Raw genomic sequence first — 531162 nt, forward strand, 5'->3', positions numbered from 1 at the left:
GGGAGTAATTAAAATGTTTTGTGACTGGATAGAGGTGATGGTCGCACAAAACTGTGGAGGTACTGAATGCCATTGAATTGTTCACTTAAAAATGGTTAATTTTATGTTGTGTGAATTTCACCTCAATTTCTAAAAAAGGAAACTCAGCTTAGAGGGTATGGTAGCTGTATCACATTGGCAGCCCCAGCTGCTCTCCTCCTTGGGTCCAGGCCATTTGCCCTCTAGCTCGACAGGCCTCTTCCATTCTGACTTGGGCTCGGCCGAATGATTCTTTGGCTGTGTGACAGCAGCAAACTTAAAGGAGAGGCTGGAAAAGCCCACATGTGTTTGCACTCACTCTCTTGGATTGAAATACCAAGAGAACCATCCCGGACCAGCCTTCTGGAGGTGGAGGACGAGGGACCCCGTGGAGCAGAGCCGACTTATCCCAGCCCAGGCCACCCTACAGCAGGCAGCCCGCAGCCCACCTGCCCACTGCCTGCAGACGCACCAGCGACCTCGGCCAAGATTAGCCAAGCCTGGCTCACGTCAGTAAAACGGCCCAGGCTACTTGTAGATGCATGAGAAATAACAGCTGATTGTTGTTTTAAGCTATTAAGTTTTGAAGTTCTACAGTGATAGCTAACTGCCACGGGGAGGTGACAGGACTCGCCTGAGGTCTCACATCTAGTATGAAAACGTACAACTGGTTCCAAAGCCTGGTTCTAAAGGCACTGCTCCACTCAGCTGTCACCTTCACTTTACAAGTTAAGAAAATGAGACTCAGAAAGGTTGAGGGTCGGTGTCGAGAGAGTAGGAACAAGGGCATCGCCTGGGGGTTGGGGGGTGAGACTCATTCTTCCTTGTCCTTGGCAATGAAGGAACGTCACATACAAACCCTCGCAGCCTTCCTCCAAACCCCAACACAACGTCACGGGAAGGTATTGAAATGCTGGTTTGGTTTCCAATGTGCGTTTCACGTGGCGGCTCTGTGGCTTTCCATCAGTTTCTGCAAGGCTGCTGTCCTGCCCGGCACTGCCATGGGCTCTGCCTTGCTGGTGGAAGAGTGAGAAAGATAGCTTGTCTGTGTGTTATTCTTCTCTCCTAAAGCATTGCCCAGGCACCCTTATGACTCTTCAGGAGACTTAAATTTTGTGAAGCAGTGAGTTGCTAGAATGATGCTTGCTTGACCAGCTGTGGAAACAGGGTCCAGGGGAGGATGTGCAACTCACACAGGCCATACAGTTTCATGGGCCAGGATCAAGATACTCCCTGACATCCCTTTCTTACCAAGAGAATGATGAAACTATCAGTGTCCTCTCACCCCCTGGAAAAAGGGTTCCTTGTTTCAGGAAGAGAGGCCATGTTGATCTGCACAGTCAAGTGCAAGAGGGGGCAGGGAGAGGAGAGGGGGAGGAGGTCATGGTCTTGGCGGAAGGAAGAGCTTTCTCAGGGGGTCGAGTGTGTCACACCTGAGCTGTGGGATAAGAAAGAAGTAGAAAGGAGGATGAATGGGATTTTGGTAGGTGCTGCTGGGGTCCATGGATGTGAGTCTCCTTTAATGAGTCAGGAACGGCATTTACTGTGCTCGGGGTCAGACAGTGCTCTGAGATCGAGCCACATGAACCCAAACTTTGTACAGGTTACATCCGGCATGGGGCCCAGCCTATTGTGAACTGGAGATGAGAAACGGGGATTCAATCTCCAATTCATATTCTGGCCATCATCCTGGCCACCAGGGTTTGGAAAGAGGTTTAAGAATATGAGGATTGCCCTCCCACTGCCCACTTATAGTCACTGGGGCCCTGCCTGTCCACAGGACTCTGTCTGTCCCCTCCTCTCTGGTATTCCGAAGCTGAGATCTGAGGTCACCGGGCTCTCAGCCGTTGAGAGAGCTGAAAGAGCCTGGTTTGACCATGACGGGGAGGACTGAGCCCTGTGCTCCCTCCTTGCGATGGCTGCGGGGTCACTTTGAGGATGGGGCTTCTCTGGTCTTAGTCTCTGAGTCTCACCAGCATGGGCGAAGGTCCACGCACAACCCAGGCTGAGCAGAGGAGCCAGAAGTGGGCACAGAAAGTGCTTTCTCTTTCCTCATCATCATGTCACATATGCTCACCTGGTACCCAGCGCCCACACTCCCTCCCCTAAACCTCACACCGGATCTCATACACGCATCAGTCCACGTCTCACAGTATAGTCCACACGTGTACCGTGTACCCACACATACCACCAGTCGCACACCACATCAAAGCACAGGCTATGCAGATGTGCCACACAGCACGTGTCACATATGCATCCCGTCACCCACAAACCACACCCACGGCACACCCACACTTCAACACGCTGCCTGCAAGTGACCCCCACACATGCACCACCTATGAGACACACCCATCACACCCCAAACACACCTCTCGCCCCGCGCACACACTTTATACTCCTCCCACCCTGTGCCCCGCACCTACAGTCTCTATCTCTCCCCCACCGCACACACCATCTGCTGTATCCCGTGACCCACCCACCCACCCTGTTCTCCTTCTCATTCTAACCAGGCCAGAAACCGAAAGGCAGCTCTGTGATCCTCTCCATGGCAGGAAGCCCCAGCAGGCAAGGTGAGGGTGGAATGCATGCAGGTAAGCAATTGCATGCTTTGGGCATCAGATAGGCACCTGGCTACAGTGGAACACTTTATGAGCTTGTGGAATTTGTGAAACTTTATTTAAGTCAGATGATCCTTTTCTCCTCCCTGAAAAGTAAGGCCGTGGGTGCAGTGTTGAAGGGGTCACTGTATGGTCAGAGGACTGACAGGTAAGCAGGTTATGACAGAGCCTTTCCAGAGCTCTGGGGGCCCAGTGCTCGCCGGCCACGAGCATCGTCCTGGGCAGACCTTGTGGAGACCCAGACAGAGTGACGTGCATCTGTTCTGGGACGTGTACACTAGCTCGGGCCAGGATGTAAAGACAGAGCACCGACAGGTCAGCCTGCTAGGGAAGTTCAAGTTCATGAGCAGAGCAAGGTAGTGAGGGAGAGGTGGCCTCCACAGCTAAAGACTAGGCTTTGACGGCAGAGGGACCCGGGTGTGGGTCCTGGCCCTGCCACTCCGTGGTCCTCATCTGAAAAGAGGGACAACGGTAGTACCTACAGTAAAGCATTGTTCTGCGGACCAAACCTAAATGAGATGACCCACACACCTGGTACTTATTAAAGACTCCGCAAACCTCAGCGGCTGTTATCATTCTGACTATTATTTTCATTTTCTTTGATGTCTGGTCCCCGAGGTGACAGGAAAGGACGAGACCCAGCGCTTAGCAGAGGGGTCAGCCTTGGAGAAGGAGAAGAGAGAGGGGGAGGACAGAAGTTATGAGGTGGAGGGGAGGGGGGAGACACGAGAAAAATGGAACTGAGTTGGCGGGTGTGGACTGGTGGTTCTCAGCCCTGGCTCCTGCTAGAACCAGAGGGGAGCTTTAATAACACCCCGGCCCAGGCTGCACCCCAAGAACCCACGTGGGGCTGGGAGGGCCCAGGCACTGGTATTCGGGAGAGCAGCCCTGACGATTATAAGGTGCAGTTAGGGTCGAGAGCTCCTGGTGCAGTTTAAGGCTCCACGTTGGCCTAAGGCAGTGAACCCCATGGAACCTCTGGTGGGCATGCCCCATGTGTACTTGGCTTCATATCTGACAGTGCCCTGCCCATGCTTCCCTCCCTGGTCTAAGGGATCCATGGAGCAAACTCCAGCTACAGACCCATCCTGTCCCTGGGAGCCCTGTGTCCTTAAGTGAGGGGGACTCTGCAGCTGGCCTGGCTAAGGGGTGGTATGTGGGAGCAGATAAGCTGTGTGGACTTGGCCTCCTGGACCTGAAGGTGACCTCGAGCAGGCACGTGACAGCTGGAGGCTTGGGGCCCCCGTGGCAGCACGTGGCCAGGAAAGGACCACAGGAGATGGACCCAGCGGGTACACAGGCCTCGCTCGCCACGCTGCCTGTCATCCTGGAAGCTCGCCCGAGCTCCTCGGCCTTGGCCTCGCCCACCTCACTTGCCCCCTTCCCTGGTCTCGCCTTCTGAGGTGAGCAACGTTGAACTCCCTCAGTCTCTCCGGCACACGGTGCTGTTTCCCGGCTCCGCGCGTAGGTCACAGCCCTCAGGCCTGCTGACTCCTCCATCCTCCCAGGCTCAATCTTGCGGAAAGCCCTCCTGGACCAGCTCTCCTCCCTGGCCCCTGTGCTTCCATAACACCTTTTCTCACCTGCGTCTCAGCCTTTTAAACACTGTGGTGCTCTCATCGGACGCTAGGCCCTTCGGAAGAAGTTTCTGGGTTACACTTAGGAAGTGGTATCCCTAGACCAGACACCTGTAGGCGCTCAGTTAAATTTGTGGAGAGGCAAGCAAGAGGGAAACATGGGCAGGACACTGTCAAAGGAGAGGCACGTTCTGCTGGGTCCCCACCTCCTCCCGTGTGAGGCTGATGGCCGCACACGACAGACCGCATCACTGCTCTGAGGCCCCAGGCCCGGGAGACTCTGCTTTCGCACCATATGACCCTGCTGGGCTCCTCCCAGCATCCCCCGCGGCTCCTCCTGGAGCTCCTGCTTTGGGGACAAAGAGGCAGCAGTTCCTTCGGTCTGGCCAAGCTCAGGATGGCTGAGACAGGTGGTAGCCCCCCTCCTGCCTAAACAGAGGCAATCAAGCCTGTCTTTTTCTGTGTGTTAATCAATGCCCATGACAAATGGGTCTGCGGGGGAGGGAGCCTGCCCCAGGCATTCTGCACTTCAGTTGTGACAACAGAAAGAGCTGGATTCATTAAACTATAATGCACTATTTGAGCATATTTCCCAGTAACTGGATCCTGCAGAAAGGGGGCTGTCAGGGCCTTCCCTCTCATTAGGGGAGGCGGCTTAGCCCTTCACCGCAAGCGCAGATGGAGTTGTTCCACAGCCTCCTGGTGTGGCCAGGAACGGCTCTCTGTGTGTGCTCCACTGGCCAGAGGGCGAGCGGGGCTCGCGCGGTTAGAAGGACGGGGTGGCAGCATGTGGTCTCTGTGGGAACATGTGGGTTTTGGCAAACCTTCGCCGCCAGCAGCGGTGTGACTCTGGTCCTCAGTTTCCTTGTCTGGAAAATGGAGTCTGCAACACCTTCCCTTCTGGGCAGTGAGGGATCAACAAGACAAAGAACAGGAAACCCTGAATCCACGCCGGGCAGAGAGAAGGCATTTCATGAAATGCGGCCAGCACGGCGCAAGGCCTTTCTGTGCACACGGGTGCGGAGGGGATAGGAAGCTGTCCCTCTGTCCTCACAACAAGCGAAAAGCTGAACGAACCAAAAATCCACAGTGCTTCTCAGAGCCGGCACAGCATTGAGGTCACTGGGCTCACTGCTGCCCCTGAACTGGAAAGAGACAGGTGGACACACAATCACACCTTAGCCACAGAGACTGCTGCGAGAGCCAGGGCTGGGGTAGGGAAACTTGAACTGTAGTTGGCAAATTGCCGGGGGCTCAGTGTGGACAAGCCGGAGAGATAAGAACTCCGGAGGGACCCCACGCTATTGTGAGCCTTTCCTCTAGGAGCTCTAGCAAGTTCCTATGGTGAAGATTGGAGAAAGGCACCCCGCATCTCTGCTTCCTGAAGGGAGAGGGGAAAAGAAACCATTCTGAGACACTTTGGAGAGCTCTATTCTCAGCAAGTCCTGCCCTTGAGAGAAACCAGTCAACCAGAGCCTAACCTGGGGGTTTGATCAGAGCCTGGCACACCTGCGAGAAGGGAAAAACTCAACTTTAGCCCACTCTAGCCTTCCTGTCCCACCTAAGGGGGTGAAAAATGACTGAGAAGAGCTTGTGAAGGTCACAGCCCGGGCGCGTAGGTTCACTAAAAAGCAGAGACCTGGTGCTGGGGCTACAGAACGCTTCCTCTCGCCCCACACCCGACCACCAGGCCCCTCAGGACCCAGACCACCATCCTGACGCAGGGCTGCCAGGTCCATGTACAGATGAGGCCCACAGGGGTTAACGGGTCTGACAAGGGCCCCCCAACTAGCAAAAGGGGAGGCAGGAGTTGGATCCAGTCTTCTCACCCCTGAGCCACAGGCCAACAAGGCACTTGCTCCTGCCCTGGAGCACCTTAACCTGAAATTCTGCTCCCTTCCCAAGCCGGCTGGACGCCTTGGCCACACAGGTAATCCAAAGCAGCTGGCACCTGTGTGGCTCTAAGCCCCCTGTGGGGAAGCTAGGGCACTTTGGGCACTGCTGTTGGAAAGAGGTCTGCGTGGTAGGTCACACCCCATGCTCCCCTGGGTCACATCGGCTCCAGGGAGCTGAGGCCCCGTTCCAAACCCTGTAAGGGCCGAACCCTACTGCATTCTGGACGTCCAACCCGAGACCCAGGGGCCGAGGGATGTGAAGATCCCCCATGAGAGCTCAGGGTCTCACAACTCAGCTTCCTGGAGCCAGGCCTGAGCCCACAGCCCCTCCCGCTGTCAGCACTTCATCAGGCCAACCTGGTGGGACAGATGCAAGGACACCCCTGCCCCGGGGACCCAATGCCCACAGCTGATCCTGCCAGGACTCAGGGACAGCCTTTCTCCATGATGTGGGAGATGACCTTTGTTGAGTGCTTCCGGAAACAATTTGTGTTTGCTGGCAGAGGTGAGGGGAAAGAACTCCAGATCTTCCATCTACTTATGTGGGAATGAGAGTAAGGAGAGAGCGTGGGGTTAGGAGCACAGGCCCTGCTGCTGCGCAGTCTGGATTCAGTCCTGTTCCAGCTGTGTGACCTTGAACGAGCTCTCTAGTCTTGGTTTTTCCTTATGAAGAGTGAGAATAACAATGATAAACAATTCATGGGGACTGCTGTGCAGATCAAGGTGGGCTGTTGACAGAGTCTTAGCTCCTGACACCAGGAGATGATACACAAGCGTTAGTATTATTAGGGCTGGGAGCCTTTTTTTCTGGGACGTCATCAAATAGTCAGAGAAGAGTCCACGATAAAGCGGTGCTCCTGGGTCTCCCTGTCCCACTGACTGTGTGCTGGGTGACCTTGAGCCAGTCACTTGGCCTTGCTGGGATGAGCTTCTCCATCTGTGAGCTGACTGTCCCATCCCATCGCAGGAGTGAGCTCACTGGCCAGGCCCGGCGGGGGCAGGGGAGCAGCCTAAGCCCTCAGGAGGCACCACACGGCCACAATTCAAGATATTGTTGTTGGTGAGCCTGACACTTCCTGACAGACAGAATGAGCCGTCTGAAGTGAGAGTTTCATTTCCGTTGCTGTCCGGCTTGGCCATCTCCTGGGGAAGGCGCATGAGTGACAAGCTATAATTAAAGCCTCAGCTTCAGTCTGAGTGGGAGAAGGACAGTCTTCTGGTCAAGCCCATGGTGAGGACAGACCTGCATTTCCACCTGCATGTCTCTGGGGCCTTCTCCCCGGTTGCTCCGTCTGTCTGCTGGAGCGGGCCGCCCCGTCCTCACGACCTTTAGTGACCTGGCAGGAGTTCCCCACGTTCTCGGGTTCATCTGCCCATCTGCCTGGTTCGCTGAGAAGCCTGTGGAGCCGTGGAGCCGCTCTGGAGCCCTGCGGAGGCCTTTGTGTGGAGATCTGAGGGGGCTACCTGCCTGGACAAGGGGCGCACGGGCGATCAGCAGCGGGGAGAGCGAGGCCTGGGTCTGGGGACAGGATTGCCCTCTCTGGGTCCTGACTGTCTGCGGCGCTGGGCCGTGCCTTGTGCAGGGTGGGTGTGCCATTAGCCAGAGGGCTTCTGCTCCTCCCAGGAGCCCCTGCCAGCCGGGGATGCCTGTCCAGCCAGCCCTGTCTGCCCCTAGGTGCGTCCGGCCTGAGATTTCTTTTCCTCCGGGCACCTCCCCCTTGGCAGTGTTTTTCTCTCTCTCTGGACTCCTGCTCTTTCATGTGTTCAACATGTTTTTCTCAGGGACCTGCGTTATGCCCCTGAATCACAGCATGAACAAGACAGATGTTTCCCCCAGCTTCCGGAGGGGAGAGAGCTATCAGTGGACAGGGGCGGGCAGCTCAGGGCCCGCCCAGAAGCCCCACACAAACCCGGATCTCCCCCGAGCCTGCTGGGTGACGGGAGCAAGGCTGTCCCCTCCCCACACGCGGGCACGCGGCTCTGTAGACGCGCTTCCTGCTTTAGGACCTACCCACGGAGCCCCACCTCCCGCCCAGGGAGAGAGTTTTCTTCTCTCTCCCCAGCCTGGGCCAGACTGTCGAGGCCAGTGGGTCATGATCCTATCCACGTCTTCCTCCCCAGGCCGTCTTGACCGGCGGCCTGTTTCTTCTAGCTGTGATTTCTCTGGCTGTTCCTTCACAAGGAAACGGTTCCTATTTTACGCTGAGGGCCTGGGTATCAAGCAAGGAAGGCTGGGGTGGTGGCCCTGGCCGCCCTGCCTGGGGCATATGCTTTTCCCGCAGACTGAGTTATCTGTTGCACAGGTCCTCTTGTGCTTTTCTTCGTGCATTTGTAGTCACCTCATGAAACCAGAGCGTCCCCCAAAAGCAGAAACCCTTCCTTCCTCTTCTTTAGGGTCCCTTCCTGAACTAGCACACGGGCAGGGGCCAAGTACCAGAAGCGGGCTTGATTCTGCGCCGAGGGGTCACCAGCCACCCCACCCGCCCTCAGGAGCTGACAGCTACAGACCGCATCACCCTCTGGCCCGCTGTCTCATCCTTCGGTTCAGCCGTCGGAGACACTGCGGGGACACTTGGAGGGAGGGCTCAGGGCACTGATTGGCCCAGCTCCCTCCTTGAAGGGCAGTGAGGGGCAGTGGCTGGTCACTGCTGCTGTTGGCAGGTCCTGTTCCATGGACCCCGCTCTCCCAAGACTCCAATAGCACAGGCCCCTAGAGGCCTAGGGGTGCCCACAGCTGCCGACGTCAGTGTACAAGTTTCCTGGGGCTGCCGTAACAAAACAGCACAGACCAGGTGGCTTAAAACAATAAAAATGTATTCTCCCACAGTTCTGGAGGCTAGAAGTTCAAAATTAAAGTGATGGCAGGGAGGAGCTCCCTCTGAAGCCTATGGAGGAGAATCCGTCCTTCTGTCCTCTCGGCTTCCGGCGGCTGGTTGGCGATCCTGGCGCTGCTCGCAGTGTATGCAGCACTTCAGTCTCTGCCGTCCTGGTCCCTGGGCGTTGTCTCCTTGCATCTCTGTGTCTCTCTTCTTCATATAAGGACAACTGTCACTTTGGATGAAGCCCACCCTCCTCCAGGATAATCTCATCTTTGCTAATTACATCTGCAATGACCCTATTTCCAAATACGTCACATTCTGAGGTACTGGGGGCCAGGGTTTCAACAAATCATCTTTGAGGGACACAGTTCAACCCATAACACTCAGGGTTGCTTCCTTGTCCACTGTCAGTTCCCTTAGCTCTGCCCCTAGCCTGTTAAAGAATCCTTTCGTTGAACCTCCTTCATTTACCCCTTTGAGTGTGCGATTCCTGCTCTGAAATGCATCTTGGACCCTTAAGATCTGTGTGACCTTGGGCAAGACACTTAACCTCTCTGAGGTTCCTTCATCTCTAAAATGGAAATAATTTTCATACCTTCCCTACCTAATTCACTGAGTTGCTGAAAGCTCTTTGTAAACCAAAGAGGCCCATAGCACTGACAGGAATCATTATCATTCTGTGGGTGTTGCAAGGTACGGCTAGGAAAGGGCCATGTCTAGATTGTTCTCTTTGATCTGCACGGAACCTAGCACCACGTACCAATACATGCTGAATAAACGCTTCTTTTTTAAAATTAATTAATTAATTTTTGGCTGCCTTGGGCCTTCGTTGCTGCACGGGCTTTCTCTAGTTGTGGTGAGTGGGAGCTACTCTTCGTCGCGGTGCACGTGCTTCTCATTGCGGTGGCTTCTCTCGTTGTGGAGCACGGGCTCTAGGAGCAAGGGCTTCAGTAGTTGTGGCATGCGGGCTCAGTAGCTGTGGCGCTTGGGCTTAGCTGCTCCGCAGCATGTGGGATCTTCCCGGACCAGGGCTCGAACCCGTGTCCCCTGCATGGGCAGGCGGATTCTTAACCACTGCGCCACCAGGGGAGACCCAATAAACACTTCTTGAAGTTGTTGGTGACATATCTTGTGCATCCTGGCCTGGTGTTGAGAGGCTAAACACTGAACTGCTCCCTGGAATACAATTCATCCAGGGCCAGTTTCTTAGAGTCCTTTTGATTTGGACTTCAGCTGAACCCTGACATCATAGACTCCTCCATCACCAGTCCTTGGAGAAGCCAGCATCTCCCCGAGTGGAGCCCTTACTTTTAGTGCGACAGCTATTTTATCTGTGCCGCAGGGGAACAGAGATATTTTAAGATGAGTGTGTCAGCTGGGGTCAGCTTCTGCTCGGTTATCACTCGTGCTGTCAGGAGGAGAGTGGACTCAGCTGTCGGGCGGGAGCCCATCAATTACTCCCGACAGTTCTTAATCAGACAAAGGAGCCCACACCACGGCGTTTCAGAGAGGGAGACTGTATTATCGTTCACACTCAACAAATAATTTTGGACAGGAGTTTTAAGCCCGCAAATAAAATCCCTTGTATCCTTCAAGCGTTTGGATCCTTAAGGTGTGGATGGCCGTCCTCTCAGGTTTGAGTGTCTCCCATTTCTCTTTCAGCACAATTCTCCTCTTCTCTCCCAAAGCTACTTTCATTCATTCATTCAACAAGCATTCATTGAGACCTCTGTGTGCCAGGACTCTGCCAAGTGCTGGGGATAGACCTGTAGAGGGGAGAAGCTTATACGTGCAGAATTCCAAAGCCACGTGAGAAGCACTTGAGCTCAGGAGGTCCATCGTGCTGTGGAACCCGGAAGGAGGTGTGACCGGCTCTCCCGGGGTAGGTGGAGAGAAAAGGCTCACAGGGAGAGCAGCTCAGCTGGGCTCCAAGGACTTCTGCAGGGGGATCGGCGAGCAAGGACATTCAAGAAGATGTGACGGCGAAGTTATGGACCTGGAGGGGGACACCGGGGTTCTGAGTGGCTTGATAGGTGTGGCGTGAAGGGGAGAGGGGAGGTAGGCGAGGGCTTGACCCTGAAGAAGCTGATACACTTGGCAGGGTAGACGCTCCACCAAGGCGAGCATCTTGTCTGCCTTGGTCGCCTCTGTTTCCCTGCACCTAGAATAGTGCCTGCACATGGGAGACATCCAGTAAAGACTCGCTGAATAGAGGAAGGAATTGCGAGTGCCTGGCAAGGCGTCTGATGCTGAACCAATCCCTCCGTTACCCCACCTTGGTCTCGCTGTTCTGCAGGGTAAACATCCTCCAAGAGTCCCATCGGCCATTCACTAAAATTCATTTTTCTCTGGCTGGGTCTCAAGACCTTACTTATTCTATCTCCCATCACCTTCTGCAACTGTATATGCTAAGAAGGGAGTTGGTAAACCATGGACAGCCGGCCAAATCTGGCCCACCGCCTGCTTTTGTAAATAATTTTTATTGAAACACAGCCATGCGCGTTGGTTTGCATATGGTCTGTGGCTGCTTCCCTCTACAAGGCAGGGCGGAGCGGTTGCAACAGTGACCTTATGGCCCGCAGAACTGAAAATGTTTACTATTTGGCCCTTTACAAGAAAAGTTTGTGGATACCTGTGCTAAGCCTTTGTCCCTAGCACCTTGAACATAGCAGATGCTCAATCCATAGCTGTTGAATGAATGAATGAATAAGTGAGCGAAGGACTAGTTTAGCGAGTGAGCTCACCCTGGCACGGTCACCCTGTCCTTTGGCTGACACCCTGCCCTGCAGGTTGTTGTCACCTCCCACCTGGGGATCTTTCAGCAAGATAGAGCAGAAGGTGCAGGCTGGATGCGCCCCTCCAAGCCACTCTCATGCCCAGGGCCAGGACAGACGATCCCAGGGACATCATTCAGATGTGATTGCTGTGGAAGGTCCCAGGGCCCGGGCAGCCATGAAGTGATGGGAAAGGCTGGGGTATTGTTCAGGACTCTGAGTTATAACTGAGCTTAGGAAAACAGGGACCCTATCAGGGAGGAAGCAGAGGGCAGTTTCCAGCTCTGAAGAAATGCAGGACGTGGGGCAAATCCAGAGTAGAGGAGGCCATGACTCCCTTTCCCTCTGCCCATCACCCCCTCATCTCTGCTCTTCAGTCTACCTGCTTCTTTCTCTCCTTTGGCAGACAGGATTGCTTCACATGGCAGGACCACCACTAGCCCTAGGTTCCAGCTTTCCTGTTCGTAATCTAAAGGCAGGGGTCTCTCCGCATAAACTCTATTAGAACAGTTTTGGGGAAGGACCTGACTGGTCAGATTGGGGTCACAGGTGCCCATCCCTGAGCCAATCTGTGTAACAAGAGGCTGGAGTATTCTGATTGGCCAGGCCTGGGTCACATGCTCATCCTCACCTATGGGTGGGATCTATTATCAAAGGAAAGGGGTTGGTGCAAGCAAGCTAGGAAACAAAACACACGTTCATCAGCAGGTAGCAGTGCCGCAGCAAGTGACGCAGAGTCCCGCCTGCAGAGCTGGGGCGCCGACAGAGGGAGGAGGTGCCTCGGAGACAAGCAGAAGCCCTGCGAGGTTGGCGGACAAGGTCAGCTTCCTGTCAGCAGCGCCAGTGACGTAGCTGTGTTCTAGAACCTACAGCTGGAGTTGCCTAGCTCTCTCCTGCTTCCAGTTAGGATGGGTCCTGGGAACAGAGAGGGCGGAGCCTGCAGGGCTGGAAGAACCAATGGGCTTGGCTGAATGGGGGGGGAGGGGATGGTGCAGGAACTGGGAACAAGGCCAGGCTGGGAACAGATCCTGCCACTCTTCAAGCCCAGCTCACATCTCCTTCCTCCAAGCCGCCCTCTCCGACCTTCCTCCCTGGAAGGGCTCTGCTCCACTCCTGACCTCCCAGAGAACACTGGCTCTTTTTGCCCGCTGGGCACTTACAATTCCCTGCCCTAGATTGTTCACTGGCTCTCTGTCAGGGTCTCACTCCAACTGGAGACAGAAGATACCAGACACTTGGTCTTCTACTTGTTTATTTCCCTGGAAGCCTCTAGCACTACCCCATGTGCATAACGCAGAATCCAAGAATTTTGGATTTGGAAGGAACCCTGGTCAGCTGGTCTGACCTGCCACCCAGTGAGGACGTCTCTCCCTGACCTCTCTGTCTGGCGGCTACTTCGACACTGTTTGGGCACCTCCGGCGATGGGGAGCTCTCTCTTTTACCAGACACATGTCCCATGGAGGACAACTCTGAGTCCACGAACTGGTATCTGCCTCGGTTCTGGCTCTGCATCCTGGAGGATCTCAGAAAAAAATCAAGTTGCTTTTCTAAATCGTAGACTTTCAGATATTTGAAGAACATTATGTTACTTTCCTCCCATGTCTTTTCTCCAGGCAAACTCCCCAAGTCACGGTCATTTTTGTCAGCATCACACTCCAAATGTGATCTTGCTGGGGCCCCTAGACGGGGACTTACCTGGTCTCAGGCATTCATCAGGATACTTACAGGTAGGACACAGCAGAAAACCCAAACAGAAGGGCCTTGAACAATTACGAGAATTGGTTATCTCCCCAGAAGTGCCAAGGTGGGCTGGTTTTGGGTAGCTCAGTGCCTCGATAGTCATTAATGATCCCCAGCATTTCCATTTCTCCACCTTATATCCTCCACATTTGGTTGGTCCTCTAATGCCAGTTTCCTCCAGGTGCCCAGATGGCTGCTACAGTTCTAGGCCTCACATGCTAACGACTCTAAGAGGCAGAAGAGGGACAGGAGCGGCTATTTCTAGGGATTCTTTTTAAGAAAGAGGAAAACTTGGTAATTCCCTGGCAGTCCAGTGGTTAAGACTCCCCGCTTCCACTGCAGGGGGCCCGGGTTCAATCCCTGGTCAGGGAACTAGGATCCCACAAGCCACGTGGCACGGCCCAAAAAAAAAGAGGAAAACTTTACCCAAAACTCCCCCATTTTCAAAACCAAAACTGATCGGGAGAAAGGAATCTGTTAGGAAGACCTGAATTCAAATTCTGTCTCCATCGCTTTGTAGCTTATTTCCAGCAGCTTACTGTGAATCACTTAATAGCTTGATATGAACCATTCAGTCACTTAATAACATTACCAATCCTCAGTTTCCTCATCTGTTAAATGGGATAGTGCCTGCCCCATAGAAATGGTACGCGAGCATTTAAAGCGTTCATCACAGTTCCTGGTACATCAGTAAAGGCTGTTTTCTTTTCTTTTTTCCTTCCCTTGATCTGACCACTAACCATGCCATGCTGGCCCCTACCTATCTGTCTTTTCTGCTTTTAAGCCCTGTTTCTCACATCTGATGTTTATGAAACCTTCATTTTTTTTAAACCTAAATGCAGGAATTTCCATTTATCCTTTTTACATGTTTTCAGCCCATTATTTCAACCTGTCAAGATATTTTTGAATCTCGATTCTGCCATTCTTTCTATTAACAATCCCTCTGGCTTTGTCAACTGCAAATCTGATAAGCGCATTTTCTGTTCTGCTTCATTCAAGTGGCTGAGGAAGGGGCTGAGGCGGACAAGGTCAAGGGCTGAGCCTTGGGGTATTGTTGGAGATGTCCGCCGGCTGGCACCAGGGCCCCAGAGCTGTTTTTGCAGAGCCCTTGCCAGCAGGCAGGCCACACTCCGCCTTCTTGTTCAGGACCTCAGAGGCTTTGACGGATGTCTTCCTTGAGTCACCACACCATGCCCTTTGTCAGTGGCACCCCTGGCCCCGGTCCTTGTCCCCTCAGAATAGGAATTCAGTCGGGCGTGCCTCATCTTTGGTGAACTCACGCCGGCTCCTAGGGGTTGTTGCTGCCTTTTCTGTGAGTCCTCACACTTCGGAATTTGCCAGGGGTTGTTATCAGACTTGCCAGCCTGTTGTTACTGGCATTTAATGTTTTGTTTTGCTCGAAAAATCAGGACATGGGCTGACTCTCAATGGTCCGGCATTTCTTCGCTCTACAATCCCTCAGAACGCCTGCTGGGGTTCTGTACTTGAACCTGAGGCTCTTGTCAAGGAACAATGTGTCTAGAGATCTGAGCCTCCTGAGAGACCAGAGCCACTCTGGCTTTACACGGGTTAGGTCCAATTTTCTCTCTTACCTCCCCTCCCCTTCCCTCCCCCTCCTTCCCTCCCTCCCTCCCTTCCTCTCTTTCTTTTCTTTTCTTCATTCTTTCTCCTTTCTTTCTCTATCTTCCTTCCTTCTTTCCTTCCTTCCTTCCTTCCTTCCTTTCTTTTTCTCCCTCTCCCCCACTTTTCATTTCTTGAAATAAAAATGTTTAGATTTTTTCCAATATAATATCATAAAGACATATTCTTTGTTAGAACATTGGGACAATATCCACCTCCAAGACATCACCCGGTTTACAGCTTAGTGTACTCCCTTCCCATTTTCTAGGCATAGTCTGTTTTAGTTAGTTGTAAATATATGATAATATAGTTCAAATATATCTTATAAATATTCTGAAATGTATGACAGTTTTTCTAATGTAAAGGTAATACGTGAAAAAGTAGAACATACTCATAATAGAAAACGTGGACTGTTGCAAGCAGGTTTGAGTGCTATTATTTTGTTTTTTACTTAACGTGTGTCAGCATGCATTTTCCAGGATTTTACAAACTCTGGAGGGGTTTTGATGACTTTGTAAGAGTCCATAGGTTAGATGCTCCCTAGGTGCTTAAATAGTCTACCCCGTCCTCCTTCAACTCATTTTCAGTTTTTCATTAAACACCGCTGAACTGAACATCTTTGCACACACCCCCTTTTCTCCATTTCTGATTACTTTCTTTGCACAGAATTCTAGGAATGGGTCAATTCTCTCTTAACTGTGTTTGTCAGACCTTTGGGGTCTGAATATCCTCCTCTATGATAGGAGCAAAATAGAAAGTTGAGATGTTCTGCTTTCTCCCTACCAACCAGTCCCATCACACAATCTGCTCTAGGTGGCAGACTTTTTTTTTTGCAGTATGCAGGCCTCTCACTGTTGTGGCCTCTCCCGTTGCGGAGCACAGGCTCCGGACGCACAGGCTCAGCGGCCATGGCTCACGGGCCCAGCCGCTCCGCGGCATGTGGGATCTTCTCGGACCGGGGCTCGAACCCGTGTCCCCTGCATCGGCAGGCGGACTCTCAACCACTGAGCCACCAGGGAAGCCCTGGGTGGCAGATTCTTCTCGCTTCCGGTGAAGCTCAGAGCCCTTTGGGTTGTGGGTAATATATTTTACATGTTTTCAAGCTTCCCGACTGGAGTCTTCCCTCGTCCTACTGATTTTATCCTCTACGAAGACCAGTTTAAATATTAAATAGGTCTTGTGAAGGCAGACTCCATCCTTTTCCTGTTCATTGCCAAAATTCTTTGGCCAGAGGAATTTCAAATGAAATTTTCAAAGGATAACAAACATCTCACAGAGGTTTCCAGAGGAGGCTTGGGGAGACGAAAAATAATTGGAGGGCTCTCTAGCTCTGGATTTTATCACCTTAGGGTAAGTGTACGCCTTTCTGTGATTCCACCTCCCTCAAGGCCGACACCTCTGACAGCTAGGCTCGGCCCCGCCCTTGGCAACCCCATCGAGAAAGGGCTGACATTTTACTCTCTGTTCCTACAAGTTTGGCTTTTTAAAATTTTGCATATGTGATATCACACAGTATTTGTCTTTCTCTGTCTGACTCGTTTCACTCAGCATAACGCCTTCAAGATCCACCCATGTTGTCGCAAAGGGCAGGCTTTCCCTCCTTCTTATGTCTGAATATTATATGTGTATATATATCTCCATATATATAATATATGTGTCTCACATCTTCTTTATCAGGCGTTGGTGGAAATGGGGACACGTTGGTCAAAGAGCATAAACTTTCAGTTAGAAGATGAATAAGTTCTGGGGATCTTATCTTTTATGAATTCTGCCTTTGTTTCTATACTTGAGATACACGTTCACCGTTTTTTCTGTAGTTCTTTTCTCTATTATGTTTTTTTTCTTTTACACCTACAATTTTTGTTGAATAGTATCAGGGAACTACTGCTATTTTTTTTCCAAATTTCCAGTCAGGGTCAGACATGGGACAGATGGCGTTGCATAGAGTACCCGTAGGACCAAGATTATCCAGAGCAATTTCAAGTCTTTGTCAATATTGGTACCAACCAGGCCCTCTGCCAGGATTGCAGGACATGAAGATAGAGACCCAGTGCTTGCTCTTAAGAAGCAATCAAATAACAGAGACAAATCATAAGCAAATCGGCACCATCCACTGCAATCAGTGCTGCTGGAGACAGGGTGGAGGGAGGAGTGGACAAGGAACTTTCACCAAGGAGGTGACACGTGTGTTGAATCAGGAAAGACCAGTGGGTATTTTCCAAGTAGACAAGTCGGGGAAGGGCATTTCAGGGCAAGTGGCTTAAACTCTCTGGTGTCTTCATCTAGAAAAACCCAAGGGTAGTGCCTCCTTCATGGGCTCACTGGAATTCAGGGATGGGACCTGTGCTGGGTTTGTTGGGCAGCTGGGGATCAACATAAGGGTCACTCTTTCCCTTCCCCGGAAGGAGATGCCAGCATCGCTGGTTAAATGCCTCCTCTGTCCTTTGTTCTCGGAACCTGGGGAAGTGAGATTCCCGAGCATCGTAAGGCTTCATGGAGGAAGAGGGCTACGAGGGAGTCAAATAAAGACCCCATATACCTGGGTAGCAGGGAGGGGTCAGAGTGCCCCTGGAATTGGTTTGGTCACCTTCACAGTTTCCACCAGAGGCCAACCCAGCCTCTTGCTGCAAAACTGATTTTGGAGTGGAGATCCAGGTGGCAGAGCTGTAGAGCCCACGTGGCTAATTCACTGTGACTTTGGGCAAATCATTTCCACTCATCTGAGAACTGATTCTTCTAAGCCCTGGGACACCCAGAGCATTCCCTGTGTCCCTGAGCCAGTCCAAGGGTGAAGACAGGGAAAGGGAGATATCTACCTGGAGGCTGTCCCCCTGGCCAAATGAAGTCTGCGTGCCAGCTCCCAGTGCAGGGTCCTCGGCCAGCAGTCGCCACCGTGTGCGGACGCGTGTTGCTATAATAAGATGTGTTTATTTGAATACGAAGGTCAGGGAGTTAAGTAGTTGGTATTCCAGTCATATAAAGTCGTTTGCACAGTGTCACTACTAATAAAAGGGGGTTTTGACTAATCTAGTTGCTCTTCCTAAATATACTCTGCTCAAGAAACTCATCAAAGCAGCAAAGTAATCTTTGAGGTTATTAATCTCTTCTGCTTCACAGCTGGGGCAAATTTATTTGCTTGAATTAGCATGTAATAAACTTATAATAAAGCTGCCAGAGCCCCAGCTTGGTAGAGAGCGGCTCCGTGTAATGGGTAGTTACATCGAGGAAATGAGGCGCTGGTCCCAAGGCTGCCCCTGCTGGTCTGGGGAGGCTTGGGGGCTGTGCCCAGAGGCCATGCAGAGAGGGGACCGCCAGGCATGGGAGACCCCAAGGGTGGAAGGGAGCCTTGTGGATTGGTAAGGCCGCCTTCCTCATCTCTGCGTCTCCTCACTTCATAAGTGAGGAAACTGAGGCTGGGAGAGAAGAAGGATGTGTCTGAAGTCATGTAGACGGTGATTGGCAGAACCTAGGTGACAATCCAGGTGGGACCTGTGGCTTCCCACCCACCATCCCATTCTTGGCCATCCTCACGGTCAAGGGTTTTCCACCCCTGTTCTGCTATAGACCTCTGTCTGTGTCCTCCCTTCCCTTTCATCTGCCCCTCTTCCTGAGTCTTCCCTACACTGCAGCCCCACCGAGACCTGTTGGCCTTCCCTACTTCTCCATTTTCCAAGGGAATGCTGTCCCCCTGTCCCATCTGGGAGCCATCTGGACACCCAGGCACAGCCAGGAAGAACTCGGTCTCGCTGGTAACTGATCTACGAACACACTGCGAGTCCATGGGAGGGTGCCACGGTCTCCTTCTTGAGCCCAGGGCCCTGGGGGGAACCTCACATGGGGGCCTGAGAGTCTGCTACTTCTCCCTTCCCTCTTTCCTTTCTTCCCTCTGCCTTCCCCTAGGAAACCAGCTACATGTGGTCTTTGCTCCTTGAGGTTGAAGCTGGGGAGATGTTCTCCTGAATCCCATGGGAGTGGGAGAGGCTGGGGGACACTCATGTTCTTAGAGGGGAGCAGCTACAAGACAACCACCTTTCTGGGCCAACACTGACCATCTTGCATAGCATTACTTGGATGGATTGTATCAAAAACAACCTACCCCATGCATGAGGGTGGGGAAAAAAGAAGGAGAGTAAAGAGGACAGGCAACACCACTCCACCACGTACATAGCCAAGCTCCTCATTCCAACCCTTCATCCTCATCACCTCCATCCCCCATCCCCTCATCTTCTCATCCCCCATCCCCTCTCCCCTCATGTCCACCCCCATCCTCTTATTCTTTTTCTTACAGTCTTTGGGGGAAAATGGGAAGAAGCAGGAGAAGAGAGGCTTTCTAGAGTCTGCTCAGACCCAGGACCCTGAGTCTTCCCTTTAGATACTTCCAAGAGGTTGACATAAGTGACAGCTCTCCAGCAAAGCCCACACCTGCAACTTTCCCAAAGTCATAGTCATTTCTTCTCGAGCAACGGATAATAGAAATACGAGGAGTGATCACTGGGAGTCTTGAACCTCTAAGAGACTGAGGGCCACATGTCTAGGCCCGGTGTCTTTTCCTGTGACTTGCCTCAGGTCACACAGCTGCTGAGCTCAGGGCCGACACTAACACCCCAGATGTTTTGGTTCCTTCTCTGGGGACTTTTTCCACTACACCAAGATGCCTTATGTGGTGAGAGTCCCCTCCTTGCTAACGTGCTCACTGACCTATGTCCTGAGACCTGGATGACTCCCTAGTTTTCCAAATCATTGACTCAAGGCTCCTCAAAACCCTCCTTCCCATCCAATCTCCTCCCACCCCGTCACCCCCACTCCTCATACGTGGCAGTGTAGGACATGTCTTTTCTTAGAACTTTTGAGCCTGGCACAGCTAATAGAAGCAGAGCTTAGACCCTTGGGAGGGAAGAACTAGACCTGACCTGTGGAGGGATGTGGTGCAGGAAGGACGAATCCAGGTGTAGGTGCCTTCGGAGGGAGAAGAGTCTGGCAGGCAGAGCCCAAAATCTGGCTGAGGATGACACAGGCAATGTCCCAGCGGCGGTCGGCGCCGGGGGAGCCCAGTTCATTCGGGACAGGTTGCCCTGGCCTGTGGACAGAACTCTTGCCCCACTCCTGCCCACACACTCCCCAGCTGAGCTGCGTCTTCCCCATCGCCAAGGTGTCTGGATCAGCTCTGCCAGGAGGGTTCTCCTCACACTCTTCGCAATCCTATGATTCTATCCTAAAGCTGAAGAGCAAATAATTTCAGCCCTTGCTTTTCCTCCCAGCTTTATTGAGATACAATTGGCATATAACACTGTGTCATTTTAAGGTGTACAATGTGTTGATTTGATACACTTGTATATGGCGGTATGATTACCGCCGTAGTGCTGGATAACACTTCCATCATGTCACATAATTAAGATTTTTCTTTTGTGGTGAGAACATTTAAGGTCTACTCTCTTAGCAGCTTCCAAGTATATAGTACAATATTGTTAACTATAATCACCATGTTGTACACACGGGATCTTAGTTGCGGCACACAGGATCTTAAGTTGCGGCATGCAAACTCTTAGTTGCGGCATGCATGAGGGATCTAATTCCCTGACCAGGGATCGAACCCCGGTCCCCAGCACTGGGAGCACGGAGACTTACCCACTGGACCACCAGGGAAGTCCGTAAACTTACTCTTTTTTCTTTGTAATTAACTATTTGGGGTGGGAGGTACTTTGAGACTATGTACATATCTATTCCACATCAAATTTTCACTCACTAAGTTTGGCATCAGCTAATGCTTCTTGGCTGAGTTAATTGTCACTATGAAGGCAGCCAAATGGTGATTTTCTAATCCCATCTCTCCTTCTATATTTATTAGTTGGTATTCTACTCTACAGGAAATTTATTATATCGGTATAGCTTCAGGGATTCTTATCTAAAGGTTACAATTAGTTATTGTTTACTTTTATACTCAAATTTTCCCTGATTTGAGTCCCAGTAGAAGCCCCTCACGTTGGCTTCTGCACCTTTTGACATGTCCTCAATGGTTTTTGAGCACTTTCTTGTTTTCTAGCACAAGGTATTCTAAGATCATCTTATACTGTCTCTTGCCCCGGCCCGAGAATCATCTATTTCTCCAGAGCTCTGGCTCTTTTGAGTGGAGGCTGGTATTTACAAATCAGGATATGAGCACTAGGTGTGCTCAGTGGTATCAGAATATTGCTTCTCTCGGGTGCTCTCAATAGACAAAGCTAAAGTATACACACACACACACACACACACACACACACACACTCACACAAATACACTCACAGGTATACGTATATATACACATTCATACCCCCTTTTACATCTATATTTATATCCATATCTATCTAGCTATGTATTGAAAGACGTGAATTCACACTGACACCTCTAATTCCCATCCAGTTAATTCCCAGTGTCCTGTCTTCCGTATTTCCATATTTCTCACTCTGACGGTGAGGGTACCTGGTTCCCATTATTCTGGACGCATTTACTTATTGAATGAATGCATGTGTGTAACCAATCTCCTATCACTTCAGTGATCACCACCCCACCTCACCCCCGCCACGGCATTCTCCTTACCCTGCTTTGGCTTTCAAAGCCCCCATGAGGCCCCTGCTGTCCCTCCCCCACCATGCAGATGCCCTCTTCAGCCCCCTGGGGCTCCAACACCTCTTACCACACTCCACACTCCCACCTCCCACTGCTCCCGCGATGCCCCAGCCATGAGGACACTCTCCTCACCCTGATTCGGCTCTGACACCCCTGCCGGGCTGTTGCTGTTGCCGCCTCCCACTCCCACCCAGGCTCTGAAAACCCATCACTCACCAATGCAGACACCTCCTCACCTGGACTCTAACCCCCTGTGCCATGCCACAGAGAGGCTCCCTTCACCCTGCTTGGCCTCTGATACCCCCCACAGGGACACCATTCTTACCTGCTCAGTCTCTGACACCTGGGCTGGACTGATGTCACCAATGCCAAGGCCCTGCCCACCACCCTACTCCCACACAAGCACCTACCTTGCTTATTGAAAAGATTGGGTTCTTGGTTCTATAGGATTTTCGCAGCTGGGAGCTCACTGATTGCATCCCCACCGTGTCCTTCAATATGTTTTTCCTCCTCCTTCACAAGAAATGGATAGTTAGATCTAGAGGTCTGATAAAATTCAGGTCCAGTTTTTTGGCAATAAAACTTCATAGGTAGTGTTTCATCAGGTAGCGCATGATATCTGGTTGTCCATAATTTCATTTAGGGTTGCAAAATGATAGTATTTTAATTCTATTTCTCACTCCTCATATGAAGAGATACTTCTCATCAACAAGATATTTTTTTAAATTTTATTGGAGTATAGTTGATTTACAATGCTTTGTTAGTTTCAGGTGTACAGCAAAGTGATTCAGTTATAAATATACATATATTCATGCTTTTTCAGATTCTTTTCCCATATAGGTTATTACAGAATATTGTGTAGCATTCCCTGTGCTATACAGTAGATCCTTTTCGGTTACCTATTTTATATATAGTAGTGTGTGTATGTTAATCCCAAGTTCCTATTTTATACTTCCCCCTCATCAACCATAAGTTTACCCTGTGACTCATACAGGAAAGGGAGGTAAATGCTTGATTCTTTCTCTTTATTTGCCAGTTTTCAAAAAAATTAATAGGTTCCCTAACGTCTTCCAAGAGTAATCAATGAGTGGGTTTTCTCTTTTCTTTTCTTTTTAGATTTTATTCTGAACTCATGGATTGAAATGTATCTTAATTGTTTTCAAATTGCCGATCAGTAGGGTCAGATGTGGGACAGATGGCATTGCATAGTGCCCGTAGCACCAAACATGCTAAGCTCCGATTCATTGCACTTGTTATTTTTACTGATGATCACATTGTCCCATCATTGGCAAGGAGGAGCCTCTTCAAATTGCTACTACTTAGTAATTTTGAAGTGACAAGATGTTCCAGGTTCATCTTGTACATTTTGTGCCCCAGAACTAGACTCTGTCATTTCTCCAAAGTGCCTGGATCCCCATTTTGGGGGCAATACTATTTAGAGGCCATAATCTGGTCTGTAGGGGTGTTCACTGCTACTGGGTTGGCTGTTTTTCCCAGGCCCTTGTGATGGATAGAAAATGGACAGAGCACAGACATGGTTAGAAAATAACGACATATCTCCTAAATTCATATTTGTCCAGTCCAGATTCAGGATTACAGGGCTTTTATTTAGCCTTATCAGTCTTAGATAGTATAATCCTTTCTTTCACACTGAGCATCCCAATTCCCAACAAAATCAGCATAATTACTCACTTTCTTATCTCACAATATACACCCAACAGTCTCAGATGAAGATACCATCACTATCATCAGTAAAATGTATATTGATAAACAATTTAAGAATTTTTTGCAGTTAGTTTTGTTAGGATACACCCCCACCCTGGGATGATAATCAGATTAATTTGTCCTTAAGTCACTTGACATAGTTCCTCTCTTTGTAATTATGCTACCATAACAAATCAATACACAATTTCCTTTCTTTCACTCTGTTCTCACAATTTAGATTGCTTTTTGGGGGAACCTAAGTGTCCATCAACAGATAAATGGGTAAGGAAGATGTGGTATATATTTATAATGGAATATTACTCGGCCATAAAAAAGAACGAAATATTGCCATTTGCAGCAGCATGGATGGACCTATAGAATATCATACTAAATGAAGTAAGTCAGACAAAGACAAATAGTATATGATATCATATGTAGAATCTAAAACATAATACAAATGAATCTGTTTACAAAACAAAAGCAGACTCACAGACATAAAGCACAAACTTATGGCTACCAGAAGGGAAAAGGGGGAGGGAGAAATTAGAAATTTGGGATTAACAGATACACACTACTATTTATAAAATAGATAAGCAACAAGGATTTACTGTATAAAACAGGGAACAATATTCAATATCTCATAATAACCAATAATGGAAAATAACCTTAAAAAATAATATAAATAGGTTGCTTTTTTCCAATTTCCATGGATTAGTTAAAAAAAAATTTATAGTTGTAAAAAATATTTACAAGGTTCCAGATTCACATTCACAAAACAAGTTATCCTAAAAAAAGCTTCAACTTCCAATCAATTAAAATTAGAGGGCTTCCCTGGTGGTGCAGTGGTTGAGAGTCCACCTGCCGATGCAGGGGACACGGGTTCGTGCCCCGGTCCGGGAAGATCCCACATGCCGCGGAGCGGCTGGGCCCGTGAGCCATGGCCGCTGAGCCTGTGCGTCCGGAGCCTGTGCTCCGCAACGGGAGAGGCCACAACAGTGAGAGGCCCGCGTACCGCAAAATAAATAAATAAATAAATAAATAAATAAATAAATAAAATAAAATAAAATAAAATTAGAGAGGCTCCTAAACATGCTCAGAGTAGTGTAGGCACCAGAATCTTGAGGTTCTGTGATACAAGACGGGCCAATTCTCAGTTATTCATATGGAAGTGTTCTATAATTAGAATAGAGGCTTGATGCTGTAACAAAGACCCTGAAATAGCAATAATGTAGCCTTTGCACTTAACAGTTCCAGGAAGCTCTCTGGGGCTGATGTGATGGCTCCGCGGTGCTCCTTTCACCTTGTTGCTCCAGAACCCTCCACACATGGCTCCCATCTCGCAATCCGGATGGCTGCCCAGGGCCTGTCTCGTGCCAGCCAGCAAGAAGGGGAAAGGGGGAGAGGAGGCCACTTCTCATCAAGGGCAGGACCTGGAGGGTGCACACACAACTTCCATTTATATCCCACGGAACACTTACCTGCATGGAAAACTGGGAGATGTAATATTTTGCTGAAAATTTTGGAGTTCCATTACCAAGGAAAGAAGTACAGATTGCAATACCGGGGGACCTGTCCCTGCTACATCCTCCAAATAATAAGGCATCATATAATCCAAACATTACTGCCAGCAAAATTTTCACCCTGATAATACTGTTTAAACACTGTGTCAAGGTTATGACGGAGACCAGTGAAACATGACACAGGCAATGCGTGATTCTAGATTCATCTTTTGCAATAAAGGACATTATTGGTAAAACTTGGATTGTCTGGTAGAAATGAATTGATGTTAATCTCCTAATTCAATGGTTATATGTGATTATGTAGGAGAGTGTCATTGTGGCGGGAAATATGTGCTACAGTACTGTGTGTGTGTGTGTATAAGTACAGGGGGGTTGCTAGTGGTGACGGGACATGATGTCAGCCACTCATTCTCATGTGGTTAAAGGGAAAAAGTTCTTCGTACTATTCTTGCAAAATATTTTTGTGAGTTTGAAATGATTTTAAGAGTAAAAAAATATCTTTAGCGTTCAAAAAAAGAAAGCTGTTCATAATAGCTCAAAAGTGGAAACAACCCAGATGTCCATCATCGGATGAGTGGATAGAATAAAATGTGATGTATCCATACAATGAAATATCATTTGGCAATAGAAACGAATGAAGTACTGACACGATTACAACAGGAATGGACTTGGAAAACATTATGCTAAGTGGAAGAAGTCAGTCACAAAAGACCATATATTGTATGATTCGGTTTATAGGAAATGTCCGGAATAGACAAATATATAGAGACACAAAATAGATTAGTGGTAGCCAGGGGATGGAGGGAGGGGGTAGGTGGGAGTGACTGCTAATAGGTGTGAGGTCTCTTTTGGGGGTGAAGAAAATGTTCTAAAATTGATCGGGGTGATCATTGCACAACTCTGTGAAGACACTAAAAAACCATTGAATTATAGGCTTTAAATTAAATGGGTGAATTGGATGGTGTATGAATTATGTCTCAATAAAACTGTTACCCCCCAAAAGGGGAAAAAAGCAAACTGCATAGGCATGATTTACCAATATATAAATTCCAGTGTAATCTTAATCTGGCGAGATTTGTTTGGGAAAAAAATATGAACCTTCTACCAAATTCAGTTCAATTCAGCATGTATTTGTGGCGCACCTACTGAACAATAGAGTGTTTTTTTGGATTTATTTATTGATTTAAAGAATTTATTTATTTGGCCGCGCTGCGAGGCATGTGGGATCTTAGTTTCCTGACCAGGGATCGAACCCGTGCCCCATGCAGTGGGAGCAAGGAGTCTTAACCACTGGACCTCCAGGGAAGTCCCAATCGATAGAAAGTGGCCAGGCTCTGTGCTGGAGCCTGAGACTCAGAAATAGAAGACACATGCCATCAATGCCTTCCCGGAGCTCAGACAGGTCAGCCACTGTCGTTGGCTCACTGCTGTCGCAGAAGGGAGCACAGGGGCTGCGGGAACCCAGGAGAGGGGCACTCCATCCATTCCTCCTAGAAGGCTTCCCGGAGGCCAGCACTTAGAGCTGAGTGGAGAGAGGGCTGAGGAGGGGTGAGTCAGGTGGAAGAGGACACTGCAGAGAGAGGATATTGCAGGCAGAGGGAGCAAGCTGAGCCGCAGGACGCAGACCAGGCCCTGCACTGGGTGATTGGGAAGGTGTAAGGAGTTAGCTGGGAGGAGTGGGCAGATGGGCAGGTGGGCAGAATGGAGGCCATTAGGTGCCAAGGTAAAGGGAGGCCCTGAGGGGACAGAATGCCTTGTGGGCAGAATGACAACGTTAGAGGTCATTCGCAGCTTCTAGTAGGCTAACGGGAGCAGGGAATTAAGAGACAATAGTCAGTGCCCATCAGAGCAGAGGATCAGGCCACTTTCCCCCAGACTGCCTGTCCCTCTATGGGTTAACTGATCCCCTGCTGGGCTTCCAGGCTGTAAGGCTTCTCTGTCACTATGGATCAATTGGTCTCGCCATCGGTTCCCTGGAGCCTGGCTGTCACTTGATTCCCCTGGAAGCCAGCTGCTGTGTGCGCGGGGGCCGGGAGGGAGAGCAGGGCTGCAGGGGTGGATCTCCTTCGTGCGGAGCTCACGTCCGCTTCGTGCGCCAGATGGAGGTGCCAGCTCCCCGCCCCCCACCTTGAACAGAAGACAGGCTCCAAGGCCAAGTTGGCTCACCTTGGAGGCTCTTGGGAGGGGGGAGGGGGAGAGGCAAATAAAGGAGCCCTTTGATTCCTTGCAGGAGCCCAGCTCAAAGGGTCCCGGGTCAGGAGTTGGGGTGGAGGAGAGGGTGCAGTGGGGCAGGAAGAGTTTGTTTGCATTCACTGGAAGGTTCTGAAAACTATTAACACCAAAGCCCGTGGGCTATAGAAAAGCCTACCTTAGTTCTGATATAGTTGGTGGCATGATTTCCATTGCACAGAAGGAGCAGCTGAGGGGGTGCTGGGAGGCTAAGTAATTTGCCCAAGGTCACAAAACTGGCTTTAGACCCAGGAGTGGCTGGTTCTAAAGCCCACGTGGTACAGGATATAGGACAGAACAGTTTCAAAGATTCTTCCAACTGTGCAGAAACAACAGAGGGTCGCAGGCACGAAAGCCATCAGAGGGCCTTGAAGGCGGCAGGAGATGCTTCAGAGCAGCGGGCCTGAGCTCCATCTCTACGAGTGGGCTAAACGGCCAGATGGTCCATCCATCCACCCACTCCACAGATTTTGCCTAGGACCTACCACGTGTTCTGAACTGTTCCCAGCAGGGCTGCACCCTTGCGGGTTTCCAGGTGTTGGGACACAAACTCAAATAAGTTGTGGAACTTGCCTGGAGGCTGGGAGGGAAACGGATATGTAACCTACACGCAGGGGTAGAAATGAGCACTGCCCTCAATGAGAGGACACCCGAGGGTGGCGGTGGGCAGGCCTTGCAGTGAGGCAGGCATTGCCTTGCGGAAGTTACTCCCATCCTGGTCTCGCAGGGCTGCACACCTGGCATCGCCAGCACCCTGAACGGACTTTTTTCTGCTCACACACCGAGCACTCAAATGGAGGGACAGTTCCAGAGGGCCAGCCCATTGACATCATCCAGGACTACCTGGGAGGCCAGATTTTAACCAGAAGGTTGCTTGGCGCTTGTTGCATCAGAGCAAGGCCGTCTGGTGGGAGCAAATGTTTAACTGTGACAACTAAGAGAGGTTGGCGCGCCTGTCTCTCTGCAGGATGAGAATCCTAGAAATCCGTGGGCTCAGAGCCCTGCATCTGCTGCCACCTTGCAGATGTCCTGCCCGTGGCTGCAACGCTTGAAGTTTATAGTGTAAGACTTCCTCTCCCAACGAGATGAACTGTGGCCCCGAGACTCTCTTTGGGTCTCTACTTTCATGGCTAAATGATGCGTCTCTCTGCCTACCTCCATTTCTAGTTAAACTCCTCCAGAGAGACCTTGATTCCCTCATTTGCCAGGAAGGCCTTACAGTAACTCATCTTCATAGCCCCATAACCATCTCATCGAATGACCAAGACACCAAACTTACTGAATTTACCCATTTATACACATCCTTTGCTTCTTTTAGATATGGTCCTTACTGCAACTTTTGGTGAAAGAAAGTTGTTCCACACCTAGGCTACCCCCCTTATATAAAAAATTGCCTCCTTTAACCTGAAAGAACGTCTTCAAATAATACAATTATGTACATATAAGCCTTCAAAAACCTTCAATAAAATGCTCAATTTATAAAGGAGAAATGTAAGGTAAGTGATTTATAATAAATAATGTATTTTTCTATGGAAACATTTGGGAATGAGTATGGCAGAGGATGTAATGAAGTGGTCAAATGCTCTGACACGAGCAGTCACTGTGAATGTGACGCTGTAAGTGCAGACTGACTGAGGGCCGTGGCCATCGATGATGACTGGATTCTCTGAATTGGTGGGTGAATCACTTGGTAAAGTTCTGAATGAAGCAAAGCTTGCTCTCCTCTGTGTGGTAGTTGCCTTCCTGTCAAAGTGGTGTACTGAAATTGTGCAAAACATACTTTGAGCTGATTGTCAAACAAAAGTAGATGAAAGACCCGGATAATTATAGTTTGGTTTCTCATTTACATGGATATCCTGGTGGACCCTTCGAGGCCACACCCACATTGTGTGGGACCCAGGACAAGTCATCCGTATGCGGGATTGTCCTACACATCGTGGCATCCACAGCTCTGGCCCTGTTCTCTATGTGTCAGCAGTGCCCTCCCAACATTGTGACCACCAAGATATCCCACAAATTTCCCAAATGCCAACACTGAGAACCTCTTGGAGGGCATGGGTGGGGGGCAGTAAATGTTTGAGGGGCAGTGACACAGGCAGGCTTATAGTGTTGCAGCCACTCTGGTAGCTATTGAGGGGTGGGTGAGACAGGGGAGGACACCGGTGCCTACTGCAGTAGCACAGGTGAGAGGTCAGCATGGGGAGGGCATCGGCGGCAGGTCTCCAATCTGCAGCAGAGACGGATACACACTGTGGGCCCTAAAGTCCTCCAACACGCGCTCAGACCACGGATAGGTGTTAGGGTTAGGGGCAGGGGTAGGATTTGGGCTCTGGTAAAGAAAGACATTCACTTTGGCCTGCAATCCCCAGAGCTGGGTCCACTGGGTCCTTTGGTAATGGAGCCCTTAGCTGTCACCTGCCCCCAGATGCCCACACGGGCTGCCTCACAGCTCTAGCCCCAGCTTGGATACACAGTCTCGCTTCCCAGGCCTGGCTCCTGTGGAGGAAGAAGGATGCCAAACGGAGGTAAATGCAGCTGCCCTTACGACTCAGACCCGGAGCAATTCATTTCTCGGTCCTTAGGGCGGCGGGAGCCGCCCCATCATCCTGCACCTGCCCCAACAATGGAGCACCTTCATTTCCTCCCGTGTCTGGATTAGTGAGAGGTGAGGGCAGAGGTGATGAGCTCAAGTGGCTCTCGGGCTGAATTCCCAGGCTGGCCCTGCACCGTCTGTGTGACCCTGCTGCTGGGCACCCCCTCTGGGGGCACGAAGGGGAGGGTCTCTGGCCCTAAATGGCACAGTTTTAAAGCCCTGGAAAAGCCAGACCTTCTCGCTCCTGAATTCCTGCCCCTATTTCCACTCGGAGGGTGTATTCAAGGAAATATCTACAGTCAAAACTTATCAAAAGGCAATTTAAATCTTTCCAGAAGTGTTTCAAAAAATTCCAAATGATGATTCTATTTAAATTTTCGAGGGAGAGAGAGAAAGCGTGCATGGCAGGCTTCTTAGCTCTTATAGCAACCAAACGAGGGAGGTGCTGTTGTCCCATTTCTTACACACACACGCAAACACGCGCACATGCATGCACACACCTCACAATCACAATCATGGCTCTCTCCTTTCTCCAAAATAAATTTATTTTATTTAGTTATTTATTTTTGGCTGTGTTGGGTTTTCTTTGCTGCGCTCTGGCTTTTCTCCAGTTGCGGCGAGCGGGGGCTACTCTTCGTTGCGGTGCGCGGGCTTCTCATTGCGGTGGCTTCTCTTGTTGTGGAGTACGGGCTCTAGGCACGCAGGCTCAGTAGTTGTGGCGCACGAGCTTAGTTGCTCCACGGCATGTGGGATCTTCCCAGACCAGGGCTCGAACCCGTGTCCCCTAGCATTGGCAGGTGGATTCTTAACCACTGAGCCATCAGGGAAGCCCTCCTTTCTGCTTCTAAACCCAGCTCTTGTGGGCTCTGGTCTTTCTCCTCCCCTCACCTTACACATCTGTTCATTTATCTTTTATCTGTTGAAGGGGATCCTGTCTTGGGCGCTCGGTCCTTTCTTGGGCAGGACAGTTTTCCCCTCACTCCTAATCTGCACGACTGAGACCTAAACTGGCAAAGACCCAATGTTCCTGGGCTGGTGTGGGAGAGGGCAGGAGCTCGGGAGAAAGGCTGACTTTTCACAGTGTCACATGTTGACCGTGGCAGTGTCAACCTTAGCGGAGTTAGACTTCCTATGAGCCCACGCTTCCACAGCCCCCCGACACACACAGTAATTCCTGCGCTCTCACAGAAATAGCCACATGCACTGTTTTCCATAATCCCCTTCACCTAATTCTTTTATGGGCGCTTTCATACTCGTTCAGTATCAAGTTCTGATATTCATAGCCATGACTCTGATTAGTGCAAGACTTCAAAGCACCTTAAATTATGCTCGGGATAGTTTCAGCCTTAAGTGTAGCTGAGCTAATTCAGATTCTCTGAAAATTGGCAATATGATAAGTTGCAACCTTACACAACCCAGAGTATTCAGATTAGACCCACCTACAAGCTCAGTAGAGCTAGGCCACTGTGACTAGGCTGTGAGTCCACAGGAACCCGTAAACACACAGGTAGGAAGCAGAGCTGGAGTCCCAACCAGCCAAACGCTGTCACTACCCCGTAAATCTCCCGCATATTCAAATAGCCATTAACGTGTGCAGACGTTGTAAGTGATGCTCTCATAATCACTGCCATCTAGCTGGGCTTGGCCATGGACAGGGTCATTTGGTTAATGCAAGATTCCATCTTCATTGCTCTGTAACTAGTTTTTAATCAGCGATGATTGCTGAGCTGGGATGCTGTGGGCCAGCTCGCCTGCTCTTTCCTCAGAGAGTGCCTGTCGATATGTCACAGCAATTAACCAGAGACCTGCGGGAGGGGTGGCGAGGGAAGCAGGAAAGCCAGGCTGCTTGGTGCAGCCACAAGCCTCTTCCTCTCCTCTTCCCTGATCCTCAGCCACCTTTGGAGGGTTGGTGGAGGGCATCGGCAGATGAGGGATGCCCCCAAAGAGGCATCTATTCCAACTGTTGCTTTTGACTTGCCCAACAGTTTAATCTCCCGGGAGGTAGAGGAAATGATGAGTGGTCTAGCCACTCTGTAATCAATTCTGACCATCAAAGAAAAATTGGCCGACTGGAAGTGATAAGAATCTTGGAGAAAGTGTCTTTCTAATATTGTAGGCTGTAATAGCAGAGGCAGGGAAGGCTTAGCTTACTTCTAAGGGAAGGCAGAGTACAAAACATTCAGAAAATAATATATAATCATTTTTCCATATTACAATACCTTGAAAGGGAAGATGATGTGAGAAGATGGGAAAGCTATTAAAAATGCACTTCTGGTTGGGCAATCTCAATGATCCTGATGAGGAAGACATGGGGAATATCCCTCAAGATCCCAGTGATGGCTGAACAAGTCTTCCCCAAAAGACCAAACACCACATTTTTAGCAGCAGTATATAGCAGCAATATAAAAAGTACCCTTTATTTTACAGCAGTAGGTATATAGCTCCTTGCATTTTCTATCAGATTAATGAGTGTAACTTTTTTATTCCCCATTTTATTTGTGATTTTGAGCACGTTTTCATATGCTTCATATGTTGAGCCATTTGGTGGCTTGCCTGCAAATCACCTCTTCCTATCATTTGCCCATTTATCTATTGGGTTACCTTTGTCTTGTCAATTCATAAGTGCTCTGTGTATATTAACCTTTGTCCTCTACATTCATTACAAATGTTTTTTTCCCAAATCTGTCATTGGGCTATTTAAGTTTCTTTGTCATATGCAAAGTTTAAGTTTTTTTTAGTTTTAAAGGTTTTTATAATATATTTTCTTTTATGGCTTTTGGGCTTCTGATTTTACGTTAAACACTAGATTATGCATGAATGGTGTAGATTTTCTTGCAAGAATTTTTTTTTAAGTTTTACATTTAAATCCTTAATCCATCTGGAATTTACTTTTATGAATAATGTATGTTGGAAGTCAACTTCTATTTTTCTCTTGTTGAAAAGCCAGTTATGGTTGTACTCTATATTAAGTAATCTACCCTTTTTCAACAGAATTAAACTACTCATTACATTTATCATACACTATTAAATTCTTCTATATACCAAGATCTATTTCTGGATTATTTATTCTGTTCCACTTATCTATCTGACTTTTTCTTTACCTTTGGCAACACTGAAGAGAATAAAGTGACTGAGGGTAAGCCTTGATATCTAGTAATACAGGTAACATTATTATCCTTTTTAATACTTTTCTTGCAATTTGGGAGTCATTTATTCTTTTATGTAATGAAGATTTATTTAAACAAGTTAAAAAATTCTGTGAGAATTTTAGAATTGTTTAAATTAAAACACAATTAAATTAAAACACAATTGAATTAAATTCAATTTAATTAATAAATTCAATTAAATTAATTCAATTAAATTAATTCAATTTAATTGAATTAAAACACAATTTTAGAATTGTGTTTTAAATACAGTATATATAAAATCTGGGAGCACTGAAGTTTTATAATTAGATCTCTCCACTTAAGAATATGATCTTTCCATTTTTGTCAGATCTTGTTTTAATGCTTTTAATAATATTTTATAATTTGCTTATTTTAGATCGTATACTTTTTAAATATAGTTTATCTCTAAATATGTTTTCCTATTTCCAATACCAGATACTTATTACTGGATAGGAGTTCAACTGATTTTTGTATATTTATCTTCTATCCAGTCACCTTACCAAAGTTTTACACCAATTTCAGTAGCAATTTTTATGTTTGTTTGTTTTTTTTTTACTGGAATCTCTTCAATTTCTAGGAATAGAGTCATATCTTTATCTTTTCCTCCTAATGTTTATATGATTCATTTTATTATCTTATTGCTTTCTCTAGAACCTCTAAGATAATATTAAATATTAATAGTGATAGCAGCTCCTCTACAAGGGTCTTATTTTAATTGAAATTGGTTTTGTGTTTCACTGCTGAGGATAATTGCTGTTGGGTTTGGTAAATAGACTTTATTATGTTGTATGTAATTGCTTTCTGTTTCAACTTTTCAAGGTTTTATTAGTAATAGCTGTTGTATCTTCAAATACTCTGTGAGCATCTACTGTTATGATCATATTTTTTTTCTCCTTTAGTGTGCCAATGTAACAGATGATGTTGATAGCTTTCCTGGTATTGAAATATCTTGCAACCTTGAAATAAATCCTACTTGGTCATACAATATTATACTCTTGACACATTGCTAGATTTTCTTTGCTAACGTTGTATTTAGAATTTTTGCATCTGAGCTTGTAAGTCTGTAGATGTATTTTTGGTCTTATTTCTATATTGGGTCTTGACATCAAATCTATGTTAGGAAAGGAGAGCTTTCCATATTTTTAAAATCATCTTAAATAGTTTAACTAGCATTGGAATTATCAGTTAGATAAAACTCACTTGTAAACCCATTTGTACCCAGTCCATATTTCAATATTAGATCTTTAATTACTTTTTCAATATCTTTTGTGGTAATCAATTTACTTTGGCTCTCTATATCTCACCAGTTTCAGTAATTTATATTTTCTGGGAAATTTTCTAATTCCTTGAAATTTTTAGATTTGTTGCCATTAGGTATTCTTTTCTCTCCGTTACTTGTGGTTGCCTCCTTTCTTGTTCCTTGTATTTTTGCTCTTTCCTCTCTTATTTAGGGTGAGTTGTCTATTTTATTAGTGTTTGGAAAAATCCAACTTTTGGATTTATTTATCCCTTTGATGACTTTATTGTTTTCTACTTTACAGCTTTCAGCTTCTATCAGTTGCATCCTTCTAGTTTCTTACATGCTGTTTTGCTACTTTAGGATGAATAAAAAGGTCCTTTACTGAAAAATATACAATTTTTCCATTGAAGGCATTTAAAGCTATGCATTTCCCTCTGAGACACCTTTTGCTGTATGTTATATGTTCATGTATAATGTGTGCTTTTTGTTGCTTTCTAGACAGTTTGTATTTTTAAAAATTTTCCTCTTTGATCCAACAATGTACAGAATTGTTTCTTGATTACTGTGCAGTTATATTGGTTATAGCCACACTTTGTTTCTAATTTACTGGATTATGATAATGGAATGTAGACTACAAAATTACTACTTGTTTAAGTTAATTAACATTAGTATTAATAATTATTATTAACAATTAAAAATAACAATAATTATTTTGGCCAAGTATTGGATTGATTTTTGTATATAGGGATAGACAACAAAAATGTACATTCTCTTTTTAAAGATGCTGTATAGGTCATCAGATTTTTTACTACTTGCATTGTTCAATTCCTCTATGTCTTTATTTTTGTCTATTAAAAATGTCTGGTTCTGAGAAAGGTGTACTAAAATCTCTATAGTTATAGTTTAATTTTTATCAAGCTCCTTTTGCAATTCTGGTTTCTGATTTAATGTTTGTGCTTCTGGCAATTGAGGCACAGAGTTCATCACCTCTGTATTCTTTCTGTTGTTGTTGTTTGTCTTCTTGGCTCCACTGTATGGCTTATGGGATCCTAGGTCCCCTACCAGGGATTGAACCCAGGCCCCTTGGCAGTGAAGACCTGGAGTCCTAACCACTGGACTGCCAGGGAATTCCCTATATTATTTTATTTTATTTTTTAAAATAAATAAATAAATACATTTATTTATTTATTGTTGGCTGCATTGGGTCTTTGTTGCTGTGCGTGGGCTTTCTCTAGCTGCAGTGAATGGGGGCTACTCTTCCTTGTGGTGTGCAGGTTTCTCATTGCAGTGGCTTCTCTTGTTTTGGAGCTCGGTCTCTAGGCGTGCAGGCTTCAGTAGTTGTGGCACATGGGCTCAGTAGTTGTGGCTCATGGGCTCTAGAGCGCAGGCTCAGTGGTTGTGGCGCACGGGCTTAGTTGCTCTGCGGCATGTGGGATCTTCCCAGACCAGGGCTCAAACCCGTGTCCCCTGCACTGGCATACAGATTCTTAACCACTGTGCCACCAGGGAAGTCCCCCCTATATCCTTTTAATAGAGTTTTTTGTCATTACAAAATATTCTTTTGAGTGCTTTTAATGTTAATACCACTCTGATATTGACATTTCAATTCTTGCCCTTTTTTGTTTACATTTGCCTGTTTTCTCTTTGCTACCCCTTTATTTTCAGCTTTTTTTGAATCATGTGAGTTTCTGTAACAACACATTACTGGATTTTGCTTTTCTAAACACACCTCTCTGTTTTGTAATGGTAGAAAATTCAACCCATTCTCATTTATTAGATAATGATGGGTTCCCTGATCAAATTCCTTACTTTGCTTATTATGCTTGTATTTATCTTAACGCTGTTGTTTCTTCTTTTTCCTTTTCCAAGTTTTTGCTGATTTGTTTTCTATTCTGTATTTTTACTATTCTTCCCTGAAAGTTTGGTTTTCTCTGTGATCGATATTTTTCTGCCCCTATTGGGGTACATCTCGTTGGCTCAGGTGGGCGCTTAGAGGGTCCCCTCCTCCACCCCACCCCCAACGAGGCACACTCAACACTGATACTGACATTTGTTAAGAGGCTTGCACCCAGGGGCAGGATGCCCTGGGTTCTCAGTTCTGCCATTCAGCAATAGCATGACCATAGCCAAATTACCTACCCTCCTTGAACAGGAAAACATAAGACAGGCAGTGGTGCTCCTGCCTGTGGTGTCCCCCCTTCTCCTTAGGCTTCTGGGCTAGGTTTGGGCCTTACCCTTCTCAGAGCTGAAGAATCAAGAGGAGGGGATGGAGAAAATGACCTTTTTCATGTCTTCGGCCCCCACTCCTCTCAGAATTCTAGGAAGGAAATTCTCAACTTCTCACTGGTCTTTCATTTCTGTGAGACAGCAGGGTTATCCTTTCCTCTCCTGTCCTCAATGTAACAAAACACAGCAGAGTGCCGAGGCTTTGCCTGTGGACATACGAGAGGTGGGCCAGGAACCCAGTTCTCCCACCTCCAGCCTTAAATAAAGAGGGGAATCTTCCATCTTCTTCTCTCAGCCCTTTGAGTAGCAGAAATGCCCGTATGATAGAGCTGGAATAAGCAGGAGACAGGAAATTGGAAGAGGGACCCACAGAGTACAGGCCCTGGGGAGTCTGGCTTTACCCAAGGTCTTGAGGAAGCAGCTGCAGGCCTATACTTCATCCCTTACAAACTGCCTTAAAAGCCAAGAAACCCTCTGGTTCAGATCATGCTTTGACTGCTACCGCCAGGTCTTGGGACTTGCCCTCAAAGAACTGTGTCTCAATTCTTTTGTTTTCTCCCTTTTGTTTCTTTGGCCTTTCTCCCAAAGGCCGGGCTCCTATACCCCTTCAATCCCTACTCAAGAGTCACGGAAGTTGGTTTGTTGCCTTCTCCTGCAGGCTGTTGATCACTAGCTGAGGCCAGCCACCCGGAAAGCCACTCACCTCCTTCTGCACACTGCCACCATCTGGGTCCTGCGACCTCACAGGACCATGGTGCTTATTTCCTGCTCACCCACGGGTTCTGAGGTACTCTCCGCCTGTTCTTCCACTGCAATACTCTCTTAACGCTTCATAAAAATAGTTGCACGATAGAAAAGAATACATATATATATAACAGAGTCACTTTGCTGTACAGCAGAAACTAACGTTGTAAATCAACTATACTTCAACGAAATAAAAATAATCACCACACACACACACACACACACACACACACACACACGAAAAAGTCCACAAGCTCCCTGGGGACAGGGAAAGGGCTTCTTCTCTGCTAGAGGCCCTGTGACCAGTGTTCTCACTGAGGGGTGAGAGGAGGGAGGTATGACTGGTGACACCCTCCCCAAACCAATCAACAGCTGCCCTCCCCCCCCACCCAGCCCTCCTCCACATGTGAAAGAACACCAAACAACTCTGTTCAAAACAGTTTATTTTATTTTATTTTTTTTTGTCAGACAAACACATTGATTTCTGGACCACAGTAGAGGATGGAAACCTTTCACAAACTTATTTATTTGAAAATACAAATATAAAATTATACTTTCCACATCTGTGATGTGAGAGACTGCCATCCACATAGTAATTTTTTACAACAGGGCTTTAAGAAAGCCACACACAAAGACCTGAAAGATGCTTGAGATATATATATATAGATACATATATATGTATATATATAAAAAAAATACTCACTACCAAAGTTGTCATCAGTTTCATACTAAAGTATAAAAGTAAGGGTGAGGTCAGCCACAGTGCTAGGGAAAGTTTTATTTAGATACATTGATGTCCACATGAAACGCTTAGACTTGCATCCTATTACATATGGAATTCCGAGTTTACAATACACCATGAACGGCAGATTGGCTAGCCCACGCTACTCAAGAGGACACTCACAGATTCCACACAGGATGGTACAGTATGTACAGAATACAGTAGCAGAGAGCCTCCTGGAAGGCTCTGAAACTTTTGTCTCTCAGTCCCCATCCCCCCCCCCCCCCCCCCCCCCCCCCCCGCACGCCCCTGCCTCCTGGAAACAAACTCTTGTCCGAGACAATACATTCTGATCATTTGATAGCCAAGTGTTTGGATTAAGGTTGCTTCCCCAGAGGGGTGGGTTCTACGTATATATTTTTGTTTTAGTTTACTTACTTTTTTTTTTTTTTGGTTAAAAAAAAAAAAAGAAAGAAAAAGAAAACAAACATATACAGTATTAAAGTATTGCTTAACGTACAGCGTCTCCTTGTGTAGTGTCGGTGCCCAGGACCGGGCTGAGCTGACTTCTGCTTCTTTTCTGTTTGGAGCAGGGGGATGGGGGAAGCCTGCCAGCATCTCTCTTCCATGTGCTTGCCTGCATCTGTCCCTCTGCTCTCAACACCCCCCACCCTGCTTCAGCCTTCCTTGGCAGGTAGCCTGGCTTGTGGAGCACATTAGAGAAAGCAAAAAACTCTTCCCTGCCCCACCCAACCCCCCAGCCTCCCTCTGTCCCTGCGCGCCACTCCCAACTGATAAAGAGAAGTATGTTAGTGTTTCTTTTGTAAACAATTTCATATGCAATATAATACAGAAAGCATGGCTGACCTTCAATAAAAAAAATATAGTAAACTATATTGCTTTATTCTTGATTATGCTGCAGTGAGTGAATGGCAGAATGAAGCAGTGTGGTGGGGTGGTGGCTAAGTCCCTAGCCCTCGTTTGCACTAAAGATCAAAATAGGTTTTGCTTTTCTATTTGGAACCAAAAAAAGAAAAAAAAAAATTTTTTTTAATCCCCAAATGAAAAGAGAACCAAAAAAAAAAAAAAAAAAAGCCCAAGAAACAAAACAAAATTGAAAACAAAAACTGAACACCTTTCAGGTCATTAGAACCAACAATTACCCAATGATTTTTATACTAGTCTAGCAAGATGTGTGTAACATTCACTGGCTGTGAATTGCTGTGCAGTGAAACATTAAATCGACAGCAATAGAGCCATGCTACCTTAAAGTCCAAGCTACGAGTTCAAATTAAGATGAAGGTTATGAAGGATAGGAACATAAAGGCCTGTTGGGACTTCGTTTGAATCAAGCCGATGAGCGACTGGGATAGAGAGCGAGGCTGTTTGGTTTTCCCAGTGGGTGTGAGGAAGGCCACAAGCCAGGTGGGTGGAAGCTCCTGGAGAGGAGACCTGGAACTTGGTCGTCCCCACCAACTCCACGTCCAGGTAGAACCAGGAATGGGTCCAGGAGCTTACGCAACTCACTCTCCTCTGTGTGGGAGGAGAGGAGTTTGGGGGCCCCAGGCAGATGGATCTAGAAGCCAGAAAGTCACCCGGTGGCTACTTTATGATTCCGGGGAAAAGCCATCAGCCAAGAGGGTTTCTCCCCCAGGGAAGGTGAAAGGTAGTTCCCATGTTCGCCACTGAGCTTAACTGAAACAAAGACAAGGCTGAACGTCAGTGCTAAAATAATTTACAAAAATCTTCCAAAATGGACTTCTAGATGAGTGGGGGACTAACGTGAACCTTAACCTAGGTAGCCACATTAAAACATATCAGATTTCCACGAGATTTGTGCTATGGGCTACTGGGTCTCTTCAAAAGGTATTATAAACATCTAAAACATATTCACACAGATTATCAATTTCTTCTGAGCATTCTTAAAAAAATATTTTTTCTCTTAGTAAAATCATTTTAATATACCATGCCTTCCTCTTTTAAAAAATAAATTAAAAAAATCCAGTTTTGCATATCTAGCGTTAGCATTTAAGGTAGTATGGCACACCCCTTCACAGCTGGGGGGTGGGGTGGGAATCTACAAAACGCCGTAGAGTCTACCGGCATCTGAACATCGTGAGACCTTGGGTTAGCTGAAACCACATCAGATCAGCAGAAATAAAATTAAAACTTGAAATTGAAAAACAAAATGAAAGGAAAAAACTGCCCCCAAATTATTAGCATTTTTTTCATAAATAAGAGAAAGTTCTATCCTTACTGGTCCTAAATCTGAATAACTATGTCTAATTTTTTTAAACCTTAATTACCTTATACCTATCAATATGTACTAGAAGAAAGAGGAGAAAAAAAGTCACTACACTAGTACCAGGACAGCACGCTTACAAGATAGCCATTTTATACATTATTAACAGACAATGATCAACAAAGAGTCTTCTATGAGGTGATGGGGGATGCAGAGAAAGGAAGGGTAGTACAGTACATCATCAACATGGACAAAATAGTAATTAAATTCCCTAGTCTAGACACTGAATTTCTGGGAATTTATTGTCTCTTTTTTTTTTCTTATTTTGTTTTTTTTTTAAATAAAACTTCTATTTTGTTATTTTATTACTTGAACAAGTTTTGATGTTTTAAAAGCGCCCAGCATTTTACTTAGCCTGGTTGTTTGGAAATAAAAAAAGAAAGAAAAACAAACAAAAAAAAACCCCTCACCAAACAACCTAACATTTTATTGGAAAAAACAAAGAACGTGATTTTTTTTTTAAAAAAATGTTGCTGTTTAATTAAAATTGAAAAAGGCTTTTTTTCTTTCTTTCTGAGTTAGCATTTTGGAGCCTTTTGCTTGAAGATGATTTTACCCTACCATGTCTGTGAATGTCTACATTAGTCTACTTTGTTAGTAAAATTTATAAAAATAGGAGTGCAGCAGCTCTTTATAATAAATGTCGCATTCAGTGTCTCATACTGGCTGTGCCTTAAGTACCAAATTTATAAACGTAACAATTTAAAAAATATTAATAAAACGTCAATATCACATTTTAAAAAAGAAAAAAATATATATCCACACTACAATATGTTTTAATGCCATCTATTGAGTTGTACTTCTATAGTTGCTGTTGCCGACCTATGACCAACATTAAAAAAAAGTTAAATTAAAAAATATCCTTCATCATAAGTATCTTTCCCCATCTGAGGACCATATATTATAACAGCCAAATGTTCAACATGTGCAAACAGGAAACGGTCAGTTTTTCCCACCAGTCACAGTGCAGCGATGTTTATACTTTTTATTTTTTTAAATTCTGTTTACATCTACAATAAATTAAAAAAAAATTCTTCCATAGCCTCTCTGGTGATACTTGCAGCACTGAGGTATTAAAAAAAAAAAAAAAAAAAGAAACAAAACCGAAAGATTGCTTTCCTAATTGGTAAATAGAAAGTGAATGGAGAAAAGGTTTCATTAATGCAGGCTTATCCACTCCTGGCCCACGGGCCCCCAGAGCTGGGGGCAGATGGGGAACAGGGGAAGAAGAGAGGCAAAGTGTCCTAGGGACCTTTGGAGGTGCTGAAATGATTGGACGATAGAAAATGATCAAATATTTAAAAATTAAGACTGAAAAAGAATGTCCCCCCACCCCGCCCCACCCAAGCCAAACAGGTGTGCTTTGAAACATTAAATATGTTAAATATTAAAATTGTAGCTTTGTTTTTAAAAAACGTCTTGGGAAAAGCAGTTTTTCATATTTTAAATAAAAATCTAACTAGACGGTAACGTTGGAAGCTGTGCACAGACGAGAGGTTAATATGCTGGTATGACACTAATACAGTTCTTAGGTCTATCACACAGACAAGAGGAGCTAACCAGTGTTCTAACTTGTCGTGGGGTCGGCCTGGCAGCTGGGTGTTCTTCGGTCTCAGTCACTGACTTGGTTTATTGTTACTCCCCTCCTCCATCCACAGAGCATCAAACTGCCGGGGACCGACTCCCTCACAAAAATATTTTTGATTCTCTCTTTCTTAATAGTTTCTATGTAGTTAATGGAATTGTATTTACAACATTTCTTTTTTTAGAATTCACAACTGCAAAAAACCTTATAATATCACCTCTTTCAACAGAAAAAAAGCACTTATAGAAAAGGAGGACACTCAAAACATCGTCGTCCTTACCTTATTGCCGAAAATAGATAGGTTAACAAAGAGACAGCACAAAAAAGAACCGCTATAGTCTGTTAATTAGCCTACTACATCTCACTTCTTACACAATGCAAAGTAGAAAGTTGACGCCCACCTCCCGTTCCATATTTCACAACCTCGCTTCTGTGTGTGCTCAAATTCCACCTGAAAATTCATACAGTCTCAGAATTGGTACCAAAATATTGAGAGTAATATTACCATCTCAGCATCCTTGAAAAGTGAGAACAGAATTAAAACAAGCAAAAAAAATTTTTTTTAAGAAAAAAATAATACCTTAATATAACAATTATACTATGGTTAGCTTTTAACTAGATATTAAAGCTATATGACTACTGCACTAAGTCAAAATCACTACCAAATGTGATCTGAAGAGATTTAAAAGGAGAAGGGGGAAGAGAGAAGAGGGAGGGAAACCATCAAGAAAAACAAAAATAAAACAAAACCAAAATCATGGGATATATACACATTTAAAAGCTGTTGTCTTATATTACAGCAGATTCATGAGATGATGAGATGCAGTCAACCCTCGATCCGAAGTGAGCCATCTCTGGTTGGGATGGGGAGTGAGGCTGGTGGGGGAACAGGTCTGATGACATCACCTAAACAAAGGGCCACTCAGAAACTTCGCCCAGTCTTGCCTGGACATCCAGGTATGCTCTGCAGGGTATAGAAGGTCGAGGGTGTCCAGAAGAGAACAAAAAGTGGGGGTGGGAGAAGAAAGAAGAAATGTCAGGCAAGCATACCATTTACTCCAACTTTTTATTTTTTATCTTTTTCCCATTTCTTTTTTTTTTAACATCTTTATTGGAGTATAATTGCTTTACCATGTTGTCTTAGCTTCTGCTGCACAAAAAAATGAATCAGCTATATGTATACATATATCCCTATATCCCCTCCCTCTTGAGTCTCCCTCCCACCCTCCCTATCCCACCCCTCTAGGTGGTCACAAAGCACCGAGCTGATCTCCCTGTGCGATGCGGCTGCTTCTCACTAGCTATCTATTTTACATTTGGTAGTGTATATATGTCCATGCTACTCTCTCACTTCGTCCCAGCTTAACTAGAGCTTTCAAAGTATGGCTACATTGGGCTACTGAGGACATTGGAAAATGGCCAGGCTAACCGCTGACTGGGGTCACAGCCTGAGCTGTGTCATCGGAGCCACGCCTGCTGCTGGGGAGAGGGCAGCTCTGGTTAAGCTTCTGTTTTCAAAGCTTAATGTTTAAAAACTTCTGTCTTTATGAGATACCCATCAATGACTGTCAATAACTGAAAATGCTAATTTCTACTAAAAAAAATCCTATTACATACCAAAGACTCAAGGTCAGGACACATAAAAACATTCACAACAAATAACCAGCTTTGGTTCTAGGAAATAAAAACAGGCCCGGGATTCACAGACTTGCCAATCGAATCTGCCTGAATGACTGTGAGCCTGGGCCCCTCCTTCATGGATGGTACCAAATGTCTGAGGGTCACCTCTATTGGGGACAAAGTGTGTGTTTTGGTGCGGCCATGTGACTCGATTGGCCCACTTAATCACTTTGGAGGGGGCAGGTGGTTACCTCCACTCTCATCTATTCCATCCTTCTGAGTCCTAAAGGTGGATGAGGGAGGCTGCGCTGGGGGCAGCCTCGGCCCTCCCCCGACCCCCATGGACACGCTGCAGAGGCCTTGGAGGGTGTGGGGAGGAGATGGGAGGAAACCTACACCACCCTCCACTTCCAGGGGAGGGAGGGAAGAAGCGCTGGTAGTTGTTCAATCCCCTCATCAACTGATTCTACAAAGGGCTGGTGCCACTTTCCATCCCCAACGTTCTCGGGTACATCAGTCTGCCTTGCTCTCAGAGGAATCTTAGTTCCCTTGGGGCCCCCAGACCCAGCTTAATTAGTCGTGAGTAGCTCTCCTTCACACTGTTAGTGGCCTCTGGCTCCGGCCGGCCAGCGATGGCTGGGTCAGTGCTGGAAGGGAAGTGTAGGCGAGGGGTGGGGAGAATTCACACACGGGGTTTATTTGGTTAAGAGAGGCAGTTGCGTTAGTTGAGGTGATTCCTTAGCAGCAATATTAGAGAAATTCAAGAGATTTATGGAGCTCAGCTCCACCTGGTCCCCCAGCTGGGCCCACCCTGCTGAGTCCTGGCTGGCTCAGGGGCCCGAAGCAGCCCTCTACACGAGGGGCATCCTGCTGACTGCAAACCAAAGTGGCAAATCCATCTCCGGCCTCGTTCCTTTACGTCCCAGCTCCTGGAGTGAAAGGCGTTCACACCCCAGCTGGGATTCTATGAGTGGGACCCATTCCCAGGCCTTGGCTGTCGCCCTCTCTCTTCCAAAGAAACAGACTCATGTCTCAAGACTTCAGACTAACTCGCTAACACGGGTCACGTTTAGCTCTCGCGAGAGAACCGCTCTCCTTGGTGCGCTTCCCGAGAATGATGGATACTCATTTTCAATGAGAACGTGGCAAGAGGCTCCCTCACTGACTGCCCCAACCTCCCCTCTCCTCCACTCCACCCCTTCCATATCCCCATCAAAGTGATTTAAAAAATGTTTAATTAACTTGAGCTCAGTTTAAAAGGTTAGGAAACTGGCAGGGATCCAAATCCACGTAACGCAGGTGATGTCGTTAATTTAATTTGCTTTTCGTGCGGTAATCTGGATAATTACTCAGCAGTTACTGGCAAAAATGTTTTCTTTTCGCTAAAAGATGGAGTCTGGCTGTTTGACTGCATGAGCCCCACTGGCCGAGCCCAGCGAGCTCTGGGGAGCTGAAAGGGCCCAGCAACCCACAAGGCCAGCTCGCAGGATCCTGCCCGCCCTCCCACCTCCAGGCCTGGCAGAAGCCCAGCGGTTCCCTGCCTCCGTCCCCCTGGGACGGGCACAGCACAAAATCTCCTTCCAGTTTCCCATACTCTTGATTGTATTTCAAGACAGAGAAAGATGAGGGGTGGGAAAGATAAAGAAAAGGAATCAAAAGAACCAAAGAAAAAAAGTGGGGTCATGCTTTAAGCTGGAGGAGGGATGAGAGATTAAAAGACTGGATTGTTTTGCCCCCCACCCCCCTGAAAAGGGGTCCAGAAAGAGGAAGGAGAGATGTGGACGTGAGGAGACCAGGGCCGTGCGTACTTGCATGCCCAGGGCGCATACATGTACGGACACGCCCAGCAGGCGAGACACGTGGCAGAGAAGGTAATACCTCAGAGTGAGATGGCAACGAAAGCACCTGCTCAATGGTATCCATTTGTAAAGGCCGTTGCAATCAAAGGTCCCTAAAATTGCACAATTGTTAAGGTCATCAGCACACTATACATGGGAACAGATTGTCATATTCTGGGAAAGGAAATTATCTCTAGGACTAGACTGTGGTTGCCAGCATGAATATGTAATTCTGAGACACCGTGCCACGAGGGACCAGAATGACATCCTTCCCGGCCCCGACTCCCCACCCCCGGCCTGTCCGCTCACCCAGGGGAAAATTGAGAGCCAGATTCACAGGGGTGGGTGGGTGATAGGAAAGGGGGGCTTGCGCCGAAAACGATGGGCACTGTTGCCCTGAGCCCCAGCGAGCAAAGATAACAGTGTCTCTGTCCACAGTCCCAACGGCTCCAGCTGGGGAGAAAGCAAGGCCCGTGCAGACCAAACGTGACGATGTGCTTATTTCAGAAACCATCACAGCACACAGGTCAGAGACCGAGGTTTTCATGAACAAATAGGGTCTGTGTTTCTGGGCACCGACAATGGAAATGAGCTGTGTTCTACGTGGTGACAGACGGTCTCCCAAACTGATGCAGCTCTAAGCTGAATACTACTACTCTGGATCTGGTACTACAGCTGATCCGAGGGGATTTGACTTATCAAACTACTGCCTTAAGTGATATTGGCTCGGGAGTGGGATTGAACAAGGACCCGGACCGCACAGGCCTGGGATGGCAGAAGCGTGTGTGTGTGTTTGTGTGTGTGTGAGTGTGAGTGTGTGGAGAGTGTGTGTGCATGCATGAGAGTGCACAGACGTGCGTTTGAGGTGGGGATGGAGGACTTCTAACACCAGGGTCAGGGACGGGCTGCCCTGGTGCCCAGACCGTCTGCCCTTGTTCTGTTCTCCCCAGCACAGCTCGGGAGGCAGGGCTCTCCCGACAGGGACATGACCTGGGACAGCAGACACTCCCACCTCAGCTCAAAATCAAACTGACTCCAAGATGGTGAGGTTGGCCGATTTTCTGTTTTCCAAATGGAAGGGACAAGCGAGTAAGTGGGCTCAGGCACATTCATGCTCACACACACTGCGAGGGGGAAGAACAATACAATCTGAAAACAGCATGCAAATCTGTTAAGCAAATTTCCATTGCCTGGATTAGTGAGATTATAGAACCACAGAGCATTACAAATATCAAATGCATCTGGCCTTCGGGGGCAGGCGCAGCTACAGAACGCAAATGGGAACTTATTGGAACCTGGAAACTGTAAGAAACATTAGCGGAGGAAACCTCCTGGGACAGGGCTTGCACCCCACGCTATGTCCCAGGCCCCGGCGCTGCCCCTGGACCTCGGGTGGTGACCCTCCCGACTAAGCTGCTACCCTGTGGGGCGGGTCCGTAGCTCCAACGTCCCGGCGCACCTGAGTCTCCAGGAGGCCGGGATCGAGGAGAGGGGGCTGATACTGAGGCTCTACTGTGAGCCAGCAGCTGACATATCCTGTTTCCATTTATTCTCTCACAGTCTTTTGAGGGAGGAACACTTATACTCGTTTGACAGCCAGGGAAGCAGAGGATTATATACGTGGCTCAAGGTTGCATGGGCTGGACGTGCTGGAGTGGTGATCTGAACCTGACCTGCCCACACTCCCTCCACTCACCCGTGGCTGCACACCGTGCCTGACCCCCAGGTGCTCAGGAAGCACCTAAACGAAGAAGCTTCAGCCCTGGATGGCTGACGTGATGCGGATGGGGGCCCGCTGCCCTCTCCTGGCCTCCCACCTCTGGGCTTTTCTGGCACACCCGCCCCGGGGTGCCACAGGACATGGGCAGGAAGGTACTTACAGCTATGCCGTGGCCGAAGCCTGAGCCCGGCTGTGGGCTGGCCGCACTTATGTAATTCCCCACTCCGGAGTCCTGGCTGGCAGGGCCGTAGAGATCGGCGACAGGTCCTGGGCTGTTGGCCCCCGGGAAGCCTCCGGGCCGCGCCGGGTTGGAGCCTGCCGGGGAAGCGGGCGCGCCAAAATTCGGTTGAGCACTGTAGCTATTCAGGACTGGTGTGCAGAGAATAGAGCTGGGTATGAGGCCAGAAGCCACGCATGCACCGGTCATTACAAGCCAAACACTCCAGAAAAACAGCTGAGGCCCAACTTCTAACACTGAACCAAGGCCATGCGAAGACATCAGCAGGGACTCAAGAATACTCAGCCCAGGCTACTACTAAGAAGCTCGGAGCTCCAAAAATAGAGAGAAGAAAAAAACAATCATTCAACACACTACGGCAACCAACCGGAGGTGCTTCACTGCCCACCAAATTATCACAATAGAAATAGAGGTATATATGGAAGAGAGAGAGAGAAAGAGTTTTTTTTTTTTTCCACATCTGAATTGATGCTCATGCAGTCTTGTCTAGATCTGGGCACGTTGAGACAGCATTCACATCCCATGCAAACTACAAAGGAACTAGTTTTAGACTACACATTGTGTTAATATTGATATTAAAATGTAACAGGAAACGAAGCAATTTGTGTCCAGGAAAAAAAAAATCTTTGGGGAGGGGATTTTTGATTTGCTTTTTCTTTCACTTTTTCTTTTTTGGTTTGTTTTTGGATCCATTAAATGACAAATTTGTTTTAAACAAAAAAAAGACAAAAAAGATCTTCAGCGCCCCTTCCCCCCACCAACCACTTCCCCCCTCCCCACTGGCTACTCCCTCCCTGCCCACCCCTCCCATTTATATCCCTGTATGAACGTCATCAATACTGAACGTGGTCGGAGGATGGGATATGTCATGGAAAATTTGGGCATCTTAACATAACAGTAATGATGGTGGCAGAGGGTTCCCTTCTGGGGTGGAGAGCTGGGGATGGAGGGAGGGGATGGGGTGGGGATGGCGAAGCTGGAGGCTCTGGGGCCGAAGCTGAGTGAATGCCAATGATTCTACCGGACACCCACACACTCACCTCCTGCAGTAGAAGGAAAGGGGGGATTTAAACTTTTTTTTTCCTTTCGTTTAAAAAAAAAAGACAAGTATGAATTCAGAGCATACTGACTGAACCAATTTATCACTAAAGCATATCTGACCGAAATGTCTGCTTTCTGTTGGTTATCTCCAGATATAGACTCCAGACAGGAAAAGAGCTAGGAATGTACCTTTGCTACAGAGAGATGGGACTTCACACCCACAGACGCTGAGCGTGGCAGTGCGGAGGGGCCCGTGGGAGGAGACACTGCCTCGGGCTCCCTCCCTTAGCCTCCCCCAAATTCCATCATTCCCTCCCCAGCAAGGGCCACAGCCTGTCAACCAGGTTCATTTTGTCTCATCTTCATGTCCCCTTAGTAGCTTAAACTTTTTCTTTTCCCTAATGGAAAAAAAAATTTTTTTTTTTAACTGTAAAAATAAGTTCTCATTGATTTTTAAAGCTCAAGGTGAGTCTGGGGCTGGCCAGTTCTGGGCTACAACTAACCCATCTCAAAGAACCAGACAATCTGGCTTCCACGCATTTCCATGGCTCCCAGGGGCTGCTCCTCCCAACAGCCTTCTCCCTCCTGCCCCCCTCGGCACTTCCCTCTGCCCTGTGGCCACCCGCCCTCAGTGGCAGAAGGGAAGAACATCTGCAAGTCTGCTCTGGGCCATGGCCTTGCCCCGCGGACCTGTGGTTGGAGCCCCTTACTTCTGGGCGGGGGGACTGAAGAGCCAGACGTGGAATTGATTTCTACCCACTTGTTGCCGGGATGGGAAGAGACCGAAGATGCACTCCAGCCAGGCCAGCTGGAGACTGGGACGGGACACGAAGATGCAAAGGGGGGCAAGCCAAGCTGGGCCTGGCTCTCGACTCAGCAGAGAAAAGGCAAGCTGCTACCTTGGGATGCCCTCTAGGGCAGGAGGCCCCAAGCTCAGGCCCCTTGGAAGCTGTGCTGAGAAAGGAAGAAACTGGCCGATGGGAAGAACAGGTTAAAGAGAAAAGAAATCACAGAGGCTTTGAGCAAGTGAGTTGCTCATTTGGGAAGGCACCGGCAGACAAAGGGGACGGGATTTTTGAATACAGATTAAACTTGCAGATAACGTTTGGCCTTGCTCACTCACGGAGGCTAGCAACAAGCTGCGAGATTCAAAAGGCAGCATTCTCTCGGTCTCACACACTTTCTTCCTCCGGGCTAGGAAAACTGAGGGAGCTCAGACAGCAGACTCCTGGTTCACCCAGGCAGCTGACCCCGCTCCTATACCAAGTAACCAACAAAGTATCCAGCTGGCTCTGTTTCAGGGTGGAGAGCAGGGGTGTGGGCAGTGGGCCACGGTGCAAGATAGGAAGACTTTTTGACCCCTTTCTCCTGTGTCCAGATGAGGATCCAGGAGGACAGTGGGCAGGCCCACCTATCTAGAAGCCAGGGAGAAGGGACGTCTCCATCTTGGCTTCTTCCAGCAGGGGGAGGGCCATCCAGAGACTAATCCAGCCAGTGGAGGCAGCCTGGGAGACAGGAGGCGGCATGTCCTGAAACACGCCCCTCCGGAGGCTTAGAAGACAGGAGGGCTGGTGGTATTTGCCCAGCCCCCGGCTACCTCTCACGAGCCTGTGTGCCCAGGAGGCCTGCAGCTTGAGAGTTGGCCTGAAGGGAATTTCACAGTAAGCAGCTCTTCTTAGGCCTACGTTGCCCCTCCCCTCTCAGTCCTCTTCCATCAAATGACACCAGTATCACGGTTGAGAAGGCACTGTATTAAAATGCAGCTCTAAAACCCCAAGTCTCGCGTGAATAGACACTTGCCCTCCTAATGCCGGAGCCCCAGCTCAGAGTCACCCTGCAGACAGTCCCCAGCCAAGGGTGAAGGATCAGGCTGTGGGTTCCCGCCGAGGGTGCAGCTGGCAGGCAAGAAGCACCTGGTCCTGGGCTGGTCCTTTCTCTCTAGGCTTCTGGACAGTGGATGCTGCACCCTCAAAGGCTGAGGGCATGGAGGGGCCGGGTCTTTGGGCCCCTTGGTCAATGACTCCCTCTTTCTCTGTGGGCGGAAGACCCAGGCTCCAGAAAGCATGTTAACAAGCCAATGGGGTGGCCCGAACCCACGATCTCCGGGAATGCTCTACCCAGCAGCGGCTCTGCTGCTCGGGAAGAAAGGGGCAGGGCACTGCGCACGCCAGCGTGCCGGCGGCTGTTCCCGCTGTCTGATGGTGGGAAGGCATTAGGGACAAAGCGATTTTCTTCTTTCAGGAGGTTCGCACTGCACACTGGCTGGTTACACAGTAAAGGAGGAGGCCCTCCCCTCCAAGCTGTGACCTTGAGAGGAGAGGCAGGGGGAGAAGCACGACTCTGAGCCCCTGACCTAAGGGTGCTTTCTGTTCCAGTCACCCCTCAGTCAATTTTCAATGGTCTGTCTCCTTGGAGGTTGCCTCCAGGCTCATTTTGAGGGGCCAGAAATGTCCCACAGGCCAGGATCAGTTCAGGAAGAGGGGATGGGACATTATTCTTAACGGGCAAGGACGCCTGTCTCCTGCTCAGCTAGGGGGTGTGTGTGGGGGGGATGGGGAGGGAGGGAGGGGTCTCAGTATGTGCTGCTGAATAAACAGTGCTGAGATTTATACATCGGACGTTCTGACTCCTGTCCCAGAGGAGGACAGTGTCCTGCGAACACCCTGGCGTTTTTGCAGCAGAAGCTGTGAGTGCCAAGTGGCCTTGGGCGAGCCCGGGGCCAAGCTGCAGTCTGGGGGCTTGCTGTGAGGGAGCAGGGTCACTTTCCCATCGGCTGCTCTGGGCAGCGCCCACAGCGGTGGTTTAATACTGGGCAGGCTCCTCTTTACGCCTCGCCCTGTCCCCCAGCATCCTCTGGACTTTCTGGGTCCAGGCAGCAGCTATACTCAGGGAGGCAGCTATGGTGCAGAGAAAGGGAACACTGGACTTGGAGTCAGAAGACCTGAGTGTGACCCTGGCCCTGACCTCTGGCTACACGCCTGAGTGTCAGCCCCTCACCGGTTGGAGTCCTCACCTGCGACACGTGAGTGCTGCCTGCCCTACTCAGCCTGACTCTCCGTGGGCTGTGGCGAAAACGCAAAAGAGACGGTGCTCTGGAACTTGTCGAGTACAAAACGAACACACCTATATTTGACACAGCTGTCTATGCAGAGCCCAACAAGACAGGTACCATACGCAGATTTAGGAAAATCTGATGTAGGAGAGTACAACTCACTGGCCATACAAATCGGGAAGTGATTCCCAAAAGGCTCTATTTCATCCACCTGGTGCACTTAATCACCTTGGACCTGATGCAAGGACCTGGGGACTGGGGGCAGGAGAGTGAGGACACTATGTCCAGAGGCCAGCGAGGGAAACGCGTTGGCATTAAATCTGGAGGTACTTCGCATCAGATAAAAGGAGGAACTTCCTGCCTATCAAGGGAAGAAAACACCTTCATGGCTGACCCAGGAAAGCCATCCAGAGACCTTATCCAAGGCCTGTCCTGCGGGCTCAGACGCTCACCTGCAGGGGCTGGACCCGAAGCTCGTGGGCCCCTCGGGGTTTCACGGCAAACCCAGGAGACGCCTGCCTTATGGAGGGCTTACAGTCAGCATGTGGTTCTGCCCAGCTGCCGTCAGAAGGCGCCGGGCTGAGGGTGGAATTCGTCACCGAGGGTGGGGAAGTTGTGGGGGAGGGCAGTGAGAATCAGGACTCACTGTAGGTCTAGGAAAGGTATGGAAGTCCCAGTACTTCTGTATGATCCCAAAGTGATGCCACTGGACCTGGGGCAGAAAGCTAGGGCCCAGGGCTCTAAGGGGGGGGCACCCCTGGGAGGGCGCCTCTGGCTCTAAGGCTTGGAAAGTAGGTTATTACTGATCCAGAGAAAGGAACTGTTTCCAAAGTCTTTTCCAGATGAGCTCAGGCCACATATCTGGGACCAGCCAGGGCCCTGCCAAGTCCCAGCCTTAGGCCTGGGTCCTCGTTTCGTGGGTCTCACGTTTCGCCAAAAGGCAGGGCCAGCCCTCGAGACAATTTCAATCATCTTCTTGGTGAATTATGTGTTGCTGCCAGCTTTAATCTCAGGAGGGGGCCTCGAGGCCCCCAGGACATTTCTGGGACAGAGTGTGTCCTGCTCACAAGGCAAATGCAGGTGGTGGGCCCGTCTCCAGCAAGCCCAGCTCAGAAGGTAACCTGCTGCCCAGCAGAACTCATTATGCCTCCCACAGGGACAAGGGAGGGGAGTCTGGTCTGGGCTGACGGTGTCGTGGCCCCGTTCCCAACCCCCAGCTCCCGCGGAATGGAGGACCCGGAGCATAAGCCGGTGTGATATTCTTCGAGGGCAGGGCTGCAGTTAACTCATCGCACTAGATTTTAGGGGTTTTTGTTTGTTTTAGAGAATTTAAAGAAAGCGACTGAAAAAGGAATGAGTAGAGGGGCTCTGCTGATAGGCTGATGCCAGAGAAAAGAGGCCAGAGTCACCGCCCCTCCGACACTCACCTTGTCTATATCATGCTTCTCTCCGCCCGGATTAAAACTCCACAGCAGCAGAGCCTGTGTCTCATGTCAGCAAGGGACCCCTCAAGGCGGGGGGCGTGTGGAAGGAGGGGACTCTCCGGGTTCTCACAGGACCCTGTGTTCTCCAGGGCAAGAGCAAGCTGCCCGATTCCCCTACGACACGGGGGGCCCAGTGGATGCTGGGTCCATAATGCCAGGTGGCCGTCAGAAGCGGAGACCTGCCTCTGAACAGCCCCTCTCCTTGCTGGGGGGCTCTGAAGAACAGCAGCCAGGCAGCCGAGGCCTTCCTTGAAACAGAGTTGACGGCCCCAGTCTGCAGCCTCACTGTGCCCTCTGGAAGGCGTGCCCACTGTAAATTAATGCAGGTGGTCTGATGGGAAAGGTCAGCCTGAAAAGATACACCTGCTTCTGATAACGGAAGGAGAAACCCTCAGCTGTGAATTACCAGCAGGGCAAGGAGGGAATTGCATCCAGCAGTCTGCCAGGCCACTGCGTCCCAGGGATCCTGGCTCAAACTTTCCCCCTAGAGCTTAGCCTGGAGGTGGCAGAGGGAGATAGAGAGGGCCAGCAGTTACATCTAACCTGGGAAAACTGTATGACACTCTCAATTTAAGTCAAATCAGTTCAGGGACCCAGAAGCAGGGACAATCAATTTTATATACAACATTTTTTTTTTTTTTTTAAGCTCTGCTGAAATTCAAGCTATTTCAGAAGGCAAGGAGAAGACATACTTTAAAACTGGGGGAGGCTTGAGAGAGCAATGTGATGGTATTTCTTTCTCCCTGTCTCCATATACAAACCAGTATATTACTAAGAAGGACAAACTCGGCCTGGTATCAACAAGTCTGGAGACGCCTGGATCATCATAAATACCGCACAGGACACATGCAGAGTGTCAGCTCATTCACTGGGCGGAGGGAGTCGGCGTCACAAACATCCCGACTGTCGGTTTCAGTGGTGGCAATCTTAGAAGACTGCAGTTTCTGCTTGTTTGCTCAACACCTAGCCTGCTTCAGACTACGGAGGTCAGTGTAGATGTCCGTTGGTTAGTGCTGGCCTATCTTAAGTGGGGAATTGATGGACAGTGGAACCTAAGACTTGGGACTCATTATTTTGTAGAATGGTCTCAGCTTCCAGTCAAATCACATCCCCTAAAGAGATAACTTCACTGCTGGTCGGCTCCAAAACCCTCACATCCTGGGTTACTAGTGAACCGGGATACTCAACTACCACTCAGGTCAGTGTGAGCAGGCAGCCCCAAGCACCCGCAGAGGACCTATATCCGAGGAGGGCTTTGTGGCCGGTACTTTATACTTTCTCTTGTTGTACAATCTCAGCAGAAAACATCTCATTCTCTTTCCATCTCGATGCTTTTTTCTTATCAGCCCTGATTCGGGTGTGGGTGTGTCTCTTCCAACCAAAGGACTAGGCTGCGTTAGTCGGGATGGAGGGAAGGGGGAGGAAGGGGGTCAGTGGCTGGCTACCATCTGCTCACGGGGTAAATTCTGGGGATGCAGTAGCCTTGAGTGGGCCTGGGCCCGATGGCCAAAGAAACCAAGCTTTTGTCATGAGGGCAAAGAACGAACTTTCTGGGGCCACCATCAGGTTCTTGTTTCTCCCAGACCCCAGGGGTCTTGGGGGACTGACCTTGTTTGCATGTTCTAAGGAAGAAGGGGGAGAGGGGCCCCAGGGAAGGAAAGGCCACGACGTGAGTCCCTAGGGCCGAGGTGGTACTCGCTCTGCCAGTGTGAACTGTCTGCCCGGCTGCAGCAGCTTCCCCAAGGAAGGGACCCCAGGGGCCGCTCCAGCTCAGGCCACAGGAGTGAACGCAAGGTGGTGATCCTGATTCCTCTGGGATACAAAGCAGCCTTTCAACAACACTTCCGCCCTGAGCCTCTCAAGCGCTTCAGAAGACGAGGGAAAGTCAACCCCAGAGACAAATGTTTATGGTTTGACTGAAGCAGGCGGTGGGTGTTTTAACACTCACATCCTGCTGCCTCTTCCCTAAATTAACTGGTTTCAGATTCCAGGCCCACACAGGTTAGAATGGGCAAGGAGTAGCACATGGGCGTTGCCAGAGCCTCCCATTCCAGCCCTCCCTGACCTGAGAATCAGAAGGAAAGGAGGTTAGGGGGTGTGCGGCCTGGGAAGGACTCCCTCTCTCTCTGTAGCAGTTCTGCTGCTCCTAGTTTAATCCTGAGAATCTGCCTGGCTGTGTTTTGCTCGGGTGACCCCCTGTGTCCCCAAGGCACACCCACCTCTTTATCTTTCCAAAAAAGAAACCAGTCTGGCTTCTCCCCGCATGGACCCAGGCGCCCCAGCCGTGCTGTGTGCGCTGGGCGTGCTCGCTTTCTAATTCTCACCCTGCCCGCCCCCCGCCAGAAGGGTCGGGTCCTTGCTTGTGTCTTGTAAGTGATTCCACTCACTGCAGCCCCAGCGTACACTTCCTTCACTGTAACTATTGTTAACAGAAAACGCTATGAAACCCAAGGCCAGAACCACATCCTTGTAGTATCCTCGGTCACGATGAAAAGCTCGGAAGGAATAGGTGATGCCCTGTCCCAGTTAGCAAAGGTGGGGCAGGGGAAAGCCTCATACTAGTTCAGGCAAAACGGGGTCTGGAGGCAAGGGGCACAGGGTTCTAGAAGCTGTGGTCTCTCGGGGTGCCAGGCTAGAAAAGGAACTAAGGTTCACTGAGCACCTACTGCGTGCCAGGCGCATTGGCAGGCGTTTAACACTGTCCTGTTCACGCTCCAAACAACTAGTAAGACGGGTTTTGTTGCCCTGGGGCTGCGGACAAGGAAACCGAGGGCTGGGGCCACGAGGGGATGTGTCCAGGGTCTCACAGTGCCTCAGACCGACTGAAACCAGCTCTCACTTGGTCTCCAGGCTACTCCCCCGGGCTGCTTTTTAAACCGAATCCCGCTGCCCAGCTGTCCTTCCTCGCATCAGAGTTTGACAAGGTTTCTTCTGTTTATTTGGATATTTCTTGGCCTCACAGAGGTCACAAAATCAAGGACAAGGAATCAAAGCGCCAATGTTGGAATGCCAGCTCCCGAGGGCATGGGTCTTGCTGCCCTTTCCAAATTGGGAGCTCCCTGGTGGCGGGGGTGTCTCCCCCATCAGACCGGGGGCTCCCTGAGGTTGGGCCATGCCTGCCACAGGAGACAGGGGTCAGCCTCTCACCTGAGGACTAGACCACCCTCCTCTGTGCCACATCCCAGAACAAGACCGGGCACGAAGCAGGCATGCGGCATCGCTGGGGTCAGGGGGAGGTGGAAAGGGCACTGCCAGAGAGAAAGGAAGCCCTCCCACCCTAGAAAGTGCAACCAGAGGGCTGGTCTCAGTCCCCGAAGACTCCAGTCTGCTGAGGGCTGTCCTGTGGGGAGCTGGCATGCCCTAGCACCCTCAGTACTTACTGCCTGATCACATTTCATGGAAACTCACTGTTTGGGGCTCCAGCAGCCAGGGGGTGGAGTGGGAAGGATGCCCAAGGGGCAGCCCCTTGAGGACCTGTACAAAAGGCTTTCCACTTGAGCAGCCCGTCTTTAATGATTATAAAGGCACAGGAGTTTAATCCATGTTTGATGTAAGCGCTAATAGCTCTGTGTCCTTGAAGTTCAAAGCGGGCGCATGCATGTCACTAATTGGCCAAGCATGGCGCCATTCGGCTCCCTCTCATGTTTCTAATTAGGTCTCTAATAACAAACAAACTCCGACCTTACCAAAAGGCCCCCATTCATCAGACAGTCAAGGAGGGTGGCTGCTTCCCTGTTTATGGTTGCTCCGGGCTGCTGGTTCTACGGGTACATGCTCTCAAGCTCAGCCAGGACAGGGCTGTCCTGGGGGGGGAGGTAGGAGAATCCATCTATGAGGACAAAGACCCCTTCAGCCCATCCTGGAGGGGTGGCTTTCCTGGCCCTGCCAGGAGGACCAGTGGTGGGCAGGAGGGGCCTGGGCTCCAAGGCTGCGGGCTAAGGATCCCCGACCCGCTCGTTAGAGGAGGCTGGGGTGAACCGTCTGGCTTGGCTCTATTTATCTGTCTCTGAGGTAGGGGGGCTGATGACAAAGTCACAGAGATGGCGTGAGGCTCCGTATCGAGCAAGAACCTGATGGTATTTGAGTCCATGGTTACAGGATGGACTTGCCTGGGGAGCTTTTAAGTAACGCTGAGGCCTGCCCACCGTGCCCCCCACCTCCCGCCATCCCCCTGTAGCTTCTGATTGGATGGGTCTACAGTGTGGCCTGGACACTAGGAATTTTAAGAACTCCCTAGGTGATTCTAACATGTGGCCAAGTTCAAGAACCACTGCGTTCGCCCCAGTTCCGCAGCTCATCGACGACAGCTATTAGCAGGTCCACCTTTATTAGTGAATACCATCCAGAATGCCAAACCCTAAAGGGTTAACCAACCACACACGAGGATGGATATCTGACTATAGGGTTTGTTTTGTTTTGTTTTGTTTTAATGATACACAATTCTGGAAATATGTCTATCCCTCTCATTGCCTTCACACATTAAAAAAACGTGTGACTGATTTTTTCAAATGCATCCCTACCAGTTGCCCCATCTCTTGGAAGCCCCTGGCTTTCTCTTCGGTCACTCCTCTCGGATCTTAAGGCACTATCACTGTCCACATGTTGCTCCCAATGATAAGGGATCCCGAGCTTTGGAAACAGCAGCAATACAGAGCTATAGAGCTGAACGGTGCCCAAGAACCCAACAGTCTGAAACCCTTTGCCCCCAAATCAACCAGCTTATTGTTGGCAGAAGCCAGACAGGAACCAAGTCTTCTGATTCCCTGCTCTTCCTTCTACGCTCTTGTCATCATCTTCTTCTTCTTCTTCGTCCTCCTCCACCTCCTCCTTCTCTTCTCCTGCTTCTTCTTAAAAGACTCTTATCATCCGTATCTGATTAATCCACAAGGTAACCCGTCCCCTTGGATGGGATATAAGGGATGCCTCTGAGCTGTTTCCATCTCCAAGGCCAGTTGCCAGAAGTTGTGGGGTCAACCCCTGAACAACCAAGTAACCTTCTAGCAAGTCATTTCCAAGTCTGATTTGTTTCTCTTCAAGCCAGGTGGGAGGGGAGACACTGAAATCTCAGGGGCTACCTCAGTGGAAGGCTTAGAGACTATTTTATGCACCTGGCGCTGAACAACCTAGACCCAGAAAAGTCGAACAACGTGGCGAAGGGTACATAGCAAAACTGGGCGAGAGGTTTCTTCCAACTCAGGTCCATGTTTTCTGGTTTTGCTGCTGTGTTTGTGGTCTTTTCTCTGGAGGCTGGGTTGACACGACCAGACTCTTCTGCCTGGGTCAGTGACTCCAGGGCATCCTGGGTCCCATGTGTTGGTAAGGCTGAGCATCTCCTCTCCCGGCCAAGACGGGGAAAGCCTACCCTCTGCACGTTACAGTCAGAAAAAACTTCCAGAAAGAGAGGGGAAAGCGGGGCTGGGCAGCCTTTGCCTCCCACAGTGGGCTCTACCACAGGCGCACAGGTTTGCGTTAACTGGACAGACCATTTTATTAATATTAATAAGTAACTAGGAACAAAGGGCCCCTTTATTTTTAGCTTTCTCTAATTGCGTAGTAATTGCTCATCAACAAAACAAATGAGCCCCTGCTCATGGTACTGTTGCCATGGTTCTGGGAGCCCAGCCTCCCTGCAGGACGATTGGCGGAGGAGCCCACTGCTCCCGCCTCCGGCTCCGCCCCTCCCAGCCACTGGCTTAAGGCAAAGCCCCAGCAACTGGGCGGCCAATCCCCTCCCAGCCTCAGGGCTGGGCTGGGCTTCCCAGAGACCTTCCAGATTAAGTCCTCACAGCTCACGTGAAGGGATGTTAACTCATCCCTACCGAGAAGTCTTGCCCAAAGCGTCCTCCCCTGCTTCATGGCCTAGTTTCCTTCAGGCAGTGGCTAACTTCCTTCAGTTTTGTTTCAGCTAAAGGCTCCTTTCTAATAATGATCTTTAGCCTGGCTCACACTTACCCGACCGTGCCTCCTCTGGGCCTCCTTTGTGTGCCTTTGGTCTGAAGAGATTCAGAGACCAGAAGCCAGATCGGAAATGTCAGCTAAAGCCAGACAGAACCGTGATGTTAAGTCTGCAACAGCAGAAGCAGGTGCAAAAACCGCATATAATGCCTCCTGAAAATGACTGGGTTCTCTCCTCCTCCACCAGGGATATGGAGAACTGAGTTGATGGCAGCGGTTGGTTTTTGTTGAGGGTATGTTTCAAAGGTGCAGAGCTTTGCAGGTATGGCAGGACTGGTACGATGGAGCGTCTGCTGACAAGCGCTGTCCGATGAGACAGACCTAGGCTCAGATCCTGCCTCTGACACCTCACACATGCTAAGCCACAGGTTTTGTTTTGTTTTTGCGGTACGCCGGCCTCTCACTGTTGTGGCCTCTCCCGTTGCGGAGCACAGGCTCCGGATGCGCAGGCCCAGCGGCCATGGCTCACGGACCCAGCCCCGCTCTGCGGCATGTGGGATCTTCCCAGATCGGGGCACGAACCCGTGTCCCCTGCATCGGCAGGCGGACTCTCAACCACTGCGCCACCAGGGAAGCACTAAGCCACAGCTTTTAAACCTTAAAAATGGGAATGGGAATGACAGCACCCATTTCTTAGGGCGATGAGAATAAAATGGGATAAGGGAGGTGGGCTTAGCACAGTACGTGACTCACTCATAATACATGTGAGATATCATTAACATATTACTGTTACCATTATTTTATTATAATTGGCTAGGAAGTGTCTTTAGCATTCTATCCACCACTTGCAAGATATCCTTCCCTCAAGGGGCCTCCCAGGTGGGTTTGAATTTTGAGATGCCGGCTGGAACCCTCTGGTCCATGCCATAGAGTGGATATCGCTGTGGCTCTCTCATCCTGACCGACCTAATTGCAACAGCCAATCACAGCTGTTCAAAAGCATTATTTGCCCACCTCCTGTTGTGCAGGATCCCAGGATGGAAAGGGGAGACCTTTGTATTTATTAATGAGCATCCAGGAACAAAGGGCCCCTTTGTTTTCTGCCTTCTCTAATTGCACAGTAATTACTCATCTATAATAAGAAGGAGGCTGACTGCCTCCCGGAGGATTGATGGGTCATATTGTTGGAGAAGGCAGGCACCACTCTGAGATAACGTGCAAAATATCTTCCAAAGACTCAAAACCCTGCCTTTCATTGAGGAGAACTCACCAATCAGGAAGAAGACTGAGGACACACGATCACATTGAGAAGCTAGAGCGAAGGAGGGGGCATCCCAGGGAGGGTTAATCGGGTGTGGTTTCCTGGTGTTCTGAGCCGGATTTGAACAGAGGGACCAAAGATGAGGACAGAGGGAAACGGACTGGCAGCAAGGACGAGGGCAGTGGCTGCCATGAGGGCACAGGAATGGGAACCAATAGCCCCGAGCAGGTAATGAACAACAACTTGTGGGCAGAAGCAAAGGAGAATTGCTGGAAACAAAGGTGGACTCCCCATGATGGAACGCCCTCCAGGGTCTGCATTGCTCTCCTCCCCTTGCTCCAGACCACGAACCCAGCACAGCCCCAGGGCTTAAGGGGTCAGATTGGGCTTTGCTGGGCCACTGCCAGGTTGATCTTCCTTACTTGGTTCTGTCTTTACTGAGTTCCACTGCCATAAAGAATACGAGCCTCTCTCTCCCACCAATAGGACTACATCAGTCGGGCTTTCAAAGTCTGCCTCTCCCAGACTCTAGCCTCTCTCTACCTCTTCAAGCCTATATCCCCACCGCCCATTAGACAGCCTCCCACTGTCCCCCAACCAGCAGGACGTGGAGCCCAGAGTTAATCAGCTAATGGGGAAGAGTAAAAGGCCCACAGCATCTCTTACTGGGCAGCTATATATGAACATTTGTGGAGTGTTTACAATTTCATGGTTTGCCACTTGTCCTTATGCCTCCCCTCTTGTCTCTCTAATCCACCCTGCTGTCTGGCTTGTCTAACAAACAAATCTGATGTCACTTCTTGGTTTCAGGCCTCTCTGAGGCTCCCAGTCACCTAGGTGAATCCAGGCTCTTTAGCATGGCACTAAGGACCCCCTGCTCTGACTCTGCCCAGCTCTCTAACTGGCTGTTGCCCTCAACGCCAATGCATTTTATTTTCTAGTCAGAGTGAACCATTTGCAGGACTTCAAAATCACTCTGCTCTTTGCATAAGCTGTTTCCCCAGGCTCCCTGGGGAGCTCCTATCTGTCCTTTAAAAGTATAGATACTCGCTCCCCCGTGAAACCTTCCTCGACTTCCCCCCACAGCTCTGTGCTCCTCCTTTACTGGGCTTTGGCATCATATTGTAAGTACACATTAGTCTCCATGCTAGGCTGGGAGCGCCTCTAGGGCAGGGACTGTGCTCTGGAGTCATCTATGAGCTTCCAGGGCTGCCAGCATCAGTCTCTTTCCCCCCCTTTTATAGTACCCAGATTTGCCTCTGGAAATCCATCCTTCTTCCACCGTGTCGGAGCTCCTTTAGCTCCTTTAGCTGGGTTTAGAGGGGTCAGATCCCACCCTCAGTGACTGCTTCTTGTAACCTAGGCCTTAACCAAACAGCACAAAGTTCTGGACTTTTGCTAGAATCCTGGACCACCTGACGCCCCTCTTCTTCTAGACAGGGTAATGTGAGTCAGGAAACTGCTGTAGCCATTTTGCCATCATAGGAAACCAACAAAAAGACAATATCGAAATGAGAAGGAGGGCAAAGCTAAGAAAACTGCAGGAAATGAGCCCTGAACACATGAAGCTCACTCTTCCAACAGAGCTTCCAGGATGTCAGCCAATAAATCCCCTGTAATATTTAATCACACTGAGCTAGGTTTTCTGATACAGCTCAGAGTACCCTGAATCAAGGCCTAGGACGGTGCCTGTCACATATAATAACAATGACTGTTGTTGAACACTGAATAAATATCTGCCGATTTAAACGCCACGGCAGACGTGCCCTGGGTCTGGTTCTGAAATCTACGTCTGAAAGGTTGGCCTGTGAAGCTTTGCAGCCTCAGTCCTCAGCCAACACAGAGCTGGCAGCCGAGGCTGTTGGGCTTTCCCAGGACGTTCCTCTATGTGCAGGGTGTCTGGGCGGCAGGTGAGTCCTTCAGGAACAAACATGGTTCCTCCCAGGGCTCCTTAAAGGAGGCCAAAGACCTGGGTTCAAGTTCAGGGTTCTTTACCCTTGACCAAAGCCTCGCTAACCAGGTAACCAGCTGTGTGACTTTGGATAAGTCATGTGACCACTCTGCAGCCCAGCTTTCTCATAAAAACAAACATGTAAAATTGAGCCCAAACCTTCTGCCTTTCTGCCCATCTCACGGGGTAGCTGCGGTAATAGACGTGACAGCCTTAGCTCTGTAGGAACACAAGGAACCATGATGTACCCAGGTATGTGCTCCTTTGATGACTCTCATCAACACGTGGGTTCACCAACTTTTGGAATATGTGCTGTTATAGAGCTCTCAAGGGCACCATTCTTCCCACCCCTCCTCCAGACAGCAGGGCCTGTGCTCCCAAGCCAGCATGTGAGAAGGCCAACCAGCTCAGGGGGCGGGCACGGATGTGTCACCCACTGAAAATAATTCCACTGATTTAAAAGACCATTAACACTCTCCCACTCCATTCACGTTAGGATTAACTCATACTTAGGTCTGGGCTTTGAGGCTAGTCACTAAATGCACTAGAGTTGATTTATCAAGTGCATGGTATTTCTATTACAAAATTATTGATTAGAGCTGATGTATTTTATCCTCAACAGAGTTGGTCCCAAAGCCCTTGGAAAATGAATGAAGATGAGGTCAGAGGTGGGCAGCTCTGCACATTATTATAAATTCACTGGGGTTACTGAAATCCAATGCTGGACTCTTTACGGGCAAAGTCCTGGCTCTCCCAGAAATGAAGATTTTAATGACAAACTGAGAAACAAGGTGCCCATGCCCAGAGCACAAGGCAGTGACTGGGAGGTGTACGTTCCGGGACAGTCTTTCAAGTATCTGGCTGGTTAGCAGTCCTAACAGGTCACAGATTTTCTCTCCCTCTGGGCTACTGTGCTGGCTCTATTCCAATGAGAGGGTGTCCCCGTGACCTTACCCACAGATGGGCCATCTTGGGGTCACAGCCCCCAGAGGATGCTTGCTGCTAGCACAAGGGAGCCTGGGCGGGAAAGAAGAGATGCCCGCACTGCAACCCTGCACCCCACGCCCCTTTCCTGGACATCGGATTCTGCTAACGGAGGCCTAGGAAAGCCATCTTTAGCAATAAAGGCAGCACAGTGATCCATTTTCCTTTTTTAAATGAAGCTGACAGTGCCAGAAACAATGCATCGTGGGAAATAGGGGCTTTCAGTGGAAGGAATCTAGATTCTCAGACCACTGAAGGCAAGAAGTGTTACCTGCCTTTATATGCTTTGGAGCCCGGCACAAAGCAAACCTTCGGTACAGGCTTGTTGAAAGCAACACCTGGGAACCCTAAGGCTTGTGCCGCGACCAGTGCAGACAATGTCCGCACTCCTCCAGCAGCTGGAGGAGCGAGTGGACTCCCTCAGCCCCGAACACACAGGAGGCAAAGGATTTCACCGGGGACATGGAAGATGTCCTGAGATAAAAGTGGGGCGGGTCTGAGATCTACTCTCCTCCCCAAAGTGTTTACTTTATGGCTCAAGTTAAATGATTTATTCTATCCCCAGACTTGAATTTTACTGGAACAGAAACTCAGGGACGTCCAGCCAAAGGGCAGCAAAGCCAGACCTAGGATTCAGGCGGGGGTGGGGGGTGGTGGGGATTTTCTGCTCTCTCTGCCTCTGTCCCCACCCTCTTCTGCTGCTCCCCATTCTGGGTCAATCTACGGCTTCAGCAGCCCCGAAGCCTGACAGTTCCAGCTTCTCCCTCTGCCATTGCCCACTCCTACCCCCATGAAGACTGGGCTAGAAGGCCGGCTCCTCCCAGATCTCCCTTCCTGGGCCTCGGGGCCCTCAATCTGGCCGACCTGCCGGCTCACATTCAATCCTGGTCCACCCCGACTGGGCCACATGCCACGGGCTACCATTTTGCACACTCTTATGGGGACTTCCTGGGCTTCTGTCTCCTCTGCTAATAGATGACTTGCACCCTGAACGTTCAAATCCCACCTGCGTCCTGCAGCGTTGGGTCACAGCCACCAACCAGCCTGGCTTTAGGAGCAGGTCCCAGGTGGCAACTACTGCTTCATCTTCCATCAACTTACGAAGGTTAGGGATGCCTCCAAGAGCTCTAAGAGACCTCTGCACCGTCTCATGATTTGTCACCACAAATGGAGGGGAGACAAAGTGTCCAGAGATGGCTGACTGCACACGCCCTGAACCCAGGGCAGAGGCTGCAGGACTGGGAAGTCTTCCTGGGGCGATGCTGGCAAACTGTGGCCTCTCTTTGGATATTACAGGCCCCCTTCCTCTCCACCACTCCCCTCCCCTCCCCTCCCCTCCTCAAGAAGCAGTGCCAGTAATCTCCACAGCAGGAATGTCACCCCTCTCACCCCACTTCCCTTCCGCCCTTTCTCCTTTTACCTTCAGCAACCGTAAGAACAAATGCCGACCTCGACTAAGACCAAATGCATCCCCTGTCTGCAGACTAAGGATCTTGAGATCTTAATCCCTCTCCCCATCATATTTCATTTCCCCTCCGACCATGTAGACAGGGCTGCCACAAGGACCCGAATCCTTGAAGGGCTGGATGTGAGCTGGCCAAGGACTCAAGGAGTAGAGGGCTTGGAGAAGCCTTGCTGCTGGGCCTTAAGAAGTAGAAAAAGACCCGATCTGTTCAAGAACCACAGGAGGAAGACAGGAACAAGGAAGAACGGTAAGACTCCCTCCAACCCTGATTGCATTCTTTCACTATAGTTGGACACTATTAAGAGAGATCTCCGTTGGGAAGGCTAGAGCTGAGGGTGGTGACCCAGTCCTGGACTGGGGGAGCAGGGAGTGTGAGGGGAGGTGGTGGTGGCTGATGGCGGGAACATGGATCCAAGCCCTTTGGCAACATTGAAAATATGGAGCCCCTTCTCTTCCTGGCCCCCACGCTATCCTGCAGACACAGCCGTGCTGTGCCGAGCTGTCCGAGGCCCTGTAATATCAACTCAACAATGCATGTTCTACAACTACGGCTACGGCTACCAGTACATCTACTACAGTGCATGCATTTAGTTCAGTCCCACAGAGACATACAATCTAAGAACAGGCAGGGGGTGTGAAATGTTTTACTGGACAACAGGTGTTTCAGAGTTGTAACTAATAAAAAAAAAATCGAAAACGAAAGTGTACAAAAAAGACATTTCTCGAGAGTTGGATATGAGTTTGTTTCTTGAACTGTTTCATCTGAACAAGCAAAAACATGCAAACCAGCTGGTACTAACAGGAAGCTGGACACTGAGAGAGGATTAATAGGTGTGGACAAACCTTCCCGCTGAGCGTGCTCAGAAGAGTGTTTGAGAGGAGGTGTGCAGATCCTAGTGTAAGAGAGGCGGGAGAGTATGCCTCAGAGACACTCTCACCGCAGCCCCAACCAAGCAAGAGAAAAGACAACAGAACATGACTCTCACACTCACCACCACCGTCAGGAGCTCATGTCACTAGATGGGAACAAAGCTGGCAAGTGTAAAGCACAGTAAGGGGTCCTGGCTGGGCGGGGGCTGGGCTGGGGCCGGGGCCTAAGACTGATACACGGACCCACCCGCGATGCCACCCAGAAATCCAATAGCCTGGAGATTCGAACCATTTCCCTCATTTGTCTGGGGGAGCCGTTTACCAAACTGGATTTAGGTTTGGGGGAGGGGCATGATGGGGCCACTGGAACTGAATGGATACGATCAAAATAAACAAACAAAGTCTCGACTGAGCACAAGAAAAGATGACGTTTCAAACTTCCGGGTGAAGGTAAAAGAAAAGTGACACTGATAGTGAAGTCATCTAGGAGTCGCCGGGACCTCCCCCTGGGGGTCACCCGAGCCCACCCACCTCAGGTCCGGGGCAGGCTGGCCCAGAGAAGTCGGCTGAGGTGGGTGCAGAGCTCCAGGCCCAGGGCCCTCCTACCCTGACACCGTAGCCCTGACGGATGCCGTTGCCCAGCTCATCAGAACCGAAGCTGTTTGCTTCCCACCCCACGGCCTCCGGCTGGAGCTTCTGCTCAGGAAGCTCCCCCGGCGCGTCATAATAAGGAAGGGAAAAGCCACACAAAACTGTGGAGCTTGAGAAAAATGAAAGTGCAAAGAGGGCCTTTCATAGTCCACCTGATCTCTAAGCCAAGCCTGAGAGCCCCTGGGGAGCAGAGGCCCTGTTTCCCACTGTTCTGAGTCCCCGGCCAGGTTCAACATGGGACCAAGCCCAAGGGCGGCACTCCACAGACTCCCTAGACCAGCTTCTCCCTAGGAGAGAATGCAGTTGAACTTGTAATCCCCCAACAGCCGAGGCTGCGTCGGGTGGGGGTGGGGGGGCTGAAGGAGCATCCCTGTCCCCGGGGGAGGAGCTGGGATGGGTGGGGCAGGATTGCAGGAGGCGGTGAAGGTAGACCAGGCAATCAGCCCTCCGTGAGCCCCCCTGCTGGCCTGGGCCGATGCACACACCCAAATAAGTCTGTGTAGCCCCTCCCATACATGCCAAAATGCCACCCAGGGGCCACTATGACAGGTAAATAATTGGCCATCCTGCCAGACTTGGAGTCCAGATCATTTTCTAGGGGGAGGGAGGGAGGAAGGGGAGAGTCCTTACAGGTCAAAATGCACTAAGAGAAAGACAGGTGGAGATCTTCCTTCCCCAGCCTTGTAACCCTGCTCCAGGTTCAAAGGGGGTAGGGGGTGGGGGCCGAGCTACCCTGTCTACACGTGGGCAGGTGTCTTCCAGCCTGGGCAGTGTTCTGACTTGGGCAGGCACAGCCTGGTCATCGCCCTCGGGCACACCCAGGCTGCACTGGGGGTGCCCTACAGCTTCCTGGCCGAGCCTGAATCCTGGGGTGGCACCTCCGAGCTGAGGGTTTACTCCTTGCACTAACCCAGGCTGGTGTGGGCAGGGGGTCTGGGAGCACACTCCTGAAGAGAATTCACTAACAGTGCGGTGATGAGCATGGCTGACCTCGAATGGCCTGTGGGAGACTTGGCTCCGGATGGAAATGGCTACAAATAAAACACCACTGGTCCTGAAAAAAAAAGGGTGGCTGGAGATGGCTCTGACCTTTGGGGTTAGGAGTTAGAGGGGATGGGGGGGACTCCCGCCTGGCTCTGGGGGTCTGGGAGAGGGCAGGGGTGGCAGAAGGGGGCAGAGACCATGGGGAGACCACTCTCAGACTCTCAAAGAACCCCATGCTGCCCTTTAAACTTGCCATGAAGTCAAGGAGAATGGGGGTGGGGAGAGAGGCAGGGTTAATTTTGGGTTAAAGTTTAGTTTCATAATCCAAGTTACAATAAGAAAGAAACTGAACGGAGAAAACAACAACCAACAACACTCAAAACTCTCAGGATTTTTCTTTTTGTTGTCCCTTCCCCCAGGCACAGGTAGGACAGAGGCTCGTTTATCGTGATACCAAAAAGCTCTCAAGTTAAAAAACCAGATGGAACAGGGAGACACTAGGCAGCTGTGCAACCCGCCCCCAGGGCAGGGGGACCAAGAGACGCTGGCCAGAGGGCCGGTGGGAGCCTCGGAGGCCGGCTGCGCGGGCGGGAGCCGAGGAAAGGCGCCCGGTGCCCCCGCCCAGCTCTCTGGTTAACGCCCTCAGCAGCCCCCTGAGAATTCCCTGGCCCCTCCAAACAAGCCCCCAGCGGGTGGCTCAGGGGAGTGGGTCCTTTGTAGCTTGAGGCAGTGCCAGTTTGCATGGAACGGATTTTTACTGACATTTCCAAAGGGCCTCACTGTGCCAGTCTCTTACCACCGAGGGTTTGGGTCTTTTTGGCGTTTGCCCTCTGGGCTTTTAATGCCCCATTTCCTGGTACCCTCAGCAGCACCTCCCTCCCCCGGCCCTCCTCAGAGCCCTGTTACATCAGACTAAACTTCCCTGGGTGCTCCAGCGGCCTGGCCGCGGGGTGTTGGGGGAGAGCTGCAAACCATGGCTCCCGGGTTTAGGAGGTGGGGGGCCTCTCGGTGGCCTGGGGGATGGGGGAGCACACAGCAGAAGCCCTGCTTGCTCAGGAAGGCAGAGGGCATCTGGGGGAGAGGGACAAAGGCCCAGCTCCAGCCTGAGCCCACAGTGCCGCTGGGGAAAGGTTCCCAGCTCACCCCAAGGGTCCCAGACCCCCTCAAAGGTTGGATTTGGAGACCAAATGACCTGGGCAACCTCATGGGAGGGAACACCCCAATTCCCTTGGCGGCTAGAGTCTCGGAGCCCTCTGGTCTCGGCTCAGAAGAGAGTCTGGGATGGCCCGGGGGCTTCAGGAAGAGCGGCTTCACGCCCTGGGGTCAGGGTTGGCCTCACGTTTGACCCTCAGGGACTCGGGGTTTAGCCCCGGATCAGCAAGCCCCCTTGCCAAGGGCAGCAGGGGCCAAAGGGGTGGGTTGCTCCCAGGCCAGGACCACACGGATGGACTCTGAGTCTCCCTTGGCAACCTAGAGCTTCTCTGGCTGGGTCAGAGACTCGAGGCAGGGGGCCTTGTGAACCAGCAAAAGCCAAGGAGGGAAATGCCCACGGGTGCCCTGAAGCCGGCTGTCAGGTGAAGGGGCCCGTCCGAAGTCCACAAGAAATCCATTTTTCTCTTTCGAGGGAGGGAATCATCATCTACCTTTGGTTTGCGGTCCCGGGACTGACCCCCCGCTGGGGCCGCCCCCCGCCCCCCTCCGGGCTGTGCTGAGAGTGGTGGGCAGACGCAGCCACACATCCAACAGGGCCTTTACCTTCCCCTGCACACTGGGCATGCCTGGGAGCCGCCGGGCCCGCACACCTTCCTACCTGATCCTCGTGCTGCCGCCACCGCTGCCGCCGCCACTGGTCCGTAAGCCGCTGCCGGGAAGCCTGGCAGAGAGAGAGGAGCTGGGGTGAAGGAGGGTCCTGGAAAGGGCCACGGACAGACGCGTCTCACAGGCCATGTCCCCCGCCCCGACACAGAAGACAGGGGTGGGAAGGGATGTCCGGGTCGGCCTTTAGAAGGGACATGGATAAGCGGCGCTCAGGCTTCTGGAAGGCACAGCATCTTTAGGTGTGTTTGATTGCCACACATTTGTCACCCGGGAAACTGGTTCTAGACGGCACACCAAAATAACGGAAGGGAATGAAGAGTAACTTCTCTCGAGAGCAGGGCGAGCTCCCTGCGGCCCCTGCACGGGCACCTTGGTGATTCCCCAGGGCTTGTCAAGAGCTGGTGGGGTCGCGCATGGCCCGGTCACAGGCAGGGGTCCCTGGGGTGCAGTCAGCCCTCAGCCATAGGCAGGAGGCCCTGAGGGTGGCCTCTTGACACTACAGGCACCTTGGCCAGGAGACGGCTTAAGCCTAGCCGTTCTCCTGAGGCCTCAGGCTGGCTTGGCCGTCTTGACTCCACACTTCAGTGCCAGCAGCATCACGGCCCCGGGCCCAGGGGTGAAGCATTCTGGGGGCCAGCTCGGGGAGGAAGTGTGGGGCCGCAGAGACGACGTGGGGTGGGCCTGTGGCTCTGGAGGCACATTAGGGGGATCTAGATCTGGCCCTTCTGTCTGAGCTCCACCGTCCCAATCAAGGTGGCACTGAAGGGTCTCCTGGGGGTTTTGATCTGACAACGCACCAGGCAGCGAGGCTGTCCCAGCAGTGGGACTAAACGTCAGAAGGACACGGTGACCCAGTGTGGCTGCAGAGTGTCCAGGTGAAGGAAGGGGTGGGCACGTCCCCTCCCCCGGGCTTCTTTCGGCCACTAGCCTGTGCACGCACAGCCACGCCCTGGGACACACACAGACACACTCCCCCACGCGTGGGACAATCTACCTCCAAGCAGACCCGTGTCCGGTGCCTGTGGTTTTAAATGATGTGCCGGAAGCCAGCAGCAAGCAAACAAACAGCCCAACGGAGGGGCTCAGCGTTGGCCACTGAGCCTTCCAGATAAGGAGCTGCTACAGGACGAGGGCGGTAAGGGAACATGCACCGGGGAGCAGGGGAGGAGAGAGAGGAGAGAGAGGGCCGTCCCCCAAACACAGCAAACTAGAAGCCCGCTAAACTCTAAGACTATTGCCCTAGCTACACAGAACTACTGGGGAGGAAAGAAGTTCAGAAGGGAAGGAGCTATACTAGAAACGTCAGGCTAAGCTACTTCAAATGCCAATGAAAAGAGACATACTTGCATTTAAATATGGTAATAGGGCTGTTGAAGGGGGAAAAAGAAAGATCCAGGTGAAATAAATGTATACAGCAATGACCCCTGCCAGACCAGGGAAGGGACTCCCCCACCAAGTCCCCTCCCCATTTCCTCCAGGCAGGATCTAGATTTCTGAAGATGTGGGTGCTTGCGCAAAGTGCTGAAGGAAAATAAGGAAGATGTCAAGTTATTTCTCCCCATCCCAACGCTACACCAGGCTCTGCTGCAGGCCCGGAGCAGGGCTCAGGGGACCCTGAAGGAGAAGGAAGAGGGCGGGGACAGGAGGAAGGTCCTTATTCTTTTGTACTCTCTCACTTCTTACTTGAAACAGGTTTCCTTGGAAGCATGAAAAAAATGGTGGTGGGGGGGAGGGAGGGGGGACAGAGCTGGGGGAGGGGAGTTGAGTCAGTAAGAAGACTTTTAACAAAAGCTCTCTTTTCTGGAGTTGAGTGCATTTTGGACAAAAAGTCCAAGAGAAAGAGAGAGGAAAGAGGGAGGAAAAAAAAAACCCTGATCCAAGAAAGGAAATCCATTATCCCTAATCTCAGATAAAGGCTCCTGCTGGAGACTGCTCAGCAGATACTGCTAAGGGCTGAATTTAAACTCAACCATCAAAACGGGGCTAAGCGGAGTGACAGGTGTTGGGGGCGGGGGAGCAGGGGAGGGGAGCCCCCCAGTGTGCCCAGAACAGCAGAGACAGCCCTCACAGCACCCACTCTGTGGCGACACAGCCCGCCGTTCCCCCCATCCCCCCCGTGCAGCCTGGCCTCCTTGGGAAGCTCCTAAGCGAGGAGGAGAGAGCGCTGCCCCAGCATCCCACCCCGGGGCTGTCTTCTTGGTCCACCTCCCCAGCTCCCTGCCATCCCCTCCTGTCCTGGGAGGCCGCCCAGCCTCACCGCTCACCCCAAATACATTCTCCAGATGACCTGGCAGCTAAGCCACTGATGCTATTTCTAAGGCCAATGGGCTCTCCTTGGTGGTGGGGCTTGTGGGGGATGCGTGAGCACAGATCCAGGAAAGGGGTGTGTGTGTGTGTGTGTGTGTGTGTGTGTGTGTGTGTGTGTGTGTGTGTGTGTGTGTGTGTGTGTGTGTGTGTGTGTGTGTGTGTGTGTGTGTGTGTGTGTGTGTGTGTGTGTGTGTGTGTGTGTGTGTGTGTGTGTGTGTGTGTGTGTGTGTGTGTGTGTGTGTGTGTGTGTGTGTGTGTGTGTGTGTGTAGGTGCTGGGGCTGCCCCAGCCAGGGGCCGTCATGGGCCTACAGCTGTCCCCATGGAGTGCAGCCTGTCTCCAGGACGGCAGGAGGGACCTGGGGACCAGGAGCTTCCAGGGCTGGACCTGGAGGAGGTGGAAGAACAGGGAGAGCCTTGCAGATTCGGCTTCTGGTCCTGTGCTCAGCATCTCTCCCCAGGCCCTCAGGAGCCAGGGGTCACCTGCGGCAGACTCCCTCCTTGGGAAACCTCTTATTTTATTTTTGAAGGGATGGGGGTCTGGGTTGCCCTGGCAGGGGGCATTCAGGGGATTACTGCAGGGCATTAGGCAGATCTGGCAGGGCTCAGGGCTCCTTGCTGGGGCTGAGGCCCAGGCAAGCGTGGCAGAGCCCCTGGTCCATGAGTGCCCGTGGCCACGCTAGCACCCCACTGCCCAGATGACCGTCCCCCGTCCGCTGCTGGCAATGCGGAGAAGGGCTCCCTCCTCGACACAGCCTGTCTGGCCAACGCGTGAAGGGGGCAACCAGGCTTCTCCTCGTGAGGCAGGTTAGCCCAATAGCCAAGTGCACAGACACGAAGCCTGTCTGGGTTCAAATCCTGGCTCAGCCACTTACTAGCTGAGTGACTCTGGGCAAGCTGCCTTAACCTTCTGTGCCTTGGTGTCCCCATTTGTAAAAGAGATGGCGATATCAGTCAGAGATTAATAGATGCAAAGTGCTTAGACGAATGCCTGCCAGGAAGTAAGCTTCGACAAGTGTGAGCTCTCATTCTGATGAAGCCCGTCAGGTCTCTGTCCAGCCATCAGCCCTGCCCTCAAGACAGGGCTCTCCCTCACGCAGGGCTATTCCACCTTCTCCGGGGTTGGCCACGTGGTCAGATGGTCATTAGCACACAGGAGGCCTGAATTCCTACTGATAACAGTGGTCTGGAATCTTTCGGGATGTCCCAACTTCATGATGTCATTTTAGTGCAGCTGAACGTCCATACCTCAAAATTAGAACATGCGTTCTTTTCAGCTCTAACAACTGGGCCAAGCCGCTGGCGCGACCCCAGTGGCTTAATACCTCCCATTTCTTAGCAGTAAATCAGGCAGCAACGAGAAAAATGTTTTGCTAATAAAACCTCAGGACTTGAGAGCTATAGGTTTCTTACCTGGCGACTCAGGTGTTAGGAAGGTAGTATGTCCCTCCTGTTAGAGAATCTTGCATTCAAAAAGAGGCCGCCTGGGTACAAAGAACGAAGCACTAACGGTGGAATCCCAGGCGCGGGCAGGTGCCACGCCTCCTAGAAGCTGTCATTCAGACCTAAAGACCCAATCTCACCAGTCTGGAGCTCCTCGCCCCACCAGCGCAGTAAAAGGATCACTGGGTTTGGCATCAAAGCCTGGCCGCCAGCCTCAGCTGTCCCTGGCTTGCTTTATAACTTGAGCACCGTGTTTCACTTCTCTGCGCCCCGAGTAACAACTCCTGTCTCCTGCAAGGAGGTCAAGCCAGATGACCTCTGAAATCCCTTCAGCTCTGAGCCTGCAAGAGCCTGTCTTGCTGGTGTAAGAGGATGACAAACCCAAGTCCCTCTGTCACTGGAAAGCGGTGCCTCTGGGGTTGGCACTATCACACCTCTGGGGTAAGTAACTCATGTGAGAGCTGTTGCCATCCCACTGACAGTGAACGAGATGCTTTTCTGGACTTTCTGGATCTCTGAGAATTTAGTGCCAGTCAGAAGTCAACGGCACTTTTGGTTTTTTGGCGGCTTCTACGACGCCACACCTACTTTTTATTGCCTCTGTGGCACTCACCAGTTTTTGCCTTACCTAAGCACAGTTATTTTTACGTGCACATCTGATTTCTCCCGCTGGGTGGCAAATTCTTGTAGGGTGGGGACCGAGCCCCATGTCCCACTTGGGACCTAGTCCAGAGTCTGTCCCACCTTAGATTCTTGTGGAGCGTCAGCTGGTATGATGATGGTCAGATGCCCTAAGGTGGTGGAGGAGGGCCAGGGCTGGGAGGCACTGCTCTGGGTAAACTGAGCTGAAAGGCAGCACTGCCTGCATGTCTAGCTGCCTCTCCACTCCCGTGACCCTGCAGCGCAGGGGCAGCAAACTCAAATGCCTACAGGAGAGGGCCGGCAACAACAAGAAAAAGCACCTGCTCTGTCTAGCGGACTATCCTTACCGCTGGCCGCTCATTGGACCACTTGGGGAGTTTTCACAAATGCTGAGGCCTGGGTCCCACTGTTGGAGATGCTGATTTATCTGGTTTAGGGTGCAGCCTGGACAGGGGGACCTTTAAGTGCTTCCCAGGTGACCCCAGGGTGCAGCCGAGGGGGAGAACGTTTGGTTTAAAGGTTTTCAAAAATTGCAAAAGGTTGGGGCTTCCCTGGTGGCGCAGTGGTTGAGAGTCCGCCTGCCGATGCAGGGGACACGGGTTCGTGCCCCGGTCCGGGAGGATCCCACATGCCGCGGAGCGGCTGGGCCTGTGAGCCATGGCCGCTGAGCCTGCGCGTCTGGAGCCTGTGCTCCGCAACGGGGGAGGCCACAACAGTGAGAGGCCCACGTACCGCCAAAAAAAAAAAAAATTACAAAAGGTTAAACTGAGGTGTACATCTGCGTACCCTGTCTTCCGCTAACCTTGTGGAAGGAAAGGCCCTCCTGAGAACACGGTGGAGAATCTAATCCTTGCGACCATCTCCTCTGAGATCCACTTCAGGGTCTCCGTTCAGAGCAGCGGGTTTCTAGCCCGGCTGAGGGAGCTTTAGCACACAAAGAATCAGGTAGGGCCTCTGTCTCTATCTTTTAGAGGCCTTCCAGATAATTCAGGTAGGGCCTCTGTCTCTATCTTTTAGAGGCCTTCCAGATAATTCTGACGCATGCAGACATGCACAGGATTCCCTGTGGGATCGAGGGCAGAGAATCCTTGATGTAGAGGAAGTCTTGGGGTGTCCTTGGTTTTTAGTAAACACTGAAGGGCCCAACTGTCCTGTCCACCGCGGGGTATTAGGTCACGGGCCTCTTACTTTGCGTCCTCTCCCCTTCCCGGTTTGAGAAGATGCCGCCTGGGATACAGTTCTGGCTTGGTCACCACTTAATTCTGTGACCTCGGATGAGTGAGTTCTGAGGTTCCTTATGGCTCTGACACGCTGTGATTTCTGAGGGGAATCTTTATAAAACTCTCTCTTATAATGCTCACTACCAGGAAAGACAGTTTTTCCTACATTGTGCTTGCTTTAAGCACTCTCCACCCCCTTCCCCAGCACACCCTGCATCTCCAGGAGGCGTGTAGAGCTGCCCAGGGTCCCTCTGAGGGCGGGCACTGTCACCCACCTGCAGCTGCTCCAGGCAATTCCTCCTGCCTCCCTCTTCCTCTGATGCCTAGGCCCAGCCCCCAGAGATTCTGATGATATGTCAGGGTGCAGCCCGGACAAAGGAAACTTCCAGTGCTCCCCAAAGCATGGCTGGAGCTGAGAACACGGCTTTAGGCACTGCTTGCCGGGGTCCTGGGGAGGCAGGAAGCAGAAAGCTCTCCCTGGGGACTCTGGCCCGGCGTCTTTCTCCAGGGGGGCCGTATTACCTCCCAACAGAGAGCTGGGGCCCACAGTGCCCTTGCTCACCTAGAACTGTTGCAGGGACCGACCTCAGAGGCCTCTGTAACTCCCGACCCATTCTCAGCCCCTTATGTGCTCAATAAATATTTATTGAGCACCTACTACGTGCCAGGCACTATTCTAAGCACTGGGGTCATAGCAGTGAACTAAACACACACACTCTCTGCCCTCACAGAGCTTCCAGTCACTAGTCCTGACGGGAAAGGGGTCTCCAGCTGCGGGCCCAGGCTGCACACAAACCAACTCCCCGCAAAGGAGAGAAAACTGGCTACCGAGAAGCAGGGTTTTGGGCTAGAGGGGAGCTCTGGCCACTCTGCCAGCGAGAAGGGGGCCTCTACCCCGGGCCCACCTAGCTTGCAGCCAGGCCCCTGACTGTGTGTACTATAGGGTCTTCTCATAGCTGAGCTCAAGACGGGGGTGTGGCTAGACACCAAATCCTGCTTGGAGAGAGAAGCAGCGATCAGAAGACAGCCTTGCAGGACGGTGGAGGGTAGGGCGTGGCCATTCCAGCTAATTCTTTTCTCCAAAATCCAGCAAACAAAAGGAGAGGGAATGGAGGCATTCCCATGGCTATGATCTTGACCTATAGCCCCTAAAGGTCGTACCACTTCAATTCAGTTAAAAAAAAATCACCAAGCTAGGCCCTTGGTACACGTGACCAAAACACAGGTCCCTCAAAATTCTTTTCAGTCAGGACCGACCGAGCTGGGGACAAATCCTTCCCTTTCTGGGCCCTAAGGAGTTCTAGCTTTGGCCTATCTGGGGCCTTGGGGACAAGGCAAGGTTTCTCCGCAGTGCTGGCCAGAGGGCCAGTATCGGGAATGGCTGATACATTACAAGTGCTCCGCCCTGGCTCCTGGCCCTAGGAGGACACTCTGTTCCGCATTGCTCTCTCTCTAGCAAGACTTCAAGGGTGAGAGTGGCCACAAAGAGTTCACTCCAAAGCCAGCCTTCGTCGCTCTGTGACAGCAGTTTGTGGTCCTGGCTAGCCCAGGGACACCCACTTGCCCACAGAACAAACGTCAGCCTGTCAGAGACCAAGACCAAGACCTTCAAAGTGAAGGCGTTTCAGACTGTAGTTTCTAAGGAGACGTGAGCAAACTATCCTGAGAGTTTCTCCTTCTCTCCTGCACCACCCCTCCCCTCACTCTTCATAAAACTGCAATTTCTGCTTTGCAGACACTCTCCCACCTACCACCAATGGGTGTCAGGGCAAGCCACTGGTCTGACCATTGGTCCTGCTAGAGCTCACTGTGCACATGGCTTTTTGTTTTGTTTTGTTTTTGCGGTACACGGGCCTCTCACTGTTGTGGCCTCTCCCATTGCGGAGCACAGGCTCCGGACGTGCAGGCTCAGCGGCCACGGCTCACGGGCCCAGCCACTCCGCGGCATGTGGGATCTTCCCGGACCGGGGCACGAACCCGCGTCCCCTGCATCGGCAGGTGGGCTCTCAACCACTGCGCCACCAGGAAAGCCCTGCAGATGGCTTTTTACATGTCCTGTTCTCAAAGTTTCAGATGTCCAATTGCCAGTTAAAGAGTCAACATTTTGCATTCTCCGCATAGGATCTCTCCCTTAGCCATTTAAATCTAAATGGCCTAAACTCTCCTGGGCCTCCTCTCTTTGCCTACTTTCCCCAGCTTCGTTCTTCACGGGCCTGTGCAAGGGCTCGGCACAATTCCAAACACCAGCCCTATAGCACCCACGGCTGTGCACCAGGACAGCAAACCTTCAAGTCTTGAGCACCCCAAGACTTTTTGCTGAAAGATCCCAGGCTCCCACCTTGGCCCCATCACTAGCTCTGTGGGTCAGCTGACATCTGTGATCTCAAGCTCTCTCTCCTGTAAATGCAGTCCAGCACTTTTGACCCCTGAGACAGGCTATTTTAGGTTTTGAATTGGGCACTGACTGGCGGACCATGGGATGGTCAGGGGGTCTTGGGGGAGACTCCCGGGAGGTGAGGGGGAGGCATTCTGGGGGCTCAAGGCAGCTGCTACGTACCAACCGGTACAGAAATCATTAAAAATGTGAACAGCCGGCAGATCACGCCACTGCATGTCAGCCCTAGGTGACAAGGTGATGTGTAGAACCTTCTCTGTTCCTTTGTCTCCTCACCTTTAAAGCAGACGAGATGCTGAGAAGATGATCGTTACACTGATGATAAGAAGGGCAGCTGCCACTGGGGCGCCTTCCACGGCCAAGAGGCTCCCCCCGACCATCTCAGTGAGCCCCCAGTGCAATACCCCCAGGAAGACGCTACTTGGTGAAGGACTCAGGTCCAGACAGTTAAGCTTAAAGGAAACCATGCACAACATGGCTAAAAGCAAGGTGGCAAAAATCCCATCTCCCACGCTCACTAGCTGTGCCACCCAAGATGAGTTATGTAACCCCGCCTTGGCCTCATTTGGCTCCTCTGTAAGCGCGACTAATGACCTCCTTTGAGGGCTGCTGTGAAATTCAGCGCGTTGGTGGCTCCGGTGCACCAGTATCTGGCATCGGGTGAGCTCTCAGTAAGTGGAATAATAACTTTTATTTCTATTTTTATTATTATTGCCCAAGGTAATAACAGTAGCGTGGCCTTCCTAGTCTAAAACCCTATTAATTTACACGACATTTCACATACAAAGGGCTTTAATAGATACCATTTATAATTTGCCTGTGAGTGATAAGGATACGTCTTATCTGAAGTACAAGGTGGGTAATGTGACGGCAGGAGGCGAGGGGCTCGCAGGGGCTTCAGGGAGGGCCTGGCTGCGGTGGCTGAAGACCCCCGGAGCTCGCGCGTCAGCTGCGCTGGCGGTCGCTCCTGCCCTTTTGCCCTTGGATTTGTTCAGTCCCTCCCAGCTCCTCTAGGAAGGGCTCAGCCAGAGGGACCTCTGGGGGCCCTTCCATCTAGTGGAAGCCTGCTCTCTCCTCTGTTGCCAGCACGTGCCCCAGAAAGCAGGGCTATGTCTCTCTGCTTCGTCACTGTGTCCCCAGCTTCTGGGGCAGGGCTGTGATGCAGCAGGTGCTGGTAAGCAAGGGCGGAATGGGTGGAAGAGGAACGGATAGGTACAACAGGGTGGGCAAGAAAGGGGCTCTACCTGCTCCAGGCCTTACCTGAATCCTAGCTCATTCCAGGGCGGTGCCAGAGGTCAGAGGAAGAGAGTGTGGAGAGGCCCTAAACCAGCTCCACTAAGAGAGATGCAGGACAGGCCCCACACCCTCCCCTGCAAACTCAGGCTTGCCCTGAGGCCTGCTCGGGCTCAGAGCAGGGCAGCAGGGCTTCCGAGGGGGGTCAGCAGCTGCACTCTCGCTCTCCTGTCCTTCTCTAGGTGACTGCAACTGGGCAAGGCTCTTGGCCTCAAAGGAAGCCAGCCCTGGGCAGCCAGCGCCCAGGGCCCACTGGGCCAGCTCAGTGCAATCCGACAGGGAACAGCCTAAGGCAACGGTGGGGACAGCACCCCTGGTTCACAGAGTGTCTGCCCGTGATTCCCTAGGTCTGGGAAGAAGTGGCATCAGCTTCTCAGTGCTAAAGTCTGTTGTCCAGCTGTCCTGGCCCAGGTAATAGGACAGCACCTGCCCAGATGGGGGCCACAGAATCATCAACAGAGGTAGGAACGCTAGGGAGGGAAGCCACGTAATGCTTCTGGGCCCTTACACTTGCTAATCCCTGGACGTGGAGTACCCTTCCCTCACTGGCTGCATGGCAAACTCCTATTTGCACCTCAAAACCCAGTTCAGATGGTGCCCCTTCTTGAAAGCTTTGCTGGCAGTCAGTGACTCCCCAACCCTGCCACCCCTCCCCCCCCGTCAGACCACAGGGGGATACATCTGGCTGCCTGTGCGACGCCCCTCCAGGCTCTGGCCTCCTCACTCGCTTTATCAGGATCCCTTCCCAATGCCCAGAGAGGATCTAGCCCCCGGCAGGTCCTGATGACACTGTCCAGCACACGACCGAGAATGCGCTCTCATGGCCCACCCCCAACGGAACGCACCGGCAGCACAGGCAGTGACCCCATTGGTTGGGTCTCTCTGAGGCAGGGGATCCAAGCTGACCTGGACTCAGGGAAGATATCTCGGGGTAGGACTCTGCTCGTCTTTTCAGCCTGGGGAGAAGGAGGGAATGGGGGCCCATCTTGGCCTTCTGGTTTGTCCTTGGCTGTCCTAGACGCATGAGCTGCCCATCCCTCAGGCCTGGCACTGCCGTCTGCCTATAATCTCACACTCTATTATTTGTTATTGTTGTTGTTTTGGTTTTAATGCCTGGTCAGTGACCCTCTCAACAATCTGTGAGGAAGGGGATAAGACAAGGAGATCAATAGCCCCATTGGACAGATGGGGAAACTGAGGCCCAGAGGTGGCCTGACTGTCCCAGCAAGCTGGGGACAAGAACTCAGTCTCCCAACTTCCCTCCTGAGAACCGGGGTCTCTGGCATTGGCACCCCGAGTCACGTTTCCCTTTTTCATGCAGAGGAGTTTCAAGAGGCATGGAAACCTGATGGAAAGTGAAACCCGCAATCCCATCCATTCAGACTGCTCCGATTCATTTCCGCAAACATTTATTAAGTGCCTATCAGGCACCACGCTCTGCTTTCATCATCTGGGAATAGCGTCAGCCCCTGATTTTCTATGCGACGGGAGGAGCATGGGAGGGCGGCCCATGCACATCTCGTGCCAGAATAGGGGTGTGCTGCAGAATTTTACTTCCTCATTTTCTTTTAAAGCAGCAGCTACACTGTCCTGACTAAGCTTTAATATTCAAATGAGGGATAAGCCCCCAGTGCCCACAGGGCCAGGCGGCGTGGGAGCGGGCTGGCCACAGGAGGCGCTGGCTTGTGATTGCAAATCTGCCTGTGGATCCAATCTGCGAAGGGGGTAATCCCTAGAGACGAAGCTCTGGGCTGGAGGGAGGTGCAGATTAGAGGGCTGGTGACGAAGCAGATGTGTGCGGGCTGCCGTGTCAGGTGGGGCTTCCCGTTACAAGGGAGCGTTTCTGTTTACAGTGCTGAAACATCTAGCTGTGGGCGCCTGGGACTGTGGACATGTCAACAGGCCTGGGGAGCCGACCATCCCATCCTGGCATGTCAAGGTGGGCTCCCCTACCCGTCAGGAGCCAGCCATCACTCGCTGGGAGGGCTCCGTTCTGGAACCCAGGCAGAAGCCCCGAGCCAGGCGGCACTGGCAGAGCTGAGGACCTACCGCGTCAGGGTATACCGGGGTTCCCCCTGAGGGCATTTCTGGGGTAGGGGGTGAGGAAAGAGCCCCTTCCAAACTTAAGCAGAGGAAAGTCCTGAGGTTTAAACAGACACCCGAGTGAAGTGGTGGCCACTGGTTTTGTGATTCCACCACAGTGGCCCTGGAATTGCCTCCCCTGACAGTCACAGAGGCTGGGAGGGAGGCCTGCTCCTCTCTCTTCAAGAACTTGACCAGAAAAAGCATCACTTTTTCTGGTGGGAGTACGAGCACAGGTTTCCCGAGTGGGAGCTGAGCACGAGGGTCTCCGCCATGTGGGTGGGCTGGGGGAGGGGTGGACGGAAGGCCTCTGGAGTCGCTCCCTGCAGTGGCCCAGGTTATCCATCCAGGCAGGGCCCCAGGCCTTTGGCGTGGCAGCTATCAGCACGTCTGAACACGTCACGCGTGCCGTAAACCGGAGGGAACTGACAGGTTGGTGTGAGCGAGCTCAGGAAGCAGCCCCTTGCCCCGGGCTGCTTCCCCCAGTCATCTGGCATAAGGCAAACTCCTTCCCCTTCCAAAAACTCGGGCCCTCTTCCCTCTTCTTTCCACATTCAAGCCACGGCCCTCAGGATAAGACAGACCACTAAGACTTGGTCTTTGCTCAAAGACTAGACGATGTGACCGAAGCTTACACCGCAGAGCCACAACTGAAGATGGGCTACAGCAGCTTCTCCACCAGAGAGAACAGGGTATCCTTGAGCTATGGCGCCTCTCCTCAGACCACATCCCCTCCCTCGGTGTGGAACAGAATGACCATCTTTTAGAAGGACCAAAACTGAACCAGCACCTGAGAACCATCCATCATTAGACTGGAGACATGGAAGGCAAAATACGTGGTGAGCAGTTGTGAGTTCCGGATCCAGCAACCATGCAGGCATCACTAATCAACCACCGCTCCCTTTCTGCTGAGCTAAGACTTGGCCTCAAGATCATTCTTAAGCCAGTGCTCCAGGAAGCCAGTCAACATCAGCACCTGAATGAAATCTGCTTTCCATCACTGAGGACGCAGAAACACAAACTGGTACTTCCTGAACCAGAGTCCCAGGGTTTCCCCGCCTGGAACCTGTACCACCCGGCTGTTCCCACACAGTCATCCTAGGAGGGAGGTGGCAGTGCTGAGCCAGGGATGCTAGCCTGACTCTCCTGGCTGCCCCCAGCGCCCTGTGTCTGAGGTCACTTCAGTAGCCAAGGCTGTGGCTCAGACACTTTTTTGACGGTTGGGGCTGCATTAACCCTGCTGTCCCAGTAGAGCTGAAAGACCCCCAAAGGGCCGCAGCCAACCTGAGGCAGGGGGAGAGGAACAGAGCCCCGAGAGGAAGAGGCAGAGAGGAGGAGAGGCAGTGCAGAAAGAGGGGAGCATTCTTCTGAACTCACCCACATGGGTCCCTCACTGCCCCCCACCCCCGCCGCCCCAAACCCCTTCTGACTCACTTTGGAAATCTGACCACATCACTCCTCTACCTAAAATCCTCTAAGGGCTTTTCATGTGTTTTGTGGATCAAATGTGAATTCTGGAACCTGCCCCCCTTTCTAACCTTGTCTCCCCTGACCCACCCCCAACCCATTAACTGCTCTTAATCCCTGGGACCTGCACCGCAGCCCCTTTCAGGTTTGTGGCAGAGATTGCTAAGTGTCCCCTAATAAATATTTCACTCTTCTTCCTTAATACCAGAACCCTGTTTTTAGCTGGCACATGGTTACCAGGAATAAAGACATTCCTGAGGTTCCTTTGCAGCTAAAAGTGGCCATGTGACTAAGGCCTGACCAACAGGATTGAAGCAGAGTGCCACACATAACTTCTAAGAAGTGTTATTAAAGGGAAGAGATGTGTTCTTCTGGGATGAGTACGTAATGGCTGGAGCCTGAGCAGCCTTCTTAGTCTATAAGATGGAGTCTTACATTGAAGAGAATAGGACACAAAGATCAAAGAAACCCAGACCCTTGATACCGTGGAGCCACATCAGGCTTCTTCCACACTGGAGAGAAAAAACAAATTCTTATTTTGCCTAGGTATTATTATATTGCATTTTCTTTCTTTAAAAAAAATACTTGATTCAGTGTCTAAGCATGTCATTTCTCTACCTGGGATACACTTCCTTCTCTTCTTTACCCAGCTAATTTTATTTGACTTTGTAAGACCCAGTAGTGGGGTCACACCAGGCAGGACCAACAGCCTGTCTTTGTGCCCTTATAGCAGAGAGAGATTCCCTCTGTCTAGCTAAGCACCTGTCCCATGATGCTCGGTGGGTCTGATCACTGGCTGTCTCCCTCGGCTGGGCCGTGAGCATCCTGAAGGAGCTATAGCCTTATGCACGTCCAGATATTTGGTACCTGATGATCAGTACATGGGGAGGGAGGAAGGGAAGAGGAGGGGTGAAGCAAAAAGTCCCAGCAACTCCCTTGGGGATTCTCAATCATTCCTTTCACGGATAAGTAGATCCCCCAGCAAGCAGCTTCGTTGGGGGTGACGAGGAAGAGAAAACCACTCTGGAGGGTGGTAGAATAAGAACACCAGTGCCCACTGTTTCTGAAACTTCCAGTTGCATAGCATTCACCAATTTACAGGGCATGTTCGCATATACACATCACCCTAGGTAATTCTAAAAACCTAACTCACTAGGCACTGTTATAATCCCGAGGGCTCAGAGGGCTAAGTCACTTGCTCGAGGTCACGTGGCTACTACGTGGCCAAGTGACCTGGAAATGAGATCTTCTAACTTCATGTCCAGCAACACAGGTGCCTCCTCGGACCTGCACCGTACAGGGGAGTTAGGAAAGCAAGCTACGTGCAAACCACGCGTGGGCAGGTGTGCACAGTGCGTGCACGGGCTCACACACACCTGGTGCACAGATGCGAGGGGCTCCAGGTGTTCGGTGGCATTTTCACTCGAGGGCAGGGGGTGATGGCAGAGGAAGGGGGCACGGGAGCGGACCGAGCAGTTGCTGCATGCAAACGCTCGGCCACGGCTCAAGGACAGGGCCACCTCGAGCAAGTGCAGGGGACACGAGGAAGCAGGGAGGGCTGGGGGCAGGCGGCAGCCAGGGGGAGTGCGCATGCTTTCGGAAACCGCGCTAGGCTGTCACTGGTGCTGGTTATTCAGTGCATTCACCTTCCCCGGAGCGAGAGCAGGACACTGTCGGGCTAAGAGACGGCAGCACACAGCATGTCCGTGGTAAACAATTTATTTTTCTACCTCAGTTGCTTACAGGGGTAAAAATAAAACGGCAACAGGGAGAAGCACAGACGAACTATTTACAGAGATGAAAATTCACAACGGCTAAAACGTCTGTGAGGCAAGCATATACTAGGACAAGTTCACCAAAGCAAAGCAATTCATAGCAGAACAAAATAAAGAGGAAAAAAGCCATACAGATTAAAAAGAAAAAACAGCACTCATGAAAAAGCCTGAGGGAAAATAAAAGGAAAGGAACCAATGATTACATCAAGCATCTTTAATGAGATGAACACAACTGCACAGCTTGGGTCTAAAGGACACTGACATTCAAGAGGATGGACTGAATGCATCCGACGGAAGCACGCAGGTCACTTCTCACAAACCCTGAGCGTGAACAAGGGTGACTCCTGAGGGCCCAACTGAGCTGTACTTCGTTAATCCAAGAGAGTGGGGAAGTGGACGGAAAGGAAGCCCTTCTGGGGGTGACCATCAGGGGTACCGACCTGATCAGGACAGACCCTCTGTGTTCGTGCCCTCTGACCCCAGTGGGCCAAGAGGCCCTTGATGCCAGCAGGGAATGCAAGGCCAGTAGGCAGCGAGGTGAGGGCAGAGGTGCCAGGGCAAGAGGGACGCAGTGTGGATCGGGGCCCACAGGGCCTGAGATGCGGCAGCACCTGGGTGCCTCCACTGTCCCTTCCCGAAGACAGATGTGCATTCTTATAGCAACAACCACTGAGGGACTGGCCCCCAAAGACAAAGACAACCAGATAATGTTTATATAATTTTTCTTCCAGATTAGATCGTTCACATTAGTATTTATAGAATAGTCTGTGTGTGTGTGTGTGTGTGTGTGTGTGTGTGTGTGTGTGTGTGTTCACTTCTGGTTCTGTCCGCCACAGGACACAGGTGCTCCAAGTCACATATCCCCAACCCCTGTGGGCTCCAGCACTTAAGAGCTCACCCATGAAATGCCCCAACAAGCCTATTTGGTGATTATTTAAAATAATTTGAGGCCTTCTTCCTAGATGCCCTTGAGGAAGGCTCTACAAAGTTTGTGAGAAGTTTCCCCCCGGCCCCATGACATTCTGGGAGGGTGGCAGGTGGAATACGTGGGGGAGGTGTCCACAGTGCATATGAGAAGCAAACTGGGAGGGGACTGGAGAATAAAATTGCTTTTAAAAAACTGAAAGAAGCATTGAGGACAGGAGTCTTTTCCAAGAATTAAAAATGAGAAAAAGGACATTCATTCCAACAGGCAGCTACGACAGTGTTCAGTGGGCACTGACAGCAGCGGGGTGGCCCCGGCAGGGACTGTGTCCTCTCTCTAGTAATGGTAGCAAACCCCAATTTGTTATGCCTCTCTTAAGAGCTAGTTGATAAAAATTATGTCTTGTGAAATCGGCAAGTAGTCTGCAAAGTGAAATAAGAACAGAAATTAACAGATTGAACTGAAACGAGGGTCCAGAGGGGGAAAAAGAGAGGAGACCACCGATCAGGATCGTGATAAGTCCAGTCCCCTCACCGACCCACGAGGGCTGGGCTGGGGGTAAGGGGCACGCGGTGGACCATCTGGGCTTGGGAGGAAGGAGCCACGTCCACGGTGGCTGGTCGGCACTCAGTCTTTCTGGAAGAGAACTACTCCCACTCGAACAGTTATCTGAAGCCCATAGCCCCCTTTATTGGAGCAGCTCTCCTTTATTCTCATAGAAGCCTAAAGGTGGGCAGAGACAGGCATTTCTTAACACCAACTGGGCAACCAGGAAGGTCTGCAGCAAGCCCAGGTCACACAGGTAAGGCAGGGACACCAGCAGATGAGATGGGGATTCACAGGAAGGGCCAACTCAGGTGAAGAGGCGGCGCCTTCCTGCAGGGGATGCAGGATACTCGGCGTGTGGCGAGGACACACAGGATGCAGCCCTCAGCAGCCCTCCAGGACGGGGGTGTCCTTCCGCTGCTCTTAGCTACTTTGCATCCCCCCACAGGATGGATTCAGGAAGGGCTGGGAGGGGTGCGGGAGGTACACGCATCACAAGAGAGACGAGGTGGGCAGTGGGTGAAGTGGGCACCACCGAGAACATGGAAAAGGAAGACCACGAAGAAAAGACGCCAGGGCAGCTTGGCGGTGATGAGATCATCTGTGCTGACGTCGCCGACTCACAGGCATGGGGAGGGGGTCAGCAGAGCCACCCTGATAGGGGCGAGGAGAGGGAAGAGTTGGGTTGCCCTCCCCTGGGTCACCCCTCTGCACCCCAGCCCCCCCGGCCAGATCCACTGAAGACATTCCTTACTGGCACAGGGCAAGAGACTCAGGTCAGAACGCTGCAAAGCTTCCCTGCCCCTGAGGCCGAGGCTCCAGGAGGAGTCTGGAAAACCACAGGGGCACCTGGGCTCTGTGTGCGAGAATCCTCGGCCGCTCGAGGCTCCCGGACAGCAGACAGAGCTACCTTTCCACAGGAGGCCACTCCTCCAGGGGCAGGTTACCCCAAGCCCATTCCATGTCCCTTTACCACCACCCTCCCCCCGGCTCTGTTCCCAAAGCCCTGGCTTGTGGTGAAGGGCTAGGCACCTGGGGGATCCCATCTCATCCTACCCAGCCTCGGCTGGTCACTCTTGCATCTCTGTCTGTCCTGCATACATGTCCATCTAGGGCAGACCCAAGGATGCAGGTCCCTGGGACACAGTTCAACCAGATATTTCCCGGGCTGGCTCATGGGGCCCCGAGGGCAGGTTCTCAGATGAGACGGGGGCCTGAGCAAGGAGTCCCCCGAATTATACCGGGTTAGGATCCCTAACTGTTTGCTGGGACTAGTGCTACACTGAGGGGGCAATGGCAACCTGATTGTGAAGGGAGGTAGGCTTCAAGCACACAGAGCAGCAAGGCACTCTCACCGAGCCAGGATGTGTGACCCTGCACATCTTCTTATCCCCTGGGGAGGAAGGTAGGGGAGGGAAGGAGAGGAAAGGCTTCCCCCAAACTACCACCAGCTTCTGGGCTGAGCAGGACAGGCAAGGAATGGAGAACAGGGATGGTGACACACAAGGTCTCTCCAGGAGAGGCAGTGCACGCATGCACGTGCGTGTGGGGACCAAGCACCCCTCATCATAACACAGCTCTTCATGTAGGCTCCGGAACAGCTCCATCCAACAGAACTTTATGCGGTGATGGAAACGTTTTATATTCTGCACAGACGGTAGCCCCCAGCCACGTGGCTGCTGAGTAACTGAAGCGTGGCTAATGTGGCCGAGGAACCGAATTTTCCGTTTTACTTAATTTTACTTAAATTAAATGTAAACCTTAGTAGCTGCATGTGGCTAGTGTGATCGTGCTGGACAGACAGATGCTAGGAAGATGATGGGGTGTGGCAGTTAAGACCCAGGCCACCTGGGTCCCAGTCCTGGCCCTGCCCCTTACTGGCTGTGACCCCCTGAACAGGGTTTCTACCTCTCCAGGCTTCAGGGTCCCCATCCGTAGAGGGAAAATCTAGAGGAGGTGCAGACCGTGCCTGGCCCGGTGCTGGCTTCTCAGCTTGTGGTGTCTGGTGTCCTGCCTGGAGAGGCCCGTGGCCACCTGAGCTGCCACGTGCAGCAGAGAAGCGGTGCGGAGGGCTCCCTTGGGGCAGCTGAGGGGCCCACCCTGGTGGGGAAACCACCCGGCCCAGGGGACACACTTGTGGGCAAGTCCCCCCACGCACCCCCCTCCACCTGAACTTCTGCTTCTGTACCTGCTGTTCTCTTCCGCCTCCCCCGCTATCAGAAAGGTGCACGGACCTCAGCGACCATCCTGCCCAAACCCCTCATTTCCAGAAAACAGAAGAGAGGCCCCGAGATGCTGGGTGACCTGCCTACGGCCATGGGCACACAGGACAAGAGCCTAGGGCTTCTGTTGCTGGTTGAGGATCTGTCCCCCACAGAGCATGGCTCTCAGTGTCCCACATGCTTCCTGACCTCCCCCGACACGCCCCTTCCCCACCCGAAGCTCAGTCTGAGGCACAGGTGGGACCGGCCCCTCGCACACCGCACGCCCTGCCCTCCACTGCCTTCAGAGCGCCGTCCCCCCAGGGCCATGTCCTGCTCGCCTTGCCGCCTTGCAGCTCAGGCCTCCGGGTTTAGGAGGATGACCAACCAGGAGTGGAAGCCCAGCTCCCTAGCGGCCCCTGACAAGACACAGAGCCCAGAGGGCAGAACTCTGCTCCTAGCATCTTCTCTACACCCCCCAGCTGTCCTTAGAACACAGACACCCCCGAGCACCCCAAAACACTCTTGCTGTACTCCAGGTCTGGGGAAGGCTGGCTTCCCCGCTTCTAGGGAAACGCAAGCCCCATAAATCATCACTTCCTTCACGCCCCTCCCCCATCCCTGCAGGACCACAGCCCCCGCTGCCCCGCAGGTGAGAGACCCAGGCCTCCCGGTTACACGGAAGCTAGAGCAGCCTGGGCACGTGAGTGGGTATCACCGGGCGCTCTGCCTTGAGTCTCTGACGCCCACATGGAGGGAAGGGAGGATCTAACCAACCCCCCGCCACCATCACTCAGGACAGAGAGCAGACCCAAACCCAAGAACACACCCCACACACATGGCAGAAGGGCACCGGAGCCGGACGAGGAGAGGAAGGAAGGTGAGGTCCAGACAGCAAGGCACGTGAATGCTGGGGAGGCACAGGGTGACAGAAAACCCTGGGCCCCAAGTTCAGTCCCCTCCCCAAGGAGAGAGAACCTGGAAGAGGTTTCAGAAAACGGAGGGCAAGCAGAGGTAGGGCTCCTGTCTTTCCCTTCCCCCTACAAGCCACTCTCAGCCAGTGAAATACTTCAGTTAATCAGAAACTGGGCTGCATCCTGACCTGGATACAAGGTCAAGTGGATCTGAAACTTAGCACCTGTAGGTCATTTCGTGAATGGACGTATGCATGAGTTGGTTCTCCTTAGGGGTCCCCCTCCCCCCCAATGCAGCCCACCTCCCATGTCCCCAGAGCCCTGGGGGACAAAGCCACTCACCTGGGAACTGATAGCCATAGCTAGGAGCAAATCCAGGGTAGCCGCGGCCATAGGTTGCCACAAAGTTGGGGTAGCCTTGAACACAGAGAGAAAGACCACGTCGGTTAGTGCAGCTGCTTCAGGTTGCGGGAGTCCGAGGGAGGGCGGGAGTGAGACACAGTCCGAGTTATTTTCCTCCACAAAATTACTTGTCTCCCGTGGGGGTCTTTACCCAGGGCCTGGGTCACCCCTCGCCCATGGCTGGGGCACTGCTGTCAGCCTGCTGGTGATTAGCCCGTATTTGGGCCGAGAGACCCCCAAAGCCCACGCACTTTCTTGAACCTGCAGAGTAAATGCCACAGGTTAGCCCCAGACCCTCGGCCAGCGCCGGGCGCTGACATTTGCACAGCTTACCCTGTATGTACTTTACCTTAAGGCTATTGACAGTAGGAGATTAAAGTCCTTCGCCAGCACCATGGACAGAGCATAAGGAATGCGGGGTGGGGTCACAGTCTAGGGGCAAAACTCAGGGGCTGACTCCGTGCCTCTGGAAGAACACTGGGCCCAGTGAGCCATGGCCCGGGGGACGCAGGGACCAAGCCACGTCCAAGCAGGGACACTCCACCGTATCTTCCCAAGGCCCTGGGAGAACAGGGACGGCCTGGCTGTGCTAAATGTGCCCCACAAACAGGAACCCAAAGCCTCGACGGGCATTTCCCAGCAAGCACGCTCCTTCCAGGCGCCCGTCTCAGCAGATCACCTGGGGGTGCTGGCTAACCGAGGGGTGTCTGTGGAAACCGCTGCTGGACTGGGCATGGGGTGCAGAGGAAAGAACTGGCAAGTTCTGGCGTCCCTGTGGTCGTCTCCGATCAGTTACCAGTTACCAACCCCCCATGAGATGCCACTGCAGCTCCCTACCCTTCGTGGTGCCCACTCAGACCCTCACTCCTCACATCCTGACGTCTTGAGTTCGGCTACAAAGAAGGCTGGGGTAGCCTTCTGGGATGGAAATTCCACTGGCCATAGCAGACCCATGGCTGCCCCGTTCCCAGCCTGCCAGGCTCCCTTTGCTTCCCTCTGCTCCATATAGAAGAAACTCAGTCCATTCACGCTCTTAAGATACCACCCTGGCCAGCCTGCCACCTACTTTACCACCACCACCGCTGCCAGCCTGACCTCTGCTTTGACCTCTGAGCGGGACGCCTGTGGCTGTTTTCAGCTGCCCAGCACCTGAACCCCCTTCTCTGTGTCTGAGTCTTGGAGATGGGCCTGCCTCCCATCATGGAAGCAGAAAGGCCTCCCTCCTGCTCTTGCTGAGCCTGGCAGCTGGGAAGCAGACTGTGAACCCGGGCTGGGCCAGTGCAAGTCTTCTCCAGGTGCCAGTGGGGCAGAGGAGGGCGGCTGGTTCAGAATCTATTCTGGTGTCAGCAGCAGAGCCCGGGGTCCGCTGGTGGCAACAGTGGCCCCCTAACCAGGTCATTGCTGGCTGACCGCCCGGCTCCCCAGTTCCTGCCTGTTCCCCGGCCTTCCTGGCACTTCTGTCCGTTGCCCAAGCCCCTTCCAAAAACCTCTTTTACTGTCGATAGCAGCCAGAGTTATTTCTGTTGCTTTGTCACCAAAACGCTAGTAGAAAGCATTTTGATGGGCAGGTTTAGGACAGTCTCCACGCCCTCCAACCATAAGGCCCGTGAGTGGCGGCTTTCCACATGTATCCTTGCGGCTCCATACAGCAACTTAAACACCCTGAAGCCAGGCTCTGGGGTCTCATCAGCCACTTCCAGGTGGATTCTCACATGTCACAAGCATTTTCTGACCCTGCAGGTGACGGCTGAACACCAGGATCGTTCACTAAATTCCAGCTTGGGTGCAGCATCACGACTTAGAGTTTGCGGGTCCTCCTGCTGCCTGTTCATAGCGCTTTTATGCTGAAGGCGGTCCAGAAATGGGACCCACCCACCTTCACTTTCCCCTGCTTGTTGGTATCAGAGCTTTCACCTTGACCAGAAGATCTGTCATCAGACCTAAGACAGAAGTTTGCTGGACTAGACATCAGGAGATGGGTTCCAGCCCTGCCTCTGGCCCAAGGCCACGTCATCGGGGTTCTTCCCTTCCTTCTGGGAGCTTGAGTCTTGCCATCTGTAGAAAGCTTTGCAGGTCCCCTGAAGTGCGCATGGGCCCCAATTCTCAGAGACCAGCTGTGGCTCCTTTCCCTCGCTTCGGCCAGAGCCTTTCCAAACTTGCAGTCACCGCTCACTGGCCAGTTGATCTGTCTACACCCCACAAGGGTCTTCCTGCTTGCTCTTTCTGCACGAGTTTATTTCCCAGCACTTGGTGCCCTGCTGACAAAGTGATGCCCAGACCAACCAGGATGACCTCGCGGCTTTGTCCTGACTGCAGAGGAACAGACCCCAGTGAGTCGCTGAGCTCTGGCACCCAACGGGGAAAGAGAGACAGAGGGATAAAGTATTGGGACAGAGACGGGAACTCGGGTGCCTTAAGTGGACACACACGTACTGGCTCCTTCCTTGGTATTTATCTCATGGCTGGCCAGCCCAATTCTCCTCCAAATTAATCACCTGCTATCAAATCAGATCTTTCAGCAATAGACTTCTTACCATGATTTCAACAATATTGATTAATGAATTATATGCAAACAGCCAAGTCACTGCTGCCCAAGGGATTTCCTAGTGAAAAATGATTCCCTTGCCTCTAACTTCAGTGCTGGGGGTCTTAAATATTTCAGTGTTAACGTGACAGCAAAAACCTAAGCCCATGTGTCACCTTCGAGACTCCCTCAGGGTGGGTGGGGTGGAGGGTGGTGGAACGCCCAGTCCCTCCCTGATTCGAGTCACCAGTATGATTCCATTGTATCTGCCTACTTCCTGGCACACTCGCAAGTCTTCACCAGGAATGAGGAAAAGCATGGTCAAGTTCACCCCAGTTGGGGGCCTCACCCCAATCTTCCCAGGCATGTCAAAATTGTCTCCTGTTCAACAAAGATGAGAATTTGGCATCTGCCCGAGGGGGGGCTCTTATCTCCGCCCCCCATCGCCGAACATCCTCTGGGGCGGGCAGATGAAATCATAAATTTATAACACAACATTACTTCAATTTTCCTCTTCATTTACTGCTGTGCAGTCCAGCTCTGCTCCAGCGGTTCACAGCCCCAGCCACATGGGGGAAACCGGCTGGCTGCGTATCCATAGCACATTACAGCAGACCCACGCGGGCGCTCCATCAGGCCACATCACATTGAGACGACCCGGCCACCGCTTCCATGAGCAGCCGGGCCCCTCCCTCACTGGCCACTGCACGATTTATTTGCTCCAGTACTCTGGATGCCCCATCAAGCCCACAGTAATTATCTCTTGTCAAAAAAGGAAAAAACCAAGCCTTCTGCCTGGATGACCACCTTTCTTGCAGACAGGCTTTCCATTGTGGGGGAAAAAAAAAAATCAGAAATCAGCAAGAGAATTTGAAGCTGCCAGTTGGCTCATTTGGGGCACCCCCCTTTTTGGGATGCTGGCGGAATTCTCAGAATTGTGGTTCTAGATCTTTGTTCCAACCCTAGAAGATGTCTGCACATGACTCATCCTTTTCCAGGCTCTGTTACTCAGCTACTGAAGAGTCACAGAAAACGGCTCCCACCAGGCCCCCAACTTGAAAGAGACAAGAGACGGGGCTGTTTATCCAGGGAGCTGCCAGCGTGTGACACATCTGCTGCGTGGCGTGCAGAGCATTGCCTGGGGCACCATGGTGGCTCCGTGAGGTCTGCATACAGATGCGACACCAAGTGCCAAGGGCCCTTTCCAGGCCATAGTCTACAAGGACGCTGGGCCCCAGAATCATCCGGAGTTGCAGGGGTTCCTCCAGACCTGTGCTGTCCCATTAAAGTTTAATTTAATTTAAATTATATAAAAAGCCCCATCTTAAATGCTCAACAGTCACACGCAGCTAGCGGCCACCATCTTGGGCGGTGCAGATATACGACCTTTCTACCATCGCAGAGAGTTCTAGTGCGTTGTGCTGCTCTAGATGGAAAATGAAAAGCTGAATTCTGAGTTTCCTCTGTTCACTAGAAAACAGCTGAACAAATGGAGACCTCCTTGGGGATGACCTCAAACAGATATTTTGGGGAAAGACAAATCCCAGTTGAAATTACAAATGAGTCTAGGCATGCGGCTCTATGTTCCAGCCAATCTCCTTCTGATCAGTGAAAGCCAGCAGATTAGAGCTCTTCATCCCTTCCAGACAAAAAAAAAATTTTTTTTTTGCTTTCATTTCCGAGGGGCTTAATGTTGGGGAACACTGGGTCAGGATTTCACAGCGCTGCTTAGAATGCCTCTGGCTTTCTTCAGCTGGTCAGCAATGTCTCTCCACTTCTGGGACCGCAGGGTGAAGCTTTTCCTCAAAGCCTCAGCAATGAGGTATTTCTCTATCACTGCTACCAAACATGTTAAATAGTGTGTGCCCAGCGAGGTCAAGATAGTTAGAGGCAGTAGGATTATACGGCTGAGAAGGCCAAGAGGAATCAGATATATCAACGATAATCATGTTTGCTTTTATTAAGTCCACTTTCATTAAGAAAAACCAAACCGATTCTAGTGCACTGGGTGGGCGAGGCAGCGAACAAAGTCTGAGAGCTGCAAAAATACCTTTCCTAAGGGTCTTAGCTGATTTTGGTTTTGTCGAGCTCAAAGGCAGGGAGACTGACCTAAGGATGATTCCTCCTCTTCTCTTGTACACTTTCTTAAAGGAATTCCCATTGGGCTGATTATGCCACGATTCTGTCAAAGGCTGTGAAAGCTAAAACCAAAACAGCTGTAGGTCTCCTCCCAAGAACGTTTGCTGCCACAGCAAGAGAGATCAAGAAAGAATAACTGCAACTATATGCTCATCAGCCTCTCTCTGATGAGACCTCCCGAAGTACGGAGACAATCTTAAAGGGTATTTAAAAATTAGTTCCACAGCTTCCAAGTCATTTATAGACCAGAGTGTCTGCTGTCTCACGAGGATGTCTACTCCCTGATATCAGACTTCTTTCTCTGGTTCCTCCTAAGCATCTAGAACAATGCCTGGCACTTAGGAGGTACTCAGTAAATATTTGTTGAATGAATGGATTTTAAAGCTTTAATGGGTTAGTCTCACTTCTAAAAATCCCTAACAGTGTTATGTATTTCTCTGCTCTTTCGACGATAAAAGTTTAAATCACTGAAACCTCATCTCATTAACAAACTTAAAAAAAAGTGTTTCTGCGTGAGCCAAGTTCATTAGCCAAACTGTGGGTGGTGGCAATGGTGGTGATTCTAGGACTGATAGGCAGGCCTAGTGCACCACAGAGATGGTGACCCAGGTGACTGATGGAGTCAGGTCAGGCCATCTTGCCAAAGGATTAGACTTCATTGGTGACATCACGTTAAGGGAAGAAGCAAGAAGCAAGGGCTTGTTACAGCACAGCAGATGGCACTCCCCTCGACCAAGAGTCCAGAGGCCCAGGGTGCCAAACTGCGCCAGTGGGTGAAAGAGAGGGCAGCCCTGGGAGTTTCTGGCGAGCGCAGCAGAGAAAGCTCGGTGAAGACCCAAGCCTGGCTGGGGAGGCAACAGGCCAACCAGATCGTGAGACTGTGAGTTTGTTCCCTGGGTGGTGGTCTGATTCCCCCTTCTGCCTGGACCTCAGGCTGAGCTGGTTCCCAACTGGGGACACATTTGGGGACCTCTCAGGAGGCCCTGTCTCAGCAGGCATCTAGATGTCCTCAACATAGTAGCTGGGGAGTTCAGGAGGGCTGGGAGGTGATGAGGGCTGGAGTCCAGTGCACAGATCTTGTTGGGAGGTAGAAATTCAAAGATCATCCAACTCCCTTGGCTGGGGGTCCAAGGAGGAGGCCGCAGGTACCATGGCACAAGTCACACACAGACGCAGGTCTAGCTATATTCTCGGTCCCAAGTGGCGGGGTGTTGGATACCTACTTGGGTGGTAATTTGCCCGGGGCTCCCCAGTACCTTACTAATAACAGCTCCCAGTTTGAGTATATATTACTGTATTTTGTTGATTAGAAGACACACTTTTTTTTTTCTCCACATCTTAACATCCTGAAAGTGGGATCCGTCTCACAATGTGGTTTAGTTAACAGTATATATTTTTTCTTTCCAGATGGTACACAAGGTGCATTCCGCCACCCATGGCAGCTTGAACCTGACAAAATACAGCACTGTTTGGGCACGATACGGCTTCATCTATCCTCAACAGCCCCATGAAATGAGGGTTCCCATATCCCTATGGATGGGGTAACTGAAGGACAGAGAAGACTGTCCCTCCAAAGTCACACAGCTGACCAGACGAGAAGTCCAGATCTCCTGATTCTGAAGTGCTGAGCCCTTTCCTGTGGTCCACACAGCCCGCCTTGGTGGAAGCCGGACCCACACCATCAGTTCCACCCGAAGAGCTCTCTGCTTGCTTGGGGGTGGAGGAGAGCCTCGGTGACCTGAGGGGCCCTGCCTGGGGCAGGGGGGTTTCGCCTGGTGGCAGCCTCAACCAGAGCTACATGGGCAAGAGGCCAAACCCTTAAGTAGCAAGGGTATGGGGGATGGGGATGAACTGGGGGAGGCTATGACTCAAGAACTAATAGACTCAACCACAATGACATTTTAAACCAGCTATTACTACCTCTTTACTGCAGCTCAGGGAAGTCATAACTTGAAACGTGAGAGAACAAAGTCGGGGAAGATGAGTGAGCACCTGGCATCCATCACATTTCCATCCCTCAGAGAGCAGGAACCAACCAGATGGCATCTGGAGAAGCACGGGGACCATGTGGGTCTGCCCACCACCAACTGTGGTCCGAGCCACCCGGCCACCACCTCTCGTCCCACACGCGCTGCCTGGACCTGCCCAGCAGCCGCCTTGCTGGCCCTCAGGGCTCCACACCAGGACCCTCGCATTCCAAGCTATTTCTTCTGTCTGCATGGCCCTTGGCTTGCTCATCCTTCTCTTCCTAGCTGCGATGTCACCTCCACCGGAAGGTGTTCCCCGATTCCTCCAACTAGTTTCCATTCCTCATTATGTGCCCATAAAGCACCTCACGACTCTCTCTATTATGAGTAATAACGTACCCATGTGATGAGCTGTTAAACGTCACCTCTCTCACTAGACCACAAGCTCCATGAGGGCAGGGACCACATCTGCCTTGTTAGGCACTGTCTCCCAGTGCTGGCCCTGGGCCAGGAACGCAGTAGGTGCTCAAGGACTATTTGCTGTTGAATGCCTCCTGTGGTCAACAAGGCACCTGCCTGGGCTCCCATTATGAAACCATTGGTCTGTGGAGCCCTGAGCCCTTGCTTGGCATCTGGGGAGAATACAGCTGCCGCACCTTTGCTCTTTGGCAACTGACATGAGTGAGCTGGCTTTGCTCCACACCTCTGCTTCCCCAGGAAGAAAACCTCCCCCAGGCAATCAGAGAAAACTGTGGGGTACATGATACCTCACATAAAGGGTATCAAGTGAGAGGCAGAAGGGTGGGGGCGCTTCTTGAAGATCTGGATCCTAAAAAGCCATTTGATGCCCTAGGGACTTTATACTCATCATTTAAAATTCAAGGCTCTGAAAGCCAGCAGGCAGTAATGGGCTCAACTCTTTTAAGATTTTATTTTAAAATTTGGAACTATTAATCCATTTGGGGTTTCTTTTGGTATATAACATAAGGTAAGGGCCACATACAAATTATTTTTAGAGCAAGAGCTACATAAGTATCTTACAGTCAACCAGGAAATCATTCTCATTGAGTTTTTAAAATTAATTTCTTTATAATAATTAAACTCATACATAGAAACACATTTAATTTAGGCTCCTTAACTTTTTCTATCAACAGGTGCCTTCCTATATGCCACACTATTTTAATTACTGTAGTTTTGGACTATGTTCTGATATTTGGTCAAACTCTCTTTTTTCTCATTTCTCTTTTTAAAAAATTTTCTTATTTATTCTCATGTGTTTCTTCTTCCAGATAAGTGTTAGAATCATTTGGCCAATTTTTAAAGAATTACAATAGGAATTTTCCTTGAAACTCTGTTAAAGCTAAAAAATTAGCTTTAACATCTTAGCCATTTTGAGAATTCTCATGGCATCCTTTTCCATTTTTTAAAGCTTCCTCAAAATAACTTTACCTGCCTTGTTACTTCCTCAGACAAATAGATACAATTTTTTTAAAGGTCTAAATTCTAAAGCCAAGAAAAGTTTTATAAATTTAAAACTGAGCCAAGAATGATTTAAACAGCAGCAAATCTGAAAATACATAAAGAGCTTATCAAACAATATAGAAGAGGGACTCTTAGCCAATCCAAATGAAACCCATTAAAACTAGACAGACTGTGTGCCTGAATGGAATTTTACCATTAACTACCATTTATCCCATTTAATTAGTATTTTCCTGACACACAATAACTTGCACTAAAATACCGTTCTCTCGCCTTGAAATTTCTAATTATTGTTACGACCCACACCATTATGCTTCTCCACTGCTTTCTCCATCTTTCATGCCATTTAAGCGGCAAGATTTTCAATTATCTATGCAGGACGGACAGAGATACCTTTAAGGAAGGGGCATAATATGCAACTCAATTTCTCTAAAAGCCAGGAGAGATCATTTTTCATCAGAACAAACATATTTTGTCTTTCATCATTTTTTTTTTTGCAAATAAAGAATAAAACAGGTTATTTAAGACATCCATTTAAACACAAATTTGATATCCCAAGAGAAAAACGTTAATCACTTAAATAGACAGGAGTATCGCCCACCATTACCACATCCCCTCCTCTCCCAAGTTTTAGAAAATGTAGCCTCGGCTCACATAAGTTAAGCCAGCCAGGAGACCACAGGTCTTTAAGAACTCCCAGTCAGCAGAGAGGGCTGAGGCAAAGAGAGTAACTTTTCCTCCTTTTGAAAAAGGGAGTGGAAAGGGGAAAAAATAATATCAAGTACCTTCTATGAGCCAGGCATGGGACAAGATGCCTATCTATCTAGTTGTCTGCCTATCTATCTATCTATCTATCCATCTCTGCTAACTTAATGGTCACAACTGTCCTGTAAGAGGGGATGTCACCCTCATATACAGATAGGGAAGCTGAGCCTCAGACAGGTAAAGCCGTTTGCCCAACTGGAAGGCGACCCAGGCCCCAGGGTCTGGCCCAGACTCACCCAGCATCCCCATGCCAAGCATGAACGCATCCATGGTGTAAGGCAGTCCCCGGGCCCGGCCTCTCGTCCCAGGCGGGAACATGACTTCCTTCGGTTGAGCCTTCTTACATTCTACCTGTTAAACAGAAAGGCGAACAAATGAGATGCAAACGAATTCCATGTAAATGTCAAAGGCAGAACTGATCTGGTTACCAGCTCAGATATTTTTAGCCTTGCTCCTTACTCACTGTAAAAATAGTCGTGCCGAGTAAATGGCCTGCAAAATAAATATTGAAGAAAACACACCACTTGTGCAAATCCTGCAAAAACCTACAAGGATGAGATTGGGTTTGGAGGGGCGGCAGGGACATCAGCTGAAGATGCCCAGGTGTGGGCTGGAGCTCAAATTGAAACCTGCGCAGAAGGCGTGAGAAGGCAGGCGATGGCTGTTGGATGCGTCTGTGACTAATAACAACAGCAATGGTAATAATCCGTCATTATCGTTCAGCCCTTTACATGTTTACACATTCCTCTCGGGCTCCATCAGGTCAGTGATTCTTCATAGCAGGCCACTTGCTATGAAGTCTCATTAAATAGACAGGCCAGTTAGTCTTAGCTCCATTTCACAGATGAGAAAACTGAGCATCAGAAGGCTTGTGTAACAAGCTCTAAGCCATATCCCAGCAGGCGCAGGCCCGGAAGCCGGATTTTTAAAATGTCTAGGTCAGCGATGCCACCATCTATCTCCATAAAACCTGCCCCAGCACGCTCCCGAGGGAAGTAATGAGATTAAACATGGATTACCGGTTTCTCACTTTGCAGCTATGTCTTCAAGTGGTTGCTAATCTTTCCTTTCTGTTTCCCCCTCTGCCTCCAAAATTTCTTAATCCTATTCTGCTCACATCCAGAAGTCATTTACTTAACAACCTTAATGACAGGTAATACAAACCCTAAGAAGTAAGTAAAACTGCTGCCTGTTGAAGTTCCTACACTGTTATCACTAGTGTTCCTTTGGCCCTTGGTGGGCGCTTACTTGCTTTTAGTTTACAGATAGATTTAACAAGCCTTGTTAGCCAGTCATCAATCCCATTGCTGATGAAGATGGGATGTTGTAGAGCAAGGCAGGAGTGCTTAAAGCTGCCGGAACTAACAGCCCGACAGCCTGGTAATGATGGGGAAAAGATGAGAATCAGGTACCTTATTTTTTTATTTTTTATTTTTTTTTGCGGTACGCGGGCCTCTCACTGTTGTGGTCTCCCCCGTTGCGGAGCACAGGCTCCGGACGCGCAGGCTCAGCGGCCATGGCTCACGGGCCCAGCCGCTCCGCGGCATGTGGGACCTTCCCGGACCGGGGCATGAACCCGTGTCCCCCGCATCGGCAGGCGGACTCTCAACCACTGCGCCACCAGGGAAGCCCCAGGTACCTTATTTTAAAAAGCAGTCTGGGGCCATATAGTACAGAAGCCAAAACTTCACATAGCTCAACAGCTGCTGAGGGTCACTATCACACATTAAATCACTATTGCTCACGGCATGTCCGAGAGATGAAGAAAAAGTTAAATTGTGTGCAGTGTACTTTGTTTTAAAAAGGACCTACACGGGTTATCCATTATGGAGATATTCTCATTCCAAATACTTCAATTAAAAGATATTTTAGTGCTTAAGGCTAGGAGGAAGCTTTAATTACCTATAATATTAACTCCTCTTTCTTCAAAGACGCCGGATAATAAGTATTTACTGTTGCTCTTTAAAGAATGATCACCACGCAGGCTTTAAAAAAATGGACAAAATGGTTCAACGGTCACGACTGATATGTTTAATACAAAGAGTTTTTATAGAGTAAAAGGAAAGAGATGAGCATCTCCACAGAGACGTGGGTAAAGGACTCGAACAGGCAATTCAAAAATGGCTAATAAAGAAGCCTACATCCCCACATGTGTGCTTTTTGAAACAGCAAAAGCCATAAATGTATACACTTCCTGCAACCAAGAGACCCTACTTCCAGGGATTTATCCTGCAGGGAGGAGGCTATTCACCACAAGCATTAATTATAATTTTTTTTTTAAAAAAAGAAAATATCCTAAATGTCCAAGAACAGGGAGTTAGGCTGAGTTTGGTTCATCCAAGCTGATTGAAAGCTACACAGCTACGGAGAAGCAGGCTGATAATAACATACGCGGGTATTGGGAAACCCTCAGTCCCAGGCAAACCAGGACGGCTGGTCACCCTAACTGCAAGAGGTGGGGAAAAAAGCAAATTACAGTGCCTTTGGAAAATAAACAAGTGTATATATCATATAGGGCAAAAGTACTAAAAAATTACGCCGAAGTTGTCTTAGTTTGTTCTTTACTTCCATTGTGCATTCTATTGTTGTTTATTCCTCCAATTTTTTCGCTTCGAGCACTACTGTCGCAAGCGAGGTGGGGTGATTCTCAAGAAATAAATTCACCAGAATTTGGGTCTTTTCGATTTCTCTCCTAAGCCCAGAGCTGACATTGTGCTCCTGGACTCCAGATCCCATCCCTGGGACTCAGAAGCAGGCTGAGAAGCCTCATTTGCAAGAGGCTGCCTGAGCCTGGGGAGATGGGTGTGCTCTGCAGAGGCAGACAGATAATTACCTAACGCCAACACCGGGATCTGGAATAATACGCTAACCAGCTCACTTCCTAATAGCCCTATCGGTGACAATCTACTGCATTGTCTTATGAAAACCTGCTGCCTGTTCCTAGGCAACCTGATCAACGAAATTTTCAGGTTTATACAATTTTCATTTAGGAAACATAAAGGTTAACTGACTGTAATGGGAGTATTTTAAACAAACCCACCTCCTCTTCCTCTCACAGAACAGGGCTGGCAGCTCTGTTGAATTCTGCTCTGTCTGGGCTAGTGATGTTTCGGGCGGCACCGGCTGCGTGGGTTCTGTCAACCCCTCGCCGTGTCGATGGTGAGCGCTCCCGGAGGCCAGGGGCCGTGGCATGCGCTCTCTCTGGGGGACCCTGCACGTCCCGGGCACTTGGAGTGACAGGCAAAGGCAGCAGTCGCACTAGGGTGCCTGGCCTGGCCTGGCTGGCACGGAAGGCTTCTCGAAAGATTTCTCAGGACCAGGAGGCCTGCCCCCAGCCCTCACTACCTTTGATGATCTCATATGAAGAAAATACACAAAAGGGAAAAGAGGTATAGCTTTTCTCTCCCTGGATCCTGAGTCCTTGCAGTGGGCCTGGGGCTTGCTGAGGATGAAACTCTGTCCTACTCCCATCAGACTGTGAGTTCTCAGGGCAGGGATCAGGGTCTGCCTCTACTCCCTGGTCCCTCAGTGAGGTTCCATACAGAGCACGGATTGACCTACAGGCTCCTTCAGGGAGACCCAGTCTACTTGATGCCACGGTGCTGAGGAACGCGACGGGCCCAGCGAGCGCTAGGCAGCAGGGGTGCAGAGACACACAAGGCAGGGCCCCGTCCAAGGGCCGTCAGTCTATGAAAAGAACAGGTCCTGACTGCCCCGTTCTCCTAACATTAAGGCAAATATTCATCTGTCAGCCTGTCCCTTGTCACTTCTGGGCCCGTAAGCCTCTGGTACCTCTTGAGTGAGCCTACATTTGAGTCACCCCCATCCTTGCTCTCCTCCCACTGGGCCCTGGGCAAACCAGAGAACTTGGCAGGAGCACCAGAGTTACAGTCAGAGCCAGAACTCAGGGAACCAGTCCATCTCCGCAGCTCCACGCACTCAGGCCACACGCGGTCCCAGTTTTCTATTGCTGTGCAACAACCTCCCCCACGCTTGGTGGCTCTGAGCGATAATTTATCGTGCTTCCTGGTGGCTCTGAGTGCGGAGTGGGCCCAGCGGGGCTCCTGCCTGTGGTCGCTCATGTAGCTGTGGTCAGATGATGGCTGGGGCTGGAGCCAGAGGAAGCCTGCCTCGGAGGACAGCCAAGATGCCTTCTTCCCTCCCACGGCGGGCAGCGGACGCTGCTTTGGCTGACTGTTCATCGTGGCTTCTCCGTGGCACTCGGTCTTCTCCCAGCATGGTGGCTGAGTCCCCAGAGGGAGTGTCCCAAGCATGAGCATCCCAAGGGACCGAGGCTGAAGCCACCCAGCTTCTTATCTCAGCCTTGGGAGTCACACTGTTTCTTCCATCACCTTCTACTGGTTACACTGGGCCAGCCTGGATTTGGTGTAGGAGGGGGACACGCTCAAGGACATGAATGCTGGGAGGCCTAGGTCACGGGGGCAATCTTTGGAGACTATGGCACGAGATCAATGGAGAGCAGTGAGCAGACAGGACAGCGGGACCCTTGGTGACGGGCTTGCTGGGGGCTGCCTTCGCCATGGGGCACAAGGCAGGGCACTGAGGCTCCCTTCCCAGGGCAGCCCCAGAGACACTCAACTGGCTCCCCAGGTAAATAGAAGCAAAATAGGAGTGGTTGTCCTGGTGACCTGATCTGCCGCTCCAGCTCTTTCAGCACTGTCCCTTTTACGGTTAGATCCCCTCATTTACGGTAAATGCTCCCCAACGCCCACACCCAAAGTGCGCACCCTCAGGCAGCCCTGGCGGGGGCAGAGTCTGAGGGAGAAACGTCTCCGAGGCTTGGGTCTCAGGTCTCCGCCATCAACAGCTCAGACCCCACCTCTGCAGCTTCTCGCCACGGCTGCCATCAATACTGTTTCAAAGGGCAGCTGGAGAAAGTCATCTGGGTGGGGGGGCAGAAGACGGAGCGGGAGTTCCATTGGGATCTGTGCTCGTTAGAAGCCTCAGGGGCCACTTGTGACCAACTGCTCACACCAGGAAGATGAGGCCTCCATTTGCAAGCTTCACGGCTGGCAAAGCCACAGAGTAACCCCACACCGGGGTCCAAATGCCGAGACATGCCAACCCCCCAAAGCTAGATGGATTTGCTTTAAAATTCCAACCTCCAAATATGCTGCTTTGCTTGGCAAACCGGCCTTGGAGGAGAGGGTGTGGCTTCCCTGTAGCCCATTGAACCCTCTTCAATGACAGAACTTCTAGGCTGGGGGCTGTCCCTCCAGAGGGTGAATCGGAGGCTACTGTGAGGGTGACGTGTGGTCCCTGAGCCTCTGTGCAGCTGCTCGTTGGTGCGGGGTGCCTCCGCCCATCTGGGTCCAAAGCAACTCAGCGAGGAGGTCTGTTTCGAACTTTATGTTTAGAAGGAACTTCAAGAGGACAGCACAAAGGACACTGCACACCCCTTACCAGAGTCACCTGTTGTGAACATTTGGTGGCTCCTGCTTTATCATTTGCACGCTCTTTGTCTCTGTCTATAACCGTGTATTTTCCCCTGAACCACCTGAGAGGAGGCTGCGTCCATTACGGTTTGCGTTTCCGAAACATAAAGACATTTTCTTACGTGAGCACAGTTCAGTTAGCAACCTCAGGACATTTAACGTCTATAAAATGCTGTACTCCAGTTCACCCAATGATCCCTTTCATAGCAGTGTGCCCACCTTGTAGAACAGGAAGCTGAGGCCCACGGACATCATACACGGTGCCTGTGGCTTCAGAACCAGTTTATGTCTGGTGGGTCTGGGTTTGAACCCAGGTCTGCCTGGTGTCACGGCCCAACCAAGGCGGGGGACCCCGTGCCACCCCCTCTCTAGGGGGGCGATGCTTGGCATTGGCTTTGGAGAAGGCGCTGGGGCTTCAGCGGGGACAGCTGCCCTGCAGCTACTCTGAGTGGCCGCTGTTGCCCAGCTGGCCCGCAGCCCCTGCTCAGGCAAGCTCCCTGCCGGGCACCTTTTGGAAGAGGCTGGCAGTCGGAAAAGCATGCCACAGTCTGGGAAGTGAAAAGGCTTTTGTTCTTCCTTGGTCTCTACACAAACGGCCCTGGTCAGCACGTGCCCCAGGGCCAGGAGGGAAGCCTGGCCTGGCCTCAGTCTGGGGAAACCCAAGCCCCGCAGCCGTGGCCTTGATTTACCACCAAGGACAAGGGAGACCTGTGTGGCCCGAAGAAGCCAGCGTTTGCAGCTTCACTTCTTGCCCCAAACAGGTCACGTTAGAACCATTTACTCCTCTAGGGAGAGAGGGGCCTACTTCAAAGGATAAAATAGGTCTCAAAGAGATCAACCTGGACCACGTGGCTGGCAGGAGGGGAGGGGACAGCTGTAGGTCAGGCCTCTCGGGGTGGGCGAGCGCTCGGGGTGGGGTGGGGGATGGCTCGTGGCTTCTGCTGTGGGCACCATCCCTCTGGGGAGCTTCCCAAAAGACACAGACACCTGACCACCGGCATCTCCTCTGACTCAAGCTGCACCCCCGCCCCAGCCAGGTCCCGGAGGGCTCCAGGACAGTACTGCCTCTCTGAAGCCCCAAGCTGACCATCTCCTGCAGCCCCCTGGCTCTGAGCGGAAAGGCGATGACACTCAGGTATAAAGATTCTGGGGTCCTGCCCCGAGCCAGCAGCTCCCCAGGCTCTCTAGTGAGGCAGGTGGGGTGAGCTGCACCCCAGAAACCACACACAGCCCCCCACTGTGGTGTCCCCCATCACAGCCCTTCTTCCTCCTGCCCGCTGCTCTCTCTCGCCCTCTCAGCCAGTCACAAGCCTTTCTGGAGACTCCAGGAGGGTGGACCCTTCATGGGGCTCTTGCCCTCAAGGATCCTGCAGAGCAAGACAAAGCCTAGACAAGCTCCTTGGGAAGGAACTGAGTCTACTATCCCGCCCCGCGCATGGTGCCCAGAGCCGGCCTCAAGAGCACGGCGGCTACAGCATGTGCTAGAGAACGTGCAGCAGCTGCAAACGAAGATGAGGGCCCTTGTCCCACCATCACTCAGAGTTTCAGGACGGCAGCTGGGTGAACGCCTGGCCTGAGACACCATCACGCCGGGGGCAGCAACCACACCCTGGAAATCCTGGCAGCCGCCCTGGGAAGACCCAGCCCTTGACTCCAGCGGGAAAGGGCATCCAGCCATCTGGCTATACCTGCGCCTCACTAGTGCCAGCTCTTGTGCCCTCTGCCAATGCAGAGAGGACCCCCAGACATCTCCATCAGACACTGTCCTTGTAGACAGGGAGCAGCATGCGGCCAAGCATCAGAGGACCCACTTGTATGGATAAGTTGTCTTGTTCCAATGCAAAGGGGTCCTCACAGATAGGGGACCCCCCCCACCAATGGAGTCTAAGGAAGAGGGGGTTACTGTGCAAACCGAAATGGAAATGCCAGCCTGGGAAGCGAAGGAGGCCAGCAGAAACGTCTACCTTCAAAGGACACACGCTTGCTATAAGTGGCCCAGACCCATTCGTGACAAGCACTGAGAGTCCCACCGGACACAGAATCTTGACTCCCCTCTCTGGGCAGCAGAATTACTCTGGAGAAGAAGGAACACATTGTGTATTGAGCACTGACCATATGCAAGGCGTAGTCACGACATCGTCGTGTGTGTGTGTGTCTCTGTGTATACATATATTATATAATGTAGAACATATGTCACGACACATACATGTAACACATAAAGCACAGCGCCTGGCACACAGAAGTCCTCCAAGAATGCCCAGTGTTCTCGACACCCTCGCTAATCGACTCCCCGTTTCCTCCGTGAGTTGGCCTGACTCACCCCATGGTTAGAGTAGAAAAGGAAACTGACGCCTCGAAGAAGGATTTGTCCAGGGTCACAAAGCCAGATAATGACAGAGCTAGGATTCAATCCTAGGTCCTCCAATTCAAAACCCCTGTCTCCACCTCTCGGCCTCTGGCCAGCCCTTCCCTACCTCCCTCTATCCACCCGTCAAGGCCCATTCGGAAGTTGTTCCTCCCACAAGGCCATCCCCGATCCTAGTTCCAGAATTAATTTCCCCACCACTTCCGGGACTAATTTCATCCACTGTTTCCTCTGCTCAGTATTTTATTAAAATCAGCGATGGCAAAGTGAAAACAGTCATAAACCAATACCATTAGCACCTCCTACTCAGCAGGCAGGGCTGGGTGGGGACACAGATGAATTCAGGATGTCGCTCAGAGTCTGGGCAAGGAATGGAGAGGAGCTGGTCCCTAACCCTGTCCGGAGACACATGCCCAGTGTCCACCGCAGCCTCCAAGGGGTGCCCAGATCCAAGGGGGCCTTGTCCTGCAGCCTAGCCTAGAGGCTAAGGTCCCTGGTTTTGTCTCTGCTCCACTGCCAGCTCTGAGCTGGGACCAGCTGCCTGACTTCCCTGTGCCTCAATTTTCTCATCTGTATAACAGAGTAACAGCAATGTCCACCCCACAGGGCTGCAGTGAGCTAAGAAATTAAACTAGCTAATCCTGTAAGTGCTCGCGCTGGATAAAGTTAGGTGGGTCACACCTGACTGTCCTCCACATGGAGCCTAAGTGCGAGCCTTTCAAGGTGATAAAGCTATTTCACATCTGCGCTTAAAACGTAAATCCCAAAGCCTGGGGAGCACAGCGGAAGGGAGAAAGTGGCCGCCACCCCGCGGGCTGGGAGATCTGGCATGCTGCTACTAACTTTCTCCCTGACCTCCCCAACCTGCTGGCCGGAGGGGCCCGTCTTCCTGCTTTCATCAGCAAGGTGTGCTGAGGGAGCTTCCTAGGCTGCACTATTTGGGGAAAAAGCTGATGGTGGCAGCAGCAGCTGTTTTTTTTTTTTTTAATTTCTGGGAACCTGCAAGGGCATTTCAAAGTGAAAAGAAACCTCCGCCTCCAGCAGGTGCCCACATTCTGCCACAAGCCGCGTGTTTATCCCAGTCTGTGGTGGGCGTTGCCAGAGACCCTGCCCAGGCCTAATCTCATTTCTCAATCAAAAGAAAAGAAAAGAAAAGGGCAACGTGGGCATCCGCTCACGCGTCCCCGGGGAAGTCGGGCAGGGCAGGTGAGTGCAGTCAAAGGCCCCAGAGAAGGGGAGCAGAGCAGCCTCTTCCAGGCGTCTCCAGGCCCCCTCCCAACCCTGTACCCCCTGGGAGGCAGGGGTAGCACACGTGGAAAAGCCCAGAGGCCTTCGGCACTGAGATACTGAGAAGGATGCTCCGCTCTCCCCAGCACCCCCTGCAATGACCTCACCAGAGGACAGATGAAGGGCAAACGAGCCAGAGCTCAGGCAATGGGGAGGCCACCACCCTGCAGGCCAAATTACTTCTGCCTAAAGAGCAACAGACATTTACCACCCAACCACCGCAGCCCTCCCTGCTGCCTTCCCCCGCTTCCCTCAACACAGACATCCCGCTGCTCGCACAACAGAGCTGGTACAAACAGCTGATACACAAACAGCACGCGTGGAGGGGTGCGCACGCATGCGCGATGGGGGGTGGGCGGGGGAAGGACCGCTCCCTCTCCCACGTAAACACGAGATTCATTTATTAGGTGCCTCTCTGGCGTTTCCTTTTTTTTTTTTCCTTCATCCTGCTTGTTTAATGTTACATTTGACGTTCTCATTTTATAGATGGCAACAGAGTCAGAATGGATGGCTAAAATTAGCTTACGAGTGAGAATGACGCTACAAATAGGATGGTGAACGCAGAAGCCTAGTTAATTCCACTCACATTACCTCCCCCCTCTATGCCCCCCACTTTTGGGCTGGTGCCCAACTGAGCTCTCAGGCCTCAGGCTGAGGAGGGGCAGCTGCAGGGAGGGGAAACATGCTGGGTCACTGGGGCACCCTGCCGGGGTCAGCACCCACCCCAGCCTGGGGCCTCCGCGGACCACCTGACCCAGCACCACAGCCCCGAGTCCAAGAGGCCAACCCAGGACTCTGCTGATCTCTCGTCCTCCTGCCCCCTCCCACCCAGAAGACCCCGTTCTGGGGGTTAATCCCCCAACTGTGCCCCAGCTGAAGGTGGCAGGCCTGAGCTCCCACCAGGCTTTGACCTTAGAAGTGGGGTTTTTGTAACCTCTCCAAAGGATGATTAAGCGGAAGTGTCCGAGTCAGCTTCTCTGGGACCTAGAAAATCACATCTGCGGGGGCCCTTCTGCTCTGCTCTGCAGGCTGTGTGCCTTCCCCTCTCCTGCGGGACCCTGCCCCCCCGGCCAGAGCATAGGAGTACCCACACTCACCCCCTCCTGCCCTGGAGACTCACGTCCCAGACCTGCCCAGGTCTGCACACCTGCATTTTACTGACTTGAAATCTGTCCAGGACCGCCTTACCTTATGATTACATCTTTGTTCAGTATAATGATTCTAAGAATAATGATAGTGGTGATGATGATAGCGAGAGTAAGAAGACTTATCACTTTGATAGAGCATGCTATGGTCTGGTAAAACCCTTCACAAGTCCGAGTTCCAGCAGTCTCTATGGTAGGTGACACATTACCTGTCGTACGGAGAGGAGGGCCAAAGCACAGAAGCCAAGTAACTTGCCCAAGGTCACAGTGAGTAGCAATTAGTGGCTGCACTGTGGGGCACGCAGCAGTGAGGGGTTGGTGGCACCACTGTCGGGAAGGCCTCTTGGATTTACAGCACTCCATTCTGAACGTTCCTTCACTCCCCACCTGCTCAGTGCTTGGCGCCCTCTAGGAACGAAGGCGCTGCTACCTTCCGCAGGCTGCTACCCCAAACCCTGGCGTCTATTTGCTGTCCCCGCCCCACCCCACCCCCGTCCCCCCACCAACTAGTAAAATGCTGACTCGATAGTAGTGAGCCTCGGTGACCACCTTGCTGAGAGCCTTTCCTTGGGCCCATTGAGATAAGCAGACCGCCTCCTCTGAGCTGTATCAGTTTAGGTCAGGAGTTGAAAACTACGGCCCACAGGCCAAATCAAGTAGCCACTTACTTTTGTAAATAAGGTTTTATTTCAACATAGCCATGCCCATCATTTACACACCATGCGTGGCTGCTTTTTGCCCTCTGATGGCAGAGTCGAGCAGCTGTGACAAAGACGTAGAGCCTTGGAGGCTTAATATACTTACTACCTGGCCCTTTACAAAAGATTTGCTGGTGCCCGGCTCAGGCCAAATGGAGGAAACGTGCAGTTACTAAGGAGGGTTTCAGGAAGGCCTATTCCTTCAAGGCTACCAGATTATACACCTGACAACAGAGCAGGCCAAGACCTCCCAGGGCCAGAAACTGAACCAGCACTTCCTAAAGCTGCCAAAGGCAGTGGCCATCATCCGTCCCACCTTTCGGAGGAGGAAACAGGTACAGACAGGTGGGTATTTGCTGGGTCACGAGATAACCAGTGGTGGGTCTGGGATTCGGGCTTGGGCAAGTCCTGGGTGTTTCTAAATGACCCGGCAGGTCCCAACTTGGGGACAAGGACACGTGACATCACTCAAGGATCCAGCCCATCCAGTGTGAGCCTCACACACCTTCAGTCAACACTCCGAGACCCAAGTCAGAGGGGAGGCCCCGACACGGAGAGCTTCCTTGGGAGGAGATCTGGTCTCTGAACACACAGGGAGTGTGCAGCGGTGCCGAGAGTCCCAGACTGGCCTGGTGACCCCGGGCCAGGCCAGCTCAGCTGGCTCCACGCTCTTCCGGCCTGAGGCCCCTCACTCCCGAGTTCTTTCCTTCTGACACTGGATGGGTGATTTGTGACCCAACCCCCCACATTATCTCATTAGCAGTGATCCTCGCCAGTGCGTTCAGACTTCAACGTGCGTACAAATCACTGCGCATCTGTCAAAATACAGATTCTGATTCAGTGCATCAGGGGTGGGGCCTGACATTCTGCATTCCTAACAAGCCTGCCAACTGCCTAGCAATTTTCATAAATTGGATCACCTTAAAGGAACAAGGAAAAGGCCTTTTTAAAGGAATTCTATAGTAATCCTTATGTAAAGCAACTAAAAACTCATCCTTATATTGACCCGTCACATCAATCCAGATTTTTCAATGATGAGGTGGCAGCAGGGTAGAGTGGGAAGGACCCAGGGCTGGAGCCAGAATGACACAGGTTCAAATCCCTGCTCTGCCCTTAGAGCCATGGACTGTGGAAGTCCCTTCACAGTTCTGAGCGCTACTGTCCCCCTCTCTACAATGGGACAATGACCTCGTGCATGTAAGCTGCTGGCACAGTGCCTGGTGACCGCCCATGTCCTGCTGTGGATCACAAGTGCCCCTGCCTGGCCCCTTTCTAAATGTACCCCGAGATCTCACCCGGTGAGGCGGGCGTCGCCTCCGACTCCTTGGAGATGGGGGCTGAGCCAGGCCTCTGAGCCGCCTGGCAGGTCTCTGTCAATTCCCACCTGCCTCCCTGCAGGGCCAGGAGGCACTGGGAGGCTGTGCTGGTGACTAATCAGGCAAGTGTCCCCGCTGCTTCAATCAGGGCCCGCGGCGGGAGGGATGTGTCACCACTGCACCAGCGCCGGCTCGCTGAGTGTCCGGGGAGGAGCCCCCTCCGGACGGTCACCAGGCGGCCCTGCGTGCGCATCCGTGTGTTTACTGTAGAGGAGCCATGTTTGCGCTGTGCTCTGACTGTGCCAGGTCGGAGGCCGGGGCTGAGTCTCATCGCTCAGGCCCTGAGCTCCGGTGGCAGCCTGCTGCCCCCGTGCCCCTTGCTGACCTGCCTCTGGCGGGTGGGGGAGATGCCTGTGGCCGACAGGGACCTCTTAGAAGCTCGGCCCTTCTTCCCAGCTGGGAATCCGGCCCCGAGCGAGCCTATGTCCTTGGCCCTTCTCTTAGAAGAACTTGGAACCACCCAAGCCACAGCACGGCTGCCTGGGAGGGGTGGTCAGTGGCCTTGGAAGGCCCGGTGAGATGACCCTTCAGGTCTCTTTCAGCCTGGAGAATGGGGAACAGCCTACTGGGTACCAACGTGAGCTCTGGACCTTAGCTTTCGGGCTTGAAATCTGCTGCTGCCACTCGCTGGCCATGTGGCTCTGAGCAAGCTGCTTAACTTCTATCTCTGCCTCACCTTGCTGATCAGTTAAATGGGGATGATAATTAGTACCTACATCAGACGTGGGTGATGGTCAAATGACATACATAAAGCAAACACTCAGCAAAGCACGGAGCGAGCTCTCAAAAATACTGGCTATTCGTAGGCTCTCGTGTGGGAGCACCAGGTGGGGCTCTCTGCCCATCCCCCTGCCACCACCGCCACGGAGGCGGCCTCCTTAAGGCCAGGCCTGTACGCTGGCAGTGGGGGTGTGTCAGCTCCTGCGGTCCCGGCTTCCCCGCTCCTCTGCAGCCAGAAGCATTCGTGCCTGGCTGTCCTGGACGTCAGGGGAGGGCCCTCATTTTAACAGATGTCCAGGAGATTCACCAACCACATTAGATGGGCAATGGCTTTGGGAATGATAATGTGCCTCACTGTCTCGTGGTCCCTCCCCCAATCCTTCATTTGTCACACAATTATTTATACAGGACCTACTGAGTGCCAGGCACACGAGGACTGGGTCAAGAACCAGAAGAGCTGGATTCAGAGTCCTCTCTCATCATCAGTGAGACCTCTCCTCTCTGTGAATATGAGAAAATGGTAGCTCCAGGGACTCTGTGGGAACGGAGTGGGGGGGGGGGGTCCCCACAGCTCTCCGTTCCTGCCCAATTCACAGAGAGACTGGGGCTTCCGGGAGAGCTGTCTTTACAGTTTCGAGCCACAGTCCAGTTTACACAACACTCCTACGTGCATTCTCACAACCGCCCCTGTTTCTGCTTGGCATTCTCTGAGTTCTCAGTCTTTCCGATCTCTCATTTGAATTCTGTCCATAGCACAGTTTAAATTCATTTGCTTTTCTTTGGGCCTCAGAAGTAGAAACTAGTATCACAGAATCCAAAGCAATTCAAGGTTCGGGCTTCCCTACCGATGCGCTTCACATTCCACCCTTCGGAGGAGGAGAGCTTGCCGGAGAAGTCCTTTCATCGATCGCCATGTGGACCATGGCAAGAGCTGACGTATGTCAAGCCTGACCCTGTGCTTTTGCTGTCTCCTCCAGGCCCCAGCCACCCCACGAGGTGGTCATCACAGGCCCTGTGACCAGCAGTGACCCACTGCTTCTCTCTCCCAGCACCTCTAAGTTCCCCTTTAGGGCCTGTACCTGGTGGGGGTGGGCTAGGCACCTGTAGTGACACCTCCATGGGCTTCTGTGTTCCCGACCACTGCACCCCCAACCCATTCCTCTTGCCTACTTCCATTTCGACTTCTTCTCTTAAAGAACAACTACCAGCCCCAGATTCGAAAGAAAACAGAAACCTCACACTTTGCACACAGTTACCTGCCACAGTCGGCCTCCACCTGAGTGGAAAAGAAGGTGACAAGTGTGCAAGATTGGGGACAATGGCTGCAAACCTCTCTGGCTTCAGGCCAGCCCACCGGTTACCTTTCTGGGGCTGGAACTCTTACCTTCTGATTGTCCCCCACGTCATCTGGGGATTCGCCTCCCCACTTCCAAGCTCAAACAATCGTCTGTACAGTTCACCTGGCAGCCAATACCTCAAGGCCTGTGCTCCTTCACTATCTGGGTGGCCCTGGGGCATATCCCCTGGGCCTCTGTCTCCCCACGGGAACAGTGGGGAGAAGAAAGCCCTTTCCCACTTTGTGTCTCGGGCTAGTTGCCAAGCCAGTCAACGGTGAAGGGCCGGCACATACGCATTTGCGGCAGCACAGCGAGGCCTCTTGCCAGTCTACACCGGGCTTTCCCGATGAACCGTTACGTTAAGTCCTGCCAGGACAGGCGTGGAGGCTGCCAGCGCCCTGGGCTGCCCCCTCCACTCCCCGCTGCCCAGGCAGCCCTCAGTGGAGTCCGTCAATAGCTGGCCTGGCTAGGAGAGACAAGGTCTCCGGGCACTGGAAGCAGGTTTCCCTTTAAGCCTCCTGTCTCTCTAGACCTGGGTTATTCCTACACACTTATCTCCCCTGTACCATTTTAATGCCTGAGCTGACACCTCCATACCCCAGAACGCAAAGAAATAGTATTTTCGTTTCAGATGCAGATAATGGCTAGGAACAATACGAACAATATTATTATTGTAGTGCCCTGGGAAAAAATTAGCAAGTCAAATATTGAATCAGGCCTGTAGCACCACAGGCTAAGCAGATTGCTTTGATCTTATCCATGCTAAAAGCTCTATTATTTAATTTAAAGTCAGTGAACACATATCAGACCAATATACAATGTGTATCTGAATGCATGTTTCAGAAGCAAAGGAATGTTTTGACTAAAGGAAGAAAATATCAAAGTTACAGCTGCAAGTGAACACAAATTTGCCCTCCCTCTTCTCTTGGGGCTGGAGGTGCTGCTGGCCAACCAAAATGTTTTGGTTCTCAAGGACCTGCTTATGGCTCCAGAAACACCTGCTGAGCTCCCATTTTTTCTGGAACCAACAAGGAAGGGGTTTCTCACCCACCTACTAAATTTGAAGAAGGGAGTTTGAGACCTCAAGTCGGCATGCATGAGCTGCACATGGTATGGCGCCCTCTGGTGGCCATTCCTCTGGTAGGCCTGCTGCCCCCCCCCCGCCCCCCTCCCCCCTCCCCCAAACTTCAATGATCCAACCCCCTCCCTGTTGAGGGTGCCCTGCCCGGAAAAGGGACTTTAAAGGGCCAAAAGGAGGCCAAAGCGGCTAATCATGAGGGTAAAACTATCTAGCTGATCGGAGGGGAAGAACGTTAATTACCCAGCAGGGCCCAAAGAGAGAGAGACTCTTATACATGAAGATAAAACTTCATATATAAGATAGACCCCCTCAAAAGCCAATCTAAACAGCAAATGCATACCCTAAGCCAGGGGTCAGCAAATTACAACCTGCAGGTCAAACTGCCCCCCGCTCCCCCTTTTGTAGAGCCCAAGAGTTAGGAATGATTTTTTACATTTTTAAATGGCAATCAATCAATAAAAATTTGTGACATGTGAAAATTACACGAGATTTCAGTTTCAGTGTCCCTAAACAAAGCTTGATTGAAACACAGCCCTGCTTATTCATGTATATATTGTGTGTGGAAGTTTGGTAGCTGGACAGTCAGTTGTATGGGCGGCAAAGCTGAAAATATATCCTATTTGGCCCTTTACAGAAAAAGCTTGTCAACTCCCGCCATTCACAGAGCTGAACTGTTAGTCCGGTCCCTACGCCCACCCTGCCCACCTTCTAGCAGGACCAAGCTGCAGCAGTCTGCAGGACAAAGGGTGTATATGGGGGAAGGCAGGCATCACATTTCAGCACAACCCCTACCAACTTACCATTTTATTATTGATTTCATGGAAATGAATCTCACAGACTTTCTCCACAACGTCTTCATTCTCAAAAGTGACAAAGCCAAACCCTAAAGGAAAAAGGAGGGGGAAAAAGACAGGAGAGGTGAGTTCAGTTCCCTTTGGCCCGCACGGTCTTTCTTTGATGTCCTGTGGTGGTGACAGGTTCCTGGGACGAGGGCAGATGGATCCCTGGGAAGGGCCTCCAGCTTGAGGAAACGATTTCTAATTTGTACAGAGCACCCTTCCAACAGTGAGGAAAAGTTAAGGATTTCGTCCCCCAGGCGGCGGGCACATGTGGTTTACATTTGCCCGGAAGCAAACAAGAAATTTACTTGTCTGTTATTTACAAGGGTCAGAGCCTGCGGCTCATGGCAGGAGGCAGGCGGGTGGGGGACGACCATGGCGGATCACCGCGGGGCCACACTTGCCCCTTCCGTGATTGAATGGCCAGCCCTTGGGTCGGCCTCCAGACGGAGGCGGTTATTTGTCCTTTTCTTCCTGAATTACTTCCTCTAATACCTCATCAGGACATCCTGAGGCCTGGAAGAAACTATTAAAAGTTTCAGGCCTCTGTTCTGCGTAGGCATCCTTTTTCTACTGCTGCTTCAAAAGCGCTGCGGATTTGGGGCAGTTTAAGACTGTTTGATGCCTGCTGTCAGCCTGTCAGCTATGCACTGTATTTACTCGGCTGGAGACAGGCTTTGCTAGACAAGCTGCACTGAAGAATTTTGGCAGGCGCCTGCTGCTCAGCATCCTGAGTGCCTCTCGCTACCCTCCTGCCCCTCGCTTTCTTCTCCTCCCGCCCCCGACTGGGTTCCAGCACGCTGCCCCATCTGTGACCCCACTCGGTAAGCACCGCTTTGACACACAGACCCACTCACAGGATGGCACCCTGCCTCGGATGAAACAGGATGAAACGCAGCTGCAGTGAACACATGCAGGAGCACAGACACCCTGAGGGGGAGGCAGCAGACCTGGGCTCCAGTTCTGACTTTGCATCGAACTTATGTGTCATTCTGGGAAGCCCCTTCCCCCCTGAGCCTCCAGGTTTGAGACAGGACTCTGGGTCCCCCCCCCTTCAGGTCACAACCCAAATCTCTGCTATGGACTGAATGTTTGTGTTCCCTCAAATTCACATATTGAAATCCTACGCTAACGTGATGGTATTAGGAGGTGGGCCTTTGGGGGGACATTTAGGTCATGAGGGTGGAGGCCTCATGAATGGGATTAGTGCCCTTATACAAGACATGAGAGAGCCTGCTTTCTCTGCCCTCTGCCATAGGAGGATACAGTAAGACAGCTGTTTGTAAACCAGGAAGAGGGCCTTCACCAAAAACCTGACCATGCTGGCACCCTGACCTTGGACTTCAAGCCTCCAGAACTGTAAGAAATAAACTTCTGTTGTTTGTACGCCCCCCAGTCTATGGTACTTTGTGATAGCAGCTCCACTGACCAAGATACTATCTTCCGCAAAGATATGAGCCTGACCGAACGCAAGTCTGGGCACACCAACCAGGAACACAAAAATCAGAACGGCTCTTTTTGTATTATGATAATTAGTGCTTCCTGTCCATGAATACAAATACAGATGCTCCCTTTTTAAGCTTTTGTGTCTATTCTGGGCCCCAGAAATCCCAGGTGGGGAGAGAATCTCTCAAGACCCTCTTTTCTCCAACCTCCCATGCTACCACCCCCACCTTCTAAGGAACAGCAGGGAATAGGGAGCTGAGGGCACTGCAAACCTATATTACAGCTCCTGCAGGATCTAGAAGATTCCTCGGGAAAGGAATGGAAAAGGCCACTCCCTGCTCTCAAACAATTTCCAGTAAAACAGAGGGCTAGGATGACCACAGAATCGGCAATCACGATCCTTACGATGATATGTAATTTATTACCACACACCAAATACCAGGTTGGTATTCCCAGCCTACACAGCCCATGCCCAGCCCACTACAGACACGTAAGGCTGGAGGTCAGACCCGTCGTGAGGGGCACACACAAGCGTTCGCTGCACAGGGTCAAAGTTGGCAAGTTTCTCCCAGTTTGGTCCTGGACAAGCTGGGTCTCTGGACACAATGATATTCTGTTTAAAATGAGGCCCAACAGGAAACCTTTCACTAGGTTTGTACACACTCTCTAAACCAGGTCCCTGCAGAGAGAGCTACAACGCCGACCTTCTCTTTGGCCCTTGGTCCCGTGTGTTATGTGCAGAATGGGACGAGACCACACCCAGAGGCAAGTCTCCGAATGATTTCTCTTTGGGCTTTGCTGTGTTGGCTCTTCAAAGGGGCCTGAAAACCATCAGTTAAACTCTCACCCAGGCTGGAACCCTTGCAGCACACGGAAGGGGACTGGCATTGTTTTGGTTAATCCCCTTTCTGGCCACCCTTCTAGAGCCCGGATCCTAGTAGAAGGGATTGAGATGCAATGCCTTCAGAAGGTCCTCCCTCCAAAGGGAAGGTGAGGTGGCCCAGCACAGGATGCAGGAATCTGCTAGTACTGGCTTCAAGGACAACGGCTGGGCTGCGGCCTCATTCTCCCTGGGTCCCCAGGAGGCACAGAGCCCCTAACACACAGCAGCCGGTGGCTGAGAATGACAGGACGAGCCATTTCTGCTTCTCTAGGGCCTGAGCATCTTGCTAATCTGTGTCACTGCCTCCCCCTCAAGACTGATTCAGCCCTTCTCTGGGCATAAACCGGCTCCCACCCGTGCCAGACATCGTGGAGGACCCCGAGATCAACAAGGCAACATCCCTCTTCTCAAGCAATTCGCTCTCTAAAAGGCACAGGTCAGAGGTTCCCACTCAAGAGGAGCATCTCTCCTGTGCAGACCTCACCCCTCCCTCTCGACCCTCACGTCTAGCCTCTGGGTAAATCTGGGTCTCCTTTGTGTCTGAAGTTGCCCCTCTGGCCTGAACTCAGACTGAGGCAACATGCAAACCCCTAAACGAGCCAGGATGGGCCAGTTCTTAGGTAGGGAGAGAACCCCACTGCTAATTAGGGTGAATGCGACAGGCTGAACAGTGGCCCCCAAAAGGTGTGTCCATGTCCTAACCACTGGAACCTATGAATGTGACGTTATCGGGAAAAAATGTTTTTGCAAACGTAGTTAAGTTCAGAATCTCAAGAAGAGATCATTGTGGATTTAGGGCGGGCCTGCCACCCAATGGCAGGTGTTCTTAAAAGAGAGAGGAGAGGTAGAAGTGAGACATAGAGGGGAGACATCCGCGTGAAGACAGAGGCAGAGGTTGGAGTGACACAGCCACAAGCCATGGAATGCCGGGAGTCCCCAGGAGCTGCAAGAGGAACGGCTGTCCCCTAGAACCTGCAGAGGGAGCCCGGCCCTGCTGACAGCTTGATCTCAGACTTCCGGTCTCCAGAACTGTGAGAGAATACATTTCTGTTGCATTAAGCCACTCAGTCGGTGGTAATTTGTCATGGCAGCCACTGCAAACGAAGACAGCAAGGTTGCAGGTTATGGCTGTCTCCACACAGGTGGGCAGGTCCCACAAGATCGCTCCAGCCAGACCAAGCACGCGCTTTGGATGGAAGGAGGAGAGTGTGGACGAATGAGGCAAACCCATCCGTGCCACCAGGAAACAGCATGAGGCAGTTCCAGTCAAGGGCACCCCTCCAGGAGCCGGAGGACAGTGGTTGAATGTCACCTAGCTGCTGAGCACGTACTTGACCTGCAATAGCACCCAGGTAAGTCTAGTTACCTGGAGGCCATGGGTTGAGTTCCCCCGCCAAGGAAGCTGCTTTCCTGCTGTAGCCCGCTCCTCCCTGGTCCACCATGCAATAACTATCTGAACTCCAGGCCCAGCACCACTCAGGACTCACTGTGGCCCCAATTTCCCATTCCCTGCCACTGCTCGGAGATGGGAAGAGATGTGGCGGAGCTGGCAGACGGGAATTAAAATGCAGACTGTTGCGCTGGGAAGGGAGGGGGCAGGACTCGCGGCGGTCACTTCAGATCCCGACTCCCTGCTGGTCCCTTCCCTAATCCCACAGAACTCAAAATTCGAGTATCACAAAAATGATTTTTCTGATCAAAGGAGAGAGCCTGGATTTGAAGCCTATGTACCACGGATGCATCACAGTTCAGCGATGTCAAGACTCATTTGCAGTATTTTAAAGATCTATATCGTTTCAACAGCCCTGTCTGTTTAGCCCAAATAGAGAAAACGAACTTGATTATGTCTAAAATATTTGTTCATTCCATTTGGAGAAAGCAAAGAAGCAATGAAACACTTAACTATCAATAAATGTTATTCCTGAATGTATAACCAGATGAATTATCATTTGCAATGAATTAGCAACTCAGTGGCGAACAACCCCCCGCCAAAATCAATTAAACTGAGGAGTGAAGGGCAGCACAAGGAAGTCAGACATCTGGGAGAGATGCGGTAGAGGGCGGGAAAAATACTTTTTCGGCATCAAAGTCTTTTTCATTTTTGAAATTAATTTTTTATTGGGTAAAATATACGTAACATAAAACTTACCACTTTAACCATTTTTAAGGGTACAGGTCAGCGGTATGAAGTACATTCATGATGTTGTGCGACCGTTGCCACTACCCACCTCCAGAACTTTTCACCATCCCAGACTCGAACTCTGCACCCTGTTAGCAGTAACTCTCCCTTCCTCCCTCTCTCAGCCCCCAGTAACTATTCCACCTTCCGTCTCTATGAATCCGCCTATTCTAGGTACTTTGTGTACTTGGAATCATACAGTCTGTCTTTTTGTGTCTGGTTTACTTCACTATGCATAATGTTTTCAAGGCATCAGTCTTTTGAACAATCTGCCAAATGTACAGATCCTACGTGAGGCTCAGGGAGATCGAGTATTCCTGAGAAGGAGCGGGAAGGACTGATTTATTTCCCTCTCATTTTTTTTCCAAGAGAGCCTCGCAGAGAATCAGAAATGGAGCCTCACGAAAGCCCATCAGGAAGAAGCACAGCAGCAGGTGGAAGAAACACACACTTACCCTCGCTCAAAAGCGAGGACCAGGTAATGAGCTGTGCGCCTCAGGAGCGCCCCTTCACCTCTCTGGGCCTCACAGATGCAGGCAGAACCGGGCGTGGTGCATGGGGGGGGGGTCCTGCTCTTGTCCCCAGCAAGGCAAGGACTTTGACGCACAGTGTCTACGGGGCCTCCAGCTCCACGAGGGCCCTTTGGGGTGCCCCTGTGAACACCCCTGCCCAGTGTCTCATCTCCCTGGGTCCTAAGGAGGTGCCACCCCAGAGCCAGAAAACACCTCCCTAGAGATTTAAAGTCACGAGCCGCCATACGGTACGGAGAGGAGCCCTAGGGGCTGTAAACGGGGGTGGGGGGAGGGGGAGTGTCAAAGGGCCAAAACTTGGGGGACAACAGGCTAGAAACCCTCTCAACTTGTCATCAGCAAAATGTCACCTGTCTGGCCTCTCACAAAGTCCCCACCTGAACTGCAACTGAGCTTCTGAGGGGCCCCAGGAGTCAACAAAACTGGGACGAAGAAGGTGGTGGGAAGGTTAAGCCCAAACAAAAAGGGATTTCAAAACGGATATAAATAGGGTAGCGGTTGCCAGCGAGCATTTCAAAATGAAATTCGACAGCATTCCCCTGAATGAAGCTATTATCGGAAACTAACAAGTAACATAAGAGACAAGCATTTAACAGTCAAACCTTTTTTCCCTCTTTTATTCAAATAAACTAAACTGAATATTCATCTGAACAATTCAAAGCTATGAAAAACCACACACACACAGCAAGAGAAGTCTGAAAACAAGATACCTCAAAATTAAAATGACCCGCTCCAAAGGCGATCACGGAGGAACACCCAGCAGTTAACTTACAGAGAATTCTTTTTTAGGTCAGGGAGGGAAAGATGGGAACGGCCTCCCCCTAGCCTCAAATATAATTTTCGTCTCTTATCATATAGGTCAATGAACACTAATAGGCAATCACACAGTGCCTAACGCATCTTCAGTGAAAATCAATGCAAGTCAGGAGTTAACGCACTTGGTTAGTGGGGAAAAAAATGAGAGAGAAAAAAACCCAGACTGTCAGATTTATTCTGAGTATCCCATGAGGAATTTAAGGTATGTGTACGCAAGGGTATTTATAACCCAGGAAACCTCCCTCTCTTGCTAGTAACCCAGTGTTGGGGGAAGCGGCAGCATCCCCGAGCTGCTTCCAGAGAAAATATGAATCCCTTGGGTCTGGGCGTGGGGAGCACTTTCTGGTTTCAAAATGCTTCCCCTACATCATCCTCCCTGGTCCCCAAGGCAACCCTGAGAGAGGCAGGGCAGGCTCCTGTGTCGTCATTTCGCTCAACTGCACAGCTAAACGCCTCGTCCATGCAGGCGTGTGGACACTAAGCCAGAGCAGGAGTTGAACCAGGAGTCATACTCGGCTCCTTTCATGACCCCACCCTGCTTTTCTGGAGAAGGTCATCAGTCAGGGCCTTCCCTGAATCAGGAAGTGTTCAAAGATGGATTGGAGGCCCCACAGTCCTGGGAAGGCGAGACCTGGGCCACGAGCATGGTGGTCCGTGGGTTTCAGCACGGAGTCAACCCCCGGTACCTGTGTGTCCGTTAGCGACACTTCATCTTGGGCTGGCCTCCATCCCCAACTCAGAACATGTCAGGGCCACTTCCATGGGCTACAGCAGGTTTGGCAAATCGGTTTCATCTCCTTGGAAGGGTTTTCCTGGAGCCCTGGATGGGGTCTGAGGGCCCCCCTACATGGCGGGATGGGATGGCTTCACATGTCCCTGGGTTTGTCCTTAAAAAAATGTAACTCAGAAGACTGATCTGTTCCAAGAAAAAAACGAGCTGCCTTTCCAAAAGAAAGGACATGTTTCTAATGACGGATCCCCATTTTGGGATACTCACTGCGTGTTACCTGGACATCAGTCAAGTCCAGTCTGAGCTGCCATTACTTTCCTGATCTTCAGTCTGAGCTGCCATTACTTTCCAGCATCTTCAGATGTCAGGTACTGGGCAGGAGGGGTGACCAGTCCTGGCTGTGCCTGTTCTTACACCCAAACGCTAATGTGGATTTCGATCAGATAAGCATGTCATTTCCCACCCAGCCAGGGATGGGATTCCTTCAGTCATGTCTACTGTCTGGTATCCTAAAGGTGGTTATACAGCCCACATTCTAATAATAATTATAAAAAGAGAAAGCTTACCACATGTATTGATCAGCCTTCTTTAACTCAGTCTTTACACCCGACCCTCGCCAAGTAGGATGATTGTTCCCACTTTACAGACTGAAGAACTGAGGCCCAGGCAGCAGGGGAGGGGGGAGCCTATGTTCGTTCCACCCCAGCCCCCTTTCTTCATATAAAGGTGGGTTACTCTAAATCCAGTATCTGCTGGATTCTAAACGTGTCCCACAACCTGGCTCTGGAACCCCACCCCATCACCTTGCTCTGAGAGACCCTCTACAACCCGGGGGACAGCCCCTCAGCCTCATGACCCAGCAGGAGGGCCAGGAGAGTGGGGGAGAGACGTGCTGTCCGGTCCAGCTGAGTGTTCACTCCCGGGCGTGTGTAGCTGAGCCCTTCTACATAAAGGCAACTCAGGGGACGCCGAGGGTTTTCACAGTGACACCACAAAGATGAATTTTATAAAGAAAAACAACTAGAGCATCACCTAAGCTAGTCTAGCCCAGGATGGGCACAGGGTAGGGACTCCTCTGAACGTTTCCAGACCCCAACCATGGAGCTGCCAGAAAACGGGGTGGGTCATCAAGCAAGATGCTAGGAGACACCTCTTGCAGCAAACTGGCTCTCTAATGGGTCAGCCGCCCTGGAGGGATAAAGAGAGAAGCACTCATGTCCCTGGCCTTATAAAGAACAGGGACAGGCACACTGACCCGCGATGGACACAGGACTCAGCCTCAGGGCTGGTGGGAACAAAGGTGTGTGGGCCAGGAGGCCATCAGAGGCAGACGCCACCCTCCCTCGCGGCTGGCAAATGAGCCGGTGATGGATTGGATGGTCTGCAGACATCCCTTCTCAGCACAGTCCTCTCTCTGCCCCATACCCTTCTTCCTCCCTGACCTGGAGCCAGCAAGCTGCCTCTCTGGGGGGGTCCTTTCTGACCTGGCCTCTCCTCCCTGCCACGTGCCTTCAGGGTGCCACTGCAGCCTTCCACTGTGGCATCACTCATGCACCTGCTTCCTCGTTTACACCAGCATCTGGCAGCTGGTTGCTGTAAACGATAATAAAATGCCTTTCCAAAAAATGAAGGAATGTGACCAGACACGCCAGACATCATGATATTAAGGCCGTGTCAATTAATTTCTCCCCCTGCTTGATAAACGAGCCCCATTCCATCTCTTAATAATGAGGAGAGAAACAAGAAAAGTTGACACTTGGTTTAATTTATTTTCTCAACTTGCCTGATCATATTTCTTTCTGCCTTGCAGAGCTGGCTGTGGCTGTGGGGAATTACAAGTGGCTGGCGTGCAGGCAGCGACTGGATTGGTGTGAATCGACACGGGTCTCTCCATCCCCACACACCGCTTCATCAGGAGGGGAAGGGACTCTTGGACCCGCGCCTCTTCAGCCACCTTCGGGGGCGGGAGCGTGGAGGCGGGGCAGGGCGGGATCTCAGGTGTTGGGGGCCCGGAGGACAGCAGTGGCACTCTCAGACTCCAATCTAGTGCTGAGGAACTGCTCGAGACTGAATTCCCTAAATTAATACTAAGCTAGGTTGGCGGCATTGGCCAGAGGGAGCCAGTTTCTCAACTGGAAAGGTACTTTTCTTTCCCTTTCAGCCCGAGGATGCTCTAACCAACATCTGACCTTGAAACGTGAGCATCAACCTTCTAAAGGTCAGATGCCAACTGTGAACCAGCAAGTGTTTCATGAAGGCTTCAGTCACAAGTAAGTTTTTCATACGACCACCGTAAGCACCGTAAGGATTACTTATGGAGGCCCACAGACCGTAAACCAAGTTGGGGGTAAAAGTGAAGTGTGCTCCTAAACGAGCGCTTCTCGGTGAGGTCCTTCAGCAGAGTCTTCTGATGGGTGAGGGGCTTGTTAAAAATGCAGATCCCCAAGCTCTGTCTGCCCCCTAATGTGGGTGCTGTGGGTGTGGCCCAGGAATCTGCATTTTAACTGGTTCTCTGGTGATTCTGATGCCCACCCAAGTCTGACTCTGCTTTATGTTTCCCAATTCAGGATGAGCCAAGTGAAGACCATTTGGTAGAAAAGAATCCAGAACTTTCCACTGGAAAGAGAATCTTCAGGCCCCCTTTTCATATGAAGGGGGAGACTGAAGCTGTTCTAAAAAGGCCCTGATATCTCTTTCACGGAGAACGGGACCTAGCAGCCCCAGGGGCAGTCCTCATCCAAGGCAGGGGGAGATCAGGGCAAAGACGAAGCTCCTCCCCCCCAGACTCAGGAAACGACTGGAAGCCAGTTCATACTAAAGTGTAAATGACTGATCTTGCCTCTACTCCCAGAGGTCACGGTGGTTTACTCAGATCAAATCCTTATGTGAAGGCAATTAAGCTCTACCTTAGAATTCCAAACAGGCATTCAGGCGGTGGGAGATTTTTTTTTTTTTTTTACTGATGAGGGGCACCTCCCTGAGTCTGCGAAATTATATGAGTGTATAGAGAGCTTTACAAGGAGGGGGAGGGCGTGTCTGAAAAAACCACCCAGGAAGGAAGAGAGGGAGGTTAAAAGGAAAAGAGAGGGAGAAGAAGGGAAGGAAGAAGGGAGGGTAGGAGAGAAAGAGATTCAGGGGCAGGTGGGGCGGAGGGAGAGAGAGTGATGCGGCCAACCACCCCGAAACCATTTTTCTAAGAGAGAAATCTGCCGTGAATACCGATAGCGTGATTTGAAAGTGCCTGCGGCTACAGCGAAAGGGTGTCTCATCCCAGACTCTTGTTAACCGAGGGGGAAAAAGCACCTGTGATCCGGGGCAGACAACCCCAATCTCATTTCATTCCTAGCGCGCTCCGTAGCAGCGATTCTGTGAATGACACTGGTCAGGGCAGCAGATTAGTTCACAGACCTATTTTTTGTGCGTGGTGTTCCATCTTGGTAGGGAAAATAGTCAGTTCTTGGCGAGAGAGACACATATTACTGCTGTTAAGTGCCAATATAAACTCTGGGACGCAGTGGTAAATTCACCAAATTAAATCGCTAGACAACTGGCTCGGATCAGGACCCCGGCAGAAGGTGCCAGGACGGCAGCGCGGGGACGGAGGGGGCTGAAGGAGGCCGAGGTCGGCCGCAGCTGGAGCGAGGGCTGCTCTGGAAACACGGGGCCTGGGGGGCTTTGGCGGCTCCACCGGCAGAAGCCCGTCCCTCAAGGCTTCTAAGCCCTGGGGCTTTCTGAGCTCAGCGGAGATGGGGCACCGGCTGGAAGACTCTTACCCGCTGAGGTGGACATCTGGGTTAGGACCCCCAGGCTCTCCCCCAAAGAGTGGGTTTTAAATCTGTCCACTTTTCTGACACCCGCCCTCGAGCCCCACCCACACAGTGGGCCTCCTGGAAGCTTAGGGTGGGGTTTCAATCCACCTAAATGCCTCTGCTGAGGTGGGGTAGAAACAGGCTTAGACTTTGGAGCCAGGTGGATCTGGGCTCATATCCTGGCTCCAGCAATGACTGGCTGTCCCACTCTGACCCTCAGTATCCTACCCTCTGTGAGACAGAAATTTAAAAAATCGACCTCACCAGCCTGGAGGCTTCCTTGAAAACACCTGTGAGGGGTGAGCTACCCTCTCCCACAGTCAAGAGACTTTCTACGGCTTCTCCCCTACCCCAACCTCTATCTCCACAGTCACCTTTACCCTTTGCCACGAACCTCACTTTTTGAAATTCATTTGACATTGACATGTGTGTCAAAGAGATGTTCGTGGGCTTTGCCATCACGGTGGGAACAGGATTCAAGACAGGGAGAGTTAAAACAAGTCACATGGTCAAACTCCCATGCACACTTGTTACTTAAAAGGACCCTGCATCACTTTGGGTTTAAACAAAAAGAAAGGACTGAGTTTTGAGAGGCAGGCCCTGTGCTGGCTGAGCACGGCATTCCCCCGATCCCTGATGCGCCCCCAGAGCCTCTGTGTTCACTCCAGGGTCAGGAGCCTGTGCAGGGCTGTTCTGGAGGGCGTGCCTTGGTATCTGCGAGGAGGGGACACGAAGGAGACAGAAACAAAGGGGGAAGGGGACGCCGACAGGGACAACAAAACCTGTGCTGCAAGGAAGGAGCAGAGTTAGCCCTGCACCCCATTCACCCCAGGATGGAGAGAGGACCCCTCGGAGAAGCCCAGTCATCTCAAGATGCCACCGCTTCCCTCTAACAAGTTCTCAAGGAACAGTTACTGGCCTCAGAGAAAGTTCCAAAACTCCATCAAAAAACCACGACTTGGAAGCAGGTTCTCAGCGCCACCACAAATTATATGACTTTTATGATGAGGTATGTTTTCAGAATAGTCCCAACCGACAGAGCCCTGGCTGGACGCCCGCTGGGCCCGCCACCAGCTCCGTGCCCCCTGCAGAGGGGTCATTTCTGCCCACATCGCCAGGACTCCAGCCGGCCGGGCTGCCCGTAAGCCTGCCCGGAGTTTGGGGGTAGGTGGCTGCCCACTGAGGTGTCTCTGCACAAGACACACACGCGTCCCCACCGCAGGCTGGGGGCTGGCCTCTTTTCTTTTTCTGGCTGTAAAGGAACTGTTCTTAACATCTGGAGGTGATTCAGATGATTCAGGGTTTAAGAAACATTGGGAAAAGGAAAAAAGCATAACGCTTAATTTTTATTTTTCATCTAAAACTAATTTCAGCTTCACTAATATTTAATATACGGAGTGAATGGACCTAGTGCCTCATACATCCGGACGTCAGAGAGACACTGTCTTGGATGGTATTTTATAGACCCCTGGAGAGACAAAGGAAACGCTACAATGGGGGCGAGGTCAGAGCGGCACCTCATTGAGTTACCTGCTGCAAGCGTAGCCGGTACCCAGTGCTGTTAAGGTGTGACCAGGATGTATAAATGGATGTATAGATTATGTGATCTGGCTTTCAGTAAAGGAACCCTTGCAAAACGGGCAAAGAAAACCAGATTGGAGATAACGCTAATGATATAAACCTTGCCACTACCAGAAAACAGCGAGCTGACCCTGCTCTGCCACTTGGCAAGACTCCGCACCAGCCACTTCACACCCCAAAATGTGTTCTGATCAGACGGGAGAGCAGCAGCTGAGTGAGCGAGAAAGATCCCGCTTTTCAACAGAAACTTGTGCTTTAGAGAAAGCACTTGGAAAACGAATGTTTGGAAAATATTTTTGTTGTTCTGTGATTTCATTGCTAAAAATGATATGACTGGGTATGTACAAAAGCTCTTGTATCCGCATACTTTTAAAACTTGGAAACAGAACTGTAAGACTCATTTTTTTTTAAACGAACCTTGCAGTGGATTTTGAACCCGCTTGTTAAAAATATAAAAATGCAACACTTGATTAATTTGCATGAAAAACTGATTGACATCAGGGAAGATGGAAATTTACAAGCTGAATTTCAACAGAATCCTTTGCATAATTGGAGGATGGGATTGAAAAATTAGTATCATGATTCAGTCAGCACAGCAAATGTGATTCTTCCACTGAGATCTGTATATCTTGAAGTGTATTTTTCAGTTATGACAGGCATTAAAACCAAGTATCAAAATAATAAGCTAAACTCAGAATCCAACCTTTAGAGCTGAATCGCAAAGTGTTAAGTCAAGAATTTTTAAAAAGCATATTCAATCATACTGCTCTCACCAAAAATTATTTTAATTATTAATAAATAAAATTCTAAATACGGCTTATTTCAAATGTATCCCATCCTATTATATTGCTATTTATATAGGTTATATATATATATTAGCATAGTAGTACATGTATATAAATTGAAAATTAAATAAAACGTATTGGGGGTTTGTGTGTTAATATTTTTTCTGCACAAAAAATGTGAAGATATAGAATTAAAAAAAAAATTTTTTTTTGAAGACTCCTGCTCTAGAAGGAGAAGGTGGGGCTGTATGTCCTGAACACTGGTTCTGAAGTCATCCCTTAGTTACAGAGACTACTAAAGCCAGAGGTGAGGGTGGGAATAGGTATCTTCAGTGCCTGCCAGCTGGTGTGGACCCCTCCGACCCCCAAGGAGGGGCCTGCAGGTGGGCTATTCATGGGACTCAAGCACCTGCTGATTCCAGGATCTCCTGGGTCCTCCTGGCTCAGAGCACAGAATGCTTTAGAAGGCATTTTGGGGGTGCATCCTTCAAACGGAGACCCCTCCCCCATACGTTAATGGCAGCAATACCTGAACTCTTGTCAATAAGTTTTTCATAGTGTCGTATCGTCATTAAAATTTTATTCTATTAGCATTCTGAATCCAAACCACTAAGTACATAATTGCTAAAACATGTGTTAAGCGATGACTTAGGAAATGCCAGTTTTATCGTATTGTTAATTCACAGAAAGTAGGATTAATACACTCACAGGTCACTAGGATCATTCAGTTCAGTTTCAGCAGCTCTTCAGCGGGAGGGGGGTTGTTGGTGGGCAACCCTGGGAATTGGCAGCAAGGGCAGAAGAGTTCTTTGTGGTTGACCCTCAGCCCTTCTGCAGGTTCTACGAGCGTGTCTGAGAGAAACTCAAGAGACAGGATATCAAGGTCTATTTTGCCCAAAGGAAATTATTGTAAGATCTGATACCACTCAGCGCAGCCTCCTCGAAAGGGCAGATGTGGAAGGGTTTGGATGGGGAGGAAGAGAAAGAGCAACACATCCATTTAAGTCAGACCAGTAAGACTCCATGGACCACTGGGGAAGGTTCAAGTCTTGAACCCACGGATGTAGTTTAAATCCTGGTTGTGCAGCATTACTGGCTGCGTGATTTGGGACAAGCCCTTAACCTCCCTGACCCTGGGTCTCCACCTGAAGAAAGGGAATAAGGATGCCCACCTCAAAGGGCTGGCATGAGGATGCCCACTCCGGGTATCATCCCTGTACAAGCCTGTGGTTTTCATATAAGGATTTCATACCCAATATTGCTTGGAACAAGCGGGCCACCAGCTGCGGCTTGAAAATAATGTAGATATCAATAAATGTGGACTGCAGTGGGATGGGCTCTAGTGGGGTCTACCCTGAGGTGCCAAAGCCAGGTGATTAGAAGTGAATTGGGACTCACCTTGCTGTCATCTCCAATGGAAACCAGGACAGAAGATCCCTAGGCCAGAGGGGTTTATTCAAACCCCTGCCCACCCTGTCCTGGGAATTACAGAGGTATCCAGGCACGCAATGGACTAAATGTCTTCTCTTTTCCCAGCTGCCCAAATTGCTTTAGCCTGGCCCGATGGTGGTACTCCCAATTCTTCACGCTTAATAATGAAACAGCCTGCCTGGCTGGGCCGCACGTGAGATCAGGGCTGGAAGCCAGGGCTGGAAGAGCCACAGCAGACTGGGGTGAAGGAAGGGGCCAGGCAAGGGTGGCGAGGCCACACCTGGGTTTCCTGAAGCTGGAGGGTCAAGGCCTGGGTTTCCTGGAAGCTGGAAGGCTGAAGTCAGGTTGAAGCCCCAGGTCCGATACCAGAGAAAGCAGTCAGGGAAAGCCAACAGGCTCTTTAGGTGGGGCAGGAGCCCTTCGTAGGGGAAGATAAGGGACAGGCCAAGGCACACTGCTAGAGTGATGATAAATGAGTCTACCTCGCTGGAGCCAGGATACAAAAATCAAAGCTAAGGGGAAAAAATATATATATAATAATAATAAATGCTGACCAGCCTCTGCCAGGCCCAAGTGGGAATAGAGAGAAATCACCTGGTTGCATTTTCCTGGAACATTCTTTCAAGGTACTTTGTAAATTAAAGTTCCCTGTGGCGAGGCCTTCTGAAACGGGTTCTCATTTGTGGGTTACAAGTGGAAAGAACACCCCCTTATTTGTAGAAAAGGTTGTGAGTGGAAAGAGCCTCCTTATTTGTGGGCTGTGAGTAGAAGGAGTCTGAGCTTTGGGTTCCCACGTGGGCTGGAACCCCAGTTCCACAACCGATCAGCTGTGTGATGTCTCTCTGCCTCAACTTTCTCATCCATAAAATGGGGATGGTAATATTTTCGACTGTAGATCTTTTCAACAAGACGATGCCTGAGACGTGAAGCTCCGCACAGTGCCTAGTACTAATCAGACGCTGACTCATCTGTGCTCTGCTCTGGAGATCTAGTTCTACTTCTGCTGACTTGCTGTATCGATTTAATAACTTAACCCTGTGGGATGCAGCCTCCAGAAAGTAGCTGCTCAGAGGGGAAGCTGCAAGGATTCCCGGGCTTTGAGTATCACCTTTCTGCACCGACCACACGGGGGCAAAGAGGGCTGGAGACAGGCTGAGGGGTGACCCACCCCGGGGGAGAAGGATCCTCAGGGTGGCTTGGCCTGACACCCAGTACAACGCTGCCCCTGATGGGAGATGGGCCCTCCACTGCCCAGAGCAGCCCCGAGCGCACTTCCAGGCCAGGTAGGAAGGCAAAGGCTGGATCCTCCTCTCATCATCAGCACAAGACCCAGAGCCTCTGTTCTCCAGAGAAGGCAACCGAGAAACAGAGGAGCTTCTCCCGCTGTGAAAATCACAGTGCACAGAACACCATGTTGGGGCCATTCTGCTACTTGGCTGCGAAGACCAGTAACTTCAATTTATTTGTGTCTGGGGCCTTAAAGAACCTCGGCTGTCATCCCTTCCTTAGTTTATTACCAAATTTCTAAAATATTACATTCTTTATTATATCCAAATTCACTTTATTGCACTTGACAATACAGATAATCACATACCATATGCTCTAATGTTTTGAAACCAATGCGTGTTGACAGCGGTTTTTATTCATGATGCATAATTCCATCCCCAGCTCACAATGAGGCCTCCGAGCAGCCAGCCTGGTGTTAAGACTTTTGCCTAATAACAGATTAGCAATACAGCAAGTTTCGGAGACATCCTCGTCCCTTGCCGTTCTCTCTTTACAATGGGAAAAACGTACCTGAGCCGAGAAGATGGATTTATCGAAGAGAAGAGGAAAACACTCTCCCACCACCCTCCCCCCATTCCCAGAGGGTTTATAATGATTTGTTATTGTTCCACACTTATGAAACTTGATATTGAAAAGAGGGATTGGCCTTGTGCCAAGTAGCAAGGCAGCTAATCACACCAACCACACTGCTGGCCCCTGAGAACTGAGAACACACGATGCCCCAAAGCTCTCATTAGGAGCCTCTCTTGTTTTCACTCTTGTTTTGCTACAAGCAAATATTTATCACTCCTCTACCTTGGTGAGACCTCCCCCACTCGCATGCCCTCTTCTCATCCCCTGGGCATCCCTTCTCTTCCCAATTAGCCCCAAGCTTCCTGGCAAAATGAACACAGCCGGGGATGATTCCTACCCCTGGCGTCCTGGCACCTCTCAGGCAGAAAAGCCAGCTCGGCGGGAACCGTCTCTGCGGCTCCTTCCACAAAGCCTGCTTGTCCTAGGGTGGCCGAGGCAAAGGGTGGATCATGTGAAGATGATCCTCCAGCTTTGCGGTGGAACAAACAATGCCGTTCACGCGTCTCCTAACTAAGCGCTTTCCTGGGCTCCGCAGAAGCACTCGAACAACTGTAAACCCATGAGATCATGCCGGGCGTTGTGGGAAAGGGCTTGCGCTGTCGCCGGCAGAGAATCAACTCAGATTTATAGATCCTTAAAGCTTTACTATATCGGTATTCGTCTTCCCCTGCAGACAGACAAGGGGACCAGGGCCGTGGCGGAGGAGAGAGAAGAGCAGCCCACAGCTCGGCTGCAGACAGACTGGAGTTTCACAATCATTCTCCTGGGTAATGAGATTTCTCAACAAGGGGAGGAGGGACAGGAAGGAAAGCCAGGCCTTTGCTGAATACTTGGCTATTTTCCCAAGGCTTTGCTGGGGGCGGGTGGGGGGAGAAAAGAGATGTTATCTTTAACAGTGTCTCTGGAGTGCCCAGTGACCTGCTGTCAACAGAAGCAATGGGTACCCAGCGAGGAAGGGGCTGGAATCAGACGATGCAGAAAAACACTTACTTAGCCATCTTCCTCCATGTGACTGCTGTATAGATTAGAACTCTTTTTCATAAATAAAAACCTACTTTCCCTTTGGGCTTACATCATGGCTCCCAGAAGGGCCTTTTCTTTATTTCTGAATCATCTTCTGCAGGCAGGGGCTCCTCCTAATATCTCAGGGGGTTTGTGCTGTTTTCTGTTTGCTTTCTGTTTTGTCCTTTTCCCTTGCTTGTCTAGGACAAGCCAGTAAATAGCTGGTCAGTAAACCAGACACCAGAGCTTAGACATAATTTCATAAAGAAGCCTCCTGAAATATTACAGGTTGGTCTCTATGGGTCTGGAAAGGAGACGGTTTCGGCCATTTCAAAAAGCAGGATCCACCTGTGGTTTGCCAAGTAACCACTGAACACACTGGTCCTGGCCCCGTCTCGCCCCACCGATTCTATTCTCTAACTGTTTGACTACTTCTCAGAAAAGGGACACCACCCCTCACCACTTCACAAAGATGGTTTAAGAGTTGGGCATCTTGAGGCATTGCTAAAGTTCCTTTTCATCCTGAGGGCCCATCTTTCTCTTGGTAATTTCACAAAGGGCCACCTATAGACAGGGTACCAGCACCAACCCACTTTCCAGAGGCAGGACTCCTGCAAGATCTAACATAGCCATCTTGTTTCTCCTGAATCTGGTCTCCTCCGGTTCCTCCTAAATTTCTCCATCATACAGTTTCCAGCCCCCATCAGACCTCCTCTGATAGTAACCTACCTTGTCAGCGTCCATCCTAACATGGAATACCTGGAAAGGAATATGACATTCCACGTGGGGAATACTGCAGGGTCCTAGATATTCGACCGCACTTCTCTTGATGCAGTCTCTCGTGGCTTTCTCTGCAACTCCATCACCCCACTGCCTCAAAGAAAGCTTATGGCCAACTAAAACTTCCTGCAAACCATTATCCAAATCTCTCCCCGCCCATCCTTCACTTGTTTTCCTTTTGTTAGACTATAACCTTTGATTGTCATCTTCTGATTATAAAAGTAATACACATTTTAGAGTCTTAGAAAATACAGAAGACGTTTATTCCTACAATAAACATTCACTGGACACCTACTATATGGAAGACACTTAGTCCAGACAAGACCCAGCTTCTGCCTTCAAAGGTGGGAGAAACACACACCCCATCATCCCCACAGCTAGTGTGCAAAGAATGGAGTTACAGAGCGTGCATTCCACGACTGCTGTGGGTCTCGCTCACCACCACGTCCCCACACCCCCTTGATGAGTGTCCAGCACGAATGAGGTGCTCAGCAAATGACTGTCACGGGAACGAATGGCTTGGGAGGATGGCCTTCCGGTAGATCAGCCCGTCTCTCTCTGCACATACATTTTTCTCCCCAAAGGCCGAATCAAGCCAAGAGACCTTCAGTACCAGACAAAGCTTTATGTAACGAAAAGGACCCTCAGTCCACCAGGCCCTCCTTTTCCCGTTTCTACTCAGAGCCTGGTCCCTGAGCACACAGTCTGCTTAGCTGCAAGACTGAGCTGCAGAGGAATAAGAAAACAGTGAGAAGAAGGGAAGTCAGCTCCAGAATCCCTGGGCCTGGCCGTCTTGCTTCTCTGGGAAAAGCCCAATTGTAAAGGCTTAGGTACCAGCTTCCGTCTCTCCAGGCAGGAGCAGCGGGAAGAGCAGAGCGATGATTGGAGGGTGAGACCGGAGCGCGCGCTTAGCTCCCGTTCACCCAGAGCACCCGCCAAGCTTGCTTCTGCCGCTTCCACCAGCCAGACGGGATGTTTCCGCATCTTGGGGTAAGTGGTGCCGCAAAAAGCACAAGCCAGACAAAACCCTGGACGAACGTCCCGTTCACTGTCTCCCATGAATGAGCTGCCTGGAAGGGAGGGCACCAGCCAGCAGGCAGCCGGCACAGGAATCTACTCCTGCTGCGATTCTTTTTTGGTCCCAGGTTGGGAAGTGAACCTCTGTCTCTTTCTAGCATTTCTGTCTCTTGGAAGGCTGGGAGGGCTGTCTGCCCTGCTCATCCAAAGACTGATGAACCAGAAGCTCGTGGTTACTCGGTAGAAGACAGACAGAAGGCAGGCGCTAGGACAGAACCCACGCTCGGAGAGAAACCTCTGCTCTGCCCATTGTCACCTGGCAAGGCTGCGCCTGGAACCCTGTGCCCTACTCAATGCAACCAGCCTTTCCTTCCAAGGAGAGGCTGGGGATGGCTGGCGAGGCTTGAGCACTGGGGAGAGGACCTGAAACAGCTTCACGTGGGGTCAGGGGATTGTCCGTGGCTGGCCTCTCCAGGCCCCAGCCCGGAGCCACCCCTTCCCCTAACCCCATCCCTCGGAAGGGCAGTCCTAGCCAACAACCTGTCCTGCAGCTCATGAGAGCCTTGCTTCTGGTTCTTCCCTCCTGGCTCGCTGCCAGCCAGAAGGAATAACGGACCCGCTTATTTTATTTCATTGGCTTGTAAAGGGACATGACCAAATTGTGATGGGGAAAGAAGCTGGCAGTGGCAGAGGCCAGCAAAGCCTGGGGAGACGCCAGGAGTTAAGTAATGCCTTGGCCATTCGTTCTCCCTGACGACTAGCAGCGCTGCTGGACCCGGATGGAAGATGTGAGCGCTGGGGCTGGGGAAGCACAGAGGGGCAGGGGCAGAGCTACCCCTGACTCGCTCTGCTCTAGGATGAGCCATGTTCCTTTCCCACCTGGCTGCTCCTTTTTATTGGGTCATGGTCATTATCATCACAACCACCACCATTTATTTAGCACATAAGTCTTAACCCTTTCATATTATCTCCAATCCTTCCAACCTGCCCTCAAGGCAGGTAGTATTATCCCAACTTGACGAATGCAGGATCTGAGATTCAGCACAGTGAAGTCACTTGCCATGGCCTCTCCATAAGTGAGCGGCTGAGCTGGGATTAAGTCCACATCCATCTGTCTCTAAAGCCTGGACCGTCCTCTCCATCAGCCCCGGGAAAGGCAACCAGGATAAATGGAAGATTTAGTGCTAACAGCCCTGGATAAGCCACCACACAATGGAGGCCAAATGACTGAGGGGTTATCCTTGCTGATAAGTGTGGCGGTCTGGGATACTCAGAGGGTCTGCAGCGAGGAGGGGGTTGATCTCCAGCTCCATCCTCATGAGCTGTAGCACCTTGAGTGACTCACGTGACCTCTACAGTCCCAGCGTCCTCACTGAAGCCTGAGATTTCAGTCTGCTGTGCTCACTACCAAATTCCCTGTACCTAGAACCTGCATTCCACAAAGACTTGTCAAGTGAATGAATAACGAATGAAAAACGGAAATTTCAGTAACATCCTCGCTACCCATCTTATTAATGAGATAACATAGAACACTTTGCACAGAGCATGACACATTTCTAGGGATCAACAAGAAGTTCCTGGTTATTATCAGTACTATTACTATATACTTTTACTATAATACCATTATTGCTTCACAAGGTTATCATAAGGATCAATGCATTTGCGAACCGTAACATAAGCCAGAGTTTTTACAATAACTAGTAAGCAACGCTGGGCAACCAGGTCAGACGCTGATAAGTGGTCACGGGTAATGCCAGCACAGAGGCATCCCAGGAGGCTGCCCTGGCCTCTCCCTCAGCCCCGAGCATCTGGGGCCTAGCAGGTGGAGCTCCTGCCCAAGCTCTGTCCCAGGTCCCCATCCACCTGGGACCCTCGGGTGGAGTTGCTGGGCACGTCCACGCTTGCACGGCCCGGTGAGAATGCCTCCTGTTACCACCGTGCAGGTCACCGAATGCCCGTGAGTTACGCCACGTCAGCCAGGTCTCTGATCAGCTTAGTTAAAAATAGAGTTTGTAACAGAAACCTAAATCCAGTCTCCTCTAAATCAGGGCGGCGGGGGAGCAGGTGCCACCCAAACGTGGCGCTACGATGATGTGCAGAGGTGGCAGCCCCGGGGCGAGGAGGGCCCTTTACACAGAAGGGACGGCGTTCCCTCCCTCGGATTCAGTCAGTATTGGCTCAGCACCTGCACGTGTCCCAGGAGGATCCGAGGCTGAATCAGCTGTGCCTCCAGGTGACAAAATGGACAAGAGAAGTGGGCACAGAATAACTCTAATTCGGGACAGATTTCCTTATGGAAAAGGGTAAACAGATTGGTCTTTTAAAAGGCTGCTCCTCAGAAGCTTGGATTCTGAGACTGTCCCCCCCCCCCCACCAAACTACTGGTAGCCAACCCTGGGCTTGGGAGCTCTGCAAATTCCTCTAATCCAGGAGGCTCGTATGGCAAGTCCTCACTCTTTCCATGTGGCTGGTGCGAAATACCATCATGCTTAGCGAACCCAACATTTCCGGAACAGGGTGAAGCTCAAAATAATTCTCACAGTTAGACTCACTGGGACCTAAATAGCTTTGCTGATTAAACCTTTGAATCCTTATCCGAACCGGTGACATTCCTCCTCAGGGATGCCAAATCCTTTACTGCTTCCCGGCAAGCTCAGGCCCGAGGGAGGGTCTGATTCTGCTGCACACGCCAGTTAGGGTCCCCTGCCCTCAACTGGTTATAAGCCACTGATTTCCTCTTTGGAATTGCCGATCAGCTTTCCAGTCTCCTCACCACGGCCCCCAAAACAGAGAGGACCAACAGCTGCCCTCATTACACAGCACCCTTGTTTGGGGATCTGGAAAACAAGGGCAGCTGTGCACAGGTTGGGATCACGTGGTAGAGGAGGGGCCCTTGCAGAGAGACGGCCTGGGACCCTCTCCTGTTTTCGGGGGGCTACAGGCACACTGTCAGCGGTAGGAGGTACTGACTTTCCCATTCGGTGTCAGCCGCTCGCCTGCCTGGTGGGAAGCAGAAAGAGAGAGAACTGCCGAGTATCTGGATTTGCTCGCGATGTGTTATTATTATAATTACTGTTATTATGTCACCACTGTCTTTTTTGAAACCGTTCCCATAGGTGGTTTCTTTAGCCTCCCAATCTTCCAGTGAGGTACCTTGAAAGGGATTATTATCCCCGTCTGAACCGCAGAGGAAACCAAGGCATAGACTGGGTGACCCTTGACCTTGGCCACACCATGAATCAAATGACAAGGACAAGAGGAGGCGTCCCCAGTCTCGCCTCGGGCCAGAGAGCCAGTGTCTGGAGGCATCCGAGGTAAAGGCAAGAAAACCACCACTAGGTCGGTCAGAAGCAGGCCTCCAAGACAGACAAGCAGCCCAGGTGACGGGGCCACACTTGCCCTCCCCCCCAGCCCCCCCTCACAGGGTGAGGTCAGGCCACTTGGCCTGCGATGCAGGGAGAAGATTTAACAAGCGACACAAGCTCGTGGTGGATTGATTCTCCGTTGCTGGGGGCGGCCTGCCCTCTCCCTCGTCACTGACAGGCAGTGAAGGGTTAGTGGTGCGCTCCCTGCCACTGGTTCCTTGGAGCTAAATGATAAAATGATGTCAGGACTGGGCAAGAGCTCGACTGCTAGTTAGAGCCACCACAGCTGCAGAAATGAAACTCTGCTCACCATCACCTGCTTCTTCTCAGAAGCTCTGAGCTAGACCTGATGCACCAACGCAAAGCCCACCGCAGCTGACCGCACGCTCCTGCCCGGTCCTTGCCAGCCAGACGGCAGGCAGCACTGGCCACAGTGGGCAGAGGTTGTAATCGCTGCCCTGACTGCCGGCCCCACGCCTGTCCTTCTCCCAGAAGTCCGGGGGAGGAAAGCCAAGCCCCGCTGGCCTGGCAGACTGGGTTGGGAGACCCCACCCCCCACACCTTAGGCAGAGCGCATGCCACGCTGCCCAGCTCTGGTGACCTGGACACACCCACAGGAGCAAAGGCAGTGGGGGCTAGGCCGGCTTCCCCGCTCTGCCTCGCATCAGTTGTTTTAGTTGTTTGTTTTCCTGATAAACATTCTGAAAAGGCATTATGGCCGCATCGCTGGGAGCACCAAAATAAATCAACATGATCTCAAGGGCCAGAGAGAAGAGGAGGGCAAGGAGACTGCCGTCGGGGCCTCCAGTACCATCCAGTTCATACCAGCTGGCAGAGGCCTCCATTCCACGGATGGTTCCCACGCTGCCTGCAAAGCCTCGGACGACTCAGGAATGATTAAGGCACAGACTTGACTACACCCACCCGTAGCTCCTCCACCAGAGAGAACCACTGGCAACGGTTTGGAGAACGTCTCTCCTTCCATGAACACTGCTTTACTGCAGCAGCTCTCAGCCCAGGCTGCACCCCGCACTCACCCGGGGAGCTTTAAGGATCACCACGTGCAGATCCCACCCTCAGAAACTCTGATTCACTTGGCCTAAGGCAGGGCCTAGGAACTGGTACGCTCCAAGAACGCCCCAGCTGATTCTAATTCTACTGTGATTCACAGCGTATATACATTTTATAGCTTTTCTCATGCAATATTGTGTCATCAGCATTTCCACATGTCACTTAAAAACTCTCTGTAAACTTCACTTGAATGGATGTGTAATAATCCGTCACATGAACGTCCCATAATTTCCTTCCAGTTTGCTTTTGTAGGTGTTCTCCTGGGTGGGTCTGGCAAGTGGCTTGGGTCCAGACGGAAGACCTCCCCCCAACCCTCAAGGCAGGCCCATTTCACACCCCCTCGCCACCTGGGCTCCTCAGACAGAGCCTGGCCGATGGTACATCCACTCCGCGACCCAGGGACTGGCCTTCTGCACTGCCATCCTGGGACCCTGTGCCACACCCCAGAATTCCTCACCAGTTGGGTAACTTGTTTGTCTCTGCCAGGAGGATCAACTTGGTTCCATGGGGAGGATACACCCAGAAGGCCCTGAACAAAGGTCCGGGAAGCAGGATGGGCCTCGTTGTTCATTAATTCCTTGTGAGGTCCTCACGGAATTTCCACAAGGCTCACTGATTTGGAATAGTTGCCTCCTTAAAAGACATTTTGAATCTTTTCATTTTGGACCAGAAACTTGGTCAGGAGCTGATTCTTCATCTTCCTACAGCCATTTCCTCTTACTCCTTCCTCTGACTGTCTTGAAAAACCTGTATCTCCCCAGCAATGGGTGTCTTATCGGCCCAGGCACACAAAAAGCCTTGTTTTGGAGCCTTGGGCTGAGTCCTGGAAGTTCCAGCTTTGAGGTGCAGCAGATCCTGGATAAGGACGGGCCCGTTCAGAGGATTCTCGTGGCTCCTTTCACGGCCAGAATGTCCAGCTTTTAGGGGATCCACCAGCGAGGCAGTTGACCCCAAGACTCCACACTGAGGCAGAGATGTCTCTTTACCATCCTCCTTCCAGCTGTTCTAGGAAGGAGCAAACACCTGGCGAGCAAACTGGGGCCCGTTTCCAATTCTAAGCTACTTGGTCCCCATCAGGCAAGGCCCCTCCATTTCCCACTCCGGGAACATCTGGCGAGTAGATGATTGGAAGCACATGCTAGCAGTTACCACACACTTCCCAGCAAAACCTAAGCTTCGTCCCAGGAGCCCCATCTTCCCTCTCTCTAATCCACTGTCCCACCCCCTTCACCTCCCCATCCTAGCTTTGCCGAGCTTTACTGCAAAACAGATGTTGCACCTGACCCAAGATCTCCCAGGCACGTGGCCAAAACCAATTTTTTTCAAGAGGCTGCAACATGAAACGGTCTTCCCAAGTCCAAGATAGCTTAGTAAACGTGGGTCCCCTTCCAGCTCCAGGAGCAGCCCAGGTGCGCTCACTCCCAGCTCCCAGCCTCTTCTCTCGCCAATAAACGCCATCACAGCTCTCCAGCCCCCCGGAGGCCAGCCTCGGTGCAAAGCCTGTCATTCCCACTCAGCAGGCATTACAATAACCAGGCCACAGGTACTCCCCTTCAGTTGAGAGTCAACGTCAAGTTTAATACGAAGGAATGTGCTGAACAGGACCCTCCAGGAGTTTAATATCCCTCATTTCCAGCAAACCAGGTTCAGTTCTAGGGCTTCTAACAGGAACAAGAACCCGAAGGGAAGAAGGGAGATTAGTGGCTGGAACTAGGTGTTAACGGTTAGGAGTGGAGCCATTCAAAGCCGAGAAGAAAGTTCTAGAATCATTTAACCACCTCCTGCTGTGAGGCCCTTGGGAGCCTGCCTCCTACTGGCTTCATATTTCATATTTGCCATTTGCTATGGACGGGGGCAAACGTGCGGGCCGGGACAGGTCCCCCCGAATTTACCCACTGGATTATGCCATGGCCAGCGTTCCTCTGGGGTCTTCTCTTTACCCCAACCCGGGGACTCTGTCTTGTATCCTGTACCCACGTTACGGATCGTCCTGAATCATACCCCAAAGTCCAAAGGAGTAGGAACATGATTAAATAATGATTTGCGAGGACAAAAAAATCTAAAGTACACTTCTTTTCCCACATGGTATCCCTCTGTGAATTCAGAACAGGGAGGGCTCCCGTTTCCCTCTGTCACAGACAGCACCTCCTGCACCCAGACCCCAACCAGGCCTTTATTTCAGTTTGTCTTCCTGACCCAGAAACTTTGAAAGAACATAGGCTCCGGAGTTAGACAAGCTCAGATCCCAATGTCAAGGACACCACTTACAGGAAGCTATCAATCTCCTTGTGCCTCAGTGTCTTTATTAAATTGGGACAGTAATCCTTCTCTGGCAGGGTTACATAAGGATTCAGTAAAGGTGTTTATTGCAATGCTGGACACACAGCAAGGCGCCCAAGACATCTTCTATCTCCTTTCTCCCCCTCCCATAATCTGATCTGTTTGACAGAGAAAACTGGGCAGCCACGCGGAAGAGGGAGAAATTCATCCCACACTTTTCTGGGCACAGGTAAGCAGATCACCTCCGAGGCACTGGCCTCATCCGTCAGGAAGACACCCAACTGCCCAGTGCTCCAGGGAAGCCTCCAGAGGAGCCCTGCCATCCCGGCATCTCCAAGGCACAGCCCCGTCGCACAAGGCACGCACGTCCCACCGGAGAGGGGACCGGCGGTTCCTGGTTAACTGCCGGTTAAGGCAGCTGCACTTTACAGTAGCCCAGCATGGACAATATTATGAATGACACTCGCAAGCTGCCAGCCTGGGGACTCATTACAGTCCAGGTACAACACGGCAGCCTGCCAAGCCCACGGCTTTCAGAACATCCACACACCATTTAATTGCATTATAATTTCAAAAGTGCTTTTCAAACTGGAAAAAGGCATTCACTGATTAACCAGCGAAGAGCAAAATTGTTTATGAAATTGAATACAAAAAGCTACAGAAATGTAATTGGGTCGTTCTAGCACCTAATTTTCAAGCCATTTTCCCCACTTATTTAATCACGAGATACAAAAGGAGTGACTGAATTGACTTCATACTAATTAGATTACACCCCGCGATACTCCGGGCCTATATTCCAACTGGTGGATAGCGATGTTTTAAACAGAAACAAAAACGCTGCTGCAGCTTGTCAGTGGGACAGGATGGGTCGTTTTGAACAGACCCTTCCATCCTGCGTGGGAATGAGCGTTTGTCCCCCAAACCTCCCAAGCTCCCTGCTACGTGGAAGCGTCCTTGCAGAAGCATCACCCTCTGAGGCGTGGACAGGAAGAACCCCCGGGCCCTGCTCCCTGGCAGGATGGGTTAGAGTGAGCCCCTTCTATGACATCCCGCCACCTCCCCAGCGGGCACGGGGCTGCCAAGGCAGGTGGAGACAGCCACGCGGCGACTCTCCTAATTGGCTGCACGAGGCCCTGAACGCTTTCCCTTTCACTGTTTCATACACCGACTGGTGGCCCCAACCTGCTCGGCGGCAGCCTCACGGGCAAGCCCAGCTCCGCTGTGTTCTTTTCTCACTTCTGCCCTGAGCTGCGTGAGCTGGGCCGAATCCTCTCTCCCTCAATTACTGAGCGAATAAACCATTTTCCTCTCGGAAGGCAATGCTGTGCTACACTGTCCACGTGCGCCTCTGAAAACGCAGGCGTGGTCCAGGAGGGTGAACACAGCAGCTGCCCTGCAGGTTGCCCTAGACACTGCCGTGGACTCAGGGTGTGCAGGGTTACCCCTCTGCAGGAGACCTTCTCCTTTTGATATACGCTACAGCCTTCCCGTGGCTTCTGTAGCTCGTTTTACATTTTATTAGGAGCAACGTAATTGATTATATAATCAAATGTAGAACGTACATTATCAAGATATCTCAGCACTTCACAGGCCATTTAATCAAGATATCTGGGGCCGTGCCAAAAGGAATCAACGTACACGAAGCCTCAAGTACATATGACTGTGCTGCCTTCGTTTCCACGCTGGATCTGGGTCCTGCTCCCTGGGAAGGGGAGCTCCTCCTTCTAGATGGAGCCGTACACAAGCTCTGGGGCTGAGGGTCCTCCGTGCCACTTCTCACCTTCTCCAAACAAGGAGACCCAAAAGGCCGCTCTTCCGCGTACTCTATCTGCCGGTGTTACATCTTCAAGTAGCCCCCAATTTCTCTAGTCTGTGAGGAGGTCTGCAGGGGTTTGCCCAAATGCCCCAGCACCGTGCAGGCAACCGAGAAAAGGAAAGGGGTTTTCACTCCTCTTCACTCATCCTGAATTGCTACTCCCCCCGGGTAAGTAAACAGGTGTTATTTAGGCGGCAACAGAGGTGTCGCGTGACTATAGCCAATTTTCAGAAAACCCGGGGAGCCCGAGAGAGCAAGGAGAGTGGCAAGCGGGGACGTCTGCCTGAAATGCCTTCCCTCTTGAAGCCAACGCGGGTACGGCACTACCTGAAGCTGCTCAAACTAACCCTTTGGATCAGAGACCGTCTGCCCCTTGTGCCAGGCACGGTGCTACCCCTGGGGGTGAACACAGGACGGGTCCCTGTTTCCAGAGTGAGCCCTGCCCTTAGCAGGGGAGGCACAGGCAAACAACCCAACACAAACCCGCCAAGGCTGTGCTGGAGGTGGGACAAAGGATGGATGACTCTGCGAGGATGCAGGGCTTCCGGGCAATGAAGAGCAGAGAAGTGCATTCCAGGTGAAGAGAGGGGCAGGGACGGAGTCAGGAAGGGCTGCAGGAACGTGTGTGTTGGAAACAGCAAGGCAGGACGATGGGGCTCAAGAACCAGGGAGGGGTACGAGGTGCGGCTGGGAGAACTGGCCGGAACTCTGAGAAGGCTCGAATGCTGGGCTAAAACGTTCAGCGCTTATCCTACAGAAAATGGAAAATCCATCATGAACTCTTTCTTCTCCGAAAATGCTATCCAGACATGGCACGAGGGACTGTGGGTCCTACAAAAAAATCCTAAGACACAGAGCAGTCTCCGGAGCAACAGCGTGCAGCAGGGGTGCAGAAGAGGGTCACTCGCTGCCTGCCATGTGCTTGCACCATTTATTGAGCGAAGGAGCAAATGCAATGCATACAATTTAGCAGTAATCACTAACTTGATAAGGCTCCTAGCTCTGAAGTGAGGACCACACTCTATACCCCCATCCGCCTCGCTGGGAACAGGCTACAAGCTCCCATCAGGGCGGGGATGCCCTGACGGTGCGTCTCCAGAACCTCTCCTAGGACTCCGGGTGCAACACAGACTTTCAGTGCCCATGAGGTGGCTGAAGATGGCCTCAGAGGGGCTCTAACCTCTGGCCTCTGACACCACCACCAACACAGACTCCTGGGCTTACTGGTAGTTTCCAGGCTACTGTGCTTGGACCTACTAAGGCCCAGAAACCTCCTCTAAGCAGTAGAAGAAACCACACGTCCAGAAATTCCAGACAAAAGAAAGGTATCTGAGGGCACAGGGGCAAGAATGCAAGGCAAAGCCATGCCAACCAATGACAAAGACATAGGAGTCCTGTGACGTCTGCACAGGTGACCTTCCGGCTGCCCTGACCAATGCCCCCAAATACGTTAGCTCCTGGGCAATTCTGACTTAACTCTGCACTTAAACCCCGGCATCCATGCCCAGTTCCAGCAAGAGATCTGCAGACACACAGCACGCCCCTCGCTCAGGTGGGGAGGGTGGGCAGCCAGGGACACGGGGTCTTTGTGTCTGGAGCACAACGTACTGGCTGTACAGTGCGGAATACCCACGGGGGCCTGCACAAAGGACATCCTATTCACCAGGCTGTGCTTGGCAACGTGACATGTGTCGGGGGAGGCACCCAGGCCCCTGCTGGCTCAGGTGTGCTGTTCAGCGGTGCGTGTACCAGGCCAGACAATGCGACCTTTGCAAACTCCTTAACCACAGCAACCTTGGGGAGGGCGGCGGGCCAGGCGGGCTGGGGCCAGGAGGCCGGGGATGAAAGGAAAATGCAAAACCTCCATTCTGGGGACGGGGCCATCTGCACACTGGGGCCTGTGTGTGTGTCCCCCACCAACATGTGACTGTTATTGATACGTAATTTCTGGCAGACCACAGTCCACATTAGGGAGGACTGGAGATCACCTGACACGGGTTGAGCCTTATTCAATGTTACACTGTTTGTGAAGGCGAGGTGGGACAGCGGGCGGGAAATGGGCTTTGGGTTCGGAGGCCCTGAGCTCACTTTACCACTTTGCTGCCTGGATTGCGATCTTGGACAAGTGGCCTAACTGCTCTTAGCTTTTTCCATCTGGACGAGGGGTTCCCGGCTCACAGACCAGCTAATGTCTATGGAGTGACCAGCATCGTGCAAATGGTCCCCAAGGGTGGGGCTGCAAAGGAACAGAACTTTCCATGGGAACCAGCAGGAGGAACAATTAGCTCACAGTGAAGAGAACAAGCCTCCAAGGCCTGCAGCCTCTGGTACGAAAGTATCGAACGTGCAGTCCACACAGCAGGCTTATCTGTCCATTAGTGGAGGCCCCGAGGATCTGACTCATTAGCCACCAGTTTGCCTGTCAGCGTCTGAAGTGACTGCATTTCTTTATGTTGGTGAAATATGACCAGGCGTATTTTCCCCCCCATAAGATATTTTTAAAAGATGGCTCTCCTCCACCCTCCGGGAAGCTAACCAACGTTTGCAGCACTGGGTGCATTCTACGGGAACACTGGTGTCACTGTCATCTGCTGTGACAGCACAGAGCTGAGGAAGGGCTACCACGCCAGCTCTGTGCTTCCACTCACCCGGTTCTGGGCCACCAGCAAAGCCAGCGAGGATGTGTGGCGTCCCCTAGGCCAGCGTCCAGGGTGAGCCGGCTTGGGCCAGCGAGTGACACTCTTATATATCAGGCACTTTATATATGCTTCCTCATTTAATCTGTAGCAATCACCATCTGAGGAAGTATTCTTATCCCTGTTTTACAGATGTGGAAACTGAGGCTCGAAGAGGTTAAGCCGCTTACACAGATACAGACAGTTAAGTGGAAAGAACCATAATTTGAATCCAGGCCTGTTGGACTCCAAAGCTGCAAATTCAAATAATGAATAAACTAATTCTCTCTGGCGGTCAGTTTCCTCATCTATAAAATGAGGGTAATGGGCTTCCCTGGTGGCGCAGTGGTTGAGAGTCCGCCTGCCGATGCAGGGGACACGGGTTCGTGCCCCGGTCTGGGAAGATTCCACGTGCCGCGCGTGTGCGGAGCGGCTGGGCCCGTGAGCCATGGCCGCTGAGCCTGCGCGTCCGGAGCCTGTGCTCTGCAATGGGAGAAGCCACAACAGTGAGAGGCCCGCGTACCAGAAAAAAATAATAATAATAAATAAAATGAGGGTACTGCCATCAGCTGGTGCTAGAAGGAACCTTCCAGGCCTCTAAAATTCTGAGTAAATATGCAGGCTGACCCCTTTCCGGATAACGGGACACTGCTCGTGCAGGGCAGGGAAGGCTGCTCTCGGTGCCGGGCTGTGGATTTCCCACCTTCCTGTCCTCCCCACAGCTTGCCTGTCTCCTCCCCATGGAGGGGCCCAGGAACAGAAAAGCAGCGACTGGGCAGACGGCTCGTAGTGCTGTTTGTTTGCAGTTGGATGAAAGGCCAGGAAGGGGTGGGGACGGAAGAGTCTCTGAACCGTTGGTTCAAGCTGGTTCAAGCACAGTTCATGTGGGATTTCCCGGAATCCACTGCACAGACATGGTAGGCTGGGCTGGACACAGGAGACCAGTGAGCCTGAGCAGAGGTGTGTGCGCCGTGCGGGCCCGTTGGGCCGACAGTCCTCGGGGAACCAAGACGCGGGCAAAGCAGCTGCTCCAGGCAGACGGGCTGGAACATCAGGCCTCCACCCACTGCCTCCGCACAGCCTCTCCAAAGCGCCCAGCCCCAGCCCCGTGGCGTTTCTCCGCCTCAGGGTTGTGGTTCTTCTGGGTCATGGGGTCCCTGCATCGTCGCCCAAGAACAGACAGTAGCAGAACTGTTTCCAGACTTGACGCCCCAGAGGCGCAGATCGGCCTGGGCAGAGGGATCTCATCAGGGGGCCGAGGCACCGACCTCACTGCCATTTGCATCACTGGCTAGAGTGGGCCCCGGAAAGTCACTGTGCCCGCCCCCCCCCCCCCCAGCAGGGCAGCAGCTCCTGCATGGCCAGGAGGGCCGTGGTGAGCTTTCCATCCACCCACAGCTTTGCTCCCACCATGCTTCCACTGGGGAAAAACCGGCTTGCCTCCTTCCTGGGTGCGCGCAAAACAGGACTCCACAACCCACCACTCGGCGGAGGTCAGGTTACCAAAAGCAAACTGCAAAGGCACGCTTGTCACCGCTGAAAATCACCTCCTTTACTGCGCGCTCCTGGTAGGAGCTGTACAGACATTGTCCGAACAATGCCCCTCAAAACCCTAGGAGGCAGGGGTTACTGTTATCTCATTTTGCAGCGGGGGAGTCTGAGGCTCAGAGAGGTTATGTAACTTGCCTAAGGCCACTCAGCTGGCACGTGGTTAAAAGCTGGGATTTCTGAAGTCAGGCGGTCTGATATCAGAGTCCTTGCTTCCCAACCACTTTTCTACCCAAACACAGTGGTTTGGAAGGGGTGGGAGGAAGCAGTACAGAGGGAAGAGTTTTGGACACTGTCCATGAAGCAGACTGTGTAAATCCCCGTGGAGTCTAGTGCAAGTCCTCCTGCGATCCCTTCAGGGTTCCGTGGAGGGTGCAGGACACTGCAATCCCCGTACCACTGGAGTTCCAGCAGAAGGGCTCAGGACATAACAAGTCTCCCCCTCTATCACCACCACCCTCCCAAATATTTTAAAAGAGCAAAATTTCCCCCCAAGACGATTGTGAGAGGCCAGCTGGCAAGGCAAGTTATGAACATGTCATTACGTAATGAACCGCTTCCATGTACTGTAATAGCTTTTCACGTTTGCTACTGTACCGGGAGACACCAAACAGCAATTTTAAACTGTCTCCTCCGTTGCCCCATCTCTAGTCTTCCACGATCACACATGTTTCTACTTTAAAGCCCGTTAACACGGTATGTTCAGAGCACAAATCCAGATGGCTGGGGGCGCTCAGAAAACCCGCTTGGCATTTTGCAGAACTGATTTTACGACCCCGCCTTCTCACCTTCCCACCGACCAATCGTGGCTAAGGAGTCGCACTGAAAGGGGGACCCGGCAGAGACTGGAGACCCTGCTCCTGCTTTATGAAGCCTCTGCAGGGATGCAGGACGGCCCGTGATGGTGACCACTAGGCCACTGCAGACAAACTCTCCAGATGCCCAGCTGCCTTGGCCCCTGGGGAGACACGGGCTGGCACCAAGCAGAGGCTGGAGGGGTGCTGCCTGAGGAGCGGAAGTGGGGACAGGCGTCCTTCGGGCTGCAGGGCATCATCAGTGAAGCTGGGCCCACGTGGTCCCTTTTATATATTAACCACTAGGGTTGATTATGGGCTGGGAGGCAGGAGCCAGACAGCCCAGCTCCTCATGCGTCCTCAGCCTCCACCAAGGGCCTCTCTTTTCCAGCCAGTCCCCAGCCAGGGAAGCTTGCCTTGCAGCAGCTCACCTGCTGCTGGTCTGGACAGATGAGCTGGGGGAAACCACTGCATCGTCCGGGGAGGTCTGGGTGGGACAGGAGAGAAGGGGAAGGGGCCTTGTCATCTTTCCCCCACCATCCTTGTCATTTCCTTAGCCTTAACTTTCCAAACACTGTCCTCACGTGGGTGTCTTTCAGCCCAAACTCTCCCTGCAAGGTCGGTGGAGCAGATCTCATCCCACGTGGTAGTTCTCTTGATGTACGTGCCTGTTCTGCACGGTAAGTAATGTTCCCTCTGTGGTGCCCATAGAGGCTGGGTATGAATGAAACGGCACCAAAGAGCCTCTGTGTTCTTGAAACATGTCAGCCAAACCAGGAAGAACCTGGAAGGTTCTGTGACTCGGAACTCCACAGAGACGGTGGAATCCAGCGGGCTTGCCTTTGCTCTTGGCAGGGCTAGTGGTTTAGAATTGGCAGAAGGGCTGGTCTGGGGACGAGGCAAGTGGCTTAGGGCGGTGGCTTTGTTGTTGTGCCACCAGCAGAGAAGCGTCTCCACAAGCAGACGGCGAGGAGGCAGCTCAAGCCGACGAGGGCGTCGCGTCTACCGCCGCCCGACAGGCCGGGTCTCACCCGGACACTGGGCTGTCCAAGAACTCAAAGTCCCTGGGGGGCTCCCAACACTCCCAGGACACAGGGCCCCAACAACAAAGCACAAGGGGGGCCCCCCATCTTTGCTATTGGTTGGAAAGACACTATTAATAGCTCTGATCATTGACTATCTTTTCAAAAAGACTGTTCTGGGGCCATTTTTAGAGCACCCGTCTTTGCTCGGATGGCTGCGTGGTGACTAGAAATGGCGGCGCTGAACAGGTGTAATTATAGAGGCGCCTGACGCGCCGAGACCATAACTGTGGGCAGCTTCTCTTCGTAATCTAAGCATGTCCTTCTCCCCAGAGCCCTTATTTAAATGTTTTGTCAGCTCCCCACACCAGCAGCGGGCAAGCTCCGCTCCCGAGCGCTCTCGGAAAGCGGGAGGGGGGCCATTGCGAAAAACTGCCACTCCTCTCCCTTCGCTCTTCGAAAAATTTGTCGTGAAAACCAGAAGCGGGGGAGGCGTGTGGGAGGGCTCCGTGGCCCGCAGTTCTGGGGGCAGTTCAGAACCCAGCGAGACAGCACTTTCTGGAACGCTGACAATCTGCTGACTCAGCTGCCTTGGTCATGGACCTGAAAATTTAGAAGAAATATTCAGCGTCCAGGAAACACAGCTCTGCTGTTTCACCCCATTGACTCTCGCCAAAATTGGGGCTGCTTCTCTCTCATCAACGGCCTTTTGGAATCAGGGACTCTGCATGCCCAAGAGAAACCCTGGGTCTCCCCTGTCCCCCATCCCAAAGAGGGAACACGGACCAACAGCCTTGCAGAAGGAACACCCCTGCTCAGGGCTGCCAGGGACCAGCCAACCCCTGCTGAGCCTGTCCTCAGCCCCACACCCTCCCAGGCCAGGTTCTCCTTTGGTAAACCAGACCTCCCAGGGAACTTCAGGGAACTTCAGGATGACTTAGAAATGATCCGGGTGGTGCTGGCATTCACGAATTCATTCCAAACACATCAAGCATTAGAGTCAGAAGCAAGCGGGAAACGGGGCAGAGCCTTAAGGCTCCATCATGACGTCTTGGGAAAAGCCTTCAGCTCCTGAGTGATTCCTTGCTTTTTTCAGGAATACTTCTGGTCTCATCCTGTCTAGAAAGAGGTGGCATGACTCGGTTCATAGTAAATAGGGAAGGGTACGCTGGGCAGCAACCTTCTCCGTGTCCAGAGGGAGCCTTCAGCAGCGAGCACAAGTCCCCCCTCTCCCCGGCCTTAAGTCCCCAGCCCAGCCCCGGAGCCTGCCAGTCCAGCCTCGCCCACGATGGAGGAGGTCCCCCAGTGCGGGGTCGCGCGCCCCGCCCGCCACCTTAGTGAAATGTGAAGTGCTATTCCTTTGCCTCGCTGTTAATTTGCTCGCTCCTCAGGCAGGCACAAGGGATGCTGTTTATTTATGGGGCGCCCTCGCTATCCCTATTGTGGGGTCCCTACTCCACTCACTGAACCATGGTGGACGAGTCTCTCCATCCGTGACACGGGTTAAATCACACACCCCATGTACCCGCACTAGAAGGTGGCTGTAGCAGTGAACATCACCGAACACCGACTAAGGGCCAGAGACTATACGTCCATTAATTTGGGAGGGTTGACCTAGAAGCTAATTTAATTTCTCATTCCTGTTATAATAGTGCTGTTGGGAGGATCTCGAGCTAGCAAAACTGGACAGGTGAAAAGTACCTTGTAGAAGGTAAAACACATTAAAGTTAAGGGCATGAACCACCCACGGTGACACACCCCCCCGAGTAGCTTTTCTCCCAGAAGTGAGCCAATCACCTCACTTGGGAGATCAACCACATGACCTTCGCCCCCAGAGGGCCACGTGTGACAGGAGGCGGTGCTGTTCCAGGATGCCCTGACCTCCCTCCCAATACCCCAGAGGCTGATGTGTTGGGACAGACCCGTTCTGCTTCACAGCCCCCCAGCTCTCGTCTGTGCCCCTCGAGAAGCCATGATTCTTGCATGTCTAACTGATGTCTCAGGGCAATAATTAGATGTCACTACTCCAACACTGCATTACAACTTCTCTGCAGATCCTGGAGGAGGGGGAAATGAGTTATGGCCAGCAAACCAAGCTAAATACAGTTGGTAATTGAAAAAGTGGCCAAGGAAATCAGCAGGGGAAAAGCAAGCAACTCAGACTAAACGGATTATCAATCATTTCCTTTTAGGGCCAGCTCCACTGCAACTTAATCAATTGGCATTGCTTCCTAAATTCAATAAGAAAACTGATACTGTGGCGAAGAAGGAGAAAAAAGTAGGAAATGTTTCCCGTCACATTCTTGATGGACTCTGGACAGCATTCCACGTTCAATTCCACTCCAGTTCTGAGTTGATCAGCATAAAAGAAATTTACAAGCAACAAAACTCAGATCGTGTGTCACCATTACGACCAAGGGTGTAAAGTGTCTCAGGCATGGTCTCCAGGGTCCACTGGGACATGGCTGTAATAGTCACAACAGGAAGTGGTGCTTCTGAAGCTAGGCAGCCTGTTCTGGCTGCAGGGATAGTGGGACTGTAGGTGGAGCTCAGGAAGGGTAGATTGTATGACCTTGGGATCTCCAAGGTCCCAAGTCACTTGACCTCCAAGGGCTGTGGAGTCTGTTGCCATAGCAATCCGGTGAGGATAAACTCTCTCACTCCTCTCCTCACTCCTCTTCCTGTTATGTACCAGGTACTAGGGACACCAAGAGGAATAGAACCTGGCCTCCTACTCTTAAGGCTCTTATAGTTCCTGGGGCCAGGGGTGGGGTGCGGAACGCGGACAGCATGAGCAAATGATGACAGAAGAGGGAGGAGGAAGGGGCACCCTTCTAGACAGGAGTGGGTCTGGGCTGAGTCCTGGAGGCCCTCAGGAATTTGTCAAAGGAAAGGTGGGCGGCGATTAACGTGTCCAAAAGCTGAGAAAGACCCTGGTGATCAAGGAACTGCAGGGCCACAGGACATACTAAGCAGACAGCCCAGGCTGGTAGGGAGCCTAGAGGCAGGCAAGGCTGGGTCAACCAGCACCTTGGAGGCCACATTAAGGCGCTTGGCTGGGAAGCCACACCCTTGGCACCATCAGAATCACGGTTCAGGAAGATCCCTCTGAATGGGTTAGAGAGGGGCGGACCTGGAGGCAGGAGTCCCCTGAGAGTTGCTGCAGGTGCCAGGGAGACGGGACGGGGGCTTACAGCAGGGCGTGATGGCAGGTGCCAAGGACAGGGTAATGCCGAGGTGGGTATATAGACAGACTGGCCAGCTGGTGCATGAGGCGGGGTCCAGGACTAAGCCTCAGTTTGGCTTGAGCAGCTGGGCACCGTTACCCAGGGGGAGAGTCAGTGGGGCAGCCTGGGCATCTCAGGCTAGTGACCGCCCCCCCCACATGGCCCTACTTCTCACCCACAGGCCCCAGAACTTTAAAACACACACGAAAAGCATAAGCTTCTCCAAGGAGTTCAGCACAGTGTAACGAATACCACGGAGGGAAAGAACACGAGTGCAAACCCCAGGTTCCCTGGGAAGTCTCAGCACGTCCGGGCAGAAGGTCGCAGCAGGGGCTGCAGGAGCTACTCATGACTCAGGAATGAGGATATAGCAGCAGGCGGAGATGGTTGCGAGTAGGGCCATAAAGATACGGTCCAGGGGCTGAAAGCCCGGGTTTTACAGCCGCTCCTGGGTTCAATCCCAGCTCTACCCCCTGGCTGGCTGCGTCCCCAGGGGCGGGTTCCTTTACCTCTCTGTTTCTTCATCTGAAAACCTGGCACAATAACAACTACGCGGCACAGGGTCCTCCGGCAGATGCAATGAAACAAAGCGAGGAAAGAGCACCGCCCAGCATCCAGGCACAGGGAGCGCTTCCTCTTACGAGCTCCTTTTCACCTCTCATCGTTGCTAACGACAGTAACATCCCAGATGGAAGGCAGGTGTAGAACACCCCCTCATATCTTTCAACACCAAGGAGGCAGGAAACAGGGAAACAGGGCTTTTTAACAATTCCCGAGTCAGGGAAGGCATGCGGTGACTCGCCGCCGAGGAAGGAGAAAGGGAAGGTGTCTCAGGACGCCGCCCCAGCTTCCCCAGAGCAACGGCAGCAGATGCTGCCAGCTCTTAGCAGTGATGCTGCTTCGACGCTTGACGGAGGGTGACATTGCAGCAACAAGGCACTCCGGTAATGCTCTGTAAAACTATAAATTTACTTTGAGAGCACCAAGTCTAATTACCTCGCCAAGACTCTCTGCATTTTTAAGAACCTGTTTTTTTTTTTCCTCCTTGAACTCTTGATCATAAGGACTCTTGTTAGCAATACTCGGCGTCCTTCTTGTTTCGCCTGTTGCCGTGGCAACAAAGCAGTATTTACCAGCCTTTCCAAGCTGGTACATCTTTATTAGCACCCGGATCCCATGAGGAGCAGGAAGCACTGCAGAGGTTTAAAGAGCATTAATCCCCTTAAGCTTTGCAAACCTCTCTAGTTAGGGAGCCCGTAACGGGGGAAATTGAGGTCTCTGCCATTTTCAGGGCCCTACTAGAATCGTTAAGCCTCCATGAAGCAAAAACTTATCTCTCTGGAGCTTCACTTTAAATTTCTTCCCCTCTAGAAGAAGACAAACTTGTAGACTGCCTGTACTTCACAAGAAAAATTTGCTCCCCGTCCATCAGAGGAGGGCCGCCGGCTCTTTCCTCTACGCTTCTCTGGCCATGCTGTTCTCTTGCGATAAACACAGACTTTCAAACACTGTTATCTCTGGGCCAGAAGGAGGGATGGCCACAAAGGCCCACCGGCTGAGCTGCCGGGGCACCCTCCTCTCTGTCCCTCCGTGATGAGAATCAACAGATGATGAGGAACTGAGATAGATTTCCTGCATATTTCAAAAAACCAGCCTCGGCAAGCAGCTCGAGAAAGCACCCCTCCTCTCAGCCTCCCTCGGAAGGGTTTTCAAAGTCAGCACCAGAGCAGAAGAGGGAAAGGAGGGAGAAGAAAGAGTTTCTTCACATCATTTAAAAGCAGTCCAGGGCTTCCCTGGTGGCGCAGTGGTTAAAAGTCCGCCTGCCGATGCAGGGGACGCGGGTTCGTGCCCCGGTCCGGGAAGATCCCACATGCCGCGGAGCGGCTGGGCCCGTGAGCCATGGCCGCTGAGCCTGCGCGTCCCGAGCCTGTGCTCCGCAACGGGAGAGGCCACAACAGTGAGAGGCCCGAATACCGCAAAAAAAAAAAAAAGAATACGGTATCTAAAAGCAGTTCAATGTCCCAATCCCCCTCCTACCAAATAAATGTTTTTTTCATCTTTATCCCAGCCGAGAATATCAAACCCCAGCTAGGGCTCCAGGAAGACCTGTGGTTGAATTTTGAAAAACTGCACAAGTGAAAAATGATGCTAACGTTCATTTTGGCCTCACACACAGCTTTCAAATGGGTAATTTTGAGCTGGCCATGCCTTGGTATTCTTCACGGCCCCCGTTCAGCGTTCTGTGTCCATCAGTCCAGTTCAATCAGGGCTGCTTAACTGAGACACAGGAGCCATTAAGAGCTTGACCTTGGGGGGAGTGTGCTGGCTGGGAGACAGATAACCAAAGGCCAAGTTTCCAACTGGGCAATGTCTGATGCCACTTTTGAACCTACCAGGAATCTCCCATTATTCCCAGGGATGCTCAAAATTCTTAAGACAAAAATAGTAAGTCATTCAGATCCTTTTTCTTTTCTTGGTGGGATAAAGAGTTCTTTCAAAGACCAGCAGCAGCCTCTCCAGAGTGAGGAGTCCGCAGCTCCAAGATGCATCAGCGCTAAAAACTTGGGACCGCGTGCTTCCTCGACTCTACAAATTCTGAGCGGTCCAGCAGTCATGCGATTATTGAGGTGTTTTTTTTTTTTTTTTTTTTTTTGCGGTACGCGGGCCTCTCACTGCTGGGGCCCCTCCCGTTGCGGAGCACAGGTTCCGGACGCGCAGGCTCAGCGGCCATGGCTCACGGGCCCAGCCGCTCCGCGGCATGTGGGATCTTCGCGGACCGGGGCACGAACCCGCGTCCCCTGCATCGGCAGGCGGACTCTCAACCACTGCGCCACCAGGGAAGCCCTCTTGAGTTAGTTTTTACTTGATGTCTTCCCCGTGTTTTCTAAAGCTACTTGAGGTGCCTTACAACGCTCAAGCACATACCAAGAAAAACATGAATCAAAGCTGTAAAGGACGAGCTCTCCGGACGAGAACAAGGGTCACCCGCACCGGGGCTCAGAGCAGGCAGGCTGAGGCTCAGCGCCGGAGGACCCGAAGGCCCGTAACTGCTCCTGATGATGGAAACGCTGGAAGCAGCAAGTTTCTCTGTGAAACCCAGGAAACACGTGAGACTGTCTCTAACCTAGAGAGTTGTCACTGGGCAATCGGGTTTTTTTTTGTTTGCTTTGTTTTGGTTTTTTTCCCATGTAGCTTATTTTATTTTTTTAACATCTTTATTGGAGTATAATTGCTTTACAATGGTGTGTTAGTTCCTGCTTTATAACAAAGTGAATCAGTTATATGTATACCTATATCCCCATATCTCCTCCCTCTTTGGGCAATAGGTTTTTTTTTTTTTTTACATCTTTATTGGAGTATAATTGCTTTACAATGGTGTGTTAGTTTCTGCTTTATAACAAAGTGAATCAGTTATACATATACATATGTTCCCATATCTCCTCTCTCTTGCGTCTCCCTCCCTCCCACCCTCCCTATCCCACCCCTCCAGGCTGTCACAAAGCACCGAGCCGATATCCCCGTGCCATGCGGCTGCTTCCCACTAGCTATCTATTTTACGTTTGGTAGTGTATATATGTCCATGCCACTCTCTCGCTTTGTCCCAGCTTACCCTTCTCCCTCCCCATATCCTCAAGTCCATTCTCTAGTAGGTCTGTGTCTTTATTCCTGTCTTACCCCTAGGTTCTTCATGACATTTTTCCCCTTAAATTCCATATACATGTGTTAACATACAGCAACAGGTTTTTAAAGCAGACACGCAGGGCTCAGTGACGCTGATCAAGACCTCCGGAGATGGAGGCAGGACCCGATTGGCGACACCTAGCGTCTGGCCCAATTCCTTCAGGCTTAGGCTCAGAACACCTGGGGACAGAAGACGCAGGGTCTGGAGGCAGCAGGGGGTGGAGTTAGGGGGCCAGAGGGGGGTGCTGGTCAGCTTCCATGTTCAGAGACTCGAAGCAGGCAGAAAGCCAAGCTGGGCTTCCCAGGACCCTCTCAGAAAGGGAGTGAGGAATTACAGACCCGTAAACGTGACTCTGAACTTTAATTAAACTGCTGCAACTCCCCCATGGCTTATGAGGGTGACTCTGTGGTATCAGCAATAAATCTTCACGAATGATGGTCTGAGGGTCCAGTGAGGAAGTGGGGGGACAGCACTCCAGTGTGTAGCTAGTTCTGGGACAGCTCGGGGAGAGACCGACTGAAGGTCACATGGAGTGGGTTCTGGGCACCCTCTATCCAAGCCCCTCAGTGCGGCAAGTGGAGGGAAAGGGTCAGTCCTTCTAGAAGCTGGAGGATCTAAGTGTGGGCACTACAGCAGCCAAAGGGTGAGAGAAGGCTGGGGTGGGGATGGGCAGGGCCTACCTGCTGCCTGAACTGCTCTTTTCACAGGACTGGTCAGTGTGTAAGAACACCTCCCAGCCAACCCTTGACCCCAGCAGTGGACACCACTGTTTCCACCTTTGACATCTGTGTCCCTTTAAATCCTTTCCTTTCCTTTGGAGCCCAGTGAGAAGCTTCTCTAGCAAAGGGCCAGCTGGGAAATGTCTTGTTATTAACCTCAACACCTGCACTTGAAAGCTAAGATTTCAGCAGTGGGTGGAGAAAGGGAGGTGGGTCATGGCAGTGGGGGAGGGGAGGGTCTGAGAATGCACTCCTGTGCACACATGTGACCCATGGGTGCATCTGAGGATCGACAGTCTTAACACAGCAACCTGTCTGCTTCACGCACCTGACTTCTACCCTCGGTTGAAGACCAATTTCCAATCCAGTTGCCACCTCGTGCCGGCTGCAGCCAATCTGCCTTTTCCAGCCCCCCTGGATCTGGGACGCTGGGGCAGGCCCCCGCCATCCTGGCAGGAAGCAGTGAGGCTCACACCAGGTCTGGGGCCGATCAGATTCTCCGGCCCAGAAGTCTGAGGAGGGCTTGTCTCTCAACGGCAGACAAATTGGCAGGAAGAATTCAGGATGTAGCCGGGACAGGGAAAGGGAGCCCCTGTACACACACACACTCAGGTTCAGCCTCAAAGGAGGAGGCTGGATTTAGCCTGAGAAACAGTACTGCTCCCTTTGCCCCCCTACCGGCTTACCTACAGGCACAAAAATAAGACCATTTTATTCCTTTCTCAGTTCATGGTTTGCAAAAACCCTGGTGGCTCCACAGAAGCGAGCCACTATGTGAGTTTTAAACCACTTTGAATAAACCAAAAAAAAATAAAATAAAAAAACACTGGGAGAAGGTCATTCATGAGACTAATAAGCATTCTTTCTCTTTAATCGTTATAAAAAACGAATTTTAATTATATCTTCCAAGAGCGCCCCCCGCTTTCCTCATCAATTCTTATTTAATTTAATAGAAAAATGGTTCCTGAAAACTTCTGAGAGATGAAGTTCAGGGTGAAAGACGTCTGTAGTGTGGATTTAATCAGACAGAGACAGAGGGATACATACATGTGTGTAGATCTTGGATGTGCAAAACTTCCTAAGCCCACTCGAAGTCTTCCTAGGAAAAGGAAAAAAGGTCCTGGGTCTCCCACTTCCCTGGGCTGAGATTTCCAAAAATTTCCAGCCAGGCTTCAAATATATCAGAGAGATGAAAACAAGAGACGGGAATTAAAAAGAAAAGACAGAGAAAGAATTTGGATTTCTGCTTAACTTTCAGTTCTGCCCCCAAAATCCTTTTGGAAGAGAAAAGGTAAAAAAACGCAAAAAAAAAAAAAAAAAAAAAAAAGAAAGAAAAGGGAGGGAAAGAGACATCATGTTCTTTCCCTCTGACCCCCCAAAACCCCAACCTCGCTACTTTAAACAATGAAAAGCACAGTGTGTAAGGAATAGCTTGCAGACAGCTGAAGCCGGCATTATTTACCTCAGGTTCTTATACTAACTTTTATTTCTTAAGCACTTTTTGCAACAAATGAGAAGAAAAAGAGTAAAAGACCCAAATAGGTGCATATCAAGGAGACTGTGCTCGCATGGGCCCTGAGGGCTGCCCCGATGCTCTCCTGCCCAGGCTGCCCACGCAGCCTCGCCAGCTACAGCTTCCTGATGCCAGCCAGTCATCAAATCTAGGTCCAGAGATGGATCTGCAAGCCCTTCCCCCGCACGGATCCGGCGGCATTTATTCTCAGTCCTGTTGAGATTTCTCCTAATTGACTCAGAAGAGACGGGTTTGCAGACAACTGAGGCTAGGGGAGGGGAGGAGGCAGGCCAGCCTCCCCCTCGCTCAGGGGTGACCATGGCTGGCAAAGTTGCTGCCGCTGCTCCACTGTCAACCAGTGTCCGGTCCCACGTCTCAACTGACCCACCGAAGGACAGTCTCCGAGCCTAACTCCTTTTTCCACTCAGCCGGGCCCTGAGCAACAGCTAAAATATCTTCACCAACTGCAGATGCCTTGTTCCTGAACACAAATGCATGGGCCTACCTGGGGGTCAAGGAGCTACCGTCAAACAAATTTCATTCTTCACCTCCCACCGGCTGTGTGACCTTGGTCATGTTACTTAACCTCTCTGAGTATCAATCCCCCATCAGGTAAATGGAGTGGCTAGGTGGTGAATAATAAATTCGAGAATACATGAAGAAGCCTCCAGAGTGCCGAATAACGACTACTGTCATCATTCATCCATTTACCCAATTAAAAAATAATATTCATTCAGCCCTTAATTCTTAAAGGTGAACGGTTTCACAGCTGAGGATGGGGTGAAGGTGAGGTGGAAGAGAGGACAAAGAGCTATCACAACAGGAGGGCCATGGTGGTGAAGACTCTCAGAAATGAGGGGAAAACAGGATTCCTTCTCCACACACTCAACCCAGACTTTATTTGCTGGATGGAAGCCCACACCGGGCACTGTGCAACTAAACTCATTCGTTACAAAAAGGCAGGCGAGGGCTTCCCTGGTGGCGCAGTGGTTAAGAATCCACCTGCCAATGCAGGGGAGACAGGAAGATCCCACATGCCACAGAGCAACTAAGCCCGCGAGCCACAACTACTGAGCCCACGCGCCTAGAGCCCGTGCTCCGCAACAAGAGAAGCCACCACAATGAGAAGCCCGCGCACCGCAATGAAGAGTAGCCCCCGTCGCCGCAACTAGAGAAAGCCCACGCGCAGCAACGAAGACCCAACGCAGCCATTAATTAATTAATTTAAAAAGAAGGCGGGGGGGAGGCAAACGTATTTTCCCAGAACACAGACCAGACCCACATGACGGGCCAGGCCTTACCTGGCACCACGCACAACTTGGTGCTTAATACGTGCTTTTTAACAACTGTCTCTGGAAACGTAAAAAGCCTGGGGTCTATGCAGGGCGGGCAGCTTCCAGGGCTGGCGAGAGTAATGACTGTATATTGCAAAGACCGTTTTGGTGGGAGGTGATTTTTTTTTAAGGGAACAATGAGAAGAGGGGTGAGGAACGAACACAGGCACAAAATGTGCTGAGTTACCTCAGAGGACTCCTCCAGGTGAAGGTGTGGAAGTGCAGTTCAGGAGCCATCGCTCTCCCTCCCTGCCCCCCACGCCAAGCTTATTTGACCCTACTGTTTACAACTCACCGCACCACAAATCTTTATGTCTTGTCACCCACTGGTCCCAGCCGTTCCCACTCCCTGTTTCTCCCAGACAAGTTAATAAGACGGAAGGCTCCCTATAGAGGTCTGGAGCCGGTGAACATTATCACTTGGAAGCAAGGCAGAAATCCTGACACACTGGAAATGACTTCAAGCCTATTAAGTACCCTTTCTTCTTCGGCAGATCTTCGGGAAGAAAGCTTGACAAATTGAAAGGAAGGCTAGCCTTCCCCCTCCGCCCCAATTAAGCCCCAATCTCACCTCAATAACGCACATCTGATTTCTGGGGTTTTTTAACCAATTAATTTGTCAGAGTGACACCCACCCCAGGGATCCCCACGTATGAATTGCATGGTTAGGCACACAAAAGGTTAGCCCCTCTTTACGGGCTACGTCTCTGAAATCTAAGAGATCCAGGGGGCTGGAAGCAGGGAGTGGCCAGGGCTCAGGGCCCCAGGGTCTGTCTTCCGATGACGGTCACAGTGAACCCAGACCCCCGGCATACACTCCTGAGAACAATACGGGCGTACCAAAGAGTGTCCACGGGGTCTCTAGTCCCTGCTGCAGCAGATGCAATGATGCTTGATTCTTAAATGCAGCATCTTTCCTGAGACTCCCTGGATGAATCACCAACAGAGAAGCACAGGTGGAAAACTGGAGTGTCGAGGGACCAATCGCTCCATCTCCTACTGCCCTGACAACATCTACTCAGGGTTCCCCCGAACCGATCCCTTCCTTAGTGAGGTTTATGCAAACATGATTGGGTGGATTATTTTAATTCTCCAGAGACCTCTTCTTTGGTGCACTTTTGGTATATCCATCTATTCAAATCACCAAATGGATTCTAATGGGAATTTCAAACAGAACTATTGATTTTCTTCCTGAAATGTGCTCCTTCCACCCAAGGAGACCCTGTATTATTGAAGGGCACCACCATTCCCTCAGCTGCTCAACCCAAGAACCTACAGCCACAGCCCTAATTTCTCTCCCCCACCCCCATAACCTCATAACCCCCGACCTATCAGAACATCTTGTGTCTCGTCTCCAAAACCATATCCCGAATCCCACTGCTCTCCTCTACCCTCCCCTGCCTCAGCCCTAGCCCAGGACACCATCCGTTCTCACCCCACTTCTGCAGTGAACTCCAACTGGCCTTCCTGCTTCCAAAAGTGCAGCCCTGCCACCCTTTCTCAATTCAAGAGCCAGTGGTTCTTCCTTGAAGGTAGATCACATGCCTCTGCCCTTCTGACCTCCTTCCGATGGCTCCCATACGCATGCCCAGTTCACAAACCCTTCGCACTCCAGCCCTGCCTACCTCTCACCCAACCACTTTCCCTCTCAGTTACTGGCCTTCTACCTGTCCTTCAAACAGGCCGCGTTTGTTCCCACGTCAGGGCCTCTGCCTTTGCTGTTGTCTCCTCCTTGGAACGCCTTTCTCGCAGTTCTTTGCCTCCCACTTAAAATGCCTACTCCCCAGGGAGGCCACTGCCACCCACCTACCTAAAGACGCCCTAGGCCCCCTCACCAACAGTATGCTGTTTATCTTTTTCAGAGCACTTGACAGTCCCTGAAATTACATCATCGATGTCCCTTCTCCCCAGAAAAGGGGAGCTCAGGAGGGCTGGGATTTGGCCTGCCTTGTTCCCTGCAGTGTTGCTAGAACTAGAACAGCTCCTGGAGCACAAAGTGGTCACAGGACTAGAGCATGAAACCCAAGAGCCTCGAGCACAGGATATGCCTCTGCTGGTACCGCGGGGGTTACTCGGCCCCGGCAAACCTGGGAAAACCCACAGGGATCTCGCGGCTGGATCAGTGCAACCCAGCCCCCAGCCCTGGAAATACCAATACTTCAAGCTGGAATCTTCCCACTGGCTCACCATCCTTGGTAAGCATCACTCTTGCCTCTGCAGATTCCATACAGCCTTCCAAGGGCGGCACGCTGGTTTTTGACTGACTCCCTATACCTTTACTTTGATAAAGGTAAGGCCACCCACCAGAGCTCTATTTTTCTGATGCTTTTCTACCATATCTCATTTTAACCTCAAAATCTTCAAGCCATTACCAGGAAATCATGAAATCATTTGTTCATTGTTATTAGTGTCGCTGTAATTAAAGAGAATCGTATTCCAAAATCTTCACCTGCACTTATCAAAACTCACCCTCCAACCAATCAATTAGTATTACAATAACCTCGTTCCCTGGTTGCCGCCGCTATTAGCATTTTGATTGAATGTCTGTTGAAAAGTGTCTGGTAACAGAAGATTGTCTTCAGAAAGTAATGTTTCTTTATTCGTCACCACCGAACCTTGTCTGGTTGTCTCCAGTCTCGACTCAAAAGAGACAAGACAGTTTCCAAAAGCAGTCATCTTGGTGGTAGATTATGTTTTCATGAGGCCCGTGATCAACGGGGCATAATGGCTCCAGCATCGCCAGCTATACCCAGAGGCCTCCCACTGGCTGTGGCCTCAGCATACGGCAGCCGCAGCTGCACTGCCAGAGCCCTGATGGGGTGACATGTATCCCTTCTGCTGCTATATCCTCCCCACTCCAGTAATCTAGGACAGTGACCAGCAGGTCTGCACACACGACACTCCAGAAGACTCAGATAGAATAACGCCCATGCCGGATAAGCCAGCGGGCACTGGGACTCCTACAAAAAGATCATCATCATTACATACCCCCTTCTCTGCACTTGGGAAACCTGTTATTCTAACGTAAGTCCTCTAAGCGTCATCATCACCATAAAAGCACCGGTCAGTAAAGAGAGGGGTTAACAAGCTCCATTATGTGGAGAGAATGCCTGTCGTCTTCTCCACGTCACAGGAATTAAAGAGTCCATTAACTCACTAATATTAGAATTATCAACTTGCTAGTTCAGAGAGCTCTATTTACTGCTGCCCCCCGCCCCCAATCGCCGATGCCTTTTGTGGCTAAATGGAGATCTCCAGACACACAATGCTGGCAAACACAAAAAAGTTTTCATCGCAGTGTACAGTCTTGCCCAAGGCAAGTCAGCGGCCGCAGCTCTGCATCTAGAGGAGGTTCTGCTTTGACTCGTCTTAAGCAGAGTAGCAGAGGGCACAGGAGAGGGCATGTCCGGAGTTCGGAAGAACATGTTCCAGGATATAAATATGGAGGTGCTTAAATGCCATCCATCCATCCATCCAACCACCCATCATCCATCCAGTTTCAACCCACAGCAAGAGATATGCACGAGTTTCGCCTTCACTGCAGATGACCCTTGGCCCAACAAACCCCTCTGTTGTCTGCACCCACCTCCCACCCATTGTTCACATGCAATGGTGAGAGGCATCCACAGGGCTGTATTACTGCTCCAGTAAAATTCAAAAATCTTCCAGAACTCAAGGAAAAAACTCAAGGAAAAAAGCCCTATACGTTTCCTTTAAAAATCTTTCCCTTCTCTAAACTTCGTCTCCTTTTTCTCCCCCCAACTCTTGTTTCTCCCCTGGCTGCCAGCCAGGATTTTATAATAGTGTCAGGTAGCAATTTCATTTTTTAAATGCTCTTATCAAGGATTTAAGGTGAAAGATAAGAACAGCACAGTAAATCATCCTAAAGGAGTGTACCGTGAGGCACAGCATTTTACACATCAAAACAGTTAACAGAATGAAAAGACAAGGACAGGGAAACAAAGTAAGTTTAAGCATCGGCTGAAAGGGGGAGGGTAGAGGCCAAAGTGAATAGAAAGATCATCCTTCAGATTTCCAAGCTCCCTCTGGTAATGATCTTGGCATATTTGCTAAGAATTGCATGAACAGTCCAATTTCCATTTTAAAATAGGATGTTTTTAGAAGGCATATATATTGTCAAACCATTACACACACTTAACTGGGGGCTTTCATCGGAGTCATCTGACCTGCAAGCATGTGTTGCTAATATCACTGCTTTATTATTTATCAAATCAATTTCTTCATGGAATGACTAATAACCTAGCCACAGCTGCTCCCCCTCTTCCCACCCCAGCTGCTACCACCCTGGCAGCAGCAAGATTTGCTGGGCTACCTGCAGTGCTTCACTCCCTACCTCTTGGTAAAGAATCTTATTTTTTAACAAAAGGAAAAGAAGAGGGGTGGACTCAGGAGGTGCCACTCCGGATTCAAGCCACTTTGCGGCGGCTGCTTATACTTATACTACACCCAGGAAAAGTGAACACTGCTAATTGACCAGGCCAGGCACCAGTCGATTCTACCAGGGGATTTTAACTACAGCCCCGTAATAAAGGAACCACAAACCTAGAATAAAGTAAAAATAGAGACAGGTACCTACTTTCCTGTTTTGATCCTTTATAACATCTTTGATTCCAGTCTATTTTTTAAAAACCAACCAAGGGCCACGTCCAATTCAAACACGCACCACTGCTCCCTCGCCCTGCCCCCCACACACAGCTGCGATGCAACCCAAGGATGGTAACTCCAGAAAACAGTCATTAATATACTGTTTACTCTTCTTTTATACACTCACCAATCTCTTCTGGAGTCTACCTGAAAATTCACGATAAATAAAAATGTGCAATTAGGCGATTTCCCATTTGCCAAGGAATGATTCCACTGTCCATTAGAAGCTAGAGTTCTAAAAATACAGAAAGGGAAATTATTAGGTATTGTTGATACATATTTCTGCTGTAAAACGGGATTAGTACCATGGGCAAAAATACAAAGCCTCTTTCGTAAATCTTACCAAATTTTTTAAAAAGGTAAGACATCATGGGGGAGGGAACAAATTAAATCATAATTTTCAGGCTATGTTTCCTTACTGTCACTCAGAAAAATTGCCAGGTGTTTCCAGAGTAGTTTATAAAGAAATATACTAGCTGAATCAGGAAATCTTTCCAGGGCAAATGAATCAACTTAATTAAAACAAGACTTAAGGTGCCAAGCCTAGTGATGTTGGAAGTGGGGAGGAAATTTAGGAATCCATCTGTAAGTACACACCTTTCGCATGAGCATTTTAAATCCTGGTACAGACCCCAGGTTGGAGTAAGCCTTCTCACCAGCCCACGAGGTGGCACCAGGCATCATGGGTTAGGAGTGCAGGACTGATCCTTTTTTAAAAAAAACGGAACCAATATTTTCAGCCTTTCTTCCAGATCAGCTGTAAAGGGCGACTACAACAATACCAATGAACCAACCTAAATGTGCATCGACAGATGAATGGATAAAGATGTGGTACATATATACAACGGGATATCACTCAGCCATAAGAAGAAACGAAACTGAGTTATTTGTAGTGAGGTGGATGGACCTAGAGTCTGTCACACAGAGTGAAGTAAGTCAGAAAGAGAAAAACAAATACCATAGTCTAACGCATATATATGGAATCTAAAAAAAAAAAAGGTACTGATGAACCTAGTTGCAGGGCAGGAATAAAGATGTAGACGTAGAGAATGGACTTGAGGACACGGGGTAGGAGGGGGAAGCTGGGGTGAAGTGAGAGTAGCATCGACATATATACACTACCGAATGTAAAATAGTTAGCTAGTGGGAAACAGCAGCATAGCACAGGGAGATCAGCTCGGTGCTTTGCGATGACCTAGGGGGGTGGGATAGGGAGGGTGGGAGGGAGGCTAAGAGGGAGGGGATATGGGGACACGTGTATGCAGATGGCCGATTCGCTTTGTTGTGCAACAGAAACTAACACGGTATTGTGAAGCAATTATACTCCAATAAAGATCTACTAAAAAAATTAATATTTTAAAGTGAACAATCCATTTTGACTCTAGTTTACAGCAGTAAGTTCAATGACTTACAGGAAATCAAAAAATTCTTTGAAAAACAAAACTTTCTCGTACACTTTGGTGTACAACAGAAACTAACACAGTATTTATTGTGAAGCAATTATACGCCAATAAAGATCTATTAAAAAAACAACAAGGAAAATACTTCAGTCACTGGGTTACGATCAAGAATGTTTCACTTTAATGAGAATTTTAAAATATAATTATTTGCAGAATATTTTGTCGAAAATATTATCTTAATAAATATCAACTTTAGAAAAAAACAATACCAAGGGCATTTTTTCCCCCTCTTAAGAAAGAAAGAACTCCCATGAGTTTGCTGGACAACTGTGCCTTCCTAAGGTGCTGGAAAAACAGAAGTGTTCAGAACCATCTCTTCAGTTCTCCAAGGCCCTCTCCAGAAAGCACCATCCTCCTGACACGGCTTCTACACACCGCCCCCCCTTTTGCTAGAGCAGGTCTCGGCTGGGGCGGGGAGCCGGGGGGAGCACACAGCAGAGCAGTGCAGACTGCGCGCTCTCCACCTTCCGCCAAATGAGACCAAGGTGAGAAGGGCCTGCTTGTCCGCCAGCCGCCCTCTGGTCATATGTTAATACTGTTTGCCAAGCTCGGGAACTATAAGGGGGAAGAAGACACAGAGAAGAACCAAACCATCAAGCAGATAACACAATCGTTAAGAACCGAGAGATGCCAGAAAGGAATTGCGAGGAGCACAGACATGGCTGGAGCTAACCTTGTCTGCGGTTCGAGAAGATGTCCCCAGGGGAAAGGACACTTAAGCCCAGGCCTGAAAGCTGAGGAGCTGGCCAGGAGTGAGAGACAGACTGTTCCTGGCAGCCCAAGGAACAGCCTGTGTGGGCGGCCCTGTTAAGGAAGGGCCCAGGTCAGCGTAGCTGCAGGGAGCATGTCTGGGGTGAAGCTGGAGACCGAAGAAGGGCCGGAAGTCAACGACTCTGCAGCGCAGCGTCAGCGTTTTAGGCCTCATCCTAACAGTGATGGGAAGCCAGCAGTGTTTTGGGAGGGGGTCACTAGATTCACACCCGGCACAATGGGATGGTAGTTTTTCATACCTCCCACTCCCCACATCCATCACCGGAGGCCACCACCACCCTTCCTGGGCTTACACACCAGGGCACAGGCCACCCCACTGCCCAGAAAAGGGTGGGGTCAAAGGCTTGATCCGAAGCACAGCTTTTTAAAAGGTTTTAAAGCTGGAGGGGGGGTCCTGGGAGGTCACGTGACCCGGGAGTTCCCAGCCCTGTTGGCACATCAGCTTCAGCTGGGGGAAACGTGAACACTCAGCCAGGGCTCCAACCCTGAGTCTCACTTAATTGATCTGGGGTGGGCTCCAGACATTAGTATGTTTTAAAAACTCCCCGCTGATTCTAACGTGCACCCAGGGCTGAAAACTGCTGATGCAGTCCAGACCTCCGATGTGACAGCAATCATTCATCATACGGGCGTCTAATGCTGGGCTGTGGGATGGCCTATGTCCCCCAGACCTTCCCAACCAACCCCGTCTCCAAGTGAGAAAACCAAAGCTGGCCACAGGAGTTAACGGAGCTCTTAGGGTTACGACTAAAATCTAAATCCCAACTAAAAGAACAGAAGGGGAAGAGGTGAACTTCGGGCAAGTATCCTCCTCCGCTTTATTGTGCAGCTACTGCAGCGTCGAAACACACTTTTAGCCTCCGACTAAGGAGATGCTTCCGACGGGCTCTCTGGGTCCACCCACCACCGTTCTACTCAGCGAACACACAGCTGCTGGGTGTGATACGGAAGGGAGCCCGGGGCTGGTGAGAGACGGAACAGGGGCCACTGTTGCCTCTGTATCTATTCTGGGCCCGGGATGGATGATGTCACCTCCAGCAGCAGTGGAAAGCAGAGTCATGAATCATCCATGAACCAGCCCAGCCTCCGAGATAATAAATCGGATGTCGGCACCGCGCGCGTCGCAGACCTGGTGCAGAGGCGCCGGCTCCGCCTGGGGTGCTGGGACACAGGCACCAGCGCTGGAAACATTCAGAGAGAAGGAAGCCCTTTCAATTACGTCCTGATATCAAGATGGGGTGGCAAGCTGAGGAAGAAATTTCAGATTTGTAGGGAGTCCTCAAAGGCACACAACTTTGATCACAGTAAAACCATGCCAGTTACTTTTGCGCGCCGCCAGGTCTGCCAACCAGACCCGGGGATTAAGAGAAGCACATCCGGGGCTGCAACTATTAATTACGCTGTGCCTGCCGGCGTCCTCCGCCCGGAGACCTTGTAGGTGTTACCACTTTGACCCTCAACAGCATTAATTTAGCTCAGAAACTCACTCTAGGATTGAATTTGGCAATTGTTCCTGCCCGGAAGGGTTGCTGGGACAACATAAAGAAATCAAGAAGTCTGTTTGGCAGGGTTTGAAGTTCAGTGTTGTCTTGCTGTTTTCTTTCTTATGTTTTCCAGGGTGGAAGTCGGGGCAGGTACGTAAGGATGGTAAGGTTTGTGCTGTCATACATATGAGTTCTCCTGATTTCCTTCTCTTTCTCTCTCTCTCTCTCCCTCTTCTTTTTTTGGCCTTATTTCCACTTCCCTAAATAGCCAGGTTGAATGAACCAGCTGGAAATACCAGTCTGCTGGGTATGGTCTGCACTCTCGGAGTTGGGGGTTCCGACACCTCCTAGGTGTGTTGGTAAATCCTTGGCTTAGAAAGAAATGACTGCGCTCCGAAGGCTACAAATTCAACGTTAAACCTCAGAGTTCTTCAAGTGTCTTTCTCTACCAAGAAGTTATCTCTAACACCCTAAGGTCAATTTCATGGTCTTTGGCCAAATTAGACTCGGGCAGGCCGTGAACTACATCAGGATCTGGGGGCCGTGTTCTCTTAAGTAGAAGGTCTTTTGTCTAATTTCTCTTGCACATAATTTTGCGGAGGGAGCAGCTGTGATGTGGACAGGAACCTGCGGGGAGAAACGGCTGTGTTCGCCCATGGAGGCTGCAGGCCACGGGTGAGCAGGGAACTCGCCCGACAGGAAGCACTGCTTTGTCCTCTGCATGCCGTTTCCTAGGGCTGCTGAACAAAGCACCACCAACTGGGGGGCTTAAAACAACAGCAGTTTATTCTCTCACAGCTCTGGAAGCTGGAAGTCCAAAATCAAGGTGTCGGCAGGGCCACGTCCCCTTGAAGTTTCCATGAGAAAATCTGTCCCATGCCTTTCTCTTAGCTTCACACTCCAATCTCCACCTCCGTGGTCATGTGACATTCTCCGTGTCTCCCTTCACATGTCCTCCCTCTTCTTAGAAGGACACCCATCGTATTGAACCAACTTACCCCCGTCTGACCTCATCTTAACTTGATTACATTTGCAAAGACCCTATTTCTGCCTCAGGTCACATGCTGAGATACAAAGGGGCTAGGACTTCCACATACCTTTTGAGGGGGATTCAATTCAACCCATAAGATGAAGGAAAAGCTAACAGCGTCTGCCGACAGCTCTCTAGAGTGTGAATATTTTCTCCAGTCAGCAGGCTTTAGCCTTCATTCCTCAAGGAGTGATAGTAACACTATTCTTATTAGTAGTAACATAACAGTAACCTAACTTTATTATGATAGTAATAAAGTTAATACTTACAGAGAGTATAAACATCAGATGCTTCACATAAATTCTCTCTTAAACCTCGCAAGTCCATAAATTAATAACATTCCCCATTAAACAGATGAGAAAACTGAGGTCGAGAGACGTTTAATAACTTGCCCCAAGGTCACACAGCTACTGAGTGGTGGCGCTGGAATTTGAACCCAGCAGTGCGACTGGGGACCTAGGCTCTCACCCCTTTGCCACCAGACAACTCACGAGCTTCACTAACTGGGTACCTGCCTTGACTCTTAAGCTACAAGCAACAGGGGCACAGAGGAGGATTCTGTATGTGCCACATTGTATAAGGTCCCCACATGTTTAGTAATCATAACTTGGGTTAGGAAAATGCTTTCAACTTTTTTTTCTTTAATTAAAAAGACCTTGGACTCCTGGAACGAAGGGTCTCTCTGTTCTGACCTCTCTCACCTCTGCTCTGGGATAAACTAAAGCAAACGGGGCTTCTTTTCATACTGGGGCCGGTCTGGCTATCCTATTAATAGCATGTTGTCTGGAAAAGCAGAAACTACTAAGAAAATCCTCATCTATCCATCCGAGTCTCTGTTTATGGAAAGAAAAAGACAGAGGTGACTCAGAGGCAAAGGATTCTCAGCTGCATATAATCAAGTCCTGTTTGGAGCTCCGAGGCCCCCTCTCCCTGGCAGGACAGAAAACTCAGATGACGCGGGACCCATCCCTCATTCAGCAAAGTCTGAGATGCCACATGTTCTACTAACCCCATAAAGACAACCAAGTTTAAAAATCTTTACGCCAGTGTCAGGAACACGGTAGAAGTGACAACAGTTACTGTGTTAGCATACTGAGATGGGATGAACTTTTTCCTTTTGAAAATTCTCTCATGCTGTTCTATCGCTATATTTACAATTCAACTTGGGATGAATTGTAAAAGCTTATTACACTAAAAAAGTATTTGTTTGACTAGGTAATAAATGCATAGGGTACGAAAATTCGAAAGGTAAATGAGTATAAAGTGAAAAGTTTTCCTGTATCTTTGGACCACTGGTCACTTAATCCTCTTCCCCAGAAGCAAATGCTGTTTTTTATTTATGTATACTTGCACGGATGAGTATATATATTTGTGCATAAAACATATTCGAGTGCTTTCTCTAGCTGGAGATTATTCCAAGTCCCTTATACTTCTTAACTGATTTAATAAGCCTCAGGCTAACCCGATGGCATCATTCCTGTTTTTTAGATGAGGAATCGTGAGTCACAGAGAGTGTAAGTGACTTGCCCAAGGTCACACAGTTATGACGTCACAAACCTTAGATGTGAACACCAGCTGTCTGACTCCAGAGCACGTGCTCTAAGCCACTTGGCCATTCTCACTCTTTGTTGCCAGTTTTGTGACTATCCTTTCAGAAATATTCCATGCACAGGCAAACGTATGTTTCATGTGTGAAGGGGAGGGGAAAACTTTGTTTAAAGACTAGGTCTTAAAAAGTTCAAATAAACATTGTAACTTGCCTGAAGAAGTTAAATCGGCAGTTCTTTAAGGGGGAAAGGAAAGCACTAAGGCTACTGGCATTGACCACTCTCGGTGGGCACTTCGCAAGTGGCTCATTAACTCGTGCAGAGCAGATGTACTGCCTCCAGAGAGCGAAACGGGGCTCAGAGCCCTTCGGGGACCACCTGAGATGGCGCCCAGGGAAGCTGGGACTGAAGCCAAGTATGGGCAGCACTAAACTCAAGCTCCTTCCCGTGTGTCCTGTGACAGAGACACAGATGGGCCAGGGAATGTCCTCCGAACCCAGGGCCCAAACAGAAGCTCAAGCGCAGAGCTGAACAATCCCGGGGGCTCCTGGAGTCCCAGCAGGAAGCAGGCGCCCCGGCTTCTGGTCCCCCCGCTCAACCCCTAGCAGCGCCGTGATGCTAAGAAAGGGGATGCTTTTCACCAAGGGGCCAAGCTGAAGGCTCCTCTCTCTTCAGAGATCTGAAACCATGTGAGAGTCGGAGCTGGGAGCTGGGCCTCTATGGGAACAGGGCCGAACAAAAGCCTCATTGTCTCTCTCCACAAAAAACCATTTCTGGGTCAATGAAGTGGCTGACCCTGGGCCCACTCCCTTTCTGCTTCCGTGGGCCACAGCCAGGAGGGAGGAAGGAAGATCTACTAGCTCACCACCCTTCTGGTGCCAGGGCTTTTATTCCGAAGGAAAGGAGTTTCAGATTTATCCTCCAGCTGGGACACCAAGGGGCATCCAGGGGGCCATGCCCGCCCCCCACCCTGGCCTGCCCTGTTGCCAGGGCGCTGTGGGCTCCGTGTGAGTCCCCATCCACAGGAAAAGCAGGTGAACAGAAACTGAGCTCCCATGTTGATGAATATCTCAAGAGACAGCGCCGGAATGGGCGCTTCCGGAATACAGTTAGCTCAGGGAAGAAAAAAATTAAAGTGTGCTCCTTGCTTTCCTGTCAGAAATAAAATTAAGGTCTCAGATCGATGTTGCCGGGGCTGGGACAGCTACAGGCATCTTTAATGGCCTCCTCTACATGTTTGCAAATTCACAGTCCCCTTCAACCCTGCCCTTCTAATTGGTTATTTGCGAGGTCACGTTTGCACCAATTTCTCCGGGAAGGCTAATGGTGTTTATTTAACGAGAAAAATAAAATGTGCAGACAGCTCCGGGGGCTGGTCTCTGAGAGATGGCTCAGGGCAGGGGCTGCAGCTCTCTACCCCGCTCCCGTCTTTCACCCTCTGTGGCCGCCCTTCCTCTGGAGGAGGTCCTGAGATGGGCCCGGTGACAGCTCAGGCCTTGAGGGGACTGTGCTGGGGGCCAGAGGCGGGGGGGCCAGGCTGCACAGCCTCTGGGCAAAGCCCTAGATGCACCCTCCTGGTGGGGACCCCCTTAGGCAGCCCAGCTTTAAAACGAGCCCGCCGGGAGCACAGAATCTAGTGGAGGGGCACGTGGCTGTCCGTGCACACCGCTGTGGGGCTTGCCAGTTCTTCCTCGTTCTAACTGAAGTGTGCCGATTTCAAGCCTGCACGTAATTGTTTTCCAACAGAACCTCTCCAAGTACCCAAAGGCGGCAAATTACACATCACTGCCAGCACCCCAGCCAGGCTCTTCTATCCAGGGGGGATGGGGGAGATTCAATTATATTGAGTTTCTACCCCATTCTAACATTCTCCCTTAGACTCCGCATGTATCAATACCTTTTTCTTTTTTTGGCCTCTGCGCGGCATGCGGGATCTTAGTTCCCCAACCAGGGATCAAACCCTCACCCCCTGCAGTGGAAGCGTGGAGTCTTAACCACTGGACCTCCAGGGAAGTCCCTCAATACCTTTCTAAAACAGGTGCCCCACACTGACATCAATCTACTCTGGGAAGAGACGAGGATTTATCACCTAACCTGATCTAACTCTCTACTTGCATGAAAAGAGCCCACAGACGTGCTAGGTGACCACATCACAGTACAGCCTAGGCTGGAAGCTCTATCCGACCGAGACCCTTGGTTGGTGTTAGTGGCCTGTGACACACCAGCAGCTTTCCTGTCGACTGGCTTCCAATTTAGGTGCAGAACTGGGCTCAGTACCAATAGTAATCAGCTACTGGCTTACAGGTTGCCACTAAACCCTTAACACATCTCAGACTTGCGTTAGAGAGTGATGGGTACCTAACAGCATCAGCGGACCAGAGAGCAGATCTGTGAGGCGGCGGAAACGCAAAGGGCATGACTCCAGCAGGGCAGACCCCGCAGCAAATCCTGCTCTAGACCCTGACCTTGGGCACCGGTGCTGCGCAGGATGCCATCGTGTCCCATTGGCACAAGTGTCCTCCCCAGCTGTGATTCTCCAAACCCTTATCATGCTTTCTACCCCAGCCAACAACCCTTTCCCACCCAGAGGGACTTATCCTCTTTGTCAAACACACTCCTTCCTCCATCCTACAAAGTCACATTTATGGGTTGTAGAGTCCCAACCCTCTCTCCCAGGTAAATAAAGTCAAAATGTTAGAATCTCATTAGGAAAAACACACATACATTATCTTTGACACCCCACACCTACAAATGAAGCAATGCTTTTTTATTTTTAATTTAATTTACGCCTCTGTGAAACTCCTTTTACGCTTCCCCCTCCCCCCTTGGGAAATGGGCATCAATAAACAAACAATTACAGTGTGATTTTTAATCATCTTTTAGTATACAAGAAAAGAGTCAGTCTGGACTTCAGAGGTCAATTTCAAAAGTGAGTGTCTGGCAGGGAGTCAGGACATTAAGGGCTGTTTTTTCTCCTTAGGAAAGCATTACCGGGATTTCCCTGGCGGCACAGTCACTAAGAATCCGCCTGCCAATGCAGGGGACACGGGTTCGTGCCCTGGTCTGGGAAGATCCCACATGGAGCAACTAAGCCCGTGCGCCACAACTACTGAGCCTGCACTCTAGAGCCCACGAGCCACAACTACTGAAGCCCACGTGCCTAGAGCCCGTGCTCCGCAACAAGAGAAGCCACCGCAGTGAGAAGCCCGCGCACCGCAACGAAGAGTAGCCCCCGCTCGCCGCAACTAGAGAAAGCCCGCGTGCAGCAATGAAGACGCAATGCAGCCAAAAATAAATAAATAAAATAAGTAAATTTATTGAAAGAAAAAGAAAAGAGTGTCTTCTATCATATAGCTTCAGCTACATCGCACAGGCACCGTTTTAATAAATAAACTAATTACGCAAATTATCAAGACCTTAAACTTCGGCCAGCTGCTTTTGGGGATAGAGATGCTGTATGAGCTTCTTGGGAGAAGCCAAGCTCAGTCTTGCTGCCTTGAGGTGAGACTGCAGAAGGCTGCTCCCTCCAGCCACAGGGCCCACCACGGCGCCCTTCCAGCCTGGTAACTCCCGATGGGCACAGCCGCCCTGGGAGAGGGAGGACTTTCTTTGTCCAGGGAGCCTGCTGGGGATGGCGCTCTCTGAGATCCACAGAACAGGAGACTGCCTCGGAGCTGTTGTTCCTCTCCAAAGCCATTAGCACTGCACTTAATAAGCAACTGCTAACAGTCCGGAGAGGAGTCATCCATCACACTGATCTTTATTTTTCTCTCTGTATCCTGTTCCTTCGCCTCTGGCAATGTTCCGGAGCAAACAGGCCTGCTGGGTAATGGAAGCCACCGGGAGTGAGAAGGCCTGTCCCCAGGTCTCTCCTCTCTACTCGCCAGAAACCACTCCCTCTCCAGCTGACCCTCACCAGGCCACCTGATAAGCTTCAAAGACATCCAGCTCATTTTCCACTGGGCCCCCAACCACCCAGCTCTCCCCTGACGCGCCAGACTTGGAGGGACCTGGCTGTGCAGGCCCTGAGGTCAGAGGGAGGCAGCACATCTGAGGCTCCCCTGGAATGAGCTCTTGGGGGGCTCCCTACCCCCATGAGGAGGTGAGTGAGAGATGTATTTCAGCAACCAGCATCGCCGCCATCCACTGTCTCAAACAGGGCGGATACAGGGAGAGTCCTCCAGCCCCCTCGCTCTCAGCCAGCGTCCCCCCAACCACCCACCAAAGAGCAAATCAGAAAGGATAGCACCTTGTTGCTTCTTCCCTCCCTGCCCACCTCCAGCCCCACTCTGGGATCAATACCTAAAGCTGAATTCAAGATCTTATCTGAGTTCTGCAAGGGTAAAGCGACAAACTTTTCCCCAATGATTAAATCCTTTGATGATCAGTCCAATATTTTTCAGCCCACCTCTAAGGACGTTTAGAGAGCAAATGCAATGACTCTGAAAAGGCTGGAAAGCCACCATTCTCTCTGTCCTTGGGCACAGAGGGTCTCAGAGAAGGCGCGAAATGAAGTGATGGGCGGGGCCAAGGAAGGCCCTAGCTTCTACCAGTAGCTCAGCTCCCCAGCTGGCTGTAGGAACCTGCTGTGCGGCTTTCCAAAACTCCACATGCCTTAGTTTCTCCATCTGAAAAATGGAGGTACCTTGTAGTCCGGCAAGAGGATAGGTGTGGAGAAGGACTAGTAATAAGGAGGGGCTCAAGTCCTTAAGATCGCCGACTCTCCTGCTTTAAACCACTGCCTAGCCCCGTGCTCGCAGAGCGGCTAAGAACACAGGCTCGGGGTTGGACAGGGTGGGTTTACGTCTAAGTTCTGCTCGGACCAGTGTGCCACTCTGGGCAGCTCAGTTCATAAAGATTCCACAGTACGTGCTAAGCACCTGGTATAGGGGTGCTCAGAAAGTGGCTGTTTCTACCAGGAGTGCTAACACAACCTGGTTAACACAGAACCCTGTACCACTATGGTGTGCACTCTGAGGGGGCGGGGGGGGTCAGACCCCCCTTCGGGAATGAAGGTCATCTTCCCCAGCCGCTGGGAGTGCTGCTGGATGACGGCCCCAGCTGTTGGTCCCCTCCAGGACTTCCCCGGTACAAGCCCAAGATGACACCTGCTTCCCAGGTGGGCTGCCTCCTATGACTGATCAACATACGGGGATAACTGGGGCAGCCGAAGGACCACCCTCTCTTCAAACTCCCCAGGGCATCGCAGGTCGTCACCTCCGTCTGCCCAGTCCCCGTGAAGAGCATCCCCAATGAACCTCCTGCAGACCCAGCCCCATCTCAGGGACCCCTACCGGAGACAACCGCTCCCCCTCCGCTAGTTAGAGAAAGGAAACAATCTGGAACCTACTTCCAGTTAAAAAGCTAAAAGCCAGAAGCATACTTTAGGTCCTGGAGCTCAGCGGTCCCAGTTCATGTATTTTCCAGAGGCAGAGCCTGAGGGGTTCAGAGAGCTTAGGGAAAGTGCCCCTGGCTAGACGCAAAGGGGCAGCAGAAGCTGGAAGGCGGTCCCTCTAAGGACGAAGGTGGGAAGACGCCACACTTCTGTGAGAGTCAGATGCTGAACGACCTTCCTGCTTCCAGGACGGAGGATGCACCTCCCTGGAAGGCTCACTGTCTGCCGGACTCTCCCCTGGGCTCTTTCCCACGGTGCTACCGAGGTCCGAGTGCAGATGTAAAGTGGGAAGAAACACAGGCTGGCGCTTCCGTGAACAGAAGCAGTGAACTGAGGGCCACCCTTGTGCCTACGGGACCAGCGGGGACAGGGCAGGAGGCGGCCACCGTGGGGCAGGAAGTGGAAAAGCTGCCCCGACCCCTGGCTCCTAATGGCAAGTGTGGCCTGACTCCCAGAAGGCCAGGCCCCGTGCCACGGAGTTTTCCCTGACAGCAGTGGTCGCAGCTCAGGGGCACACAGGTGGTTTTCAAAATGCCTGGGGCAGAGGACAAGTCACCGCCCAGGCTGCCCAACGGGGCTGGGTTAGAAGGTGACGGAAAGCACTAAGCAAGTACCCTGACGACACGGAGGGGTTAATGGTCTGGGCCTCTTTAAGCAGAGAGCTGGCGGCAGTGCCAGCCAGAGAGGTGTCCTCAGCTCCTGCTCCAGCAGCACTTTCCTCTTGATAAGATAATGGAAAACAGGAAGCCGAGGAGGTGAAGGAAAGGTTGGGGCAAGGTGGCTGCAGGAGGACTTTACTTTCCTGTGCTTATCTCCTGATCCCAAGTGCACATTCCATCAGGCCAGGGCTGTGAGGCCTGCTGGCTCCACATCTAGGATTTGTGCTTCTCTCGTGATATGTTCTTTCTTTAGAGAAAATTCTTTCCTCCCCTAATGCTCTGGATCGCTGAAGTATTACCCCAGCTTCAGCACCCCGTCCAGAGAGAAACTCCCCCTCAGTTGTTTGGAGAGGCTGGAAAGCATGCATGGGCCAAAGCCCCCGCCGACACAGGTGGGACAGCGGGACCAGATTTCTGTACAGGAGCAAACGGGCAGCAGGTGTCAGGTCCTTCCCGTTGAAACCTCTGGGCACACGGTCCTCCTGCCTTCTCTTCCCCGCCCCACCAGCATCAGGCCGGCCACAGGCTGCATCCATTCAGGCCGGCTTCCTGGACGGGCGGCCTGAGCTGTCACATACACCCCGCGCTCAGAAGGGCTCCACTCTTGGTTGAATGCTCTGCTGTCATCTTGAAATTCTGGATAGTTTTTGAATAAGAGGCCCTGCCTTTCATCTTGTTGTTGACTCCATGAATTATGTAAGGGGTCCTGCACTGACCACAGGAATCTTAAAGGCGGGCAGGGCAGAAGGATGCGGGGCAGGCCCTGCCTTGGCTGGGGGAGGGGGCCGTGCCGTGCACGCACCAGGGGCTCTGCCCGCCCTCCATCCTGCCATCGCCACCGGGAGTCCTGACTTGGGGGAGTGAGCGACCACGTTCCTGAAGCTACTCTGAGTGCTGGGCCACAGGTGACCTCCCTTAGGCTCCCAACAGGAAACACTTCCCTCACCCAGTCACAGAGGGACCCCCACCCCATCACTGTGCCCAGTGCCCTTGGAGAAGGGGAAGAGGCTTCAACCACGGCAGGAGGCATCTGCGTTAGAAACAGGGGAGCACTTTCCCTGGCGCCTCCTCTGCAGTGTGTCTGGGCCTGACGTCCTGAGTGTGAATCCAGCTCTGTCAGTTACCAGCCGAGTGACCTGACACGGAGGGTGAGCCGCCCCCTCAGGTCCCTCAGATGACGAACCTCTTTCCCGGCTCAGCTGAGACGGTTCAATGAGATGATCTGTCATCTCTCCCAACACAGGGCCTGACACAGAGCAAGAGACCAAAACTACCTTTTTCACTGATATTCAAAAAAGAATGACAACAATACTGCCTAGAGGCCGCTGAGGAATCTTCCAGGACTATGAATTCTAACACTGAGCACCAGTGCCACGTTCAGATGCACCTCGCCCATCCTGAAAATAAAAGGCCGAAAACACCCTTCTCAACAAACCTGCTGCACGTGGAGACCACAAAGAGCAGAATTTGAGGGCTTCCCTGGTGGCGCAGTGGTTGAGAGTCCGCCTGCCGATGCAGGGGACATGGGTTCGTGCCCTGGTCTGGGAAGATCCCACATGGCGCGGAGCGGCTGGGCCCGTGAGCCATGGCCGCTGAGCCTGCGCATCCGGAGCCTGTGCTCCGCAACGGGAGAGGACACAACAATGAGAGGCCCCAACAGTGAGAGGCCTGCGTACCGCAAAAAAAAAAAAAAAGAGCAGAATTTGTAATCAGCTGTCCTAGGTGTGAGTCCCTTCTCTGATCCTGGATGTAAGGCACCTCCTCTGAGATGTGGTTACCTCATCCACAAAATGGAGGTGATGGTAATAATAATAATACCTAACATTTATGCACAGTTGATGTGCTTGGCACTACGCTCTCCAAACAATCCTATAAGGAGGTACCCATATTATCTCCATTTTGCAGATGAATAAACTGAGGCATAAAGAACTTAAGTGATTTTCCCTCCGTGGGCTGCTGTGAAGATCAAGGTAGAAGATGCGTGTGGAAGCAGTGCTGGGAAAACCATAAAGATCGACGCAATGCTGACGATGATCAAGGGTCGTCAAGAAACGCCCGTCACCGGCACCACCTTCCTCTCACTCCGGAACGTTGCAGAAGCAAAGGCAATCATTCCACACCTGTAAGCTCTTCTTTTCTCTCCTTGCCTCCCCCTAACTCCTCATCCTCTACCCCATCCCCATCCCTTCCCCAACATATAACACCCCTGAGGCCCCAGTTTTCTATTTTCCCTTTTAAGGATGCTGTAGGTGGATGCATGAGATGCTTGGTTCCCCAGGCACACTCAGGACAGCCCCTCCTTCTCCCACCCTTGGAAGCATCGCTTCCCACCCACTCCTTCCTCCCTTTCACTCAGCCTGCCTGCTCAGAACAGGGAGACAGGCAGTCAGCACTGGGTAACTGCTTCTAATCACAGGGGACAGCAAGAATGTAAACAACACAAGAAACATCTAAATACCATCCAAGTGGCAAGGAAACACTGACCGCTGGCCCCTTCTCTCTAGAACACTGCTTCCTGCCACCCCCCCTTCAGAAACTCTGTTCATTAATGCCCCGTGAATAGGAACCCCAGAAACCAGGAGCTTCCGGAGAACGGAACGCTAAACCATAACTTTTGATGCTGCTTCCTCTGGGGAGGATTTTCTAGAGTCATCCAATTTTCTGTTTAAAGGAATCATTTCAATGTGTTTGTGTTTTTTTTTGGAGGGTGGGGTGAGGTGGCAGAGGTCAGAGACCCCTTTGAGAATCTATTCAAAGCTAGAGAACCTCTCCCAAAAGAAACATAAAACATCCCGCGTGTCACTTCAGGGGTTCTTAGACCCCAAGATGAAACCCATTTTCCAAAACATGGACAGGACAGTAAGCACAGGAGAAAACACAAGGAAGTGCAGATGTCCTCCAAGCATCCAAGAGGCACAAAAGGGCATTCCAGGTCTGTACCCATTGTATACATCGAACATCGAATAAACCCAGGATGAGGCTTTTTTTTTGGGGGGGGGGCTCTTTAGATTGACAGTGTGCTTCTCAACGCCCCCCCCCCCAATGCAAACTAAGAACTCAACTGAGTAACTGCTGTGAATAATTTCCACTTCGTGCTGTGGTTCAGCAAGGACTAAGAAAGCAAGGATTGGAAAAGTGTATCAGAACACGTGTTGGGCGTGGCTGCACAATTAAATGACGGTTCCCAAGCCAAAAGGAAATGGTGTTTTAACTGTCCAGTATCAACCCTCCACACTACCGTGGCCCCTCTCTTAATAGAGATCCACAACACACGTCACCTCCACCTGCCTGATTTTGGAACAGTCACTGTATCTTTTGTCTGCAGGACTGGGGGTGAGAAGAGATGGAGGCAGGAGAGGATGAAGGGGCAACCTCCCCACACTGGGGTTCTTACCTCTGTGCCTGTTGGTCGTCTTATCAAACATCAGCATTGCATCCTCCACCTGCAAAACAAATACAAAATAGAGTCTCTGTTTTAGGAATTTTAACAAAATACACAAAACATTATATATTGGGGGGGGGGTGGCAGTTTCCGTTATAGAAGTCACGTTGCTTGTTAAAACCTATTTGAGGGCTTCCCTGGTGGCGCAGTGGTTGAGAGTCCGCCTGCCGATGCAGGGGACGCGGGTTCGTGCCCCGGTCCGGGAAGATCCCACATGCCGCGGAGCGGCTGGGCCCGTGAGCCATGGCCACTGAGCCTGCGCGTCCGGAGCCTGTGCTCCGCAACGGGAGAGGCCACAACAGGGAGAGATCCGTGTACCGCAAAAAAAAAAAAAAAAAAAATCAAAGAGAGGAAAATACCAAAGGCATCCTCTGTCTCTCTTCCTCGTCCCTTCCTCTGTCCCCCCAAGCACCCTGCAACCCTTTTAGTCATTTCTGGAGAGTCAGGATCCACACTCAAGTCCCACACGGACCTCAAGAAACTCACACTTATGAAACCAGGTTTGGCTTTGAATTCCACTCCTTTTGCTTATGATCCAATCCTTTATTTGCTCCACAAAAGACACATCTTTAGTGCAGGTGCTGTCCTAAACCAATCAGCCATTCACTTGCAGACTGTACCTCATTTGGCCAGGCGAGTAGCCTGGTCTCCTCATTCATTTTGTGCCCAAGGCAGTAAAAATACAATCCAACCACATGGCTGTGGGTGGACAGAACTGTTAGCCAGAGGGCTCCATGCTTGGAGCAATTTCAACGTGTGTGTGTGCGTGTGTGTGCGGTGCGAAGGACCAAGCGCTGTTCACTGGAGCTCAAAGGCTCAGAAAGGAGCTTGGGGGCCTGAGCTAAGCCAGCTGAGAAAAAGAACCATCGGCTATTCATTCCTCACTCCTCCCAGATGACAGTCTCCGATGGAAGGGAAGACACTGGGCAAAGCAATAAGACCAGGTTTAAAATGGTGCCTCCGGACAAGTCAAATCTATTTTTCTAGACGCCCATCAAGTATAACGGGGAGAGCAAAGCCAAGGCGAGAACGGAAGAAGGCGCAGGCAAGCCAGACACAAACCTCCAAGGGACTGGCCTAGCTTACACATCCCTTCTGGAGTCAGGGCCCCTGGTGTTGCTAAGCAACCGGGCCTGAGCAAGCAGGCTCCTGGGGCCTTCCCCTTCTGGTCCCCATCTCTGTAGTCAGTTACTGGGAGGGAAATGGCCTTGCACGGTGACTGTTCCTCCAGCAAGGAGCTGTCCTCTCTCTCCCAGGAACCAGGCTTAGGGGAGTAGGGGATGCTAGTTTGGAGAGGGGGTGCCTTCACCAGACCCCTTCCCGGCCAGGCAGGATTGATGAGTCCCCAAGGCACCTGCTGAGGCCAAACACACCATAGCCAGCTGCCTCCCGTGCACCCCTCAAGCGAAACCACCAGAAGATCAACCGGTTTGTTTCTACAAAGGGCCGTCACGTTTGAGCATATGGCATCGCAGACTCCGACCCGGGGCCTCAAGGAGGATTCAACTGCCTGGGGTGCGGGTGGGTGGTTGGTGAAGCCTGCTGGGTATCGTGCAGGTGAACATGACATCCGTTTCACACCCACTGCCATATTTTCTAAGATGTTTGCCAAGTCCTTATTTTGAGCTGAAAATGCCTAACAGTAAGAAAAACAGCCCCCCTTCTGTGTTGGCCATGTTTGGGTACTGAAACTCAGATCCCCTTAGGAGATAAATAGTTTGAATTAAGAAAAAGTATTTTCAACGCCCCTCCTTTCCATCGTGCGTAATTGGGTCCCTCTTCTCCTTCCTACTTTTGGATGTTTTCTGATGCTGCCCTGCTAATATTTGCTCCACCCTGATGAGTGAGGAGGAGGCTCTGTGTATGTTTTTTGGGGGCAACCATGGTCGTAAAGAATAGAGCTCTTGGGCTTCCCCGGTGACGCAGTGTTTGAGAGTCTGCCTGCCGATGCAGGGGACACGGGTTCGTGCCCCGGTCCGGGAGGATCCCACATGCCGCGGAGCGGCTGGGCCCGTGAGCCGTGGCCGCTGAGCCTGCGCGTCTGGAGCCTGTGCTCCGCAACGGGAGAGGCCACAACAGTGAGAGGCCCGCGTATCGCAAAAAAAAAAAAAAAAAAAAGAATAGAGCTCTTTCCTCTATGGTCCAGTGTACAATGGACCTCACAAAGACCTCCTGAATAGATACAGCGTCGGAGCGCAAGAAAAATTCTATTAACACTTTACAAAATAGAACGTCTAAGAAGTAGCTAGAGAGGAAAGAGAAAGGGGAAAAAAATCAATATGGATAAGTCCCGGTGCTTGGGGGAAGAAAACTTTTCACGATCGCAAAACACTTATTAATTCAGAGAAGCCATCAATGCGATGGAAATCTGGCAGAACAGCAAGAGCTGAAACTGGAAGAATCCGAATATACAAAGACTGAATAGAACGAAAACCACGGCCTCACATACGGGGCTGTTTCTCACGGTTCTATGTGAATTAAACAGAAGAGGCTTGTGTGAGCCTCCATCGTAGGGATGCGAGGGATACGGGCAAGGCGGCTGGTACTCAGCCCCGGAGAGAGCAAACTGGTAACTCTGCCCGTCTCTCTCTCACACACAGACACACACAGACACACACAGACACACACACACACAGACACACACACAGACACACACACAGACACACACACACACACGTAGATTAGTTGGCCGTGCCGAGTTCAGCCTGCAGGCCAGGCCTCGTTCACGGAGCTAAAGAGGGGGCTGGACACAGGCGTTTCTCTGACTTCGGGGAGAAAACACCGCTAACCCTGGTGAAATGCTGCTTCAAAGGCTCTGGTATTTATTTTGTGTTGACAGTGCCCTCACCAGCCATACAGATTTCTTTGTACCAGAGGTGGGGGCCCACAGGCCTAGTGGTCCTGGGGGGTCTCCAGAGCGAGGGGGCAAGAAGGGGAGGAGGTGTCTGAACCTGAGCACACTTTGTCCCACGTCTTGGCACCTGCCCGGTCTGTCTGGGGAGGAGGAGGAGCCTGTTCCAACCTTGAGATCTGCCTTCTAATAAAGTTAGGTATAAAAGTCAGGTGTAAAGGCAGGTATAAAACGCAGCCCTGGCATCCTCAGTGGTGTACCCTTGCAAACGACAAAGCAGGGCAAGTGACTTTAAGTGAGCTGGTTGGGGGTGCCCCCGTTGGTGTCCAACACCAGGAGGCCCTGAGCCTGTAATCCTGACTATTGCAAGGCTCAGAGTACGTCGTGACCTCCTCAGAGGTGCCCCACGCACGCCCCGCGTCTGAGAGTCAGTAGTGAGAGCCACACTGTTAGTTTCCATGGCCCACGGGGGTTAGGCAGGGTGTCTCAAACCTCCTCCCTGCCAGAATCACTTGGAGCACTTGTTAAAACACAGATCCCCTGGGCCTCAGCCCCAGGGTGTCTGATTCAGGAAGCAGCGTCTGCATTTCGAACAAGCTCCTGGGCGCTGCTGATGCAGCTGCTGGCCTAAGGACCCTACCTCCCATGTGCTGCTCTGAGGGGCAGAAACAAGAACAAAAGCTAAAGACACTGGACAGAGCTGCTTCTCCCTCTTTACATCCATTCAGTGCTCAATACATGAACCAAATTACTCTTCCAGAGGCAACCGAGACACGTCAGGGTGATGAACAGTTCTCCCCCGCTTTGTTCCCTGTCTCTCAGACACTTACACTCCAAGATCCTGAAAATGACAGCAGCAGAACCCATGACAGAAAAGATGACAAGAAGAGGGACTTCTTAGTGGCAACCAAGCTGTCCCTGCACCCAATGCAGGAAAAATTCAGATTCTAAAAGAGAAATTCAGATTCTACTAGGATGACAGAAACTTCCCTTCCAACAAACTCCAGCTAATGGCTACATCAGTCAGTCGGCTCAGTTGTGATTAGAAAATCTAATCAATTAACTTTACTTTTATGTGACATGTATTTATTAACTATGCACTACTTGCAAAGCATCAGCCTAAGTTCCAAATAAGAGGCGAATTATATAGGTCCATAGTATATGGATTGCATTAATGACCCCATACCCCTTACCCTGTAATTTTGCAGTTCCTCTCAAAAAAGGCAGTCTACCTCCCCACCTTTGTATCTGGACTTGACTTCTTATGGTCGATAAAAAAGGTGGAGAGAATGAATGGTATGCCTGTTTTGGGCCCAGCCTCATGAGGGTCTGTGTGTTTCGCCTTGTTCTCTCTTGCACCTCTGCCGTCACCATGAGAAGGGCATGGCCAGGCTGGCCTGCTGGAGGATGAGAAACACGTGGAGCAGGGCCAAGTCCCCTCAGTTGCCCCAACTGAGGCCAGCCTAGATGGGCGAACAGCTGGTCAACCCCAAAACATGTAAGTGAACCCCGCCAAGATCGGCAGAACCGCTCCCAGTGGACTTTCGACTGCAGACTCGTGAAATAAACAGCTATCGTCTGCCGCTGAGGTTTTGTGGTTGTTTGTTACATGGCATTCTTGTGGAAACAGGTGACTCATACATGGTCCCTGCTCTCAAAAAAAAAAAAAAGCTTTTAGTCTATAAGCAGATACACAGTCTCAAATAATACTAGACAGTGAAGAAAGGCAAGAAAATGGGTGGAAGGAGGTGAAAGGCGGAATGTCAGCTGAGTATTAAACTATCGTCCACCTTCCTAGTGGAATACAGGTAGTAGGATGTGAAGGGACCGTCTCTGAATCTCACCTCAGCAGCGAGGTTGGAGACCGAGATGCTGGAAGTGCCGAGAGAAATTGGCAACATGTTCCTCCCTAAATGAGCACCAGGAAAATCTGCAATCTTAGCACTCAAGTCAGTGGGTGATGCCTCTCTAATCCTAATTCATTTAATGAATGAGCGAACCCTCTTTATAATGAGTCTAAAGATTTACTGTGAGCCCGACCTTCCTGCTGGGTGATTGTAGAAGTAGGCAGAAGATGTTGACCATATCCAGAGGTGAGACCTTAGCCATCTCATGGCAGACAGTGTGGCACAAAGCATGGGCAGGATCCAGGTTCCAATCCCAGCTCCATGAGGAGCTCACTGAGGGGAAGTCACCTCCTTTCTTGGTCCTTAGTTTCTCATCTGTGAATGGAGGGAACTGTATGGGATGGTCACCTAGGATCCATCAGTAGAGATTCTGCCTAGAATGCTGAAACGGACCACAGAACCTGCTGGGACCCCATCCAGGAGCATCAAATTCACCACCGGTCCTTCGCAAATTCTCTGTGACTGAGGATGTTCCAGAGCTTTGCTGTGGCTGGCCAACACACCCTCAGAAATGTCCTGCCCCTCTTGGGATACAAATACACCCCCCACACACACACCACAGGTATCAAGAACAAAGCAGGAAAATGCACTTCAAATGATCCTTAAATTATCTGGTCAGACACAAGGCGGGAGAGGAAAAGGAAAAGAAGAAACGCAGCTCTCCAAACTCCCCCAGAACAAATGCCTTTCAATTTCACTTCCTGCTCCCACTCAAATACTTCAAGCGTTAGTTTAAATAAACGCCCATAAATGCGATACCGTGACACTACAGTGCGCAGGGTTGAACAGGCCTGCTGATGCTCTATAAACTCAAGGCACTAAAGTCATAAGAGTGGACTGAGTCTCGTATACGAGGCAGGACTGCCCAGAACAGAGAAGCCTGGGATCCCCACTGGAGACGGAGGCTGCCTTATTCCGGGGATTGTTTCTGCACATAGGGCGGCACTGCTCTCCACTCCTCCTCCAACCAGCCTGCACAAAACCAAACTCCGCTCCTGCCCTAGAGCTTGGTAAGGGCGTCTAGCTTATTGGAATGAAACTTCTCAGCATGCTTCAGCCTTGCAGAGGGTAAGGACAGTCTATCTTTAATCACTGCCCAAAAGGAAGAATGGAGGAGAAAAGGGAACAGGCAGGAAAATCCCATTCGTTGAAATCTAGATCGGTAGTTTTCAACCTTGACTGCTCACCAGAACCACCTGAGGAACTTAAAAAAAAATCCCTGCTGCTGAGGCCACACGCTGACCAGTGAAATCAGCGCTCAGGAGCGGGTCCCGGGGATACGGCAGAGGAGTGTTTAAAGCGCCCCCAGGGATTCCAGGGTACAGCCAAGGCTGAGAACCACGGATCTAAATGGCTAAATCCAGCTGAGCTGAGCCTTCATCGCAGCGTATGTGTGGAGACGGGCCCTAAATAAAAGGGGCTTTACCTGCACCTTCAGCTGCCCGAAGACTGGCTGTTTGTCCCCCGCCAGATCCGCAGACCCTCTGCCACAGGTGGCTTTTGGGGGCCTCTCCTCACCTTGTCTTGGTCTTAGGAAAAGAGAGCCAAAGTTCTGTTCTGGAAGGAGCTGAGAAGGGCCAAAAACTGAACCCAGGACTTGAAGAAACCTAAAGAAATCACTGGGTTTTTTTCGCGACCATCAATATTTTCACATGTATTACTGCTTCGGTCCTCACGACAACCCCAGAAGACAGGGATTATTACAAATTCTCCGAGCCTCAGTTTCCTCCCTCGTGGTTCTGGAGATGGGGGGGACTGGGCCCCCAGGACTCAGCAGCTGGTCTTCTCAGTCCAAATCTCAGCTGGCCAGCCCCGCCTGCCTGCCGGGGCTCAGGTTCTGGTACACCTGGCTGCAGGCACCCGAGCCCCTCAGCGCCCCATCTCTGTGCACTTAGGAGTAGGAGAGGGAAGGGCCCCCTGGAAGGGCCGCAGCGACAGCGGCGCTGAGTGGTTTTGCAGCTGCTGCCACTAGGCACTTCTTCCTTCATTCCAAGGCTCAAAAATGTCTAGTTTGCACCCACCTGAAAGCTTGTCTATTTTAACTCACGTCCGTGCCTTAATTAAGTAACACGACAGACAGTCTGCTTAGTTTCTCTTTTTTGGTTGTAAAATAGACATAAAATTTGCCGTTTTAACCACTTTTTGATAAACAATTCAGTGGCATTAAGTACATTTCCTCAACTCTTCATAGGAGGCGCCTAAGTCTAACTATGGCCAGGATGTTCAATCCCCAGTTGGCAAGACTCTTCTTTACTGGCCCTATTTTTTCTACTCTTTACTGGCCCTATTTTTTTTACTCTTTTTTAATTCTTGTGGGGTCATTTCATTTCCCCATTTAACTTAAACAAAACAGAAACGCAAACCCTGGTGTTCATCAGAGAGCAGTTGTGAATTTATAAAATAGATACTTGCCAGAGGGTGTAGGATCAACTCCACTCTGAAGATTCAGATATTTTTACTTACATAAAGGCAGGCAAAACCTCCTACTCAGGGATGCTGATTCCACACGTAAATATCAGACTCTAGGCTATGAAATGTCTGTTCCCTCCGAAATAATGATTACTGTAATAGCTACCATTTACTGGAGCTTAATAGGCAATTTGCAAAAGCTCATTTAGTTATCATAATAGCTCTGAGGTAGCTATTATCACACCCATTATATAGGTAAGGAAATTGTGGCTCATTGCAATTAAGTGACTTGCCTAGGATCACACATGCAGCAAATGATGGAGCTGGGATTTAAAACCAGATGCATCCCTACATCTTTCTACTGGTCTCCCTTAACCGTGTTCTATTTTTTGAATGCCTAGGCCTCAGCGCAGCTCTGTTGTCTCCTGAGTGAACCAACAAACACTGCTTTAAAACTCTCCCAAAAAGTTAAGAGAGGTGATGAGGTAGCCAAGGAGATAGCCGTACATCACCTCCAGCAGGCTCAGGAGAGGAGGGGACGGTCAGAGAGGGAAGCAAAGAGAAAAGGGGGCTGAGGGGTCCGCTCTTTGGTCACTAAGCAAGCTGGTGGCAGGGCTGGAACTGGCAGAGGAGTCCCAGGACTCAGTCCAGGGCTCAGACCACCAGAGTCCGTGCTGCACACGAGCCCTAAGAATGCTGAGTGAGCACGCCCCCCGGAGTTGTTAGGAAGCCTTCAGGTGGTGGGTGGTGAGCGCCTGACACACAAGGCACTCTCATCATAACATTTATTGCAAGCCACTGCCCCAGCCCTGGCAATCCCCGCATGTGTGCACCTACACACACGCCCGTGCACACGTACACACACACCCCACGCAGTTAAGTGGGGGAACCGCACCCAACCCTGTGCAACTTCCCACTGCCAATGGGTCACATCCGGGGACAGCCACAAATGAAGCCAGCACGTCCTTGGGGGAGCAGTCCCGGGGGGCACCATCTCAAAACCGAGCAAGGGAAGCAAGAGTCTGCCTGTACAGCCTCGGGTGGAGTTGGGGGCCCTGGCTGTGCGGGCAAAGCCCAGGCCCAGCGTTACCCCAGAGGGCGGGGCAGGAGGCTCTCTCTGGGGACACACCAGCCGGGATGAGACAGAAGGCTGCGAAGGAAGGGAGGCGGTGAGAAAGGGACACAGACAGAGGCCGGGCACAAGCTGCTGGAGGAGAAGCAGTTGGTTCCGACAGGCTTGACAGCTGTCACGTGGAAATGGCATCTGGCCTAACGGCCTCTCGTGCGAGGCGCCTTTGCGTGGCGGCTGCCGTGCTCTGGAAGTCCCCGGCCCGTGTGCAACACCGGTTGTGAGCGTGTGCGTGCATGCAGGCATGCGAGTGTGTGCTGTGGGTGGGCGAGGGGCAGGCCAGCTTCCCAATGTGCCTCTCCACTCCCCCCCCACCCCGCCAGCCTCTCCCCATCAGGCTCCCCCTACCGCGAAAAAGGCCCAAACCCGCCAGCTCCGGAGGAGACAGGCAAATCATTAGTGGAGCACTGAGGTGCCGTAACACTCTCTTGCATTCCCATTAAACAAATACTAAACTGCTAATTGCCAAAATAGATCTCCAAGACTCTGACCAAACAGGGGAAGGGTTTGTAATTACCAAGTGTGAAAATGCGCTGCCTGTAAAGAACCACCTCATCTGTCCTCATATGGGCTGATATTGATGGGCATGAAATAAACATCAGGACCAAATGGAAAAATCATCCACATCTCCCGTGGCCAATGCGATCTCGAACGGTGACAAGCATAGCTGCAGCCATACGCCTGGGGAGGGACCGGGGTGGGGGGGGCAGGGGAGAACTGGAGTTTTGCAGGCTTGGAGAGTCTAGGTTCCCAGCCTGATTTCAGTCCCTCGGGCTATTTGCATTTTCTTGCAGCCTGGAGTATAGGGAGGGTAAACGGTGTGGCTTGATGACGCGATGGAGGGCTTGCCTGCACCTCGGAAAGGCCAGGGCCTTGGACCCTCTGGGACAGGCCTTCAGGCACGTTCTATCCTGCCCCCTTTAACAGACTGGCTGACAAGGATGGAGAAGGAAGCAGAGGGAGAGTTTTGCCAAGGTGACACATTTATTCATTAACCCATGCTTATCCAGGCTCTCTTGTCTGGCCGACACAAAGAGTTGGCTGCAGAGCACGGATGAAGAGAATTTGGGTTTAAAATGACCTTTGGCCTTTCTGACACCCCCACGCCATGGTGCCTGCCTACCACTCCGTCACTGGGACGGGAGGTAGAGGGTCTATCGGATTCCAAAGCCCCCCTCTCTCTCCTGGACTGCACCTGAGGAGGGGGAGGTGATCTGCCAGAGGTCATAGGAACGGTCCCCCTTTGCTCTCCACCAGCCTGTGATTCTGAGGGAGACAGCGGGGCTTGTAATGAATGCCTGGGGCCGAAGACGGAGGTTCCACTTATCTCGGAATCAATCCTCAGGAATTAGAGGTGACCCAGAGGTCACCTCTTCCCGTCCCACCTGGTACAGGAATCCCTTCTCCAAGGCTCCTTTGAACCCTTTCTGGAGCTTCAAAGACTCAGAGCATCTCTGCCCCATCCCTCAGTCGAATTCAGGAGTAGCAGCACTTAGATGCCTGAAATAACAGCTTCCTCTGATCTGAAGCCCAGTTTTGGCACACGGCAGAACCCTGCAAACTGCACGGCATCAGGCCTCTGAATCAGGGCACCAAGCGCCACTCACCCCAAAACTTCTCAATGGGGCTCAATGGCATCTCAGGAAGCTCTGCTCCTTCCCCTTTTGGCCATATGAGAGCCAATCTCCTGGGCGCCCTGGTCCCTAAGGTCACCCCCTGAAGTCCTGGGTCAAACGCTCCATCAAACAGCAGCACGAGGAAGGAAGCTCTAAACGACAGACGATTTTTTAAAGGAATTCTACATTGTTACTTTTAAATTCCCAAAGCGTCTTCAAATAATGGCTCACAGAAATAGAATGCTGCTGAGAACAAAGTTCACTTGCGGCAACAGAGGCTAAAGGACTCAGTCACTCAGCAGAGTTACTTTTTGTTCAGATAAGATCATGAACATCTGAGCTGGAAAGGACCACAGAGATACGCGTCCAGGCCAGTCGTTCTGCAGAGGAGCAAACTGGCTTTGAGCAATGCCGGGCAAACTGAGCCCTGGGGTCAAAGGAGCCTGCTGGGCTCTGATCAGAAGTCCTGGGTTCAAAGCCCTATCCCCCACGTCCACCTCCACACCATCAGGGGCGGGGCTTCTGGCGGCTGAGTCTCCTTGTGTGTAAAAGGGGCGATGATCACTGCAAAGCTTCACCCCAGCCTTGGGAAGCAGAAAGTGATGACATCACACACAGGAAAGCACTCGGGTCGGTGGTAAATGACTGCCCCTTGCTATCCCCGGTACTTGGCACACACAGTTTCTCTTTTTTTTTTTTTGTGGTACGCGGGCCTCTCACCCTTGTGGCCTCTCCCATTGCGGAGCACAGGCTCCGGACGCGCAGGCTCAGTGGCCATGGCTCACGGGCCCAGCCGCTCCGCGGCATGTGGGATCCTCCCGGACCGGGGCACGAACCCGCGTACCCTGCATCGGCAGGCGGACTCTCAACCACTGCGCCACCAGGGAAGCCCACACACAGTTTCTTGACGAGGATCTGAGGGCTGGATTACGAAGGAACGGACTTCACGTCTGTGACCGCCAAATTCCAATTTAGTGAACTCAGTGTGGATGAGCGAGGGTCACCCTCCTAAGGGTACCTTGCTGTGCTGTAATGAGTCGGATGCAAATAAACCATCTTTTCGAGAGCAAGGGGAATGGCAGAGCCAACCGTGGCGCATCCTACGGTAGAATATTCCTCGGAATAAAAAGAAACAAACCCCTGATGCTCAACGTGGATGGATCTCGAGGGAATTACGCTGACTTCTCAATCTCAAAGGCCGTAGGATTACATTTCTGTAACATTCTCAAAATGACAAAATTATAGTGACGGAGAAGAGATGAGTCATTGCCGGGGGTCAGGGGCGGGGGAAGGAACGAACCATTACATGAGGAATTTCTTTGTGGTGATGGAACACTTCTGCATCCCGACTGTGATCAGGGTCACTCGAACCTACACGTGATAAAATTTCAACGAATAGCGTGTGCGTGCGCGCGCGGACATACACACACACACAAAACCGATGATGTACCAGCATCCACTTCTTGGTTTTAACAGTGTGCTCTGGTTATGGGAGATATTATCATCGTGGGAAGCTTGGTGAAGGGTACACAAGAGTTCTTTGTACTGTTTTTACAACTTTTTGTGAGTCCTACACTATTAAAAAATAAACATTTAAAATAATAATTTTTAAAAACCACAAGGGGGCTCATTATATCAAGAAACTCAGTGGCAGATCAGTTTATAATGCAAGTAAGTATGCCCTAATTTCTCTTGACTTGGATAGCGTGGGCACAAATAAGGTACACCTATAGTAGAAAGAGCTGGCCCCTTACCTGTGTCCCCAGTTTGGCACTGGCCTTGACTACTCTGAATTAGTACTGTGTCACATGAGTATCTGTTTTGGTAGTCCCCACTGCCTCTGTCTCACCATCTACCCTGGTCCTCAGGAAACTTCATATACAGCTCTGCACCTGCCAAAGTAACTAATACAAAAATGACTGCACACAGTAAGTGCTTGCTGACTGAGTTTCAGAAAGATTTTTGCAGGATAAAGAAAAAACAATTCAGACAGAGAAGAGTCTCAAATCCAGTGGTTTCCATTTTTTCAGCTATCAAGGCCCTCTCTTTTCATGTAGGTTTAGAAAACAGATCTTATAACCTTTGAGATATTTCATACACAAAATTGTACTTATTACTACTTACGAGATTCGGAAATTATTTATCAGCACTTGTCATAATCGTCAATTGGGGCTTTTGGCAGCATGGGGTGACCAGGTGCAGAGTGAGTTGGGTGTTCTCCAAAAGCAAGCACACTTGACATTTTAGTTGGTCCTCATGCCGTCTGGGGTGGAGTAACCATAAGACCTGACAGGTTTTTGATGTAATGAAGACAACCTGAAGACCCACACTCCTTCTCTTGACCCCGAGGTTGGACCCCTCTGGCCTGCTCGGGGGCCTGGCCTGATCTCTGAGTCAACATCTGACCGTGACTCAGATCTTTGCAGATGAGTATTGACAGAATAACCAACCTCCCACTTAATCCCCAAGCCACACAACTCCCTAAAGGGGAAAATAGAAAGGAGAGGGGAAAAGCCTCACCTACCCTTAAAAAAAAAAAAAAAAAAAAAAAGGACCCATTCAAGCTGCTTCAAGACCCAACAAGCAGATTTTTCTCTCATTTATTTCTACATCAACACTCTGAAGGATAAAGATCTTTCTCATTTCAAGAGCTGTCAATTTGCTTTAGTGCCATGTTTTTCATCTGTCTGAGGTAAAGAGGAATTACAAAGCAGGCAAGTGAAATAATGCACCGCCATCTAACATATTTTGGCAATTCAATTTGGGACCAGGGTAAGAGGAAATTAAAGACGGACGACAGGCCACACGGCACACCTGTGCTGTACCCCGAGGCCCACCCCGCCCGCCCTGCATTTGCGAACTCTATGATGTGATGAAGCCTTCAGCGCTTTGCTGAAAACTGTACTAGGTGCTGTACCCTAATTCTTCAGATCATTTATACATGTTGCACAGCGCATACAATATTTTGCTTTCTGAAGCAGAAAAACCTCTTAGCTGCTGGTAAACTGTCAGGTGCTGTTACTTTAAATACCCTGTGAAACAGCACAGAAGCCGGCAGCGTGCTCCTGGACTTACTACCCTTCCCTTCTCTGTGTAAATTAACAGAGACAAATGCTTGCCACATGCCAAACTGTGAGAAGTCCTCACCCCATCAAGCCTAAGGGTTCCATTACCATGGAACTTAATAAGTAAAAGCCAGCCTTAATCTCCTCCTCTCATGGCCTCCTCTGCCAATGACGATGCCCCATGAAGACTGTTGGTTAATTCATTTACATTTCTTTTTGCTTTTAATTAAATTGCTCCTCAACTGCTCAGATCTGTAATTTCTCCCTCTTTAGCTCCGGGGCTGGGGATTTCTGAGAGAATGACAGAAATTTCCAGGGCCAAGATGCCTCAGAAGACTTCAGGTGCTGGTGTGGCACTCAGGAACCTGCCCTTGACCATCAACAGTTGGACTACAAGGAACTGGCCACAGGCTATGAGAGCCCAGGGGGTCAGGCTCCTCTGAGATCCTAGAGTTAAGGGATCCTCACCACCACCAATTTGAAATCAAATGGTAAATGTGAGAAGGGACCCGTGGTACTGTCTTTTGCCAAATGCTATCAGCCTGTGGACACCGTCAGAATCCAGCTAGGTTTATAAAAGGCCTCATGGTTCTTCTGCCAGTGATGCATGTGTCTACAAGCAGTGTTTAGTGGGGCACCTGGACCTGGGTCCCAGCTCGGCAGTGGTGACGAGCAGGAAAAGACCAGTAACTCTGGAGGCAAACTCCCTGGTCTCCGATTCTGGCTCTACCACTCACTAGCTGTGTGACCTTGGGCAGGTGACTCAACTTTGCTGTGCCTCTGTTACTTCGCCTCTCAGTTGGTACCCACCTCACAGTGCTGTTACGAACATTAAGAGAAGTTAACTCGTGGGCAGCATTCTGGCACACAAGGAGAACTAAATGGCCGTCGTCCATTATTATCACTGCCTCAGTGAGCTGGTCAGGAGAGACGTCTAACATTGTTCATTGTACCTGAGGCCTTCCCTATTTCAACCGATGCTGATGCCAAGTGAAATTAAAACTAGAGGACAGGTTGGCTTTACCTGACCAAGCAGGACCAAGGATGAAACAACCTCCCTGGGCTGGTCACTTTCTCAAACATCTGTCCAGCTCTCCCTGCCACAGGCGGGGTGGCTATGCCCTGCCGTGAGGGTTCAGAAGCATGGAAAACCGGCCAAGACAGAGAAACAGGCAGGCGTGTGTGAGCACGAGACAGCTCCTGCTACCTGCTGCCAAGCCTTAACCAAGCAATGCTCTTCTGCTTCTAAGTTCTGTGCTAAAGAAATGAACTCACTGAGGTCACTCACCCTCTGGACCTGAGTCTGAAGCCCAAGGCTAGTCACAATCCCTGTATGCCATCCTGCACCTGAAGAGGTGCTTTAGCCAGATGCCAACAGGTTACAAGCCTTTCAGAGGCCTAGGCTTCCATCCTAGGCCAGTTATGGCCCTAGCAAGTGGGCAGCCCCTCACTTAGAAAGAAATGAGTTTGTCAGAGGCAAACTACTACCTTTAGAATTCATTCATTCATTGTTCATATTCATTCAATCAACACATATTTACTAAGTGGACCATAAAAGGCACAATGATTTTAAAATGAGGAACCCTTTTGACTCCTGGGGGTCCAGGGGCAGAGACGATCACTGCGCGGTATGTGAGGAGAGCTCTAAGAGAGACGCAGCCCCCTGCAGGGCACGTACAGACATCTGTAGTCTTTAATCATTCACTCCTGCCCTCCAGGGCTCTGAAAACTCAGAGTGAAAACTCACTCACTTGGCCGGAGGAGACAGACAGTTTGTCATGGAAACGGCAGGACTGCATTCCAGGCAAAGAGGCCCCATGGGCCGGGCACTAGAGCAGCAGGTCTGGGGAGACATCTAAGCCAAGGGAGCAGGACAGCGGAATCGGTGAGAGCCTGGGCCACGTGAGACACGGAGAGGCTGGGCCTCCACCTGTGCTTTCCTGAAAGGAACCGGAGGGCAGAGTAACATCGGAGGGCCTACCCTCAGGCTTGGCTGAAACCAACCTCCCTCAATGGATTGGGAGGAGATCCCAGAGTGCTGGCTAGGGCCGAGGGGTCAGGGGCTTAAACCTCTGCCGCCCACGGTTACAGGGCGGGTCAGAGGCATAGCTGGGGGCTAGCGGACTGCATCAGCTCCAGGAAACGGCAGCGCCACGACCGTGAGAACGAGGCAGAAAGGAACCTCCCTCCTCGAGGCACACCAGATCCAAGGAGCATCCCTCGTGGAGCAATGACATCGTTCTGAGCCGACAGGCCTGGAGCCCCACGGCCTGGAACTCGAGGAGCCCCATCTCAGGGCAGCAGGAAGGAGAGAGCGAGTCCAGCTCAACGAGCCTTCCCCGTTTCTGTGCGGGCAGCGGCGGGGAAAGGGGGAAGGGGTGTGAACTCAATATATTTGAGTGAGGGGTTACTGCTCTGCCTTGCGTTGTATTCACTTCCTGTTCTGAGCTTGTTAACTCCCATTCCTTGCTCCACGGATCAGCACCCCATCGTCTGCATGACTGGGTGTGCTCCCACTGGGGGGTAAGTTCCCTGAGAGCGGGGCCTGCGTCTTCTCCACCTTCCAGATCGTCCTGTCTGCCGGACGAGTGGCGGACACACGTGCACCGCACCTGCGGGTGAGTGAGATGTTGAGAGGCAGAAGCGGGATGAGAGGGGACCCAGGGGCTTTGAACTGACTGCTCCTAATTCCAGTTTATGTGCTGAGAGCTAAAGGCAGAGAAAAAGGCAACGTGCCATAAACCTTTTTTTTTTGCGGTACGCGGGCCTCTCACTGATGTGGCCTCTCCCGTCGCGGAGCACAGGCTCCGGATGCACAGGCTCCGCGGCCATGGCTCACGGACCCAGCCGCTCCGCGGCATGTGGGATCTTCCCGGACCGGGGCACGAACCCGCATCCCCTGCATCGGCAGGCGGACTCTCAACCGCTGTGCCACCAGGGAAGCCCCATAAACCTATATTTTTAAAGTTATTTGCAGATGCGTGTACCTGCCCCAGCCAGCTCGAGCAGCTTCAGAGCTTGTGTGACTTCTAAAACTAAGAATCTGGTGGGGAGCTCAGTATTATTGAGGACGCCACACCAGTGGAGCCAGGGCTTATTAGCATCTTGCTAATCAGGGTAGGAAAGAATGGGAGGGCTGTGTGGGGGTGGAGACACCATTCCCAACATCCTCCCCAGGCCTCCTCATCAGAAAGGCCCCAGGAGCTGGGGTATCCTCCCCACCCAGGACCAGCTCCCAAAGAGGCCTACAGAAAACCCTAGCACCCGAGAGGCTGCAGCTTCCACTGAATGAGACAGAGGAAGGGGAAGAGAGAGAAGCCGCCAGGGACAGAGCAGCAGTACGACAGCCCAATTTAATAATGAATGGACAATCCAGAAAGAGAAAGACAGACACCATATGATATCACTTATATGTGGCATCTAAAATATGACACAAATGAACCTATCTACGAAACAGAAACAGACTCACAGACACAGAGAACAGACTTGTGGTTGCTGAGGCAGGGTGGCATGCAGGCAGGGGAGGGAAGGATTGGGAGTTTGGGATGAGCAGATGCAAACTATTATATATAGAATGGATACCAACAAGGTCCTACTGCACAGCACAGGGAACTACATTCAATATCCTGTGATAAACCATAATGGAAAAGGATATAAAAAAAGAATGTATATATACGTATAACTGAATCACTTTGCTGTACAGCAGAAATGAACACAACATTGTAAATCAACCCTACTTCAAAAACAACCAATCAGTGGACAATTAGCAAACACACGGCAGGCCCAACACAGGTCACCAAGGCACCGCTCCTGCCTCCCATGGCCCGGGTGGAGAGGCGAACTGAAACAGACATGTACAACCAAAGGACAAAAACAGCAGCTTATCACAGCAGAAAGAGTTGCAGGAACAGAGGGATGCAGAAATTACCGTTCAACCAAATCTTCAAGCACCGTTTCCCAGCAGAAGATGGAATGAAGCCAGGTCTTGAAGGATGGGAAAGTTTAGAAAAACCAGAGAAGACCTTGGGAAAGTGTTCACATTGTTGGGGGCAGGAGGCGGGGGGGGCGGTGCTGAGTTAATATTGGCGGGACTTCATTTGGTTGGGAATGCCTCGGGTCTGGAGTTAAAGGAGCAAAAGAAAGCAGGGCATCCCTAGAGCTTCCCGGCTTCCCCGTGTCACATCCACGTCCGTGACGCCACATTCTTGCCTCCGTGAGCGGGATAACGCCGGGATGAATGCTCCTGCAGAATCTCTCCCTCGTTCCTCCTTTCCACGTGAGAGAAAAATATTTAAGAGAAATACTCTCTAGACAGCTGAAATTTCTCCCTCGCTGGCCCGATTTAGTTATTTATCAGAACGCTTCAGCGAGGTTATTTTCAGACTTCCACGTGAAATAGTAGTACTGAGCACTTCCAATTCATCTCCCCAGCAGTCTTCAAATGTCAGCTCATTAATCCTCAACCCCCTCGAGAAGCAGCGCTTTGCCCCATCTCTCCGACTGGGAAGACAGAGGCAGGGCTGCGCTGGGATCCCCGTCGACCTCCGCGATGAGTGATGCCTGTCTGACGCAGGCATACTCTCACCTGGAGCCCGGGTGCCGTGAAGACCACGCTGCGCTGAGGACTCAGCACGAAAGGGCCAGGTGCAGGCCGCCTCTCCCAGGACACCCGCTGCCATCAACAGTACCCCCATCTCCTGAGTTCTATCTCCCCCGCATCCCTGACCCGGTGCCGCTGGGCTCATCAGCGTATCTGTTGAGCTGCACTCTTAGTTCCCATGTCACGTCAGTCCCACACGTCTGATACCTGATATCATTTAGAACTAAAACATCACTGTCCGGGACAAAATACAGGCTTCAGAGAAGGCCTTCTAAAAGGGGACTTATGTCACGAGGTGTGGCTTTTCTCCTCTCCCTGAAGGAAATACCCATGAACTTCTCTGCAGCCGGCATCAAACCTCCCAAGCCCCACTGCGGACCCCAACCATTAGCCCTCAGATGGACTGTGTGTACCATCATTTCAAAAGGAGGTTTACGGTTCCTGTCATTTGAGTCTTCACTTTATTAGTCATTCATGTAGCAAATGGATTGATTTTCCTAGGAGCAGAACGAGGAAGAATGGGCTGTCAGTGTGGATACCTCAATTTCTGTGTACCACGGGGCCGGAAGTCTGAGAAGTCCACACAGGTGAGGGCAGCAGACGAAGAGGCAGTTGGCCATAGCGTGTGGTCCAGGGGGCGGAATGCAGAACTGCATGCCCAGCCCACCAGGGTGGCCCTTCCTGAGCTGCCCACAGGGGAGGGAGCGGAGAGGATGCGCTCGGCGTGGCTTTTCCTCTTTCCTGGCCCCTGGTGCTCCCCAGTACAGCCCCCGCTAACCTGCAGCAGGAGTTGCAAAAGGACAATTTCTGCTGATCTCAATGCCCCATGCCAGATCTTCACTAACCCATAGTGACCCTGGCCCTGCATCTCTCATCAGCTGGCTTGGTCTGATGTCTAACGCGCAACAAAGATTAAATCAAATGCAATCTCCACCTTGTTGCTTGATAAACAAACACACCAGGATGGACACCAACATGGTCACTGTCCCCTTCAAAGAACTTACCACGAAAAGCCCTGCTTTTACTCATGAACACTTCAAATATATTTTTGAGATTTGGGGGGTCACGGTGGGTAGGGATTCCCTTCTAGGCATTTCCCAAGTCATGCAAGACAACTTGTCTTATTATTTTATAGTCCTGCTGCGTTCCGATCCCAAAATAGCCTAATCAATCTTGGCCACAAGTTGTTTGGAGCTAAGGCTGGTGATGGTTTCCAAAAATCACATCCACTTTCAAAGGCCAAAGATTTATCACCAGTGAGGATATTCAGAAGAAAATGCCACAGAGTCTGAATATGAGTTCACAGTGAAAGCTTTGAAAATGCTCAGAGCAAAGGCGAGATCTTTGGAATAAGTACACAGACTCCCACTTTGAAGAGGACACATTGCATTTGTAGGAAAAAGCACTGGTCTTCATGCTTCTAGTCATTGTAGGGGGAGAGGGAGTGGGGGTAAATATAGACAGAGTGAGACAGAAACTGACAGAGACGGACACAAAGAGAGAAACAGAGACAGGAGACAGAGAGAGAGACTGAGAAAGGACAATTCATCATAAACGAATCTTGGGGATGCGGACTTCCCCGGTGTTGCAGTGAATAAGAATCGGCCTGCCAACACAAGGGACACGGGTTCGATCCCTGGCCCAGGAAGATCCCACATGCCGCGAAGCAAGTAAACCCATGCTCCACAACTACTGAGCCTGTGCTCTAGAGCCCGTGAGCCACAACTACTGAGCCCACGTGTCACAACTACTGAAGCCCACGCACCTAGAGCCCGTGCTCGCAACAAAGAGAAGCCACCACAATGAGAAGCCCGCGCACCGCAACAAAGAGTAGCCCCGGCTCGCCACAACTAGAGAAAGCCCATGCGCGCAGCAACGAAGACCCAACACAGCCCAAAATAAATTAGAAAAATAAAAAAAAAAGAATCTTGGGGAGTGAAATAAAAGGAAGAGAAATAAGAAAGGATTCTTCATAGCCTAATACCAAATGAATTACGGATTCAACTGTAAGAAAACATTTGCCATCTCAATGCACAACAACATCAGCGTCCTCAGGATGTGTTTCCCGCACCAGGAGGTTGTGAGTCTGGGCTGGACCCACACTTGCTTGAAAATCACTCTACAGGCTACCCCCTCCTCCAACTCCAACACACACCATTTCCGTGCATTCCGAGCTGTCAGAAATCTGCCTTCCTGCCCAGCCGCCCAAGCTAACCCTCGTGTACTGTAACCTGTGCACGGAGGAGGGCATCAGAAGGTTTTCCCTCAGCAGGCGTGACGGTCAAGCTCCAGCTTTGCTCAACTGAAATACAACAGGCTGGACACATCCAGATGTTCAAACAGCTCGATAAAGCCTGGGGGAGGCCCTAGGACCACAAGGCCTCCTCCTGTGGGCAACCTTCTCCCCTCCCCCAACTCCAGGCTCCTACTGCAAAGGGCTGCTCCTTGGGGACAGTGCAGTGACCACGCACGCCCCAGGGGTGGTGGCATTGCAGAACCGCAGGGAGAGGCCGCGGGCAACTACAGAAGCAGGGTTGATCTGCTCCTGAGACGTCTACAAAATGAAAGAGGCCGCCAGCCAGGTGTATCACATCTCTGTGCATACAAATACACCATGGAAAATTACAGACTTCTCACACCTACCAAATGAGCCATAATAACCGCAGATTTTCCCCAAGTCCTCCGGATGCACCACCCATCACCAGGGAGACAAGTCGGGGGCCTGAGAAACACCTTTCAGAAGGTGGGAACTGGGGCTCGGGACGCAGCTACCTGGCCTGTCAGGGTCTCACTCGGGACAGACCCAGGTGGGGACGTATCTAAAAAAAGTATCCAACCTTCCCTGGCTGCAGTGATATCTGCGGTTCGCCACTGTCCTTTTGTAAATGCCTGCTGGGTACACGTGAAGATAAGACGAGTATTACATTATGATGCTTCCTCATGCATGAAAGTCTATTTTAAAGAGAGTCTGGAGGAGGGGAGGGGCCCGAGCAGCAAGGGGGACAGGCCTGAGGAGGGGAGGTTAAAAGGAAGGCTGCTTTACTTAGAAAAGTCTCAGCTACAGAATAAAACTGTGCTTTACCTGCAAAGGAAAAACTCACTAAAGTTTCTCTTTGGTTCCAGAGAAAGAAATCTATAGGCACGGAATTTCAGAGAAACTGATTCTGTTTCCTTATTTGCTTCCCATTTGTCCCCCACCCCACCCCGACTTATATACTAACTCTTAGATAAATATACAAACACAGACGCCACCCAACCCGTACCAAATAGGTATGAACACAGTCTTCACCTTCAACTTCATTCTTAAATTTCACCTTCAATTTCATTCCCTCCCATGCAAAGTAGCATACACACTACAAGTCGTACAAATTCCTGCTCCAGGAACTCTGGTGACGCATTCTTTTGGAAAGCAAGGAGTATCTGCATGTATCAGGGAATGACAGTTAACTTTGCAAATTTGTCCAGACAAATCTAGAAGCCCCCCCCCCCCACTTTTATTAAACAGGAAAGTTCAGCATCTCCCACAATCCTTCACCAGCACACTCTTGCTTCCGGGGTCTCTCAAGGCACCATGGCTTCTGCTCCCTTCTCTGTAACCTTGCCCGACTCCTCTTTTTTTCTCCCGCTCATAAACCTTCAGGCTGTCATCCACCCTGCACTGTTGCTACCCCCAGTCTCGCCCTCTGAGTTCTTCCCCGCGAGAGGACGTGGCTTCCACAGTCAGCCACCTCTCTCTAGAGTCCCCTCCCACGCCTGTCCCCAGAATGCCAGCCTCCCTCCTCTGCCTGCCATTGTTTCCTGCCACGTGGATATTCTGGGACCTCAAAACCCAACCCACCCTAACGCAGATGTATGTGCCTTCCCCCTAAAACTCCATTTCCACCAGTGGACCACCAGCTCCCACGGGCTGAGCTTTATGCCCTCGCTGACCCCTCCCTCTCCCAAGCTACCCTGCCCCCTTCTGCCATCTCATCCTCGGATGCAACCTTCGCCCCACCCCTTCTTACCTTTTCCACATCCCTCTTAGTTTCAGGACTTTGTCACTGTAAGTCTGGACCTACCACACGATGACCTCTTCCCTGCGATCACTGACCACCCTTGTTCACCAGTTCCACTCAGTGAGGCCTGGTTATTTTTCCCGAAGGACCACTTTGAGCCACCCACGTGTCTGAGTGTAGCTGGCCTCGACCCTGCCCGCCAGCCTCAGGTCTCTCTGTCCCCCACTGATACATGTGCCCCTCGGTCCAGCCACTGGTGGATCACTGTCCCCTGAATTCCCTCCGGCCCTCTTGCTCACGGGGACACACCTTTGTCCAGCCTCTGTGGTGCAGAGAACAGAGGCAGGCCACAACACGAGGACATCCGTGAGGACACCAGGGGAGATTGGCCCTGGGAGCCATGTTCTGAAACCACAACAGGACACAGGCTTGGGAGCTTTCAACAAGGAGGCTGGATGTGAGACCAGGGGAGGGGAGGGGAGGGGAGGGGAGGGGATTGCGCAGGAAACAGCATGGCCTGGAGGGCAACGACCCGGCACTGGCTCCCCTTACAGCGTCATGAAGGAGAAACCAAACTCTGGGGAAATGGAGAGGACAGAGTCATGGTCTAGGGAAGAGAAAGTTTGAATAGAAACCTCTCTCCCAAGCCATGAGCACCTTGTGAACAGAAACCACATCTTATGCCTTCTCTGCCCCTCACCCCATGGCAAGGGCTCATGGCTTTCTGACTGACTAACAGATGAAGGGCAGCTCTGGGGACAGAGCAGTTGCTCTGGGACTTTCAAGACCTGGACTCTTGCTGATGTGTGGAGTGACCTTGGGCCAGCTGACAAATGTACCGTGCCTAATCTGTTATAAAGGAGGGCTTGCAAAACATTTATTTTTATTTTATTTTTTAAAATTAAATTAAATTAATTAATTAATTTATCTTGGCTGTGTTGGGTCTTTGTTTCTGTGTGAGGGCTTTCTCCAGCTGTGGTGAGCGCGGGTCACTCTTCATCGCGGTGCACGGGCCTCTCACTGTTGTGGCCTCCCCTGTTGCAGAGCACAAGCTCCAGACGCGCAGGCTCAGTAGTTGTGGCTCACGGGCCTAGTTGCTCTACGGCACGTTGGATCTTCCCAGACCAGGGCTCGAACCCGTGTCCCCTGCGTTGGCAGGCAGATTCCCAACCACTGCGCCACCGGGGAAGCCCAACATTTATTTTTTAATACATGCATTACATGTACGTAGCAGAAACTGCCAATGAGCTGGCAAAGTTGGCCAAAGTTGGCAAAGTTGACAAACTACAAATCACCATTGTTAACGTTTTGGTGTTTACTTTTCCGAGCAAAATGTATCTGTGTCTGTGTGTAACGACATCTTTAATTTAAAAAAAGGAATTAATAGGGAAATAGGGTAAAGCAGGCGTATCAACGTACTGTGCTGATTCCTCATCGCCCCGAATCGAGATCTCACCCCCAAGTGTGTATCACTGTCTGGTAGCTGAATACAACAAAACTCCCAGTCAGTTCTCTTCCATCCCTTAGCCTCACATCAGTCTCTAAGCCACCCCTCAACTGTGATGTATATGACAGCTTGGGAAAAGCCAACTGGGGACAATCAATGGAACAGACGGAGACAGGCCTGGCGAATGTGCATGAATTAAAAGGGAAACTCCACTGTAATAGGAACAAGATTCTAATCACTACACCTAATTACAAACAGGGGTGAATCACTGCAAAAAAAATTGTCTCCTACAGAACAAACAAAGCAATTAGTCGTAAATGGAAGCTCAGGGTGTGGCCAGCAAGTCAGAGCCTGGACCCCAGCTATCAGCTGCACATCTGCCCCCCCAGGCCACACTGGAGCGGAGGGTGGGCTGCAAGGTCAGAGCTGGGGAAGGGCGGGAGGCGGGTCCCCATATGCCACGCCTGTACAGACACGCGCACACACACAGCCTCACCTTCTGACCACAGCAGTGACCCCCACATTAGGTGCTGGAAAACCCAAGCCTGGAGCCCCGACTTTCCTGGATGCCAGAATAGTGACTGGGGATTCAGTCTATGACAGAGCCACCTCCTTCATTCTCTGTCCCCATCACTAGGTTGCCAATAATAACAACACAATAACAATAGCAGTTAATTCTTATTACAATCACCGTATACCCAACACCAGGCTCGGCGATGCACAGGGGGATCTGGCTTAATTTTCACATTAACCCTTTCAGGCAGCTACTATTATCATCGCCTCCATTTATAAGCGAGGAAACAGGTCTAGAGGGTTGAGCAGTTGGGCAAATCTCACCCTGCTTACGAGGAGCAGAACCTCGATTTAAACCCCACAGTGGACTTCGGGGCCCTCGCTCTTAAGCTCTGTACCATGTTGCCCGTAAAACGGGAAAAGAGATGGCCATCTCACCAACCTGTAAGAAAGGAGGTGTCAAGTGGGAAACGCCTGGTGGACACAGAATAGTCAATAAATGTTACCTGTTGCTTCTCAGCCCTTTCCCTCTCGGCTGCCCCCCCACCCGTCCTCTCTCCCCTGGGTGTCCCTTCCAGAGGCCCTCGGACCCTCTCAGTCTAGGCTACCTCCTTCCCGTCTGCCTTGCATTCTGCAAGGAACCTCCCTGAGAACCCCAGCACGTGCGATGGCTGTGACGTAAGGGCAGGGCTTCCTGAAGGGGCCGTGCAATAAAATTTCCAGGTCCATCTCATCACCAAAAGCCGACGCGGGCTCACCCTGTCAGTAATGAGGGGAGTGAATCGGCCAGCACACGCGCCGTTCATTCGGTCATCCCAGAGAACTTTCTGGAGCACGCCAGGATCTGCTCTAGGCTCTGAGAGAGGGGGAGAACAGCACTGAGGCTGCAGGAAGCAGGTGTGGGGCGGCCTGGGGGCAGGGCCACCACTGGGGCGGAGGCGGCCCTGCATCCCTAAGAGCTGATCATGGCCTGGCCTGGGCCGGCGGGCAGGACACAGGTGGGTGGAGAATGAGCCAGGTCCTCGTGAGGGAGCTTCCCCCGCTTCAAGCTGAACTAGATGAAAAGCAAGAGCTTCTGGCTGAGCGTGTGTGGAGTAAACATAGACAAGTGTTTGTTTCTGACAAGTCTGGCCAAGGAGCCCAGTTCGGCCCAGTAAACACCCCGTGGGGTCCTCAGTCCAGCGGGTCCTCTAGACCAAGGCCCAGCAGTGGCCAACTTGGACACTAGCAAAGAGGCCAAGGGCTCGCGCCCCAGGGTCACAGAGACTTGGCCTCACATCTGATGCTGAGGGACCACAGAGTGACCTTGCGTAAGCAACAACGCAAGCTACTTAACTCTGAGCCTCCGTGAATAGAATGTCCTTAACAGGGGGATGAAATCAGATTGAACGAGACAGTGCATTTACACACATGGCAATGCACAGAAAGGGCCAGCTGCTGATGCTATTATTGTTGTTATTATTAATAATAATATTAATATTGGTTAGTCTTCTTATTTAAAGGCCACAGGTGAACCTGTCCTTAACTGAACATGCTCAGCATCACAAGGGACAGGACAGAGCCCCTGGGTGAAGCCTGGTCAGCACACACACTGTATACACCAGCTGGCCCTTCTCCACCAAGACTGGCTGTCAAATGCTGGCTGGTCTACCAAGAGGGCACCTGCCCACCCTCCTCCTCCCAGCTCCCCCACCTCCTTCTCTTTCTGCACCTGAGAGCCTCAGGAAGAGGAAACAGGTGCAGCGTCAGCCCCTCACATACAGCTCAAAAGAGATCTGAGGTATAGAGCCGCTGAGTCCCACCCTCTCCCGAATGTCACCTGGATGAGATGACTGGGGGTGCCTTCCTTCCCCACAGCCTTCAGGTAACCCGGTGAATGGGAAGAACGCAGGGTTTAGCAGCTCAAGACCCAGGTTCAAACGACTACTCCGTCACCGAGTGACGTCAAACGAATCGCCTCTCTGGCTTTACTTCTCTGGTTTGTAACATGGTGACAACAACACCTCCTAAGTGTGACAGAAGGTGACCACGTGTAGCAGATTGCACTCTCCACAGATGGCCACATGTCGCCCACCCCACATGCAATATATGACCTTGATATGCTTCTTACCAAGAGAAGAGGTCTGTATCCTCTCCCCTTTGCTCTAGACCAGTTTGTAACTTACTTGTGTTCCAAGACTTTCAAGGCTAGGTCAGAAAAAGTGAGGTCACCTCTGTCTCACGTGCTGGAACACTTGTGCTGAAGCCCTAAGCCGCTCCCTAAGGAGTTCGACTGCCCTGAGGCTGCCATGATGTGAGGAAGCACAAACCAGTTCACAAGAGAGAGACCACATGGAGAAGTGCTGAGACCACAGGAAGACAGAGAGAGATGCTCAGTCAGCCCTCTACTGTACTAGCCACTGTCTGACTGCAACCTCACGAGAGGCCTCCAGCCAGAACTACCCAGCCCAGCCCCTCCCAAATTCCTGATCCACAGAAACCACGAGAGATAATTGTTGTTTTAAGCCAGTAAGCTTTGGGATGATTTGTTCTGCATCAATAGATAACTGGAACACCATGCATATGAAAACATGCTGTAAACTGATGGGTAAATATTAAGAACTACTAATGCTATAATAAGTTTTAGGATCATTTCCTCTTCAAGTCTGCCCTTGATTTTGTCTTTGGAAAAATACGTGTGTTGGGGATGGGGTGAGGAGAATGCATACAGAAAAAAAGCTGCTGAGAAAAAAAGCCCAAATGTCACCAAATGAATGGTGTCAATAGGCAAAATGACATCTCAATTCACCTGGAGGCATTGTTAGCAATAAAAAAATCTATGAACTCATTAAATAGTGACTTGCAGCAAGAGGATTTCCCCCAGCAAAGCCAAGCTAATTCTCTGCAAAGATCCTCAAAACCCTAACGTCCCATGTTGTGTAGAGGAGCTGGGTTCCCTGAGCCGCACACGAAGAACCCATCTTCTCTGCCCACAGGAAGAGAGGAGGATCCTTGCAAGACCGAGAATGCAGAGCTGGAATCTGGCTTCCACCCCACAGCTCGGTGCTGGGCTCAGGGAGATGTTCCCCACCAACCACAAAACAAGTGTGCCCGGGGAGGTGGGTGTCTTGCTTTTCGAAACCACAGCTTTCGCGTTCTCATCACGGCAGTTCCTGGGCGCAAATTGAGATGGTAAGGCTGTCAGCAGCCTAGGCACTCATCATCTTGACAGATACTTAGCTATTCATTTAAAAACAAGTGAGAGAACAAGCACCGGCTGAATTTTTTAATTACTCCTGGATAGGACTGGGAATGCTTTGGCATAATTGGTGTATTGAGTTTTTTTTCCCTTTGAAGGCCTTGTTGTAGCAAGAAAAATACTGTGTTTATGCGAATTAAAACCAACCCTTCTTTTAAATCATCTTAGCAATGGCAAGGCAAAGGACAACAGACGTTTATTCTGTATCAGGCAGTGGAGTGACAGTCACCAGGGCTGGATCTGCTGAACGTGTGCCTTTCGCCATGGACCTCTCTTACTTCCAGTCTCAGCTCTCGTTTATAAAATGGGTCTGATGTAACACGAGGTCATCAATCCCACTCGCTGTCTCCACAGCCCACTGAGGTATAACATACCATGGACCAGCTCTCCTGGAACGGAGAGTATTTCAGGGCACGTGGTGCCCAAACTCATCGCTGGCCTCCATGGGATGCCAGGGCTGGAGCGACGAGCTGACCATCTGACACCGCACTGGTTCCCAACCACCTGCATGGACGTGGATCACCCGGTGACCTTGTTCCGTGCACAGTCCCAGGCCACTCCCCCGGAGAGCATGATTCAGTAGTTCTGGGGCGGGGCCCAGGAATCTGTGTTTTGGATAAATACAAGTCTAGGTGAAAAACATGGCCTGCGGACTCAGAAAGTCCTAGTCTCAAATCCCGACCTCCTGAGTAAGGCACTCCACGCCCCTGCCCCTCAACGTTCCCAGGAAGCACAGGAGCCTCCCGGCCCTGCCAGGACCAAGGCCGCCAAGTCCCCGTCCACTTCCTGCCACACGCGGCTGCCTAACCAAGACCTGTTCCCTCCTCGCTCTGAAAGCGGGACGCTGCAGAGCGCCTTTTCAGAATCCTGAGAACAACAGGCTCTCAGAAGACGGGTTGGGCAGGAAAAGCTGCACCGCAGAGGGCCAACGGCAGCTCCTGGGCCATCGAAAATAGCCACGTGGCTCAGTTAATAGTAAAGGTGAGGGTGACAGCCAAATTTAGCCCCCAACAGAAGTTGTCATCCTACATCTGGCCGCTGCAAAATACAAAACAAGAGGATTATGGTCCAAATAAATAGTATTTCTAAAGCCTTTTGGTGCCCCGCCCTGTTCAGTGCAGAGCTGTCCTTCTCCCACCCCTCACCTCTCTCAACCTCCAGAGGAACACGGATGCCCAGCTGGCCCAGGCTTGTCTTCCGGGCGCAGGCGGGCAGGCGGCTTACCTGAGCACGCCCGCGTGCAGCCACACACCTGGGCCGGCCACCAGATGGTTATGAGCTCACCTCCTCCGCTGGGCAAAACAATTACATGCTGGAAGGTGGCAGTGGTACTGCAGCCGAGAAACTGCCATCAGTGTATCAGCCCATCGTTAGCCTCAAGGATGGCTCGACAGGCCGGGGGGGCAGGGGATCTGTAAGTGGGGGGACAAGGGAAGGGGCTGTCCACCACGGGACAGGGGAGTCACTAAGACCACCTGGCAGAAACAGTATAAAACCTGGAAGCACCACATGGCCACGGAGGGCCAGAGGTCTCAGTCTCCGTGGATCTGTTGGGTAAGTGGCCGGGGCTGTGCTCAGAAGAAGGGGCAGGAGTCCCGGCATCCACCAGGTGATTGACAAGTCGGCCCTCCTGCACTTCAACTCTGCTCCAGTAACTACCCGTACTTGTGTCATGCCGAGATGATACAAGTGACAATAATTAAGCCCAGATCTCTGTGGATCGTTCCCAGTGATAATTCCACCTTTGTAATTCAGCTTCAGATAAACCCCTTTTGTTCTGCCTTATAACACAGATTCTAGTATCATTCAAGTATATTAACTGTAGCCTATTACTGTCACAAAAAATGCTCCCTGAGCCATAGCAAAAGACTCCCCAGACAAAACTTTATGTCATGTTAATCCAAGCTTTAATAACTGTGAGGATATATAACTGTATTCTAATTGTGCTCTGCGTTCCCGCATACAAAAACAGAAGATATCAAAAATGACAGTGGCAGATCTCTTCAAATAAAAAAGCGTGAATTCCCCACTCAGGGTGCTGAGATGCTAGGGTGAAGAGATAGATGCGTGTTTATATGGGGAAAGAAGCAATATGGGGCTTCCGAGGATAGGGAAGGCTTTGGGGCTGGTGTGGGACCACCAGAAATCAATGCCACCCAATGCCGAAGGCTGGGTCATGGAAGATGGTGGGAAGTAGCCATGGCGATGGGATGAGACGGGAACAAAGTCAAGAGAGCCATGTCAGAGACACGCAGGGGCAATAAAGAGGCTGAGTGGGGCTCTCCAAGGCAGTTATACAAATCTCCGGGTTCATGACCTGGCTTGAACACTAAGTGTTGTGGTGGTGACCTTAGCCAAGTCATTCCCACTCCCCGGGCCTCCCTTTCTGAAAAGAGGGCATTACGTCAGACCCATAGGACTCATCTCCTTGAAGCCCTCTCCTGGGGGCTCGCCAGGACCAACTGATGTAAAACTGCCCCCCGGGCCAGGTGCTCCCAACCTCCTTCACTCTGCTCTACTGTTGCTCCTTTCACATGGTCCTCATCTTCTAACACGCTATGTGATTTACTTAGTTACCATACTTGTCGACCATATGTCTCCCTCCACTTGAATTCCAATCTGTAAGGACCAAGATTTATGTGTCTGTTCTGTGTGTTGACGGACCCCTGCTGACCTGGACGGTACTCAGCACACAGCATGAGCTCCACAGATGTCTGCTGAATGACTGAGTGGTACCACCACCAACCAGGTGTGTGACCCGGGGACAAGATTTTTCAATTCATGGAGACTCCGTTTCCTTAACTGCATAAAGAAAATAACAACTACTTCCTAGCATTGCTGAGAAGATCAAAGAGCAGATGCGAAAGCACCTAGCACAGTAATTGGCACAACAGAGGCACTCAGAGCATGTTATTTTCTAGAGGAAAACAAGACCCTTTGAGGCTAAAGATGCAATTTTCACCGCTCAGACCAAAGGCAGTGGTTTCATTCAGTCACTGGTCTCAAGACCATCACAATATACCCTTCCTTCTTCTAGAACCTCCGCCTCCTCTACTTCTCCAGCCCCCAATCCCATTCCAGGTCCACAGTCTGGCACCTTTTCTACCACCAGAATAGGGCCGAAACAGCACCAGGCTCTTGCAGGGCACTGCTGCCCCATGGACTTCTGGGCACAGGAGTCCAGGAGGCCAGAAAGAACCTGGGCAACACATAAAGTCGGGATGCTGTATTCTAATGGGTCGCCCTTACTGTAGGTGGTGAGGATGAAACACAACAAAATGAACGTACTCTGAAAGGAAGAATTATTACTCTCTGTTACTTAACCTCTCTGAGCCCTGGTTTCCTTATCTGTGAAAAGGGGGATTATAATAACCTGCACGACCGCATCTCATGGGGTGATTGTGAAAAACCGAAAGTGCTGGCGGCGGCTTCTGCTATTCAGAGAGGCAGACGGCAAGCGGCCAAGCACGTGCAGTTTGTGGCAGGAGACGTGGCATGGACCACCAGCTCCACGGTGCACGCAAACCACTTACCTTCTCCAGAGGGCCACTTTCTTCTCTGTACCTTCCCTGTTCCATCTGCCTCACGATGCTGAGTGATGCAGGGGGCAGGTCCCTCACAGCCTGCCAATCACTTTCACAACCACAGGTACGGGGCATGAAATGCCCCCAGGGCCTACCTGCTCCCTGCGGCTTGGGCAGCTGACAAAGGTTTTACTAATAACAACAGGCAGATTGGAAGACCCGATAGCTAATGTTTCTTCCCTCCGAGGACACAGATCTTCAGCCAGTTCAAGACTAGATCCCGCCTAACGTGGGATCCTGAATGCCTTCATCAGGTAGAAGGGATGGGGGAAGAGACATTTTGTCAAACATGTCATGACTCAAAACGCAGGCCAAGCGCCGGTGCCCATCTGGACCAGAGCTCCGCTGGGAAAGGACTGTCCCCAGCAAGCCTTCCGTGACTGAGATCTGAACAGGCAGCCTCTTTATTGATATTTGTGCTGCACTTAACAAGCAAAGAATAAAAGAATCAGGAGGTGGTAAGTGATGACAGTGACCTCGTTCATCCCTTTCTTCTTTTCTTCTGTAGATCAACTATGCAACCAGATTTTACCATGAGGCAAGATCAGGAATCCCCAGTGTCACAGCAATCCTCCCTTTTACCTATCTTCTGACAGAGGCAAATGACAAAACCACCCAAAACTCCCACTTCCAAAAACTCCGGAAAGGCAACAGACAGAGTACGGAGGAAAAATGGTTGCTCTCCAAGTGTCCACGGCACCCACTTGATCTTGAGCGCCCATCAGCTGGTGCTCGGAATTCTGGGGGCCTGGATGGGACGAGAATCCAGAATCCAACCTTTGGTAGAGGAGCCTGAGTCTCCTTGGCGCCGGCAAGGACTCACTACAGTGGGCTTCATTTTTCAACCCATTCCATGCTGGCTCATCCCAGTCTAACAAATTTTCAGCTCCCCAAACTGGAAAACCGATGGAAATGGAAGCAGGACAAAGATACGCCAAAAAAGAATCCCAAGGGACCACCCCCTCTCACCCAGAGACTGGCCTGGGCATGTCAAAAGCAGGGGAAAGAGGTGCCGTATCCACAGCTGCTCCTGTGACAACTTCAATACTATCTGCCCGTCCCCAGTGCCAAAGACTTAGGTATCTGTTTGAGAAGCCTCCGTATTGATTAGGTCAAATGTTACAAGGTTTTTCTTTCCTGATTTCTTGACCTTAGAGGGTCCCAGAGGGCTTACCTAATATAGCAACTGCTGCAGTGAAAATAGCTGTGGGGGAGAAAGACACTTGGTAATTTACATTGTCCTGATTTTACTTGTCCAATCACCTCCAACGCTCCCGTGGAATCTCTCAAATCCTTCCTCCGCTTTGCACGGGGATTACTGAGTCCCTGACAACAGGACGGGATGCCTCGCTTTACTCGAGAAATACTGCTGAGAAATACAAATGAAAGACTGAAGCAATTCAGAACGTTATAAGTCAGAAACGATCTTTTTCATCTCCGTTAATATATGAACTCCAGGCGGCAAACCTGGTTTAAGAAAAAAAAAAGGAAAGAAAGAAAAAGAAAAAGCTTTAATCACAACTGGTTTAGGTGGTATCAAGAGCAAATTACAACACTAATACAGTCCTCAGAGAAAGAAAAATAAGTTTTAAGAGAGCAAAATGATGACTTTCGGAGCAATGTTTATCTTCCTTATGGCCAACGTTATGAATTCATCGTCCATTCAGGGAGAGAAACTGAGGCAGAGGCTGCCATTCTAGAAGGGCTGAGTGAATGGCAGGAAGGAGGCAAGCTGTGGCCCCATACTCCTATCATTAGTTGAGTTGTGCAAACTTTGAAAAAAATCATCATCATCACTTCCGAATCCGCCAGAAAGCTCGGTGATTCCTGAGGACCGGCAGGCAGTTTCTCCTCCCCCCGCCTCGTGAGAGCAAGAACCGCCATGATCAAAGCCCCTCCCTTCCCCAAACACACACCTTCTCTGATGAACTCACGCTCGTGTACAGCCCCAGCTGACCTCCACGGTCTCCCAAAGAGCCCCCAAATGGCCAAGACCCTCCGGCTGCCAGAGTTCTGCATCAGGAGCTATGCTGCGCCTACGTTCAATGTATCCAGGGTCCACAACCAGCCACAACCGTTTAACCCGAGGCTGGCTGCCTCTTTGCCCCAAGCGTTCTCCTGGGCTGCTTTCCAGCACCTCAACTAGTCTGAAAGTTACTTTCGATGCCAAGGTCAATGTCCGCCGAATTGCAGCTACATAGGATGTGGTTTTTCTAAGAGCTAACTTCCTAGAATCTCAGGGGTCCTTCACTCGCTCACTCCATGACCCCTTTTCTCCAACTCAGCTCTGTGCCTGGGCACGATCTGAGAGAGGCCTCCAGCCAGGTCTGCTGATAAGTGAACTAGGAAGAAGCAGGTTAGTCCCCTTCGTGGTAGAATCAAAGTAAACTGACCAATGTGGGTCCTTGGCAGGAACACTCCTGAGGTCAGAGGGTAATAAGCCCTTTATCCTGGCGCCAGGGCCACCACGAGCTGTGAGCAAAAGGCCCACGAGGGGCAGCGTGGCCCCTCCCACCCCGGAACCCTGGCCAGGTGCTCGATGGACGCCGCACGCACCTTGGCGCCAAGGAGTCTGAGCCATTCTAAGTTACTGGTTCCAAGCACTAAGCTGCTGCCGCTGGCTAAGGCGAGCACAAAACCGAGGGGAAGGGGGTGGAGTGGGGATAAGAATAAGCAAAGAACGGAACCATCCCCCCAGAAGGCATTTCAGACACTCAGAACGATCTGGAAGACCAAAGTGTTTACTCAAAGCTCTTTTAGGATGTGCCCCCACTTTTACTCTATGGAAACGAAATATCGGGGCATCTCACCAAGACCATGGTCACTTCTGGGCCTTGGTATCGTGAAACAAGAGCCATGACATTTTATTCCAAATGCATCCCCTTTGGCAAGGGTAATCTATTTGCTTTGGAATCAGGACACGCGTGTGAATCCAGCCCAGCCGCTGCCCCCTTCTGTGCTCACTCGCCTGTACTAAAGGCAACCACGAGCCCTTCCGGGATGACTGAGGGTGGCTTTCAGAGGCAGAGGGCTACCTGCAGTGTGAGAAAAATTTTAAATAGCCCCCAATTCTCCAGGCTCTAATTAGAAGGTGTCTGCAGAACTCCTGCCAGAGGAGATCTAAGAAACGGACAATATGGCACGTGTCAAGGACAAGCATTTTGGCATGATGGCCACCCCAAGACACTTGGCAAACTTCATCAAGTTTCAACAATAGATCTAAACATATCAGGCTTATTAGCACAGCAGAGGAGAGGTCCCTTGGGTACCTAAAGGAAAGCCTGTTGCTAAACCTTCTAAGTAAGCAAAGGAAAGAACTAGAGTTTATTGAGTGCTACACGTTTCATGTACATTATTTCATTCACATCTCCACTATGACCATTCACCATTATGCAGATGAGGAAACTGAGGCTACGGAAGATTAAGTAGCTCGCCCCAGGAGAGCTCCAAGATCCATGATCTTTCTGCCAAAGCTTGCCCCCCTTAGGAATATTCTTGTTTGCTGGAAGTGGAAGCTAAGAGGGCTTTTCCAAAGACGTTTTTATGTCTCCGAGTCTCCCATTAGATAAACTCAGGTGAATCTGAAGCGAATACAATTTGTTTCTAAGGTTCCATCACCTGGACATCCCAAACACCCTTTCTTCACCCTCCTGTTGACCCCAATTCTTCATCCTTCAGATAACATACAGCGGCACAGGCTGCAGTACCCACCTGGAGATACTGAGATTTATAAGCAGATCAATTTGCCGCTTCTGTCCTTCTTTCTCAAGTCCTTCTTAGCAAAGGTTTTACCATCAGGAGAATGGATGGTAACCATCTGTCCCAGGGCAGAGGTCAGCAGCCTTTGGGTGCCCATTCCAGCTGGGTGAATGGCCACCCCTTCCCCAGGTGCCCAAAGGTAAACACAGAGTCAGGACGGCAGGTGTGCGTAGTAACCAGGATAAGGAAGGCACACAGTGGGCTCTTTATTGATGCTGCTGCTGATAAATAACTGAGAGGGAGCTGCACACGCTAGGGAGGACGTACAGGAAAGAAGCTTCAGAGGATACAAGAAGAGGGGCCACAGCTAATGGGGTCTTGCCAGGCACTCAAACCACGGTGGTCCTGGGAAAGCTGCTGAGTGGTACGGGCTGGCCACCCGGACGGGTGCGTACAGGGGCTCTGTCCGCTGAGAGCTGGGCTGTGCAGTAGCCTCCCTGGCCAATTTGGAATTCCGAAGCTCGCGCTCAGAACCCAGAGCCATGTGGCTCCAGTTCAAGGGCTGCTTCTTCCCTACAGGGCAGACCTGCTCGTCTCTCCCACACCTCTCTCCCTTCCTCTCCTTGCACACGCGCTAGAGAGCATCTCTTCCGGCCCCCCGCAGCCCCTCTCATCCTTCCCCTTGCTGCTGCTCGCCTCTCCTGGTGATACATTCTCCCTCAAGAAGTTTCATCAGGCCCCACTAATAATCCCACACCCTGGGTTTTTCACAAATGCATGGGACTGGGAAGCTGGAAAGCCCTCCGAGATCTCGTCCAACTCTCTCCTTTAACAGACGACGGCTACCTGGGCTCCAGAAGCCATGTGGCTTACCCAAGGCCACTCAGCCAGTTGGCAGCGGAGCTGGGACGCAAACCCAAAGCTCTTAATGACCTTAATGACTCTGATGACACATAAATGAGCGGGAAGGGGCTGCATCTCTGGGCAGGAATTGAGAGTGAAGGCCTCTGGCCACTGCCTGACTCCCGGACACCTGTTCCTTCTCAGACAGAGGGCCCGCGTGGGAAGGGCGCCTGGAGCCCTCTGCCAGCACATCTGATTTCCTCTCCTGCCCTGTCTGCGCCGCCAGCTCTAACGTGCCGTCATCTTGCAGGATCTGAGCACATTTCGAAGCTGCATTTCTGGCTCCGAAAAGTGCGCGATACACAGCACTGCATCCCAAAAGAACTAAAGAGAAGAACAAGCCGGCCCCTAGTCCAGAAACATAAGCTCCAAAGGCCCCCAGGGGTAGGTGGAGAGAGTTAAATACGATAGTAGGAGAAAACGATCTGCCCAAGGAGAGGAAATGTCAGCCCAGTGCTTACGATCTTGCATTATTCCACTGAGCTTCCGCAGATGCTGGAAGGGGGCGGATGTTTAGGATGCAAGGAAATATCATTTCCTCCCGGGACAAGGAGTAGGGAGGTGGTGTCGTTATATACGAATGAGTTTTCCCCCGGTCGTTTTCTCCAGAAATCTCGCTACCACCCTCAGGAGGAATGAGGCAAAGTGGGTCCGGCAAGGTTGTCGGGAGAAATGAGGCAAAGTGGGTCCGGCAAGGTTGTCGGGAGAAATGAAGGTGGTTGCCTGCTGTCCTGGGATCCATACGGGTCTTTCTCTGCCTCCCTCTCTCCCGCGCATGTTCCAAGGGGGCCCAGCACAGGGCGAGCCACTGGGAGGGGCTCCGAGTCTGGTGACCCATGGACAGGCCACAGAATAACGACTGAACACTGGGCCGTGTGCACAGAAGGGGCACAAAGTGCTACGGGAACGGGGCTGGGGGGGAGCGGGCCGGGGCGGGCAGGGGGGCTGCCACGGCCTCCAGCTGTCTGCCGGCTGAAGGATGGAGAAAGTGGGGGGCACAAAAGGAAGAGAGCTCCAAGCAGAGGGCACAGTCTCATCAAAGAGACAGAGGAGAGGGGACATCCAGTTTGGGGCTGGAGCTGAGAGGTGAGAAGGCAGAGGCAGAGAGGGCCCGCCTTGAAGGCCCTGAAGGGCCCCCCTGCCACGCAGGGAGCTGGCTCTCCTCGGGGGGTGACGGGGGCCACTGGAGGGTGTCGAGCAGGGGAATGACGCGGCCAGACCAGCCCTTCAGAACTTTCCTCTGGCAGCACGTGAAGGATGGAGCAGAGGACCAAGCTGAAGGTCAAGAGAAGAGTTGTGGCACTTGAGGAATCGCACAGGTGAGTGATGAGGGAGCAGGGGCCAGGGGCAGAGTAGCTGAAGAGAGACGAGAGTTCAGCAGGATTTTCAGGGATGGAAGGAATGATGAGTGTAGATGGGATGCACAGGAACAGGATCTGACCATGGCCCTCACCTGAGGGGACACCCTCATGGCTCCGAACAGGCCAAGTGGAACTCCTACCTGGGCACCAAAGCCCACCACTGTCTGGCTCTGCCGTCTCAGGAGCTGAGGCCTATTCTTCCCTCTCATCGCACCTCCTCACAGAGCCTGTGAGCCAGCCCTTGCCAGGCATCCTGCACTTCCCACACCCGTACCTCAGGCCACGTCCCCCCCACGCACCTGCAGACACTCAACCTATCCTTGGAGTCTAGCTCATGCTGGGTTTCTCCGCCTCCCGCTCCACTTTGCACACAGCCAGTACCCTCCTCGTAGAATGGAGTTGCCACTGTTTCCCCTCCAGACTCGAAGCTCCCTGCAGGTATCTTGGCAGCCCTCGTGGAGTCTTGGACACACCAAGTGCTCCACAAGTCCAGCAATACAGCGAAATATCAGCAGACGGTGGAAACCCCAGGTGGCGGAGATAAGGGAGCTCTTTCAAACTGATTCTCACTTCCACACTCACGATGCGCCGCCACTTATATCCTCCCAAATCTAAAAGAACCACAGAGCCCGGAATTTATTGCCTAAAAGACAGCCTACCCAGAGGAAACACAGACACCCTGTCACCAGCGAATATGTTTTCTAAACACTCACATGTGGTGGGTGAGTTTGACAAAAGTGGGTGCTCAGAATCCCATATGTTATTTGCATATCCTGTAAGGAAGCCACCATCAGGTGCCCTGCAAGAGAGAGGATACGGAAACACCATTTCTTTCATGATTCTAACGACCCAGACTACTTTCAGAGCCCAATTTTGGCATCAAGAAAAGCCTTGTTTTGGACTTCCCTGGTGGCGCAGTGGTCAAGAATCCGCCTGCCAATGCAGGGGACACGGGTTCGAGCCCTGGCCTGGGATGATCCCACATGCCGCAGAGCAACTAAGCCCATGCGCCACAACTACTGAGCCTGTGCTCTAGAGCCCGCGAGCCACAACTACTGAGCCCGCGTGTCACAACTACTGAAGCCCGCGCGCCTAGAGCCCGTGCTCCGCAACGAGAGAGGCCACCGCAGTGAGAAGCCCGCACACCGCAATGAAGAAGAGTAGCCCCTGCTCGCCGCAACTAGAGAAAGCCTGCGCGCAGCAACAAAGACCCAACCCAGCCAAAAGTAAATAAATAAAAATAAATAAATTTGTTAAAAAGAAGAAAAAAGAAGAAAGCCTTGTTTTTTGCTGGGCTGCGTTTTGTTTGGTTTTGCCCTTCCCCATAGAAAGGAGACTCCGCTCATTCAGATGAACTGAAGTGAAAAGAACGCAATACCTCTGCTCTAATTCCACAAGGCTAGGAGAGCCCCTTATAAACTCATTTCTGGTTCTCAGATGCTTGTTGATTAGAGGAAGGGTATTATGTGCACTTTCCATGAGGAAAAACCATCGCTGTGATGTTCCTCCCTCAACACCTGGGCAGTGAGAACACTGTGGGCAGACATGTGAGTGTTTAAGTCAGAGAGTAACCTGCATGAGGGGAGAAACCCCATTTCAGAGGCCGTGGAAAGCTGTTACTCTGGCACTGCATCCTTGGGAGGTGACAGAGGGAGTGAGTCCGCTCAGAGAAACAGACCCCTAAAGGCCTCCCAGAGCTCTGACTGAGGGAAGCCGCGTCTGGGGCATTCCTGTAACACAGGAGTCTCGGCCTGCAAGTGTGGACCGGGCTTAGAACATGGGTGTCCGCTCTGCTGCCAGGTTCCCCGATAGCCTCCTCCACCCTACGATCCCTTCCCTTCCATGGCCGGAGCAGGTGGCATGAGAATTGGGTCTTCAAGCAAGAATGAGAGCTCTGATGGGGCAGAAATGGTGCTGTTTCCCACACTGGAGTGGCAAGAACAACCCCGGCAATCTGGAAGAGACCGGAACAAGTCAGGAGAACCATAGTAGTAGCCCACGGGGGCTGGAGAAGTTGGGAGGATAACAGGGAAAGGAGACAGGGTCCTACCACCAAGCAGTAGAGACACACTGCCCTCTGAGAGGCCCAGGCTTTGTTCAGGAGGTCGTGGGGAACCAGCAAGCATTTTCAAGCAGGGAAATGACATGAATGAAGTTGTTTTTCAAGCACATTTCTCCAATCACAGCTTATTGGATCAACTGGGTAGAAGGGAAGCACAGAAGGAAGGCACTAAGCAGGCTACTGAGCCAGTCTAAGTAGAAAATGTACATAGAGTCTGAGACAATCAGGAAAGAGCTTCTGAAGCTGATGGTGCCACAGTCAGGGAGAGAAGTGGGCTGCAGAGGTAATCGCATTTTTAAAATTAATTGGGGGAGGAGGGTGATAGAAAAAGGAGGGAAATATTTGAGGTTTCCAAGCATGGCTTAGTCCGGGGTAGAGGTTCAGATGTGGGCCCATTCACGTAATGGTGATGCTGGAGATGGGGCTGCAGGGAGAAGATGCAGGGGATGGAGCCATAGGGACATCGACTCTGGGGTCAGGAAAAGAGAAGCAACCACCAATGGAGGTCAAGGACAGCGAGAGAGAGGAAGGAGGACAGCCAGAGAGACCAGTATCCTGACAGACAGACTGCTGGAGCCAGACTCGAGTCCCAGCTCTGCCACCTACCAGCCGGGAGAGCTTGGGAACGTTTGTCAATGTCTCCTTGCCTTGGTTTCCCCAGCTGTAAAATGGGGTCTCGGCTCCAAACCCACATGTTTATTATACTCGGTACTGTGGCTAGAGCTGGGACCCTGCAAACCTCAAACATCTCTGCTTTGCCACTGGCTCCCTGTTAGGCTCTGCCAGTGGGGGGCGCTAGAGAGAGACACTAAGGCTGGAGGAAGAGACTTGCCCCTTCCCATCTGCTTCCTGTGAGCATCACCCCAGCAACACTTCATCCTGGCAGAGACGTGCCTTCCTGTACTAGTTGCTGAACCCGGTTTGCTGCTTCTCCCAACGCCCGCAGAACTGGGGACATGGCGCCCATCCCCCTCCTTCAGAGACACCAGTACCAGGGGCAGAGACGCCCTCCTCAGACGTCTGGGGCCCTCCTTCTCCAAACATCGGAGTTCTAATAATTCCAACCTCGTCAGTCCCAGGGTGGTGGCTGCTTCCTGCAGTGGCTGCCTCTGTGGTACCTTAGAGCAGCGGTCCTCAAAGTGTGGCCCCAAATCAGCACTGGTTACCACTTAAAAACTGACTAGAAAGGTGAATCTGGAGGCCCTTCTCCAGACCCACTGAAGCAGAAACTCTGTAGCAGGGACCAGTAATCTGTGTTTTAATAAGCCCTGCAGATGTCGGATGCACCCTAACGTCTGAGAACCTATGCCTCAGAACTTTCTTTTTACCTTCACAGTTACCTAGTTAACTTTATATCCCAAGTCTTTAACTCTCTGCACAAATACCTGGTGTGGTTTCTGTCCCCTAAACAGACCCCACTTCATGTAATAGGGATGACAGTATCTACCTCATAATACTACTACTACTTAGCATTAGCACAGAAGCCAAAGGCAGAACTAAGAGATGTTATGGTCAGTAGAATCAAATATAAAAGGCTATTGGATTGGGTTATTATTATTGCCTTTTAGAACAAAATGGGGGTGGGGGGAACCTAACATAAGCACAGAGCCAGACTCTCTCTTAGAAAAGACTTCCTTCTCAGTCAGTTCCTTCACGGATGCCATGCAAAACCACTCCATCGATCAAGCTGTCAGAATGAACTGCAAAATTCTGAACAGTCTCTCTCTCACAAAATGTCCACATAATCCAATGCATCTGGGGGGCCTCGCCCTAACTTTCTACAATGCAGGCACATTCAGATGGCCTTCAGAAATCCTCACAGCAGCACTGCTGTTCACAAACAGGGAACCTATAATATAAGTAACAGGCACAGAGTCTCAGACGTTAGAGGAGAAGGGACCACCCAAAATCGTCCAGCCCAAACCCCTCACGCTTCAGGTAAGGATGCCGAGACCCCAGAGGTGAAGGGACTTGTCCAAGGTCAAAGGGTTACCAACATCCCAGCCAACACCAGTACCAAGTTTCCCAACTCCCCTCGCACCCAAACACCCTTCCACTCTGTCGAACGTGAGTGACAGGCCTGGCCATGGCACTCTTATTTCCAAAGTACAATAATTTATCAGTAACAAGCAGCAAGAAACCCAGTTGTAAATGGGGAGAGGAGGACTATAGGAGTAAAGCTGGGAACTGCTTAGAAGGGGGCATGACTGTCGGTAGGCAGTTTTCTCTGCCCATCAAAATAATAAATGAAGTCAGGCTTTACTGTAGCATGGACACCAAAGCAACTGTGAGCCCACGGTGTTTTCAGTTTCTTGGGAGACGGGCAAGTCACTCCAAGACAATGCATTCTTAATACGTTCTTAAACAGATTCTGACTCAAACCCTGAGACAATCGGGCCTCTTCCAAGAAATGTTAGTCAGTGTGAGATATCTCTTTCAGTTCTCTCCAGCAGATCTCCTTGGAATTTGCCAGATAAAAAGGCATTTGATCGTGTGGCCGAAGGTTATATGGAATACATTATCTGCCTTCCACCAGGATTTGTGCATCCGTGTAAGACCTCTGGTTGGGCCTCCATCTTGAGGTGCCGTAGCAACATGAAATCAACAAGGAGAGGACTGTTAAATGAATCGTTTACTGATTTCATAAGAACCTGTCTTGCAATTTATAGTTCTATTATCTTTCCTACCCGTGTCTTAACGCCTTTGTATAAGAGCTGCAATCAGACTGAATAACATTGGAGAATCTAATAAGCATATACAACCCTGGACTCCAGCCGACAGCTATAGACTGGTTCCGACGGTAGTTACGTTCCTTTGAGGCCAAGTCCGACCGCTGCTGCCTTTTCCTCGCCCCTTCTGCAACGGGGTAAAAGTTAGGGAGCAAATGTCCTCCAATAAGCTTTATATTTTCAAATGAAATGTTTTTCTTCCTTGGGATATCTGGAGCCAATCAAGGCAGAGTTGAGTGGCATTCAGAACTATTATATGAAAGAAATATCACCGGCTGCAACCTAACAATTGTCACTTTTAAAATTCCCCAAAGAGACCTAGTTACTAGCAAAGGAGAGGGAGAGAAAAAAAAAAGCAAAGTATAGTTTCAATGACAATTGTGCTGTTTTCAAAGCTCTTTCAGTATCATCAGTGATGCCATTTTAGTGGCAGAAGCACATCTTGTCACTCAGCCTCAACTTAAAGGCCGTTTATGAAGAAAATACAATGAAAGCAGACTTATTTGCTGACTTATTTATTTGGGTGGAATAGGTTACGGGTTATTTTGGCTCTGTGCTTTTCAGCAGGACGGATGTATGCTTTGGAAACACATTACCTGCTTCTCTGTAGTCTTCTCAGGAAAATCAACCCGAGAAAAGACCACCAACTATGGGGAGATGCAGACTTTTAATGGTTACAGCCTTGGGGAGGTCACTGTAGAGTGCACAACGACCACGAACCTAGAGGAAATGGGTCTCCCCTTCTCCAGCGCCCTGTGCACACTTTCCTACCCTTCCTGGACAGCCACTGGAATCCTGAAATGCCATCCGTTTCCCTATCAAGGTCATTTCCTGCCTCCAAAGCCCAATGGCCACTAGCAATACAAACCCACCCCTTTGTCTCATTTTTTTAATTTAATTTAAAAAAAATTTTATTGACGTAGAGTTGATTTCCGATGTTAATTTCTGCTGCTTATAGCAGAGTGACTCAGTTATACGTATATATCCCTTTTCCTATTCTTTCCCATTACGTTTTATCACAGGATATTGAATATAGTTCCCTGTGCTCTACAGCAGGACCTTGTTGTTTATCCATCCGATATGTAACAGTTTGCATCTGCTAATCCCAAACTCCCAACCCTTCCCTCCCCCACCCCACCCCTTTCTCTTAGCTGATTAGCAAGAAGTGCTGTACGGTCTTCAGGACACTGAGGGTCACGGCTGAGGTCACCTCCTTGTTGACGCTCACCTCCTATTAAGTGACTGCAGCGTGGGCTGGCACGAAAACAAACTCACGCGAGTTACTTTGCAAACTTCACGTCTCCGAGACTAGGACGGCTTGGCCCCAAAGGTAGAATGTGGCAGTTCTGAGAACACAGGATTTTTGTGCTAAATGTCTTCCCCTCGTCTATTTATAGTGCCTCGTCTCTACAGCTGAGGTCTGAAACCCAGCCAAGCACAGGCAGAGGTAGGCCTGTTAAGTCCTGCTCACATGATTCAATGTCAAAATTCTGAATATATTACTCAAGGGCTTAGGGTAAGGCAGGTGCTCTGATGAAGGCGACGAGAAATCTCCTCTCCAGCTTCAAAGACTCTCACGCTTCTGGCTGGAGCCTGAACCTCGGCTAACGTCAATGTGGGTTGTGTTTACTGGCTTTGAAACACTAAGGAAGTTATACTCCTGTTTGGTTTTATTTTGTTTTTTGCTCTTACTCGTTACATTGACAGATGCCTTTACAGGCTGACATTAAAGAGCTCTTTCTCCTGACGATTGGACCCTAGTGAATCGCTAACGTGCCGTGGAAGGATTACTGGCATTTCAGTGGCTCTGCCCTGGGTGTGGCTGCCAGCAGGACCCTGGACACATTACTTGCCCTCTACAAGCCTCAGTTCCCATGTGTAAAAATTAGATTCTCACTCCTCAAACCTATCATCAAGGATTAAATGGGTCACGTTTGTAACAGGCTAGGGAAAGTACCTGCTAGCACATAGTAGGGCTCAAAACGGCTGCTCAAATGTGGTCCCGGAGGACCCTGCTGTCCCTACCACACAGAACAAACACAAATCCAAAGTCCACTGGCTCCGATCAGCACAGACATGCCTGAACCTTTTACCACTGCTTTGCCCTCACTTGAGAACCAAAGATTCTAATCTTGATACTTTTGACTTGTCTTTCCTGCTCTTTTCTTGGAGGAAATGATGAAGTACCCGCTATTAAATATAATGCTGTTTGAGATTAAACCATTAATGTAAAAATGGAACACTGAGGAGGTTTAACACAGAGCACGGATGAGAAAACAAATCCCATTCCAGCAAAAGGCAACGCAGTCAGGATCAGAGTCCAGAGAAGAGGGCTGAGACCAAAAAGCCAGGCTTTAGGGGCCCGGGAGGAGCCTGTGCTCCGGGTGACACTCTCTTCCCCATCGGTGTATCCCCAGTGCAGGAGTGAAGAGGGGCTACCACTCCCTATGCCCCATTCCCACTCAACAGCTTCAGGCTGCGAGACTAATCTCAGAGAGCCTCTATCCCTGCTGCCGTCAGTCTCCCCAAGCCCCCGGCAGCCCAGGACCCCCAGGTCACCGACAGGGCTCCATGGGCCAGGAGGTCCCCCCGCCCCTTCCCTGTGGCGCCTGCCCCCATATCCCTCGCCCCCATCGGGCACCACTGTCTTCTACTTGTTTGGCTGGAAGCTCCATGAGGGCTAAGGTTTCACCTGTTTCGTTTGGTGCTGCACCCCCAGTGCCTAGGACATGGGCACGGAGCAGGCAGCACGCAATGGCTATTTGAAAAGAAAAATGAACAAAAGTATTAACAACGAGACCACGTAGCCATTCTCCCGAAGGATTAAAGTTAAGTCCTTGCTTGTTTTCTAAAGAGAAGAAATCCATACTTTAGCGGTGGGAAGAGGGAACAAATAGCTTGGCCTCCTACCCAAGGACAGAAACAGGACTGGCTTGCACCAGAACCTAGCAGGAGATCCCTGAACGCCTTCCGACTCAGAGAACTACCCCGTGCTTCTCCCAGGACTGCCTGGGGCCTCATGGTGGCCTTCCTCACATCTCTGGCTCAATAACATGAGAATTCAGAAACCCAGTGACATAAGTGCTGGCCTTGAACGTAACAGAGAGACGTCAGTAGAACTCTATCTATCGGACTTGGATCTGGGGGGCAGATAACACTATAATACATACTTCAGAGGCCTGCGGCCTTTTCTTTCTTGAGAAAAGAAACTCAAATATTTGGCAGTGCTCCTAAAAGCTTCCAGTCCTGTAATTTAAAACAAAACACAAGAAGTACGTAACAAACAGAGGCTTCTCCATCAGACTGAACCTGTGCTTTTGAACCGGGAAAACATCTTGAAGGATGTAAGTAGGAGGCAACAGGATGCTGAATATTCTAGAATCTGGGGCCCACTGGGCACTGTCAGTTCTGACGGGCTGATTCTGATCAATGGGTCCTTCTCTTCGCTAGAGGCCAACCTCCCCAGAGCTCAAGGGGGGCTGTATGATCGGACCTTTTGCTGGCTTCTGGCCTGCAGCCCAGGCATGGGGTTCACCCTGCTAGGAGGCTGCAGAGCCGGTGAGGAGATGCCAGTAAAAGCCCCTCTGGGTGGGCGGGTCCTCACAGGACCGGTCTCAGGCCCCATGCTCTCTACACACTAAACTTCCCCCTCGAGCCGCAGCCAGCATCCTTGCAGGGAGGACAGGGCGGGGAGTCGGGGAGCTTAGCTGTGGCTCCCTCTATGCTCCAGGCTAGGTAAGGGCTGGTCAGATGGACTAAACCAGGGCTGGGACAGCCTCTCGCTTTCAAGCTTTTCCAATGCCTCCCACTTACGATGGCCACATGTTCCTGACCAGGAATCACCCAGGACACCACGTCCCCCATATGGAAGGAGAGCAGGCCTTCTGCAAAAGAGCTCTAGAGTCTGCAGGGGCTGTTCTTTGACCAACCCCACCTACCCTCCAGCCCCCGGCACACAGCATGGAACCTCCTCTTGGCAGCCTCCCTGGCTAAGTCCGCTCCCCTCGGGTGGATTCACATCGGTGCACGAGCAGAAGCCACGTTCAGAGGCGTTCGGGAGGCTCTGCAGGAACGTGTGACGCCTCGCGGGGCGGGGGGCCGGGGATCCTAGGAGCTGCCCGGGGATGGGCTGCGGTTAACCACTTCTCTGTTTGAGAGAGCCTCCGCGGCAGCGCAGGGCTCAAAAGGAACCTATTTCGGATCAGCAGCGTCAGGCGTCTGGAGCAGCCCGGCTCATTGGCAGTCGGCTCTCCTCGGAACTGCCAAACTCTGAATCCATTATAGGCAGCTGTGTCAGGAGAAAGCCCAGCTTGTCAACAGAGACTCCTTCCATGGAGGCCACACACTGTGTTTACCTCTCCGAAGTTGAAATAAACAGCTGCCCTTCTCCACCCCCCCAGAAACACACACACACATCTGAGGCCGTGTGGGGCTGAACTCTGCACCAGAACTTGGGAACAGTCGGGAGTCCCCTCCCCACCCCACCCTGCCTTATCCAAAGTTTGGTGGGATGCCTCTGTCCCTCCCCTCTGAGCAAAGCCCCCAAACCAAAGACCTGTTCAACCAGTCAAGAGACCATGGGACAGCTGGCCACGTGGGGATGAGGCTTTGTAAAAAGCAGAACTTGGTTTTCAAGTTTTCAGTGGCAAAGAGTGAAGATAGACAGGTCTACCCAAGTGCCTTGTGTTGGGGGGTGGACGAGGGGGAACCAGGTTTCTCCTTACTTGGCTCCAGAGCACCTATGATGCTCCCGTGTGATCCCGGAAAAATGACCTAACCCTTTTGAACCTCAGTGTTCTCATCTGTAAAATGAGAACACTGCCATCTTCCAAGAGCCGTTGTGAGGATTAAATGATAGAGCCTCGGTACTTAGCTTCTTGCCGCAGAGACCCTGAGGTCCTCAGCGATGACAAAGCCACAGGATGGAACCTGGATCCCTGAATCACTGCACGGATGAAAGGCCAACCAGGAACTTCCAAACAGAACTGTTAGGTGAGCCAGAAATACGCCTCCGTTGGGTTAAGCCTTGAAATTCCGGGGGGTTAGTTATTTCAGCAGCCAGCATTCCCCTAATGCAGGGAGCCATAAGGACAGCTTCCTGTTCAGGATTTGAACCCAGGCAGGCAATTGTGGATTCCTTGCTCTCAACTCCTGCAAAATACTTAAGTCGCTGAAGGCTTCCACCTACACAAGAGACCCATCCTGCACCTCCTCTTGCCCTCTGATGAGCTCAGAGGAAGGTGCCCGGAGGTGCAGGATGCCTGGAATGCAGTGTGGATGCAAAGGAGGGGAGCCTCATCTTCCCGGGGCTTCTGCTCAGGCTCGCCAGGACACATACAAGGCTATTAAGCAGAGGGAGCCGCTGACGCAAATCAGCTTGGAGAGCCCTATACGTTGTGAGTGGCGGACGCTAACCGTTTGCGTGACAAACCTCCTACAAGAAACCGGCTAAACTGCCCTTTTGTGCCAATTAAAGATTCTCCAGAACACAAAGATTACACACCATTCTGCAGCGCTGACAACAATAAAACAATTTTAAAGGCTATTCAGATCTTCAGTTCACAGCTGACATTGGCGGGAGGGGGAGATGGGCTGTGCCTTTGTTCTTTGTTGTTGTTGAGTCTTAAGACTTAACCGGAGGATATGGCGGGGGTGGGGGGAAGACTGGCAGACAGCAAGAGTTTGAAATGCATTCTTGGGAGTTTTTATAGGAGAAAAATGAACAACCTGATGTTCTTTTCTTGTGGGTGGGTGTGTACACAACCTTGTGTACACACACACACACACACACACACACACACACACACACACACACTCTTTCTTACTAGCTCCTCTCCTGGGGTCTTCAGCAATAATTCCCGAGGAATCCTGGTCTCTCTGGGGGTCTGATCTACCCAGAGATATGGGGTATGGGCGGCACTCACAGATATTTTGGCACCAATTAATTGAAACGACAAGGGCAAAGGCCCAGGAGCTCTTCCTGATGTGTTTGTTTTAAAGGCACATTTCCAAAACAGTGAGAGCTTTTTTTTTTTTTAAAGGTCTTTGGTTTTCAGAAATGAAAAATGGAGCCTTTATCCTCAGATAAAGCAAAGGGGGGCGTTTCTTTTAAGTAACAGTATATGGCCTATTAGATCCTGATGAGGGATGACTAGAAGCCCACAGATGTCACATGAGTTTTATTCTTTCCACCCCCGTGTGTACACGTGTCTTGGGGGCACCCCCAGTAGTCACCCACAGTCCTCATCATCCAAGAATGGGAAGCGAGCATCTGTTACCCAATAAGCCCATGAGTGTCCACTCAACTGGACCCTCAGTGAGGACAGGTAGCCCCTCCTAGTTCTTTTGTCCATCCTTTTGCTTCTGGACATAGTCAGAAGCTCCTGTCTATGGTTTCACTCTCAGCCCCAATACCTTACAGTGCCTTGAACACAGTAGATGCTCAGTAAAAGTTACTGTATTGGACACGTGTAGACACGTTTGCATCAGGCACCTCAGAGGTCCACAGGTCACCTCAGAATTCAAAAGTCCACAGAGTCCTTCCTATTCCCACACAGAGCAACAGGGCATGGGGTCGGCACTGGGTAGAAGAAGGAGCATAGGTTCCAACGGATGCTTCTCAGTCAGAAGCGATTTGGTTTCCCAGGGGACTCTGCGATGTCTGGAGGCATTTTTGATTGTTATGACTCGGAGGGGGGGGCGGCGGGGAGAGGGGTGCTACAGGCATCTAGTGGGGAGAGACTAGGGAAGCCACTAAACAATCTATAAAGCACAGGACAGTCCCACAGCAAAGAATCATCTGGCCCAGAAGTGCCGAGATTGAGAAACCCTAGCTTAGAACCTGAGCTGACTTACCACTTACCAGCTTTGTCACTTTGGGCGTGATAACTGACCCCATTGAGACCTGGCTTTCAGACACGTATAATGCGGTTAGTTACAGCTACCCTACGGAAGGATTGAGGAAGATGCTGAATGTCTAGCGCCAAATAACTGTCTATCGCCAAAAAGCCAACTGCTATTACTGCTAATACGTGTCTAGAGGCCTCGGGAAGCACTATTCCTGGCCCATTTTCAAGGGGTAGAAAGGAGGGAACTGTCACCCTGGATACTACCGATCAGCAAATACCCCCAACTTCGCGTGAGAGCTCTTGTATCCCACCTTCTGCCTCCAGCCTGACCTCTGTCTCCTGAAGCAAATTCATTCATAAGAGAAACATCTTCCCCATAAAGAGGAGAGAGAAGGAAAAAACAAAACCAAAAAACAGTCAAATTGTAATAAGTCTGGGTCAGCTCCCATCAGCTGGTTGTGATCAAAACAACTTTCATAGTCTGTCTGCTGGGGCTAAACGGAAGGCTTCAGACCATCTCAGGAATCCGAGCTCCCAGCGCCATTCCTACCCCAAAGTTTTACAGAGAGTGGCTTGCAGAAGGCCAGGGAGAAAGAGCTCTCCCGGCCTTGCCACCCTGGGGCGCCTGCACAGACGCGAGGGTAGAAGCTGGATTCCGGCAGCACCAGCCCTGCCCCATGTCAAGCAGCCCCTTCCTCCCCTGCGTCAGTGGCGAGAGGAAGGTTCTGGAAGAGAGGCCAGCGCACAGCTTCTGCCCATGCCCTCCCCACAGAAACAATTAAGGAGCTCAGGCCATGGCTGCCAAGTTCCTCCGTCCAATTTGGTGGCTATTTTAACAGAGGAGAGAATTCCCAGAGGCCCCCCAGCGGAAATGCCCCTTGTCAGGGAACGTTTGTTTTCATTTCCTTTTGCCGTCAATGAATTCTACTCATGGCAACAGCTTGGGGCTGGATCGCATCCACACAGAAGCTAACCAGAAGCATTTTGTTCCCTGAAATAAATCTCTCTTTGGGGAATGAGTTATATATACATCTGTGCGGGGGGGTCTACGTATGCATACTCACACACACACATATATTATGCATCACAGACAAAATGCGTGGGGTGAAGCCCCCGCCAGGCAGCCCTGAGCCTCTGGGAAGAGAAGTCAGTGTGCTGGCTGGCGTCAAAGGGCATCCAGAGAAAAGTGGCTTGATGAGAAAACCCAATGATGGGCAGTGCCCTGGGAGTGGGGAAAAGGTCATGGAAGCAGAATCCTGTTCGGTCCAAGAGGACAAACAACACAGCAAGAGCCACGGCCACAGAGTGTGTACACTGCACCGAGAACCCGCTAAGCGCTCAGTCACTGGCTCGTTTCAACCTCACGGCAACCCACGGAGAGTCGATACTATTATCATTACTATTATTATTTCCATTTTACAGACAAGCAAAGTAAGGCTCAGAAAAGCTCAGGGACGTGCACAAGGTCCCAAGGCTAGTAGGTGGCAGAGCTAGGATTCAAATCCGGATGCGGCCGATCCCAAAGCCAGTCCCCAGCCTCTGAGACCCAGGGACCCTCTTCCCACCACCTTCAGTTAGAGGTCAGGAGGCCTGCCCTGCCCCTCTCCCTGTCTACTGTGGCCAGGCCATTGGAACTTTGGGTCCCCGATCGCCACTCCCTCACTAATGGGACCTGTAGGTTTCTCCCTAGAACAGCGATCAAGGACAGCCAGTGTCACCTGTGCTCTTACTATAGCCCTCCCAGGAGGTCCGTCCCCAAGGGAACACAGGTATGCCTGCCGACCTGCGTGTGAACCTAATCTCAACCTTGGAGACTTGTGGTTATGTTTAAAAGACTTCTTCCGTAGAATGGATAAAGAAGATGTGGTACAGATACACAATATACAGTGGAATATTACAGATATACAATGGAATATTACTCAGCCATTAAAAAGAAGGAAATGATGCCATTTGAAGCAACACGGATAGACTTAAGAGCTTGTCATACTGGGTGAAGTAAGTCAGACAGAGAAAGAGAAATATCGTATGATATCACTTATATGCAGATTTTTTTTTTTTTTTTTTGCGGTACACAGGCCTCTCACTGCTGATACGTAAGACTTCTGTGAGATGAAGATCCCCACCTCACTTGTCTTTCGTGGGGCTCCGTCCTTTCTGCTCTCAAGCTTGCTGGGAGCAAGGTCCACCCACAGGCAAGAACGAGAGGCCCTCACCGCCCCACGCTGGCTCTCCCGGGCACCTGGCCGCCTGGCAGTGACGGCAGCCCCACGTCCAAAAGGAGAGAAGCCGCTTCACGCTCCTGTTCTCGATCTCTCTGCTTCTCCTCAAATCCAGAGGACAAGCCCCGGGGGAGCTGTGAGAAGGGGACCAGGCGTTTTCCCCCTTCCCCTCTCCTCCCTTCCTCCCCTCTTCTCCCCCTCTGCTCTCCTCCCCTCTGAAGGCTTTCCAGGAAGCCCGTGCTCTTGGGTACAAGCGAGCCTGCTGCAGAGTCAAGGGCTGAGAGGGTCTCTGTCCATCTGCACTGGATAAGCCAAAATGCTCAGAGGCAGACCTGGAGGCGGGAAGTGGGGCGGGGGGCGGGGGGGGGGGGGGGCGGTCCACAGCTGCATCGCCTTGAGCTACTCCCTGGCTCAATTTCTTCATCTGGAAAAAGCAAGATGAATACCAGCCTGGCCGACCTCGCAGGATTAGGAAGCAGATCAAATGTGCTCTTCAAGGCACCTATGGCAAACAGGTCATCTGTGAGTATAGCTTGTACACAGAAGGTACTCCATAAATGCCTCAGATGGACTGGCTGAGTCTGCCTGAGTCTGCCAGGAGAGCCAGCTCGATTCAAGAAGCCTTGGCTGGGCTCAAGGTCAATACAGCAGTCACACACTCCAGCGCCCAGCGGCCAGGCAGGTGTCCTAAGTGAGAGAGCAGGGTGGTGGGGTCTGGGGCCACCTGCTGGAAGGGACGGCCTCCACCCAGAGGGTCAGCAGTGTGGTCCACGCCACGTGCAAAAGCACATTTCACGTGAGGGCCCTGACTTCTGCTCCAAGCAAGGCCCTCAGAAGCCTGAAGGCGGCTGGGACAGAGCCACCAGGGCAGAAGCCCCAAGAACAGCAGCGGCCACCCTGCTCTGCTCACCCCGTTCCAGGCGCTGTGCTGGGCGCTCCACGCACCGGGAGTGTGTTCAGCCTTCGTAACAGCCCTATGACCTCAGCACGGTGATCAGTCCCATTCTGCAGATAAGGCAACTGAGGCCCAGAGAGTTGAAGTGACTGGCCCAAGTCACAGTGGCGGGGCCGGGACCTGAACCCAGGCAGCTTGGCTCCAGTGCCCTTGTCCTTCACCACGTTGCTCTATCGCCTTCCACCCAGGGGAGCTGCTGGCTGCCAGGAACACCACCCTGCCCACGCTTGCTGGGGCCCTCAAGGTGCTTGCACCCTCTTTCCCAGCCTGGTCTGGGGACTCATTCGTTCATTCTACAAATACTCACTGAGAAGGTACCACCTGTCAACAGCCGTGCTGGGGCACTGGGATACAAGGCGCTTACACCTGACTGGAGAAGACAGACCAGGCGTTACCATACAGAGTCTGGGGGCTAGAAGAGATCAGACCCCAGGCAGCAAGGGACAGGCGTGCACTCAGGTCTGGAGTGAAGGCAGGCTTCCTGGGGGAGGCAGCGTCTGAGCTGGGTCCTGGAAGATAAAAAGACCTGAGGCCAGAGGAAGTGGAGAGGTAGGAAGAATGTTCTGGGCAGAGGGCAGGATGCAGCACGCATGGTCAGGGAACTGCCAGAGGGTCGGGGTAGGAGGAGTAAAGAGGTCCAGGTGGGCACTGCGGGGCAGGGGCCCGAGGGCCCACAGGCTGTCTGGATTTTATCCCAGAGATGCAGGCAACGGGATGCAAAATCAGATGTGCACTACAGAAAGATCCACCAGCAGAACCGCCTGGAAGAAGGGAGGAGCAGGGGACAGGGGAGCCTGGAAACGCACCAAGTCCAGACTTTGGGCTCTCGGCCCCTCACTTCAGCCCTAGCGTCCCATCAACTCTTCCCTATTCCCCAGCCTCTCTCCCAGCTCTGGATACACCAGGTTCCCAAGCCAGGGCCTAAAGATTAACACAGCTGAGAAGCCAAAGACTGGAGCCTGGGTAAAATCGCAATTCCCCTGTAGGCCTTAACCCTTTCCTCACCTCTGACCACGGTCACGCGCTCCCCATCAACTAAAACCTGCTGGGGAGACACTGACCGGGCACCCTCGTCATCTGTGTCCAAGCGTAATGGAAAAAATTGACTGTTTGCTTGGAGCAATAGGGCATGACACTGTTTACACGGAAATAATGGCCCAACTGCGATGGCTTCTAAACCTCCATTACAGGGCAAGATTTGAAGAAGTAAAGCAGTTAGAAAAATAATTGGTTTTCTTGTTTAGTTTAAAAATCCTTTATGCTTACAGACCATGGTCTTCATGCCTCCCTTCTTAAGGGCTGTACATGGTAAAGAGCGACAGCAAGGGGTGGAAACAGAAAACGCAGAACTTCAGCTTTTCTGGGAGGCTCCCTGGTTGCTCTGGGACTGGGAGCCCAGTGGGGCTCTGACTGGAAGCGGCCGCTGTCTTCCTGAGGCTGCCGTGGACCTGAAAGCAGCCTCTCTCCAGGGCAGATACGGAGGCGAGAGCTGGTCCCAGGCAGCCTGTGTCTGGGGCCTAACCCCAGTGAGAGGCCGCTAGGGGAGAGTTCAGGGCTTCAGCTTTCAAGGGAGGCGAAACAGTCAGAGAGGGTCATTCAAAAGAACAAAAGGAAAAGGGAAAGACTACAGCCTCAAGGAGGGAGAGGCCGGCTAAGGACTCCTCTTGGGCCACTTTGCAGTATCTTCCCAGAGCCTCCACTGTTTACAGAAACAGCAACAGAGCCGCAGAAGATGCCCAGGTGAGGCCCGAGAGGTGTGTTCTGAGCAGCCTGAGCTAAACTAATCAGGTGTGCCGCCCCTGCCCCACGCCTGAGGACACCTCGGCAAGCTGTGTGCCTGCTGTGTGCCTGAACAGGACAGGAGGGGGGTCACTGTTGGTGTCCTCATCTCGGCCCTAGGAGACGACAGTCCCCCCCGCCCCGCCGCCGCCCCAACCTCTGTGATAGCAAAGCTATAGGTCACACGTGCTGCCTGGGGTGGGTACCACATGCCTGGCCCAGTTATTCAAAGGCTTTGTACACATCACCTCATTTAATCCTCACAATGTCCTTAGGGAGAGACGACTTCCCCCATTGTACAGATGGGGAAACTGAGGCCCCGAGAGGTTACATAACTCGCCTAAGGTCACACAAGAAGCAGGCGGTGGCCCCAAGGGATTCAAATTCAGCTCATCTGCCTCTAGAGCCCGAGCTCTCACCCACTATGCCTTCCACTCCTGAGCCTGAAGCAGCTGCTCTGGTTAAGCGATCACAGTGCCAAGGATGTGACGTCAGTTGGCTGGTCCCAGAGAGGGTACATCTGGCTCTTTGGCAGGGGACTTCCAGATACTCCAACCACGAGCCAGAGGGTGCCAGCACGCAGGCCCTGCAGGAAAGGGGCGATGGCGACAGGGCACAACACTATGTCCTTTGAAAGAAACTCCAAGAGAATTGCCTTCTTAGGGGTCAGCCAGCAGTGGCCTCTATGAGTATTACAGGACAGGATGGTGTAAGGGTCCCCTGGCACCAGAGTTCTAGGTCACCTCTCCCCAGCTTCTAGAAGCAGGCCTCAGGAATGCCGTCTGGTTGAAAATAGCATGAGAGAACAAATACTAACAGGGGAACCACACACCCACCATCCCTCCCTCCTTCCCTCCATCCATTCTACTCATGCCCCCTCCACATGCCCTTCCACCCAACACCTGTCCTTCCTTCCCTCCATCCATCTGCGCATCCACCCTTCATCTGCCCTCTATCCATCATCTGTCTCCTTCCTTGTTCTCCTTCCTTCCACTCACCCATCCATTCATTCTTCTTCATCCCTTCCTTCCATCCACTTGATACCGATTATCAAGAGGTACAGTCATTTCCACCTGGCCAGCCCGACTCCTGGCCCTAGGACTTCTGAGAGACCCAGAAATGCACACCTATTTGAGAGCTCTTCCAAGAAGGGCTCTGCCTGTCTTCAGGGGGTGAGGATTGGGTGGATTTGAGGGCTTTCCAACCTGTACACCCTCGTCCTGGTCTAAGCTCCTGGCTAGCTGGAGGCCTGACCACCTCCCTCCGTTCTCACAGTGAGAAGGACTAAAGGTCCAGTCCTGACTAAGTTTCTGGAAGAAGACAGGTAGTGATCCCACATATGAGACATCATTCCCTTCTGCTCACAAGATAAGGGACCCTTTTGAAAAGAGTTAATAGGATGAAAAATCATAGTAGCTAAGATTCACTCCACCTTCTCGTTAAACTGAAGAGAGGGGACACAGAACTCAGATGAACGCAAACTTCGGTTGGTCTGACTTAAGGCCAGTATCTCAAATATGATTTTCATTTGAAAGCTGGACCTAAATGTTGCCAGCAGCTACCTTTAAAAAAATTCAATAAAGAAAAGAGGAAATGAGAGTATAGGGAGAAAAATGCAGACATTTATGAGTTCAAGACCCTGTGGGACACTCCTGAATATTTTAAATATCTTGGGAAAAAAAAAAATGAAAACAGTTTCTCCCAACTTAAACCAGAGAAAGGTGTCTCTTTCTAGTCTGAAAATGCTTTGAGGCAATTCTTTAAATTATTTACTAGCTTTTTGATTGTATTTTATGGTGGGGTAGGTGGCAGGGGAGGAGGAGAGGAAAAAGAGAGCCTAGCCAGGCAAGAAGTAAGTGGGAGAACCCTGCTGCTGACATTTTCAATATGTCTGGAATATTTTAAAAGCCGTGTGTCTGTTTGAAATCGCACCGTCTCAGGCAACAATGGGCCGCTACCTCCGGACTTCTTTAGGTCATATTTGCATACAAAACACCGGCTGCTGAGCAGCTATTATGCTGCGAAGCGCCAGGGAGAGGCGAGCTTGCCAGCAAGTGTAAAGAACACACAGAGACCCCATTAATTTTTCACGAATTCTCAGGCCCTGGCCTTTCAAAGGCCAGTGGGGAGAAATTCCAGCCAGAAGTCTCCCACGGTCACCACCACTATACGTTGGGTCCCAGTTGAAAAATGAAGAGTGACAGGGCCTCTCCCCTCATTAGGGGAGACCCCACTCTATTGATTTATTTATTTGTTTGTTTGTGGTACACGGGCCTCTCACTGTTGTGGCCTCTCCCGTTGCGGAGTACAGGCTCCGGACGCGCAGGCTCAGCGGCCATGGCTCACGGGCCCAGCCGCTCCGCGGCATGTGGGATCTTCCCGGACCAGGGCACGAACCCGCGTCCCCTGCATCGGCAGGCGGACGCTCAACCACTGCGCCACCAGGGAAGCCCGAGACCCCACTCTTGATGGCCGCGGTGAGCAGAGCCGGGGAGAGGCCACCGTGCGCACCCACGTCCCCCTCCCAGGTCCAGTTTCACAAACTGTATTCCAGCTGTTAAGCCACTAGGTGCCAATTTTCCAAATCAACCTTATGATTCCAAAGCCATGAACGCGTTTGCCGCCTGATCGACTTTAGGAACCTTCTACAGGGCTCAGAGCCAAGCAACTAAGCCGCGCGTTCTTCCGGTCTTAAAAGCAGCGGTTGCACTGCAAGGACAGCTTGGGTTTCTGGGCTGCTCCAACCCCACAAAGTAGATAGGAGGGGGCGGAGAAGAGGCTGGAATTTAGGAAAGGACGGTCACTCAGGCTGAGAAGAGCTGGGCGCAGCCCCATCTGCACCTCCCACGGGACATAGGACGTTCCCTGTCCCCCAGCCTAGAAGCCCCTGTACAAGGGGACAGACAACACCCGCCACCCATGGGCTCCGGACAAGGTTTAAACGACACACGTGGAGGCCTCAGGAATGCCTGGCCCAGACCCTACCACACACTGGCTCCTGCCTCCCTTGCCCCGCCCTCCACCCACCCCAGGACCCCAAAGTCCGATAGTCCTTTGAATTAAGAGCAACTTATTTCATGGGAAAGCAACAAAGCAGTTTTTGATGAAACCCAGGCAGGGCTCTACCTCATTTTCCCTGCTTAGGAGAAGGAGCCCAGGACACGCAGGTGCGTGTGAAGCGACTCGGGGATGGCTCTTGTCTAAAAATGCCTCCTCCACGCTTTCCTTTAAGGTTTTCGAAACAAGTCACCAAATTACGTTAAACAGAAATATGACGGTAATGAAAAGGATCATCATAATATCACATGCTTAAAATGATTCTAGGCGGTTACGTCAAAAAAATATATTTTTCTTCCTACGAGAAACAGTCCCATGGTCCAAGATGGGGGCATTTCCCAAGTAGGTCAGGAAGCAAAGAAACCACACCACTTAACAGGGAGGCTGCAACCAGGTTTCACACAGGACCTCATGCCAGGTGGGCAGTGTTCACGGGCCTCTGTCCTATCTGATGATGGAGAGGGACTGTTTTCAGCTCAGAATCCAGGACCTTTCAACAAGGTCAAGGCGTCTTCCTGCGTCTTCCTGCCAAGCTGAAGCAGGAGGCTCTGCAGGACGCCTGCTGGACCGATCTCAGGGAAAGAGGAAGGGGTGGAAATCCATCAGGGCTCCTTCCTCACTCAATGTCCCACCCCATCCCCAATATCAACTCAAGAGTTATAATCCTACTGAGACCAGAAAATACTTATGGACCACTGTATGTTTGTTAAACTGAACCAAACTTCGGCCAGGAGACAAGGTGGAGACGCTGTGAGGGTGACAGAAACAGAAGACGTTCAGGGCGAAATCTATTCAGTACGGAATATTCCGTTCTAAGAAGCGTCCAATAAAGGACAGAGAAGAAGGGCTTCCTGTTTGGGTAATACGGCAGGTGAGTGAACAGAACTGGCTTTGAAGGATGGACCTAGTTTGCCTAGATGGAGGTGGGGGACCGCTCCGAACTGGGCACATCAGACATGCTGTCTGGGACCCGGGGCAGACCAGGGGGCTGGAGCAGAGAGTTCACACTATAAAACCGACGGAGAAGGGGCTGGAAAAGTAGTGTGACTGGACTGGTTTCCCTTTCGGGCTGGAAGGACAGGTAAGAGAATACACTGGAACATGGTGAAGGCAGGGTTCGTGGAGAAGCAGAGTATCTACAGGGGAAGGAGACCAAACCAGCTGGAAGGCTGGGGCAAAAGCCCTGGGGGGATGGGTGATCAGGGTCTGGACTAGAGACAGCCTCAGGAGGAACCAGAAGACCTGGGCTGACGGGATAGATTTTTCAGACAGAAACTGGTGGCTTTCTCAAAACTTTGAGAATCTTCTAGGTTTTACTCACGATGGAAATTCCCCAAGATCAAATTTTTTCAAGTCATTTCAAAACTATTGGTGCTACTCAGACAAAGCTTCTCCCCACTCTGCCCGCTACCCTCCACCCTTCCATCCACAATGCTGGGGGATCTAGCCCGGCCCCATCCCTTCTGAGCGTGGGCTTGGCACTCCAGACAGAAAACGACCTGTCGGGGGAACCAAGCAGACCAGGGCTCCAGCAGGAGGGAGAAAGCAGGCAGATCCAGGTGTCCCTCTGCATCTGTCCCAGAGCTCAGGTCCGGGGTCCACCAAAATGCAAGTAGGAGAGGGTGTTCACAGCTGGAAAAAAACCTGCATCTCCTTAATCCCCAGACCTGATGGCCTCCACTGAGATGCAGTTAGAGAAAGACCCAAGGTGGAGTCACCTGGCTACTCTCCAAACTCCTTTATCAACACAGGTACACAGGAAGGGAGCACGACCAGGAGCACGTGTCTGTGTGCTAGTGGTTATGACACTGAGTGTAACGGGATGAGAGCAAGGTATTCCCGCGATCAGCAAGGAAAGAAGGAACTCCGGCTACCCAGAGGCCTCTGCTACATTACAGACTTAATGGCCCATAATGCTTCAGGGGCCAACATGCCCCTCTGGCTGAATTTCAACGCTGCGGCTAGCTCTGCATTTGGCCTAAATTGATTGCCTTGGAGGAGGAAATGCTTTAAATGATAAGGCTCTGCCAGGGGATGTCCCTGCCCTGTGCTGGAATATTTCTGATCAACAGAAGGAAATTCTCTCTTGACACAGAGGCTCACATAGACACCTTGCTTTCCTGTCCCCACCTACATAAGCCCCTGCCTGGAAGTGAACTCTGGACAGGGGACTTCTTAGCTTCCTGGAAGAAAAGCTGTGTCTGAGAAGGGCAGGGGAATCTGGTGGCTGCACGGCGAGACGTCCCAGGCTCACGTGGGCACAACAGCCACTCGGCGAAGGCCGGGGAGGAAGTCCTGGTGGGGCTGGCACACGGCAAGGCACCCATCCATCTGCTGTGTGGCCCAAACAGCAAGGAGAATCATGAGGGCTAAGGCAGCAGAGGGGGGCAACAGAGAAATGCAGAGCAAGGTCAAGGGAACAGAGGGTGGAGAGAACGAGAGGGTATTAGGGGAGGAAGAAGAAGGGAAAGAGGGGAGAGGAAAAGAAAGTGGCTGAGTCGTGTCCCCTCAAACTGGTATGTGCAAGTCCCAACCCGCAGCACCTCAGAATGTGACCTAATTTGGAAACAGGGTCATTGCAGAAGTAATATAGTTAAGTTGGAGTCATACTGGTAGGGTGGACCCCTAATCTAAGTATGACCGGTGTCCTTGTAAAAAGGGGAGATTTGGACACAGACCTGCACACAGGGAGAAAGCCATGTGAACATGAAGTCAGAGATGGGGTGACGGGCCGACAAGCCAAGGAACGCCAAAGGCTGCCAGCAAACCACCAGGAGCCGGGAGAGGCGTGGAAAAGGCTCCTTCACAGCCCTCAGAAGGGACCGAGCCTGCTGACACCCCGATCTGCGACCTCCGGCCTCTAGAACTATGAGACAGTAAACGTGTGCTGTTGGAGCCTCCCCGTTTGTGGCTGTTACAGCAGCCCTAGGACACTAGTACAGAGGGGAAGGGAAGGAGGAGGGAGGGTAAAAGGAGACATCCGTGCAGCGCTGCCATCTCCTTCCTAAAATCCAGCCGTGCCTGGGAGGGGGGCTCAGCGCTGCGCCCTGCTGTTCCCGCAACCCTGGGCCCAACCTCCCTGCACGTTCCCTCCAGCCCCCCGCTGGCCTTCCAAGTCCTCCCAGTGCGGCGGCTCCTCTGCGTTCCCTTGGCCAGAGCTACCTCTTAGGAGGATTAATTTTTACTAAATCAGCACTCTGTTTTTCTGTACTTATTAAAATTTAAGACAATGAGTCATGGAACCCGCAAGGATTGGGTTGACTAATTACCGCCGAACAGCTGCCTGGGATGACTGTGTGGCCCTCAGGGAGCGGGCAGGGGCTGCTGGTGCGCAGCTCTGAGGGAGGCTGGGTGATGGCTCTGTAGCCGTGTGATCTGCGTCCGCGTCAAGGGCAGGGAGCCGCCAGAGGGCCCTGGGGTCACACGCTCAGGCATCTCGGGAGCATCGCCAATCCCAACACTCCAGAGGAAACGGGGCCCTGAGAGGAGGGGAGACCGGCCCTGCCACTGGCCCATGGGGTGTTCAAATCTAACTCTCCACTGAAGTGCTCCAAAAGAGGGGTGCAGGGTCTCCCCTGGAGGCGCAGTGGCTAAGACTCCGCACTCCCAATGCAGGGGGCCCAGGTTCAATCCCTGGTCAGGGAACTAGATCCCAACATGCGTGTCGCATCTAAGAGTTTGCGTGCCACAACTAAGGAGCCCGCGTGCTGCAACCAAGGAGCCCACGAGCCACAACTAAGGAGCCCTGGAGCCGCAACTAAGGAGGCTGCCTGCCTCAACTAAGACCAGGTGCAACCAAATAAATAAATAAATACTTTTAAAAAAAGAGAGAGAGAGAGAGGGGTGAGGCCTCTGCAGAGTCCCAGCCCTGGTGAGTGAGCTGGGTACCTGGGACACGCAGCCACTCCCTCCTCTGCCACTCAGTGCACGTGGCCTGCACTGGCCAGACTGTCACCCTCCCTGGAAGACACTCAGCCCAAACACCCTTCTCTCTTTGCAGCTCAGTGGTGCTCTCTCCTCCCCTCTCCTTGTTAGCTCCCCTCCCATCCTGGATGAAGGGCACGTTTCAGCCTGCAACAGCAGCAGGGCCGTCACTTCCCACCTTCCTTTTGTAGGTTCAGGCACTGCCTGTAGTTCTGCAAACTCCTCTGTCACCCCTTAAGGCCTCGGCAGCTCCTTCCCTCTGGACACCTCACCACCCCGCCTGTACCTGCTGAGTCAGGTTTGTCCTTCCAACCTCTGCTGAGGTCTCATGTCCCTGCAGGGCTCTCCCCGGATGAGCCCTCCTGCTGCGCCTGAACTCTCTGCCTCCCAGACGCTTTTATCCGGGCACACCCCACACCGTACTTTAATGACTTGCTCTGCTCAAGTCTAGCTTACCTGAGGTCCCCGGGGACTGTGTCCCCCTCTCTGGTACCTAGCGCTATGTCTGACCCCTGGTCAGACTTGACCAGATGCATGAACACACACACACACACACACACACACACACACAGACACACAGTGGTGTTCACTACAGCTCCTCTAATCAAGCCTTAGGGTTCCAGCCTAACAAGCGTGGGAACCACGGGAGATTTACAGACCTGGAGCCAGAGGCCAAAGGTTCAGGGCCTCTAACATTCTGACGTCAGAGGAGCCGGAGTCACAGCGGACGATTCAAATCTCTCCCTTCCCATCTCTAGGCACTTGATGCCTTTTCCAGAAAAGTCTGAGCACGGACAATGGCCCTGCATTGTGGCCATGTCCTGCCTCGCCTTCTCTCACCTCGCTCCTTTCCCATTCCTGGCCCCCGAAATAAAGCAGGGGGCACTTGAAAAGAAAGTTGACAAAGACCCAAGTTTAACACAAAGGCAGTCTTTAAAAGGTCCGAAGGATGTCTGTCAGAAACATTTAGCCCAAGTCCCAGAACACCGCGAACAGTTTAACTCTGTGCCTTGGAAGGACCCCGAAACTCAAGTGTTACCACAGCCTCGTTAAATGGGAAGAAAACACGAGGCAGTGCAGGCCCGTCTCTGCTGTGCTCCTACCCAGCTCTCACAGAAAGGGCGGCATTCTCCCGAGTGACGCAGCAAAAGAACCCGTGGGAGACCAGGCTGAGGTCACTTGGCGGCAATTAAAAGGAGCTGCCACATCTTCCCGAAGCAAACAACCAACACACTCACCAGGCGCTGGCAACCGCCAAGCAAGGGACAGGCAAGGGAATTCTCGAATTATCCTCCCCTGGCCTGCCAGGGTGCCCTCCCCACACACCAAGCCTGGTTCAAGACGTGGGACTGGGAGCAACTAAAGGCCTGGTTATTTTCTGGAGTTATGCAGTGGCCCACCTGAGTGATGTGCGGGCTGCCAGGCTTCCTGCTGACCACTCAGAGGGAGAGTAGCAGGGCTGGAGTGAGGCTCCCCACCCACTGATCCGGGGGGTTCCCAATCAGACTCCTTGTGTTTCTAGAGACGATACCAACAATGAAGCTTTGCGGCTTCCCAGAGTCAATCCGAAATTACACAATGACTCAAAGCGCTTTGACTTTGCTTTGACTAAAGCATGGTAACAGTGGTTGACCTGACCTCTGATGGCCTTTGAGAGATTATATTTATATGAGTATATATATTTACATGTTTATATTTGTCATATTTATAACATTATGAGTAATAACTTTTAATATTATATATTATGTAGTATTTATCATATAGTATACGTATTATATTGTATATTACAAAATTATATGCTTATATGTGTATGTACGGACACATGCACATAAATATGTATGTATATGAAAATTATATAAATTTGATATATTTTTATTTAAGCATACATTTATATATGCAATATGATATCAGATAGATATATCTATATCAACTTGATATAGATATATCTGATTTGAATCTGTCAAGTCAAAATTCATCTGACTCCCTAATATTTATGAATTGATTTTTAAGAGAGAAAAGTAATTTAAAAAGAAGTAAAGATGTTACAGAACACTCTAATAACTCCTATCATTTCACAGCTGATGAATCTGAAGACCTAGAAGGGGTAGTGTCTTCAGAAAGTTTCTCAAGAAATACTTCAATAGACATTAGTCCCCTTAAAATAAGTTCAGTGGCCAAATAATTCCAGGGAACAGTGTCTACCTGAACCTGATCTTAGAAAATCAGAACACTTGTTAGCAGAGTAAAGGCTCTGAGAAGTCCTGCACTTAGGGAATTCAGCAGTTGCTAAATTTATTTATAAATAAGTTTATTTGGCCATAGAGTCCTTGTGTCTCTTAACATTTCACACTGCCTCTGGGAAAACGTAGCCCTAGGGAGAATGTCCAGTCTTCCAGTCTAATTCTGCTCCCAAGAAATGGTGAACTTGGCAGGAGTGGTCAATCTGACCACACACTAAAACTCGGGGCCTTGGAACACGACACTGGCAAACTTCCCATTCCCCTCCCCTCCCAATAGCTAGGAACTTTCCAAATGAGATGCCAATAAAAACATAGGGCCCAGGGTGCATGGAGATCGGGTGGGGGAAATATCATGCCTTGTTCCCTTCTCAAGGAGCCTTGGAAGGTTCAGGTAAGTCTCCTGCCAAGGATACTGAAATGGTTGAGAATGACCTAGAAGGCAATCATCTGCCCAAAATAAACTACGAGATGATGCAGCCCTGAGAACTATATCAACGTTCTGCGGTAAAGATCTGCTGACCCACAGGCAGCAGGCCTGAGATTCAGCCCTAACTACGCTCCTGACCATGGTCCTTGCCCAAGACCGTAACTGTGCACACCCAGCTCCAAGACAGGGGAGTCAGCTCTGGCGCCCCTCACTCCCTCTCCCAGACACTATGAGGCTGAGAGGAGATACAGATATAAAAGTGCTCTGCCCTCATCCCATCCTGTCTGTGTCTGTCTCCCCCGCCTCCCAGCCCGGCACCACGAGCTCTCTGCCAAAAGCAGGAACCACTCTTCAACCTCCTCGTGTTCCCAGGGACCAGCTCAGAAATGTCGAGGACGGCTCCTGTTAAATGGTGGTGGTTGTTTGATGGTTTTAGTCGACTGCTTGGAAATCCCTCACTCTGCCGTGGCTGCTTCAGGTGAGAGTTCATGAGGGTCGCCTCCGTGGGGCAGCTGGTCCATCTTCACACGTGATGACAAGGCATGCAATAAAAAGCTTCCTGGTGATGTTTCTACCACATCTCTGCCCCAATTAATCTTTAAAGCTTTGTCCGGAGAGCCCAAAGCCTTTTCAGACATCAGCTTGCACAAAATACCTGCACACGGGCAAACACTGCGATGGGACTGTGTGTGTGCGGGGGGATGCCTGCGTGTGGAGGGGAGGGGAGAAGCTGAAGTTTCCCCAACATCAGGCAGCAGATCAGCCCGGGGCAGGGTCTACTGAGCTCTCCCGGTGTCCTGTCTCAGAATACAAACAGGAGGCCGACGACGCAACCTGGGACCCCCACCCTGGCCCCCAGATCCCTGCACTGGCCCAGTTCTCCTGCTGTGTTGGGTTCCAGCTCACCACATCTCTCAAGGCATCTCTGTTTGTTTTGGACTCACTCTACACAAAAACTTAAACACTCAGGGGGCATGAGGAGCGAAAATGGTGCTGGTTTACAGTTGATCTCTTTTTAACGGCTGTAATCTTTAATTCATAACAGTCTCCTGAACCAGGCAGGCAGCGGACAAGGGCTGAGGGCCACCCCCTTCCTTGGGGGGCAGTTTAAACACAAGCGGCTGTACAGGAAGTTGGTTTTCACAAAAGCAAAAAAGAGAAAAACATGCTCATTTACAAGCAATGGCTTCAAGCTCCCCAGTCTTGTTATTGTTGCCAAGGGGTCCGACAGTGACCGTGACCACAGCTGCCTGCGCATGAGGTGAGAGGCAGGGGTGTCACTGCATTATTCAGGGGTGATGACAAAACCATCTCTCCTGCAAAGTTACCACAGAGAGACAGTTTCATATACGAGGAGCAAGAGACAGCTGTCTGTACTCGAAAAGAAAAAGTTCTTTTCACACACGGGCCCAGAGCCATATGAAGAGGTACGAGGAGGGAACTCCCAGTCACTGGGCGGCTCTCACGCACCTGAGCACGTGCTACGTGCTTTATGGGACCTTCTAAGGTAAGCGGGGAAACCCAGGCTCTCAGAAAGTTACTTAACAGTGTCAAGGTCATGAAACTGACAACAGCAGCAGTAGGGTTCCAGCCAGGCCCTCTGATCCCACCGCAGGGGCAGCCACAGGCAGGGCCAGTACGGAGGATGGGTTGGGACCCCCAAACGGAGCCATGCCGGCACCCCTGCTTCCCGGGCCGGGGGCTGGACTACTAACACTGCTGGTTTTAACCTGGTCAAGAGTTCAAGTGCCACGTGAGCTACCTGGCTGCGAAGAACTGTTCCATTCTCTGGCCACAGTCCAAAGCGCAGACCTAGGCTGAAGCGAGTCTCAAAACAATATGCCATTGGCAGCTACAAGGAGAGGGAGGGGGGCCTGGAACCACGCGTGATCACCCTGGAGAACAGTCAGTGGGTGCACATGGCCACCCGCACACCCGCAGCAGCGTCTGGACCCCTGAAGGAAGCGGTCCTGGCTCTCTGTGGCTCCTGGTCTCAGGGGCCGGCAAACACGTAGTAATCGTCGCTCAGCCTGAGGCTCCTTCAGGTCAATGACACACTTGGGGAACGTGCCCAAGACCCACACAGGACTCCTAAGGGGTGCAGTCCTCTCCACTCAGCTTTCGGTGGCCCTTTATTTCATTGAGGGTTACGCCCTAGGAATGAGGGCTCCTCTCTAGGTGTTGGTCTAGGCAGCCAACTAGATACCAGAACACGGGGCCATGCAGCCCGTTCTGCCCAGCACAGCAACTCATCCAACCAGCGGTGTTTCATGAGGAAGATAAAGATAGGAGCCCTGGGGTCAGACGTTTGGATCCGGGCTCTGCCAATTCCCAGCTGTGTGACCTTGAACAAGTCACTCAACCTCTCTGTGCCTCCACCTCCTCCTGTGTAAAGTGAGAAATAATAACAGTGCCAATCCCGAAGACCGTGTGAGGACTAAAGGAGTGAATACGGAAGAGTCCACAGCATAGGAGACGTGCTCCACACGGGCAGATGTGTTTGCTCCTGCTGCTATTCTTTTTTTTTAAATAAACTTATTTTTGGCTGTGTTGGGCTTTTGTTGCTGCGCCTGGGGTTTCTCTAGTTGCCGAGAGTGGGGGGCTACTCTTCGTTGCAGTGCGCGGGCTTCTTACTGTGGCGGCTTCTCTTGTTGCGGAGCACGGGCTCTAGGCACGTGGGCTTCAGTAGTTGCAGCACGTGGGCTCAAGAGCGCAGGCTCAGTAGTTGTAGTGCACGGGGTTTAGTTGCTCTGCAGCATGTGGGATCTTCCCGGACCAGGGCTCGAACCCGTGTCCCCTGCACTGGCGGGTGGATTCTCAACCACTGCGCCACCAGGGAAGCCTTCTTGCTGCTATTCCGATGCTGGAGTTGAGCTTCTTGCTTTGTCCCTCTACCGCACTGGGAAAAGCAAAGGAAATCAAGTATCCCATGATACCACTGAATCCTCACCACGCAGTCATTTTAGGGATACGGCTCAACCCCAGATTATCAGGTTACAGACGGGAGCTGTGGTGCCCGTTGCCGGGGCAGCAGGCCTCCTGAGCTGCCACAAGTTGCCCCCCAAACCAGGAAGGTGGCGTCACAGTGATTACGTGCACGGGTGAGAAGCCCCTCGGTCAGGACTGGCCAGGAGGTCTGGTGCACATCTGCCATGCAGAAGCCCCCTCCTCTCTGAGGTTAAACCCTGTGTCCAAATCCCACTTCCCCATGTCTCAGCTGTGTCAGCTGGGGGCAGGACGTGAACCTCCCCCCAGGTCCTTATCAGTGAAACAGGGATGAGGACAGTACCAGCCTCATGGGGGCGGGTAGGAGAAATGGGTAAGATGATGCCCAAGTAGTGTGTGGCTCAGTGCCTGGCATGTTGTGGGCACTGAGTAAAGGGTAGCTGTTCCAACTGCAAAAATGAGAGAAAGCAGGCCTCCTCTCTACAGATCAGAACCTTCTCAGAGAACAGCCTTTTCAAGAACAACATCCCTCTTTGCTCTTTCAACCTAAGTCCAGAAAAGACAGTCCACGTTTAACGATCCTAATCTACAGAGAATGAAAGTGAGCAGAGGATCACGACAAGAACTTGTCTGCCCCTCAAGAGTCCGGGACACATAGGTCGGGGGTCTCTGGCCTACGGTGGGGCACGCACAGCCAGGAGGCAGAGGTCTGGTTTCTAGACTTGACTCTGCCACCGGCAGGCAAGGCAGTCCTGGGCAAGTCATTTTCCCTCTGGTAGGATGGACACAGGCCCCTGGGGCCCCTTCCAGCTAAGAGTGTGCACCTGCCCCCCATCTGGAGGAAAGGGTCCCTCTGCCCCAGTGGAGATGGCCGGAATCTCCCAGCTGGACCCCAGCTGGACAAACCCCCGCTGAGCGTCTAGGGAAGTTGCTAAGCTGGTTTGCAAGGTGCTGACCATGGAAGCCCTTACCATGCCCTCTACCTGGAGCCTGATGAAGTGGGTGTGGTCAGAGGGGCCCACCTCCAGGTCAGGTGGATGTGCGCACACAGGAGAGCTACTCTCCAGGCAAGGAGGAAAGGGCATCACCGTTGGTCACGGTCAACAAAGCTTGGAGGGGTCCAGGCTTCTCATTTTCACAACCCCCAGACCCCTCAGCTCTCTTCTTCCCCCTGGGAAGCTGGGACCAGAGAGCCAGCTAATAGAGGTGACAGATCACACTTGTCCCTTCCCTCTTTCTGAAAGGCCCAAGTGCCCCTGCTGGGCAGCAGTTGTGAAGAGTCTTAAAGACTGTATGCGGCCCTATAAGGAGGCAAGGAGGAGGAAAGTGGGCCGGGCCAGACAGCTGTGCCAATTTCACTGTCATTCGCGAATCACACATCCGCCTTCCTAAGGCTCTGCATCTTCAACATCCCACCTTAAATCGCAGAGAGAAGCAAAACACCAAAGCAATTTTTCTCTGCTGGCCTCGGCAGAGGTACAAGCAGGAGAGAAAGAGATGAGGGACCCGTCCTCTGTGAAGATCCGGCAACGGCTCCAGGATCTCTGCTCTTGGAAAAAGGGCAAAGCGTCTACTGTTCGGAGACACGAGGCCCTGACTGCTGCTGCCGCAGAGATGTCACAGGACAGGCGGCATGGACGCGACCGCTTGCGGAAGGTCCTTGGGCGTCCACTACGGACAGATCGGCCCGCCACTTCAGAAATGACAACCAGCTCTTTGAAGGAGGCTTCCTCAGGCACCATCATTCATGTCTGAGGACTGACTTCCCCAGCTAAGGATCTCATCTGTGCACTCCAGGACAGGACTGTCTGCCGAGGAGGTGGAGCCTTCTCCATAAAATCCCTACCCTAAGTGTGTACCCCATATGCACACACACACCCACACTCACACATTTACACACTCAAAACCATGCCATGGACACTACTGTCTGGCAGACAGTTTTGGGCCCTCCCGGTTCAAAAGACTATCAGGGTCTTAAGCAAAGGAAGCTTAAGTCTAAATACCCGGCCCTCAATTAACTCCCCAACACTTTGCTACTTCTGGACACTTACCTGCATCGTACAACCACCCATCTCCCCAATCTTTTTTTTTTTTTTAATAAATTTATTTACTTATTTATTTTTGGCTGCATTGGGTCTTCGTTGCTGCACACGGGCTTTCTCTTGTTGCGGCGAGCGGGGACCACTCCTCGTTGCGTTGCACGGGATTCTCACTGGACTGGCCTCTCCTGCTGCGGAGCACGGGCTCCAGGCACGTGGGCTTCAGCAGTTGTGGCACACGGGCTTCAGTAGTTGTGGCTCGCGGGCTGTAGAGCACAGGCTCAGTAGCTGTGGTGCATGGGCTCAGTTGCTCCGCGGCGTGTGGGATCTTCCCGGACCAAGGCTTGAACCCGGGTCCCCTGCACTGGCAGGCGGATTCCCAACCACTGCGCCACCAGGGAAGCCCCTCCCCAATCTTCTTAACGATCCATCTTCCCGGATTCGTAACAGTGAGGAAGCTTCATGGAGCCCAAGGAGAACTAAGAGGGTAGAAACAGCACCACCACCTGCCAGGCCACCCAATCCCTACACTGGTCCATCCAAGCTCCCTCTTCTCCCAGCTAAGTCTCAGGAAAGGAAAGAAGAAAAAGTGAAGGTTTGAGGGAAAGTGGAAAGCCTACCACAACAAAACAATACTGTATTATTTCCTCTGAGTATATAGAAAAGTACATAAATGCACAGAAAAAGCTCTGTATGAATATTCGCCAAAATGATAAAAGCAAGCTCGGGGCGTACGGATGAGGCAGAGAAGGGAGAGTAAACCGTCCAAAGGGAATTCACCTTTTCTACAGGGCTTCATTTTTCCCAAGGAGACTGTCTCCCTGTATTACTTTATGTAATTTAACAAAGCTTTTTTTCCTTTCTTTAAGCTGGGGGTGCCATTTCCAGTTGCTGCTCTAGCCCCAGAAGGAAATAAATCTTCTTCCTCCCTCTCATTTTTCCTCTTGAAGAGGGAAAAGGAAACCCTGTTCCCTCTAATGTTGAATTTGCTGAAGGTCAAACTCTAGTGCCTATAAACTTTGATAATGTCTCCATAATTTACTATTTTTTACAGGCTCTATAGCTTTTAATAGCAAAAGTGAGTAATTCTTCACTGTTCATTTGCAGCATGGGAAGGGAAAAAAATCTGCCGTGTCTGACGCGTCTGCACTAAAACACTTCATTTTCTTCTCTAGTCAGTAAGTGAACTAGAAATTACTTCTTGCAAACAGATGCAAAGGTCTATAATGGACACACAAAGTATGCGTCTATGATCAAGCCTGGGCAAAGACGAGGAAAACGAAGGCAGCCACCCAGGGGGCAGTTAGCACCCTCCAGCAGCTGAGGTACACTTTACGAAATGTTTCTCTGCTGGTCTACAAAGTCACAGATTTCTTTGGTCATCAACAAGTTAAAAAAACAAACAAACAAACAAACCCAGCAACCCCAGTCCTTCATAGATGTGAAAACAATTCCAAAGTGGGGGAGACCTGTTACTCTGGGGCTACAGACCAGGACGTGGGTGAGAAGGGATGGAGGTGGAGATGAGACAGGGAGAAAGCATGGCAGCCTCACCCCTCCCAAGAGGGGCCTCTCCCCGAGCAGGAGTAGGCTGAGTGAGTGCACCTGGCACCCACACGGGTACTACGTGTGCATTCCTGTAAATCAGGAGCTGTGACGGGGGCGCACAGGATGGGTGTGTGGTATCGGCATTGGCGCATCACGAAAAGGGCATCGGCCGGGGAGTCAGGTATCTGCGTTTCCACCCTAGCTTGGCTTTCAGTCAACAACCCAATAATGAAGCCTTTAATGATGACAAAGGCTATTTAACATTTACTAAGCACTTACTTCCTGGGTGCCAGACTCTGATCTCGGTTGACCCTCTCTCCAATTCTCCACTCATTCCTAACTGTGACCCCCCATTTTGCGGAAGAGGAAGCTGAGGCTCAGTGCAGCTATGCAGAGGCCAGCTCAATGTCCAAGCCAGTGAATGGCTGCTGACACCGCGACCGCGCCACCTCAGCCTCTCTAGGCTTCCTTTTCTGTTCCTCACCGGGTTTGGAGGCTCCCAGAGCCACACAAAGTCAAGTCCTTACAGAGACAGCCAAGTAGGACCATTCCTCGAGCCATGAGAACCTTGGAGCAAGCACGCCTCTGCCCCAAAGACGTGAAAGCCGAACAGGCGGTCCTGGACCTCACAGATCCATTCTTCACCCCTCCCCAAGCCACCCCCCCACCCCGGCTTGCTGCGACAGGGAAGCAGCGTGAGATTTTTGTTATTAACCGTTCCAATAGCAGAAATCCATGTTCCCCGCCGCTGTGTCGTTCTACTGGGGGTGAGGGGGACCCGCTCCACAAACCCACGGGCAGGGTCCCTGCCAAAATCTACCACACGCTGTCTTCCTGTTCATTTCGCCCCACGGATGATCTTTAAGGCTTTTTAATTGTCCTTAATAAATTACCTACACGCGCACGATTGTTACAATAGTTTCATTAATTTTTCTCGGTGCGTCTAAGCTGTTTATCACAGAAGTGTTAATGGAAAAGAAAAACATGCCAGGCAGGCTCTTTCTCACACACTCTGGGCTCGGGCAAATTAATGCTTGTGGGACTGCTTTCCCGCACCACAAACAATTAGGGACATATCTTACTTCACCGCAGCAGATCGGCTTTCAGCAAGGCCAGGAAGAGTGTGCCCACCAGAGAGCCCTGGGACCGCCCGCTCTGGACCCGGCACACAAATGCCTGCCTCGTGTTCCGTAACTTGTAACTTCACCTCGGCCCTCAGGCGGCTGAAACCTACACTGAGAGTCTAGCAGTTCACTGCTTGCCCCACACCAGCCAGGAGAGGCGTGTCAGATGACGCGCTTCTTGGCGTTCGACCAGAAGTAAATGATCAGGGGGGACGGGTAAGAGCATCCTGATGGCCAGAACGGACGTTCTGGAGGCTAAGCAACGAGAAGCAGAGGACGTGGGCCCTGGGGTCGGGCAATCAACAGGGGACTGATTGTCTGGCCTCCCAGGGGCTGGAGGAAAAGGGCACAGAGGCTGCTGGGAGTGTAGCTATAAAACCTGAGACGGCCTATGTCATTCCACACACTCACCATCTGACCGAGAGCTCGGCAGGACAGCTGGGTCAGCTGGGCCTTACTCATGTGACAGCAGGCTCGGGCAAAACACGGACCAGCCCTCCACAACCAGTCCATCTGTCCAGGGGTCCCCCTTCCCGAGCAGGGGGCTTTACAATTTAGAGCAAACTGCTGCAGCTGGCTTCAGAGCTGTTAAGGGTGACGGTCAACCTCCTTGGAGCCGATGGATTTGTCGGATTCAGGGTTTATGAAGCAACGTGGCATCAAAGCATATGTGAGTGCAGCTGAACAGTCAAGTCCAAAGCTTCAAGGCGTGGCCCACTCTGATCCTGGCGCTTCCTCCCAAAAGGCTCAGTTCTTGCCCCACCAGATGACTTGGTGTTCCCCTAACACACTTTTGCCCGAGTGGGTTTCTCCTTGCCAGAAAAGTTCTTCCCATTTTCATCTGTCCACCCTTCAGATCCCAGACGGAGTCATTCAGAACCAGTGATGCTCCCAGAGCGCGTGGAACCGTCTCTTTTACAGCCTGGTGGGCGCCTGGAGAATATTCCCTGAGCTGAATGGACGCTCACCCTTTTCTCTAACTGGTGTTCCTCGTGGTGCCTTCGCTCCTGTAACTGACTAGATCCTCAAGGAGGAGCCCCAACTGAGAGCACCTCTCCAGGGCCTAAGAGGCTCACCTCCAGGGAAAAACACCTACTCTGTGCGCTTGGCACCGCTGATGTGGAAGCCCACGTGGCGGAGAGCACCGAGGGGGGCCATGTGGGCAGAAGCAGAATAGCTCCCCAGCGCACTGAGAATAAATCCACACTCCGGACGACGCCCTGCCCACCTCTCCAACTCCACCTCCCAGCCAGCCCTTGCTCCCTTGCTTACTCTGCGCTCCAGCTCCAACATCCTTCCTCCTGTTCCCTGAACTCACAAAGCTTGGGCACTACACAGGCTGGCCATCTGCCTGGAAACCCCAGTCCTCAGATGGTCCGTGAGGCCTCTGCCCGCTCTGCCTAAACGAGCATCCTCACACCCCCAGCCCGGCCCTCAGTCCCTCTCCAACCTAACACTCTATTCCATTTCCTCTTCACCCGGATCAATATCAGTAAGTAGCACGTTCATTTATCTTTCTTGTCTACAGTCTGACTCCCCTTTAGATTACAAACTTCGTGAGAGCAAAGAGCCGGCTGTCTCATCCACATCTACACCCGCAACGCCCAGGACCACGCCTGGTACAAGGGAGACCCCCCTAAACAGCTGTTTCACGAATGAGGGAAACACGCTGTCGTAGAACAAAGTTTGGTCTCCTAAATCCCTAGAGAAAGGCTCCGTATTCTAAGAAAGTGGCGTGGTTCAGCTGAAGGCAGCCCAGGCAGCGCCGAGAGACTGGGAAGACTTGGGGATTTGGGGAGATACCTCCGGGGAGCACTGGGAAACACTCGGCATGAATGAACAACAACTAGTTGCGTGTTAATATATGCTGCCTCTGCCTTATGAAGACTGTAATTTTCTTCACTAAAACACTGTCTAGCAGAACCGACTCCCCTAATTACAGACGTTTATATGCATTATAATCTTTATACAATTAAACCTACTTAAAAGAATAAATGATTAAATGCCCCCCTTGCCCTGTCACCAACCCGTCCCTCCTCTACCCACCGCCACCAAAAAACAAATAAGAACAACAACAACAACAAAACAGGGTGCTAAATGAGAACGCCAAGTTGAGTTGCAGACACACAGAAATCCCAGGAAATTGAAATTCCGGCTGACGCAGAACACTGTCGCTACAGGGGGGAAAGTCAACGTTCAACTTCAAACCCGGCATCTGACAGCTCAGCATCTGACTGCGATGTCAAATTAAAGCCTTGCACGGATCGTACAAAATGTCTTATTCCAGGAGCAAACATCTTCCCTTGCACAATTCATCTCCAGACACAGTTTGGTGACCAGCGGAGGCTTTTCTGGCATCAGCCCCAGGAACAGATCACAAAAGCATCCCTGGCCCGCGGGTGTTCACCAGGAAGTCAGTGGGGACACCTCTGAAGGCAGGCTGACTTAAAGGATAAATGTCCCTTTGGGACCCTGGCTGTGCATCCTGGGGAAAACAGCCATCACGGAATTTCCAGGACAAAGGCCCCGATGTCAGCTACTCATCTGATGCTAACACCCCGCTTTCTAAACATTCAGCCTCAGGGAGAGAAAAAGGGGGCACCCCAGACCAGACCCGTGTCCTCCTGTTTCAAGTACTGAAAGGGCCCTGTGTACAAAGCTGTGCTATCTGAACCCCTGAAGAGCTGGTGCTTGAAAAGGAGACCAGGCAGGGAGGTTTCATTACAGCCACAGAGGGGACCCGCCCCCACAGGGCCTTCTCTCATCACTCTGGATGTGCCTTGAAAAGGCCTCTTTTCTGCCTGGGCCTCGTTCAGTGCCAGGCTAACCGGATGTGGTATGTGGAGGGCAAGCCAGGCCCGGGAGGTCTTCAGACAGCCAGAATCATCTTCCCGCTCTTCTGGGGAACAAAGTTCCCAGCACAGAAGAAGGACGGCTTCGTGGAAGGATCTGGGTCCTGTCGCGGCCCTGCAGCGACCACCGATGGGCAAGGTGCACCGCGCACGCTGAGCCTCTGCGCGCTGGTCCGTAAGCTGGAGGTGACGCAGAATCTGCCTCGTGAGGCTGCTGACGTTCCGTGCGTAGCAGCTGTGATCGTCAGGCAGAGTGCCCGGCCATTCTTCGGGAATTCTGTAAATGTGGCAGGAACTCGGGCCCCTCGCTCGAGTCCCTTCTACGACTTGAAAGCAGAGAGGTTTGGGGAGCGGGTAAAAGGGCAGGAACCAGCAAGCACTTGTTTCTCCTGTTTCCTTTCCCGTCTCCTTCCCTGGCGCTGCGCCTTGCCCGTCCGCCCCCCAGGGCTAAGCAGACGGCAGCTGCAGTTCCTCAGATGGTCCACGAGGGCACCGTTGGATTTATGGGGAGACAGGCATCCAGCCCAGTTTTTCCGTGAGAACGAAAGGAAAGTGGCTGTGCTGGGCACATCCCCTTTGGCCTCTGAGGAAACTGAGGCTCAGAGAGGTGAAATGCTTTGTCCGAGGACACACAGCCGGTGAGCGACGGTGTGCAGCCTGGGACGTCAAATGAGACCAAACCCACGACAGGCCTGCCTCACCGAGGGGGAACGGCTGAACACAGAGGGCTGAGAGCACACACAGCTTTAAGTGTCAGCTCAGCCCCTAACTTGCCCTTTGACCTCAGAGTCTCTCCTAGGCACAACGGAGGCGGGCCCTCCCACCGTTCTGTGGATCCCTGGGTCACCGAGCTCCTGGGCTTCCCCACACGACAGCCTCTGTCTGCACTTGGCCCGCAGGCACCTTCCTCGGGTGCTCCGGGTAGGGTGGGCGGTGGAGAGAGGCCGCCGGAGCCAAGTGTGCCCAACGCAGCTGCCAGGAAGTCTCATTAGTCAGCACCAACAGCTGCTGCCACGGAACACGTGGCACCGATGGGGACGCGCCCGAGACGCGGCTAAACCTTGGGGGTGGCTGCACCGCAGGCGCGGCCAAGCTAAAGCAGGTTCCAGAACCTCCACGGGCTCCGGGGGGTCCTCCTCTCGTCCGTGGCTCAAGCCAAAAGGCCCCCCAGCGCACGCTTCCCTCTGCCGCGGCGCGGAGCCTGGCTCCGGAGGGGGCCCGGGCATCGTCAGCCAGGTGGACGGACAGGCTGCCAGAGTCACGAGGTGCCTCCAGGGGCCCTGTTTCCCAGGGCTGGGAAGGAGCCAGTCAGGTGGGAAGCGGCTCCTGCCTCTCTCCGGTTGGTTTGAAAGAATATGAGTGTCCCTGCTCACCGCCTTTCCTCGCCCCCTCACGTTTTGACAAGGGCAATTTCTGTAAGCGCTCTGGTGCTCTCCGGCCCTCCGAAGAGTCTGAGCGTCCGATTTCCTGCATTGTCTGCCAGACATAGCCCGGGCCCCACAGAGGCCGGCAGGAGATGCCATGCTACACACCTGCCAGAAAGAAAGGGAGGGGAACGTGGCCCCAAGCCGGCGCCACCTCGTGCGTGCCCACCTCCGCCCGGGCTCCCAGCCTCCCACGGCTCTTCAGCATCCTCTCTCCATTCTCATCCACTCTCATCTCGGGCAGCTGAACCCAGCCTGAAGGAGAGAGGACAGGAGAGGCCAGTGGAGGACAGAGCGCCCAGTTCCTCCGGGGAGACAGCAAGGTGGCTAACTGGACAGGCTGCGTAAAGCCCTACAGAAGCCAATGAGCCCCACGCTGTTAAAGAAAAACAAATCCCCAAACAAAAACCTCTCCAAGTTCTGAAACTTACAGCCTCCCCTTTAGGGAAGTGAGGTTATTCATGCTTGAAAACCAAGAAGGTAAACATCTCCAGAAGGTTCGTCGAAATTGGCAGTGAACGTGACACGGAGCCGAGTTTAAAAGTGGAGCCTTCAAGGGGGCCGCGTTGAGGCAGATGGAGGGGATGCTTCCCTTAGATCCCTCTGCCCCTGAAGCCACCAAGCTGCTCTTCACCAAATGAAATCGTAATAAAAGAGACCCTGCAGGTGTGTCCCTTTTACCCAAAGAGACAACTATAGGTACAATGACTGTTGTTGCTTGTGGACCTACTGTGTGCCAGGCAACCTGCTAAGTGCTTCTCATATCCCAGTTAACCAGCGTAATGCCCCTGATAACACTGAACTTACATGAATACGTTTAAATAAGGACACCACTAAGGAAAAGAAAGACGAGAATCAGGCTGAGAAAAGGAAACCGAGAGCAACCCTGAGAGGACATGCCTTCTGAGCATCGTGCAGGGCTCTGTCTCACAGGATCCCCTTTTCCTCAAGATGAAACAGACTCCAAGGAGCTCACAGATGTACAAAATATCATCCTGAAGCTGAGGTTCAAAGCCAGGTCCATCGGCAGAGGTGTGTCCGCATGTTGATGTTTATACTTCTCTTAAGAGAAACAAAAAACAAACAAACAAAACCCACCAAAACCCTACTTCCCTGCAGTGACAACCAGGGGCAGGCTGCAGGGCGAGCGAGCGACAGGAGGCTTCTGCAGCACAGAGACACTTCCCAGGGGGCTTGGACTCTAGGAGAGGCAGACAGGAAGGCCGGACTTCACAGATACGCGAGAGCCTCAGGGCTGAAAGTCAGTGTCAAAGGTCTTAAGAAGCATCAGCTTTGGGCCTTAGAGGGGGTGGGCAAATCTCTTTTAATGCAGACCCACTAGGTGACAGACTTACGCCTGCACACCATCCTCTCTGAGTGGCAGGAGGCCTCCCAGGGCTGTGGGACCCCCCTCCCACTCCCCGGTCAGCCATCTTGTACACATGTATCACGGGGACCAGGCAGGAGTGTGAGTGTCTCTGCAAACCCATCCTGGTCGGTGGAAACAAAATACAAAGACCCCATCCTCCCATCAGTGGACTGCCCGCGTCACTGCCTCCTACAAAGAGCCTGAAGATGGGGCCGGCACACACTCTTGTCTTCAGGGCGGTGAGGTCCCCGCAGCCCCGGCAGAACAGCAGGGGGCAGTGTTGTCAGGAACAAGCAGGCCGGGCCACAGCCCCCCTGACCCAGGGGGCCTCTGGCCTGAGTCTGCTTCTGTTTCCCCAGCAGTAAAGAGAGATGGTCCAGGCCCACTGCCTCACTGGTTTCTCCAGAGATGCCAGCTCTTCCCCGCACAGCCTGCGCCCCCAGCCCCTCACTCCTCACCCCGGGGGGCTGGGAAATCATGTCCACTCCCAGGGCAGAGACACATAAAGGAACAAACACACTGAGATCCAGCACCTGCACAGACGGCCATTCATCAAAGGCCCCTGGCAGCAGCTCAGTTAGAAACAGACCAGCTCATCTTGAAGATGACCAGCCCTTCAGCAGAGTTCTCTGGCCTTTAGCAGTGGTATGAGTCTGCCTCCTCTTAACCTCTTTTAGCTCAATGCACCACAGACAGGCCAGTGCCAACCCAGCCAAGCGCAGAGAACGGTCGTGCGTGTGCACACACACACAACAAACCCGGGTGAGACTTGATAAACAGGAGCTGATCGACGTGAAGCCCGGAGAAATGGGGTCCAAAGAGGTCTCCAAGTCCCAGGGATGACAAACACAAAGCTGTTTCCAAAGGAATGAGGGGCGTGGCTTCTTGCACCCCGGCCGGCGCTGAGCAGAGGGACCCAGCTGGCGACCCAGCCGGCTCCAAGGACCCTCATCTGCACATGGCAAACCCACGGCCGCCGCTCCAGCTTCATCTGCACATGGCAAACCCACGGTCGCCGCTCCAGCTCACAGCTCAGAGCGAGCCCTGCCTTGTTTCCAAGCACGGTGCAAACCGCCTCGCGTGGCTTCCAGGACGAAAAGAGAGGTGATCCCAGGTTGACACAACCACCTAACTCTGGAGAGACCGGACGGGGCAGAGAGCTCACTCTGATCACCATCCACAGCCATGGACAGCCTGCTGGTATCCAGTCTGAGCCAGAACAGACCCCCTGCCCTCCCCACGCCGAGCATCACAGGTACGAGTTTTACAGTGTGCATCTAAGTACAGGAGAAAGGCATACACGCTTCCACCCAGCTATCTTCATTCAAACACATCTATGGTATCAGAGACACGTGATCAACATTTATATTCCAGGGAACCAGGCGCGCTAGGATCCCTTCACCTGTGGGGTCATCAGTATGGATTGAATATGTGTCCCCCTCAAAATCATATGCTGAAGCCTCAACCCCTAATGTGATGGTACTTGGACGTGGGGCCTTTGGGAGGTGATCAGATTTAGATGAGGTCATGAGGGTGGAGTTCTTGGGATGGGACTGGTGTCCTTATAAGAATAGGAAGATTCTGGAGCCGGAGCTCTCTCTCTGCACCATGTGAGGACACACTGAGAACACGGCTGTCTGCAAGCCAGGAAGAGGTTCCTCGCCACAGCCCAAAGACACACCCTCATCTCAAACTTCCAGTCACCTTCAGAACTGCGAGAAATAAGTTTCTGTTGTTGAAGGTGCCAGTCTACGGTATTTTGTTACGGCACCTAAGCTAAGACAGTTACAGACCTCCAACTTCTCTTCATTGTTCCAACTTCCCTCTCGGGCCCTCAAACACTAACCCAGACTTTGGCCCATCCCATAAGAATCCTGGAAATTTATTCACTCATCAGATTCTTAGGAAATGCCCCAAATCTGGGCCACCTTCTACGCTGTGAGCTCCTTCAAGACAAAGGCCATTTTGCCAGTGCCGAGCACATAACCTGCCACAGCCGCCGTCCATTTGTAAGTGCGAGTCACCTCAGGACACATCTTTGCGGTCCTGATGAGGAAGACTCAGGTTGGCCCAAATCTTTGCCCCCAAAATGTCCACTCTCTATCTCATCAGCCTAAGGAGAGCCTTCTGCAGGGCCCTCCCACACCCTCTGAGTCAGGCTAGGCCACAGATTGACTAGAAAATTCCACAAATTTCTGGATGTGAATCTCACCTGTCAGCCTGTACCCTGTGGAATCCCATAAAAATCACACAGGCTTGATCAGATCAACCATAAATCTCGAGATAAGCCAGGACCTCTGCAGCATCACCAGCAAGACAGAGGACGGGTCCTCCGACCGTGTGTCAGGAGCCTGACACCGAACATCAGCTAATTGACAGTGACAACTAGTAGACACCTCAGATCTACTCAACAGGTCTCAGATAACCCAACCGCACGCACATACAACCCAACCCTCTCTGATGGAAAAGCTGAAATTCTCAGGCCCCGGTTCCCGACTGGTCTGGGCTTTCCACAGCCGTGACCTGCTCCATCTCCACGATCCTCTGATTAAACCCCTCACCTCAATTCACTTCCATTACTTCCCCTCATATATCGTAATTTTTAATTCCTTAGGGGGAGTGTTTTGTTTCTGTAACTGAACTGCGGCTTCCAAACTACTCTTGACCTTCCGGCTCCCCGCCCCCTGCCCAGTTGCAGAGCAACAGAAATGAAATGGATTCCGCTATCAGTGCTCTGCATCTCAGTGATTACGCCCAGCCACCAGGAGTCAGCTTTCTGCTCCATCCCAAGAACAGGAACCCGGTTGCTAAATCCAACCCCACAGGCTCAGGAAGGAGGTGATGGAGGAAAGAGGGGGTAACCGAAGGGCACAGGTAACAATTTATGGCCCCCTTGTCACTGCGGTCTTATCTCCGTGGCCAGCCCCTTCTAAGAAATGGTGCCCGTTACTGAACCCCCGGGAGGGCTGCCCCCTGGGACCCAGCCGTTTGGGGACAGGTGGCCCAGCCAGGGTGCGGAAAGATTGCTGTGCAGAGCCCGCCTCGCCCTAGGCTAAATCCTCCTCTTCTCAGAGTGTCACCCGCCAGGCGCCCTAGCTCAGACGGCCTCTCACGGTGAACAAGCAGGGAAGGGAAAGGAGGCAGTGAAGAAAGAATGAAGGCTAAACATCTTCGGAGAGACCCTTCCATGACCACCCAACCCAGACTAGGCCTCCTCTCCCACTCAGAGAGCACACTGGGCTCTCCCTGCAAAGCAGCCACGGCAATTTAACTGCATGTGTGTGTCTGTCTGATGTCAGTCCCCCCCACTAGACTAGAGCCCCTGAGAGCGGACCCTGACCGCCTTCTTCCCCACAGTATCAAGCACTCGAGAAATATTTATTGAATAAATAAGTATAAAAAAGAAACACTCTACCGCAGCTACTAGAAACAGGATAATAACTTATTTTTGGTTAGGCCTCTTTGGGAATCGTTTGGTCCACGCCGCAATGCAGGGAACAGACTAATACGAGCTTACAGAGTTCTCTTTTTTTCTTCCCTCGTACCTCTCCTTATTTTGGACGAGCTAACATGCCAGAAAAACGTAACCCTGCCCCACACTTAAGAAAAGACAGAGCCAGTGACGAGCGTTTCAAAGCTTCATTGCAGCGAACACTGGAATTCTACCTGGAGACATGAAAACATCCTTTCCTTCTCCCCCGACCTTTGTGCATGTTTCCCCCAATTCAACCCCCAATTCACTGCACTCCGTGCCAGGATCACGAGGAATGGCACACCCACTGTCGAACCCTTCCCTGAGTTGGAATTCGAGTTTTGACCTGACCCAAGCTCGTTACTGGCATCTAACAGGTGTGACTCAGGGAGTCATCCTTCTGATGACCCAGGAGCAAAAGCCAAGAAACTTCATGTATTTATTTACTTCTACCTCATTTTGTTCCAAAAGGGATTGGAGGTATCAGAAAAATGCCTAGGGCATGATAAAAGGAGATGAGGAAATGACTGAGGATGGGAAATAAACTAAATCCAAAAGCAAGGTTACTGCCCAAAAGTATACATCATAATTGATAAAGGCATTCCCGGGACATGAGCTCCACAAGGCTCCCGTCCCAGATTCCACCCTCAACAGGAAGACGGGAAATATTTCCACTGATATTCCACAGACACTTTACCCACCCTACGAGTGTCTGGGCTCGGCCTTGGAGATTCATCCACAGGGCACACACCAGGCTCCAGGCTGCAGGTGTCTCTGATGCCCTTGAATCCCATGTCCAACACTCGCAGTGGGGAGGCGGGGAGAGGCAAGCTGCTGGAGTCAACCCAGGAGAAGGGACAGAAAGGGTAGGGGAAACGTTTTCTTCTAAAACCTGGGCATGTCAGCACTCAGCTCTGCCTGCAAAATAAACCCTGTCTGACCTCGGGCAGGACTGGATGCTCTCCTCAGCCCTCCCAATTCTAAAACTTTTATGACTTTCTGATTCACGGTTGTCATGTTCAGAGGAGCGGTTTTATTGGAACACCCATGGCAGTCAGTAGGCTTTCACTTCCACATTCAAGCTCAGCTCTGCAAGCTCTCACTCCTCTGCCTCCTGTTAGGATGGGCTGCCCACACCCAGCGGCTCCTCCATCCCAGTCTCTTGACTCTCTAAACTTCCATTCCCATGTCTGCCAACCCGCATCTTAGCGGAGCCAGGCCCAGGCTGGATGTCTCTCCCTGCATCCCGCAATGTGACCTCAGCTTTCTTTTGTCCAGAGTTTGCAGAACACCCAATACACCCAGGACACAAGTACAACAGTTCATCCCAGAAAATCTGTGAATGTCCATTCCTCCCTCTTCTATAATCTGTTGCTAGTCCGTGTCATAACTTACTGAGCACGTATTCTGTGCTACACGCTGTCCTGAGCCCCTTTCATGAATTCTCTGTTTAATCCTCACCACATCCCAGTAAGGTAGTTACTTAACTAGCATTCTTCTCACCTTACAGATCCGTATACTGAGACTCAGTGAGGTCAGGTCACTTGCTCAAGGCCAAGCCAGGATTCCACCCCATGTTATTTCATTCCAAAGCTCTTAACCACTGCACAGTGGTGCCTGCTTCTACAGTCCATTAGGAAATTTCCCAGTTTTAATCGCTCCCTCACTCAGTTACAGGTTTTTCAGACATGCACTCATCCCAAGAGCTAAGCCTCCACCTGCAGCACTGGGGCGCAGGGAAGCAGGTGTGGGCTTCAGGGTACAGCAGACCTGAGCTCTAATCCTTATTCAGGGCCCCACAACCTCTCAGGGTTTCAGTTTCCCATGTGTACAGCAGAGCTCATAAGCCCCCAGGTCTCAAGTCCCAACCTTGTTAGCACACGAGTCCGGCAATTCTTGGACAGATAAACAATTTGCTAGGAGGGATGAGCATACGCCCTATGCTTCGGGAAACTCCACAGAAAACACGAATCTGTCACTCAGTCCCACCTGAAGAGCAGTGACTCCATCACCAATGCCACAGGGCATTCCAGAGGAGCCATGTGTGCAACGGCACAGCCCTTAGGCCCTCCCGGCTGGGGAGGCCCCTTTATCACAGGGAAACGATTTTCTAATTAAGTGGTGTATTGACTTTATGTGTAAGAGTAGCTCAGGGGAGGATTAGAGACCCACAAAAAAGAATCCTGCTGGGGCACTAAGGCCGGATCACCTTTGGTGGTCCAGCTCCCCGCTATCCAGACTCTGAGGACAGTCCGAGTAATGTTTAAAAATGCTATCATGTCATCTGTCACTTAAAACCTTTCAGAGAACTTCCTGGCACTTAGGGCACAATTCAAACTTCTTTCCATGGCTCACAGGGCTCAGTGTCACCTTCTGCCTCCGCTCCCACTCTCAGGCTCCGTCACACTTGCCTTCAGTCCTGTCACAGGGCCTTTGCACGGCTGGTTCCCTTTGCCAGGGTGATCATTCCCCAGATTTGCACACATCTGGCCCCTTTCTTCATTCGGGTCTTAGCTTCAAAGCCAGCTTCTGAGAGAGCCAGCTTCAAAAGCAGCCCCAAGAACTCGCTCTTACGTTATCTGATATTATTTTATGCGTATTGATTATTTGCTGGTCACCTCAATGCCTTCCCCTCAACCCTCCATGAAAGCAAGAACCTTGACCATCTTTTATCCCCCAGGGCCTAACACAGCACCTGGCATACCGCAGACGCTCAATAAAAATTTGTTGGGAGAGAAGGAGGAGGGGGCCACGGGCATGAACGACAGTACGTGCAAAGGACAGGAGGTCCAGACGAGCACAACACGTGGAGAAGACGCACGCCTTTGGGGCTGATCGACTCCAAAGACAAATACCAAAGAATCACTGCCATTAAGACTTCACGGGGAGGGTTTGCATTAGGGAGGACCATGAAACCAGGCCGGCGGGGGGGGAGGGGGGGCTGTGTACAGTAAAAAGATCCCTGGACTCAGAATTGGGGGACCTGGCTCTAAAACACAGCTTTCCCACTGTATTAGTTTCCTAGGGTGGCCACGACAAAGTACTGCCAACTGGGTGGCTAAAAACAGGAGAAAGTTATTCCCTTACAGTGCGGAAGTTCCTTCCGGAGGCTCTGAGGGAGACTCTGTCCTGCGCCCCTTGCCCAGCTTCTGGGGGCCCCACAATCCTCGGTGTTCCTTGGCTTGTAGACACATCACTCCAATCTCTGCATCCGGCTTCACCTAGAGTTCTCCCTATGTGTGTCCTCTATGTCTACATTTCCCTGGAGTTCTCCCTACGTGTGTCCTCTATGTCTACATTTCCCTGGAGTTCTCCCTATGTGTGTCCTCTATGTCTACATTTCCCTCTTCTTATAAAGCCATCAGACGTTGCATTATAGGGCCCACCCTAACCCAGTACAACCTCACGTTAGCTAATTCTACCTGCAAAGACACTATTTCCAAATAATGTTGCATTCTGAGGTTCCAGGTGCACGTGACTGCCCACCCAACCCAGAGCACAATCTCACCTACGGCATCTGAGCCTTCCTTTCCCCATCATTCCACCACCGGTCTCAGATCCCTCCCCTAAAGAGAGGGGGCGGTACCGATCTGGTGCCTGTGCGGTCGGAAGGCTCGTCTACGTGAGCTGAGCTGGGGAGACTGCAGCTTTGCTGTGGCAGGAAGCAGAGGGCCACCGCAAGTTGGGGAGCAGAGACAGTCCAGTAAAAACAAGGTTTAAGGGAGGTGAGTGGGAGACAGATTAGAGCAGGAAGGAATGCAGCGAGGAGAAGCAGCAGTGAATCAGCCTGGCTTGGGCGAGAACAGCAGGCAGGGGAGACAGGCGAGCACAGAGCCACTTAGCAGATAAACATCAGAAGTGAGTCAGGAAGAGCCCTCAGTAATGCCACTGTTCTCCCAGACAGGAATCCGGGCAGGAGAGACCAGATGGGAGTGGGCGAGGTCAGTCGGAGGGGGTTGGAGGGACGAGAACATTCAAATGGAAATGGCTGGAGGTCGGGAGTGTTCCGAGGTCAGGTGGGGAGAAGCCTAGGCTGCAGCTGCAGGTAGACAGTGTGGAGGGGGAGGGATGGTGGCCGAGGCTGGGCATTTCTAGCAAAGGGCCAAGGGCAATAAAAAGAGGCCCTGAAGCGTCTCCTCCCAAGGGCAGACTGCCTGGTTCCAGACAGGAGCATGAGAGCTCCAAATGGTGGATGTGACTGTCTCCACCTAAACCCAACTCTAATGCTGGAAACAACTAGAAAAACACAAACGGCAGAGACCTGAGAAGGGCTATGCCCCGGGGAGCAGAACAGGAAACAGGGCAAGCCAGGGGAAGAGAGGCCACCGACCTGAAGCAGTCTGTCTCTGTCGCCGGCTCCGCTGGACCCCACACACCCTCTAAGTCACAGAGGAAGAAACTAAGATCCGTTCCGACGCTGGAACTCTTGTGTTTCGCATCCACCAGAGCCACATTAAGTGCCTGGTAATTCAATAATTCAATTAAGAAAGGTCGATTTTTTTTAAAAAAGCTTAATATTTAATGGAAGGGTTAGGAATTGCTACACAACTCGGGGTGATTAATAGTTACAATTAAAGGCTGAACGTGTTGAGGGGAGAAAGGCAAGGCTTCATAGAAACACATGTGTGCTGCAAGGGACACAGCAAGTCACACCCACAGACTAGGAGAAGCCGATCTCCATATTCCACGCCCCAACCAGGTGCCCAGCAGACTCTGTGCTCCAGGGGAGAGCCCTGTGGACAGAACTACCTGGCAGATTCACCCAGGTACAGCAGGACACTCCTGGGGGCAGAGTGCCAAGTAGGGCTTCTCCCAGCCTCCCCAACAAATCAGAGCTTATTTGCTGCAGAGCTGGCATGAGGCCCACTCTGACCTGTGGTCCCATCTTCTTTCCAGTGCAGTCAAGTCTTCCAGGAGGTCGTATAAGTCAGAGAAGAACTGTGATTGGTCAGAAGGGAGAGGGGATGGGCTGAGCTCTGGCAAACCGCTCCAGGGGCAGCAGGGGGTTGTTTTGGCATCTCTGTCTTCTCACGTCAGGGAGACCCTCACCCCTAGACCTCCAGTGTAGCATGCAGAGGGTGCGAGAGAGGACAGCCACACTATACCTGGCCTCCTGCCCCCATGGCTGCTTCTACCCATCAATTCAATGGAAGATGTGACACCCACAGTGCAGTACTCAGGGCCTGAGTCCATCTGTGACACACTTCACATCTCAGGGGCTGACCTGGCCAGGCTGCCACGTGGCCCCACGTAGCAGGAGCCATGCCACATCCTACATGGTGGCCATTTCGACCCACAGGGCTCTGATTTCTGTGCTCAGGAGAGGCCTGGTTCTGACCCCCAAAAAGCAGCCTGGCCTTCCAGGCTGTGAGTCTGTGTGGGTGACAGCAAAGCCAGGCCTTGGAGGGACTGATTGTTCAAGGCAGGAGGGCCGCAGGAAGGAATGGCTCGGACACCCAAAGCAATCAATAAGAAACAGCTTATGTTCAGTGTCAGCATGAAAACATCTTCCCCTTCTGGAGTGACTGCAGAAGGCCACACCTGTTCTTTGGTGCACCCACCTCGGGCCCACACGGGACAACCTGCTGATCAGAAACTGAAGCTCTGCAGCTACGAGGTGCCCAGAGGCAGGACCGAGGTCCAGGGCAAAACAGGGTGGGCACGGGTATTGTCCCTGGAGCTGCGGGCTCACCGATTTCAATCTCCTGCCCTTCCGTTAACCAAGAGTGGTTAGTTAACTTTATAGTATCAGGGAGAGCAATTCTAATGGGCAAGAGAACAAAGTCTCCACTCCCCAGTTGAACCAAGGTGAGCTGGAACTTTCCATGAAGGCAGTAGGTATCAGGCATGCTAAAATACCCCCATCCTCATATGGGTATTTGATGAGAAACCAACAGGTACTGAGCATCTACTATGAAGCAAGAGCTGTGACGGGGATTCTGTTTAAGTTCTCTCTCCTGAGCCGGACCCCCACCAGGGGAGGGAGGGGACTATTGTCTTCACTTTTCAAAGGGAGGTAACGGAGTTCAGAGGAGTCAAGGAACTCACCCAAGGTCCCACATCCCACAAGTACTGGCTCCCAGCCCAGGTCTGTTGACCTCAGAGTGTGAGTTCCAACAGGGGCGAGGTGTCCAGGCCCAGGACAGCGGGAGGGCCATGCTAGGGTTGCCATGCCTCCCACCTGCCTGGAGGTGGGACTTCTACTGGCCTTCCATCTTACCATCCTCCAGCTGACCAACAGGGAAGGGGGCTGCTCTCAGTTACCACTGGACGTCGACTGGGTCTCAGCAACAGAGGGGCCTTTTATCTCTAAGAGTGGAATAAAGAACATGGTTTCCAACTAAAGGCTTTACAGACAAGGGCACAGCAAATGGAGTTTCCTTTGGTTTGTGGTCCTTGGAGGACCTCCTGCGTGCCCCTGAGATGATAACCAGGGCCAAATTCAGGAAGAAGAGGCAAGCAGGACAGCCAACCCTCCTGACCTTCTGAACAGCTGAAGCCCTTTGACTTTCGTGACCAGAGAACTAGAGCCGCCTCCTGCCCTCACTCTGACCAGTCCACCAGCGCCCCACCGTGGCCTGGCCCCGCTTCTTCTAATTGCCCCAACGAGGCACAGGCACCCATGTGTGAGACAATGGGCCACAGTCTCAATCCTCAGGCAAGGTGCTGCCAGGAAGGGTGATGAGTGGGTGCTCAGAGACCTTCAGCCTTGAGGAGCAGACAGACAGATGGACTCTGTTGAGGGCAGCCCCAGCGTCTCTTACATGGCCAGATGAGGGGCGAAGAGCTGGAATAAGAAAATTAAGTCCAATGGAAACAGTACTGTTGCTGTCAGGGGTCTACGTGTTAGGTGAAGACCTGTGACTGAATGATGAACAAACGGACCGCTGTCCTGGATCACTAACATGTCTTGAACCCCAACGTGCCAGACCGTCAGGGTACAAAGGAGAAACCACCATTCCTGCCCTTGAGACACATGCCCACAAGGGCGGCAGCAACACCGTCATTACTGATACTGTGGGGAACCACATGAGAAGAGAAAGTGAGCTTGGATTTGGCTGCAAAAATATTTTAAAGCAATACTAATTAATTATAATCACTGACATGAACTGTTTGCCATTCATGCCTAATTACCGTGCAGCGAAATGATGGTGTTTACCATTAAAACGCATCACGCTGTCACTTTGGGGCGAGTCTTCTTTGGTGGCAACAGAATTTCCAGTGAATTGGCAAACGTGTAGATGCTTTTATTCACGGTCATCTGCTAACAAAACCTCCGGGCTTTGGAGGGAGTCCCGATCTTATAAATAATAATGCACCTAAGATTTAAATGAACGTGGTCCTGAGCACTCTGTGTGTGACGTCCTCTGCTAAGGACGCATATGCAACCATCTCCTCTAAGACTCCTCATCCTAGGAAGTACGTACTACCAAACGGCAGCATTTTATGGAGAAATTAACTTGCCCGAGGTCACACAGCTGGGAAGTAATGGAGCCAAGAACTGGCAGCCAGCATAAAAAGAAACGAAATTGGGTTATTTGTAATGAGGTAGATGGACCTAGAGTCTGTCGTACAGAGTGAAGTAAGTCAGAAAGAGGAAGACAAATACCTATGCTAACACATATATATGGAATCTAAGGGGAAAAAAATGTCATGAAGAACCTAGGGGTAAGACAGGAATAAAGACACAGACCTACTAGAGAATGGACTTGAGGATATGGGGAGGGGGGAGGGTAAGCTGGGACAAAGCGAGAGAGTGGCATGGACGTATATACACTACCAAACGTAAGGTAGATAGCTAGTGGGAAGCAGCCGCATAGCACAGGGAGATCAGCTCGGTGCTTTGTGACGGCCTGGAGGGGTGGGATAGGGAGGGCGGGAGGGAGGGAGACGCAAGAGGGAGGAGATATGGGAACATATGTATATGTACAACCGATTCACTTTGTTATAAAGCAGAAACTAACACACCATTGTAAAAAAATTAAACTCCAATAAAGATGTTAAAAAAAAAAAAAAGAGCTGGCAGCCAGGCCCGCCTGCCTCTAGAATCCACGTTCACCACCAATACGACAACTGCAGAGCGAACGTGCAGAAAGCAAGTGGGGAAGGGCGCACACGCACGTGCTAATGGGGGCTACCTCTCAGTGAAGAGACTGTAGTTCTTCCTTTTGCTGAGCTATATATACATCATTTTAAAAATTCTACAGTATAATGAATATGAATTACAGGGGTGGGTGGGTGGGCGTTGGGGGGTTACCGTTGGGGTGGTTTGTTATTAAGGACCACAGTCACACTAGCCATGACGCTCCCTGTCCAGAAGCCAACTCCGTGGCGGGGAGGTGGCAGTCCAGGCACGCAGGGCATGAAAAATCCTTGCTGGCCATCTAGACCAACCTTCAGTGTGTGCAGACGTCCTTGCTGTCTGGCCCTAACAGACGGTCCTCACTTCATCACAGCCTCCCCAGACGCTGCATGAGCGGACGGAAGCTCCAGAAACATCTAGCCGGGCAGGGCGGCAGCAGCGGGGGCCACTGGACGATCCGTGCAAAGATCGCCTTTTACAAAAACGCCTTTCCAAGAGTCTGCCAACACACGATCCGCGTCCCTTCCTCTTGTTAGAAGGACACAACTACGGAGGTTAATCTCTTAGACACAAAAAAGCAAAAAGCTTCCAGAATCAGGGCCAGCCTCTTTCCCCAGTGATCTTAGAGCAATGCTGTGTGTTTGGTGACTGAGTAGAATTAGGCTGAAATTCACACAGGGCTAACTCGGAACGGCCCAGGTACCACTAGACGGTCCTAGCCACCTGCAGCCAGGTCTGCCGGGGTCTGCCCTGGCTAGACTGAGGATATTTCTCAGATCCAGGAAGGACCGCTCCCCACGTTAGGAAGAGCCGAGTATGCTAGGAGAGGGCTACATGACCCCACAGACAAGGGCTCTGGCTAAGTCGCTGTGTGTGGGTTGGGAGATTTCTTTTCCGGACGCTCTGAATCTCCAATGCCCAGCCCTGCATCCGGCCCACAGAATGCATCACGACTGACTCACAAATATATACTAAGTGGCAAACAACATGTTCTTACCCAGGAGAACGGAGGGCACTCAAAATCATAGCATAAGAAGAACTCAAGTCACTGGGGCTGTTTACCTTAGAAAACAGGTGCTGTGACAGAGGTGGGAGACAAAGGGGAACTCATAATTGTGCTTCCAGAATTAAGCTTCATGATAAAGTGGCCAAAACATGGTTTGAGACCCAGCTTTTTGCTACTGAACTAATTTTTGTATGCCCCCAGAAGAGTTACTCTAAATCTGGAAACAGGTGATCAGTGGTTCCCCACCCTAGATGCACACTGAGACTTTTAAAAATAGACGTCCAGGCCTCACCCGGCCCCACCACTTCATCGCCAGAGACAAGTCCGTGAGTTTGTGTTTCTTAAAAGCTCTTTAGGTAATTCTGGTCCACAGCCAAATTTGAGAACCACTGCCATATATATAGCAAACCACTGAGATATATATATATACACACACACACATATATATACGTACAATGTATATACCTATATATATATATACATACTTATATATGTAAATATGGCTACATTTATAGCTATATCTATACATATTAGAACACTGTTCATAATACATTAAATACAGAGTTGTTCCACTGCAAACCTCAGAAAGCCAAAATAAGGAACTACGTGCTCATCAAAAGAGGGAAGCAGGTTTTTTCCTGGAAAGTGCTTCCTCAAAGCATTAAAAGGAGTCAAAAATGGAAGTTAATGCCTTGGGAGGTTGAAAGAGACACGTAACAAATCAAACGCGGGAATACTGAGTATTGCAGAAGAGATTCCCATACGGATTGGATGAACGGGGCGGACTAAATAACTTTTCACTTTAATGTAGTAACAATGACACCATAACATTTATTGACCCCCACTTCCCATCTGGCACCTTACCTATGTTGCCTTGTTTAATCCTCAGAACCGTTCGATGCGGAGGGTGGTTGGACACCTTTCACTCATCAGCTGGAGAGAAGTTGGGCCCCCATCACACCTTCTACCCCAGCCAGGCTGCTATCCTCACATCCGAAGAGGTCCCTACACACCTTCTCGCCTTTGCTCATACTAGTCTCGCCCCGGAGAAATTCGGAGTTTCTCTCAATCAGAATCTTGCAAAGCAATCAGAGTACCTTTCCTGGATCCCAGCTCAGCCCCAGCTCAGCTGTGGAAGCAGAGCTTTTAGAATTCAGGAGCCCTGGGGCCTGGGGGCATCTGCCACTGCTTGCTTTCGGCTTGGATGAAAGGAGTCGGCTTCCTCTTAACCCCTTCCCCAAACACTCCTCCACCAGGCCCTACTTAACTAAACCTTCACTCTATTGAAATAAAGGTTCTGTGGACCCTGAACCTTTATCTGCAAAGGTTTTTTTAATCAAATGCAGGCGTAAAAACTAAGGAGATGAGGAAGGTGGTGTGAGCCCAGGGCGGTGCGCTGCACGCCAGGCCTGGCTTTCTGACCCCCTCACAGCTCTTTTGACCATCCTGAAGCCCCTTCTGCTCTGTCTGTAGCTCCCATGAAGGTGGAGACCCTGTCACAGCACAGTCCCCTCAGCACCTGGTACACTGAAAGCACTCCACAACTATTTATCGAATAAAAGAAATAAATTTAAATGGGCAGAGGATGAAAAAAACTTTGTGATTGATTGGACAAAAGTCACAAAATGGACCCTGGGCTCTACTGAGTGTGAGGCACTGTACCAGGGCCTTGGGGACACACACAAAAGCAGAGGTCTGTAGTCCCCACTGAGCTGGAAGGAAAAGATAAAACAGGTAACAAGCTGAATCTTTATCTTAAAAGAGCAATGCACAATTTAAATAACAATAGCGGTGCATTCACAAGGTAGGATGGAATTGCCAAATGTATTATACGAAGGAAATAAAGTCACCATTTGTCTTCAGTTATATCCTTTCTAGGACAAAACGGGTCGAAGCTAGGAACAATGATCAAAAATCCACTAAAAAATCACAACTGCTCCCTCTTGCATCTCCCTCCCTCCCACCCTCCCTATCCCACCCCTCTAGGTGATCGCAAAGCACAGAGCTGATGTGTATGTATATCTGATTCACTTGGTTATAAAGCAGAAATAACACACCACTGTAAAGCAATTATACTCCAATAAAGATGTTTAAAAAATAAATAAATAAAATAAAATGAAAAAAATCACAACTGAACATTCCCACTTGAAAACATTTTATCTGCCGCCATTTTTGTTTCAAGATGATGGCCTGAAACGCACACTCAACTCTGGGTGGATCCTGAAACCCTCCCACGACTTCAAGGGTCAGCAGCGTAAGGCATTTAAAAGTCATGGGGAAACAGACGCCTCACTCTTCGATATACTTTTTTCGATGTTTCAAACGACAAATTTCAGAGAAATGTAAATTTTAGGAAAACTTGGGTACAAAATTTGGAGCACCAAAGCTCAGAATCGCACCTTTACCACCAGTCACTGGTAGAAAGGTACATCAGTACCACCTCCCTGGGGGACAGTTTGACACCAAACAGCAAACTGTACACAGTATTATTATCTGCTTATTGTCAGTTCCCAGAAGTGGAACTGCTGGGTCAAATGTATAGCACGAGCAGGAGAGAAATGCATTCACAAGGGCAGTCCTGACAGCACTGGTTATGAGACCAAATAATGATAACGATACAGAAAACAACCTAAACGTTCCTAACTAAGGGTTTGAGTAAGTCAGTCATGGTACGTGGGTGTCACAGAAACAATACAAGCGTCCAATATGGTGATACAGAGTACACCGGCACGGAAAGATGTCTCCGACATATCACTGAACAGAACAAGCAGTCTGGAAAGCAACACAGAGGATTCCATTTCTCTAAACGTGTACACAACCATTTATATAAACATACGTATGTTTACGTACGTGCAGACTGATCTGGAAAGCCACACCAAAACGTTACCATGGGTTATCTCGGGGCAATGAAATACGAGGGGAAACAGTTTTTAGTTCTTTGCTTACTTCTGTATTTAATTTTTTCCAGTACGCCTTTTGTTTTTAAACAAAATCATACCAGTGTTAAAAAATAAACTTCCTTCACGTACGGATCACCCAGTGCAGTGCGAAGTGTTGCACTTGCCTCGTTCCTGATCCCAGCGGCTGATTTCCAGCTCTCGTTTTGGAATATTCCAGGACACCTCCTCGTGACCCAACCACAACCATGGTATACATATAGGAAGCTGAGTGGGATTGAAAGTGAGGGTAACGCAACTCTGCCGCCTGGGAAGAGATGCTCGCAGGAGCCAACCGGGATTTTCAAACCACTGCAAGTGCTTCCTGAATCCCCCGGGGCCAGATCCTGTAGGATGACTAACCCTGCCCCAGGAAGGAAAAGGGGCCTAAAGACCAAGAGTTGGGCCTCATCAAATTGCAAAGATCAGGGGTCAGTTCCCAGGCACAGCCTCCGACGCGGCCCAGAAGCTCTGCTGGGCCCGGCCCCGCAGGCAAGGGAGGCAGCTGTCTCCCCCTGTGCCCCACGGAGGCACTCCCATGCACGCGGCAGGTGTAGCCCTTAAAACTCAACACAGAAGCCCCCGCCTCCGGAGACCACAGGACACGCAAACCCCACAGCTCCAAGCCTCACGCCACATGCACCCTGGGAGGCTAGGAGGCAGCTCTTCCTCCAACTTCTGGAGCTAGGAGAATGTTTTCAAGGGAAGGACAGAGAGTGGGAGAGGGGGGAACCTGTCAGTCAAGCCCCAAGATGCACAGAACTACCGTCCCTCAGCTAGGAAACAAATGCTCAGAGAAACTAAGAGACGAATCCAAGAGCACAGAGCCACTGGGTAGAACTTCAAAGGTACGGCTGCTTTTGATCTTCACCCCGCAAGGCAACCTGGCAGGAAGGAGAGACAGCATTCCTCTCCTCCTGAATCATTCAGTCCTTCATTCTCTGGTTTGAAGAGTTTTAACAGAAGACGGCTACCATACATGGCTCTTTCTTTCCACGTCAAAAACGAGCTCTAAGAACATCCCAGATAGTTCAGGGTTCACGCCGCCCCAAAGGAACTGTGAGAAGAACTGGCCCTCGACACAACCAGCTGGAACATCACAGCGATTGCCCCTGCAGGAGATGTATATAATAAAAATTGAATGCTGCAGCATGAACTTCATACAAACTTGTCCTCTTGGTTTATTCATCAGAAATAATTATCTGTGCTTGCTTTCGCAAGAGCACATATTTTATAGGGTACATTAAAATTTAATGGATTGTTAATAATATCGTAACCGCCACAAGAGAAAAAAGTGGAAAAAGCCACACCACACGTTCTTGCCGCGTTTGGGTGGTTTGGCTCCTAGCGCTGCAAAGAAAGAACTGATTTGGCGTGGAGCGGCGGGCAGGAGAGGATGAAGGGCCCTGAGGAGAGGACGAGAGGCTGGAGGCATGAAAAGGTATGCAGCTGACCACTGGCATGGGAGGCCTGTGCCGAGGGCAGGAAATTGAGGAAGACAAGATGCCAAGTTAACAGACTACCCTCCATGGTCAGTTCTGCTTGATTTGACCTGACTCTGGGCCACGTGGGATCCAGTTCAGACCCAGAAGGAAGCAATGGTCATGCATAAAACAGACACTTCAATCGTGTCCCAGCCAACAGAATACAATTCTAGGTCCAGAACAGATTCAAACTGTCATTTAGCCCAACTTTATAGAAGCGAGAGCCGTAACCCAGAGAAGATAGATAAATGCTGCCCAAGATCACAAAAGGGGGACTTCCCTGGTGGCACAGTGGTTAAGAATCCGCCTGCCAATGCAGGCGACGTGGCTTCGAGCCCTGGTCTGGGAAGATCCCACATGCCACGGAGCAACTAAGCCCGTGCGCAACAACTACTGAGCCTGCACTCTAGAGCCCGTGAGCCACAACTACTGAGCCTGTGCTCTAGAGCCTGTGAGCCAAAACTACTGAGCCCACGTGCCACAACTACTGAAGCCCGCGCACCTAGAGCCCGTGCTCTGAAACAAGTAAAGCCACCGCAATGAGAAGCCTGCACACCGCAACGAAGAGTAGTCCCCGCTCACCGCAACTAGAGCGCACAGCAACGAAGACCGAATGCAGCCAAAAATAAAATTAAAAAAAATAAATACATTTATTTTTAAAAAAACAAAAAAAGACCACAAAAGGAACTAGCAGGTAAGTCTTCAAATTTCTGCTGGGGCTTTTTCTATGACCTCTGTATGGCCCAAGTTAAAAGCATATACTTAAAAGCTAACTCTGACGGCAAAGATCATGCCAAGTCTTCAATAACCTGCTGGATTTCAAGTTTCACATTTTTAGCCATTTCTGAGAACTATTATTTTTCATGAGTCCCCCAATGGTTTTTAAATTTGACATGCATCACCAAAAGACCACTCTATTTTAACTTTTCAGGGAAAAATTTTTTCTCTCTCCCTACTGGACTCAAACCCACACATCTGAGGAACTCTACAGAACAGCATCCTGTCCCGAGGACAGGATGAGCTGCTTCCCTTTGTGCTCGCAGAAAAGCTCCTACACAAGTGCCTGGTCCTGCGGTCCAGGGCTCCTGATGTGTCACCGGCACAGACACCGACATCTAATTCTGACCGAGGAAAGAAACATGTGGTATCCGGCCACCAATGATACATCCACAACCAGGCTGACTCACCCATTCGTGAGCCTGTTGCCAAAAATAACACCTTGCCAAATCTGTGTTTCCTAATCATTGACAAAGAAACGTCCAAATTAAAATGAAAAAGGCTTCGATGTCAAGTGAGGATGGTGATTTATCCGGTGCTTACTTATATAATGCACCGTGTCTCGGATAGGCACAGTTTTCCATGACATCAATTCAGGCAGCGAGTGGGCTTAACGATGACAATGAAGACTCCAGAACGAGCGCGGGACTGGAGTTCGCTGGCCCTAGACTAAGAGCTTCCTCTATCCCTGGGCAGCTCGGGCCACTACGCATGTACCTTCATGCCCCGGGGCCTCATCTTCCTCATCTAGACACAAGGGATGTAAGAATATGCACCTGGCACGGGCACTGTAAGAACTATATGAAGAATTATATTTTTTAAATTATATAAAATGAATTATACTAAAAAATTATGTAAAATAAAAGCCGTCAGCGCAGTGCCTGGTACACCGCAAAGACCCAATTAATGATAGTTGCTATTAAAAATACTCAGCATTTACTCTCACTAAATAGGACTTGAATGGGTTGATAGTTCCTTCCAACTTTCCTATCTCGAACTATAATAGAAAAACCAGTAAACCGCTGTGGAATATTAAAGCCCCAAATATTGAACGTTGCAGCAGTAACTGCCTGCCGGGCCTCCAGATGCCGCTTGGCCAACTTGTGATTTTGATTTATTTTGCTTTATTTATTTACTTTGGTAGCAGAAGAATGAATTGGGGAAGAGGGAGAGAGGGAAAGAAGGAGAGAGGAAGGCCAACGACAGTCCAGAAGGTTCTACATGTCCAGGCCTGCCTCTCACTGCTACCTCCAGGGAAAACCCCTCTTCCCATCCTCTCCCTTCCCGCACCGGCACCAAGCCTCCCCCGTGACACCGTGCACTCCCCCCATGTGCACATGAGCCATAACTGTCTACAGCGGGAGATAGCAAGTCAAAGCAATCACGTGACCTCGCGGTGCCCACAGGCGCTTCAACCGAGGGTGAGAAGGACGGCCACGGGGCCATTAAGTGAGGACATTAAAAGCATCGATGTAGCTAGAACACATTAACCTGTAGAGGAAGCGAGGCTATAAGCTGCAGCTCCAGCGACATCATAAGATGAGGCCTCCGTAATGGAACCAATATTACAGCCATTGATATAAATTATACCTCAGAACAGGGGAGAAGGGGGTGGGATGTAAAAATGGAACAAGTTCAAACTTCTTTTATTGTAATAGTCTCCAGTTGAGCATAATCACCAAAGCTACAGTGCGATACGATTGCCAAAACTAGACAAACATCTGTGAGATGGATTCATCTCAGAGGGAAGGCCAACAGCTTGTTATCATTAAAGCAGCGACGCTCGCTCTGCGCCTGAACTGCAGGCTGCCTTGTTACTGCATTTGCAGAGGCAATTGTACCAGATGTTGGCAACTATCTTCAGATAGATGAGAGGCACCTGCTGCGGAGGAAACTTAGCTCCTCATTGGCCTCCCTGAGCAGGGCGCAGGGAGGAAGGGGCAAGAAGGAGTGACCCTTCCAGACACCACTGGTGAGGCGCTGGTGACCAAAATTGACCAAGAGGGTCGGTTAAGCCTGCCTGCCCACCTGCTCCAACTCGGCTCCTGGTGCCAAAGACCCAAGAAGCGTCCACAAGGTGCTGGAGGGAAGAGGCAGAAATGCGGGAGGCATCTAATTCAGGCAGGGGAAGTACAGAGCTCTGCACGACCAACTCCCTCCCCAGGTTGCTCTTGGTAACGGTCTCCCAGACTCTTGAAGAGATCCTAAATTTGAAACGTGGCTATGGACATTAATCATCATTAAACGGCAAACAGGCAATTTTCAAACCATGTCATGCTGACTCAGATGGAGACAAAGGCTCTGAAAGCAGGGAGAACAGGGACAAGAGAGATAAATACCACCCATGCCACCATGGACAAATAAAAGTCACGAGCGTCCGTAATTCATTTTTCAGGGCGCCCGGCACATCGGCCGCTAGTTAGCGGGCGGAAATGATTCACTCCGAAGTTGGCGGGGCCCACCCAGGTCCACCTTGCTGGGGCGTGGCCTAGCAGAAAGACATTCATAAAATGCAACCACAGACCCCGGGGGCAACCGGACTCCTTTTCAGCCAAGGGGGGTCACCAAGAGCCACCCAAGGACTCAGCAGGTAGGTTCAACCCTGGAGGGCTGATGTTCTGCTGGTGAGGGGAAGTCAAATCATGGTTGCTGTTGTTAAAACGTTCTAATGTGGCCCCTCAGCTGGCCTCAGGGATGATTTCTGAACACGTGGTGATTCCCCTTCCTCTTGGGATTATCAGAGTTGAGCCAGGACACCTCATACTCCACTCATTCTTACCATGGTTGCTGAGACAAGAACACAAGACACTGAAAACTGTCTCCAAAAGAGGCAGTAGCTGGGGCCTGGGGGTGGAGACAGGCCCAGCCAGGACCCGGGGGTCCTGGGGGAAATGACAGGGTCACAGTGTTATTCTTGAACTTCAGTTTTCTCATCTGGGCAAGGTCTCCAGAGCCTTCTTTGGAGGTCTACACAGCTAGGAGCCCTAGACTGTCCTAGCCACAGCTAAAGAAATTAAGTGGCTTGGTCCAGATAGTTGAAAAATTTAATACACATGTTAAATTCTGTTTTGTACATCGACCAGTAGCCCAATCTGGGCGTACTCTAATATTTAGCCACAAAACAAAACGTCTCTTTAGCCTGTAATTAAGGTTGTGTCATATCCTTAACCAATAAGAACTTCTTCCCTCTGTTAAAAAAAAAAAAAGCAACTCATACCTCGAAGTTCCTAGGGCAGAAATGACAAATTTTCAGAAAAACACTTACTAGAGAATACAGAAATCAAGGCATCAATTTAATTTCACACTCTACCTGCCTCGGACTAATTTGTGTAAATTACATTTCATACTAAGAAGCTCAGCCCACGTGACCACAATGGAGAAGTAAGCAGCTGGCATCCAACTGCGTTTTTCAGGTCTAAGTGTACAGCTCTTTCTAGCGTGAGGACGTTTAGCTGAAAGTTCAATGCAGGTTTTATATAAAAATTTCCAAGTGTTAACTTCCACATTTTCATCAACATGTCCGTGTCACGGAGTGTTTTTACAGACCTGAGGAGTGCAAATTAATCCACATGGACCAGGTTTTTTTCTTTTAGAAAAAATGATTATAACCAAATTCTCAGCTCGTGGGTGTGAGTTTGCAGGGTAGAGGACGGCTGTAGGAAGCCGCACGCAAGTTTTCATTTGGGCCTTCCGCGTTTAGGCACGTGGCGGAGCAGAAGCCACCAGCTAGCGTTCCCACGCACGCCATCGGGAAGGAATCCTCTAGTGGTGGCTGCTACGGCCACACAGAGCGCCCAACGAGAAGCAGCAGCACCGGGTCGCCCAAGAAGAAGCAAGACCCCAGGGTCCTCGCCTGTCCACCCTAACATTGCTTGTGGGCTCTACTCTCTCTAGCTGGCCTTGTAGTTGCAGCTACTTACTTTGAAGGAGTTTTCCAAATGGATTGGAGGGGCAGCATGAGACCACACGAAGTACCTTTCTGATGCATGTCTCCATTAAAAGGGCAAGTATTCTTCCAAGCAAGTATACGTATGCCCCCCCAAAGCAGTTTATGAAGGGCCCTAAAAACATCCACGATTCTGGGAAATCACTGCTTTCTTTGAGACTCCAGGTGGGGACTAGACATGTCTACAGCAACTTGCGCCAAATCTGACCCGCTGCCTGTCTTTTTTTTTTTTTAAATAAATTTATTTATTATTTATTTACTTATGTCTCTGTTGGGTCTTCATTGCTGCGCGTGGGCTTTCCCTAGTTGCGGCGAGCGGGGGCTACTCTTCATTGCCGTGCACGGGCTTCTCATTATGGTGCTTTTCTTGTTGTGGAGCACGGGCTCTAGGCACGCGGGCTTCAGTAGTTGCGGCGCACAGGCTCAGTAACTGCGGCTCGCGGGCTTAGTTGCTCCATGGCATGTGGGAGCTTCCTGGACCAGGGCTCGAACCTGTGTCTCCTGCATTGGCGGGTGGACTCTTAACCACTGTGCCTCCGGGGAAGTCCCCCGCTGCCTGTTTTTGTAAATAAAGTTTTACTGGAACACATCCACGCTCACTCATTTGTGTATTTCCACGGCTGCTTTTCTGCTACAATGGCAGAGAGTCTGGCCCACAGAGTCCTGCTATCTGGCCCTTTACAGTCAGTGTGTCAACCCCTGCTCTACACGAGCATGGAGCTAGGAATGAAAATATGGATAAGAAAGTGTGACTCTATGATTCCTAGAAACTGGGAGGACTCAACACATCTGAAAATAAATGGTATTTTTTATTGTTGCCTTTAAAAAAAAAAAGGTATCTAGAATTAACACATTTGATCTGGAACATTCTATATAAACTTTCACTCCAGCGATGACAAGTTATGGGTTTTGCAGAAAACCACTAACTTCAACTATCATTTTGTTCTAGGTGCACCTGAGGGAGTCATCTTTGTCAATTTTCTTGGGCTGCCAAATCTATCCACTGGCAGGGCCCAGGGTAAACGCATCTGGGAAGCAATAATGAGAAGGAATATAACTGAGACACCCTAACTAATGTTCTGTGAGGTTCTCCAGCGCTGAAAAGATACTGTTCACTGTCCCACCCATCGGTCAAATAAACAAACTGGGCTTGTAGTTTCTGGTGGGGTTGAAGGGTAAGATCTCAGAGGGGAACTTAAAACTTGGCAAGAAGGGGAGAGTCTTTGGCGAAGGCAGGGTGAATCCAACTTGAACTTCGCCTCCTTCCCTGCCCTCCAGCCGATGAAGAGTCAGATTCACTGTTTCAAGATCTATTGAAGTGAACATTCTCCTTTGGTTCTTTCCAGAGTGGGCACAGGCAGGGCTGCTGTCCTCAGGTGTGTGTGGACAAGACACACAGTGGGCTGCCTCCCACCCTCCATGCGAACTCTGATGGAACCCAGAATAAATGTCTGTCAAGCACCTCTTCCAGGTCAGCACTCAGGGTGCTGCTCAGGCAAATGAAGGTATGACCCACCTTCAGAGGCTGCCCTGGGCAAGAGGCAAGATGGCATGCAAACCATGGGAGGCAGAAGAGCGCAACAGCGGCCACTACATCCCCACCCATCAGTGATGGCCAGCAGGCTCCTGGCCTCTCTGCACTGCACTGCAGTTTTGTTTGCAGGTGTCTCTACTCCTTGACCTTTGTGGGCAGGGACTCTGATCTCTGACCCCAACCTGGTGCCCTATACCTAGTAGGCACACAAAAATCAGGTTACGGAATGAATGGAGGGTTGGACAAGCACAACCACCTCAGGGCCTTTGAACAGCTGATGAAGACCTCCTTCCTCTGCCTCCGTCTGGCCCCATGGTCCCAACCGGCCAGGGTCCTGCCTGGCCCTGCATCCTTAAGAGCTCCTGAGTGTATTCTGCAGCCCTCCAGGAACCACCCCCCACCACCGCACTAACCTGCAGGTGTCCCTGAGCACAGGTCTACGAGGTAGACCAGCTACACGGAACAGGCTGAGACAAATCAGCGTAAAGCACCCCCCAAAAGGCAACCAAAAGCTGAGAAGCCCTTTGAGGGAGTGGCATTGACTTAAATACAACCAGATATGGTCTTCCCTGGTGGCGCAGTGGTTGAGAGTCTGCCTGCCGATGCAGGGGACGCGGGTTCGTGCCCCGGTCCGGGAAGATCCCACATGCCGTGGAGCGGCTGGGCCCGTGAGCCATGGCCGCTGAGCCTGCGCGTCCGGAGCCTGTGCTCCGCGACGGGAGAGGCCACAACAGTGAGAGGCCCGCGTACTGCAAAAAAAAATTAAAAAACTACAACCAGACATGCCGTTGTCAAAAAAGGGGGCTACAAATAGACAGTTCTAGAAAAATCCTAGTCCATGAGAAGGCAGAAATTCCTATCAGAACAGGCTTTTTGAAATAACTTGCAAGTGAATTACAGCAGCTACTTCCTACGGGAGGGGAAATTATTTTAGGCGGCTTTCCAGTCCCACATGCTCCTTTAATCTAAGTCATATGCAAGAAATATTTATTGAGGGTGGAAGTCTCCCCATAGGTGTGTTTTAAGTGCAGGCCGCCCTGGAGCACTCCAGTTAGCTGTATAAAGCTGCCTAAAAGAACATTTTTAATGCACTGATTCGTTTGCTTTAAACTGATTTCTCACTGCAAACAAATAAACCCCCCTACAAATAGCTGCTTTCCCGCGCCGACGGCCTCTGCTGCCAGGCATGCGCCCAGTTCTTGGGGACGCCACCATTAAGATGGTGGTTTTCCATAGAAACTTGGCATTTATCATAGCGAGAGCATTATCTTCTCAACAGACACTGACAATTTGTCCTATTCCTCCCTTGAGAGAATCCAGTAAGATCACGTTTGCTTCCCCTGCATGCCGTTTCTCCGACTACAACATTTCTTTGCCTGGAAAGAAAATATTGTGACTCCTTGCCATGTTCACTTCATTAGCATAAGAGGAAAAAAAGCCAAATCCTCCCATTGGCCTCCCCCCACAGTAGCTCCAGCTGGGTTAAATCTAGCAGGATCTCAGATGCAGGACTTCTGTGGCTCGGGATTTGTCATAGAGCTGTTACAGAGGGACGGGGGCAGAGGCTGGGAGAGGCCAAGAAACTAGCCCTTTTAACAACTGAAAGACATCCCATTTGACACGCAGGGGGTGTGTCGTGCAGACTGTGGTGGGGAGTTTACAGGATGGGGGGGCGGTGAACCTGGTGAAGTCAGCAGTTTGGGACTTCGGACGCAGGAGGGGCAGGGGATGTGAAAAACAAGAGAGAGAGAGAGACAGACAGAGAGAGAGAGAGAGAGAGAGGATATGAATGTGGGGAGGGGAGATTCTCACGGAGCAGACATCGGCAAACTTGTCTTTTAATTCTTCCACTGCTTCTCCCCACCCTCACCATAAATGACTTTGTATTCTCACTTAAGAGACAAGAAATGAGTCTCAGGACAGTGAAATCACCAGCCCCAGGGCACAACACCAATAGCAAATGATGGCATCTGGATTCAAACTCAGGTCTACCTGATCCCAAAGTCCGGAATCGTTCAATTTCATCCCACGCAGCCCTGACAATCCCCAAGCGCCCGGCAGTAAACGCCAGCGGCATCCCTCTGTTCTTTCGAGAGGGAAAAAATGTGCCCACAAATGAGTTCTCTCTGTCCACAGCCAGATTTCTCGGCATCAGAGATGTCCGTGCTTTGGCTTAATGTGTTGAACCCGTTCTCACCCCCCAGCCTGGCTGATCACAAAAAGGCAAGTCCGGGGAGAAGCTGCGAGAGCCCACCTGCTACCCCCACCCCAGGGAGAGCCAAGCGTCCATGGGGCCGCAATCAATCAGTGCTCCTGCCGGCTTCTGAAAACCACAGACCCTGCTGGACACCTGCCACTCAGCAGGCCCATTGTTTTTCTTAGACCAAAGACAGAAAGAGGAGCAGGGGAAGATGCAACCTGAGATGCATTGGAGCCCACTTCCCCCTCCTCTGATCCGTCCCTTCTCTGGGGCAGTCGCGCATCCACCCTCGACACCAAGACCTGCCTGAGAATCTACCGCATCCGGAAAAGGCCTTGCTGACCAGCTCCACCTGCCCAGATAGCCTCTCAGTTCTAACAAGCTTTTACTCCATGGTGGAAATAGCTCATTTATCCCGGGCTTCAGGGGAAAGATAGGATCCACATAAGGAAATGCTCCCGATGACTGAAAATATTCTCTTAAAGCCCCATTTTATAAAAGAAAAATCATAATTTTACCATTTGAAATGCCTCCAATGTCTGGCATAGCCCTGCCCTCTGATACAGAGGCCCACTCATCCCAGCACTATTTACTGAGTACCAACTACGGCCCAGCCCCTGGGCCCACGCTGGTGCTGCACACGGTTAGGAAACAGACCCAGCCCCGCCTCAGTGGAATCTGCAGTCTCCTCGGGGCAAAGAGGTTACATGTAAATTTGATTTTTTTTTTCTGATAAACCAAGATCCCCTCTTTTGTTCTCCTTTATGGAGTCTTCCAGCTCCTGGTTTGATTTCTTTATGAGACAATCTGTAGTTACTTTACGTTTACTATTTACTCGTTTGCTCTTCGCTGGTGCTCTCCAACCTCATCCGAAAACATCTCCAAGTAAGCAGGGACCTTGTCTGTTTTGTTCATGGCTGCGCCCCTGGCTCCTAGCTCAGGGCCTGGCATTCAGAAGATCGGGTGAATGAATCAATGAACAGTGAACGACGTGCGAGGCTGCAGACGAGATGCCTTCTGGACCTAACGAGGAAGGATGGCTGTTTCCCTGCACCAAATGGTCCTACAATGTGGTACTTTGTTGTTGTTGTTGTTGTTGTTGTTGTTGTTGCAGTACGCGGGCCTCTCACTGTTGTGGCCTCTCCCGTTGCGGAGCACAGGCTCCGGACGCGCAGGCTCAGCGGCCATGGCTCACAGGCCCAGCTGTTCCGCGGCATGTGGGATCCTCCCGGACCGGGGCACGAACCCGCGTCCCCTGCATCGGCAGGCGGACTCTCAACCACTGCGCCACCAGGGAAGCCCCAATGTGGTACTTTTTAAGACTGAAATCTTTTTGTTTTTATAGGTTTCTCTCCCTCCTCTTTACATTGAATTTGTTAACAACATCTTCCCACCCCTTAATGTTTGCAATAAATTCGAAAACCAGAAGACCAAGCTTATTAGACTCAGGAAAGAAAACTTAAATGAGGATGTGGAAAGCTCTCTCAAGAGGCTAAATAAGCTTAATAAACAGGTTAGTAGATCAATATATATAAATATATTTTAATAAACACCGGTTAAGTGATACTGGGACAATTTCCAGACCGTATCCTCTATTCTTCCCCCCGCCCCCAAAAACAAAACAGTTTATGTATTCAAGCAAGTTTAAAGAGCTCGTCAGCAGGGTCCAACCGAAAGAATTCTCTTTTGGCCCGTATCAGTTCAGTGTTTTCCATCAAAGCCAGAGCAGCCTGAAGTCAGTTCCACAAACTCGAGGCATCAGGGTAGCTGGAATGAACTCAAGATACGTGCCATTGAAAACTAAAGGAAACTCAATCTTCATGTTCAGGTGAAGAGGACCCAGGAAAGACTTTCAATTTGTGTTATCCCCAAGGTGGGAGGAAGAACTGAGTGGGAAGCCCACCCAAAAGACAGATGGGAGAGATGGAAAAGCGAGAGAGAGGGGAGAAAGAGAGAGAGAGAGAGAGAGAGAGAGAGAGAGAGAGAGAGAGAGGGAGAGTGAGTGTGTGTGTGTGTGTGTGTGTATGTGTGTGTGTGTGTGTGTGGCGGGGCTACTGCTGGAGAGGATGGGAGCGGCAACGCCAGAGGCGGAACCTGAGTCTTAGGATGAAAATAACAGCAGCTCATGTTTCTACCGTTTATTAAGCACTTAGTTTCTGGCAGGATGCTAAGAACTATATATGCCTTAGTTCATTTACTTGTCTCGACAGTCCTATGCAGTATCATCCCCATCCTACAGATAAAGCAACTCAGGAAGAAAGGAGTTAAATGACCTGCCCACGGTTACAGAGCTAATAAATAGATGAGTTGGATTTGACACCGGACAGTCGGAGTATAAAAAAATCTATGTCCTTATTACCAGGCAATATGCTAAACCAGGGGGTCGGCAAACTCTGGGTAAGAGCCCAATCCTGCAGCCTTCTGTTTTTTGTAAATAAAGTTTTATTGGAACACAGCCACAACCACTCATTTTCATACCGTCTATGACTGCAGTCATTCCTGCTACAATGGCAGAGTTGAGTGGTTGTGAGAGACCATCTGGGCCACAAAACTGAAAACAGTTATTATCTGGCCCTTTACAGAAAAAGTACGCCAACCCCTATGCTGAACAGTAGTGATTCTCAGCATTTCTACCCAAGTACTCCTAGTGATCAAGTAAATCCTGGGACAGCCCAGAATGACGGGGTACAGAGCCTAGTGCAGCAAGGAGCCTATCCTGAAATGTCTCCAAATCTCAAGGTTTTTCAAAAACAATTATGCCAATTTTGCAGTCCATGCCATAATATTTGTTCCAATGTAATATATGTTTTAAACAAACCACCATCAAGTCACAGTCGGCTTCCTGCAAGATATGTCACAGAAATCCTACGGCCCAGCACACTGCTAGGCACAAGCGCTCACACCCCTGAGGGAGGTGGCCCAGCCCAGCAGCCCTCATGGAGCTACAAGCTCAGGCCTTCTGGCCAGGGCTCAGGTGTGCACCTCGGCCCACCGCTGTCTGGCTGTGGCTCCTGCGCAAGTCCTTCACACTCCCCCAGCCTTCCTTTCCTAACTTTCAAATGGGGATAATCCCCCCACCCCACAGGGCCGTTGGGACAATTACAAGTCAAAAGGCACATGAAAGGTCTGGGCAAACAGCGATCTCTGAATCTGAACATATGCCAACTTAGTTGGAGTGGAGACCTGAGACATCAATAAATCCTCCTTTTTGCTTCTAAAACACATCTATCAATAAAGGAAATGGGGTGGTCTTTTTATTTTTTTATTGAAGTATAGTTGATTTATAATGTTGTGTTAGTTTCTGGTATACAGCAATGTGATTCAGTTTTATATATATGTAAATATATATATTCCTTTTCATATTCTTTTCCATTATGGTTTATTACAAGATATTGGATACAGTTCCCTGTGTTATACAATAGGACCTTGTTGTTTATCCATCCTATATATAATAGTTTGCATCTACTAGTCCAAACTACCAATCCAACCCTCCCCTGCCCCCCCTTCCCCTTGGCAACCACGAGTCTCTTCTCTACGTCTGTGAGTCTGTTTCTGTTTCATAGAGCTCATCTGTGTCATATTTTAGATTCCACATATAAGTGATACCATATGGTATTTGTCTTTCTCTTTCTGACTTACTTTGCTTAGCATGAGGCTCTAGGTCCATCCATGTAGCTGCAAATGGCATTATTTCATTCTTCTTTATGGCTGAGTAGTATTCCATTGTGTTTATATACCATATCTTCTTTATCCATTCGTCTGTTGATGGACATTTAGGTTGCTTCCACGCCTTGGCTACTGTAAATAGTGCTGCAATGAACATAGGGGTGCATGTATCTTTTGGATGTATAGTTTTGTCCGGATATGTGCCCAGGAGTGGGATTGCTGGCTCATATAATGACTCTATTTTGAGTTTTTTGAGGAACCTCCATACTGTTTTTCATAGTGGCTGCACCAATTTACATTCGGGTGGTCTTTTTTTTTTTTTTTTTTTTTTGCAGTACGCGGGCCTCTCACTGTTGCGGCCTCTCCCGTTGCGGAGCACAGGCTCCGGACGCGCAGGCTCAGCGGCCATGGCTCACGGGCCCAGCCGCTCCGCGGCATGTGGGATCTTCCCAGACCAGGGCACGAACCCGTGTCTCCTGCATCGGAAGGCGAACTCTCAACCACTGCGCCACCAGGGAAGCCCCGGGGTGGACTTTTTAAAGGAGAAAAACTTTTTTTGGTTTTTTTTTTAAATCAGAGAATCGGCGAGCTCCCCCACAAACCAGCCCAGCACGGCTCTCCCTGGCGCTAACCCTGCCCTTCTGCCGCTCCCTAAGAACACTGACAATAAGCTCAGAAAGGCTGCCTCTGGTCATTCCATACGCTCGTTTATATTTCCTGAAGGGAAAAGCACCTTAAATTGTTTTTGTTTTTCAAATAGTAACACTCTACAAACAATAAGGAGGTCTGAAAATATTTACGTCTGCTGCCAATTAGAAAGGACAGTTAGCGACCTCAGCTACCAAAAATCTCTAATTTACAACTAATCTGATTCTGCAAATTACATTTTCTACTACAGACCACCTAAAAACGACTTCCTGCAAACAAACCACTCTGCCGGGTTTTTTTTTTTTTTTAATATAATTAAATCCTTATTTTGCTCTTTAACTACACGAAGCTCACTCTTTTGCTACATGGGGCAGAACTGTTTATTTTCAAAAGATGTGGAAATAATCCCCAAGGAGGAGCCCAAATCGGAGCCCAGAGGAATCCTACGCTCCAAGTCAATGATGAGCTGCCCTTGCCCAGGACTGTGTGTCTGTCTGTCTGTTCTGCCTTCCGCAGGCCACTTCAGGTAACACTACACTTACTGGCCTGTTCCGGCTCCTGACCCCAGTGGCTGAGTTAAATCAGGAAGGCAGCTTGTAAATAGGCATGAAGTAAGTGTTCTGGAACATGCAGGGAGGAATACTTAAATCTGCCTGGAGGTGGTCAAAGGTTTCATGCCTTTTGGAGTTGGAGGCCAAGCGTCTCGACTTCTCCCAACTCCCATTTATTTAGGGTGAGCAACTTACTCTCGTTTGCAAGTCCCGAGTTCCTGGAAACCCCTCAGTCCTAGGCAAACCAGGACAGTTGGTCGCCCTACCTTTATCCAGCCTAGTTCTTCTCCTTACCATCAGGAATCCATCAATAATATTTCTTGTTTGCCTGCTGTGTGTTACCTTCCATCTGTGCCCACCCCCTAACCCCAACCACTGCACTTTGGAACCAGTAATCATCAACCTTTCACAGTAACGGCCCCTCCACCCAGATTCCTCCATCCTGGAAACGTCCTGGTTACGCCAATGTCCCATGGAGAAGAAAGGACCATCACCCTGGCTGCAGAAGGTATGTGGACTTAGGGCAAATCACATCCCACTCTGCTAGCAACTCAGCTCAAGGAAGACAATACGAAGTGGAGAAAAATGGAAATAGCAAATACAAATTCAATCTATCAAATCTCCTATTTATTTTATGCAAAGTTTTCCTGCTGCTTATTAATGCCAGCTTTCCCTCTACCATTTAATCTCTGCTTCCATTTCATTCTTGGAGGCCTGCGATTATTCTAATTCAGCATTCGGATGACTTCATTTCCGCTCAAGTACACCCAGGTCAACTTGGATAGAAAAGAAAGAGGAGGAGAAGAAAAATAATCAGCTAAAAGCTATTAAATATCAGCCGTGTGCCTCATGATTGGTTTGAAAGGCAGTGGTGAGGTTAGCAACAGTCAGAAACTCAACCCTTCTGCCTCTTCCTGCATATTAACGTTTCTTCTGGGGCTCTCACTCTTATGGCTTCGAATGTAAATAGAGTACCGACTGGCAGCCCACTTTCGGCTAATTCACACATACCAAGTCTGAAGATACAGAGCTGGAAGAATGTACAGGGTGGTAACTTGACAAATCCTGCTCCTCTACAGAGAGCCTGATTCTCAGAGGACAAAGGAAGCTGGAGAAAAAAAAAGAAAAGCATATGCGAACCATGTAATGGGGTAACCTATTGATGGGCTGGGGGGATGGGCAGGAATCTCCATATCAATGTTCACGCCAGGAAACAATGGAATCCGATTTCTATGCCAAGTCTAAATGAACTGAGCTTTCTCCTCCGTAAGAACCACTCCTTGCACCCACTGGCACAAGCCTGAACCGTGATTTCTCAGACACTTTCAGTTCCCACTGAAGTACATCCAGGGGTAGAAAGGCTTTCTTTCTCATGCTAACAACTCCATTGTAAGTGACGTCCTCAGAGCCTGCCAGGAGGGCTCTGGGAAGGTAAGCTGGTGGAGCCCTTAAACCCCTTCTCCCTCTGCCTCCCCAGGCTCATTAACTCCTTCCTGCCCAAGGGCTCTCCTGCCCCGGGTCTTTCTCCTCATGGCCCCCTACAAAACTTAAATAAAGCTAAACCATACCGGGAAACACAGTTAAACAGCAGAGCCAGAAAGTTCGAGCCTTGCTCCCCTAACCTTACTACGCATACGCATGTGTGATTAGCAGAATCTCAAACTTTTCCCAGCTTGCTACCCAGAAGGCATCCTATTTTTCTGTTTGTATATTTTAAAACACTGTTAACAGAGCAATAATAATGTCTGATGCATTTGCCTAACAACAGCTGGCTATATTTTATACACTAAAAGGGAAATGGGCAGTTTTCCTAGAAACCCACTCATCTATTTCAGGAACTCCTTTTTGAAGCAGAATAAAAATAGAGGATTTAGGAGAAGTGAGGTTGAGGTGCTCAATCTGTTTCGCACGCAGCTCTCCCCACCGGCTGCAGCAGAAACGGAGGGAAAAGTTCATCAGGAAGACACAAAGTCCTCTGGCAAGAGGGTTTACCTGCAAAGCCCAAGGCTCATATTACTTGTGGGTCCTGCTCGCTTGTTTGCCACCACCTGGCCCAGGAGGCCGAGGCAGGCAGATGAGGCAGGAGTCTCCTGTTTGCTAACTGAGACTTTTTGCCCTCAGCAGCTCTGCCAGGGGTCACAGGGCAAATCAAGTCCCCTCCCCCGTATGAAAACTTCCAAAGGGAGAGACTGACACGAACCAGGCAGAGATTTAATCAAACACCAGGACAGTGTTGGCCTTGTTCTGGGCTATTTTACAGGAAGAAAGTTTAAACCTGCAGGTAGCCTTCAGCGTGACCGGCCAGGGAGGGGAGAGCCAATGGTCCTTCTGGTCCACTCTAGAGTTCTAAGTCAGGGTCTGAGGAACGTCACGGCCCTCCAGAGCAAAGGCCAGCAGGTGACAGGCGAGGCCCGGGCACACCGACCGCTTTCCAGTGAGTCCGCCTGTACAAACCACTTCAGAAGACGCAGGCCTCGTGGGAGCTGTGAGGCCCACGAAGGACAGACAGGACTTTTGTATTCCAGGCCCGGTCGGAAAGGACCGCGCACCTCGTGGAGCTCTGTTTATCTGCAACTTGCATCAGGAAGCAACAAAATCAGAGTCCACTCTCAGGAATACGGTTAACTTGCTTATTCATTTTCTCACAGATCTCCTGCCTTTCACATTTCAAAGGCTTTATGATATTTTTATTCTAGATCTTTCTCTCCTCACACATACAGCATCAAAAGGGGCATCTGAGCGGTGGCCGGGGGTGCCAGCATTGTACCTGCACATAAAGTCTGGAGCTAACACACCACAGGCAGCCAACACTCCGCCAGAGGGCCCTCGCCCAAGACCTCTCCCAAGTGCAGTCAATGAGATCTCATTATATTAAAAAGCCAATTCATTCTTGTTCTCCATTTTTTTCCCCCCAAAGCTTTGAAGCACCATTCTCTGTAGCTCAAGTTAACTTTTATAGCCCACACACAACCCCAACCCAACAAAAGGACTCGAAGGCCCCTTTTCGCCCCATTTCCACGGGGCTCCCCTAAAGAGCTGGAACTTTCCAAACCACCACCTCCTCCTTTAGGGCCTTGGCTTCCCATCCGCCACAGTGAGGGGCTGGCCCAGGAAAGGGTTAAAGCCCTCACGTCAAACCGCAAACTCGGGCACTGGCCCAGAAGGGACATGGGAACCAGGGCAGCCAGTGATAAAGGCCGGATTGTAGCAGCCCACTGAATTGGAAATGACTTGTAGGCCTAATGAAACAGAACTTTGGCAGTAAAACAGAATGAAAGGAATGAGACAATAAAAGGCTGGAACAAAGGGTGCAGAGTCGGTTCAGCTTAGCAAAATAAGCTCACTTTGTTGGTGGGGAAAGCCAAAGCCGATTAGGATAAACCAATGACTAAGCGTAAGTCTTCCAAACTAATTACACAGTTCACCATGTGAAGTATAATTGGGAGCCTCCAGATGCGGCCCGCTCTGCTTTCACAGGAGTTATATAAAGTGAGAATTACCTAGCGAGCTCGGCACCGAGCAGCCCTCTCATCGAGGTGAACAGCTGAAAGGTGCAGAACTGCTCCATCCGGGACGAAGCCGAGAATTCATTAATTTAAAGGCCTCTTTTTGATCTCGCAAATCCTATAAGTGAGAATTTAAGAAGGAGGGGCCTACGGGGAGAAGGGAGGAAGCCCTGGCACTTGGAGTTGCTTTGATCCCAGGGCTTTTTAATTACCACGCTGGGCTCGTCCGGATGGCCGTGCAGGGGGAACGGAGCAGAACAGCCCGACGGACGGTCTCGGTCTGTATGTGCGCATCTAGAGCCCTGTTTACGTGCCGTTGTTCGGAACGGTCTGTATACATCGTTCCTGTAGGCATGAAATCGTCAGCACAGGTAACGTCCACTAGGAAACCTGAAGCAGTAAAATAAATTGCCATAGAGCAACGTTCTCGACAAATGAACCAAACCTGCTCCCTCTGAGGATGGGGCTGCCCAGTGGTAAAGTGGGAGATGAGGTTTGACAAATGCTGAAAATGAGTGACTCTCCAGGTTACATGATCTTGGACAACTCACTGACCTTTCTCAACATCAGTTTCGTCCTCGCCTAACAGATATTTCACCTACCTCACTTGACATCCCTGAGAACCAAATTTTTAAGTGCATTAAGAGGCGTAGCACAAAGCACACGACCCTCTAATTCAGAAACCTCAGAACACCGCAAGAGGAGTTCATGCTAAAATCCGAACTTCACAAACTCTGCGTCTTCACTGAGATCTAGTACATGTGATAGGAAATTGGAAATACTTTATACTCATAGGATGAAGATTCCAGTTTATAAATGGTAGCTTTTTCCCAGTACAGAGTTTTTCATTGCCCCTTGACCTTGAAGTGCAGAAATTAACTCTACCACAGTTACGACTGTTTTGTTACATCGTGCTCATGACTACCAATGCCATCTTGTCTTGGTTACAGTCTATAGGTACTGTAGACACCTATCTATCCATCCACCTATGTATGTTTATTTAAACACTTTCTAAATTATTCCATTTTCAAGCTTGAAACCAACCATAGGAATAATCTAGTAGAGGTTGGCAAACCACAGCCCATGGGACAAATGGGGTCGCAAACCTGTTTCCATAAAGCTTTATTGGAACTCAGCCACACCCAACGGTTCATGTGTTGGCTGCAGCTGCTTTCTCCACGTGACAGAAGTGAGTAGTTGTGACAGAGCGAAAAATATTTACTATCTAACCCAAGTTTTCCACGCCTTTCCCTCAGGTGAGAAACTGAGGCCAGGAAAGAAGTGGCCTGTTACGGTGCCTGCCTCGGTGGTATCGCCACGCGGTCATGCCCAGTACGAGGGTCTGGGGCACCTCCTCTTACCTTCCTCCAACGAGGGCACCAGAACAGCTACCCAGGGGTGAGGACGGCACCCAAGTCAGCAGAGTCCTTACGCCGACGGCCGCACTTCATGATCTCATCTTAAATATAAACAAGCAATGACATCCCTAACCCGGGGGTCAGGGGGAGGGGGCGTCAATCTTCTGGGAGGAAGGTGGGAGAAAAGCAGAAAAGGGTTGACAAGCCTCCAACTTGAGTCATTTCAAGCTCTCAATGTGCCATCCTGCACCCACTCCTCTTACAGTAATGACATGTTTAGACTCCCTGAGCTCAGAGCCCCAAGACATCGATCTTACCCATCTTGATCGCCACCTGAAATAAACAGCCGGAACAGCTGCCGCCTCTGGCAAGACGGGAAGAGGAAGAGGAAAGAAGCCTGACAACGAGGGAAACCTAAGAAGAAGGTGGCAAACTCTGATGGAGCCTGTGGAAAGATGGACAGTTCTAGACTTGGAGGAGGTAGGGTGTGAATTCTGGCTGTTACACTGCCTTACCTGGGTGACCTTTGCTGAGACTCCACCTCCCTGACCTGTACTGTCCACCTTTGTCAAATGCGCTGGATGACACCAAAATCCGCTGTGCAGAATCAATGAGGCCATGTAGGCCCAGGTTCCTGGCACTGTCCCTGGGCACCCAGAGGGGACACCATTTTTCCTTCTCTTTTGCACCCTCCCCACCCTACGTCTATCTTGGGGGTGGATCAGCAGCTGGAACGGGCCCAGGGTCTGGGTTCTATTATCAGACAAGCCTAGAGGAGAAGTCTGTGAACTTTCATAAGGCTGTGACCTTGAGTCAAAGGTGCAGTCCCACCAAGGCTCCATGTAACAATGTACAAAATGGGCAGCACACCCACCAGCATCCCAGAGAAGAACTGAGTGAGATAACGTAAGTCAAGGGTCGGGCCGTATCCAACACTTAACACGTACTCACTAAATTACTCACTGAATGACACCTTACTAACGTGCAGTTAACCAACTGAAAAGACCCCCTAACAGCTTGACACAGTCGGGAGTGTGTGCCTATGCGTGAGTAGACTTTATGCAAGTGTGTGTGCGTGTGTTTTCCATCTCCTTCAATCAGGTTGTCAATTTACTGTAACTCCTTTCACAGCCACTGGATTTACTCAGCATCCCTGAGGCCCAGTAGCAGGGTCTCCCCTCCTTTGACCATTCTGGAGTCAAATGAATTATACGAGAATCCTGAGAGGTGGTGGGCTGTGCCCAAGGGAACACACATCACACCAGCCGCCCGCCGAACGAGGAATAAGCTATTCTGAAGACAGACCCAGATAAAGCACAGAGCATATGTACGCAACAGGCCACTAACACGTGACTATACAGAGCGTGAGGGCTGTGAGACATTCAACGCCTCCTTAGTCCTTTAATAAAACACTTGATAGGTTTATGCATCCTGCAGGAGTCCGCCGACGTTACTGCAAAATTAACTGAGCGGCTTCAGACCCGGCGAGTGCCAAGCCAGGGGAGAGTCTGTGGCCGCCTCCCAGTCAAGAGGACGGCTGTTCCCAGGGCAGGGATGGTCACTGCTGTGGGCTCGCACCCCCCCACCAACTGCCGGTGGACTGAGTCACAACGCTAAGTGTTAAGGAAGAACAATGGAAAGACAAAGAGAGAGAAAGGAGAGAGAGAGGGAGAGACCCAGAGCTGGGCATGTGCGGAGGGGTGGTGAGTATGAGCCTGTGTGGAAAATTCTAACAGCCCATCTGGGCAGCATCAACTTCCCCGACACCCGCAAATAGGCCCATGAGATTCCAAGGCAGGTTACGGCTCGAAAAAGAAATCCCACCTCATGTTTGCAAACACTACCTCCGGCCTGGTTTTAAAGGCAGAACGGTAGTAAAGAGGGTTCGCACTCCAGAGCCTTCCATTACGCAAGCTGGATTTGTCTCATTAAATTATTGCCAGTCTCTCTCCCTAGGCAGGGCGGGGCTGGGGGATGGATCAATCCCCCTTAATGCTTTAAATCAGTCTCGAAGAGAAGCGCTATAGTGTACACAACCACCAACACACCCAGTTATTTTTTAGAATCTGCCAGAATGAATCAGCCCCCAACCGGCAATGCCAGACAGTGCCGTGGGGAAGGAGTCTTTCATAACCGACCCAGAAGGGCAGCTGAGTGCCATTCCAAACGCAAGGCTGGGCTGCAGGAGGCTGGGTTCTCTGAAGCATGGTCTCCCATCCATGCAGAAATTGATTAATACCAGAGACAGGAAAATCTCTATTTTGAGGCTAAACAGAAGTCACAGCACTCATCCCAGAGGGCAGCTCCCAACTGGACACTCCTGGAGATGGGATCATAGCTGCCCATTGCCTTGGGCAAACAAATGAAAGCACAGAACTTTCAGACTGGCCAGTGGGCGGCAATGCCTTTGTACCACCCAGGGCAAGTGTGACAGGTGTCCTGGGGCAGGTGAGTGGCAGAGCTTAGAACAGCCGCGGGGTTTTCTCAGGATGCCTCGGCAGCCCTCTGCCACATCAGTCCTTCGGTGGAGGCGGGAGACACACGACGAGACACACAGAAGAAAACGATCCCACACCTGTGCTCCCAGGACAACGTCCACAACTGCTCAAAGATGCAGGAGGCGCAGGCCCTGTGCACGCACTCACCTGCCAGCCTCCTAGGACACAGGAGCCGGAGGAGGGGCACCACACAAACGCCAGCAAGGCTCAGCGCCCAGCAAGCTGCCCTGCTGGAGCCCTGGGGCGACAGAGGCATTGGAGGAATGTGTCACCCTGGGGCAGAACCCACTCTCCAAGGCAGTGGGCCCCCCCCCCACCAACTAGAAAGGGGCTGAATTAATCATCCGTGGTTACGTGCCCTGTCTGTCTGTGTGACTCTGTCTGTCACACACACACTCCCACACTCCACTTCCTGACTCATCTGGGGCATTCTGAGCTGCTCCCAGCCCGTTCCCGCAGCAGAGCCCAGGGGATAATTGTACTGCTGTCTCACCGACATTCTGACAGGTACGAGCCCAGCATCTTTCCTGAGTTTCCTCGGGCGTTGGACAGGGGAGGGTTCAGCCGCAAGGGCCCCAGGGAGCCTCCTCTCTCAATGCATTTTCCAGAAGGGCACAGAATGAAGCCCAGTGCCAACTCTCAGGCCAGCTTCTGCAGGAGCTCCTGCCCTGTGACTCACAGCCCTGAATCCCTCACCAGGAGCTGCCACCATCAGCTCCCAGCCCAGGCCCCACGTGGCCGGCAAATGCCAGTGAGTCCACACTCAAAGGCCACTCTGTCTGCTCCCGCAGGCACGTGGGGTGCCGTGCCCACCGCAAGCCGGACTCTTCCATCTCGGCTCCTGCCAGATTTCATTTACATCTTGACGGCCGAGTCCAAGGACAAGGTTCTTGAGGACACAGCTGTGGCCAAGGCAGGGGCCACGGCAGCCACCTCGAAGGACCGAGCAGACTGCCCCACCTCAATGAGCCGCTTACCTTGCCAAACTGCTCGAAATACTGCTTCACATCTTCCACCACCGTGTTCGCAGATAATCCGCCTACAAAGATTTTCTTTGTTCTTGTGACCATCTGCAAGAAATGACAAGAGGAAGACATGGGTTAACTAGGTTATCTGAAGCCACACTCACCGAGATGCTGAGCGAGCCGCTCTCCACACTTCTCTAGAGAGGAAGGCGATGTTAGGAATATACCAGCTGCACCAAGCGGGCCCTGTGGGCGTCTCGGGATACCGGAGACCATCACTCGGGATACCTCAGGCCTTCAGGCCGCAACCTGAAAGCTCGAGTTTCATACAGATGGAGAGGGAACCTCTTTGGCCTCCCTGTGATGTTAAGTCACACGTCAAAGCTATTTTAAACCTAAGAGACGTGAACAAAAGAGAACTACGGGCATAAAGGTCTGCTGCCCTGAAAGTACCCATAAAGTGTGTCCATAAGAAACTCGCACATAACTCAAACCCACGTGCAGACCGCCTACACCGAGCCGTTCTGGGTGCTGGCTTACGTCTGCCAACAGGACAGACAGGACCTCATACACTGGGACCGCCCTCCAAGCCCGGCCCCCAGGGCTCCTTCCCCTCTGGATGTCTCACCATTCACCTTGATTTGTCCTACACCCAGCCCAGCGCAGCTGGTCCCCAGGCCTCCACACCTCTGTCCACGCAGGTCCTGCCCCTTGGGAGACCTCTCCACTCCTGCACCTCCCTTGCCAAGTTCTGACTTTCCTCCGAGATCCAGTGCCCTTCCCCCAAATTCAAAATACCTGTGTAGTCGCCCCACCCAGAAGCTGTTTCTCCTGCTTCTGAACCCCAGACGCTGCGCCCCTCTGCCTCTCACACACTCACTACTTTTCACCTCGCACTGAAGTGAGTGATAATCCTGCCTTCGTTCTAACCTCCTCCCCCAGACCGAGGGCTCCTGACTCCTCTCGGTACCCCCCGGGGTGCAAATACAGGGCCAGGCACACAGAAGTCCACAGCCGAAGTCTGGTGGATGCAAAAACAAACGAATTTCTGCAATGGCCACATTTCAGGATCCCACCAGCCCTAAAGCAAAGGGAGGAGGGAACTCGATGATGTCCACTCTTCAGAGTGGGACCAATAATCTTACATAGAAGAGTGAAAGGCAATAAAATACAATAATTTTATTCTGAAGCCTAAGTTAGGCTGTGTGGGGTTTGCGGTTGGTTTTTTCTTTTTTTTTTTTTTTGTTCTTCTTTAATGTCAAATAAAAAATTTTAAAACTCAGTGGATACAGGGTCTCACCAGTTTGGCTGCATATAATAAAAGCACAACGTCTTAACTCAATGGCTAGATCTTGTCACAATATATAATACATACGTACATCAAATCATCACGTTGGATGCTTTAAATATCTTACCATTTTATTTGTTAATTACACCCCAATAAAGCTCTGGGAAAAAATGTTCGATGAGAACATACAAAGAAAAGCAAGACTAAAACCCAAAAATAAATGAATGAGAGGAATCTGAAAACATTAAAAAAAAAGAAAAGAAACAGCCACAATGTCACACGTGTCTATTGTAAGTCGATGCAGGGGGTACTCCCCTGGTGGCGCAGTGGTTGGGAATACGTCTGCCAATGCAGGGGACACGGGTTCGAGCCCTGCTCTGGGAAGATCCCACATGCCGCGGAGCAACTAAGCCCGTGCGCCACAACTACCGAGCCTGCGCTCTAGAGCCCGCGAGCCACAACTACTGAGCCCACGTGCTGCAACTATCGAAGCTTGCGCGCCTAGAGCCCCGTGCTCCACAACAAGAGAAGCCACCACAGTGAGAAGCCTGCCCACCACATCGAAGAGCAGCCCCTGCTCAGTGCAACTAGAGAAAGCCCACACGCAGCAACAAACACCCAACACAGCCAAAAATAAAAATAAATAAATAAATTTATTTTAAAAAAAAAAGTCGATGTAGCTTGCCTAAGTATGGGGGCCGTGGCTGCCTGGATCACGTATCACCGAGTCTCCTGACACACGTGTGGAGAGAATGAACCAACCAACCCACTCCCAACAGTAGAGACTCAGTGGAGTGACACCTAAGGGCACAGCGGTCCCAGGCAGGCTGTTCTAAGGAGTGTGAAAGGCTCTGGAAACCTGGCTTCTGTGTCTAAGTCTGGATGTGACCCTGGACAGGACTCGCCTGAGGGCTGGCTTCTGTGCTCTGCACGTGAAGTCCTGGACCAGAGCTCCCTGCCCCGCCTAACCCTGAACTCCCCCGAATCTGTGAGCATGGTGGGCCCGACAGGGAGGCTCCCAGACCTCAGGGACCTCACACTTTAACTCAGCAGCTCCCAGAGGGGACACGTGCCACCTCAGCCCCCTGACTGACCCCCGACCTGGAATACCCTTGTAGTGGACATCCTGTGCTGTCCCAGGAGGACACTGTCCTGGGGACTCCCATACAGCTCACTGGCCACCACGCAGTGGTTTGCATGTGTGTTTAAAACTGTTATTTACTATTTTTTCATCTCTTTTCAGATGAATGAGAGATTTGATGAGATAATGTACGTGAGGACATTCTATGAAGATCCCACCAGTGTCCACACCTCCGAGCTCCAAGAACCTCCGTACCGGTGGGCATCTTATCCAGCTCCTTGTTCATCTCCCTCCTTATCTGTCTCCCTGCTTATCCCTCAGTCTCCCTGGTGGATCAAGGTCACCTTCACGGTGACGCTCCATCAGGCCCTCTCCAGATTTAAATCTCTCCCTTACTAATCGCCAAATTTCACTCATCTAACTTTCCTAACGCATTCATTCAACAAATAGATTAAGTGCGAGGTGCTGGAACTCACATTCAAATACAGTGTAGAAGTTAATCCCCTTTAAAATGGAGATATAATAATTAGCCTACCACACAAGGTTCCTGTTGCAACTAAATTAAATAACATATGCCCAGGGCTTCCCTGGTGGTGCAATGGTTGAGAATCTGCCTGCCAATGCAGGGGACAAGGGTTCAAGCCCTGGTCCGGGAAGATCCCACATGCCACAGAGCAACAAAGCCCGTGCGCCACAACTACTGAGCCTGTGCTCTAGAGCCCGCGAGCCACAACTACTGAGCCCGCATGCTGCAACTACTGAAGCCCGTGCACCTAGAGCCCGTGCTCCGCAACAAGAGAAGCCACAGCAATGAGAAGCCCACGCGCCGCAACGAAGAGTAGCCCCCGCTCTCCACAAGTAGAGAAAGCCCGCGCGCAGCAACACCAAAAATAAATAAATAAATTTACAAATAACATATGCCCAAGTGTCTGGTGGGACAGCGCGTAGATGATAAATAAATGGTCACTAGCTGAATCCAAAGTCAGCTACTAAATTCATCCTTCAAGCTCAGGAGAAACATGCAGCAGAAAGATACCTTCCACCAAACACTTTGATAAATCAACTCTTACTGCCCATTCTCTTCCACTATCATTTCAAAAACACTTTCCTACATCTCTGCGTGATTTCAGATGGGCAAAGACTCCCAATAGCTTCATTTTAGATTTTTCATTCCTTTTTGTTAACCCCAGCCAAGCAATTAAATATCTATAAAGAAACACTAATGTGATCTACAAACATGCACTCGTGGAGTTCTCAACTTAAAGAAACTCTGGAGAGGTATTCCATAAAATGAACCCCACGGTCTCATTCAGACATTGTGTAGAGCCAGGTGGGTATAGACAGCAGGCCCTATATATATTCCAAACGTTCCCATGGACGCAGAGAATTAAACGACCAACGTGTCTTCATTCCAAATAACAGAAGTCAACAGAATGTTCATTCTCCAGTAACTGGTAAAAAGAGAAGGTCCCCTCTTACACCCTCCACCGTTGCCCTACAGCCGTAAACCTGCCAAGACAGAGCCCTAAATGCTGGGGAAGACATCCAGCTATAAATCTACACAGTCCCAAAACAGTCTTTAAAACACTTCTTTTGAAACAAGGATGAGAAATTCCAGGCCCCAGACAATGTGGCCAAAGTGTCCAAGTTACTAAAACATCCTCTCCAGGAACCAGCTCAGATATACAGATAGATCCCCACTCTTCAGCAAACACTAAAAGGAGGCTGGTTTAATCAAAACCTTCCAAACGTGAAGAGGCCAGTGGGAAGATGGGCAACACTTGGTTAGCTGCTCACTGACGTCTCAGCTTCAGGAGAGGACAGCATGGCTGGGGGGTGATGGGGCTCTGCAGGTGACCCCTCCCGCCAGGGGCGCTGGGGAAAATGGGAGTGAGTTACTTTGGGAATTCTGATGGCGTCACTGCTAAATGGGCCGTGCACTGCTCCATGGTTTGCATTCTGGAGAGGGACGCAGGGGGCAGGCAGAGGATGCTGGAATCACACACTCTTCCCTCCGTTTCCCTCCCACCTCCATGGCTCCTTAGGACGCAGGAAGGGGGCAGCATGGGGACGTGGTGTCCAAGGTCTCAGTGGACTAAACGGAGGTCCTCAAATTCCCATCAATACTGTGAAGGTCTCATTTCTGTATACATGTGTGCGTGCGTGCGTGCGTGTGTGTGTGTGTGTGTGTATTGGGGGTACCTCTCTATTCCCCATCCTTGAGTCTTGGCTTCTCTGTGCCCCAGGAACCATAAAGCACCCCAGACCTTTAACCCTCTCTGACCCTGGAAACAGCAAGCAGGACCAGTTACACACTGGCCCCCGACTCTATCGCCCTCTGTGTTATAAAGTCCTCTCTGCCCACAGTGGAGAGAGCCACCTGTGTCTTCTTCCTGTGCTAGGCCCTTCGGGTAACTGTTTCCCAACCCACAGCCTTCACACCGACACACAGCTACTGCACACCAAAAGGCTCAGGGCCTCCACAGCACACTTAGATGGAGAGGGCCACCCATCTGCTCCCAGAGAGAGCTCAGTCCGAAATCCACAAGGAAATGGGTCTGAAACCTCCTTGGCTTGGAGTTTTTGGTGGAAGGTTGCACCCAGAGCGAGGGCCCTACACCCTCGGGGACAGCCCCTCCCCTAGCAGATGCCTCCTTTTATGGTCTAGGGCGGCATTCTGGGAAGGCGTGTGTGTTGTGTTTGTGTGTGTGTGTGTGTGTGTGTAGCACGCATAGGGGCATGGGGAGGGTCTGGGCTGTCACAAATCACTGCTGCAAAGTTCTGTTATCTGGACCCGTAATTTAACTAAACACTACTGCTCTCCACACAACTCTTGGCTCCAGAAAGAGAACCCCAGCATCCATTCCGGTTCGGAAAATTGCTGTTTACACATAAGAACTGGCCAGAGCCAGCTGCTAACAAGAGCTGCAAAGAACACTCCACCTTACTGCCTCTCACCAGAGAGCTGGCTTTTTTCTGAGTTTCAAAAATTCCCTTTTAAAAAAATGTGTTTCCATCTGAAATGGTCACTCAGAGTGGAGCCACTGGCTGTATTTTTATAAAATCGAATAAAGCGTGTGTGTGTGTGTGTGTGTGTGTGTGTGTGTGTGTGTTGAAGGCAGAGGGTGGAGGCATTAGAATCTTTTAGGATGAGATCGAAGAGGAAATTTTAGCTCCAACAGCACTGGCCCAAAGATATTAGTTGTCACACAAGAAAACAACAGAACAACAATAAATATTTCTGATCCTAATAAATGCATGGAAAGGCAGGAAATGGCTCTGGAGAGTCTTAAATGGGTGTGAGAGAGGCCCAGAGAAACTCAGCCAGCTCTTGCCATAACCATGCTCCTGAAAAGAGTTCAAATTCCCCTCGGTGAAAAACCACGAGCCATCTTCACGGCCCGAGAACGCAGGCTCTTTGCAGATGCCCTCCCATCTATGGGAATCCCAAGGTTGAAAGAGCCCAGGAAGGATGAGAACGCTAGCACTGGGCGAGCTCTCGCAAACCTGACCGTCCATCATCCCCATTATGCAGATGAAGAAATCAAGTCCCAGCAAGGTGACTCATGTGCTAGTTAAAGACAAGGCAGAGTGACAACGGAGAACTGGTAAGTTGGCAGATACCACGTGAGTTCATACTAGATTCTGAATTTGGCGAGCACTTTGCTCTTCAGGATCTGGGATGAGACTGTGTGGTATCATCAACTCTGCATTTGAGAATTAAGCCCAATCTTTAATGGTAAAGAAGCTCTAGGAAGGCTGACTGAGATCCTAGAAGTCCCAAACTCCACGGCCCCCTCCCCCAGGGTGTTTCTTCCAAGGCACCTGTCCTCTAAAATTCCTACATTCCCCCAACAGTTTCTTCCATTCTGCCCTCCTCCCCCTAAACTACCACTCTTGCCAACACCAACACCCCAATCACATCCGAATCCGATGGCAAAACTCATGTAACATACGAAATCAGAACACAAGTCAGGAACTGGGAATCTTCTCCAAAAATTTCTAGAATCATACGTGGCAAAAGAGACTACAGTGGCTTGATGAGTCCCCCCCAAAATTCATGTCCACCTAGAACCTCAGAATGAGATCTCATCTGGAAAGAGGGTCTTGCAGCTATAATTAATAAAGGATCTTGAGATGAAATCACCCTGGGTGTAGTGTGGGCCCTAAATCCAATGAGGTGTCCTTATAAGAGGAGGAGAGGGACACACACACACACACACACACACACACACACAAAGGTCGTGTGAAGACAGAGGCAGAGACTGCAGTGATGTGTCTACAAGCCAAGGAATGCCAGCAGGTCCCAGGAGCTAGGAGAGAGGCGAGGGACGGTTTCTCCCTCACAGCTTCCACAAGGGAGCCTCTGTCTCTTCCAGACTTGTAGACTCCTGAACTATGAGAGAACACTTCTGTGGCTTCAACGACCCAGTGTGTAGCAGCCCCAGGTAACTAACATGGGGACCTCCTTGGGAGAGGCTCTCAGACACCACGGGCTCAGTCTCACCTTTCCCTGGTGACGGTGGGGCGTGGCCCACAAGGACGCCTCCACCACCCTGGGGGAGAAGAACGCTACACCCCAGGTGTGACCATCTGAGTCTGGCCCCCCGGGGAAGGCAAGTCACACTCATCATTTGCACAAGCAGTATGGCAGGGGCCGCAGGGTCAAGGCTCTGCCCCAGAAGGTGAGCTGGGAAGGTAAAGGAGTCAGGAGAGCAGAGCCAGCACTCGAAGAGAAGCGGCCCAAAGGCGACTTAAGTTCCTCTGATAAAACATGGAGGGCCAGGGTTGACACACGGCAGGGTCCCTCCTCATAGCAGATCCTCTTCTTCTACGGACAGCCGTGGTGCCCGCGTCTCCTCCACGCTCAGAACGCGCTGTCCTCACTGTGGACCCACTGTGGGCCCAGCCCATAGCTGAGCCCTCCTCACAGCTGCCCTCCCTCAGGCCTCACGTCGGTCCTCAGACGGGTCTCAGCTTCTCTTCCACAGCCAAGGAGACAGGTTCAGAGATGTGAAGCGTCCAAAGTCACACAGCACTAGCGGGTGACAAAATGGGGCGTCACAACCCTGAGCTTTCTTTTTTGGTGGGGGGGCGGGGGGGGGGCACGCCACGCGGCATGTGGGATCTTAGTTCCCCAACCAGGGATCGAACCCAGGCCCCTGGTAGTGGAAGCACCGAGTCCTAACCACTGGACCACCGGGGAATTCCCCAACTTGAGCTTTCTCTTCGTTGAATCTCCTACACCTTTACTTGCGACATCCCAGCAAAAAGAGACAACTGGGGACAGGGAGACGAGGGGGTGCCAGGAGGAGCAAGTCTGATTCTGCCCTTTTCGATTCTGAAGCCAAGATGCAAAACAGACAGGCCAGATGCTGCTGGTGGGAACGTCAAATGCTGCATCCGCTCTGGCAAACAGTCTGGCAGCTCCTCAAATGATTAACTGTCGAGTTACCATAGGACCCAACAATTCCACTCCTACTATGTGCCCAAGAGAAATTAAAACGTATGTCCGCCCAAAACCATCCCCACAAAATGTTCACAGCAGCCTTGTTTGTCAGTCAGAAAGTGGAACAACTCACCCATCAAACAACCCATGGATGGATGGATGGATGGATGGATGGAAGGATGGATGGATAAATTAAGTGTGATCTATCCACAGGATGGAATATTATTTGGTCACAAAAAGGAATGGAGCGCTGACACATGCTACAACCTGGATGAATTTTGAAAACATTGTCTGAAGTGAAAGAAGTCTAAAGTCATAAAAGACCACATATTGTATGACTCCATTCATAGGAAAGTTTGATGGGGAAACCCATAGGGACAGCACGTAGAATAGGGGTTGCTTAGGGCTGAGGGAGAGGTCAGGAGGTGTGGCTAAAGAGTATGGGGCTCCTCTGTGAGGTGGTGAAAATGCTCTAAAACGGACTGTGGTGATGGTGCGCGTATCTGTGAACAGACCAAAAACCACTGAACTATACACTTCAAATGGGTAAATGACATGGCATGTGAATTGCATCTCACTAAAGCTGTTTTTGGAGTTTTTCTTAATGACAGGCCCAAAAGATCCCCAAGTCAAGAATCTGAGTGCAAAAAGGGCTTAAAATAAACCCAAGCATCCAAGAAAGCATGCTTCCCCTGTTCCATCCACCAGCTAATTCCATGTGCCTCGATTCACCCACGGTTGACCACTGGACAAAGGTGTAACAATATCTGATGTTGTCAACTGGAGAAATTCATTTAACTTCAGAGGAAATTAATTATAAATGTAATCCCAAATGTTTCTTAGAGCTCTCTCTCCCCATCTGCAGCTATTAGCCAGAAAGCACCAGTGGTCAGGCTACAATTTGGCATTCCCTCTAAATAGCTTTAAAAGTGGAAGGAAAAGAAGAGCCTTCATCTCTATGGGGCTAGAATATAATCTATACACAATTAGCCGACATGGCCAGGTTACAGCATTCCCTCTGATTGAAACAGTAACGCACCTAAAAGGAAGTGTGACCTCCTAGTGAAGGCGATCAGGCTGCTTCGGCAGGGAGCTGACTCCCCAGTCCTTTCCAAGCACTCACCCAGCTCCCTCCCAGGCTAATTTAAAAAATACGTCTTCCTCTTACCCTTGGGGGGAAAATCTGCAGCCAGAGAGGGTGACCTGTCCACAGATTAGTATCAGAGAGTAATATCCTAGCCAGCGGCACTCAGACTGGGGGCCGGGGGATAACAGAAAAAGGTGCAGAGATGGAGTGCTGCCTTGGAGAGCACAGGAAATTAAGGATCGTAACCTGATGCTGAGCAAGGTGGCCGGCTGGCCATCACACCATCATCCCAGGTACCCAAGCTGCTCTGCAACCACGGGTAGTGTCTCCATCCCTCCATCCCTCTCAGAGCCCCCGGCCCCCAGTACTTGTCACGGAGTAATGGACTCAGTACACAGAAGGCCCCAAAGACTCTCTCCAGGGTTCAAATGATGACCAACCCACAGAGGCAATTAAAACCCATCATCTCTTACGGCAACGGTATTAAGCGAAACTAAGTACCCTTTACCGCTGCTGAATTTTCGAGGAAGCCGAGCATTTCTGCATACGAAACAGGTGCCTCTACAGCCCCAGCCAAGGGACAGGCAGCCAAAGCAGACTCTTAATAAACCCCAGAACGAGGTGGGAAAGAAGGGCCAGACAGGACAGCAGGCTGGGGTGAACTCAGTTCCCTCCACCCGTGCCTGTCCCTCCAGCAGCAGGAGCCCGACTCACCCGCCCAGGGTGGACTTTTTCTGAAGACAAAGAGAAGGTCTCCCCGTGAGGGGGAGGGCCCTAGAAATGGTAACACGATGGTCCCCGCGCCGTGGCTAGAGCCTAGGTCCAAGGTGACCCTGCCGACAGAAAAGGTCCAAGGGAAACAATAATAACAAGTTTAAAATTCTTTGTCCACCCGGTTTCACGTTTTCAAGCACATCTGTGAACACTGAGACATACTGAATAACTCCCCTGGCTGGTCAGATGACAAGAGGTCAAGTCTCTCCACAGCGCTGGGAGACACCTTCCTCCTCTGAAAAATGGGCATAAAGCCCTGGCCTGAACGACACAAACTGAGACGGCAAATGTGAAACCCTAACTCAAGACCACGGCCCATAGGAAGCCCCTGTACCTTGAACCAAACCACCAAGGCCAACCCAAACCCCGAGTCCACGCCGCTCACACACACCTTCCTCAGAGCTTCTCCCCTGGCTCCAGCCTCGCCAGCGCCAACCTCCAGGCAGAGAGGTGCCTGAGGTCTTACTCACAGCTGTGCTCAGGGTCAACTGAAGCCAGCCCGTGTGCAGGCCCCGGGACTGAACACACAGCTGAGGGGATGGGTTCAGACCACCCCTTCCTACTTCCCAAACCACTCTTCTCCTGAAACATTTCAGGTTGTCTGGGTAGCAACTACCAGAGAGGCAGTTTCTACTCAGAAGTTAAGCATTTCACAAATCAAAACCACCATGAGGCACCATCTCAGGCCAGTCAGAACGGCCATCATCGAAAAGTCTACAGACAGCAAATGCTGGAGAGGGTGTGGAGAGAAGGGAACCTCCTACACTGCTGGGGGGAATGCAAATTGGTGCAGCCACTAAGGAAAACAGTGTGGAGGTCCCTTAAGAAACTAAAAATAGAGCTACCATATGATCCAGCAATATGCTATTCTGGGCATATATCCAGAGAAAACCATAATTTGAAAAAAATACACACACCCCCATGTTCACAGCACCACTATTTACAACAGCCAAGACATGGCAGCAACCTAAATGTCCACTGACAGATGAATGGACAAAGAAGATGTGGTGCATGTGGACAACGGAATACTACTCAGCCATAAAAAAGAATGAAATAATGCCATTTGCAGCCACATACATGGACCTAGAGATTATCACACTAAGTGAAGTAAGCCAGACAGAGAAAGACAAATATCATATGATATCATATATATGTGGAATCTAAAATATGATACAAATGAACTTATTTGCCAAACAGAAACAGACCGACAGGCATAGAAAACATACTTATGGTTACCAAAGGGGAAAAGCAGGGAGGGAAAAATGAGGAGTTTGGGGTTAGCATAAACAAACTTCTATATGTAAAATAGATAAACTACAAGCTCCTACTGTATAGCACAGGGAACTATACTCAGTATCTTGTAATAAAACATAATGGAAAAGAAGATGAAAAAGAATATATACATGTAACTGAATCACTCTGCTGTACATCAGAAACTAACACAACTTTGTCAATCAACTGTGCTTCCATTAAATAATTAATTAATTTTTAAAAGGAAGTTAAGCATTTAAAAGTTCCTTGAAACCAGAAGAGCCTCTGTGTCCTCCACGTGACGGGCAGGAGAGCTCAAGGCGCACGCTGAAAACCACGTGAGGAAGGACGGTCAGAAGACAGACCCTTGGTTAAGGAAAACGAGGCTCAGTACGGCACCACTGTACTCTGGGGAAGACTGGTCGATAGAGGACTTCAGGAACAATGACACAGCTCTTCTTGGGAGAGAAAGGATGAAAACTAGGCTGGCAGGCAGGCTCTGAAGCCAAGGTATCCCATCCCCCAGGCCCTCCAGCGGATTTCAGGAGAAGAACAAATGGCAGCCTTAACCCTTAGCCTTGATTACCGTCATTAACATATTTTAGATGCACATGGCAATCAGTTCTTGATGAGCAAGTTTTACCTAATGCACGGAGCTGCACCAGGCTGCAGGTTCCCTGACACTCCCGGAGGACAGCAGGGCTCAGCCCCGGCTGCACCTTGGAACAGCCTGGGGAGCCCCGAAAACCTACAGATACGGGCCCCACCCTCGGGGATTCTGATTTCATTGGTCTGTGGGGAGGCCTGGGCATCAGTATTTTTTCAACATTCTCCAGATGACTCTCATGTACAGTCAGGGCTCTGTGAGCAGCTGCTTGGGCCATCTTACAGGAGAGCAAGTGGGCGACGGAGACCTCAACAGAAGGTCTCGTTATTACCATCCTGCACACAAGAGTGGGGAAAAGCCAGGGCAGAGCAGAAGGAGGCTGGGACTTGAACCAGGGAGCGCTGGGCTTGAGTCCCTTGCAGGTGAGCCATGGGCAAAAGTGACGGCAATACCTGTATGTCACAGAGCTGCCGTAAGCATCACCAGAGACAGGGATGTGAAAGCACCTGGCACATGTCAAAAAACATTTGCTTGAATCCCGGGAGAGTGAGAATGCAGACCAAGAGGGTCAGAGAAGAAAACAAATTGCAGAGGACTGTCTCTGGTAGCAAGCCACATTCATTCACTCGTTCTCTCATCAAACGTGTTTTAAGGACCTACTATGTGCCGAGCATGGTGCTCGGCTTGACGGATGTTAAGTGGACCAAGCCCTGGCCTCTGCTCTGAAGGTGTTTACAGTCAAGTAGCAGGCTCATTACTGCAGCCTGGGGAGGCTTTGGGGCGCAAGACTGGGTGTGACCTGAGGCTTGAAGTCAGCAGCGGGGAGCCAGGAAAGGAAGGGGAGAAGGGCCTCCCCAGCTGAGGCTGTAGCATCTTCAGTGTTGGCTGAAAGGCTGCAAGCGAACCTGAAATACTGTAGCTCAAGGTATCAATGGAATGCAAGGAGAAGGGGGGCCAGGCCAGGCAGGGAAGGCCCTGCAGGCCATGACAGGAAGCAACAGGAAGCCTCCACAGGGTTTAAATAGGGGAGCAACTCTTCATTCGGCTGTTAAAGAGAAAAGCAGGGCCACCGTGGGGGGCGGAGTCACCTTAACACTTAGATGCTGGCAAGGAGGCAAGAGTGGCGAGAAAAGCATGAACCAGAAAGAAGGTTCCCAGACCTAGTGACCTGCATGCAGCCCGGGGTCCACTTCCCCATGAGCAGGTCCCTCCCTGCTCTGTCACTCATTCTACTGTTCCAGAAACATGCCGGGGGTGGGAGGAAAGGGCGGGGCAGGTGGGGGAGGCACAGGGAGAGAGAAGCACATTGCGCCCTTGGCGTGGTCGTCTTTGGTGAACACTCAGCCACCTGCTGGGCCATAAATTTTACCTGTCAAGAAAAAAAAAAGTCAAATTCCCCTCCCAGGATGTGCTGGTCCGGTCCCTGCCACCCGCCACAAGGAACTTCCTTTGAGGGAAACAGGGTACCCAAAGAAGTGTTTGCAGTAAAAGAGAGAAGCCAAGATGATCGTGAGCCAGTCCCTCTACCTGTTATTAAATGTCTCACCCCTCGGGAGAGGGAGGGTGATCTTTCTAAACCAAAGAGATCCTTGGAGGCAGAAAAGAGCATCGATTTGGAGATTCTGGAGATGGGAGGGCCAGGTTCCAATCCCAGCACGCAGAGCAGGTCCAGTGATAGAGCAGAAAGAGGAACCCAGGAATCTCCATTCTGACGCATATATACTAGGTGACCATGACAAGTGACTAAGCTTCTCTGACCTTGAGTTTCTCCCTCTGTAAAATGGGATTAAAAGAGCTAACACATGAAACACGCTTAGCACGGGGCTGGAACGACAGGCAGACAAACTCCCTCTTCCCCCTTCCCCGCCGCCTGCCCTGCCCCGCCAGTCACTGAACTCTCTCGGTTTGGCCATGAACGGGAATCAAACCTTTCCTGCCTGTCCCGCAGACAAAACAGAAGGAAAAACACTTGGAAAAGGCAAGAAGCACGCTTGTAAATTTAAAGACTAGTTACTATGGATTCTACTTTTTTCAGATTTCTCGGACACCAAACTGAATCAGCCCACCCCCAGCAGTGGTCCTGGGCAACCACAGTATTCCAAGGGCTGAAGATGCTCCAGCAAAAAGGATGCCATCTCGGGCTTCCCTGGTGGCGCAGTGGTTGAGAGTCCGCCTGCCGATGCAGGGGACGTGGGTTCGTGCCCCGGTCCGGGAGGATCCCACATGCCGCGGAGCGGCTGGGCCCGTGAGCCATGGCCGCTGAGCCTGCGCGTCCGGAGCCTGCGCTCCACAATGGGAGAGGCCACGGAAGTGAGAGGCCCGCGTACCGCAAAAAAAAAAAAAAAAAAAAGATGCCATCTCAGTGCAAAGCAGTGTCTTTATCCACCTTAATCTAGGCAGCCCCTTACCCTACAAAGAGAAACAGACTATTCCACATGAGGAAGATCATTCTCTCTATAGGAGATAAAAGCTGTCCACGCCTTGGAGGTCATATTTCTCTGCAACACCAATATTCTAACGTGCCTGTTGTCTCCTCATGCCAGGAACATATTTCTATAAATCCTCACATAAAAGAAAACTTTACTTTCCAGAGGGATAAACAGGGGAGAAAAAGGAAACAACAGTCGCAGCAAAAACATCACCAATCAAACAGAACTCGGTCCACCAGGAACTTGACTAAATGTGCAACGTTACAGATGTTTTATAGCCATGGTGTCTGTTCTATTTAAAACACTTGCACTCGGCCAACCCAACCACGGGAAAGAGAGAAAGAAAAGCTATGCTCCCCAGTGTGCCCAACCCAGCTAACTGGTCTGGGCTGGCTGTTTATTGAGGTAAAGAGGTAACCGGGGACCTGTAGCTGCCGGCCGAACAGTGGAAGGCTCATTTCATAGTTCACTCTGGAGGGCTGTCAATTCAGCGTCGCGGCCCGACAAATGGCGCCTGGTCTCTCTGAAGGGCACTTCTGCCTGGAAGACCCGGGTCTTCTATGGGGAACTTACCCTGCACCTGACAAGGCTTCATAAAATCTAGTTCCCTTCCCTCAAGGAAGAAAAATCTGCCCAGTTAAGCCTCATTTGTCCAACAACACTCATTCATTCCCTCCACAAACATTTGTTCAGTGCCTGTCATGCATAAGGCCCTAAGCTAGAGGCTCACGGGCAAATCAGCCATGGTCAGGATGCCCCGTGTCCCCCGAGAATGGAAGCCTCATAAGGGAGAGTCAATTCACCCACCAGAATGGAAGCATCATAAGGGTAAGACTTTTGTCTGTTTTGTTCACCACTGCATTCCTAGCACCTAGAAGAACACCTAGCACACAGCAAGCACTCAATAAATATGGGTTGAACAAAAGAGTGAACGTATACTCCCTGCTCTTGTGGAGTATGTGATTCAAGGATGATTCAAGGTCCCCGGGTACCTTCCTTGTCTCCTCTCTGGACCCTTGGTAATTCCCAGCACTCCTGGTTGCTAAGCTGGATACAAGCTTCAGGAGATAAAAGGCTTCATTCCTAAGCAGAACAGCTGGCCACAGTCCTGTTCAGGAGGCAGAGACAACACAGAGTGCTACTCTGAAAGGTCCTGCTGGACTGAGTCAGACAGACGTTTCTCTGGACGGACACAGTTAGTGATTTGGTAGCGTCATCTTTTATATATAAAAAAAGACAGGGCTTCCCTGGTGGCGCAGTGGTTGAGAGTCTGCCTGCCGATGCAGAGGACGCGGGTTCGTGCCCCGGTCCGGGAAGATCCCACGTGCTGCAGAGCGGCTGGGCCCGTGAGCCATGGCCGCTGAGCCTGCGCGTCTGGAGCCTGTGCTCCGCAACGGGAGAGGCCACAACAGTGACAGGCCCGCGTACCGAAAAAAGAAAAATAAAAAAGACAATTAGTGACTCTTGATAAGGAGAAGGCTTCAAAGAGGAGATGCCTGACTAGGGTTTTCAAGGATAAGCAGGAATTTCCCAGGAAGACAAAAGAGAAAGGCAGACTGAGTCATAACAGCATGAAATATCCTTGCCCGTTTCAGGCCCTAAAAGTTTGGCACTGCTAGGAATCGACTGGAGAGGAGAGTTTAATGGGAGATACGGATGGAGACGTGGAGTCTTGTAGACCATGACCAAGGAGACTGGACTTCATCTTGAAGACAAGAGGTCAAAGATTTGAAAGAGAGGATTAACATGACCAGCTCCGTGTTTTAGATAAGTCACTCTCCAGAGGACAGATCGAAGGGCTTGAAAGTAGACACTGTAAGAACAGTCAGAAGCTTATCATAGTAGTCCAGGACGAAGGGGCCCTGAACTAAAGCAAGGGTATTTTGCATAACAAAGCAGGAAGAGATTTAAGAGTGAGCAGGAGACAAAATGATCAGAACTGGGTAAACGGCCAGATGCAGAAATGAGGGAGAGGAAGGAGATTTGAATTTACTCGGTGTCTGAGTCAGGGGGGTTTCACCAACAGAGATAAGGAATGCAGAAGAAACAGGTTTGCAGAGGAACGATAGATGTGTTCAGTTCGGGTGTATTAAATTTGCAGTGTCCATAGGACAATCGGGGCAGCAGTTCTGTAGCTCAGAAGAAAGATTAAGCCAGATGACCCAGATTGAATTTACCAGTGTCTAAGTGGCCTCTAAAATCGTGGGACTGTATGAGATGAGAGGGTAGAGTAAAAGCAAGGACAAGGACAGTTTCAGGAGGAATCCCAACATCTTTTGCAAACCCAAAACAATGGCCAAAGAACCAGGAGAGAAATGAGAGAAAACTGTTTTGCCAAGTGTGGCATATGGCCCCTTGGTCCGTTCCCCTTTCCTTGAATCTGAGTTAAGCTTGTGACTGCTTCAACCAACAGAATACAGAAGAAGGGATGGTATGTGACTTCCAAGGCTGGGTCATAAAAGGTGCTGCAGTTTCCAGCTTTTTCTCTGGGGCATGCATACTTGGAGCCCTGAGCCACCCAAGTAAGCTGCCATGTTGTAAGGGAGCCCAACCACGTCAACAGACCAAACGCTGGAGCTCCACTCTTCCAGTCATCCCTGCCCAGGCACCGGACATATGAGTGACAAGGCTTCAGATGATTCCAGCCCTTTGCCCTCCAGTGACCACCCAGATGTCAAGTCTTCTGGCCTGAGGTCCAAAACATGGTGAAGCAGAAACCAGCTATCCCTGTTGTGCCCTGTCTGAATTCCTGACACGGTGACTCCCTGAGCATAATACAATGGTTGCTTTAAGCTGCTAAATTTGGGAGCAGTTTGTTACAGAGCAATGAGAACTGTAACGCCCAGGTTAGGGCATTTCAAACAGAAGGGAATGGTCAGTGGTGTTCAACAACGTGAAGATGTTTAGTACGGTAAGGAGGAATCAGGTCTCCGTTTCATTGGCTCCAGAGCTCAGCTACACACTTTCCATGACCGATCTCAGTACCTGCGGGGCCAGGAATCTACACGCGGCCCATCCACAGACTCCAAGCTGCCGTGTGAGCCACCGTCCCAGGTGGGCCCCTGGGGGTGCTGAGGGCTGCAGTGACTTGCTCTCTGTGGATACTCGTGAGTATTCATTTTGGGGAAACCTGACTGCCGACGGCAACTGGCACTGAAGATGTGCCCATGAACACAACTGTTCCAAGGCACGCTGCCACATGCTCGCTGTGGTCAACTTTGCCTTTAGAAAGGTAGAAGTCTAAAAAGTCAGGTTTTTCTGGAGAGAAATGGTTAGCATTGTATATATCAGCAGTTCCAAGCAGCCACCTGAAAACAGGCTGATAAGCGATCTGTTTTAAAAGCCCTTTCTTGCCCTTGGCCAAGGGTACTCCGCTCTTCCTGAGTGAACGCTGGATTTCTGATACTCAGGATACATGTGAAACTATGATCGTCTTGCACAGTCTGCATCTGCACCTCTGGGCAACTCACTTCCTGTCCAGCCGTCAAGTCTCTGGGTCTCCTGACTTGCTGGGAAATGCAGCATTCCTCTCCCTGGCCACAGCCCTGCCCCCTGAAGGCCTGCTTGGTCTTCCACTCTGTTCTTGCCCTGCTCCCCCTAAACCTTCTCTGTGCCCCAGAGATAATCCAGGTCAAAGGAATGTGTTAAAACACAGAGAATGAACCACCTGGGACCCTGCGGAATACTCAGTCTGCACAAAGGGAGACCTAGAAGTAAGACCCAGTGGTACAATTAACCAGAGGAGAAAGCTGATCTTATCACACCTTTTCTTTTGCAAAAATCTCATCATAAGGATATGGCTGAGTTGTTTTTTGGGTTTTTTTAAATTTATTATTTATTTTTGGCTGCACTGAGTCTTCGTTGCCGCGCGTGGGCATTCTCTGGTTTCGGCGAGCAGGGTCTGTTCTTCGTCGCGGTGCCTGCAGGCTTCTCGTTGCAGTGGCTTCTCTTGCTGTGGAGCACGGGCTCTAGGTGCGTGGGCTCAGTAGTTGTGGCACATGGACTCAGTAGCTGTGGCGCACAGGCTCAGTAGTTGTGGCACAGGGGCTTAACTGCTCCGCGGCATGTGGGATCTTCCCGGACCAGGGCTCGAACCCCTGTCCTCTGCACTGGCAGGCAATTCTTAGCCACTGCGCCACCAGGGAAGCCCATGGCTGAGTTTTAACTGTCCCTTTATCAACACAATTTCTGAGCAGCTACTTGGAATGAAACCTTGTGGGAAGAGAAATGAAGAGTAATAACAGGAATCACCGTCCTGGGGGGGTGGGGGGTGGGCTGATATTTTAATCAGGGAGACAGGATATCTGCAGAGACACTGAAAATCATCAACACATTTTTCAAGGTTTCAGCCTTTATTACTAGGTTCCAAACTACCTCTGCAGCCCCGCCTCCCATTCTCTCTACACCCCATGCTCCAGCCTTGCTGCTCTCACCACTACATGCACTTCTACACCCCCAGGCCTTCATTCAAGCTGCCCCCTCGCCCAGAAACCTCCCTCCACCTACTTTTTTTTTTTTTTTTTTTTGCGGTACGCGGGCCTCTCACTGTCGTGGCCTCTCCCGTTGCGGAGCACAGCCTCCGGACGCGCAGGCTCAGCGGCCATGGCTCACAGGCCCAGTTGCTCCGCGGCACGTGGGATCCTCCCAGACCGGGGCACGAACCCGCGTCCCCTACATCGGCAGGTGGATTCTCAACGACTGCACCACCAGGGAAGCCCCTTCCACCTACTTTTGCCCATCACCCTTCTCCAAGCCCTCACCCCTCAGTCCAAACGTCTCTGCTCAAATGTCATGTTGCCTACTAGGCCTTCCCTGACCAACCTATTCAAAACTGCAAGCCACCCCACACCCCAGCACTCCCGAGCCCTTCTTCTGGCTTATCATCTTCTAACGACCACGATTTACTTATTTTATTTATCATGTCTCCCTTCCACCAGAAAGGAAGTTCTGTGAGATCAGGAATTTTGTTTGTTTTGTTCACAGATGTACTCCTGGTACCTGGGTCATGAGTGACAGTCAATAAATATTTGCTGAGTGAATGAACGAACATTCTAAAGCATTCCCCCATCTCCCTTCAGACACCATAAACGATTCCTGTCTCTACACCCGCACAGGATATAAACTGTTCCTAAACAGTGGCTTCCCACTATCACTACATATTTACTCATCATGTTCAAGTTCCTTGCAGGAAAAGACCATTGTTTATTCATCTTCGTATCCCCCAAAGCACTGGTGGTGCTCAAGGATATAATCTACTGAATCCAACTTAAAAATCAAATTGCATGGAAAATGGGCAAAGAATACACAGCTAATGTAACTCTATACCTAAATGATTCTCGTATCCTTCAGCCGTACTCACGAGGCTTGTCTTGGGTAGAGAGCACAGTGCCAGGGTTTCTGAAAATACAGATAAACAAGACACGCAGGTGCAACGTCCTACGTGATAGCCACTAGCCACGTGTGACTAGCCCCATTTCAAGTGCGCGGGGGCCGTGTGTACTGGATGGCACAGAACGTATAGCTCGTCGAACAAAGTTTTACTGGACAGCAGTGACATAGATAGTTTTGGTCCTCAGCGTCTAAACCTCTAGTGGGGCACACAGGACAGGTACAGGAAGGACCAGGGAAAGAACAGGTTAACCAGTCATAAAGGAACCAGCAGAGGGCTGCGAGTGGAAAGGTAAGAGCTGTCACTGCTTGAGGGAAAGGAAGAAGTGGGAGAGGCTTCAAGAGAAGGGAGGAAATATGTGAGATGACCCTCTAAAAATGAGTGAGTTTTTCTAGGCAAGAGAAAGGAAGGTCATCCCAGAAGCCTGGACACAGAGGGGCTCCAGGGCCCACTCCCTAGAGCAGAGGTGCCTGGGGGCCTGTGTGACATGACACAAGAAGGTGAGGCTGGACTTCCAGCTCTGGAATTCCAGACCCCCTGGGCAGTCGGGAGTCAGAGACAGGCCACCAGAGAGAAGCCACTCGAAACCAGATGAGAGATCTGATGGATGATGGCAGCAGAAGTAGAAATGAGGGAACGGACATGTGGCAGCAGCAGGCCAGGGATGAGGCCACCAGTGACCCTTGGGGAGACGAAACACTCCAATTTAAAGGGTCCAGGGAGCTCGCAATAGCACAGTCCCCCTGAGATTGTAAGCAGCTGAAGGCACATCCCACATCTGCTCGGAGTCTGGGGCTGGGGGGTTCACAGACTAACCAACACGCAAGTCCAGATGGCTCGGCCTCATAAACCGAGGGGTCCACCCTCTGTTCAAGTGCAGCAGGTCAGCTTTCCTCGGTCCCTCCCAGGCCACCCACTGTGGGTTAAAGAGGTATATACGCACCCTCTGAGGGCTCAGCGTGGAACAATTCCAGACACAGAACAAGGCCTTAAGCAGGTGGCGAAGATGCAGGGCGCAAGTTGGGTGATGCTACTGTAGGGCTCCAGAAAGCCTAGGATGCATTTCGGCGAGCAGCTAATAATAAAAGCGGGAGGCGGGGGAAAGGTGGAAAAGTCAACCTGGCATTTCCCGGGGACCCTCCTCCTCCCCACACGGCCACAGGCACCTTTGTGACAACTGGCTTCTATCTCCAATTAGCCTATTTTCAGCGGCCAAGGGCCAAGACCCAATGCTCGCGAGGCCCTCTATTCAAGAGCCTTTTATCTAGCAGGCACATACTTGACAAAAAAGAAAAAGGGAAGGATTTCTAAAGCGGTCAGGCCAAAAAAACTAAGAGAACTGGGTGGTGCTGTGTTCAGAACAAAGAAAATTCTGGAAACCTCCCGAAAGGACCCGGCCTGCCTCTTGCTATTCAGCAATCAGGAGCTGACAGGGCTGTGGACACGCGGCGGCAGAGGAGGGCAAAGGGGCCGAGGGCCACCTCCCACCCCCCACCCCCTGCGCCCCGCCTCCCCCTTATCGCCAGCCTGCAGGATGGAGCAGGGCCTCTGCCTGTGTAACGGGGGGGCTGCAGGGAGAAGTAAAAGGGGGAGAAACCCACCCGAGAAACAACTTCCTGCCAGGCCGACAGCTGACATTCGAAGTGCACACAGGATATGCCAAGAAATTATCAGGCCTGGCTTTTCTCTCCCTGATAGATGACAAAGCAGAAGAAAAAGAAGAAGCAGCAGAACACGCAGAAAGCAAGAAAACGAAGAAACAACCGCAGCCACACACATCTCGTAAATCACGACTTTTATTGAAAGTTTCGCCACACGATAGCAACAGTCAAATTGAATAAAGACACCCTTCTGTAAAGTAACAGGGAGAGACTGGACATCTCCCCCAGCCCAGGATGGCCGGGAGGGAAAACGACTCTGAGACAGACAAGGGTTGGGGGAAAGGAGATGCAGCAGTAGAGACGAGTGGTGGGTTTTCTCCATTCCTCTCAGAACACGGGCCCCTAGAAGCTACGAGAGACGTGGGGTAAACACAGCACAGAGGAGAACAAACACGACGGTCAGGGCTTTGCTCTGCAGGGTGTGGGGTGGGTCCGTCTGATGAGGGGGTCAAGAGCGAAATCAGGACTTGGGATGGGTCTGCAAAAAGCGTCAGATGCAAGGAAGGAAGAGAAGCATCTGTGGTTGAACCCCACGGGAGGAACACCAGACTGGGGGCCAGCAGCTGGTGCATCTGCGGCCAGTTCACACGTGAAGCCAGCCCAGCTATGCCCAGCCACTGCCACAGGTACCACGATGGGCCCACGCAGTGGCGGAAGAAGCCACTTCCGCTCGTCTCACCGGCCCCCGCTGCTCCAATGCTGTCACAGAGTCAGAGAGGGGGCTTCAGCTGGAGGAAGGCCTTCCTTCCTCAAGGAGGACTGGTCACTCCAGAACCTTCTCCCCAAGTTACTCACCCTGAAAGCTCGACATGCTGCCGTCCCTGAACTGGGAATGGAGCTAAGATGCTGTTCCAGTGCCTCAGCCTGCGAGGTGGGAGGAGTGACAGGATGAGGGGTCTTTAGCTAGTTGCAGCCTCTCCTCTGCCTGATTCATCTAAACAAATTAGCTTCGTGGGTGTTCTTAAGTGATGACGAGCAGGGAAAGAAATGAATGGATTCCTTTCCAAATTATGCCGTTTGCAGAAGCCAGAGAAACAGATTTGTGGTCAAATAGATTTGAAGGCCTTGTAGTAAGACAACTACTTTCACGGGGCAAGTGGCCACCGAGGTGAACCGGCCGGAAGCCCTCCGCACACACGGCTGAGTGTATGGGAGCCCCGCTCGAACTGGACAGGCCCCTGCCCTTTCCCTGACACAGGAGCCAGCCCCAGCGATGTGACATCAGAGGGTGATAACAGCCAGGAGTGTTTCTAAGCAAATGCCCTGGAGAACTGGACACCCCGACTCCAGGCCGAGTTAACGATTACCAGCCTAGTAGTACCTGCAGTCGGGCCTGGTACACTCCTTCCTTTCTGACTCCACCCCAAGCCCCTTAAAAACAGCCCCCAGAATGACCATGTGCTTCCCCTCCCGGGGGTGAGGGTGGAATCTCATTTACACGGAGGTTTTAGCAGCAAATGTGTCATAAGGCAAAAGGCAGAAATTCTCGATTGTGGAAAGAGATAGGGAGGCCGCATTTTCCCAAAAGATTAAAATACCGTTTCTGAAATGTTAATGTTTAACCAATCGGCTGCTCACCGACAGACCCACTCCTCAAGGGGGTTAGGAAGACAAAGAAGGGCCTCAGAGTTTTGATTTCTGTTGTCTAAAACTTAAGGAGAATTAAAAATCACAAACTATTATTTTTCATTATGGTGTATCACAAGATATTGAACATAATTCCTGCAGTAGGACCTTGTTGTTTATCCATTCTGTATATACCAGGATAACTGAGTCCCTCTGCTGTACACAGTAATTAACACAACACTGTAACTCAACTATATACTTCAATAAAAAATAAATTAAAAAAAAAAATCACAGGGCTTCCCTGGTGGCGCAGTGGCTGAGAGTCCGCCTGCCGATGCAGGGGACACGGGTTCGTGCCCTGGTCTGGGAAGATCCCACATGCCGCGGAGCGGCTGGGCCCGTGAGCCATGGCCGCTGAGCCTGCACGTCCGGAGCCTGTGCTCCGCGGCGGGAGGGGCCCCGGCAGTGAGAGGCCCGCGTACGGCAAAAAAAAAAAAAAAAAAAATCACAAACTAGAAACTAGACCACCAGTGACTTCATGTAACAGAAGTTTCTCCAACTCCAGAACACGGGGTCATGGAGAGGTCAAGATCTCACCTCACACGCCCATTCCTGAGGCTTTCCAGGGACTCCTTACGGAGGGGAAGTGGTCTGAGGGCTGGGCTGGCAGGTAGACAAGTGCTGTCGTGGGGTGGGTGTTGTACTGTGTGGTGTTGAAGAAGTAATACGTGGTTTCAGAACACGCTTGTTGAATTGTACTGAACCAGCCGTGAAGCTTCGTGGACAAGCGAGCGTAGACGGACTCTGGCGTGACCCGGAGGGGAGGGCAGGAAACTGGATCCAGACCTGGTTTGCGCTCCCAGCTTGCTGCCTGCTGCTGGCTGTTGGACGCGGAGCCAGACAGGTCAGCCCTCTAAGCCTTAGTTACCCCATCTCTGAAATGGGGCCACATTCCCGGTATTTTACAGCGTTGCTATGAGGATCCAATCAGACTGCATGTGAAAAGTGCGTTGTTCGCCAGAAAAGGCACCGGAGGCATCAGTCTCCTGGACACTCCCAGTGACTCACCCGTCACAGACATGTGATTTTTCTACCTCAGATGTCCAGTAACAGGGCCTGAGGGAAAATGGGAGCAGGAATCCTGATCCCCCCTTGGCATCAACAGCATCAATCACCTGAAAGGAGAAATGCTCTCTCAGGAAGATAAGGGAAACCTCATATCATCTAATTAGAGCAGGCAGGTGAGCGCACGTTCAAAAGCGGGCAGCCCTGCTCAGCCTGCTGCTCCTGGGCGGCCGGAGTGAGACTCGGCAGACGGGGTCTGGGGTGCCGCTGCTGTGGGAACGGGCACCTTTCAACCGTCAGGGCCACCGCCCACGTGGAGGGGAGAAGGAAGGGGCGGGAGCACAGCCACGCGCACGTCTCAACACACCCCTTTGTGCCCTCCACCGGCGCCCCACTCCCACCAGGCTGCTCATCCCAGGGGCCCCCAAACACACTCACTCAGAGGGGCCTGAGCACCTTTATTCTCACTGGACGCGCCTCAAGTGCACCGCCCTCGGTCCTCGTGGAAGCCTTATGCGGCAGGGTTGATAATGTCACATCATCGCATCTTTAGCGGCGGCAGCACATCACACCTGCTGGGGCCCTCACTCCGCGTCAGGCACTGCTGCAAGCACCTGACATGTTTAACACTCACCACAACCCTATAAGGTGGGAATTATCATTATCTCCATTTTACAGATAAAAGAAACAGAGGCACGGAGATGCAGAGGAAAGGACGTGAGCTAGACCACAAGCCCAGGCAGCATGGTTCCAAGCCTACACCCCACCGGCTGGTCCACGCTACCTCCTCTGAACGTAGTACATGGTGTGCCTCATCTTCTTCTCCCAGAATGCAACGCCTGGGTATCACGTCTTATCAAGCACCCAGCAAAAACTGGAAACAAACTCCAGATTCGGTAAATGGAAGAGGAGGAAGGGAAAGGACTGAGAGGACAGGATGAGGAAAAGAGGAAGGAGAGGAGAGAGCGGGGAGGAGGGGTGTCACGTCTTGGCTGTGAGTCCCGGGATCAGGAATTCAGAACCGGGTTCCTACTTAGGCAGGTGTCAAGAGGAGTCAGGAGTCCCACACCCACTATTACCTCCCCAACCCCCCACCCCCGCCAAGAGTGGGAGGCGGTAAAGGTCAGAAAAACAGAAGCAACGGCAGCAGCCATGACAGATGCCATGTACAGCGTGTGGGCCGTGAGGCCAGCTCCAGGCTAAGCATTTTATGTGCATTATTTCACTGAATCCTCCCCAAAACTCTATGAACTCAGGGTCATCATTATCCCATTTTACATTGGAGGAAACTGATGCTTCCAGATGTTAAATCACTTGCCCAGAGCCAGATATCTACCGGAGCTGAAACTACCCAGCCTGGTCCAAAAACAGTATCTACAAGACTTTTCCCTAGTCGCAGGGTACCCACTGTCCTCCAGCCACGCATACGGATGAACAGAGCACGGGATGTCTTTAACCCCAAGCCATGCAACCCTAGAATACACAAAGCAAGGAGGGCTCATGTCCAGGAGGTGAGAAGTGCAAAGAGAAAACTGAAGACAGTTAGGTGCCCAGATGACATTCCAGATGAGGAGAGGTCTGGCCATAAGATGTCATTCGTGGTCAGCAGATGCATCCACTGCCACCCAAGGAAAGGCCAGCTCAAGGGATGATGGCCCCCAAAGCTTGCTCGATCGCTCCCAAGTCCTCGTCAAAGGCACTTGGACTGGGAACAAAGATCAGAAATGAAGACAGCACCCACTGATTCTCCCCCAGTCTAGGTGATTCCTTCTTTCAAGTCTTTGTTCAAACCTCTGCTGTCCCAAGAAGCCCTGCCTGGCTTAACAGCCCCCGTCTCCATCCCATGAACCCCTGGCCTTCACTGCTGCTCAGAGATCCACTACGTCATCGGACACATGACCCCATATTCCATCACTGTCTCTACATGCTCAGAGATTGCTTCCTAGCAGCGCTTAACCATCTGAGCAGAAAAGGAAACTCCTCTGGAGACAGAATCGCTTCTTTACTTTCTTAGGTTGCCTCTCCCCTGCTCCTTGCTCTACCCCACCAAGCAGAATGTTCTACAAGCAACCACTCAGTAGGAGTAGCTGAGCCACCTGAGCAGCTCAAGGCCTGGGAAGGTTGCTGGTCACCTGCTGTCAGGGAATTAAACTTGCTAACCACTACCCGTCATGCCATCCCTCTCTTTTTGATGCTTTATCTATCTAGCCCCTCCTTCCTCTCCCAAATGTCTCATTTTCAATTTAATCATTGCTGGATGTCCTTAAAGAAACCTCATATTAACCCAGCCGAATCTAAACTCAGGGCTGCAAACACTAGGCACTCAGCTGCCACACCAGGAAGCTGGCAATGACCAAGAAGTAGCAAAGAATGACGGGGAAATCTGGGGAGTGACACGAAGTCCCAGTAAAGATGCTGAAGATAGGAAAACCAAGATGATCACTCCAATAACATGCAGGACCTGCAATCTGTTTGCCACCTTGTCTAAAGCACTTCCCAAATGTCAATTGTGCAGAACGTAAATGCTAAGTGATAGGTCAGAGGTAAACATCTTCCTAAATTATGGACTTTGAGAGGGAAAGTAGGGTTCCTCAACAGTATGAAGGGAATAAAACCAGAAAAAGGGCACGGAAAAAATTTAGGATGTTAAAGTTTTAGTGACAAATATCACGATACAAGTTCAAGAGCCGGATGGGAAACACCTTCAATCCTCTGGCTGGATCCTGTCCTGAACTTACTGTTAGTCAGGTCAAATACTAAATTACCACACTACGCCTATGGCTGCAAAAATGCAATGTAACTTCAAATGACATCTCCTAAAACAATACAGGTTAGTAATGTCACCCCACGGTAATGTGCTTCTACATATAGCTTCTTTCTTGATCTGTCCTTTTATATTTTGTACAATTCTCCTGCTGTTTTTTTGCTTCTCTGCTAGTCTACCTTCCATGACCATAATACAGAACTCAAGCATACTTCTTATCATTTGATCTGTTTCCTATTGCTGAGAACACATGGTAAATAGGTGTCCATCAACCAATCCGAGCCTTTCTGTTAGGCAGAACTGAGAAACTGACGATTACTGTGTCAGACTCCCTTGCAGCTAGCCGTGAAAAGGGAAATAGGGGACTCTGTGCTTCTGTTGTTTGCTCTGGCAGAAGGGCCAGGGAGGTGTTTGGATGTTCTGCAGCAACATCCTGCACCTCAGCTGACTCCTCACGGAGAATCTACTTTGCTGGTGAAGATCACAGCAAAGCAGCAGCAGTGCTTCCTGACCAGGCAACATGGCCATGGTTCTGAACCCTGCAGCTGTAGCATCAGCTTCCCAACTTGCTGCTAGGTGGCTCCCAGATGACAGAAGATGTAGCAGCTACTTGGAGACCCAGATCTGCTGCATGGCTCTGAGCCGTTTCTGAGAGCACAACCTAGAGGTTTTTCTAGATCGTCCAATGATTTCTGTAAGCATTTTGATGCCCTCCAACAAATTCCTTTCTGCTTAAACTAGATAGGAGTGGATTCAGCTTTCTGCAACCGAAACCAGACCAAAACCTGGCTTTTGTTCTTGTTTTTAAAAGTAGATCAACATCTTCATTTAAAAAGAAGACACAAACCAGAACCCTGTAATTTCAGTTAAGTTTCAAACTGGCTGACTGGCCTGCGACAAGGCATTTACTAATGTTTATTGGGCCACAGTTTTTCTCATCCATAAAATGAGAGAGTGAAACAGGATGACCTCCAAGGTCCCTAACAAGCCTTACATTCGGTGCTTCTAAATCCGAATGCCCTTTACTTTCGTAATTCTGAATTTATTCTCGCAATCGGTAAGATCAATGCCCCTCAGTAAGGAGAGACAAAAAAAGCCCTCATTCTTAACGGGGTGGTGGCTTTCAAATCATGTTCTGGGACACAGGGTTCCAGGCCACGAAACTCCACTTTCACCCGAAGCTGAACATTTCCTTTGAAAAAATGGGTGGTAGGGGCAGGTGGGCAGGGGTGGTGAATAATATTCCATTATAGTTTGTCCTAGAATGGGAAGTGGTAGATTTGGTTTCTTCATTGTTTATAATTTTTTACAGCAGAAAGGACTCATCAATTCTTTGTATAATTAAACAAATAGAAAACAGGCATAGCTTGCTTTCAAATTCTGTTTTCCCCGTATGTACTATCCCCCACCACCACCAAAAAAAAAGAAATAGATCAGTATGTTGATTATGATTATCTCTGTGTGGTGAGATTTCAGGAACGTTTATTTTCATTTTTGTACTTTAGGACATTTTCCAAATTGGCCACATTTATTAACCTAGTGGGTAAAAAGGACATTGAAGAGCCTCCTCCCTCTCTCCCCTTCCCTCGTCTTTGCAGGTGGCCCCTTGGAATGGTTACTCCGAAAGTTCTGATTCAGAGGAAAGCTATTTCCATCCTCAAACTTGGATAAATGTTAACCAAGTAAGATAGACAGGTGGCTAGGTCAGGCTGCTGAAGATACGTAGGTGGGTAAGCAAACAAAAGAGAAAGCCAGGCCAAACTGCACTGAAGAAGGGGCAAGTTTAAAGGCTAAATTCAGTCCAAGTTGAGTCAAGAAACACTGGTCTTTTAAAGATTAAGCCTTACCCTGCAGCACAAATAAAACTGTTTACTATGAACACATATTTTTAAAAATCTAGTTAACTTTTCAAAATCGAGTTGAATCTCTCAAACTTCTGTTGAGGGTATACAGTAGTTCCATCCTCCTTAGAGGGTCAATTAAGATAAAAATATATTTTATAAGGAGATTACATATGTAAATACATATAACATGTTATGGGTATATTTAAAAGATTATAATTATTTATGCGTGTGTGTCCATAGATATCATTTCCTTTAATGGGAATTCCCTGGCAGTCCAGTGGTTGAGACTCAGAACTTTCACTGCCAGGACCCGGGTTCAATCCCTGGTCGGGGAACTAAGATCCCACGAGCTGCACGGTGTGGCCAAAAAAAAAAATATTCGTAGTCTGTAACCCGAAAATTCCACATCATGGTGTATGTTGTATGAAGGCAATCAGAGATGGTGATAAGGGGGTCACGTACAAGGATGTTCATCACGGTGTTATTCATAATTATAATAAATCATTAACAAGCTAACTATTCAACAGTAGGTTTTGGTAAAATAAACCATACTTATAAGTCACAATACCATGGAGACAGTAAAAACCATGCCATAAAAAAAACCCAGTAAATTACAACGGGAAAATATTCATGATACAGTTATTAAATCAGATAGTAAGGGACTTCCCGTGTGTCACAGTGGTTAAAAATCCGCCTGCCAATGCAGGGGACGCAGGTTGGAACCCTGGTCCGGGAAGATCCCACATGCCAAGAAGCAACTAAGCCCGTGCGCCACAACTACTGAGCCTGCGCTCTAGAGCCTGTGCTCCGCAACAAGAGAAGCCACCGCAGTGAGAAGCCCGCGCACCACAACGAAGAGTAGCCCCCGGTCAGGGCAACTACAGAAAGCCCGCGTGCAGCAACGAAGACCCAATGCAGCCAAAATTAAATAAGTAAATAAATTTATTATTTTTTAAAAGAAGAAATAATCATTTTTAAAAAATCAGATTAGTGAATAACATGTGTGGGTGTATGTTTTCCCTTTTTTTTTTTGCCATGAAAAGACGATGAAAGAAAACGCACCAGAATGTTAACAATGGTCATCTCTAAGTGGTAAATAGAGTTAGGGAGATTTTTACTTAGTTCTTGTGGTTTTCCACACACTTCCCAAGTTTTGTAACTGGAGGAATAGGGCCAAAGCAGGAATAAGTGTCCTAAATAAACAAACTGCCCAAGCCTCTCCTTTCTGTAAATGCCCAGTTGGAGTCAAAAGCGTTTTTTTTTAAATCACAGGCCAATCTTGTAATTTTACTTCATCAACTGTCTGAATGGACAGACATTACTCATCTGCCATGTTTGTGGCTGGGGTGGTGTTTTATGCTGTTTTTTAATTAATTAATTTGAGTCACAGGCATTTGAAATGAGACTATTTTATGGAGCTGAAATTCACATGTATCTCCCTTTTTAAAGCCCATTTAGCAAATTAACAAGAAAACAGCAACAATCAGGGAAGTTACTATGCCCACTCCCATGTGTCACATATAAAACAGCAACCGCAGGAGTTCCATGAGGGTCAAGCGAGATTGTCTGGTAAAGAACTTGGTGTGTGTGTGTGTGTGTGGTGGTGGGGGGGGGGGGGGGTCAGTAATAATAGTGAAATACTATTAATATGCTTCAAGTCCAGCTGTTTGGTGACTCTGACACAGGATTTCTTAACTCTTAGTGAGGTAACGTCTGAGCCTTCCGTGCAAAGCTCCCTGGGACTGTGCATCAGCATCTCTCTGGTAAAGGGTCCATAATGTTCCCAGCATGACCCATGACTCAAGATAGGTTAGAAATCCAGTTCACAGAAGGGAAATCGATGCAGCTGCCTGTTAATGAATTTTATCTATAATCAAAGTAGGTCCAGCAGGGTCTCCCTCTATTTAAAACAAACCTAGCAGAAAGAGCTGGTGGCCAGTTGGTCCTCACTGAACACCCCAGAGGTCTCACTGCAGAGCAGACTGTCTTAGCGCCAAATCCTGACGACACCCATCCAAGCACCTCGGTGTCTTTGGACAGAAAGGAACACCGAGAGCAATGAAGGCAGCAGGTGGGACACCAGCCTCGCGTCAAACACTGGAAGCCAACTTTAAAACGGGCCCTTTCTCCCAAGGACTCTGTTTTATTGCAAAACAGAATGGCCTTCCTTCCGTTTGGAAAGATATATGTAATCCAACCCCTTCCTGATTCAAACTGCCCTTTTCCCACAATCTATCTGAATTTGTGAAGTCTGCCTAAATGTTTAAGATATTTCAACTAAGAATGAAAGCAGCAGAAATAATAATGACCTTGGATGCCAAGGCAGGTCCAAACAGGCACACAAAGGGCACACAAATTTCCTTTCTTCCAATGGCGGCTTTCACCGCTACCCCAACTGATGGCTTGAAATTACCTCCCTTGGTTAATAATTCAAACCCATGGGCTGGGCAAGTTTTAACGTTTCAATGTTGGTTTACAATAAACGCAGCAACAGTGTTTTAAAGATGTTTGATTTCTAATTAGTCTATTGATTTCCCAGTCTGCTTAACGATACTTTATTCCTATGCTTTTATTCTGTCTTCTATTCTTATTCAGAAAGAGCGGTGGTTACTCAGGCTCTGGTTTCCTCTGAACACCTCCAGACTACAGCCCCCGCCCTCTCCAGGGGCACAGGATATGATGGTAAGAACAGAAGGCATAAAGCCTGAAAGCCTGGATTCTGTGTGGCCTTGGGCAAGTTAAGGGAACCTGTCTGTGCCTCTGTTTCTTCGTCTATAAAATGGGAATGACGGTACTTAACTCACAGGACTAGTGTGTCCCTTTAATGAGATGACCCACGAAAACCCCTCAGATCAGCGCCTGACACAGTAAGCGCCCAGAGCCTCAGGCCCCTTTTTTCCCTTCCTTGGTGGTTCAGAAACTGTCGAAATTGTTAATCTGAACATTTCAACATCTTCCTTTGCAAAACCAAGAGCAGCTGAGAAGGTGGCGTGCCCCATGGAATACTTTCTAGGAACAAAACCAGGATGAATTATTCATCAATAGGAGGGTCCTTTCCAATGGCAGATTTAGGCTAGTCTATTAAATAAGGTCAGCCCAACATGCTTTATTCCCAGGGGAACAGACAGGCTCAGAGACACCAAAGCCCTTCTCAAGGTCACACAGATCAAGTAGCTGGAGGCAAACAGGTCTCGGAACCCATGGTCCCTGAACTATGTACGACTGACGGCCCCTCTCGTTATGCTTTGTTCTCATCTGTTTCCCCACTGGAGGCTGATGGGTGAGGTGAGGAGGTAATGCATGTGCCCAGTGAGGCCTGCTACACTTCTGTCACAGAGCCAACTGTATGGCATGGCCTAGGCTTGCTGCAGGGGCAATGGTGATGTCACTCTGGACGAAATAACTAAGAATGGAACCTAGCCATTCCCACCACCGTAAAGAAGCAAACAGTGCTACCAATCAATGGGTCAAAAGCAGGCCTGAGAACTCGCTTCACCAGTGTTTCCATAAAGCTCACTGAGTGATTCTGAGATGCAGCCTCATTTTGAAGTCACTGGCAAAGATGGTGAGGCCAGCATGAAACTGTTTCTCCCTCACAGATGGGTGAAAAAAGGCCGACACGCCATAATGTCTGATATCCCAATTCCCTCAGACATGCTGTTCCTTCTTTCTAGAATGTTTTTCCTTTCCTTGTCTCTCTGGAAAATTCCTGTTCATCCTTCAAAGTCCAGGTCCAAAGTCCAGGTAAGAAAACAATTCATCCTGTTTTCAGACAAGACCTTCCCTGACAACTCCCTGCCAGGCTCACCCACTGGCACCCGCCATCTACCCCTGGAGCTGTGCTACCTCAGCACCTAGTACATAACTTCAACGTGCCACTCATCTGCCTATCGGCTAATTCTGTGGTTCTCAAACTTTTTGGTGTCACAATACCTTGACACTCTTAAAAAGCAAGGATCACCCAAGCATTTTTGTTTATGCATCTTATATCTATCAATGTTTACCGTATTAGAAATTAAAACAGATATTTTTATTAGAAATTAAAAGACATTTTTAAATAAGAATACACACATCCCATTAGCCATCAGAACAATGATGTCAACGCAGACCGTGGCCTCTGGAAAATTCCACGGTACAGTCATGGAAAGGATGAGAGTGAAAAAGCCAAATAAAGTCTCGGAATTATTATGAAAAAAAAGTTTTGACCCCATAGACTCCTTGAAAGGGTCTCTGGGATGTCCAGGCGTCCCCAATCAACACTTTGAAAACCACTGTTCTAGTGCATTCCTTTGCCATGTCCTGTTTTTTTCCTACTCTGGAAGCTGCTCGAGGCAGGGCCTTATCTTACGTCTTCCCGTGTCCTGATGCCCACACTGGGGAACTCCCTTAACCCCCCACTCCCTGGAACCCTGCAAAACCCACCGCAGCTCCCCTCACGGCGGCAACCTTGCTTCACGCCCCATCTCCCACCAGGCCTCCAGGACGTGGCACAGCTGGAAGGGGGCGGTCTGGCAGGTGCATGGGTGCCTCTGGGCACAGGCCTATGCTAGGGTCACCCTGACCCTCTCCCAGAGAGAAGCTTCTCTGCAGATAAGCAACTCGGGAGGCGAGCGTTCACAACATTTATTTACAAAAGGCTGCTCCCTGGAGAACGCAGGATACCTTTCAGGTGGGGATTTTAAATCTGATTTGCTTTCCACCGATCCCCCGTAACAAGCCTCTGGGGAAGGACCCAGGAGCTGGGTCCCACAGTTCTTAGGCTACGGAAGCTCAGGCAGCACCGAGAAAGGGGCTGTTCGGGTCCAGCGGGGCAGGCAGGCCACGGAGCCAAGGGCCTCTCTGAGGCCCGAGACTCTCCCTGCGTTCTAGCTAAGACCAGTCACCACAGTGGTCGGTCCTCCCAGAAAGGTCCCTATAAAAATGCCCCGAACTCCGTCTGCCTCTTGCAGCCACTCCCCCGCCTCCACCTACTACACACACAGTATTTTCTACCAGCCGCCAGTTTCTAGTTTTCTCTCCTCAGAAAACTTCCAAAAAAAAAAATCACAATTCAGAAAAAGACACCCACGCATCTTGGTCACCGCGCGTGAAGCCATTCCCCCCATGTGGCTTTGTCTCGACTCTGCAACTGCCAGTGGAGGAGAAAGAGAGGCCTTTTTTTATACCAAACTGCTGCCTCATTCTCACCCTCCAAAGCCCCTACCTGGGCGTGCGTATGCAAGGTTAATGCTGATATCGCTATTTGAATACACACTGTAGCTCAGAAAACAAGCCAATAGCTCAGAGGATCCAAGGCAAACTCGGTCTGACAGCCACAGCCCTGACGGCTGCCAAGTCTGATTGACTAGTTGGATATATTTAGATACGGGGGAGGAGGGGGATAAAACACTGTTGTGCCACTGAACTCAAGAAGACCGTGTTGGTAACGACAGACTCGCAAATAAACAGTCAGCAGCCATTCAACTACATCATCTGGCGTCCCCCGCACAGAACCCTCGCCCGTAAACTACAGGGAATTTCAAAAGCCACCCACGCGAATGAAAAAGAAAAAAAAAAAAAGGCAATTAGAAAGGGTTCTGCCACAGCAATCCCCACAATTATCCTTTAGAAATAAACAAACAAATAAGTAAACATGATCTGTTCCTTGGCTCTCTGCTCCACCCCACCCTCACCCCTTCCCAGTCTAGGACAAATGCATTATTGATAGAGCAGTAACCAGGCCAAGGTTACTCGATTAAGCCCTGGACCCTACGTTTCTGCTTTTGCAAAGGTTCTGTTTGAAATCTGGCCCTCTCCACCACCAACCACTACATGTGTGGAAATAAAAGTTAGGGTTATTTTAATTTCTTTCTTTCAAGGGATGGAAATATTTAGAGTACGGGGTGGTGACAGTTATTCATTACAGATCCCTTCACCCGGTGGTTCACACACCTCATCCCTTCAGGGGAGGGAAGGGAGAGGAGCAGAGAAGGACCCAGCTGGGGAGTCAGACTCCAGCACAGAGACCAACCCTATCAGAGGGTTTGGGCCTCAGACAAATGGATTACACCCTACCAGTCTCAGTTTCCTAACCGTAAGGTCAAGAAGATAATACCAGTCATTGGCAGGAGTTATTCATTCATTCGACAAACGTTTATTGTGACACTACTATGTGCCAGGTACCACAGAAAATGCTGAGATCCATTCACAAATAAATTAAAAGTTAAACAAGGTGGGCTGTATGGTGCTCTGAACAACACCAGGAATACGGTAAGTGCTCTGTGCATGGGGCTACCCTGCCGCTATGACCCTTCTGTTTGCCCATCTCCAGCCTCTCACGCCACTTCCTCCCTCCCAAGGCCTTCCTTTGGCTATTCTAGCTCACCGAGCTTTCACCAGATTGTTTTTTAATGTTTTATTTATTTTATTTTTATTTATTATTTTTGGCTGCATTGGGTCTTGTTGCTGCACGTGGGCTTTCTCTAGTTGCAGCGAATAGGGGCTACTCTTCATTGCGGTACGCGGGCTTCTCAATTCAGTGGATTCTCTTGTTGGTGGAGCATGGGCTCTAGGCATGCAGGCTTCAGTAGCTGTGGCACGCGGGCTCAGTTATTGTGGCTCGCAGGCTCAGTAGTTGTGGCGCACGGGCTTAGTTGCTCCACAGCATGTGGGATCTTCCCAGACCAGGGCTCGAACCTGTGTCCCCTGCATTGGCAGGCGGATTCTTAACCACTGCGCCACCAGGGAAGCCCCTCACTGAGCTTTCGAGCAGACTATTCTCCTGCTCTACCCCTCCTGACCTAACTCCATTCACGCTAAGTCACTCCCGGATGCCTCCCAACAGATGCCCTGATACTTTGCTCTCATGTCACCCTCTACTCTTCCTCTACAGCACTCGTCACCAGTTGTTCTGATGCACCTACTTGCGCGATTATTTTCGTGTCTGTCCCCCAGTTTCCTGCAGGCTCCACAGAGGCATCTTCCTTCACCCCTGAATTCCCCCTTGGCACCTAGAAAAGCACTAGTAGGTACCTAATGCATACCCGTTGGTGGAACGAATGAATGAACCACTTAATGGAGGTAGTCCAGGTGTCTCTGAAGGCCTCTCCTCCACCTCTAGAAACACAATTCCAAGAACTAGTCCCAAGGCACATAAAACCACTGTGCCTCGGCATTCTCATCTGCAAAATGAACGGCTGTGAACATCCAGGACCTTCAGTTTTTCTCAAATTAAGTCTCAACACAGGATGTTTCTCTGAACATGGCTAGATCTTTAGAGACAGCAAATATTTTCTTATGAAATAAAAATAAGTTGGGTATCAACTCTTAACAGGCAGGAAGTGTCACGAGGTCTTGAAAACAGAGGTTCTATTTTTTTTTTTTAAAGAATAAATACAGACTTTTGTTTTGGGCAAAACCCTGTGCTACGAGGGACAGAAGCCAGCAATACGAAAAAGGAAAAAAGGAAGAAACAGCCCAGGCATCCCTGAGCAACACATCCAGGTTCCCAGAGCACAAAGGATGTACAGGCCCAAGGAAGCCCTACGGTTTCTGTTTTTAGGACAAGACTTGATCCCAAAAGGGGGCTCTGGGGCTCAGAGTAAAAGGAGCTGGATGGAGGCTGTTCACACCAAATATTCAAGACCCAATCCTCCGGTGCCAGGGGTTCCCGAGGGGTGTTGGGGGGCGTGATGCAGGGTTGAGGGAGCTGATGGTTACAGTATGGGTGGAAAACGGGCCCATTAGAGAAGCAGAGCCTTAATTTATCAATTAGACGCCATCTGTGGATTGTGTTCCTTGAAATAATTGTTGAATCTGACAATGCGCTGCAGCTTTACAAAGTTTCTGCCATCCTTGATGCCGTTTAATTAAATTTCTGCACTTAACTTTGATTGCGTGAAGCGCCGATGCCTTCCACAGATTGAGCTCCTCAGCCACCTGCTGTGAGGGAGCCCAGCGCGTTTCCAGAGCAGGGGGAAAATACGTATTTTCTTTTCTTTTTAAGCGTCGCCTTTTCTCAGTCTTCACCCAAAGGGAATCAAGTCTCCTGCTGTACAGGTGAGACCGTGTCTCTAAACCCAGCCGGGAGAGCCTTCAGACGGACCCACCTGCAGCACTGGGTCTCTCTGTCCTTTCATTGTGTCTCACGGAGAGAGTTAACAAAACAGAATCCCAGACGGTTACCAAACACCAAGGAGTGGCTGAAAATAGAACCCACTAACTATCACAGAAAGCAGCCAAGCACACAGGCTTCAGGTGTGAGCCGCTTCTGCTCCCAAAGTCCCCACCCAGGCGCACGCAGGTCAGCCTGGGGATGGACCCCACGCCCGAGGGAAGCCTGGGACCTGGGGTCCACGTTAGCTGGCTAATCTTGACTGATGAGCCTGGGCAAGGCTACAACTGCCAATGCTGGCAATGGTCAAGGGACATCCAGAAGGCAGTTTCTCACCTGCCTGGTTTCAGAGAGACCACGACCCCCAGCCGCATAGGGCTTCCCCTCAGCCTTCATTTAGTTACTTATTTATTTTGTGGTGGCAAAATATACGTAACATAAAACCACCATTCTGCTTTCTGCCTCTAGGACTTGACTCGTCCGGGAACCTCACATAAGAGGAATCATACAGTATTTCTCCTTTTGTGCCTGGCTCATTTCACTTAGCATAACGTCTTCAAGGTTCATCCATGTTATAGTAGGTGTCCGAATTTCCTTCATTTTTAGGGCCAAATAATATTCCATTGTATGTACACACATATTTTGTTCATCCATTCATCTTTCAATAAACATGTGGGGGGGGGGCTTCCCTGGTGGCACAGTGGTTGAGAGTCTGCCTGCCGATGCCGGGGACACGGGTTCGTGCCCCGGTCCGGGAGGATCCCACATGCCGCGGAGCGGCTGGGCCCGTGAGCCATGGCCGCTGAGCCTGCGCGTCCGGAGCCTGCGCGTCCGGAGCCTGTGCTCCACAACGGGAGAGGCCACAGCAGTGAGAGGCCCGCGTACCGCAAAAAAATAAAAAATAAAATAAAAAATAAACATGTGGGTTATTTCCACCTTCTGGCTACTGTGAATAATGCTGCTATGAACACTGGTGTATAAATATCTGTGCAAGTCCTTGCTTTCTGTTCTTTTGGGTACGTGAGCAGATGTGGGATTGCTGGATCATACAGTAATTCTAGGTTTAATTTTTGCAGGAAGCACCACACTGTTTCTCATCGCGGCTGCACCATTTTACAATCCCACCAGCAGTGCACAAGGGCCTTCATTTCTAAATGGACACTTTACAATGATAATTCATGCACTGGGGGTGGACATTGCCTCCTCCAGATTGTTTTTTAATATAAATATTCTGCAAGTGGCATCACGAAGACAAACACGTTAGTGTGGATTTCTTCAAGGGGGAAGTATCAGAGCAGGGCGGGCGTGTACAGAAAGAAGAGAAGGTGGCAAAGGCAAAGCTAACAGGTGTGAAAAATGAACCCGGCGCGAGGCTCCTCTTACTCAAAACCTCAAGTTCAAAAGATTTATGGACTAAAACGTCAGCTATAAAATAAAATTCTCAGGAAATGCAGTTGCAACAGTCAATGGATCGTGAGGACAGCCGCTTACGCAAGCCATAAACCCACAGGGCAAATGAATTGGGTCAGGTATTAATTTCCACAAAGGGCAGGGTAACTAGAGACAAGTTACTTCACCATCTCCCTTTTCAGATCATCCAAGGGAGCTTTCATCTCAAGAAAGCCCTAGGTCCTCAATTTAGGGAATGAAGCCTGAGCCCCCCCCCCCCACCAAATACAAGCAAATGAACACTTCCCAGTATAGTGCTCTACAACAATATTATAGAGCAAAATGGAAATGGAAATTTACATTTAATGTAAATGTCTGAGTCCAACTCTGCTTCTACAAACTGCAATTTGGTTTCCACGTTCATTCACTGAATATTGAAAGTCAACCTCATTTTGTTTACAAAAGGTCCTGCCGCCCTCGGGTTCCATGCAGTTTCATGTTGTTCCACAGGCCCAGGCAGAGGTAAGGGTTTGCTCAATTCCAGAAGGGAAAATCAGGACCACAGATCACCAAGGTATTCTCCCTTCCTAATAACCAACACCAGAGATAAATCCTGGCTTCCCTAAGAGAGTTTATATATTTTCTTATCGTTAGTAAAGATAATTTGCAGATTATATAAGAGAATGGAATTTCAGTGGTTCCACCTTTGGAAAGCTAACCATACACAGTCAACCCTTCAATGACATGGGGGTGAGGGGTGCAGTCAGAACTCTGCATGTAATTCTCTGAAGTTGGCCCTCCATCCACGAGGTTGCTCCGTATCTGAGGTTCTGCATCCTCAGGTTCAACCAACCTCAGATCGTGTAGTACCTATGTATTGAAAAAACAAAACCACATATAATTGGACCCGTGCAGTTCAAACCCATGCTGTTCAAGGGTCAACCGCACATAGTCTCTGTATCCACAGATTCAACCATCACAGGTCAGATACTATATTTACCATCCACAGCTGGTTGAATCCCTGGATGCAGAACCAAGGATACAGGGCTGACTACGGGACTTGAGCATCCATGGATCTGGGTACCCGAGGCAGGCCCTGCAACCAATCCCCCGAGGATGCGGAAGGAGGACTGAATAGATTGATACAGGGGAGGGATCTAATGTTAGGCCATGTACTCCAGTTTGGGGTTCAGAAAGTTTATGAACTGTTTACAACATACACCCCATTTAGTTCAACTGAGCTCCCTTCAGAAGAGAAGCAATATGGGAGATACTCCGGACCTCCCCACACACGGAGTTAATATTCGACTTGTTACAATGCATAGCAAATTTTATGGACAAGTGATAAACCATCAGAATTAAGCAGTTCACACAGAAATCCGCATCGTCACCTTAGCCGAGCTGCACCTTCGCACCCTGTAATTAGCCTCTGCCGCGTGAATATTAAGTCCTGTGGTGGTATGAAGGGTCAATTACATCACCGAATGAAGAAAATGAAGACACTTGTCATGGCCTCTGGTTCTGTCTTAAATTAACTTTTCATCTGGAACAAAATGTTATATTCACTTTTCCTATATTCTAAAATTTGTCTTCTGTGGATGCGGTAAGGTATATTAAAAATTTACGAGAACTGAGAAATCAGAGAAGAATCACTCCATGGGCATAAAGCTTAGTTCTAACATTTTCTCTCTGTGAGTTCGCAAGAACATCCAGGGACAGCACTGACCTAAGTGCTACCAGATTAAACGAGTTGGGAACCCGTGGCCCCTCTCGGGCTGCGGGGGAGATTCGGGGACACGGGGCATGTCAGCTCTGGGGCAGCAAAGTGGGACTCACGGCCCCTGGACAGGTTTCCTCTCACGGATCACCAAGCCACCTCTGCTCAGCCTGTTATTCTCCTCAGTGAAGCCAAACCCAGCAAGGAGATACCCTAAACCTACCTCTGAGTGGCCCTGCTAGAGACGAGAGATGCTTGGAGAGAAACTGGGGAAAAGCAAAATCGTAAAACAGAAAAAGTTTCAATTGTTGCATCCTGGGCCTCAAATCCCTTGGGAAGTCAGACAGGGTATAAATCACACCGCTATACAAATTAAACACGTAAGCACCAGCCTGTAGCAGCCACCCAGCTCCTTCCCCAAACCCTGAAACCTCAGTCTATGGAAGATTCATGGCTGGCTCCCCAGGGCTGCAGGCACCCGGCTCCTAACAAAACGTGGGTCCAACCTCTGTACCTCTTCACTTGCTTCAAGCGTCCGCTTCTTCAGCATGCATGAGGGCACAGAACTTTCTGGAAAATCGTGTCTGTGTCTCTTCTGTGGTCCTGAACCCTGGGACACCCCGAGGGGATTTCCTATGCGATAAGACAGAGGGCCAGGCTCCCCGAGTTGCCCCTGAGGAGTTTCCCAGAATACCGTAAGTCACAAATAAAAGTGCTGAGTGACAGCACGTGGGGTGGGGAGCTTAGCATGGGGTTGCCAAACTGGGGGGTGACTAGGAGAGCAATAACAAGGGAACTGAAAATGATATTCAGTGCAAAAGAGAGCAGAGGAAGTCAATTATAGAGTAAATGGTAGCAGGGGTACCCCAGGGCCCCGCAGGGCTTCAGCACTCAACAGCAGGGATTTCCCGGGGCGGGGCCCTGTAGCTTGGGGGTATCACCGGCTGCAGGTGGTACAGGCAATTCCCCCACCCACCCCGCCACTACCGGCTTCTCCTGTTGACTCACACAGCCCTGGGGTAAATGAAGTACTGGGAGGCCCATTTAATAGATGAAGAAACTGAGGCTCAGGCAGGTAAGTCCCTGTTCAGAATTACCCAAGCTGCTACCTAGATTTGGAGCCCTTGTCTTTGTAACTTAGAGGCCCACGCTCTCAATTACCAGCCCTTACAGCTGGATTCATAATAACATTAAAATACCGACAGTGAGTCAGAACAAAGATCTGTCGCAGTGGGGACCTGAAAAGCTTTTGACTGGAGGCTCTCCGCTGAGATTTTCCCCACCTCCCACTGCCAAGCAGTGGGATTCCGGGGTTCTGGGAAATAGGGAGGGTGGATTAGGGGCAAAACCTTGTCTCCTGCCACTAAGATGGCAGGACCACCTGCTAAACCATCTGAAAAGCAGTCTCCTGCCCAGGTTCTGACGGACAGTGGCCTTGGGGGACTTTTGTGGGTGAATAGAGTTGCCCTCCATAAAACCAATCTCAAAGTACTAGGAATAGCCCTCAAAGAGCCCTAGTCATATCATCCTTGAGCACGCTTACATTTCAACTGGTACAACACTGCAGGTACAGGAACTTCTACACAACTGTTAGAAGTGCTGTGAAAATCAGTACTTCTTTTATTTGCCCTAAAATTATTTTCCTCAAGCCTCATACTTCTTGTATTCACAGAATCACTGTGTGACCTTCAATCTTTAACCTCTCTGAGTCCATTCGTGTGCACAATGAAAGCTCTGACCTACGAAATCTCCAAGGTCCCTCCAAACTCTATCAGGATCACACATCCCATATTCACCTTCTGGTACACCACTTTGATGTTCAACTCAACCCAATCTCACCTTTCCGAAAGATCCTTGTGCTGAGGGATGCCTTTCCAGGGTGACTACTAGCTCCTATGACGTCTTTGTGTGAATTAGAAAAATATGCTACTTCCTCCAAACAGATACAGCCTCACCTTGGAGCAAAACTTGGCTTTCAGCCCTCAGTCAATCAGAAGCCTTGTTAGTGGACCACCTGAACAACCAGACATGGAAGCCTTGTACCTTTCTATTGAACATTACTGGGGCCTCAGCACTCAATTCTGCCAGCAATAACAACAAAAATAGCAACTAGTTTTTGTTGATTGTATTATACGTTATCAGGCACTGTGGTAACTTCTTTTTGCTTTAAATGCTATGGAATAGACATCAAAAACATTAACAGCATATATGTACACTATAAAGACAAACAACCAGGGACTTCCCTGGTGGCGCAGTGGTTGAGAATCCACCTGCCAATGCAGGGGACACGGGTTCGAGCCCTGGTCCGGGAAGATCCCACATGCTGTGGAGCAACTAAGCCCGTGCGCCACAACTACTCGCGCTCTAGAACCCGCAAGCCACAACTGCTGAAGCCTGTGCGCCTAGAGCCCGTGCTCCGCAACAAGAGAAGCCCTGCTCACTGCAACTACAGAAAGCCCGCATGCAGCAACGAAGACCCAAAGCAGCCAAAAATAAATAAATAAATAAAATAAAAATTATTTTAAAAAAGACAACCAACCGACACCCATACACCTATCAGGCAGTTTAAGAAACAACAAAATATTAACTTTGCCTTTTCCTAATCCCATCCCTTTCCTTCCTTACTCAGAGGTAACCATTATCCTAAATTTTGTGTATCCCACTCTCCTGCTTTTCCTGATCATTTTGCCACTATCAATTTTGCATATTTTTGGACTAATGTAAAAGGAACCAGAGTGCATGGCCTTTTGCAGGCTTGCTGGTCTCTCTCCTGTTAAGTCAGTGAGTCATCGTGTTGCCGCAGGCAGCTGCAGTACTGAAGCTGCCATTCGCCACTCACAACAATGACAGTGTGGATAGTAATAGCTCCATTCTTCAGATGAGGAAACTGAGGCTTCGGGAGGTTAAATGACTTGCCCAAGGCTGCACGGCTGGTTAGTGGCCCAGCTGGGATTCGAACTCAACTGATGAAAACTCATAATGCAATCAGTATTAACCAGGCAGTGTGGCTGAGGGGAGAGGCATGAAGGAGGCAGACCCAATCCTGCCCTCAAGGCACTTACGGGCAGGTCTGACTCTGTACACAGATCTGTCTGAATGCAGAACCCCCGTTCTTGACTCCTAGGTAATGCTACCTTCCCACCTGTTTGAGAAGCTCAAATCAGAACTGCAACTGAGGATTCTGTAGCAGACATGTCTTCAATGGTCAGCACAGACCACTTCTAAATTCCTGGCCTTTGATCCTGGCCTTTACATCCTTATTACAACACACACACACACACACACACACACACACACACACACACACACACACACACACACACACAGAGAGAGAGAGAGAGAGAGAGAGAAAAACAAACACCCACATACGGAGAAGAGCTCTAAGTTTCCAAGAAAAGGCAGACTGTCATGGGTGAGGCTCCAGCTATAGACTTGAGTCATTAAACGTGTTACCTTACCTGGCAAACACTTAACCTTAAACATCCCTGCAGCCTTCAGAAAAGCCAACTTCAGCCCAGGACTGGAACCAGCCTGGAGAAAACTGCCCAAAGGAGTCACTCTGGCTGTACAGGCACAACATGCTCTCCAGAAAAAAAAAAAAAAAAACATAAAGACCTTCTCTTCTTCCCTTTGCCCTCAATTTTTCACTGATGCTTTTCAGGGGCAAAAAGTTGCCATGGTCCATCACTGGGAGCCTTGGAACCCCCTTTGAAGCCAAGCCCGCCAAGCTCTGGGTCCTTAGATCAGCAGCCCCCGTCAGCTACCTCCTCGGGGGACAGGGGGACATGGAAGCACCATTCAAGAAAGACGCAAGAAAACCGGCCCCAGATAGGAGATGGGGATGGACAGGAATCCTGGCTGAGTTACCAAGTCAGCCAAGGTCAAAGGTAAGATCAAAGGCAGACTCAGTCAGGAGATACAGCAAAGTGCCTTTGGCTGATCCCAAAAAAAAAAAAAATTGAATTAATTTATTAATCTGGACAGCAAGCATTTCTCCCTGAGCATTTTCTCTCCATATTTACTGATCAAATCTTTGTGAATGAAAGCACAACCCTCTTACTGGATAAAGAAAGACACACACAAAAGCCCCTCGACTGAAAAATCTAGTCCAGCAGGTCGTGATTTCACCTTTGAGCGAACAGTATGCGGCCACAAAGGGCTGGAAAGGGAGCTGGTGGCACAGCTCCCACTGGCGTCATCATTAATAAGTAAGCGGCAGTGGCCTGTGCAAAGCTCGCCTGGCCTGGCAAGCGTGCCAACCGGGCTGAGCGGGCACTGGGGCTGAGCGGGAGCACGGAGGTGTCCCAGTGACACTGCGGGGGGGGGGGGGTTCCATCCCGCTCTGAACCCAGAACCCTTAACGAGCCCCACCTCAGCTGCCCACTTCCTACTGTATCTCCCACCAGTCACAGACCCCGACTCCGGTGGCCTTGGAGGGTCCTGGAGCTGAAAGCCACCCAGAAGCTGTCACTCGGGCGACCAGAAGTTCAGGACTCCCAAGAGATGCTAGGAGTGTGGCTGCCTGGGTCTGCAGGGCTTGGCTGCCCTCAGAGGCCACTCTTCTGCCAGGGGCGAAGGGGGCCTTTGTGGCAATGAAGGAGGCTCTCCTTAAGAAGAAACGGGCCAAGCCTGCTTTGTGTGCTCAGGAAGGCTTGCATCATTAGGGAGAGAGCCTGTGCTGAGCAGGCCAGCAGGGAACAAATCCAGCCTGGAGGGCTGGGGCAGGGTCCGCTGCACGGAGGGGCAGCTGGCCGGGAGGCCCGCTGCTGGCGCATCTCAGGGCTCCAGAAGAACCACACCGATTTGCACACGAATAAGCAAACACAAAACCCCAAAGCGAGGACGTTCAAAACCGAAAGCAGCTGCTAATCACCTGTTTCGTTTTTTTTTTTTCTTAAATTAGCTGCAACGAAGAATTTCCAAACTCTCAAGTACAATGCACAGCTTAACATTTTCATACACCTGTAAAACCACTAAGTTAAATCCCATTACAAAAGACTGCAACTTACAAAGGAGCAGTTCAAACAGAGTTCTTATCAAACACAAACAATGGAAAATGATTTAGGCAGAGAACATCAGTCACTGGAAATTAACATTTGAAAAAATTTTTTTACATAAAAACCATCTGTGTATTGAGACCATGCACTCTGCTAAACCACAGGCCTAATTAAGAAACCAGGAACCAGGCGTTACATGGTGATGCACTGTTTTGTGTTTTCTTTCTTTCCTTTTTTTGTTTACTTTGTTTTGAGTCTTGCTGAAATCTTATTAATACAGACCGTGTTGTCCTGTCTTCTCCGCAAATCTAAAATGATGTCTATGTCACATTGCTAAGGGTGCTTGCAGCTGTCAGACAAAACACACTTGTCTTAATCTGGGCTGGTTCTCCCATGCCAGCATGCCCACCCAAGGCTATCTGCTTACAAGCCCAGCCAGGGCATAAAAGTAACAGGAAGATAAAAACGAAGAAGCAGGCCCACTGGCAAAGAAGTTACACAAAGAGGGGAGAGCTGGTATGTATAGGTAACAAAGTCCAGAATTAAAATATAACATCTTTCTTCCCCCCCCCCCCCCCCCCCCGTCACTCTCCCCCTTTGAGCAAGGGATTTAAAAAGACCAACTAACAGCTATTATCCAAATGGCTCTTTACATCTTACAACGCACTGGGTGGGGTAGCTTATTTGATGCACACAGCGACTTGGTGACACAAAGATAAGGAAACTAAGTCTCAGAAAGGTTAAATGGCCTATCCAGGGTCACAGAGCTAGTTCGTAAGAGATAGACCAGAGCCTGGAACCCAGCCAGGCCCTGCCTGCCCCACTGCTTCTCAAAATAGCACTGCCAGAACAAGGGAGGGGTTCTGGCCCAGCCTTTGGAACAAGAGAATCATGTGGTCTCAACAACGGTAACCAAGAGTTGGCCTGTGATTGTACTTCTTCAAGAGTCTTGTGTTTTGAGGGTAATAATACAGGTTTCACCTGGGTTTTGCCATGCTCCCCAACAGAAAGGTCCCAGGAAGAGAAAAATACGGGAGACCAAAGGGGACGGACCATTGTGTCATAAACAGACAGTGTTTTCCCCTACCCCTACCTTTGGGGAACCAACCCTCCCTCACCCCATGCAGTTCTAACGGGACTGGCAGTCAGAGACTGGTCCAAGGACTGGGCCTGTGACCTAAGCAAGGCCAATCAGTGAACCTCCCTGAAAGTGGCATGCGGATGCTGAAAGAAAGCAGTAACATTTCCACTGGAGTTGCCAAGTTAATATGTGAATCCAAGATCCCAACAGCCAACTTATCCAACTCAAGGAAAACATTTATCTACAAAAGCAGTGAGTGAGGGCAACCCACAGAGGGAAGGAAAGGGGAGAGATGAGGGCCAGAGAGGGCCATGATGATATCATTTGCGCCCCTGGAACCAACTGTGACAAAGCCAGGAAAACTCCTGGACTTTACAGTGACATGAGCCAATACATTCCCTTTTCTCCTTGAGTTCGTTTGAGTGGGGTCATTTGAAACCAAAAGGATGCTGACTTATGACACATAAGACAATGTTAAATATACACTGACCACAAACTCCACGTTTTTCAAACAACCTCTATTTCCAAAACTCAGTTTTGTGGCCCCATAAAACCACTTCCACTCTTGCCTTCTAGAATCAACTCTCGACCCAGCAGCTGGAGTAATCTTCTTCAACAGTTAATCCTATTACATCATTCTCTGGCTCAAATCCTTCCCAAGGATGTCCTATCACAATCTCCTTTTTAGGGACTTCAAGGTTCCTCTTATCTGGCCCCTGCCTCCCTCCTCCAACTCACATCCCACCCGTTCCCCATTGTACCCACTCCCCTCCCACTCCCAAGCCTGCTCCGGCCTAAGACACCCGCGTTTGCTGTCGCCTCTCTCGACAGGGCAGTGACCTAAATCATCTTGTTCACTTCTGCATCCCCAGAGCCCAGCCTCTCTGCCACTATTTATTGAACAAATAAACAAAATTCCAGTCCTACGGCATCCACACAACACTTCAAATAAGGACGGCATGGAATCCTGGGCCATTTAATATCCTCAGGCTTTTCACCCCGAAACTTAGATCATCAGAGTTACGCTATTTCCAGGAGTTGGCAAACCACATTCGGCAGGCCAAACCCAGTCTCCCGTTCGTTCTAATACGATCTGTAAACTAAGAATGGTTTTTACAGATGAATACTTTAACTGATTTGATAAGAGAAAACAGTAACTTTGAACTCCAACTCACTTCCATTCTTCTCATTCGTAAATCTGTATTACAAAAGATTGTACTGTTACTGTTATTACATTTTGAATTTCATCAGTAAAACATCTGTATAAATTTGTTTTCTCTCTCATTATGGTTAAGTACTTACCTAATATCCTCAATATCGCCTCTTGACCCACAAAGCCTAAAATATTTACCGTCTGGCCCCTTTACCAAAGAAGTTTGCCAACCCCTGCTATAGACTTACTATTTATCAAGGGGAAAAAGAAGAGTTACACGTCAGTCCAACCACGGCACCATCCAGGACTGATAGCGAAGGAGGAAACAAGACCAGGTCGTAAGTTGCTCTTAATGTCCTGGGACCCAGAAAAAAAAATCAGATTAAGTCTCTGACATACAGAAAACTCTCAATTCAAAGACCCTCGACATGAAATAGACATTCTGGTTCAACAAACACCCTTACAAGAGAAATGACCACATTACCTGCGCCACTGTCCACTCCACTTACCCGCTAAATAAGTAACTGAGGAAATAACCGTCCATGTTTTACTTTAGAGTCTCTCTTTGTTCCTAACTGGACTGCGCCCCAGTGCTTTGAGTCTGCCATTAGCCATATGCTGCTGGAGATCCTACAGGACACAGACGCCCTCAGGACAACCCCAAGAAAACGCAGCGCTTCGGAACCACATCAAATCCATCAACACACCTCCATCCAGCGTGGAAGGCACAGCTGCGGCGCTTGCCTCCCATTCCGCCGCACAGCTGGTCCAAGGATGACTTAGACAGGCCAAGGCTCCACCCCACTCCCATCTTGGCCAGCAAAAGCGCAATAATGGTCTGGGAAACACAGGAGCCCAGACTCTACCTGAGTTGCCAGAATAGTGAAGGAAAGAACCGTGTCCTTCCCTGGAAGGGAGCACATGGACAGGGAACTGTCTGGGCAAAGATGGGCCAGGGGGCTGCTGACATTCAAATCATCATTAAATGACTCAACTTTCCAGAAATAAGAGGCATCAATCACACTGGGAAATTCTCCATCTTGACTTTTCTTTCTGGCTTCCGTGGAATAAAGCCGCAGAGTAGAGAACCAATTAATTTTTAAGCATTTCTTTAAAATTACAGGAATCGGGCTTCCCTGGTGGCGCAGTGGTTGACAACCTGCCTGCCAATGCAGGGGACACGGGTTCGAGCCCTGGTCTGGGAAGATCCCACATGCCGCGGAGCAACTAGTCCCATGAGCCACAATTACTGAGCCTGCGCGTCTGGAGCCTGTGTTCCGCAACAAGAGAGGCCGCGATAGTGAGAGGCCCGCACACCGCGATGAAGAGTGGCCCCCGCTCGCCACAACTAGAGAAAGCCCTCGCACAGAAACGAGGACCCAACACAGCCATAAATAAATAAATAAAGCAAAAAAAAAAAAAAAAATTACAGGAATCACCCTCACCCAGTCCAGTCATTACTAACTTCCTGCTTTCCACACCCGGATCCTTAACACCGCCCTGCAGAACTGCTCTGTGCCCGCGAGGACACAGGAGGAGGGTAGAGAAGCCTTGCTGGCCAGAGCAAACCGGTTGCCTAAGGAACCCCATCCGAATGCAATCCACCCAGTGAGGCACTGAGAAGCCTGAACACGTGAAAACAACTCCTTCAAGACCTAAAACCTAGTCCAGGTACAGCCTTTGCAAGGTAACAGGTATTCAGGGATCAGCTGACATCTACTCCCAACCCTCCCTTTGTCTCTCAGCAGGGCCCCTCTCGGTACCTGCTCCTAGAATTAAGATCTCTGTGAGCCTTGGCAGGGCAAGAAGACACACCGGAGCTCCGCACCGGGCAAGGCCACACAGACATATGCACAGTAGGAACAGGGGTTCTGAACACCGTCACCAGGAGCTCCCCCCTTCATCTGCCTCCCTTCTCTTTTCACCAAAGTCTTAAAATCCTATTTTCTCCCCTTCTTCCTCTCAAAACAAGAGGAGCAAACTTAAGAGTCCTCTATTCAAACTTCTGAAGTCCAGACTTCTAAAGAACCAATAGGAAGGGCAGCCACAGATTTCTCTACTTTGGAAAAATACCAAAGAGGCCTTAGGTCCCCAAAGATTCATGCCCGGTGCAGCTCAGAGATTCCAAAAGAAACCCGCCACGAACTCACACCCACGTCCCTCGACGAATATTTGCTGAGTGCCTACTACGTGGAGGTGCTGTGCGGGGGACGCGACAGTAAACAAAACACAAGAAATCCCTACCTTCCTGGGCTTATATTCAGACACCTCATGTACCCTCTGGATTTGAAAGGCTCACAAAGAGAAGACAGCCTACATCACACCTTTCCCTCAGTGTTTCTCCACACAGCATGCCTTCTCATTCATTTAGCGTCTCACTCACTCACTCGCTCATCCATCCATCCATCCATCCATCCATCCATCCATCCATCCATCCTCCCATCAACACTCTGTGTTGAACACAAACCCTGGGTCAGGCACTGAGCTAGGGGAGTGAGAGCTCTAGCATTTATAGACAGAAGGGGCTTCGGAGCTGCCACCTCCTCAGTGGGAAAGGGGAAGGGGTCATGGATTTGTCCTAAGGCTACACAAGCACTCAGTTCCTGCTTAGATGGTGCACTTGTTTGTGGTGGCTGGGAGGTATTGATGGAGACTGGGGGAGGGGACAAAGCCCCTGCCCCACCTCTAAGAGGCCCTGGGGACAAGGAAATGAGGATGCTGTGGCCGCTGCCCTTCCTGAGGTTACACTCTCACTGGTCAATGTACTCGTACGCTGGTTATGCTGTTTGACTCTCCAGAACCACCACTCTCTGCTCTTCTCCTCTCTGCTTGGTGCCTGGAAAGACTGATCTCTGCAGGATGGGTCTCCTGGGCTCCCCTGGCTTTGGCCAAGAGAAGACACTGTCAGAAGAAGGTGGGAAGCGAGAAGTTGGGAGATCCGTCCCTGCATGGTGGGCCTAATTCTTCTTCCTCTGCCACAGCTCCTGTAGGGCACCCCTTCCCATGGCTCCATTCCACTCACTGCTCCCTCCTCTGCCCCTCTGGATAGAAGGGCAGGAACTGCTTGGGCTGCCATGATCCCCGGGTGCTTCATCGTTCCGTGTTGAACCTTTAACTCTGTCTACACCTCTGTAAACAGACCCCTCATTCAGTCTTTTCAATGACCCCCTCCCGGAGGCATCTGTTTCCTACAGGGACCTTGGCTGATACGATCCAGTGGGTGAACAAGAAGTCTGAAGTGCTGTGCACGTCAACGGAGATAAGCCCAGGCTTCCAGGCGCAGGTGGAGAAGGGAAGGAGGAGTAGCAGAAGCTCACAGACAAGGCGATACTTCAGCAGAATAAGCGAGATGCAGGCAAGACCATCCCAGGCCAGGCAGCGCAGCAGCACAGAAGCACCAACAGCCAGCAGCGTCGGGGAACCGCCACGGCAGGTCCGTACAGTGGGGCGTGAGCAGGACAAGTGACGATGCTTGAGAGGAGGGGGAACCACACGACTCGGAACAATGCTAAGGCACTTGGACTTTACCCTGAAGCAATGGGCAGGCTCCAAGTGCCCATCGCATGGTGATTCCATCCAACACTCCATGTATTTCCAGACATATCCCTTCCTCAGACCAACGGAAAACTGACATCCATTGGGGACAAATAAACATAATCCCTAAAACGGGTATTCCAGAGAAATGTGTCTAAAGTCTAAGGCAAAAGAAAATAAAAGCAATCAGACCATGAAATATAATGCACAGTAATATCCTTCTATGAAAACACACGCACACCTGGCACTGTTAGCAACAGGCTTTGCAGCACGACCACCTCGGGTGAAAACACACCAATCATTAACAACAGGTTCTGAGGAGATTACAACCTAAATAACTACCATTGGAACACACAGGTTACTTAATATAAAGTGGTTCCACATGGTTCATTTATAATTCACGTGGCATCAGTCGGCAAACGTCCACTCAGATGACATCTACTAGAGTCACCAGATGTGCTTTTATCCTTCCAAAAGGGTGTATTCAAGAGATTTTCAGGTACCACTGGATTCTAGAATATTCTTGGGTTAAAAAACTACTTCTTGGCTTCCCACCCCCCTCCTTTGGGTTTTTATGTGTATATATTCCTAAAATTGGCTTTGAAAGCCTTCGAGTAGAATGACTTCTGAAGTCCATCTGCTCGATAAGCTCACCGTGAGCAGTGTTCTCGCCCTTGTTGTTGTTCCTGGGTCACAGCAGCTGGGACGGAACACAGCACACATGGGTACCAACCAGCTACTGAAATACAACTGATTAAAAGTCATCTTTTATGAAGAGTATTTCTACCACTGTCACTCACCACATGGCACTCAGACACTACACAGTTCAGGCTTCAGAAGCAGATTTTTAAATGTTTCATTCTTGTTCTTCTTTGTTTCTTCTTTCTTCTTCCCCCAGTGCATATAATGGACTCAAATGCTGAGAGCTTTCCCGTACTTCTTTAATCACTGTCAGGATGGCTCATAAATGTTAATTAAGAAGAAGATTTAAATGTTACTCCCCAACTGTGCCAAATTGAGAAGCTCTCAGTTTCCCATGCTCTTCCCGTGAGCTTTCATTCTCCAGGTCTGCTCCTTCAGACGCCCTTCCAATAAGCTCACGCACATGCACACGTACGCACGCACACACACACACGCACACACACACCCCCCACACAAGCGGGAGGATGATGGGCAGAGGACAAGCCCAACAGTTAGGAGGAGGGAGAGTTCACAGACAACAGCCCGGACCCCTCAACCTGGGCCTCTCAACCCCAGACAGAGGAAAAGAGTGGCCGGCCAGGAACCCTGATGGATGGCGAGCCCGACACTGCTCTTACTTCAGAAACTTCCAGAAGGCATCTCTGTGCCCCCAATACCTCCTTAGCCTGCAGGCCAGGACTCCAAGCCTTGGCTCTAGAGACAAAGCCTCTTGGTCCATAATTTGAGGTAAAAGGCCTACCTGGCAGAGTTAACCCGCACAAATGTTGACAGTATCAGATCTTTCCTAACTGAGGTGAAGCAGTAAACTAAGAAGGCAAAATATCCCTAGAGGGGATGTGACTTGGGGAGCAGAGGTAACTGACGAATGTTGCCTACCATGCCCCTGCAGGTCATCTTCCTGAATTCCACAGTCTGACTGGTGGCCTCTACTCCAACGGGGCAGCTCAGGCATTTGTCCCTACCCACCCAGCTCCCAGACTCCCCCATCTCAGCCCCTCCAGCCAGCCAACCTCACACTCGTCACCACAGGTGTGTCCAAGCCATTGTCAGATGCACCGCAAGTCACTTGTGTCCCTAGTAAAGCACCGAAGTGCGCAAGGAACTTGGCGTTTAAGGAGGCACAGCTGGGGAATTTCCCGGTGGTCCAGTGGTTAGGACTCCGGGCTCTCACTGCCGTGGCCCAGGTGCAATCCCTGCTTGGGGAACTAAGATCCCACAAGCCGCGCAGTGCAGCTAAAAAAAAAAAGGCACAGCAGATTCTAGATTCCTCCTAGAGAAGAATCACCCCTTCTATTGCAATGTGTGCATCCGCGAGTAGGAAAGAAAGGGTTAGACATGCAGCAAAGCACAGAGGAACTGTGCACACATCCTACAAATGAACCACGAGCTCGAAGAAGGCAGAAGCCAAATGAGCGTATCCTGCTCACCGCTGGCTCCTCACAGGGCCCGGCAGAGCGTCAGTGAGTGAGGGAAGGAAAGGACGGCTGGACACGTCCTGAGCCCAAAGTCCTGACAGAGGCTAAAGGATCACTTGGGCAACTTGAGGAGGAACTGAAGCAGGTGATGTGGGAGACCCTGCAGAACCTGCTCTGCCGAGAGAGACCCCAGGACAAAATCCCACTTTTCTGCTTCCCAGGGGGTACAGGTGCCAGAGGGAGAAACCCTGGGAAGTGACCTCGCTGAACATGCCATTGACAACCATGAAGACAGAACAACTCAGTGAAAGACCCCGGTGGGGAGAGAGGGACAGGAGACCGCACATCTGCAGCACAGTGACACCCACACAGGTGGGTCTGTCCCGATGGGGACAGGGTGCAAAGCAAGGAGGCCCGCGGGGAGGATGGGTCTCCTTTTCTTTTAGAATTTGAAAAGGGCTGCTATAATGCTGCATTCATTACTTAAAAACGGGAATAGTTAAGGACATTTTAAAAGAGCTAGAAGTCTCATAATTCACATTTTGATAAGATGGTACACTGTGGAGTAATCCATCAATCCCCACTTCCTTTCTAGAACGCAAGTCCAGAACACATCACATCATTATCGTCTACGCCAGTATAAGAACAAGTGGGAAGGGCCAGGACTGTCATGACTCATTTCCAGGAACAATGGTAAACAGGAGTATTGACCGCAGGCTGATTAATTAAGGAATCTGCTAGAGTAAAATGCTGGCAAGTTTTCCCTTTGGAACTCCATGACAAAGACAGAAACACAACTGGTGTGTATTTGATAAGGCGACGATGTGGCCCAAAACCTTTAAGGCATTGTCTTAAAAATAACCAGAGTAACTTTAAAGTGCACGCGTGGGCACGCACACACAGATGCTGTGGACCCTCTGCATATTCTATTTAAATTTTCTTAGAAATGGGACACTTTGTCATATGTTTAATTAATGATTCAAACAACCACAAAAGGAATACTTGGTCTTAAAAGCATTTAACTTACAGCACAAGGAACTCTACATAATACTCTGTAATAACCTATATGGGAAAAGAACGTGAAAAAGAATGGATATATGTATAACTGAATCACTTCACTGTAAGCCTGAAACTACCACAACATTGTAAATCAACTGTACTCCAATATCAAATAAAAAGTTAAATTGAAAAAAAGCATTTAACTCATTCAGCTCGGACTATAGTTATTTGTGTTTTTATTTTCTGCCCCTATAAGAAACAGCTCTTTCTCAAACCCCCTGAGGGGCCCAGCCTCAGTTTCTCACACATATTCAATCAATGGGTTGGACTGATGAACTCAATGGCTTTGTATCTTCATTAAGAAAACATGAGATCCAAAAATATACATATTATTATTTACATTTCAAGTCTTGTTAAGAATAAATATTAGAAGGGGCTACTTTACTTGTTATGCTTTTTAAACTTCAAAAGGTTGCAATTTTTATGCAACTCTATAGAAATGCAAGAGGGCAAGTAATAATAAGACGAAATCTATGGTATTGATGTAAAGTTTTCTTATAAAATGTCCTTATGGTCAAAAAATGAATCAATGTTTTTTTGTGGGTTTTTTTGTTTGTTTGTTTGTTTTTGCGGTACGCAGGCCTCTCACTGTTGTGGCCTCTCCCATCGCGGAGCACAGGCTCCGGACGTGCAGGCTCAGCAGCCATGGCTCACAGGCGCAGCCGCTCCGCGGCATGTGGGACCTTCCCGGACCGGGGCGCGAACCCGTGTCTCCTGCATCGGCAGGCGGACTCTCGACCACTGCGCCACCAGGGAAGCCCAGAATCAATGTTTTTTAAAAGTATTAAGTCCAGGAATACATGTAGCATGAGGATATGGTCAAAAACATGAAGGTGATAAATAACATTTGGCAGATACAGACCTAACACTTTTCATCTCCCACCCTGGACCTTCCTCTTTCTCCTTCTCCATCCACCACCTATATATTTCAAAAAGTAAGATGCAACCGTCACAACCCAGGCGAGCCTAGGAGAAAAGACTACTAAATGTAATGTGGTGTCCTGGATGGGATCCTGGAACAGAAAAATAGGCAGAAAAGAAAAACTGAAGAAATTAAAAGTGTGGACTTTAGTTCGTTTTTAAAAATAAGATGCTTTTAAGAATATATACCGTGCTACCTTCTGCATAAAAAAGAAGAGGAAATGAGAAAACATACAAATTTGTTTATCTTTACAAAAAGAAACACAGGAAAGACAAACCAGAAAATAAAGAAGTTGGTTACCTCTGAGGGTAGGGAGATGGAGGCAAGAGGGATAAAAGACGGGAGTGGCAAACCCTACCTACAAAATCCAAGTAATCTATGAACACTGTTATTTGACAATTTTGACTATACACCTCAGTTTCCAGCTGGGGGGTGGGGTGGGAGTTGGGAAAGAACTGTAAACAAATCCTGGACTCTGTAATAGCTTTGTGGTAGTGGAGGGGCAAGCAATTCTGGTTCTGTTTTCAATGTAATTCAGGACTGAGCAAACCAGAAAGTGGGCTGATGTTGAAAGTCAGCCTTCTCACTGCGGAGGGACGGCTGCCCAAGGATGGCATGCAGGAGGCAAGAAAGAACCCTGTGCAGATGGACTGGATGCAGGTATGTTATGAACTCACGATTTCTAAAATACCTATGGGTATCATGCATGTATACGTCCATATGTGTATGGGTGTGTGTGCGTATGTATCTTTACACTCATATATTTCCTAGAACTCTCCACTGAAAAGACCTAGAAGCAAAGACCCACGGTAACCATGAGCAAAGGCACTCTAGGAGCAATGAACACACCCAGCACTCAGAGCTTGGTGTCTAAATCCATTCCCTGGAAGAAGAAACCATCTCCCTGGAGAAATGACCAACTCCAGGGCTGGGAGGGGGTACACGCAAGGTGAGCCTGGAACATCTTTTTGTGTCAGAAAGTAAAGAAGGGCTTAAAAAAATGTTGGGAACCAGAATGAAAGGCCACTCACTGGCCAAATCTGGGACAATCTGAGCACCAAATAATTAGGTACCGTAATGAATAAGAAGCCATTGAAAAAGGAGGACTCCACGAGTCCACACCCATAATAAACAGATTAACAGAGGGAATGGCTCTTCCTTACAGCAGAATGCCAAGTGCCAAGTGGTAAGCATGGAGGGAGTGTGGTTTTGCAACCACCAGAATAAAGACTAGATCAGGCAAAAATCATCAGCGCATGCAAACTCTCAGTGGAAATTCTACTGAGAAGCACGGTCTTAAAGGGCTTCGCCCCCCAGACTTTTTTATTAGTTACAAGGGAAAACATCACAACTACATAGTGGAGAAAACTAAACAACACTTGACCAGGTGAACAAAATTAACATCAGCAAAGAGGGGCAGGTGGACCTCAAGTGCCTCCAGATGTGACACCCTGAGAAGGACACAAACACGTCTGTGTAGTGTCCCGGCCAGGAATGCGTAACTTGAATCTAATCATGAAGAAATATTAGGCAAGTATGTTCTCCTGGAGAAATGGGATTATATTCTTCATAAACGGCAATATCATAAAAGGGAAAGAAAAGCTGTGGAAATATTCCAGATTAAAGCAGACTAAAGAGACATTAGCAAACTAGATATAATACCTGATCCTGCCTTAGACCCTATATAGAGGGAAGAAGGATTCTATAAAAGACACTGGATCAACTGACAAACTGGAGAACAAACAGTAGATTACATAAAAGCACTGTATCAATGTTAAATTGCCTGAAGTTTATAACTGTACTGGAGTTATGTAAGGGAACACCCCGTTCTTAGAAACAGGGATTATTTAGGAGTGAAGGGTCATGATGTACACAATTAGGGTAAAAAGTGTGTCTACAAAGAGAAAGAGAGTAACGGATGGAGCATGGGGGGAAGAATGCTGACAGAAGATTGACTAGGTGTCCTCCCTACTTATTCTTAAAAACTTTCCTGTAAGTTTTAAGTCATTCCCTAATAAAGAGGAAGGGGGTGCTTCCCTGGTGGCACAGTGGTTGGGAGTCCGCCTGCCGATGCAGGGGACGCGGGTTCGTGCCCCGGTCCGAGAGGATCCCACGTGCTGCGGAGCGGCTGGGCCCGTGAGCCGTGGCCCCTGGGCCTGCGCATCCGGAACAGGCTCCGCAACGGGAGAGGCCGCAGCAGTGAGAGGCCTGCATTAAAAAAAAAAAAAAAAAAAAAAAGAGGAAGGGGAGGGGAATGGAGAGAGGGAGGGTGGATGGTTTAGTGGCTAAACCTGGGGACTGCACCTACTGGTTTAGCATCCAGTTCGTCTCAGGTCATCCACCCCTGCATCTAAGACGGGCTCCGTTTCCTCATCTGTAAAGTGGGTCCAGATGGCTCAACCCTTACCTATCTCACAGGTTTTGGAGAAATATAAAGTAACAAACGTACAGAGACAGTGGAATGATTTTAATCCCATTTTCTGAGGGAGGACATTAGGATCTGTATCTCTTTCTTATCTGGTATCAGATGTTGTGAGACTTAATATTGAACTTTTTGCTAATTTGGGTGACCTCAAAAAGGAATCAAGGTCACAGAACTCTTAAGTTGGTATTATTTAAAATATATACTTGCCTAAACACAATCCCCAAAGTCATCGATGTATATCCTGGGATCATTTCAAAATGTGTGTGTGTGTGTGTGTGTGTGAACTGCAAAGACAAAAGATTGGGTAATAGACTAAAATTAAAACCGGTGGTTGTCGAGTGATACGATTGTAACTCATTCTATTTTCCAAAGTTTATATCACGTTATTTTACTTTTTTACTTTTTAAAGATATTTTTGTGGTCACTGAGACATTACTGAAAGTCTTCAAAATTCACTCAAGTTTCACACAACTATATGACACCACCAGATGCTGGTAAACTCCCGAAGGAGGAGAACATAACTGTGTGAGTTGATGAAACAATTTCTACGTATAAAGTGGATCTAGAGGTTTCTACCAGATACGCTGCCGATTTCCTAGTCCAGATTTAGATCTTCTCCCTCTAACCAAGGTAAAATGGCATTTTCCAACTTCACTCCCTCACTAAAATACCACAAAGTAATGACTAGACATCTCCTCACTAGAAGTCAAACAGCCAGGGAAGGTTCTACCGAACCTTGCCCTTTGAGGCTCCCCTTGACAATACCCAGGGGCTTCCTCCAAACCCAGAGGACAGAGGCCCAATCCAAAGGTTTGGAGAAAGATCACCGTCTCTGGGGTGGCCCATCAGAGCACTCAACTCAGAAGGTGAACTGAGTTTCAACACCACCTCTCACTGCCCAATCCTCCCGCGGTTGGGGGACAGGATGTCCACGTCCCAATGAGGTGTTTTGCCAACATCCCTCAGATCCACATCAAATATAATTTTCAAACCAATTAGCTCAAAAAGCATGACGACCAAAGCAGTATCTCCCACATCCTCATTTCAGGGCCATCCTATTCAATTCCTAATGAGAGGAAAGACAAAGGCAATAGAGACAGTAGGGTCTACTTCAAAAATTCTTTTTCGTTTAGAAAACAGATCCTCTTTTGTTCTGGTTAAACACCAATTACTCTGCTCTCTCTGACATGCAAATCAGCTGAAAATAGGGCAATCTGTAGCTCACTCCGGTTCCACTGCAAGTTTGAATGAAGAAAAGAGAAAGAGGACAGGGAGAGAGGGGGTCAGAAGAGAGGGGAGATGAAGAAGAGGGAGGAGAGGGAAAACAGGAGCCACGGAGGCCGATCCCTGGGGGTCTTCAATTCTAAGTACTTTGTGCTCAGATAAAGCTCTTTTCAAAGGGCTTTTGTGTAATATTTGTGGCGGTGCCCATGAGCGGTGATTTTGCCATTATCCCAAAAAACAAAGCAAGGAAAGAAAAAGCACATTAAGGTCTCAAATACAAGCAAGAAAAGCAAATGTGGCCCAAAGAGCAGCTTACCCAGAGCTCCCACTTGCTACAAACACTCTCCCCAAAGTCATTCATCCACATCACGGAAAGAGAACAGAGAAGGACGGACAGACAGCATTCTGGCCTTAGGTGGTGCAGGTCCCCAGCCAGGTGAGGGTGTGAGGACCGAGCAAGGAAGCACCCAACTCCATCTCTCACTCAGGCACCAGGTGGTGCTTTGTTGTATCTTGTCTTCCTTCGTTTTAGTTAAGCTGAACTGATTTCAATCTTCTGAACGCATTATTACTTCTTAACGGTTTTTGAAGGTAGGTGTGTGGAACAGTACAATCCTAACTCTTCACGGCTCCAAAGAAAATCTCGAGCAGGGCTGCTCAGACCTTCTGGTGCCCAGGAATCATCTGGGGAGCTCGTTAAGATGCAGATTCTGACTCCAAGATCTGAGATGGGGTCTGAGCTCCTGCAATTCTAACAGGCTCCAGGGGTCACCTTCCCGGCTTCTCCCCCCTCCCCCCGCCCCCATTTACCTTCCAGACTCTGTCCTGACTTGACCTCCTTACCTGATCCACCTGGAAGAACAAAAAAGAGGGCTGGGAAAAAGGTCCAAGAGCTTCCTCACACCAGGCCCGGAACTCCACGCTCCCCCAGGTCGCCCCTGAATCTCTCCACAGTGTACCACCAGTTTCTCAGTCCCACCTGGGCACCTTCAGGACAGACTGGGGTACAGCAATGCAAATCCAGGTTCAGAGGAGAGCCCTGTTCCTGCTGAGGTCCCCTCCTGGCAGGTTCATGGGGACCAGTGCTGTCGGGGAGCAGCCCGACATGGCAGTACTGACCAGACGCCAGGCCTGCCAGCACCGACAAGGGCATCTGGGACACCGGGAGTTTCGGCAGAGGGGCACACGCTCAGTCTCCAGGGCCCAGCTCCAGGCCTGGCCCAGAGTCAGAAGGACCAGCACCCAATCTCCACTCCAATAAGACTCAAGTGTCTACCTGGCGACACTGCCGACTACAGACTTTTCCCCAGGAAGAAGTGTCCCGCTGCACCCCATGTCCCGGAAGGCTGCCGGCCACAGGGAGGGGGACCCCACACTTCCCCTTTCTGGTCCTGCCCTCCGTACCACCAAGGCTGCCAAGCAGGGCATGAATGTCCCTCTGTTTCTCGTGCCCCACCCCCTTGTCCCAAGGGGACAAAAGAAGGGAACTAACATTTGCTGGGCTCCTCCTATGTGTCAGGGACTGAGTCATTATTACATTTCATCTCATTTTAGCCTCCAAGGAGCCCTGCAGTGTTGACACCGGATCTCCATCTCGTAGGCCTTCGGTAGACTCAGCAAATCACAGCACAGCGGTTAGGGCTGCACGGTGCAGCGGCCGTCAGGGAGTGGGATCGAGAGGCAGACTCCATGTGTTTGGATACTGACCCACCATGTCGGGCTGCGTGTATCTGGGCCTCATGAAGGCTCATAAAATGGGGGAATGAAACCTTTCTCATCGGGTTGCTGTAAGGACCAAATGGGACTTCGTGGAGTTATGGTGAGACGGCCCAAGGCAAATGCTCAAGAAATATTTATTGTTATCACACAAGGTCAACAAGAGAGGAAGGGATAGAACCCACACCTGGAAGCAGGGGGCTGGCTTCCAACACCCAGTCTCAGGCAGGCCCACAACTTTAAAGAGAAGAATTCATTCTCTTTTACAGGGGACAGGGGACCCTGGGGGAAGCTCTCTCCAGGAGACCACAACCCAAGTCACACAGAGCACAGACCATGAAAAGCTGGAAGAGGTGCCTAGAGTTGTGAGGCCCAGAAGTCCTCATCTAGTGATGGAGCCGCAGCTCCGCAGAAGCACCCACTGACCACTCTAAGCACAGGACAGCCACAGCTCACTTCCCTGAACACGTACTTGAAGAATCTTTCCTGGGAGAGAAGAACGGCCGTACTGGCCATCATGGCGGATTGGAAAGGAGAAAGGGTGAGAAAGCTTATCAACCCCTCTCCACCGTGGACCTTAATCCACGACAGCACAGCCAGGACACGTGGGCACCAAACACTGAAGGAAGCAAGGCGTGGAAGGTGCCAGATATGCCAGTTCCTGAGCCAGAAGACAAAGAATCCCACAAGTGGGACGAGCTGAAGGCTGGTCAGTGCGGATCAAACCCAAGGAAATGGAAATGGCTTTTACTTTAAGTGCCTGTAAAGACGAAACATCTGGAAAACCAGTTGGCTTGTTTCCTTCTTTAAGATGTTTTTATGTGGACCGCTGTTAAAGTCTTTATTGAATTTGTTACAATATTGCTTCTGTTTTATGTTTTTTGGCCACAATGCATGTGGGATCTTAGCTCCCTGACCGGGGATCGAACCTGCACCCCCGACACTGGAAGGCGAAGTCTTAACCCCTGGACTGCCAGGGAGGTCTCAACTAGTTGGCTTTGAAGCTGGTCCTGAATCAATCCATGAGACCTAAACGACCTAAATATGCCGACCCCCTGGAGGCTGCCCCAAAGCCAAGCCAGGCTCCCCCATCCGGCTGTGCGCCTGCCTGCCTGCTGTTCCCAGGAGCGCCGTGTGATGGACAGTTCTAAGGAATACCCTATAATCTGCATTTATGCCGTTTGTCTTTTTGAAACATAAAATACAGATATTTGCATCATTTAACATGCGTGATTTTCTTCTGAAAGCCACAAAGAGAAAGAAAGTCTGCTCCGCGGCCCCTCCCCACCTCCACCATTCCCCTCTTCTTCAGCAGCCTGAAAACTTAAGCCTGGCACCCCTGACAAGCCAAATTGATCTGGAAAGGATCTTCAGAGGCTGGCTGCATTCAAAGAAAAAAGAAAGGACTCTCCTCCTGAAGAAGGCAAGGAAGACAAAGGGAGGCGTGAACGGGTCTCCTTCCCCACGCAGGAGGTGGCCTCCTGGAGGTGACAGCAGGGACGGCGGAGGGAGAGCAGGAAGCCCCACATTATCTGCGCCCCTGAAACTGCAGCCTTGAACAAAAAGCCAAGGGGACCTAAATGAGGAAGAGAGGTTTCTGCACCAGCATGAGGGGGAGGCCTGCAGGCAAGACCCGCCCCTGGGCCGCTGCATCCAAGCCAGCTCCCCAGGCAGAGGCCGGCTCGGAGTCACGCAGCCTCAGGGGCCCCGAGCAACTGGGACCAACGATCTTCAGAGGGGCCTGAATCACTGGTCTTTATTTACGCTCTCGAGGACTCCTGCAGAGAAACACAGGCGTGGACCAGCCACGTGCCCCACGCTTCTCCGATGCCCCAGAGGCGCGTCCTCTGTGCCTGGCTCAGCAGCCTCCCGTTCGCTGAAGGGCAACGGCACCCGTCAGAGCCGCCAGGCCTCAGAGACAGCACTGGGCACTTGTGCGCATGGCACACAATCCCCAGTCCCCACCCTTGCAGGGCAGTATCCTCCCCACTCCTCCCAGGAGCAAAACGAGACCAGGGAGACTGACCAGGGCGTCCCAGCCTTCTGGACAACTGTGCCTGTGCCCTAGACAGGCCCTCTGCAACTCACTGCAACAGCCCCTGGTCTGGCGGGTCACTTGTCCTCTGAGCATCTCCTGTCCTCAGCCGCTCCGCCACGCTCAGTGACTGAGCACCTACATTCTGGGCGCTGAGGGTAAGGCGCCAACAAGACAGGCGGGGCGGTCCGCTCATGAAATCTACCTTCAACACAGACACAAACAGGAGGAGTAAAATAAACAAAAACGACCGTCCACGGTCACCTCCGGGAGTCCACACATGCCGACAGGTGCTCCCCCATCACGACAGGGAGCGGAGACAGGCTCTTATCTCCCCCTCCCCTCTTAACGCAGGACCAGCAGACCCTGCCCTGTCCCTTCTAGAGAAGCCCCAGCCCAAAACGCAGGTGACGGGCAGGTACAGGATGCTCCTCACTAAGGAAAGCACCCCTCAGCCAACCTCTGCCTGCATCTCTGCCAGGAAAGGCTCTCTCCCTGGCCCCTCCCCATTCCCAGGTGTGTCCTGCTATGGCGATTACCTGCCCACTTGACTGGAAACTGTTGATGCCCACAGCTAACAACGCCCCAAATCATGGGCAGGGTCAAGTTCCCCTCGGGCACCTCTCCCAGCACCGGCCACTCACAGTGCCTCCTGGGCCTGCCCCAAGCTCCCGACACCCTCTCCACCAACAAAACTTCCTGGGGCCACGTTAACCACGCCTGGCTGTCTGCTCTCCAAAGGGACTACCATCTAACCTTGTAAGATAGCTCCCTGACCACCCTGCCCAACCTAAACATAATCGCCTTCAACGGGTCTTCTAAGGACGACACCCAGAGCAAACATTGAAAAACCATGATTCCCAAGGCATGAGTATGGATGTCCGGAAGACTGATATGGAAGAAATATAACGAGGGTCTTGAACGAAAATAACACAACTTGCAGTTTGCTAAGGACTTATACAGGCATTATCTCATTTAGTCCTCACAACCGTAAGGCACGTAATATTATCCACATGTTACAGATACGGAAACTGAGACTTAGAATTTAAATAATTGGCCAATGTGGTAAAATCAGGTCTCAGATCCAGGCTCTCTAACTTCAATCTGCGCTCGTTTTCTGCTCTACCCTGTGCAGTCTTGTGGGGTATGAAATTAAATCCTTACACATCTCGTCCTTGCAGTTTTTACATCGAAATGATGGCATGTTATACAGCAATTAAAAACCATGTTTTCACAACCATCTAATGACGTGAAAATTATTACAAAGCACGATTAAATGAAAAAAGCTGAATACAAAAGCGCACACACGGGACTTCCCTGGTGGTCCATTGGTTAGGACTCCACGATCCCAATGCAGGGGGCCCGGGTTCGATCTCCGGTCAGGGAACTAGATCCTGCATGCCGCAGCTAAGAGTCCACATGCTGCAACTAAAATACAGATCCCACATGCCGCAACTAAGACCCAGTGCGGCCAAATAAATAAACAAATATACAAAAACAAAAACGCACATACACACACGCACCTCAGTGTGATTCCGATTCTGGGTTTTTTCCAATTCTGCTTTTAAATATACAGGTATACACAAAATGATAACACACCAACACATTACAAAGCTGTTATGTCTAAGTAGTGGGATTATGAACTTTTTTTTTAATACCTTTCTATATGTTTTAAATCTTCTGTAAGGGGCAGGCATTCATTCTCTAATTTGGAAAAAATATTAATAACCATTACTTCTGGAAAGGAGGAAGCCACAGTTTATGCTTGTCAACAGACCAATCCGGGTGACCCAAGTCACCACCCAGACAACAACCCAACACCACTGCTCGTTGCCAACACCACTCCCGGGTTGTCACCACGGGAAGAGCCGCCAGAGACTCTCGGTGCGCCTGAGCACCTTGGCTAGCCAGGGACACAGAGGCCAGGGCCTTCCCAGAGGACAGAACCAGCCTCTGAGACTCCCCAGTCGTGACGGCTGGAGAATGAGGAAAGAGAGTGGGGTTGGGAGTCAGGGCTGAAGACAAAGTGAGTTTCAGACAACACAGTGCTTTTAAACATGGACCACGCCAGCGTCATCAACCAGTTGAAGTGAAAGATAATGACCCCAAACGGGTTCCTGGCATCAATCCTAGACCACAGCATCAGAAAAACACAAGCAACCCTGTGGGGCTTCAGAAAAGAAAACAAGGTTGGAGTCCACCTCATCAGGGATGGCATCCCGGTCTAACTGCTGGCTTCTGTGGAACCAACCTCCCTGAGCCTCAGTTTCCTCACCTGGAAGTCCAGGTTAAAATGCCTAGCCTATGGGAATCCCCCAGAGATCCAGTGGTTAGGACTTGGCGCTTTCACTGCCGTGGCCTGGGTTCGATCCCTGGTCGGGGAACTAAAATCCCGCAAGCTGTGCAGCATGGCCAAAAAAAAAAAAAAAAAAAGTGCTGAGCCTAGAAGATAACTGTAAGAGCTAAAAGAAATTGTGGTTGTCAAGCTCGGGGGGAGCCAGCTGCAGTACTGTGAGGGTCCCTGGAAAAGCCCATGTGGACAGGCCCTGAAGCCTCCAGCCAACAGCCTGCAAGTGAACTTGGAAGCAGACCCTCTGGCCCCAGTTGAGCTTTCAGATGACTGCAGCCCTGAACGACTGCTTGACTTCAACCTCATGAGGGACCTTGAACCACAACCACCCAGCTAATCCCACTCCAGATTCCTGACCCTCAGAGGCTCTGTGAGATAATCAATGTTGGCTTATTTTAAGCTGCTAAATTCTGGAGTGACTTGTTACGCAGCAATAGATAACTAATTCAGATTTTGGTTCTTGGCATACAAGAGCTCATACAAGAGCTCAGTGGATGGTTCCTACAATATTCCCTCATTCCATGTATGTCAAAACAGTCATAAGATGCAACACTGATTACTAACAGCTTTTTCAAGAAAAAAGAAATGCTGCTGTTTTAAACATATACGTTAAGTATAAGATGCATCCAAAGTGGAAAGTTTCCCCTGTCTGATCTTCACCTCCAAAGCTATTCCTTCCAGTCTTCCCCATCAGAGGTTCCTACTTGCTCAGTCCAAACACCCTGGTCTTTCCCTTGACTCTCCTCTTCCCACACTTCCCCCTTCCCCATCTTCAGCAAATCCCATAGGCTCCACCTTCAAGACATATCTGGAATCGAACCACTTCTCACCACCACCACCCTGGTCCTTGGACCAGCAGAGCAGCCTCCTAACTGGCCTCCTTGCTTTCCGCTCTGCCCCTCTGCAGTCTCCACGTCACACAGCAGCCGGTGGTCTTTCTAAGATGGAAGCCCTCTCTTACCAGTCCTGTCCCCCAAACCCTACTGAGGCTCCCCCTTTCATGCAGGATCGATGTCCATGTCCTTACCAGAGTTTCAGGTGATCTGCCTAACCCACCTTGGCTCCTTCTGCTAGCCCCTAACTCAGCCCACGCAGATCCTTCCTGCTTCTCCTCACACAAGCAAGCTTCTGCCTCCAAGACTCTGCCATCACGGTGCCCTCCACCAGGAGCACCGTCCCCAGACAGCATTCGTAGAGCTTCCTCACAAACGGCATCTCCGAATAAAGGTCTTGCCTGACAATCCTATCTAAAATGCCACTCTCCTCCCCATTCCAGTCCCTAGGCCCTGCTTCATTCTTTCATAGCACTGATCTCTAACCGACATCTTATATCCCTATCTGCTCACGTCTCACTGTCAGGATTTTGTTAAGTTCACTGTTGCATCCCCAGTGCCTAAAACAGCTCCTGGTACATAGTCGGTGCTCATAATATATGTCAAGAGTCAGCAAACTTTTTCTATAAAGGGCCAGATAGGAAATACTTGGCTTTGCATTTCTTACAATCTCTGCCACAACTACAGTCGGCCCTCTGTAGCCACAGATTCTGCGTCCCTGGATTCAACTAACCCCAAGGGCCAACTCTAAGGGACTTGAGCATCAAAGTTTGGTATCTGCAGGGGTCCTGGAACCAATCTCGTGCAGACACCGAGAGACAACTGTACTCAGTGCTGCTGTTATAGCATGAAATCAGCTGCAGATAATACCCAGCAAGCTAAGAGTGGCAGGATTCCAATAAAACTTTATTTATGAAAACAGGTGGTGGGCCGGATTTGACCCACAGCTGTAGTCTGCCAACACTGACCTATTTGATTAATTATTAAAAAATATATTTGCCTCTCAAATGTAAGACTGTTTTCCATCTTCAAACTGAACAATACAGGGGAGGGAGGATGGGCTGGAAATGCATCTCTGAGGGTTCTGGGCAGAATTCAACAAGAACTTCTCCCAAGGTGAAATGGTTGATAAAAACCCAAATGGACAGCAGGCTGGCCCATCATTTGCTGGGGTCTTCCAGCACAGATCAGATGCTCTCATGCATTTAGGAGGTGGCTGATGTAAAGGCAGGTGGCAGGCCAGCTTGCCTCGCTCACATCTCTTAAGAACTGCTAGGCAGGTACAGGTCTTAGATTCCAGCACGACCCACCATCGCCAGAATGACATCGACCAGTTCTGACACTATCCACTTACACTATCTTTCTTCCAGAAGAAAACCTACGGAATCACGCTTGCTGACTTCTCAGGGATGGGGGCGGGGTGCAGGAGAACACCAACAGAGCCAAAATATGTCCAGAGAAAGATATCCTGGCACTGACAGGATCCTGTGCAACACAAAAGAACAGTCATGAGAAGAAAAATATGCAACTCTGGCAGCCAGGCTACTAGACAAAGATCACGCTTCTTTGAAATTAAGCACCGAGAAAAAAGGTAGATAACCACAGGGTGCGGTTTAAAAAAAAAAACCAAAAAAAACGCGCGTTCAAGTCTTTCTGCTTTAATTGCCGGTAATTTCATAGTTCAGTGTCTCCTGCCAGCTTTGGCTTGTTTCTCTTCCCAAACCATTTTGCTCCAGCTCAACCCATTGGAGGAAGCATTTTAATGAGAACTTGGGGAGCGCTGCTTTCAAAGGCACTCCCCCGGCTGCCCTGCCAGTCCTCCGCCGAGCCCCCTTTGTAGGCTCACCTTCAGCGCCGCCCCAGACAGCCCTTCCAGGGAAGCTGTGAGGCCTGCCGCTTTTAATCACCACCTGCCCAGAGGGCAGGGGACCCTGATGGGCTGTTTCATTTCATCCAACTCTCGGATTTTATCAGCATTTTGCCACTGTCAAAGAGGAGGGAAAAAAACAGGAATCAAAAGCCCTTCCATTTGAGGAAGGAACTTTTGACTTCCTAAACCCAGTCTCAACTTCGGTTATCTTATTTCAAACTCAGAAGAAACGCACAAGGCAGCAGAGCAAAGCTTAACTCTCCATCCTTCCGGGTGTGCAGCGAGTATCTACCGAGTGGCCCCCGTGTGTTCGTTGTGGCAATGGGGAGGGATACAGTCCTTGCTTCCCTGGAAGTACCAATGAGACGGAACAGATCCCCACGGTGCCAGAGGGACACGAAGGCACAGAGAAGCAAAGTGACCTTCCAAGGTGACAGACTGGGGTGAAGCCCTCACAGCTCAGCCAAACAGGTCGATGTGGCCCGGGCGGGCCACATGATAGCTTGAGACAAGGAAGCGCTTCATCTTTTTATCTTCCGGAAAGGTACGCCAAACCTAGAGGGCACATTGTTTTCTCCTTTCTTATTAAAAAAAATTTTTTAATAAGAAAAAGTTGGCTTGGTAGATCGAGAATAAACCTGTTATGGGCTTCCCTGGTGGCGCAGTGGTTGAGAGTCCGCCTGCCGATACAGGGGACACGGGTTCGTGCCCCGCTCCGGAAGGATCCCACGTGCCGCGGAGCGGCTGGGCCCGTGAGCCATGGCCGCTGGGCCTGCGCGTCCGGAGCCTGTGCTCCGCAACGGGAGAGGCCACAACAGTGAGAAGCCCGCGTACCGCAAAAAAAAAAAAAAATCAATAAAAATAAACCTGTTAAAAAAAAATCAGAGTTGGAGGAAGGAAAGAAAAGACATCAAATGCTATTGTGAAATTTCCAAAGGGGTAGAAAAAATAATGCTAGATACAATAATAGTAATTTGCTAGTGATATATATAAAAAAATATATATTGCGTGTGTGTAAATATATACACACACGCACATATATACATGCGATTTATATGTGCTAGGCATAGTTCTTGAGGTCTTAGGTATTAACCCACCTAATACTCACTGAAACCCTATGAGGAAGAGATATCATCATCCCCATTTTGCCAATGAGGAAAGTGAGGAACAGAGAGGTTAAATAATTTGCCCAGAGTCACACAGCCAATAAAGTAATAGAGCCAGGATTTGAGCCTTGGCAGTCTGGCTTCTGAATCCATCCATGCTCTTAAATATTTCACTAATCTATCCTCTCTTTCTCTGTCTCAGAAACTTTTTGCACTTTTCTAACAGCATGAAATCCTTGCAATTTACCATGTATTTTTCTATGTGTTTGTTTATAAAGTATTCTTCTTAACCCATTTCTTTGCACAAAGGCTCTGAGATAACTAACAAGAGACATAAAACCAACAATAAAATTAAAATTAAGGAAAATCACGCCCATGGAAAGGGGATATTATTAATACACCAATAAAAAGGCCAATGACTCTTCACACCTTGCTCTAAGCTTCCTGGCAGCCCAGGTAAACAGCGCAACATGATCAGTTACAGAATTTTCTTTATCAAAAGGAGAAAAGCTTATCAAGTTCCTCAGAGAGAACCAAATTTTTCTTGTCACTAAATTTCCATAGAATTTTTGCATTTAGTAATAAGAAAAAGTACAATGAGGTGGTAGATAAATGTCCTTGCTGATATATTTTTACTCTGATTTTAAAATCAAGGTTGTAACCTTAAAAGGAACTCAAGAGAAGGCAATTCTACAAAAAGCCTGGAGTAACTCTGTCCGAGTGTGTAGCCTTCCAGTGGGACAATATCACCCTACAGGTTCCACGAGTGTAAAGTTACAAAACGGAGAGGATTACAAAAAACTTTTCTCTGTAAACAGGCAGATCCTCGGGGTGGCTGACAGGCCTTCAGTGCTCTAAGACAGCTCCTGAGAAACCAGGTCACTGAGGAGGGTGAATACAAAGGACGGTTACACACCAGGCAGGCAATCTGTCCCCCCATCACATGAAATGGGGCTTCAGGAACCACTGGGGCTTCCGTGCTCACGCTGCTGCTGCACAGATGCATCTCTAAGAGCTTTCAATCTTGCTCTGAGGTGGCAGAAGAAAAGCCACAGCCCTTTGAATGACCAGCCCCAGTGTGACCTGTGGTAGAGTTCTCACCTCACGAAGTCCCCTTCTTGACATCTCAACTCTCCTACAGAAGAAGCTACTGGAAACCCCCTCCTACCTCCTCCGCCTGCCTGTTTCCCGGCTTGCAGGCCTGAAAAAAGAAATGCCTGCCTATGGTTGAGGGTTCACCAAGGCACCTCGTAGAAATGTACATGGGAAGGCTGCGTCCTGGGTCGGTTCTCCAAGACAGTTTCATTATTTGGTTTAAACTGCCTGGAGACACCAAGGAACAAAACCTCTTGGAGTTAGAAAAGGAATATAATCCAACCCCTCATTTTACCAAGAACAGAAATCAAAGTCCTACAGAAGGTCACAGGCACTAGAACTTGAACTCCAGGGTCCCGCCCCTGCCTGGCCAGGGCTCCTCCTACCACTCTGGGACGCTCCCCGGAAACAGGCAGAGTGAAACCCAAGTGGGTTTTGAACTATCCACCTCCCTCAACACACTGTTAGGCAAGAGACCAAGGACTCCTAGGGCCTGTGTATCAGGAACACCTGAGACCAACGTCTTCCCGGGCTCCGAATCACACAAGTCTTCACCTGTTTACGAGGCCAGCATTAATGAGAGGCTCTTCGGAGTCAAAGTGAGGAACAGAAGGGCAACCAAGAGACACGGCCACGCTCTGTTTAGCATTGACTAACCCCAGGCCCAGCAAACTGCAGCCGGGCTGCACTGAAGGCTCAGGCCTACAGTTTGCCTTTGGACTGGCTGCCCTCGGTCCAGTTTGCTGACTGAAAGAAGTTGGAAACTCTACCATCCACCCTCCCGAGTCATTATTTAACAACAAACAGGAACTATTTTTAGAACTTTTTCCATGAAGGCGCCATAGGCAAAGGCCACCAACCTCTGAGACACAGAAAGGTTAAATAAGGCTATCTGACCAAAAAAAAACAGCAACAACAAAAAAAAACCACTTTAATAGGCAACTTCCACCTCATATTCATCTGCTCAACACAGTTTCTAATTTTATAAATGGACCTTAAAATTAACAGGAGGATAGGCAGCTTTTCCCAGGAGCCTCCAGGTCCCCTCTGCAAAATTACGTAACTCAGAAAACAAGGCTTCTGATTTTATGATGCTCTCAACAGCCTGCCGGCTGAGCCGAGTTCGCGGGGCCACACCAGCTTCCCACAATCGACTCGAACACAGACGAGGTGAGCAGGAGACAGGGAAGCAGGACAAACCCTTTTTCACAAACTCAGGTAAATGAATCTTTGAGAAACCTCTTTACACCCTCAGTGACTCCCCCCGCAGCCACGCTTACTCCCCAGTAAAACCCCACTACGGGTTTCTGGCCCACCCAGATTGGGTAAGAAATTGCACATGTCAGAGCTTGGGTTTACCATGCCATCCGCCCTTAACGGAAGTTTCTACATGCCTCCCACATACGGCCACCGTTCGAAGGATTCAAATAATTTACTGTGGAACACTCAGTTTAAAGGACAGAGCATGCTCTAGGGAATGTAAAAGATTACCATTTACCTTTTTTTTTTTTAAAAAAAAGGTATTTATTTGTCTTTTATAACCAAGCCAAAGGAAGTACAGCTTTTACCAAATGTAGTTGGAGGTGCTGAAAACCTCTTCTAATAATCCTATTTCTACAACATGTAGAGCTGTTTTGCAGGGGGAAATTCAAACACGCCCCTGGAATGCGTTCTCCTCACCAGGTGAGGTAACCCACAATCCCCACATCCTCCAGGTATCTCATTACCGGGGTACCACCCAGAGCACAATCTCTGGGTGCGTGCTAGCCGCTACACTCCACCCCCCAGGAGAGATCTCCTTTCCTAATCATTCACAAATATTTAAATGAGTTGAGGTTCCTAGCTGAGGACCCCCAAAGCCAACTGAGTGAGGAATCAGCAAGGTAACTAAAATTCAGTGGTATAATTTGGCAAAATGTATCACAAGCCCCCCACACACACACCCCCCAAAAAATACACAAAATTTGACCCAGCAATTCCACACCGAGGAATGTCTCCTCAGGCAATAATCAAACAAGTGGGTTTTAAAAAAGGCTCTTCAGGGCTTCCCTGGTGGCGCAGTGGTTGGGGGTCCGCCTGCCGATGCGGGGGACACGGGTTCATACCCCAGTCCGGGAGGATCCCACATGCCGCGGAGCGGCTGGGCCCGTGAGCCATGGCCACTAAGCCTGCGCGTCCAGAGCCTGTGCTCCGCAACGGGAGAGGCCACAACAGTGGGAGGCCCGCATACCGCAAAAAATAAAAATAAAATAAATTTTTTAAAAAGGCTCTTCAAGGATGTTCACTGTCACACTGTTTCCACAGCCAAAGCTGAGCCACCCAGCTGCCCAACCACAGAGGATTAGTTAAATGAGGTTTGAGCATCCTGCTGCCACCCAAAGCACTGACGCTGAGGTACAAGCACAGGGTGCAAACGGCATCGAGAGCAAGTTAGAAAACTGTGCGTAATGTGGTCTAAATGTTCTTTCAGACAAATACACGCTTATCAGTAAGTGAAAGAGGCCAATCTGAAACGGCTGCACACTGTGTGACTCTAGCTATATGACATTCTGGGAAAGGCAAAACTATGGAGACAGCAAAAAGCTCAGCAGAGGCCAGGGCTGGGGGCTGGGAGGGGGAGATGAATAGTGGAGCCCAGAGGATTTTCAGGGCAGTGAACAGACTGTGTGAGATTACAACGATGGACACGTGTCATTACACATGTGTCCAAACCCACAGAATGTACAACACCAAGACTGAACTTTAAGGTAAACTATGGACTTTGGGTGATACGATGTCAAGGTAGTTTCATCAATTGTAACAAATGTACCACTCTGGGGGGGGACAGACGTAGATAATGAGGGAGGCTGTGCATGTGGAGAGGGGCAGGGGGGTTCAACAGAAAAATCTCTGTATCTTCCTCTCAATTGTATTGTTAACCTAAAACTGCTCTAAAAAAATAAAGCTTAAAAATTTTGGTTCATTAAAAAAGGAGAGGGACTTCACTGGTGGCGCAGTGGTTAAGAATCCGCCTGCCAACACGAGGGACACAGGTTCGATCCCTGGTCTGGGAAGATCCCACAGGCCGCAGACCAACTAAGCCCGTGCGCCACAACTACTGAGCCTGCGCTCTAGAGCCCGCGAGCCACAACTACTGAGCCCACGTGCCGCAGCTACTGAAGCCCATGCGCCTAGAGCCCGTGCTCCGCAACAAGAGAAGCCACCACAATGAGAAGCCCGTGCACCGCAACGAAGGGTAGACCCTGCTCGCCGCAACTAGAGAAAGCCCGCATGCAGCAAAGAAGACCCAATGCAGCCATAAATAAATAAATGAATGAATTTTAAAGAAAGAGAAATATAAACAAAGTTATGTCTATATTTATACTGGAAAGCCTAGAAGGAGAGAAATGTAGGAGCTGGCTAGATAAGTGAACTAGATAGATAGATAATCAGAGATAGATAAATAGATACAGATAGATGCGAACTGATAATTTGTATTCTGGGAGATTTTATCATCAAGAAGCAGTTATGGGGACTTCCCTGGTGGTCCAGTGGTTAAGAATTCTTCCAAGGCAGTGGACGTGGGTTCAATCCCTGGTCAGGGAACTAAGATCCCACATGCTGCAGGGCAACTAAGCAACGCGCCGCAGCTACTGAGCCCACGCGCCCTGGAGCTCGGCGCACCACAACTAGAAAGAAGCCCGTGCGCTGCAATGAAGATCCCATATGCCACAACTAAGACCCCACGCAGCCAAATAAAAAGAAAAGGAAGACGCAGTTATGTTACTCTGGTAATGTATTTTACTTTTAGTACGTTAACTTTGCTGAGGAAAACAGGCAATTAAAACTTAATTATAGGGCTTCCCTGGTGGCGCAGTGGTTGAGAGTCCGCCTGCCGATGCAGGGGACGCGGGTTCGTGCCCCGGTCCGGGAGGATCCCACGTGCCGCGGAGCGGCTGGGCCCGTGAGCCATGGCCGCTGAGCCTGCGCGCCCGGAGCCTGTGCTCCGCAACGGGAGAGGCCACAACAGTGAGAGGCCCGCGTACCACAAAAAAAAAAAAAAACTTAATTATATTAATAAACGAAATTAGTAAAGAAACCACAATCTGTGTGCCCACATGCATACACGCACCCACACCCAAACAGCAGGGCCTTTGCATACTGAACTCTAAGGTGGGGAGAGAAAAGGTCTGTCCACTCCCAGGTAGAGAAGGAAAGAACTATTGAATTAGACCCATTTACAGGCCTGGCAGTGGACTCCCAGGTACAAAACAGTCAAGGGCAAATTCCCTGTCCTGAACAAAAAGCCGAGCGTGCACTACAGGCCCCTCTGACACCTGGCTTTACTTACAAACCAGCCAGTGATCTTGGGGGACGTGACTATAAAAGCAGCCACTGGGGCTTCCCTGGTGGCACAGTCGTTAAGAATCCGCCTGCCAATGCAGGCGACACAGGTTCGAGCCCTGGTCTGGGAAGATCCCACATGCCGCGGAGCAACTAAGCCCGTGCGCCACAACTACTGAGCCTGCGCTCTAGAGCCCATGAGCCACAACTACTGAGCCTGAGTGCTACAACTACTGAAGGCTGCATGCCTAGAGCCCGTGCTCTGCAACAAGAGAAGCCACCCAATGAGAAGCCCACGCACCGCAACAAAGGGTAGCCCCCGCTCACCCCGCGCGCAGCAACAAAGACCCAATGCAGACAAAAATTAAAAAAATAAATTTATTTTTAAAAACTTTATAAAAGAAAAAAAAAAGCAGCTACCACTCAACTGTTGGAATAGACACAGTCAATCCTCAGCTTTGTCTGCAGGAAGCTCAGAGGGTAGACGGGACTGCCCCCCACACACCGCATTCCCCTTGATGCCACGGAGCAAGCATGTGTTGAGTGGAACACTTCTTGTTCTAAAAGTTTGTCTGATACCAATTCACAAGTCATGTGGTCAGCCAGCAAGCTAACCAACCGAGGGTAGAGTTTCCACGGTCTGGGCTGAAATCCATACAATGACTCAGCCCTCATGCTCAGGTACCTCCCTGGAGTGAGAGAAAAGGTACCCACTGAGGGGTATCAGATTTGGGTCCCTGCAATGCAATGCTCTGGCTGTGTAACCTCAGGCAAGTCACTTGACCTCTCTGGGTCTCTGGTTTGTCATCCTTCTAAATGTTGGACAAGATGAAAGCAAAGACACATTACTTTGGATTGCCTGTAAGTGCTGAATTCCATTTGGCACTCAGTAAAAACTCAATGACCACTGAGATTTTTTTTCTTTTTAAATTCCCACATCCAATCATTTTATTACCCTCTTAAAAATGCTCTGGGGATGAGCGGTACTATTCCAACTCCACGATAGCAAGAAAGCACGAACACTGCGGTGGGGAAGGCAAAGTCCTTAAAATTGTTTCCCCCTTATCCTACAGCTTTGCCTGAACTGCTAAGCACAATGTCCTCACACCTCCAAGGAGGCAGGAGAGCCCAGTGGTTAAACATCAGGGCACTTGAATTCAAATCTCTCCTCTCCACTTTCTGGCCATGTGATCTGGGCAAGTTACCTAACCAGCAGCTGCTTCAATTTTCCCATCTATAAAGCACGTATAAAATAAGTACCCTCTTGGGCTTCCCTGGTGGCGCAATGGTTGAGAGTCTGCCTGCCGATGCAGGGGACATGGGTTCGTGCCCTGTTCCGGGAAGATCCCACATGCTGTGGAGGGGCTGGGCCCGTGAGCCATGGCCGCTGGGCCTGCGCGTCCGCAGCCTGTGCTCTGCAACGGGAGAGGCCACAACAGTGAGAGGCCCGCCTACTGCAAAAAGAAATAATAATAATAAATAAAAAAATGAAAAACTAACCACCCCTTATTTCAGGGCCTCTCACCTTCTGAGATGGCCCGCACTCTGTGGAGTGTGCTTCTCCCAGGGCCGCTCTTACTTTCCGAGACAACCCCACGCCCTGGAGCCGGCTCTCACCTTTCGAGATGGACTGCATTCTATCTGTGGAACGTGGAGCTCTTTAAATAAAGCCACTTCTTGCCTATCACTTTGTCTCTCACTGAATTCTTTCTGCGATGAGACATCAAGAACCTGAGCTCCAGTAAGTCCCGAGACCATGTGTGTGATTTCAATTAAAAGACAGTGGGTTCAAGTTCCAATCTGGGTTTCGGCTGGGTTCGAGTCCCGCCCATGGGTTCAAGTCCCAATCTGGGTTTTGGCTGGGTTCGAGTCCCCGCCCGTGGTTTCAAATCCCAATCTGAGTTGTGCTGTTTCACTCTTAGAGGGCTGCTGTGAAGATTAAATGAGTGGAAATAAGTAAAGCATTTAGAAGGGAGCCTGGCACACAGTGAGTGCTTAATAAGTGTTAATAAATGCTAGCAATTATTATCCATTCCTCCAACGAACTCTTACTGAGCATTTGTTCTAACAGTACCAGTTACTCTTGAAGACTCTAAGGAAACACAAAAATATTGAATAGGACGCAGTCCAAGACCCTTACTGTCTAGTGGGAAGGGGCCAACCTGAACCAATAGATATGAGCCCAGGATTCCTTCTCCAAAGCCCCAGGGCCAGATAGGTTTGAATTTAGATGTTTCTGACTTCAGACAGGTAACAGGTACCTGTACCTTATTATGAAGCATCAATCTCCCCTTCCTTCCTCTCCCCCTCCCTGGGGCCTGGAGCAGCGCCTGAGATCAACCCCTTGTAAAGCCATGCTAAGTGGGATCGAGAAATACTACAGAGTCTCAAGACAGTTCACATCAGATTTTGCAGCCAAACGAGTTACAAAATAACTTCTGGTGTTCAGAACTTTTTGAATATCAGAACCGCAGACAAGGGTCTGCAGACCTGTTCCATAAGTAACAAGGTCTTGGGGTCCCACAAAGGAAGCAACAGCAAACAACTAAATGGGGGTGACAGGAAAGGCATCACCAAAAAGGCAGTTTCGGCTGAAACTTGAAGGAGAAATAGGAGCCTCAGTGAACAAGGCAGGTGAACATTTCTGGCAGAGGGACTGGCAGAAGCAAAGGTGAGGGGGTTGGAACCAGCAGAGAAGGTCAGGAACGAAACAGGTCCAAGGTGCAACCTGAGATGTGTGTGCAGGCGTGGCAAGAGGAGGGGCCGAAAAGTGAGGGCGGAGTCACATCCTAAAAGCACGCTGGCCCCACTGCAGACCTCACACACACTGCGGGCCACAGAGAGCCCTGGAAGAGCTGGAAGAAGGGCGGTCCCGATCAGATCGGCATCTTCGTAAAATGCTCTGGGGTGGCCGCCTGGTAAAAGGACAGGAAGAGGAAGAGAGGGAGGAGGTGCCCAACTGGGAGACGGTGCCAGTGTCAAGGAAGGAATGTTGATGATGCCAACTCAGGCAGGCAGCAGAGGGGGTGAAAGAGAGGGAGGCCACCACAGCCAGCCTGGTGCACGCATGGACCTCGAACATCGCCGAGGACAGTGCTTAGTGCCAGGGACGGCCCACACTCCTCACAAGGACTTACGGAGGCCCCCTTCTAGAGGCCACTTTCTGAAGGACCAAAGGACATCACTGTTTTAACAGTATGAGGATCTGAGGCGAAGCAGCCTCCCTGCCCCGAGGCCCCCACCCCTTCCTCCTCCCGGTTACAGCCGGTGGGCAAAGTACCCAAGTCACGTACTTATGGCCTGAGTCCCTCCAGCTCAGAAAGCGAGTCAGAGAAGACCTAGCAGCGGGTCAGGGGGTGGGGACAGCACCTGTCACCCATCCTTCTGAGCCACAGGGCTGACACTAGGTTTACCAAGCAGGGTGACCAGGAGAAACCACAGGATGGTCCAGGCTGGGATGCAGCTGGTCTCCGCCCACTCTTGAGGACGACCTACAAGCACCCGTTCTGAAATGGTCACTGCTCCCCCATTAGCAACAAGCACCAGCCCGAAGCCAGGCAGAAGAGGAGGAGACTGCTCAGGGTGACACAGACCCGGGTGGCCACGGCCGTGAGGAGCGGCCGCTTGGGGGACGGCAGCGGCAGCTCTCCCCACGCTCACCCGCCAATTCCTCTGGCTTGAACAACAGTCCCTCCGCACAGGCGGAGCAGCACAGCCTGTGCCCGTGCAGGCGTGACAGCCACCCTGGGAGCCGAGCCCCGACACCGTCGTCGAGGAAGGGGCGCCCATCAGAAGGAGGGGACACGCCCCAAGGGACTGCTGGGGCAGTAGCAAAGGCCTCCACTAGACGGGGAACTTGGGTCTTCGGGAGCACCCACTAAGCGTCCAGCCGGCCTCCGTATTTCCCTGGATGTCTACCCTGGAAGCAGGGAAAACCCAAACTGCTTCTCAGACATGGATCTCCAGTCCAAGGAAAAGTAATGCTCTCAGTCAAAACCCTAATAAAAAGTCTGTCTCGCATCTTCCCTTTCCCACTCTCCGTCAGGATTTGGAACCCAGGTCCTGGGAGAGTCAGTCTGTGTAGAACAGATGAGGAAACAGACCTACGCTAACACAAGGAGGGTGATGCCCAAGAAGGTCAGCTGCTTCTTTTCTTTTTTTATGACCTTTTACTATGGGCATTGGCAAACATTCACCAAATTTAAGAGGTTAATATAATGAACTCCTCTGCACCCATCGCCCAGCACCAACCAGCACCCAGACAGGGTCCATCCTACTTCATCTAACTCCCCTTCCCCCCACTAGATTGCTCTAATTAGCTGGGCTTTTTCCCAACCTGCTTCTAACCTACAAAACACCCAACTCCCAAGTGGGCTTTTGCTCACCGCTGTGCGCCCCTTACATTTTCACCTGGAAACCTGCCAGGTGTTGAACTAATCCAGAGACCTACAGCCACAACTGGATTTTCCAGCTTGAAAGCGGAGAGTGGGTATGAAGGAGACAGGCACGGATCAGTGACCGGGCGCCCCGAGAAGCTGCCTGCTGTCAACAACTCTCGTGTGCAGGAGAAGAAAGACAACCCAATACTTCTCCCTTAGTGTGCAAAGTTCTCCCGGCAGCCACCCACCCCCATTGCCTAGCACAAACCGGTGACCGGGACGGGGTGTGCAGCTTATGTTTGATTAAGGGTTGGTTTATGTTCCCTTGGGGAGTTTTTTATTTCCACGCTGTTATGTCACCCCTAAAATTTACAGTTTTCAGTGCCTGAATTCTTCCGCCCTGTTGGAGTCAACCCACTCCCTCCTCTTCCTAGTCTGTGAATGGCCAGAAATAGTTTCCATTGTCATTGACTTAAATTTCCACTTTGATGATGGGAACAAATATTTTTCTTGTGCTTTCCTGAAGCAGGAATAAATTTTTCCATTCAAGTTCTGATCGGACTCCAGAGGCCAGTCCCTGAGCAGAAAGTGCAGAGGACACCCGAACAGACCAGATCCAGTACATCTGCCTCCTGCCCTGGGGGCTGAAGGAGCTGGCCAGGGCTCCCCGCCTCGAGGCTCAGCACAGGGGATCCAGTCCCAAATCCTGCTCTCACAGACACACACTGGGCTCCGCTCCAGGTTCTGTAGGTACACCTGTGAATGAGACCGAGCCTGTCCTACCCTCATGGAGCTTAAAATTTAAAACCAGGGCAAAGCTTCCCAGGAGAACACAAAAGACAAATCAGAGCAGACAACAGCACGGCCCTGGCCTCGCCTTCCTACGACCACATCTGCCTCTCCAGCTCAGCCCTCTCCCCGCGCGATTCTCCAGCACACACCCAATGGCTCCTGAGGCAGGGGTGGGTAGCAGACACAAGCCAGAAGACAAGCCAGCCCCCTCCACTGCAGGGAAACCCATGCGCCTCGTGCAGGAGAAAGCGCAGAGTGACTTCTGGCTAACGGAGCTCTGTCTCCAAAACGCATGCTTTGGAGTGCTGGAGTGCCGGCAGATCGCAGGAGGGTGGGGCAGGGAGCTTCCATGGATCGTTTGTTTCTCTCCTTCTCTAATTCTGATCTAATGTTCTGAAATCACCTTGCCGAGGCGAATGGCAGCTCTCAAAGTGTTGATAATTACAGTTGCTGTCTGCTTGGTGGTGCACAGTAATAACTGAGAGATAAGGCCTGGAAGCCACGGGTGTGAGCTCAACAGAAACACGGCAGCCGCAGACGCTGAAACAAGAGGCTCCTGGTCCCTTGTCCCAGCCTGTCCGGCTGAGCCATGTTCAGAGGGTTCAGTGGGACTCAAGAGTCCATGGGAAGCCGCTAGAGCCCCCCAGGCTCCAAATCCAAGGCCCCCCATTACAGGCCAGGGTAAGGGAACAGCGGAATGTCCTTACACCCTCCTCCACTTGGTCTAGGTGGGCGGTGCAGTCAGAAGGGCTGGACGACGGAACCCAGATGGAGGAAGGACAGCACAGCAGAGAGCCAGCGAAGGGGAGGCTCAGATGGCCCTTTCCCATCTCTGGGGAATGAATGACCACAGGACAGGGCTCAGACAGCCGCCAAAACCCCTTATGCCCCCATGTCCCTTTCTTCTCCTTCCCTGGGTCACCCCCTCCACGGGACACCCCCCCGCCCCCCGCTTTGGCACAAAGACAGCAAGAGTCTGCTTAGCATTCTTTCTAACTGCACCTAAAGGTGGGGGTGAGAGGCAGGCCTCCCCACGCCTGCCTAGTTCAACAAGAAGAAAGCTTAGAACTAAGAATTCTGGAAGAATTATTCATCCCCTTTGGGCATCACTTAGCTCTTTGATGACACTCTAAGGGTGGGAACCTCTGACCCTCCCCAACTATCTTAAAATATTACCTCCAAGTGCTTTGCAAACTGGCGAGGAACATCTGATGGTGCCTCCCCTCAGGTCTTCTCCCTTAAGGACTCTCCAAACAGCCCGGCATCCCTAACGATCCCCTCCGCTACCCTGCGACAAATTGGCTTGCACCTGAAAAGGTGAGATGTCACCTCTGCCCCGGATTCAAGTCCCCACATTACTGCCTAAACAAAAAAATAACTCTCCCCCTCCCCAAGAGAGATGAAGAGCTGACTGTCCCCATCCTCGCCACAGAGCTGAGGCTGCGCAGATCACTCTCCCCCCAAAGACGGCTTTCCAATCCTCTCCAGAGAGCTCCTCCAAGCGAGTACTGAGCAAGAAAGCAGGCTGCAAGTGTTCACAATTGCCCTCAAGTCTCCAAGGGTAATCGTGTTTCTTTCAATCAGAATACAGTTCAGCAGCGAGTGTCCGGAAAACTCGCAGGCAGCAGCCTGGTGACCACCGTAAGGAAGAAAGCAATCTCATTCCAGACACTGACAGTGGATGACGCAGGGGGAAAGGACGAGGTCTCACGCTGTCAGCCCATCTGAGGCCCGGCACCGAGGAGAAATAAAGAGGTCTGAGGGCCCGTCTCCCTCTGAAGAGGCCTCCCTGGAGCTGGAAGCTCTGCCACTGACCAGCAGCGTGGCTGGAGAGGAGCGGGGGTTTCTCATCAGAAATGCGTGTAAAAAACACCCTACTCGATAGGATTTGGGTTCGTTTTGGATGAAATCGAGCAGACACGTCCGAAGCAATTTGCACAACACCAGTCATAAAGCAAGCCCTCGGGAAACAGGCTCTCCCTTGTCTGATGGACCCGGAGCCCCACAGATGGTAAGGGTCACCATCCTGACATCGTGCCATCCATTTGCCAGACGCGGCCTGAGTTTCAACGCCGCAAACGTGAGCAAAGGTGCCTCCTGAATTGAGGAGACGTGGTAGTTCCAGTGGGAACTGGGGTGTTCAAGCCCCTGCGCTGGCTGCGCCTCCAACCCGCTCGCGTGATCTTGAGACGGTCACTTTACTTCTCTGAGTCTCCATTTCCTCGGTTTTCTCAGTAAATAACCAGTGGGCCCTAAAAAACTCTAACAAGGTCCCTAGTCATCAGCGACAGTGCAAGCTTTGCGTATTGCTGATCACCTGCTTCACAACCGTCTAAGGAACTGTCTCCACCCACCCAGTCACATATCACCAGCTTAGAAAAAGACAAGACCAAGGCCATGGGCACCAGCACGGGCCTAGGGCATGGGGAGCTGCAGCCTTGGTCTCACCTTCTTCAAGGCTGGCCCTGGAGCCACGTGCACCATGTGAGCGGAGTGGGGAGAGATGTTTCCCCAGCCAGCCTGCCTGCTTCTCCCCCTCACCAGCTCCATAACCTACATTAGGAAATTTACATTTAACAAATCAGCCACAGAATCCTGAGGAGCACAGATGTTCCCGCTGTGCGGCATCTTCTTTGCACTTAAAAGGCAAAACACAAGAAAATAGAAAAGGGGAAACTTGCACCTCAGACTCTCCCTTTTCTCTAAGAGTTGGATTTAGGGATGTGCTCCAGGTGCTCTGATGTCTGGCTCCCTTTTCTCCCCAGACCCCTACAGGCACCACGGGATCAGACAGGAGGTTCCCACATCCTGCTCCACTCAAGCTTCTCATGAAGAGCACCCCAACTGCAGCCAGCCCCCCAAGTTCTCTGGCCCCCACCGGGTCGTCCATGGTCACGTGGCCACCCTCTCAGAACAGGGAAGAAAGTGAAACTGGAGCAGTTCCCCGAGGCCGGAGCCCAGAGTAAGGCAGGAGCCCGCCAACTATCTCAGAACACTGTCTCATGATGAAGACTCAGATAAAACCAGCCCAGAGCCTACAATGGGGAAAAGGCTCCACTAACAGAATGTCCAAGGGAGATACCACCCACCAGCACCGAACACCCTCCCTGGACCTCCTCCCTTGTTCCCAGACATGCTCACCTTGCCCGCCCTCCACATCCTGTTTTAAACCCCTCCTGGGCCCTTTCCTGAGAAGCACGACTGAGGCTGGTCGTCACTGCCCTGACATCCTGGGCTGCGTTTACCAGCTGCACGGCCTTAGGAAGTAAGTCCCCGTCTCAGCAGCCTGACTTCTTTCTCTGCCACATAAGTTCTTTTCTGTCATATGCACTGCATGTGTCAAAACCAGAAAATGTGATAGCGTGTCAGAGGGCAGTTATTACTGAATGATGCTAATTGAGATGGTTGAGATTCTTTGGGCTTCAAGTCCTCTTCGTGCATATATTCTGCCTCCCCGATGGGACTGTAATTTCCCCCAAGGACAGAGGTTATGTCTCTGTCCTTTTCCAAAATGCCTAAAATAGGATTCTCCACACATCAAAATCTCAACTGGTGATGCAGGCAGAAGAGATGGTGACGGAGAGCAAGCATACTGCTGCCCCCACCCCCTGGCCTTGACAGGCATGGCTAATCGAGTGCACACTCCGCCCACCGATCAGGAGCACTCCAGGAGGCAAGCTACTTGCAACCGATCAGAGATGGCAGAGGGGGAGCAAAGGGAATCTAAACCCTTGGTCTGGACGGTACCCATGATCTCTAACACACAGGTCCTATCTTATCCACAGGCACGCTGAAAACAGAGCCCGCCTACAAAAATGGCCCCGGAGCGCTCCTCTGAACAGTCTGATTCTATCTACCTGGCTCCCCTTTCTTTTTTGCTGCCTCCAAGCCTTTTGAGAAGAGCAGCAGGATATAAGTTATTAAATTATGATTCCTGGTGTCATATCACTAACAAGCAGTCTATAATCTCTGACACGGGAGAACAGGAACAGAGGACAGAATTTGTGAAGAATCCATAAAACTGGACCCCAAGCTGCCCTCAGTTCCTAGAGATGCCTCTCAAATATCCACACACTCCGATTGACCTCCCTCCCCACCTTTCCACCCAAAGTTGGGGGAGAGGGGGACGAGGACACATGGAGAAGGAAGAGAAGCCTAGGATTTTCCAGACTCAAACGCAGGACCCTAGGCCTCAGTTTCCTGGGCTTGTAAAATGTGGGCCTGGCTGAGATAACTCCTACAGTCCCTCTCAGTTCAAGAGTTTAGGGCTTGTAAATGTATTACTTTGCATTATCCACTACTTTATACTCTCCAAATAGACCCCTTCTCGTGAATGTTAGAACCCCAAGCTGACAGTACCCCATGTTGGATTTCGAGAGGCATTTAACAAGGCCACTGTGCAGTCACGTGATGACGCCCTTTCTCCAAAGAACACCTCTCCCCACTCGGTGGGACCTCAGACATCCCATAATAATGAGGATGATGACAAATGGCGATTTCAAAGCCCTCTCCTGTTTACTGTCTAAAGGCCTCTCGATACCCCTGTGAGTCTGTATTCACATATCCCGGGTACACCCTCTGCCATAGCAAAGACCTAATTTAGACAGAGGCAAATTAGCTCTGTGGGGTGAAATGCATTAACCGAGTCTCCCAAACAGCACAAATCTAATTAACTGAAAATCAAAATTGCAAAGCTGCCGAGAAAGATTTCCACGGGAGAAGTCTCCTAAGGGTTGCGGGAAAGTTGTGGGTCACGTGACCTGCCTAATCCATGTCTCGAAGCTAAACTGGGATAAACGCTGTTTGGGTTTATTTGCTTTTTCACTGATGTTTGTTTTCTGTAGATCACCTTTATCACCAGTGGGCTTTGGAGAGCTTATCTGGTGCGTGCAACAGCCATGAAAAGCATCCTTTCCGAGGAGGGGGCCCAGCTTCATGAAGCTCCAGCGCGATGGGAAATAAGAATACCGCTTCCCGACAACCTGGCTGGGAATTCCACTCCAACTCCTGCACACCTGCCCTACCTCCCCCAGCAGAGGCTCATCTCCACTCACGACCCCCATCACTCAAAAATGCTGGCAGCAGTGGCGTCAAATGTCCCCACCCAGGGGCCTTGAGAAGACGGAGCCACATTCAAGTCAGGGCGTCCGTCGTAGGCAGGTGAGCTTTTGTCCTTCGCTCCTCTGACCCGCCCCAGGCAAACGACAGCAGGACAGTCACTGGGTGGACAGGGCTCCTTTTGGTTCCGAGGCCTAGGATCTGCTCTTGGGAAAGAGGACAGAAGCCATTTCTGTGCCTCCTATCCCACACCACGCCCTGCTTTAACGCTCCATGGCTCCCCACTGCCCAAAACAGTGATTCTCAACCCTGGCTGCAATTAGAATCATTTGGGGAGATTAAAAAAACACAAACAACAACAAAGCCCAGGCCACACCCCAAACCAAGTAAATGAGAATTTTGAAGGGAAGAGTTGCAGGCAACCAAGGCTGAGAACCACTGTTCTAGATCTGGTGTTTTGCAAACTTAAATGTGCCCGTGAATCACCTGGGGATCTTGTCGAAATGCAGGTACTGACTGAGCAGGTCTGGGGTAGGGCTTGAGATCCTGCCTCCCAGAGGGGCTCCCGGCTCAAACTACTGGTTCAGAGATGACTCTCTGAGCTGCAAGCCTCTAGAATCAAGTTCAAACTCGATTCACATATACTCTGACCTCTCTACTTCCCCTTTTTCACCACGTGCCGCTGTCCAACTCATATACCCCCAAATACATACAGCTCCCGATATACACAGGGCTATTTCTCTCCTTGGTAGCTATGCACCTGCTACGCCCTTTTGGGAGGAAAGCCTTTCCTACAACTACTCCACCTCCCTGGAAAACTCCTACCATCTGTTATGGGCTGAACCATGTCCCTCCCCAAAGTCACAGGTTGAAGACCTAACCCCAGCACCCCCAAAATGTAACCATCTGGAGGTGCAGTCTTTAACAGAGCAATTAAACTAAAATGAGTCATCGGGGTAGACCCTAATCCAATATGACCAGTGTCCTTATAAGGAGAAGAAGAAATGTGGACACAGACACACATACACGTGTACACGCACCAAGGGAAAACAATATGCAGACACAGAGGAGAGATCACCTGTCAGCCAAGGACAGAAGCCTACAACAGATCTTTCCCTCATGGTCGTCAGAAGGACGACCCCACTGACACCCTGATCTCAGACATCCACGAGACTATAAGTTTCTGCTGTTTAAACCACCCAGTCCATGGTATTTCGGTACAGCAGCCCTAGGAAACTAATCTGCCATCCTTTAAGACCCAATCCGGGTATCACCTCGTCCGAGAAGTTGCCCTGGTGGCCCAGCAGGCCCAGCACTTTGGTCTTCCTTTCCACCTCCAGGGTGCCCTGTCGGGCAGGTACCTGCCCACCAGACACCCAGCTACGTGTGAGCTCACCTCGCACAGTGCACGGCACACGGGAGGTGGCGACGTATGTCAACCGGGTTGAACCGAAGGAAAGCCATCCTCCCCTCGAGGGCAGTCACCTCCCAACAAGGTCCCCTGCCCTCCTGCATGTCTGTGCCCTGGCACTCTGCAGCTTCCCCCACTCTTGTTTCCCTCTAGGCAGCCAAGAAAGATCTCTGTTTTGAGCTGGGTTTTGTTTTTATTGTGTGTGTGTGTGTGTTTTAATCCACCATATTGAAATGCAAACTGCCAGGGGTTAAAAATGCCACTCCCAGGCATAAGAGGCAGCTGGCTTCTACAGACCAGCATTTATCACATTTGCAGTAAATACACAAAAGGTCCTGGATTCAAAACCAGGAAGAGAAAGTAATTCTTTTGTCAAAAGGTAGTGGTAACTAAACACGGGGCAGACAGGGAAGGCAGATTTGGATGGTCGCTTAGCCCTCCCCCGGGTGTGGACATGTTTTATGCTGGGAAAGGAGACCAAAGAAAGTCACACGTCCTGAACGTGCATTATGTAACTGGGCGCTTCCGCAAACCCGCTGCTACGGTTAAACTTCGCTGCAGCCCTAAAAGGAGGGCTGAGACGTCGGAAAAGGAACGCTCACATCTGCAAAGGGGAATCTTACCCCCTCTTTGGGATTCAGATGGTGCCTGGAGACCTGTGTTCTAGAGGAGGGTCCAAAACAAGGCCATGAATTCATATAAATAGAAGATACCGAAATCCTTCATGGTCAAAGAGCAGAGAGTCAAGCTAAAAGTTTACGGTATCCTCCAAGCACAACCTGGGTATCATCGTAGAATTTTTTTTTTTTTCCTTTTTACACGGAACCTGAAACATAAAGGGTCACTTTCTATTTGGGGTCGATTTCTACTCCGGAGACTTCAGAGGTTGCTCTTCTGAAGGTTATGGGGCTGCCAGCCTCGCACCTCCAGCACAGCATTTGATCCCTTGTCAGGAGCCTCCCTGGGGGAGTCTTTTCAACCTGCGCCCCCGGGGAGCCTATGGCCTTGAATCCAGAGGTCAGTGCCCGCCCTGAGCCCCTCGAGTGTAGCCACATCAGGTTTCCTCCACTTGGTGGTCTGAAAAAAAGAAAAATTGGGAAGGGCATATAGAGGGTAGGCAGGAATCGCTATACGACCCAACAGAGGCTTCAGGTTTAAGGCACCTTCTTCCTTGCAAAGTTGCCTTCAGGCCACAAGAAACTGTAAGAGAGGGTAGTTCAGTGCTCTCGCAGAGTGCTCTCCAGGATCCCCCGACAGCAAGGCCAGGGGCCCCTCGGGCAGCTGACTCCCTACTGCTACACTGTGCTCTGCTGCCCCCTGACCTCACCCACCGCCCCTCCAGACGGGAGCATGGTGGCTTGTCTCCCGAGAAAGCAGGGATCAAAGATACTACGATGGCTTGAATTCTCTCCTCCTGCCTTCCCACCGCTCTTGAGCCAAGGGCACTTCACCACCAACCCTCAGTATTTAGGTCCCTTTCAGGGGCCTCCTAGAACCTTCTAGAATGGTAATGAGTCTCTTATTGCATGTGCAGCTGCTGACTGCCTTCTATCATCTCTTATCATTCACAAAATAGGATTGCAAAATCCAGGGCACCCTGCTCCTGGCAAAGAAGCACGTCCATCCCCAAGCTGTTCAGGGGTCCAGCACCCCTTTATCATCTGCTCAAAGGTCACCGCAGGCATGATGCTTCAGACACGCCCACAACTGGTCTCAATGACCAAAAGCCCTCCTGCAGTTGATTTCCTACAGACCACCAGTGCCACAATACTAACAATAGTAACAAGGGCCGCTTACTGAGCATCTACTGCGTTCTGGGCACTGTAGCAGTTTGACACATGCTACACAGAAACGCACCGAAGCCTCAGAGCAACATTGCCAAGCAGGTGGCACCATTTCATTCAAAAACTTATGTTCCTTGTCTATTGCTAAGAAAACTGAGGCTGGGAAGGAACGAGCAACTTGCCCAGGGTCCCCAGGTAATTAAGAAGCCGAAATGGATCTGAACTCAGGTCTGTCTGACGCTGGGACTCTCTCCACCTACAAAGGTTTGGGGGCTGCTCCTTGCCTGGCCTCTATCTGCACGGCACCCAGTGTGGGGAGAGGGACGGGTGGGACACTCGTTAATAATATCCCCATTGCCAAGGACCTCTGTTCGGTCCTGAACGGTGGGTTTTTCCTCCAATTGTAGGGACTGTCCCTATACTTGTGCTACTAAGTGTATAAAGGTACATAGTTATACCAGCCCCTAGATTTTCTCTAATTGTTGAATATATTGTGCAATGTTAAATACATAGCACCCTTAAAGCTATCTGTCCATTTATCTTTATTTTTAAAATCTGAACACAGGGGCCAGCATATACTTGAGCTCATTGTTTGACGGTGAAATTTAAACATTAATAAAATAGTATACACCCCCCAAATTAATAATAATAATATCCCCATTGCACTGGTGGATGAACTGAGGCCTGCTGAAGAAGCAGAGTGCCCACAGCACTTCACTTGCGGGGAGAACACAACCCCTTCCTGTAGTTCGTATACAAGAGGACAAGGTCTACAGAGGTCCCGCCTCTCTGCTGGGCTCTGTTCACAGGCCTGAGGTCACTCCCAGGTGCTCTGCTACTGCTCCGTTCTGGCGAGACATGTGCCAACTACCCCGGGGTCAACTCCACGGAGGGTGCACCTCCGCCCCCATCGCCACCCTCTGTCGGGCGAGAAGCTGAAGCCCATTGGACAGAGACCTACAGCCCGTATCTCAGGCTGCTCCTGAGTCTATACTAATAGCACTTAGCTCTGGCCTCGAGAACCCTTCTGCCACTGAGTTGTGACTTCCCTCTCCTCTGCTCTGGCTGTTACTGGCAAGACCCCCCCAGGCGGGTCTCCCCGCCTCCCATTCCCATTCTCCTTTCTGAGCTCGGGTCTCAGGTAACTGACACGTGACCATCTGGAACCAACACCTGCTTTTCTGAGAAGGAATTCCCCTCAAGGACGATCCAGTCACAGCAACTAAATCCTCATTTATTTGTGCAAACATTTCCTAATATTTATAGCATACACTTTTCTTGCAATACCACACACATATACACATGCAATACACATGACATGTACAAATCCCCCCTACATATATGCATGTTTTATTATACACTTTTCCCCATGGTAGAGATAACATGTGGCTGACAGAGGTTTGAAGCCACTTATTCTGCAAGCCCATCCTGGAAGCTGACTGGTGGCAGAGAGGAATATGAGCTGTCAGAAAGCCCAAAGCAATTTCAGAGTAAGCTGGCAGGGGGTGGAGGGGGTGGGCGCGATCCAAGGAACAGGAGGGCCTTGCTCAGAACCGTTTCCAGCTCCTAGGAAAGAAAGAGGCACTTACAACTTCCTCAGCCTGAAACTTGAGGCTAAAATTCCCTACGATGATTAAGCCCAGGAGACCAGATGATCTACAGACTTGCTTACGTTCAAAGAGTCTCTGTGCAGTGCCTTCAACTTATTAAAGAACATTAACTTTTCTTTTCAAAGGCTTTGTCTAATTCACAGAGAACCTGGGTTGACATTCCCAAGAAGACTCGATAGGCTTCTCAGTCCGACTGAGCCTGTAGGATCACACAGGCTAACAGCTGAGGATGTGATGAAAATACAGGCAGCCCTCAACTTGGGAACCTACCAGGCGATACAGCAAGTGACCTTGGACAAGTCACTTAGCTCAGCTCCAAGCTTCAGTTTCCTCAGTGGTACCACAGGAACAACAGAAGAGTCCAGTCATACCCTGGCCTCTGTCATCACTGAAATTTCCTCCTACTGGAGCCCGCAATGACTAACAATAAAACCTATTGCTTTATTGTTAGGAAAAGGGGTTCATCCTCAGGACAATATGGAAGAGGGAGGTAGGAGGATGCACCCTCCCAAGGCGCCCATCTTAGAGAAGAAGCCCCAGGGATGAGTAGGCGGTGGTGCTGTCAGAGGAGAAGGGAGAAGGCTGAGTCCCCGGGGGCCACATCGAGGAAGAAAAGGAAAGCCGGGGAGTCTACGGGCTTATCTGTGGCAAGGCCCGAGGAATTCCCTGAGCTTGAGGGCCATCTTCACCCCATCAGAGCGCACTGCAGTTGACCGGACGGTGGTGATTTCTCCTCCACCAGCCTCCCACCCCATACCCGCTGGAACCCAGTTCCTCCTTCATACCAGCTGAGGTTCAGGGGGACTCGGGCCTCAAAAGGATGGCCTTCTTCCAGGCTTCATGGGCTGCCCTAAAAACTAAAGCGTTATTTTTTATGCTGTTTCCATGGGAATCCTCACTCTCAATAACCAACTTATAAAGGACCTTTTGTAAGAAAAACAACCCACTTTCCAGTCCGGGGCCACCCGAGCCCACGGAGCTATAGCGAAGTACACACCTTCCCATACCAAGCAGAAGCTGGTGGTAATGAAATGACAGGGGAGGGGAAAACCAGGGTCAAAAATAATACAGACGTTCCAAAGCAACACGCCAGAGAGCAAAGACGACAGGAACTGGGCTTGGTCCGGTACCAGTCTGAATCCCCGACACTAAGTAGGCACACATTGAACTTTGGGTAAGTCATTTAGCTCTAGCCTTCAGTTTCCTCATCATTAATATGGGGCAGTTAAAATGGTGTCATAGGATTTAAACAGAAATTAAATTTAATGAAAAAATGCACATGAAAAAGCTTGGTACTTCGAAGGGAACCAGCACATATGACCCTCTATTATGTGCTAGGAATAGCACATAACCTGGAAACAACCTTGGAAAGTGACGATGATGATCGGGGGGGCGGGGTGGTAACGGTAACGGCTGTTGCCGTTTGGTTTACTCTGTCTTACGACTACCACATGCCAGACACATCATCTCATTTAGTTCTTACAACCACTTGGGAGACAGATATCATGTCCCCTCCATTACAAATAAGGAACCTGGGATCCCAGTGAAGCCAGGACTGCAACTCAGGTCTGTCTGACCAAAAAGGCAAAAATCGATGAATACAGACCCCTTCATTCACTTAGTGAATAAAGATGCCTTCATTCATTCTTCATATATTTACTGACCATCTTCTGTGTGTCAGGCTTCTGTGGAAGGCACTTGAAATAGAGCAGAGAAGAAGACAGACACTGTCCCTACTCCCATGTAGCCTGTGGTCCAACAGGGAGAAAAAGACAATTAAGCAAGCAATTACTATGATAGCAGGTGGTTAGTCAGGGCTCTCCAGAGAAACAGAATCGACAGGAGATATGTATGATATTACAGAGACACAGAGAGAGACGAAGGGAGGGATATTTATTTCAAGAAGCTGGCTCACAATTAGGGGAGCAGGCAAGTCTGAAATTCACAGGGCAGCCTAGCAGGCTGGAAACTCACAGAGGGTTTTCTGTGTTGCTGTCTGAGGTATAACCGCTTCTTCCTCCAGAAACCTCAGTCTTTGCTCTCATGGCCATCAACTGATGAGATCAGACCCACCCCACATTATAGAGGGCAATCTGCTTCTACCTAAAGTCAGATGATTATAAATGTTAACCTATCTACAAATTCCTTCACAGCATTATCTAGACTAGTGTTTGACCAAACACTAGTTTGGGAGGGGGTGGTATATGGAGTGTTAAGGAAACACAGAGAAGAAACCTGAGGATTTAGGAAATGTTGAAAGATTTAAGAAATACGCAGGAATCAGAAGCTCAAAATGTTCCTCAGAAACTATGGAAATTTACTTATCAAAGACTTAACTCCTCATACAAATGCACCTGGGACGGACTCCCTAGTTAAAGGAGCCCCAGTGAATCCTTCTGAGAACCAAATAATTCCTCAGTCCATCAGTCTGCTTCCTAATATGATATGAGGGGGTATCCTTACACCGTATTTTCATAAAGTGAGTCATGGTAGTGTACACCAAAGGAGCTTAAAGGCTGGAAGCAGAGCATCTGAACAGTAATAGACCAAAAAGAAGGGGGTGCATGTGCATCTAGCTATTACCAGGTGCCCCCAATTCCTGAGAATGCTAGGGGTCAACAGAATCTCCCTCCTTCCCATCCACTAAGGACAAATGGCCATGTCCCACTTAAATCTTCCAACCTCATCCTCACTTGAGGACCAGAACTCCGGGACCTACAGCTGAGGAGACCACAGCGTGGGGAGGGAAAGAGGAAAAAAGGACTGCGTTTTGTTATTCGGTCACCCTAAGGTCATCTGTTTGGTGAAACCGCAGAGGAGTCTAACTTTTTAACAAGCAGCTCTCAGTGGGAATCACTCTCTCTCTCTCATTAGCAGGCAGGAAGGGTTCTCCGCTGTGGGTGGCAGTGAACTCCAAGCCCCCGAAGGCCTGCGGGTGGAGAGGCAGGAGATAACTCTTCCTCGTCAGGCAGAGGAACACATGGCCCCTGATCCAGTCTCCCCAGGGGCCACAGCTGCCCCAGCCCCGCCTCCACCCCACCCCCCCCAGGGAAGGCAGGTGCCAAGCTGCTCTCTCCTCCACGTGGATGGCTGGAAGGAGAGCCAGATCGGGACCCCTGTCAGTTCTACTCAACTTAGCAGACCTTCCATAAACATCTGTTGAATGGACGAATGTATCTAGACCGTACGACAGGAGCACCATAACCTCTTTAAATACAGATGGAGCAGATGTCTGGAAATGCTTTTCCAGTTGGAAGTGAGGATTCACAGAAAGCCTTTCACATACTCTATGGGTCGTGCTACCTGTTTATAAAGACCTAGGATCAAGGGAAGGCCGCCTAAATCGTAGAGAAGCAACAGAATCTGCAGCCCTGGCCTCCCTGGAATGTAGCTCTGATTCGAGCAGGTCAGCCTTAACCTGTGTGTCAGACTCCTCGTCTGTGGGAATTGTGGGTGAACTCGTAACCATCACCCCTTACCCTGAGAGGCAGCAGTCCTTAAATGGCCTCTCCCCACTTTGAACAAAGTTCCCCCTCCTTCCCGACTGCCTTCCCTCCTCCCTCCATTTAGTCAGACCCTCCCTCCCTTCAGGAGCTGCCTCCACACCACCTCCTCTGAGAGGTCCTCCCGGAGCCCCCAATGAGAGCCTGCACTCTCTCCCACTTGCCATGACAGTGACCAGGTGCCACCGGCATGACACCCACCCCTCTAGTTAACTATAGCTTAGCCCTAGGGCACTAACATCCTGGGATCCCCTATAGTCTGTGAGTTTCCTGCAGACAAGCACTTCCTCAAGGTGCGCATCGTATCAGGAGCTCAATAACTAAATATGCAGACAGGCATTCAGGGTGGTGCGATCCAGTAACAGATTGCCAAGTCCAGGCTCATTTTTAGTAAAGAATTTTTCTTACACAATAATACTACAAAAATGTTTAAAACACTCTCCCACCATACAAACAAAATCAACTAATGTTTTTCCCTGTTCTCCCCCAGACCTTGTCCATAAGCACAGGTAAGATTTATATAGTTATATTCAAAATATAAACACAATGTTAGCCTCCAATATCTTTCCCCTTAACACTGCCTCTCTAAATGTTTTCACTTGGGACTGAAAGCCTGTATTTTGTCCTGAGAGTCTCCTCATGGGGTTTCTAGAACAACCAACCCAGCAGATGTCGAGCTGTGCAATTCCATTCTTTCGTAACAGAACATTTTTTTCCCATAGGCAACTTCTCTTCCCCAGGTGTTAAAGCAGATTTTCTTTTCTCGTTTTCCAGAACATCAAAGGTCTATTTTCACATGAAAGCACTCAACTGAATATGTAGTAAAACAGACTGGCCTCCCCCAGAAGCCTCGCCCATGCAGGATCCTCCCTGGTGACCAGACTCCTAGGACAGATTTGGGAACCACCCCGTGAATACCCAACTCCTGGACTCCAGAATCCTGCCCAACGCTTCTCAGATCTCTGCCCACTCCTGGCAGCCTGGCCCCTTTCCCCTGGGCTCTCTGCAATACAAGCGTGTGATTCCTCCCTCTCTCCTCTCCCTCACGAGCGAGCCCAGCCAGGCCCAACCCCGTCCCTGATGTCTGCCCGGGGCTGTCCCCAGCGCCTCCCCACAACCACTCCCCTACCCAGGATTTGCCGCCACCACACACCCCGGGGACTCTGCCTGAGCTCTCATTTATCTGCCTATTTACATCAAAAAGAACAATACGCTCCCATCAAACGAGGAAGAGGCTGGCTTGCTGTCATCTCAGGGCTTTTTATAAAATAAAGGGTCAACAGGACTGCGCGTCATCTGGCTTCTCCAAACACAACACACAGAACCCCAGGAAAATGTGACAAGCTAAACAGATGCTCCCCGAATGCTCCCAGTACATAAAAAAAAAACACCTCTGACTCTGTCCCAAGGCAGGAAAACAGCATTAGGGAAGACGCGCCCTACCAAAGCAACAGTTTCTGTGTCATTGAATGAGAAGTATGTTTTAGTGTCCGAATTCCTTGCCCAGAAAAATGAGCGTGACTTTCAACCTCCTTATGGACCGGGGAGATGCAGATTCAAACCACAATGAGCCACCACAAAACTGGCAACAGTTACAAAGTCTGATAATAACAACTGTGGGTGAGAATCCGGAGCAATGGAAACGCCTACCTATCTACTCCCAGCCACACAAATAACGCGAGAAGGGGATCTTTAAACACGGCTTCTAGCAAACTTCAGTCGTCCGGACCCCGTGACTTGGCAATCCCACTTCTGGGTGCACATTCTTATGAACTCTCCCATATGTACACCAGGAGGGATACACGAGGATATGCACAGCAACACTGTCTGAGCAGACAAATCGGGAACTCCAATGTCCACTGAACGGAGAAAAGACAAACTGTGGTCTCAGCGCACAGCAGCTAAAAGGCATCGATGGGGCAGCCCATGCGGACAGCAAGCTAAACGCCACAAAGTGTTCTTCAAGGGTGGAAAGAAGCAAACCTCATGTGGTGGGTGGGTCCACGCTTCAAACTAGGGAGACACACACAGGCCTGTGAAGGGGGCTGGGAACAACATTCCACTTCTCAGCCACGTGGTGACTATGTAGGTTACTGTTCTGTTGGTGTTCATCCCTGACTCGTGCACGGCACGTGTTTTTGTACCTATGCAATATTCTACACGTGGGGGAAAAATAAACTCGACTCAAGACCTCTCCCCTCCGTACCACCGCTTTTCTTCTCTGGGACCTCTCGTCCCCTCTAAAGGAATCTACATGTTAAGGGCTCCCAGCACTGACTACCACCCTTTTCCCTTGAGCCAAGTCAAAATTCTATCAAGGAGACACAAAACCAAAAGGGAAATGAATCTATTCAGACTGCAAAGCAAAATCTACTCTAGAAAAAATCTCTGCACTCACAGCACATGCTAACTGGGGTTGTACCAGCACAGACAGTGCTTCTGGGATGTTTCTCCAAAGAAGGAAGCTCCCAGTCCTGGGTACTCTGCACTGCCATGCCTCTTCCAGAAAAGAAACAGAGCTTCCTGAGACTTCCTAGGACCCAAGAGGTCAGAGACAGAGCTCACAGGCAGCACGCAGAGCCTCCCTCTGGAGCATTAGCAGTGGAATGGGTTCCTTCAACAAGAAACACGGCTCATCCTCTTAACACGGACAAATTCCTAGTCCTTTCCTGCTCAATTCACCCTTCAATCTAGCGAAATTTTCTCTGTATCACTACTGTCCCCTCCGTTCCAAGAAGTCCCCAAAGCTACTGGTGACCAGATGTTGTCCTGCCCCTGAGCCAACTGCCCCTTCCTCCACCACAGCGCCACCCCCTACCTTCCACCCATCTGGTTCAGCTGATTCACACACCACCTTGGTCAAGTCACCTCCTCGGACTCTCAAGAATCCATCCCTACGCTGCCATCCCTGCTTCCACCCGAGCCAAGTGATCCAGGGTTCGGTCTCTAGTCTTCCCTCTCCAGATTCACTCTCCTACCATGTCACAGTCCTAGCTCCTGAAATGCTAACACTGTTCAAGGAAGCTGACCCTACGTATTAAGTAGATAAAGTCTTTCTCGCAGCAAAGTCAAAGCTGTATCGTAAACCACCCCTGCCTCTACCTGCATCTTCTCTCCTCATCTGAGCACACTGCCTTCTGAATCAAGTCACCTGATATAATAATATAAACAAAACAGTAATAATAACGCCTACCTACCGCATGTTTACAGTGCACCTAGCAACGTGCTGGTCAATATAAGAGTACACAAAAAAGACAGAGACACAGTCGCCCATGTGCCTAACCACAAAAAGGGATTTGGTGAACTGAAAAAAGCAGGCTGCAAAATTATACGTATAAAAGGATCTCTTATTTGTAAATCATAATATGTATTTTTAGTACACACAGAAAACACATGGAAGAATATATTCCAATTCATTAACTGTAGTAGTGGAGGACAGGCAGCCCTATATAGGTACCTTTACTTTGGATGCGATGAATTCTCTAACGTTTAATTTTTTATTATGAGCATGCATTATTTACGTAATAGGGAGTTTTTAAAAATAAATTTTAAAAGAAAGAAAGCCAGACAAAATTCCAACTCTCAGGAAGCTTCCATTTTGACTGCGGAAGCAGAAGTTGACACACAGAATGAGAGTGAACAAGGCAGCATAAAAAATCCAGTTACCGGCTCCTTCCAGGAGAAGGACAGGATATCACAAGATGCCAGCCGCCCAACTCGCGCAGTGGACGCCAAAGGAATTAGAAGCAGAGATCAGCTGGCCGCAAGTCTGCAGAAGGGTGTGCAGGCAGAGAGGGAGTTGCTACGGCGATGGGCGGAGAAGGGAACAGAGGGATGGCGTGAAAAGGGGGCCAAGCCAGGAGTGACAACCTCCCTGGACTCTCTCAGGTCTTAGTTTCCCAGTTTCCAAAGCCGTATGGAATAATCTGCCCTCCCTATAAGTGGATCATTTTGAGTGCACAGAAGCGAAATATAATCTCAACCAAGCCAAAAGGAAGAGCCCAAAGACACCTTCTGAAAAAAATGTACTCTAAAATAATTTTAGAATGCCTCTAAGAGATGCAAAGAGAGTTTACAGAGTTCCCCTATACCCTTCACCCAGCTGCTTCTAATGTTAGTATCTTACATGAACCATAATACATTTATCATACTAAGAAATTAACATTAATTTCACACTATTAACCACAGACTTTTTTTAGACTTCACTTGTTTTTCCACTAATGTCCTTTTTCTCTTCCAGGATCCAATCTAGGATACCACACTGCATTTAATCTAACTTGCTTTTAAACAAGCGAACATTTTATGATTATTTATTCTCTCTTGCTAAGAAAATGTGCTGGCACTCAGGGCAAAGACTTCGTCCTTCTCCTCACCATCAAAGAAAGCAATCTTTGACAGATCTGCCAGCCTCCAAAGGGAACAGAATTTGATCCACAGCGAGATAAAAACCCAGACAATGACCAAACCTCTTTAACCCTCCATAAGCAGCCACAACCCTGGCCTCTCTCCACGGCGGCAACTAACTGGTATTTAAAAGTAATTTATGTTAATTGCAATCGGGCATATATGAACATTACAAAGCAAGTTGGCTTCAAACAAAAAGGCTCAAGAGAGGAGCCTAACAAAAAATTAATTTTGTAAAAGACCTATTTTTTATTCCAACTTGTTTTTAAATATATGTTCTGAGTCACATCCCATTAACCAACTCAATTTATTAATAATCTCAGGGCAACCAACTACCTCGGATCATGCAAGGGTGAAATCTTGCATAAAAGAGAATATGAAATCTCTACACATAAACATTAAGCAGGTAGTCAGCTGTGATGACCAGAGAGGATTATTTTTTTTAATTTTTTTTTTTTAACCAGAATTTGTGGTACGGCAGAAAGAGGAAGGTACCTGAACCAGTAACTCACACTCTGCGAAGAAAAATTTTCTCCTTGAGCGTGAGACTATAAAAAAACGACTGGTTCAACGAAGTTCTCTGGAATTCCCTCCCCATAACAGAAGTCTGTGACGGGAGAAGGCCCCATATTCTCAAAGACCCTTCTTTTAGCTGAGGAAATGACGGTGCTGTTTTGGCATTTTAAAGCAAGAACAAATACTTCAGCTATAAAATCCACTTTGTAGATTGAATCAGCAAGACAGCTGTTTATACAGAAACCCTTTCCTCTCTCCCTCCAAGCCCCTCAGTGATTCCTATCAGTAATAAAACACTGGCTAGAACAAAGAAAAACAGAGTTTGAAAAGGAGAAAAAGGCACCAAGAACACACCCCACCATCTTAATACCAACCCAGCCCCCTGCTCCGAATGATGCTTCTCCACCTATCCTGCTTGGAGTAGGAAAAAAAAAAATGTCCCCAAAGCAGACCAGCTTTTTGTGGCAGAGCCAGAAACTGGGTTGTTATTTGTGTAAAATGCTCCATGGGTGTGACACGCTGCATCTTTGATATGCCCTAGGCTTTGAAGTTTGCTCTCTTTTCAGCCACAGGGAACCTGCATGACTCTCCAGCACTCTTCCCTCTCCCCCGCCTCCCCCCATGAGCCACCACACTAAGCACGCATGGCAGCAGGACCACCGGATTGATTCCTGAGTGACAGAGGCTCGCAGAGAGAAGGAGAGACAGAAAGGCACGCGAGCATGCATCATGGGAAACGAAATCCCAAGAAGCCTGTTGGTCCTGGAGGGTGAACACTCTCCCACACCCCAATTCCTTCCTGCTGACCCTTCAAGGCCCAAGTCCAACGTCCTTCCTCTGTGAAGCCTTCCCAACGCTCCCGCTGCTCCCCCCTCGCAGGTCCCGTACCACCTTCAGCATTCTTCACCTGCTGACTTAGCACCTACACCTGTTGACGACCTGCCTTCCCAAACAGACTGCAACTCAAGGGCCAACTGGCCCCTTCCTCATCTCTGTAACCCCAGCACCATGCCCTGCACCCGGCCCAGAGCAGGGGATCAACAAATGTTTGTTCAATGAATGAACACAACTCAGCTACCCCCAGAAACCACATTACTAAATGCTAATTACCACCCGCTGCATGAATAATGAATGAAGAAATGAACTAACAACTGTCTCCTTGTTAGCCAAGTTGCCAAGTCCTTCAGGAGCACAAAGAAGGGATCAACTGACTTGTGGCCATCGTCGGATGGTTCAAAGACGAGACGGCCCGTCTTGAAGGGGTGTGCGAGAGGCAGGGAAGGAGGGCCACGCCCGTCCTGCAGCTGGCAGCACACTGAGATTTTTACCAATCCAGCTCACTTCCCCAGGGCAACAAGTCCCCTGGAGCTGGTCTTTGTGTGGCAAACTCAAGGATGCCAGCAGGAGAGCCCAGCTGTCCGAGGACAGACTCAACTGCGCCTTTGCCCACAACCCACCCCAACAGGGCCACGCCTCAGCTCACTCATCTGCCACGGCCCCCTGCACCTGCCAGTACTTAAAACTCAAAGCCAGATGCCCAAGCAGCACCCAACTGGAGGGCTGTACCGGAGCAAACAACCAGGCAAGATTTATGAGAAAGGAGGCAGCGATCTCTTCCCCCCTCACTGGAATAAAAAGGTCATATTCATTCGATTTGGTGCCGGTTAGAGCTGGATGCCCCCAAGTCTAGGATTCATTCTATCCATCAAAAAAGAAACAAGTCTGTCTCCCGCATTTGTTATTTGTAGACTTCTGAACGATGGCCATTCTGACTGATGTGAGGCGGTACCTCATTGTAGTTTTGATGTGCATTTCTCCAATAATTAGCGATGTTGAGCATCTTTTCATGTGCCTATTGGCCACCTGCATGTCTTCTTTGAAAAAATGTCTATTTAGGTCTTCTGCCCATTTTTCAACTGGGTTGTATGAGCTGTTTGTATATTTTGGAAATTAAGCCCCTGTCCGTTGCATCATTTGCAAATATTTTCTCCCGTTCCGTAGGTTGTCTTTTCGTTTTGTTTATGGCTTCCTTCGCTGTGCCAAAGCTTGTAAGTTTGATTAGGTCCCATTTGTTCACTTTTGTTTTTATTTCTATTGCCTTGGGAGACTGACCTAAGAAAACATTGGTACGATTTATACTGGAGAGGGTGTGGAGAAAAGGGAATCCTCCAACTTGTTGGTGGGAATACAACTTGGTGCAGCTGTTATGGAAAACAGTATGGAGGTTCCTCAAAAAACTAAAAACAGAGTTATTATATGATCCAGCAATCCCACTCCTGGGCATATATCCAGAGAAAACTTTAATTCAAAAAGATACATGCACACCGCTATGTTCGTAGCAGCACTATTCACAATAGCCAAGACATGGAAACCACCTAAATGTCCATCAACAGATGACTGGATAAAGAAGATGTGGTACATATGTACAATGGAATGCTACTCAGCCATAAAAAAGAACAAGATAATGCCATTTGCAGCTACATGGATGGACCTAGAGATTATCATACTAAGTGAAGTAAGTCAGACAGAGAAAGACAAATATGTGATATCACTTATATGTGGAATCTAAAATATGACACAAATGAACCTATCTATGAAGGAGAAACAGACTCACATAGAGAACAGACCTGTGGCTGCCAAGGAGAGGGGTGGGGGAAGGGTAGACTGGGAGTTCGGGGTTAGTAGGTGCAAACTGTTACATATGGAACGGATGGACAACAAGGTCCTACTGTATAGCCCAGGGAACTATATTCAATGTCCTGGAATAAACCATAATGGAAAAGAATATAAATAAGAATGTATATATACATATAAGTGAGGCGCTTTGCTGTACAGCAGAAATTAACACAACATCGTAAATCAACTCTACTTCAACTAAAAAAAGAAAAAAAGAAAAGAAACAAGTCTGCCTCAGGAAGCCTTCATTAGGGTCATCTGTAGGGCCCGTCTACCCCCTATCCCCCACCACTGGGGAGAGGCAGAATCAGAGATGTACAAACACACTTGAGAGAGACAAAAGAACTTTTTCCAGTTTCTCTGAATAATCCTTAGAGAAAGTGAACACGCATCAACTATGCATCTACATCTAATATCCTATATTCCTTAAAAAAAAAATAGAAGCACTGATTATATATTCAGAGGATGTGCTATACATCCAGGAAAAAATTATGATCAGATACTTGAGCCTTTACTAATTGTGCAAATAATCACGTCATGGCAAGGTACCACCGAGCACTGTCCCTGTTTGGCGGGGGGGGGGGGGGGGGGGGGGTGAGGTGGGCTCTCACTGCCCAGGAGCTCACAGCAGGCCTCAGCCCACCAACACCCCCTCTTCCCTACGCAGGCCAGGAGCTTCCCAGAGCTCCACACATACCCCTCAGTGGTTCCGTACTCCAAGCTGGAAGCAGGACATGTCGTGTGAAGGTCCTTCCAATGGTCAGGGCCCTGGGTCTCCCTCTCCCCAGCCTGACCTGCCACCCCAGGCTCTGGAGCAAACACCACTCCTGATTCACCCAGAGCACCACTGATTCACCTCTGAAAACCACAGGAGCTCAATACTGCCGACCAAGTAGATGGACTTTTTTTTATTAACCTTGGCCCAAGCAGTAAATTGTTCAAGTGTCCTCAGTTTTGCAATCGAGGCCCTCTACCAAGAAAATAAAATCTTACATTATGGTTCAAAAGATTAGCTCTTTACTTAAAAGGCTCTGATTCTGGAACCTTTGGTACTGGGAATGGACTCTCTCCTTGACCTAGCTCGTTCCGTAAGCAAATGGATTTTCTTAAAGTGGGGTACACCTACAATAAGGGGTACACCTACAATAAGGGTCCTTTCTCAGAGTAGAGCATGCATCTCCTTCACCTCCCTAAAATCTTAAGCTCCTAAAGGCAATTGACAGAAAGACTGTAGAAACCCTTCCATCATTCCTGGCCCCAAATGCTCCCAAGGGCAACGTGGAGCCGCCTCCCCACATGGCCTACCTCGAGGACCTGGTTACAGTCCCAGACAGGGGGGAACCCCAGCAGCTGGAGATGCCAGGGGGGTTCTTACACCAGTACTGGCTCAGCACTGACTCACCATCTCTCCAAATACCCCCGCCCCCCCCCACTCCCCTGGAGTCACCAGGCCTAAGGCACGGGGGCGGGGGGGCAGTTAACTCTCACTGCCACCTTTCCATACTCACTCGGCTTCTGCTCTTGTCCAGGCCCTGTTCTCTTAGCTAAGTGGTCTCCCTCAAACCCCACAACGCTGCTGAGAATTTTCTTTCTAAAAGATGAATTTGGTCCTGCCGTTGCTTACAAAGCCTGCATGACTCCAGACTGGCTTCGGGTAGAGGCCATATCAAGGCATATCTTGGCTTCAAACGCAGAATCTTTCCTGTTCTTGCCACCAAACCACCTGTCCAGCCTCTTCTCCCACCCAAACCCTGACCCCGCCCTCCAGCCCCCTTCCCCCGAGACCGCTGCCCCACTGCTCTGTCCTGTACTCAGGGTACACCCGAGGACCTTCCCAGCCCCCAACCCAGTCCCCACAAATGCACCTCCTCCAGGGATCCATCCCCTCCTGTGTCCTCCTGCCTCTGCCTCCATCACAGCATTCTCCCAACCCCGCTGAGGATGGGGCCATTTTGTGTTTCGCTTGCATCCCTGTATCCCCATCTCCGGCACAGTGCTCAGCCTACGGCAGGGGGCAGGGGGAGGGGTTGGGGGAGTGGCCTCAGTCTGTGAATTTACCAACCCTCTCTTGCTTGTCCCGGTTCTTAGGAGAGGGTGCTAGTGAGGCTGGGGTCCTGAGTCCCAACCCCTCGGGCAACCTTGCCCTACACTTGGACCTGACTGCTGGCCACAAGGGGGGCGAGGCCAGAGTGCACAGACAGCTCGGCACGACCCAGTCCCAGCGCAGGGAGAACAATTCCGGCGTGTGCCCTGCTGATGACGGGTCAGGTGTGTCATCTCTGCACATAAGAAAAAGCAGCGGAGTCAATCCATCTTCCAGCATCCTATAACGGTCCTAAGCGGCATGTTTAGGTGTTATTTCAATAAGCCTTATTAAGACCCAATTTTCTTGGGTCTTCTTTCAGATTCTGCAGCATTAAAAGCCTGGCTGCTTAATTACATTAGGAGCACCTGTATATATTATGTGCAATAAATCAACTTTAATTTACCACCACACAAGGCTATTCATCTTCTCCGGGTTATTTATTGCTCAGTATTATCGGTGCTGAACTGTATCCTCTCCGCTGTAAGAAAGAACAGTTGGGGTAAGAAAAGGCAAAGCTGTATTCCGGAACGCTCCAGGACCCTGATCACACATGTACACGGCAAAAAGGCAAGGAAAAGAAACATATAAGCGAATCTTGGCAACCTGCTCCTTGCTATTTTCCCTAAACACTCCCCAAACATTTTGATGTTTTCTTTTGCACACGTGCACACACACACACACACCAGTTACCCACTGAAACAGGCCCACAGCTCTTGCCAGCAAAGTCAGAACCAGGCGTGGGGCGCTGGTTTGGCCAGAAACAGGGACACGCTGCAGGCCAGAGCCGACGACCCTCCTGTCACCTCACTGCCGCCGGTGCTGGCCCAGCCCTCGGACGACGCAGGCCCGACCCGACAGATCCAGGGTCAGAGATGGGCAGCCTGCAGCCATCCACACCCGCCACGCCCACGCAGTGCCCAAATCAGGCAACCTGGAGTAGGCAGGACTGTGGCCACATAATCCCAGCTGAAGACGGACACTGTGATGACACTGGGGACCCTCGTTCCTTGAGAATCTGAAAAACGCTGCCGTTAAGGAGTCGCAAGGCTCTGTGCAGACCCACACCCTCACCCCGCCCCCGCGTCAGCACCACCTGGGGCCTTCAACTGAGGCCTCGATTTCAACACATCCAGGGAAGGGCCCAAGTGATTTTTCTGCACAGTGAAGTGTAAGAACCACGAACGGTCATAGAGCCTCAGGAGTAAGGCTGGCCATCCGTTCCAGAATAACACACTGGAATAATTTAGGTAAGAGTAGGTCCCTTCCTCCCTGCCTGGTTCTAGGCTCAGCCCTTTACTTCCATTAATTCCTCACAACCACCCCAAAGAAGGCACTGTGCTCTCACCACATTTCACAGATGAGAAAATTGAGGCACAGAGAGATTAAATAACTTGCCCAGAGTCCCATCTTCATACCTGGCCAGGTAGTCTGGTCCCAGCACCTATGCTCTCAACCACTAGGCTATACTGCCTCTCCCAGCCCTGATCCCCACACCCGCTCCAACTGGACAAGCGTCTTTTGTTCTAAATGAGAGGGAGGCCAAAGACACTGAGACGTCACGGGCCTCACACACAGCCCGTAAAGCTGTCTGGCTCCCCCAAGTTCAATATCTAAAGCTGGGCTTCCCTTGGCGGCACAGTGATTAAGAATCCACCTGCAGGGGCTTCCCTGGTGGCGCCGTGGTTGAGAGTCCACCTGCCGATGCAGAGGACACGGGTTCGTGCCCCGGTCCGGGTGGATCCCACATGCCGTGGAGCAATTAAGCCCGTGTGCCACAACTACTGAGCCTGCGCTCTAGAGCCCACGAGCCACAACTACTGAGCCCGCATGCCACAACTACTGAAGCCCACGCGCCTAGAGCACGTGCTCCGCAACAAGAGAAGCCACCGCAATGAGAAGCCTGCGCACCACAATGAAGAGTAGCCCCCGCTCGCCACAACTAGAGAAAGCCCGCGTGCAGCATCAAAGACCCAATGCAGCCAAAAATAAATAAATAAATAAATTTTAAAAATATATATATCTAAAGCTACTGCTTGGCGACTTGCTGGCAACACCAAGGTCTCGTCTCTGAGCTTCCCACGGATCAGAGGAAGCAACCTTCTCCCCCACTCACTTACCGGAAGCTGGAAACGTCACGGTGCCTGGTGCCGGTGGGCTCCCTTCCTCCAGCACGGCAGCCGGGCCGCTGGCAACTAAGCTGACATCACTGTTTCGTGGCCCTCCTTCTTCTCACCAAGGGAACGGTGATGGAGTCTATGTTACACAACTGGCTTGTTTGTAAGTGCGGCAGCAACGTTCAACTTCCATTTGATAATCTGCCTTTAATCAGGGCCTAGTAAGATCCCTGGCCAGCCAATCTCACCAGACACCCTCTAAAGGGCTCATCTTACAGACGACAGAGAAGAATAAAAGGGGAGAAGAGAGAACAGTGGAGTCCTAGCAAGAGAACCTTTTTTTTTTTTTAATGAATTCATTTCAAGTAAAAGTCCATTTTGTGCACGCAGTGGGGCCCGCTCCGGAGTGATGAATGTGTGTGTGCAGAGGATGAGAAGGCAGACCAAACTCACAAGCTTGTAACCAAACTCCTGGAGGCCCGAAACACGGGACTGCCGGGAGCCCGAGTCCAAAGTCCCTCTGCAAAAAAGGCCTCCGTGAAGAGCTCCACAGAGAGGCTGGCCTGGGGGAGCATCCCTCTCTCTGCCTTGTCACTTGACCGCAGAGAGGACTACCCGGGTCATGGCCTGGCCCAGGTGACATGCCTGAGTGCCTTCCTGCTCTTGAATTCCATGAATATTTCATGGTGCAGGTTCAAACTCAAAGACCCTCAGAACGCAGACAAACCTTTCCCGTTCTTCCTGCACAGAAGCCACCTGCGGGGCTAGATCGGTGATTCTCAACCAAAGGTGACTGTGTCCGCAGCAGACATCTGACAGTGTCTGGAGACACGGTTAGGTGTCACGGCTGGGGAAGGGGTGCCACTGGCGTCTAGTGGGTAGAGGACAGGGATGGTGTTAAGCATCTCACAGTGCAGCCCACCACACCCCAAGAACTGTCCAGCCCAAGGTATCAACAGCGCCGAGGCTGAGGACCCTGGGCCAGAGCACTGAAGGTAATCACACGTCCACACTCAGTACAACCCTCCGCAGCCCGCACTCCTTCTATCACCGCTCTCGCCCGTCACCTCACTAAATCAGGCGAGAATCAGAAACCGAACCGGAGCAATCGATAATCCGGGCGCTGAGGACCACCCTCAGCTCGCGGTTGAGGGGCTGCACGGTTAGAACATCCCTCAGTGTCTGGCAGAAGCTGCTCTCAGACAGGGGTCAGAGGAAAGGCGGGGGGACCCAGGAGAAGCTGGGCTGCCAACCATCTCGATTGACTGGGAAGTTACCCCTAACTGAGCAGATCCCACGCGTGTAAGGACGGGGGTGGATTCTGCAGAAAAGAGAGGGGGGCACGACGAACCTTCCAGGGCCTGTAAGCCCAGGCAGCACACTGCAGCCCCTCCGTCCAAATGAGCAAAAGTAACCGACTGGTATAAGGTCTGATACCTGCAAAACCTCTGGCCTCTCCCAACGGCAACAGCCTGGCTGAAGAGTCGGCACTGTGTAAGCACCTACTGAATGCCAGGCACCGTGCCAGCTGCTCTAGAGAAGGTGTTTCAGTCCCCACAACCGCCAGGCAAAGTCTATTAGTCTCACTTTACATATGACACACATGGGGCTCAGAGAGGTCTGTAACTTGGCCAAGTCACACAGCCAGGATTCAACGCCAGAACTGTCTCTAAGAGAGGCCCTATCTACCAAACCACAAAGCCTGTCTTCTGCCAAACATGCCTCTGGAAGAGGGATGGAGAAATAAAGCAGGAAGAAGCCCCAAATCCGCCCTGGGCCTGCTCGCCCACACTCAGCCCTACTGTTGTTTGCAGAAGGGGATAGTCTGACCACGTCCGTCTGGTCTATAGCGTCCCGCAAGGAAGCTGGCCCAGCACGATCCTCTCACGCCGGGCTCTGTCCTGGATGCTCTGACCCTGGGACTGATTTCACCCACAACCTGCTGAAACCTATATCCTGCCCCCTGCGGGCAGGGCCTGTGATGGAACCCATTTGATTGCATGTAATTAACAAAAGAACCCGGGCTGGCCACCCGTGCAACCGTGAGGGTTTAATGGGGCAGGGAGAGAGCTCTCTGATGCCCTAGTTAGGAGAAGAAAGACCTAAAGTCCTAGAAGAACCTCAAGCCTCTTACCTGTGCTGAAGCCCCAGCCCCCACCTGCGTTTGGACACCCAACACAAAGCAGAACACCAAACACGAACCAACAAGTGCAGAACAGAAGCATGGGACCAACCGGGTCAGGGGAGAGTCAACACCCGAGACCCTGGGACTGAGGAACTGGAGCTCCTCCCTCTGAAAACCGTCCCTAATGCTCCCCGTCCTCGCCACGCCACTTCCCCAGGGCTGGCCGCGAAGGATTTATGGAAGAGGTGATCCACCAGCCAACCATACAGCACCCACACTCAGGTACGACAGGGCTTCCAAGCTCGGCAGCCCGTAAGATGCTTGGGGTAGCCCCCGTGGGGCTCAGTGTTCACCGAGGGAAGCAGTGTTGAGCTTCTTTCCTCTGCGCGGCACTGATTTCCCACATGAACACGGCAAGGAGGCATCCTCGAGCTCCTCGTGAGGCCCTTGCAAAGGGTCTTATTATGAAGGTTTAGAGAAGGAAGGGGGGGGGAAGAAAGGAAAGAGAAGGAGGAAGGAAGGGAGGGAGGGAGAGAAGGATGGAAGGAAGGAAGGAAGGAAGGAAGGGAGGGAAGGAATGGAAGGAAGGAAAGGAAGGAAGGAAGGGAAGGAAGGAAAGAAAAGGAAGGAAGGAAGGAAGGAAAGGACGGAAGGGAAGGAAGGAAGGAAGGAAGGGAAGGAAGGGAGGAGGGAAGGAAGGGAAGGAAGGAAGGAAGGAAGGGAAGGAAGGGAGGAGGGAAGGAAGGAAAGGAAGGAAGGAAGGAAAGGAAGGAAGGAAGGGAAGGAAGGAAGGAGGGAAGGAAAGGAAGGAAGGAAGGAAAGGAAGGAAGGAAGGGAAGGAAGGAAAGGAAAGGAAGGAAGGGAAGGAAGGGAGGAGGGAAGGAAGGAAAGGAAGGAAGGAAGGGAAGGAAGGAAGGAGGGAAGGAAAGGAAGGAAGGAAAGGAAGGAAGGAAAGGAAGGAAGGGAAGGAAGGAAGGAAGGAAGGGAAGGAAGGAAGGAGAGAAGGGAAGGAAGGAAGGGAAGGAAGGAAGGGAAGGAAGGGAGGAGGGAAGGAAGGAAGGAAGGAAGGAAGGGAAGGAAGGAAGGGAAGGAAGGAAGGGAAGGAAGGAAGGAAGGAAGGAAGGAAGGGAAGGAAGGGAGGAGGGAAGGAAGGAAAGGAAGGAAAGGAAGGAAGGAAGGAAGGAAAGGAAGGAAGGAAAGAAGGAAGGAAAGAAGGAAGGAAGGGAAGGAGGGAGGGAAGGAAGGAAGGAAGGAAGGGAAGGAAGGGAGGAGGGAAGGAAGGAAAGGAAGGAAGGAAGGGAAGGAGGGAAGGAAGGAAGGAAGGGAAGGAAGGGAGGAGGGAAGGAAGGAAAGGAAGGAAAGGAAGGAAGGAAGGGAAGGAGGGAAGGAAGGAAGGAAGGAAGGGAAGGAAGGGAGGAGGGAAGGAAGGAAAGGAAGGAAGGAAGGGAAGGAGGGAAGGAAGGAAGGAAGGGAAGGAAGGGAGGAGGGAAGGAAGGAAAGGAAGGAAAGGAAGGAAGGAAGGAAAGAAAGGAAGGAAGGAAAGAAGGAAGGAAGGGAAGGAGAGAAGGAAGGAAGGAAGGGAAGGAAGGGAGGAGGGAAGGAAGGAAAGGAAGGAAAGGAAGGAAGGAAGGGAAGGAGGGAAGGAAGGAAGGAAGGAAGGGAAGGAAGGAAGGAAGGGAAGGAAGGAAGGAAGGAAGGAAGGAAGGGGCTTTTTGAGACTACTTATTTGCAGAATACTCTCAAGAGACCATGGATGTGCAGCGAATGGGGCTGCTTTTCTTTTTAATTCCCAATGCATGAGAAATGTTACTCCAAAACTCTCTGCAGTCTCTCCAGGCTGGCCCCCCTCTTGGCCTCTGCTGTGTCGCCGAGCATCGCGTCCTACCCTGCAGGACCCTGCACTTCCTAGCAAGCCTCATCCCACCGCGGCTTTTTTATGAGTGGTACCTGTGTCTCTTCCCAACGCTGCCTGCTCTCTACCAGAACACATCTTCCTAATTCTGTTTGTTCACTCTAAAGGCAAGGGGTGGGGTTTACTGGGAGGTCATTTTGCCTTAGGAAAGGAAGAAATTAAGTTGAGGCCCTCAGTGGGCTGGGGAATCCGCTCTCCATCAGACAAGCGACCTTGGGAAAGGTCAGTGGCAGCCCCTGGTTTATGGAACCCGGACACCAAGGCACGGTCACCTCTGAGAAGCACAAGTAGCAACAGTGGCACGCCAAACTCTTTTGTGGGGTGCCTCTTAAACCCTCCAGAAATCCGTCCAATTCCTTGCAGAATAGTGAAAAACAAAAGTGCTCTCAGCAGGAGGGGGCAGCCAGGAGGCGATTATGAACAATTAGTAAATCAATGATTCTCAGAGACACTGATTTAGGCCGGCAGTTCTTATTAGTGACCGTCGAGGAAAATGCAAGGACACACCGCTTCAAGGAGAGGGAGGAAAAATCGCCACAGGCCACCTTCAGCCCTCCCCTCAAACACTTAAAATCTGTGCTCAGTCTTTATTTTTTTATTATTTTTTAAATTCATCCGTATTGGAGTATAGTTGATTTACAATGCTGTGTTCGTTTCAGGTGTGCAGCAGTGAATCCGTTATGCCTATGCATATAGCCACTCTTTTTTAGATTCTTTTCCCATATAGGTCATTACAGAGTATTGAGCAGAGCTCCCCGCGCCATACGATAGGTCCTCATTAGTTATCTATTTTACATAGAGGTGTGTGTGTATGTCAATCCCAATCTCCCAATTTATCCCTCCCCCCATCCTCCTTGGTAACCGTAAATTTTCTACACCTGTGACTCTATAGATTCCACATACAAGAGCTATCATCTGATATTTGTCTTTGCCTGACTTACTTCACTCAGGACGACAATCTCTAGGTCCATCCATGTCGCTGCAAATGACATTATTTCGTTCTTTTTTATGGTGCTCAGCCTTTACGGAAAAATTTATTTGTTAAGTTATTTCCTTAAATGCCAAAAAGCAAGTAAAACTACAGCCACCCGTTCTGTTGGTCCCCATGAAATGACTCTCCCCAAATCCTGGCAACAGAACAAGGAGTTAGGTATCAGTCAAAAGAAAGAGAGAAAGAAAGAAAAAGAAGAGCAGATGGAACGGGGGAGGGGAAGAGGGAGGGAAGAAGAGAGAGAGAAAGCTACCCGGCTGATGAGAACAGCAGGGCCCTTTCCTTGCCCTCACCAGGAGAGCGGGGGTAGAAAACCCATTGGGTCTCCACTCCCACTGCGTCCATGGAGAATGCAAAGGTATCGATGCCTGGGACAAAAAGTATCCTTCAGTATTTTTTTTTTAATATAACCCCTCATCCTTCAAAACACCTGTTCAGGAAATCATATTGGCATGACAGAAAGTGCTAGAGCCTTACTAACTGATAGGCAATCAGGAAAGAAGACATTTCTAAAAATATAATGATGCTTGCTGGGAAAACAGGATTCTGTTTGCGCAGAAATCCTCAGGAATACCTCTTCGGGGAGAAGTTCCTGTAACTGTTTTTAAACATTCAGTTCTATACCACAGAATTCAAAACAGCTACTAAAAACACATCAGCTTCCCAGGCGCAGATACGGGCCTTCCACAAGCGATTTTATTTGAAGGTTGCTAACAGCACACAGCTATGCGTACTCTCCTCCGGGCCTCTCCTCCGCTGAAGTGTCGTGCCGTCCCCTCCCATTTATCGCGTGTGTGTGGCTTTTTTTCTGATTTGCAAGCACCCAGAGAAACGCCGAGGAATGGCGGGTCAATGTGAAAATGTAAAAATGCTGACTAGCCTTCTAAACAGAGCCCCATCTATTGCCACTGCAAACTTCTTTAATGGTTCATCTGTTTGGTTTCTGCCGCTTTGTTTATCTAGTTACTCCAAGCAGTTAGAAGAAGACAGCAAAAGAAAACAAAAACAAAGGCTTTCTTCCCAGGAGGGGAGAAAACGGGTATCCTTGAACCCAAAGAACTCCCCTCCCCTGCCTACCCTCGCCTCCCTGAAAGTTAGCTGCCCCCAACCTTGAAAACAGAGTATGTTCCAGCCGCTCCTGGCTCAACAATCAAGTTGAGGAAGCCTTATCTTAAAAGGCCAGTCCCAGCTGAGGGATGCAAATCATCTTTTAAAAGTTGGAAAGAAGAAACTTCTGAGAAACCGAAGCTACTCTGTGCACCGAAACCTTCCATCCCTTCCTCCTATGAGGCTCCTAGAAAGGGGAGGGGTTAAGGGCAAAAACAGATCCAAAACCTGATCCCTGCTCAGCTCAGAGCCTCAATAAATTGTTACCAACTCGCCTCCCCAAATTCTCCACCTCTCTGCTCCCATTCCCACCAAGCAGCTGCCTCCCCCAGTGGGGGCGGGAGATAGCACCCTTAAGCCCTCCCCCCATGCTTCTCATCTCTATGGTGACCAGAAACACTCTTCACTCCGATAAACAGGAATCCCAAACTTAAAAACTTTCTTCTTCCCAATAACTGTCTCTGACCATATTTTAATTAAATGATTTCTTTAAAAATGGCGGTCAGGAGACTTTCCCTGACGGTCCAGTGGTTAAGACTCCGCGCTTCCACTGCAGGGGGCACGGGTTTGACCACTGGTCGGGGAACTAAGATCCCACGTGCCGCGGCCACAAAAAAAAATTGGGGTCAGAGCGTTTTATGTGTGATTGCAGTCAAACCACACCACCCCATCTCCTCCTTCAACCAGCCTTACCCCCCAGTCACTTAAAAACATGTGTATTTTCTGGATTTCAAAGCCAGCTGTGGCTGCACAGCTGTAGGCAACAAACTTGTCAAGAGAAAAAACACTTATACACACCTCTAAAATGCATACCTAGAGCACACAGGTTTATTTTTTGTTTGGAGTGAGAGACATGAGTGCGAGTTCTGGTCCAGTGGCTGAACTGCAAACACCATGGCGGGAGGGCTGGGGACAAGCACAGGCCTGGGCCTTAAGGACGCCTGAAACCAGGGCCACCTGGGAACCTCACAGCCAGGCGTCGCCAGGACAACCCCTCGGGGGTGGAGGGCCGGAGGGGCCTTCATTAAAGAGAAACAAGTCCACAAGGATGAAAAGAAACCAATACCCCGACACTGCTCAACTCTGCAGGGCCCTTTTTAGAACGAAAAAGGAAAATAAACCTCGGGCAGCGCTGATCCAGCGCATCAGAGCAATGGGCTTCCCCACTGAGAGCCGCCCTGAACACACTTGAAATCACCTAAAGTTGCCTATTTTTGTTGGCCTCACGCCCCTTTAAGAGTGTTTGCAAATACAGAGCGATAGATATTTCCTAACCGAAGGCTCTCCTGAGAAGGAACAGAGCCCCGCTGGGCACACTGTGAACACCCCCCGAGTCCCCACCACCGACCTGCCACGTCAGCTGGGAGCCCCCAGGCTCCGGGAACGCACTCCTCCCCCCCACCAAAGACCACGCTTCTGGGGCGGCCACGTGTGTCCTCCACCCTTTCACGTGCTCCACCAACTCTGATGACTCTGGAGCCAAATGTTCTCTTCCCATTCGCTGCCTTTCCAGGGTCTGGATGGAGTTTTTTTGTCACTGTTGTGTGTTGTCGTTTCGAGACTTTTTTGGTTTGGGGGATTTCGAAGAAGACCCTTCTCTGCTAGCCCTTCTTTATTTTGTATCTAAATACATGTTCACATGCTCTTTAAGTGGCTTAAGGCTTGGCATCCATCTCAAACACATCTACAATGGATCAGGAAGCAAAATCTGTTTCTGATTATCACAGACAAATCAAGTTCCCCCTGAGCTGGAGAAAAAGATAGGAGCTCTGGTAAGGGTCCGGGACGCAAAATGACTCCCGGGTCCTCCTGCCAACAGAGGAAGCATTTCAGCCCCAGGGGCTGACATTACTGCCTGATGCCTCTGCTTATAAACTTCCCAGCCACCCACTCGAGAGTTTACGGGTGGGGACTCCACAGCAAGTGTTCTCTAGAAATCCTGGCGAGTTTGAAAGGGAAAGAAGGGGAGTAGGGAGAGGCCCAGGAGTCCCCTCTCCCCCGCAAAAAGGCAAGCCCCTAGCAGAGAACACAGCTGCGGGAAGATGAAAAACATTTTATTGTTTAAAGAGCAACAGAGGGTTGCCGGACATGGGCAATTTAAAATTAAATACTACTCCAGGCACAGCCGTTCGCAGTTAAAGGTGAGCCGTTCTTTCGAAAGCAGAATCATCCCTGCCAGAAGGGCGGCCTTCCACTCAGGTACCCAGATGTCTCCTCAATTATTAAAGCTTTAATAGGTGGCCACCCAACTGCCCTGGACGGCAAGCCTCTTCTACGACATATTTTCTTAGGAAAAAAAAAAAAGTTTTGCCCTCCTGCTCCGTGCACAGAGCATAAACTAAACGCTTTAGGGAAGGTGAGTAGTATCTTGTCACTGAGGTAAAGGACTCAATTATAAAAGCTTCCGAAGGATTCTCAAGGCACATCTACCTACTGTGACAGCGACTTAACGCAAAATCAAAAGACAGGCTAAAACATTTCCCCCACACACCCCTTCCTACCCGCCTCCCACCTTTGCAGAACACAGAGGGGAGAGAGGAAGCAGGGAAGGGGGCGCCCTGAGACCTGGACACTCCTCTGACATGAAGCAGCATCCTTTCCTCCTGAAAGACGAGCCGGCCACACACGTGCCGCTTGATCACATCGGCGAGAATCACGGCTTGGAAGCCCGCACTACTTTTAGGATGGGATTCACTCTGCAGCCGGGGTGGGTGGCGGGGAGGCAGGCATTCTCCAGGCCTCTGCCTTGTCTCAGTGCAAAATGAACACCCCGCAGGATGGCCCCTCGGAGGAGCGGCAAGGCTTGCAAAGAGAAACTTCCAGACTCCTGCTATCTGGGAATCCTTGGGAAACACGGGGCTGGCCTCCAGGCTGCTTTCCAGCCTCTCGAAGCCCTTTGTGAGTGTTTCCGTCTAAGCGCTCCCTCTGACCGCAAGACCAAACACACCTTGTCTGAAACGAACCCCAGTGACCCCAAGGGAAGACACGAGACCCCAAGGTCAAGGAAGGGACACCAACGCAGCCTGCAACCGAGCCTCATCTCCCGGCTTTGATCTCAGAGGAAATAAAGCCAGGGTAGTCAGAGCAGGGAAAAACTGCCAATGCTGATGTCCCATCAGCCACTTCAACCTGCTTCCACGGCACATCTGAACGGAAGACACATTCCAGATTGTGTTTTATCCCCACCAGGATCCTCCACCTCCGTCCCGGGCATCCTCTGTCTGCTCCCAGCCCTGATTCCTCCCCGGGTTACCCCACGGAGCAGGTCCGCTTCACTCCAGAAGGTCCTTTTTACACAAAAGGCCTCGCTGAGGCAGAACGGCTTCCCTTTGATTTGCTCACCTCTCACATGTAAAGATGGCTCGAGGCCTCTGCTGAGCACGGCCGCACTCGGGGCAAGGCTGACACGCGGCCTGTTGGGAAGCAAGGCTTTTTAAAGCGTTCTCTGGAAGGCGTGATCCTAGCTTGGGTCCTGCTGGAAGGGAGAGCTAAATGGAATGGGCTGGAACAGAATCAGCCCAGGAGAACCCAGCCGGAGACGGAGCAGCAACGCCGGTTCGCTGGGAGGCACTGGGAGAGGGAACCAGAGGCAAAGATACACTCCCTGAAACACCCTATGTGTTTCTGTAGCATTTATGAACATCATCCTCCAATAATGCATGCTGTGGTAAGTTGTTGAATGGATATGTTCCCTGTCAGATGCAGACGCGGGGACTGTACTCCACTCCCCAGCTTTGGTCTGGCTCCGGGTCAGAGCTCCAGTCACTTGCTGTGCGGTGAGCCAGTCAGTCTTTCACCCCATCCGCCTCTGCGTGGTGAACTCCAGACCGGAAGGAACAATTTGCCCTGCCCCGCAAAAGCCAAGCTGCCTAAGTGCTCCCACACTTCCTTCGACTTGGAGGATCTCTCCTCTCGAGATGCAGCTCCCGGAGGCCTCCTCTGATAGGCCTGCCCTGCCCTCTCCTCCTCTGTGCCCCTCCTGTGCCTGGTCCAGACGAGCACGGCCACCGTCCCCACCCTAGCACCCTGCCTGGTTTATACACCTGCCTCCCTCCAGCCTGGGAGCTGGGAGGGCAGGGCCAGTGCCTGAGTCGGAGTCTCTACAGGGCCCGAGAGCACCCTAAGAGACTGTGTGTGTCCAGTACATGGCCTGGGCTGTGCTCATTTGCATAGACCCCCTTTTGCCCCTCCCACAAGATGCTTTCTGCCACACTCCCGCTTTCCATCCTCCCTTCAAGGGCATAACAGTAATAGTATACCAACACCTCCTAAGGCTTTTCCACCTACAACACCTCATCAGGCCGCCCCCGAGAAGGAAGTCAGGCAGCAGCGGGTGGGAGCCTGCTGGCCACAAGATGCCGCGGCCACCGCTCCCCGGGGCAGGTGGCCGAAGAGGGCTGGACCCGCCCCCACTTCAGACATTCCTCCTGCACACACCAGGCATGAGAAACAGGTGCTGGTGCCTGTTTTTCACCAAGAGGGTAGGACTGCGGGAGAGGAAGCAATCAAAAGACAGACCCTTTGTCTGCCCAACACACTTAACATTCTGAAATCGCTAATGGCCTTTGACCAGCCCTGCCTCAGTCGAGCAAGGCCTCTGAATTTCAGAGAGTACCAGACGTGGGCTTCCAAAAACTAACGTGAGTCTCCACATCACTTGGCGATCGGCCCTCCTTTTCTCCCTCTTCCCTCCTGCTGCAGCTGAGATGTCACACGCGGGGAGGATGCAGTCCCCACACCCGTGAAGCTGTCTGGTGCCTGGGAACACAGATGGGCCCACCCCACAGCTTCCTATGCCCTGCAGGGTACACAAGGCAGCCGGGGCCCACAGCCTGGGCGGTGGCGGATCCCAGCCCGGTATGTCGTCATCTAAGCTCCGGACCAGGCATCTCAGGCAGACGTCGCCTCCTTGACCGCAAATCGCCCTCCGCGGGAGGCTCTGTCCAAATCAGAACGTCAATGTCAACCTGTGCGGCGCGGGTGTCTTCTGGAGGTGGCCACACCTTGGCGAATGTCTCAGGCACCTTCAGTCGGACCTCTGCAGAGCTGTTCACAGCAAAAGCAGCTCCCACTTACCAAAGTGCCAACCACGCCCCCCGGACCCATGCTGAGTGAGCTCTTTATGAACACCCTCAGGCAATCCTAGCAACAACCCCGTAAGGGAAATACTAGTCTTCCCTTACCCCACTTTACAGATGGGGAAATTGAGGGCCAGCAAACTTAAGTGAACTTCCCAAAGTCCCACAACCTAGGAAATTATTAGGCCAGAAAGAAAACTCTAAGGCTGCCCGCCTCCTAAGCCTATTCTCTCAAACCCTAAGCTCAGCTGGCTGCCACCACATACTCCCCCATCTTTCCTCAGTCTACAGATGAGGCAACGGAGGCACAGGGCTGCAAGGCAACTAGCCCAAGGTCAAGTTCAGCTACTCAGCACCGAGATAAGAACGAGAAGCCAGGCCTCTCCCGCTGCGCCTGGAACATTCACATCCATGGTCGGCGGCCCTCCCTCCTGCCCCCTCCACGCCGGCAAAAGGAAAACCAACCCAAATCCACAGGCCAAAGAAGAAAGGCCCCCAATGTGATCCAACCTGAAGCGAGCTGTCTAGGGCTCCTCTCCCCCTAACTGGACAGTGGAGCTTGCTGGCTCTCTCTGTCCTTGTCCTTTCTGCCACCCTCCCCAAAAAGACTGAGTAAGCACTGGTAAGGCTTGGGAGCAAGAACCTAGAGCCTCAGCACAAAACGAAGCATCTGCCTGCGACCTGGCACTGACAGGGGCACTTGCCTCAGAGGAATTCGAGCATCACCCAATTTGGAAACTAAGGAAATGAGTCGTGCCTCTTTTAGGACCTTCCCTTACAGAGAAGGAAACTGAGGCACAGAGCAGTGGCGGCAAACCGGTCACGGCCCCACGATGCTGGGGACAGGGAGAGGGCAGACAGAGGCAGAACTTCCTCTGGACCCAGACGCCCAGCTCTCGTCACGTTCCTCCCTGAAGGCCCAGGAGAATCTGTTGCATTTCTTTAAGGGACAGGCCCTCATCCCTTTCTCTCTCTCTCTCTCTCTTTATTCCCTTGGCTTTTAAACCCAGACATTTTCACCAAAAGCAGGCACGTGCAAAAAGAAGCCACCTTTGTCACGACGTGAAGCTCCCTCATCAAGCCACTGAGGTCTAAACTGCCTCCTAATTAACATTAACCCTGCAAATCAGAGTCACGCTCAGAAAACCTTGGCTGAAGAGACACAGGGTGGGAGAGGAGTCTCCAATTTTCTTCTTACTTCATCTGGAAAATTAAGAGCACCGCTGATTTGAACAAGAAATCATCAAGGAAAGCAATCACAACTCTACACGGCCCGTAGCGCGATGGACTTGGATGTATAACCTGCCACTCTCGTGCCCTGAAATTAAAATGACTGTGGCACGAATAGCGGTGATGGCCTGGGTTTGTCCCTCCTCCTTCATCCTTAGCAAACATAAAAACCCCAACGGAAGAGTCTGGAGGAGATCAGGCTAGAGATCTTCCTTAGCTGTCACAATAAACCAGCAGAAAACTGGTCGAAGGCTCCACACCTCAGTCCACCAGATGCAGGCGTCCCCCAAGGCTCTTTACCTACAGGATAATGGCGGGTGCAGTGAACACAGAGCGCTGGAGGGGGAGGGGTGTCTGGAGACCCTCCACTCCAGACCCAACATTTATTTGCTGTTTCTGCATTAATTACAATAAACTGCTTCATAGCCTAGCAATCACTTAATGGAGCAGCAAATATGGCTTTTTCCCTATAATTAGTCAATGTAATCTACTACTAGTTCCCTCCTCCAGGCCACCCCTTTCCATCCTCTACATGCTAACACTCACACACACACCCCATTCCCCCAGCCCAGGATCCACTTAAAATCATAATCTTGCTCTCCATCTCCAGCAACACCTGGCCGGTGGATTCCTCCTGACAGATATGAAGTGCGGGGGATGAGTTTGGAAATGAGCAAAGAGATGAGGACAGGCAAACTGCAGATGCCCTAAGATGCGGGGGGCTCTCCCATCCCCCGCAGAAGATTTGAGGGTCAGGGACCCAGCAGGCGATAGCTGGGACCCGTGGGCATTTCCTGGAGCACTGCCAAACGGACTCCCACTCACATGACCGAACTCACGGGCTTGTGGATCAAAACCTAATATTTCAAGTCCCCCAAGTAAAAGTTCTGTGAATAGATCACACCCCCCATCCCAAGGTTCTCCCTCCCTCCCAACTGTCCTCATTCACAGCTGGGAGCCCGTCTTTCCCTGAAGTTATTCCTTCCTTCTAAGCATCCCCCAAACCTCTTCAACCACCCAGCCAGTGCTTCTAGGGACCACCGAGGGTCAAAGGAACAAGCCCACCTTCAAAGACTTGCTGATACCATCTAAGGTTCCTGGCAAAATAAAAGTACTGCCTTACGCTGGAAAATCTGGGTAGATTGAGGCTACCAACACCCCTTTCTTAAGATCTGCTTCTCTCCACTCAGCGCGCTAAGGACTTATCAGCTGACTTTTAGCCTCATCTCCAATAAGAACAGAACACTCTGCATCTCCCTCAGTTTCAAGATACAAAAGAAAACAAAAAAATGCCCTGGTCACGGGGAAGAAATTAACATGTTCTGAGTGTCAACCATACACCAGGTGCCTTATCTACATTTCAGACCCACAACTCTATCATCCAGTTTTTTAGGTGCAGAATTGAAGCTCAGAAAAGTGTGGACGCCTTTCTAAGGTCACAGCGTTAGTGCAGCGAGATTCAGACTAGGTCCCTGTGAGCCCAAAGGCCGTGCTCCTATCAAGGCACAAGCCTCGTGTGTTACAGCACACGCGCTTGTCCGGATCCAAATCCCATGCAATTCCACTCAAGTCGTATGTATTCATATACGAACACAATCCACGTGTGTGTGTATATATGCTCTTTTGTAGTTCTCGAATATTACATTTTAAAAAATAGTAAGGCAGAAGACTGCTGTCCTTAAAACAGTTCTCCAACTACCAAGGCAGTCATTTTGCCAAACCTGCCATAGGACATCACCTTCCCTGACAACACGGTAACTCACATATCACAGCGCTGTGCGCCAGACACCGTCCTTAACACTTTAAATGTTAAGTCACGTAATCCTCACAACAAACCCACGAACACTATCTCCATTTTACAGATGACAAAACTAAGGCACAGAATATTTAGAGAACTTGCGCAGGGTCACATAGCTGCTAAGTGGCAGAGCAAGGATTCAAACTCAGCCTAGTTCCAGAACCCATGCTCTTAAACAATAAGCCATACCACCTCAATAGAGAGGAATAAAATTAACAAAGTCAATGAGTCAGTGCAGGGTGGGGGATGGAGTGAGATCAGGCCTACCTTTGGAGCTTTCTCCCCCGTATTTTCAGCCCCAAACCTGTATGACCCCAACTCATTCCCAAGCTGGTCTCACGACTTCTCTAACATGAATAATTGTTCTATTCAAACTCTCCTCGTCAGTACCTAAGACAAGAGCCCAGAGGGCCTGAGGAGCCGGTCTCTAGGCACCTTTTAAAGCCCCTGCACAGGGGGAGATGTTGGAGGATGTTTGAGTTCAAAGCCCCAGAGCACTTCCCGACACTTGGGGGGGTTGTCTAGAGAGCCCTGAAAAATGGTCACTTCCCATAAGCACAATCAGTCCTTCTCCGGGGATGCCCGGGGAGTCTGATCATTCTCACTCCATCATCTCCTACAGCTTGGGGAAGAACTCAGGTGACTGTTTCCACGGTACCTTCTGCTTAATCCACTAGGGTCACGCTGAAGAGGGGCAGCGAGGAGAACCAACGCTGTGAATGCACAGGCTTTGAGCAAACAGGATGATGTGGCGATAAAGGCAATCACAACATGCTAACGTGGCAGCGAGCCAAACACGAGCTGCCCAGGCAGGACTTGTGCTCAAAAGCACTTTAATAGAATTCTTTCAGCAAGTGCAGCAGAAAAATTCATAATGAGGTTCCCCCTCCCCACTGTGCCAGTCGGGTTCTACAGTTGTGCGGATCCAGTGAAAAATCACTTTTAACGAGAATATGGGACACGTACGGACGTTAACCTGAACATCGTGTACTGCAGGGAAAAACAATGATCAAATCAGTGGATTTTTATTTTCAAAGCGATTTAAGTAAGGCATTCTGCCATAATCAGCTTTACTACCCCTATTAGCACAGGAAAACAAGTCCTGAACCTGGCTCCCTAGTGAAAAACGCAAAATGTGTATAATTAAAATTATACTTGTGAAATTCAAACACACTTTAATTTCCTAAGGGTCCCCTAATCAAGTCAGAAGTTCTTACTAAAACCAATTATCTGCTTTGAAAACAGAAGAGGAAACAGATACATGCAGCAGTCTTGTGGAGATTCACAGCCCAATCCCTTCCTAGGTTCAGGCATCCTAATTTGACCCTTTTTCCCAGGTAAAAGAGACAATGAACCTACTGGCTGGCTTTTATTAAGTGTCATGTGTGCAAGTTTAAGCATTTTTGTTTGCCTTTAGGTACAAAAAGGACATATTCGAGAGATATTCCAGAGGGAACTGAGTTGAAAGGAGAAAACCAAAAACAGGCAGGTGCCAATAAACGCACACTGCGCGTCCACCCACCACCCACTCAGGTCCCAGGTCGACTCTTTTCTTAAAAATCTCACAGCAGATTTTTTTTTTTTTTTTTTTTTTGCGGTACGCGGGCCCCTCACTGTTGTGGCCTCTCCCGCTGCGGAGCACAGGCTCCGGACGCGCAGGCTCAGCGGCCATGGCTCACGGGCCCAGCCGCTCCGCGGCATGTGGGATCTTCCCGGACCGGGGCACGAACCCGCGTCCCCTGCATCGGCAGGCGGACTCTCTACCGCTGCGCCACCAGGGAAGCCCCTCACAGCAGATTTTCAAACACTTGCCCATTACTCTTTAGAAGGTTCATGTCAACACCAGGATGAGGAATCAGACAGACATTCCAGCCTCATTTCTGGAAGTGCCTGACAACCGGGCCAGGTACACCCTCCCAAGGTCCTATCCAGTAAGGCAGCAAGACTCAGGCTCCCCACCTCCTTACCAGGTAATCTACCTGAAATGTTGCAGCTTTTCTTGAGTAACTGGAAATTCTTGCACAAGAGCAACATGGAAATACTCTCTAAGGCACTAAAATATTTAAGAAGCAGTTGTTACAATGTTCCATCTATACCATCAATATGAAATGTTATCAGGCTAGGGCTTTAAAAAAAAAAAAAAAGCCATTGGCCAACAGGCCTTCTCTTCCCGCCTCCCTGGAATCCATCTCAGAGATGAGGATATTGGCCCTGGTGCTCCAAGGCGGCCTCACCAGCCACCCACCCAGGCCCCAGCAGATGCTCAGAAGGTAAACAAAATGCCTCCCGGTTGAACACTTGACTTTTCAGTAAGTGGGAATACAGCCCTTGCCACACGTGGCCTCTCGAGGGTGGAGAACGCTGCAGCCGCCTGAGCGGGATTTGGTGTTACAACTTTCACTGGAAGACAGGAAACTCGAGCGCGTCGTGCACACACACACACACGTGTGCAGAAGGAGACACGCTCAGCGGAGGGCAAGTCCTGGGAACCGCTCCACCTCGCTGGACAGTTGCCCCCCTCCCACTGGAGCCGTCACCTCATTAATGTCACTCAGCATCACATTTTGCTACACTAGGTCTTTCTGCACTCTGTTCCTGCAGGCAGCCCGAAGCCGGCTGCCATTGTAAACTTCTGCTCCTTGGGAAACGAGCAAAAGCTTGAATTGGAGAAAAGAAAAAAAAACTTTCCGAGGGCCTCTCTGCTCACGCTTTCCCCTCCTCCAGTTTCTTCTCTTTGGTGCTTTATTCAAAATTATTACACACACAAACCGTACTCTGAAAGTCACTTACAACAGGCCGGCTTTAGAAAGAAAAAAAAAGCTAGCGATTGCAGGGGCCTGTCTATTTGCAATTGCCCAAAGAGAATAATTCATTTCGGTGGAGGATACAGATGAAGCCCTGAATACATTCCCACACCGTTTTCTGCCCTTCAAAACAATAAAAATGTAAAAACCCAGACGAAAGAAGGCCCGGGGTGGCATGAACAGACTCTCTTGACCCCCAAGGAATTTATTCTCCTGGATCTTCTAAAGCATTCTGTCCCCGGAATGCATCATCAAGACCATTTTATTAGATTTTTCTAAACCCTTGAAATTGTCACATAATTGAAACAGAAACAGCAATTTAGAGCTCTGAATGGATTTCTTAAAAAGAAGACTCTGGGCCGGCCCAATATCCCCTCCTTGGCCGCTGTTGTCCCTAACCTAAATTTAAGGCCCTTGCGTACAAAACCCTATTTATCTTTTAAATCCTCCCCTGCCATAAAAGTTACACGTTCCCCTAATGCCTTAGATTTCAGGACATTTGGGTGAAACTCATCCCAGACAACAGGCTAAAAAAAGAACCCATTAGCATTAACTTGCCTGTCACAGCCAGTGACAAATAAATGAATGTGATGCTTTCAGATCAGTCATTGGTGGAACTACCCCCAGGCAGATAAAGACCAGGACTGGGAGACAGAGGCTCACAGGGACACCTCTCACACAGCGGTGTCTCGGCTGTCCCCCCGCTGCTCCCCAGGACTCCACTCTCAGAAGCAGCAAAAACACGCATCAGATGCAGAAAAGGAAATGCACTCCCAATGCCCACGGAGCACCCCCAAGATAAAGGATGCTCCCTTCGAGAGCCAGGACCCCAGGAGGAGACCGAGCCACTGACATAGAATTTCCCAAATCTCAACGTGCTGTTCTATCCATCACCCCTAGAAAGGGCCAACAGTACCAATCAACCCATGAGCTACTAGGTAAGGGCCTGTTACAGTCTGGGCAGTGCCGCCTCTGGGGACAGTAACAGATGCCTACCCTGGACCCTCTATGTGCAGATATCACCCTAGGCCCTTCATATGTGTTAACCTACTTAATTCCCTGAACAATTCTAGGAGGTAGGAAATATTAAAATCCTCATTTTACAGATGAAGAAACGCAGGCGCAAAACCATTAAGTGATTTGTCTAAAACTCCGTAGCTAGTAAGTGGCATTTAACTGTGCTAAACAGGTTCTTAAAAAATAGGCGATAGAAACTAATTTGAAACTTCCTGACCAGAGGAGAACAAACGCTACTCCTCAGCCTGAGCGTTTATAATATGCAGGCAAAGCGCAAGAACATAAAATCTACCCACTCGTGTTGGATGCAGGGGGGCTGAGCGGTTAAGAGGGCAAAGGGACTTGGGATTCAGACAGACTTCAGACCAAAGGCCAACCCCTGACCCTTACTAGTTCTGTGGCCCTAGGAAAGCTTCTCATTCCCCTCGGACTCAGTTTCCCCACCTGTCAAATGGAGAGAATACCAACTAATGCCAAGGACTGTTGTAAGGACTAAATTAAAGATTAAGCAGAGAGAGGCTCATACGGTTCCTTGAACATAAACTGAAACGCAATATGTGACCGTCATTACTCTGAGTTGAAGACTTTTCTTTTTGATTAGGCAAATAAAATAAAGAAGTACCCTCCCTAAGAATAACTTCCCAGAGAGCTGGGAGCTTGATGCTATCTACCCTTGAAGGAGAGGGTGAAAAGGGGCACCTTGTTTTTTGGGGAGCCAAGTACTGTCCCAACTGGACCAACCATCCTCAGCTGCTACTACAATGTACTACGGGGGGCTCGGGCCCAAGACCCCGCCTTTTCACACCTCTCACACCGCACGGAAGGCAGAAGTCATGATTCCAAAACCTCACGTCCCGCACACTAGGCAGCCACTCACCCAAGGTGACCCCAAGCAGACACTACCTACGAAATCACAGGTCAGGATGCTCTGAGCCACAGAGCAGCCATTGGTGTCATACAATCTGTGATTTCCAAACCTCAGTGTCTACACGCGGTAAGGGCAGGATCACAAGCACAAAACTCTGGAATTCTGTCCATTTCACGGTCCCTTGTTAAGGAGGCAAAAAGGAGAGGAGGGGATAAGGCGGAAACAAGAGAATGATAGAGCTCTCTGTAGCTGCCACACACGCCACAGATCAGGGGTGGTATCTGCCCAGAACATCACTCCTAAGAAAGGGTCGAAAGAACGCAGGATGAATTATGCTTAAGGCACAAGTCCAGGGCGGGGAGTTCCCCATGAAACGGCACAACCACAGTCCTATCAGGGACCAGCTTCTACACTGGTCCAAAAGAGCTCAGCACATTGTACGGAGCAGCTCCACGGTCCTGCACGCACACAACAGGCGCCCCAGCGCCTGCCCAGCAAAGCACAGCCACACCTGCTTGGCCTGGCATCCAAGGCCTTCCACGAGCTGGCCCAGCCGGCCAACGAGGCCCCATCCTAGAGCACCGGGCAGCACACACCCTCTTCCTGCAGCTGCAGGTCCTGACCTCCTGACCTTCTGGCCCCCAGTAGGAAGAACTGCATTCCTGCCATTCTTCCTTCCTACCTGTTCTTCAGAATCTGGGGCAAAAACTACCTCCCTCAAGGGGCTATCTTCACTCCTCCTCCGAAATGCTGTTCCGACCTCTCTTACCGTGCTTATTGAATCCTCTCCTGTAGCACGGGCAGCACCCCGTCCTTCCAACCTAGAGCTAAGACCCCTGAAGACAAGCGCTGTGTCTCCATTGTCATCCTGCATTCATTCTATCTAAATGGAGGTCACAGTGTGCAAAAGAGCACGACTAAAAGCTGAGGGTTATTTTTTAGTTAGTAAAACATGCTTGTGCCTTTACTGTCCAGTAGAGGCAATAAGGCACGAACCTAAGGAACTATAAAACTCAGAACAAAGCGCCTAACACAGAGGTTGGTGCCCGGTGCTGGGCAGAGACTGAGAAGTAATTACTGAACACTGAATGTGGCATCTGAATGTATTAAAGACATGGCCAGTGCCCACCCCCATCACTCTTACCCTGCTGAGGTTCTCACACCGGCCGGCGTGTTGTATACTTTGCTCACCGCTTCTTTGCCCCACCAGAGTGAAAGCCCCACGAGGGCAGGGCCTTTGCCTTATTCTCCACGCCATCCCCAGAACCATACACAAGTGTCTGGCACATGGCAGGCGCTCAGTAACGTTTGGTGAATAAACGAATGAATGAGTGAGTGCCCGGCAGAATGCCTAATGGATGTATCAATACGGTTTTTGCTAATTTATTATTATTGGAAAGGCCATAACCAAAGAAAAGGTAAAGTGCTGTGAAAATCCAGAGAAAGAAGTATTACGTCCAAGAAAAAGGAGGGACAGCTTCGTGGAAAAGGTAACGACTAACTCGGGCTTTGAAAGAGGGGTCTGTTTTGTAGAGAGACGGAAGGGCAGTGCAGATGGGGACCCACAAAAGGGCAGCTCTTCAGAGAAGGCGGAACACTCAGGTTCTAAGCAGCAAAAGGTTAGATGAGTTGGGGAACAGGCTGGAAGAAGACCCCCATACAAACCTTGAAGGACCTTGCCGCCCAGGCTAAGTTTAAAGTTTGTTCCGTGGGCATTGGGAAGCCAAGGAGGGTTTCCTAAATCCCCCCGAAAGTGGGTGCACACACAGACAGTCAGCAAGTACAAACAATGAAAGGCGCTCTTAGTAAATGAACACACCAGATCAAACAAGAGGGCAGAAATGAGGAGCCCCATCTCTGTTTCGTGTTCTCAGGGCTCTTGGCCGGAGAACGTTCGGGGTTTCAAAATACAAAATAGGACAAAAAGAATGGATGCAGTCTCAAGGGGCACCCAGGAGGGTCAGCTGATTCCTCAGAGCATTCCTCCTTCTCCTTCCCCGGAGGGGCACGGGGGTCTCACCTGTCCGCCAGAAACATCTGACATAGAACACACGCCCTCCAGCATCCGCGTGGACTGACCTTAACACTGAAACGAAAGCACATGAGGAGAGGCAAAAATCCAGGGAAAGGACATTTGTAGGAGAAGGTGCCCTCCCCCCTGAGCTGACACCTGCTGCTACCGGGAACGAAGGAAGCAGCCAGGCTCCCCGAAAAGAAGCTAAACCACTAATCCCCCGAGGCCCTCGCTGCTGCGGACGAGGGCTGCAGACACCCCACCACATCCCTGCTGGCGACAGAAACCCACCGGCAGGTCGGTTAACTGTGGCTGCCCAGATGACAGCTGCACATCACCCAGGATCTGCAAGACACTTGGAGGACCCGACCCACAGCAGCAGGGGAGGCCAGATGTCGAAAACTCACCCCTCGCCCTTGAGAAGCTGCCGAGAAACTGCTCCCCTGGAACAGGACGTGGGTGCGTGAGACACCCAGGCTGCGCTGAACCCATCTGGAGAGCCTTCCAGGGGGCAGGAAAACCCGGCTTCTGGCTCAATCTTGCCACAACTTAGCCATGCGGCCTGTGACAATCGACATAACTCCTCTGAGTGTCAACTGCCTCCCCTGTGAAAAATGCAGGCTGGATTCCACACACTCATTTAACTAACAGTTACCAAATGCCAACCATCAGCAGACCCCTGGCGTCAGGGGGCTTACATTCCAATGAAGCATTTTCTTAGGGCATTTGCACCATCGTAATTTTTCTTATTCCACACAAATAAGTCTATAATAATAGTATCAGCAGACCTTTGCCGGGTGCTACTTGGTGCCAGGCTACCGGCAAAGACTTCTGCATTCCTCTTGAAAACAGCTCCAGGGACTTCCCTGGTGGTCCAGTGGCTAAGACTCTGCACTCCCAATGCAGGGGGCCCAGGGTTCGATCCCTGGTCAGGGAACTAGATCCCACATGCATGCCGCAACTAAGAAGCCCACGTGCCGCAAGTAAACATGCTGCAACGATGATCCCGCGTGCCACAATGGAGACCCAGCACAGCCTAAATAAATAAATATTTTTGAAAAAAGAAAACAGCTCCATGTGGGGTGCTCCACGATCCCAGTTTTAAAGGGGAGGAAACTGAGGCTTGGCGGGCCCGAGGTGATTTGCCCAGGGTCACCCAGCTGTGACCAAAGGCAACTGGAGATAGGCTGAACAAATGACATCTCTCTTGATAAACAGATAAGGTTCCGGCCTCGAAAAATGAAGGAGGAAAATGGTAATCAGGGGAGTGGGGAATGCTTTATTATACATGAGGGTAATTAAGGCAGATGGTGAGTTGCGCCCAGACTCACTCTTGCCCCAAGATGCTAGGCTGTCTCTTGGTTTCTCCACACAAGAAAAAGAACCCAAAAGCTTGAGCAAAATTCTTCCAGGTAGCCAACACTCCTGCCCAAAAAGACCGACAAAAGGATATGACATGATTGATCTCAATCATCCCCATTTCTCCAACGGCTTCAAATTAAGTCATCTTTTTAGAGCAGCATGACCACTTTAATCTTTAAAGATAGAGGGGAGGGAAACTCTTACATATTTTACCAAATGAAGTCATCATCCGGAGAAATAGAAAGATACAGAACAGACCTATCTTCTTCTGATCAAAATGTACTTCACTAATTAACGGCCACTAGTCTCCAAAGAGCTTCCCCTCGACTAGTTAATAATGCCCATTATACTTCACTTGAGATGTGAACATTTCTATCGCAAAGAGGGAGAGATGAACTGCAGGATTCAAAACCCTTCCTTGGGTTGCTCGTTAAAATTCTCGTCAAAACAGATTTTTATTTATGTGATACATTAAAGAATATTATGACAGTCCTAATATGAAATCTGTTCTTCGCTGCCGTGGATTTTCTTTTGTATTCAGTTACAGTTTCTTTCCACCAGTCTTGTTTTAACACCTCCACGGAATATTTCTCTGGCAAGTGTTAGCACGGAGGGACGGCCAGAGAGCAGAGAAATGAATCTTAACTGAGAGACACGGTGACGCATCATTGACAAGCTCTACACCCAGTCTCCGAGGAGAGGCACAGCTCACCTTGCCACTGAGACCCTAACGCAAACGCACACAAGTTTTACTGGAGACAATAAATAAACAAGGCTTGAGTTAACGTTCTACTCTCCTGCCAGCTGGGTTTTGGCCTCCAACACTCCCTTCAGTCTGAAATCCCCCTGGTCGGACTCAAATTCTATCGGAAAATAACCGTTGACAAGGAAGACGCTCTCTCCACACCCTGCCCCAGTTCCCAAGCACCACACCCCATCCTCAGCCCCAGAACCCTCTGAAAGATGCCCTGAGGGCTGGATGTTGGGGCACACCAGTGTCACACAATGGTATGACATCACAGGGGTTGGCGAATCACCCAACCACGGAACCTCGAGGTCCGGAGGTGCCGGCTGTGGTTCCGTTCCACACAGCCTGGTGACCGCTCAGAGCGACTCCACCTGCGTACCCCTCGGGGCCCCCGCAGGACAAATGCCGGGAGAGGGCCCAGTTCTGGAGCCAGGTTACACCACTTCTCAACCCAGCTGTGCCTTGGTTTCCTCATCCAGAAAATGGAGGCAACACCAGCAGCCACCTCACAGGGCAGAGGTGAATACGAGTACTCATCGTGTCCCTACCACAGTGCCTGGCACACAAACTCAATTAACACTGTCATTATTACTAGACCTCTCACAGGAGTAGTGTGAGGGCCTCACAAAAATAACAAGAAAAACATTAGGTAACTAAACCAGAATGGAAAAGAATACATATATACGTACACACACGCACATGTACAACTGAATCACTTTGCTGTACGCCAGAAACTAACGCAGCCCTGTAAATCAACGGTACTTCAATAAAAGAAATTTAAAAGACTAAAACAGCAGATCCCACATGTTTTATCATACGCTAGCTCTTTTTTTAGGCACTTTACCTTTCTTCATTTATTTACTTCTCACCAAAACTCAATGAGATAGGGAAACTGAGATTTGAGGAAGTTGAAGGATTTGCCCAAATTCACAGTTAACAAGTGGCACAGCTGGGATCCAAACACAGGCTGTTAAGCTTGAAAACAACAACAACGGTGATTAAACCAACAGTAATGATGCTGGTGAGGATGAGAATGCTAATTCTCAAGGCCCTGACCCTGTGCCAGGCTCTTTTACCCTTCACGACCCCCTTCTGAGGGCGTGACTGTCATCACTCCCATTTTACAGATAAGCAAACTGAGAGTAGATGATTTCTCAGTGTTGCAGGACCTGGGATTCAGATGGAGATAGTGGATAGGAAAGTTCCCTGTAAAGTAACGTGTGTCATAAAAGGTACTGTTATGAAATTCCTAGAATTCCATGGAAAGATGTCCTTCCCCAACTGGTGTAATGTTAGCTCACATCCAAAAGTCTGATGATTCACCTAAGCCAACCCAGACTCCGGGGTGGGGGGCACACTTTGACAAGTTTGAGAAATATTGCCTCGTTTTTAAGTTCAGTGCATCCGTGAAAAGCCAAATGCCAGAGTATATTAAAATAAAATATTGTCCTCCTGGTTTTAAAAAAAAATGGGGGGTTGGGGAGGAGCAGCAAGGGAAAGGAGAAAACAGGTCAAACCCATGGTTTGACCAAGTCAGGGATTTTTCCAGTTTCCCTCTAGGGTAATCTGATCCGAGTTCTCGGTGATCAAATGACTAACCTGGAAATTTGAAGATTCACATTTATGGAAGAAACAGCAATTCTTCCAAACTGAGGAAACACTGCTAATCCTGGAAGCCTTCTGAAATGTCAAGGATCATACACAGTTTGGAAAGCAACCTTTAAACACTTAATACGGTCCCAAAGTTTGTGCTCAGTACAGAAATAATCTAACCTCTTTGGTTCATTAATTCTTATTATTTGCTTAAGCTTTAGGGGGAAAAAATGCCTAAAGAAAATATTTCACTATTTTTGTTTAAGGATTTGTGTTTCCTTCGAAAGAGGGAAGGGGAAGGGAACGGAAGGGAAGGGAAGGGAACGGAAGGGAAGGGAAGGGAACGGAAGGTAAGGGAAGGGAAGGGAAGACATGGAAGAAAGAGGGGGGAGAGAGAGAGGGAAGGGAGGGGGGAAGAGAGGGAAAGAGGAAGGGAAGGAGGCAGGGAAGGAGGAAGGAAGGAAGGAGGGAATCACATGGCAGGCTCCAACCTGAAATTCTCAAAATACCGTCCACGACAGCCAACTATTTCTTCATTAATGTACAGAACCATTCCTTCCTTTGCACGGCTCAAAGGTTCCACTTCTGGGAGACCATGCTTAAAGAAATAAACTGAATTTGCTAAAACCACAGCACTATCCCTTTATGACCTACAGTCAAACGCTTCACCTTTTCCCCTTTCCCTTGAAAGAGCGCCAAGACCACAAGATGCGGAAAAAGTATTTCTTCCGGTATTACCCGGGGAAGAAAAAAGTATAATTAAAAAGTGCAAATTTAGTGTGGAAGCCATAGGCCCTTTAAATTTCACCTTAAGCTTTATGCAGCTGTGATTTTGTGGCCACACCTGGCAAGCTCAGTGAAAATTATGTTAACTACACACTTGGGAAAAGGTGAAGGCCTAGCTCAAGCCTTTCAGCAAGCCTTGTAGTACCACTCCTACAAAGGGACAACGTTTCCAGCACTTCTCCGCCCAGGCACCAGCACCTGCACCAAAGAGTAGCACTGCTGGCTTCAAGTATGCCCAGATTTACCCAACCTACCTGAAACCAATACATCCAAACACTTCCTGTCAGATTGAGGGCTTCATGGGTCTACAAAGTTGTTTTTCCAAGAAAGGACAAGCTGTTTACTTAAATTCTACTCCCCTCCATAAACTCTAAGTTGTAAGACCTCAGAAGAGTACCCTCCAACAAAGAGTCACGAGTAAATATCCAACTTTTCCTGATATAATCTCAGCGATGCTTAAAAAATAAATAGAACACTTGCATAAATATTGCAACAGATGGAGCTATGTCCTCCCAGGAAGGATCGGGCTTGCCCCTGCCCCCAGCTGGATGCTCAGAACCCACCTGGGGACAGCTGACTTGCAGACGCACGGTGATTTCACAGAGCGCCTGCCCTGGCCTCTCCACAGCCACGTGCTGATACCCTGAAGAAACGGTGTGCACCAGGTTTCAACGCTTCCTTGCCAGTGCTCTGTTGGAAACTTGAAATCCTTGGCAACCACCTCGGAGTGCTAAAATCCTATTACTGATTCTCCCACTTACCTTGGGTTGCGCTCGACGAGGAAATGCAACTTTGGGGTCAATCTGGGGAAAAAATGCAAAAGCAGGAGTCAGCTGCATGTCTTTGAGGGAAGAAAAACAATTCTGACTAATCACCTAGTTATTAATCACTCATTTCTCAGGCTTTTAACCCAGCTTTTAGTAACTTCTCAGGCAACTTAAAAGCTTCCTTAAAGTTTGATCTAAACTGCAACGGTCTCTCCCAAAATGTAACGAACACAGTGAGCCTTTCTGAAACATCCCACCATGAATTTCAATGTGTAATGCTGTAACACACCAGATCTCATGTGTTCTTATTCAGGCAAGGGCTTTGCTTGCATTAGGGCTTCATGCATCTAATTTGCAATGCATGGCTGGGAGAAAAGATGAGAACATCATCACTGAAAAAAAAAAAAAATCATAACCTGAAATTTACATGGAAGACCCTTCCAGCAGCACGGAACTGGATGGTAGTTCTTCTCCTCAATGATAACTAAACAACACAGGTGGGGAAGGGGATTCCAAAATTTTTTTAAGTCAACAATGTCCAAAAAACTCCCCATCAACATGCAACACCATGCTCTGCTTGAATTAATTCACTCATCTTGGCAAAAGTAAATTACCTAAGATAAGTCAAAAGGATAGTTCTTTCTGTAGTTATACCTCAAAAGAAAGCAGGTGTCAAAAACTACAGAACCTGAGTGGGTTCTTAAAAATAATAAATTAAAATAAATGGAAACATCGGAGATAAATGCACCTGGATTTTCAAAATCACAGGGGGTAAAAATCTATGAGCAACCTAAACCCATATTAGAAAAGTAAGGCTGTTATGGGGAGAGGATAAAAAAAAAAAAAAATTACTGAAAAAAAGCAGTCAGAATCTAGTGCAACACTTAGGATATTCCCGCTACCCCAACCCCAGTCTGAACGGAAAAACTACCAGTACACCAGATCAGACATCTGCAGATCTGAATCAGGGACTGGCTTTAAAACTCTGAACAATTCCCACAGAAGCATTTGAGTCTAATAGGCTGATTTGGGGGGGGTAAAGTTGTTGGACAGAAAATATGGGTAAGGAAAGAATGAAAAAAATATTCCCATTGTTAGTTTTCATTAGTTTTCTAAATGTCACAAATCTCTGGGTAAAATTCAACACGGAGCGTGGCATGAATACAGCTACAAGTTATTTATTTATCCGCTTTGGCTTTCATATTAAAATTTTCCCCTTTTAAAATGTAAATCTCAACCTTGTTTTCAGTTCTGCCATGGGGGGCGGGGGCGGGGAGAGTAATGCTTTGGGAAAAAGCACAGAGGAGGGGGAAAGTCACACCAGAGCTAACTCTGTTCCCAGACTTAACAGCCCCTAGGACCTAACCAGTAAGACATAAAGATTTACCACTTTTATTAAGGTAGTTTAAAGACCTCATAAAAGTCTGCAGCATGTTTTCCACCTTTAAACATCACCTGAGAAATGAGAGATTACTTTGCAAAAACTAAAACAGACAAAAATCTCTGATCTAGTAAACTACCCTTTCGTGGAGATTAACATTACCACAGCTACAGGTATATTCAGCACAGACTAGGAGCTGTCGACAGGAGAAATACAACAGGTGTGGATTTTCCATTCTGTTGACCAAACGTAAGACAGATGTGTCTTTTCATAAACACTCTCCCAAAGTTTTTTTTTTTTTTTTTTAGCTGATCAGCACACAACTGCAATAATAAGTCACCTTGTTTGTGGGGTAAAAGGTGCGGGACGTGTCAGAGGTGAGGGAGCCAGAGGAGAGCAGGGAGAAGTAAAGAAAGCAGACCGCTAAAAAATTATATAGATCTACAGTTACAAAACTCGAAGCCAATTCAGAACTCCTGTATAGGGTATTGCGGTAACAGCGTGTTATATACCACAATGAGAGATCTTCTGTGGGCCAAGTGTACACGCTGAGATCTTAAAAGGAGACGACGGGTCGAGAGAAGTAAGGCAAATCCCAACCTTTTGTACATCCCTGTCAACTGTTTTTTAAAAACGAACGAAAAAGAAAACTACCAAAAATGAAAACATTAGTTAGTTAAGTACAACTCTACTTACTGTAGCTACAAATCCTCTAGGAAAAGACTAGGGTACTATTTTGGATGTGAATGGCCGTTACCTAAACAAAGCTTTTAAGGTAACAGTAAACAAGATCCTCGTTTCCATGTCAATAAACCAACCGCTTCTGCCTCCGGCACTGAACGTTGAAACAAAGTCAAAAGCTAGGTTATACTAAATAATAGTGACCAAAACATGTCTACAAACAATTAGTGAGGGAAAACTGCAGGCGCTGCATCTGATACTGAGGGAGATGACCCACCAGACACAACAGAAATCAAATACTATTAATACTTCTCCCACCCGGGATGGACTGAGGGGTGAATAATAAATTCCCGAATTTGCCTTGGAATATCTTTCCTCTTTAATTTTACTAGCTTTTTGAACTGTCTAGCCAAGAAGTCAAAGAGATAAAAATTCTTCAGACATCCGTTATCACCCTGCAAACGACTGTCCCTGAAATTAAATGATCTGAAAGTGCAAAAAGGCTGGGCCACGAGCTAGGACAAGTTCAGTGCAATTAATAAAGCAACTTAAAGTGTGGGCCTCTTTTTTTTGGGGGGGGGGCGGTGGGGGGAGAGGAGGCATGCACCTGACCTCTGATCAGAGAAAAAGGGTAAATTTGCAAAATCAATTCAAGGGTACCAAAGGTGGCCAGGTTCTCGTCTTCTCTGCCATTCAGTGTTAAAGCCAAAAGGGACATGAGAAGATCACTTGTTCCACTCCTTTATTTTACAGAAGAGGAAACTGAGGCCTAGAGGCAGGGAACAACTTGCCCAAGCTCTGCACTGGCAGCTGGGACTAGAGAGAGATTCCCCACCCCACCCCACCCCTACCCCGGCCCCCATCCCACTCACCCACCACAGAGAGGTGAAGTCCCCAGCAGCCCAGCACTGTATCCCAAAGTCACCTCCAGGCCCCTGCCTTAAGGCGGATGAATAAAAACCGTGGGGAAATTCTAGTAGACAAGGAAGGCAGGAGAGCCACAATAAAATGCTACGAACTCCCCTTCTTCTCCCCCATTAAATGTATTATTATACACTGATACTTTCTTCCCTTCCTCTTCTGACCTTAGAGACTTTTATCCCCTCAACAATGGACTTTAAAACCTTCTAATGCTGTAAAAGTACCCACACTCAAAGGATCTGAAAAAGAAAAGAAAAAACAAACAAAAAAAAAAACCACTTTGAAACCCAAGACCTTATCAGCCTTAGATTTCACACCATCTGGAGTCACCCACTGGATGCCCAGCTTGGATCTGGGAGGTATCCTTTCCTTCTCAAACCACATTCCAAATCCGAAGTGCCCAAGAGGAACCTGTTGCCTGGACTGTGATTAGTGCCCCCTCACCTCCTCCTGTCCCCAGTCCCCCTCGGCCATGAAGCAAGTTGTGCCTTCTAAGAGCCGATTCCCACAGCCACAGTTGGTAACGCGGGCTGGGCTCGGCTGACAAAGAAAAGTTGCCTCTGATCGGTGGTGGAGTTTCTTCGCAGGGTCCTCTGGCCCGGAAGATAGCCTCTCCCCAAGCCGACCCCTCCCCCAAGCCTAGGCCTGGCAGCATCTGGGGCTGCAGTGGGACGGGCTCTAAAAAGAAAACCCCAAATCCAGCCTTTGCGGCAAACTTTAGGACCGACTTGCAACCTCTGCTTCAAAGTACCCAGTTCTCAGCACAGAAGCAAAAGAAGACACTGTCTCTTTAAATTGGGCTGTCAATGCCCAGATCGGTCCTGAAAAGGGGCAAACAACAACAACAAGGAAAAGCAACCTACCGTCTTGGAATCTAACTCGTGGTGGGGCTGACCTAATACTTTATCTACACTTGCTGGGTCTGCGAACGTGACGAAACCGAAGCCTCTGAAATGAGACAAAGAGGGAGAAAAACAAACAAGAAAATGTGACACCATCGAGAGCAACAAGGAGCGAGCCCTAATGCAGAACAGAGAGCAAAGTTGCCCCCGCTCACCCCCACTCCCCACCCTCCCCACCCCCTCCTGCCTACAGCCCTCGGCCTCGCAAGGAAACACATCAAGGTTAATGGGGGAAGTGGAACGGGGGCAGGGCGGGTGGAGGTAACTTGGAGAACGCTGGTGTCTCCACTCTTTCGCCACCCCAGTCTCTCTCCTCCTCCTCCCCTTCCCTTTCTTTAACGCTTTGTTTTATTCCGAAGAAACCCAGGCACTTAGAGAAGATCCAACCAGCTTTCTAAAGGGGCTTAAGAGTTCGGGGAGTTGGGAGTGCGGGGGAAGCATACATTAAAAAAAACAAAAAAAACAACTATGTGGAAAGTGAATGAAGCTGAATGTCATTTGAAACAGGAGAAAAAGAAGCGACGGGAAAATGACTTAAAGCGGAGATGTGGGCATCTGTGTATCCAGAATTCAGCCCCAATTAACAATAACCTTTGGGGTTAATGGAGGAGGGGGGAGGATGGAGCGACGTTCGAAACCAGCCACATGCCTGAGCCCCGTTCTAAATCCGCTTAGCTACTTCCGAAGACACCTCCAAAAATAACACTTAAACTTTGTTCTAAAATAAAGACAAAATCCAGAAGGGAATGCTTTACCTGGAGCGTTTCGTAGTGGGATCCCTCATGACCATACATTCTCTAATTTCTCCAAATTTGCTAAAATAGTCTCTAAGGCTATCTGTAGGGAGAGAAAGAGAGAGATTGGGGGGGGGGGGGGAGAAGGTGTGGAAAAAAAAAAAGCAATGCAAATTTTGATCAAGGACAAAAACCAAAAGTAGTTTTCTGTTGTTATTCTGGGTTGTTTTTTTTTTTTTTGCACACGCGGGGGAAATTCGGCAACAGAGGTCGCGTAGAGGGCTCGGAAAGGATTTGCTATTTAAAAAAATAACCTTGCACAGGAGAAGTGGGGAGCCAATGGCGAGGGGGGGGCTCCTACACCGGGATAACAAAGAGCAATAAAGAAGCCAAGAAGGGGGGGACCCAGGCGTCCCCCCCTCCCTCCCTTACCTGGTGAGGTCTGCCAGCTCAGTCCACCGATAAACATTTTACTAGAGGGAGAAAACATAACAGAAGTGAGCACCGATGTCAGATCGGCCATTTTGACGTGTAACTTACAAAAGCTAAAAGGAAAGCGGGGAGGGGGGGGAGCGAGCGAGCGAGAGCGCGGAGGTGGGGTGGGGGAGAAGGTGACGGCGAAATGCAATCCAAAGGTGTGTAACTTCCACGGGGGGGGGGGGGGCGCGCGGGAGGGGGGGGGCGCGGGAGATGCCCGGCTCCGCGCACCGCCGTCCCCGCCGCTGCAAGGAGAGCGAGCCCGAGGCGGCGCGGTGGGCAGCGGCTGGAAACTTACCCGGGGTCGTGCTGGGAGTCGTTGGCGCTGCCCGAGGTGCCTTGGCTCCCATTTGCCTCCATATCTGAGCCCCCCCGCCCCCCCACCCCCAAAAAACCGAGCCCCACAGCGATCGGAGCGGAGCGGCGGCCGGCTCCGAGCCCCGAGATCTCCCGCTCCCTCCTCCCCCTCCTCCTCCCCCCCGCCCGGGCTCCTCCGAATCTCTCTAAGAGCGGCGGAGCCGGGGCAGCGGCGAGAGCCGTCACACGTGGGCTCGGCTTAGCTCAGCCCCGCTGCTCGCACACCCCCCGTCCCCGCCCCCCCGGCCCATCCCCACCTCTCCCCCTCCTCCTCCCCACCCCCATCCCCTCCTCCTCCTCCCCCTCCTCCGCGGCGCACGTGGGGCGGAGTTCTAGAACGTCGTGTAACCAATGCCGGTGACGTCACGCACCCCGGTGCGGCCCCCGCCTGCCCGCGCGCGCACACTCTGCCCCCCGCTGCCCGACCCACTGGGGCGGTGCGCGAACCCCGCGGCCCGAGGAGCCCCGCCTCCGGGGGGGCCGAGCCAAGGGGAGCGCACCCCGACTTCCCTGGATCACATGGGCTGCGGGGGGCGGGTGGATCGGGGGAGGGGGAGGCGCGGGGAGCTCGCCGCGGCTCCACACTGGGGCAGGGGAGAAGATGCCCCCCACCCCTCTAGTTCGGCCTCTCCATTCAAGTTCCCCGGACCCGGCCGCCAGGATCCGGGATGGCAACAGCCGCCTGCCCGGCTCTGCGCCCTTTTTCCAGCCACCGCGCAGAAATTTAGGTCAAGGACGTCGGGATCAAATCCAAACCCTGGCGCTCCTCGGGCAGCCGCCGAGACCCCCCAGGATCGCGGGGCTTCAGGATTGCGGAGACTCTCCCGCACAAACACCAGCCACAAGTTTTATTTTCCTTTCGCGCTGGAAGTTCTCTCTGGCTCTCGCTCCGCACCGGCACGTCTTGCGCGGCTCCCCGCCCTTACCCGGCAGAGGTACGAATCCTTGCCCGGGAAAGGTTATTTTGGAACTTTGAGGAAACTGTCGCGATTCCAGTGGTGAGAAAATGCCGAAGAAAGGGTTTCCGCGTTAATCATAAGGCGCTTAAAAAATATAATAGCATAGGGTTATAGAGGTCAAGGTCAAATGATCGGAGTTCAAATCAAAATTTTTTATATAGAGAGAAATAATTTGGGAGCATCTCTGGGAGGGCCGGGAAGGATGGTTATTTCAGGAAACCCCTCTCCAACCCGTTTGTTATATATATGTTATTGTTTCTATGCCGAGGTAGTAAAATGCATGAGATGTGAATAGCCCAAGCCCCCCACCATCTGGGGATGTAGCTGAGGGTGGCAGAAGGCTTCCAACACACACCCCCGCCACCTTGGGAGCAGTGTGGTGTGGCACAGGTCCTGGCACACAGTAGGTGCTTAATAAATGCTGACTTTTATCCTTTCCCGCGCTGAAAATTCCTAAAAGACAATTTTGTAGCTACCCAAAAACATCGCCCACTTCTCCAGCAGATTTCAGGCCGGCTAAATTCAGGCTGGATTCAATCTGTGGGGTATTTAAAACAATAAGGATATAATTATCCTTATTGTTTTTAATTATTACAATAAATTGAGTTAATATGGCTTAAGGGGGCAACGTCATTGAGTATTTGTGGTTCATCAAATACTCAAATTAATGTTAAGCATGAACTGATGCCCAATTAACACTTTTCCACTAATTTTCGTAGGATTAGGATACAGTGGAATACACTCAACCCCAAAACGGTACCAAATCCGCTGTGGGTCTTTGAGAAATGGACTATTCGGAAAATACCAACATCAACCAAACCCGTGAGTGACCAGGCTCTTAATCTCCCTGTCTTCTAAATTGGGATAGTTCTTCCTTGACCGCATTGACAGGGTGAGGGGAGGGTCTGAAATCAACACATGGAAAAGTCCCTTTTTCATTGAAAGCCTATATGGGTTGTGCTTGCTAGCATATGATTTTTAGAAGGCACTTTAAAACTTTACACCAGAAGCCCAAGCATTTTCCAATTCACTCCAAGCTGCTTCCCAAGTCATCTGGGGTCCCATGTGTTGAAGAGCCAGTTGTTATTATGGTAATTGTTTATTATGACTATTCTCAATAACAAAATGCAGACAACAGAGCTAATGGGATTTTGTGGGGGATTTTTACGCTAGAACCACAGATCATCAGAGGTGGAAAGGCCTTTCCTGATCCACCCCCCTCATTTTACGTCAGGGGCCCAGAGGAACCAAGCTTACCAGGCTACACCCTACCCACCACCTGTCAGTTCCTTAGAGGAGCTCTGGCCATCAGTCCCATGCCCTTTGGCTCTGCTGCATGCATATTTATTCTGCCCTTAACAAGGTGAGAGTGGGGTGCCCTTGTTCCCTGTTGTAGACCTACACAAGCTGAACTGAATTAAATTGCGGGAGCTAGCCCTGCAGTTACAAAGAGGAAGTTAGATCTTAAATCACCAATTCTGCATTGTTTTTATTTATTTATTTTTAACTTATATGCAGTAACATTTACTCTTCTTGGTCTATAAGTCTGAGTTTTGACAAATGCATGGAGTCTAGTAACCATCACCATAAAGAGGTTACAGGAAGAGTCTCATTGTCCAAAATATTCACTCTTGCTGCTCTTAGTTTCTTATCATTATGCATTTCTCCTCCAGCTCACTCACTTAATGTAGCCCCTGGGTCAGGAGAATTCCAGGACCACATCAGTCCTCCACCCTCTTAAAGTTTCAACAGCCCATGACACTGTTGGACACTGCATTCTTTGTAACTCACTCTTCCCTTGGCATCCTTGATGCCCACATTCTCCTGCCTTTCCTCGTACGTCTCCTGCCTTTCCTCCTCTCTTTGCCCTGACTCCTCCACCTCTGCCTTTCCTTTAAATAGTGGTGTTCATTCTCTCCCCTAACTACACACCCTCTCTGGATGAGATCCCCTGAAGGATGGGTTAATTACCATCTACGTTCTGATGCCACTCAAATTAAAATCTCCAGCCTGCTCTCCCCACAGAACTCCAGGCTCTGGTTAATTTCCTATTCATCATTTCCACTTAGCCTTCCTTAAGTTACCCCAAACTCCACATTTCCAAAACCACATGCATGCTGGTTTCCCCTAAACCTGAACCTCTTTTAAAGTTTTCTCCATGAACAGAGCCCCAGCCATCTTAGAGACAAGGTTGACCCCTCTCCAGGTTGACACCTTCCCATGTGCAATCCATCATGAAGCTCTGTTGGTTTTACTTCCTCAATGTCTCTCAAATTCACCTTTCCTGCTACTGCATCTCAGATCTCCCACTGGAGCCCGTGCAGTAACCTCCTAAACGCTCTTCCCACACTCATTCTTACTCCACTAATATGCCTGGAAAGCATTCCCTGACCTCTCTGACCAGGTTGAATCCCCCTCGGTATGCACTGTTGTCCTGCCAGAATGCCCTCTGTGTACCTACCCTGTGTGATCATTTGCTTTATTGCTTATCTCTTCCACTAAGCCATAAGCTCCTGTCCACTTCTGCTCTCCAAGTATTAGCACAGTGCCTATTGGTGCATGGTTAACACTAAGCAAATATTTGTTGAACGAATGAAAGGATGAATGAATGAATGAAGGTCAACATCTAACTTCACTGTAGGCATTTTTGTATCCATGTCCATAAGTCAAATAGGCTGCAGTTTTCCCTTCTCATACTGCCCTTCTCTGGTTATACTGGCCTCAAAAAATGAACTGGTTCCTTCTTTTTCCATTTTCTCGAACAGTGTGTATAAAATTGGAATTATGTGTTCCTTGACTGTTTGGTAGAACTTGCCAGTAAAATGTCTGGCTCTGGGATAAACATTTCCTAGGTTGATTTTTATACTGATTCCATTTCTTTGATGGCTATGGGTGTCTTTAGGTTTTATATTCTTCCTGACTCAATTTTTGCTCATTATATTTTTCAGGGAAATTGTCCATACCAGCTAGGTTTTCAAATTTATTAACAAAATGCTGTTCATAGTTTTCTCTGAATATATTCTAATCTCTACTGCATCTATCCATACCCTTCATTTTTTTTCATTCCAAATATTATTGTATATGTATCTTCTCTTTTCTGGATCAGTTGTGTCAGAGACCTCCCTATTTTTATCTAGTGTTTCTTTCTACTTTCTACTAGTGTTTTCAAAGAATCAACTTTCAATTTGGTTAATACTATTTTTTGTTTCATTAATTTTCACTTTTATATACTATTATATATTTTATGTTCTTATGTCTAAGAATATATACCATATAGAAAATATAATCTAATCAGTGGTCCCCAACCTTTTTCTTTCCACCGTAGGGGGTGGGGGGAGGGATACGGTTCAGGGGCTAATGCAGTAATGGGAGCCGCAGTTGAAGCTTTGCTAGCTCACCCGCCGCTCACCTCCTGCTGTGCAGCCGGGTTCCTAACAGGCTTTGGACCACTAGCAGTCGGAGGCCCAGGGGCTGGGGACTCCTGATCTAATTGTGTATTGTTAATATATCATGTTATTTTCTTTGTTCTGTTCTCTGGATTTATTTTGTTGGCTTGAAAAGATTCTTGATGGCTTAAGTAATTAATTTTCACGCTTCGGTTTTCTTTTTTTTTTTTAACATTTAAGGCTACAGATTTCACTCCAAGTGCCACTGAAACTACATTCCACAAAATATGTAGAATTTTTATTACCATCCCAGGCGAAGAATGTTTAGATTTCTTCTTTGCCTCAATACATGTGTATTTTTACATTTCTAAACACAAGTTTTTGTTTTGGTTGTTAGTTATTTATGTCTAACTTAATTAAGGTCAGAGAGGTGGTCTGTATGAAGCACATTCTTTATTATTTGTTGAGATTTTGCTTTGGTAAATAGTTTTTATAAATACTCCATGTGGTTTTGAAAAGAATGTGTATATCTTATTTGTTGTATAGCATTCTGTATGAGTCTGTTAAATCAAGCTTGTTAATTACATCATCCAGATTTTCTTTAGCCTTACTAATATCTATCACTTTTTATAGTGGTACATTAAAATCTCCTTATATGACTGAATTTGCCAGTATCTACTGTAAATCTCTCAAACTTTGCTCTCTATATTTTAAAAGTATGTGATAAGGTACATCAAAAAGGGCTATGAAAATCTCATAGTATGACTGCATTTTTTTATTTTTTAACATGTTATTTCTCATTTTGCTTTATTTATTTTGAAGCTGTGTAATTAGGCGCATACAAGCTTAGATTTACTGTTTTCCTAGTGAACCATTTCTTTAACATATGCACAGATGATATTTAACCCTAGTGCTTTTTGCTTTAAAGTCTACTTCGCCTGCAATAAATATAACTACTCTCACTTCTAGCTGGCATTTTGTCTGGCATATCTTTTCCATCCTTTTACTTTCAACCTTTCTATGTCTTTGATTTTTAGGTAAGTCTCTTATAAACAGCATGTACCTGGATCTTATTTATTTATTTATTGGGTTGACTAGTAAGTTTAGTCCATTTACATTTAATGTAATTGCCAATATTTTTAATGAAACTTAGGGGCACAAAACTATATTAATCACAATCTCTGGCATAAACATACTATCATCATTAGGTATATCCATGGCCTTATTTTATTTTTTGATATTATGAACACTTGTAAACCTACTATTCAACTAGAGAACTAAAACAGTAACAGTGACTTGCAACTACTTATGTGCTCCTCCTCTACTGTTCCCCCACCTGAAGAAACCACCAGTCCCAAATCTTGTATTTATTATTCTTCTTTGCTTTTTAAAAAGTTTTATCAAAAAAAAAAGTTTTATCAAATTTTTATCATATACTCGGTTTAAAATTTTACAAAAATTTTCTGAGGAGGCCTATATTTCTTACTCAACATGGTATTACTAAGATTCAACTAGACTGTTGCTTCTGGCTGTAGTTCATTATTTTCCATAGTTGTATAAAATTCCATTTCATGACTGTCCCACAAATTAGCTTGTCCATTCTCCTGTCACAGGCCTTTGAGTTGTTCCAATTTTTTGCTGTTACAAGCAGCGGTGATAAGTAGTCTTATCTTCCAGTGTATGCGGGCAGAATTTTCTCTTTGGAGTGATTACTGCGTCATGAGATGTGTAAGTGTAAAACTTTACAGAATAATGCTAAACTGTTTTCCAAAGGTACTCTTGCAATTTGTACTCCCACTAGCAATGTATAAGACAGCCTGTTGATCTACTGATTTCTGACATTTGGAACTGATGTCTCATTTTCTTCTGTTTTCTCTAAGTTTTTCGTTTACTTCCTTCCTTTTCTTCTATTGAACTGATCAAGAATTCTTTACTGCCTTTTCCTCTTTAACTAGTTTAGGAGTTGTAAGGTATATTTCTATTCCTTTAGTGATTACTTTACAATTTTTAACATGTACACTTAATCCAGCCTCCCTGAAACTCTACAGTAAACAGAGAATTATTCAACTTCAATTACATCCTCCCTTTTACATGTTATTATTGCTTCTTATTTTAGACTCACCTGTTTTTATACCCCTAAATTTAATCACTACTGTCATTTTAGTTTTATACAGTCATTGTTTCGATTTGCTCATGTTTACCAATTTGTTCACCTTTGTTTCTAGCATGTTTTTCTCCCTTTCTTCTAGGTACCAGCCCTTTCCCTTGAAACATATCCTTCAGTAGTGTTTTTTTAGGGAGGTTATATGAGTGACGTGCTTTCTCTATTAGTATAAAATTGCCTTGTTTCACCCTTATCCTTGAATGATGATTTCTCTGGGTGTAAAATTCTAGATTGAAAGTTATTTTATCCTCAGCACTTTTATGAATATGTCACATCTTCTTGTTTTCTATTTATTGTTGAGACATTTGCTGTCAGTCTAAATATCATTCCTTTGTAGGTAATCTGTTCTTTCTTTCTGGTTTTAAGATTTTTCTCTCTTGTCTTTGACTTCCTGCATTCTTACCATGTGGTGTTCAGGTGTGAATTTCTTTTACTTACATGGTTCAAGATTCACTGCATACCCAAAATCTCAGGATGCAGGTTTTTGATCAAACCTGGAAAACTGTCAGCAGCTGTCTATGTAAATCCTGTCTCCCTTACACCCTCTCTATTCTCACCTTCTGGTGCTCATATTAGGTGTACAACGCACCTTCTCTTTCTATGCAACACAGCCTGAGCTTTTCTCTCAGACTTCCCATCACTTTGACTCTCTGTGCTGCTTCCTGGGCATTTTCTTCAGATCCATTTGCTATTTTTTCTTCAGCTGTGTCTAATCTGCTGTGTAACTCATCCACTGAGCTTTTCATTTCAATGACTATATGTGTCATTTCTAGAAGTTCTGTTTAGTTATCTTTCAAATCTACCTTTTTCTACAGTGTTATGTTATTTTCTCATGGTTCCAAATGTTCTTTTATGTTTTTAATAATTTTTTAACTTACTTATTTTATAGTCTGTCTGATAGTTCTGTTATCTGAGGTTCTTGGGACTTTTGTACCTACTACATCTTGGTTATGGTGGATTGTATCCGTGTATGTTCAGTAGTTTGGTGTTGGGTCAGTATTTTTATCTTTTTTTTGTTTCCACTTTAGGGTTCCTGGACCATAGAGGAAGGGTAAATTTCAGTCCCAGATTTACATGAGACTGGGCTGTAGTCCCAAATTCTCAGTGAAGACTTTTTTCTCCACTTTCAACTTATGCCAAGACAAATTTTCTTGTCTCCCTGTGCCACTAGGGAGATTTTTTTCCACTGAATTATTTCTATGATGATTCATCCCTTTCAAGGTCCCACATTTATTCGGGGATGTCAGTTCCATCTCCCCACTTTACTGGACTCAAACCACAGTCTTCTTTCCATTTTGATGCTCAGACTTCAGCCTTTCAAGGCCAACAAACCTGCCTGAGACCAGCTCCGCATCCTCCTCCTTGCTCACCATGCTAACTGTCATCTTTCTCTTGCTTCTGGCACTGGACGCCTTTCCTTGTTGTCCCATGAGCTCATTTCAATGGGTGTTTATTGCATCTTGACCAGTATTTATACATGGTTTATATTTATAAACCAGTATTTATAGTGGGAGGATTTTCAAGTTATTTAGTCTGCCATATTGACAGAAATGGAAACTCACTTCCATTTAATTTTTACCATCTTCCATTTCAAATGCATTTTTTCTTAGAATACCGTGGCATCTAGGATCTCTGAATAATTTTTCTTCTGAATAATCTTTTACGGGTGAGGCAGCATTGGAATTACCTCAAATGAGGCCAACATTGGGCAGTGTGACTATTCATTATAATCACCTGGGAACTTTAAACAATACTGATGCTTCCTTCCACCCACAAGATTCTGATTTAACTATTCTGGGGGACAGTGTGGGCAGTGATCTTTCTTAAAACTTCTCAACTGATTCTAATGTGTCACCAAGGTTGAACATGACTATTGGAAAACAGACTGATAAAAACAAACAGACCGTAATGATCCCTAGGCCCCTTCCCAGAATGTCTGATTTATTTTGCCTGAGGGGAGCCCCAGACATCTAACATTTCCCTGATGATTGCAGCAAGGGTTCAGAACTGATGAGTTACCTGGGTACATCCAGTCAGAAGGGAGGAGTCAACGTAACGTTAGAGCTGGAAGCACGAACAATCATCTAGTCCAGCGGTTCCTAGTGTCTGCACAGCCGCCCGTTGGACTCCTGGGGAGCTTTTTAATTTTACAGATTCCTGGAGGTTGTGACCTGGTAGATTTAATGTAAGGCCAGAGAGTCTTTTATTCCCCAGAGGACTGTGATGGCCAACTAAGTTTGGAAACCACTCAGGTAGCCCGTCTTGTTTTACAAAGGAGGAAACCAGCCCAGAGAGAAGCGTTTTTTCTCTCAAGGTCGCAGAGCTGATTAAGAAGAAAGCTGACTCCTACCTTCCAGTCTTGTGTCCATTTCATCCATTTCCAACAGAAAATCTCCTGCTGCTTTTAGAAGATCTTGGCCGGTTTAAAAGGGCAGATTCTGAACTTGTGTGCAGTGATTTCAGGAATGTGGGCTCTTCTGGTTTGTTTTGTGTGTGGATGGCACAGCAGAGAGGAAATAAAACAGTCTGCTGCCTCGCACGGAGGGTCTTCTAGTAGCCAGGTGACCTTGAGCGGATAAGCCACCCTCATCTGTAAACAGGGTCATGATGGTTTTAAAGTATCTTCACACATTCTTTAGTCCTCCTGTAAGAGGTGGCGTTGAATTCCCCTCACCCTGAGTGTGGTCTGTACTTAGTCACTGGCTTCTAATGAATAGAATGTGGGGGAAATGATGGCGGTTGAATTCCGAGGCTGGATCAGAAAAGGCACGCGCCCTCCGCCTGGCTCTCTCTCTCTGATCACTCTAGGGGAAGCCGGCTTTCACGCCGTCAAGATGCACAAGTAGCCTGCTAGAGAGGCCCACGTGGAGAAGAATTGCAGTTTCCTGTCAGCAACCCGAACTAACCTGCCAGGATTGTGAGACATCTTAACGGTGCATCTGCCGGCCCCAGCCATGCCTTCAGACGACAGCTACCCCAGCTCACATCTCAACAACTTCCCGAGAGACCTGGAGCCGGAACCTCCCAGCTAAGCCACTCCCAATTCCTGACCCTCAGATACTGGGTGAGACATTAAATACTGGTTTGAAGCTACTACGTTTGGGGCTAATTTGCTGCACAGAATAGACGATTAATACAGGGATACTTCAAAATGCACAAAAACGGAACTGCTTACTTCATAGGTTTGTGGCAGGATTCCTACACTAACAGTTCTGGAGTGCTTTAGTTAGACTCTAGCCAAATGAACTGCATATTAGATAGAAAGAAGTGATTGCATGTTATTAATGTTATCAGATTGCAACATATTTCATGTTCAATTACCTACAGTGCTCTTTCTGGAGCATTGCTTTGCTCATCTGCTTATCCCCACTGCACACTTAAAAAAGGTCGCTGTTAAGATATACAAGTATACGTAGGATTTAAATGTCTTGACTCAGTTACTAACCACCGCGAGCACGTTTTCAAATTGGAAAAGCGAGATCCATTTAAACTCTGTCTTCTTCGCAAAAGGCTCTTTGTTTACTTCTTAGTATTGCATTTTACCGGCAGGCCGAGCCCCTCTCTGATTGAAGAGTCCGTTCACTTTATCTGTCTCGGTAGCCCCACAAGCCTTACTGTTCAGAACAGACACGGCAGACTTCGCACCAAAAAAGCAAACCGTATTTTTAACCAGAAAATCTTTAATAAAATGAAGTTTTATTCATGAAAATTCCACCAAGCATAAATTCCCTGTCTAAAAGTAATGGGCCCTTTGTATTTCCCTTAAATAAATAAATAGCTTCTTTCCTCAAGAACTGACTTCTGAGCATGCTCTTAAATTCAGGGCTAGTTTGTTTTCTTCCAGGAAATAAAAAATAAGCATGTGTGTACAGATCCTAAGTCAGCCCTTCTAGAAATGTATAATATGGGAAAGCCAAGATGGTTTCTTTCTAACAGTCATAACTAGAGGTATACAGTACCTGGAAAAGACATGAAAAAAGGCAGAGGGTGTGAGGCTGAGAGAAAGTGAAATTACATTTTCAAACACTCTTTACTGATCTAACGCACAAATATCTGTAATTTATTTACTCCTATAACCTTGTTTGATATATTTAGAGACATGAAGTTTTCCTTTATTTAAATGATGGAGAAAATACATTTTGTTTCATTATTTCTTTTCCAAACTGGGGATGGAAATGCAAAAAGCTCCCTAATGGAGTGGGGGGGAGTGTTTAGCCGTTTCCATTTCCACATTGGACACAGCTAGACACCTAGTGTGTGGTTGTACTTTGTTCCCTCTGCCTTCTTCTGTCCTCATCTCCAACTCAGAATTACCACGCCAACCAGGGCAAACGCTCCCTACATGCCTAGCTGAATAAGAACACTTATAATGAATCAATCACACTCGTAATGAATTAGTATCATTAATTGAGTGACCATAGCAGAGGATCAGTCTAGCTATCGTGGGGACAGGGACTGAAAATCTTTATTCTGCAGAAGTTGCAGGAAGTGGACGGTAGCTTGCGATTGGCTGTGAGGCTGGCTCCAGTCCCTCTGGGTGACAGCATCCTGCAGGCAGCACCTTCTGCCAGACTGGTGAGCCCCCTCCCCAGCCACAGCTCTCTTATTTGAATGTGGGTACGGTTGGCGCAAGAGAGAAGCCTCAGGAATTAAACAGAAAGTCACCATTCTCATTAAAAAATATCCAGGGCTGGGACTTCCCAGGTGGCGCAGTGGTTAAGATTCCATGCTCCCAACGCAGGGGGCCCGGGTTCAATCCCTGGTCAGGGAACTAGATCCCACATGCATGCCACAACTAAGAGTTCGCATGCCACAACTAAGGAGCCCGCCTGCCACAACTAAGACCCTGTGCAGCCAAATAAATAAAAAAATAATAATAATTAAAAAAATCCAGGCCTGCTCTCCCACGTACCTTAAAGCTATTGAAATGCTGTTCGTCATTCTGTCATCATTATTCTTATACACGTGGGTAAATATTTTACTAAACGGCTTCACTGCTTGGCAGTGACAGAGCCCTTTGCCTCCTAGCCCTGGCCGTCACCCAGCACTGCCTGGGAGGGTAGGAGGGCAGTGGGCTCCTTGAACACTCAGTGGTGTTAATGAAGTAGCAGCTCTCTCCACCTGGAAACCATTTTCTCCTCCAGCCTCTTGGGCTTAATCTTCATTTCTTCTTTTTTAAATCAGTTACCAACTTAGTCTTAATGAAGGGTGCGGGGGCAGCCCCCAAAGAAAACAGCTATGTCTTTTAACTCCACCTGGAAATGGGTGACACGGTGCCACCTTCACCTTCCCTTCCACCTGTGTCTCCACTTGGAAACTTGCTCTAGCCCCTCCACGAGCTGCCTTGCGAAACAGAAATTCTAAATGTCATAGGTGGAAATGTGCAGGGCCCCTCCAACCCGGCTGGCTCACATGCTCTACAGGTTACGTCAGAGAACACCAGGCATTCTCATCGTCATTTCCACCACCAAGCCTCATGGCCCCATCAGCTTTCCAATTTGCCAGCCACACATTCATAGCCCAGGCCCACAAACCCACCCATTAATTTGGACCAACGTTGGGTCCACTTCTTCAAAATTCTTAGCTTTTTACCATTACACAGTATTGGAAGTGGCCAAAGTACCAATAAGTAACGTGGCTGTAGTGTCATCCCATCTCATCCTTGAGTCTTCAGGAGGCCACCGGGACGAGATCTATTTCTGTGGCAGAAATTCCAAGCAAGTTTGGAGGACCGTGGGTATGACGCCCTCTTCTGGTAGATGCAAGGAACGCCTGCTTGTACCCCTGCGTTCCGGTTCCCTCTGCTGGCTGAGGAAAAAGCAGCTGTCTCTCCCTTCTGGGCCCAGATTCCAAAGTTCAAGGCCCTGCACTCAAATTCTGAGACCCAAGTCCCACATATCGAGACGTTTCCTGAAGTGGAAACCAAGACTCACCACAATAGCCCACACTGCGATTTCTACAATTACCAATCGGCTAATTCAAGTGGCTGAAAAACTAATGAAGGGACAGGGGGGAAGCATTGTCATCTCTGAAGGGGGCATTCAAGCAGGTTGAAATCAGAGCTATGTAACCAAACACAATACTGACACACACACAGAGACAGAGGGAAGAAAAAAGATGAGATAAGATAAAAGATTAGACGTGAGGACAGTAGAGGACAGGCCGCAGAGCTGAGTTAGACACTCACGCTAAGAAGAATACTGCTTGGAGAGGGCAGAAGAAATAAAAGCATGGCTGTGCCCATGGGTGGGAGGAACAAGAGGCTCTGCGTATAAACACCCAGCGTCAGAACAAGATGAAGAAGGGACTGTAATCTCAGAGGAGAAGGGACGAGCGTAAGCATTATCTGAAGCGAGTCTGAAAATGAATTTCATCACCATCCTCTTGCTTTTGCGGATTCCGGAGATTCCCTCGACAGTGGCTGGACACGCCCCCAAGACCCCGGCACCTACTCAGCAGATCCCACACGAGAAAGAAAGGCAACACCCGGTTTTGTATCTTCTAGTTTGGGTCGTAGATAATCCTGAGCATTCCAAAATTCAGTTGCCCAAGTGGCTGTCGGGGAGGCCTGGCTTGACAGAAGACGTTCATAAAGAAGACCCGGGGGGTTAGCTGATCGCCAGCTTGATGCAAACCTACAGCGTAAGGAGGCTGTTGAGAACCCTAATGCAATCTTCGGCTCTATTAATAGAACAGCAGAGTGTGAGGAGGGAAGCAATAATCCCAGCGCGTGCTGCCGGGTCAGGCCACATGCAGTTTTATGCTCAGTCCTGCAGGCTGTCTTTTAAAAGAGACACTGGCAAATTCAAGCCTGTTCGGAAGGGCATGAAAAAGATCGGACACCGGTATCTAGACAGCATCGAGATTAGCTCGACAGTCCTTGTACGATTGGCAATATCAGAATGATGATTGTGCCGAAGATACGGAATCTCAGTAGCTAACACCAGGAAGCATGTTTTCAATGTTTACTTAAATTCCCTGATATTTGGGGGGTCCCCTCTCAATATAATGGGGATAAGACTCCACCCGGTCTACCTGCAAGTGTAGTTTGAAGGATAGAGTCTGCCCAGTTGGGCTGGTGTGTCCTGAGCATCTACCTACTGCCAGCTCTGTGCCAGGCCCCGGGGCATCGAGAGGAGCTTGAAGTCTAGTTGACAGAGAGGCCCATAAACAGGTACTTTGCATAGAATGTGACTGATGGTGAAAGACACATGCATTGATTTGAAAGGAGATGCAGTTTATTTCTTATGGGGAAAGAGTGATAAGAGAGAAACATAGAATGTGGCATATGTATTTGCAGTCGCTGGCAGTCAGGGAGGAGAGGCCATTAGTAGAAAAATTAGAACCAGGCAAGTTCAGAGTCAGGAAAGACAACCAAAGGATCTCAACCGTGTCAGAGGCCGTCAAGAAGTCCAGGAGGAGGGGGAGGAAAGCGCCAGACCACTCCCTAGATGTGGAGATGAGGGGTTCACCCTTAGTGGTCAAGAGACACATTCCAGGAAAATGCTGGAGACGGAGACAGACTTCATTTAGGGAGTTTGAGGAAGGTTGCATTTATCGGACACCTATTACATGCCTAGAGTTATGGAAGTTCAAAAAGCATTTGGAGTTCACTTCAGTGCTGGTTGGTGAGTTAAGACTAACACCTATAGGTCCTTTAGGGAATAGTGGAAGATTATTGTATGAATTGCTCAACTGGGTGAGACCGACAGATGGGGGTTTAAGTTGTTGGGCGTCAGCCTGTTGGTTGACCTAGGGTGACGTTCCTTACGCTGATGGTGACAGAAGCAAAAAGCTCCGAAGATGGTCGGCCGGATCCTTGCCTTCCTCTTCTCCTTGCCTCTTGGCAAGTTTCCTTTCCCAGAAGTGTTCAGAAACACGATTCTTGTCCTGATATCCCTTGGGTTTGCTTCCTTTTTGGTATTTACCGGTGAAATTAATATTACTCTTTACCCGGTACACATTCTCAATCCAAGGCGTGTTTTTTTCATCAGTGGGTTTGTGTTTGGTTGATTAGTTATTCATGTATAATGTAAGATGACAAGAGCCGTGATACACAGAAATGATTGTGGTGAGTGCAGGCACACAAGCTCTGTGCTTGGCTTCTTTCCCTCTTTTTTTTTTTTTTTTTTGGTGGGTGTGGGTGGGTAGGCAGGTTAGTAAGGCATTTGGATTACTTGCAGATGGTTGAAATTCTCCTCTGACCAAACTGGTGACTGAAGCAAAGTAGAGGGAATTAAAATAAATGGTGTTTGCTGCACATCCCCTCAGCCTCCTTGAGCAGGACCTCTGCATCTGTCCTGCGCAATCGCTCAAGTCACTTGACTTCTCTAGACTTAAGTTTCTCCATCTGTTTCACATCCAATGTATCGTTTGTATGTTGGCTTCCTTCGTAGGTTACATTTTTGCAAAGGGAATCCAAGTTATAGGCCAGCTCTTCCTCTGACTTGCCCCACGGGACTTCCCAGGACATGTTCCCTCACAGTAGCCAGAGAGGTCATTGCAAATCAGATCGCTCCAACGGCTTCTCACTTGTACTCAACCCTTTTGGTGTAGCCTAAAAAGCCCTGAATGATCTGATCTTGGCCTGCTTTTCCAGCCTATATCATGCCACTATCTCTCAAACAAAATGAATAATTTCCCTCCTCGGGCCTTTTTTTTTTTTTTTTTTGCGGTACACGGGCCTCTCACTGTTGGGGCCTCTCCCGTTGCGGAGCACAAGCTCTGGACGCGCAGGCTCAGCGGCCATGGCTTACGGGCCCAGCCGCTCCACGGCGTGTGGGATCTTCCCGGACCGGGGCACAAACCCGCGTCCCCTGCATCGGCAGGCGGACTCCCAACCACCGCGCCACCAGGGAAGGCCCTCCTCGGGCCTTTTGCACGTGCTCTTCTTTCTCTCCTCACTGTATGGATATCTCCTTATTACTTTTCAAATCTTAGTTCAGATACCACCTCCTCAAAAATACCTTTTCTCATCAACGTCTCTAAAGTTGCCTCCCCTACTGCTTTCTAGTTCATTGCCTTAAATTGCCTGCTGGGAGCTCACGTGAGGGCCTCAATTATCCTCTGTTTGGGTTTTTCCATGTGGCAGCGTGGGCTTCCTAATAACATGGAAGCTGGATTCTAAGAGGGAAGAAGCAGAAACACCAAAATCTAAAATATTCTCCACCTATTCCCAAATAATTTTCTAGCGCCTTATCCTATGTTATCTATTTTCTCACTCTCTGAAATTATTGTGGTAATTTATGTTTCCTTGCTAATTGCCTGCTCTCTCCCAGCATCTATAAGGATATAAAACCCGTGAGATTAGAAACCTTGCTTCTGTTCGTTGCATGTGCCACGCACTAAGGAAGCACCCAGTAAACCTTCGATGAAGAAGTGAATTTTAAATGTTTAGAAATCAAGAGAAAGGAACAATTAAGATGACACAAAATGCAATGAAACGTACAAACAAACACATGTACACCAAAAAAGTCAGGCTGCAGAGGACTTTTCAGGAAGAGAACTACAACCTGAAGGGTAGAGAGCCCACCACACAGTGAGCCAGGCACGAATGAGATCCTATTGGCAGCCCCTCTTCCTCCTGCTGTTCAGAACTTTCAGAGTTGGACAGGGAAGGGGGTGACTCAGGCACAGCGACCCAGGATGCATAGGAACCTGTAAGTGACCAGGAGCAGCACACAGCTAGAACTTAAGGGGAAGAGGTTGTGCCCAGATGTCACAGGTCACCTGTGGGATGACGTCAGTAACGCTTCCTTGAAGTCCTCTGCCTGGCGTGGGAGGGCTTTGCTTGCTTTACTTGAGCCTAATCCTGCAGAGGAGAATGATCTTGGCTCAGCCCAATTCAAATCAGCACCTACTATGTGAAAAACACTGTGCTACATGCAGTGGATGATGGAGCGGTGAAAGGACTGGGACATGCGCCCAGGGTGAGAACAGCCAGCGGGTGGATCAAGCAGGTACGAGGATGGCTCCTAAACGGGACGGAGGGGCTCAGTGGCAGGGGAAGGAAGCCAGCAGCCCCGAAGTTACAGACAAGGGAGAGGCCGAAAGGTTTCCCAGAAGGGCCAGTGCAGGAGATGCCTGGCAAGGAGGGCCCTCCAGAGTCAGGGAAGCCAGGGCACATTTGGAGACCTCTAGACGCTCCCTTAGGTTGGAGGAGGGTAGGACCTGCAGGTAAGTGCAGGAAGAACAATTTACTACCAAAAGTTGCCATAACCAATCCCTGAAGCCAATGGCTGGAGTCTTGGGCTGAGAGCAAAGGAGACGTGGTTTTCCAAATGGAAGATGGGAGACAGTTTTACTAGAAGCTTTACTAGAAGGGGAGTGCATGCTGCGCAGGCAAGCCCACAAGAGGCACTGCAGTGATGAAATATAAGTCCAAAACGGTGTCTGGGGTGTGTTGTGATTTGAACAAAATAATAAGTGACCATTGGGAGGTGTGTGTATGGGGGGCGGGGAGTAGAGGGTAATTATAAAAGCAGCAGAAGGATTTTTTATTTTGATCTGGACAAACTGATTCTGAAATTAATGTGGAGTACACCCACGTTCATAGCAGCATTATTTACAATAGCCAAAAGGTGAAAGCAACACAGTGTCCATCCACAGATGAATGGATAAACTAAATGTGGTCCATACATACAGTGGAAAAGTATACACTTATAACAAAGAATGCTACAATGAGGATGAACCTTGAGGACATTATGCCAAATGAAGTAAGCCAGACACAGGACAAATACTATATGATTCTATTTATAGGAGGTACTGAGAATAGTCCAATTTATAGAGAAAGTAAAATGGTGTTTGCTAAGGTCTGGGGGGAGGGGAAAACAGAAGTTATTGTTTAATGGGTATTGAGTTTCAGTTTGAGATGATTAAAAATAAATTGTGGATGAGTGGATAAAGAAGATGTGGTATATATACACAGTGGAATATTACTCAGCCACAAAAAAGAATAAAATAATGCCATTTGCAGCAACAGGGATGGACCTAGAGATTGTCATACTAAGTGAAGTAAGTCAGAGAAAGACAAATACCATAATCACCTAAATGTGGAATCTCAAAAAATGATACAGGAGAATTCCCTGGTGGTCCAGTGGCTAGGACTCTGCACTTCCACTACAGGGGACATGGGTTCAATCCCCGGTCAGGGAAATAAGATCCCACAAGCTATGTGGGATACACGAAAAAATACACACCAAAAAAAGGTTAGAAAAAAACTTATAAAAAAATAAAAAAGGATACAAATGAACTTATTTACAAAACAGAAATAGACTCACAGACATAGAAAACAAACTTATGGTTACGAAAGAACCATAATTTCTTTGGGAGGAGGGATAAATTAGGAATTTGGGATTAAAACATATACACACTTATATATCAAATAGGTAACAACAAAGGACCTACTGTATAGCACGGGGAACTATACTCAATATCTTAGAATAACCTAAAGTGGAAAAGAATCTACAAAAGAATATATATGTATGTATAACTGAATCACTTTGCTGTACACCTGAAACTAACACAACAATGTAAATCAACTATATTTCAATTTGAATTTCAATTAAAAAAATTTTTTTAAAGTCCTGTAAATGGGTAGTGGTGATGGTAGTACAATAATGTGAATGCACTTAATGTCACTGAATTGTACACTTCGAAAGGGTTAAATGGTAATGTTTATGCAATGTACATTTTACCATAATGTTTTAATTTAATGTGAAGAAATAAGTCAGGAATATCCAGGGTAGTACTGAGGAAGAAAAGTAATGAGGAGATGAAACCCTACCAGATATTAACACCAGTTATAAAACCTCAAGAGTTAAAAGTGTGGTGTTGGCACTTGAGTACACAGACAATGAAACAAAGTCCAAAAATAGACTGAAATAATTCAAGACTTGTGTGTGTGGGAAAGGTGGCATCTGGAAACAGCGGGGAAACAGAGCTGAGACTGACTGGAGCCATCAGGAACAAGTGAAGTTGGGTCCTTACCTTGTACTTATAGAAGGAAGACCTCTGATCAGAGAGGAGACTCAAATCTGAACCATGATACCACACAAATACTAGAAGGAACCAGGGGAGAATTCATTTTTAACCTCAGAGGGTGAGCATGTACCCGCTGTGACTTGGAGTCAGTCCTTTAGCCTTCCCATGCCTATCTCATGGGGTTGTTGTGAGCACTGTGGGAGTTAATACCTGAAAAGTGGTTAGAAAAACGTCTGGCACCCACAGCAGATTCAGTCGGTGACCACCACCACCACAACCACAACCATGACCATCTCCACCACCATCACCACCACCACCATCACCACCACCATCAACCACCACCACCATCACCACCACCACCATCACCATCTTCACCACCATGACCCTCCCCACCACCATCCCCACCACCACCATCCCCACCACCATCATCACCATCATCACCATCACCACCACCATCACCATCTCCACCACCATCACCATCCCCACCACCATCCCCACCACCACCACCATTGCCACCACCATGACCATCCCCACCACCATCAACACCACCACCATCATCACCATCACCATCACCATCAAAAAGAATGAGGATGTTTTATAAACTGATATGGAAAAAGTATCCAGATGTATTATCAAGTGGGAAAAAAAGCCCAGGTGCAGAGGGGTGTGTGCACAATACACTATTCCTGGTTTTAAAAAGAGGGCAGTAGAAGAAAATACACATGCACGTATATACCTAAATATTTGTTGTAAGTGTATAATTACACACACATATCTACATATATTTGTAGGTGTATATTTACACACACACATACACTATAAACATCTTTGATCAGGCCACTGCATTGCAAAACTCCAGGGGGCACTATTCCATTGTGTTCCTTGTCAGTGGCATCCTAGGAGCTCTATATAAATGGCATCCCTTGGAGTTGTGTACCACAATGGTCCTGGTCACTTAACTGCACGTGGTAACATGTCTCTGGGAGAACACAAAGTACCAAATAACACTGGCTACCTGTGGGGAAGGACATAGATGGCTTGGAATAGAGGTGTGAAGGAGAATTTTCACAATACAGCATTTGTGTCTTTTCAGTCTGGAACCACGTGCATCTGTTATGGAAACTCCTTCTCCCAAAAATAAATAAATAAAAGGAGTGGTGAAAATAAATAAATGCACACATACATAAAAATAACAATACATGTTAGAGAATTTGGGAAATACAGAAAAGTATGAAGGAGAGAATTATAATTAAGCATGATTTTTCTGGTTGTCTCTGTGTCTGTCTGGAGTGCTTTGAAAGACAGCTTCATGTAGGGCAGGAGGGCCCCAAGGCCATCTCCTGCTCCACAACCTGGTTTTTAAATAAAGTTTTATTGGAACATAGCCACACACATTTGGTTATTTAGCATTGATGGCTGCTCTCCTGCAACACGTAGTTATTGAGTAATTTTGAGTAGCTTTCTTGTTCAATCTGTAACTCTAGTTCAATCTATAAGTGCCCTGGCATAATTCCACTAAAATGCACAGTGAAGAAGTAAGATGATAGCACAGAGTTAAAATGAACATATTAGGGCTTCCCTGGTGGCGCAGTGGTTGAGAGTCTGCCTGCCGATGCAGGGCACACGGGTTCGTGACCCGGTCCGGGAAGATCCCACATGCCGTGGAGCGGCTGGGTCCGTGAGCCATGGCCGCTGAGCCTACACGTCCGGAGCCTGTGCTCCGCAACGGGAGAGGCCACAGCAGTGAGAGGCCCGCATACCTCAAAAAAAAAAAAAAAAAAAAAAAAAAGAATATATTAGTTCGGATTTAGAACTTAAAAAAAAAACAAGCAGCAGAGATGTTCCCCACTATTAAATAATATTAGGATAAGTGATAACAACTGGACTTGTTTGCGTACAATGAGAAACAGGAATATAATCTGAATTGAAGTACAAATAATGTGCCAAGACAAATTAAAGATTATCAAAGTGGAGAAAATGAAAAAGAAAATATTCTTAGAAATGAGCTACGCCTCAATAAGAAGTGTAATGTTAAAATAATTCCCAATGTTATGATACAGGGTAAGATACAAGAATTGTGAGCAAAAACACACCTCTTATGTTAAAATCTCACCAGACATTCAGTCTCTCAATGAGCAGGGGGGAAATAAGTCATATGAGACACAGGACAATTATACTTCGGGCAGGACTGTCCTGTGCATTGTAGGAGTCTAGCATCCCTGGCTCCCCACTAAATGCCGATAATGACCCCATTCATAATGATAACCAAAACAACTCCTTCAGCTTTTTTAGACTCCCCTGAAGGGCAGTACCACCCTCCTTGAGAACCACAGATACATGTGAAAGCAATTTGAAAAGTTAAAAACACTTTTCAAATATATAGTATGATTAATCTATAAAACTGCAGTGGATTTTCAGTGAATACTGTATATCTACACTATTTAAATGAAGACTATTGAGTTATAAAACATGAGTGTTTTCTTTTTCTTTATGAAACTGATTTCCATTCCTGGAAAAACAGCAAGTGAGTCAATATACTTACTGAAAACAACTAAAAATTTGGGGTTTTCTTAACAGCATCAATGAACGAGCAGAAAAGTTAAGAAGTCTTAGTCCAGGGATCGAGTGAAGTGGAGCTCAGAGGTGTAAGTAGAGCCCAGCACTCCAAGGGCATTTGCTGAACCTGGTGAACTTGAACTTTGGTATTCATGGCCTCATAAGACTTTGAAAAAGCAGCCAAAGCCCCAGGGCTATTAAAGGTGGGGAGTCTAATAAGACATTTTCCAGCATGAACATGGGACATCTGAAAAGCTATGCGTGGAGTATAAGGGTGAATTTAGAAACACCTACAGACACTTCTGGAGACTGCAAGGAAAATCTGTCTCAAACTTTGCACTGGAGAGGATAAGATGTGTGTGTGTGTGTAGACACATGTGCCAGGAACCTCTATAAAACATTCAAACCTTAAGCAGACCATGACACAGTTTATAGCAAAAGATCCACACTCTCTGGGTGGTCTGAATACCCTAAGTGGAGGATATAACTGGAGTCATCCCAGGAACTAGTAATGCCTCCAGCACCTGGCAGAACAAAAGTGAATCCTCTACAGAGGAAGCCAAGTTGATCCCAGACCTCAAAGTATTCCCACATATAAAATGTCAAGGAAAATGATCAGATTACAGTTCAAATACACATGTACACACACAGAGAAAGATGACGAGCAAATGACTACATGATACAAAAGCATGGAGTGACTAAGTGGGAGGGAGGAAGAGAGGGAGGAGGGAAGGAAGGAAGGACGAAAGGAAGGAAGGGAGGAAGGAAGGAAGGAAACAGTGAAGGCACCAAGAACTAAGAGCACCAGGAACTAAGAGCAAGAAGCAGCAGATGGATGGAAGAGACCTGCGAAAACTTCAGATCCTGGAATAATAAGATGAAGACTATAAAATAACCATGTTTATTTAACATGTTTAATAAAAATAAAATACACACATGAAAATATACAAGAAAAAGACACTATTAAAACATGATCAAGCAATTTTGAAAAAGAACTTCTGGGGAAAAGAGAACTCCATGGACAGATTTACTAGAATAATCATATGTGACAAGAATGAGTACACTGAAAGACTGACTTGAAAAAACATTCCCATAATACAGCATAGAGAGACAAAGTGAAAATACGAAAGAGGAAAAAAAGACATGGAGGATAAAGAATTTTAACAAACATCTAATTAAAGTTCTAAAAGGAAAAGAGAAAGAAGATGGGGCGGAGGCAATATCTGAAGACATAAGGGTTGCAATTTTTCAGGACTGATTAAATACATCAACCCATGGAATCAAGAAATCCAAGGGATTCAAAGAAGGCATATATATATAGTCCACCACAGTGAAATTGCAGAACCCCAAAGACAAAGAGAATATCTTAAGAGCAGTGAGAGAGAAAAGACAGATTATTTTATTTTTAAAGAAGTGACAGATAACTTACAACTCAGGAACAATAGCATTCAAAAGACAATGTATGGGGCTTCCCTGGTGGCGCAGTGGTTGGGAGTCCACCTGCCGGCTCAGGGGACATGGGTTCGTGCCCCGGTCCGGGAGGATCCCACATGCCGCGGAGCGGCTGGGCCCGTGAGACATGGCTACTGAGCCTGCGCGTCCGGAGCCTGTGCTCCGCAACAGGAGAGGCCACAACAGTGAGAGGTCCATGTACAGGAAAAAAAAAAAAAAAAAGACAATGTATGATATCTTCAATGTGCTAAGAGAAAAATGATTGTCATTTTCAATTCTATATCAATAATTAAAGGGAAAAAGTCACTTTCAGACAAACAAAACTGAGAAAATTTGGTACCAACAAAACTTCACTTCTGGCAGAAGAAAAATTAGTCCTGATGGAAGGTGTGAGGAGAAGCAAGAGGGAATAAACCGCACAAAAAGTGAAAAATAGGTGAAATATTGAGTGTATAAAGCAACAATAGATGTATTGGGGTTTCAAAAGAAAAGTTGATAGGCTAAAAGGCACAGCAATAATAGCATCTAAATCAGGAAGATATATAATGGAAATTGTAAGATTTTTACATTTTTCAGAAGAGTAAAATTATTGAGTAACTTTGATAAGTTATTTGCTGCTATTTCTAGAGAAACCACTTACAGGATACAAACAGAGTTCTGAAACCGGTGAAAGAAAAAAATAAAAAAGAACAAAACTATAAATCAATCTAAAAGAGGGCAAGAAAGGATAAAATGATAAATGGAACTTGTGGGAAAAAGAAATAAAACATTATAGCTATAAACCTGAAAATATTAGTAATTATGACAAATATAAATGAACTAAATGCTCCACCTAAAATACAAAGCTTGTCAGAATGTATTTTTTTATCTGATTATGTGCTACTCATAAGAAACATATCTTATGCAAACATATTTTATAGAGAGATTGAAAGTGAAAACGATGAGTGTACTGGGTTTTAACTATCTTGATATTAAGCAAAATAGACTTAAGACAAAAAGTATTGCTAGAAACAAAGAGGTTCACTTTGACATGTTAAGCAATTCAATTGAACAGGAAGACATGTTGATGTTAAATTTATACACTCAATAACTTTCCAAATTTATTAGGCAAAAACTGACAATTACCAAGAGAAATAAACAAATCAGCAATCGTAATGGACACTTAACCCCTTTTCCAGTAACTGCTAGAGCAAACAGTAAAAATACATCCATAAGGTTATGGAAGATTTGAACAACACATTTAATACAACTGACCTAGTGGACATTATGTGAGTTCAGGAAACAGATGTCCAGCTGGGACTAGATGTGCCAGAGGTTTATGGGGGAAACTGCCTGTGAAGGATAAAGAGAAGGAAGCAGGAGGAGGCAGGGAGAGCCTTCTGACCACAATGCCATTCTGAAAGGAAGGAGAAGGAAGGAGAAATGAGTAGGAAGAGTCTCAGTTTACAGTGCGGTTCTTCAAATGGTTTGGCCAGACTGATGGGGTGGCCTTTAGCCAAAGTTGCCCATTGAAAGGAGTCTCACATCCCACAGGAATGGACCTGCACTAATACCCTGTCATTGGCTGGGAACAACCCAGGGAAGAGTGGTCTCAGCACAAATGTGTTGGTGGATCCTGAGTAGTAGCAATAGGGCTCCGGCCAACTGTGCTGTCTGCAGCAGGAGAACTGAATTGCACATGTTCATGACACCATAGACATATTTAGAACATCATGCCCCAAACTACAAAAACACATTATTTTCAATATTTACAAAAATTTACTATGTACTGGGTCATAAAGCAAATCTCAATACATTTCTTAAGGATTGAAATCATGCAGACTACATTCTCTGACAATAAAAAAAGTTAATAGAAGACCCTTCCCAATATACCTAAAAATTCAGAATTACCTATTCAGATAACCAGGGAATCAAAGAAGAAAGCATAGTGAAAATTGGAAAATATTAAGACTTGAACTATAATGAAAATACGTAACAAAAATTTTGGGATAGAGCTAAACAATGCTGAGAGAAATGTATGATCTAAAATATTGTTTAAAAAAACTAGAAAAACTGAACATTAATGAGCTAAGCATTCATTTCATGAAGTTAGAAAAAGATCTGCAAAATAGACTCAAGAAGGGTAAGAAAAGAAATAATCGATAGTCAAGGAAATAATTAATGCAATAGAAAATAAACACAATAGAGAAGATTAACAAAGCCGAAGGTCTGTCCTCTGAAAAGACTAATAAAAGTGACAAACCTCTGGTAACGCTGAATGAGAAATAGAGAAAGCATAAGCAACATCAGGAATGAAACAGCGATATAAATGCAGAGACTACAGACCTTGAAACAAAATAATAAGAGGATGTTGTTGAAAAATTCTAAGCCATTAAATTTGAAAACATATATGAGACAGACACATTCTCAGGAAAATCTAACTTACTCAAGAAATAGAAACTCTGAAGAGTCATATAACTATGAAAGAAATTGAATGTATGAATTAAAATTTTCTACATATTAATCTCCAGGTCCTGATGGCATCACTAGCAAGTTCCAGATATTCAAAGAATAAATAATTATAATCTTATACAAGCTATTTCAAAGAATTTAAAAAGAGCTCCCATTCCCTCAACTAATTTTGTGAATCTAGCATTAACTTGATGCCCAAAACTGACAACATAAGAAAGGAAACTTTCAGGCAAATCTCTCATGAATGTAGATTGAAAAACCATAAACAAAACATTAGCAATCTTAATCAGCAATATATAAAAAGGATAATACACCCTGAGCAAAGCAACATAATAAATAAGAAAAACATGATCATTAGAAGAAACACTTGATAAAATTCAACATCCATTCCTGATTGTTTTTTAAAAAATCCCTTAGAAAACTTGAATAGAAGGAAACTTCCTTAACATGATAAAGGCTGTCACCAAAAAGAGTGTAGTGGATGTCCTAACCAGTGCAACAAGGCAAGGAAAAGAAATTAATGGTATAAGAATTACAAAGGGGGCTTCCCTGGTGGCGCAGTGGTTGAGAATCCGCCTGCTGATGCAGGGGACACAGGTTTGTGCCCCATTCCAGGAAGATCCCACATGCCACAGAGCGGCTGGGCCTGTGAGCCATGGCCACTGAGCCTGTGTGTCCGGAGCCTGTGCTCCACAGCGGGAGAGGCCACAACAGTGAGAGGCCCACATACCGCAAAAAAAAAAAAAAAAAAAAAAAGAATTACAAAGGAAGAAACTATCAATATTTGCAAACAACATGGTTGTGTACATAGAAAAGCTAAAGGAATATGCACACAGAATTACAGTTAATAAATTAATTTTATCAAATTGCTAGATACAAAGTAAATATTGCAAAAGCCAATTGAATTTCTATAATCTAGCTGTAAACAATTTGAAATGAAATTTTAAAAGATAATATTTATAATAGCATTAGAAAACATAAAATGTAGGAATGAATCTTCATTTGATGTGCAAGAATTCTACACAGAAACTATAAAATATTATCGATAAATATTAAAGAAGATCTATATATGAAGAGGGTTATATCATGTTCATGTTTTGGAAGACTCAAGTTAGTAAAGATGCCAGTTCTCTTCAAAGTGATCTATAGAATCAATTTAATCCCAATCAAAATCCTGTCAGGATTTTAAAGTTTCAATTTTCAATTTTTTGTTGCTTAAAATATAGAAATACAATTGATTTTGTATTTTGAACTTGTATTCTGGGACCTTAATTGAACACATATATCTGTTCTGGTGGCTTTTTCATAGATTACCTAAGATTTTCTACATAGGTAATCATGTTATCAGTGAAAACAGAAAGTTTTATTTCTTCCTTTACAATCTGTATGACTTTTATTTTTCTCTTTCCTTATTCTCTTGCCTCCATTAAACTGTTGAAAAGAATTGGTAAGAACAGACATACTTACCTTGTTTCCAATCTTAGGAAGAAGGCATTCAACATCTATCTCACCAGCAAGAGTAATTTTTTTGTTTGTTTTTTGGTTTTTTTAAATAAATTTATTTATTTATTTATTTATGGCTGTGTTGGATCTTTGTTGCTGCACGTGGGCTTTCTCTAGTTGTGGCGGGTGGGGACTACTTTTTGTTGCAGTGCGCGGGCTTCTCATTAAGGTGGCTTCTCTTGTTGTGGAGCATGGGCCCTAGGTGCATGGGCTTCAGTAGTTGTGGCACACGGGCTCAGTAGTTGTGGCTCACAGGCTCTAGAGCGCAGGCTCAGTAGTTGTGGCACATGGGCTTAGTTACTCCGTGGCACATGGGATCTTCCCCGGACTGGGGCTTGAACTCGTATCCCCTGCATTGGCAGACGGATTCTTAACCACTGTGCCACCAGGGAAGTCCCCAGGCGTAATGTTAACTGTAGATTATTTTGAAGACATCTTTTATCAGGTCAAGGGAGTTCTTTTTTATTCCAAGTTTGCTGAGAGTTTTTTTGTGTTTTGTTTTTTAATCATGAATGAAGGTTGGGTTTTGTGAAATATTATTTCTATTTAGATGATCATATGGCTTTTCTTTTTTACTGTGTTAAAATGACTTACATTGAGTTTTGAATGTTAAACTAATCTTATATTCTCAGGATAAATCCCACTTGAACATGATGATTATTCTTTTTACATACTTCTACCTTCAGTTTGCTAAATCTTTCTTAATTTTTTTTTGTTTATATGTTCATGAGGAATAGTGATCTGTAGTTTTGTTTTTTTGTAATGTTTTTGTCTGGTATTGGTAGCATGGAAATTGTACTGTAAAATGAGTTAGAAAGGATTCTCTCATCTTCTATTTTCTGAAAGAAATTGTATATAATCAGTATTATCTCTTCCATAAGTGTTGGTTAGAACTCATTACTGAAGTTATCCAGGCCTGATGTTTCCTTTATGGATAGATTTTAAGTACACATTTCTTTAATTGAATTAAAGCTAGCCAGGTTATCTATTTTTTTCTTGATTGTGCTTTGACTGTTCTTGTCCTTTAAGGAATTTGTCCATTTCATTTAACTACTTGAATTAATTCACATAAAGTTGGCATAATATTCCTTTATTATCCTTTCATGTCTGTAAGATCCACTCCTGATACTCTTTTATTCCTCCTGATGTTGATAATTTATGTCTCCTTTCTCTTTTTTCTTCATTAGTCTGGCTAGTTTACCAATTTTATTGATCTTCTCAAAGAATCAGCTTTTGGTGTCACTGATTTTTCATGTTGTATATCAGCAATTTCTAGTCTTATCTTTATTGTTTCCTTCCTTCTATTTACATTGTAATTAATTTGCTCTTTTTTTTTTTCCTAGTTTTTTAAGGTGAAAGCTTAGGTAATTGCTTTGAGGCTTTTCTTCTTTTCTAATATAAACATTTAGGGCTATATACCTCCCTCCCTCTTGCCTGCTTCCCACAAAATTTCATATGTTCTATTTTCATTTTAATTTACTTCAAAATATTTTCTAATTTCCACTCAGATTTCCTCTTTTGAACCATGGATTATTTAGAAAGGTATTGTTTAATCACAAAATGTTTGGGGATCCTCTAGATATCTTTCTGTTATTGATTTCTAGATTAATTTTATTATAGTAAAAAAAATAAAGCACACAGTGGATGACTTCAGTCTTTTTAAAATTTATTGAGACTTGCTTTATCACCCACAATACAGTCTACCTTTGGTGGATGTTCTATGTATACTTGAAAAAAATGTATATTCTGCTGTTTTTGGATAGTTTTATAATGTCAGTTAAGTCAAGTTGATCGACTTCTATATTATTACTGATTTTATGTCCACTTGTTCTTCAATTACTGATAGAGAAATGTTGAATTCTCCAACTATAATTGTAGATTTGTCTGTTTCTTTGTTGAATTCCATCAGTTTTTTATTAATGTATTTTAAAGCTATTTTATTATTTGCATAACATTTAGGGTTATTATGTCCTCCTGATTTTGTTGTCCTTTAGCATTATGAAATGTCCCTATTAATTTCTGGTTTTATTTTATATCCTGAAGTTTGTTTGATCAGATATTAACTTTTTCATGATATTTCTTCTTTTATCTATTTACTCTAAACCTATTTACATCTTTATATATGAGAGTTTCTTGTAGACAGCATTTTGGGTCTTCCATTTTTCTTCCAATCTGAAAATCTTTGCCTTTCAATTGGAGTATTCTCCATTTATATTTAATGTAATTATCAATGTGGTTGGGTTTAAATCTACTATCTTGCTATTTGTCTTCTATTTGCTCCTTTTTTTTTTTTTGGTTCTTTTGATTCTCTTCTCCTGCCTTCTTTTGAATTGCTTGAGTATTTTTTAATGATTCAATTTAAATTTACACTATTGTCATCTTAGCAACATTTTAGTGATATATATATTTATTTATCTATCTATGTATTTATTTATTTAGTGATTGATCTGGAATTTTTAATATACACCTTTAACTTAAAGTACTCTGTCTCCAAATAAGATTAATTCTACTCACATTTAATGTAAGAGCCTTACAACAATATATTTCCATACCCCTCTTCCCATCCTGTGCTATTTTTGCCATATCATTTACTTCTACATATATTATAAATCCCACAATACATTTATTTTTGCTTTAAGCAATTATTTTTTCAAGGGATTAAAAAATGAAGGGAAAATTCTGTTATACTTTCCTATATATTTATCAGTTCTGGCATTCTTTGTATTTCTTTGTATAGATTGTAATTTTCACATAGTATCTTTTTTTTTTCCCAAAGAACTATTAATATAGTTCTTGTAGCAAAGGTTTACTTGTGATGATTTCTTTTAGCTTTGGTATCTTTGATAAAGTTTCTATTATTCTTCATTTATTTAAGTCTTTACTCTTTAGAAAGATATTTCTGCTGGCAATAGAATTTTAGGTTGGCAGGGGTTTTTATTTCTATCAGTAATTTAGGGATGCTGTTCCATTGACTTTTGGCTTGCATAGTTCCAGAAAAGAAGTCCAAAATATGCAGTATGTGTTGGCAGGCTGGAGACTCAGGAGAGACAATGATGCAGTTCTAGTCCAAAGGCCAGCATCCTGGAGACCCAAGAGAGCTGATGGTGCAGATGATGTTCAAAGGCAGTCTGCTGGAGAATTCTCTCTTGCTCAAGGATGCCAGTCTTTTAATTCTATTCAGTCCTTTAACAGATTGGATGAGGCCCACTGACATTATAGAGGGCAATCTGCATTACTCAGAGTTTACCAACTTAAATACTAACCTCATCCAAAATTACCATCCAATTTGACACATAAAATTAACTTTCACATTGCATTACAGGCATCACCACCCCAGCTGGCAGAAACACAAACTGTTCTCAGCCCTGTATGAACTACTGGAATTTTTTGGCCTATTGCTTTCTAGAGGTTCTTTCTCCAACCTTGTGGAATGCCAATCCCTACATGCACTGATCAGTTTTCGCCCAAAGAATCATGAAGACCTCTCTGTAAACTCCTGGATATCTCTCTCTCTCACTCTCGTTCTCTCTCTCTGCCTCCTCCCAGTACTCTGCTTTGCAAATTCTACGTGCCTTGGTTTCCCTGAACTCCAATATCTATCCCCTCCATTCAGTGAAAATCCTGGGCTCTCTTTGGATTTTCCAGACTTGAGCTTCAGCTGAAAACTGTCCACAGCCAGTAAGCTGGGGCAACCAAAGGGCTTGCCTCATTTGTTCTTTCTCAGGCATCATAGTCCTATACCACCTCTTGTCCAATGTCTGAAAATGGTGGTTTAATATATTCTGTCTGTTTTTCTAGTTGTTTATGGTGAGAGATCAATCCTATATGGCTAATCCTTCGTGGCATATATTAAACTTTTTTTTTTTAACTTACAGTAACACCAGCTTCATGTGTTTCAATCTACTATTTCTTGACCAGGTTAGTAGTTTCATAGATTTGTTCACTTTGTGATCATTCACTGAGCTCTGCACTTATGATGTGTGTACTTTTCTGTGTATGTAAACGTCAATAAAACATGCTTTTAAAAATAAAAAGCAAAATAAGTTTATATGAACATGTAAATGATGTAGAATAACCAAGACACTCTAGAAAGAAAATAAATTCGAGTGACCTTCCTGACCAGATACCAGATATCAAGACTAAAGCTATTTTGGGACTTCCCTGATGGTGCAGTGGTTAAGACTCTGCGCTCCCAATGCAGGGGGCCCAGATTTGTTCGCTTGCCAGGGAACTAGATCCCACATGCATGCCACAACTAAGGAGCCCTCGAGCTGCAACTAAGGAGCCCACCTACCACAACTAAAGGAGCCCACGTGTCGCAACTAAGGAGCCTGCCTGCTGCAACTAAGACCTGGCACAACCAAATAAATAAATAAATATTAAAAAAAAAAAGACTAAGCTATTTTAGTGAAGAGATCATAGTATTGACACAAAGTTCAAAAAAAGACTAGAAAAAACAGAGAAACCCCTTTTCAAAAAAGACCCACACAATTGTGAGCATGATGTATAATAGAGATGTCACCTTAGAACAGCAAGAAAATACTGAAGTTTTCAATAAGTGATGCTGGCATGATTGGTTATCTATAATTCATAAAACCTTGCCCCTATCTCACACCATATACAAAAATCAATTCCAGATGAATTAACAACTAAGTGTGAAAGGCAAAATTATAAAGTTGTTAGAAGATAACAAGAAAAGGTATAAATATCTTGAGAGGCAGGAAGGATTTCTTAAGTAGGACCCACAACAAAACAAAGTATAAAGGAAAAGACTGATAAATTAGTCTTTATTATAAGAACTTCTATAAATCAAAAGACACCACTACGGGGGTATAAAAGCAAGCCAGAGTTGGGAGAATATGTTTTTTTTAACACATACAACTGATGGAGGACAAATATCCAGGATATATAAATAAATGTTATAAATTTATAAGAAAACAAATGGTCCCCTCCAAATGAACAAAATACTTGTACTTTACACACATATATATATGGAATACTATGGATTACTATATAGCATTGGAATACTACATGCAATGGAATGCTGTATAGCATTGAAAAGGAATGAACTGCAGTTTCACCCATTGACATAGAAGAGTATCAAAATACAGTGTTGAAGCAAAAGGTGCCAAAGAGAAATAGATTCATACAGTATGATATGATGTTGATAAAGTTAAAAAAAGATAAAACTAGGCTATATTATTTTGGGATGGATACATAACTGGTAACACTGTAAAGTGAAACAAGAGAATGATTGTCACAGAACATTGGAATAATGGCTACCTCTGTTGGGAGAGAGGGAATTGCAGTTGGGGAAGGGCACCAATATTCATTCTTGACCTGGTTGCTAGTCACTTGCATCTTACCACATTATTATTCCTTAGCATGTACTTACATGTTTTATTCACTCACCTATATGTATGACACATTTCAAAATAATAAAATAAAATTAACCTCAATTAGTAAATTAATAAACCTAAAATAAAATTAACCTAACTGATGTATATTTTCTTTATAAACAGAGATAATGTGATGATTTCAAGGTTTGTGTGTCCTTATTCATTCATTCATTCATTCACTTATTCCACAGGAATTTGTTGCATGTTTACTATTTGTCGGGCATTATACTAGATACCGAAAATACAGATATTAATTTATTATCTATCAGGGAGTTTTAATAATAAAAATTGATGTGATTATTATCATTATTGTAGCAAATGACATTTAATTGAGTGTCTACTTTGCACTAAGCATTTTAACATACATTACTTCATTTAATTGTTTGACGTCCTTTAGTATGGACTTGTATTTTCCCAATTTAAAAAATGAGCACAGCAACATTTACTAACTTGCCCAAACTTTCAGAGTTCAGAAAAGCCAAAGCCAAGATTTGCTGTTAACAACTGTAGCTTTTCTGCCAAACATCCAATCCCTTTCCTTCAGATGACAGCACCCTCAATTTCCTTTGGGGTGCCCTACCCCTTCTCACATTTGGTCTTGTGGTTCAGTTGGAACTGACTACCTAGTCCTGGGTTCAAAGACTGAGGAAATGACCCAGACTGGGTCATTCCTTATATTCTAAATACGTGGTTGGAGTGATTGGTTTAGGCATGAGGCAAAAGAAGGAGAAATTAAAGACTGAGTCTCGAAGCCTTGATTTAAACCCTTGGATCCAGTGATGCCTAAAGCTTTCCTCAATGTCTGGTCTTTTCAGTTACATGAGCCTCAAGCTGGGTTTTCTAACACTTGCAAAAAGGAGTCCTAGCTGATCCAGGGACACAGAAAAATAACCCAATACTTATTGTACCAGCTGAGTAATGAGGACTAAAATTAATATGAATATTTTTTATATGCACTTAGACACACTCAGGATACACAGAGGTGAGATGTTTTGTACTTTCTTCCCTTCCCCATCCTAGGTCTGAAGCCAAATCTCAGGGGAGGTAAATTAACACTAAGAGAGAGAATCATAGATTACCTTCATGTCGACACAGACCAAGCCAGTCATCCTTCACTGGGGGGACGGGGAGTGGGGTACAGCTGTACTCAATATCACGAAAGATGATCACGAAAGACCGGACCTCAGGGATGACAATGACAACGACAAGAGTAATTTAGGTTCTGGGATACACTTTATCACAGGTTTACAAAGCCCTTGGCAGCAAAATTAAATCTGACATCACTGCTTGGGTTGATAAACACTGTTGCAGTCTCCCAGTAGGGTGAGCTCAGACACTTGAGGGCTCTCGCTCCCTGAGGATTGGAGTCACCTTCTTCAACTCAGCTAACGATACCCAGCCTTTAGAAGCCCCTCGTCATGAGAGACAAACACAGCCCTTGGTGAAAATGGAGTCACTTACACAGGAGCTCAACCAAGGCAAGGGCTCAAATCCATCCTTGGATTTAACTCTTTGGCCCCATGACCACCTCACCTTCATTCCCTTCCCACCCAGGTTCAGAAAGAACTTTACCCTCTCACTTTACATGTTAAGGTCAGACTTCAGCAAATATGTTGAGTAGACCACTGACATCCTTTTAAAAGAGTGTAACAGCTGAACCTTAAGATCATCACAAAAAGTCATATATTTTTTTCTCTGTTGGCGAGAACGATTCTCTCCTTGCAGGCAGCAGAGGCGTATGGGCATTATCATTCACAACGGTTACAAGAAGTATGTAAATAACCACACTGTTTAGCACCCTGACCCATGGTCAGTTCACCTCGTCCACGATTAAAGGTGACCATTACACTGAATGTTTGTAGCACTGAGCAAGCTGAGGTCATACTTACCCCCCAGAGATGGAGACAAAAAAGGAAAAAAAATGTTTTTTTCTCCTTGATAAATGTGAAGCTGTAACAAAACAAAATTTAGGTCTTTGGTGAATAATTCATGTTTATCTAAAAGAAAAAATAATGACTTTCATTATATTTCGTCTCCCTCTTATTGAGTTCTAGAAACTGATTCTCTGACCTGGAGCTTCCAGAAATCTGTAGCAGCTTTGCTGGCTGCTTCTCCCTTGTGAGTCCTTCCCATTACCTCTACCCCCCTCACCAGGTTCCCTTTGGCTCCACCAGGTCATGGAAGAGGAATGAAAGGTCTGATCTGACCGTGGTGCCACTGGGGTGGATGCCTAGAGCTGGCATGTCTCTCATGGGCTGCCATGGGGTCCTCTAGGTCCCCCATCCCCGGATCCCTACAATGGAATCCTTTGTCCAGGTAGTAGCTCTCTTAGGCTAACTGCTTATGCCCCGCCCCCCTCAGCTGGGCACCTGACAGTTTTCCCTCTCCCTGCTTCTGCTCAGGTCTCCTTGCAGGAAGTTTGGTGGACAGTGTGCTTTTAAAACAACCCCACCCTTCCTGGAGGGATCTGGTACTGCATGCTTTCAGCTTTTGTAGTGTTACAGTGATTCCTCCAACATAGTGATTTCTCTGCTGCCCAGGCGGCCTGAGCCAAACCTGTGACTTTGCTTTCAAGCCTGAGTCAAGGTTCCAGTCCTTGTGGCCTTCCAACCACAAAGGGCACGTAGTGAACTCTTAGTGGGTGGTCTATTCGGAGATTCTCTTACTGGACTTCAGGCGAGGGGGAAGCACCCCCTACTTTTTCCCCAAGAGGAAAGTGAGACACATCACACCACAACAAAGAAATTCAAACGTCTGCCCTTTTCATCTTCAATCCCCCAATGCCCACTTTAAAAGAATTCAATCATATTTTTTAAAAATTGAAATATATATATAGCAACGTTCACCTTTTGAGTGTCAAGTTCTATGAGTTTCTACAAATGCATACGATAATATAGCCAGCATCACAGTCAAGATATGGAACAGTTCATCACCCCCAAATTCCCTCTCTGTCTTTGAAATCAGCTCCTTCCCTCTCCCCCAGCTCCTGACAACCACTGATCTGTCATCTGTCCCTAAAATTTAGTCTTTTCCAGAATGTCATATAAATGGATTCATTCAACACATAGCCTTTGAGTTTGGCTTCTTTCACTTAACATAATGTTTTTGAGATTCATCCATGTTGTCCTGAGGATTAGTAATTTGTTCCTTTTTATTGCTGAGTGGGATTCTGTTCTATGGAGGTACCACAGTTTGTTTACCTACTCACTAACTGAAGGGCTTTTGAATTGTTTCCAGGTTTTGGCAATTACGAACAAAGCCAGTGTAAACATTCGTGGATAGGTTTTTGTGTGAACATAAGTTTTCATTTCACTTAAGTACCTAAGAGTGGGATTGTGGGATTGCCTGGTGATATTGTAAGAAATACAATACATGGTACAATACAGTACCATGGTGCTGTGGCCATGGTACAGGCCACAGCACCTGTACCATTTTGCATTCCCACTGGCACTGTGTGAAAGATCCAGTGCCCCATATATTTATCAGCACTTGGTATTGTCAATTTTTAAAAATTAGCCAGTCTAATAGGTGTGTAGTGGTATCTTATAGTTTCAGTTTGCATTTTCTTAATAACTAATGATGCTGAGCATCTTTTCTTGTGCTTATTTGCCATCCATATATCGTCTTTGATGCTGTGTCAGTTGAAATCTTTGCCTTTTTTTGATTGGGTTGTTTGTTTTCTTATTATGGAATTTTGAGAGTTCTTTATATATTTTGGATCAGATATGTATTTGGCAAATATCTTCTTCAATTGTGTGGCTTGTCTTTCATTCTCTCTTTTTTAAGATATTGTAGGTGATTTATTTTTAGGAAGATTTAAATCTCATCTAGGAAAGAATAAGTAAAAGGTCTGGAAAATATTTTCCTCTACCAGCTCATTTGTTTAGATACTATGAGATGACCACTTAAAATCTTCCAATTTGTAAATCAGTTAAGAATTTGAGACTCAATAACAATTTGGTGTTTTTATTTGTGTGTGTGTTTGTGTTGATTTTTCCTAGTTTTCTTGAGATATAATTGACATCACACTATAAGTTTAAGGTGTACAGCATAGTGGTTCCACTCACATGTATTGTGAAATGATTGCCCCTATACATTTAGTTAGCAGCCATAATCTCATAAAGATACAGTCAAAAGAGAAAGAAGAAGTAGAAGAAGAAGAAGGAGAAGGAGAAGGAGAAGGAAGGAGAAGGAGAAGAAGGAGAAGGAAGGAGAAGGAGAAGAAGGATGAGGAAGGAAAAAGAAAAAACTTTCTTTTCTTGTGATGAGAACTTTTTGGATTTACTGTCTCAACAATTTTCATATATATCATACAGCAGTGTTAACTATAGTCATCGTGCTGTAGATTACATCCCTAGTACTTTATTCTCTTAACAGTATCTTTCAAAGAACAGACGTTTTCAGTTTTGATGAAATCTAATACATCAATTTTTTCTTTTAGGGATCATGCTTTTATTATAATTTTGTAACTACAGACTTTGCCTAACATAAGATCACAATGATTTTTCTCCTACATTTTCCTATAGAAGTTTTTCAGGGCTTCACATTTAAGTCTATTACCCATGTGGGGTTAAATTTTTTTTTTTAATTTATTTATTTATGGCTGTGTTGGGTCTTCGTTTCCGTGCGAGGGCTTTCTCTAGTTGCGGCGAGCGGGGGCCACTCTTCATCACGGTGCACGGGCCTCTCACTATCACGGCCTCTCTTGTTGCGGAGCACAGGCTCCAGACGCGCAAGCTCAGTAGTTGTGGCTCACGGGCTCCGCGGCATGTGGGATCTTCCCAGACCAGGGCTTGAACCCGTGTCCCCTGCATTGGCAGGCGGATTCTTAACCACTGCGCCACTAGGGGAGCCCGGTTAAATTTTATATATGGTGCAAGGTATAGATCAGGTTCACTTTTGCATACAGATGTCTAATAGTTTCGGCACCATTTATTGTAAAACTATCTTCTCCATTGATTTGTCTACACCTTTGATGGAAATCAGTTGACCATGTATGTATAGGTCTATTTCTGGATTCTCTGTTTGGTTTCATTGATCTGTGTATATCCTTTAGACAATACTACACTATCTTGTTTACCCTGGCTTTATAGTAAGCCTTGAAATCAGTTACTGTGAGTCCTCCAATTTTGTTCTTCTTTTTCAAAATTCTTTTGACTGTTCTAGATCTGTTGCCTTTCCATATAAGTTTTAGAATCAACTTGTCAATTTGTACAAAAAAAAAATCCTCCTGGGTTTTGATTGGGATTGCATTGAATCAATAGATCAGTTTGAGAAGAACTGCCATCTTAACAATACTGAGTCTTTTAATCCATGAACCATCCATTTATTTAGGTCTTCTTTTTTATTTCATTAATGTTTTGTACATTTTAGCATGCTGATCTTGTACAGATTTTATTAGATTTACACCTAAATATTTTGAATTTTTGGATGCTATTGTGAATAGTTAATAGTTAATAAATTCTTAAATTTCCAATTGTTAATTGTTGCATATAGAAATAAAATTGATTTTTGGCTTTTGACCTTTTATCTTGCAATCTTATTACACTTGCTTAGCTCTAGTAGCTTATGTTGCAGATTCTTTGAGATTTTCTGTGTACACAATTATGTCATCTTTGAATAGAGTTTTATTTCTTCTTTTATAATCCATGTGACTTTTATTTCTTTTTCTTGCCTTATTGCACTAGCTAAGACCTCCAGTAAAATCTTTGATCAGATTGGTGAGGGTACACATTCTTGCCTTATTCCCAATTTATAGGAGTCAGAGTTTCCTTAGAACCATCTCACCAAACTTGTAGCGAGAGGGAAACATTCCTTAGGTCTCTTTCAGGGGAAGAATACAACTCCTACCCACTGACAACTCTATCCAAAGAAATCTAATTTCAACTTCTGGCCTTTACAACTTCAGCTTCTGTATAACTTTGAGGTAGGTAGGTGTAGGAGTCACAAAATCAGTTTCAGGATGCCTCCTTATAAGTCCTACAAATGTATACTAGCACCTTCATTTTGGAAGGAGAGAGATACTTGCCACATGTTTTTTTTTCCCTCAGCACTTTGGGGCCTCAGCCAAAACCAAAACATCCTGATATAGATGATATTACTACTTTTCTTTTACAGATGAGGGATGTTAGGCTCAGAGGTCAGATAGCTAGGAAATAGCATGATTTAAACTCAGTTCTGTCTGTCAGGTCCACTAGGCCATACCAGTACAAATAGAAAAATTCAGGCAGCATTTATCACTCCCCAAACTCACATAGAAAACCAAGAGGGCTAAGGTATTTCTAAATTTAATTTGGCCATTCTAGAAAACCATACCAAGGCTAATGGAGGAAATAGTGTTACGTTTGTCCTCCAAATGTCCATGGAATGATAATCATCCAATATCTTGAAACACGTGCTGAGTTCAGAAGCTGAGAGTCTCTCATTATCAACACTGGTCCCCTCAGGCCTTCCTTGAATTATCTAGACAGGAAATCAGGACTGACAATATGCACTCTGTTTTAGTCAAGAGATTTGACCATATGTCTCTAGGTCAAGGAGTCCAAGCCAATTTGCATCCATGGCCACTTCAGAAAACCCAGACCCCACCTGGAAATCACTTCTTGCTGAGAAGGAGGCAGGTCCTAAGCAAATGTTTAGGATTAAAATTGATCCCACTAGGATCACAACTGAAAGGAATAATACCACTTGCATTCATAATCCTTAAGCAGGGAAAGAAAACTTTTCTGGAAGTGTTTCAAAAAATGGATTTTCTTGGGAACTACCAAGTTTAAGTTAAAAAGGAGTCTCAGCAGTTCCACTCCCTTGTATATACCCAAAAGAATTGAAAACAGGAGTTAAAAAAAACTTGTACATGAACGTTCAGAGCAGCATTGTTCACAGTAGCCAAAAGATAGAAACAACCTAAAAGTCCATCAAGAGATGAATGGATAACAAAACATGGCACATCCATACAATGGAATATTATTCAGCCATAAAAAAGGAACAAAGTACCAATACACGTTACAACATGGATGAAGTTTGGAAACAGTGCGCGAAGTGAAAAAGAACAGACACAAAAGGCTACATATTCCATTTATATGAAAATTCCAGAATTGGAAAATCCATAGAGACAGAAAAAGTGTTAGTGGTTGCCAGGGGATGGGAAGTGACCGCTTACTAAATATGGGGTTTCTTTTTAAGGTAACAAAAATGTTCTGGAACTAGATTGTGGTGATATTTTTACAATTCTGTGAACGTACTAAATGGTATTGAATTGTACACTTTAAAATAGTTAGAATGGTAAATTTTATGTTATGTGTATTTTACCACAATAAAAAAAAGAGAGAGAGAGAGAAATCTTCACTATGGAGTCAGGGTGTGGTTGTCCAGCCAGATCATTTGCAAATCAGGCAAACCTCTCTTGCCTAGTTTAGACCATTGTCATATCCTCCCTGGATTATCACAGTAACCTACTTGGTCCCCTGTCCCTAGGGTTACCCTTCTCCATTCCATCTTCCACCAACTTTCTACAGTGTCAAACTGAGCACGACATTCATTTGTCTAAAATCTTTCCATCTGATTTCCTACTATGAAAGAGGAGATTCCTTCACACGGCATCTGAAGACACTTCATGACATGGCACTGACTACTTCTCTCCTTGTGTATTTTTCACAGTGGGCATGCCCAGAGGGGGCAGGGACCACGGTGGTCTCACGCAATCTTGGCATGGTCTGGCATGTGTGGTAGCTCCAGCTCTTGCTATTTCCCCAAATATCCTGTATTGTAGCCAAACCAAATTCTCCAACAAGCCAGGCCAATCCATGCATCTGAAACTTTGCATACATTGGCCTCTCCATTTAGAATGTTTTCTGACCCATCTGTCAACCTGGGCTAACGCTGATTCATCTTTCAGACTCAGTTCAAGCGTGCACTCTCTAGTGACCGTCCATCATTCGTTTCTCATGTTTCTGCAGCACCTCGCCGACCCTTTGTGGCAGGGCTTAACACTCGTCCTGGTAGGATTTATCTCCATCCTTGTCTCCCCTACCACGGGGACCATGGGGACTGAGGAGCTCATGTTAAACATCATCCTCCCCACCCTCCACATGTGATGTGGGGGGAAATAAACAAACAAGTAACTCAGTACTTTCTGTCTTGAAGGGTACACCTGGGGAATTTTTTTCTTTGCACAGGAGACTATCTGAGTTAAACTGGAGGTTGAGGACAGGGTCGCTGAAGCTCTCCGTGTCACTCTATTTACTGCTGTGGCAAAAGGCGAGAGGTGGAGTCAGGAATTGAAGCAGGCAGAAAAGGTGGGCAATTGTAAAGACACAATGGGTATTTCACCCTCTCCGAGCACCTCTCTTCCTGAAGGATCCTGCCACGCACCGGCTGAACTGACCAGAACGTGAATCTTACCTGTTTCTCTGCAAAGGCTGAATGCTGGGCGCGCTGGGTGCTCCATTCGGCGGAAGTGTGCCCTCCCACGCAGCCTGAATAGAGCCTGAAAGCGAAATTCCAGGTTTCCTGCACATCGCTGTGCCCTTATCACTTTGTCCCTTTTCCCTGCGCATGTCAGGAGGAATAATCCACTATGACCCTTCCTAATGATGGTGGTCTTTTCAGTCTGATCAAAACGTGCTGTGCCCTCTGCACCCTAGTCTGCCCCTCATGTCTGCTGCCGGGTCCCTTTGATTAATGTGCCCTGCCCTCCCCAGGGTGCGGGGAACTGGGCCCTCGGGAGAGCGCCTCTCCTGCCTAAGGCTTGGACCGTGAGTCACTCTGAACCCTGGTCTTCAAGGGTCAGTAGGGAAAGGAAAGGGAGAAATCTAGGAACAGGTTGGGCCCCAAAACAGAAGGGAGAGGAGTTGATATTGTTTTGTGCATCTGTTGAATTAGGTCACTTAGTTCTGTCTTTCCTATGAGGTGGTGGTTTTCCCTTTGACAGGTGAGGAAACTGAGATGAAGCGACTTCCCCAAGGTTACTCCCCTCCCAGTGCCAGGGCCAAAGTCCAAGCCCTGATCTGTCCGCCCCAGTGTCTGACTGCTCTCCTTCCCCCCACCCCACCGCCCTTCACCTCTGGCCGTGGGAGAGGGCTGCCCCGTGGGCTGAGGGGAGGGAGAAGCAGTAGACACTTCAGGTGCATAAAGGGGCAGGTGAATGTAGATGTGAGGGAGGATCCCATTCAAGTCCAAAAGGTCCCGTCGGCCGTGGGATTCCATGGTGCTCCTCACGTCAGGCTATCTAAGGCCCATCAGGCCCGGGGGTTTTAGAGCTGGGGATGCAGAGTACCCCGAGAAGCCCACAGAAGAGGGGGGTTGGCGAGGAGTTGGCAAAGGCAAGGCCACAACCAGTAGGTGGATGTGGATGAGGGCCAGACCCCCACTCCTGAAAATGGAGGTGGAAATCAAATCATCAGATCTGATTAAACCTTTTGATGTGCATGTATATTCATAGTGACGGAATCAAACCGGGAAGATAGGAGAGACTCTCCTGCAGAGAGAGCTTCACTGGGGGGAAAACACAGGAGGAAACAAAACTGAAAAAAAAAATCAGATCATCAGATGGGACTGTCTAGTGGGGACTGGGAAAGGCCTCAGTCTGGTGGAATAGAGGCTTGGAGACACCTCCGGGTGAAAGGGCACCTCATATCCATCCAGCCCCACCAGGAGGGAGCTCAGTGGTATCTGATGCAGGACTTGGGTTTGCATTTTCCCACTTACATTTTGGTGTCTCTGCTTCTTTTTTTAAAAATTCTATTGAAGGGCTTCCCTGGTGGCACAGTGGTTGAGAGTCTGCCTGCCAGTGCAGGGGACACGGGTTCGTGCCCTGGTCTGGGAAGATCCCACATGCCGCAGAGCGGCTGGGCCCGTGAGCCATGGCCACTGAGCCTGCGCGTCTGGAGCCTGTGCTCCGCAACGGGAGAGGCCACAACAGTGAGAAGCCTGTGTACCGCAAAAAAAAAAAAAAAAAAAAAAAAATTCTATTGAAGTATAGTCAGTTTACAATGTTGTGTTAGTTTCTGGTATACAGCAAAGGGACTCAGTTATACACATATGTACATTCTTTTTCATATTCTTTTCCATTATGGTTTATCACAAGATATTGAATATAGTTCTCTCTGCTATGCAGTAAGATTGTTTAACCATTCTATATATACTAGTTTGCATCTGCTAACCCCAAACTCCCAGTCCTTCCCTCCCCCACCCCACCCTCGGCAACCACAAGTCTGTTATCTATGTCTGTGAGTCTGTTTCTGTTTCATAGATAAGTTCATGTGTGTCATATTTTAGATTCCACATATAAGTGATATCCTATGATATTTGTCTTTCACTGTCTGACTTACTTCACTTAGTATGATAATCTCTAGGTCCATCCACATTGCTGCAAATGGCATTATTTCATTCTTTTTTATGGCTGAGTAGTATTCCTTTGTGTATATACCACATCTTCTTTATCCATTCCTCTGTCGATGGACATTTAGGTTGTTTCCATGTCTTGGCTATTGTGAATAATGCTGCCATGAACATAGGGGTGCATGTATCTTTTTGAATTATAGCTTTGTCTGAGCATATGCCCAGGAGTGGGATTCTTGGATCATACGGCAACTCTATTTTTGGTTTTTTGAGGAACCTCCATACTGTTCTCCACAGTGGCTGCACCAATTTACATTCCCACCAGCAGTGTAGGAGGGTTCCCTTTTCTCCACACCCTCTCCAGCATTTATTATTTGTAGACTTTTGAACTGATGGCCATTCTGACCGGTGTGAGGTTTGGTGCCTCTGCCTTGCTGGGTCTGTAGACATACGCACACTTTACTTACAGGAACGGAACACCGGCCAAATGCAGAACAGTGCTCACCTGCTCAGTGTCACTGATTGAATTCCTGTATTCATTCATCCATCTATTCATTCATACAGGAGACATTGGAGGGACTAGGCGATGGGAATAACCAGCCAAATAAAACCAAATCCCTCCCCAGAGGGAAGGCCACAGGCAGGGAGCAGACGTGTTTGTGAACAATTATAGCACAAGGGACCAATGACAGAGGGGGGTATGTCTGAGCCATCACAGAATGGTACGTCTGTTCCTCAGGGTTACCTCAGGGAGGTAGGAGAAAGCATCACAGAGGAGAGGGTGTTTTCTTGGGCCATCAGGGATGATAGGGATTTGCCAGATGGCAAAGAATGGTGAGGGGTTTGCGGGCAGAGCAAACAGCAGAAGGAAAATAAGAGACGTGAGAAAGTGAAGGACAGATTTGGAGAGCCATGGGAAGCTTGGGAGTAGGGCGTGGGGTATGCTGGCAACACTAGGCCTCGGTCAGCACGCCTGATGGTGCAGCAAGGTACAGAAAGGTGGAGCTAATAACAGTAGTGAAGAAAGAAAGTATTTTTATGGTAAAGTTCTGACATGATGCCTCCGTAAGGTCCAGGCCACCTTTGTGAGGTATGGGCCTCTTTTGGCTCCCCCCAAAATGCTCTAAAAGATAGCAAGTCTACTCCTCTGAATTACCAAATCCTTCCCTTCGTGCAGGGTACGGAGATCACCAACTGTGAGGTGGGGCCACCTCTGTGGAGTCCAGGTGGGCAGGAGAAGCTGCATCTATTCATGCTATTATGGCTGCTTGATCTCATCATTCTTTTTTTTTGTGGTACACGGGCCTCTCACTGTTGTGGCCTCTCCCGTTGCGGAGCACAGGCTCCGGACGCACAGGCTCAGCGGCCATGGCTCACGGGCCCAGCCGCTCCGCGGCATGTGGGATCTTCCCGGACCGGGGCACGAACCCGTGTCCCCTGCATTGGCAGGCGGACTCTCAACCACTGCGCCACCAGGGTAGCCCGATCTCATCATTCTTTGCACAGCTTCTGTGTAGGTTAATGAAAGTAACCCAACAGGGTCAGGGTGATCTTTCTTCCTGAGCTTTGCAGTTGGGCTGATCTCTGTTTCTGACCTGGTGTAGATGACAGTGTCAGTGCAGTGCCCATTCTGAGGTGAAACTTACACTCCCCTGTGGGGTGGGGCTGAAGCACCCTCTGCAGGGGCCTGAGTCTTCACCCTGGCCCTGCCTTGTTCTCGCAATCTCCTACGAGTGTCTCCTGGGAGCACTTCTTTAAATAAATTACTTGCACATGAATCTTCTTCTTAAGATCTGCTTCCTGGGAACCCGACCTAAGACATGTAGCTCAAGGAGCATGGGCGAGAAGCCTGCAACTGTAGTTGGTGCCAGCCGGGGCCACACTGGCTGGCCCTTAGCGTTGCCAGATTTAGCAAGTAAAGCTTTGAATTTCAGATAAACAGGAGGCCCAGTTAATGCGAATTTCAGATTAAAAAAACCAAACCACTTTTTAGAATAAGTATATCCCCATGCAATATTTGGGATATACTTATACTAAAAAATTATTCATTGTTTACCTGAAATTCAAATTTAACTGGGCGTTCTGTATTTTACATGGCAATCCTTAGAAAGAGCTCTCAGTACTTTTGCCTTCACGGGCCCCTTCAACTAAGGAAAAAGAATTTTAATTATATTTATGACCCTGTGGGTATAATGATGAATACAATTCAAGCTGGATTCATTATTACATATTCATTACTATTATTATCATTATTATTATTATTTATTTTTTTTGGCGGTATGCGGGCCTCTCACTGTTGTGGCCTCTCCTGTTGTGGAGCGCAGGCTCTGGACGTGCAGGCTCAGCGGCCATGGCTCGCGGGCCCAGCCGCTCCACGGCATGTGAGATCTTCCTGGACTGGGGCACAAACCTGGTCCCCCACATTGGCAGGTGGACTCTCAACCACTGCGCCACCAGGGAAGCCCCTGACCACCAATCTTAAGAAGTCTACAAATTATCTCCAAGCAGATGGAAATGGCTTATCTCTTTGGTTATTGGGGAAACACAGCAGAAAAACTTGTCCAGATGGTATGTTTGAGTCCAAATGAGAAACCCACCCGCAAAGAGCAGGGTGTGTTGCTGGTGGGAGCGCCCAGGGTTAGGGAGAGGAGGAGAAGGGATATTTGAGGAGAAGGGTGGCCATGCTGTTCAGAAATTTTTGCTTGTCCTTTTGAAATCATTTAAATAATCTGTGGTGTTCAATGGGTACTTTACCTGACGTAATTAAAAATCAGATTGCTATTTTATTTGTTTATTTATTTTCAGATTGCTATTTTAACTGAGAAAAATGGTACTTTCAACTGTTTTAGAAAGAAGAAAAGAATAAACATTATCAAAACCATCTCTTAGAAGATTAGGACAAAAAAGTCCAGGAGGAGCGGCTTCAAAGCTGTTTGTGTTTTCCCTGGCTTTGAAATACATAGACAGTCCTGATAATTTTATCTTCCTTGAAATACAGCAAATAAAGTCTATTTGCTACTCCCGGGCAATTCCATACATAAATTTAAAAAACAAAACAAAACACAAAGCACTTTAAACGAATCCTCCTGGGAGTCTCAAATCCATCATTTCTCTTCCTGTGGAGAGGGCTTATGCCACAGATCAATGCAATTCGAAAATTTTGGAGGTGATTTTGTTCTTCCCACCTTGCTATTTGATGAGTTTTCAGATGGCCATCTAAAGAACAGCTTACATGCTGTCTCTCATGGATCTCAAGGAGGCTGCAGAGGAGCTGACATGTTGAGAGATGGTTAGCAGAGATACAAATATATTTTATCTTGTTTCTTTGTCAGCTTTTAAAGTTAGTTCAAACACACTATTTAGTGAATTTATGAAAAACCTTTTTTTTTTTAACTCTGAGAATAATATTTCCACTTCTCGCCTTCACATTTAGTAGGAGAACTGCTTTAGGAAGCATCATCTTTCCCATTAAAAAAGGCTTTCTAGGCACAAACTATGCCACAAAAAGCACATGGAAAATGGGCTGATTCCCCTTAAAGTGTATTTTTGGATGTGTTAGGTTTAGAAATGGGATAAGATATCCTAATATCCCTAATTAGAGTTTTTTCAGGCAGTCAGATAAAAAGTAAGTCATTCTGTGGCCATAAAAGTCATCTACTCTTGGTAGGACTTGCATTTACAATAATTTTGTATATAATTCATTCTTTCTTTCTTTCAAAAAATCATCTGTGAAGCGCACTGTATGGTCCAGATCCTGTGCCAAACTTAGCAATACTGAGATTAAAGATATGGTTCCTGCCAGTGAGTTGCTCATAATCCAACATGGAAGACGGACACAGAGAAAAAAATTAAACAGTTGCCGCACAGTGGAGCAAGCGTGTCCGTAGACCCCGAAGTTACCTCTTGAGACTGAAGGCACACATCATCGAGATGGATTGGCGGTCTGGTTGACGGATGGATACCCAAGCCTCCTTCCTAAAAGAGACATTATCAATATGGCTAACCAAATGGTATAGCAAAAGAGCAAATGGGCAGATTAGGTAGAAGTTAGCTAAATCTCCTATGTTCTGCCAAAGAGGCTAAATTTCTATCTCAAAGCTTCCCTGAAGAGCAGACACAACACACTGATAGAGCTGCCATAGCTTCCTTTTCCAGGCCACAGATATTAGATCGTTTGCCTTTACCTGCCACTGCCACCTTTTATATACATATACACACACCACAGGGAGATACGGCAACCCCCAAAGCCCTGCAAGTGAAAGAGCCATACGTTCAGTTCACATGTTACAGAGTTTCCATGATCCCTAACTGCATTAGTTAGGATGTTTTTGGCTGCAGGTAACTTAATATCTAATTAATGTGGCTTAAACAATAGGGGTTTCTATCCCTGCTTCCAGCTTGGCCCTGCAACTCAGTGGTGTCGGAGCTTGGTTGGGTTACCCTCGAGAGATTCTCTTGGCCTTCCCTTTGTGGTGAGAGGTTGATTGACACGCCTCCAAACATCACTTGCTCCCCTAACAATGAAATCTAAAAGCAGGAAGGAAGGAGTGAAGGTTTCTCCTAGTCCTTCTCTCCTTGTATTAGGGGGAAATCTCTCTCAGAAGCCCTCAGCCGACTCCTTCTTAAGTACTGTTGGCCAGAAAGTGGGTCATATGTCCATCCTTAAACCAATCACTAGCACAGGAGAACGTGTTACATTGGTTAGCTTGGACCAATCCATCGTTCACTCTCTGGGGCTGGGGAGGGTTCCACCTTGCCAAAACACATTGCTACCTGTACTGGAACTAAATTAAGCTTCTGTTGGCATGGAAGAAAGCAGAGTGTGGGGGGCAGTGAGGAACAACTTATAGGCAAGCCACCAGCCACATTGACCTTTTTGGTGAAAAGCAACTTTTCATTTTTCCATAGGATCACCCTGGGGCGGGGTGAGTGTGGGGTGATCAGAGAATCCAGCCATCCCACTAGTGTTGCTGTTTTTCTCCCCAGAGTTGGAGGCGTTATTGGCTTGTGCAGGTGGTCCTAGAGATCTTCAAGGTCATCACTGAAGACCAACTCAGACATCCAAGTCGAGTGCTTGAGAGCCCTGATCTCAATAACTGTAGACAGGAACCATCGTTCACCACTGTTCTTAGTAGGTCACATTTGTGCCCCAGATTTATGAAGCTTGATTTATAACCCTTAAGCCACAAAGCTTATGTTACTCCTCCTATCTCTTCATGTATGCAGTGTCTTAGGGAGCCAGCAGGAACCCATGAAACTACAGAGCAGACATACTGTGATCTGGTGTTTCCAAAAAAGAAGACTTAGGTAGTTCAAACCTTGCTTCAAAGAGAAAAATTTGAAAGACTTGATTGTATGGTTTCCCTTTCTGTGAAATGCAGGAAGCACTCAAAAGGTACTGAGAGAAGAATTCCTAGGCAATATTTTGAATGTGGGAAACCCTTTGGCCCTACAATTGCTTGCTTAGGGACACGGCCTCAATGAGGTCAAGGCTGTGGTCTGATTCCTCTGTGAGTCTAGTCTCTTCACACAGAGATGACTTGGGTTCCAGGGCAAACATCACACCCATGGGCTGGGTCAGCCATCTCACAAATACAGCTAATCCATTTGTGTACAACCATGGCCTTAATTCTCCACATCTGCCTTTACCTACAGCACTGATAATATGACTTCACAGTTTCTCCCATCAAGGGGTGGAGATGATTGCCTCAGTCCTTGAATCCAGGCTGACCTCGTGACTTGCTTTGGTTGGTAGAAGGTAGTAAAAGTGACACTGAGCCAGTTCTGTGCCTAGGCTTCAAAGCCTTTCCCACTTCTGCTCATTCTCTGAGAATAAGCCTGGGCTAGCCTGCTGGATGATGAGAGATTCGTGACTCAGTCACCCCCATTGCTGCAGCCAAAAGCCAGCAATGTGAGGGAAGCCATCCTAGACCAGCCGGGCCCAGCCATTCTACCAGCTGACAAGAGAGGCATGAGCAAGGCAAGCCATGATCAGCCTAGGCTAGTTTGGGATGGTTTGTTACACAGCAATCGCTAACAGATACCCCATCAGTTATGGAGGTGACTTGAGCCTCTGCCCAACTCATCCTTACTTTGAAAGAAAGTGCCTGTGATACCAGGAGCTGGGCACACCCTCTCCTCTGTGTCAGGACAGCATGTGGCGAAGAGCCCTGCTCAAAGTCTTGCAGGTGACGTTGGGGTTTCTTATGCCTTTATGAATCCCACAAGCTCTAAAGAAATCCATGTCTCCAACCTGGATTAACTTCTTAGTGCCAGTGAACACATGCTGTTAAATCTGTTCATGGCTAGCTGATTAGGGTCAAAGGCTGAATGTGAAGAGATTAATCCTTGAGTTCAGGGTGGGATGCTGTTCAGGGGAAAGTCTCACTCCTCTAGGGCTCTGTGATTCATCTTGTCAAGACTCTAGACACCTCTTAGCATCTGACTTTTCAAGCCATCTCAGAAATCTTGATCCAAGTCCAAACTAAGATATGAAGCCCCATCCAGCCTACAGAGAGGCACTTCCATGGGCGAGGTAGCAACACTGCCTTCTCTGCCATGCAGGTAGCAACCCAGACACCCCAACAGACTCACCACCTGTGGGTGTTCCGGCAGCTGCTTTGGCACACTCTTATTTTACGCTTTCCAGCCCACCAAGTATTTCCCCTATTCCTGATGCCAGCTTTGCCCAGGCTAGGGAATGGTGGTCCCTAACTTGTACATCTCAGAATGGGCATGGAGGTGAAGAAGAGCCTTTATCAGAAAACCACACCATCCCTCTTTTAAAGGGAAGTTCCAAGAGAAGCAGGAGGCAATAAATCAGCTTTTGAGAAGCAGAGCTTTATTTATTTTTTTAAATTTATTTATTTTTATTTTATTATTTACTTTTGGCTGCGTTGGGTCTTCGTTGCTGCACGCAGGCTTCCTCTAGTTGCGGAGAGCGGGGGCTACTCTTCATGGCGGTGCGCGGGCTTCTCATTGCGGTGGCTTGTCTTTGTTGTGGAGCACGGGCTCAAGGCACGTGGGCTTCAGTAGTTGTGGCACGTGGGCTCAGTAGTTGCGGATCGCCGCTCTAGAGCACAGCCTCAGTAGTTGTGGCACGTGGGCTCAATAGTTGCGGCTCGCCAGCTATAGAGCGCAGGCTCAGTAGTTGTGGCGCAGGGGCTTAGTGGCTCCACGGCATGTGGGATCTTCCCGGACCAGGGCTCAAACCCATGTCCCCTGCATTGGCAGGCAGATTATTAACCACTGAGTCACCAGGGAAGTCCCAAGCCGAGATTTTGAGTGTGCTTTGGTCCAAATCAACTTTTTATCATTAACTAGCCCCCAGATTATAGCCTGGAGATCTAGAAATCCATTTACGGAAAAGCTCAGGTAGGGAAACTGTCAAGATAAAAACGAACTATCTAGTCTGTGGGACTTTCGGTGGTTTTCCCTGCTTCCCCTCACCCCTTCCCCCCACCATCAACTTGTACAATTTTCTTGTTCACATCCAGTATCAAGTTCAAGGAGTTCCTTTCTTCCCTCTTCTACCTTTGTTTCCCACCTCCTCCCTTCCCCCGCTGAAGTCCTGAGTAAAAATTTGTGAGGGGCCCTTGAATGGTTAGGTCTATGCCAGTGTGAGAAGGATTTTTTTCCCCTCGTGAAAGGGGCCCTTGAAAAAGTTTTGCTCTCTCCCGGGGAGCCAGCTGGGACTGCCTGGGTTTCCTGGAGAAGGTGGCCATTCTGCCAGACTCTGAAGTGTGAAGCAGACAGTCAGTGTGCCCTGGGCTCCTGGATAATGGGGACCCTGTTCTGCTAAGTACACAGCCCTGAGGTCTGAATCTCACAAGAAGCCTAGAATTCCTGCACAGAGGTGAGACTGAGGATAACCTCCCCCTGCATTCAGGAAATGGATTATTCAGCCCTCTAATTCAGAAAGTATGGAGCATTTAAACTGAACATTAACTTTTATGCCCAGTTTGGCAGCAGGAGTTGGGCATTGACAGTTACCTTTTTCTTCCTTTTTTGCTAAAGCATGGGAAGTTTGGGGGCTGGAGGATACTTATTTTGTGATACGTCTGACTCCAAAGGTAACAGTCAGAAACCTAGTACTATGTGCCGCTCCAGCTAAAAATGAAATTAAATGAGAAAACTCCACGCAGGAGCCCAGTCCCTTGTGCGCTTCGGTCGCGGTGCCAGGGAGGCTGGAACTGTCTCATGCGGCAGCTACTTGCAGTAAAATGAGCAAGGGATTCAGTTCTGAGTTTGAAATCTGGCTCTGCTCCCCCTACTGGCTGTGCCGTTCCGGGAAGATGACCTAATCTATGTCCTCGTCACTTTCTAGGAAAATGAAGTTAATTATACGTCCAGGGTGTTGATTAAATATGAGATGGCGTGATGCTTTGTTAAGTAAAATCTATTTCAGACACAAACACCAGCAGCTAGGATTACATTTGACGATTATATCAGTCTGAATAGACTGGGTTATGTGTTCAGAAATAACTTCGAAATCTCAGGGGTTTGCAAGATTCAGTTTCTGCTCACACAAGCGGTCCATGGTGAAGGGGCTACAGCTCCGTCCCATGTGCCCTTCACCTTGCGACCTGGACTGTTAGAGCATCTCCTATGCAGGGCATTGCTGGGCTCATGGCATCAGAAAAGAGAAAATGGTGGAATAACACAGTGGTTCTCAAAGCTTCTCTTGAAGTGGCAGAGGTCTCTTCTGCTAGGTTTTCATTGGTCAAATCCAGTCATATGGCCAAGCCTGTCCTCAGTGAAGTGGGACTATGTAATTCTCCCACAGGGACAGACAGAACAGTGTAATCTATCACTGCTGCATGAAACAGAAAATCCCAAATACCAGAGGCAGATAGGGAAGCTGTTCCTCGCTCTTGTAAAATAAGCCCCAAAATAGACTGTTTGGGGTTAACAACGAAGCTCCCCAGTCACTGGGGACCCACACTTTCTACATTTCTGTCCTATCATCCTTAGCTGGCGTGTTGTTTTCAAATAATAGGAGAGAAACGTGTGTTCTTTTAGGAATGAAAGGGAAGGGTGGGCCCCCATATTTAGGAGAGGGCAGGAGAATTCCTTAGCTGAGCAAGTGGGAAACAGAATGAATGGGAACTTGACTCAACCAGTTGGCCAGGGAACAGAAAAAGAGGAAACAGCAACGTAAAAAAAAAAAACCAAAAAAACCAAAAATCAACATAAAATGAAAGCGATGAAAGCACACAGATGGACCTAGATGCCAAACAGGTCCACACTGAAGAGAACGCAGAAGTGAGCTCAGCGCTCAGAAGGGACCGGCAGCCGGAGCGAGATCGCACCTTTGTTGTTAAAACTGGCAAGATTCGGGGGTCACTTGGTCTTTGTCCTTGCCGAGGTCTCTTGTGGATGCATGTGTTGTTTTGTCAGAGTCTTTCTCAAGTTTTTCACGGATGGGATGTGAATGATACACTGGACTTTCGCGCATCTGCACACACCTTTTGTTCTCAGCTTCCTGTGTCTTCCTAAATATCCTTATTCATTTTGGCCAAAGTGGGTGCCTGCCTCTATTTCACTTGCATGCGTTCTGTTGTTCTGATGGACCTTCCCAGGAGGGCCCAGGAACGCAGCCCACAGCTCCAGCTTGGGCCTGGCCTCTGAGGGGTCATGTGTGAACAGTGGTGTGGGAATCCTCCCATCTCTGAAGGAGGCCTGAGGGTGGGGGGGCTCCCCGCCCCCCACGCTCTGCTCTCTGGCCTCCTACCCAGTCCCAGGGAGAAAGTCCTCTTCCACTTCTCTCAAAAGCTAGAGCCTCACCTGCAGGAAATCCTGCCTCAGGAATGCAGATAGACTGGATAAGGCACAGCAGGGGGACGGCCCTGTCCAGGCGCCCCCTACACAGGGACATTTTTGAACAGGCAAGTGTTTTGTCCCTTCAGTGTGCACGTAGAAGCAGGGCCCAGATGTCCTGTGGCTCCTACAAAGAGGTGGATCAGAGCTGTTCTTACTTCTTGAGGCAGCTTGCGGAGAATCCCCATGGCCACCCCCAGGCTGGGCAGGCCGACTCCCAGACACCAGCCCAAGCCTGCACCTCTGCGCTCAGGCCATGGCTGTTCCTTCCCCTTCTCTGGAAAGTATGATCAGTGAAGGTGACCCCATGGCTACCAGGACGGTGCCAGCTCAGCCCGAGGGCAGGCCTGCCTGGGGCGGCTCTTGTGTGGCCCTCAGTTCCCGTGGGGACCAGGGAAGGGGTCCAGTGTCCCCAGTAGTCGGGTTGGAGCCTGGAGACGCCCTGTTCCATCCTCACACAGCAGCCCTTGTTAAGGTGGGTCTGCACAGGCCTGGCTGGGCACACACTGGTCGAGCAGGAAGAGGAAACTTACAGTTTGATGAGTCCCCGGACAGAGGGTTGTACTTTATCTTCGGAAGGATTATGCAGGCAGCCCTGTCCTGCAGTATGGTCTTTTTAGGGCCATGCTCGCTGGAGCAGAGAAACTGAAAGTGTCTAGCAGATGTGGTACCACTCCAAGTGCATGTGGCCTGTGGGCCTTACTTGAAATTCCAGCAGTGAAAGTAAAGGTGAAATGCGCCTGGAGGCCCAGCACTGACTGAACTGAACACCATCATTAGAGACATCTAGGTTCAAATCTCAGACCGCTGCCCACTGTACAAAGTCACAACAGCACATTTCTGCTAGGACCAGTCCTTGGCTGTTCTGCCTCAATCCCAACCCAAAGTCTCTACTTCCCTAGAAATGTCAGAAGGCTCCCCGTGCTTCTTGCTGACCCTTCTTTCAGATAAGGAGGTCATTGTTTCTGGGTCCCCCACTCCTCAGCCTTCTGTCAGAAAGAAGCTCAGGATTCCCTTGCTCTGGCCCTTTCCCAAGAACTGAGGCAGGAACTCCCTGGAAAGCAACTCTGCAGGGGGATCCCTACACCAGAGCCTAGGGACCTGCTGCAGATGTGGGTGGGCTGGTTGAGCGCATGGGCCGCGGATGAGTTTTCCGCGCCATGGGACAAATCATCACGAACTTAATGCCTTGAAATAATACACTGTCATCTCACAGCGCCTGTGGGTCAGGAGCCAGGCGTGGCTTACCTGGGTCTGCCCAGGGTCTCACAAGGCTGCAGTCGAGGTGTCCCTACCAAGCTGCGTTCTCGTGTGGAGACTCAACCAGGAAATAATTTGCTCCCCAACTCATGCGGGTTGTTGGCAGAATTCATTTCCTTGTAGCTGTATGAGCGAGGGCCCCAGCCAATTACTGGCTGTCGACTGAAGGTTGCCCTGAAGTCCCAGAGGCCACCCAAAGCTCCCTGCCACGTGGTCCTCTCCACAGGCTCTTCACAGCAGGGTGCTTGTTCTGTGAGGCCATCAGGAGAATCTTGCTCCGGTTGGCTAAGACGGAGTTATATATTATTGAATAAATAGCATAACCTTGGGAGTGACATCCATCACCCTTGCATTTTCTATGCATTGGAAGCAAGTCCCAGTTTCTGCCCAAACTCAGGGGGACGGGATAATGCAAGGACATGACTCATTGGAGGTGACCATAGGGTGGGTCCACACCGCTGCCCCCAAACCTGCCTGTGTTTGTATCTTACCTCCTCCACTAACAACTTAGGTGACCTTGAGCTAGTTACTTAGCTTCTCAGCCCAGGTCCCTCATTTGTAAAATGAGGGCAAAACCCATAGGATTCTTGGGAAGATCAAATAAAATGTTCCATCTCAAGTATTTCACAGAGTGCCTGGCACATAATAAACACTCAGATGTTAGCTATGATGACGGTGGTGGTGATTAATATTAATAGTACTGGCACTGATTCCCAGGTCTGTCTTGGATATTAAGAAGCAGAAATGTAACTCTGACTATGGCTACTTCTACCCTGGTTACAAAACCCTCTGCGAAGGCCAGATCCACATCCTTGGCTGTTCCAGAAATCTTTTTTTTTTATTATTGTTTTTTATTTATTTATTTTTTTTGGCTGCGTTCGGTCTTCATTGCTGCGCACGGGCTTTCTCTAGTTGCAGCAAGCGGGGGCTACATGGGCTTCTCATTGCGGTGGCTTCTCTTGTTGCGGAGCACAGACTTTAGGCGCACGGGCTTCAGTGGTTGTGGCATGCGGGCTCAGTGGTTGTGGTTTGCAGGCTCTAGAGCGCAGGCTCAGCAGTTGTGGCGCACGGGCTTAGTTGCTCTGCGGCACGTGGGATCTTCCCAGACCAGGGCTCGAACCCGTGTCCCCTGCATTGGCAGGCGGATTCTTAACCACTGCACCCCCAGAGATCAGTTTCAACCTCAGCTAGGAGCTGGGACATCATGGGATGCCAGGCAACAGCGCCAGCTTCCCAGCCACTGGAAGTCTGTTAAGTGATGAGTATGCTTAGGAAAGGCAAGAGGTTCTTCTCATCTGTTTTGAGTCGCAGGGCAGCTGAGATTGAGGGGCAAGTGTCCTCTCTGGACCCTGTGGGACAGGCCACATTAAGCATGCCTTCCAGCTGGCTATGATTGGTGCCTCACCTATATCCTATATAGGTGATCTCTCCCATATCCTATTCATCCCTGCATCTATAACTCTATTACCTGTTCACACAGAATAACGAGCCATGTTTATTATCACTAAAAATCTCATAAATTCCACAAGAAATTTAAAATATCAAGTAAAATACACACTCAACCCCAGCATCACTGTAACAACAACCTAAACACACAACCATCAAATACACAAGCCAAAGAGAATAGGTTACAATAACTCACACCAATACTAACAATAATTACCCGCGATGAATGTTTCAAGTTTAGCAATACTGTGATCTGGACATTGGCTCACGGAAGGATGGACTCTCCTGGCCGGGTGCCTTCCTTAGTAGTGCCTCATGGGAACTCAGCTGTTCTGGTGATGCAGTCATGTGACCCCTCATTTGCACACCATTGTTCTGAAGGGTGCTTGGAAGCCTAACTCAACATTAGCCTCTCAACTCTATGATGTCCCTGTGCAAGAAACACAGGCTGGACACTCAGTACCTCTGAATTTTTTTGTAGGGAAATTTGGGAAACTTTGAGTTATTTGTTTCTCAGGGAGCTACAAATATTTTTCTAATTATTTTCATTTTTGGAACAGCTGCACCACCACTGGAACTTGAGGGGGTGGCTGTTTTGAAACTCACAGGCTTAGGACAAAACCCATCTTGCTTTATTTCAAAGAAAGAAATGATCTTTCAATAATATCCAGGAGAATTGGATGGGAGATAGTCATCAGTTTTTTTTGAATCTGTAGGCAGCTCTCTTGTGTGAAGGACCAAGGGTCTTCAGTCTACTTAGCTTTCCATTTGGGGAAATTTCCCCCAGAGGATTTTCTTTAGATCCTTAAAGCTCTATGTTTATGAGGCGTGGCATCATATACTAAATAAGCCAGGATACACAGATGAGGGCTGCAGCTTGGGTTTCTCCTTCTTTCATTCTGTTGTTTAACAAAAGTTACGGGCACTTCCCATGTTTCTGGCCATGTGCTAGCCTTTGGGGATAAAATCACAAAGCCATGGTGGAAATAAACATGGCTCCTCTTCTACCTGTTCACTCTCAGAGGATATAGACACGTCATTCCCAATACGGTGTGACGAGAGGTAAACTTGGCATCCCACAGAGCACTAGACAAGCAGAGGGAAGGGAGGGACACAAAACACAGCTTGGAAGGAGGACAAAGTGAGGCTTTCCACAGCAAGCAAGTTCAGGAGGATAATAGGCACGTAGGGGTGGAGTCTGAGGCAGTATTTCCTGGCAGAGGGAACAAAGTGGAAAGTCTCTTAAGCCTGAGAAAGCAAGACATGCGTGAACTAGAGGAAGTTCTGAGTAGCTGGAGAACAGAGATGCAGAGTGGAGAGGGAATGCTGTGGAGGGCCGCACAGGGGCCACCTCACCGTCCTTTCTTGGAAAGCTACGGCAAACTGCAGCCTCTGAAAAGCCATAAGAAAAATAAGGCCATCCGGCAATTGTGAAGAGCCCGGATTGAGCGTTAAGGTTAAAGTTCAGTGTTAAAGCAGAAAGTTCCTTTATTTTTACATCACTGAGCTTTAAATTTTTCTTTTATATACTTGTTTTAACAGATTCAAACAATACAAAACAACATGAATTAAAAAGAGAATGTGCCCTGTCCCCTGCCAATCCTATTCTCCAACATAAATCCCTGTTAGCAATTGACTGTCTTTCCTAACAGACCTTTTTCTATGCATATACCAACATATATCTGTATATCATTGTCGATGTTATTATTATTGTATAAGCATTATTTATTATTACTATTATTATTATTATATGAGCACTGTTCTAAGCCCTTTATATGCATTCTCATTTCATCCTGACATCAGCACTAAGAGGTAATTATCCCCATTTCAGAGACAAGGAAACCAACACACAGAGAGATTAGGTAACTTGCCTATGGTTATGCAAGTGGTAAAAGGCAGAAGTAGGATACAACCAGACAGTGCTAAAAAGTTTGTGCATCTAACCATTATGCTCTAGTATGAATTTGCACACACACACACACACACACACACACACACAATGTTTGCTATTTTATCAGGTTGGGATCATAGTACCCATACTGATTATTCTCACTAAAATACATCATAATTTAAAATTGAGCAAAAGATTTGAATCGACATTTCCTAAAAGAATATCCAATAGGCACATGAAAAGATGTCATTGGTCATTAGAGAAATGCAAATCAAAATCACAATGAGATACCACTTCACTCCCACTAGGATGGCTATAATTTTTTTTTTTTTTGCGGTACGCGGGCCTCGCACTGTTGTGGCTTCTCCCGTTGCGGAGCACAGGCTCCGGACGCACAGGCTCGGCGGCCATGGCTCAGGGGCCCAGCCGCTCCGTGGCACGTGGTATCTTCCCGGACCGGGGCACGAACCCGTGTCCCCTGCATCGGCAGGCGGACTCTCAACCACTGCGCCACCAGGGAAGCCCTATAATTTTTTTTTAATGGAAAATAACAAGTGTTGGCAAGGATGAGGAGAAACTGGACCACTTGTATGTTGCTGATGGCAATGGAAAATGGTGCAGCCACTGTGGAAAATAACTTGGCAGTTCCTCAAAAAAGTTAAACATTAGATTTACCGTATGACCCAGCAATTCCACTTCCAGTGTATATCAAAAAAGAATTGCAAAGAGGTACTAAAACAAATGCAGGTACATACATGATCATAGCAGCACTATTCACATAATTTAGATAGACTATTCAGTTGGTGTCCTCAGAAAAGGTTTGCAATGGAAAAAGTGGGACAAGATTAGCCCGAGAATAAATGCTGCTTTGGTTCACCTGACGAAGCTTAAAAACAAACCTAAAAGAATCAAACTGTGTCTAAGTAACTTAGTCATATCTCAGAACAAAGGTCAAGAAAATTGATAGGAATAGAAAAATAGGTAGTGGACTTCCCTGGTGGCGCAGTGGTTAAGAATCCACCTGCCAGTGCAGGGGACACCGGTTCGATCCCTGGTCCGGGAAGATCCCACGTGCTGTGGAGCAACTAAGCCCGTGCGCCACAGCTGCTGAGCCTGTGCTCTGGAGCCTGCAAGCCACGACTACTGAGCCCACATGCCACAACTACTGAAGCCCACGTGCCTAGAGCCCGTGCTCCTCAACAAGGGAAGCTACTGCAATGAGAAGTCTGCACATGGCAACAAAGAGTAGCCCCTGCTCTCCTCAACTAGAGAAAGCCTGCACGCAGCAACAAAGACGCAATGCAGCCATAAATAAATAAATAAATAAGAAAAAGAAAAATGGGTAGTAATTTTTCATTACATTCTTGGTATTATGATTGATGTAGCATGGGGACTGGGCTTTTAAAAGTCTTTTGCTACAGAGTGTTGAATTTTTTTCTGTCAGACAGTTAAATTGTTGATGGGTCACCTTGGCCTTGTTGAAGCTTGGTTTGAGTCTTTGCTAAGGTGGGTCAGTTTTGGTTTGACCCTTAATCCTACAGCATGGTGCTTACTCCTGGAGCATGGTTCTTATTCCTAAAACACAGTCTTCCTGGGGTCTCCACTGAATGCCCTGTGTTTCTCCACTCTGGCTGGGTCAGAACTCCAATACTGGGTTGCCCCAGTATCCTGAAGTCTCTGAAATCTCTGTTGAACTCTCAGCCCCTCAGCAGCTATTTTCTACCAGACCTTGTGAACGATCACCCCGGGCATAGGCAGCTTAACAGTTGTCTAGGTCCCTGAAGGGAACCCCTTTGCAGATTTCTGGGGTCTGTTTCTGCAGTTTTCTCCACTCCATACCCTGTGAGTTCCCACCCCCTTAGCAGCTCTGAACTCTGGTCAGTTTCCTCCATGAGGCCTCTGCTTTTCTACCCAGTGCAACTGCTGTTATATGCTTGGGCTCCACCTAACCCTCTGAAACTTGGAAACCACCTTCCCTGCAAGAAAGCTGGGATGAATATGGGGTTTGCCTCTTGTGTTACCCTTCTCTCAAGGTAGCAGCTCAGCACTTGCCCAAGGCCTGAAATCACTTGTTTCATATCTTTTGTTTGCTTTTATAGTTATTCATAAGGAGAAGTTAAGGCTGATCACAGCTACTGAGTCATGGCTGGAACTAGAAAATCCATAATATATTTTTATTCATTTATTTTTATTGAGGTAAAATTCACATAAAATTAACATACACCACAGCAAGATCTTTTTTTGACTCACCTCCTAGATTAACGGAAATAAAAACAAAAATAAACAAATGGGATTTAATTAAACGTAAAAGCTTTTGCACAGCAAAGGAAACCATAAACAAGACAAAAAGACAACCTTCAGAATGGGAGAAAACTTTTGCAAATGAAACAATAGACAAAGGATTAATCTCCAAAACATACAAGCAGCTCATGGAGCTCAATATCCAAAAAACAAACAATCCAGTTAAAAAATGGGCAGAAGATCTAAATAGACATTTCACCAAGGAAGACATACAGATGGCCAAGAGGCGCATGAAAAGATGCACAACATCACTAATTATTAGAGAAATGCAAATCAAAACTACAATGAGGTATCAACTCACGCCAGTCAGAATGGCCATCATCAAAAAATCTAGAAACAATAAATGCTGGAAAGGATGTGGTGAAAAGGGAACTCTCCCGCACTGTTGATGGGAATGTAAATTGATACAACCACTATGGAAAACAGTATAGAGGTTCCTTAAAAAATCTAAAAATAGAACTACCATATGACCCAGTGATCCCACTACTGGGCATATACCCTGAGAAAACCAAAAAGAGACATGTACCACAATGTTCACTGCAGCACTATTTACAATAGCCAGGACAAGGAACCAACTTAAATGTCCATCAACCGATGAATGGATAAAGAAGATGTGGCCCATATATACAATGGAATATTACTCAGCCATAAAAAGAAATGAAATTGAGTTATTTGTAGTGAGGTGGATGTACATAGAGTCTGTCATACAGAGTGAAGTAAGTCAGAAAGAGAAAAACAAATACCATATTCTAACTCATATATGTGGAATCTAAAAAAAAAAAAAAGGTACTGATGAACCTAGTTGCAGGGCAGGAATAAAGGTGTAGACATAGAGAATGGACTTGAGGACACAGGGTGGGAGGGGGAAGCTGGGGCAAAGTGAGAGTAGCATCGACATATATACACTACCAAATGTAAAATAGTTAGCTAGTGGGAAGCATCAGCATAGCACAGGGAGGTCAGCTCGGTGCTTTGTGATGACCAGAGGGGTGGGTTAGGGAGGGTGGGAGGGAGGCTCAAGAGGGAGGGGATATGGGGACATGTGTATGCATATGGCTGATTCGCTTTGTTGTTCAATAGAAATTAACACAGTATTGTGCAGCAATTATATTCCAATAAAGATCTATTAAAAAATTAATATTTTAAAGTGAACAATTCATTTTGACTCTAGTTTACAGCAGTAAGTTCAATGACTTACAGGAAATCAAAAAATTCTTTGAAGAACAAAACTTTCTAAGACTGAACCAAGAAGAAGTGAAAAATCTGAATCACCCCATATTCTGTTAAAGAAATTGAATTCGTAATTTAAAACCTTCCCACAAAGAAAACTCCAGGCCTATGTGGCTTAACTGGTGAATTCTATTAAAAAATTTAAAAAGAAAATTCCAATTTTATACAAATGTTTTCAGAGAACAAAGGAAGAAAAACAATTCCAAACCAGCATAACATAAACCTAATATCAAAATCTGACAAAGGGTGTTCGTTTTGGCAGCACATATACTAAAATTGTAATGATACAGAGCAGATCAGTATGGCCCCTGCACAAGGATGATACACAGATTCTTAAAGTGTTCCATATTTTTCTCTCACTTCTTCCATTGGTTGGAGGAAAAACAAGCCATGGCTCCCCACTCAGCCCTCCCTCCCTCTCCCTTCAACAGTTTCTCCTTGGGAAAAATCAACATGTATGAATAAAGACACCAATTGAATGGCAAAAAATAAAAATCTGACATAAGGCATTATAAGAAAATTTCAAGCCCAAATCACTTATGAATATAGACATTAACATCCTAAACAAAATATTAGCATATTAAATCTGCCAATTCATAAAAAACAATACATCATGACTAAATGTGGTTTATCCCAGGAATGCAAGGCTAGTTTCATATGCAAAAACCAATCAATGTAATTCACAATGTTAATAGAATAGAGGAGAACAACTGTCTGAACATCTCAATAGATTCAAGAAAAGCATATAACAAAATCAAACTGATTCATGATTTTTTTAAAAAGAGAAAGAAAACTCTCAGCAAACAAGGGATAACATGAAACTTGCTCAATCTAATAAAAAATATCTATGAAAATCTACAGCTAACATCATACCTAGTGGTGAAAGACTGAACACCTTCCCCTAAAATTCATAACAAAACAAGGATTCTTACCACAACTCTTCAACATAGATTCAGGGATCTTAACCAATGTAACAAGGCAAGAAAAAAAATAAAATATATAAAAATTGATATTGAAGAATAAAACTACTTGCAGATAACATGATTTAATGCATGGAAAATTCAAAGGAATCTATAAAACCACTACTATAACTAATGGGAGGATTTGCATAATAAAAAGACAATGTAAAAAAATCAATTGCATTTCTATATATTAGCAATGAATAATTGAAAAATAAAATTTTAAAAGAACTTCTACAAAAATACCAAAAAATGTTAAATACTTAGGGAAAATTTTAACAAAATAGGACTAAGACATGTACACCAAAAACTACATAACATTCCTGAGAGGAATTTTAAAGGTTTACAATGTCCATTGATTGGAAGACTCAATATTGTTAAGATATCAATTCTGCAAATTGATCTATAGATTGAGTGCATTGACCTATAGATTCTAATCAGAAGCTCAGCTGTTTTTTTTTTTTGTAGAAATCAACATGCTTATTTTAAAGTTTATATGGAAATTCAACTGACCTAGAAGAATCAAACTATTCTGAAAAACAATAAAGTTGGAAGACTTATATTACCTGCTTTTAAGACGTTCTATGTTATTGACATAAGGATCAATGGAAACAGAATAGAGAGTCTAGAAATAGGTCAATACACATATGGTTCAGTTGAATTTTGACAAAGTTTCAAAGGTAATTTAATGGGGAAAAGATAATCTTTTCAACATATAGTTCTGGAACAACTGCATATCCATATGGAAAATAATGACCATTAGTTCATACCTTACACTATACACCAAAATTAACTCAAATGGATTAGAGGTCTAAATGTGAAAGTTAAAACAATAAAGCTTCTCGAAAAAGCTTCTAAAACAGGAAATATCTTTATGACCTTGGGGTAAGCAAAAATTTCTTAAGACCGAAAAGGCACTAATCATAAAAGAAACATAAATAAATTGTACTTTATCAAAATTAAAAACTCCTGTTCTTCAGAATATATAATTAAGAAAGTGGATAGACAGCCACAGACTAAAAGAAAATACTTGCAATACATAGAGCTGGCAAAGGACTCATATTCAAAATATATAAAAACTCCTACAAATTAAAAATAAAAGACAATGCAATAAAAAAGAACAAAAGACTTAAAGTATTTCAAAAACTAAATATCTAGATATCTGAAAACTAGATATCTGAATATCCAATAATCATGTGAAAAGGTGCTCCACATCATTTGTCATCAGGAATATACAAATTAAAACCACAATGAGGGGCTTCCTTGGTGGCGCAGTGGTTAAGAATCCACCTGCCAATGCAGGGGACACGGGTTTGAGCCCTGGCCTGGGAAGATCCCACATGCCGTGGAGCAAATAAGTCCGTGCGTCACAACTACTTAGCCTGTGCTTTACAGCCCATGAGCCACAACCACTGAGCCCAAGTGCCACAACCACTGAAGCCCGTGTGCCTAGAGCTTGTGCTCTGCAGCAAAAGAAGTCACTGCAAGGAGAAGCCCACGCACCACAACTAAGAGTAGCCCCCGCTCACTGCAACTAGAGAAAGCCCATATGCAGCAACAAAGATCCAAAACAGCCAAAAATAAATAAATTTATTAAAAAAACCCACAATGAGATAGACCTTTACACCCACTTAAATGGATAAAATTTAAAACACTGAAAATACCCAGTGCTGGCAAGGTTATGGAGCAAATGGAACTCTCATTTATTTCTGGTTGGAATATGAAATGGTACTACCACCTTGGACAACTGTTTGGTGCTTTTTAATAAAGTTAAACATACATTTATCATATAATACAGAGATTCAAGTTGGTCACACAAATTTGCACATAATGGCCAAAAACTGGAAAAACCCAAATGAACATTTATGGGAATAAACAAACTGTGGTATAGAAATAAACAGCAGAATGCTACTCTGCCCAGGCTGGGTAACTTAACAAAAGACCACAGACTGGGTAACTTAAACAACAGACATTTATTTCTCACAGTTCTGGAGCCTGGGAAGTCCAAGATCAAGGTGCTGCCCAAGTAGGTTTCTGAGGCCTCTTCTTTTGGCTAGGAGGTGGCCACCATGTTGCTGTGTGTTCACATGACCTTTGCCTTATGCCTCTTCTTATAAGGACACTAATCCTATTGGATCAAGGCCCCACCCTTATAACCTCACAACCTAATTATTTCCTTAAAGGCCCCATCTCCAAATACAGCCACACTGAGGCTTAGAGCTTCAACGTATGAATTTGGGGGGAACACAAGCACTCAATGTACAACAGGAACAACAAGGAAACTACTGTTACTTGAAACAACATAACTGAATATTTTAAAAACTGTAATTCCAAAAATATGATGTTTAAGAAGAGACAAAATGGATCTATGGTGTTATAAATCAGAATAGCGGTTGCTTCTGCGTGGATGAGGAGGGATTAATGGAAAAGTGGCATGAGGGGAATTTTTAAAGTGATGGAAATGTTTTTTCTTGGTGGGAGGGATGGTGACAAGTGAATACCTTTGCCAAAATGCATAGAGCTGTATTGCATTCCCCCAAATTAATGCATTTATTGCATATAAATTATGGCTCACTAGAGTACATTTCTCTATATCAACTCATATGGAGTTACCTCTATCTTTGTAGCAGCTATATTGTCTTCTGTATATGAATGCATCATAATTTATTAAACTATTTCTCCATTGCTATATATTTATATGGCTTACAAGTTTTTGCTATTATTGGTAATGCTGTCATGAACATACTTAAGGATAGATTCCTAGGTGGGATTGTTAGAGCATTTTCTCTGTAAAGATGAAGAATCTGAAGCCCAGAAACAAGAAGAGACTTCTCCAAGGCCTACCGCAATTACGCACTGTGAGTTATGGTGGTAGAAGTTGGAACTGAAGAGGTCTCTGTGGCTCCACAGAAATACTGTTGGGGAGCAGGAAGGCAATGCTGGGCTTCCAACCAGAATAATAGAAACCATTTAGACTAATTCCACTTCCCTCTCTGTCTAACTCCTACTCACCCCGTGGGTAAAAAATGCCTTTGGGCTGCCTTAATTTAACGTTATGCTAAGTTAATTCCTGGGATCCCGTAATACCCTAGGCTTAATAATAGCTCACTATGTGCCAAGTAATGCGGTAGCACTTTAAATGCATTATCTCCTTTAACCCTCACAACTCCATAAGGCATAGCTGTTACGAATTCCATGCCCATTTTATAGATGGGAAAACTGAGGCTTAAACAGTTTAAGTAAATTGCCCAAGGCTACACAGCCAAAAATTAGTATAAACAGGTTTCAGACCCAGGTCCCCGATACAAAAGGGACTCTGTTATACTATAGTACCTCTCAGGAATGGTACTTCACAGGATGTTGTTGTGAAGGTTACATGTAATGGTTGCAGTGTTCATTCCTGGCCTCTCGACAACTTGAAGGCAGTTACTGTGTCTTTATCTCTGTCCTCCTAACATCTGGTGCATAATGGAGTTCAAAGGGCTTAGCACTGTGCCTGACACAGAGCAAGCACTCAATGAGCGCTAATTATTATCATTACTGGAATCCAATAGACATTTGTTGAGTAAGTAAACATTTGCATGAATGACTAATTATCTAGAGTATTCTTTCAGCAAATAATGAACAGAGGGACAACAGGTTGCAGGCCTCCTCTCCTGCCAAGCCTCTCATTTGGAGGCAGCTGACCCATGAAGGAATCGCCAGCCCTCTTCTGTTCACATGTCTGCTCCCCCACGGGATACGGAAGCAGGAAGGGCATCTGACTCAGCGCTGCAGCTCCAGTCCCAGCTCAGTGTACCACAGTGTTGAGCAGAGTGTTCTTTCCTTCATGCACAGCATATTTGTACATAAGGACAGAACCAGCTGGCATGGTGGCAGTGCTCTGGGTGTGTTTGTGTGCACGTGTCTCTTCCTTCCCCTCACAGTGAAGCCAACTGACAATGGGGTGGGGTTGAGGGGGTGCTTAATACAAAGCTCTGGGCAACGTCACGGCACACAAAGGACGAATACAGGCTTAAGGAGGAATAGTCATGTACTCAGGGTACAAGAACATCAGGCCCTTGAGCCTCTGTTCTATGTTTCTATTCTGTTGCTTCATCTTCTTGATGAAGATGAAGACCCTGCATCATGGAGGTAACGGGTTTAGGCTGGGGAAGAGCCTGCTCAGCCTCCTAAGCTGATGAATGCTGCTTCTCTTGACCCTTGACCCACACGACCTTGGATGCCGGTTAGCATTCGGAGCCTCTGTCAGTTTACTAACTGACATTCCCTCAAACCTCACTCTGGGCCCTTCTCTGATGTTTGTCTGCCTGGATCCTGCTTCCCCCTGCCTAGTGCCTTGATTAGCTTCTATCTTTGGCAGGGAGGCCTCCCCTGCCCTTCCCAGTCCAGCTGCCTTGCTCGGGGAAGATCCCATCACAGACTTGAGATGTGAACCTTTCAGTTCCGTGGCCCGATTGGCTGATGCTACCCACTTCTTGGCATGGGTGGGAGCAGGGGGCAGCAGGGCCCAAGAGCATGGGGACCAGAAGTGGCACCTGAAGCACTTGACAAGACCACAGTTTTCTCTTTCCTACCTGGCTCCCGCCTCACCTAGTTACTGAAGTCTTCATCTAAGGCCGCCAAAATCCCACACTCTCATTTTTGTAGTGAAGTTTTCAGAGCCTCGCTCACGGAAGGCAGTTTTGATTTATGTCTTATGGTTAACCTAAAAGTCTTAAGTAAACATTTCTTGTCTGAAATGTCTGTCACTCTGTTATTATAGACACAATATAACAAGAAATACATTTTCATATAAGACTGTAAGCGAAAAGACAAATTGTTCTCGAGCTTATATATCCTTGCGTGATTTGAAAACATCAAGCCAGAGATGGAAAATACAAGCCAACAGAGGAGAGATAGGGAGGAAGAATCAAAAAAGTATCCAAGCATTAGGAGTTTCTGAAAAAAGAGGATGAAAACACAGAGGAGAGGAAATTATCAAAGAAATAATACAGGAAAATTTCTCAGAGATGAAGGACACAAGACCTCAGAACACTGTGTGAAGAAGGCCCACACCTGAAACAGGGAACATCACTGAACTAGAGGTCAGTCAGGATAAGGAGAGCACCCTAAAATCTTCCACTGAGAGTTAGGTCCCTAGAAAGTGATAGAATGAGAATGGATCAGGGTTTTCAATAGAAAAATCTATATAGCAGGCAACAGAGCTGTGCCTTCAAAGTCTTAAGGGAACTTGATTTACAACCTACGATTCAATGCCCAGTCCAAGTATCAATCAAGTCTAAAGGCAAAATAAATACATTTCCAAACGTAAAATAGTTAGAAATTTTACCCACCATACACCTCTGCGTAAGATGTTACTTAATGGTATGCTCTGGCAAAATAAGGAAAGAAATTCAAGAATGTAACCCAAATCTCCGAAAGTGTGGATCGAGCCCAGGAAATCAGTGAAAAGAAGTTCCTGGATTATTACTGTCCAGACTGAAGCAGGAGCACAGAAGACTCTAGAAGGTAGATCCTTGGGGAGGGGAAAAACTCAGTAGAACACCTGTTGGGATGGAAAGTTAGGGAGAAATTGAGAATATGATGAAGCCAACTACTGCTAGATAAAAAAGAAAAGCTATTTGAAATTCCTGATTCAAGAAAAGTACTGCAAGAAAGCAAACATAAGCAGGTATGTCACTGGCCGGGCAACGAGCCACATGTGTATGTGTATAAATCTCGGTAAAGTAAACATTGTTTATTAGATTTAGAATCAATCTTTAAGCAAAGCATGGAAGCCTTCATTACAGTTACGAAACAACGGGAATGCTATGGATGGAGACGAGGTAAAAGTACATATGACCGAAACGGGGGAGAGGAGGAAGGAGGAGAGATGAGGGGAGGCTGCAGCGTGAGCTGCCCCTTCTCAGGAGGCATCGGTGGGCATCAGCGTTGGGAGATAACAGTGGGTGAACAAGAAGAGTGTAGTGTGTTTCCTAAAATGACAAGTGGTGATATAATCCGAAATAGTGATATAATTGTGTTGGGAAAATGAGACAGAGGGAGAGGGAGGCTAAGCTTGAGTGAGCTAAACCCTCTTCCAATAGCAGGAAGTCAATGAATATACTGTTAAAACATAAAATAGAGAAATAGCAGTGTTTGCACAGGGATATGCAGATAACATTCAGAAGAAACAGCTGAACAGGTGAGAGGTGGTTGCCCTGGGGATTGGAAGAGAAGAACAGGGGACTCTTACTTTGACTGAAAAAAAAAAATATGTTAAGGAAGCACAGTTATGTCCCATATGTTGAGCGGCCTGTGGTCCATCTCTCATTTGAGGATGTGAGTGTTGAAGGGCAGGGAAGGCCAGGGGGCAGGACAGACAGGGCAGGGCTTCCGCAGGGCGACGTTTGCTGTGGTTTCGGTCTCCAGTGGCCGACAAAGCCAGTGGGCATGAGGGCCAGAATTCAAGTGCAGCCTGTCCCCAAACGACCCCCACCACACTTTTTTTTTTTTTAAATCATATTCTTACTGTAAAAACATGACGATGACTTTCCAGGAATGTGTTTCAATCTTCTATAATCCTCCCGAGGCCTGTGTCCAATAATTACTTACATCTTTTCCATGATCCCGTCTAGTCTTTGTCTACATTATACGTCATTGGGCATAGTTCTGATTCTTGTGTCCATATAACTTTGTAAGCATCCTGCCTCTCATAAATGGTGTCGCCTGTTTCTACATAGTCTGCATAATTATCCATGTTAATGGATGAATATTATGCAGGATCATTTTTAATTAACAACAACACTCTGGGTTAACAGTTCATCATTCTGCCAAGTATTTCTTTATTTTCTAATCTCCATTTTGTATAACACTGCTCCTTTTACTGAACACTTTCTTATCAACCTCACAACTTTACAGTGTGTAATAGGGGCAGGTGCTAATATCCCCGCTTTACAGACAGGGAAACTGAGATCTAGAAGACCAGCTTGCCCAAAGTCGTACTGACAGCAAAGATGGGGCTGAGAGGAAACTTTCCTCTAGGTCTCTTCTCTCCAAGTTGAGAACCCCTTTCATCACACTGCCCCGATGCTGGACATCGCTCAGCTCATTCTCTTGTTGAGCCAGGGCCCTTCTCAGGAAGGAATTATTACCACCTCATTGTACAGGTGAGGAAACTGAGGCCCAGAGAGGGAGGTAACTTGTCTAAGGCCTCATGGCAGAGCCAGGAGTCAAACCCAGGCAGGTTTACTCCAAAGCCAGATCTCTTTCCGATAATTTACTTTTTGTGTTACCGTCTTTTGGCTACTTCAAATAATGCCACTCTGAGTACTGGTGTACAAATATCTGTTTGAGTCTCTGCTTTCAATTATTTTGAAAGAAGTGGGTGAGCTTTTAAAAACAAATCAAAACTCTGTTTACACTCTCTGTTTCTGGTTTTTCTGGGTGGCAGTGGAGGGCAAGGAGAGGGAGGCAAGCACTATATCAGAGTGCATGGGTGGGTGAAAATATTGCAGATCATATATATGATAAGGGGCTTGTATCCAGAAAATATAAAGAACTCTCACAACTCAATTATAAAAAGACAAATAACCCAACTTAAAGAAGACAAAGGATCTGAATAGACATTTGTCCAAGAAAGAAATACAAATGGCCAATAGGCATATGAGAAGATGCTCTGCAGCATCAGTCATCACGGAAATGCAAAACAAAACCACAATGAGATACCATATCACATCCACTAGGATGGCTAAAATAAAAAAGTCAGACAATAACAAGTGTTGGTGAGGATGTGGAGAAGTTGGAACACTCATGCACTGTTGGTGAGAATGTGAAATGGTGCAGCCACTTTGGAAAATAGTTTGGCAGCTCCTCAAAGTGACTAAACATAGAATTACCACATGACCCAGCAATTCCACTCTTAGGTAAATACCCAGAAGAATTGAAAACAGGTATTCAAACAAAAACATGTATAGGATGTTTCTAGCAGCATTATTCACAGTAGCCAAAAGGTGGAAACAATCCAAATGTTCATCAGATAATGAAAGGATAAACAAGATAATAATAGTATAAATTATAAAATATAATGGAATATTATTCAACCATAAAATGGATGAAGTATAGCAGCCTTATTCATAATTGCACAAACTTGGAGGTAACCAAGATATCCTTCAGTAACTGAATGGATAAATAGAGTGTGGTACATCCATACAGTGGACTATTATTCAACCATCAAAAGGAATGAGCTATCAAGCCATGAAAAGACATGTTACTAGGCGAAAGAATACAATCTGAAAAGGCTACATACTATGTGATTCCAGGTACGTGACACTCTGGAAAAGAAAAAACTATGGACACAGTAAAAAGATCAGTGGTTGCCAGTGGTTGGGGAGAAGGAGGAATGAACAGGTGGAACACAGAGGATTTTTAGGGCAGTGAAACTATTCGTATGACTCTATACATGGAGAAGGTGGATGCATTTTCCAAAATCCACAGAATTTACAACACCAAGAGTGGATCTTTACAATACCAATGTTCAACTTTAGGTTTGGGTGACAGTGAGGTGTCAATGCAGGTTCATCGACCGTAGTAAATACATCGAATGTAGTAAATGAATTTACATTCGACAGTAAATGTCAAATCCGGTGGCAGATTTAACAGCGGGGAAGGTTATGGGTGCAGGGGAGGGGACCAGGAGGTATGTGGAAACTGTACTTTTTCCTCAATTTTGCTGTAAGCATAAAATGACTCAAAAATAAAATCTAAAAAAATGAATGAAATATTGACACATTTTACAGCGTGAATGAACGTTGAAACCATTATGCTAAGTGAAAGAAACCAGTCACAAAACACCACTATTGTATGATTCCATTTATATGGAATGTCCAGACTAGGAAAATCTATAGAGACAGAAAGGAGATTAGTGGTTGTTTAGGGCAGAGGGATACAGGGTAGGGGTTGGGGAAGGGGGAGTAATTGTTAAAGGGTATGGGGTTTCTCTGGGAGGTCATAAAAATGCCCTAAATTGTGGTGATAGCTGCACATATCCATGAATAAACTAAAATCATTGAATCATACACTTAAAAGGGGTGAATTGTATGGTATGTAAATTGTATCTCAATAAAGCTATTTTTAAAAGACGAAGAAGGAGGGCTTTCTTGGTGGCGCAGTGGTTGAGAATCTGCCTGCCAATGCAGGGGACACGGGTTCGAGCCCTGGTCTGGGAGGATCCCACATGTTGTGGAGCGGCTAGGCCCGTGAGCCACAACTACTGAGCCTGTGCATCTGGAGCTTGTGCTCCACAACAAGAGAGGCAGCGACAGTGAGAGGCCCGCGCACCGCGATTAAGGGTGGCCCCCGCTCGCCGGAACTAGAGAAAGCCCTCACACAGAAACGAAGACCCAACACAGCCAAAAATAAATAAATAAATAAAATTTAAAAAAAAAAAGAAGAAGAAGGAGGGCAAGAAGGAGAGGATAGGATTGCAGCCTCCCAGAAGTCCCTACTAACTGCCTTCATGGGCAGCTAAAAGGCTGCCCCCAGCAAGCCCAAGCCTGAGGGAAAACGCTCTGTCTCGAGTGATGAGGGATAAGGGTAAGCTTTCTGCCAGGAGGTTTCAGCACCATCAGCACAGCTCCTCTTAGCTGCCAAACAGGTGCTCTTACCTTGGTGGGCACCTTGACAACCCTCTCCATCAAAACACTGTGACACAGACCATTATGGGTGGGACACAGTGACCTATTGCCATTGAATCAGCAAAATGGGCCCACATGAGACAGAAGCAGACTGCTCCAGGAAGTGTGTGATCTCTGAGACTTCTGTCTTCTCTTCAAGTTCAGAGAAGGCAGCCAACCCTGCATCCCTCCCTCAGCCTGGAGGCAACCGCAGACCAAGGCAGATTCCTGAGGCCCGTGGAGCCTGTTACTTGACCTTTAGAGTTTTTTTTAAGTTATAAAAGTTTAGAGCTGAAAAAGACATTGGAAGTCATCCAGGCAGCGGCTTCTAGACTTTTCGATTTCATAGCCCATGTCATCCCCAAATACCTGGGGAGACAGACAAGGTTGACAACTTTTTCTTTTGCTAAATTAAGAAAAATTTGAAAACTAACATCCTTATTTGATTTCAAAAAGAACAGTTGACAAGATAGAACGTCAGAATAAAGAGAAACCATTTAAATGGAATAAATTGAGATTTTTGCAAAACTTGCTGCATTTCTCCTTTCCCCTCCCTACCTCGCCCCTACCCCCAAGTAGAAGAAACTTGCCAAATCCTGGAGCAGGAATGGTTTGGGGGCCCAGGCCCACTCCCCATTCAGTACTTGAATCCTCTGGAAACCACCTCTGGACACATGCTTCTCCAATAGGAGGAGTTTAGTATCAGGCAGACCTGGGTTCCAATCCTGCCTTGCGATTTACTGGCTATGTATAGACGTCTGCAAGTTTCTTACTTTCTCTGAGCCTCAATTCTCTTATCTTTAAAATAATCCTTGCCTCACAGATTTTTTGGTGGAAACTGTCTCGCAGTAAAAGAAAAAAATATGAGCGTCCTTGGCACAGAGTAGGCACTACCTTGTTAGTTCCATGCCCTCTGGTGATGAAAATTAGTCTGAGATAATTCATGCCATTTTCCTGGCATTTCACTGGATGAAAAGGTCTTCCCCAGGTAAAGCTAAACACGCCTCCCTGTATATCCACCCACGGGTCTCGTACATGTACTTTGGGATCACATGGAATAAACCTAATCCTTCCGGCATGTGACAGACCTTAGTTTCTTTTTAATCTTCTGTTCTCCAGATAAGTACCCTGTCTCTGTCAATCATTCTTCAGAGAAGTCCTCACCACCCTGCTCTTATTGGCCAGCTATTGCCAGAATAATGCTGTATAACAAACCTCTCCAAAAACTCAAAGGCAAAACAAACAACTCAACGGCATAAGCTAAGGCTTGGCGGGGTTTGACTCCAGGCTTCAAGATGGGTCCAGGTCTGTTCCAGGTGCCTCTCATCTTCCTTGGACTCCCCAAGGCTTGTTCTTTTAATAACAAAAGGCAGAAGTGTAAGGAGTTATATTCATTGGTGCCGCATATTTCCAGCCTTTGTTGCCTTCACATATCATTGACCAAAGCAAGTCACAAGATGAAGCCCAAACTCAAGAGGCCATGGCAAGGGTACGGATATAGAATATGGAGGAGTGCAGAATTGAGGCCAGTAGTTCAATCTTTCCACTGCTCACTTTCCCTTTGTCTTATTTCCATTGACCTTGACCTATTTCCACTGGACACATGTTTCTAAGACCTCACTGGGATGTGTGGAGTAGGAGGCTAGGGAGGAAAAACAAGACCTTGCATGATCTGTCCCCTACCTACCTCTCTGACCTCATCTCCTATCACTCTCCTCCTTGCTCTCCACTCATTAGCCACACTGGGTTCCTTTCATTTTCTTGAAGACACTAATTTCTTTGCCACCTCAGGGCCTTTGCAGTGCTGTGCTTTATGCTTTGTGTGGAAAACTCTTTTTCTCCTAACCTCTTCCTCTGCCCCAAGATGGCTTTCTTCTTATATTGAAAATAGAATTTACAAAACAGAAGTAGGATCACAGATGTAGAAACAAACTTATTGTTACGCAGGGATAAGGCGGGGAGGGATAAACTGGGGATTGGGATTGACATATACACACTACTACGTATAAAATAGATGACCAATAAGGACCTGCTGCATAGCACAGGGAACTCTACTCTGTAATGGCCTATATGGGAAAAGAACCAAAAAAAAAAAAAAAAAATAGTGGATATATGTATAACTGATTCACTTTGCTGTATACCTGAAACTAACACAACATTGTAAATCAACTATGCTCCAATACAAATTTTAAATAAATAAATAAATAAAATAGAACTTACATGGCATGTCCTAAAAGAGATGTCTTTCTGATCATCGAATCCAATTAAGTCTTCCTCTTTTGTTCTCTAGGGTCTTATTTATTTTCCTCCTGGTACTTTACCTTGATTTGTAATTATTTGTTTATTTAATTTTGTTTTTCTTCCTCTACTAGACTCCAAGTTCCATGAAGGTAAAGAAGACCATGTCTGCCCAGCTCACTTCTGTATCCCCATTGCCCAGCACAGACCCCAACACACAGGATACGCTTCATACACATTTACTGAGTGAAGAAATGTAGGATTAAATGCAAAGGAATAAGTGAATGAGTGGCTTTCATCATTTTCTTTCCAACATATTCATTCACATCCTCTTGCCCTCTGTTCAATGACAAAAGGCAAAGGAGGAAAGGAAGTATAAACTTGCTCTCGGAACACAGCCCAGCAAAGGCTCCTGCTCTTTTCTTAGGTGTATGGCCTTTGCCACCAATGCTTAACTACTTTGGGTGAGGATTTGCTTCCATGACTCATTTTGCTTAGACACTTGCTCAGAGGAATTCATGCCCTCTGACCACATGCTCACTGTCGAGGGAGGTGAGCGGGTCAAAAACATGCTACCAATCATTCACCAGGGGGATAACTGACAAGGGTCAGCCTAGGGGAACTATGGGTAAACAGAGGTCCAGGACACAAACTGCTGCTTGCAAGATAGAGAGGTCTGATTTTCGACACTAAATGTGCCCATTCCGCTGCCCACTTTGAAACCCTTCTCTGTCCTCCCACACAGCCTTTCACTGAGACCGCGCTCTTCATGCCCCCACAAACCACTGAACCAAGGAGAAGGCTTGGACATTTCTGTCTGTGGTCCTTTGAAAACATCTGCACCCGTATGATGAAGCCCTCTGTAACGGGAGCCAGAAAGTCAAGAAGGTTCTGAATCCCATCTCTCTGCCCATTACCAGCTGGAGGATGCAGGTGGGTAGGTGACTTCACCTTTGCAAACCTCAGTTTCCTCACCTGACAAACGGGCTCGGTCATACCTACTAACCGGGCAGTGATGAGAATTGGTTGAGATGGGACAACATCAAAGTGCTTCCTGAACCGTGAAAGACAATTCTAATATGTGAGGTTATTTACCTTCTTCAGTCAAGTAGGGCTGTGTCGTGCAGCATAAGGGGTTAAGGATTCAGGAACCAAAAACTCCCTCTACAACAGAAGAAAAGAGAAAACTAATGCCCGTTTCCAGATGCACTTGAGGGACAGATTGCTTAGGATGGGATGGCAATCGGGTCTCCAAGTGGGAGAAATGATTGCCATCCTCATCAATATTACTGCCGCCTAAGTCTACGGGGGACGCAATCAGGTAATTGAGGTCCCCAATTTGGTTTTTATCCAGACACCAAGATTAATAGGAATGACTTCTTGGAATTAACTCTTTGAAGCTTTCTAACGCACAATGCACTTAGGATTTGACATTAACATTTTAGACCTGCACATTTGGAAGGCAAAGATCTGTTGTCTGGTTTAGCTAGCCCAAATGTTACAAAGGCCAAGGTCATAGGATTTCTGTATAGTTGTCAGTTCTGGTTGACCTGAGGGGGTTCAACTACCTGAACCCCTAGACAGCCACTTCCAAGATGTCGTTGTAGGTCAAAAGGACCGCTGGGAGAAAGCGAATGGTGATGACTGGGGGCAATCCAACTTAGATGCCATAAAGACAACAACAGACCAGCAACACAGAAGAACACAGCTAAACTGCACAGCAACATCGCTCTGCTGTTGTCAGGGCAGTGACACTTATATCATTAACTCAATAAATATTTACTGAATCTTGATCATGCACCCAGTACCATATTAATAGAAAAAAACCCTATAGCAGATACAGACAAATCCCTTGGGGAAAAAAAAATCCAGCACGCTTTCATGATAAATACAATCAACAAACTAGGCATAGAAGGGAACATTCCTCAACCTTTATAAAGGCATCTATGAAAAACTCTCTGCTAACGTCACACTTAGACTGATGCTTTCCCCCTAAGATCAGGAAGTAGACAAGGAAGTCCATTTTTGCCCCTTCTATTCAACATTGTACTAGAAGTCCTAGCCAGGGCAATTAGGCGGGGGGGTGGGGGTGGGGGAGTGATCCAGGTTGGAAAGGAAGAAGTAAAACTATCTCTATTCATAGATGATATGATCTTACATATGGAAACCACTAAAGAATTCACACACACCAAAACAAAACAAACTATTAAAGCTAATAAACAAGTTTAGCAACGTTGCAGGACCAATATACACAAATCACTTGTATTTCTATACACTAGCAGTGAGCAATCCAAAAATGAAATTAAGACAATTCCTTTCACAATAGCATCAAAGAGAATAAAATATTTAGGAGTAAATCTAACCAAAGAAGTGCGAGACTTGTACTCTGAAAACTACACAATGTTGTGTTGTTGGTGTTATATGTATCCAAGGTCACAAAGATTTATGTTTTCTTCTAAGAGTTCGATAGTTTTAACTCTTACGTTTACATCTTGGATTGATTTTGAGTTAATTGAAAAAATTAAATAAAGCAAATAAATGGAAAGACGTTATGTGTTCATGGATTGGAAGACTTAACATTGTTGAGATGCAAAATTCTCCAAAATGATCTACAGCTTCAATTCAATCTATATCAAAAATCTAACTGCTTTCTTTGCAGAAATGGACAAGTTTATCCTTAAATTCATATGAAATTGCAGGGGACCCCATATAGCTTAAACAATCTTGAAAAAGAAGAACAAAAGTGGGGACCTTGTACTTTCCAATTTCAACACTTACTACAAAGCTACAGTAATCCAAACATCATGGTACTCATAAGGATAAGATGTATAGATCCATGGAATAAAGTTGAGGATCCAGAAATAAACCCATACATCTATGTGTGATCAATTGTTTGGGACAGATGCCAAGACCATTCCATGGTAAAAGAATAGTCTTATCAACAAATGTGGCTGGGAATTGGATATCCACACGCAAAAGAATGACGTTGGATCCCTATCTCACACCATAAACAAATATTAATTCAAAATCAATCCAAGACCTAAATGTAAGAGTTAAAACTACTGAACTCTTAGAAGAAAACATAAATGGAAACCTTTGTGACCTTGGACTAGGCAACAGTTTCTTAAATATAACACCAACAGCACAAGCCAATAAAAGAAAACACAAATTAAACTTCATCAAAATTAAAAACTTTTCAAGAAAGACAGACACCATATGATTTCACTTATGTGTGAAACCTAAAGAACAAAATGAACAAACATGAAGCAGAAACATTCTCAAAGATACAGAGAACAAACTGGTGGTTACCAGAGGGGAAGGGATTGGGCGGATAAGTGAAAATAGATGAGGGGGATTAAGAGGTGCAAAATTCCTGTTATGAAACAAATAAGTCACTGCAATGTAATGTGCAACATAGGGAATATAGTCAATAATATTGTAATAACTTTGTATGGTGACAGATGGCAACTAGACTTATCATAGTGATCATTTTTGTAATGTATAAAAATACTGAATCACTATGTTGTATACCCGAAAATAATATAATACTGGAAGTCAATTATACTTCAATAAAAATTTTACACTCGTGTATCAAAGGACATTATTGAGAAAGTAAAAAGACAACACAAAAAATGGGAGAAAATACTCGGGACTTCCCTGGTGGTCCAGTGGTGGTTAGGACTCTGTGCTTCCACTGCAGGGGGCACAGGTTCCATCCCTGGTCAGGCAACTAAGATCCCGCATGGCTCACGGCCAAAAAATAAAAAATAAATAAAATTAAATTTTTTTTTTAATGGGAGAAAATACTTGTAAATCATACATTTGATAAAAGTCTAGTATCTAGAATATATCCATAACTCTTACAACTCAGCAACAAAAAGACAAACAACCCAATTTTTAAGTGAACAAAGGACTTGAATAGCTATTTCTCCAAAGAGCATACACAAATGGCCAATAAACCCATGAAAAGATGCTCAACGTCATTAGTCATTAGGGAAATGCAAATCAAAACTAGGGAAATGCAAATCAAAACTACAGTGAGATATCACTTCACACACACTAGAATGGCTATAATCAAAAAGGTAAACAGTAACAAGTGTTGATGAGGATGTGAAGAAATTGGAACCCTCATAATTTGCTTGTGGGAATATAAGATGATGCAACAACTGTGGAAAACTATTTGGCTTTTCCTCAAAAAGTTAAACATAGAATTTCCATATGTCGCAGCAATTCCACTCTTCGGTATATACCCCAAAGAACTGAGAGCAGATGTTCAAACAAAAGTTTGTACACAAGTGTTCATAGCAGTGCTATTCACAAGAGCCAAAACGTGGAAACAAGCCATATGTCCATCGCTGATGAATGGATCGTCAAAATGTGATGTATCTATACAGTGGAATATTATTCAGCCATAAAAAGCAATAAGTACTGGTTCATGCCACAACATGGATGAAACTTGAAAACTGCTGAGTGAAAGAAGCCAGACAAAACAAGTCATATAGTGTGTGATTCCATTTAGATGAAATTCCAGAATCGGAAAATCCATAGAGACAGAAAGCAGATTAATGTTAACCAAGGGTCGGGAGAAGGTGAAACGGGGGTGACAGTTTGAGTGGGGGATTTCTTTGGCAGGTGATGACTATGTTCTAGAATTAGACAGTGGCGATGGGTGCACAATATCGCTACTAAGAATCACTGAATTGTACACTTGAAAGTGGTTTAAATGGTGACTTTTATGTTACTTTTTTAAAGTATTTGTTTATTTGACTGCATCGGGTCTTAGTTGCAGCATGCGGGATCCGGTTCCCTGACCGGGGATCGAACCCAGGCCCCCCGCATTGAGAGCACAGAGTCTTAGCCACTGGACCTCTAGGGAAGTCCCTAAATGGTGACTTTTAAATATAGTTTAAAAGAAAAAATGAATGGCAAGTCAAGATGTTTGCTGATGGAATCAGTTTCACCAACAATAAAGGGAATCAAACTCTTCAATCCCTGCATATACAATTTGACGCCCCTGTTTTTAACCCTGTTATGACTTTGATCACACACAGCTCTCCACAAGATTGTAAGATTTATGAGGGTAGGGATGGAGTCTGGATCCCATCTCAGTGCCAAGAAAACACTGAAAACATTGGGACCTCGAAAACTTAGAGATGCCACAGAGACAGCTGATCAATAATTGACCCGGGGAGGAAATAGGACAACTTTTATTCTTTTTTTTTTTTTTTTTTTTGCGGTACGCGGGCTTCTCACTGTTGTGGCCTCTCCCGTTGCGGAGCACAGGCTCTGGATACGCAGGCTCAGCGGCCATGGCTCACGGGCCCAGCTGCTCCGCGGCATGTGGGATCTTCCCAGACCGGGGCACGAACCCGTGTCCCCTGCATCGGCAGGCGGACTCTCAACCACTGTGCCACCAGGAAAGCCCCAAAGGACAACCTTTATTCTTGTCCAAATCTAGTGGTCCCTCTTAGAGTGACGAACAGAAAAAAAGAAACTCCCGTAAAACATGTGATAGCACAGAAGAACAATCTGAATTTCCTCTTCTTCTTCCCTTCCTCCAAATTCTAAGGCCTCAGGGCTGAAAAAGAAAGCATCTCTTGCAATGAATGCTAAGGTTACGAAGGGAAATCACGTTGATTATTGAAATGTGAAGATCTATCCTCTCAAAGCACCAGGAGCTGTTAAAAGCAGAATGAGCCATCTCCATGGAAGAATCAGGCAGCCTTTCAGGGATTATGATGGCAGTGCTGGAATGCTTGTTTCAGAGCAAGTAGGAAGAAAGTAAAAGCTAAAACTATACTTTATCACCTGACATTTTCACCCTCCTCTCTGGGCGTGGCTAAGCCCCACTCTCAGATTCTCAGACACTTGACTCATCTTTTTCCTGCACCACAGTGAAGGCACATCTTTGGGTGTGGACTAGAGTTTCAGCCACGGCAAAATCTCCCAGTTGCCCGTTCAGGTTCTTACCTGGGTTCAGTCCTACAGCCTCTGCATTTCTCCAACCATACATGTCCCTAGGTCCTGGCTGAAGCTGTCCTCTCTTCTAACACCACCACTCCAAGTGGCTGACCCTTATTCTTCCGTCAAGACTCAGCTGAGATTTCCTCTCCAGAGGGAAGTGCTTCCTGATCGCAGGCGGGATGAGACCACCCCGTCTCCATCCTCACAGCCTCCTGGACCATTCCATCAGAGCCCATCCCTGTTTCCTGCCTTTTCCTCACCAGACTGTGAGTGCCTTGAAGGCAAAGAGCTCTGAGTTGACTGCCGTTATTTAAATCGATAACCAAGTAAACCCTCTAGGGCACATTTCCTCCTCTGTGAAATAATGGGGTTGGACAAGATCATTGATGTGGTCTGAATACAGCCCACAGACCTATTTGGCCAACACAGTATTTATGGCATTTAAACAAGCCTTTTAAAATTGGGAAAGTTTATATTAAGATCTTGATCTCTGCCTTGTCTTGAAAATTCAGGCAATTTGACAGCATTGGGCCCCCATTCGTGCATGGAACAGTCAGCTGCCTCTTTAGGTGGGGTGCACGCTGGTCCCTCACCCCTTTAGGCTTCTGAAGGCATTGAGCTTGAGTCCCTGGTCTAGATGCCTTCTGCAGCTCCAAATCTGAGGCTCTACCACTCCCTGATTCCAATTACTCTTCCTCCTCCATCCAGTCAACATTAGCACTATTTTTTTTAATCTTGGTGAGAGCCGATGAATTGAGACATTCAACTTTCCTTGTTTTTTTAAAATAATTAATAATTAATTAATTAATTTTTGGCTGCATTGGGTATTGCTGCACGGGGGCTTTTCTCTAGCTACAGAGGGCGGGGGCTACACTTTGTTGCGGTGCGCGGGCTTCTCATTGCGGTGGCTTCTCTCGTGGTGGAGCATGGGCTCTAGGCGCGCGGGTTTCAGTAGTTGTGGCTCGTGGGCTTCAGTAGTTGTGGCTCATGAGCTCAGTAGTTGTGGCTCGTGGGCTCTAGAGCACAAGCTCAGTAGTTGTGGCGCACGGGCTTAGGTGTTCCGCGGCATGTGGGATCTTCCTGGACCAGGGCTTGAACCCGTGTCCCTTGCATTGGCAGGAGGATTCTTAACCACTGTGCCACCAGGGAAGTCCCCTTGTTTTGCTTGTTTGTTTGTTTACTTTCCTTGTACTTTAAGGCAGTAGTCACAAGCCTCCCCAGTTATTTCCTAAAAATTAATCACCAGATACGAGTTAATCATCCTTGGAAACAATGCCAACCTTCTAAAAAGCACTGTGGCTTTTAGGTTATACAGAGCACCCTCCTCTTTCCCAGCACTGAACTGGGAATAGCAAACTCCAATTTCCAAAGCACATTTCAAAGGTAATCCAACTGAATACAGAATTCTTAAAAGTACCTCAAATGCTTGAACAAAGCCTACCTATATATAACCATTTAAGCAATTTCAAATACATTTCCGTTGCATAATTATGCAAGGGCTTTGGTCAGAAAACATGCTGCTGCTAACTTAAGTGAAATCCCCACAAACCTTATTCATAAGAAAAATGCCCAGTTACAAGGATACCTGTCATCAGCTCCTCAGTGGATTTCCATCCTGTCATTTCCCACCACCCGGCGGGTCCCAATCAGTCCGCACTCAGGTCGTTGGAAAAGCTGCCCAGAACAAGCACCCGGCCCGAACAGGAAACTCAATTAGCATCTAGCTGGGCCCCAAGCAGATCGGCTCATAATGCTGGGGAGTTACAGCTTGAAAGCTGAAGTCATTATGTTTCTGTATATTAGTGAAAAGGGACCATTATTTTCTCCAGAAACCCGCTATTTCTCCTGTATTCCCTATCGACAGAGTTTAGAGCAGCAGTTCTCAACCCTGGCTGTACATTAGAAACACCCAGGGGGCTTTTTAAAAAAATGCCAAAATTCAGACACCACTGATGACCAATTCAGTCAGACCTTCAGAGAGGGGAGCCAGCTGGCATCAGAATGTGTAAGTGCTCAGGTGATTCCAAGGCATGGCCTTGTTATTGGGATGCAGTGGTACCCAACATGTGGTCCTTGGATCAACCGCATCAGCGTCACTCAGGAACTCATTAGAAATGCAGATTCTGGGACTTCCCTGGTGGCGCAGTGGTTACGAATCCGCCTGCCAATGCAGGGGGACACGGGTTCGAGCCCTGGTCCGGGAAGATCCCACATGCCACGAAGCAACTAAGCCCGTGCGCCACAACGACTGAGCCTGCGCTCTAGAGCCCGCGTGCCACAACTACTGAGCCCACATGCCACAACTACTGAAGCCCGAGCGCCTAGAGCCTGTGCTCCGCAACACGAGAAGCCACCACAATGAGAAGCCCGCGCACCGCAACGAAGAGAAAGCCCGCGTGCAGCAAAGAAGACCCAACACAGCCAAAAATGAATAATAACTAATTTTTTTAAGAAAAGAAATGCAGATTCTCGGGCCTCGCCCCAGACCTACTGAACCAGAAACTCTGGTGTAAGTCCCAGTCGTCTCTAGTTGAACAAGCATTCCAGGTGATTCTAATACATGCTAAGGTTTGAGGACCACTGGTATCATGGCTTCAGTCAGGCTTTGGTTTCCATCCCAAACCCACCACTTACTAACTTTGTGACCTGAGACAAGTGCTTTCCTAGCTGAGGCTCAGTTTTCACATCTATAAAATGGGTATAATGAGGAATTAAATGCAACAATGCACAGAGTGCACTTAATATACTATCCGATACAGAATCGGCACTCAATTAAACGTCAGCTAAATTATCCCGGTGTCCAACTTGGAAGTTATCCCCCATTTCCCTTCCCCACCATGCCCCCCATCCAATCCTTGACCAAGTCTATCCATCTTTCACTCAATATTTCTTCCCTTCCTCTCCCTCTCCTTCCACTACTGCCTTGGAGTCCAAGTTCTCATCACCCCCCATTGGAGTGAAATGCAGATTCTGCACAAGGGCTGAGACTAGGAATGAGATGACAAAGGAAAAGAGACAAAGGAGCTCAGGGCCCCTGCCTGACACAAGTTCACAAGGTCATCAGGGGCAGGGTCACTTCTGAGGAAGAGGATGAGCCAATGCTGGCCAACTGTGCCAATCCTCTCCTCTTGGGATTTCATGCTGAGTGGCAAGTTCGGCCTGAAATTTTTTTTTTCAATCAACAGATAAGATTTAATACAAATAATTTGTTAAATAGATATTGGAGAACTGAAAAAGCAGCTCAGCAAAACAGAAATAATAAGTATAAGAGGCAGCTAGGGACTTCCCTGGTGGTGCAGTGGTTAAGAATCCGCCTGCCAATGCAGGGGACATGGGTTCAAGCCCTGGTCCAGGAAGATCCCACATGCTGTGGAGCAACTAAGTCCGTGCGCCACAACTACTGAGCCTACACTCTAGAGCCCGAGAGCCACAACTACTGAACCTGTGTGCCACAACTACTGAAGCCTGCACACCTAGAGGCCGTGCTCCTCAACAAGAGAAGCCACCGCAATGAGAAGCCCACGCACCGCAACGAAGAGTAGCCCCCACTCACTCCAACTAGAGAAAGCTCGCGTGCAGCAAGGAAGACCCAACCAGCCCAAAATAAAAATAAATAAATTAAAAAAACCAAAAACGAGGCAGCTATTATTTCTAAATCTGGAAGAACCAAGGAAAGGTTTCTCCAGAACCCTTTTAGCAGAAGCTAGAAGCTTGGAGAAGAAGCCCTGTGGAGTTGGGGAAATTCTAAAATTGCAAAATTAGAAATCTCATATTAGCTAATTTACATAGTTTATGGCATATTGATCCAAAGTCATTTGCATCCCTAAGCTTTAAACCGGCCCTGAAATTTTAAGAAAACCCTTAAGACTGCAGAACTGTTGCCCCTGCAGCAGAGTCATTTCCAGAACTTCCTGTGTTATTTATTGGAGCTCAAGGCATCCTTGAGACATACTGCTCTGTTCTCAGCAGCTACCCTCCAGGAAATGAGAAAGCCACGTTGAAGATACTGACCAAGGGGCCTCAGTTCTAAATGAGGCCCGATCAGTTTATCCACAAAGCCCACTTTCAGGTGGGTCCTCACGCCTTCTCCCTGAAGAGCATCACTGCCCATCGAGAGAAACAGCCCCTCCTTTGTCCTTCTTGGGTAATATTCCCAAACTGTCTCCCCAGGTAACTGTCACGTGGATGGAATAAGCAAGAAAAGGGGATTGGGATCCAGAGCCTTGGTGACACAGGGAGTGTGTCTTCACCATTGCCGCACTTGTCTGGGCCCCGGTGGCCTCCTTACTGTCCCTCGGGCTCACCAGGCACATTCCCGCCCTCGGGCCTCAGGGCTGGTCCTTGCTTCTTCCTGGGTCTTCCTCCCCCCACCCCGCACAAGCCCAGAGAGCACCACCCCATCTCCTTCACACTTGGGTTCAATCATCACCTCTCACCGAGCCCACTGTGACCAACCTATTTACAGCTGCAGACCAACCCCCCCAAAACACACACCACACACACACACACACACACACACACACACACACACACACGCGCGCACACACACACACGCACACACAGGATCTCCATCTCCCTCCCCCCCTCCCTCCCTCACTGCGCTCTTCTTTTCTTCTGTCATCTGTCATTCTTCTGTCATCTGCCACCTTTTAGCTCAGAGCATCTCAAACTTGAGTCGCATCAGAATCATCGGGAGGGCTTGTTAAAACACAGGCTGCTGGGCCCCACCCCCAGAGGGTCTGATTCTACCAAGTCCTCAAGTGATGCTGCCCACCCAGGGACCTGGCTTTGAGAACCACTGTGTTGACATACCACGTACCCTGCCGGGATACAGCCCCGTGGCAGGTTGGAGTGTACGGTCTTGGGAGTAGGACGGCCCTGAGTCCAAGTACTAAGTCCACCACTTCCCAGGTGTGACCTTGGGCAGATTGCGTATGGGCCTTGGTTTACTCGTTTGTAAATTGAGTATAATCAGGACTGGTACCGAATTTGCAGGGCCCAGTGCAACATGGAAACACGGAACCCCTTGCTAAAAAGTTATGAAGAATTTCCAGGTGTTGACAGCAGAGCGTTAAACTGAGTGCAGGGCTCCTTCTGAGCCCAGGGCCTTGTGTGACTACACTGCTGGCGTGTGTCCCCAAGCCGCTGGGCCTTGGTGTGATAATAAACAGTATCTGGTCCATTGGGTTGTCGTGAAGACCAAACAGGATAAGGTATGTGCCTGGCACATAGTAGCTGCGAAAAGAACACGAATTTCCCTCCTTGCATCTTACCTTCCACTTCCACCCGTCTGTTACCCCTCAGAATAAGCCTTCTTGCCTCCACGGCTCCAGCCCTCACCCTTGAGCTCGGTGCTGCTGGGAACTAACAGCAAAGCCCTCCCCTGCCCGGGACTGGGCCTTGCCCTGCCGTGGCTGCTGGCCGCTAGCTCTGCTGCTCCTGGGAAGTGAGGGAGGGACCCCCTTCCAGGGACCCTTTGTTGCCTGGGTCGTTCAAGCGGCAAGTTCTGGGAGGAGCAGGCTGGGCTGCAGGAGTGAGCAAAGGCCAGCCCACAGCTGTGCAGCTGGCCCCAGAGCCGCTCCCCTGGAGTGAACGAGAGATCACAGGTGGGGAGGGCACCGCTGTGCCCCCTGCGAGGCCGTCGACGTCGCACAGAATGACTGAGCCCCGTACAGGGCTGGCGACTCGCCCGTCCTACCCATCCGAGGGAACAAGCAGAGGGACGGTTATTTCTGCACCTGGAAAGCATCACTTTCTACAGCTTTACTGTGCTAGCTTACCTCACAGACTCTGAAATCATCAGACCTGGCAGAAATGACCAGCCCCTCTGTGGGTGCTGTGCTGGCAAGGGTGGTGGGAAGGGGTGGAGAAACAGCAAGGACCTGGCCCTCACGCACCACTCCGAATCCTGCGGGCTGTGGACGCCTCCTACCCGACCAGGCCAAGGCAGAGAGCCAGTCAGGGGCCTTGCCCACTTCAGGCCACTGCAGACCAAGGCAGGACGCCGAGCTTCCTGCAATGTACACGTGATGGTGGCTGATGGGGTGGGTGGCAGGGGGAGTGGGTCCATGCACCCCTGCTTGAAGCAAGTGTCAATTATAAAAACCTATAGATTCACACCCAAGAAAAGACAGGGTCACATTTTCCAATGGCCTCACCCTATGTCTCCTATTAGATCTTTTTTTTAAAAGTCACCTCTCCTGGTAAATAATGTAATTCAATTCACAAAACATCCCTTTGTGCTTCGTCTTTCAGAAAGAGCCACGCCTGTCACAGGAGGTAGTGTTCACACGCACACTACTGTGCGTACGTGCACACGTGTAACTCACAGTAACAGGGGCTCTGCTGGCCCAGGAACCATGTGGCCTCCCCACTGTGCCGGGCAGTCTGGGGCAGGTCCTGTGTTGGTACCTCCTCGCTCTGGGACCCTGCATGAGTTCCTCGTCTTTCTGCTCTGCCTTTTTCTCTTTTGTACGTAGAGCAGTCGTGAAGATGGGTGATAATGAACATTAACGAGGTGCCTGACACAGGGTAATAGCTAATTATGCCAAATTTGCAAGGTTGTTGGAATGGTCACACGAAGTAGCAAATGTGCCTGGCATGTGGGAGCTGCCCCCAAAAATGTCAGCTGAAAGGGGCCAAGGACCCTGCCTTAGAGTCCACGTGGCCTTGCCTGATCCCACAGTGAGAAAGGGCAACTCGGGATCACTTCCTCTCCTTTCCACCTCATTGATTGGGAGGACACTTCCCCCACCCCCATCGCTTGGGTGGCTGGAGGATGAGGAAAGGCTGAAGGACAGCAACGTGATGGTTAATTTTATGGCTCAGTTTGCCTGGGCTGAGGGAGGCCCAGGTAACTGGTAAAATATGATGTCTGGGTGTGTCTCTGAGGGTGCCTCTGAAGAAGGTTAGCATTTGAATCAGGAGACGGAGTAAAGAAGATCGCCCTCCCCAATCCAGGTGGGTAGCAGCCAATCCATTGAGGGCCCTAGTAGAGCAAAACTGCAGAGAAGGAGTGGACCGCTCTCTTTGCTTGAGCCGGGACATCCATCTCCTCCTGCCCTCAGACATCAGCGTTCTTGGTCTCAGGCCTTCAGAGTCAGACTGAACGACACCACCTGCTCCCCTGGGCCTCCAGCTGGCAGACAGCAGGTAGTGGGACTTCACATGGGCCAATTCCTGTAACGAACGTCCTCTTATACAGACCAATCGGTCTCTGTTTCTGTTATATATCCCACTGGTTCTGTTTCTCTGGAGAACCCTAACACAGGCAATTCCTAAGACAAAGCAGTGCCTCTGTGGAGTTTTCTTAACAGATATGAACCCAGTGGGGCACCAGGAGGCTGCCCAGGCCTCAAGGAGGTCCTGTGTAAACTTTGACTTCTCTCCAATATACTCCATTCACAGCGTGACACTGAAAGGGGTAAGGACGTGACAGTTATCCTCCATCTCTAAATGTCTATTCCGTACTCACGTGCTGCTGTGAGAGTGATACTCGGTACAACCACTTGGGAAAACTCTTTGGCCATATCTTTGAAATCTGAACATACACATACCCTGTCCAAGGGAAACGAGTGAATATGGCCACCAAAAACGCGTGCAAGAACGTCATCTTCATCCGTTCAGGCCGCTCTAACAGAACTGCCACAGACTGGGTGGCTGATAAACAACAGAAATTTATTTCTCACAGTTGTGGAGGCTGGGAAGTCTAAGATCAAGGCCCGGCAGAGATGGTGTCTGGTGAGGACCTGCCTCCTGGCTCATGGACAGCTGTCTTCTTGCTGTGTCCTCACACGGTGGAAGGGGCAAGGGGCCTCTCTGGGGTCTCTTTTATAAGGTCACTAATCCCACGACCTAATCACCTGCCAAAGGCTCCACCTCTACACCATGACACTGGGGATTAGGTTTCAACATAGAATCTTGGGGGGAAACAAACGTTCGGTCTATAGTAAGTGCTCATAATAGTTTATTCATGATAGCTCCAAAATGGAAATAACCCAGATGCCCATCTATAAGAGAATGGGTAAATAAATTGTGCATATTCATACAGTGGAATGCTACATAACAGTAGAAAGAATAAACCACCGCTAAGTGCAAAAGCATGGCTGATCTCACATATCACGTTCAGCGAAAGAAGCCAGGCACGAGAGAATACACACTGTATTACTCAACTTACATGAGATTCAAGAACAGGCAAAATCAACCCATGGTGATAGAAGTCATGATGGTGGTTACCTCTTGGGGGATAGTGACGGCAAAGGGGCATGAGAGAACCTTCCGGGTGCTGTAAATATCCTGACCTGGGTAGGGTTACAGGGATGCATGTAAGAATGTAAAAACGGGCTTCGCTGGTGGCGCAGTGGTTGAGAGTCCGCCTGCCGAGGCGGGGGACACGGGTTCGTGTCCCGGTCCGGGAGGATCCCACATGCCGCGGAGCGGCTGGGCCCGTGAGCCATGGCCGCTGAGCCTGCGCGTCCGGAGCCTGTGCTCCGCAACGGGAGAGGCCACAACGGCGAGAGGCCCGCGTCCGGCAAAAAAAAAAAACAAAACAAAAAGCAAGGACCTCTCTGGCCCTCTCTGAACCTCTGGGAGGCCCCGTCCTGAACGCAGCCACAGGACAGGTGAAGACGGGTGGGATCTGCGGGAGGTGGGAGATGGGACAGGGTCTGAGGACGTGCCCACACTGGGGGCCCTGACGGGGCAGGAGGGTGGCCTCGGGTGCCCAGTCCAGGCTATAGTCCCAGCTAGGTCTCTTGCCGGCTGAGGCATCTCAGCCGAGCTATAAACCACTGTGTCTCAGCCCTTTGGCTGCAATGTGAGGGTAACAGCAAAACTCCTAGAGAAGGTGTCAGGAGAATTAAATCTGCCTCTGGCACCGGGCCTGGCACATTACAAGTGCTCAGTAAAGTTTCGTGATTAGTGTTAAGATGATCGAGGGAGGATTATTGCAGCTGTAGTCTTGCCTGGACCTGCCTCAGAAACGCCTTTTCTAAAGGCAGGAGCCAAAGAAAGAAGATTTAGGATTAACTCTTCCAAAATAGCAAATGTTTTCTCTTTGGCATTAGGTCTAACACCAGCTGCATTGTCCACCCCAGGAGAAATGTGTCCTCATCAAGACACAAAAGGCTGGTTTCAACCCACAGAGGGAACAACAACACAACAAAAATAGTCTGAAATCCTGAAAGAGCCAATAGCTTCAGGTACACATTATCCAGTCCATCTTTGATTTGGGGGTTCACTGAAGCATGGCTGACACGTGGTTATCGTGGGCCCTATGTGTCGCTTCTGTAAATAGACTTTTGTTTAAAAAAAAATTGACTGACTTGGAAAAACTGAAAGAAATACGAGGAGCAGGGAGAAACATTTTTCTCTCTATCCCTTCCCAGGAAATTGACAGGTCTGAGGAGCCTGGCTGTTCACACAGTAATTAACCTCTAGTAGCCTCTGTTTCTGCCCTTGTACATGGGATACACACAGTGGAGACTAGGAATTCTGGAGTCAGACTCCGGGGGGTATCTTCACACCATCACTTTCCAGTTGCTTGGCCTGGGACCAGTCATGGGGCTCCCTGTGCTTCTGCTTCTTCCTCTCTAAATGGAAGAAATAATGATACCTGCCTCCTGGGGTTCTTGTGAGGACGCTAACACGTGTATGGTATTCAGAACGGTGCCTGGCATAGTAAGTACTCAATAGATTCTAGCTGCCGGTCACAAGAATAGTGCACCCAGACACCGTCGTGCAGAATAATGAGGGAGTGGCAGTAGCAACCATCGTTATTGCTATTTAGACCGCCCTAGGACCTCTGGGCTTGTGGCTGCAGGTCCCTTTTGAGGAAGCCTTCAAGAAGGTCACACCAGCGATGGTTCAAGGCCTGGGAGACAACCTCCACCTACCTGAGATCTTCCCAACCTTCCGAGGGCAGAGACTCTGCAGCTCAAAGGCATTTTAATGTCAGAGTGAAAAAAGCTGGCCTTAGTGGGCAGCGAGTCCACATTCCTCATTTATAGGTGAGGAACCGAGGCTCAGAGAAGGCAAGCGACCCACCCAAGGTCACACAGCAGAATATGTGACCTGAGCTGGGAAGCCGGCGCAGGGCTCATGACTCAGCACAGCCCCGCCCTGCTCTTTCCCTCCCACAGCTCGTTCTGCCAGAGCTTCTGGCACCTCACACAATCCTCCCACCTCACCATCTCCCAGGTGGGCTCTCTATCAGGTTATGGGCTCATCTAATTCTTGGCCACATCCTGCTGAAGACCCATTTTTCTTGCTGAATCAAGCCGCCATTAGGTCCTGAAAGCCCCATAAGTCTTCTATGGACGAGCACATCCTTTAATCTATTATTCCACAGTCCTATTTATATATATTTATCCATATGGCTATATAAATAGGGCTTTGAGACATATAGTGGCAGGTTATTGCTGTAGCATAGCTGTTCTCCCCAAGTGGAAAACAGAAATGATGTATGGCTGAGCTCTTTTCCATGTAGAAAGCTCCCATCTGATTTATTAAGAGTTAGGTGGCAGCCACATGCCCTGGAGGAAGAGAATGTATTGCAAAGTTATCTAAGAACAGGACACTCTCGGCTCCAGACACCAAAAGGCAAGGCAGGGGCGTGGCAGGAGCTCAAGGAGCCTTAGAGCACCTGCTCACAGACACCTGCCATGTCCTGGTCTATTAACTAGGAGCCCTTTGGTTGCAAATTTAAGCAAAAAGGGGGAGTTTGGTATAAAGATACTGGGTGTCTCCAGGAGCCCAGAGAGGAATGTGGCTGGGTATCAGGAATGGCTGAGTTTGGAGAGATGAACACCCGTGTGTCTGTCTGTCTGTCTCTCCCTCTCTCCCGCTCACATCTCTGCTTCTCTCCATGCCTTGCTTCCAGTCTCCCTGCTCCCTGCAGAGTGACATTCTCCACATAGAAGAAAACACTCCCAAGTTCTCCTCTTACTGCTTCCACAGGCTGACTTTGCATTTTCTCTGACCCCGAGTACAAAAAACCCATGGACTTGAACTCCTGTCCCCTGCTTGGTCCAAGGGCCATAAGCAGGGTCATGAGAGACCAGAGCAGCTACTTCAGGCAACATATGGACAGACTGGGTGTAAGAAGAAGCAGTTCCCAGATGAAAGCGAAGGAATTTTGGTGAAGAACTGCCAGTAGACAAAGCCACCAGGTTGCTTGTCCTGTTCATTTGTTCCATTCGCTGCGTAAACTCAGAAAAGGCGCTTAACCTCTCTGTGCTCCAGCATCCTTAAGTGTAAAATCGGAATTGTGGTGTGCTCCATAAAGGCAGACATTTGCAACTGTTGCATCTCCAGTGCCTAATCAGAGCCTGGAACACGGTCATGTTCAATAAATCTCTAAATAAATAAATAATATCTAAACCTCCATTTAAATGAATGGATGGTAACTCCCTTGTCGGGTTGTTGGGAGGATTCATTGAGGTTAAAAATAACTAACATTTAGAGGGCACTGACTTGCCAGGAACTGTTCTAAGCATGTAATTTAGTATGTGAAGTGTGCTTAGAATAGAGCCTGGTGCACGCACCCACACATAAGAATAAACTAGGGTCCCAGGAAGTTAGGTAACGTGCTGAATGGCAAAAGCAGGATTCAGATCGAGGGCTTTCTGAAGCCACAATGCTACCTTCCCCATCACCGACATCTCTAGTCCAGTAGTTTCCAACCACGGATGGAGAGGTGGAGTGTGTATAAATCCAGGATGTGGAGCACATGTCCATATGTGTATAAAACACGGTGTTGAAGAAATACGTTGATCACAGATACATTTATGACCATTTCAAAATATATTACATGTCACAGTGTTTAATGAAGTACAAATTCATTGTAAATCATTCATGAACTCACAGTAGCCTAGGATGGTGTTGTATTTTCTCAATCACAGAATACTGTGAGTACATCTGTTTTTTATGGGGAAGGTGGTGGAATTTTAATTTTGAGTGAAAACACTCAGATTAGGAACCTCTGAGCTAGCGCTACCTCCTCGTGCCACAGATGAGAGTCAGGCTGGGGTGGGGGCCCAGGAAGTGACTCACCCAAGGCCACACGGTGAGTTAGGACAGGCTCAGGGCTAGAACCCAGTCCTGGGACAATCAAGGTTTCCGGAGGGCAAGGGTATCACACACTAGCAGGATGGTAGGGGGCACAGTCCCCTTCCTTTCTGACAATTCCAACACAGGTGATGGGGAGTTACAGGGGGGTGTGCTCTGCTCTGGAAGGGAGTGCAACTCTTATAAGCACTTGGAGATGATTTGGCATTTTCCGGTGAAGTTGAGGGTATATACACCGTGTGGTTTAGGATTGTACCCTAGAGAAGCTCTAGACACGTGAATAAGGAAATATGCTCAAGACGGTTCACTGGAGCTTTAAAAAATGGAATAAAGTAAATGACCATCAAGAGGAAGACATAAGTTGAAGCATTCGAAGACTTTCTTTCCAGTGGTTAGAAAGAATAATCCAGTTACTTCCATTCACAGGAATAAACCTCATGGCTGGAAACAGGACAACCTAGGCTGACGCTGGACCTGTTGTGAGGCCTTAGTCCCTTCTCCGCTCCAGGCCTCAGTTTCTTCATCTGTAAAATGGGAACGTGTGATTAGACCAGTGGTTTTCAAACTGTGCTTGGCAAAGCCCTAAAGAGGCTTCACAGGTTCTGCAAATTTAGATGCAAATGTCAGCTTTCAAAGAGATTTTAAACTATTTTAAAACTGTAGGAAACAGTATGCACACTCCAACGTGCTTTGTACAAATGTTAACCCTTCGCAGACTGGTGGTGCCAGGGCAGCGGGAAGGCTGCTCCGCTCCCATTCTACAGAACCCAGAGTGAGCTCCCCGCCTTCCCCGTTTCATCGGAGCACATCCTGAGACCGCAAGTCAGCAGCTGTTAAAATCCGTTGCCATTTTCAACTGCTCAGCTGAGAAAGTTAAGGTTTTGTTTCAATGTTGTGTAACCAAAGCAAAACATAGCAATAATTTCTGTGTTTTAGAAGATGATAATGGTCACCCATAATTTCAAATTTGTACTTTTTGTTCAATTTTATTTACTAATGCAATAAAATTGTTAAAATGACCTTTTTCTTTCGCTAATTTTATAGTCACAGGAGACTTGTAGTCCCAAGAGTTCCTGAATACCCCCAGACAATTTCAGTTTCTCCTACTATTTGCTATCATACATTACGGTGGTATATTTGCCAAAACTAAGAAACCAACCTGGGTATATTACTATTAAGTAAACTCTAGATTTTATTTGGATTTCACTGTGTTTTTCCCCCACTAATGTCCTTTTTCTGTTCTAAGATCCAATCAGTCCAGGATACCACATGACATTTAGTAAAATTTGTATTTTCCTCAATCTCAATGTCCTCATTTAACAAATAAATGTGCTAAATGTAAGCCCGTAGTTTTATACTAATAAAATTTTATCTGTTTTGTGTAATGAAATTCCAGGAAGACTCTCTGGGGGAAGAGAGCAGGGATATACTGTTTTTTTAAACGGTTTGCAAGCTCCTGGAGGAGCTGATCCTTGAGGTCGGTGTGATCCCAGCAGCCCGTGGGGCACAGTTCCAGCACGGTTGGGTCTACCAGGACTTGCTAAAGAGAGCTAAGTCCCCAGCTCTCAGTGCGGAAGTTTCATGCCCTCTTTAGGTTGAAATTGCCTCTGGCTGTTCATCCTGAAGGGACTGGGATGCTCTTCTCCAATAGAACGAACATGAGCCAGGCGTTCATTTATTCATTCGTTCTTTTGACAAATGTTTAAGCACCTGCCATGTGCCAGGCAGTCTAGGAGCTGGGGCTACCGATGGGTCAAGTAGATGAATTACTGCCCTCGCAGAGCTTATATTCTAGTGGAGGAGATAATGATAAATGAGAGAGAAGTAAACTATACGATGTGCTAAATGGTGATGCCTAGAGAAAAAAACATAGTGGGAAAGGGACATGAAAGGTTGGTGGGAGGTGAAATTTTAGATAAGGAAGGAGCACACATCCTGGGGAAGAGCATCCTAGCAGAGGGATTGGCAAGTGCAAAGGCCCTGAGGCAGGAACACACCTGTGTGCTTGAGGAACAGCAGGAGGGCCAGTGAGGCTGTGGGGGAGAGACCAGTTAGGAGGCTGGATGGAACCTGAGGGGCTGCCCAGAGCCTTCCAGAAACTATAGCTGGAGACTTTCAGGCAGCCCTGAGGCTCTAGGTCAGCAGCAGGGGCTGAGCACTCACAGGCTGAGCTTTCATACGAGTGTGACCATGTGTGCATCCCCGGGGCAGCAGGAACACACCCTGACGGACAGTGGGGCACCTCAGATGTGTCCCTACATGGAGCGAAGGGTAGAGTAGGGCTGGCCTGGGTACCGTGCCAGGGCGGCTGCTGGTACCTCTCCTGACCCAGCTCCCTGAGGAGCCACAGACACAAGGAATGGGTGTTAGCCAGCCTGCCCTCGGATGGGGCCCATGGGGCAGGAGTGAGGCAGGGCACTGCCCAGGCAGGTCTCCCTGTGCTGGCAGCAGGCCCTGAACTTAACAACCCACGGAGAAATGAACACTGCAGCTCTTGGGGCTCTTGAGAAATTAGGAGAAACTTGGGAAGAGGAACTTCCTGCAATTCGTGGCATGGGTTGTGGGGGGGCGTTAGAGATATTTTCATGTTAATATTAAACCGAAATGTCCTTCTACACATGGCTAAATCTACAAAGTGTGGTCCATCCATTCAATGGAACTCAGCAGTAAAAAGGAAAGCGCCATTGATATTGGCACCAACATGGATGTGTCTCCACAAAGGATGCTGAGTGAAAGAAGCCAGCCAGAGGGACTTCCCTGGTTAAGAATCTGCCTGCCAATGCAGGGGACACGGGTTCGAGCCCTGGTCCGGGAAGGTTCTCACATGACATGGAGCAACTAAGCCCGTGCGCCACAACTACTGAGCCTGAGCTCTAGAGCCCGCGAGCCACAACTACTGAGCCCACGTGCCACAACTACTGAAGCCTGCGCACCTAGAGCCCATGCTCTGCAACAAAGAGAAGGCACCGCGATGAGAAGCCCACGCACCGCAACGAAGAGTAGCCCCCGCTCACCGCAACTAGAGAATGCCCGCGTGCAGCAACGAAGACCCAACTCAGCCATTAAAAAAGGAAAAGAAAGAAGCCAGCCAGAAAAGAGCACATACTGTACGATTCCACGTATACAAAGTTCCAGAAAACACAAACTAATCTACAGTGACATAAAGCAGATTGCTGATTGCCTGGGGATGTGAGGGCAGCAGGGAGGGACAGGAGGGATTTCAAAGGGACTGGAGTGAATTGGGGGGGCGATGAATACGTTCATGACCTTGACTGTGGAAATGGGTTCCCAGTTGTGTACATATGTCAGAATTTATCTAGCTGTATGCTTTAAATATGTGCAACGTATTGTATGCCAATTTATACATCAATAAATTTGAAAAATGTAAATGGAGTAAACACTCCAAGTAAAAGTTAGAGATAGAATGGGAAAAATAAAAGGTGTGACTTTATTTTCCAAGATTTTACATATACTTTATGTATATATGTACATTTATATGTTTAAAACATGATTAAATGTTCTATATTTCATGTATGTTAAAATTTTATACATGATTATATACTATAATGTACACTTCTATGTATTTTATTTGTATTATATAAATATTTGATTTTTATGTCTTATATGAGTTTAGACATTTATAAATATATTTAACATACTGTATATAATTTGTACATATTGTGTGCTATATAAAATTTTGCATTTATTCATTTTATATATTATGAACGTATATATTTTTAAAATTTATTTAATTTATTTATTTTGGGCTGCGTTGGGTCTTCGTTGCTGTGAGTGGACTTTCTCTAGTCGTGGTGAGCGGGGGCTACTCTTCGCTGCGGTGCATGGGCTTCTCATTGTGGTGGCTTCTCTTGTTGTGGGCTCTAGGCACGCAGTCTTCAGTAGTTGTGGCACGCGGGCTCAGTAGTTGTGTCTCATGGGCTCTAGAGCACAGGCTCAGTAGTTGTGGTGCATGGGCTTAGCTGATCCGCGGCATGTGGGATCTTACCGGACCAGGGCTCGAACCCGTGTCCCCCACATTGGCAGACGGATTCTTAACCACTGTGCCACCAGGGAAGCCCATGAACATATTCCTGTGTGTGTATGTGTTTTCATAAAGGAAAACCCAGGCTCCCTAAGGGGTGATTGATTCAATCTCCTCATTCCATCAGCCAAAGCTCTCTCCAAGATTTCTTCAAATTCCCAACTGTTCAAAGTTCTAGACTTCCAGCCTCTGTCTCCTGGCTGTGGCTTTATCTGCACCCCGGTATTAGTTTATAAACGAGACACACATCTTCTCCCCACACTCCTGCTACTCCCCAAGTAACCTCGAATACAAAGCTGCTGCCTAAAAACTGAATTTTCCGTGAATGCTAGGGAATCACCGCAGCACCTCACAGCAAGCGACTTGAAAGGGCATCTTATTCCTCGGGCCACCCTGGCTGGGGTTTTCTCCTCCGCCCCACCGCCCAGCGCTCCTCCCTCCCGGCTCCCACTTTCCTCTATGCGCCGCCCTGCTGGGCCACCTCCGCTTCTTCTCTTCCGAGCAGGGCATTCTGCCTGCCCAGAACCTCCTCCCAGACTCTCAAAATGTTCCACAGAACAAAAGACCAACAGAGAGGTAGTTGACAGCTGTTGTTTTCCAGCCTCCTACATATATATATATATACAGGTTTGTTACTGCACATGCATGTGTATTCGTGTGTACACACACACAGGCTTACCCCCCAAACGCCTACCGAGATGCTAACCCAAAAAGCAGCTCCCGAGGACCGGCCGGCCACCCCACCCCCTGGGTTCCTTTCCCCTCCCCACGCCCACGTCCCAGGGGCCCTCAGAGCTGCTGCCTCACCCCCTCACTCTCTGAAGTGTCTTTCCTTCCTGTCCTAAAGTGCTACTCCGCGTCCCTGCTCTCTCCCTCCGGGGCTTCGTTTCCTGAGTTAAGTAGCAAGCCCGCCAGTACAAAGGCTGAATAAACAGTCGGTAGAAATTAACTTGAACGTTCAGGGAGAAGAACAAAGACTTTCGACATGAGCCGGGGAGGGAATCATAATTGCCAGAGAGAGAGTAGCCGCGGGCTCCGGGCTGCAGGAGACACAGAAGCAGGGGTGTTGACAGTGGTGGAGACAGGCAGGTGCGATGCTGATTTGATAAGTAGAAGGGCGAGAATTCTATTGTAATGGAGATGCTGATGGAAAGGGGAATTGGGACTGAGAAAGGAGAGGGCTTCTGCAGGCAGCCAGCTGAGGATGTGTGCCCGGATGGGGGGGCGGGGGGGGGGGGGCCCAGCCTCACCACCCAGCCCAGCTGGGAAGGAAAGGGCATCTGGCAGCAGGGGCCTGGGCAGCAGGCGTTTTGGTGGTGTCATCCCCCTGGAGCCATAATTATGGCCAAGGAGGCAACCCACGGTGGTTCAAGGGGACAGAGGAGCGGGGACCAGCAGTTGGGTCCTCAATGTGGAGGAAAGGGTCCAGGGAAAGGGGGTAGACCCCACCCTGGAAGAACCCACAGAAGCAGATAAAGATGGTCTGTTTGAGAGACTTCTTGAAAGAAGCATTCAGCCAATGTTGCCCTCACACCTACCCCATTCAGCAGCTGAAGGGCATAAATAATAAACAAAATATATAATAAGTGCATCCTAGATGTCAGAAACTTTAGGTTAGCGTTCCACAATTTGAGATGGCACTATTATTATTGACCCTAGTTCACAGATGAAAAAACTGAGGCCCAGAGAGGTTAAGTAACTTCCCTGAGATCACACAGCTCTTAGCCAGTCGCAGCCAAAAAATAAGGAAATAGTCACGGAATTCCCTTTGCGGCATTTCATCCTCTTTTAACTGAGTTTCTGTAGTATCTGCTTGAAGGCAAATGCACTTAATCGTTTATTCTGTCAACAAAATATTTTTGCGGGCCTATGATGCTCTAGGTCCTGTTTCATACACTAGTTACAGAAAGAGAAGACATGTCCTGCTCTCAAGAGACTCACAAATGCTAGCAGGCGATGTCTCAGTAGAAGGGTGCTCCACGTGGTGACGGCCCGGGCGGCCGTGAGGGATGGGTTGGGGGGTACCGTTTCTCACCTGGTGGGGAGAATTCAGAAGTACTTCCTAGAAGAGAGACCTTCAACGTGTTAGAGGAAGAAGGGACAACCAGAAGCAGAGACAGCTTTAGCAGAGGCAAAGAGCAAGAGAACTCGACTTGCCAAAGTTTGGAATGACTGGAGTTGAAGGTTGAGGGGGATGGTGAGTCCGGAGGCTCTGAAGGCCCACAGCATTCTGGAAGCCTCTCTGGACACACCAGGGGTCTCCCCTGAGGGTGGTGAGAATGGCCGGAGGCCCCATCCAGCCTGGAAATGAGGATAAAGAAATCTTCTGGGAGTGTTTCCCTCCCTGAGAGAAATGGAGGCAGCTCCCTAGGACCTGTGGCTGGTCCACTCAGGTTAGTGGGCGAGGATCCGAACATCAAACCGTGACCTTTCAGAGGAACATCACGCCACGCCACCTCCCCGGACGCCCAGGAAGCTGCAGGAGGGACACACAGTGTCCCTGTTGCTAAGTTGCTTCATGTTCTATATGTTCTCAGGTCCGAGGACACACCATAAATATTCATAGCTGGAAATACAAGTGAGGCCCCTCCGAGCTCTGGAAGAAACCACCCAGGACACCTGGCTTTTGTCATCCTGCCTTTAATGCCAGGTGAGAGCGGAGGAAGAACTATACCCTCTAAAACCCGGCTTCATTCATTTGTTTAACAAAAGACATCTCCACGCTCTGTGGCCTCTTAATTTCCGTAGATGTTAAAGTGCAGAGAATTAAAGAATCAATGGGCAATTAAGGAGGCACTGGCAGGTTCTGGCCAAGAGCGTTTTATTTATTTATTCAGCCAGCCACACTGATTTTTAAAGCGCTAACTTTCCATTTTGTTTCTGACATCAAAAATAAATCAAACTAAACTGTACATGTCATAGCTGAAAAAAATTATTTGCACTATGCATTGCCCCTTTGAAGGTGGGGCCACCTGCAAAAGGAATTTTTGTCTGTGTCAAAAAAAGAAAAAGATATGAATTCATTCTGGCACTGGCCTCCCCTTAGGACACAGATAGGACTGAAAAGATAGAAATACGATTTTTTTTTTTTTTTTTTTTTTTTTTTTGCGGTACACGGGCCTCTCACTGTTGTGGCCTCTCCCGCTGCGGAGCACAGGCTCCAGACGCACAGGCTCCACGGCCACGACTCACGGGCCCAGCCGCTCCGCGGCATGTGGGATCTTCCCAGACCAGGGCACGAACCCGTGTCCCCTGCATCGGCAGGCGGACTCTCAACCACTGCGCCACCAGGGAAGCCCTAGAAATACGATTTTAATACACTCGTGATTTTTCCACCTAGTCTCAAGGTTCTTTTTGCTTTCTGAGCATCCATCTTCCTGGATCATCTTGGGAGGGTTGCAAGATTTTAGTCCATTAACACAGTGGTTGCTTTGATGAAATTTCAGAACGGGTAGAAAAAATAGCCACAGTGGGGACACAGGCTGGTCAGCCTCTGTGTTTCTGCTCCTGCTCCAGGACCTTTCATCTAAAGTGCGGGTTCCCTAGTGACCCCCCTTTTCCCCTCCATCCAGCTGACACCATTTGACATGCCTAACCTAAAAAGAAAAAGAAAAAATCGCCAGCCAGTCTCTTGTTCCTTAACTGCTCCCCTATTTGGACAAGCCCTGTCCAAATATGGACAACGTGGATGTCCCTGCACCAGCGACCTTCACTGTCCCCCTCCCCAGCCTTCCCCCCTGCCCCTGCTCACCCCTCTCCAGCAAGACCTCTGTCCACTTCCACTCACATTTATCCAAGCTACCCCAAGGTAGATTCTAGGACAGTGATTCTCAAACTTAAGCGTGCAGAACCACCTAGATGGCACGTTAAAACAGTTTCTGATTCAGTAGATCTGGAGTAGAGCCTGAGAATCTGCATTTCTAATAAATTCTGAGATTGAGACCTTACTTGAAGAACCACTGTTCGAAGACAAATCGGTTGGTAGTCAATACTTCCAGAAACTTGTGCTATGGCGCCATCTAGTGATCTACGACCACAGTGGCAGCAATCTGTGCTGGGCGAATTGCAGACCCTGAATATTACCCAAGAAATTCTTGGCTTGCGGGGGAGTACTTAAACCTTTGTTATCTCTACTTTTTTTTTAGGTAAGCTTTTTTATCGAAGTTAAATGATTTCTCTTCATCCTCTGAGCAACCACAGGCAGAACTGAGACTGGAGGACAAGTCTTTTGAAGCCAGAAATTCAACTGTACAGACTTTGGTGTTTGTCCCCCAGATTCTTCTAACCTAAGGCATGACAACTCTGACACACTGGCAGACAGCAAAACAGCCACCCAGGTTACACGATATTTAGTTGCTAATTTAATTTAACCCAAAACAGTCCTCAACACTTCCTGGCATCCAGGTTAAAGAAGGAAATCAAATTGCCCCAAGTTCTAGAAGCAGTAGGTCTCAAACTTAAGAGGGCAGGAGTTTAGCTGGGGGTTTTATTGAAAATGCAAATTCCCAGTCCCATTCTTAAGAGTTTCTGGTAGGACCCAGCACTTTGCATTTTTAACAGTCACTCCAAGTAAACTCTGAAGCAGATGGCATGAGCCCCTGATTTGAGAAAGACTGTCTGAAAAAGTAACCTCCTGTTACTTTTGGAGGTTAGGTTACAAGATGTTACAAGATGCTCGTGTGCTTACTCGATGATTCCATTCATATGAAGTTCCAGAACAGGTGAGACTAATCTTGAGGTGATAAAAGAATGATGATTACCTGGGGGAGGGAGTATTGACTAGAAAACTCCATGAGAGAAACTCCGGGAAATGTTCCTCTTTATCTTCGCCAGAGCGTGGTTACCCAAGGTGTAACTATATGCAAAAATGTATACAATCTACACTCAAGATCTGTGCACTTGACACACAAATACAGAGTATACATTGTACCTCAAGGGTAATAATATATATACACACATGTATATATATTTACCTCAGTGCCCAGGCTGCAGCCCAGCTCAGTTAAACCTGCATCTCTGAGAACAGGTCCCAGGCATTGGTAGTTTTAGCAGCAGTTCCAATACGCAGCCAGGGCTGGACACAAGCCACCCGCCTGGACCCATGCTTCTCAAACCCCGATGTGCACACGAATCCCCGGGAGTCTTATTAAGACGAAGATGTGGGTCAGTGGGGGGCCTGAGTCTCTCTCCAGGTGCTGCCAGCACACTGGGCTTGTGGACCACACTTTGCTGCCCCAGTGAGGGCCTTCCTGGTCCACCCAGGGCTCTGGCCTGGTCACCCAACCAGGAACAAGCCTTCAGCAGGGGGCAGTCTACAAGACACACAGCTGCCCCTACAGAGAATCCCAAGGAACCTCAAGATTCTGTAATTCTCAACGTCTGAAGACTTCACGGTTGGAAGAGGCAGGACATACTGAGTTGGGTTTTTAAACTGGGGGGACAAGTGCACACGTGTCTACAGTGCGGGGTAGCTCAGCCAACTTTGTCCGTAAAGGACTAGGTATTTGGGGCTGTGCAAGGCAGCTTCTTCTGTCACAGGTTCTCAACTTCGTGGCTGCAGCACTAACGCAGCCCTAGACAACAGGTGAACAATGGCCGTCGCCGTGTGAGAGTAAAACTATTTACAAACACAGGCCTGGCTGTGACCGTGTTTACGTCACACTATCACGCATGCGGCTGAATAGGAACACGAGAACCTCATAATAGTCTCCCCAGAGAGGAAATGTGTGTCTGGGGGACAGGAAAGGAGGCAGCCTGGCATTGTTATCTTCACGTATCTTTGGAATTGTGTACTGTGTACATTCATTGCCTTTAAAAAAACCAAAAACAGAGACAGAACTCGCGCACAGGACGTATTTGCAGACAGCCTGCTGTGAAGCTGCGTCCGCTCTTCTACCAGCCCCTCGTCCAAGTGCCGCGAGCCAGACCCACGGGACAAGCCCCATCTCAGCAGGAGGAGGGACTTGCTTCTCCTCCCCTCCCCCCACTTTCCCTGGCCTCCCCTTCCTTCAGCGGAGCCTGGTGGAGGCCACCTCCTGCCGGGAGCCCCCCCAGCAGCACAGGAAGGTTGGCCTCACTCGTCCTCGTCCACATGGCTCCTTTGGCTCCATAAAGTGAAGCAGAGGTACTGCATGCAGGGAAAAGCAGGCAAGTCTGGAAGGCTTGGGTTCAAGTCCAGCTCTGCTGATTCTGAGCCCCGGGTGCCCACCTCAACCAGTGGTTGCCAGGATCCCATAGGAAGTGAAGGAAGGCAGCTCCACAGCAAAGCACCATCTGTGCAGACCTCACGGAGCCCACCTCCCAAACAGAGATGCTTCTTAAAGGGCCAGAGTGCGCCCCATCCTTGCAGCCCTCTAAGCAGGATGCCTGGCATACGGCAGGCACTCAATGGAGAGGAAGAGACCAGTGGAAATAGGTAGAGCTCCTGCCCTTCACCAAGTCAGGGGGGCCGGGAGAGCTGAGAAACCCATCCCTGGTCGAGGTAGGAGGTGGTTGCCTTCCCCAGCTTCTCACACGCCGTCTGTCGCCACCAGATGTCAGGGGGGCCTATTGCTAGCAACGAAGAGCCAAGATCTCTCCTAGATCATCTGCTTTGTAAAAATACAAAATAAGTCGGCCTCATTAAGAGGAGTCTCCAGGAAGGCCCTTACACACCAGTCTAAAATCAAACCTGGCAAGTACCTCTGTGCTCGTCTAATTCGGTTAAGGAGACACAGAGGGCAAGGAACTTGCTCCAAGGCCACGGCCAGAGCTTGGAGTCCTCAGAGGAAAGTCTGGGACCCAGAATGGTTCTGTTGCTCAGGACAAGCTAGGATGGGCCACATGAGACGCCCAGACCTCGTGACTCACGCCAGACCTGCTTTGTACACCACACCCCGTCTTGGGCTGGCTGCAGCTCTGTCCTACACCATCTTCATGCCGGGACCCAGGCACATGGACTAGTCTCCATTTGGAACTCGGTGGACGCTGGGCCAGAGGGAGAGGCCCAGTGAGTCACACGCTGGCTCTTGAAGCATCTGCCCTGGGACAAAGGCCACCTCGACCCACCTTTTGCTGAGATGCCCAAGTGCCAATATGTGCAATCCTACTGTGTGCAGGGGGGAGAGCGGGTGGAGTTTTTGGCAATAAGGTGTCCACTCCAGCAGAAATGCTCAGCCTGACAAACACTGGTGTGTCAGGACAAAAAGACAGGATTCATACATGCAAGGATTCATACCTGTTCAGAAAACAAAAAAACTCAAAAGAAACACAACAGATAGAAGTGAATCAAAATAAAGAACTTGGGAAGAGGTATATAAGAAACAGGTGAGCAAACAGAGCTCCCAATAGGGAGTTGGACCAAAAACTTTCTTGATAACGTGATTGAAGTTCAATATCACCATTGAAAGATTCCTGAGATAGAGGCATACGTGAAAAGTTTGTAATCCTGAACTGAATTCTAGATGATTTCAACAAAACCCAGGAGACAGTGTGTGTGTGTGTGTGTGTGTGTGTGTGTGTGTGCGCGTGCACTTGTAGAAAAGGCAAAAATCTGACATTCTGCTGAGTTTCTTCTTATTCAGGGAGAAAGTGGATAACTGAAATCCACTGATAACATAGAATCAAGATGCTGAATGCCAACTTACTACAGGGAAAACTTCTGACAAATAATGATGAAAGCAAAAAAAGAGCCAGTTAGAAAACATAATAGGACAAATAAATGACAAATAATATTGCAACAGTGATCACAATCAACAAGTTATATTGACTTTCCAGATTTCGCCAAAAAAAAAAAAAATTCTAGCAATGTGCTGTTTACAAACCACCTACCTCCTGTAAAGCGATAGAGAAAAGATGCTTTTGTTTTGAATATAAGTTCAAAACAAGAAGAACCAAACAGGAAGACATTTTATTTTTTGGCCGCACCACGTGGCTTGCAGGATCTCAGTTCCCTGACTAGGGATTAAACCTGGTTACAGCAGTGAAAGCCCAGAATCCTAACCACTGGACCACCTGGGAATTCCCGCGAGCTTTTTAAAACTAAGCTTCAACCAACCTATAAAAAGAAGCTGTCGAGGAAAAACAGGAAAACATGATAATACCAATATACAATCCTTTAATGTACTTTTCTTAGAAATGGACAGATAGTATAGGCAAAAAAAAAGGGGTGGCGGTGGTGGAGGGAGACAGCAAAAAAGAAGAAGATTTAAATAATTTACAAGTTGAATTTGATAGAGTACATAACACTTTATACCAAACCAACAATATGCGTTATTTTCAAATGTGATAGAACGTTTTCCATGATCCCCTCCCCCCAAAAATCATTCTAAAGTTCATCTGGAGAAATAAATGCAAAAAAGAATCTAGAACTTTTTTTTTTTTTTTTTTGCAGTACACGGGCCTCTCACTGCTGTGGCCTCTCCTGTTGCGGAGCACAGGCTCCGACGCACAGGCTCAGCGGCCAGGGCTCACGGGCCCGGCCGCTCCGCGGCATGGGGGATCTTCCCGGACCGGGGCACGAACACGTGTCCCCTGCATCGGCAGGTGGACTCTCAATCACTGCGCCACCAGGGAAGCCCTAGAACTTTTTGAGTAAAAACATATCCATGAGGCTGTTAGTACTGGTGTGATGGTGACCAATGGAAG

At 49.2% G+C, this 531162-nt stretch overlaps 1 protein-coding gene, 1 long non-coding RNA gene and 1 other non-coding gene across 8 annotated transcripts; 2 read left to right on the forward strand and 1 right to left on the reverse strand.

Annotated features, from left to right (window-relative positions):
* Window positions 1–38116: 38116 nt before the first annotated feature.
* MSI2 (musashi RNA binding protein 2) lies at window positions 38117–427490 on the reverse strand. Of its 6 annotated transcripts, none has more exons than XM_059997134.1 (15): window positions 427417–427490; window positions 427074–427114; window positions 426663–426744; window positions 425869–425953; window positions 422017–422058; window positions 292209–292301; window positions 177657–177705; window positions 113318–113400; window positions 97289–97403; window positions 88119–88193; window positions 69912–69935; window positions 68561–68623; window positions 47035–47189; window positions 45195–45267; window positions 38117–42660 (listed from the first exon to the last, which is right to left on the reverse strand). In XM_059997134.1, the coding sequence occupies exons 1-14, from the start codon at window positions 427476–427478 to the stop codon at window positions 45226–45228; spliced, it is 1011 nt and encodes a 336-aa protein (XP_059853117.1). In that variant the 5' UTR covers window positions 427479–427490; the 3' UTR covers window positions 38117–42660; window positions 45195–45225. The 6 variants fall into 6 exon arrangements, with proteins under 6 accessions (XP_059853117.1, XP_059853114.1, XP_059853118.1 ...); XM_059997131.1 differs by having other exon boundaries at window positions 47035–47243; XM_059997135.1 differs by lacking the exon at window positions 69912–69935.
* A 374-nt stretch (window positions 427491–427864) lies between these two features.
* Window positions 427865–437969, forward strand: LOC132414233 (uncharacterized). Its single transcript, XR_011246258.1, has 3 exons — window positions 427865–428410; window positions 429154–429256; window positions 436793–437969. It is a non-coding gene; the product is annotated as an uncharacterized lncRNA (long non-coding RNA).
* A 49889-nt stretch (window positions 437970–487858) lies between these two features.
* Window positions 487859–487965, forward strand: LOC132415597 (U6 spliceosomal RNA). The gene has a single exon (XR_009517319.1). It is a non-coding gene; the product is annotated as a U6 spliceosomal RNA (small nuclear RNA).
* Window positions 487966–531162: the final 43197 nt, after the last annotated feature.

Source organism: Delphinus delphis, chromosome 19 (assembly GCF_949987515.2).
Source record: "Delphinus delphis chromosome 19, mDelDel1.2, whole genome shotgun sequence".
Classification (NCBI taxonomy): domain Eukaryota; kingdom Metazoa; phylum Chordata; class Mammalia; order Artiodactyla; family Delphinidae; genus Delphinus; species Delphinus delphis.

Excerpts from the sequence above, each read along its gene's own strand:
- MSI2 (XM_059997132.1), bottom strand. The coding sequence starts at position 427,478 with ATGGAGGCAAATGGGAGCCAAGGCACCTCGGGCAGCGCCAACGACTCC. Across the intron at positions 422,059-425,868 it reads ACGAGTTAGATTCCAAGACG|ATTGACCCCAAAGTTGCATT; the intron begins GTAGGTTGCTTT and ends TTTTTTCCCCAG. Across the intron at positions 88,194-97,288 it reads GCTTGGCATGGGGATGCTGG|GCTACCCCAACTTTGTGGCA; the intron begins GTGAGTCTGGGC and ends TCTGTGTTCAAG.